The following is a 474,348-nucleotide window of genomic DNA, read 5'->3' as shown; positions in this document are numbered from 1 at the left end:
AGACACACACAATCAAGGACAGCAACAAAGACCCAAACTTATTTACAGTAATAGGATCAGAGAAGTCATCTAAAACCAAAAGGCTCTTGGAGGCCTGTACTCTCTGGAAGGAGAGAGCACCTGCCTCCTGCATCTTCCCAGGCACAAAGGGTTCCAGAAGAAAGTTGTATCTTCTCTGCATCCCCTGGTCAAGGGGAATTCACGCTCACACACAAGGGAGAAATAGAGGGAGACGTAATAGAGGCATCAAACTCAGTGCTTCTCTGAATCATGTCGTGGTTTAACCCCAGCCAGCAACTAAACACCACGCAGCCGCTCACTCACTCCCCCCCACCCAGTGGGATGGGGGAGAAAATCGGGAAAAGAAGCAAAACCCGTGGGTTGAGATAAGAACGGTTTAATAGAACAGAAAAGAAGAAACTAATAATGATAATGATAACACTAATAAAATGACAACAGCAATAATGAAAGGATTGGAATGTACAAATGATGCGCAGTGCAATTGCTCACCACCCGCCGACCGACACCCAGCCAGTCCCCGAGCGGCGAATCCCTGCCCCCACTTCCCCGTTCCTATACTGGATGGGACGTCCCATGGTATGGAATACCCCGTTGGCCAGTTTGGGTCAGCTGCCCTGGCTGTGTCCTGTGCCAACTTCTTGTGCCCCTCCAGCTTTCTCACTGGCTGGGCATGAGAAGCTGAAAAATCCTTGACATTAGTCTAAACACTACTGAGCAACAACTGAAAACATCAGTGTTATCAACATTCTTCACATACTGAACTCAAAACATAGCACTGTACCAGCTACTAGGAAGACAGTTAACTATATCCCAGCTGAAACCAGGACAATCACAACAACAAATCACGCTCTGTCTTAGAAGCACTAAGGGTGTACATTTCCATAGCCAGAGATTTTCCAGTTAAGAAGGACTTAACTGAGCATTTAGTGCAGCCAGATCCAGCCAGAGAAAAAAAAAACGCAAAACTGGACACCAACCTGCCCAGCCACAGCTCAGTCAGGGCAGCCCTAGGCTGGGAGGCTCACTCTCTCAGGAAATCAGAATTTAGTAACCTATCTGCTCCTGCAGCTCGTTATGTCCTTAATTGGGTTCTGAAAGTGATGAACCTGCAACCAGTTTTCTATGGCTCTTGATATTTTTTCCAGTTGTTCTGAGTCTTTCTGCCCAGCCACAGAGTTGGACTGCAGAACAGGGTGATGGGGACGGCTGGTGCATCTGCAGAGTGTTTTGTCAGAACTTTTTAAGCAATCTGAGTTAACAAGGGAGTAAAAACATCTGCACCCTGGCCTCAAAACACTGCAGTTGTCTTTGGGGAAAGCGCACTGCAAAGCTGCAAGCTTCATTTTTCTATTTGCCTTTGTATTTGCTTGCAGCAGAGTGCGACGGTGAGGTAGACAGGTAGTGCCTGTGTAGCTTTGGTGGGGAGCACTGGGTGAATTAAGACACAAACACATCTAATAGCTTTAATACTCATAATTGGCTTCATGGGTATTACATAGCTAAGACAAAACTACTATTCACTGAATCACAGAATCAGAAAAAGATATTTGAATTAAACACAGGAACTTCCCTAGCCACAGTGTTTCATACCTTGAATCACAAAACAAAAGCCAAAAAAATTTCCGGTAAAGCACAATTTCTTACTCTTTGTACTTCACTCAGCCTTGGTGAGCTTCAATTTAACACAGCTGGCTGACTTTCTCTTCACTTGTGATAACCTGCCACTTCAGTGACCGGACTGCAAACATTACAGGGAAAAGTTTAAAATCAACTGTTCCAGAAATCATCCTTATTAATTACAAGCTTTTTAATTTTTTGCATGGAAGGGGCTTGATGATACAGCTTTCTATAAACTCAAAGACAACATGAGGGTCTTGGTCAGCATTGACATAAATGGCATCTTCATAAAAATCCTCCAGTTCCTTGACATTCCTGTAATAGGTTTCCACGCGCTTCTCAATATTTTCTTCCTTGTCTCTAGGGTTCTGCCTGAGACGGACTTGGATCTCCGGTGCCGGTGCTGGTCTGAATGTCATGTGGTATCTGGAGATGAGATACAAATGCCACTGCTTCAGCTCAAGTTGAGGACACAGCGGCCATTTCCTAAGATACTCCATGTTTTTGCCTATCACAGTTCCTTGGAAGTGCCTCCTTCTACTCTAGGTTAGGGTTTTAAAACAATGATTGGAAACTTCAGGGCAAGTAATCTGTCATTCCTGCTCTCAAGAATCCTGGATACTCAAAAGCCAAGAGTTTCTCTTGAGGTGATGCAGACAGAGTGCTGCTAGTGTTTATATACTTCACACAAGGTGTGGAGAAATCCCTATTACATGTCCAATGCTCCAGGTTCAGAAGCATTTCGAGATGTGTTCCAGATCCAATCCCAAGGTAGCATGTTTTACTTGTAATTTTTATTCCTATTTTTAAAAAATCATCTAAAAAAGCCTAACCTTAAACCTTAGCATCTGTTAAAATTCTTTGCTGTGGTTTACTGTTATGCTGATTCTGAACATTAGTCAGGAAAAAACTGCCAAACTTTGTGTGCTTTCTCTGCATTGAATCGGTGAGCCCAAACATAGCCCTGTGTCCAGGCATTGCTGAAGGAACTGTAACTTAAAATGTGTTTATGGCTCTCAGACATTGGGGACTCTCCTGCCAAGATTCAAAAGTGCAGCAAAAGGGCTGCGATCACCAATATTAAATTTTGAAAGTATTTCCTATTAGCAGGCAAGTGGCTGAGCTCTTCCAGCAAACGGCAGAAGGGTAGCGGAAGCACAGCCCTTGCTCAACACAGTCTCTAAATCACCATAAGCTGAGCTTGAAAGGTAGGTATGCTTCCTCTTGATAAGCCACTACAAGTGGTGTTAATACTGTTATTGCTCAAGAACGCTGGAAAAAGTTAAGACGACACAAATACTCTACCTCGGTCTCTATTTCTGGGCAGATACCAGGTAGAATATAATTGCTAACATCTTTTTATAGTAGCTGAAGATAAAAAGAGGTTAATTCACTCTGAGGTAGGCTTTGGTTATTTCTAGCTTCCAAAATGCCAGAATTTGGCTTCCCCGAATTCACAGCTGAAGGTTCACTCAACTAGTCAGCAAGCTTCAGCAAGACAGAGGATTTTTATCACCAGAGTCCTGTAGCAGTGCTGCAGTCCAGCTCAGCCTGCCCAGACAGCTGACACCAAAAAGAATTCTGACAATGTTTCTGTGTTGCCAAAGGCTCCCAACAATCGCTAAAAGCTCTTTTGCGAACATGTATTTAAATTTCCTGCCACGGTAATTCTGCTTCTGAGTAAATGTCTCCTGTGCCCCAACACAAAACCAGTTTATCCCTCTTCCTGCACAGCCAAATTTTCTGAAACTGTTAGGATAAATGCAAAACAGAGGAGAGAAGCAGAGTCTCTGTGTCTCTGCACAGAACTGCACTACAGCTCCAGCTGGTACAATGATGTGGACACAGAGTTCATTCCACATTGGAATTATTTTGAGCACAGCTGAAGGCCACCCTCCTCACTGCTCTGTAGCCAGCAGTGCAGGTTTAACATAATGCCAAGGATTAGATACATCATCTAAAACAATTCAATTCACAATGAATCTGGAAGGAATAAAACCCAGAGTTTGGAAGAAGGAAGCGTGTTAACTGGAGCAGATACTGAACAAGCTAATCCTAATGATAAGAAACGCAAAGATGTGTGAATGATTTGCTTCATACTGTTAATTTCTTCTGAACAACTGCATCAATTATTACTAAAACAAAGAGAACAGTTACAGCAAATCACTGTTGCTGTCACAAGTTAATGTTGCACCTCGAGTAAGACATTTGAATAATCATGTACCACTTTGGGACAAATCCCGTTTTTATGGCCTTAATCTTTGAGGGTTCAGTATTTGTCTTTGATTCAATAGGATGCATTTAACCATTAGAAAAGTAAAACAGTGTTTTAAAATTTAAGTGTGAGGAATCATAAACACAGAGCACAAGTGAAGTTGCAAATCCACACCAATTCCAGCAGGTATTTAGTAAGATATTTTATTGTTACTTTTTCCCTGAAAAACAAGGGTGGATAAGACAGTAAACCTGAAGGTCACTGCTGAAACAAGGTGATGTGACTGCCAGTGAGATGAACTGCCACATTTGAGAACCCAATCTTACAGTGACTCAGTGACTCATAAATGAATTTGCTCTACTGAGCAGGAAATATATTAAGATCTCACGGCAGACAGAACCATCACAGGAGCTGGGGGAAGTAAAACGCAGCAAGTTTTCCATTTTCCCCGGCTGGGAAACCTTCAAAATTCCCATGGGAATGTCTGAAAACCATCTGCATTTAGGCTAGGTTTCAGACATCTTCCCTCAGCGTTCTTTTACCAACCAATTTAGTGACCATTAAAATGTTAGACCTGAGCTACTTGCTGCTGTAGATTTCAGGCTCCAAGATTTTAAAATGCCCTATTCTGAGAACAGGAGCTTGCTGCAGCAGGTAGGTAAGTTGGTACTTGAGTAGCTATGAAAGTTTTAACTTTTCTTTTAAGGAGTCCCTAAGCAAGAGTACAATATTCCTGAGTTTCCTTAGATTTCTATGAAGTCTATCTGGTGCTTTCATCTCACTGGCAGTCTTGAAAAATGTTAAACATCAGACATGAGTGCTAACCTTTCCCCAGTGATGGGATCAATCCTCCGTTGAGACAGTCGTTCCATGATGGATTCATAGGGGAGATTAAAGAAAAATACCCTATGGAGAACATAACAATTAAGTGCATTAACATCCTGAAAACATCACTTGTGACCTTCAGAGTATGAGTTAATCCTTACCCAAACGAACAGCACACACAGACGTGGAAGTGACAGTACCACTCAAAACTGCAGCATCAGAAAACGTTAGCATATACACAGGACCTCTCTTCTCTGGTTCTTCTCCTCACATCTTGTTTAGTCTCCAACCTCATCAAGGCAGAAGCTCTTTGACACACAGTATGTGTGGTGCTGTGTGCATGCACAGGGCTTAACAGAAAATACAGTGTGGACACCAGTGACTGAATTGCAGCTGCAGCCTGCCTCAGAGTCTGTCACGGCTTGCTCACAATCCAGCAGTTACCTCTGAACTTCCTCTGGATCCAGCTTCTCAACCCAACTAGCAAATACAATCACAATGACATTCTGCAAAAGGTAAATAAAAAATTGCTACCGTTCCTGTCAAGGACCAAAAAAGAGCTTGTCTGCCTGTATTATGCATTCTTCCCTAATAACAGCACTGCACAACTCAGTGCCCATGAAAGGCATTTTCCTCTTGCTGTTTCAGTCCATTTCCACTTGTTTTGCCCTTGCCTCCCCACACAGACCCACAGTGTGAGTCCTCCTGTCTCCCACTCCTGTCCTGCATCCTTAAAAGCAGAATGAGTAGTAAGACTTAATACGTGCCACATTATGATGCTGACAATCCCCTGTCCCTGCCGTTAGCATTGACCTGCAGAGAACAGCGCCAGGGCACGGAAGGCAGCTCAGTACAGCATAACCCACTCGACAATCAGCCTTGCTGTTGAGACTGCTAAAGAGGAAATATTAATGCTTGATTTTAAGATGAAAATCTGCAATTCCCATTGAGTCTGAACAAGACGTAGTTGCTCAGCATCTTAAAAAGTCAGACCCTCAGTGCCAGTGGTGTGGGTTCCATGCTATGAACAGCTTTTCACCAGAAGATGGAGTGGCACTTGCCAACTCACTTCATACGGGTTACACAAAAGCCCTGATTTGAATCAAGGACGCAGAACCAGAAAACAATATACATCACTATTGAGCCCAGTCACATTACACTGTTGCATATAAACTGTTGTACCCATCTCCCATTGACTCCTCCTTGGCATTTTGGTTCATTATAATGGTCCTGTTAATTTTATATTCTAGTTCAAAAGCTCTTCAACAGAAAATTCTCAGTGAACTGCTGAGAATGAGTGGGTGTGAGTCCCCTGTCCCCCAGCTATTGGAGACTAAAGCAGATCTGGACAAAGATCACATTCAATGATTAATTCAGAACAAAACAAAAAATAAGGCTTCCTTTGAAAACTTATGAAAATAAACTTCTACCAAGCACAGCCTGAAGGCTGTAAATACATCTTTCTTTATATTACACCTTCTCCTGCTGCTGCCTTCAAGGCCAGGCTTCCTATTTTCATTTTTGTCTGCCTCTCACAATAGATACTGTATGCTTTAGACATTCACCAAAGGAACATTTTACACTGACTGGGTGGGATCAGACCAGATGAAAGGCTGAGCTTTACCTTGGCATGCACATAGCAGATTACTAGAATCCTTTGTAGGATTTAAAGTTATGAAAATCATCTCTCTTTTCAAATGTTTACAGATAATGACTTCTATTCACACTGTGGTAACAAAATAACAGCCAGGAATAAAACATTCAAGATCTCGGAGATTCCAAAGACAGGAAAAGAACAACAGTTTCAACACTCTTTTATCCCTTACACTCTTAACATTTTGTTTTTCTTTGTTTCTGTTGCCCAACAATGGCACAAAACCGTGATTGTCAGAACAGGTAACATCTGATGATATGTCTCAAGATGAATATTCTAGTAGAGAGGAACAACATTTATACAGTCATGATAATTGATACAGCTTCCTATTATATTCTGAAATAAACAAAACCACTAAAGGATTATAACCTGGCATATCAAGAAAGCTTGTCGTAATTCATAGTTACTAACTCAGAAAGTATTATGGTATTTGAAACAGAAGAGCCTAAAAAACTCCACTTAAAAAGCTGCCAACAAAATGAACTCTGAAAGCCTTGTCTGAGATTCCCTTCTTTTTTATACAAGATGCTTCTTATTATCCAGTCTGGTGTCACCATTAAAGAAGAGTGTAGGGGGAAGATGTGGGAGATTATAGACATGCCTGCTAATAGTATAGATTCTTTTTCCCCACATGCATTGTATAACGGCACACACAGAATATACTATACAACAGCACAGACTCCTAATCCAATGGTCCTTCCAGTGGAAGGTGGGATGCCTTACCCTGCCATACCGTACATCTCCTTTAGATAAGAGAAAACAACACTCCCCAGGGCTGTCAGTTTAAAATCGTTCAGAAGCAGGAAAAAAAGATGAAGGGGAAAACTACTGACAGAACTACTGTCTAGACTTAAAATACTTCCAATTAGAAAGCTTTATTATCATTTTGAAGGAGACACATACCACACACAGTCTATTATGCAGCCCCAGGAGGCTTACTCACATGAGTAAAGCCTATTTACATCTATGCACTCTCTGTGAAGGGTTAGCTTTGGGTATATGATACATCTCCTTCAGCTCCTCAAGGTATTTCTGAGCAACATTTTGCCCGTGTCCCTCTCTCAGCTACTATGACTCTGATCACATAACTTGACCCTCCAACCGTCCAGGTAACATGTTTGTTGGATTTCTCTTGGAAATCCTCATAAAATAGAGGGCTGCATTCACAACCTTGATCCAGCATTTAGAGCAGTAACTGGAACAACTCCCTACAAATACTGGATTCATCTTCAAGCACAGCTTGGCCCCTTTCACATACTGAGTGTAAATTTTTTCACATAAATGCATCCTTTGTAAAGCTCACTTTAGGAATCAGCCAGGCTTTGTATGTTGTAATGTGTCACAACTTCTATCAAGGGGAAATATGAAACAGATGTCATCAGAATTGGTAGACAGGGAGGCGAGGAAACACAGCCTCATATCAAAGTATACTACATTATACTGCTAGATTAGCATCTAGCGCAGCTTTTCTTTCAGAGTTGGCAAGCTGTTAGTTCAGGTCTGCAACAGGTGAATAATGTTAATCAGCAGCAACACGAGGTGTGCACCGGGGAGGGCTGGGCAGAGATGCACCAAGAATCCTCACTCCTGCATCACGGCCTCAGCATCTACCTAGTAGCAACCAAAAATCACTGGCATCCAGTTACAAATTGGTGCTCTGTGGGGTATAACTTGGTAGAGCCTCTCAGCCCAGGTCTCTGAGGACAAATGTCCCCCTAACTACCACTGAGTGGCAACATTGCTGCTAGATGCAGGACTGAAGCCAAGTGATTCGTAAGCAAAGCTCTGTCCTCTCTCCTTTGTTCTCTCTCTCAGGAGAGGGATGTGAGAGAAGGTCCAGTCCTGTCAGCTAGCTTTCACAGATAATAAAACTGTGAACACTAATGTTAAAAGGAAAAAACCCCCCTTGTGTCAGAATCCTGCCTCTTCCTCACTGTACTTGACATCACTTATCTAATCTATTACAGCTTTCAGATACATTAGAGAGATTAAATTCCAACAAATTAATAATGTTGATGACACCTTCACTGTGTACCTAGTCAAATGAGAACTAGTTGCCTTTGGATGATGATGAAATATAAAAGGCCTCTAACAGCTGGAATATAACATTGTTTTCCTACCAGCCATCTGGCATTCCAAAAGGGTATTCCGATCGCTTCTGGCTTCTGACTATTCAGACAGCATCATCTAAGATCCTAGAGGTCACCAGGGCATCCTGATGGCTTCCCTTTGCAAACGGAGAGAGGAGAACGTAAAAGTATGGGTGGTAGAAGTTTTATTTCGCATCTGATCGTGAGACAGCATTTTGGGGAAAAAGTGTCACAACTATACAATAAGTGAAGAAAGGTTTTTTGACCTACAGAACAGCACTCATCTAATCCTGAACTGCATTTGTTCCAGATGGCAACCAACCTAGTTAATCCAAGTTATTAACAACTGACAGTGCTCAGTTGTCCTCATGAGAATTTTTTTGGTGATGGTTTTCCTGTTTTGTGGATATAATGTCACCGACTTAAAGCACCTATAATGGAAAAATTACGAGTGTTGCCCTAAGACAAGCAAGTGCTGTGTGCCTGAATTCTGGTATCACTGAGCTATGGATTAAGGCACACTCATCCTCTGTACTGACAGTCACTCTTCCAGGATGGCTCCACTGCCTTGCCAGCTGCCTTCACATCTCAAGAAAACTAAAGCTCTGCCTGTAAGCCACGGCCTTCCACCAGTTTTGGTCCTGTAATTTAAACATAGCTGTTTTATGAGGCTGACCTAGATGGATCCAGATGTTGACTGTTCTAGACCTGAGCTATTTACTTATGTCAGATTCTCATCCTTGGCATTTCCCATTAACTGGAGTTGCTCTGGATTGACATTGGTGGAGGGGAGCCCAAAGCCAAGCCCTTCTTGTAAAATTACTGTCTGTGAAACTTGACCTATACCATTAAATCTAATTGAATACATACCTTCTTTTCATTTAAGGGTGAAAAGACAATGCAACATGATATCTGAGACAGAATCCTGACTCCCTAGCTGGCTTCTAAAAACAGACACTACTGACTTGCTTGTGGCTATACCAGGGCCAGATCAAGCCTTGCAATAAAGTTAGGATGCTCGAATTAAAAAGAAGATACAACACCAGACAACACTGGGCCACTTTTAATGTAGCATTTAAACTTTTGAGTTGAAACTGCAACTTTAAAAATAGTAAGCTATTAATCTTTCCCTTATTTTCTTGACTCCTATATATCTTCTCCCTCGTAGGCAGGTACCAGCTGCCATATTCCCATTCTTCACGCTCTGCACTCTGCAAAAAAAAGAGGCCCCTGCTGGCCAATTCTTGTTTAAAATTGTGCATAATTGATAGTGGCAAATCTACCCCAGCTGTGTCTAAAACCTCTCCAGGGGCAAGAAAAACACTCTTTGTGACTGTCATTAACTACTAAATTAGCAAGTGCTCCTGGCAGTTTACAACGTACCACATCAGTCTGCTTTAAAAAAAAAAAAGAACGTGAAGATCAGATGCCTGTGTGATCTCAAAGTTACAGCAAACTTTGCTGGCAGAACTTTGATGGAATCCCAGCTAAATCAGCAAAAGAGAACGGGAAAGAGAGAGCAAGAGTGAGAGAGCGAAAGAGAGAAGAAAGAGAGGAAAGAGAGAAAGGGACACAAAGTTACCCTCTTTTCCAGGCAGACAAATAGAAAATGTCAAATTCAAGGTTACAAAATTGAGCCTTTCATAAGGCACAGTACATCTTACTCAATATAGTGATATCAATACGGTGTTATCTGATGCTATGGAACAATTCCCCATGGAAAATAACTCTCCTGGAGGACTTAGTTCTGGCAATGCAATGGCTACAATTTTTGTAATTGAGATATAAAGCTGAAAAAGAGATGAGGCTGTTGAAGTGTATGGATGCAGTAGCTCTCTAAAAGGCTACCCCAGGTAAAATCCTTATGTGATCACTGGCACAAATGCAAGCTCCTCCCTTTGGTTCATAAAACAGAGCCAAAGCAGGCGGAGAAGGAAATAACACAGTTCTCGCAAAAGGATGGAAAAGCCCTGGGGGGCATTATGGAGTGACTGAACTGGCAGAGACACAAGTACCATCTCTAGCAACTATCCTGAATTTGCCTAAACTGTAAGACCCGTTGTTAAAATTGACCACTATTTTGTTTTAAAAGTTTCCAAAAATGCATAAAACTGTACAAACTTCTGGATTGCACAGGGACCACAAGCCAGACAGGAGTGAGATGGCAGGCTTGGCCAACATACAAGAAAAATCTGCATTGAAAAAGGTCTTTTTCTTGGGTAGCACCATTGAATTATCACAATAATACAGCAAATCAAGTTAGTGGTTCAAGCTGACATGTACATGGAAGTTCACGTTTGAATCCAAGTGACTAATCCCAGCTAAAGCCAAGCCATCTTGTCTTTAATGACTTTCTAGCTAGAGATACCTGACTTGGATCAATCAGTTCCCCTAAAGAATGCTCCCTTTCCTGTAGTATAAAGATACCTTGAACCTGAAACCTTGGCTAAGCCTGTTCTCAAGAACTAGAGGCCCAGCCACAGGATCCCAAGCACATTATATTTCCATAATTACATTCTGCATGCCCAAATCCCCTCTTAAAAATTAAACTGGTTACATATATCCCATCTACCTTTTCCCCAGTCTTGTTCAGGTTTCTCTCAATGCAGCCATAAACCAGGTATTTTGCCCACAGGTAACCAGACTACAGAGGATCTTCTGAAGCTGCACTACTGACTGGACATGGATCTTAGTTTACTATCTACCCTAAATACTGCTTCTGTGTGTCTCTGCAATGGATGAAATGATCTTTATCTCTTATTTATGGAAGGAGCTGTTGGGAGGTTTTATTCACTGATGTCTTTCAAATTCTGGGATATCTTCTGATGAAAGATGCTCGATTCTATTTTGGGAAGTAATTTCACCCTCTAGGTTTTGACCATATGGGAAAATTCATTGCATTAACACTAAAACACAGGTTAATTGGCACCAGTGTTTTGCTCATTGAGCTCCTATAATGATTCATATGATGACAAGCTATTTCCAGACACTGGATCTTTCTTTTCAAATGGATGCATTTCTGTCGAATAACTACAAAAGGCAGCTAAGTGGGGCACTATTCCCAGGACATGGCTTCTGGCCAGGGGAGCGAGATGAACAACATCCTTCGTAGCTGCAGATGTTCCTTCCCTTCACCAGCAGTGCAGAGTAATGACTCTTGTTAGATGTTTTCCACCCACCAGTTAGATGCTCTCAGCCTCCAACAGCCGAGACAGTCGAGGTGGCAGGGTCCCTCCCGCATCCCACCCCACCAGCCTGGGTATCTCAGCAGCATCTCAGCGGGTACCACACCGGCTTACGCAGGGGGAACAGGCGCAGCCCTGCCAGGTAGCACTGTCTGTCTGTTTTACAGAACAATGGGCTGGATCTTGAGCTGGGATAAAGCAAAGCAGCTCCACTGGCATCACGCAGATTTACACCAGCAAAGAACCCCAGGCCTTTTGGCAGCGAGAGCCATTCCACGCGACAGTGGTCTGAAGAGCTACCGGCTGTGTAAACGTTACATAAGCACAGCGAAAGGCACACATATACAGAGCAAATGTTTTCATACTAGGGGCTTCAATGCATTTTTAAAGCTTCTTTTGAAAAGGCAAAATTAACTCTTCCCATATGTAATAAGTGGCTTGGATGCATTAGTACCTCCATTCAAAACTACTTTACATTTCTCCCCTCATTTTTATTCTTTGCCTCCTTCTTACTCTCAGCTGTTATTCTAGCATCTTTGCATTCCCCCTGGAGTTCATTCCAGCGGTGCTTTATGAATCACAGAATAAGATGGCAGCCAGCACTGCTTTAGAGTAATGTGGCTGGCATGATTTCCACTATCCTCAAGGTTAATCAAACTCAGTCTCAGATAATCGAAAGCCTCGGCGGCCCCAGAGGCCCGAGGTCAGGAACCTAAACCCGCTTCCCCAAATGCAGTCATGTTTCCTTAGATGCTTGCAACCTTCCCCTGCAATAATTAGATTCTGGAAATCAAATCTTGAGTGGAGCAAGAACTCCAGGGTTAAGCACTAGCAAACTCATATCAGAATTGATGCCTTTGCTACCTGTCTGCAGCTTTTCTCTAGCACCTCCAGCTCCTAACAAGAAAACCCATAGTCTTCTTCCTTATTAAATAAATGGAATCACATTCATGGTAAATGATGTTTAATCTTAAGTGTTCCTATAAAATGCTACATTAAACTCCCCCCACCCCCATCATTTAAACACTAACTTTTGTTGTTGGTAGGATATTTGGTATGTAAAATAAAGTAAATAAAAGAACTGACACCAAAAAAGTGTATGATTTGGGGGCAAGGGGAGGGAATAAAAGAATGGATTATAATGTGTCATTTTATATATGTGTCAAAGGAAACCAATTTCATAATAGGGAATAAAAATTCCCTGTTTAAATACTGTCAAATAAATCCTCAAATGTAATAGGGTTCACTTCTGGGGAAAAGAAAACTAAATCTGATTAAATATTAATGTGGCGTAGTATTAATTAAGAGAGAAAAAAGTCCATCAAGAGAACCCCAATATGTTTACTGTGTCCCCAGGAAGCTGGAAAATTTCACAATCAAGTGTGTAAATGTTCTAAAAAAGGGTCCTGAATATTTTATGAATATTTGTCATAAAACAGAAATAATAACCACTGTGCAGAGCTATTAGAATTAATATTTATGCTGCCCGCCATGAAATATTCATGGGGACAGAGAAAGGGGGGCCCGTAAGACAAGAATTAATTTACATTGGGCTTGGTTTACCCGCTGGCTTGATGTTTAAAGACGGGTTGACAAGCCTCCATATGAATCCGTCAGTCACTTGCAGCAGTAGGTGGGGTGAAGGCAGGGGGAGGCGGGGGGAAACGGGTCCAAGCTGCTGACAGCTCACAGATTGAGTTTCTGACAGCCCTTAAAAAACCTAAACGGCCCCCCACCTTTTTTTCCTTCTTCCATTGCCCAAGGCGCTCTGTACTGCCACCGTTCATCCGATCTCCCCTTCCATCTGCTGAAATTAAGGAATTAATGAGCGCTATACACTTTACAGCGGGCCCCAGGAATGTTTACTGGTGATTAAATTATAATGCAGCCAAGCTGTATAATTCATGAACCAATTAAAGGAAGTGTTAGTTGATTTGATGGGATGAGGACGTACAAAAAGCATTTAACTAATAGGGAACCGTGGGCTGCCGGTCGCTTTGGCTTTCTCGGATTACGCGGCTAATTGCTCTGCTTTATAAGGCTGTCACAGATAGCCATACATATTTCATTGTTCTCAAATACTTCAATTGTTTGCTTTCGTGTTGCTGCTGTAATATGTAGAAGCTCAGCCAAACTTCAGTGTAGTTAAAGCACTACTCTGCAAAAGCAGGTTGCTTTGGGAGGAGGGAGGAATGAGCGGGGCAGAAGGAGAAGGCTGGCTGACAAAGGAGTAACTTAAAGCCTCAGAGTTAAATGTCACTCAGCAATTACATGATTAAAAGGTGCAACATATGATAGTCTTTTGTTTTACAACTTTTTGGACACTAATATTCTATGCTGACTTCACTGCAGAGAAAATATTGGTACACTAAACTGCATTTTTTTTTTAATAATGAGGAGCAAAAGAAGAAGGGGGAGAGGGAAGTATATTTTAAAAAATCCAGCAGGGAGGAGCCAGATCACTGCGGTTATCAAGAACAATACATCGTATTTTAACTTACATGGTTCGATATTTGAAAATACATGAGAGATGAAGGAGGTTGATTTCCCATCTGGGAGAATGCTCAGTGTCTAATTCAGAGAGCTGCTGAGTCGTGCTAGCTAGTCAGACCAACAACTTCAGTTTATTACACAAGGAATGGGGGAATTTACCATTTCTGCTGTTTTACAAAGCACTTCCCCCCAGCTGACAGGCCACAGGATTTGATGAAACGGATTCTCTTGATTTGAAGAGGCCTATCAGTCAAGTTACTCCTGTCCTCAGTCAAAAACAGGCACATTCTTCAGCAATGAAATCCCCAACCCATATACAGAAGTACATGTGTTGCTGAAGAAATTAGGTACTATCGGATAAATATCACAAACATGTGCACTAACATGTGGTTAGACCCTGAAATCTATTGAATAAAGAAGAAGCTGGGTAAATATGCTATTTCTGTAGCTCAGTGATGAAGACTGCAAACTTCTATGCATCCTCAATCAGGTATATTGTCACCCACCTGAGGAACACCGTGGTAAATCTCGACCACCTGTTTAATTTAGAGCTTTACATTTCCAAGTGTTGTACAAACACCAACTTAATTACTTTCAAGATATCCTATTATGTAAAGCTTATAATCTGGTCCATGCCTTTCCTCGCACCCATTCCCTCCAGGATGTGGCTTTGGAAAGCAGTCCCTGCAGAGTGCCCTCACTGATGCCCTGGTATGTGCCTCTCCTCCTCACGAGCTCCACCCTACAGCGCAGAGCATGAAATCCCCTCTCCAAATCTGCCCACCCCAGAGAGACAAGAGGGTGTCCTTGTCTGTCAGAAGCAAAACTCTGTGCAAAACCACACCAGTTTTAAGAAAGGTTTTGTTAGGTAGGGGCAGCCAACAGCTGGTGGTCAGGATAACTCTTCAAAACGTGCCAGCTTCACTTTGACATTCCAGTTATGAACCATCTCCCAGCCAAGTGCCACAACATTAAACTAAGAAAATCCATCTCTGCTCTCCTGTTGGAATCGTTCTGTTTTGTATAAAGAATTACATTAAACCAGAAAAGCAGAATATCTTTGCAGTCCAATGCAGATATTCACTGGGACAGCAAGACACTTACATTCAGTGAATATTTACTTTTTTCTAAAAAGCAGAGCAAACCTAAGAAGCCCCAGAAAGAAGGAGCTGAACGTCCCATTCCCATGACAGTTCTCAGAGTAGCAGGCTAGGGGTTGTCCAGGTAGAGAAACAGGTGGGAAAAAAAAATCTTGCAATACTAAAGAAAAGAGATTTCTCATATAGCTTGACCCTGACATTAAAAAGGTAGTATGCCAAAAAAAGAATTATTTTAAATAATTTCCTTTATTCAGAACTACTATATATTGTTAGTTTGTCCCTAGCCAACCTTGGGTTAAGTAATGCAAAACTTTGGCTTAAGACATTAGTTTAATAGGTAGTCTCAGAAATAAGGGATAATGACACCAGTTACACAGCAGGAAAACTTGCCATTAACCCACTGTGTGGTTGAGTAAAATGGGAATTGGATTGCCTGTTCTAGAAAATAGAAAGGTTAAATTGTCTGGGAGATAAAGTTGATCCTAAACTCACCTAAGTGGGCAGTGCCTAGGATCTGAAATCTGACTAGCCAGATAATCATCTGGACAGTTATACGCACAGTTGAAAGCCAACATGCGATCTTGGTAGGCTTTGAATTATACCACTTCTGGCTTAAACACATCTGCAATTTGGTAAAATCCATTAAATACATTTATGACACAAAGCACCCGGGATAACAACAAACTGTGTGTGTGTGTGTGTGTCCCCATGTAGGCTAACTAAATGACTTCATGCGCTGGTCCCTGAAACAGTGAGCTGCATAAATGTGGGCCTTACATGGGGAAAAAGCAGAGGTGAGACACAGGCCCAGGAAGCACTTTCTGCCAACGACTCCTAACAGGAAACATCAGAACTTGGCAATGCAAAGAAATCAGAGGCACTGCAGCAAATATTTTCTTTGTTGCTTTTGAAGTGCCCTGGATACAATCAATCATACCAAAAAACCTCCTGTATTTTGGTTCAGTGTGGAAAGGGCTATTTGCATTTCAATATGTTCAACTTATCCTGCCAATAAAAACATGGAATCATGAAGAAGAGATCAGGCCACTGGAGTGAAAAACAAGAGATGACATCCTGCAGACCTTTCAGATAAAACAGCTCCTTGCTTGTAACATTTCTGTTGACGTCCCAATATTTCTGAATGATTGGGTTTTCAAATGAGATCAGTCAGCATGCAAATGAGGAAACAGGATCAAGACATCTCCCATATCTGATTGGATAGAGAAATTATCAAAAGACCCTTTTTTCATATCAAATTTCCATCACAAAAAGTCAAACTTTCAACTTCCATTACTTTTGCTAACTGCATTTCACTGTGCCTGCCAGCTCATTGCTGCTGCTGTTTTCAGAGGAACAGAGAAGTAACAAATGATTACATCTTCTCCCACATCTGTCATACAGGATGGACAAACATTTTCTAATCTTATTCTATTTTTCTCTACAGCCTGCAAAATCCTTGCAGCCAAAACATCACTTCTAACCTGATTAGCTATTCCTAGGTTGTTTTTATTTTTCTTACAGGTTCTCTTCGTATTTTCTAGCCTACAGACTGACAAGAGCACCAGCTGTGTTGCCAGAATGTCTTGTTCTACAATTTGGCCATTTAAAATACTTTTTGATGTCTGCTTTTCTAAAATATATTTCCTTGTGCTGTCTGGCTGGACTGACGCCTAAATACTCAAGTAATGGATGTTCCAGAAAAACAAAAGACAAAGAAAGAGCATCATTTCCCCTGAAATCCTCACATAGTTACATTTTCCTTTGCAGTTCATCCCTGACAACAAATGCTGCCTGGCCTTCTGTAGATTTTGATCCACTCCTCTAGCGAACATCTGATCATGGCCTGAAACTCCAAGGCTTTGCCCTGCCTGCTGAAAACACTCAGCTCATGCAAATTCAGAGGACTTGCACCCTTGTGTCCAAACAGAGGAGTAGCTCAGCACCCTGAGGTCTCATCTGCTGCTTTTCTAGGTTTAAAGCTGAATTTTGGAGCAGCAGAGATAGCAAGTGGGGCAAGCACAAGAATATGAAGACATTAGTAAAAAGTGCAGGACTCAATGTATTTGTTGCTACTGGTCCCATAAAAATTTTCTCTCAACATTATTATCATTGCAGCATATATAACCCATCAGATTAGTACCTAGAGATTTCTACTCTTCTGATTTCTCTGTTCTTCTTATTACTCAACAACTAAATGTTTCACAAAGCCATTTCCTACAGAAATATTTATGTTCCCAAATGTTTATTGGCCCCTCTATCATGATCAAGCTTTTATGAGCACTCTATACAGAACTCTGAATTAAATACATAATTCCTGATCTATCAGATCTTGGCTCGATGCTGTGTTTGTCTATTTTATACAGCAAGGCACTGTAGTGAACTACAGAACACCTTACAGAAAAACTAATTTATACAGTAAAGATATTTCTATCCAACACTGACTGTGTGGGTTAGTGATTACAGAAAGCTAATGAGGACCAGGAAGATGTCGGGTTTAAATTCCAGCAAAGGCACTTATTCATTGTGTTAGGTTTCCTGAACAACCTTTTTAGGTAATTTCTATACAACTATGGCCATTAGGCTCTGTACCATCGTGTCCTGGAAGGAGACGGAAGATGCTCCTTGTAAATGTTACACAAATGCTTCTCCCTCACTTGCTCCACGTCACACAGGTGTCCACAGCTACCCAGAGTAATTCGCCCTCAATTCGGTGGTAACTGATTGGACTCTCTATTCTTGCTGGCAGCTGCGAGTCATAACCAGTGAACAGAGCAGACTGTTAGCCAGCTCCAGGAGCTATTCTCCCAGATTACTTCCTTCATCTTTGATTTTTCATTTTTCTTCTCTTGTCCTTTTGACCAAAAGTGCCTGTGGTGATTTGTGAATGTCTGTACGTATCTAGTAAACTAAAATTTTGGCCTCTTTACCACATGAGATCAAGGCAATGTTCTTGGCTCCTTTGTACCCAACAAATGCCAGTCACAGAATGCAGGGAGACTTTGTGCCTCTAAGTTCGCCAACAGCAAAATAATGGTGATTGGATTTTATCTATAGGTCTCTATTCTTCACATTATTACTATTGAAACACTAATCATCAGGCCACCTAAATGGATAAAAAGTCATTCTCTGAAAGGTTAAAACTTGTAGTGTTCTCTTTTTTCCTGGGACAAGTCTGGTCAAAGGTTGTTCCACAATGAACTGGGTATCTTAGTCACTGGGTAAGGTCTGGAGTTCACATGATTTAATAATGGGCTCTTCAATGTAGCTGAAAAAATCTAAAAAGATCGGTTGACTGGAAGCTGTATTTGACATTCAGATACATTCAGAACTGAGGTGTGGGTTTCTAACGACGAGTAACTGCGTAGCAAGTTACTCAGCCTTGGATTGATTGCACAGGCAGCTTTTAAACAGAGTGATTTTTTTCATCTAAAAGATACTATAGTTCAAACAAGACACTGTCTTTACGATGTGTTTGGAATTAACCAGACAGAACCTGACATCTAATCAAAAAGAAAAAGATGGATTTTTATTCTTAGAACTGTTTTAAAGAAAAAAGATTCCTGTTCTTTAAAAGGCCCAACAACTTTGCATAACTGTTTGTACCTAGAAATAAATTGAAGGTAAGGGCACTCACCTTCACTCACAGTTTGTACATAACAGAAAAATGTGAAAAGCTGAATGTTTATAGTTATTTTCTCACTAATACAACATAGAATCCTGCCTAACACCATAATGAAAAAAAACACTTTCACAAAATCAAATCCTCCATTTCTTCCAAGGGCAAAACTCCCAGATTATATAACAATTAAGGATTTTCAAAATATACTGTTCATACAATCACACAAACTCACCGGCACAGCCCTACTTCATGCACTATGTAAGAATTAGGCATATTTAGAAATATCAGACCTTTGCAGCACATTTTTGCAAGGCCAAGGAGGAACCCAGAACAGGTTTTTGTGTAGGCTTCCAGTAAAAAGCTTACACTGCCATTACCATAAATCACCCCAGAATATCAGCAGTGACATAACATCTTTCATTAAAAAAATACTACAGCTTCTTTCAGAAGGACTGCCACTTGCCATTTCTTTTAGGTAATCAGATAGCCGTTAATTAATAAACCTGTCAGGTGAATCGTCCTGCTCCGGTCATCATTATCCATTCGGTAACAGAATCCTGCTATCATCACTGCTATCCACCCCATAGCTTCCAGCTCAATTAACTTAATGCTATGCAAATGAGAGGCTCTCCTCATCATTAGCTTATAGCCCACAAATGTTAATAACATAATTGGGCCTTCAACAAGGTAATTAGACATGATTTCTTCCATTAGTCTTACAAGGCTAATTATTGTTGATAGGAGAGAGGGGATGAGTCCCAGTGCTGCCTGCAAAGAGGGGCATCTGGTTAAAGCAAATATAGACAAAACATCAACAAGGTAAAACAACAGTTGAGATCTATAGCAGGGTCAGGTAGGGGTGGGGGGAAGGAAGCATGATGAGAAACTTAGGAACCACTGGAGAAATTTGCTACAAAGTAGGAACTAAACCCAAATATTCAAATATTCAGCCTGAATATGGAGCTCTCCTACACTTAGCAGTAAAACATCATGATGCTTAATAAATCAGAGGAAGCTACTCCCAAAATTTTGCAGACAGCACAATTTGGAAGCTGTACTGATTGAACTTCCTATGTTTGCAATGCAAATACACAGCCAAAGAAGGACACAGAAGAGACATTAAGAAATTAATCTGTTCCTAGTTCTCCCTTGTCATTATGTCCAAGCTTCTCTCCTGCCATCATTGGTTTTGCTGTGTTTTATGGGCTGATTTTTCTGAGTAACAGCTACTTACTGTAAGAATTACAGAATTGGAATACAAGGAATTCTTTAATAATCACTGAACAAAATGCATTTCAGCTATTTATTAACAGAAAGTTAATAAAAACCTGGATTCAGTATAATGGACTGGCAGCAACATTTTTAACAGAAAAATGGCAGCAAGTTTTCAAGTTGAGATTATATTTTGAATAGTGGAATGGAAGCTAAGGACTTGCTCCTATACCAGTTAATTTTATGCAGTCTCATCCATGGAGGTTAGAAATGTACAATGGAGTCAGAATTCTGTAAGGAAACTGTACTTTTAAAAGGAAAAAGTAAACTTTACAAAAATATGGCAAGTACACCATACCCACCACTTAGCTTTGACAGTTCAGTGTTTTACTGGAAACACTGCTAAGAAAAATCTATGTCAATCTGAAGGGCCCACAGGACTCAAGGGGCTGAGAAACCATGTGATTTCTTTGTTTCTGTTTTCTTTAACTTTGGGGCACATTCACGGCCAATACAAATCCTCTGACTGCACTGCAAGTATGAGAGGAGGAACTCTTCCTATATACTTGGCCTGAAAATCAGCTTAAATTATGTTCACAAGAGTAGGAGCATGTACTAGAAGGTTAAATGAAACAATTATTTTTTAACCTGCTCTACCTTGATCTTTGGTCAGTCATATCAAAAGAACAGACTGTCCTCTGGATCATTCACTCAGTGCTTATCAGTGGGATATTAATCAGCATTCATATCAGAACAATATTAGACTACGATTTTTTAAAAAGTAATTTTTATCATGTGCGAAGCATGATAGTGGTCTTACGGAGCTCAGAAATACAGCACATGTTAGAAAAGGATAACATTTAGAAGCCTCTGCAGGACGGATAAAAGCCTTACTCAAAATGTATTTCAAGCCTTACAAAGGACAGGGTTCTGTAATACAGAATTTTGTAAACATAATGTATTTAGGGACAGAAAATATGATCCTTACGCAGCACAAAAACACTGGGTGACCAGTTACACCTGAGCCAAAGGAAGCCAATTTAAGTGATGGTGATTAATACATTTATGTGACTGCAGGTGATCCAGGCCAATAGAATTAGATCCAGTGCATCTGTCAGACATAAGGGATCATTCCTACATCTTTCCTGCAGAATAAGCTATGACAGCATTCAGCTTCGCTCTCTTAAATTGCCCTGCACTTGCTAAATTTACTTACTAGAAAATTCTGAGCAAATACCTTGTTCCAAGGCAAACAGCAGTAAATCCACTGATGTTTTAATGAAGATTACACTTTCTAATCCTCATGGCAATGACAAACTAGTCTCCATTCAATATGCAATATTACTTGACAGTTTTAATCACCCAAGCCGTATTATATTTGCTACAGACTGATGCACTTGTCTTCCCAGATCTTCAGCTTGCAGAATCTAAGCAAAAGAAGGGTAATGCCTATTCTGCCTGTGGTTTTCAGTATGGGCCAATTTTGCCCACCACACTAGCTCTGAGTAATGGCTTACTCTGGGATTAGTCTCAGATCCAAAGAGACTACTAAATCAGAGCACAGCTGGCACAATCTTGTCCGAAGTTTTTACTCCAGAATTCCTGAATTCTAGTAATCATGGAGTTCAAAGGTAATGTACATTTGTAATGTAGTTCCTCTAAAACTACTGCCCCTGTGCTCTCAATATCAGACAGCAAATGCAGTAACAGCCTTTCATAAACTCAGTTTTATCCTGTACAGATGTAAGGGTGACCTTTCTACATTCACTCTGAATAATATTCAGCCAACTTTTGCTACCACACTGCTGAAGTAAATGGTAAGAGATCAACACAACGTGAGATGCTTGACAACACTGGATAGTCCTCCTTTTCCTATCGTGCTTTCTCAGACACAAAGTGTCTTCAACCACAGTTCTCGCACATGCAAAACTCTAATCAGTTTTATCTATATGTGTTCTCTTATCCAATACAAATTAAAATGCTGCCACACCATTATATTTAAAGTTTTCCCTCCCTCAGTGATTTTTCTAAAGTTTTTCTGGTTCCAGTTAGATCCTGAAACCAGTATCTTCCTTACAAAAAGCTCCTAAATCCTGCAAAACCAGACTTGCACGTATATGGTTCTTATTTGTGTGTGAACTAATGAGGAAATTAAGGTAAAATTTTGAAAATGACTGCTTTAGCCCATGAAGAAATATTCAGAATTGACAAAGCACAGGGTAATATATACCCTGCTGAGATCACTGTTATGTTCCACAAAATGCACTGATGGTGCATGACTGTGTGCAGTTACATCTTTTCCTACATACCCATCTTGGCAAAATTATTAGTTAAAAGTGACTCTACACCAAACAGCCTCAGAGAAGAGCTGCAGGATGGCCCCTCAGGTTCAATGCTACAGCACTCAAAACAGCACCTTGAATACTGCTGGATCCCAACCCAGAGCATCAGTCATGGAGAGCAAGATGAACGGAGAGCAAACTGGGAGACCTGAGGGAATCCAGGTCTGTGAGTTCAGTGAGCTCTCGGGGATGCTCTTTGGTGACGGAAATGTGTGAATAAAAATGTAAGCAAAGAGAGTGCAGAGGGGAAAAACACAGGCTAGATGACTTGACTACTATTTAAATGGCAACACATGGAAACACCATGACTGTTTCATTTCATTCCTTAAGCAAAATTGTGTCTTAGGTGAATGCCCCGAACAACCTTTGTTGATTTGCAGAGATTAGTACCATGAAGTCATCATTGTGAATAAGGATTTTAAAAGCCTGGTTCTTCTTTCAGGCAGTTCTCAGATCTCCTCTCAGAACAACATATTTTCCCCTGACAAGACAGAAATGTGCAAGTTCCCAGTGCTGACCACAGGACACCCCTCATCTCAGCTTCCTGAGTAATACTGGAAAGCTTTAAATGCAAACATGTGAGAACTTGGCTACTAGGTTCAGTAAAAATCTTCAGTTTCTTCTAGGAACTAGAGACAATCTCAAATTCTAATACCCCATAGTAAACAGTTTTTGTCTGTAGGGACGCAAGCCAGTCCTTTGCTCTCAAGTGACTGAGAGCATGTAAGGGCACAGGACTCTTGTGTAGCCAGCCAAATCAGGCCTTCTTGGATCTTGATTCTTTCTGAAACGTTGCCTGATTTAGCTAGCTCCTTCCAAACTGCAGAGGCAAGTATTCAAACAGAAAGCTACCTGTAATGTTGAATTTGACATCATTCAAAGTTCTTTGACTCTTTAAGATTCAAATACAACCCCATGTCACCTACTCAAATTCACCTTGTTCAAATTGCTGCTGCTACACAGGCATCTAATTTTGGCAGCCAAAGGAGGAGCTAGGAGCTCTGCCTTGAAAGCATGGATACTTCATGGCACTTTGTGAAGAAGCACTGAAAGCATTAACATTAAGCCCAGTGCTCTCACACTTTGACTGTATCTGTTCCCATGTGGAGAAAGCAGAGATGTTGCTGGTTCGGTTTACCCTGTTTAAAACGTGCTACCATTGCCAAAGACATGAAAAGTAGCCCAGACTCTGCTGCTTTTACAGAGTTTTCTCTCTCCCTCTCCACTTAGGTATTGAGTCCAGAAAGGCAATACTTGATACCAGTGGCATCGTCTGAGAAAAATGGTTTCAACATAAGGGCAATCAGGATAGAAGGTCTTCAGGTTTCCTAATGTCTCCTCATTTGTGAGAGATAGCTACTGCAGAAAGATATCCCTCCTTTCAGCAGCAAAAAGAATGAAAGGATTGTGCATGTGGTTTTGGGTCCTTAAAAAATAAAAATAAAAATAAAAATACTGACTTAGAAGTAGAAGCTTTTCTTCTTTCTCTGCCTGGAGACTTAGGAAGCTTGCTGAGATCAGAGATCTCCTTAATTGCTGTATCCAGGATTTCACCAAACAAACTCCAGCCATCAAAAGGAGCTTGTATGAGGTAACTTCTAAAAATAATACCTGCCTCCCACAACTGAAGCCAAATATACCTGCTATTCTCGTTGGAGCAGAATAAGCTTGTGACAGCAAATGCAGCATCCTACAGAAAGCCCATGGAAGGATTTTAAAACTGCATTTGATGTTTTGCTGTTGTTGGCTCAAGATGCATATTAACTAATGCCTTTCCCCAGGATAGAAAGGCTCTTATGGTACCAATATAAGTCAGGCAGAATGTACAGCAGAAGTGACAATCTTTTTATTGTATCATGCAATTTTCTATCTATTGTATTACTTAATAGCAATAGCTTCTATTCAGACTAGTGTTATAAGGGAAGAGAGAGCACAATCTACTAAGGAAGAGAGGGAGAATGGAGAATAAGGATTCCCCGCCAATGGTCAAACCTCAGAAAAATGTAAGGAGCTGCTTCCATCAGTTTTGGGTAGGGCAAAAGACTTTGTGTGTGCAGCTTTTGCACTACATGTGGAGAATTAGTTGTCACTATTAAGTAGCCCATGGACATGACTGCTTAACAGAGCCTTCATGCCAGAGCAATGTACACCTTTTTATGCACAGCTGTTACATATAAGGTAATGGGAGCTTCCCTGATATATCTTGCCCCTTATGGAGTGCTCAGCAATGCCTCTTGCAATAGAGGAAACAAAGGTAAATGACTTAATTAAAATCTTGTCAATGAACAGGGTAAGTCTCAAAACACTTGCATCAGGAGGTAACACAATGACTGAATTATTGCAGCTTGGAAAAAGCTACAGGGGTAGCAACTGTGGATTAAACTGATCCCACTCACTCAGTGAAGTAGGTGAGAGGAATATTTGTTGATTTTGCCCAGTAAGCACAATCTGTAATGGATTTTGGCTGGGAAAAAACCTTGTAATTTTTATCATTTGGCCAGGGTGTTCTGCTCCCTCGGAGCATGGCTATGCAGTACTTGATGTATAGTCAGCATAGCTAAGAGGGTGAGTACTTCCACTGGAGTGGGGAAGAAAAATAAGAATTCGTCACCTAAAACACACTTTCCAAAATATGTTTCTATTTCATAAGCATACCATTGACCTCAAGAAGATCCTGCCCCTTTAGCTCCCAACTGTCTTGCCCCTTAGTTTTTACCGAACCAGTCAGTCTGTTTGGCTTTGAACATGTGATGGATGAGGAAGAGACTAGCTGAGATGGGAGCACTCATACGTGAAGTGATAATAAAGAGGAAACCAACTAGCATTAGTGAAGACAACAGTCAGTAAACCAGCAACCATATAATGGCTCTGGTAAAAGCGAGCTGCTTTCTAATCAGAAGAGACAAAAAATGAGAATGAGTAAAACAGAGAATTGGTCTGTCTATTATTTTTACTACTTGCTTTATAAATTAAGCCAAATCCTGCATAGGTCACTTGGACTTTTCCTACTGTCTCTCTCCCTGGTGCAGGAAAATTTTATTGTACTGATTTAGTACCTTGATAACCACATAATTTTTCTGGGTTTTTTTTCCCTTGAAAATGAGAAAATAAGAAGATATAATTATAATATTTCTTCTTTGCTACTCATCAGATTTTTTTACGCCATCAATTAAAACCACATCTATTATAAATACACAATATCCATCATTTAAATTAGGCCAAAGTTTTAAAAATGCCCCGTAAGATTTTTCCATGTTTGAATAATTCAATCACTATTATGTTTCCTTGATGCAACTATTTTGGGACTTAGCTTGTTCCTTGATAGGATTTTAATTAAGTCATTTACATTTAATTTCCAAATATGTAGCTGTTACAGAAGGCAGCAAGGAAATGAAAAGACAAAAAGAAACCTGAAGACAGCCAATCTTTAACAAAAATATCTCTGATGTAGAAATGAATCTGAGGACTACATATTCAACGATAAGTATTCCAGTCCATGTCTGGTAAACTCTCAGATAATGGCAGCATGGTAGGGTCACTGGGGTTCTATTAGCTCAATTAATGAGGAGTAAGATAAGGCTAACACCTAGCTCTTCAAACGGCTAAAAAATAGAGCTGATAGTAATGGAGTTATTAACCTTTGCCAGCCATTGAATTTTGCTGCTGATTCAAACTCCATTTCCTAGTTCAGGCCTCCATTAATAGGCTGTTTATTATCCCTAATCCACATTGGGATCAGCTGCAGAAATATGAAAGCCCCATGTAAAGACCAAATAGTTTTAAAAAAAAAAAAATCATCTTTTTTTCCATTCTGATTTTTCCCTTTTCAACATATTCACAGATTCTACCTTAGAAATTAGGAAATTCATTATCCTAAACTGTTTGAATACAGGTTCTTAGTAGTGTGATGAGAAAGAAGCTTTAAATATATTACTTAAAAAGATGACATAATCAGGGATACAGCCACATCATTCTGAAGACCAAATAAAACACTGCTGGAAAACTTGCACTGGAGGAGCTAGTGCTGTTTATTTTCTCTACTGGGAAAGAAAAAACTTTAATATTGGAAAAATGGGTATTTGAAATGTATTATATATGTATTGTTAGGTCAATCCTCAAGTTCATCCCTCCCCTGCCCAGCTTTGTCTGCCTACTTGTATTGTTTGTACATACTACTGTAATATAATTAATCAATACTGAAATGTAAAATAATTGACTGTGGATTCAGATCAGATGGAAAAAAACCAAAGGAAATGATGGAACAAAGGAACTGGGAATCCCAGGACGCACTTAGCAGCAGAGCCCATTGGCACAGATGGAAGGGCTTGCTTTATGGCTTGAGGAGAACTCTTAATGCAAACCTGGCTACAATTTTAAGTACAGAGATCTTGAGTTAAAGGGTCTTTAGGCTCCTTGCTGAGTTTGTACATACTCGATTGAGATTTGTGACAGTTGGTGATTTTTCAGGATATTTTCAATGAAAGAGACACCGTATAGTTACCATAGCCTATGTGCACAAGACATTCTTCCAAAATCTATCACAATAACTTCAAACAGAATACCAGCAATTATGAGTAATGGAGTTAAGATCAAAATAAAAAAATGTTTATGCTAATATATATACATCTAGTACACAGTGCTACCCTCAAAACCGAATGCAGTTCTGGTTGTCCCATCTCAGCAAAGAAACAGCTAGAATGACTAGAGAAGGTAGAGAACAGGGAGAGACAGGATGATCAGAAGAGTGAAATGACTTCTAGTAAAGGAAAGGATAAACAGACCATGGTTCTTTGCCTGGGAAAGAGATGACTGAACAGGCATACACAAGAGGCTTATAAAATCAGGAGTGTTAGGAGACATGAACAGGGAACGCTTATAACTGTTTCTCAATAGAAGAAAGGAACCTGGAAAAAACACTGTGAAGTATTTTCATATCACACCCAGTGAAAAAGTGAAACTCCTTTCCACATGATTTGGTGGAAGCCAAAAGTACGGTGTTGAAAAAGAGAGTATAAAGTCAAGGAAAATGGGCTATTAGACAGTTGTCCAGATGACCCCTGGCTCAGGGAATCCTTAAACTGCTGATTGCCTTAAACTGGCCTAGAACCAGCAGACAGCTGGTCATGAACCAGCTGAAGATAATGACAAGAGATATATAACAGATGACGCTGTTGCTGCTGAATCTTATTTTAACTGTAAGTTTGGGAGAGAGCAGAAAGGGATAAGAAATAATTTGGTAGGTATTAAAGAGAGGTCTTGGTATATTAGAACTATCCATGGCTATACTATATATTTCTTATTGTTGCTCAAGCATTAACAATAAAAAAAGCTAAAATACCTATCTACATTCATTTGGATGAAGAACTGAATTCAGTCCTTTGCGTTAGTAGTTCTGAGCTTCAGATGCCACCCTGTAATTGTATTTGGATTCCCACTTACCGTAGGGACTAAGTGGTTAATGGTGTTCTTTTACTAGATAGCTGAGAGACCACTAATAGATTCAGCTTCTTATTTGCCCTAAAGGCTGCCACAGTTCAATACGATTAGGATCCTGTCCACTTAAGCAGTAACTGCTTCATAGGGAGGAACATAGAAAGCAATACATGTCTTCTCTGAGTACAGGAAGAGCAGTTCTTTGGTAGACAGGTTTTGTCTGATACGGGCAGGTTTTCCTGTACCAGTCTGTAAGCAAGGCTTTGCTCTACTGCAAATTCTAATTTAAAGAAAACCCTGTACCTTACTTTTTCAGTGGAAAATGAATTATTTTCCTTTTTGTTCCAGGGCAGTTCTTCGGATGCAGTGGCTGATGCTGTATGAGTTTTTTTATTATTACATTTTAACAAACTTTATAGCCCATTTTGTTTGTTTTCAAATAACTTTATTTTCCTTCTTTTCTACCATCAATTACTAGGTTTGTTTTTCTTTCCATAAGATGGAGGAGTCAGGAGACTGATCCTGCTCAATGCTGTATAATTTAGTATTATGTGTACTAGCTTTATGAGGTGGGAGTCAGATAAAACATAGTATTTGAACACTAACCATTTATTAGCTCTAAGGAATAGATTTGTGACTTGACAAGCAGACAATAACTCTGTGTTCTGATCAGCCAAAGAGGTCTACTTTGAGTTCAAAACACAGAGTAACATACTCTTTCACAAATAATTTTGTTTACTGATGTGACTAGATTTTAATAATAAACTTGATATATATGTAAATTTATTTTAATCTAATTTCATCAACAGAGCCCTCCTAAAAATGAGACTTTGTAGATTGTTCTGTGTCTGATTTATAGATTTCTGCATCCTATTCCCAGATTGATTTCAAGGCTATAATTCTATCAGGTTTTTCTCCTGATGTCAGAAACACCACCTCTGCAGATAGTGTTTTATAACTAGCATCACAACTGAAACTGAATTACTGCCCTGCTATCCTATGCTGCAATATGTCCTTTTGTTTATAATCACCCTTTCTCCCTTATATACCTACTACTTCAGTTTCATGGAAAATATCAGCTCCAAAATCAATCAGGTAGCATGATGTCTATTTTTGTCCCTTACTTCAACCCCTGTATAGAATAGTAGGGGCCAAATTCTTAACTCAGTATGAATGTGCAGAGCTCTTAAAAGAAAATGGAAGCTAAGCAAATGGATCAGTGCCAAATTTCCACACATACAATTTTATAATGAGTTGTTCTTCCTCACTTGATGAGGTCTTGATACTGTAAAGGAGCACATGGCACACACTTGAGTATTTGCACTGATGTCAGGTATTCAGATACATGTTTAGGGATTCAGGACCTACATTCTAAATGTACATGAAGAATAATCCATGGGAAATGTTATTTAACTGAATCTAGCATAAGTTTCAAGATTCTTTCTCCTTTTTTTCATGGATTCCTGTTTAAGATGTATTTTGTCTTACTTTTAATAAATAAAGCTACTGCTGTTTTCACATACTTTCATTTTTAAACCTTGATAGCATGACTGCTAGCTCCCTCCGTTTTCACTCTCCTTTTTTCTCTCTCCAACTCAGTCTTACCCTTTTACATCTTTCCACTATACCCTGGATAGGGAGTGGGGATGAGATTGAGGCCAGCCACACAGAAGACATACGAAGAGTAACTTTGCCAACTTAAACAATTACGTGGGTAATACACCTTTTCCGCAACTAGTTTTTAGATAAGAATAAGCTTCCTGGAAGCATAAAGAATACACATTTCCAATGTATGCCTTTGGAATGGCCACTGTGTCAGCCAGTGGTATCGACTGAACCAGGAACCCCTGGAGGGGAATGGAGAAGCCTCTCAGCTTTGATGAGTACACCAGCATTTCAAACCTTCACCACCCTTGGACCAGCTGTAAAGAATAACTCCATTTTATTTGCTTGGCAGTCATAACAGTTCTCTTTTGATGCTCATTTCTCTTATATTACATTTCTGAACACTTCATTATAGCTCAAATAAAATATAATTCTCATGTTGTTTTTAATTATTTCACAAAACCCAAAAGTCTCATAACGAGCTCCTTGCAATACTAATATATTTCCATAATATTATGCCAATGCTAAAGAAAGAAGATGTAGATCCCCCCTCCTGCTGCAAATAAAATACACCTTCTGATATAATCCAAACTTTAATCCATTTCTTATGGTTTCCCTTTAGAGGCAACTCAAACAAATAACCAGAAGAACAAACCTCTTCTCACTCCCACAGTTTGGCCATCTGGAGGATTTGTAAGGCCAATGCGCTATTTCCTACTCTCCATGAGCAAGACCCTTTTTCTAGCTAAGGAAGGAATAAATAAATAAGATGCAATAGCCTATACAATATCTTTCCATAAACAGATTTTTCATCTATGTAATGTCGTGATTGCTAAATTTATATCTTACCTGTTTGGAATAATATGTGATTTTTGCAGCTGTTCTCCCTGCTCTATGTCTCTTGGGAAGCCATGAAGCACCCAACCATTGGTCATGCAGTCTAGTGCGTTTAGGCGTTCTGCCAGGATCTTCATAACAAGGTTGTCTGGGACTGCAAAGGATTAAAAAGATGACATTTATTTTGTATGCTGAGTCTGCAATTAAGGAGGATACACACTACTTTTTCTGGTTAGACTGCTACAGGAGCTAAAACACAAAGAGTTATTCCTGTTTTTGATTGATAGATTTTGGAGAGAGGAGTTACTGTTGACTTTTGCATATTTACTGTGCTGTTATGGAACCCCCAAACTCACAAGGAACTGTAGGACTAAAGCAAAGTATTTGGTAAAAACTGATGCCTACATAATTTTGCAATGTACTTTTTCTCTCAGCCATACTGGGCTGATGTCACAATGAAGTGTGTGACACAATCTTATCAAAATGCAAAAATAATGACCTGAGTTGTGTAAAAGAAATCCTAAAACAGGAAAGAAATTTCTGTGGCATTCTGTATTTAGCTTAGCAGATGATAATGGTTCAGCCACAGCAGGCTAGATGCGATATTTCTCCAATTTGCCCAAAGGCTTGAAGCTTTTATAACTGGAAATAAATTTCCAAAATGTATTTCAACTACTGTAATTACTGCATTGATGACTCCCTAATTTTAGAGATAAAAATTCTCTTTGCTCTATTATTATTTTTCTTTAGGGCAAGAGAGAACATCAGCAAGATGCTGACTAGGATTACAATTACTATGCAGCTTTAAAAATTCTATTTAATGGGACACAGTGGTAAGGAGGTATCCTGCATATTTTCACTATAGCCTTCATAAAGTAAAGTATTTCAATCAAGATACTTAAAGTTATGTATCATGTAATTTTTTTTTTTTTTACAGAAGAATTAAATGATTAGATTCAACAAGAGTGACTATAAATTTTCCAAGCACTCTTGCAATGTGTTGGGCTTAGTGTCAAATAACCCCAAAGAAAGGCCAGCAAAATCACCTCAAGCTACTTCCCAAAGCAGCAGCCAAAACAATTTTCAAGAAGCCATGAGAGTCCCTTCTCTTTATTTGTACAGTATGTCTAATACACTGTTGCCTCTACTGGAAACAAGCGATAAAAAATGCTACATAAATCCACATCATGGAACCTTGATGTTTTGATACTCACCCTGCCATCACATCTGCATACAAAAATACAACAACAAGTGCTTGTAGGAGAGCATATGCGTCAGATTTCTAACAATGCAATTCGCTTTAGGACTAGCTGACAGGAATGCGCCGGTATTTTAGTAGAGCGTATTATTATCAGTGCACATTTATACACTGGGTACAAGCAGGTTTTAAACCGCAATAATAGAACCCATTTGCTTCCTGAAATTTAACATTTCCTAAAGACTTACACCTCTGTCATGAAATTCATTACTTCTCCTTTAAATAATCAAATTACTGAGTTTACAGAACTGCACTCAGGATTCAATGTACCAGCAAAAAGGGAGGAAAACCACAGGGAATTAATTAGAAAACAGATTAGTGTATTAATTGAGGATACCCACTTCACATTATAAAAAAACAAGTTAAGGAGAGCAATATTCTCCATCTGCTAAAAGAAAAAAGGAATGGAATAAAACCAGACACTTGACAGAGAGCAAAATGACAATGCAAAATTAGGCATTCCGTTAAAAATGGGATTCATCAAATTAACTATACAATAGTGCAGCAGCAGGAAGAAATGTTATTAGACAGATAACACTTATCTATCTAAGACCTGAGCTGCATGCAGGCATAGAGGGGATAACAGAGGAGTTTCAGAGCTCTTTGCAGGGCAGTTCTCCCTACCCTCCAGGTTACAAGAACTAATACAAAACCAAGACATCCTGGTAGGAAGAAAGAAAAAAAAGTCCCACCTTCTCTTTCCCCAAAACATATTCCATACAAAGACCAGTGGAATTTTCCTGGTAGTCTTGAATTTCTGGTTGCAGCACTAAACTTTCTGTCCTGATGCATATCATTTTATCATAATTCCTACTGGAATCATTAACACGGATTTACAAAGGTGCCGAATTACATGGGTTTTTTGAAACATTTTCAGTATGCTTAAAGAGAGTTTTGCAAAGGATTTGAATGAAACCTACAAACCCAAGAGTAAAACTGCACTAAGGTAGGATTCTGCTGGAGCTGACATCCCTGTGAGATGAACAGGGAATCAGGGCAGAGGCTGAAAGCCCCAGGAATGGCACAGAGAACTAAGTGGGTATACTGTGCCGCTGAGCTTCCAGCAGCTCATAGGAGATTCTCCAGTTCCAGGGGCCAAATTGCTTCCATCCTGCATATGGGAAGGAGAAACACTACAGCCCACAAGAAAAATAAAAAGCAATTGTGATGGGAACCAGGCAGCATCTGCTCGAACTGATCTCTTCCCATAGTCCTTCTGTGAATCCTGATGATTGAAATCCTCTACTTTGAACAAATCTGAAGCAATCACAAGAGGAAAAAAAAATCTAACAAGATGCAGTGACAATTAATTAACAATTTATCTAATGGCATGCCAGGTTTGGGGTTTTTTGAGTAATGCTGTGGATATGTAGTAACCCTGACATCTTGCTAATTTCAGCGATGACTGACTAGAAGATATCAGCAATACACTTTAGATTGTTTGTACACTCATGTACATATGTGCATCACTGAATAATATAGATGCTTACATATTTTCTGTGCCTCCCTCTAAAGCTTGATGGTGAGAAATAAAACATAAACAAGTCAGACAGCAAGCTCTGCTCTCCTCTTGATTAGCAAACATACCTATCACTTCAACACAATAGGGGAACATAGCTTGTTGGCTGTTCAATGGCATTACAAAGTACATCAGCTGCCCTTGAACAGGAACAGTCACACTTAAAACAGCTGCATTAAAACTGTAAAACATCTTCCACAGACCAGGGGGAAAAAAAAAAAAAGGAGAAAAAAGGAAGAAAGAAATCAGTATTATTCTTATTTGCTGTGGTACAGACAGAGTAGGTAATGAAGAACTCTGCAGTATGGTATTCCTTTTCACTCATGTGGAACTGTCTCTTGAATGTAAGGCAAATTAATAACCCGTAATTGGAGGGGCACACAGTCTGTAAGTAACTAGCCAGGGGTCTCCTGGCCTTAAGCACATGACCCAACGGGCTATATAGCAAAGTAAAATTTAGAGCTTTTCTGATGAGACAGTCAATCTACATGCTTTAAGTAGATTATGAAGCACAAGAGCTTTGAATAATCAATTCCTTTTCAACATAAGCTTGTGTGAGTTTCCAACTCTGAAAGTTGGGGGAATGAGACTCTAGAGAGATTTTACTTTATCATTAAAGGAGTCCAAAGATAAGTTTCTTGTAAAAATTACAGTGTGCTACAGAGAGATATCGAGATTAGGTAATGTGGAAGCACATCTCTATTAAGGCGAAAAATCAAGGTACAGGAGCAAAATTCACCCCTCAGAAGTAACGCTGCAGAGCTGCTGAGCTACAGCGATACCCTGTGCTGAGAGCACCGTACATAGCTGTGGACCAAGGTCACGGTGAACCTCAGAAATTGTATCCATGGCAGAATGAGGCCACAACCAGCTCCATATAGAAATGTAATTCATTCATGCATACATTCTTGCCTAACATCAATACCACACACCATATCTCCTTTATCTCCCAGCCTGTCTCGACCATGTTAATGGTCTAGACTACGCAGCTGAATTAGCAGCTGTGGACTTAAGAAGTGATCTAATCAATTCAAGAATATGATGAGGCAGGGTACAGGGAACAGAGGCTTAAAGTGCTGCTGTTCATGCTGGAACGGCTGCATGGACACCCAGAGATTTTCTATCTCCAGGGCTGTCAATCAGCACCTTCCAGCAGACCATTTAAAAAATAAATTTACTTCCCAGAGCTTCAAAGGTTTTCACAAGTATAAGGTATATCTCATGAAAAGTACTTCCTCATGAAACTCATAGGAGTGTGGCCTATTAGCTCTTAGATCTGCAGGACTAATAGAAAACCGTATCAGGCAATCAGTTGACAAAATCATACCATCTGCTCAAGACAAAAGTAACAGAACATTAAAGGCACAGTCTGAAATGCAAAAACACTACTTGAGAGATTACAGGGCACTATTCTCCAATAGCTTCAATGCTGTCAGTGCTCCAAGCTATACAATTATCATATTTAAATTGATTCCTCCTCCATATATTTCTTTTTAACACAGACTTTTGAAGGGTATTGACTCACTTCTCCAAACCTATAAAAACCTCGATTCTAAGTACAGCGTAAACGTATTTGCGCATATAAATTCTGTCAGTTTTGTGCTGTAAAAAGTTTAAGGTCCTTTTGACAGTATTGTCCATTTACCCTTTATCCTTCTCTTGGAGATTTTTTTTTTTTTTTAGCTGGGTCTGAAGACTTTCACAGTTAATTCAGATGCCTGAGGCTTGATCCCAGCGCTTGACAGTTAACATCTTGCCCAGAGTATAAGCTACTGCCAAAGGCTACTTTCCTGGATTGTCCTGTCAATCCCAAATTTAGCAAAGCATGAGATTTGCTTATCTTGTTGCTCTATAAACTCTGGATTATTCACAATGGATCATTTTATTTGGATCTTTCAGAGAAGTATTCTATTTTCTTGCCCACATTAAGGTCCTCAGAGATTTTATCAATTTGTCTTTAATGTGTTTGAGAATGATTTAATAGCGATTTGCCATCACGTAGGTTGATCGATATTTTAATTTAACCCTGCCAACACACCAGATTCGTGAAAACGGGCTGTTTTTCCATTTCATAGCATACAGCCCGTTCTGCTTACTGCAACTAAGAAAAAATAATCCAAGTATGTCTTCAACGCAAACGGGGGCGGCGGCGGGAGGAAAACGCCCGGTTTTGCTCCGATGCAGCAAAGCGAAGGGGACCTCGCCACGGGCTCGGGTGGAGGCCGGCCCCGCTCGGCCCCGCTCGGCCCCGCTCGGCCCCGCTCGGCCCCGCTCGGCCCCGCTCGGCCCCGCTCGGCCCCGCTCGGCCCCGCTGCGGTTGGTTGTTCTCTACCGCCACCTGCCGGGCGCGGCGGGCAGCGCGGGGCGGCGGCGGCGGCAGCCGGTACCCGCCCGGCGGGCAGCAGCCGCCGCTGCGGCAGGGACTTGTAATCGCCGAAATCTCGGTAATTCACGGAAACGGAGATCGCTCCGGAGCCTGCTTAGTCCTCCTTAATTAGGGACACCGCCGGGCTGTCACGGAAAAGCTGAAAGCAGTTCTGATTTTTTGAAGCTAATGTGAAGCCGGCAACTAAAGAGGCAACAACGCAAATAACAATATTGACGTGGCATTTGCAAAGGACCGTAACACTTAGTTAGTAATTTCATCAAATGGAAAATTTACACAGAAAGACAGTCTCCGCTCGCTCATTTTACATATACAGCACTGCTGAGAATGGCTTCCTGTAAGAATTGGAATAATTATTTCAATACAGTAAAACAAATAATATGATAAAATATTTCATTTCCACGTTTTAAATATTTTTCCCTCTTGGAATATATTAGAACCTCTTCTTTTTTTGAGGTTTTTAGTAATGTAAAGTAGGAATTAGCTGCATTAAAGAGGAAGTGATGACATTTTTAAAGCAGGTATGATCCCAAATCGTCGATCAAATGACACATGATAAATTAAGACCTTCAGAAATGCATGTTAAAGGAGTGCATGATTCTCTCTCACATTTATCAAGCCAGAGATTCCAGAATCTACATCTGATCACATTTAGTGACTAGCTAAGATTCCAGACCCTTACACTGCTTTACCTGTTAGTGGCATCTTCAGATTGAGCAATGGAAATTCAATCCAAATCCAGTATCCAGCATACAAACACAAAAAGCTTTTTTTTCCCTAAAAATAGCCTCTGCAATGTTGTCAGTGTCTGTGTGTATTTGCCTAATGGCACAGGCTATCAGTGAGTCACAGGATGATCTAGTGGGCTGACACTGAGGTCAAGATCCACACACCTGGGTTCCCAACCACGCTTGCTCACTGACTGTGGCGTGTCTCGAGTTGAATTAGGTTTTCTGCCTCAGTTTACCCACCTGCAAGACAAAAGCTACTCTGAATTACCGCACAGGGATGTCTCTAACCCCAAAGATTCTAAAACTGGTAACAAAATGTATACTTGCACTACTTCTTTTTACTCCCTCAGCTTCTGCAGAGAGAATACAGCAAGACACAAGACAGCAACCGCAGTTCTAACCCATCTAAGGTATCATTTCCGTTATCAACCAAGTTCCCTATTTCCCCCCTATTTCTAAACTAGTTCAGCTCTACTGAAGAACACAGGGCTTGTCAGAGGGCAGAATTTGGCTTACAAACTCCTTTTTGACAGTGATGCTATTAAAAAAATAATAAATTTTGTCTGACAAACATGGTGAAAAACATCTTGGCTTTCTATACCAAATACTGCTTCACCATGTGATGCAAAGAGAGGACATTAAGGGATTTGTCGTCCCTTACCACCGACGCCTGGTGCCAGCACGCGCTCTAGATCCCCAACAGTGGGATCAGCTGCCCAGTCCTGTGTCCCCCCTTGCCGCTCCTCCTGACACCTACCGGCCACATTAAAGGGACACGTAAAAATGTAAAGCAATACACAAGAGCTATTAAATGTTTTGCTTGTCATTAAAAAAGGTCTGTTTCATACAGGAGCCTGATTCTGTATGAATGACACCCAGTGAAACAGAGCCAAAGCCAGAATTTGATGTTGAACTCTAAAGACCGTAAAAGGGGATGCTGCCAGTATGCAACGTGCTTTTCCTTCCAGTTTTCTTATAAAACCTCATGTGACTTCCCCATCCCAAACTCCAAACAGAAAATTGAAGAGAATTCAAGCCAGCAGCCCTTTGCTGAGGAGCTAGTGCTGCAAGAACAGTAGCGGGAAAGGAAATGCCACTTTTCTAAGTTATTAAGAATGACTGTCAGCAATAAAGATCAAAATAAATATAAAAGATTAATACTTAGCATTTACATTGTGCTTTGCTCTTTAAAAGCCCCTGACAACCATGAGGCCCCGTACGGCCAAGGGCCACAAGTTCACTCAAACCCCTGAGGGTCTGTGGCACTTTGGTGGTGCGCAATGATGCCCGCTGACCAAAAATGGGAACTGTGGGCACCTGATACGTTTTAACTCCCTCATGCAAACCTACAGACTCCAGCAGCACTATCCCTGTGAGCTTTGACGCTAATATTGGACTATTGATACTCCAGGAACAATAATAATGGTGAATACTGCTGCAAAACCAGGAGACTGGCAAAATTTATACAGGCGGGACCATATCCACTAACTGACTGATTATCACAATTGCTCCAGAAAACAACTGCACTAGATTCTTAAATAAAATCATGTTTATTTTGCCTGATCTGGCTTCCAGGGTTGGCTTGTTGTGTTTTTACTCTTAAGTGGGGTGGCCTTTAAAAATATCTTTGTAGACTGAGTCTCCCAAGTGTTACTTCAGCCCTAAATATCTGCTAGCCAGATATGCCAATTTTGATTATTGCATGTTGTGTAGAATAAAGAAAAATATATTCTAGATTTTCAAATAAAGGAAAAGGGGACTCTAATTTATCATATTGTAGTGATTCAACACATAAAAAAAGCAAAATTCAGGAAAGAAGATGACAACTTACTGCCTATATGCCTTCACGTAAAACTTTCTATTCTACAACCTTGCATCTTTTATTAAAATACAGATACCTAAAATGGAATAAAAAAATTTAAATTTTATTTTGTTCTCTTGACCACCAATTTTCTACTAGTAGGAAAAAAGACTGCTACCTATTTTCCATAAAAAAATCTTTGTAGCAGTCCCAGAGGAAAAGTCAAAAGTTTGACTTGAAAAACGGAGCTACTTCAAAAGCATTGTCAAACAGAGGTGAAGGTTTCTTAAAAATGCATAAATTAAAGTATGGTGTATTCATAAATATCTCTGTAAGTTTACACAGTATATTTGTGATTGAGGTGCACATATAGGTGAACATATAGCATCATTTTAAAACTAACTTAAAGTAGAAAATCATTTTGTTTATTAGATACTGTTTGGGCTCGGGGTGTGTGTGTGTATGCGTGCATGTGTGTGCATGTGTGTGAAAAATGAAAGAAAAATGGAGAGTTTTTTCAATAATAAAAAGGGAGTTGCACTGCAGGGCCCCTAAAGCTTGTGAAAAATTAAACTCGACGGATTCAAACTGTCCTATTTCCACTTCAAAAGAGAAGAGGCACTGAGCTCTTCCCAACTTATCTTCAAACGCCCAGCACCCTAGAAAGTTTCTTTAAAAAAAATAAAGTCTCTAGTTCCCCCAAGCACTGTACCCGTTACTGTAGCTGCTGTCTCTCCCTCTTCTAATTATACCCATGTGAGTCTATTAATCAACTTGTAAATTATTTAGAGAGCCATGCGCTGTCTTCAGCTAGTACAAACACACTGCATGCAAAGACTTGCTGAAAACCAATGGAGCTCCCAAAGGGTCTCTCTCCAATGTTCAGACAGCTTGCAGCTCGCCAGTACAGCGCTGTTAAAAACAAGAAATAACACTAAGCTTACCTCCTCAGATATAAAGATTTACTCAGCCTTTCAACTCTGAAACTCTTTGCAAGTTTTTAACAAAGAGGAAGCTGTTCTATTGTCAAATCTGTACTTCACACTTAGTGATGAGAATATTAATTCGATGTCAAAAAAAAAAACCCAAGTGCTTTCAGTAAGACTGTGATCACAATCACCAGGGGACCCCAACTTTCAGAGGCTACACCAAAAGCACCCCTTTAAAACCATTCCAATTTAAAATAAGGGGGGAAAAAAAAAATCTACATTTGTACAGTAATAGTTTTTATTAGAAAATAGGAGAAATTAGGGAATTCCAGATTTTACCCCCCACATGCAGACTGCCTTTGGGGACAGCTTCAGATATTACTACTTAAAAAATAGAAAAAGGAAGGGGAAAAAACAACACAGATTGTGTGTGTTCAACTCTAACAGGCTGCAAACAGTGCAATGTTGTCTGTCTTCCAGGAATCAGCTCTCTTTACCACCTGAATCTTCATTTTGGTGGAAAAACAATTACTCAAACTAATAGCAGTTCTCCCAAATGAAAAGCAGACTCTTACTGGTTTGGGATGGTTTTCCCCCCCCCTGCTCTTCATGCTGTTTTCCTGTCATCTCACTTCTCATGGCTCCATTTATTGCAGCCTTGCAAACACATATATTAATTAGCAGTGATCACTCCACACTATTTCACCATGAGAACATGGAAAATTGAACACACTGAAATTTCTTTTCAACTGACTGATGACCTTTCCTATTTTTGTGATGCCCCCAATGCCAAAATGCTTCTGCCTCTATTTTCATTAATAAAATGCAAACATCTCAAGGAGCAAACACCAGGGTCATTTGAGGGGGGGAAGCAGATATGCTTTCTGCATTTTTTTTTTTTCTCCCAGGGTACCAAATTCTGACAGACACCTTTAAAATTGTGAACATAGATCCTGCAGATGGAACTTTGAATTAATGTGTGCCCATGTTTTCAATGAGACAGGTCCAGAAGGCAGTCTAGCCCTCCTCAGAATTACAGCAACCTGGGGACACAAATTCTGCATAAAGGTCTTCATCAAGCCTGTGGGGTCTACGAATGGGCTATCTACATATGCATCATTTGTCCATAGCCTGAATTACTAGAAGGGGAGGACCACTCTCTTCACAACATTTCAGAAGGAATCAAACGTAACGAATTTATGTGAGTTGTCTTGCTGCCTACGGAAGGGTTCTGGCTGTTATGCTCACCTCTTACTCCAAGTGGAAGTCTTCCCAGGCTGCCCAAGCAAACTGTGTATGCTAAATTTAGCATCATTGACCAAGATTTAAACTAACTGGAGTTAGGGAGCAGAAGACTGGTCTCAGACTCCAATGCTGGTAATTTTCTGTCCAGAGTATAGTTAGCAATAATTGCCCAATATTCAGTGGAAACCACAATATCCTAAAGGAAAAGTCTGTGCATTTCAGACTGGTTGTCCAAAGAACAACTATATGTTTATGACAGACAGAAAGCAGTCACATTGCTGAACTTTTCACTGGAAATGCATTTTTCAATATCTAGTGTGCACCAACTGTAGACTAGAATGTCCTGGGAATTAAAAAATTAATGGGCTCAAAAATATCTATGCTACCTTTATTAAGCAAAATAAATCACCATATACAAAATTGAGAAGTTTGATAAAGCAGGAGATAAGGTCTTTACGAGACAGCAAACACTGGAAAATACAGAAAATGGGAATGCACTGAGTTGTCTTCTGGGGTGCATAATAGAATTGTCTGGGCTGTTCTTGAAATACATGTTGTATACATGAAGCAGCGGTACAGGAAAAAACAATACAGAGAATGTTTGTGAATCCTAAAACCAAGAAGAGATCCGAGTTAGTCAACCAGAACTAGAACAGAATAGACAGTGGACAGCCTCAATAACTCAATAACGAGTTAGCTTTGAATTAAGCTGGGTTTTGAGCTTTTTTATGACACCACAACATACCCTGTTGGCATATCTTAAATGACTTAATTGTATGCCATCAGTTGTGTCCACAAGAATGGAAACGACACTGAGATCAGTCCCGAGGGTGAGCATTTTAAGAATGAGGCATGCTCTCAAGATTTTATGGCACTAGTTTCATTTTGACTAGTAATGATTTGAGTGCAATGTTTCTCATGGTTTGTCTTTCGTTCGAGGGTATTCTGTGATAATATCACTTGCATGATTCCTGGCCCAAAGGAACAACTAAGCTTACTCAGTACATAACTAGAAATGCAAGGAAAATTTTGAAGTTCTATTTGCTTTTCCAGTTATAACAGTCTGCTATTGACTAAACTAACTCTTTTCAAATGTGATTTTCTTGAAACTTAATGTAGTCAGTAATAGCATGAGAATCTTTCCTCTGTATTAACCTGTTAGTAAATCTGTAGCAAGAGAGCAAGGATTCTTTGCCCATCTTTCCTCTTCAGTACACTATGTTATTTCATTTTCTCCAAGACTCTTGTGAGGGCAGTAATGAATTCTTGTTAGTGTTTACTAATGTAAATTCATTCTTTGTTATCACTGGGAGAGGAGGATTAGCAAAATGACAGAACTTATTATTTCTGGTATTGCTATATAATATTTATATTTATTCAGCCCTTAATTTTGTAGTATGTCCTACCAAATAAAATATATGTGCATACAAGCAAAAACTAAGGGAGAATTTTTTAGCACAACGCACAGAAATATAGTTATGATTCCCATTAACATTCAGAAGCATTGCACAGCTTTATCCTTGCATGCTATATTAAAAAAAATTAATCTAAACCTGAAATAATTTCTAATTTGGAGGAAGAAAGGAATTACAACTTCAATTTCATTTTCTTGAAATGAAAGCAGCTCCCTTGGACGAAGGATGTGCATATTTTTAGGACTGGCTAAGAATTACAATCTGTGCAATTATTTTACTCTACTGGGAATGCTTTTGGTATCTCCTTTAAGGAACTTTAATGGTTAAGATGAAGTTTATAAAATACACAAAGAGCATTTTAGTAAATAAAGCTTTTAAAGGACCTATCTTTGAATAAACAGATCATCCAAACTCCCATCTCAGCCATAACTGAAATTTAGAGAGTGAGGTATTTACAGTGGCTGTCCTCTACTTCAGAGATGAGAAGAAAGTGAAATAACAGCATACACATAAGTTTCTGAATTTAATGGATACCACGAAAAAGACATGGGCCCAGAGCTTAAAATGGTCTCCACATGTGAGTTAGACTGTATACACAAGTAGCCACATTCAGGTCAATCAGACTATACCCACGAAGAAGTTATTTCCATACATGAAGATCTAGGATACATTGCAATTAAGATATGCTAAGATCTCTTGCCTTTGAGTTAAATGGCCATTCTGATTAGCAGTATCACTAAATCAGAGAATCCTCTCCTAGATCTCCATGTCTATGTTCTAGAGGACCCAGCTTCTCTCTTTCAGGCTGTAGAGATTCATGCTTTCCATTCCCATGGTTCCCACATAAGCTCCTAGTCCCAGCAAAATGGTAGCTGCCACAGAAAATTAATGCATTGAACTAGCAGAGTTAGTGTATTATGAATAAATGCAATCCATTCACTAGAGATGAAGTTTGGAGTTAAAATGTATTGCGTTGTGGCTTGATAAAGTGACTGACAGAGGGATAGAATACCCAGACCTGCAGGCTGCCAAAGGTCTTTTTGAAATGCTTAGAAAAGTACTGAATCTCTTGGTATGGTATCAAGGGAACCTCAGTTAATTTTATAGGCTCATGTTTCAGATCTGTGTAATTCAGTCTCAGAGTTAAGCTATTGTGCAAAAAAGGGGACTTTCAAGCTTTCCACCTCACCAAATGACTTTCCTTGCCAAAAATAAAAGACAATGAAGATTTCTCTTCGCTCAGGGGCGGTTTGCTCAAAATTCCATTAATACTGAAGCTTAACCGAGATTTCTCAATCTTCAGCAAGAATGTCTCCTTATATTTGTATCATTGGTAACCATTTGGCCTGTTGCCAGAAACAGGACTGAAAGTTCCTCTTCCAGGCCATTGTAATTTGGCAAAATAAACATTCTTCCACCCTACTGAAATACAACTTATCCTTTAGAACTACAGATCTTTTCTGATTTTTAATACCCACCACATTCAGAGAGCTATCCTTGTGCAAGACAACTAACAAACATGTAAGTTTAAGCTGCTGCCCTAAGGAGCTTACAGTATTTATGATTTATCTGAAATTACTGCAGAGCCTTCCAAAAGCGAAGTATGCTTAGATATTCTTTGTGGTAGTCCCCTCCTACAACCAAAAATGCTAATAGAAATGAAGTGCAAAGAAACTTCATTTTTAAGTTTAAAATATTTGTGTGAAAGTAGAGGAATCTACAGTAGCATTCTAAAAGTCAAAATCCACGTATGAAAGCAGAGAAAATGAAACACAATACTTTAAATAACAGTTTAAACATTTTACAATTATACATCTATATCAGAATTCTGATTTTGATTTAGAGATGAAAACATGGAATTAAAATTTGGAATGTGTACAAGAAATCTGAATTTCACTGGAACAGTGAACTAATGATTTGCTTTCAAGATATTGAAGATCTTAGAAATCTAGCCTCTGTTACGCAGTGCTACAAATCACATGTAATGAATGGAATTAATAAAATTCCAGATTACTCTGATGTAACTCAGATTAGAATCTGACCAAGAAACATTCATTCACCATTTATTTTTTGCCACAAATTTGTAACTACAGTGTAATGAGAAAACAACGTGCCCTACCTGGGTATCCATTGTCAATATAAGGCTTAATGAGTTCTCCAAGTTTTGTCTTGTCTGCAACAGCTTCCTTTAGCAGTTGCCCGCAGCAAACTAACAGGAAGGAAGAACAAAAAAGACACAAGGTTAAATTTTAAAAAGGAAGCAACGAAGAAAAGGAAAAAAACCCCAGAAGCTGCATACTGGAATAAGGTCACTGAATAAAATAAAAGTTATAGGTTTTGGAGGTTTGTTGTTAGGATACTTATTTTTTTTGGCCAAGCAGAGCAAAAAGCAGAGACTGAGCAGGGGAGAATACTGAATAAAAAAGAATACATTTGGCAAAGAACATATTAAAAACAGAGATAGAGAGAAAGATATTAATCAAATATGTTTCTGAAATAATAACTCAAGGGACTGCTAGCAGTTTGCACTTTTTATAAACTTGTAATTACTGAATAAAGTTACACCTGCTGAACAGCATCTGAACTGCACTGCTGGAGGTGCGGGATAATACGCAGTTCAAGGAAGTGACTCCCTGGATCATTTAATGATCATGTAAGAATTGTATTTAAAAAACTGTGCTAATGCAATGTTATCATTGACTTCAAATAGACAGAACACCAGGAGATGCAGATTTAAAGTTTTAGTCAGGACAGTTGTACACGAAACACTGCTACTTTGGGCTTGGATAGCACCTTCTGACCAAAGTTACTGAGTCTTACTGCCCCACGTGAGTTAAATACAAGTGTCCTGACCCTTATTTTACACAGAGGGAACTAAGCCATGGAGAGTTTACACAACATCACAAGTCCTAGTTTCAACTCAGTTTTGGTTAATACTAGGTAACAGTCACTCAGTACATTATTGCATGACCTTTCAATTAATAATCGTAAGCTGATTCCACCTCTTCTGAAATCAATAGCACCAACATCTACAGCTGCACTGACTTTAGTGGAAAAAGAAGCAAGCTCTTTCATCCGCTTTATCGCTGTTAATCACACTGTTTGGCAAACAAAAGTAAGAACGGGAACATTTCTTGGACAAAGTTGATGAAGTTTAATGTTTAAGTGACAAGGGATAAACACAAATTTTAACAGTCTCTAGTTGTCCTGTAGAAGCAAATTCATATTCACAATAAATGGTGTAAAAACGTAATAGAAACTCAGTGCATAGACCCCAACTTAAGACAACTAATATGTATACACCTAAATTCAATCCAATTCATGACACTATTTAAACATAGGATTAAATTTTTAAGCCTGTGCTTCAATCCCAATGGCCTAATTGGAAATTATGTATACACGGAATACCATTCTGAAAAATGATGGTGTTCTGACTCTGTTTTAAATACTTAATTCTTCTAATATTTGGTTTACAGTATACTTAAAATAAAATCCAACATATGGGTAAAGTAGTGGTAATGGTATTTAGTAAAAAGTGCTGCAACTCTCTCATATAGTAGTTACTTTAAAAAAAAAAATGCAAATTTTGACCTAGATGAAAACACTATCAAACTTGCAGTTTTAGAAATAAAGTTTAAAAAAAATAATTCAGGAAACACAAGAACAAGTTAATTTTCTTCAACACATTCAAACATGTTTTATTTTTCATTAGGCCAATTACACAGTTATTAAAAATACAGCTTTGAATAAATCTACAAATATTTATTTTTAATATGAAATTATAAAACACAACAATATTAAAATAACTGATAGCATAAACATTCTATCAATTTTATTTGTACTTATCAGTATTGTAATATAGATTTTAAAATAATTTAATTTTACCTTTTTCAAGTTCACTAGATATCATTTTAGTCATATTCATGTTTTCTTTTTTAAAGACTAAAATAATAATAAAGATTTAAAATACAAAAATACTAAACCTAAAACCCTAAACTGATAGGTAGATAGTTCCATAGCTGTTTCTGTGCATTTAATGGAACTGCACAAAATCTGTAATCTAGCCATTAGTTGGAACGATTATATGGAAAGCATACGGCTTTTTCTGAAGGTTCAAGTTTGAACTTGAAAAAATTTATTTCTTTTCTGAGCAGATCTACTAAACCTGTAACTGAAAACAATACCACTCAGATCTTGATGTTGTTATTCACATGTAAAGCCAAATCCAGGTTCAATGGAATCTTTTGACTTCACCAGGAGTTCGGGGAAGACACTAGCAAACTATAGACAACTGAGTGAGTTCAACTAATTAAAGAATCTCCCAAAGATAAAAAAATCACTACCTCCTTAATTCTGATTTTTTCATTTGGTATACATTGAAAGAATACTAATGAAACAAACTTGCATTTTACTTAACAAAGAGGATATGACTAATCAGCAAATTTTAGAGATATCAGACATTTGTTTAAAATAATTTATGGCTACTTCACTATTAGAAGACATTATAGAACATGGACACATATTGCATTGATCCTATCACCAAGCTGTGTACTCATATTATAGAACTTTGTAACATTAGCATGCTAACCATGAACAACCCTCACATAGAATTTTCTGGGTCTCCTTTACAAAAGAAAGAGAATGCACTTTTAAATAATTGCTTCTTTTTCCAGTACGTTACTTCAGATGCACAGAACCTGAGTCCTCATTAAAGTTCAGAGTAAATGCTAGGTTAAAAGTGCCCCAATTTTGGTCAGACAGCTGAAACTGCGAAGACATTACTCATGATCCATGGATCCACAGAAGAATTCAGAGTGCTACAGGAATCTAACACACGGAAAAATACTGATGCAAAGGCTATAAAAAATGATGACTAAAGAAATGTTAGAGCTGGTTTGTCACAGAATATATGCTCTATTGGTTTATATTTCTTCATCAAAATACTTTTCACCTCCCTCAAAAATTTGACACCCATAGCAATGGACAAACGGAGAAATGTTATGAGCAAGTAAGACAGCAGAAGATAAATGATCAAAAAGAGAGAAAGGGGGAATTGAGCAAAGTGCATATTTACTGAGAACTTACTGTTGACAACACTGTATTTCTGAGCTATTAGTGCTGCCTGCAGGCTCTTCCCACTGCCTGGGGGTCCACAAAAGAGAATCCGTGGTGTAAAGGGGGCGGCGGATCGGTGCCGAGTTTGGACATAGGTAAGAACTAGAACATGAGAAAAAAGCAAGAAATACAGTTTATATCCTACTGAAAAAAAAAAAAAACCAAACCACACTGATTAACTTCTCTGTTTCTTTAAAAAAGGTTGTCAAGTTGATCATCATTTATTTTATCACTGAAACATCTAGATACTCCAACCAAAATCAGGACTCTGATAAAACTGTCATGTCAGCAACTTACACTGAGGAGCACTTTAGAAATCTTACTATCATTACACTCCTATACTTTCTTTCATCAGTAGATGTCAAACCATTTTGAAGAGCAGATTCAAATAATAATTGCTCTTCTACCATGTTGTTTTCAGCTGTCCTGGTTTCAGCTGGGATAGAGTTAATTTTCTTTCTAGTAGCTGGTATAGTGCTATGTTTTGGGTTCAGTATGAGAAGAATGTTGATAACACACTGATGTTTTCTGTTGTTGCTAAGTAGTGTTTATACTAAGCCAAGGATTTTTCAGCTTCTCATGCCCAGCCAGCAAGAAGACTGGAGGGGCACAAGAAGTTGGGAGGGGACACAGCCAGGACAGCTGACCCAAACTGGCCAACGGGGTATTCCATACCATGTGACGTCATGTCCAGTATGTAAACTGGGGGGAATTGGCTGGGCCAGGGGCGGATCGCTGCTCGGGAACTAAGTGGGCATCGGTTGGCAAATGGTGAGCAATTGCATTGTGTATCACTTGTTTTGTATATTCCATTCCTTTTATTCTTATTGTCATTTTATTATTGTTATTATCATCATTATTAGTTTCTTCCTTTCTGTCCTGTTAAACTGTTCTTATCTCAGCCCATGAGTTTTACTTCCCCCCCCCCTCCACCTCCCGATTCTCTCCCCCATCCCACTGGGTGGGGGGCAAGTGAACAAGTGGCTGCGTGGTGCTTAGTTGCTGGCTGGGGTTAAACCACATTAGCAGAAGTAATTTTTGCTTCATAGGTACAATTTTACCATGCAAATTATAGAGGGATATAATTACATTTAATACTTTCTGCAGTTTCTGAACAAATATTTAAGTGTAAAAACTCAGGATGTTAAATTAATATGACATTTATCCAGCTATGTGTGTGTGATTAATAGACTTCTAATTACAATATTATAGACTTGTAGCATAGGATGACACGACACAATGCAGCACTGACAACACATAACCAAGTATAATTTTATTCTTTTGTCCATCATTTTTGCATAACATGTGAAGGATATTTGAGCTTCTCTGTCCAACTTCACTCTTCTACATTTTGTATCATGTAGGAAATACTACATTCAAGTCAATCTACGGATTGTAAGAGCTTTGGAAAGACCACAGGACATGAGATCATCAACATTGCTGTATTACAGAGATCTGAACTTTGTTAGAATCTCAAAAGAGAACCTGATAGATCACCAAGAAGCTAAAAGAAGACATGGCTTGGCAATGAGGACAAATTAGGATTGTATTTGGACATAGCTAAACACTCCTAGTCCCCATGCCCCTTTTATGGCTCACAAAACTAGTGAAGAGAGCAGCTCAAGCTTCAGCACAAGTTATGCAAGCTTTCCAGGAATCACAGATTCAAATGCCAAGGCTAAAGTTCATGCCACCGTCTCCTGACTGCCATGGTTACCCATGATTAAAGCAGCATGGGCACACCTACATAGGCTCTGATTTCCTCTGTAATTCCAATGGATAAAATTAAGTGTTAGCCCAGACATCTTCAGTTCAAATAAAAGGCTCTCCAGACTAAAGAGTCCTTGTAATAAAATGGTATTTTAGTCTAACAAATAGGACAGGCTTATACATTAATGTTTGTATGAATCATAAGTCCATATTAAAAAAAAACACAAAAGGATTGAGGGAGAACATCATAAGGATTAGTATTTTAACTACCATTGTTAACACATTGCTGTATACTAACTAACATTTTTACTGAGGAAGCTCTGCTAGACACTTCTGTAACATTACAAAATCCTTTTGTAATAAAGAAGCATCTCCAGCAAACTCCAGCCCTGCTATTTCTAGATAGCAGACCTGAAGTATTGAGAAACTAACTCAAACTGCAACCACACGGGATTGTAAACATCTGTTTTTCCAGTGCCACAAGCTGTACTGGGATACTATACTGTACAATTGAATTTGATGTCACATATCCTAGTATATGTTAGCAGTAATTGCATTAAGGTTTAAGAGTTTAGAAAATTTTATAATTGTATGAAACAATCCATAATAATAGTAATATTGATGAGAGATCTTCTCTTTCTTTTTTACCTCTACCTGTAGCAATAAAAACACTTAACAAAAAAACTGGAAAATCGTAACAGAAAATAGTGTATTTGCTGCATAACTTCCTAAAAACCAAATATCAGCTACCCAAGGAGTGCTCTAGTTATCCTGAACATTTTCCATAACCCAGTGTATTGAAAAGCACAAACATTACAGGCAAAGCACCCTGCTTACAAATGATGCTTAATTTGCAGTAAATAACCAAGTTAATTAGGAGTAATGATCCCCTAGACAGTCTCCACATCTAATTATTCTTTAAAAAAAAATCTGGCTGCTTGATGCACTGCAGAAAAAAAGATCTAGAGAGGATTTTTTCATTCCAGTTTTCAATTTATCTCACTACATTATTAATTAATAATAATTAATATTCAGGCACTCACATTTTTATTTACAATTCAAGGCATGAATTCTTTATGAATGATGATATGAACTTTTAAATTTAATTAAGTAATTTAGAGGTAATTAATGTGTAAATTCAGAATATAAACTTCCTACTTGTTTATCTTAAAAGTGCAGCACTTATTAAAAAAAGACCTTTTTGAGATGCAAAATTACTGGGATATAACAGATCATCTACAGACTGACAGCTACAAAGTACATTATCAGTTGGTTTTTCTGGCAGTTTCCTTATTCTCTTCTTGAAGAATTAACATTAAAAGTCAGATTGCATTACAGTCAAGCAAAGGCAAACAAGAATTGTTGAACAGAAACGCTACCAGCACAAGCAGCTTTTAAAAAATGAAATGTTACCGGCTTTGAACTACTCCTACTTCTTGTTATCAGACTGGTGGAAGGTACTAGCCCTTTGGGAGATTAACAACTGAGCCACAATGCAGCCTTTTAGAAGAGATTCTTGCAGAAATAACCATGACATTTGCTCTACCGAGTCAGCTGTTCCTTGGCAGGACTGTGGAACTAAGACTTTCCAGTTATCTGCACTTATTCTAGTCTTGTAAAATAATTACCAGGAACAGCCATAACACTGTACTAGAGAGAACACAACTCAGCTGGGAGCTATCTGTGTTAACTAACCCTAATCCTACAAACTGTCTCTAACAGCTAGGAACCACCTTTCAAATAAGAGTTTATCAACTATCAGATGTGCCATAAAGGTACATATTTACCCTGTGAGAGGACATCCATGGAAGGCTGGTCTGCATTGATCGATTTCAAAACTTTTTGGTAGATCTGGAAAACCCCAGGGAAGTTTCTGTGATATTCCAGCAGTTTCTTTGACATCTCCTGTTCAGATAGATCTTCTGGTTTCACCAAACGCTGCTGTATCAGCGGATCACTTGGCCAGTCAAATGTTGTATGGTACACCTCTGGAAGTTAGACACTGATTAGGAACTAAGAGGATGATTTAATAGGTCTTGCTCAGCTCCAAAAGGTTTCCTAAACAAAATCAAGGTCTTTTTTTAAGCTTTATATTGTGGCACAAGCAATAACTTGTGCACTTCCCTCGTTACTTATACTGACAGCTTACTCTGCAGATGCAGAGATAGGAAGTGGCCAAGGCAACTGCCCACCCATGTAGCCAAGACAGCATGATGAGTAAGAACAAGGAACTGGGGATAGCTCTCCAAATTCTTAGGCTGAACCTTAAGCAAGTCCTTTGATAAGCAAATCTCCTTTATAGCAAATAAAAGCCATTTCTTTAGTTAAGAACATCCCTCCTAATTCCACTCCTAAAACATCCAACATGATTTTTTATTGAGCAATGTCAGGATTTTATTTTGTGATGAATGATTGATAATGATACTCAACAGACAATACAGAGCTAAGTCAACTTGACAGTCATTTAATGGAAGATACCTAAAAGCATACCTGCACCTCAGAATTGAAACAGGACCTAGCAAAGACGCACGCAAAATGTAAGCTCATATGGACAGATCTAAGCTTCAAGTATTCTGTACTGCCGTGGTCTACTGTTTGCAGGCTCAATACTGAGCTTTATATTTTCCCATATTTTATGGCACAAAAAAATAATGCAATGTCAACAAACACTTTTTCCAAACAGTTTAAATTTGTAATTATAAATTCCTACTGGTTCTTAAAGGGATACCATTTAAATTTTAATCCCACTGGTATTAACAATGTTTCTGAGACCAAGCAACACTCCAGTTTCTAGTGGAGATCAGAAACAAACGCATACTGCACCTTCTGTGAAGGGATCAAGCCTTTTCCCACTGTTCCTCTCAATCAGCACAGTGTCTGGAGCATAAAGCACAACTAGGCACAAAAAAAAAAAAAAAAAAAAAAAAAAAGAAGAAGTAAAAAGTGTAGCTCTTGTTAGTTGTTTTATTTCCTGTAACTGTTTAGGTGTATCCTAGTATTAAAGATGGATGAACGTATTTCAAGCACGTTTACCTCGTTCTCCTTTCCCAGTATTCTACCTGCAAAACTTTATTTCACTTTTAATCAGAAATTTGCTCCACCTCCTAAGCAGTATAGTGGGATGAAATATACATTAATCCAGTCCAGTATCCACGAGTACTAGCTGTCCCTGTCATTCATACCAATTAACAAGGTTGTCCCTCACTTACGTTGTATCTGGAGCTTAGGACGGAAGTACCCACAGATCACTCGAGACTGATTCTCTTCTATACCACAAACAATTACTTTTCACCCAGAAAACAGTGATAGTGAGACCAGTGAAACTTAATTTTTGATAACCTCACAGAAAAGTATTCAAACTTGATTAGAAAGCATCAAAAGATGAAGAATCTGTCAGTTCCCTAGGTTGCTTTTGGCTAATCATCCTCACAGTTAAACATTGTAATTTAATTACTATTTTCAGTGCATTTGATTACAGGTTTCAAACAAGTTCTTTGTATGACTTCCTTCTCTGTATCAAATAGCTCTTTCAGATGCTTTTCTCCCTATTAAGGTACTCATACACTGTAAATCTCATCTCCTCTCAATCTTCTTTTTGATTAACTAGACAGACTGAGCTTTAAGATTCTCATTCAGGTCTTGGTTGCATAGATATAATTGTGAGCAAAACTCAACTTCAGATGTTATTAGCTGTATTAAAAATACATGCAAGTACTAGGCATTAAACATTTTTGCCTAAGTCTATTGCAGTGATTCAGAATTCTTCATTAACAGTCGAATCTCATCCAAATCAAATCCAAAGCGACAATTCATCAAGTTTGCTAACATTCTGTTCACTATCCACTGGCAAGCTCTACATTCATCATTTTACACTGCACGCCACACAATCGTAATAATTTCTCACATTCTAAGTAGGTCCTCTAACTACATTAATTCGGGACAACTGGCTTCTTCTAGATGGCAAGGGCAGCTGTCAAGGTCTTGCCTACCAGCACTTTGCCAGTAAACAAATGTTCCTCTCAAATCAAGTCAGAATTCACCCATTCTCTGAAAGGTCAAGCTTCAAATCATGTGTCCACTTCACTTGGTGGAATAAAGTTTGCTAAGCTTGCATTCTCTAATTCAAAAGAAGGATGAATTTGTATTTAGTACATGGGGAATTGTTTTGGTCTGATGATAAAGGCTGATTTCTAGAGATGGAAGTCAGAGAAAACTTAGACCCACTCCTAGAACAGAAGCAAAGCTACATATAGCTGCTCAGAGACACTTGCTGGAGTGGTCTTGAATTTACAGAACTCTAACGTGTAAGAAGAAAAGGGTTCATGAAGACAGGGTTTAAAGTCTCACAGGTTACCTCAAGTTTTTGAGCAAATCTGAACCATACTGAAATATTCTGCTGTCTGGTGACTCCGGTGTCTTCAGTATTGGTATTGAATTTATTGAGGATATGGCGGGAGAAACAGTTCTAGTCTTTCCTACTGGGTGCAATCACACATAAACCTTGTACTGCTTACCAACATGCCTAGGAATGATGCCAGATGATTGCAGCATCCATGCCTGTTCCTGATTTTCAGGGAAGCCTTCCAAAATCCACCCCTATTGAACAAAAACATGAAACAGTTATTGATCCTGGAAGAGAAAAAACAAAAATTAGCACTAAATATCAGTGCTATTTGCACAAAAATTACCTCATTCTCATCCCACAACAGCACAGTATTTGTTATGGATGCTTGTGAGAGAAGAAAGCAAACATGGAGCACTGATATTTTTGTGAAATGGCATGCACTAATACCACTGCCACAGAGCAATGGGAACTTACGTATTGTAGCAATGAATTTTTTTTTCATGTTTCAATCTTAAAAAAAAAAAAAAGAAACTTCTATCTTGAATAAAAACAACCCAAAACAGTTTCTACAGTTTTGAAATATTCAAAAGGATACCAGCCCACACTGTGTATAAAAAAGAGGCTAAACAAATCTAAAGACAGATTTAATGCCACGAACACTGAGGAAAATATGCACGCTTTCATTATTTTCTTAAATTATACAGGAAAACTCACAGTAATGGAACCAGCATTCCCAAAGCTAATGAAGCAACAGAGCAAAAGAAAGAAAAAAGAAAAAAGAGCCTTTTGCTCCCTTAAGTCCTTGTTATAGCCAGCTAAGTGTTGGATTGAGCATCTTTAAAAAAACATTTACAGATCTGTGAAATACCGTAGGAGAGCTGCAGCCTCACTCAGTTTGTGTGATGCAGTATTTGAAATCTAATCCACTTCCCAGTCTCAAGTCTGAATCTCCTGAACTTTCTCTAATTTATCTGTTAGTTGGTTAACCACACATTTCCTTGTCACTATATCCTATAACTTAAAATAACTTTGTGATATTACAATAAATCTGCAAACCATCTTTGTACTGAAATAAAGAAGATATTTTAATATTGCATTAGCTAGCAATCATTATCATCTCCCACATAAATTTGAAGCTCTGTCAGTATGAGGTCCAAAGGTTTTAGAAGTATTTCAGGGAAACATATCTCCATGACTTCTGTAGGAGAAAATTGGGACATTCCAATTATACATGAAAATAGAGTAGACTATTTAAAATTCTTTAATTAGCCTGCTTTCAGGAACATGTAATCCTGCTGATATCTGTAGAAAATAAGAGACTCAAATAACTGCAAGCCATTTTTGCCACTCCTAGTGTTTGCTCTATCGAATTAGAATGAACTGCTGTCTAAGGTCACACAGGTGCTGAGAAATCAATTTATCCCTTGGGACTTGCAGGAGGCAAGGCTGCACAATATTTTTAGCAGTATGCTAGGAACTTCAGCACTAGTTATGAATATATTGTGCCTGTACAACATATATATAGGCCAAGATCCTCTTCTAGGGAGAAATGGCATCAGTGGTCTGAAGCCAATAAATCTATGCCAATTTACAGACTACAAATCTGGCTCATTTTCTCCACCCCCAAGCGCAACACCTTTGGAAACTAAACCAAAACAAACAAAAAAACCCCACCCCACAAAACCATTGCTTCTGATGAGCTTATTGCTCAAAATCACATACTGAGCAACAGGCAGTAAACACAATATTGTATTTTAACAATGTATAGCAAACTTCATGAGGTTTATATACAAATTTTTAAGGTCCTTAAAACAGGCAATAAGCAATTTTATAGCTAAAAGTTTTTGCAATGTAAGAAAACACAGCTCAATAAGTAGATTCCTGCAACAAATACGTTTTAAGGCATTAAACAAATGCAAAATAAACACACACTACCAAAACAGTTAGCATTTTGGATCTTATTTCCAAAGGTCTCTGAGTTCCAGGGTATCAGTCAGTCCCTAATTAGAATACATTATCCATCTACTTGACACTTCAGTGAAATGTCTATTCCACCACAGAGCTGCAGCTTTGTTCAGAACAGGTTTATTGATATTCTGCTGCATTCCCTCTCCATACCCCCAGTGGCTTGGTTCTGTTTTATCACACATCAAAAAGGCCGTATGCTCAGGGCACCCCATGCACAGCTCAGAGCTGGAGGTCTGAACAGCTGCAAGTAGTATGGTATCACAGGAGGGACAAGCTCCAAGCAGATGTCACAGATAAAAAAAAAAAAAAAAAGAAAAAAAAAGAGTAAAAAGGGAGTGTGGCTTGGGAACGAAGCAAGAGGAAAGCGAGACACAGCAGAGCAAGACCTGACTTAAAATATGCCTATCATGCTTTATGCAAACACTGGTCTTCTTTGCCCTCCTGACTATCATTAAAGTGTAATTAGTAACTTCACATGGTAAATTTGTTTCTTTAAGAAGCCATCTATTTTTTGTTCTTGATAGCAGTAACCTTACATCCATGCATGGATTGCACCTTATCACATCAAGGGTGGAACAAAGGCTAAAAGTGAGTAATTCCATGGTGCCTTTACTCTGTGGTCACTGTTCCCTCTCTTTCAGCTGGAAACCTCAATCCTTTCCCACATGAAGACTGCTGTAAATACAGCATTCTGCTGTTGCCTTAATGCCAGGTGAAGCGCTCCTTGGAGACCCATGCCATGCTGAAAATCAGCAACAAGGAAGCACTTTTCAAAGCCATCACTTTCCTCTCTGGATTTAAGGAATCTGGGGAAATGGAAATGCTCAGGGTCATTCCCAAATGTAAATCTCATTCCTTTGCTGGCACTACTCTCAGCTATAATACCAAGCCTACATACTTTCACACTTTCCACCCTAATAATAATGACTTGAGTATTAAAGTTCTCTCCTGTTATTTGACCTGTACATCCTCAATTTTTTTTTAATTACAAAATTCAAAATTGACACTGCCTTAGAATAATGAAAAGGGATAGCACAAAGAAATAATGCTGAATTATGTGACATATCCAAAAGAAATCTCAGCCACAAGCATAAAGATCAAAGGTCATGAATACTGCTGCCTTTAGGAAAACAAGTCATCACAACAGTTTTTCCATATCATCAGTATTTTTCAAAAAGTAGTACATGCCTTTCGCTCCCATCTGAAGAAAGGGGACAGACAATAATGCAAAAAAATAATATCAGTAATAGCTTTGCCAGTATGTATCTAAAATTTCTAAGATTTTCAGAAAACAGCAGACTGAGTGCAGTAGAAAATATTGCCAAGCCAACTCCTGCAGTCCATCAACATTAGCAGTATGGATGATGGAAGAAGCTCAAACTTTACCAAATTTCCCATTAGAAAGAAACCTTTTATTCCCCACATTATTTTTGTAGGTTGAGTAAGGTGCAAAGCTGTTTAAAAAAAAAAAAAAAAGCCACATTCTTCTTGGAAAACAAAAAAATGGTGAACAGGCAGATTCTCTCCCCAGATAAATCTATGTAACATCACTATCCTTGCATGGAGTTTCACAGAGACAACATGATACTCTTTATCTGCCAAGGTAAAACCAAAAAGAACCAATAGCCATTGCTCTCTTTGCCTTCCCTTTCAAGGACAGCCACTACCCTTCTGAACTGTTTAATACCAATCAAAAGTAATTCTGCCACTTCTGGTGTGAATCACTGGCCTAAGCTTAGTTTCTCAATGGTCCTAAGACATCAGTAAGGTTGCTCAGCTCGCTCTCTCACAAATTCATCACGTAGCAATCTCTTCACCAGCCTTCTCCAGTTCTATAAATTCCCTCCACAACACCAGCAGTCAGAGGTGCCGTAGCCAATATGTACTAACTCTGTAAGATGAAAAGTCTTCATATCAGCTTCACAAGTCCCAGGTTCTAACATAATGCTTGCAATAAGTTTTCTGCGTATGCTGGAAGACCTACCTGTCTGATCCCTCGCAGTCCTAACTACATTTGTATTAGAAGAACACATAACACAGAGTCTCAGCAGAGCTGTTGATCAATAAAAATGTTCTCCTTGGAGAATGCCTGTGACATCTATAAACCTGTGACTGTCAAAACAATGGCACAAAAAATTCTGTATTCCTACTGTCAGTGGGATGAAAGCTGTACAATTAATGCCAAGCCAATGACACCACAAGGAGAAATAAAACAAACAGCTGGTGGTACTATGGTCCAACATACTGCTCCTAATCTATTAACATTTTCAGTAGAAAAATGCTGAGTCATGTTTTGAAAGAAATGGCATAAATCTGTTCAATGATGTAAAAAATCCACAGTATTAATTCTTTTTCCAATCACACAAGGAAAATATTGCAAATAAAATGCATAGATCCCCTTTCAAATGGAAGACATATACAATGTGAGGAAGTTTTAGTGACCATGAATTACTATCTATTAATTAAAAGATTTTTAATAACCATCACAACTTTGAAAAGTCAATTATGTGTTTTTCCTAAAAATAGCTGAAACCTTAATGAGACCAATAACATCCACTCCATTCTTGCTGAATGTCAGGGAAGCTTTATAAAGGGGTTTTTTTTCTCCTAGTTCTGTAAGACATCCAGCACCGATTCAGTGTTGCTGGTGATAACAACAGGAACATAAAATGTAGGCAAGACACTATGCAGCTGTTGGCATTTTAACCATCTTGTCACCTTACTCAAAGTTTACATGACCTAATACTTAAAATAACAGTCACTGAGAGATCCTTCCCTCACTATTAAAAGGAGAACAGGAACCATGCCAACAATTAGAGCAAAAAAAGCATGGGGTGGATGAAGCCTTTGGAGAGCAATGGATTTTGCTTATACGCTGATGGTTAGTAAAACTCACTTTAACAGTATCACAACAAACAATGGAAAAATTAATCAAAGAGACTTATGTGAAAAAATAAGCACATTGAAGAGGGTTTAGAGCTAGTGTTATAAAAGCCCTAAAGTAAAGAATTATTCATGTACTTGCTAGCTTACAGCAACTACTGCCATCCAACAGCTCTCCTCCAAATAGCATTACAGGACAGACTGCCCCTGCAGCTACCACCTTTGAGAGATCATGTGAGAAAATATTTAACCAAAACTACTGAAAATACCAGGGGTATCCTGGCATCTTCCCTATCCTACCTGCTAACTAGTAGCACAACCAGAGAAGCTGTTAGTGTCAAGCTCAGGGGGCCTGTGTTTGGGGTCTGAAACCAGCCTAAAGCCTAGCGGTTAGCAGTCAGAAGAGCAGTTTCTCTTTGGGGTTTATCATCTTTCTAACTTACTTTCATTTCTACAGGTTTAAAGATATTTTAAACATACTCACTAGAGGAGAAGTTTCACTTGAGATAGATGTTCCACATCTTGCCACAAGGTCAAGGTAGTAAATCATACAATCACCTGACTTTCTGTGCGTCCATGATATCTCATTGCACAGCTTACATAAAAAATGTTGACATTCATAGCCTTTTTTTGCTGCTCATTTGCTAGTATATCCAGAGCTGACAATACTGGTTTCTCAAGTGTTCCTCAGCTACAGTCTTTAATTCAAAATGCCACAAAAATGAACAAGATCGTACACCACGTGTGTTTTTAAACAAGTTCTCCTGCCAATTGAAAGGCCTAAGTCCTGTGTGAATTTAGTACAGATAAACAAATACCTTAAATACTACCAGATATTTGGAGTGCTAAATAACTATTATGGGATAAAATAAAATAAAATAAAATAAACTCAGCTAAAAAGACCTTCAAGAGAAACCAGACACATCCATGTAATTCAAGCACAGTGACTAGCAATGCAATAGTTTAATTCTACTTTGCAAATTCAAAATTAATAGATCAATTATTGATCTATTGAGTAAGGTATACAGTATTTTGTAGAGAAAAATTTATAACCCTTAGGTTTTCTACGAATCTCTTTACTCCTTTCTTTCTAAGGATCCAAAAATCATTGTTTCAATATCCCAGATGATGAAGCATGGAGCAAGAAACACAGGATCCTAAAACACACAAAAAATGGTCCATCTGGAAAAAAAGGGGAGAAGGTCATGTCCTTATACATCACAAACTAGAAAATTCTTTGAAAGTCTTCCCAGGCCTCGATCATACCAGTGTAGGAAGGGAATTCAAAGAGAAACAACAGCCTAAAACCTGTGTCTCATCTGTATGGCGAAGTAGATTTTACTAGTTCACATTAAGTGGAAAGAAGGCAGGAGGGGGCATCAGAAAAATCCACACTTCGCAATTTAGAGTTGCCAGTACATTTTAAAATCCTAATATCTTGGCAATTCCCCATGTAAGCAAATACTGGTGTAGTTTAAAAGCTCAGGGTTCAACTCATCATTATGTTACTCCAAAGTTGCAGTAATTCAACCCCATAATGTCAATGGGATTTATATCTGGTATAAATTTAGAATACTTTAGTGATGAGCTAGGTTTCTGTTTCACGAATTTCCCTTCATAAAAACAACAGCTCACATCTCTTTGAAGGAGGAGAAGTCCCATATCATCATTTGTAAATATGTATCGGAGCCAATAATGCATCCCAAAGTTTTGTTACAGTAAGTCTCTTGTTAAACCTGGATTTAGCTAAAAATGCAAAGAAATGTTCAAAAATCACCCACATAAGCTTATTTTTACTCCTTCAGAGCTTTCTCTACTGATGGAAAAGGAAGGACTTTTATAGCAAGATACTTCCCAATGCAGATAAGGGCACTGTCATGCACTCCTCTATGACCTGGCAAAAAAAGAACAAGATTAGCTAGGCAAGGAAAGGTTTGTTTTAGCTTAATGACTTTTCTCAGTAACATTAAACACCAGCAAGTAGTATTCTAAATTAAATTCTCATGCAACCAGTGGATTAGATAATGGGATAGGTTGAAGTTTAGCTATTGCTAGTTCTAAGCTACTGCTTAAACAGACCAGCATACTACCTATTTTGCTGCAGCTGTATGCTCGCAACAGAAATATGACACAGACAGATGTCCTCTAGCAAACCTCTCAGGCAGTAACAATTTAAGAGATTACATCTCCAGCTATTCATTACCATCCTGATCAAGTTATCCTTTCCACAGTTCATACACTGTAATTGACCATCTGCTCTAGCTTACACAAGGCAGGTCCATTGAAAGCCACTTCCATCAGTGGCTTAAGCTAAGATAGTTGACTTTGCACTGAAGCACATGAAGACTTCTTTGGCAATCATTCAGTTTATCTGAGTTGTAAAAGCCGAAACCTTCAATCAGGGGCAGAAAATTTTTTCAGTTCTTGCTAGTTTTGTTGATGTTTCTCTGCACCTATAGACATCTCTGTGCTACAGAATTACCATGTTAAAAACTACAATGCAATGGCCCAGCCCCCAAGAAGATTTTGTTTTACATGGATGGAAGGATCCAGCCTGCAGATCATTGCAGACTACACCAAAAATCACAGAGACAGAAGTACAAGACATAAGGTTTTCAGCATTTCCAGTTTCTTTCAGTGCCTAATGCTAAGAAGCCTTAGGAAGCAGTTTTCACACTTCAATGAAATGTTAATTACCAGCCCTGCTTTATTCAACCAACAAGGTAGATGATGATGATGATGTTGAGAAGCAACAGATTTTAATAAAACTATGAGCCTTGCAATATCTCTGTGAGGTCAGGAAGTACTAGTTACCCCCTGACCCAAAGGCGTGGGTGTGACAGAGTTACTGTTCTGAAAACACATACTATTTATCTGACTATTTATTAGTCCTTCATGAATGTAACACCTACTTTGCACTGGACTTCTTCCTCTCGAGAAGTGCATCAAATAATGTACAGTCTGTATTTTGGCACTGTTTAGAAACAGGGTTTTATCCATTAGATTAGCATGTCCCTTACAAATAATCCCTTATAATGGGCTGATTATGGACTCAATAAACCATAACAACATCTGAGATTTTAAAGGAAAGACATAAAAGAGATTTTGCTTTCCTTGAGTAAGGTTCTATGTTAAAAGTCTCTACTTACATTCAGGCTAAGCACACAGGGGAAAAAAAAAAAGCCACACATTTGTGAATACATCTAAACCTATTCAGTTGCCTATTTGTGTAAACTAACAGTGAACATATTAATTATTACCTAGAAGAGAATATATTCAAATGCAGTTTTTTCTAACACAGGAAGAAAAAAGACACAATGAGAAACAAAGAAAATTGAAATGAGTAATGTTAGACTCCTTTTCCCCCTTTCCTCAATAAGAGTTAAAATCTTAACTCAACATATTGATTTTTATATATTTTTTGTTTATCTGTTTTGTCCACTATATCTCTGCCAGTTGCCCCAGGCAATCAACAAAGCTATGCTTGTTCAGCCTTTGATCATCTCTGTGCTAGAAGATTAGCATATGCATACTCTCATCCTCCCCTTTATCCTGTTAATAAAGCTCCAAACTCCCTCTGCTGATGTTCAAGAAAGCAATCCACTCCAGAGCCCCCAATGATTTGCCCCCATTCCCTCCTCTGCTCAGGACTCAGAATGCTAACTACTATGCACGAGTTGTGTAAGTGCTTATCCACCAGCCCTCTGAGGAGCAATTCTTACTTGTTTGATGCAGTCCACATTTGACAGACGTTCCTGGATCAGATTGGCCCAAAGCGCGTTGGGAATTTTCTAAAGAAAGAACAAAAAAAGGCTGAATATTCACAATTGAGTTCAAAAGGAATTTTACCATGCAGGCATATTCTGGTTAAAGGTGAAGTGAGATGTCTTCTTAACAATAAATAAATAAATAAACCTGTGCAAGTCCCAAGTCATTAACATAATATATCAGAGAGTTAATAAGGGCACAAAAATCAGTGTTAAAGGTAAGCTGAACACAAAGCCTACATCCATGCTTTTTGCACACTAACATGGAAGCAATGCCAACTTTTGCACACTAACACACACATTGGACATCAAACCTGCAAAGGAATGCATAAGAACATCACATCCACAAGTAGTCCTTTTTACCACAAATATCTGACCCACTACTGCTTCCATAGGTCAGTGGACTCAGCATTAGTGATCTTAACAGCTATCATGTGAGACAAGCAGAATCTCAAACACAGAACAAATAACAGAAAGGGTCTGATTTTCAGGAATTTTGTTTCATAGTTTCAAGTAACTCTCACTCTTTCATAATCCAGAAAGTTTATTTAAAATACATTTTATAGTTAAAGTTAATTTTAATGTTAAAGTTAGTTTATTTTTAAACTCAGGACTGTGAAACGGGATTGAAACTGCATGTGCCAATATTTTCAGAAGTGCTGTTTCTTTCTGTGACTATTACTTTGCCCAGATCTAGAGATGTTTTGTAAGACAGTATTTGCTATCTGACAGAACAACATTCCTTTACAGATTTAGCATTCCCCTCCCCTAATATTTCTTCCGTTATTATGCTAGATTTCCTGACAAGAAATTAACAATACCCTTCTGTCCTGGTTTCAGCTGAGATACAGAGTTAATTGTCTTCCTAGTGGCTGGTACAGTGCTATGTTTTGAGTTCAGTATGAGAAGAATGTTGATAACACACTGATGTTTTCAGTTGTTGCTCAGTAGGGTTTAGTCTAAAGTCAAGGATTTTTCAGCTTCTCATGCCCAGTCAGTGAGAAAGCTGGAGGGACACAAGAATTTGGGATGGGACACAGCCAGGGCAGCTGACCCAAAGTGGCCAACAGGGTATTCCATACCATGTGACGTCACATCTAGTATAGAAACTGGGGGGAGTGGGCACAGGGGAATCACCGCTCGGGGACTAACTGGATGTCAATTGGCGGGTGGTGAGCAATTGCCCTGCGCATCATTTGTACATTCCAATCCTTTTATTATTACTGCTGTCATTTTATTAGTGTTATCATTATTAGTTTCTTCTTTTCTGTTCTATTAAACCGTTCTTATCTCAACCCCCGAGTTTTACTTCTTTTCCTGATTTTCTTCTCCATCCCACTGGGGGGGGGGGGGGGGGGGTGAGTGGCTGCATGGTGCTTGGTTGCTGGCTGGGGTTAAACCACAACACCTTCTTTCCTTCTTGTAAGAATTTTCTTCACTGTCTTGTTAGTTTAGGCCTTCATTCTATGCTGAACTTGGTTAAACAAACTCTATGTTAGCCAGTTTAACTTGATAAAGTCTAAACCTTTGGCCATGCCAGTCAGAACAGCTGTTAATCATTTGACTAAATGCCTTGTCTCAGTCTCATTCACTTTGTCATTATTGGTAAAATGAATACTCAGAAAAAATTCTGCAGTCAGATTCTCTACCTCCCAAGTCAAAAAATTATCTTTCACTTAACAATGTGAGCTTGATTCTTTGTTCCATGCAGTTGCATATATTGTGGATTCCCATCTCTTTTTTCTAACCAAACAGTCTGAAGGGCATAATCCTAAAAAAGAGTATTTCTGTAGGCTTTTGTTGTAGTAAAGGATTTGGATAGATATAATGAAAACATGGCTGACTCTGTGGAAAGATTTCATAACAATCTTCTTCATTAGATCATGAAACAATTTCACCAGGAGTGGTGGAAGTGCTACCATACAAGTCACTTCAAAGTAGAGTGGAGAAAGCACTCCAGAATACACAAAAGAGACCAGCCCTCGTCTGCCTGTGGAACGGACAAGGTGGCCCAGTCAGGCAGTGGGTTTTCTTGGTTTTTATCTCTATTGTCCCCAGTTCTCAGTGCCTTTCCTAATATCAGCCATTCATAAGCCAACATTCAAGCAGGTAAAAGAGAAAAAGGGAAAGAAATTGCTGTGTTTCTTGAAAGTCAGCAGGTCCCACAGGGTGGTGCGTCAAAGCCTCCTGCAGCCTCTCACTGCTGGAGCCTGGGTCTGTGGCTTTGAGTCTGTCACCTTCCAAAGGTGCATCACGCTGCTACCAGAAACAGCTAGTGTCTTGCTTACTTCTTTGATGTGTCATGTCAAGACAGGCTAGTGACTGCCGGGGGTCCACTCTGCTAAGCCTTGCCAAACCAATTTAAACCAAAATTACACTAAGTTCTTTCAGTGCAGTGGTATTCTTAGCCCTCTCTTTTGAGCAGGGTTTATTGCACAAACACAATCAAGGACACACATGTGGGTATTTCAGTGTTTTAGTTCCTTCTGCTCTCTGTGGCTCAATTCCAGTCTCATTTCCTGGTCAGTTTTCCTCCCACTGAGCAGTGGCCTACAAAATCATTTTCAATACGCTGCTTGCAGAATGCCTAATTATTCAACTAGAAATCATTAAATCTGATACATATCAGATAGCACATTTACAATTTCTCTCTCATAAACACTCACAAAAATATATCATGAGCCTGGTAGATGGGACTGCACCGCCCAGAAATCTGCGATAATGGACAATGACGCATATACATTTGATAACTGCAGAACTGTATCTTATCTAAGGCACTCTGAGCCTGTCCCAACATTCAGTTTAGTTAATGGAAAGACCTACTGCTATGGTATTTTGTGTATGTTCAGACCACTCTTCTATACACACTAGTTTAATCGCTATTTCCATACTGCTGAAAAACTGTACTCATTAATGATTAATTTTAAATATTCCATGTTATTTCAGGGACATCATACTTCAACTTACATGCCCAACCTAGTCAGAGTTATATTTCAATGATCTTTTCATAAAACTACTACACTTTTTTGGGGGGAGGAGCACTTTTACTAGACATTTTTACTGGAATTTTTGGATATATTTGTTCTGAAAACAGCTACAGCTAAAAACTTATGACTTTTCCAAGTTTGCACCTTGGACAGAAAAGCAGTCATGTTTGAAGAAATTGGGTTTAGTATTCTGAGAATCATTCATGTTTAGATTTCGCTTGTTCAGATAAATACACATGAAAGGCTGGTCTTTTTTATGTATACACAAGACTGGAACAGTTACTATTTGTTCCTTCATAGTGGCTTGTCCTGGAATAGATTAGAATGCTGAACATACATAGATAAGGATGCCTTGGGTTCTCCTCTCTTCTATTATATTTCTTCTTAAAAAGCACAGGGATACGATGCAACTCTAGAGCAGTTTTAAGTCATTAACTAGTATGCAAACACCTTAACTGCAATTTAGTATAGCATTAAGAGCACACCCATCCCACAAGCCCACAATTACCACAGTTGTTTCAACTTCTTATTTTATCCAGTTAAAAGGAAACGTGAAACATGCAATAGCTCATCATTAGACTTCACTATAGGAAAAACCTGAAGGTGCTTCCTATTAACATTATAATAACTAGAGATGAGGGAATAATTTGCAATGATTTATCCAAAAATGTAGCCTCTTTTTCTGCTCATGGAATATTTATTGATAGCTCATGGTTCTTCAAATTTATTGAATATTCAAAAATACTTGACTTCTTTTTGGAATATTTTTACATGCAGAATGATCACATTTTGCTTTGAACAGTCAATATTTAAAATTCACTACCTGAGCTGTGCTCATTAGGAAGTGGCCAGGTGTGTTAGTGAATGATTGCATGTCCAACTTTAAAAATTGAGCTTCAGAGAATAATCACGTATTTTAAATACACCTTCCATGAATTCTTGTGCCAAGAAAACTCAAATGCTTTAATGTTCACTGGGAGCGAACACAAAAGAGATGAAAGCTTGGCTAAAGATAAGTAAGTAAAATACGTGAACAAATATTTGCGGACCTTTTTGCAGCGTTTGCCCAGATCTAGTAACATTGGTCTACTGACCTAAAAATGAATGACCTTTGGCACTGGGGTTAATTTAGCCACAGTAACCTTATATGCATCAAACCTTCCTCTAACAACATTAAATTGTGTTATATGATCTTCACACCAGACTTTCAAAAACACAGTCTTCATTCCTGCTTTTCCTCTTTCCATTTATTAAATTGCTTTGGCCAGGACTACAACTTTTTAATGCCCTGGTTGTATCAAAGATAGTATAAACAGCTGTTGTTCTGTTCCTGAATAGACATTCAAACCCTCTTAGTGCTAATGGATGTTATGTATGCTAGAGGAGTCAAGTTTACCACTTGCTTCAGCAGAACCGGGGTCAGTTACGGCAACAGTAGATTTAGCCAGCAGACATGAATCAGTAAGGGAAAATACAGCTCAAAATGACAATTTGGCTACATTTTAAGTCATTGTAAAGCTTGCATTGATTTAGAGGAAGCAAGGAGCTCCCTCCTAGTTTTAAGGAGTTACATCTGAAGAATCAAACTCAAATAAAGGAACAAGAAATGATTTAGTGAAAACATTCTTCTAGGATCTAACACCTCAAAAACAAAGGCAAACTGCACAGTACTAAACCACCACCAGATTCTGCTCTTTGGGTACTCCTTACTACCTGATTAGCCTTGACATTTTTGACTTTCATCTTCCACACCATCCATCTTTTCAACTCAAATAAGCCCAAAAGGACACCCTTGAAAGTGTATCTGTATAGTCTGAAATGTTAATAATTACAGTAATTAAACCAAAGGGAATTTTTGTTTTAAAATTCTCCCCCTCCAAGTTGAAATTTATGAACCTAGCAAAACAATCTTTAATAATTAGAATGACGATTTCAAAGTACATATTCTCAATAAGAATTATTTTATATCATCCCAGCCAAAAGCAAACCTTTTTGCCAATAAGTTCAGTGAGTTCAATGAACTCTTTCCTCTCAGATTTTTTAAGTATATTACTCAAGGCATCCCCAAACCTCATTCACTAAGTCAGTGCAATAAACACCACCCTATTTTCAGCCTAATTTTCTAAGGAAGAAAATTCATCTATGTATCACACCGTGTACCATCTCAGCAAATTATGACTCTGTTGGCCAATTCAAATCAAATATAGCAGGGGTGTAGAATTCTCACAGATCTGAAATTACTTCAATTTTTATGAAAATAGGTGACGAGGGAGAAAATATGAACTCATGGTCTTGCTAGAGTCACAGAAAACCAGATGTCTTCCATTCTATTACTCATGGAACCCCTTGACATCTGGAGAAAGGAATCAGCTAAAAGGGCAGGAATCAGAAGCAGAGATGCTTCTGTGTATTCAGGATATTCTTTCAACATATTTTTCCAATCTACTTGTCACTAGCCTTTAATAACAAGACAATTACATTGCTGATAAACTAATCCTGCGAGTCATGACATCTGGAAAAAATGTTCTTCAGACCAAGTCCTTTGAATATTAGTTAGGAGGCCCACAATAAAGCATGAAGAGATTTAAAAACCTGTCTGGAGCAAAGCAGGTACTCAGAGTTGGGCAGAGTGCATCAACCCAGACCTGAACGATCTCCTGAGTTGGCTGCTACTGCCACAGCTTGAGAGCTTCTAGAGTTTTCAGTAACTGAATGGATTGTCATACTGCTTTTGAGTTAATGCACCAAGTTAGTTATTTGTGTCATGCTACAGAGAAATCAAGCATGCACAACTAAGTAGCACTGTCAGATCAAAAAAAGTTCTTTGTGTACATCTTTTCCAGAGCATTTTGTACTGAAGGAGACCTCAGAGATTAATGCTTATTTTACTGAGATTATCAAACATGCTGAAATAGAAGACACTTTGTCTAATGATATAATGAACCATTCTTTATGTATGGTGCATACCTGGACTTCTATCAATTCTGTTGCTCATGTCTAAGGTTAATGTTTTTAAGACCTCCATTACTTTACATTGTCTTCCTCTCCCGCCCCTAGTCTATGCTCTGACACATTTTTATCTTTGTTCTTATCTTCTTATCTAGCAGAGGTTACCCTGAAAGACCCTGTACCTACATATACACAAACCACTGCACAAACCACCATAGATACAAGAATATTTACTCTGATCTGCTCAACTCATAGCACTGGAAATCATGGGAATGCCATATAATTCCTCTTCTGTGACATGAGAACTACTATTATTATATCCTCTTACACACCTGTTTTCTTTCTTTATACATCTTTGCTTCCCTTGTCAGTGCTAATATTTCCTTGAATAACAAAGTCTCCCGAGAGATACGTATGGCATCCAAATGTTTACAAAGCCACATTGCCTGAGGGAAGAAGAAAAAAAATACAGGTTGAAGCATTTTTTCAGAAGGCTGCAGAAAGACAGAGCATTTTCCTAGCCTTCCATTTAAGTTTACAGACTATATGTGTAACTTTAAGCAGTTTCTTATAAGGATGTTGAAGAGTCTACAGCTTTGAGTAAGGTCTTTTTCATCTACTGTACTATAACACAGACTTTAAAGAAAAAAGCATTCTTCCTAGCATGCACACACCACCATCATCTGCAGTTTCTGTGGTCAGCTTTCTCTGTGGTTCAAATACAACTTCAACATTTTCAATCAAGCAGTATCAGTGGACATGACAGACAACTGGCCATGCAAATGGAGAAATCCACAATATGGGAATACCACAAATGTGTAACTACGGTACTTCTCCCAGGTTAATTAGTCCTGCTAAAAAGCTCAGAAAACAAGGCAGGCAGAATTCTGTTGCATTACAGCAGTATCACTACCACTACCTATGCAAGTTCCTGTAGAGCTTACTTGAACATTTCCATTCAATTTATAGCATAATGTACAGGCATAGCCCTTAGGAATGCCACCCTTCAATTTGTCTTGTGCTCTCCTACCACTTAGATAATTCTGAAAATTATTTTCACGGAATAAAATTTTCGCAAGTGCTGAGCTCAGTAGAAAATAAAAAGGTAAGTGGACAGCATTATAACATTGAAGATAGTATACTTACAACTGTAGTTTTCCCAGAAGCAGGTGGACCAAGTACACAAATTCTTGGAGCTATGAAACAAGAATATGTGAATGTCAAGATGCAGAACAGCAAAAATCCCAACCAGTTTCTCACTATTGCATTGCATAATATAAATGTAATCACAATGAAACAATTATTTCAGTTGGAAATCTGCCTGAATAGAGACCTCAGGATTGGGCTGCACTGGGGAAAAAAGGGGGGAACACTAAGTCAATGCCAGCTGGGTCTTCCTTTAATCTCCATGGTCAATGAGATTATTAATCTGACTAAACATGCCACTTAAAGAGACACATAAGATCTCTCTCTCTCTCTCAATCAATTTAAACACATGGATAGCTTAGTGGGTAAACCAGAGAGTAAGATATGAACATTTCCTTACCTGAGTTTGACTTTTATTCCCAAAACATTTAGACCTAACACATTTTGTGATGAAAAAATATTTTAGCTTGTACACACAGGACAGGACTATTTAAAAGTGACTATTATCATAACCATAGAATGGTTGAGAGTGGACGGGACTTCTTCAGATTGTCTCTTCTCTCATTTCCCTTACACAGTATGGTAGTAAAAATACGTTTTACTTCGGCAAAGCTTTTGGGTCTCATCACAAAAAATGCAATTTCACTTTTTAGTTTCATCTAAATAGGTTGTGTCAGGGTTCAGAGATGATTTAGATATTGCAAAATTAAGCACTCTCTCTACTCTTTTTGACAGCTACTTCCAATTTTTCTAGTCATCATTAAAAGTAATTTTCTTTGTATCTTGTGTTATTATACTGCACGTCCCTGTCCTTTCCTTGAGGGGGCAAGGTAGGAAAAACGCATCCCAGTTCTGAGGAATTTTTAATCTAATGCATATAGACAACACAATAGGCATTACCGTTGTAAGCTTCATTGGGAATGAATTAGAGGCAAGACAAAAAAGGGGAAATGGAGTAACTCTTAGAAAAGTATTTGGGACTTTTTCCATGAACACACCTTGGGCTGCAATCCCTTGAGCTGTCATTTTAAATTAACATCTTTGAGGTTTTTCCCCTATACCTTGGGGAAAAAACCCAAACCAAAACACACTATATACAGAAGGGACTGATGAGTATTTACTGGGAGCAACATGGGTCAAAAGAGAGGAGGGATCTACTCACCCAAAAACCTCTTCAGCTCTTGATAACCAAGGGAGATACAGTGTCTGATGGCAGCAGACAGGGAAGTATGTGAAATGTATTTTTATGAGGACTTCCATGCACTTAACAGTTATTGGGCAGGTGCAATTTTTAAACATACATGAAACCCAAATTACAGATTCATCTTTACAAAGTTATCTGACTTGGAAGGTTTAAGAAAAACTCCCCCCTTATTGGTTCTTGCAAGTGCAACAGAACTAGTACACAATGTAGAAAAATACTTTAAAAGGATACATCAGCTGTTTTTATCACCTAATTTCTTTCAAATGTAATGTGATTAAATCCTACTTTTTTTTTTAATCTAACACCTTGAAACTCCAGCCCGGGTACTTAGGAATTATTTATAAACAGCGTCATAAAAGAGTGCTCGGGTGCCAACACTAATCAACTTCTTCAAACCACTTCAAAGAAAATCAAAAAACCTTTCCATCCACAGATCCTTTTGAGGTTTAACTAGGAGCATGATTTAAAATTCACAAGAAAACCCTTAGGTATTGAAGCTTTAATACACAGCTTTCTTGGACAAACGTTTGATAAAAAACGAAACATACCATTATATACACCATATCATGCTTTAATATTGCCCAGGGCTACTGTAAATGCTCACTTTGTACTAAATCTGGTTTTCTCTCTGCTTAGTGGCTGGCAGCAGATGGGGCAGTGTAATTCACTGATTTACTCATTTGCACACTTGTAAGACTCCTCTAAAGCATTCTCCCTAAACATACAACACAAGGGCACAATCAGGACACCACTGTATGTAATGTTTAACCCCCGCCAATCAGCAAATAGTCAGTATTTAATACTGGAGGTCTGAACCAGCAGGTAAATGAAGTCAGGAAAATCTAGAAAATGCCTTTTTCTTCAGTAACAAATCATATTTCATTCCATGTTTAGTCTTGACGAGATGTTACAGGATTTACTCTTCCAAGTAAAGTAAGTTTTAACATTCAACAATGATTTTAGCAGTAACAAAATTAATTCTGGAATAACGCAAAAGAACAGCTGGACTCACTGAGTTCCATTTAACTCCAAAAGATTCTATGATTAGTATTAATGCAACAAAATTTATTTAACTTGTAAGAGAAATCCTTTGTCAAACAGGAGAAGCACATAATACATGATGAACATTCTTGCAGAACTTTTTTATGTTCCTTCAGAGGTTTGACTGTAAAGGAAGAACTCGCAGAAATGCTGCTTGGATACTGAAAGCTTTTTTTTGTTAGCACAAACCAAGATACAATGTAGAAAACTAGCATCTTTGTGTATGAAAGAATTATCAGTCTTCATATGGTTCTTTAAGGTTTTGAGAAGGAACACATGAAAAAACAAGTACAGAGCCTTAAGCACAAAAGCTTAACCACACCTTTGACCTACAAGATTTTCAAGACAGTTGTAAGCTATAATCATCATTAGACTTGTTTATATTTTTAAGAGTACTTTAGATCCTATTATTAATTAAAAAGGTTTTCTAACTTCACACCTGGGATAGATGCAATGCTTCTTTTCCACGCATCTCTGTTTGAAATTTTCTCTAGGGCTAAAACTGTCTAGCAAGGCAAGATCATGAAAATTCATCACTTTACTGATGGCTCTAATAAGGTTTTTTTTTCTTCTAAATAGTCAGCACCTTCCGCCATGATCAAAAAGTAAAATCAACTCTGCCACAGATTTCTGTTACATTATTTTCCTATAATTTATTCTTAAAACAACATTTAGGCTTTAATTTTAATTGGAGTTCCTTTCCTTTCTTAATAGGTTTTTCCAGACTAAAAGCAGACAGCATTTTTCCTTTGACAAATGACTGCTGTAGTTCTATCTTTAGCCTCTAAGTACTGAAGTCATGAAATGGAAACCTGCCTAATTCTGTTCAAATAATACAGTGGGGCTTAAGGACAAATGTTAGCTCAAATGTGAAGAAATTTTATCAGCATTCTATCAAACCTCATGAAATTCTTCCACATATTTTCCATGGGTCTATAAAACAGATTGATTACTCATGCTGCCTGCATCAGAAAAGGCTGGACACAATTTGCAGGATTTGATTTTTTTTTTTTACCCTGGTATTTAGCAGCATTTCAATCAACATCCATCTGATCACCGCCACTAAGAGCTCACAGCATCTCTAGTGATAACGATTTCATTGATGCTGCAGCAGAACTTTCATAATGGTTTACTATGGTTTTAAAGAAACATCAAAGCAACATGACACCAGCTACCCCTGACAGCTCATGCAGAACAAAAATTATAGTTCAGTTGTGCATATCCAAATATAATCTGCCTAAGGGTGAACAGTTTGTAAATCAAATAATTTGATTGAGTGTACATGCTTTTATTGTGCAGAATACAGACTTCCTATTCAATTTACCAGGTTTTGTTATACATACAAGTAGGCATGCTCACTGTTCCTTCATCTGAGATGCCACTGAGCAGTGGAACTCATTAACAGCAGCTAGTAACTAACTAATCAAAAAACAGAGAATCTGCCAGCCCAGGTAGAATAGGAAACCAAATTTACACCTGACAAAAGGAGTAATTAGCAAGCGTAAAGACAACAGGAAATATCAGATGGGGCACAGAACACATTAATAATTGATACACTAGAACTCTTTGTTATTCCCTTAGAGGGTTTCATTGTTATAACTGTTAAAGTGCATTTTTTATTAGATTACCCACTAAAAAAAGAAATTAAAAGCATCTTACCTATAACTATTCCAAAACGCTCACCTTTTTCTCCTCCCCCGCCTCAAGACACAGTCTGAAAAGTTTTATCCATCATCTGCCAACTGAGGCATATCTTTCAAACAGCTGTTTACAAACAAGGAATTGAACTAATAAGGTGTCTCGATTTTCACTTACCATCATCGTTGTTCTGCTTTAAATGGTTTATCATATACTGAATGGGATCATCTGGCTTATGAATTAATAGTTCTTCAAGCATATTCTGAAAATAAATAGGACAAAGTCAGAGGAAAATTTAACATAGCTATGCAGTCATGATATATTGCATTTTTACAGCAATGTTACAATGAGGATCTTAAGAAAATAAATAAGCATTTAGAAACTCTTTAAGGCCCCTTTCACTAACAAAATTGAGATTATGAAACCTATTTTAGGTGGTGAAAAACTGAAGTAAAGCATGATTAGAAAATTGCCACTAAAAACACCAATCTATTTGCTTTGGCTTATTTATGATACATACGGACACCAGAAAGGTTTGGCTTGAGCAGTCTGGTGTCAATAATGGTTGAGTCAGCATTGATGTAAAAACCATACAAGGAGTTTCAAAACCAGAGTCAACTTAAACTAGTATCTCTGCAGGGCAAGCTAAACCTCTTAAGCACATTCCCACAAGTTTCTGACTAGCCTGACCAGACAAGACCTGCAGAAAACACAAAACCAACAACCAATCAAAGCCACAAAAGCAGCACATCTCACTTTTGTAACTGTACTAGTCTTCCTCCTACATGAAAAGTAAGGGGGGGGGGGGGGAGGAGAAAAAAAAAAACAACGCTTAAAGCATTTTCTTGAATGTCTATTTTGGAGCCCATTTTCATATTAAATGTTTGATGTTATACATGGCCTTGCTTCAGCTCCCACCGATAGCAGTGGGGATCTTCCGCTGATTTCAGTGAGGATTGTATCTTCACAGGCAGAGAGAGAAATAACACCAAGAAACACTAACTCCATAGATTTTCTTACAAGACATTTCAGCACAGCCAAGAATTCTGTAATTAAAACTAAACATCAAACAGCAAGTAATGTTCTGACTTAGATTATCTACTGAAATGCTCACACTGGAATAGGACATCTTCTTCTAAAAATCAGTCATAACACTTTAATATTTGCAAGTAAATTCCATAAAGTCTATACATTCCATAGAATTTTATATTCTAACCAATTGATTGTCTTTTATCGGAGTGGCCTATTTTCCTTTTCTTCTTCATCCACTTCATTAGAATAATTAAAACATTCAATTCTGTTTATGAACTGTCTCACATGCAAGTTCTGATGCTTCAAGGTCTGGGTGGTACATAGCATAAAGTATAAAATTTGTATTTTTATCGGAAGCTTGTTAAAAATTACTTCCCAGCAACATTTATTTAAACTAAAAAAATCTGAATTTGGCACAACAATTATAGCAGCTTTAAAAATAAGAAACCTAAGAAAATCTGGTCTTACTATGATTCAGAATTGCTCAGGCTGACAGCGATTGATACTTTCACTATTTCGTGCCCTAGTCCTACCAGCACTTACACACATGCTTCATTTTATTCAGTTCTGCTAATCTCAGTTTAATTTTACACAAATAGTTCTGTCAATCTCTGGGGGAGGTTCACGTTTTGGATGTCAGGTTTTAGGTTTCACATTTTGGGTTTTGTAAATGTTTAAGTTTAGGACAATGATTTCAAGCTGTGTTTGTTTGTACAGCTGCTACAACAATTATGCTGCTACAACATAATTGAAGGATGAAACTAAAACAAGATTCTGAGTAAATCCCACTAGCGTTTTATGTAATATGAGGTCCTGCAGCTGGATTCAATGCCTCATGGCATCCAAAGCACATGTGGGGTATTTCCATAAAAACCCCACAAATATTATGCCACAGCAGTCATACTAAATGGCCTGGAGTTACATGAAAAAAAGAAAAGAGGGGGGAAAAAAAGAATAGGAAAGAAAAATAAGCCTTTGTGTGTTTTCTAGTGAGATTTGAAAAAGTAAAAAGGCCTTTTAACATAGACAGGGTTATGAGTTCGCAGCTGTGCAGAGGGGGAGTCCCTCTGACAAGTTCTCGTATCAGAACAGCACCAGAATATTTAGGCTCTTGCACAAGCCTCCCCGCGCTCGACCAAAGGGCTTTTTCCAAACTTACGTAACAAAACATACCTTTTTCTAAGGCAGGGAAACCAATCTTGCTATTTACTGAAATCACAACGATGTTAGAAGTGTACTTCTTTATTTTTGACACACAGCTCCACAGAAAAGCCCCAACAGCAGTAGGAAGGCAAGGAGAAACAGTTTTAAACGGACAACGCTGATAAGCAGGCTGCCACGCCTCACCTCAGCAGCCCCTCTCTCAGGAAGGGCAAACCCTTCTTCTCGGGTTTTCCCGCGCTTGATTTCTTACTGCCTCCTCCTCCTCCTCCCTGTCCTGCCAAGCCTGCGTTGCTTTCACGCACTCAACACTTTTCTTCCACAGGCTGCCGCTTTTTTCCGCAAAAAAATGACACGCGCGAACCCTAGCAACCGCCAGGCTATTCTTAAAATAAGTTAATTAATAAGACAGCCCTCAGCCGGCGCACCTTCCCTCACACGGGGACACCCGCCCGCGCCTTTCCACAGGAGCCGGCTGCCGGCCGCTGGGGGAGATGGCCGCGGCGCTCCGCCGCCGCCGAGCCTCCCCGGGGCCGCCCCAGGCCGGGCTCGGGCCTCCCCCGCGGGACTCCCGGCCGCCGGCGGAGGCCGTGAGGAAACCGGGGGGCCTGACGCCGCCCCGGGGCCGGGCCAGGTCGGCGTTCGCCGGGTGCCCCTCACCGCCCCCCCCCCCCCCCGACCCGGGTTCGCCAGGCCGCGCTCCGGAGGAGACGGCGGGGAGTCCCCGCGGTGCCCCCCGGGGGCACAGGCGCGGCCGGTTCACCTGCAGGAGCCGGAAGAGCTCCCGCTCCTCCGCGTAAGCGCCCAGCGGCGGCGGCCACGGCCGGGCGGGGGCGGCCATGGCGGCCCCTAGCAACCAGCCCCGCCGCGCCGCCGCGTTGCTAAGGAGCGCGTCATCGCCCCGCGACGCCAGAAGGCGCCCCGCTCAGCGCGGCGGTGTGGGGGGGTAGGGGATTGACGTCATCGAACGGCGACGCGGCCCACCCCCGGTTGCCAGGGAGACGTCGGGAGATGCCGGAGCGCCCCGGGGGAGGCCGGTCAGCCCCTGCCCGTACCGGCCCCTCTCGGCGGGGCTGCCGCGCCGCCCCTGCCCGTCTGCCGGGCTGAACCGGCCGGTAGGGAGCCGCAGGGCTCGCTGAGCTGCCGGGGGCGGGCGGGAGGTTGGGGGGGGGGGGGGGGGCTGCAGGGGCAAGGTTTCCCTCAGAGCGCAAGGTCACCAGTGGGAAAACTCAGGCCCCCGCCTGGGGCGGGCGGGGACGGGGGGGTCAAGCAGAGCCCCGGGTCTCCCCAGGTCTGCCAGGATATACTGCCTGCCGAGCTGGCTTCGTGTCGTGTTCGAGGTTTTAAGCCACTTGGGCAATGGTTTTACACCGGGTAAGAGAAGGCATCTCTCCCTTCGGCCCTTTCACAGCGGTGTGTTTGATGCATTGCCACATTATGTTTACAATAGACCCACTAGGGTTTATGGCATCTGATTGTCAGTAGTCCCCTCTGGGTTCTCTACCTCTTTTTGCAGCATCATTACTACCTCATTGACTTACTGTTTGGGGCTCTGGGACTGCAGAGCTTTGACACAATATATCTTCCCTTTTTTCCTCCTTTTTTTTTTTTTTTTTTAAGTTTTCCACTAACCTACACAAATCCAACTCAGGTAGAAGACAGTTACATATGTAGAATTGCATCATTTCTAAAAAGTAGCTTCCTTTCTCTCCTTCTCTCCCAAAATCCAGGAGGGGGAAAACATGAATGAGGTAAAGGAGGCTCTAAGAAACATAGAACAGAACTACAAGCTTTTCCTGCAGCAGCAGTTTACGTTTATTGGAGCACTGCAACACACCCGAGAGAATGCACATGACATGATCAGACCTGTGGCAAGCATCAGCCAGGTACAAGTATTCAGCACAAAGTTCTCTGCCGATGAGAACAGGGACCAACGCAGTGCTGTCACACACTTGGGGATGAATAAATGTTTTTACTAAGGGAAGATGCACAAAAACTCTCTACTAACGTTTGTGTATAACTCTGCAAACCAGTGGCAAAAGATTAAGTAGGGGAGAGAAATACCTATGTTAGGTCTTCCCATTTACAGAGAATGAATTTTATTGCTGAGCATCACTTTATGATTTAGTTTAAGGCCGTCATTTCGCTGCTGAGGCATAGCTAGAAATACAGGGTACAAGAAAACAATCAAACCAACCCTCCTTCCCCAGCCACACATGGAATCTGTAATCCTTAACTTGTAGTAACCAGCATGCTTGCCTCTTCCCCCTGGTATTGGTGCTGCTGTATCTTTCTATAGTGCTTATTAAAAATAATGGCAGTGTTACAGAGGTAGGATGATGGATTGAGGGCTGAAAGTCCCAAGTGGGCTAGGGGTTTTCTGGGCTGGTAAGTGAATTGTCTTGGAATTTTTATAACATGGGATGTTTTAAGTAGTGCAAAGAACTTAGACCACCTGCAGACAGAGGGGGAAGAAAAACCTAAATAAAATTAGAATTGTGGATTTGAGACAGCAGAACCCAGGCACAAAACCCAGATGGATGCCAAAGCCAGAGTGAAAGCCAAGCTGTTATTAGGATTAGGACACAGAAGTGAGCTGGTTGTCTTTTCTAGGGGCTGACTCTCTATAATATAAGGGCTTTGCTTGTAACATTGAAGAGGATCACAACAGACATTGCACTAAACCATTTTTTCCAAAAATAGGCATTGAGATTTTGTATAACATTATGCTGCTTTTCAAAGTGCCAATATTTCAGCGGTACTGAGCAAGCTTGGACACAGCTTCTTGGCAGAGGTAGAAGGCCTGCTTGTTGTGGGGGTGAAACCTTGTAGGTAACGACTTCAGCAATTACATTGATCCATGGCATCATTTGTGATACAGTAACATAGAATCATAGAATCATTTAGGTTGGAAAAGACCTTTAAGATCATCGAGTCCAACACTGCCATGCCACTAAACCAGGTCCTGAAGTGCCTTGTCTACATGTTTTTTTAACACCTCCAGGGATGGTGACACCACCACTTCCCTGGGCAGCCTGTTCCAAAGCCTGACAACCCTTTCAGTAAAGAAATTTTTTCTAATATCCAATCTAAACCTCTCCTGAATGCGAACTTAGAGGCAGCAAACTGTACTGCACAGATAGCACTGAGGGTATAACCATGTTACCCCAGGGGGAGGACGGGAAAGGGAAAAGAGTTAGTTACTGGGGAGAACAGGGAGCAATTGGTGCAGTACATAGTGGTGATGCTTTGTGCAGGAACTGAACCACTACACCAAAGAAAGTTCACTGGGGACAAAACCAGACATCGATTTTGTTTCACTGCCATTCTCCTGATTCAGCCCAACCCTATTTTTAATTTTGCATGGGAGGGCACAAGAATAAAAGCAACAAATGCAGAAATATGCGTGGTCTCAGTCTACAGCTGACTTGACTGCCAGCTTTCTTTGCATGTAAACACAGACACCACAGAAAAAAATGATACTGCACTTGAACGTGGCTGCATTTCTAACCCCTCAAAGCTGTACATGGTAGCATTTTTAGCGTTGAGTGATGACATTTCTCAGAGAAAAGAGGAGATCACAGTAAGGTGGAAAGGTGGAAGAGCGCACCACAGTCAGGCAATGGTAACAGCTCCTTAAAGACTTCTACATGGAGTAGAGTATAAAGTCAAATCCCAAGTGGTTTTGTGAGACAAGCTCCTCAGTCATTGCTTCAGCCAGAGATTCAAATCACCCAGTGAGTCCTGGCACTGCAGAGCCTGGCTGTGGTCACGACATTGGCCCAGCGTAGGGGCTGTCCATGTGAACTCCCCTGGCTGCAGCTCAACTGCTCATTAGCAGTTGGCTAATGCAGATCTGGGCAGCCCTTGCAAGCCATCATTCTGTAGTCCTGGTCCCCATCCTGGTTACGCAGGTGCATTAACTCTCTGTTGTTGATGTGGACAAAAAGAAGTCCTGTTAGCCCATCGGTGAACATCCAGGCTAAAATGCTATTCTCTTTAGGACTATTTCTGCTCCCAGCAGCAATGAAAACTCCTGCCATTCACAAGGACACAATGCTCAGCAAACAGTGTGGAAGGAGGAAGCTGTAGTGGAAATGGACTCTTAGGGGCCATTTTTTATTTTTCCTACAAACCTGCTGAGAATTTGCCCAAGCACATAGCATGGCTTTTCTGTATGCAGAAACTGTACCAATGTTGGAACAGCTACTTCGTTCTTGTCTTGAAATCTTAGAGAAAGCACTGAAGGTGTTAGAGTCCAGCTTAGACTGCCAACCAGCTGCTCAGTATTTTATATTCTGACCACTCATGTCTGAAGTGCCTGGAATTTCTTTGGAGAAGATACTTAATCTCTTGGCATAACGCTTCCTCATGCAATGCCATTCACTCTGAGTAACAAAAATGCTCAAGGCAAGTAGGGAATATCATTGCTGTAACAGGTTAGTAAGGACAATTTAGGTTAAATGCGTTTAGTTTGCAGTCACATCTAGTGGTGCCAAATAAAGAACCATGAAGAACGTATGTACATGCAAACACATCCACACTGTTACTCCAAACCAGGCCCAGTTTGGTCGCTGCCCTCACCTCCCACCCCACTCTGCCTAAGTGGCCATGGCAGTGGCAGAGGGTGCCCTGCTCAGAGCAGACAGAAAACTCCGCTCATGCTCAACCCATTTCTGCAGTGCTTGCAGCAGAGCTGTGGTTTTGGCTGCAGTACTCCTACACTTTCTTCAAAGAGGGAGGAATGCTCACTGATGTGCTGACAACTGGATCCATCACCCCAGCCTTCTTCAGTCATGAATGACAAGCAAAGATCTCAGGCATGTGCTAGAAATCTTACTACCTGCCGCTGTATTGCCGTTTCCATAGTGGCTCATGCCTGCAGTCACAAGAGAAAGCAGCTTCTCGTTACTAATTTATGCTGCAAAGTTGCTTAAGTTAAATGTAATTTAACATGCATGACTGTCTTTCCCCATGTTGCACTCTACAGGTACAGTCCTACATGGACCATCACTGTAACAATTCCACCAACAGGCGTATCCTCAACATGTTCCTAAACATCTGCAATGATCTAAGCAAGCTCTGCCACAAGCTGGAAACCGTGCATTCTGGTAACAACATAACCAATGGCATTTTGGAGAGATGCAAGCTGCTCCTTAGCCACAGCAATGATCTGAGCACCATCCGAGCTAAGTAAGTCCATCAGCTTAGTTTCTTTGAGGCAACTGTCAATGCCAGAGAACTGTCACAAGAATGCATATTCCCACTTGACTTCTCCATCAATTCCGTTACAACATCTTTGTGGCTTTAGTGAGGGTAAAATTGTTGGGAAAACACTGCCAGCCTCAATTCACAAAAAGGTTTTTTGTCTATTTGTTCATTCTTTTTACTAGTGCATGGAAGGGCATATACAGGCAGGTTAGTGCACTGAAGTCCCATGCAATGCCCAGGCAGTTTACCTCCTCCTTCCTCCTATTCCTGCCCTGCATGTAGCTGATTTCTGTGGGGCAAGTGCCTGTACGTGCTCTTGAACTCTTCCAGATCTAGCCCAACAGCCAGGATAGTGTGTTTGGCAGGACTCGCTTCTCAAGATCCAATTCTATCCGTGCTTTTCTGTTTTGGGGAAATGGCTGTCTGTGCATTTCTGCTCTTCCCAGGGGATCTCAGGGTGGCACTGTGGGCTCACCAGGGTTGCATGTCTGGGACTACTCTGCCCATTGTTTACTTCTGTCCCACAGATACCCCCACGATGTTGTGAATCACCTGAGCTGTGATGAAGCAAAGAATCACTATGGAGGTGTGGTGAGCCTCATCCCCATCGTTCTAGACTCCATGAAGGAGTGGGTAGCCCACATCGAGAAGCTGCCACGGCCCATGCTGTATGATGTGAGTGGTGGAAGTGCTATCTCTGAGAAGAGGGCACCCCAGGATGCACCAGCTAGAGCAGCCATTTCCCAAACACCACTTTCTGTGCGCCTTGAAGCTCAGACCTCAACTAGTAACAAAGATAATGTACAAGTGCAGGGGAGTAAGCACATCCAGAAGAAAAAACTTAATGACACAGAAAATCACAGTGGGAAAATTAAATGTCCCTGGAAACCACCAGGTAGACACGCCTTTTAAAGGATCAAAGTTCATTCATCTTCTGCTTACCACCTTTAATCAGGTGGCTGATTAAAGATAGTGAAATGAATACTAGAGATCCTTCCTATCCGAGTCCACTTTCTGAAGAGTTAGCCCTGTAAGCCAGCCTTGGACAGGTACATACTCTCTCCCTTGCTGACGTTTCCACTCTCCTCCTTAAAGTTGTTTCCCAACAGAAGTACCTGTAGCACTGGCGCTCATCCCTTTGACCATAACTGTGGTGAGAGCAGGGAACAGTCAGGAATAATCAGGTTTTAATTGCTCAGATATGAATCTTGGGGAAGCTACTTGAAATGGGATTTTACACTTTCTCAGACTTCTGAGGAACACCCACTCACTCACCAAAGCCAGAGGTGTAAAGAACCTGCATGTCTGAAGGACATGATGCAGAGCAGCAAAGGTCTCTCGTTATGGATTCAGACTTGTCCCTAAGGTTCCCTCACACCCACTGAAATTGCCTGGTTATTTGGACCAAAGAATCAAAGTCAACAGGACGCTAATGATGTCTCCCTTACAAGCCACTGGCTACAGAAAAGGTCAGAGTGCTTTAGCTGCACTGACTGTGCTCTCCTGCATCCTTCTTACAGGTTCTCACACCATTGCCAGTACACTCTACTCAGAACATCTTCCCTTACACCTGTTTCACTCCTTTGCTGTCAGAGCTAGAGATGAATTTTGTTCTCCTTTACCTTTTGCACTTAGTTTGGTGTGCTGACAATACCCAAACTTGAATAAACCACCCCTGTCCTCCCCAGAGCTCTTTGTTAGCAAAACTAACGAAGTAATTTCCAGTCGATGTGATTCATGGGAATCTGGTGAGAGCAGAGAGGCTGAGAAAACTGTGGCCATTTTCAGATCATTCCTTTTCAAACTGCAAGTTAAAATGTCTGTGCTTTCCCTTTTTCGCGATGAGAATTCGGCTTGCCTAGCTTTCAAGGATGTTATGAGTTCATTAAAACTGCAAGGCATTTGAGACAGTCTCATGCTGCTTTTATACCAGCACTTCGCAATTCCAGCACAGTGACTTTATACCAGTGCTGAAAACAGCTTTCTTTCCAGCCTGCTTAGGGAGGGTCAGCAGAGCCACGGGCTCTCCCCATTCTCTGGAGCTGATATGCATTTTTGGTGGTGCTTTTATTCAAGCACTGTTAACTGTGTACTTAAGATGTCAATAGCACTGTCTTCCCCGTATCTGACTGCTTTTTTCCCCTCCCATAGGCAAATTAGCTCCTGTTCTTTGCTTCCTGCTGGATGACACTCCTGAATAAACAATTTCCCCTTGCATACCTGGCTCGGTTTGCTAAAATTGTGAGAAAGCTTTTGCCTTAAGATGACCAGATTTTGGCAACAAGCAGCCAAAAAAGGAGAATTAATACAGAGAAGAGAGCGTAGGAAGGAATGATAGCTCAGATGAAATGGAAAGTTTTTTCAGGAGCATTTGTATTCCTCACATAACCCCACCTTCTTTTGCACTTTTTCCCCTTCCGCTATCCACTTGCACTGCAATGCAATACATGTATCTACTCTGGAGTAGAAGCCTATTTTTAGGAGACGACATGATCCAACTGAATTGAACCTTGGTGAACTCAAAATGGTAGTGAAGCTTGCCAGGGTCACCCAGAGACTCCTAGGCACTACTGGGGCCACAGCCAGCAGAACGTGACCGTTACCCTCTCAGGCTTTACTCGAGAGCCCTGTTGCAGAGGCAGCTTCAGGCAGAAAAATCAAAGTTGCTCACAGCTGCCCTATGGTGTTTCATGCTGCAAAGACAAGTGCCCGATGACAGTTGCTGTCTCGAAAGTTTTTCAGAACAAGTACACGCTATGTGGACTAAAAGATGACAAGTGTTGGGGACACAAGGGATGCTATTCCCAGATCTTGTTTCCAACCTTCCTCACCCTGTCATATAGTTTTAAATTTGAACACGTGGGCTCTGATAAGACCAAAATTATCCTCCAGTTTGTACTTCAGTTTCAGCTTTCACAGTACAGCACAGCACAAACTGCTTGTCAGAACAGTCCCATCAAACCCCGTCTACCATCTCCCCAACCCTGCTGTTCAAAATGCCAATGCAGTTGTCCATTCGTACATGACAAAGGTTATGATACATGCAAGAAACAGTTCCCAAACCTTAATAATAATTTCTAGCCTAACCCTATCCTTTCAATCAGTCTTATTAAAACACAAGCAGAAAAATGAGTGCATAAAACTTGCAGTCTGAGGTTTGGTAATGACATGACCAGAATCTGTTGGAAGACTGCAAAGTTAAGTCTCACAAAAACATCTAGACAAATTACTTAATTTCCATACAAGTTCTCCTCTTCCAGAGTGGATGGACACTTCAAAAGACAAAAAGATACAGCAAGAATTATTTTTCTCCACTACAAATCAAGCTGTTTGAAGAATTTACATAAACAGGATGTAAATGCCAAACACAGAAGTGCAATAAAGTTTTACTTTAGCCTCTGTGAGCATAAAATTGCAAGATTCACACTGAGAAACCAGGCAGGGCACCAAACTGACTTACCTAGAGATCTGTCAGTTAGTCCAGGAAATAAATGCTGCTTTTTTTGTTCAAAAACTGAACTAGAGATACGGGCTGGTACTAGATGATCTCAACAGAATCCTGGCATCTGTAGGCTATTAATTACCTTTGTGCTCCCCTCGATTAAGGGTCAAACCAGGCTTTTGTCAACCTGTAATCGGGTCAAAACCTTCCGTACCTTAAACATCTGGTTCCAGCGTCTCACACGCCGAGGGGATGGGGTATAGCTCAGACCTCAGGAAGTTAACATCAAGTGTCGGGGTGGTGGTGGTGGGGGGTCTTAAGGGAAAGGGGGGCGGTTCGAGGGAGAGGAGAAACTCGGCATCCCCAAAATGTCATCCAAGCCGATGCGGAGCGAAGTGGCAGGCTTCGCGGGGCCTCTAGTGGCCGCGACCGGGAAGCGCGGCGGGACGGGGGGGGGAGCGGGGCCCCGGCGAGACCCCCACCGCCTGGGCTCTGCCCCGGCCCGGGCAGCCTCACCTCAGCGTCCGGCGGGCGAAGGCTCTCAAAAGCAGTTTTTAAAAAGTTTCCGACAATCCTGCTGTGTCTCTCCCCCCCTCCATCCCGAAACTAAAGGGGCTTTTGAACGCTTGTCACAGGTAAGCAAACCCAGGGGCTACAGCCCCGCACTCCCCCCGGTTGTTGTGCCAAGACACGAAGGGCAGCTGCGGGGCCATCCCCTCAGAAGCAGCTGCCATTTCAGAAGCGTGATCGGCTGTTCCCCCCCCCCGGCCCCATTTATAAACGCACCGTAGCCAGGAGGATAGCTCTGTTTTCCTAAGAGTTCCGAATTCACTTGGTGGGGGTGTAGCACCAGTTTAAACGGAGCTTGTAGTCAGCTGAAAACCGAGCACTGCACCGCTGAGACAGAGAGCAGAGACCGCTTCGAAGAAACCATAAATAGCGTTTGGCAGACGTTAAAGATCACCAAGGGAGTCCAAAACTAGAGGGTGCGCTTGGAGAGGACTTCAAGAAAAAAGGTTTAGCCAAGTAAAAAAGCCCACAGGCACCGAGATCATCAAGACCATCAGCCAAAATTATGTGGAACAAATTTTTGTCTGAAAAGTAAAGCCTACGTGAACGCTAACTAAGCTTTATTTGCAAAGCTCCTGCGTGTATGAATGTATGAAGAACGTAACTCGGCTCCTGCTGATTTTCTAAACTATTTCATAACCACTTACTTTTAAAATCCACCATTTGCACCAGCAGCTAAGTAATTCCAATAAATCAAGATCAATCAGCAAAGATACTTTCAATTCAGGAAATGAAATTACTTCCTTCCCTAATGTGTACTGCATGTTTATTAGCTGGGTTATAAACTACCAAACATACTACTTAGCATTAGTGAGTAAGGAACGTACTTTATTTTTCTCTTTTTATACCCTAGTGGATGTACTTCTGTGGGTAATATATATATAATTTTTTTTTTTTTTTACATTATCAAGTGCAGCTTTTCCATGCTAAGCTTGTTAAGGGATATGCAAAATGGATTTAAAATTAAGAGCAAGTCAAATTAACTTTCTGCTTTGTTTTCGTTTCGCTTACACCATGCTGTAGAACTCGCCACAGTGCAGAAGGCCCAAAACAACCTTCTCTATCACCTAACCCCAAGATAATATTTATGTTAACTTTTATATAAAATTCTCCATAACCACTGTTACTCAGCCAAAGTGTGTTCACAAACAGACTGTATGTCACTAGCACCATCCCCCTGCAGGTGTTGTTCAAATTTAAGAATTATACTTAGTGCTTACCTGGAATGCCGAGGTTCATGTATGAATTTCTAAATTGCTTTGAGCAACCTTTCAAATATTAATTTATTTCAGGGGAAAAAAAAAAAAACCAAAAGCAAAACAGTAAGAAAGTGCCAGTCTGGAAAAAAAGACAAAACAAGAGAACAACCTTAACCTACTAGGTTAAGCTTACAGTAAAATGGCCCCAAAGTTCCCGCTGGTTTGAGAAACTGTCCTCCTGCGTGCACAGTGACTCTTGAGCAGGGTACAGAAGAGAAAAGAATGTCAACAGGGACAGAGCAAGCCGGCCAGCTTCTGACAGCATCCCCAGCTTTACAAACAACAGTCTCTGACATTTTCAGCTATTAATTTGTCTAATCACTGTGTAGTCTCTCGACTACATGAACAATGTTACACAGAAAGCTAATACGCAGATTTGCAGTACTGAATTGTTTGCAGTTAATTTATGGATTATACTGGCATGTCACTGAGTTGTTTTTCACTGAAGAAAAAAGGCTTTGGCTCCATGCAGAAAAATGAGCTTCTAATGACAAACCCCATGCAAAAAGGGGCAGTACCACTTACCTGCTCTGTACTATGCAGATCTTGGAAGATGTTTCAACACTGAACTTGTTTCTGCACGTTTCGTCTCAGCACAGTTCAGTCCCAAAGAGGTCAGGTGGCAGGGAATTTAACACAGAGTAGTGCAAAACAATACATTTTATTTGTTCACAGTTAAACACAAGCAACTGCCTTGACATTTTAGAACATTCTAATAAGGACAGCAAAACCTCCTTTTGGTTTAAGTTCTCTTTAGCTTACGATTGTACCATTTCCTCGTATTTCATATTTATGGCATTTAATGTGGATTGTTTAACATGCTTACAAAGAGCGAGGCAGGGAACAGATTAACTTGACAAAGACAGCAATTTTAGATTTAACTAAAAGCAGTCAGTTAAAAAAATCTGTTTCCACTTCACTGATGGGACCCCTTCAAACAAACTGCAAGTTAACTACATACAGCAGATCCATGATTTTTAGACTTACAAAAAAATGGCTAAATTTGTTCCTCCATAATCTTTGTGGTCCATAAACAAACCTAAAGTGGTTTCCATTACTATCCCAGTGTTAAAAACCTTTTTAAAAGAAGAAAAAAGCCACCTTATCAATGAGCTTGCATTACCGCCAGGGCATTTTTGTAACCGACAACAAAAACCGCCTTTCAGAACAAGTGAAATCATCATATAAGCAAGATACTCTTCTGGGCTCGGCAAAGCAGAAGGATGGGCGAATGAACTCCTCCAACACAACAGCATCCAACAGCTGAGCCAGCCCTTCAAGGGCAATGTGCAAACCGTTCACTCCTGGGGCTGGGACCCGGTGGGGCAAGGGGCAGGAAACCTCCAAATCTTACCAAAACATACGCTACCACGTTTGCTACCACTAAGTCTTAGAAAGCCTATAGACATGTCGACAAAACCAGTCTGTCACTTACAACCAACTCTCTATTTTCTATTCCATGCAGATTCAAGCTTTGACAAAACCACTGAAGTTCACCTTTACTTTCAGAGTTAGGACTGACCAACCGAAAGGACACTGAGAATAATTTAGACAGGCAGAAATGTATTTAGACCCTAGGTGTTATGGAAGAAGCAGAAGTGGGAGGAAAAGTACCGTCAGGCGCAACTTAGCATACTGCCAGCCGCTTTGACAGAGTCCTGTTCCTATTCAGGTTAAGAAGGGATTTGAACTACAAGTGCAAGTGTACTTGGACTTGATTTATATGTGAGACGATTCTTAAACAGCAGGTGCCACCCACAGAATGTTTAAGAAAAGAGGCCACGTGTGATGCAGGGTAACTGTGAAGCCTGATATGTCTAAGTATGCCTGGACCCAGACATATCTAACATTTAAAACAAGCACACTGCCTTCCTAACAGCGGGCTCTGTTCTGTCACGAAGGAGATTGAGTCTGACCACTGACAAGCCCTGATCCCACAATCCTCCTTCACAGAATGCTCATCATTGACTTAAAACATGATTAACACAGAAAGGCTTCAAGACAGAATTCTGATTCTCAGTTTGAGCAGACTTCCTCCCCAGCCTTATCTTCTACGGAAACGGGATGAGGGCAAAGGGGAGATACCTAGAGCCAAATTGACATTGCTGAGCTGAAAAATGTGCTGCAGTCTGAGCAGAACAGCACTCAAAGGAAACCATATTCTGTAAGTCAAGCCTGAAAACATATTCCCAGGGAAGAATGAAGCCAATTTCTTGGACTCAAAACACAGTGGTCTTGCTCAGACAACGAACAAAGACCAGAACTATGAAGGAGGGTCAGGCAGCACAAGTATTTCCCTGACTAGAGAAACAAATGCTCTTCTGCAAATCTTCATAAGCTTGCGATTCTACATACATGTTCTGCATGCTCTCCCTACTTGAGCAAAGCTTCCTCTTCCCTCTTCTCCCACCCCAATTGCCTTCCCATATGAACCAGTCTGGGGTCAGTACCAGCCTGTCAGGCAAACACTTAAAATACCAAAAAGATCAGAAGCTAGTGTTTTAACAAGTCTTCAGCATATACGGTCTCTTCCGCATTACAAGCTCCGGTTCCTTATTGTCTGTTCAAATGTAACTTTCCAGGAAATGTTAAGGACAATATAAACAATGATCATGAATTAGGGTGAATGAATTGTTTTGCAGAGGTACACTGTTCTTTAAACATTTAGGTATTCAATCAGAGTCCAACTTAATGAAGACTGGGCTCTGAAGGATGTGGGACAGTGGACAGGCAAAATAGAGACCTTTAGATGAACGGACTAGAAATTCTAGTGCTGATTCTTTCCGGGATGAAAGCAACTGAAGTCACCCGGACAGGCAGCACAATTAACTGCTCTAAATTGGAAGCTTGCAAGGAAATACAAAGCATTCATAGACTCACAAATGTTAATTTGGCCTCATATTGCACTCAAGTTCATAAACGCAGCCACTCAACTGGGGACAGGGAGAAAGGGAAAAAAATACTTGCAAATGCTAACAGTTGTCCCTTCAAATTAGTACACGCTGCTAAGGACTGAATTTGAGAAAGAAGCAAGAGTTAGGCTGGGCATTTCAATTCCAGACCCAAAAATCCACTTTGCATTTGTTCAGCAGCCTTCTTCCGTTTCTGGACATCAATCCTATTCCGCTGCATGAGCTAGCTGCTCAGACCAAAGAAACATAAAAGCTTTTAGTTAAACTTGCATTCACGCCTCCTGTTCTATGCCAAGAATATGAAAATAACACTGATTGACTATCTTCCTTTTTAACTGTGGTCATGATGAGTTTCATTGTAGTCCATGATATGAAGCTGTCCAACACTGCTTTCCTGGATCTTAGGCGAGACACTAAGGTTATCGGGGCTTGGAGGGGCCTTTGTCTCCATGCTTGGATCTTTACATAGTTCAGTCTTTAGAGCATCGGAAAGCCTGTTGATGGTTACACCCTCCTCATCACACTGGCTCTCACTCTTGTTGCGAAATAATTCTCGTGCCTTCATTCCAAGGAAGCTCTTGGAGCTGGGAAGCGAACCTACAGTCAGTGGGACAGTAGTGGAAGGCTCCAGCAACACGGATGTCTCCCAGCGACTGCTGAATCTCTGGTTCTGGGGTTTTTCAGGGGTGGAGAGCTCACTGCTGCTGCCACCCTTACTGCTACTACTACCTCGAGTGCTGGGAGGTTTGGTCTCTCCATTTCTACCAATGGTTTCTTCACTGTATCCCACCACAGTATCTTCATTACCACAATCCAGCCTGTTTTGGAAAGGGAGAGGATATAGTGTGAAGGAAATGGTAGCAACTGTTTACAATGGAAGAGGAAATGCTGGGGAAGGCAGGTTACTTTGAGTACTTTGCGTTTCTGCTATGGCAGAAGTACTTCAACAGTTTTCCTTTCACAGTTTTGTAGCAAAGCAGAAGTGACAAAGGGTAACCAGAAAAGCATCACACACTAAGCTTTGCAACATCCAGTGTTTTAAGTCCAAAGCTGACAATAATCCCAAAGCAGAATAGAACTAGATCCTGATCTGTTAAAGGAAGAGATCTGTACATCTTCCTTGGATTGTAGACCTTTCTTTTACCTAACCCAAGCACAGGTGATCACCACAAATCTGCTGGCAGTGCAAGAAATTATCCTGATGCTGTAGCAGAATCTGGTGTAGAAAAAAAAAGGTATGATCTGAAGTAAAGTCCAGCACTACCTAGACAGTTTAGGTAGACATATGTAAAACAACTATGTAAGAACAGTGTAGCAATTTGTAAAGAGACTGGTTTATGAGACAAACCAGAGGTTTCTCTCAAACTTTGAGTAACAGTTCAGCTATCTGAAAAGTACTTCATGAGCACTTCCAGTTTTGTCAGTGACTCTCAGTAACCTGGGCAGAGTCCTGAACCAGATTCAGTCTGTAAAAGGGGGAGTAACAGAAATATTTTGAGATGATGCATCCAAGTGCTAGGAATTCCACAAGGATATCAACTTCCAAGGAGCTGGCCATGAGTCCAGCATATTTTACATCATCACCCTTACCTTTCTTCTGCTGCTTCAGCTGCTTCTGTTTTATCATCTTCAAGTTTTTTCAGTAGGCTGCTCTTCTCCAGCCGGCCAAACAGATCCAAAATCTCCAGCTCAAATGCCTGTGTGATTCTTTTCTGGGCCTTGTACCTACTTTCTACTGCTTGCAGCTGACCTCTGAACAGAAAAAGAAACCAAAGTCCATCAGGTCCAGTGTCTCCAGATTCTGCCTCAACTATGATAGTGCACCTGTCAATGCATAGCTAAAATTTTACACAGGAAACCCCTACCTTGCTTGGATTTTTACATCTTCCAGGTATTTCTTTTGCTCCAGGAAGAGGTGGTCCTTTTTTGCAAGCTGAGATTCCAGTTCAGCTATCCGTTTCTGGGAAGCATCAAGCCTTTGGCTTTGCTGCTGAACACACAATTTTGCTTTCTCCAGTTCTTTCCGAAAAGCAGCGTGCAACATTTCAACCTCCTCGAAGGAGAGAACACAATGTTAAAGTATAATTTGTGTGTTATTTTTATTAATATTTAGACATGTTTCTGATGCTATAAATAGTCACATTTTTAAGCAAGATGAATAAAAGAAACATTTCTAAAAACAGATATAGAAAACTGGATACTCTGAGGATGTACACTATTAAGTTACTGTGAAAATAACTACACATCACTGGAATTTATTAGCACATTAATGTTCCTTACAAAAAGCCCTTTTCAGCAAACTTGCCAGTTCTGCACCAGATTAGGATAGACAAAGTCAATTTTAAAACTGTTTTTGCAACATGACCTTCATTAAATACCAGTGAGAGGCTTTTTTTTTTTTTTGGCTTATTATCCACCTTCTTTAATTACTTGCTCTCACGCAGAAACAGTTATATTGTTGTGTAATTTACTTGCTTCTAATTAAAAAAAGGTTTCTTTGAAGTCAGGAAGTAAAACCATATGAACCACAGAAGTTTTAGTAAAGTTAATACTAACTCTTAATAGGAAAATGACTGAGTGAGATGAGTAAGACTGCTTGTTTTAAAACACATCACAAAACCCAGTAAAACCCTGGTTAAGATCTTTCTACAAATTCTAGCAAATACTACCCTACGTTATACACACTCACAAATATAAGAGCCCAATGTTACTTTACCAGTAATAGTCTGCTGCCAATTACATTAAAAGCACAGTAAAGTCTTGGCCTTTGGCAAGAAAAAATTGGTAAGAATTTACATCATGTGACTAAAACTGACTTCAGGTGTACCCTAATGTCCCCTTCTTAGCTTTCAAGCACAGGGCACTGAATAGACTCTGTAACAACACGGTGCACAAAAATATCTGAACAGAAGATTAAATATGAAATCCAATCCCTGAAAATCAATTTCAAAACCAGGTATCTTCAGTTATGAAGCATTTCCTTAATTCTGAACACAAGACTGAGAACAGCTTGATGATGACCCTCAAGTGATCTCTTCCCAAAAGGCCTCCTCTGCAACTATGCAATCATACCTTTGTAGTGTCTGTGTGCTTGTGCTGCAGCTGCTCCAGGTACAACTCATTGACCTCTCCAAGAACCAGAAGTTGCCTGTTCAAGAACTCCATCTGCTGTTGCACTGATTCACTGTTGGAAAGCTTTAAAGAGAAATTGAACAGAATCAAACACTGGAATGAACAGTTCAGCAGGAGAGTCATAGTTGACATGCACTGTGTTCACAGGGTATTTTTATAATGGGAGACAAAGACAAGAATCCAATGCATCATAGGTAGTAAGTGTTAAATAAATTAGCTTTCATAAAGCTGGTGACAGTCCATACAGAACTTCACCATATAGGCATTGCTTCCCTTAACATAACCATGTTTCCACTTACACAAGGAGTCCATTCAATTTCTGATATAAACAAGATCTCTAAGATGCCAAGATTTAGCAAGTTTTAATACAAGTTCATATTGCTCAATCTGCAAATTCCTAGTGTGGAAAAACCAGCCAAAATGAGAAGTCTCAGAAGCCTTTGAACTGAGTGTAAAGTTTCTTCACCAAAATACATTTCTCTGTGTTGTTTTTGTGCAATTAATATCAGATTCTATGGAACAAAGCACAGGCTTCTTTCAACAAGAAAGCAAGCACCTGATAAAAATTACCAGAAATAAACAGAAAGACACAAAGGGACCCTAGGAACAGTGACTTTTCTTACCTTTTGAGAAACTTGGCTAAGAAGCAATTCAGTGTGACACACCTTGTTGTTAGCCTTCTTTAATTCTAACCTCAGATCTGCAATCATATTCCGGCAGTCCTCCAGCTTGGTCTGTTCAAATGGAGAAAAAAAAAAAAAAAAACAAACAAACCTTACTCAGGGTTCTGAAACTTTAATAAGGACTAGCAATGGCATATGGCTGGAGGGCTGTAACCCCCAGCACTGTAAATCAAGTTATACTGAGCACATGTGAAAGCCCCAAAACCAGCTAAGAAACTGCATTTTCTTATTTCCAAACTGAAGACAGGACAAAACAGAACCATAAAAGGATGATGACTAAGTTAGGCATTTCCAATTATGCACTATCTTACTCTGAATTAGGACAGTATCTCTAATAGAGCTATGTAACTTACTTTCAGATATTTCATGCCATGTTATTAGGAAGGTTATTTTTAAAACTAGCAAGTAGATAACATAATTTTGTTCAGTGTCATGCTTCATACCTGCAATTCCTGGCTCTGGTTGTAGAATTCCTCTCGGTCATGTTGCAGCTGTCTGATCTGGCTGTGAAGCTGAGCCACTATATTTTCATGTTCCTCCTGAAACTGGTGGTACCTTGCCTGTTCTTTCTGCAGACTCAGTTTCAAGGCCTGGATTTCTTTTTCCTGTAGCTTCAGTTGATCTTTCTGTTAAGAACCCCACAGAAAGCATCAGACAAGACATCTGCTTTATCAGTTAGAACATCTGTCTTAAGTCGCTAGTTAAGTAAAGCTATCAAATTAATAGCATGCAGGCATAACAATTTTCCATAGATAGAACATTCTATATCAAGCATGTTCTTAAGGCTTCTGGGGCTTGGTTTGCTTTTTGGCCGAAAAAGAGATTAAATGGTGATAGAGTGGACAGGTGGAAAACTCAGTCACATCCAAAGGCACAATGAGCAATAGCAGATTCTTCTACTGCACCTCACGCTTTCGACAGGGACTTGGGCTTCACAGCTGAAGCAACAGTTCGTCTTCAAAAGCTATCTGGAAGTCTATTTTTGGTTCTTCTACTGAATTATCAAAAGGTGAAACTGTTGATGGAATTAGCTATAATATGGTGATACAGAATTAAACATGCCTAAATCTGTAATGAGACATCCTTCAATGCACTTACAACTTCAAATTTTACCATAGTAAATACCTTTGGAAAAGAACATTGGCATTTTCAAAGTTTTTGCTATTACTCCTCAATTAAGGAGTGAAAGGACAGTACTTCTTCAAATAATGCAATAAGTTGTCTAGCTAGGCATTAGGTAATCGCTGCACTAACTGTGAAGCCTTTAACATTATCCAAAGGTAAGAACTGGCAGGGGTCAAGCATGCCAGCATCCACTGATTCAGTTGCCTACAGACAAATATAAACTACTGGTTTTAATAATCACAGTGCATGTAACTCGTCCACAAGTCATTCCACAAACACTGACTTTAATAAGGTGAGAAATGAGGCTTCTATTTTAATTGACTGGTACTGAAAGATACTGGCCAAACCAATTAATACTTGTTCTAGCACCAGTGCGTTTAAACCACTGCTAGAGTTGTATCCCTGCTCACCATGGCAGCATTATGTTCCTCCAGAGCTGTTGCTTTAATCACTTTTCGCAAGAGTCGACGGTTCCGAAGGGCATGTTGCTGTCTTTTGAAGCGTTCATACAATAACTGGTTGTGCAGCAAAAGCAATTGGTTACGCAGGGTGTGAATCTCATCAGAAGGGGGAGAACCTGGATTGGAGTTAAAAGACAAAAGAGGTTACTGAACGGTACTGCCCCGTTCCACATAGGGGAAATATTTTCTAAAATAAGTAAATTAGATTTCTTTTAAATTACAACTTAAAAACCTGTCTGCTCCATTTGATCTCCAACACAAACTTAAAATTTTAAACATTTTTCCCAGAGCAACGTGTATATGCTTCAAATGGATTGCTCCTTCTATTAAGAAGAAAAAAGCCAAGCTCACCATTACCACAGAAGCCTAGGAGCACAAAGCTATGACACACATGTGAAGCAGCAAGAAAAACAATTATCAGTTTTAGATTCAAATAGTATTGAAAAGGTGGAAGGATCTGTTAGATGATCAGCATCACTCTGAAGGCTAGCAGATCTTAAATGGTCAAAAGCAGAAACATCTAGAATTGTGGGGAAGGCAGTTTTCACTTTTCAAAGATGAAAAAAAGCAGCTCATCTCAATGGAACACAGATATCTATCTGCTAAGCAGATAAACCATGACTTAATGGAGGGCACCATCTTTCTGCAGCGTTAAAAAAAAAAAAGTATGCAGGTCATTGTTTAAGCAAGTCTAATAACAGAGGAACAGATTGCCAAAACACATGAGAAGCTTCCTCACCTCCAAAGTGAGTCCAGTCAGCAGATTTGCTTGGCAGAGACAATCTGAAAATGAAAATACAGCATTAACCAGTAAGTTTATATATAAAACCACTCTGCAAGTCACTTTAAAATGGAATGCCCACCTCAAAAGAGCTTACAGCCTAATAAAAGAACAATTATGGTCAGTCAGTATTAAAGCAATAAGGAGGAATCGTGCAAGCAGCAGGTTGCAAGGGCAGAGGATGGAGGACGTAATTTCTTAGAAGTTGGAGAAAAACTCTCGGACATAGAAAAGGACAAAGTGGAATACAGGGTAATAAGATGAAAAGAAGGAATACAACCGATACACCTAAACCTTAAATCTGGTTCTCCAGTTCTTAGCTTCCTGTATATTAGAAAGTGTCAACCTCCCTTTGGCCTCTACATTTGCTTTTGAGTATCTAGCATGGGACTTAAACCTGATACAGTAAACAAATCTCACTAACAGTGGTACCAAAACCACACCTGCAGCACAGCCAATAGCCCTGCTTCTTCATCGTAAGTTGTCAGTGAAGGCAGTAAGAGTACAATGGTCACAGTCCCTTTTTTTTTATATCAAACACATTACCATTGCAAATATAAAAATCCTCCAGCCAGAACACCTAGCTCAGTTAACAGTAATATTTCACAGAACATGGTTTCGTTGTAGATTTCCAGACACGGCTGCTTTTCAGGCACATCTATTAAATCAAAGCCAGCACAAAAGGAATAATAAGAAAGTTTGCAAAGTAAGATTTTCAGTCACCTACTTGTTCAGCTCCTTAGTGTGTGCATCTGCTCCTTGCTGTATCAGTCTGTCCAGTACTTCCACGGGAGAAGTAGAGGACATGCAGTCATCATCCTGGGTTCCCTTGGCTTTCTTTAGCAGCTCCTCAGTCTTCTTGCCAACAAAGAGGTAGGCAGTCTTTGGTAATGCAACCTCAAAAAGGTGCTCATATAGGGGAGGCTGCCCACTCCCAAACACCACTCTTCTTTGTGCTGGTACTTTGCAAGGGCTGGGAGTGAGAATACTCGTCTCCCCAGAGGTTCCTTCCCTGTTACCAGCAGGGCTTTCACCAGAGCCTCCACAGGGCTTGTCTATGGGAGTAAATGTTTGTTTGGGTGTTTCCCGCGCACTCTCAGGCCCAGACTTGTCCAGAGAAGATGTTAAAGGCTCAGAGGTCTGACTGTGTCCCTGAACACTAGAGACTACTGAATGGGTCTTCTTTTGAGAGCCTGACAGACTTTCATTTGTGCGGTAAAATGGAGAGTCAAATCCTCCTCTAGGCACCATGTGTTCAGCATCAGTTGTGATCTCGGAGATCTCTTTAGATATTGCATCTGAGAAGGATGGGAGGGGGAGCATAATTATGTATCTTGTATTTCGACATTACAAACATTTCCTTAGCTAAGATGTACATAAGGATGACAGAAATTACCTTCCTCTCTGTCCTTTTCAGCACTATCTTCAAAAGACAAACCACCTAAAAACTCTGGAAGATCACTTAAGGTTACTGAACTTTTACTACCAGGTGTGTCTGAAGAAAAAAAAAGAAAAGAAAAGAAAAAAGAAAAGTTAGTTGTACAGATGCTGTTTTCTTCAGCCTTATCACAGCACAAAACAGAAGTCTTTTACTGCTGTAAGGTCCTTAGAATAAGCTTGCCCCTCCTTCAGATGCTTCCTCAAAGGAGGAAGCTATCTGACTCCTGTTCCATTCCATGTGGAAACCAGTTCAGAGATCAGTCACTGGTTAGTCCTGATCCCAAAATGTAATTTTGTGAACTTCACATTTGCTATTGCACAACAAGTGTAGGCAACTGCCTCTATGAATAAGGATGTGCTGTTTGAAATTTAACCTATTAAAGCGGCTTAAGTGTAGTATGACTACTATACTTCCACATAGCATTAAACTCCCCCTAGCTTCTGATCTGGCTACACAAGGACACAGTACTTTGCTAAACTTCCTTTTTTCAGGTAACTGATGTAATACAAACTTGACAATGTGTGGCTACTGATAAAAAACTCTTGAGACAGCTGCCAGGGAGATATACACTAAAGCATGCAGGATAGAAACCTCATGCTCGCAGCTCAGTCACAGATTAGGAACCCAGTGAAAAACCTAGCCTGTTCTCAACTTGTAATTCAGAAAGTTCAGATTCCAGTGTTGCTATAAAACTTCACCAAGGAAAACCAGCTTTAAATTTCACTATCATCTCTACTTCAAGGACGGTAAAGAATCAGACTACAGAAGTCTCAAATACAGTGCCAAAAGCCCTTTCTACAGCTGTCACAGATGTAGATGACAGAATGGAAAATGGAATCTAGATTTACCTATTAGAAGCTGAGTTCCTCAACCATCCACTGTTGATTTCAATATTCCACAGGACTTTAAAAAAAGGTTCAAGTACAGCAATATAATTGTAGATAGAAAACAAAGTTTTTCCAAGAGCCTTTAGAAGGGAGCATCATATCTATCCTTATGTGCAGCCTTACAGTTTGATCCAGACATGAGACATAAAACTTGTTCAAGTAAGACTTCATATACAACTTGCTGCTTCTAATAAAAAAATTCACCCTCAAAGAATCAGCTTTAAAAAAAAAAAATTCCTTTTTCAGCCTCCAGTGTAGAACTGTGTATTTAAACATGCATAAGAATGCATGAGGGCCAGTTAAAAAAAAAAATCTGCAAGCTATTTCTGAAGATGAATAGTTAAAATGAAATCAAAAGCATCACAAGAAGGTTTTAAGTTGAATCACAGGCTAAGGCAGGATCCTGGAACTAGAAAGAACTCAGGGGGTGGGAGGGGGGAAGAAAGAGAAAAACCTGTGGAAAAGTGTTTGGCAATTGGAACACATGTCAATAAAACCAGGATTTGTTTACAATAGGTTATTGTAATGGGGAGAGGAAAACAGAGTTTACCCAATGATTTATCGCTGTTTATGACATTTTGCTGTCGGTACAGTAAAGGCCTCCCAGGATCTGGTTTGTCCTCCTGAAAAAAAAAAAAAAACAAAAAAACCCAAAATAGATTCTCTGCATCAGACATTTGTTGGAAACAAACCTCTTGGGCAGTTTCATAGAAAGGAAATTCCTGCAAATAGATGGCTTAAATAGCAAACCAATATAAGAAGTCTTAAAACTGTGCAACTGAAGGGGCAATAGTTGTCTAAACTTAGAAGAAAATGAGTTTTTGCAATGAAATGCAACATTTTTTGTAAATCAGTTACTCTGATTTTTTTTTCTCCATTATGGTCACTATATGTATGGCAAGTCAATGAAAAAAAAAAATCAGATTTGTTTGGCAGAATTTTGTTATACCTTTTTAGGAGGTGTGGCAGCAGCTGAAGGGAGTGAAACATGCACAAAGTCATCTGAAGTGCAGGGTGGAGGAGGAGATGTGGCTGGCGTTCCCAAAGGTGTTCCTTTCCCCCCTGCTGAAAAGGAGCAAAGTTTTCTCAGCAGGCTCCCACTTCCTCCTTTCAGCTGAATATTGTATGTGAAAAATTGTTTAAAACATTCTCTCAACCATTTACTTCTTAAATCTCTTTCAGCTATTTAACAAAAGTGCACAGTTTCCAAAAGGCCTGCTTCAGACTTCAGCACTGAATTCACCGTAACTTATCTCCTATCTCGGTGTTTGCATTAGCACTGCTCTAGATGACCAGGTACTCGGTTCACAGAAGTAATGACTTAAGCCTATCAAATGGCATGGCGTGGCATTCCCATTTAAGAAGCTGGCAGCAAAATTTACAGCCAGAATTTCTATTATAGTAAACCTTGATGGTCTAATTCCAAAATTCAGCACATACCAGATGTGCCAGCTTTGCTGTAAGGTTGTGATGCAGACTGGGATGACTCTGATGGGACAATTCCAGGGGAGGTTGGTGGAGTGGTCATACCACAAACTGCAGAAGGACTCCAGATGGTAACCTATGTAAAAGCAATACACAATAAACACAAATCAGTGAAGCTCAAAAAAGGAACATGTGAAGTACCTGTATCCAGGTTCTGACACAGGAAATCAGATGGGGATTGAATCTGAAACATACACTAAGTTCTGAAGAATTCACAGTACTTCTCAGAAACATGAACTTTTAAGACCATCACAAGAAACTAGGAACAAAGTGCAAAGCATTAAAAGCATGCTGTGCTTTATCTTCTGCTTTACCTGCTGTGGCTCAGTTGACAGCCGTATTGACTGGGGGCTCAGAATCTGAGGTAGCTGCCCTGGCATTTGTGATAGTGTTAGCCGAGGAGTGGAGTATGGGGTAGAAGTCCCTGAAAGTTTAAAAAAAAAAAAAATTAAAAGTATCCAACACATCAAATACAAATCAATGATTCTTCTGGTTAGTATTTAAAGGCTTTTAACCAAAACATTTCAAATCCATTCAACATACACATTCGCAGCTAGCAAACAAGAGACTTTTCTTCCAGCCCAAGAAAATTTCTATTGAATATATTACATACTACAGATTTTTTTTTGGTTGGTTCATTGTTTAGGGGGAGGGGGAACAGGGGAGGAAGAGGCAGTGGAAAGGCAACTTTGCAAACATGCTCTATGTCTGCATAACCAGAGCATATACCTATGCTTTTTTTTTTTTTTTTAAAGACAGTTTATTTTCTGGTGCCTAAGAATCGGACTTGAAGTGGGATAAATTAGTAAGAAGTCTTTTTGCTATAGGGCCAGTTTTCTTCCAGGAATTGGGTATTCATTAACCATCAGGCAGGTCTTACCATAGCTGCTCTGTGTGTCAATGTAATAGCTGGCACTGGGGTCAGTTTGATGATGTTTTAAGCTTGTGCAGAGTTTCCGAGACACAGAGTAATAGCCATCTTCATACGAGGCTTCTGCAGGGTCCAGGGAGATTTTGGCACATTCTATCACAACATCATGAGTTTCTAGTCTTTTCCACCTGCAGACAGTTTTTGGATCCAAAAGAGTAAGTTAGTCAATTATTGTTACAAACAAGGGTTCCTGGAGATATGAGGAATTGGCTTGTAGGATGGCTCATTTGTTCCAGACAGCTTTGCATGCTCCCAGCCAAAACTGGAACAAGGCACCATACAGAAATTGCAACCAGATGACTTGTAAGAGGGGGTCTCAAAGAAGAGACAAACAGCTTTGACACAGAGATCCATAAAGGTCTGGCCATGGAGCACTCTGGAAAGGAGGAACAGCATACGAAGACTTGGTTGATCCTGAGCTTCGGCAGCTGTAGAAATCAGCTCAACTAGACTCAGATGTTGGTAGTCAAAATTTAGACATGCCAGCAGTGAGGGAATCTTATATTATTTAAGCAAGCACCATCTGCAATGCCAGTTTCAGGTCTGTGTTTTTCCTCCCAAGTTTTGGGAATATTTTATTATTACTACCTCCTTGATTCTGAAAACTTTTTCTCACTAAATTAAGCAGCCAGATTAGATCTGCCCAGTATTTCAGGGGATGGAAGTTCACTGTAAAGAAAAGAAAGCACAGAAGGCTGTCTATTAGAGGCTGAGTTGCTTTTGAATGTAAGATATTATGTGCAAGATACCAAATCAGAAGGCTTCAACTAGTAGTTTTGTGCCAATTGTACTCCTTAGTGGTGCCACCCTCCCCCCTGTCTGGGAGAAGCCTGCAAAATTGAGCATTGTGATATTCAATAGGTTCCCATTTAGTAGTGTTTTCCTAGTGGCTCTGAAAAGCAGGGCAAGAGCACTACTGTGCAGCAACAAGAGTCAATTTCTCCTCTTCAGTGGCTGGGCCTGTGGAGACAAGAGAAAAGCAGCAAGTGGTGCTGCTGCAGGCAAATGAGCCTATTTCTAAAGAAAACTAATACAGCTGATAATGTTAAGACATACCTGTTAAAAGAATTGATCTGTTAACTGAACCAATATCTAGGTACCAAAACAAGACACACTGAAGCCATTTTAAACACTTAAATCCCACCAAGTACTTCAACAAACCAAAAAATATGACCCAAACCTTAAGCCAATGAAGCAGGTCAGTGGTAGTTTCTCTTTATTCATTATAAGCAAATTCTTTTAGAACTTTGAGGATTTTTGATTGTTAAATCATAAAATTAAGACAAAGTCGTGTTAAGTAGAAGACAGATTCTATCCCAGACAAAAAATTAATTTAGAACCCCAACATTGTTGTTAATGGCCTTTCACAACAGTTTTTGCTTATTCATCCAGCTGTAAGCTTGGATGAAGAAAGTCTACATGTTTACCTGGTGTACCTATGAATATGGGTGGCAAAACACCACTGGCACACACTGCTGCTGACAGAAAAGGTTTTGCTGTAAGCCTTCTGAAATAACTCAGCTAAAAGCTGCTCATTTATAGCCTTTCCTAATAGCAGAGTGAACATATATTTATACCTTCGTGGGTCCAGTTCATGGTCCTTAGATCCAGTCACTAATTCTGGATGAATTCGCACATGTTCCATCATTGGCTGGATGAGCAAGAGCAAGAAGAAGTACGTATTATCAGTACAGCATCTTTTGATTGCACTAAACTACACAAAGCTGATGAGCAACATACTGATCCCAATAGTTCAGAATGTTACATTTAACAGATAAAGCTAACATACATCATCACAGCTTCAAGAGATGATCTTGGTCCCAACTGAGATTTCAGTCCTCCAACAGCCAGTTTTTATTGTTTTGTTGAGCAGCCCTCAGTTAAATCAATGTAGTGTATTAAATTGGCAAATACCTGCCTTTATACAGCTATGAACTCCTTGTCTCAGATAACAGAGATGAGCAGCATTTTACCTTGACCACCTCTTCAAAGGTCTCCAAGTTTTCCTTCATACTGTAGTGAGAACGCAGAAAGGAGACAAAATTGCAAGGATACATTCCATAAAGACGATGAAAGAGAGCATAAACGCTGGCATGAAGATGGACAAGATAAATCTCTGCCACATGACCTGGAAAAAGTATTTAGAATCTTTTTCATTACATTGAAGAAAAGAACTTCTAAGCATACAAGCAAAGTACTTTTATATTTGAAAGGTTAACTGGAACAAGTCTTCTGAGATACGAACAGTCCCTAGCAAAACCGTGAAGTCTTCTGAGAGAATAGGCAATGCTTACTCATCAGCTCCCAGCAAAACCAAAAATTAAGATATGGACCATTAATTCCAACCAGTATCCTGTCATTCTCAAAGCACAGCATTTTCTTTATTCAAGTTAAAACCCGAAACCCCTCTAGATAGCAAGCCAGAGTTTGCAAGACTGTCTGAATGATTAAAAAAGAAAACTAATGTTTGCTTCACTTCAAAGGTAAAAACTAAAAGCTTGTATCCACAAAAAGCAATCACAAGACTTGAATCTTACTAGCCATCTTAAAAGTTCCAATCCTACTTGCAATGGAAAATGGCCCTGTAAATAGCATCTCTATGTGCTTAACACAGCATTTGTTCATCCAGCCATGAGACACATACGTAGATAACGCTAGTGTTAGATATCAGACACCTTACAACAAATTCAGCAAAACCAGTTCATCAGAACCAATGCTATAACTGAGAAAACTAGTTTTACCAACACTTTCATGACTATTGACAGTTGCACATTAAAAGAAACTCTTACATGTTGCTTCTTGCTCCTCCCCATCCATACCTGGAAATCTCAAATTCCCAAATATCTGCCTCAAATGTTAGCATTTTCCCTTCTCTATCCATTAAGATCAATCTCTGCTTTTCACTGTCATCAGGGTAGCATTTCGGTCCAGTGAAAAACTTCATGTAGTAGCAACACCACATGGAAGAATCTAAGAGACTTCTAAATTTTGAGCAAAGAAGCACTCCCCGATGCTAACTATCAAAGAGCAGAATAGCTTGCGGGCTTAATACATCATTTTTCTGCATTTAAATAAACTCAGGCCATTAAGAGTCTCACAAAAGAATGTGCTCACCAACTGCGTCACAAGAGTCACAAGGATACTACTAAACCATAACTGCATGCAACAAAGTTGAAATCTCACCTGGATTCTGCAAGCACCAGGCTGAGAGACGCCCAAAGATACCAAAGAAGTCATGAAGGTACTGTTTGCCAGACTGAGGAATCATTGGCAACATGGTTATTAGCACTAGGACACCTGTGGTGAGTACTACTACATCTGTGTCAGTCTGCAAGAAGGGAAAAAACCTGCATTAGTCAGTTAAAAGTGTTGAACTTAATTTTTTCCAAGGATGAAGTGAACACTGAATCATCATCATGGAAAAAGTTCTCTACTTCGAAACAGTCCCTCTGAAACCTACTGGAACTTAATGAACCAAGATTATTGTCTCTCTCATCCAGAACAACTCTAAGAAAAAAGATTTCTGATTCTTGCTCCTATTCTGCTGCTGCTTTTCTCTATAAGAACTTGACTTAGTTAAAAAGGAAACATCACCACAGTTCCACAATTGAGTAGAAAAAAAATTACTAGTATGTGAAGCATCTTATGTACCACCTTCCATCTTTCCCAGAGCTAAAAACCACAGCATTCAGAGCCTAAGAAACTGCAAATCTGATCAGGGTATTCAAGGATGTTGGCCAATTACCAACACAAGGGTCAAAAGCTTTTCTGTCAAACCTGGTTGATGACTCCGGCTGCTAAATATTTCATAAAGCAGCAATTCAAACAATAACTAGAACTCCATGGCTTACACCAAGAGAAAGGGATGTGCCAGTAAAAATCTTTAGCTAGATGAAACAGTAATAGAGAATCAGATTTTAGGACAGGATACAGAAAACGTTCAAACTCTTTCCCAGTAGGGTCCCTACTTGCTTTCCCAGCTTAATGCACATTTTCCTTGGTAGTAGCTCTGCTTTGTCAGGATAGGGGTATAAACAGCACAGGTAAGCCTGTGGCCAGATGCCACTGAGGTGGTCTTGGTATCTCCCAAGAGCCACTCGGGCTGATGGGACATATTCAATGTTACAGATTTTTCTTCCTCTGTGTAATCTATGGCCTCTACTCTCCCTCAGTCGGACATAACCTTTCACAGTCTATCCCTATCCCTCTGTACACATCCCTAGCACTTCCACATCTCTGTTCTACTCCCACCAGCTTTGACACACTTCACTCCTCTCACAATCAGGTAAGACTTGCACTGAAAAGGATAACAGAACTCATCAGGCACATCAGGAATTCCAGTAACAGCACCGTAGCTTCTTCTTTGGCAGTTACAAATTCATTGTGTTTTTGTTTTGAAGAGCACTGGCACTTGACTACATCATGCATTTTAATGTGACTTAAATGACTAATACAAATTCTTCACTATCATATTAAATGGTATTACTGACAATGCATTCTAGGTCTCAAAACACTTTCCATTCTTTATTCATTGTTACAATACTGTACAGTATTATAACTGATAAATTTGCAGATGGGAAAAAAAAACCCAAAGCACGGGGAAACAGCTACCTTGTAACCCAGCATGTCTGTAGCTGAGAAGGGAAAGTCTGCTAATTGCAAGGTAATTTCACCACAGAATAGTCTATTGCATGGCCCATCTACACTGCAAGGAGAGTATATTACCTTACATGCACAAATTTCAGAATGCACTAATGGCAAGTTATCGACTTCTCATTAAGTTCACATCCAAGATATCTATCAACTTCACCGATGGCCCTCTGTCTTTAACTTACTTTTAGAAAAGTTTTAGTAAACTTTCCTAACTCAAAGTTATATAGCGGCAGTGGCTTTTAGAAACAAGATTGTCAGTAATAACAGGATCAGCACAGAGTATTTAGTTGATATAATTCCACTGTGGCTCCGCATTTTAATCAACGTTTTATCTCTTCTCACAGCTTAACTAAATGACATCAGAACAGTAGACAAATGCCGTGCATTACAAGTATATATGTTTACATCAGGTATAGAAGTGTTTTATGGACAACACTGACAGTTCTTACCTTGAGACATTTAAGTAATGAAAGTAGGAGAGGTGCTTGAGAAAGTTTATGTTTCCAAGATGGTTGTCGTCTTATCACGTGTCCCAGCAGAGAGAGAGTGGGTAAACGAGTAGCAGCTTTGCCCATATATTCATTAATTTTGTCCAGTAGATGCTGATAGAGGATTTTACAGAGAGTGGTAGAAAAAGGAAAGGTATTTATATTTAACTGGTATATATTCTTTTTCACCAATCTCTATTCAGCAGTTTGCCATTGCCAACTATGGAAACTAAGGGCATTTTACAAATATACAGGATCCAAGAGCAAATAAAACCCAGCAATAAATTTAAGTCTGCTGGTAGCAAAATGCAAACTATTCAGTCCAGAAGCAGTCACTGCACTTCAAAACATTAATCATAAATAAATAATAAAAAAAATTCTGGTCAGCAGAAGTAAAACAATTTGTAGTGCCATTCTCTCAATCTATTTAAAAATCCTTACTTGCTCTCAAAATACCCAATTTGTTTTAGGTTAACACATCCAGCATTGAACAAGGAGCAGTAGCACTGCAGAGAGACAACATAGTCCTCAGAAGACTTTCATTTATAGAAGTTCTTTGCTTAATTGGGTCATTTTAAGCAATCCAAGAAACAGAGACCTTTGAAGTTTTATTTTAAGACTTAACTACTCTTACTACAGAGATACTACATCTCCACAACAAGGTAATTCTATACCAGAATGGAAAATAGAGTCCTAACAGATGCTATTTAAAGGCTGCTTCAATATCTGGCTAAAATCTGCCATACTTAATAACGGGATTTTTTTACCTTGTCATGAGGCTCTTGCAGTGTGGACAGTATATGCAGTGCCTGCTGAGAATTGGTTTCCAAGTAATAGTCCACCAGGTTGTTCACAAGCATAGGTCCACGGTCTATCAGTTTATGGCAAGAAAAAAAACATACATTCTCAATACACTAAAAATGAAGAATTTGTTACAGGGACATTGCACAACTTTTTAACACTTATTACACCATTTATAACATCAACCAGTACTTAGGGTTTGCCAGACCTTTAGGAAAATGAGACCTCTCAACTACATTTTCTAGTTCCTGAGCATTTAAGCAATTGCATTCGGCTCAGGGAAAGTAACTAGTTTTTTTAATAACTAACAATTACTGTCTAACCTTAAAAACCTAGAGGCAGCTGAACTGCAAGAGTATTTTACCCAGCACAGGTAAAGAGTTCAGGAGTAACTTTACATTCTCCGCCTTCAGCAGATAAAGGAGAGCAAGTTCAGGGACAAGGACACTGACAGTGCTCTCATGCTCTGAAAAGGGTCTATCAACAAAACGGATGCCTTAATAGCAGCAATATTTTTTTCAAGAAAGTCTGGGTCTGTTGTTTTGTTTGGGGTTGGGTTTTTTGTTGTTTATTGTTCAAATTAACAAAATCCCACTGGTTCCCATAATGTGGATGACACCTAATTCTTTCTAGATACACTTGACAAAGAAAGTTTCATCAGCTCACAACCTGAGGTTATGCCCCAGGAAAAGCTAGTAATTTTATAATAGCATTTTAACAATTATATAACAGACCTTCCAAGAGGCATGCCATTAAGCAAAATGGACTGAAGAGAAGCCTCAATCCTTAAAGCAATTTCAAACCCAAGTATCAAGAGTTTCTTTCAAGTTGCATTTGCAAAGACTGTGTTTGATAAAAAAGAACCCCATTATTCTACCTTTATTGGTATAAAAGCAAAACTGTTCCTCAAATTACATAAAAGGATACATACCACAAATGAGATTATCTTTGAATGCAGCTGTTATATCTTCCAGGACACCCAGAATTGGAGAATCCAGCATTGAGAGGAGCTCACCAACATTTCCTTGCTGTGCCATGATGCACGTACTGACATGAATGTGGAGGTTAAAACTTCAGGAAGTTCCTCATTGGTGCCTCTCTACCAGACTAGGAGAGAAGAGAGAGCAGATGAATGAACTGTCCTTTTTGCCTTTCCATCTTAAATCTCTCATCACTTCCCTATTTCTTTTCTGCAGTATTGCCCATTTAACACTAAAAGGACTCCTAGAGTTTACACACCTGCAATAAAAGCTGTAAGAGAAAAGTTTCCAAAGAAGCCAATGAGTCACAAGCAGGGTTTTCTTCATCTTTTTAAAAAAGACATTAATCTGTTTTGCATAAGACCTCAGCTAGCATATATAGACTGTCAGAGCATTCTATTACCGTATTTTTTTAATTTGCTCTCCAGGTCAGTCAGCTAAGACTAAAGTTTCAAATATAATGCAAATAGCTCCCTGAAATCACTCCATTCTTGCTTTCTTACAGTAATTCCTCCTCAACCAACCTTTCAAGTCCTTTGCATAGTGGTCTACGGACTGGAGAAAATATGCATCGCAAGATCCTTCTCCACTCCCATGGCTAGATTAGAAATTCACTGCCCTTGGCTTCGCATTATTGCATACTAATAGATTTGTGCTTTAATACTTGCAATGTGGCCAAGTTGCAGCTGTTAGGAAACTCAGTTAGGGTTACTACAGCTGCTGTTCCTCGGCCACCCTGTGCATACCAAATCACAATCTTAGCAGCACAACACACCTTCTTTTCACGTGTATAATTTGTGAATAATATATTAAAAACCCTGCAGTGCAAAAACTGTATAGATTATTAAACGCAACAGTGTGCAGATAACATGACTGGTCAGCTTCACAGTACTAAGCAGGAGTAAACCTAAGCCATTTCAGGCTTTTAAGATGGCTTCCTCCCATGTACCAGTAATGGAGGGATTCAGGTATCACATCTATCTATCTGTCACAAAATGAATCAAGTTTTTCTTCATCCATAAGAATCCTATGCTGAACCTTTCCCAGTGGCAGAAAGAATCTGGCTTCACATCACATCTAATTTTATTAGCAAGGGCTTCTTCTTTCTTCCTACTTCCAGCTAGCATACATTTTTCACTTCCTCCATGGAAGACAAGACTGACACATACCAAGTTTACACACAAGATTTTTTTTTACTGCAATTGTGTATACAGCACCTGTTCTGTGGACGAGCTGAGCTTCTGTCTGCAATGCTGTCAGCCACACACCTTTCATGATCACTAATAAAGAAAAAGCATGAAGAGATTAACAAAAAGCACAATTTATTTCTTTCTTATCAAACCTTTTATATTCAGAACAGCATTAAGTTCTTTATTAAGAATAGCAGAGCTATGTACCTCCTGCGTGAAGAAAGTCAGCCCTTAGTCTGAAAAACACCAAAAGGTGTTGCATAGTTGCCCTTTCCAGAATTGTCCAAGGGTTAAGCTGTGCAATTGCCTCAAACTAGATGGCTTTCACATGACTGTAGTTTTGTACTGTGAACCTTCAAAAAGCTGCTGAAGAGTTTTATTTATGATAGGTAAAGTCTTACACACAAAGAAGTCTTCTCTCATCCTACTAAATTTTGAACCTAGAATAATTACCGTAATTGTTTAAGTCTTTAGATTCTAGTCAAAACGTTGTTAGACATTAGCCAAGGACCATATATCAGTGCTCTACTTTAAATGATAATGCTGTAATTACTTATATACATATTACTTCCTTGAAAACTTATGTTTAACAATGTTACTGGACAGCAGGAGTTAACCTGTCTACCAGTAAACTTTGTCATTTGCAACATATCACTCTGTAGTTGCAGAACTGCCCAAGGTCACTTTTATTAGGGCCACAAGACATCAGCTTACTTCATCTGGCACTGATTGCAAATTCAAAGGTGATAATATGGCACCACACTCACAACAGGCATTTCATTAGGAACAAACTTTAAGTGTTCCAGTAATCACCGTTCCAGAACACACAAAAAAACCCCACCCTCAGTTTTCAATGATCATAGCTGCATAGCTGAACAGTCCAAACAAAATTTCAGTTCATCTACAAGCAGCTAGCAGAGTCTGCTCACTGAAGTGTTTCAGATTTAAACATTATTTCTTTTCAAGTCCCATGCTGGCAAGACCTTAAAAACTGCAGACTTAAAACTGGCTGGTAGTGTAAGCAAGACTTTCAACTAAAGATAATAAAATAGAAACTTGGGGTAGGAGAGAAGAGTCACTTTTTACTCAAAAACAGAATGGATCACTGTTTTCCAAAAAGATTAGAGGTGGGATTTCTTGTGGTTTGGGGTTCTGGTTTTGTCTACATTGTGCAGACTTCCAAGCTTCAACTTCTTCCTCAAAGAGCTTGCTGTTTAGAAGGCAAGCAATGTTCAAAGAGTGACACCATCCTTTCAAAAAGTTTAAAGCCATTCATCCATGCAACCTAAGGAGTCAACCTTCCACTTTGTTACTCATTTTCAGGAGTCAACTGCTTTTTTTAGTTTCTCATAACCACTGTGATATTTAATTTACTAAATTACAGTTATACTGAGATATCCAGAATGCATGCAGAACTATATATGGTGAAACAGTTTACTACAAGTAATCTATTCCTTTATTTCTGAGAACACTGTCTTTGAGACCATAAAGGGCTTGCTAACATAGGTGCCTCAATTTCTATCAGGATACAGTCTCAGCTATGGTTAAGCAATATATATTCACCAGCTTCCTAAGCAACAAGAATTAGTTGTTTAAAGTCTTGTTAACAAAAGAGATGCATGACCACACCCCCAAACCAGCTGCAAGCAAAACCTGTTTGGAGAATTAAAGCAGCATAAACACTAGTCTCTGCTTTTTTACCCCATAAAGACCTTGTCAACTCTCTTTTGATTCCCACCCCCCCACCAGAGTGAAAAGAATGCTTTTATTTCTTATTTTCCTCTAGTATTACTATTATACTTGGACCAGATCTTCATCACACCAGTGAAAACCTCAACAGCAGTTTCAATAATTCTGGTATTGCCAAAAGAAAAACTATAGCATGGTGAAATCAAGAAACATGCCTTTGCAGACACTCTAGATGGGTTCTGGAAGTCAAGTTCAACAATACACTTGCAGACAGATGGGAAAAACACCAGTTTCAATGTTCAGGAGGTAACAGGATTTCAAACTTTATGCTATTGGCCTGATGGCATGCACAAACACTACGATCAGATAAAAGCAAGGTTGATAATGCAAGCTTAGTTGCTGATAACTATACACATAGGTAACTAATAATTTCCCAAGCTCCCTAAACTAAAACAGATGGCTCAAGTGACCTTGTGCCAATAAATCCAGCGTAGTTTAAATAAACTTGTCAGTCAGTCGATTGTGCACTGAAGTACTTTATATAAAGTGGAGCAATCCCCACTCCAAAAGCCCATATTCAAAATATTAATAAAAGTATTTCAAACCACATCTAAAAATGGGACAATGTTACACATAGGTACTTCACTAGGTGGAAGGTTCATCTGGTGAAGCTATACAAACACCAGTATAATATTGTCACCCTGCTACATACAAACAGCCACATCTTAAAAAAAGAAAATCATAGCTTTCTCAGTGCAGGATCTCTTGTGAAGTCATTTGTCAGGAACAGATTTGAAATCCTAAGTAAGACTGCGGTCCTCTAATCATATTGGGTCCATGATGCCCAACACAAATAACAAACCAGGAAATTCCAACAATAGTCTTAAATCGCGTCATACTTTAAGCAAACACAGCTGAATAACTAGTTTACAGGCAACGGGCTCTTAGCTTCAATCAGAAAACACTGCATTCTGGTAGATGGAGTACAGTTCCCAGGGCCCATGGTGTCAGCGTGATTTATGACCAGTCCCACCAGTAATTTGTGATGCGATTTTCAAATCTTGCAGATAAGGAACTCAGGACAGGCCAGGTCAAGGAAATTCCATTACCTTGCAAAACAGCAAGATCATCCATTGAATGCCACAGCATTTTGTACCTGGGATTGATACATCATCTGTGGCGAACAGGATTTCCTTTAAACCTTTACAGTATCACATCATGACCACGTCTTTCTTCTCAAATACACAGTATAGAAGATGAGACTCTTTAATGCTTCCATTCCTAGCTACTGCAATCATTCCCCTATTAGAAGAACTTCCACATCCCTGCAGCCATACCTGGAACTGACAGGATTAAAATACAGTCAGTAACTTTTCCATATGGTTTGTGCCACTGATTCTTCACTAACTTTTAAAATCAGTTTTATATAAAAGATCCAAGGCACTAGATAGTAAAGAGTAAAAAAAAATCTGTTTAAATACCTTTTAAAATGCAACATTTTCATCTCACTGGAAGATATAACACCAATAGCAAACTACTTATATTCAAGAGCTTTCATAAAGACAAATTTTAGTAAAAAGTATTCATTTTAAGTACCAACACAACTTTGGAGCCAGCTTACAGGAGAAAAAGGAGAAGCCAACAAGCCAAGAACCAGTTTGTTTTAAAAATTTTTTTCAGTAGCTAATTTAACCACAACACAATACAGTTAAGCTACAAACTCAGGACAAAGGAAAAGACTGTAAAAATATTCATTGGAAAAGGCTAAATAAAAAAAAGATATAGCAGAGTATTTCAAAAGATTATGACTTCTGTAAGTATTTCTGTCAAGAGAAGATGTTCTTCTGTTCAGTGTATTTTTATCTCAAGCCAAATAAAAAAGCAGCTGGTAGTGCCAGTTATGCTTCTCTGAGGGGTGGGGAGAAGGGGGACACACTCAACATAAATGCACACTCCTCCCAGAATGTCCTTAGCATTTGCTGTAACAACGCAGAAATTCAGACACCAGAAGCACTTATTCTGGGGGGGATCAACATCAGCATTTCATCCCTCTTCATTAATCATAAATTAAATTTGGGGCATGCCAGTAAATAGTTATTCCCTGCCCACCCCCCCCCTCAAGAGAAAAGGGATTTCAACATCATAAGACCACTGCTGACAGCAACGAAGTGAAGCCAGACCTCAATACTTACACTTTTTCATCTGATTTCTACTGCAGATAAAGTAAGGTCCTCAGGTACTGCTTTGGCAGAGGCCATGAATGAGGACAGAAGTATTTTACAGCAATCATTGTTTTCAAAGAAAAATTCAGGGTGGCAACAAAGCAACTCTTCTCACTCAAATCTTTGAAGTGTTTGCCATGAAAGAATAAGCCTCACTCACTCCTATCCGATATACAAAAATCCAAGCCTGTTTTATATTTCCTAACAATTCTCAATTTTGTATTTTCTTCACAGGTAAACTAAACACTGTCATTATACAAGTGACATAAGCAATGAATGAAAAGTGACAGTAGGGAGAAAAACCACTAGTGGCAATAGAAGAGTAAGCAGCTGATCATTCATTCCCTTTTTCACCACCCAGAAATAATAACTCTAAACACTTTAAACCTCAGTTCAACCTGAATTGGCAGTACAATTTATTTATCCATTTTTAAAGAGTGAAGGTGTCTGGCTTCTTCTAGTAGTCCATATTTGTCTGGTTATTTTAAGATCTGATACGAGACCCCATTCCTAAACTCAATAATTATTTATAGTTATAACTCGATATTATATACATTCTCCTGTACTTTGTTACAGGTGCTTAACTGATGCAGGAACAGGAAGATCACAAAACCCCAAGAACCCCAAACAAAGAGAGAGAAGAATATTCAGCAATTTTTAAGATTCTTTTGAAACTATGCTGTGCTAATACACTGTGCTAATTGCTACGCATCAGAGGGAAAATTGTTTAAAAGCAATAGATGTCGAAAAAAAGTCCAAACATGGTAGAGCTGACACTTAACCCTTTGGCAGAAGCCATGCTAACAAGCCAGTTACTATCCTGAAAGGGAATCATTTCAATTCCTTATACACAACTGCATATATTAATAGAAAATAAATAAGACCAAGCACTGTTTTTCTATGTCAATTCAATTAACAGTACACAAGGAAAATAAGTTCAACTAGGAACCTTTTTAGAACCATGAACACATAAGCAGAGAGCTCTAGACTTTGCAGTATCACAAGGAGCAAAACTCCTAAATCTCTGCAGCAGGTTTTTTTTGCCACCAAGAGAAACCTTTAAGCAATTCAAAGAGTTAGGCTGCAATTCAGTAAATCTTGAAACCACTGCAAACTACCTAGTGTACTCAGTTGAGGCATTTTAACTACTCCAAGAATTAAAGTAGGCATTACACAGAACAATACCAAATGATGTGTAACTTTTTAATTAAAACAAAAAAATAACAACACCCAGGAAAGTGATACCAGTTAACCACTGCAAGAAGTTTGCTCTGTATCTTAACGTGCTACCCAAAGAAACGCTTATACTAAAAAGGAAGTATTATTACTTGTCCTCATTATGTTTATTAAACTACACGAAAATATAGCAGCTACATAGCAGACCAAGATCCTAAGCTATAATATTCTTTCAAAAAATATACACCAGTCTGCAACATGCCAGAAAATCTAGTACCCTTCCCCTGCCTCCACCATTAAAAAGTGCTCTGATTATTTGATTTGCTTATTACAGAAGGTATCTTTTCCAAAGATACATATGTATGTATGTTTGTGCATGCACGTGCACAGGCGTGTATGTTATAAGCTATTCGGTTCTTAGAGACTGACTTTGGTAATGACATCACCAGCTCATATAAGGTGTTTGGCAGCTTCAAGAATTTCAGGGATCAGTACAAGTCAACATCCCAGCAGTCTGAATAGGGCCAGCATTCATTTTAAGCTACAAATACTTACTAAAGTCAAATGTTTGTTTAAACACCAAAACATCTGCAGTTAGACAGTGTATCTCACTCGTGAACCCTTAATAATGCTACTTTTTATTAGTAACCATAAAAGTAAATTCTCAAGTAACAAAGAGTTAAGGAGCCAGGATTAAACACAGCCAAAGATAAAATCATTTTAATTAAAGCTTATCTCATGACACATTAGATAGTCCGACTATATTTTCACCTGAGTAAGTCTGTGCAACTCCCCATAAAGGCAATTTAGTCCTGGGTTGACTAGGCTGTTAAAAAACTAAAAAACCCCAAACAAACAAACTAACAAAAACAAACCAAAAGAGGATTTTACTGAATAAAAGATTTTAAGCTCATGACTTTAAGCTTAAACGTGGCATAGCCGTTTCTGATAAGCAGTGTACCTGATTGCTGCTTAGCAAAGTCAAGTCAACTGCAAACAGAAGTATGTATTCCCAATGCTTGCACCAATTATTAAAACTTCCTGAATTTTCAAAGATTCAGTTTCTAGTCGTTCATACATGTAAACTGAAGAGGAATTTTTCCACCTAATGGCATCACTTCAGTAGCACGTCGATTATGATGGATTTCTAACAACTTGCCACCGAAGTCAATGTCAAGAAACTTCAGGATCAGACCAAAGAATGAAAACCTTCTGTATTAGCATCCACTGGAAGGTTCTCTGGAAACAGCAGATCTGGAAACAGTTCTGCACACAAAACCTGATCCTGCTTTCTGTGTCATTCCTACGGGTTTTGAATCATATACTCCTTTAAGGCATGTTCTTTCTTTCACTCATTGCCTTGTAAAAGACTCATTACAAAAAAACAACACAACAAACAATAAGAAGAGAAGCACTGACTAAACTGATAAAACAATGATAGACGCTGCATCCATAGCAAACAAAGGGTGAAAACTTCAGAACTGCAGTCTTCCAAGTTCTTTGTGATAACAGGAAGCAAAATGTTTTCTTGTAGAAGTAAACAACATCCTGACTCCACTTACCTACCCACGAGCAAGGAAATAAGAAATGCCTTCCTCACCAAGGGGACAGACTTTTAACAACTGCTTTAACGCCTAACCCCGGACGAGGGAACCTCCTCAGCAAGTAACTGAGGCAGGACAAGTCTGGAAATCGCTACTCAGCGTCTGAAACGGTGGTGCTGAACCTTTTTCGATAAACCGCGCAAAATTCAAGGGGCGCGCTGGTTCGGGGGGGGGGGGGGGGGCTTAGAGGGGACATCGCCCCCCAGCCCACCCCCCCACCCCCGGCAGCCCCTCCACCGCAGGGGTGGGTAGCGACCAAGAGCAAGTTGGGGGGGGAAGGAAGGAAAGGGGACGGAGGGGGGAACACCGCCCCCCCCCCCATCAGGCTTTACCCTCGCCTTCCCCATCCCCCCGGCCCCTTCTCTTTCTCCCGCCGCCTCCTCCCCGAGCCCTATTCTCCCTGCCTCCCCCCTCATCTCTTTTCTCTGCCTCCTTCTCTCCGTCCCCCCCCGTCTGCCTCCGCTCTCGCCCCGCTGGGGGAGGAAGGAGGAGGCCCAGCACACTCACCTCTCCTTCTCCTCCCCTCAGCTGTTTACCACTCAGGGCTCCTCTAACCCACAGGGCGCCGCCATCTTGGCCCTGCCTCCCCCTCCCCCTCCCCCTCCCCCTCCCCCTCCCATTCACAGACCGCTTCTCCCCTCGAATCCCTCCGCCGCACAAAACTAGTCCCACCTCCCCTCCTCACTTCCCCCCCTCGCCCGACGCCGCGCCGGTCCCTCACCGCCCCGCTCCTCTCTTCCCCCTCAAGGGTCTTTCTCCCCTTGGGAGGCGAAGTCGGGGTAGGGTGACGGCCGCCGCGCCCACCCGTTCTCCCGCGGCGGAGGTATCTTCGGCGCGGGAGCGATGCGGCCCTGAGGAGGTCGCGTGATTCTGGGGGCGGTGCCGCGAGGAGCCCCGGGCGGCGGGTACGTCACGCGGGGCGGGGCGGGGCGGGAGCGGGCGGCGGCCGGTAAACAAGGCCCGGCCTGAGGGGACGGTGGCGGCCAGCCCGGGGGACAGCGGCCCGGCTTTGGGGCTCGGCCTACCCAGAGGCAAGGGCCCTCCGTGTTCCCTGTTTGCCCTCCGCCCGCGGCGCCCCGGGGGTGTGGGTCGGGACCCCGGGTGCCCGCGGGCGTCGGCTGGGCTCGGGACAGGCCGGTTGAGGCTGCCGTGCGGCGGCAGCCGTGAACCTGGTGCCAGATGCCGGCCTGAAAAGGCTTTTTAAGTGCCCGAATGTGCCGAAAGGGAATAAAACGGTCTCAAAAGTGCCTCTCGTGTGTGTGGAGTGACGTTAACGGGACAGCGGTGTGGTCCGTACCGCAGAAGTCCTGGAAGGAAACTCCAGGTCAGGCACCCAAAACTGGATTGCTTTCTGCTTGATGAATATGCAAAGCTCATTTTTTTCTTCCCATTTTGGACCCCATAATGCTTCATGCAAACCATGGACAAGGATTCTTTTTTTGCTGAAATGCAGCAACTATATGACATAAAACATTTCATCCTTCCTTCTAGATAAGGTTTATTTTTCCTTGTGGAGACTCTAGAGTTCAGGAAAGAAGAATGGAAATTACCTCAGGGCAGGTTCTCCAGCCTTCAGTTTTGTATGCCACACCAACAGGTTTTCAACTCAACATTTCAATCCCCAGACCGGCAGGGTCTCATTCTCTAAGAAGGGGCAGTTCAGTGAGGATGCACCGAGGGTCCTTGGCAAGCTGCTGATCTAACTCTTCAATCAATGTGAATTGTCCTCAGATGCTAGTAGGAATCAGAGACGCTAAGTTTGCAAGGTAGAAACTAGGTGTAAGAAAATAAAAACAGGTTAGAACCCCATCTGAGAAGTATCAGTTGATTTTTAACTTCTGAGGCATTAGTTGTGGTGTTTGACAGCTCTCATCCCTGCAGGGCTGTGATAGTTACTTCATGCTGCACCTGCAATAGGTCATCCTGCTTCTGGAGGAGATAGAGTTGCTTGGAGCCAGCATGTTTTTAATCTAGTCCTGCCTTGTGCCTGGCAATTAATATTTATTACAGTCTGGACTGAGTGATGGTATTTTTTCCTGCTGTGCAGAAGACATGTTTATTTAATCTGCCACAGAAAAGAGTGGAAATTAGGATGAGCTTCAGAAAAGAGCTGGAAGCAATTAGTCGTGTTATTTTACTGTGTAATTGCTGTAACATTCAAGCTGGCAAAGAAAACATGGATGCTACAGGAGGGGTTTGCTGCTAGATTTGAAAGGGAAGACGACTGCATTAGAATGGACATGATGTGCTATAATTAACCGGTTTATTATTACTGAGTTATACATTTAATTATTTACTTAGGATGCACTGGAGCATACGCTGTAGTAAGAACTCATGGCAATGCACAAAACAAAACTGTCCTCGGGTGCAAGCAGAACTCGCTGTACATAGCCATATGTACACCATAGCCCGTGTGGGTCAGGGCCAGCAAAAGCCTATGTGAGCCCAGATAAGCCCTTTGCAGCTCTCTGTTCTCTGCTGGCCCTGAAACAAGAAGAGAGAACAGGGAAAATTATATCAACAGGAAGAACATAAAATAAGAATGACCACACGGGGTCAGCTCAAAGGTCCTTCTAGCCCCAAATGCATCTCCGGCACTCTGTTTTTTTTAATTCAGCTTCTATAAATCGCCTTTTGATGGCGATTTCCATGGAGAGGAGAGGTCACAAGTTTAACAGGAGCCATAAACAGAAATCCAGGGAAGAGTAAGAACACAAGCCAAGGCGATAGCTGACTGCGCTCCCATCCTGCAACTATTTGCTCCATAGGAACTCTTGAAGTAAAATAAAGGGTGAAGGGGCAGGCAAGAACTGAACCAGACACAGCAGCGTCCCCATCTCTCTTCAGGCATTCTAGTGTAGCGATAATAGTCATAAAAGAGAGTATCTGTGCCCATTATCTCAGGGATCGGTTTGTATGCAATTATATCTGGGCTTCGCGAGATGATGGCTACTTGGGGAAGCAGAACAGCTGATACAGATGTTTTATTTGCAGCTGCTTTACGCATAGGTTACTGACTCTGGGAGATGTAGTCATCCTCCTTCTCCAAAGAACTGTACCCAGTACTCTTTGGAGCACCTCTGAAATCAGCTAGCCATTGAGGTTTTACTGAAGATGCTATTAGATTTTTTTGCACAACTAGTTTTCTGTAGGTTTTTTTGTGTGGCTGACTTGCTTTTACTGTCTCTAGTTTAAGAGCCACATTCTGCAGCCATTTGCACTTTATGTCAACGGGAAGTCTGTGCTCAGGGGTGCTGGCAGAAGCCAGCTCCAATGTTTCATAAAATAACATCTCAGTCCTTTCAGCAGCTTGTCATTTTCCTGTTTTGTTTAATTCCTGTAACTGTCTTCATATGAAACCCTGAAGCTGCAATGTACATTTTGGTTTTCTGTTACAATGCTTGTTTTTGTAGTGGGAAATGTAATCCTTCAAATGCCTGTGTTTAAGAGGATGCAAATCAGCTTGCTAGCACAATGCCTTGGGAACGTTTCTTTCATGCAAAACCCAGCTAGATAAATAAGGAGGGGAGGAGGGAGAGGGAAAAGGGATTGTTTGCTTCTATAAACAACAAAAATTAATTATGTTCAGTAAATGACAGATGGGTTAAGATGAAAATCTGAATCTTTCTCAATGTGGGTGAAACCTACACTCCTATCTCCGAGTTGCATCAAAACCCATTGCACAGCCTGTCCTGTGCTATGGGGCAATGACAGGGTGCGATGACAAGAGCTGTGACTTGTGGCTGTCCCGGCAGAGAGCGCTAAGGCCAGCACGCCTGCCACCACCGCCTGCCACGGTGGGATGCAAAATACCTCTGCTATGAATCTGAAGTGTCTCTGGACCACATCTGCTCCATCAAGGAAACACCAGCCTACCGCTGACCCTGTTGGAGGGCAGAAAAAAGGTCATTGCTTCCCGGTGCTTTCACTACCCTGAGCTGCAGTAGGAAAAGGGACCCAACTGAGTCCTGGTTTAATGCAACTGACTGTAGAAAACAGTGAAATGCATTTGAAAGCTCACGGGGAGCAGAAGAACTCCATGCTATAAAGGCATTTCTCTGATGGCAATGTCTCAGTACTCAGCACTCAGTAGCTGCATGTATGCTTATATATGTCTTAAATTATAAACTTTTTGGAAAGTATCTTTGCTGTCCCAGTTCCAGCCATGCATGGGGCATGCTGTAAGTGCAGGAGGGGATAACCGAGGACACATACAGCTCATGCCACTATGCACTTGCACAGTCAAGACGATTGTGATAATCAGAGAATAGATGAAATCAAGGAATTACTTCCCACCCAGCCCCAAGCATTTGGGGACATCAGTTCTCCTTGTTTGTCCCCAAATAAGAGTTGTGCCCAAGGATTCTGAAAAGAAAATCACTGCTCTCCAGCTCCTGTTCCCACCTCTGCTAGAGAACAACAAGGTGATCTGAGAAAAGTCACTTGGCCTCTGCTTCTTTCTCCCTCCTTCCACCCTGCCATTACAGGGGGGTTTGCAGGGGGGTTTAGCAGTCAATTATTTCACATTTGCAAATGCATTTTCAAACCTTTTTTGAAAGCAAGTGATAGAAGTGCAAATTCTTATTATCGCTCTTCAAGAGCTTTTTGCAAAGATGCTTGTTAATGAGCTTGCTTAATGAGCTTTCTTAAATCTATATTTATATCCTATATACAGCTGTATATAGATAGAGCAATGCCTAAAATATGTATGGATTGCACACACATATGCCTGGGAAAATGAAGGCTGATTAACACACATCTTTTTCAGTTATTACTGTGCAAGTATTTATTCCTTTTTCCTTGGAAATTGGAGAGATAAAAGATCCATTCTGGAATAAAATAATTTTGTGCATATGTGCTAGATGGTTTTGTTTATGAGACTGAAGTATGTGAGTGTGTGTATGTGAGACAGATGGTGTGTCTGTTTGTGAAAGATATGATGCGTGGATGAATATGTGTAAAAATACAGGTTTCTTAAGAGCTTTTTTTTTTTTTAAAGAAAATACAAAATAACAAATGTCTGCTGGGTACCTTATTTCACTGTGTCATGCTCTTTGTCAACATGACAGAGGAGTATTCCTGCAGAAGGCAAAGCTGCCCCAGAAAGTGAAGGGTGCTGCCCCTAGGGTTTCGAGCTGGGCATCACAAATTCTCTTCAAGTTTTCAAAGTCCTGGAAAGTTTTGATAAGCAAATACTTTCTGGGCTCTGCTTCTCTATTGGCTGTTTCTTCACCGCCAGATTTTGACACAAATAATCTGATTGAAAAATCAGGGAGGGAACAGGGGCAAAAAAAAAAAACAGAAAGAGAGAAAAGGAGAAGTATCTATTTCAGCAGACTGCGACTAAGTGAAAAAGTGGAAGAGGAGTCCAGAGAGAAGACGACGTCTTGCTTGTCTGGGGAGATTTCAAGGCGAAGCCAGTAAAGCAAAGTCCCCCAAACAGGTGATTGATTTATTCTTTTAAACACTTTTAATTTCATTGTTTTTTTCATTTCTCTGATATGTTTTTCTAAGCTTTTTCTTCTTCTTTGCTTGTGTTTGCAAATATGTAACATATTCCACTGCGTAAGTCAGTTGTCCTGAGGATTCCTTTATGATAATGGTTCACTTAATTTTAAAAGGTTCGACTCATTTGAATTATATACCATATACTTACTTCACTCTCACATGTGAAAATGGTAATAATAGAACAAAATATAAAAGATGTGACAATGGTCTCAGATACCTGTGTCCCAGCAAGCTCCATGCAGAAGGAGTAGTTTCTAGGTGTAGACTTTTGTACTTAAGCATTGCGGAGAGGGCATGCTATATTTTTCCTTTTAATTGCTCTTTTGCAAGGCCAGACCTTTAAATTCAAGCAACAGCACACCTCTGCTGACATCAATTAATCTGTGCCAGTTTTGCTAGATGAGAATTCAGTCTCTCCTGTTTAGGATTTTTGCTTCAAATCTATCTTTTATTTTATTATTTTTCCATCCTTTCTAAGTATAAGCTGATTAGTGTAACGATTTTTAGCATATGGAATTAGCTATTTATAGATGCTCCTCATATACCAGCAGATTGATTCAAGACATTAAGCAGGAAAGCAAATGATTTGCAAGTTCGCACAGTAAGTGCATCTATACATTAAGGGGATATAGAATTTGTTAGATTGCACTATATAAGTCTATTTATCCATGGAAGCCTAAGGTAAAGTTTGCTAAAGCCAGTGGCGTTCCCAACATCGCTAGGAGCTAAAAGAGGTTTCTAAAGAAGAAATGCTGCAATTGTATTCTAAATGTTTTTTCTAGATACTACAGATGTACAAGCATTTCCGTTCCACTTCTTGGACAAAATTTCCACCACAATTTGCTGCCCCTGCCATAATGTCCATTTGCCCAGTCTAACCACAGGAATTAAAAATGTTCTGCTCATTTTTCCACTAAAAAAAGCCACATTCAAATTACTTGCCCCAAGTACCTTCATTTTTGCAAGGGTGGACTAGTGAAGACATGATTAATTTTGTTATAAAGAAGTGAAATTCTTTTTTAATATGACTTTATATTTAAAGAGTCAGGAGTCCATAAAGCCTCTTATTTTATTTGAGCTCTTAAAAATTCCAGACACAGGTCATGGCCAGTTTTGTGCTTTTTTCCTCAAAATGTAGCCTTCTGAAAGACAAACTATTCTTTATTTTTGGAAGCTTCACCTTTGCCAGAAAGAACAGAAAAAAGCAATATTAAGATTTAAATATAAATTAAGCAATGGGAAGGAAATAAGCCTCTTTTAGCCTAAAACTTTGTACACTCATTAACTTATATGAAGACATATATCAATTGCAAGTTAAAATTAAGTATTTCTGCTGAGTGTAGTGGGAAAAAGGGTTTCATCTCTACAATTACCCTTGTAAATTCAAAAACAGGATTACTTGAATTTAGAGAAAAATGAAAGCTGTAGAATGGAACTTACGCTGCAAATTGGGTTCCTGATTCAGCGTGGCACAATCTTGCAAACACCTGTTCCCAAATACGGTGTTTCATGTTATGAATCATTTCACTGAAGGAACCAGAGAGGACAGCTCCATAATCTAATTCAGTGAGAATATGAATTTCTTCTAAATTATATCGAAGGGCCCAATCCTGTATTTTTGGGTACTGTGAGCTGCCATGCAGTGAAGTAGGAGTTAGGGCTTCACAAGGAACATAGGATCAAGTGAAATTAGGATCCTGAAGTCAGAAACCACCCCCTAAAAAAACCCAAGCCTTTTAATTTGGTTCTTGCACAATCTCCAGTGTTCCAATATTACTTTAGTTTTACATATGATACTCTGCAAAGTCACTAGAGAGCGTCACTGAGGATGAAGGAACTTTGAGTTGGAACATAGGAGGGGAACATGCAAATACTGGGTCCACTTTCAGATCTGAATGGGGAATTTATAACTGGTAAAAGAAGCCCTTCTAAGGTGCTTCAAGTTAGGTACCCAAAAATAGTGAAGCAGGTTTTTTTTCCCTTGGGTCTGTTTGGCTGTCTTTTCCTCAGGGCAAATTACTACAACATTATTGTACAGCTACTTGAATGGCAAACAAATAAGAATGTCAATTCTAGCCAGCTACTGATTTTATATCCTGTATTGAATCCAAAAAATGCCACGACACTTCCATTTTGGGTAGGCACTCCTGCCCAAGCAATGAACTCCCTTGTGCACTTGCCAGTTAAGGTAGAAACTGCTGCCACAGGGCCTGGCAAAAACAGACTCCATAAAAATAAAGTTTAATTTTTAGCAAAGGGTTGAAGCTAAATTCTGTCAGAAGCTTCAAGGACTTTAAGATGTAGCAGGGTCTGTTATCCATAGCACTACTTTCCCTGTGAAATATAGTTAGCCATTAGTAGCAACTGATCACTTGCTACTGATAATCTTGAGTTTCAAGGAGAGATAGTATTTTTTCCTCTCACAATCTGTGCTTCTAGCTTTCCTCTAACCCAGTTGTGTGAATCACAAAGACGGTCCAATGCAGTTGTTAATTAACTATGCTTTGGGCTCCCAGTTCCTGTTTTCTCTGTAAAATGGGGTGGGGGAAGGTAACTTCCTTTTGTAACGTTCAGTAGTACATTAAAGATTGTTGTGCTCAGTAGAGGCCCTTATCAGCAGTCAAGATACTAGACCAAATTTGACTTTTACATATGCTGGGGCAAACACATCCAGAAAAATCCTCTCGATTCACATGCACCTACTTTCGACCACCGTCAGAAAAGAGGGGCTGTACTTAGTGCCTCTGTGTACTTAGTGTATGGGTACTACCATAAAACACTGCACGCTTGCTTATGCCACCCATCTCCAACCTCTAATTTACCTGGCTAAGCTGTCTGGCTAATGCCATGGAGTCCTCAAGCCATGGGCAGGGACGGTGACCCTTCCAGCTGGCACTGCTGGGTGCAGGCTCTCACCCTACATTCAGAGTTATCCACTGCCGGAGCCTCTTCCTCCACTGTGTAGGAAGCCCAGGGAAATTAACTGGTTAATTCAGGCAGAGAAATCCGGTGTCTAAAGCTTGCTGGTATGAATACGCTCCATTGTGGACACAGTCCTGCCCCACCATATGGGAAAATCCCTTTGACATGAGTTGAAATTCCATGTATCAAGGGTTTGTGGCAGGACTTTTAACTTGGGACACGTCTATATTGCAGAGTGCAGCTCCATGCACAGACACCCCATCTGGGACTGACCAAGAGCAGTGAGACCCTCTGAGCTAAGCACTTCTGCTAGGATGCAAGGTGCACAGGCTAAGCAGAACACACTACTAAAAGGGTTATAACCACTGCAGAACACTCCCGTGTTTGTACCAAGCTGGAGGTATTGCTGTGCCCGCAGCCTTTCGCCAGGCAGAGATACACTTTACTATACTTAGAAGGAACCTCATTAGAGAGTTACAGGACAGCAAATACAGCAACGTACTTCAGTGCCCCTTCCCTCAAGTGCGTACTTACAGTTCGTTCTCAGCGCTGTTTTGTCCTCTTTCTAAAATTAAATTAACAAATCTAGTCTTGGCCTCTGTTTTCTCTTATTCATCTCAAGTTATATGCAAATTTCCTGGAAACAGGCAAAGAAAAACAGGTGAGTCATTTCAGAAGAAAAAATGGCTAGAGACACCAAGAGTTATCCCTGAAGTCATAGAAGAAATAGTGGGAATCCTGGACCGGATTTAGACAGCTACAACTGCATTTCCAAAGGCAGCTGGGCTGGTGAGCACCTGACTCTCACCAACAACAGTGGGCTTGGCAATCCACCTGTCCACAGCAGACCTCGCTGTGTGAATTCCACCATACACATACCTGCAGCCATAGGCACCACTGTAAACATGGCCCTCGGACCTTTAAACAAAACACCACCGGGCTATGTAATTATATTTAGCATGCAGGGATAGCATGGGCACTTCTGCACCCTAGGGAGCAGACCTTTTCCATCCCTGGCTGTTTGGGATTCCAGGAGCCCACACTGCTCTGTCCTGACTTACACAGACACTTCAGGTCATTCCTACTTAACAGGAGCAAACTTTGGTTTGGTTGGGGTTTTTTTAGTAAATAAGTAGGCTACACTTCAACTGCTCTCAGGAAAAAACAAAACTTAATACTGCACTTTCCCATCAACAGAAAGCCAGGACTTACTGCTGACTTTACATATGAAATATAGCAACATTTGCTTTTGCTGCTACTATCCTGAACAATTCCAAGGGAAAATGCAAATATGTATGCAAATAAGGCACCAGCTGATATTGCCATACAGAGCATTAGGCCTGTTGTCATACTGCCTACATGAGAACAGTTAGTAGCCATGGGGAGAGGGCACAGGGCGGGCTGGGTTCTGGGTAGTAAAGATAACAGATGCATTGCAGGAGAATTTTGTATGATTAAATTTCAGCATTTTATGTTTGTTCCTAACCCGTCATTTCAACGGTCTATGATATTTGAGTCAGATCCAAAAGGTAACCTCTCTCACCCAGCACTTCTGCTCTGCCTCTGCTTGACTGTTGTTGGTCAGCCAGAACACAAAATACTCAAGCTACGGCCAACAAGGAAACCCACCACACATCATGGCTGTGGGGATTTTCCGCTGTGTCTCTCCTATTGATGTTTTTTCTATAATTATTATTTGTATAGCAATTTCACAGAGGAGCCCATATCATGGCTTGGGACTGCGCTCTTCTAGGTGCGATACAAACACTAAGACCCTTTCTCAAAGGGGTGATCTCCAACCCATGGTCCCCACTGTGTCCTCTCAGGGAGATTAAGGTCAGAGATGCACTGTGTCCTGTAGCCAGAGCAGAGAGCTACAAGAGAGAGCTCCTGGCTGCTAATGTACCTTTGCCACAGGCCCAGTTTTGGTCTGTAACACAGCACCCAATTTAAGCGTGCCTCTGTTTTTCCACCTACAACATAAAGATAGCAGTAGTTCTTTGCCTCAACCTAGGAGTAGGTTGTGAAGTGTAATTTTTACGGAGTATACTGTAATCTGCAATCCAATCTTCAATCTGCCGTCCCATCTCTACATTCAGTGGCAGAGACTATCTCACAGTAAGTTTTTCTGCTTAGCCCCCTCCACAGCTATGTGTTTTCCCCAGAGTTGAGATCCATCAGGCGCCTAAACGCACACAACCACTCCCTGCTCTTCAGTTGGCTGGAGGGACCTTTGAGATGAACTCTGTCTCCCTAGTTGAAGAGTTTTAATTCTCATCACTGCTGCATACAGGGCTGATGTGCTGGGGAAACAAATGAGAAATTACCCCCCAAACCACAGAGATTTACCTGCTGTTTTTCTGTGTTTCTGCCCAGGCAGTGAATGGAAAATGCCACGTTCTTTTTTGGTGAAGAGCAAAAAGGCTCATACCTATCATCAGCACCGCTTTGTGGAAGATGACCTGCCTATACTCATGTGGGATCCAATAACCTCTCCCTTCACTGGTGAGTTAATCCATCCACTGGGCTTCTAAGAACACACTAAGGCAAATTAATAATTGAGTGGGCAAGCTAAGGGAGTAGGATGAGTGAGCCAAAGAGCAACTAAGGGCTTCCACACAGGGATGTCAATCTAAGGACAAGCTGTTCCCCTACAGTGTGCCCTCTTTCTCTAGGCTAAATCCACACTGTCCCACTGAAATCAAATTTAGATCCTCCCTTTGTTTCCTGCTGGGTTGCTGGGGACGTTTGAGATATAAGATTGCCGTGTGGAGTTGGTCACGTTTGGGAAAGATGGCTAACTTCAGGCAACTAACAGTTGGGAAAAGAGCTTGCACTTGGTTGTCAGTCTTCTACAAACTCACAACTCTGCCACCTCGATCTCCAGCTTGCTATGTTCGCTGCCCACATTCTCTCTGGATCTACATCTTCTCTACCTCAGTGTGTTACCACCTCCTCCTGATGATTTGCAAGGAAAGTTACAGCTAGAGTGAGCAAATACTAGTGATACCCTAACAGTGACTGTGAAAGGAGTCCTACACACTTAGAGGTGAAGGGCCAGCTGCTATATACTATATTAACACCAACAAACACTGCTTCTGCCTCCGCCTGCTGTCCTCCCTCTGCTCCTGTTCATGCTCTCCCACAGCCATCCATGCAGTGGCAGGGCCAGGTCAATTATCTTCTTCTTTCAGGCACCATTCAAATTTTCTTTATTCAAATCTAGGATCAACTTATCCTTTGTTCTAGCCCTGGCTATCAAATTAGAGTCCAGCCCTATGATAAGTTTGATAAAAAAGAAAGGAGGTGACATTTTAATTTCAATTCCTGCCATCATCCTTTGGCCATTTGTTGTGTTTCTCTGGCACACAAGAGGGTTTGGACAACAGGTGAATATTGTCCTTCAGCAGCCCAGTCCCATCTCTAGCAGAAAGGAGGCACATGTATTGGACCTCTGTCCATTTTAGATTCTTACTATAAAGTCCAATTCTAACAAGTGCTGGTCGGTCTCTTTAAGGGCTGGGACAAGCATGGAGAAACGGGAGTGTGGGCAGGAGGAGACAAGGCTCTGTGGTCACCTTTGCAACTGCGTAAGCAGTTACCTCCCCTCTCTGCTTCCCTACGTGGCTGTCCATAAATTCAGGTTAACAATACTGAACTCTCTTAGGAGAGGGGTGGGGAGGTTAATAAGTTAGTGATTGTTAGTTACTCACACAAACGAAAATTATTTTAAATGGGGAAATGATTCTTACAGACATGTGGCTTCTAGAGTTAATTTTCTCTAACTATATAGGGTATCAAGTGTCCTATCATTTCTTCCCACCCCCCTTTACCTTGCCTACCTCATCTTGCTTGGAATTTCCCTTTGTCAGCAACGGGGCAGACCTTGATTGCCGTGCTGATTGCACCACTCTGCACTTATTCAGGGAATTGAGCACGGGCTCATGTAGCCAAGCATGAGTTCATACATAAGTACAAAACTCACCTTAATAGACTCTTAACAGCTAGAATAAACTAACTGTGACACTACTGTGTGATTACAGCCATAGGAGACAAGACACCGGAGGATACCAAGAAACAGGACCTAGAATGCCTGGTTCCAAAACAAGAAAAGGACCCATCTGAACTGAAGGAAGAAAGTGTCCCTGTCCAGTACCTGAGCAGGATGCTGCCAGGCCCTTCAGCTCAAGGTCTGCTACCCAAGACCACAATTGCAAAAGAGGTCAGGGCTGGGCTGGCTTATGGACAAGCGGGTCCGGATTTTCAGTAAATGGCAGCTCTTATTTTGACATCAACAGTCAAACTTGTCCCAGGCAGAGCTCATCAAGAGCATTCTGTATTTCCCTTTATGATTCTGGTCTAGATCAGCATCTCTCTGAAGGATGACGCTATGATTCCCAATGAGTGAGCCTCCAAATTTCAAGGACTAATGGAGCTCTGTGCTATATGGGCCAAGGCAGGTGTCCACATGATACTTGTTCAAACACCACACGAAGCAGGGCTAGTAGGGGGGGTAATATTCCCTTAGCATCCCCTCTCCCATAAAATTTCCTCAGATTGAAATCAAAGTCATAATAGGAACTTTGTATGGGGATCAGGATTTGAATCAAAGGAGGAGGAGTTACCAACTGCAACTCCCAAGGTCAGGCAAGACATTAAATGGGGGAGTGGAACCTGGGGAACTTTTTTACTGGTGCCCAGCTGCAGGCAATGGCATGACACTCACTTCTCCCTCTCCTTTGCAAACTCAGAGATGGCCATCCCAGGTCTGCAGATCAAAGACTGCAGTAACACGACAAGCACCCCTACCTTCTACAAAACCGGCTTTTCTTGGGATGCTTTCCATTTGCCATACAGCTACCGACAGATGTCTTCTACCATGCAGTCAGCCCTCTTAGAGCACCCAGTTAGCCTGTACGGAAGCCACCTCCTGCCAAGCACCGAGCCCCCTCTGGATTACAGCATGCATTACTCCTCGGACATGGAGACCTACCACTGTGTGAAGTGCAACAAGGTGTGCCACAGAGGAGAGCCTCAGGGATGGGGAGGGGCTGGAGTGATTTTCATTGCATACATCAGCATTTCACTGGGTTACACCAAAGTGCAATGCATGCGGCTCAAAATGGGTACCTACTTTTTCTCCTGACTAGGGGACAAGGGCACTAGGAGTGATGCAGTTCACATGGCCCATGAGAGGGAAGAATCAAAGAAAGAGAAGGAACTGAAAACAGAGATGGAGGCACAGCTGCCTCATGCCAAAAAAATCACTGGCATTTTGTTTTGCAGGTATTCTCCACTCCCCATGGACTGGAGGTCCATGTCCGAAGGTCTCACAGTGGGACCCGACCTTTTGCTTGTGAAGTATGCGGCAAAACCTTTGGACACGCTGTAAGCCTGGAGCAGCACACCAATATTCACTCCCAGGTGGGCAGCATGTTTCCAAAGAACCAGCTCTCCAGAGCTTATGAGTGTTGGACCTTAGCTGTTGCTTACTCTGTTATAAAGGAAGCGACATTTCCTAGGTTACAAATGTGATGGCTTTCCTGTAGCACCCAATGACAATGATAGGAGCTCTGAAGACCATAGATTTTGGTCTCACAAATCTCAGACTGCCCTTGAGAATACCTTGGATGGGAGGGGAGGATCGTTGCTACTGGTTCTTCTGTGCCTCGCCTCCTCCTAAAGGGTGCAGGAGTTTGGATCACGAGATGTAATCCATTTCCATAAGCAACCCTCCCCACATTCTCTTTGTGCTGCACCTAGCACGTCAGTCCATGAGCTGAGATTTGCTTATCAAATCTACTATTCTTAACAGTCTTAGCACTCTTCAAGCTCTGTCACATGTCTTGCAGCCACATACATCCCATGATTTTCTTTCCCTAACAGGAAAGAAGTTTTGAGTGCAAGATGTGTGGGAAGACATTCAAACGTTCCTCCACCCTCTCCACTCATCTCCTGATCCATTCAGACACACGGCCCTATCCCTGCCAGTACTGTGGCAAGCGCTTCCACCAGAAGTCGGATATGAAGAAACACACTTACATCCACACCGGTGAGAAACAAAATATTCCCAATAAGAAAATGCAAATTAGAATCCATCATGTTAATACACATATATAGTCCCCAGACACAGAGATACTGGACCAGGGATCAGTGTCCAGAGGCACTGGAAAGTCATTCTTCTCTGTGCAGTAAGACAGCAGAAGGTCTAAGCATCACTGAGATGCATGTCCTCAGTGTGACCAGGAGGTGGTTATTGACCAGCCTTCAGTGCATGTCATGGTTGTACCCAGCCCTGGATGCAGACAGGGCATGGGTCGCACAGCTGGACAGGACTGCCTCTGGTTCTTTTCACCCTCTGGTGCTGAACCAGAGTGCAGACACATTAGCACGACAGCTGGGCTGGCAGCACCCTGATGCCTAAGCATAGCCAGTGAGGTCTGAGTCTACTAAAGGGCATTTCTACCTCCCTTCTCTCACCTGTTAAAGTGTTTCTTACCATTTTCTCTGCCCTGCAGGGGAGAAGCCCCACAAATGCCAGGTATGTGGCAAAGCCTTCAGCCAGAGCTCCAACCTCATCACTCACAGCCGCAAGCACACAGGCTTCAAGCCCTTCAGCTGTGAGCTCTGTGCCAAGGGCTTCCAGCGCAAAGTGGATCTACGGAGGCACCGAGAGACCCAACACAGTCTCAAGTGAGGGACGGCTCCAGGTGTCTTCTGGAGCTCCCACTGCCAGTGCATGCTCCAGGGAAGAAGAATCTCCCTGGCATCTCCATCCAGCGTGTGGCTGCCCACCTCATAAAGCTCATATAGCATCCTATGTTCCCCTGGGGACTGGAAAAGTCATGTTACTGGCTTTGGTGTTCTGGCACTCCAAAGCCTTGCACATCCCAGTAGGTGACAAAGAAATGTGTGGGAGCTCTCACTTTTCAATTACAGCAGGTACCAGCCCGGATCTGACATCACCTGCTCAAGTGCAAATCCAGAGAAATTCCTCCAAGATCACCTTTACTCTGGATTTACACCGTGTGCAGAATCCAGTTCATCAGACTGACCAGCAGCGAGGTGGGAACTCCTGGGCTAATGGCAGCAACAATCTGTGCCAAGCTAGTGCTGTAACCATGTTCTGCTTTGATGGTTAGGAAGATAAGGCTAGGGCATGCAAATAGATTGCATTCAGTGAGCTGTGTTCAACCTGGACAGGGCTTCTGCAGAGACTTGCCCAGGTCATAAATTCTGGCAACAGACACCTAAAGTAATTTTCTTTCAGCGGAGCATTTACTGTGATCAAATGACAAGTTAACTGTGTTGTATTTTTAGCTTGGAGTGGGAGGAAAATACTGAAAAAACAGCTCCTATCCCTAGCTGATAGCAGGGGTCTCTAAATGCATTCCTCATACGTACCATGCTGCGGAGATCCCGGGGTTAGTGGCAACCAAGCAAGCTCCAGGAAGAGCCAAGTCACAGCACTAGGCATAAGCTAACAAGCCCCATGTCTCAGTACCATGCGAGAGAGACTGGCTGCTCTTGGAATCCAGGCTGGTATGTCCCACAATAGTTCACTGCATGCTGGACATACCAACTTGGAGCTGTCCTGGGCAATCCTGTGTCACTGTATGGTCAGGAATGGCCCTTGGATATCAATGTCGAGGGCCAGAGTTCTGCTTTCCAGCGACTCTTAAAGGAGGAAGTGATCTAGACTGTACACATTGGCATAGTATGCAAGTACCTTACAAATATTATACAGAGAAGTGGTATTTCCTCCTTTTTCCAGGTCTAGGGGTTGAAGCAAAGCACTGGAACAAGTAAAGAGCCAGTTTCCCTCCAAGCTCTAAGTTCTCACTATATAACCTTTGGCAAGTCACTGCACTGGGCTTTTTTCTCCACCCCTCCTGGTGATGTGGAGTCATTCACTCAGGTTTGTAGAGTCCCTTGAGTTCTTAACAGGAAGGACAAAGTATTATTATAGCATTAAAAAGCCAAGCGCTTTCAGTTAAGCAGGGCATTGTAGCAGCACACAGCCCACTCCGTAACTACATCCCTGAACACATGGCCTTGGACAACGACACTGGTGGGAAGCAGCCTGAAGAACAGGCTGTGGCACTAGCCATTTCACTCCAAATGCTTGTGAAGGAAGGCTGCCATCACGGGCAAAGAAGAAACATCCAAGTGGAAAATTCATTTACTGCCAGGAGAGGTCTGTCCTACCCTCAGTTACACTGCTGTAAATCCAAAGCCATTTTTCTAAGACCTAAAATGTAGTTGCCCCTGTTTTATGCTGTGCCTAAGCTGTTAGTTGTTAATATGCATTCTGGAAGCTCAAAACAGAGTCTGTACTCCTGGCTTTACTTGTACACTGTAAATATGTATTTATACTTATTCTAATGTATATTTTTATTGCACTATACCAGACAGTGACAACATGTACAGGCCTGCTGGGATTTATCTGATAAATCTGTTCCCTCTTGGTAACTGGGCTAACACAGTGTATTTCATGTTAAAACCATCCATTTCAAGAAATGAAATATATATATACACCTCACTCTGGAGATTCAGGCAGTGGGGATGGAGGGGCAAAGGAGAAGGGAAAGAGTACAACATTGCCCATACAGTTCAAGTGGAACTAAAGATGGAAATTCATATGCAGAACAGGGCTCCCATCAGGAACAAAGCTCCCAAACTTAGACATGAAAGAAGTCAGATCCAGGGAGCAGGGGCCTGTTGGCTACAGAACAGCCACGAACAACGCTCAAAGCCTGGGATCAGGGGACATTGATCTTCAGAGACAGATTCGTGCAGAGTCCCAGACAGGCAGCAAGTCAGCTCTCCAGAGCAAGAGGGCTGTGCCACCACAACCACATCAGATGACACGGGATTGTGTACCAGCAGATGGTGTTACCGAAGCCCCCATTAAAACTCTGTTGGCCTTTCCTGGGTCATGCCAGAACCTGGTCAGGACAGGGACTCCCAGGGAAGGTGTATAACCTGTGACGGAACTGGGCTTAGGGAACTGGTCCCCAGCTCCTGACCATGACACCAGGCATGCACGCACACACATGTGAACGCTCTCACACATGTACACATGCACAAGCCTTACTCAAGGTAAAGTAATTTCAGCTTATTAAAACCGCTGCCAAAACTGTGTTGTTATTCCCCTTGTACCCCACAAATCTGCAAACAGAATAATTTAAAGAGCATGTCAGCGTCTGAACTGCTCAGGAGTGAATACCCTCCAGCCCCAAAACACACGGGCACACCAGTACAGACTTCCCTGTCTGTGTCCTGGGGACAGCAGGTGTGTCTGACTCATCTGAACCTCCCCAATTTTGGCCATTCGGGGGGGGGGGGGGGGGGGGGGGGAAGTGCTGGCACACACTGATCAGCACTGTGGCAAGACTGCTTGTAAAACCGCTCATAAAAACAAATCAGACAGCTGGTTCTTCTGAGCCTGCTGAACAAGGGCTACTGTATCCATTAGATTTCCATTCCTATCTTTGATTTCCAGGGTACAGAGGAGGTATAACCTTCAACGGGCAGCTGGGGTCTCCTGTCCTAAGGCTGTGCTTCTCCAGCCTGCTTCTCCCTCCTAACAAAGCACAGATCACCCCAGTCCTGTCTTTTATTTCCCCAGGACTCTAGGGCAGGCAGCTGCTTTCACCATTTTTGCGATTTCTGAGCCCAGAGATTACTGAAGAGCAGTTACACTGGAGAAGACAGTGTCAGCCTTACACTTACATTTGTGAGGAGCCTGGAGAGCACATCCCCAGGAGACGCAAGGACTGCTTTAGATGGATGGGCAGCAAGTAGAGAAACACACTGGGATGGCCTTAGGCAGCGTGCTGCCGCAGAGCCATGCTCAGGAAAACATGTCTGTGGCCAAAGCAACCTGGGGGGGGGGCAGGCTGACCCACTCCCACAGGCACTGGGAGTGTATCTCCAGAAACACAGGCTGTGGATGGAGGCCAGCTGGCAAAGGCACCTGTGAGACAGTACAGCCAGAGTCAGGAGGTGACCTGGGACGGGAGGAAGAGCAGAGGGAATTAACTTAGAGTTGCCACTAAGGCACTACAGTTTCTTCCCCCAGAGTAACAAGGTGCCACTTTCAGACCCCTGGGTAACACTGCCTGAGCCCCATCCTTCCTTTAGGACTATGGATGTCAGCAACCCAAAAGAAAAACTAGGCAGAGCCCCACAGCCCCTTGTTCACTGCAACCCCTGATCAGGGAGAGCCGTTTCCCGAGGAAGAGGATGGAAGGACCCAGCTTGGCTCTGCTCCGGAGCAAACAGCGGCACCCTGCATGGTTCCCCGGGCTTTCATCTGCACCCCCTGAAGCTCTGGAAATGCAGGTGAAGGAGCGAGGAAGGAAGCAGTTCTGGCATTCCCCAAACCTCGCCACGCCAGGCTGGGGGAGAGCCTTCCCCTCCCAACACGGCACCAGCCACGGGCAGGCCTGCTGCATGGAGCAGGCAAAGGGCTTCCCTGATCCTTGCAGCTACTGAATCCACACAAGGGTTACCCAGGGATGCTCAGCACCTGTCAGGATCAGGCCATGGTCGTCACCAACTCCAAACACACCTGGCCTCGCTCTCCAGCCATGCAAATCTTCCCCAGTTCTGACCACTCTGGAAACAACCCCTTTCCCACCATGTCCCCTTGCATCAAAAAAATATTCTCGTCAGTCAATCAAGGAAACAGATAACAAAAAGCAAAATCTCAACTAATCTTTGTGGCTGAAGAAAGAGCTGATTGTTTTTGCCTCTCTCTGAGCCCGCCCTGTATCCTGCACTTCCCCAGTCCTCTTCACACCTTCTTCCCTTTATTGCCAGGGAAAGAAAATCCTGGTCTTTGGGCTGTTTTGTTTAGCAAATGAGGGACATGCAAAGCAATAACCCTGGGCATCTGTCAGAAGGAGAGAGGTGCCTCTGTGTCTTCCAGACAGCCTTCAGGCGCTGAGAGCAGCAGCCCAGAAATACTATGATCAAGGGTAGATTTAAGTTTGGACACAGGATGCATCTTTCTCTTCCTAATGAAGACAGAGGCACAGAACACCTGCAGGAAGCAGAGGTGTGTTCCCAGCTAGCACAGCATTATGCTGGAGCTTATCTTCAGGTTGTATTAACCTCCATGGAGTGGAATAATAAAGAAGGCAAAACCCTGAAGTTTTCACGTGGTGTTGGCAATGGTTAGGGAAGGCCTGAAAGGAGCTGAGAGGAAGGACAGGGAAGAATTAGGCTCCAGTTGGGTACATGTTTTATTGGAAAAAAAATTACTCGCTGAGTCCAGTTGCTTCCTGCCCTAGACCTCCTGAGAAAGCATTTTCAGTGAAAAAAGATAAGAGCAGAGTCCCTTGTCCTCGCAGCAGGTCGTTCCCCCAGGGCCACACAGCCGTAGGTGATGGGGACACACCAGCAGGTTAGTTCTAACCCATCAGCACAGCACACAAGGGGAAACCTGAAAGCTTTAGACAATCTCCCAGAAATAGCTGCATACATACGTTTCCTTGTGAACATTCCTGCCTGCCGTTAAGGGCCTAACTTGGGAACAGATAGGGAGCTTGACCTGCAAGGCTGCTACAGAATAAAAAAAGCACGCCCCACACAATTTTTTATCACTTATTCTGCTCACAAAGCAGAGATGTTTTTCCACTTTTGCCCTGGAATAGCACATGCACACGGAGAATACAACCCAGAACAGCCACACCAAAATTATTCAATGACAGTTAAATCAGTCAGTTGCCTCTGTGCTGGATGAGACCTAAGAAAATGCAGATCCCTGCAGAGTTCCTGACCCACCATCTTTTAACTAACAGTCACCATGGACACACTGATCTTAAGGCTGCAACCCTGAACCGAGACTTGAGATCTGTCACACGTTTCCTGCATGACCTCAGGCAAGCCATGAGCGCTGGATTTCTGAAGTTGTTCAACACACTGTGAAGCTCACAGAAAGCTTCACCCCATCTGTGAGAGGAGGATAATTCCCCCTCTCCTCTTCATTTCACTTGTTTATTTCAACGGTAAGATAGTCAGGAACAGGACTGCCCCTCCTTATCTTCTACATACAGCACCTCGCACAATGGAGCCTTGATCTCGGCTGGAACGCCCAAGTGCTACTGCGATACTAATAACGAGCAATAGAAACTTAATTCGGCAAAGCAACCTAATTCTGTAACTGGCTTAGAAAGAAATCCTCTAAGCGTGCACAGCGAGACCCCTACATTAAAACCACTAAACTGCCAGATGAGCAGAGAAACAGGGCAAGCAGAAACACCGAGAGGATAAACCAGCCATGTGCAGCATTTCCACCGGTGAGCAATATTCCAGGGAGAGAGGTAGACCTGGGTATGGATGCTACGAACATCCCACTTGATGCCCTCATTTTAAAGGTGTTGCTTCAATACAAGCATTTTTCAATCTGGTCCTTGGGCTGATTTTGACCTGTTGGCCGAAGGGTGATCTGTGTTCACCGTACCAGATGGCAAGGCAGGCAGAGAGCAGAGTCCCTACGAATGGGGAAATCTGAGGCTGGGGAGGAGCTGAGCATGCACTGGGCTTAGCTTTGGTCTGATAAGTTTATCAAGCACTGCCGGCTGCTAACTGTCAGCCGGCAAAGCGGGCCTGTTAGGGAGGAGGAACAGCTCCCAGGGCAAGATAGGACAGCCCATGCCTTATCGGAGTGCCTGAACCAAAGAGAGAACTGGAGAGTGAGCACTTTCCAACCACTTCATCTGAACAACAGACAGATTGGCAGGAAAGGCCTGTCAGCCCTTTGCTTCTGCCACCCAGGCATCAACAGGGAGCCCCCATCCATGCAAATAACCCTGGTAAGTACAGCATGAGAGTTGCAAATGTGAACATAGGGGCCTGAGGGAATGCACGGGGTAGGTTTTCTTAGGAAAATTGCCCAGGGGGGAGAGTCAGATTTACAGCAAACAATTCAGATGCTTACTGAGCAAGCTGCTCCTGTTCAGTGCCCAGAGCAGCAGCTCTTCCCCACACTGCCTTACCTAGGTTTGGGAAGGGAATCTAGCACTTCAGAATAACACTAGTCACTAAGTCCTGGCGTACAGATAATTGCTTTGTTTTCCTTTACTGTTTCTGAAAAATAGTAAAAAAACCCCCAGCTGAACAGAATAGGAAAAACCTGACCATTCCCATCTGAGCTGCAAGAGTATGGGCCAGCAAATACCCCTTCACACCTCTCCTAGGGCAGCAATAACTAATCAATACCAATACAGCTGAAGCAGAGAGACTCTGCTGTATTTGGATGAGCTCCCTTGGACCTGTGCAAGCTACCTGTCCGTATACCTCAGCCATGACAGGGAAGGTGATAAGAGATTCCCACATGGCACATTCTCTGCTTGGTTTCCCTGCTGAGGATGGGCTGTGCAGGACAGAACCGGCATCAGATCAGCAGCTTCAACACACTGCGTTCCTTCAGTCTTTCAGATCACACTGTTATCAGGCCACTGCTCATTTAGACCATACGGACAGCTGTCATCCTGCATCCCACCCACCTTTGGGTCTTTGGCTGGGTCCAAGCTGGTGACTTGGGTCCTGCCTGTATCAGGGGATTTGACAGAAAGCTGGACCCAGTGCAAGCCCTGACCCTGTGCTGGGAGGAGGTGTTCATACTTTGCTGCCTGGGTGCAAGTACTGTCTCAAGCCTTCCATGGGGTATGAGGCAGGAAACCTTCTGCAGCAATGATGTGGGCCAGGATATCTCCAATGTGAGCTAGTCACTCAAAGGTTCCCTTTCTGGTAAGTAACATATCTAGGAAGCAGTTTAGCTCCTCCTAAAGCACATACCTAAAATAGGACAGAAGTCATGTCTTCAGCACACCTACTTCTCTCTCCTTGAAGAGAAAGGGAGCCTAGTATCTGTAGACATCTAAAGTTACATGAGATGAGTCACACCCCTGTGGTTTCTGCAACACTCTGGGGCCAAATTTCTCACAGCTGTTTCTGCTCCAACCCATAATCTACTGTTCTCCAGGCCATGAGCAGCCTCTAAGCCGTTTAATTCCTCTGTGCATCAAGGGCTCCTAAGCAAGTTCTAAGTATGACAGCCACATTCAGCACTGGCCAACAAAACTCTGAGGTTCAAGGCTTCCTCATGAAGAATGAGGAGTTAAAAAACCCTATCCCATTGATTCTGCCTTCCTCTTGAAGAATTTTAAAGCAATGGAACTTTATCTTACATCCCAGGCCCTTCTATATTAGGAGCTTTGGTGGGATTTTTGGCAGTGGTCAAGTCCGCTGGTTTCTTCTCTTTATAAAATAGAAATTATCTCTTGCCTCAGTTGGGGAAGGGGAAGTCAAAGATGATGGAGCATTCCTGTTCTTGAAAGGGCCCCATCCTGAAAGTGTGGACATGGTGAACCAGTGTGTCAGTCAGACATCCCTGCCCCAGCTCCTTATTTAGATCCAGCCTGTAGTAGCTTGACTGTAAATCAGTCAGGCTCAGTGGACACCCAGGTGTGACAGCACCTGGAAAAGAGAGTCCAGAAACTGCAGCTGCATTTTCTGGTATCGTAGCATCACGGAGAATGCTAAATACGAGGCTCAAAACTCAAAGAAGGATTATTCCTGGCTTTGACATTGTCAGCTGATCGGAGCCAGTCACTATCCCTCCCTGTGTCTCAGGTTTCTCCATTTGCAAAGTGAGGATAATAACATGGACACGCTCCGAGATCTACAGATAAGAGCAAGGTAGAATTGCTGCACATGCACGGTAATCTTACACTGGAGTGGCATTGTGAAAAATCCCACAGAAAACACATAACGCATCAAAGCAAGGTCTCTGCATTGTAATCTGCCAACCTGCATTTTTCACTTTAAAATATTTGCCCAAATTTCAGTAGGACAACTAGAAATGGAACTTGGGTCACCTGGACTTCCAGTTTTGTTTGTTAACCAACTTTCTATCTTACCTCCTTGAAGTATAACTAAGTAGAACATCCCAAGTCAAAACTCTGTTCTTCGGAAAAGTATCATGTACTATTGGTAAGATTTTATTTCTGAGTTCTGGAAGATACTTATAAAAATATCCACAAAACTAATTTTCTAGTGCCTTACATTAAGGGCAGAGCTGACAGAGCAGAAGGCCTTTGGTTTCAGAGTGAATACGCAAGGGACAGCTCAAGTTTCCCATCTTAACTGGAACTTAAGGAAATAATAAGCTAGAAAGTCAGAGAGCCATGTCTGCGTGCCTGCTGCATAGTGCCACAACAGTGGTGTTGGAGGATTCACAAATACTAATGATACTTTGCATTTGAATAGCACATACTACCTAAAGATTTCAAAGCGCTCCACGAAGATGGAAACACCTTATCCCTGTTTTACTGCAAGGAAACCAAGAGCCAGGGAGAAAGTAACTCAAGGTCATACAGAGAGTGAGTGAAAGACCTAAGAAATGAACTAAGGCATTTTAGCTCCCAGCTTTTATTTCAATCATCAGGCAGTGGGCAAAATTCATATAAAGAGCTGCATAAGTTGTACCACCGGAATTCTGTGCATCTTCTCCAAATAAACAGGCTCATGACTGTCTCAGAGTCCTGGCACATCTTTGCTCAAACTACACCTTGCTACTGCAAGTCTGGAAGCAGCCACTACATACCATGACCTATTTCAGGCCAAATCCCTATTTTCTTAACTATGTGTTCCCACTGAAGTGGGCACAATGTACAACAGTCGGCAGGATTTAGCCCCTAGCCTGCAAGTTTTCTCACAGCATCATTATAAATTCTGCGGGAGATGATACAACACAAACCTTGTGGTTGTCAGGATCAATAATTTATATTTTTGGGGTACCACTTCCTTGGCCCGACTTCCTCAATCCCAAAGTCCCCAACAATCTTAGCTCGGAAGGGAATGTGACTCAGGCCTTCAACTGAAGGGCTGTCATCTGCAAACCCTGAAGACTGGATGTGGCCGTGGTTTTATCACTGGCCACCAGCTGCCTCTAGAGCTCTTGCCTCCTCCCCAATGATTCAGCAAATCTTCTTGGAGGAGAAAAACAAGCACACAAGTGAACAAATCACAATGTCAGATTACAAAGATGAGCGGGGAAAAACTGCGGCTCAAAGGAGGGAGATAAAAGCTGGTGAAGTCTCACGATCCAAGGACTGAAAGGCCTGGCAAAGACTTGTATTTTTGGAGGAGGGTGATAATAATGTGAAAAATAGAGTTGTAGTTTGGATTCTTTACACTGTGAAACATTGCTAACTATAAAAGAGAACACTGTGGAAGGAAATTAAGCATATTCTGCCCTCTGCTATCCAGGCATTGCACAGGGCTGATATGGATTTTTACTGGTATAGCTGAAACGTGAACAGTCCATTCTGGTTTGCACTGGAACAAAGTTCCACTAAGCAAACTATTTTCAGAAAGAGTTTCTGCTCTCTATAACCAAGACTTTCAATAGTTTGGAAGCCTATTATCAGGCACTTTGAACATCACTGTTCCCGAAAAAAAAGTTCTGTAAGTCATTTGGTATCTAAGGCATGGCAGAGGGCAACTAGAAATAACCTTTTGACTTCTGACAGTTTGGCCACTGTATCATATTTATATATTATAGCCCTTTTCCATAAAAATTTTGTTTCCTGCTGTAACTGCTTCTGAGGTGAAACACCATATCAGCTTAACAGCTCATGGTACACAGTCTATAGAATAGAAAGTAAAGAAGAAACTTCAGCCAAACCTTAGGTGGGAGATGTAGTATTTCCCCCCATGGCATTCAGCCCTGACACTCCAGGCAGAGCCCAGACTTCCAAGAACGCCATGAAACCTTAATGGAAATAAAAGTGCTTGCAATTTATGGAGAGCTCATGTCATGTTTGTGGAATCTCTCAGCCCAGTGGGTCCTCTGATATCCATGAGACAGAGATGCAGCCTTCCACTAGATTAAACGCAACACCAAAAATAAGCACAAAAGGAAGAGGAGATTGGGAACTGTGTGTACACATATCGTGGACGGATAAGCTGAAGCTGACTTTGGTCTCGTATTGCTTTTACACTCTTGCTGATTTATCTTACTAACCAGCCCAGAGATCAATGTTTTGACACTAAAGTACAACTAAGCAGGACCAACTTACCTTGCTATGGGTTTGTGTATTCTCTGAGTATGTATTCACCTCACCAACAACTTTCAGCTCACAAAACCTCCTTGACCCCTCTCCAAGGGCTCCCAGAGGGAACAGGGTTTTGGGGTACATACTTACAGTGCCTGCTCCTCTTCCCTAGGAAACATGAAGGAAGCAACCACAGCACAAGCCAGAGGACCTCCTCTGAAGCTCACCCAGGGAGTTAATACTATGTAAGCCATGTGTAAATGATGCCAGGGCTGACTCCTTTTAAAGCATTTCCCTGTGCAGTGCTGCCACCTGCTCTCACAGGTTTGGGGGTTTCCTCTCAAGTCTAACAATAATCAGGTGTGTTCTTAGAGCTCCAGTGTCAGAGCCAAGGGAATTACAGTTTTTAAGCTGAAAGGGGAGACCTTATCACCATGTTCCAGTATTTAAAGGGTGGCTACAAAGAAGATGAAGATTCCCTTTTTACAAGGAGTCACATGGAAAAGGTGAGGGGTAATGGGTATAAGTTACTCCTGAGGAGATTCCGATGGGACACAAGAGGAAAATTTTTCACAATGAGAACAATCAGCCATTGGAATAATCTCCCCAGGGAAGTAGTGGATTCCCCAACATTGGATACTTTAAGATTCAGCTTGACGGGGTGCTGGGCTATCTTGTCTAGACCATGCTTTTGCCAAGAAAGGTTGGAGCAGATGATCCTTGAGGTCCCTTCCAACCTGGTATTCTATGGTTCTAGGATTCTATGAAAATGTGGTACTACTGCACCCTACAGGATGAAAACAGCAAATATATAATTCTTTTTTTTTAATCACAGTTTCTAAGCCAGGCTTATTGCTTTGGGGAGGGAGGCTGGCTCATGGCTCCTGGGTATTTGCAGCTGGCGGTTCTGCTTCTGCCCCATCCCGGAGCTCTCACAGAACAAACACACCCATTGCCCACCCTGCTGGGACAAGCAGGAGGAACAGCAGAGGCTGTAACACTAACACACAGACACACACACACAGAGAAATGCCACCAACCCTCACTCAGGGACTCCGTGGCGGTGGGGAAGCAGGGCTCAGCTGTGCTGGAGCTGTCCCGCATGTCCCGGCTGCTGTGCGCAGGATATCCACGGGAAGGGGGGAGCTCAGGGATGGGGGGGAGGTTGGTTGCATGGTGTGGAGGTGGGATGGAGACCTCCACCTGTTTAAGCTGCTGCCTTGTTCTGTTTTATCCCTCTTGATTTGGTACAGCAGAGGCAGGCACGCTTGAGAAACTGCCTGGCAGCAGAAACCTCAGCAAAAGTCCGCTTGAGGGTTTGATAGCTGAGGGGACCTGGTGATCTGGTGAAGACGACTGCCTCCCCCAGCACGCTACACGCAGTGTGGGATGCAGTGAGCCCGGCTTTCTGCCTGCTTCCAGTGGGCTGGAGCCGAGGGGAGAGTGTGCAGGAATCGATGCCATATGTTCCTGTGACCGCACTCACCGGACCTGTTCCCTCCTGGTGCCCAGTTAGTTTTGCCAGAAGAACAATCTGTGAGATCTCCCACAAGAAACATCTTTCATTTTCTCACTGTAGTCCTTCATCGGCACTTCTTTTAAAAAAAAAAAAAAATTAACTGCATTTCCATCTTGCCTTGTCCCTGCACCCTACTGAGCTGCTGTAACTACAGTAGAGCAAATGCAGAGGGTGAAGCCTTTTGTGCTGCAAATGCATTTCATACAGATTAGTAGCCAACTGCCTGAGGGTTTTCTGTCAGATAGTGCAGGGGACCTCTGTCATCAGGCAGCTGTATGTAGCTTTACAGGGTTTTTTAATTTAAATTTTCTTCCCTCAGTGGTGTCACAAGAGTCTTTTATGATACCAGTATATGATTCCAAAATCCACATGGAAGTGGGACCAAAGGTAAAGCAACCCATTGCTCACCCAGCTGAGTGCCTTCTCTTCCAAAATCTGGAGCACAAACTTCCATTTTTGCATGTTCCCATGAAGGCCCGAGTCTCTGTGTGCCACAGGCAGAAAGCAAACCCGATGCTTTCCCTTTTTCTTAGGGAGGGATACAACAATCCCCAGGTGTCTGGTGAGAACCTGATTGGCCTCAGCAGGGCCCGTCGCCCACACAATGCCATCTTTGTGAACTTTGATGATGAAGAAATCCCAACTAAACCCCTGGATGCTGCTGTACAGACCTGGAAGAAAGTGTGCACCAATCCTGTGGATAAAAAGGTGGAGGAAGAGCTGAGAAAGGTACGTGCCTTATTGCTGAGCTGGGCTGAGCACTATACTGTGGCATGCAGACCTCATCAAAAATTGTTGTCATTGTAACTACTGCTGGCTTCTCTGAAGGTTTTGTGATTGTGTTTCCTGTTTAACCTTGTTAATGGGTGAGATATGGGCCTGTGTAATTAGGCCAGGAACCCAAATCCAGGCTTTTGGGTTCCACTCCAGTTTGATATCAGCTGTCCTTTGTGCCCTTAGCAAAACACACATTTGTTTTTTCTGTTCTCTAATCTATCAAATGAGAAGGGCTGTACTGGCATATTCTGCCAGGGATACAGGAATATTTGGTGTCCTGAACAGCTGCAGCTCCCCTTGAAATGATGGATGGGGTAAAAATTTGTCAAGGCACGACAATGTCACGTCAGGAAAGTGAGTGAGCGGCACATATCTGAAATGCCAGCCAGGGCTCTGGAATTGTGTTCCTTAGAGTTGCCCGTGTTCTGAAAATGAATTTTGCAATTTGCCTTCTGCAGAGCTCTCCAGCCCTTTTGGAGAGTAGACTGGCTGCTGGACAGACACTGTTTTTCTGAGGGTAATGATGGGCAAATCCAAAGTCTGACTGATATAAAAAGTCTCACTAGACACCACTGAGACCACTGTGTTCATTTCCATGGTTGTTTCTGTATTATTTTAGCTCTTTGAAGTCCATCCTGTCTGGTCTCGGAATGCAGTAAAAGCCAATGTCAGTGTCCACCCAGACAAGCTGAAACTTCTGTTGCCATATTTGGCCTATTACATGGTGAGTCTGTTATATCTGCCCTTGTGCCTGTCTGAGGCTGCTAGGAGGCAGAGCAAGGGAGCATCAGCCGGGTGTTCCAGGTTCTCTACATCTTGTGCAGGACGCTAGGTCTCAGACCTTGGGACACAGGGTTCCCCTTCTCCAATTTTGCAGAGAGCAAGTTGAGGGAAAGGACTTTCTGAGGTCACCTAAGAAGTCCATGACAGAGCTGGCATCCAGTCATTACCATCAGATCACCTCTCCCTCTTTCTGGGTTAAAGGCTTTTGTTGATCAGATACCTCTCCTCTCCCCACCTTGCTGAAGTCAGCATATCCCAAAGACCAGACTGGCTTTCGCACACCAGTCCAGCACTTCTGTTACTGAGTTAGGGTTATTCTGCAGGGTGCTTGCCCTCAGTTCATTATTGGTTTTCTTTTTTCACCTCTAGGTTATGCCTCTAATGATATGTGATGAAAGCAAAACAGAGTCTGCCCATCACTGTCAAGAAGCAGGGTATGCTGTTCCAGCAGAAGGGCTTTCTTTGGTTAAACAAGTGGTGAAGATGGCAAAGAGCAGCTGGCATATGAGTCTGGAGAGGATGAGGATGACGAAGAGGAAGAGGATGAAGAGGACTTCAAGCCTTCTGATGGGAGTGAAAATTAAGAAATTCTGGACTATGTGTGAACTCAGTGACCAGTCTTACTGCTGTTGGACAGAATCTTCTCTGCTCTTGTTCCTTGAGAGCTGAGGATTCAGCCACCGTGCCCAGGATGTGGGAAAGCAGAACTTGTACTAAGATGATGACAATCTCTCTGCACTGACTGCAGTGCCTGCTGATGGCTGTCATTCTGGATGTTTGGGAGCCATTGCCTACATTTTCATAATCGCTGGCTAATAAGCCCTCAAGCAAGCTCAACAAACTCCCAAGAAAGAGCCCAGAATCCAAGCCATACACCAGAGAAGAGGAGAAGCTGCATTCCCAAATCTCTCCATGTGTGGGAAGTGCACTTTGGCTGGGTTGGTGGCCACGTGGACAATAGAAAAGGTGCCCGAGGAGGTGCTGGGGGAAGCACTTCAGTGCTCCTGGAGTTCCTAAGGCAGGTGCTGCCCTTCTGCTTGTCTAAGGGGAGTGAAAATACTGTGCCATGACTTCAGCATTGAGCCTTGCTGGTGATCTTGGAAATAAAGCCTGCAGGAAAACACACTTTCTGGCAGTGAATAATTCCCTTCTGTGGGAGGTAGCGTACATTGTCCTCACTAGCTGATGCACTTCTCAATTCTGTCTTGACTTCCCCAGTAGTTAGCAAGGACTGAAGGAAGCAGGCAGTGGGGCAAAGCTTCAGGTCCACAGAGGTTGGCCGCTCTGGCCATTAGTCTGCCATTGCTGGCTGGATTGCTACCACCCTGTCCCAGAAATGAAGGCTCTGCTGGCATTTTCTGAGCGTTGTGCATTCCCCAGTGTGTTAGGAGTGCAAGGTTTCTCATTTGTGTCTGATAATATGCTCTAATGTGTGGTTTAATACGATTTCAGCCTCCTGCACTTGTGTGAGGCTTCTCAAGGCTTCAGCATTTTTTTATGTTCTCTGGAGTTCTGTTAGACTGAGATATTTCCTTAGGTTTGGCCTCCAGCCCACAAAAGCAACATCTGCAGGGCTCTCACACAGTGACGCCAGTCTGCCTCAGCCATGGTTTGGCCTCAGCCTACTGAAGGACAAGTGTGTAGACGCTCCCCTAGTTTACCTTAGAGCCAAGACTGGGTCATGGCATTGACACACAGCTGCACTCCTAGATATATATATGTAAGCCTCCATGTGGGAATTGGGTCCTCAGGTGTGCACTCACCATGGCTCGCTGGGAGATCCTGTGCTTTGCCTTGTGCTCCTACCTTGGGGTAGCGTGGGCTGCAACCGTAAGTACAAAACACTTATGGCTTTGCAAGACATTTTGCCTGTTCCTGCCTGAATAAGCAAACTCCTGCTACGTCTGGTCTGGAGCCCATGAAAGAGGGCCTGTGGACCATGACAGCCAAGGCAGGGTGTTTTTAGGTGCCCTAAACATGGCCAAGACTCTCATCAACATTCTTCCAAAAGTCCCTGCACAGTTCTGTGTCAGGTCTGGCCTGGTTTACATCTTAAGGCTGTAGGTCCTCACCTTCTGCTGTTTGTCTTTGGGAGTGCAGGGGAATTGCCGCTGCCCATCTGCTCCAAAGGGCAGCCTGCAGGACATCTGCACGGGCACATCTCCAGTGGCAACTACCTGTGGGCTTTCCACAAGGGTCCAGAGGGATGGCTGGGGAAGGCGGGCTGTGAGTGGGTCCATCTGGGGGACCGAGCAGGGCAAGGTGTGGGTGCTGGCAACATGGGAAGCCAGAGGCATGAAGGACTGTGCAATGGATTTTTCTCTTCTCAATGGTGCCACGTGTAGCTGGGTGTGGTGTACACCGAGGGCGGTTTTGTGGAAGGCGAGAGTAAAAAACTGGGACTCTTTGGGGACTACGTCGACATCTTCAGAGGGATCCCCTTTGCTGCCCCTCCAAAGACTCTGGAAGACCCCCAACCTCATCCTGGCTGGGATGGTAAGATCCAGCTTTTGAATGCCTTTGGTTTGGGGTTTTGTTTTCACTTCTCTCTCTGTAGTCCATTATTGACAAGCCAAAGACGTTTTTGCCTGCTTTCATCTACTAAGCAGAGCCAAGAAAAAGCTCTTTGTCTCATGGTGGGTATTAGAGTCTGTGTCTAAGTGTGCCCAAGCAGCTCAAGTAACCACACGAAGTAACAAATCCAAAGCATGGCACCTGCATCTCCCCTACCCATGCCTCAGCTATCCAGAACTAGTTCACATGGGAAAAGGTCCCACTTTGTCACTCCCTCAGGCTGGTCACAGTGGCTGGGGAGGCTTTGCTGCCTCTGTATTGGACTCACGGAGGAGAGGATGGATGGACAGACAGTTTGCAACCAAAGGATGGAGTTGATGCCTCTAACTAGGACCTGCTGTCTTCCCTCTCTCCTCTCAGGAACGCTGCAGGCAAAAGAATTCAAAAAACGCTGCATTCAGATGACACTTACACAAACTGATGTCCGTGGAAGCGAGGACTGTCTCTATCTGAACATCTGGATCCCTCAACAGAGGAAACATAGTATGTGCTTGGCAGAGACCTGGGGAGGAGATTCTCAGTTGCCTTTTGTGGACAAATTGCTCTGGAGCATCTCTCAGCAGCTATGTTCCCACAGTGGGCAACTGCAGGAGCACTGATTTTCAGGGGGAAGGGTGGGAGCCATGTCAACCAATGTCCCTCAGCTGCAGCCTGTTGGGAGTTTCAGCTTCTTCTACAGAGTGTAGACTTTCTTGGCCATAGGCTATTGCACAGCATCATGTCTGTTCCTGCCCAGGTGGAGCGACGCTCAGCGAGGGGGTATGGGCGTCGATGGGCAGCACCTTCTAGCTATGTTGTAGCTCACACTGCTTTTCTTCCTCATCTCCCAGTCTCTACCAACTTGCCAGTGATGGTCTGGATCTACGGCGGCGCCTTCCTTGTAGGAGGGAGCCAGGGAGCCAACTTCCTCAATAACTACCTCTATGATGGCGAGGAGATTGCTGTGCGGGGCAATGTGATCGTGGTGACCGTCAACTATCGCCTGGGGCCCCTAGGCTTCCTGAGCACCGGAGATGCAAACTTGCCAGGTACCGTAGCTGCTCCCTCTTCAGGGGACCCTGTCACAGGTCCCCAACTTACTGGCTTTGCTGTGCCCTTGCTCAATGGTGGGTGCTCTCTGTTGCTCAGGGAACTACGGGCTGAAGGACCAGCACATGGCTATTGCCTGGGTGAAGAGGAATATCAAGGTCTTTGGGGGTGACCCAGAAAACATCACCATCTTTGGGGAATCAGCCGGTGCCGTCAGTGTCTCCCTGCAGGTGTGTTGTACTTGTTAGACCCCACCAGAGCCACGTCTCTTCTCCATAAATGGGAGAGATGGTCCCCTTGGCACTCCACTGCTTCCCTCCACACACACTGCCTGTTTAACATCTTCTCCTGCCCGGGAACAGCAATGCTCAGCCTCTTCACCTTGTAGCCGCTCCTCCTTCTTCAGCTTAATCAGCTCCACCACTGCAGGCATGTGTCCTTGCTTTTGGGACCTCTGGTGAAATAGCATTTACTTGCCATGTCCCCCTACTCTGCTCCTCTTCTCACCATATCACCTTTTAACTTTAACTGCTGAGGCTGTTAAATAGCACGAAAGCTGGCAACTTCCCCGGGTCTGGTGCACAAGCTGTGAGGCGATCGGACAGGTCTGGGAGGCGATAGGCTTTTCAGGAGTTTGTACCTGAAACCCTCTTGTCTCTATTTTGCACCACAGATGTTGTCCCCAAAGAACAAGGGCCTGTTCAAGAGAGCCATCAGCCAGAGTGGTGTCGGCATCTGCAGCTGGGCCATCCAGAAAGACCCACTCTCCTGGGCTAAAAAGGTAACATGCAAGCCTTGCTTGAGGAAATGGAAAACAAAAAAAGGGATTCTCTAGAGAAGAGCATAACTAGCGAGGTATTCAGCAGGAGCCATGCTGCCAAACACAGAGCTTTGGAAACATGCTGCTTTGAGATTAAAACCAACCTCTGCCCTGTGAAGGTGGTAATGAAGCCTGGCTTCAGAGGGTAGTGCTGGGAGGTTTCTCTCTCTCCTCCTGCAGATTGGACAACATGTGGGCTGCCCCACAGACAACACCACCGCCTTGGCCAACTGCCTGCGCGTCTCCGACCCCAAAGCTGTGACGCTGGCCTACCACCTGCAGCTGACCAACCTGCCCTGTAAGTCCCCCGGTCCACGCTGTGGTCCGCCACGCACCCAGGGCTCACCATGCCTTTGATGAGACGCTGGGGTGATTGCCAGGAGTGTTGAAGCAGTGCTTGTGTCCTTCAGAAAGGGGACAATAATGACAGATCTCACAGTTGCCCTTCTGCAGGCAGGTGCACGTTGCGCTGAATGAACGCTGTTCATCGTGCAATGGCAGCGGTGGCAGAGGAATTACCCAAGGGCCATGCCTTGGCTCCAAAACAGCTGTTTGGGCTTCCTGTTCTGTGAAAGCAGCAAGAGCATTCCAGAACACAGCTTACAAACAAAAAAATAATTGACCACAACCCTGCTATTTTCATTTGAGTCGCTGGGTGGAGTGTAGGACTCTCACAGCTGGTAGGGAACGCTTCTGCTTTTACTGCCTGTGAGAATTTCTTTCCCAAGAAGACTCTCCTCCGCTTGCTCTCCTCATGCTCCTAGTAAATAGCCCCGTTATTTAGCCTTGCTCAGGACAGACAGTGGCCAAGCCACCACTGTGCAGCTGCACTGGCCTGAGCCAGCTGTCCTGGCAGTGAGTGAATGCAGCCAGGTGGGGTGGGGAGAAGTTCTGCTCTTCCATACCTTTGACTGGGCTTTTTGGGAAGGGGCTGGGGGAAGAAGAGGAATTGTTGATGACACCTGCTGGTACTTGGTTGGCAGATGTCTTGTTCATCTCCCCCAGCTACAGGCATGAGGTTTACTGAAAGTGATTCTGTGGTCACGCTGAAGTCACCACCCAAGCTCTCGTTCACCTCAGCCTATTCCTTTGACAGTTCCTTGAGCCATGGGATATGCCGGGCCACACATGTCTTTTCTCAGCTCCTAACAGACTCCGGTTTTGTCTCCTGCTGCAGCTCCCCTGGTTCACACACTCGCCCTCACTCCTGTCATTGATGGAGACTTCCTCCCAGACATGCCAGAGAACCTCTTTGCCAACACTGCTGACATTGACTACATTGCTGGGATCAATAACATGGATGGACACATCTTCGCTGGCATTGATTTACCTGCTATCAATCGCCCATTGGTGAAAATCACTGCGTAAGTGAAGGATGCTTTTAAAACCCTTAACAGGAGGAACCCTATCTTTAACGTAGCCCCCAAACTCCAAGGCCTTAGACCTGAGTGGACAGGGCACTACCTTCAAAACAGGATGTCACTCCAAGCCAGGGTGCCTAGGGCATATGCTGCCAAGTCCAGAGCCTTCAAGAGAAAGGGCCAGCTAGTGGGGAAGCCTCCCCATGTACCTTTAAGGTGCTCCTGAACTCAGCACCAGTGACAGGCTTGGCAGCCCTGATGCTCTCTGTCCAGAGAAGGTACATGCCAGACATGCTGGGCGCCCACCCCTTAAGACTCCTTTTTGCGGACAAAAAGAGCTTGTGGCCAGTTTGGCCCCAAGCTGTTCTGCTGAGAAAGCTGGGAAGCACATGCCCACCATCTAAGACCTGGAATGAAATCACTGGCTTTTACTCCACCAAACCATTGCTAACCACAGGGTTGGATGTGAACATCAATGGGAGCTGGGATCCATTTCCATGATCCCTGCCCCACTTGAAGCTGCCGGTCTGTAATTAGTTGATACTACTTGTCTTTTCAGGCAAGAGGTCTATCATTTGGTCAAAGGACTTACTGTGGACAGGGGCGAGCGTGGAGCCAATGCGACATACAACCTCTACACGCAAGTGTGGGGTGACAACCCGGACCAGGAGGTCATGAAGAGGACAGTGGTGGACCTGATTACTGACTACATCTTCCTGGTTCCCACACAGTGGGCACTATATCTGCACCTGCAGAATGCCCGGTGAGCAGCTCAGCCCTGGCAGGAGCCCAAAGCCTGCCAGGGGCTGAAACGCTGTGTTCCCGGCACAAGGGGATGAGGAGCGGGTTAAGAGGGCTGAACTTGAAGGAGGCACGCTTTTTGGTACTGAGTACATGCTTATAAGTAGCTTGCACAAACACTACTTCTCTAACGCTGAAAGGGAGTCATACTAGGAATTTGTTTTAAATTTCCATTAAAACAAGTTTTTGCTTCCTAAAAACTTCAGACTTCATCCTAGCAATGTTTGATGCCACGAGACATGGCTGTTGGATGATATGAGGGTTAGGATGAGAATCAGAAATGGGAGTTAAAAATTACCAGATAGAAGGATGTTTTCTCCTGAGACCACCTCTTAGATGCATGTGAGCATCTTCCAAGGCTGAATCTCTGGCTCTGCTGGTATTTGGAGCATGGTTATGAATCTGCACCCCTTCCTCTGCTTTCCACTCGCATCCACTTAGCATGTCTATTTTATTTCTCCAGGAGTGCCAAGACATACAGCTACTTGTTCTCCCAGCCATCCCGAATGCCCATCTACCCAAGCTGGGTAGGGGCAGACCATGCTGATGACCTGCAGTACGTGTTTGGGAAACCCTTTGCCACCCCTCTGGGCTACCTGCCCAAGCACAGGACTGTCTCAAGTGCCATGATTGCTTACTGGACCAACTTTGCCAGGACAGGGTGAGTGATTCCAGTTCCACATTTGGGGCTTGCTGCAGCACTTCAGCCTGCTGCTCTTGCCTATTAACTTCTCAGGAGCCATTCCCAAAAGCGGGGTGCCCTCTCTCTGTACTTCTGTTGTGAGCCTGGCTCTATGTCTCCCGGTGGTGGAGTTTCCTCTGGGTCATCCAGAGAACACCTGGGGACAGCAAAAGCATTTTTAGAACTTGTGAACTCTGCTTAGACTTAATGATGAGGTTTGTTTCCGAATCCTGGCGTTCAGACAGGAGTTAAGCCCCTGCATGCAGCCAGGGACGATGCTAGTGGGGACCAAGGGAAGAGACTGCAGGTCAGCAAGTCGCTCCTAGCAGGCAGAATTGCTATTGCTTGTCCCAATGTCAAACTCTCTCTTTGCACTCACTTGAAGCCTCACTTGAGCAGACAGGGTCCCTGCCAAACACCACAAACCTTGCTGCATCCACAAGCTGCCCTGATAAAACTGAACTTCTATGTCTCCTTTTTCCCCAGTGATCCCAACAAAGGGAATTCAAAGGTGCCCATTGCCTGGCTGCCCTACAGCAATGAGGGCAGTTACTACCTGGAAATCAACAACAAGATAAACCAGGACTCTGTGAAGCAGAACCTGAGATCCCGGTACGTGAACTTCTGGAACACAGTCTACCAGAGTCTGCCGCAGGTTGCCAACATCTCCCTGACCGAGGAACTGCTGTGAAGCTAAGAAAAAAACACCTTTTGAAAATAGGCCAAATTCATTAAAGGCTTGCTTGTAACTGAGCGATTATGGCTTCTCTCTGTCTTTGCCGTGACAGGATTTTCTCCCTAACGTTAAAGTCAGGCAGCGAGCAACATGCAGTCTGCGGGCAAAGCGTGTTCCCCTGGCCCGTAACACAGCAATGTCCCGGTGAAGCCGCTGACACCGGGAGCCGCGGCTCGGCCTGCTCGGCCAGCCGTTTGGCTCAGGGTTTGTTTTTCCTCGTCGCAGGACAGGCCCTGTCCTCTGGATATCCCCGCGTTACCATCAACACCCACGCTAATAACAAACAGCCCTTAGATAATTACAGTTGTAACCTACGAACGCAAACCGACGGGTGAACTGTTGCCCTACGTGCACGGAAAATCGGCTCCGAAACTCAAAGAGGGCGAAATAAACCCAATGGCGGGAGGTTATTCCGCACCGGTTTATAGGCACAAGTCCCCCCCCCCCCCCGCCTTGGCAGAGGCCAGGCTGAGCTGAGGAGTCCCAGCTCCGAGCCCGGGCGAGAAGAGGAGCACGGGTGCTCGCCCACCTTCACCCCCACCCGCACCCCCCCACCGCGGGCCCGGCCAGGCCCCGCACCGCCGCGGTAGGAACCGATCTTCGGCGGAACCTTTGTGCCGCGGCCCGCGGGGCGAGGCGCTGGGGGGGCGGTTGGCGGGAGGGACCGGGGTGGGGAAGCGATGGCGGCGGGGCGGCAGTGGCGGGAGCGGGGTTCGGCCGTGTTGGAGCTGCCCCGCACGCCGCGGTTGGTGTGCGTGGAGTACCCGGGACTGGTGCGGGACGTCGGGGCCATGCTGCGGACGCTGGGAGGAGAGCAGGGGGTGTCGCGGGTGAGGGGGGGGGCGGAGGTGATCCGGGCTGAGGGGTTGCCGGGCGGGGAGCCAAGCCCCGGCCCTGAGGAGGGGGCTGGAGGCGCGGGGGGGGGGCCGGGGTCGAGGAGTTCCCGCGCTGTGGGACCCCTTTGTGCGGGCTGTTCGGGCCCAGCACGTCCCCACGCAGGCTCCACGCGTGGTTTCGGGGTAAGGCCGCTCGCCTGGGCCGCTGGAGTCCACGAGAGAGGAGACGGGAGGTGTCGGGCAGGGTGGGAGCGGCTGCGCGTCCCCCTGAGCCGGTGTGGGTGGAGCGGGGATTCGTATCCCTGAGGCGGTGTGAGGGGAAACGGCTGGTGAGGGGGTGAGGCCGGGGCCTGGTGCCAAAGAGAGTCCAGGGGAGACGGGCTGCGTGGGCGCAGTGCTAACGGAGACTGTGCTTGCCCTCGCTGACAGATTTATGCAGACCCTGCCAAAAGGCTGGAGCTGTATTTTCGCCCCAAGGACCCTTACTGCCATCCCGTCTGTGCCAATCGCTTCCCCACCTCCACCATGCTGCTCAAGGTGAAAAGGAGGACCAAGAAGAAAAAGCAGTTGGACACCGAAGAACAAATCCAGCCAGAAGTCCGGTTTGAAATGGAAATTCTTGGGACTGTCACCACCGTTTACAAATTTCAAGGTAGTACTTGGGTTTGTGTCCACGTGGCTTACAGACGAGTTTGTCTGATGGGAAGGGGAAGTGTTTCCCTTTAAACAACCCAGGACCAGAAAGAAAATCAAGTGTCTTGTTGTTACAGCCTCCTTGCTGTATAAACATTTGCATAAACTTATCAGACTCCTGCTCCTGAAAGTTGAGTGTTGTGAGAAATATTGTTGTATTCACAATGAACTTCACAATGTTTTAACTTTTGTTTCTCACAGGAATGTCTGATTTCCAGTACCTGGCAATGCACTCTGGTCCTGATGGCAAACAAACCTCCATGTATGACAAGGTTCTAATGCTCAAACCAGAGAAGGAAGAATTTTTCAATAAAGAATTACCTCTCTACATCCCGCCACCGATTTTCTCACGTCTGGACACTCCTGTTGACTATTTTTATCGGCCAGATATACAACACCGGTTAGTGCCTTTTCTCATAATGTAGTAAATAGCTGTGTTGGTTCTGGAACGGACAGGTAGTGAAACGTTTTGCTGGTTTGATATATACTTCTAGCAGACAAGCTTTCAAGTTAAGATTTCCTTTTTGGGAAAAGGAAGCACTTGAAGATGCCTCCAATCTATTGTGACTTCAGTGTTATAATACGATCTCTGCTCTTGAAGCATCAGAGCAGGACTAAATACATCGTTCATGTATTCCACCTGTTTAAGCTGCTGCCTTGTTCTGTTTTATCCCTCTTGATTTGGTACAACAGAGGCAGGCACGCTTGAGAAACTGCCTGGCAGCAGAAACCTCAGCAAAAGTCCGCTTGAGGGTTTGATAGCTGAGGGGACCTGGTGATCTGGTGAAGACGACTGCCTCCCCCAGCACGCTACACGCAGTGTGGGATGCAGTGAGCCCGGCTTTCTGCCTGCTTCCAGTGGGCTGGAGCCGAGGGGAGAGTGTGCAGGAATCGATGCCATATGTTCCTGTGACCGCACTCACCGGACCTGTTCCCTCCTGGTGCCCAGTTAGTTTTGCCAGAAGAACAATCTGTGAGATCTCCCACAAGAAACATCTTTCATTTTCTCACTGTAGTCCTTCATCGGCACTTCTTTTAAAAAAAAAAAAAAATTAACTGCATTTCCATCTTGCCTTGTCCCTGCACCCTACTGAGCTGCTGTAACTACAGTAGAGCAAATGCAGAGGGTGAAGCCTTTTGTGCTGCAAATGCATTTCATACAGATTAGTAGCCAACTGCCTGAGGGTTTTCTGTCAGATAGTGCAGGGGACCTCTGTCATCAGGCAGCTGTATGTAGTTTTACAGGGTTTTTTAATTTAAATTTTCTTCCCTCAGTGGTGTCACAAGAGTCTTTTATGATACCAGTATATGATTCCAAAATCCACATGGAAGTGGGACCAAAGGTAAAGCAACCCATTGCTCACCCAGCTGAGTGCCTTCTCTTCCAAAATCTGGAGCACAAACTTCCATTTTTGCATGTTCCCATGAAGGCCCGAGTCTCTGTGTGCCACAGGCAGAAAGCAAACCCGATGCTTTCCCTTTTTCTTAGGGAGGGATACAACAATCCCCAGGTGTCTGGTGAGAACCTGATTGGCCTCAGCAGGGCCCGTCGCCCACACAATGCCATCTTTGTGAACTTTGATGATGAGGAAATCCCAACTAAACCCCTGGATGCTGCTGTACAGACCTGGAAGAAAGTGTGCACCAATCCTGTGGATAAAAAGGTGGAGGAAGAGCTGAGAAAGGTATGTGCCTTATTCCTGACCTGAGCACTGTACTGCAGCATGCTGTGTAGGAAAAAACTGCATGCAGCCATTTTTTCTGACTTCCCCAAAAATTCATGGTGATTTTAACTGACTGATACAGCAAGTGACAGTAGGCGCCACTGACACTGCTGTGTTCAGTTCAATTACGCATGTCAAGATTTGAATCTGTCTTTGCAGCCAACTCACATTAAGTTCCTTTTTGTGTCACTAGTTCTTACTTTACCATTCTGATAGGTCACAATAAGGGCTAAAGGCCCCAATACAGAAGACAGTCCACTTAGAAAGCTGAACTGCCACTGGTAACCTACCTCCCACTGTTTCATGGTTGTTTCTGTATTATTTTAGCTCTTTGAAGTCCGTCCTGTCTGGTCTCGGAATGCAGTAAAAGCCAATATCAGTGTCCACCCAGACAAGCTGAAACTTCTGTTGCCGTATTTGGCCTATTACATGGTGAGTCTGTTATATCTGCCCTTGTGCCTGTCTGAGGCTGCTAGGAGGCAGAGCAAGGGAGCATCAGCCGGGTGTTCCAGGTTCTTGACTGTTTCTGAGGTCCTACCACTAAGTACCCGAGCTTAATGTTATGTAAAGAGGAAGAGGGAAGGAAAGCCTTGCTTTTGAACAGAAGTTAAAGCCATGGAGGATTCAGTTACTGTTCACTCCATTGGTTCTAATGGGCTTTGCTGTTCAGACACTCAAATTGACTGTCCATCTGGCAATGGTAGTAGAATTTGTCCAAACAAACACTTTATTGTGACTTTTTAAGTTAGTCTGTAAAAGCATGCAAGTATTTGTACTTCAATGCATTGATTGCCCAAGTTTCAGTATAAAAATACTGGCGTGGCAAGTGAGGAAAGAGCTGGTTAAAGAAATAATCTTTGGGCAATGATGGGAAGTATTAGAATTTTCTAAGAACCTCTGCAACACTGTACTATTTTTTTGTAACCATCTTCCCCCATGTGTGTTTATGCAGTTAACAGGTCCTTGGAGAAGCTTATGGGTTAGGTTTGGGTATGACCCCAGAAAACACCCTGAAGCAAAGATTTATCAAGTACTGGACTTCCGAATTCGCTGTGGAATGAAATATGGTAAAAGGGCCCAACCCACAGAGACGTTCTCTCTGCTTTCTGGTTAATCCTGGTAGTACTTTTCTTTTTACTTGTTTTTCAAACTCTTTTGCCATATTTCTGCTCTGATGAAGATGACACCTTTTGAGCTCATTGCTTACTGATACGTATGCGATATGTCTTTCCTCATTTGGCACATTCCAAACTCAATGGGCAGCTGGCTGACTTTGCTCCTCCATGTGTTCAAAGCCCAAATGGATGTAGGAGACCATCTTCCCTCTCGCTCAGGGGAGGCACTGAGCAGTAGATGCTGTTGTTTACATAGTAGCTCTTCCTCAAAGACCTCAACATCTTGTGCAGGACGCTAGGTCTCAGACCATAGGACATAGGGTTCCCCTGCTCTGATTTTGCAGAGGGCAGGTTGAGGGAAAGGACTTTCTGAGGTCACCTAAGAAGTCCATGACAGAGCTGGCATCCAGTCATTACCATCAGATCACCTCTCCCTCTTTCTGGGTTAAAGGCTTTTGTTGATCACATACCTCTCCTCTCCCCACCTTGCTGAAGTCAGCATATCCCAAAGACCAGACTGCCTTTCACACACCAGTCCAGCACTTCTGTTACTGAGCTAGGGTTATTCTGCAGGGTGCTTGCCCTCAGTTCATTATTGGTTTTCTTTTTTCACCTCTAGGTTATGCCCCTAATGATATGCCCGTGAAAGCAAAACGCAGCACGTATAACTACAGTCTGCCCATCACTGTCAAGAAGCAAGGTATGCTGTGCCAGCAGAAGGGCTGTCTGGCTCTTCTGTTTGTTTACCCCATCCTAGTCGCAGGTGGTGAAGGGTCTTCCTGTGTTCTAGCTGAGCCGAAACTGGAGCTTTATTTCTGGTTATGATACGGTGCTGCTGTTAAGCCAGTAGAAGAGTCTCCTGCTGGGAAGTGTTTTGAGAGTCTTGGATGCGTGTCCAGCTGAGCTACAGTATCTGTTAGCAGACAGAAGGGTGTTCTGCAAGCAACACTGTGGGAATTCAGCATTTGCTTCCGTTCAGTGATGGTGCAGAGTAAGGGGAGAGTTGTTCTCTTTCCTTTGTCAAGGGAGGGTAGAAAAGGTTAAAATTATGAACAAATGCGCTGTGGAAAAACCCACCAAACTTGCTACCTTTCCCATGACTGTCCGGTAACGTCTCTGAAGAATAAGCAACACATGCTCAGTTGCTGGGTTGGTCTGGTTTTTGCTCACCAGCAAAGTTGAATCAACATAGAGAAGTGACAGTACAATGCCATAGAGTGAAAGATGTCCCTAATTAGGACTCTTTTTTTTGTCTTTCAGTAAGTCATACAGTCAGTGTACACGATCTGAAACAGGGGCTTGGTACATCTGGTGCATCTGGTGCAAAAAAGCCTGCTTCCAGCAGGTATAAACTGAAGGTAAGCATTACTTTTACAAGAATCTTGAAATAGCTCAGTGAAAAAATGTTGTCAGTCATTAAGGGGACATTTTTGAGTGAGTTGATGTCCTCAGGTTTACCTGGGAAACTGCTAGTTGTACATGTTACTACAGAACTTCACCTGCTGTGCACTGAATGTGTTTCTTACATGCTGCAAGATGGCATTGGTACTCTCAGCCCTAGTCTTAGATGTGATGAGCATTTTGTTTCAATTGATAAAATTGGAACTTTATGGGTGGTGAATTGCAAAAACTCACCATGTGTTTATCAGGTCGTCCTGCAAAATCCAGCAGGGCAAAATAAATATTTAAACAGGAGTCTTTTATTCTTCCGTTTTTGCTAGAATGAAACCTATGATCCACTGTTACGCAGTAGCAGGCTGCAGACAGAGCTGCAGTTTGAAGAGATGGAAGTGTGTTCTCTGCACAACTGTGCTGTTGTGACTATGGCTGCAGTGAAATTTTGCTGCATTCCTCATTCAGCTTTATCTTTTGCCATATGCAGACCTATGCCTTGGAATTGATTTGTGTTGGAAGTGCCTTGTTCTTGAATCAGTCCATCAGAAGAACTTCTCAGTTATGCCAGAGTTGTCCTGTTACACCATAAAATGCACATTCATCCTTTCCTTCTTTCCTCTTAGGAATCCATCTACATTTTCCGAGAAGGAGCCTTACCCCCTTATCGGCAGATGTTCTACCAGCTTTGTGACTTGAATGTGGAAAGGTATTGCACGCTGGCAGCTGAGTCTTCTGTTAGAGCTAGATTTCAAAGCCTATTGTTCATATTCAGTCCATTCCCCTCTCTCTCTCCTTGACCAGAAACTTAAGAGGTGTTTAGCTTCTGAATAAAAATAGAACAGACTTTTCACACATGAACTTCCTTTCCCATATGACAATTACCTGAATAACCAAATACGCTATTCTAACTCAATGAAGTAAAGTGGAAGTAAGCCATAGTCTGTCTCATTTGAAGCCTACAACTGAATGTAGAGGGCTAACGTTTCCTTCCCTTTTGCTGCTTTTTAGCCTACAGAAAATCATCCGTCGGAATGATGGCACAGAGTCAGAATGCACAGAGCGGGATGGGTGGTGCCTTCCAAAGACTAGTGATGAGCTGCGAGATACCATGTCTCTGATGATAAAGCAGATAATCAGATCCACAAGACCTGGTAAGGATGATTCTGAACATCAAAGTGTATTACTACCTTCCTGATGGTGTTGAGATGTGAGCTGAATGAGGATGTTGCAGTCAGCACTGGGGCAGCAGCGTTCCTGTATTTGCCTCCTCCTTTGTGCTACATCTGGTGCTCTTTGTGTTCTACCTCTTTACAGTGTGTGAGCTGAGGGTGTTGTCCTGCAGCTTGAACGTGGGTTGGGATTAGGAATGGCTGGGAGTAAAGGTTTTCTGTTTCATCTTCCCAGTATCACAGCCTTCAGGTTTTAAATGTCTTTGCATAGTCATAATCAAGACCTTATCCTTACTGATGTATCTGTTGGTGGCATTTTACTTTTTATTGATGTTATTAATTGAACAAGAAGTGAGGAAATTATTTTCGCACAATGCTGGGCCAAAGCAGTGTCCCAGTGAATTAGGTCAGAATCAGCTAGGAGAGGAGGCACACTACTGCAGATCTGCTGCTGTTCTGCTAGCGTTCCTGGAGTATGAAAACGGATTGCTTTGGGCTTGATCAGATTCTGCTAAGATGTGCAACATTACCTGTGCCCCTCCGGCTTCTGCCTTCCTCTCGCTTGTTTTATGAATTCTATTGCAAATGCCCCCAGGTTTCACTGAGAGGTATCACAGTGTTTTTCTTTCTTTCTTCCCAATTAAGCTCTTTTCTCAAATACAACAAGCAGCGCAGATGGCAAAGAGCAGCTGGCATATGAGTCTGGAGAGGATGAGGATGACGAAGAGGAGGAGGAAGAAGACTTCAAGCCTTCTGATGGGAGTGAAAATGAAATGGAGACAGAAATTCTGGACTATGTGTGAACTCAGTGACCAGTCTTACTGCTGTTGGACAGAATCTTCTCTGCTCTTGTTCCTTGAGAGCTGAGGATTCAGCCACCGTGCCCAGGATGTGGGAAAGCAGAACTTGTACTAAGATGATGACAATCTCTCTGCACTGACTGCAGTGCCTGCTGATGGCTGTCATTCTGGATGTTTGGGAGCCATTGCCTACATTTTCATAATCGCTGGCTAATAAGCCCTCAAGCAAGCTCAACAAACTCCCAAGAAAGAGCCCAGAATCCAAGCCATACACCAGAGAAGAGGAGAAGCTGCATTCCCAAATCTCTCCATGTGTGGGAAGTGCACTTTGGCCGGGTTGGTGGCCACGTGGACCATAGAAAAGGTGCCCAAGGAGGTGCTGGGGGAAGCACTCCAGTGCTCCTGGAGTCCCTAAGGCAGGTGCTGCCCTTCTGCTTGTCTAAGGGCAATGAAAATACTGTGCCATGACTTCAGCATTGAGCCTTGCTGGTGATCTTGGAAATAAAGCCTGCAGGAAAACACACTTTCTGGCAGTGAATAATTCCCTTCTGTGGGAGGTAGCGTACATTGTCCTCACTAGCTGATGCACTTCTCAATTCTGTCTTGACTTCCCCAGTAGTTAGCAAGGACTGAAGGAAGCAGGCAGTGGGGCAAAGCTTCAGGTCCACAGAGGTTGGCCGCTCTGGCCATTAGTCTGCCATTGCTGGCTGGATTGCTACCACCCTGTCCCAGAAATGAAGGCTCTGCTGGCATTTTCTGAGCCTTGTGCATTCCCCAGTGTGTTAGGAGTGCAAGGTTTCTCATTTGTGTCTGATAATATGCTCTAATGTGTGGTTTAATACGATTTCAGCCTCCTGCACTTGTGTGAGGCTTCTCAAGGCTTCAGCATTTTTTTATGTTCTCTGGAGTTCTGTTAGACTGAGATATTTCCTTAGGTTTGGCCTCCAGCCCACAAAAGAAGCATCTGCAGGGCTCTCACACAGTGACACATAGCTGTGCTCCTGAATACGTGCATATGTATGTAAGTGTATATATACACAGAAGCTGCATCTGCGACTGGCTCCTCAGGTGTGCACTCACCATGGCTCACTGGGAGATCCTGTGCTTTGCCTTGTGCTCCTACCTCAGGGTAGCGTGTGTTGCAATGGTAAGTACAAAGGCATTTTTTACAGCTTTAAGAGTTTATAAGGGGAGCTGTGCATCAATCGGTCTGTCTGGGGGCACTGCCACCCAGGGTAAGGTGTAGGTCCTGGCAAGGGGGAAATCCAGAGGCACGAGGGGCTGTACAACAGCCTTATCCTTCTCAAGGCAACAGGGCACTAAAAAAAAGGAGAGATGCAGTAGGCATACCACTGCCAGGTAAGAATATGTGCTCAGGTATTCGGAGGCACCAAGAATAAATACTCTTAGAAATGCTAGGAAAAACACCCGAACCCAAGCTTTCCATCATAGGAAGCCCAAGGCCAAAGCAGCCAGAAATCACTTGGGCCAGAATTCATTTATTTCCCAGCCATTTTCAAAATTCCTCTGTCTGGGAAGACTGCAGTGATGTGGATGTTTAATTCTGCCTGAGTAGGTAGCAGCATTACCAGCCCTGTCTGCACAATCTGATCCTTTCATTTCCAAAAGCTCAGAATTTAAACTAATCTACATAGCCAAAGGCACAGAGAAATTCTGGACAGTGCACCTGCATCTGTTAAGACCCACACTCAGAATTGCCACACCATCCAAGTAGTCTCCACTGCTGTCTGTGCAATTATAAAATAGAAAATAAACATGCTGGCCATGCTAGGAAATAAGTCCTTTAGTGCCAAAGGAAAGATGCCTCAAACCAAGGCAGACCACTGTCTCCACACCATAAGGAACAACCATTGCATTTGCTCTTACAGCTATTGCTTATATCAAAACGCGTAAAACCAGTAAATTGGACGTCACATTTATGCAACTGAAAAATGCGGCAGTCCCAACAACTCGCATGAAAATCGGGCACTGGTCCCCTCAAACAAGCCTGTATCTTAGTTCAAACACAAAACAAAGCTCAACTCAGCAGTTAACGTAAGGGACGAAGGACAGGCACAAGTGCCGCCTCCTCCAGTCACGTCCACTCCTCTTTCTCCAGTAACATGCCAGCATTTTGGGGAAGGAGGACAGGACAACCCCTGCCTTGGGGCAGAGACATTTGAGCATCAGTATTTTATTGCAAAGACTAATTACATTGCTGTGTACAAGTCACACCAGGTGGTGTGCTCCTTCATTGAAGTGGTACAAAATACATATGGTACAGCCAGTCCCTCCAGTGATGCTGGGCTGCTGGGGGACACCGGTGGGAGGGGAGAGGGACAGTGGGGGCCAGCATGGCCCCAGGGTGGGCAGGAGCTGGCAGGCACAGAGGAGAGGGAAGACCCTGGGGTGCTGGTGCCCAAGGGCAGGGGCTGGGCTTCGGGCAGGGTGGGAGGCAGAAGGCTGCCCCTGCGTCAGGGAGCCGGGGGCTCCCATCATGTGCAGCGATGGGCGATGCCACCTGAGGGGACATGGGGCTGGGAGAGCTCGGTGCTGGCCATGCTCACACCCAAGCAGCCTCTTCCCCACCTGGTGCCAGGGGCCCGCAGCCCAGCTCCTGCCACCAGCTCCGGCCCCCTGAGCATGGCTGTGCAGCGTTGCTGCTGCCCCGGCCCCTCCCCTGGAGCTGAGGAAGGCGCCGCACCCACCCAGCAGCACGGACAGATGGGAAACAGGAAAGATGTGCTGGAAGGAAGCGCTTAAAAAAAAAAAAAAAAAAAAGAGATGGAGCCGGGAGCAAAAAAAGGTCCCCCTTTGGTTAGTGTTTCTTACAATGATTAGAACAAGCATCTCTGCCTCTGCTCGAGCGACTAGTGGTAGAGACATGAGGGGGGGGCTGGCAGGGTCTGCACCCCACGAGCACAGCAGAGTGATGCTGCTGCTGCCAATATCCCTCCCAGCAGCCTTAAATACTAGAGTAGGGAGAGGAGAGGGACTGGGCCGCAGGGCAGGGGGAGGCTAGATTAGTAAAATGTACAAGTTCGTCTCTTCTATTTACAACCAATAAATATTGAAGAAAAAAAAAAAATCAGTAAACTTTTTTGTTTTATACAAAAGAAGTCTCATTGCTGCTTCTCCCATGGTCAGTGTTTGAAAAAGTCCGGTTAAAGCCCAAGGTGAGTGGCACTTTCTGTGGGTCAGGCGGTGGCAGCCGGGGCACCCAGACCATCCTGAGCTCTCCGGCTCCTCACCCACCTGCGCAGACCCAAGGTCTCTATTTACACAAATTGGGACAGAAATTTGCTCTACTCCTCCACGTTAGGCTGGCAGCGCTGGGGGCACGGCCCAAAGCTTCCCCCGACGGTAGAAGAGACACTGGCGTTTGATCTTTGGTGCAAGTTTGAACGCGGGCCGTCAAAAGTCCAGCTGGAGGACGAGCTGGATCAGGGAGAGGAGCGAGACCACGCAGGCTTCCAGTTGTCGAGAGCATGAGGCACCTGCTCATCACGGCATGGACACAGCCCTCCTCCTCCTCCTCCTCCTCCTCCAACCGGTGCGGGGCTGCATCCTTTCCAGCTCGCCTCCCAGCCTGGGGCATCCGCATCTTCTCCCGGGGGAAGGACAGGCAGAGATGCGCAGCGGTGGCGATGCCAGTTATCCCGGGGAGGAAGGACGTGGAGGTAAAAACAACGCCAGGAAAGCCGGGAAGGAGAGCACCCCACCACGGGGGAGGCTTTGCAGCCCCGGGGTGATGGCTCGTGCTCTGCTCCTTGCAAACGGCACCTCTGCGAGTCACCGCTCCCCGGCTTGCGCGGACACAAGGCACCTACGGCAGAGGCGAGCTCCAGCTCTGGGCTGGCCGGCGGCTGGACTAGTGTCGCACCGTGGAAGGTTTAAAAAAAAAAAAAAAAAAAAAAAAAGAGAGATATTCCCCCCCTGCTGCTTTCCTGTGTAGAAAAAAAGACCTGATTGAAACGGGGGCTTGTGCAGAGAGAGACGGAGGCTGACGAAGCACCTCAGCTCTCGGTGCGGGAGGGAGATGCACGGCCGTCCCCCGCGGGCGAGGGTCGCTCCTCTCGCCGTGCCGGGCGGCACAAGGACCGACCGCAGCCAAGCCCGGAGCAGCCTGCCCCCAAGGCCCCGTCGGTGATGGGTGGCAGTGGGGCTGAGGCTAGAAGATGCCTTTGGCAATCTTCAGGCCTTTCTGCTTCATCCTGGGCAGGGTGGAGCTGGAGCCATGCTTGATCTTCACCCCCTTGGAGAAGCCTCGTTTCTTGAGCACAAAGTCATAGTTGGCGGCGGAGTTCATGGCATAGAAGACGTTGGCGTTGTCGGGGATCTTCAGCTCTGGAAGTGACCAAGGATGGGGGTCAGTCGGGCACCCTTTCCCTGAAAGGGGCCCAGCGTGGGGCTAAGAGTTGTCCCTAAGTGCTGGGACCCCTCTTGCTGTCACCTCCAAGCCCAGCTCCGACCTGGTGCTGCCCAAGCTGCAGGGCTGCATGGCCGGCCAGGGACGCAGCCCCCAGGAAAGCCCCCCACACCCCAGCACACACCTCTCTCCTCCGAGATGATCTGAATGAGCTCATAGTCTTCAGGCCGGTCCCCATCCAAGTTGTGTTTGGCCATGGCTTTGCGAATAACGACTGGGGTCTTATCCTGGCTCGTCACCTGCGAGAGCAGAGTGTTATTAACCCAGGGGCTGCAAAACACCGCAAAGCCTCCCACCACCATCTCCTCCCAAAATGGGCCGTGCCCCCATCCGAGCGGGGCGCGTCACCACGGGTGCCCCGTACTAACCAGGATGCTCTTGTACATGTTGCCATTGTCCACAGCCAGGCTGACGCGGATGATGCAGCAGTCGTCGACCTGCTGGTTGTAGAGGGGCAACGAGAGGGAAGAGTAGCTGGAGATGCCGGAGACCGAGCGCTTGTGGGTGCGGGAGGCCGTCACCGGCGTGGAGGAGACGGAAGAGGACGAGGCACTGCTGGAGCCTGAGCCGATGCCCGACGTGTCCAGGGAGGAGAGGGAGGTGGATTCCCAGAACTGGAGGGCAGGGAGGAGAGGGGATGCGGAGGACACAGTGGGTTTAGCTTCTCCATCGGCCACAGACGGGGTGTACCAGCGCTGGGGGAGGGAGGCCAGAGGGATCTCACTGACCTGTGACAACGGGGGACCGACACGACTACAGCCGCCGGAGGCGCGAGAGCCCTGCCACGCTGCCAGAGCAGCGAAGGGCAGGGGCCTCCCTAGCCCCGGCGGGTCACAAACAGCCCCCGGGACCCCCACCTGCTTCCCCCAGCCCCAGCGCCGAGGCAGAGGTGAGGCAGTCCCCGCACGACGGCCGCACCTGCCTCTGGAGGCCCCGACCCCGCGAGCTGCCCCGTACCTTCTTCTCCTGGCAGTCGGGGGACTCGGGGATGAAGCTGATGTTAATCTCCTCCACGTCGGAGCTGCTGGAGCCAGCGGAGGTGACGCTCACCGAGTCGGTGGCGTCCCCGCTGCACAGGTACTGCCCGCACTTGAGCTGGTCGAAGGATTTCGAGTGGGAGCTGCCGCTGGCGCAGGGCTCGGTGCTCGGTGGCTGCCGGCTGCCAGGAGAGATGCGGGGCAGGTGAGAAGGGAGCAAAGCGAGGGTGCATTTGGCTGGCCAGGACAGCGGCCACCCCAGCCTGATCCCCTGCGATGCTCAGCCGGAGCTGCCCTGCGCTGGACCCTGCCTCCACCCCGCATCCCACCGGGGATCAGCAGACTCACTCGCTCCATCGCTTGATGATGCCCGTGTTTTTCTTCGCCTTCAACGTGTTGCTGGCCGACTCCGACAGCGGCTCAATCTCGCACGACAGCCCGTAGCTGGGAGGGGAGAGATGAAGGTTTGAGCTCTCTGCGCCGCCACGGCTGCGGCGAGCACCGTGCCAGCATGGCGAGGGAGGCAGAGCAGGGAGTGGAGCATGGGGCAGCTGCTGCTCAGGAGCCGGAGGAGACGAGCGGTGGCACCTCTTGATGCACCGGCAGCAGCACGGACCTGGACCCCGCTCACGCTCACCTCTCGGCCTCGCTGAGCCGCTCCAGGCTGTGGAACCAGTCCACGAACTGGTCCTCCTGCGTGAAGCTGTAGTTGTTGCAGGCTGACTGAAGCAGCTTGATCTGGGCGATGACTTCAAACTCCTGCAGCAAATGGAGGCCATGAGACCAGACCTGTTTGCCAGCCCCAGCCTCCTCCACGGAGGCAGATATGAAGGACCAGAATCCCCTTCCCCCAAAACGAACAACATGACAGCAAAAAAAGGAGAGGGATCAACCCCAAAGTGACTGGCACAGCCTGGGCTTGCACCAAGTCAGCCTCCTTCCACCCTGCTGTGCTGCTGCCAAGGCAAAGCTCTCACCTTCCTTCTCTTCTCAAAGTTGATCAGCCCGCCCTGGAAAAGAAGGAGCCGAACGTCAGCGTGGAGCAGGCAGAAAAAAATTATTCCCGTCCCTCCCTGTCCCAGGCTCACTGCCACTGCCTTGTGGGCATCCCTGCCAAGGGGCAGCGTGAGAGCGGCCCATTTCCATGGGCTGACAGAGGTGGATGCGCAGGGTGCAGTGTCCGATATAGGATGCAGAAGGTGCAGTGTCAGATATAGGATGCGCAGGGTGCAGTGTCCGGCATAGGACGCATGGGGGATCCGCCCTCCATTTATCAGCCCAGGCTCTGGGGTGGTTGTGCTGAGGAAGGAGAAGCAGCACAGGATCGAGATGGAGGTACATACGTCCAGGAAATCCTTCATGGCGGTGTCGAGCATCACCAGGTCCGTGAGGAAGGTGCCAAGGTAGGGAATGGTGCCCTGCATCACACCCTGTGGGGACAGCAAGGGACCACCAAGGTCAGCAGAGAATGGGGACCAACCCGGGCAGCCACCGGGGAGGGGGCACGGGGGTGGCCGTGCCAGACTCACCATCTCTCGCTGCTGCTGCTGCCGCTTCTGAGCCCTCTTTGGGTTGATCTCCAAGGTGGCAAATTTGGACGTGCCCTCCTGGATGGGGGGGAGAGGTGAGGATCAGCCTCGGTGGGAAACTGCACTAATAGACGAGCTAAAATTCAGCCCTGCTTTTATTGGTACAACTTTCCTTGTAGAGGGAAAGAGGGATGAGGGGAAGAGGAGGAAATCAAAGCTGAGCTTTTTCGTGGCTCACAGGGAGGAGAGGCTTAGTGAACAGGAACTGCTGCTCCCATTTCCAGCTCTGTATAAATAGCTCCTCAATGGGATGTTTTGTTCCCTTTTGCATTTTGTGTCCTCTCAGCCCCCAAACTGGAAGAGCTAGGCTGGGAAGCTGCAGAGAGGCTCCACAGGGAAGAAGGACTTTTTTGCTGCAGCCTTTCACAAACCCTACAACCACCTGAAATCAAGAGCACTTTGCACCAGGCTGCTAAAATGCAGCTCCCTCTGGGGAGGAGCCGTCACCTGGTGCACTGGATCCTATCCCACTGCTTATCTCTGCTTGCTGAATTGCTTTGCAAGCTTCAGGCAATGACGACTTCTGGGTGGAGAAGCACAAAGCCCAGCCTGGTCCAAAACCCCTGCCCGCTCCCCAGACTCAGCACGCCCTGCCTGCACCCACGCCTGCAACCCCGGCAGCACTGCCAGGGCTTTAGCCTGGTGGCTGGAACACTGTGGAAACTTCTGCCAGCATCAGCCCGAGCTCCCTGCCAGAAACAGGGTGCCACTTCCCCATACCTTAATGAGAAGTTCCCGGCTCAGCGAGTGGTTGTTCTCATCGGAGAAGATCTCTGAGAGCTCGTGGAAAGTGCGGAAGCTCTCCCTGCTCAGGGAGAAACACGGGGGGAAGTCAGCAATGGTGTCGCCCTGGGGTCTCCTCCTCGGGCTCTTTTCTGCTGACCCAAATGACCCCCGCAATGCTCACAGCTCTAGCAGGGCCTTGCTGTTTGGGGGATATTCCAGGGTGTTTTGCATGGAAAGGAGGAGGAGGTGATGGTGCTTTTATGTCCTCAACCTCCTTAGGTCCCCGATACCTTATGCTGGTCCCTGGGTTTTGGGCACACTCCAAGAGGCAATCCTGGAGCTGAGAAAATCCCACCTACACATTCAAGGGCCACGGCCACAGCACAACCTCCCCCCTGAAACCTCCCTGCAGCTGCAGGAGCCCAGAAGACACTGCTTACCGTAGAACCTCATCCCAGGTCTTTTTCAGCCGGTGAACAGCATTGCACTGCAGAGCCGAGAGGATGGCTCGGAGGGAGGAGAAGTTCTTCAGGATGCGGCACTCCTGGGGGCAGACAAGGAGATGACAAGGGGATTCAGCGTTAAAGAAAGCCCAGGAATCTGCTGGGATTCACCCACCGCAGAACCTCAGCCCCGGGCTGAGGCAGGAGGTGAGCAGGATGGCAGGCTGTCCTACCCGAGCCACTTCGATCCACCGCTCCACCACTTTAGCCCTCTGCTGCGGCTTCAGGGACCGGTCTCCGAGACACGTGGCGATGACACAGTTGGCCACGCTATTGAACTGCAAGACCGTGGCACGGATGGTGGGCGCCAGGTGCTCTTTGCCCTTCTTGTCTCGCTGGGACCAGATGCAGCCCAGGCAGTGGTAAGGCACCACTTTCTTAAAGAGCTCCTGGAAGATAAAAGGGATGGACACGGGTCTCTTTGAGGTCCCTGGGAAGGGAACAGGCCAGGAGGAAAAGATGGATGGGAAGAGACAGGCCTGTGCCCAGAGCAGCAGGTAGCAGGCAGGCAAAGCACCATCGACCTGGCTGTTGAATGAATACTCACAGCATCCATCAGCGTGAACTGTTCTGCCACCATCTCGGGGGAGAAGGAGAGGAAATCTGGCTTCCCGTCCCCGACCCCGTTCTCCTCCACCAGCTGGAAGGTGCAGCTGCCATGGTCCACAGCTGTAAGAAACAGCATGAAGCTGAGCACCGCTGTGAGCCAGGGCCCATGCCGACCCACGCCAGCCCTCTGTAGGCACCCGCATCCCACCTCCCGGGCTCTTAAGTCCCATCTGGCTTCACACCTCGAGAAACGAGGCTCAGATAAAAGGACAGTCATTTTAAACCTGGACACAAGTGTCTGCAGAGGATTAAAGGCAGATTAGCTGCCCACTTAGAAATCCCACTTCTGGTTCATTTGGATTAGTTTCCCGGTGTACCTCCATGTAAATGCAGGCAGGGCTTATGGGGGTTCAGTCATGTGGCAAGACCCGAGGTTTTGGAGACCCTCAATGCCAACCAGTAGCACGCTCTCCAGCTGAAGCCCCAAAAGACCCCCTGCCAGCGAGGAAAGGACCCCACCTTCCGCTTTGGACTCGCTCTGCTCTTGCTGCTGGAACTGGGCCAGCAGGATGCGGGCTCGGCGCTCCAGGTCTGAGCCAGGGATGTTGTGGTGCACGTAGGAGATGAGCTGCTTGAGGCAGGTGAAGTCTGGGGGCTTGCGGAAATCCTCTGAGTACTGGTCCAGCCAGGCACCCAGGATGGAGGAGATGGTGCTGCAGGGAGAGGAGGAACACAGGCAAGCCTGTGTGAGAATCGGGTGCCATGAGAAACCCGTGTGCACCCCAACACACCCCGGGTACCAGGAACAGCGTGGGATGAGAACTGAAAATCTATCGACCAGAGACACCCTTCTCTTGTTCACCCACAGCGCGGTCAGACTTACTTCTTCAGCTCCATCCTCTCGTCCACAGCGTGCCTGGCGTGGTCCCCATTCGCCTGCACGTGGAGTTTGCCGTACCTGGTGGGGCACAGCAAGGAGGCAGTGAGCATCCTGGACTCAGCTGCCTCTCGGTGCTGCCTCTTGTCCCTCCACATCACCCCCAGCTCTGCCAGAAGGTCGGGATGAACCTCCCACGCACTGTCCTGCTCCCTCGACTCCGCCACAGCCCCCGCGTTACGGGAAGAGGGAAGCAGCCAGCACCGGCCACCTCGCAGCAGGGTACCAGCTGGAAGGGCTCCAGCTCTCCGGGAAGTTGCGTCCTCCCCGCCCTGCCCCAAAACCTTCATGCTGATGGATCTGGGAGAAGCCCAGCAGCCCTCCAAGGCATGGCAGCAGAAGATGCTGGGGCTCTCCCGGCCGAGTGGGCTCAGACACCGGCCACCCCCAGCTGTGTTTCGGGGCTCAGGGCTGCCTCACCTGTTAAGCAGCAGGTCCAGCACTTGCTTGGTGGTGGCGAAGGCCCGGTAAGTGCACAGGAAGATGGTGACGTAGGTGGAGTCATTGCCCTTAAAGGCTGAGACCAGGTATTCCACCAGCTTCTCCAAGGTCCCAGCTTTTATCGTCCGCACCTTACACGTCTCGTAGAGGTTTAAGGCCGACTCATTCTCAAACTGCCAGGACAGGAGGAAAAGTCAGTGGGTCGGGTGAAGACAGAGATGTTCAAGTGCAATGTGGTCCCAACCAGCTTCACGAGCCACCGTTCGGGTCTAGGCTGGGACCATGGACCCCCTGCAGTGCCTGGGGCTCTCGTGACAGGCCTGGGGAAAGGGAAGCCGGGTCTCCTCAGACACCAAGTACCAGCAACCCAGCTGAGGAGACTTGAGCATTTGGGAAATCCCAGGAAAGGCCTCAAGGTTGCCAAAATCTAGATGCAAATCAGAGTTGCCCTATTTTGCAAAACGGGGCTTCAGATTGTTTTCCCCATGCCCCTTCCCACGGGGCAGCAGCCAGCAGGTTCTCCCATGCCCCAGCTTCCCAGTAAATACATGATTCCCAGATAAGGCTTGGGAGGACCCCCCAGGACAGGAGTGTATGGGGGAGCAAGAAGAGGGCAAGACATGGGCTGGTATCGACCCAGCCAAGCCCTGACATCGGGTCACCGTGTCTCTGGCAAGGGAAACATCTGAAAATACGCCGTGGCAGGAAGCTGGCGGAGCCCCCAGCTTACCCCCAGCCATCGCTGCCCTTTGTTGGCCGTGTGATGGAGCTGCACTTTGCGGAGCGATATGCTGTAGATCACACCATCCTCCAGCTCTTCTCCAATCTCCTGTGTGGAGCTCTGCACGGGAAGACAAGATACACCGTGAGATAAGGAGAGTAAAGCGTGGCAGAGATGCTCTTGTGGGCTTGTACGAGGCATCCTGGCAAGCCAAAGGCAACAGCCGGCAGGCAGCGAGAGCCTCCCTTGCCTGCTCAGAAATGCAAACCAGGCGACACCAGTCTTTCTGGCCAGCTTAACCCTGGGCCCACCTGAGCCTGCACACAGGCAGAGCCAGGACTTTGGGAAGCTGCTCTCGGTCTGCTCCCTGTCCCCTGGCTCTGCCTCTCAGCCCTTCTGCACACCCAGGCTGTGCCAGCGCCAGGTGCCGGGCAGAGCGGGGACCCCTTGCCGGGCAGCGCGGGGGACGGATGGCAGCACACCCCTGTACCCAACCCCGGCTGCTTCTCCCTCCCCAAGCCTTTGCCTTTGCCGTAAGTTGACATCGCCGCCCGGTCTGACTGTAATCTCGGTAATCTGCCCCTGCGGGAACTGAGCATCTTGGCGTACCTTTGGTATTAAATAATAACTGTGAAACCAAGCCGCCCGCAAGCTTTAGCAGCACTGACCACGCACACAAGGCAGAAATCCAAGGGGGGAGCTCAAAGCTGGGGGGGAAACCCCAGGGAGCAGCGCTGGGGTGGGCTCGGGCATAGCTGGGAGAGGTCCCTGCACCCCTGGGGGACAGACACCTCTGGGCCACAGCCCGACCCAACTACAAGGCTCACGTTTCTGCTCTGGGGGGATGGAGACCACCTAAAATTTGGTGAGGAAAGAGGGGATGCTTCTTGGGGCAGGTCCCCAGGTAGATGCCTCCCCAGGCCCCACATGCCAGCGTGGGACGCGGTGGAAGCTCCAGCCCCACAAGGACAATTTGGCTCCCTTCTCCTCCTCCTCCTCCTCTCTCACCACGCTCTGCTGAGTCAGTGCCTCTCCTAAGAGGATTTATCCAGATCCTTTTAAACACTGCAGGGATCTCCCCCTCTCTCCATCCCCCACGCCAAATGGTGGGACACAGTGTAACATGCGGCAAAACCCACTGCTCAGCAGATGGGGAAAATGCCCAGAAGCAATAAGCTGGTTAGCAGGGGGAGGTGACCTCGTGCCGGGGCGCAGGGACTCGGGGACAAGTCCCCCCTGAATATCACACTGACCAGCCAGGGGCCAGAGCCAGCCCGTGGCTTTCCCTGCAATCTGCCTCTCGGGAGCACAAAAACCCCGAGCGACAGCAACAACGTGGGGCTCACCGAGGAAGAAGCTGCCGTGGGGCAACCCAGGATGGGGCCCCAGGACGGAGCCCCAGGAGCGATGGTGCTCCCTGCAAAAAATCCTCCTCCCAAACGGCTCCTCGTGAATGTGGGAACAGCCATACCCCAGGGCCCCGGCTTCAGACGACGCTGCACATCTCAAGAGACACTGAGCAGAAAGTGCCAAACGTGACCGTGAGCTATCAAATGTGCACCTAACGTGCTCTTTAACCACCATCCTTTATCATCACCATCACAGCAGCGGTCACCGCGCTGTTATCGCACCCGGCTCAAGTCAAGTGCTTGTTATTAGCAAGGAATCGAGGCAGGGAACCACAGCAAGCTCAAAGAGTAAGGGGAAAGCTTTAAAAAGCCTCTTGTTCATGGCTGTAATGAATGAGGACAGCGAATCCTCCTGGGCAGGGTTACTCGACTTCTTCCTCACTTTCTGCTGAACCTGCTCTTCTCACTTCATGCCAGAGTATGCAGAGGTTTGGTTTGCTGAAGCTCAAGGGGTTGTGAGGCTCCTAACTTTGGCTGTGCTGTGAACATCAGAAGTCTTTCCAGGGATTCACTGGCTTCCAGACCAACCCTGACAGCACTCGCATAAGGCAGTGGACAGACAGACGTCCTTCTGGACACCTGCGTCAGTCCCCTTCTTGTTCTATGCTCTGGGATAAATTATGGCATAAATTTATGTTCAAGTATAAACAGGTCTGAATTTCAAGAATGGAAAAGGCACCCACCAGCACAGCGTGCCCTGCGCCTTCCTAGACAGTGTGACATGAAAATACATCTCCCTCCTGCCTCGATAAATCTCCTGGGCTGACGATGCTGGCTGCTGGGGGTAGTGCAGATCTGAGCCCAGCTTCCCCCCAGCTTAGCTGGCCCAGGCCCAGGCGGGCTGGCAGCCCTGAGCCCCGACGGTTGGCACCACACTGCCCAAACACCGACGGGGGCACGAACAAGCCCCTGAGCCCACCCTGACTCCCCCCTCCTCTGCAGCCCCACGTCACGTCCGCGCTGGGAGCCCCAGCAGCCACCCGTGACGTTGGCCCCGGTTTGGGGAAGACGAAACTGTTTAAACACGTCAGTGCGGGGAAGCTGAGCTGGTACGTAGCTAAAGGCACTGGCAGCCAAGAGAGCTGGGCTTCTCCCCCATCACCTCTCCCTCTATCCATCAAAAGCTCACAGAAATGATGTGCTCCTACACCAGGTGAGCCACCCCTGACCCCACAAGCAGAGATGCCTTAGGTGGGAGTCGGGGGGACCGGCACGACCTCAGGAGAGAGCTGCCGGCACTGCTGAAGCCTTGCACCCGCTCTAGATCAGCCACCTACAGTGATGGTACCTAACTTGAGCCCAAGTCAGCCAAGTTGTTTTTCTTCCTCCTATAGATGCTGTTTCCAACAAAAAGAAAGAAATCTGTGGGAACTCTTCCCAGTTTGTCCACACAGACCATCGGACCCTGGTGCCCACAGCTATGTGCCATCCTCCAGAAGCGACAGCAGTGGATGCCTCTTGAGCGCGCAAGCCCACTGCCCAAGGGGCAGTGATAGAGAAGGGGGATCACCTCCAACGGTGCTTCACATGAGCTCTCCCAGCCTTTATCACCCCTTTATCACCTTTATGCACCCCAACCTGCAGATCAGCCCTACCCTGCGTATCTTCCAGTTATGCTGACTTTGGGCTGGAGGAAAGCTCTGGGTCCAGCAGGACCAGACCCCTGTACAGTCTAACTCAGAAAACAGATTTGGCTGGGCAGTTGTAAACCCCAGACACAAATACCAAGAAAAATCAGATGCTTGTTGAGATGCAATTAAATTAATAAAGAAGTCAAATCATATGGGAGGACAAAATGTCCCAGGATCAATCCATGAATCATTAGCAGCTGCTGTGCAACTACAGTGGAAAGTATTGCCGTAACTATGCAGGGGTTTTCACTACGTATTTCGTGTCATGTGCAGAGGATACACCCAATTTTGATGTGTGTAGAAGCAAATTTCATTTCCTTCCCATATCCAAGACTGTCAGATTCATTCAGTTTTTGTCTTGCTGACTTATGCGATATCCCCCAAAGTTCCCCCTTTGCAAACCACACACGAAGTACACAGCTTCCCAGCGGTCCTCAGCCAGGCTCATGCCAAGAGCCAGGCGAGCTGCTACACTGGTACATTTTAAAATTTGGCTATTTATATTCTGCGTGAGCTTCCTCTTTCCTACCGCTGCTTCTCCAAGATGCTGATTGTGCATTCTGCACATGTTGGTTAAAAACCAACGAAGCAAAAAGCAGCAGCAGGATGGAGCCAGTGAAGTCCCACTCCAACTCCTGCACCAAATGCATGTTTCTCCCTTTGCAGATGAGGAGATGTGGGGTGGGAGCAGGGCTGGGAGAGACACGAAACCTTGACCTGTGGCTTATGTACGTGCTGGCCCTCAAGAATGCTGCTATCTTAAGTCTGGCACTCACACCAGGATTTCCATCAAGTCAACCACAGATGAATGTCTTCAAAATGGTTCCTAAAGAGCTCTGACAGACAAGTGCTGGTAAATATTACTGCAACAGTCATTGCTCCCTGTTGCCTGCCCTACAAATCTGCTGGAGTTTTCTGCCCCTCATAGCAGAAGGGAATGTGAGTCAGGCCTCAGCCAGCACAACTGCAGCCCAGCACCCATGTGCAAACCCTCCTTCATCGGTGCTTCAACCCGAGTAACTGAGCACCACACCATGGCAGAGATACAGGTTAACAGTCCCTTCCGCCTACTGCATCGCGTTGGTAGAAGAGATGCATCCAACTGGCCCAGACATCACTTTAAATGGCTGCAACAAGATTAAGCAAAGCTTTCTGTAAAAGCACTAACTCTGAGCACGTTGATGGTTACGGCATTTACACTTTCCACAAAACTCATACAGAAGGGACTCAGCACCCCAGAAAGTGAGATCCAACGCGTTTCAAGATGGGCATCAAAAAAAAAAAAGAAGACATAGAAAATGAACATTTGACCACGATTTCTCCAGCTCAGTGTGCAATCCTGCTCCTCTCCATACAGCAGGAAAAAGGCCTCTTGATGGAGGGGCACAAGGGAAAACCACATGTTTAACTTAGGGGTATCAGACGCCCAGTTCTGCAGACTTGGAGGCTTTTGCAAAAGCAGCCGTAAGTGAACTCTGCAGGAGTTCATCCCCTGAAATATGAAACTGGAGGTCTGCACCAGATGGCTTGCCTGGTTTTAGAGACTGCCGCTTCCAACTGCAGATAGCCCCGGGCTGCGTGAGCAACAAGCTCCCCACCGATAGTTCAAAGCATTGGTGACTACACCGGGGAGGAATTCCTGCTCCGTGCAATAAACTCTTCTGCTCTCTGGTGAATGTTCTAGTACACGGCGTGGTGTCGAACCCCACGTCTTCACATGGAGGTTTAATAACGAGCTCTAAGACACAGCCAAGGTTCACGAGCCTGGAGGAAGGGCTGTGGTGTGAGGGACCCTCACAGGAGCCAGGCAGAGAGCAGCAGGGAATCTGCCTTCATTTCTTCTCGCCAGCTCAAGGGAGGGGAAAATGCAAAAGCCAAACAGCAAAGCAAAATATTGGCTAGGGATCTGCATTTTGGAAAGTGTTTGAGATCAGTCACAAAGGTGGTTTTAGTAAGACAGGAGCAAAGTACAGGATTAAGCGTGAGCATGACAGCATCCCTGCACGTTACACACAGACAATTAGCCAACAATTACCAGGTCTTAAGAGCTCTGGTCCCACGTGTCCTGGGTTAGCGCGTTGGCCTCCAAAGACACAAAATAATGAACTGTTATTGGAAAAAGGTATTAATTTCAGCACACGTGGAAGAGGCAAAACTGCTTAAAGTGCTTTTACTGATGCTCCGTGGACAACAGCTGGTTTAAAGATCAAGACGTTTGTATTACTCTGTTCCCTTTCAGCTGGGCTACACAAAATGCCTGTCTGTTATACAGACAGGTATAACAGCACCGACAGTATCTTTGCACCATGATTTCAAAGGGCCCCTGCTACCAGCCACAAGGGAGAAGCAGACGCTAACCCTGCCCGTGGGAAGCCGGGAACCTGCGCCTGTTGGGAATTAACAGTCTTACTGGCTAACGAGACAAGAAAAGGCAGGGCTGAGCCTCAGAGACATCACCAGGAGTTTCTCATTGAAACTCCGTGTTTGCACAAGTTCGAAAGGACTTGATGAAAGATGGTAAAGCCAGAAACAGAAAGTGGGGGTTTGGTCTTTACAATCCCCAGTCCCTTCTCAGAATAATCTCTTCCCACCAGCAACGGGAAATGGGCCTTTCCAGAAACGAAAGAAACTGGCTCCACCAAGGACCGCGTCCTCCACAGTTGACACAAGCCCCAAGTTAATTTTCGTTTCACTCTCGGGAGCAAATCCCGAACTCATGCAATGAACAGCAGCAATTCTGGGGCCTCTGATGTAAACCGAAGCATATGACATTAGGTAAAAGGAAATAGGAAAAAAGCCACCCCCATCTAGTGAAAGGAAAACAACTGCAGTTCCGTGAACCAAAGAAAAAGACCGCAAAAGCAGAAGTACCCGCTGTCCTACACATCCAAAATAAGCGCACACAGCACAACACCCTTCCTCATGGGGACTTCCAGGCAAAAAGCCCTGCGGTGGATGTTCCCCCACGGCTCCGCCGGTCAGGATTGTCCCGTCCGCTCCTCACACTCATCGGCAGTTTCCTTTCCCTGGCCGCACTCAGGAAGGCTACGGAGACTACCCAAAGCTGGCGAGGAAGCTGCCGAATATCCCCTGTGTTCAGGGAAACGAAAGGTGCCCCGTGCTGGTGCCTGCCTACCCCGGTGACCCACGGCATGTGCTTTGGATTAGCAGCCCCATCGAGGGCCGGAGCACTCTTGCTCCCAAACACAATCCCAGTGATGACCGTGGTTGGCACTGGGGTACAATGGTTCTCTCTGGCCAACGCCAGCCTCGGGCAAGTTGATCTCCCGGTGTCTCCTTTCTCCCCGAGCCGTGTTCCCGTTGCCACCGATGGAGCTCGAATCCCCTGCCGCAGCGCGGCTGCACCCAGCCCCTGGCCTGGGCACTGCTCCCCGCACAGAGATGTTAGGCAGATGGACACAATTCCTTTGGGTTTTCAGCACTCTCCGCCTTCCTTCCTGCCTGCTCAGAGCTGCCTCAAACCAGGACGGGTTCCAACAGCCCATTAAAACATAATGACAAAGGGGGAAACAGGAAAAGAACAGAAAAAGGGCCAGAAGCTAAACTTAAACCCACTATGAAAAGGGGGTGTTTTTGCCAGGACACCAAGACAGTGGCGACAGCTGAGAGCCTGTTCTCGCCCCATCAGCTGCTCGGCTCTGCAGCCGGGCTTTCCTGACACTCTTAGCTCTGTTTTCGCTCTGCTTCAGGTGTTTCAGCATGGAAAGCTGCACCCAGTGCCCACAGGGAACAGCCCCGGGGCCGTGCATCACCCAGCTCCATGCACTCCCAGAGAGCAGGACAGGGCAGAGGGAGGGGACACATCACCCCGTATCTGCCTCTTGTGGGGATTTCAGACCTCCTCCCTCAGGGTCTGGGGCTGGCCGAGACTGACGGCAGGTCTGATCCTGTGTCCGTAACCCAGAGGGGTTACAGACAATATTCAAAGGCAGCCTTCTCCACCCTCACAGCTTAGGAAGATGAGAAAGCAGCGGCTGGTGGATCTGTTACAAAGGCATCTTGTGACTCGCATGCAGTGAGTCAGTGGCTGGAGTGAGGATTAGGAGCTCAGCGCTCGGGTCCAGGAACGAGACAGAGCAGATACACAAGATTCCTCCCCCATTTGCTCTTGTTTTGCTTTTAAAGAAAAGTAAGAGCCTTCCCACACGTAGAGACTTTTTCGCTCTTTTTATGGTCTGGAAATCAAGAGCCAAAGATCTGCAAAGACATTCCATGTCCACTCCATGCCTCCCAGGTCTCCAAGGGGCAGGATCAGGCCCCCGATGCAGGTGCTGGGGGATCAGCCTTGCTAGGAGGACTTCCCAGGGAAAAGCAAACTCCATCTGCAACTGGCAGTGCCAGAGATGCCAGAGATGACTGCTTAACTCCAAACCCTGGGTTTCTTACGCCCGGGAGTATAGAAGACCACCAGCACCTCTACCTAGACATTTGCACCCTATGTGAAAACCCTACCAAAGCCGGACTTCTCTCCCGTTTCCTACCAGCGGACGTGCTGGGATGGGCTCCCTTCGCAGGCTGCTGAAGGTTAGAAGAAAACTGAGTGCAGCAGGTTTTGCTTCCTCTCTAAGTTGATGGAAAAAAGATCCCGCCGACACAGCAGTTCTAGCTCTTGCTCCACAGTCCTTAGCTTTGTGTTCGTGATCACTTCGGCGTGTGTTTCGGCAGCATCCAGGCTCAGCACCGACGCCTACACAGACTCAGGCTTGCATACAAGGGACGCAGCTGGCCTTTGCTTACAGAGCAATTGCTCCGCTACAAACTTGCCAGAGCCCGGAAGGCAATTACTGGAAGCGAAACCAGAACGACGTGACTAGTGAAAACTGGTGTATAAAAAATTAATACATATTGCTCTGTAAGGGTAAATAAAGATTGAGTGTCTCATACTAAGTCATTTCAGCTCAGAACAAAAGTCTGTATTTCACCAAGATGGAACAGAGAAATCTGCAAAAAACATAACAGTTCAAAAATTGATTATGTTTTGTGTGTTTACAGTAGCACCTGTAAGTCACATGCAACATGACAGCTCTATAGTGCCTTGTTCAAATGCGAAGAAAAACCGGTGTCTGTCCCAAAGAGGTTACAGTTCAAGCCTGCCTGATGTAATGTTACTCTGTTGATCCCACGGCTGAAACCTGGCGCTTTTGCAGCAAGTGTGTTACTTCTGTGGCAGCAAGAACTGCCATATGCATTTGGAAAGGGATGGTGATTAGGTTGGCATTCGGAGCTGATATACCTTGAAACCGATTGGTATGGTCCCTCCTGAAATGTCACTTATGTCTTAACATATGTTAACCAGAACACACAGACTTGTTCGCTGTTGCAACTCTAGGGCAATGCTTGTCCCTTGCGTGTATCAGCATCTGCAAGCTAGTGAGTTCATCTATCCCAAAAGTCAAGTCTTTATATTCTCAGAGACACAAAGCCTTGAATAAATATTCTCCTGCTCTCAGCTCGTAGGCCACGTACCAGTCCGGACAGCCAAAAAATTAATGTTAAGGAAACATCAGTGGCTCTAAAACCAGCTGCTTTTGTCAAACCCCCCCCTCGCCCCCAGCATGTACCTGACCCGCGGGAACGAAGCTCACGCCTGGGCACACACCTGCAGCACGAGCAAGGCATGTGGGAGACGCAGAAAGGGCAACGCAATGATAACGGCTCCAGCAACTGCCAGGTGTAAAACATCAGCCCAGACCCAGGAGGCGGCTTTCAGCCGCTTGTGCCACGCTGAACCATCCCACCGGCCCCATGCCAATACTCCCAGGGAGTTTCGCCACACGCCATTCCCGAGCAGCCTGGATAAGCTGTAAATGGCTGCCTATGCAGCAACCCACCTGCTGTAACTTGCAGAGGGGGAAAAAGAAAGCAGAGAGTCCTAGCTTTCAGTAATTTTGAAGGTGCATAGATTGGGGTGGACAAATTGGAGGCTGTCCAAAAGCCACGGCCCTGTCTGGCTACAGTCTGGCTTACAGTAACTGTGCCGTCACCCTTTGTTTCAATTTGAACAAGGTTAATTTCAATTTAGCTCAGACACATCCTTAACTTAGATAAGCTGAACCAAAATAAACCCTCGTGAAATAAATGCGTCCACCCATGTGTTTACACTGCCTTACGTCAACCTACCTTCCCTCCCTTAAAGCTGGTGCGATTGAAGCACGGGCAAAGCCAACAAGCCCAGACCTCTCGGGCCCCCCTCCCCAAAATCCCATCACCCCACCCTGTGCAGAGGAGGATGTCTGGGGGGCTCCGGATGCCCCCGGCCCACGCTGACCCCGGAGCAGGGCAGGCTCAGGCGCTCTCCCAGCCCGGTTCAATGCCACCACTGTGCTCCCCGGGGCCGGAGAGGGGCTCGTGGTGCCGGTGGCACAGGAATGGCCTCGCCGGATGGCTCGCTCTTTGTGTGCGTGTCTGCATCAGGGTGACCCAGTAAACAGCTGAAGCAGAGAAAATGCAGGAACAATCCAGTGCGGGGAGGCAGCGAGGGGCTGCCCGTGAAAGGATGGGAGGAATAAATATGAGCCTTTGTTCTCCGGCCGTGCCCCTTGCGCCCGACTCCCACCCGGCCGGGATGACGTAGGATGCCTCCGTTTGCTGCCGGCGTGCCTCCCGGGCCGCCCTGCACAGAGGTCCGGGCTGAGTCCCTCTCGTTCCAGCCTCCTCCTGACACCCGCAGCCCCAGCGTGTCCCACCGCATCCCAGCTGCAGGTCTCAGGCCATCCCCTTCGCTCCGGGAAAGGGCTGGGAGAGATCCTCCTCTTGGATAGTCTCCCCTCTACTTGTTCCCCTCCCTGGGGCACCTGTGGGAAGCTGGAAGGGAGGAGAGCAAGCGCTTTTGCTTTGTAATCAAGAAAATCTCACCTTCGGAGCATTACTTAAATAGGTGTCAACGAGGCAGTAGGTGCTATATAAGCAGGTACAGGGGCAGGAGTCAACAAGCCGACACCTGGGATGGCCTGCAATCAGGATGCTCAGTCAATTGAGTCTGATTTCCATAGCTGAAGCAACTGAGAGCTTAAGTTTAATTGGCACCTTTGGGGAGAAAACAACCGAAAAACAAAAATATTAAAAAAATCCAGCTGTCTTCAAGTGCCTGAACATGCACACCAGGAGCCCAAGCAGTGAGGTTTGGACCCGGGCCCTGCCCCAAAAGCTGGGTGTGCCGGATCCTGCGCATCCAAAGGGTGGAGAACGGCTGCGGTACGAGGAACGCGGGTGTCCAGGCAGGGCATGGGCAGCCGGGGTGGTGGGATGAATTCCCTCCCCGCACCTTCAGCCCTGCACTTCTAGGTGCGGGTCCTGCCGTGGACCGTGCCCGAGCATCAGCCAGAGCGGGACCTGCAGGCAACCAACCCTTCATCGGGTGTTAGCCAAACCCCGGGGGTGGCAGGGAGCGAGCAGGCAGCTTCACGCCGCGTTGCTCCACTTTCCCACCTACCCTGATTCAGCACAGACTTTTGGGACTATGTTTTCTCCCGCCGCTTAAGACACAGCCCTTTTCCAGCGATGGCTGATGACGAAGGCGTATCAGCATCTGCAGCAGCACACCTGCGTCTGCTCGGGGACACCGGGCATTGGGATTTCAACCTGGCGCTGGGTCACCACAGGCATTTGCAGGCAAGCGTTCCCTCACGTTCCGTCTGCTCTTTCATGGCAGGTAAAACACCACACAAGTAAGCCTGTTCCTCCTGGCCACAGCGCTTTGGCGAGCCAGTACAGGCACGCTCCCACACCAACTCGTCTGTTCCTGCCACCCTGCCCTGTTCATTCCCTGGGATTACCAGCTGCAGGTGAGCATCCCTGCAGCTCGCCCTCCCATTTAAAATGATTTTGAGGGAACAAACCCTGGGATACCCAAAAAGCTGATGTGCACAACAACCATGGGGCAGCATCAGTGCGAACAGGGCAGAGGTGCCCACCTTCCTTCCCCGGCTCCTTTCCTTTGACGTTGCCTGGACTAAGACAGGTCAAGGCTCAAACAGCCCCATCCTCCCAGAGCTGAGTTTTGCTAAGGAACACGCTGAAATCCATAGGAATGAGGACTGGGAGAGATGGAGTTTGTGGTATACCCTCCCCAACACCCGCCAGAAGCACCTCGGGGAATAAGTGTTTGTTATGACACTGGTGTAAGCCATAGCTACGCTCTGAGTCACCCCCAGCACGCTGCGAGGGAGGGACCAGCCGGGCCTGTCTTAATGCCAGTTCTCGCTGTCGCAACCGGGACTGAATCTAGTAAACCACGTTGTCTAGAAACCCAGTCACCAGCAATGGGCACCGCCGCCGTATTGCTCAGCACGGGGATCCGGCCAAGGGGTCCTGACCAGCAGAACTGCAGCTGGGACCAAATATGCATTAAAAAAAATAATCAAAGGAAACAAATAGCAACATTTGGAGAAAAGCTGGGCTGCTTTAAGTTGATAAACCAAACCAAGCATTAGCCTTGCTCCGAAAAGTCTGCAGCGATCGTTGGGGTCGCAGCATGGGAGGAATGGGGGTGACACCACCAGCCCCAGTTCACACCCCCCGCCACGTCCTCCAGCTCACTGGCTCTGCTGCTGCTCCAATGCATGGAGCCAGACCTCACCCGCAGCAGGCCACCGGCTGAGCCTTTTAGGCAAGCGTCTTTGAACTAAATCCCTGGGGTTTTGGCCTAAACTGGAAGGTGAGGTCCCAAAAGTCCCCACCACTTGAAGGTGGGCGCTTCAGCATCCTTGTTCGCTTCCCACAGCTGAGTTTTCACCCTGCCAGTCTCGGGCAACACGCTTCACTTTGCCCAGCTTGGCTAAACAATGGTTTCCTGAAGTTAGTTCCAACTCTAAGAGGCAAACCCAAACCACACACATCATTTCAGAAATTAAAACGCCGTCTGAGCGGGGAGCCGAGGGCAGGCTCTCAGCTTGCGAGTCTCCATGGCGACCCAACCACTGCAAAGAGCAGGGAAAGGTTGCGTGGTTTTGCTCCATCACATGAAAAGAAGTTCTGGTAAGATGGGTAGCGAGCCCTTTGAAAAGCAGGTTTCCACACAGGCCCTCAGCTCAGCTGCTGTTTGTTAAAGTGTGGTTAGCAGAAAGAAAAGCCGCTCTAAAAATAATGCCTCAGCATTCCAGATGAAGTTGCCTCCGATGAGTTTCCTCCTCAATCTGCTCTGTTTGCAAGTTAAAACAACTTTTTTTCCTCCCCTGTCAACTCCGAGGACTTGGCTGGTGCCTGGCAGCTGGAGCCATCTCCATCCTGCCTCCGCCGACCCCGGGGCTCGCCAGGCGCCTGTGCCCACCGGCCCCACTGCACGGGCACCCAGCACCCCACGTGCGGAGCAGGAAGATGCCCTTTCCTGTCCCAGCGTGTTTCTGACAGCAGGGCTCATCGAAATACCAACTGTGTGATGAAAACAAACTCGCTGCTGTCAAGCTATGCAAGTGAAACGGGCTACGCATCTGCCTCTGCGTGTGCTTAATCTCCACTGACATTTCGCTGTCACATAACTACTGACCCTCAGGTATGTTAAAGAGAAACTCTCGGCAGTTATCTAATGTAAAAGCGCTGCCCTATAAGAACCTGTACCAACGCAGCCCCAGGAATGCAACCAAAAACTTTAGAGATTATTTGCATAACATCATAAAAACAAACCAAACAAAATCAGGTGGAGAGGGACAGAGGTTTTAGGTGCTGCGGAGTTGCCACTTCACTGCACCGAAGGAGACCAGTGTTTGCTCACTGCAGCCCACACAGAGATTTAGGAAAGGACTTTCCTGTCGCCTCTGGGAGAGCTGCTCCCAGGTGTTAAGAGAACAAAAGGCCCATCCACAAAATCCCTTCTGCAAACACCAGATTACACGTGAGCAAAGCTACTCCTGCGCTAGCCCGTGGCACACGCTCAGAGCAGACTTGCTGTGCAGCACCCTCGCACCTCTGTCCCTGCTCCCATCCCCTCCCCGGGTCTCCATACGGATGGCCAACCTGCGAGGCAGAGCCAGGAGGGCTGGGGGCTGCTGTGATGTACGGGTGAGTCCCCACTCGGGGACAGGAATGAGACAAACCGACAACTGAAGTAGCCAAAAGAGCTCAATTCTTCCCCTGCTGCCAGTTTTCCCAGGCAGGCACACTCCAGCCGGAGGCTGTGATACAGTTTCAGTGCGATGCTTAACATCCCTCCTCGTAAGAGCCCTCACGCCAGCCTCACCTTTCAACGTACAGATGCTTCTCGCTGCAGAATGAAGGTCCCACAGACCCCCACAGCGAACATCACACATTTTGGACAGGCCATGGATGCTGCCGTTGGGTCCAACCCAGCACCAGGCAGGGGATAAACTATTTAATCTATGAGCCCTACAACTCAACTCTTTCTCCCCAGGGCCCAAGTGATGCTTTGAATCCTGACCCCCCCTCATCCAGACCCCACAGGTACCATCTCACCAAAGCAACGCACAAACTCTGACCCACCACGAGCTGCACTGGAGCCCCCCGGGCCCCCCGCCAGCAGCTCGGCCAGCTTTGTATCCAAATCCCGCTCCTTAGCAACGACATTTTTTCCCCCTCTTGCCGAGTCCGTGGGAGATGAAGAAATATTTGAGAACTGAAACAGCCCTGCTGCAAGTATATGTTTAAATAAAAGGAACACGTCCGCTTGAAAGCCAGTCACTAGGCAGCTCTGGAGATAACAGTGTTAGAGAAAGTACAAGCAGGGGATGCCCAGCCTTTAAATGTGGTCTAGAGTGACCTAAATAAGCTCTCTGCTCCTTCAATTACACGTCCCTCGGGGGACAGAGCGGCTGGCAATTAGAGAGCTGGGAAGGGTGATGGAGGAGTCAGTAGTGGTGAAGCCCTTCCTATAGCTGGACCAACTCAGGTGGCCCTAAAACCAGGCCGGGCTCTGGTCCTAGTTGTGGGGTGGTCACAGCCAACCCCCCAGCTCTGGGACAGCGGTGCCGGCTGAGTGAGACCCATCCCTGCAGGCACAGCCGGCCCGATGCTCTTTTTGCTTATCGCACCCCAAACCCAGGCACAGGGAAGCGTGGAAATCCTCCGAGACTGCATTTAGTTGCCCCTGCCTGGTAATCCTACCCCGATAGCTAGAAAACAGATGGCCATAGCGGAGCAATAGTGTGATCTGGGGGGTCCTGAAGCACCCTGAGCTGCAGCACGGGACCTCCTGCCTCTCCCATTGCAGGGAGCCCCGGGAGCCAAGTCGAAGCACGCCGTGGCCTCGGGGCGAGGGGTCGCCCATCCCGCCTGTGGATAAACAAAGATTTCAGTTTCCAGGGCTGCCAGTCTGGTATTAAATCCACTAAAACCTCAGCAAGATCCCAGTACTGGAGGGTTTCCCCACCCCTATGGAAACATGGCACAGCAGCCTCAAAGTAACATGATCCTTAAACACATTTAGAAACCTCTCTCCAACTTCTCTTTAACCATATCAAATAATAATAAAAAGATCCTTCCCACCTCTGTTATTCCCACCCTGCAGCAGCCACCAACAATCAGCATCTCAGCCTGCTCCCAGCCCCACCGCTGGCTCCAGACCTTTCTGGAAGGGAGCCAGAAGGTACGTCCCCATCCAAGAAATACCAACAGATGATGTTCATCTGGCAAATTGCAAGAGGCATATCAGGTTGTGCCTGGGGGAGGAGAACAGGCTGGGAGAAAAGGATCTTCTTCCAAAGGCACCATAGGAAGCTAGAAGAAAATGGCTTTTAAGAGCTATATTTGCCCCTCCCTCGTCTCCTTCCCAGCTGTAAAGAACAAGCACTGACCTCCAAGGCATCTGGGCTGAGCAATTCAAGTTTTCGAGTATGGTTTAGCAACTGAAAATCTCCTAATTGTTCAGAAAACAAAAAGAGCCAGAATAGCAAGGACACGAGCTTTTCTGCTACGCGTCAGCCCAGCCGCTTGTCTAGAGGTTCAGCGATGTCAGCTTCATGAAAAGTTTCAGTCTGTGTCATCTGCAGGGGTGTTTACAGCATGCTTGTCCAGCAAGGACGAGAAGGAGGGCAACCAAATTCACTTTGTGGCTGCCACTGGACAGGAAAGATTGACGCTCGCTGCTGATTTGGGACCGATTGGAACTGGAAAAGTCAAAGCAAAAGGTCTGCAAAGCTGCTCTGTCGATCCCTCGCTTGAGACAGTTTAATTTTTCCATTCCCTGTGGTTAAAATCACGGCGAGAACACTTGGCAACACGTGGCCATGAGACCTCGAGTAGGGCCTCAAAGCGATGCCTCGGTGATCGATACCGTTGCTGTGGGATACAGGCAAAGAGGTCTGCCCTGCTGACACCCGTGGGGGCTCGGCCGAGGAGCGGAACACAAGATCTGCCTTCCCTGCAACCTGCCCAGCAGCTTTCCAGGGATCCTCTATTCCCTGTGGGACCAGACTATGCACCCCACAAGCTGGCACAGCTCCGCCAAAACCAGCTCTGTCCCAGCGCAGGGGGCACGCTGAGCCCGGGAAGCACAGCTCCCTTTGGCAGAGGCAGCAGCCCCAGGCTCCCACCGCGGACCCGGGGACCGGCGGCAGCGCTGCGAGGGTATCAATGGGGCTTAGCAAAACACTGATGGTCTCCAGGGGTTTTCTTATTCAAATAATCTGCCTTCTCCTCCTAGCGCGCACCTTGCAGAGATACTCTACCTGAGGATCATAACCACACCAGGCTGCTGCCGGGGCAGTTGGCGCAACACTGATGCTTATTTTTTTTCCTTTTCCCAGTCGTGCACCGCAACGCCGGCAAGTGCAACCCATCCGGCAGGGCTTAGCGAGCAACGTGGAGGCCCTCACAAGGGAATACACTAGACGTTAGCGGCTCTCTGAGCATCTCAAAGCTGCTCGGGAGGCAGCGGGTCACCATACACCACTCTGGGTGGGATGCACCTTTTCTTGCCATCGCTTGCCAATGGATGGTACAGAGAAAGGAGAAATTTATCTGCAAGTTGTTCAGAGCTGGGAGGAAAGCCCAAGCAACCAGATACCGGGGACTGCGCTCTGACCATTATGCAGCACGGACCTACGTACAGCCCAGAGCAGAAATCTGGACAAAGACGATTTCAGAGGAGGTCTGGCGGGCAGTCGTCTCTCTCCGCTGTGCTCAGGTGAGCAGGGGCCATGCAAAGCCACCCTCAGCCCCAGCGACTTACGCCTTTGCAGCCTCCATCACCCAAGATGCTGCCAAACCCTCTCCTAAGCTCCGGAGCCTCCTCCGGCCGGGGTGCACGGAGGCTCGTACGTGCCAGGCAGCCTCTCCCCTGGGGTAAGAGCAGCACGCTGCATCACCCCCTCTTCTTTTCCTCCCCACTCCTCTTGGTCTCCCTGCCAAAAGCGTGGCCCCTCGGCCTCCCGGAGCGCGGCGGGCCGGAGAGGCTGGACTTCCTGCCAGGCATAACACGAACCAGATGATGTACTCCAAACAATGTCAGCACGCCCACCCCCAGGAGAGAGAAGCAGGGAGGGGAACGGGGGGAAAATAAACTGGATGGAGCTTTCATGAACTCTCGGCAGAGCTGATGAGCCCCTGCCACCAGGCTAGAGGTGAACCGATACAGCCGGAGCTTGAGATAATCCCTTCCCGTCCGTGGCTGACCAAGACTTTCCATCGCAGGTTATGGGGTAGATCATTTAGCGCTGGGAGAAGCAGCCATCACCCCCTGAAACTCTGGCTGCCCTCCCCGGATATCTGCACAGTAACTCAAAAGGTTTTAGTGGTGATTCCCCTGCTCCACAGCCCCCCTCCAGCGGGAAGCATCCAGAGCCAGAGCAGAGAAGCACATCTGCAGCTGGCTCTAAATCTCAGCAAAGCCAGACTTGCTGACCCTTGCTGATATTAACCCCTGCACCACCAGCCCGCAGGGCTCGGGCCCTGCCGTGAGAGGACCACCTCTGAATGCCAAAACCTTCCTCCAGCTGAGCTTCTCTTAACACACCGTTTGCTCACAATCAATGACATTCCTGGCACGCCGAAGATGATCATCCATTACTAAGAAAAAAGGCAAAGCTCTGACTCAGATTATTTTGGGTGCCTCCACATGCCACTGCCATCAACAAACCACTCGGGCTGAGACTTCCAGGGGACCAGTCTGACTCTGAACCGCCCGAGGTCGAACCCAAAGAAGCACAAATATTTTGCATCCTCCAGCAAAGTCCTCCCAATGCCCGTAACCTTCCCAGAGGACGCTTTTGTGGTTTGGACAAGCCTAAAGCCTTTACAAGCAGCTTAGATCTGAGCAGACTCCTGCCTCCAACAGCCAGAGTCTCAAATAAAATATTAAAAGCCCCGGGTTTTAGCAACGTGCCCCCTTCCCTGGTTGTCTTGCGGGAGAGCGTCTCTTTGGTTTCTCGCAGTAGAGAAGCCGGCCTGCCAGTCAATGGCACGGGGACACACAGCAAAAAAACCACCGAGCAGGGGCACCTATTTATTAAATAAAATGAAACAGCACTATGTCTAGCAGACTGCCCGCAGCCATCCCCTTCCCGAACGCCGGGCTGGCTTTCGCCAGCCTACCAGGGAGCGCGGAGAACCCCAAACTAGAGAGGGGCTGACACCCACCCCCTCCAAAACTCACGGCAGCAGTGCCACCCCCAACCACCCCCCCATCCCCGCACTCACCTCCAGCGGCGGCAGGTCGGGGTCGAGCTGGGTGAAGCTGTGCAGCACCACGGGGCTGTTCTCCCCGGCCACCTCCAGCCTCACCCCCCCCCAAAGGCTCCGCGCCCGCCGGCAGCCCTCGAACATCCTCTCGGAGGAGGAGGAGGAGGAGGAGGAGGAGGAAGGGGGAGCCGCGGCGGCATGGTGCGGCGGGACTCGCCGGCGGCTCACCATGGGCACGGCCGCCGCATCCCCGGCCCCGCGCTCCGCCGCCGGCCCCGCCAGCGCCCCCGGGATGCCCGGGGAGACGCAGCGGGGAGCCTGGGGGGGGACGACGGCGACGACGACGGGACGCCCGGGCAGGGAGATGGATGCCTAGGGTGGGTGGGTGGGGGCCGGAGCCGCGGTGGTGCAGGGAGAGCAGGAACGGGCAGGGTTCGGTGGGGTCGGGCAGGCGGCGGAGCGGCCCCGGAGGAGCGGCGGGAGCTCCCGCAGCAGCGGGGTAGGCGCCGGGAACCCGCAACCGCCCCCCCCCGAGGAGCCTGATGTCACCGCGGGGCCGGGACGGAGCCGGCGAGGCTGCAAAACCAGGCACTGGATTTCCTCTCGCAGCCTCCGCCCGCCCGGGGGCCGGCTCGGCTCGGCACGGCACGGCACGGCCCGGCCCCCGCAGGAGGGAGGCGGGCTGTTACGGAACCGTGGGAGGCGGCCGAGCTGTGAAAAAGCCCCGAAGCTCCCAAAAAGGCGAGGCGGGAGGTGCGGGTGGTGGGGACCCGCAGCTGCCCGGAGGAGTGGAGGTTGGGGAAGGGGGAACCGGTTGGAGGGGTTTTAAGGAGGGGGGGGGGGGGAGCAAAGCTGTGCAGGCGACAGCGGCTCTGGAAGAGCATCCCTGTATCACCAGGTGTTCCTACAGCACCTAGGTCTGGGGTTCACCCGCCACCACCCAAAGAAAAAGTATTAAATTCAAGTGCATGAATATTGACAGCATGTGTTTTTGTCCGAACAAACAAGTTTTATCTCATCACATGAGCTCAGCCCCCCCCTCCCCACCGCCGACAGTGCTGTGTGTGTTCAGAGCACTGCCCAGCCCTTCACTCTCCACAGCTGGACTTTATGGGGTGACACGGTCACCGTGGGGACGGCAGGCAGCATCCTTGGGGAGATGAAGGGATGTGACTGAGGCCCCGCTGCGAGTCAGTGGCAGGAGCAAGGTCTGACCCCTTCCCCATGCCAGGACCCCGATGCGCACGCAAAAGCGGGGGAAGCAGGAACCAGGGCACCTGCGCTCGGCCCAGCAAGGACGCTGGGAAAGAGAAATGGGCCCGGGGGACAGCGGGGCTAGAGATCCTGCTTTAAAGAGGCCCCGAGCCTCCAACACGATGCTGAAACCCTGCAACGTAATTTTGTTTTCCGAAGCAAAGAGAAACGGGCAAAACTCTTTGTCATTCATCATCCCCCCTGCGCTGAGCACAGCGTGCTCTCACCCTCCCCTGGCTCTTCCCCTTCCCTCCTCACATGCTGCCGATAAACTGTATCACAGGGTCCGGGCAGTTGCTGCTGACAACACCAAAACCCAGACTTTTACGCCTGGGCTCCCTGCACAGCTGAAATAACATCAGCCTCCCAGGGCCTTCCAGCCCTGCGGCTTTATTTCCAGTGAGAACACGGAGCCGAGGCTCACACATCCAGCTCTGCCACGGGCACCAGTAGCTCCTGCCCGGGCAGGAAAGGATTAACAAAGCTGCCAGGGATGCCATACGCTCCAAACTTGAAAGTTCACCAGGCAGGAGGATGAGCGAGGACAATGTGGGCTATTGTCCTGCTTATCTACAGCCACAGAGGGTCAAGGGGACTTCCCAGGACACCCTGAGAAAAGGGACCCAGCCCTGCGCCAGGGCCTTGCACTGCTCAAGGCAGCCCCGCACCTTCGGGATGCTGTCTTGGGGGCGATGCGGATTTTAACCCTGCCCGGGCACAGAGATGCTGGCCCAGGTCACCCCACGGTGCTGGTCAGGTCACCAGAGCTTTCTCTGCTGCAGAAAGGATGTGACGATGCTCGGCACAGAGGTGTCCTTAGACCCACTGGCGCATCATGCGGAAACCGCGTGATACTGCAAGATGTGCTATGAAATGAGATTGGTGGTGTGCATCGTTTCACTCGGTACGTACAGAAATCAGAGGCAGAGCCCGGTTCTCTAGCAGAAAGCAGTGTTGCCTCTCTGGGCTGCAGGGTGTTTGGGAGGGAGACTGTGCTTTTGTTCAGTGTTTATCTCTTAGGGCAGCGTAATCATGGCCCACCACTGGAATTGCTTGGTACTGCTTGAGTGCACGTAATAAATAACAGCACTACCCATTTTCAGTTGGCAAAACCCTTCAAAACCCTCCAGCTTCGTCTGACCTCTACGGAAAGATGCAGCTCTGTTTGATGGGCAATTTTCATCGGTCCCTTGGTTGACCACTAAAGATGGTTTCAGGGGAGAAACACTTCTGATAATGGATAATAAATAATATAAGGCAGGAAGGCAACTGCGAGGGTTTAAAAATAGCCAGCCAGTTTCCTCTCTCCTCTCCTGGGAACCTTCTGGGTCTGAAAAGCAAAACACTCAAAGCAGGGTCAGGAGCCCAAGTTCAGGATGTTTGCTCAGTGTAGCTAACCCCAAACACTCAGCCGTCAGGGGCCAGGCTCTTAAAAATCATGAGATTCAAAACAAATAACTTTTCAGAGCTTCTTATTTGCCTCTAAGCATAGAGCCAAACGGGAACACGCAGGATCACATCCTCAGGTTTCTCACCTACACCCTTGGAGGTCTAGCAATTGTTGAAAAATGCAATTAATTTATATACACGTGACTCCAGGAGCAGGGAATTTAAGAAAATGTGACTCGTTAAAAAAAATATATATATCATTTTACACTTGGCAAACTCAGCAAAAGCGTTTCACAACACACTAAGCATTTTGCATTGACGTCAGCTGTATATGTCCCATCAACTTCAGCAGGCACAGGAGCAAAGACGGGCACAGGAACCGTGTGCTGTGGGAAATCCCTTACTTCGTTTCTTTCCACCATTCTGCAATCAGCACTCAGCTGAATAAATGCAAACCAATACAGCCAGCACCAGAGCATCTACGGATCACAAATCTATGCTCCTCTCCTGCAGTCTCCAGCCTGCAGGCTTCCCTGCACGGTAAATATCACGGAACGGGTAACACAGAGGGGCTTCTGCAAACTCTAAGCCAGTTTCCTGGTTCAGCTCAATCCATTTGGGTCAGGACCTGCAGATTCAGACCTTAGTTTGTTGCGTAATAACCAGGCTCAGCACGGACCCCGAGCCATCTCTCCCCGGCATGTACAAGCTCGTACACACAGCCTTCGAGCAGCCCCCTCCGCTCCATCCTCCAGCCCTCCCAGCAACTGCCCTCCTTCGCTTTCATCTCACTGCTCCACTTCCAAGAAGGGCTTTCCAGCGTATTTCCTACAGGACAAAACTCGTCGTGACCCAGTTCCCGTGCTCGATATTGCTGGTTTGTTTTTTTTTTTTCTCCATCAGGCCACGGGCTGAGTGAGTGAGGCTGCCCACCCCAAAGCATCGCTCAGAAATGCTTTGATAGGGGTTGCTGCCTCCTGCATGGCATCGAGCTGCCTGCAAACACCCCCAATGCTCCTGCCACCGCCCCGAGGGCACACACCAGTACCGCCTTGCAAAACCCATATTTTCTTTGAGCCTCAGTGAACCTACAGCAGGACAGATGCCAGAGCAGAGAACTGAAAAAAGCTGATCTCAGCCCTGACCACAGAAGCAAGAATCAGCCCCAGCCACCTCTCGAGCATCGCACACCACCAGCTTTCGCTGTTCCGACAAGCGAGTGAACTGGGACCCAAATCAGCAGCCTCCGATGCAACTCCGATGTGGGAGTTGCAACATTATCCGGCCTCTGTCCCAAGCTCTGGCACCAACTCACAAGGCACGTCGAGTAAATCCCTGCAGTGCTCTGTGTCAGGCTGCTCGCTATAAAATGGAGACGATAACACTTCCTTCTATTGTAGGGGCTGGGGAAGCCCTTTTCATTGCTGTTTGTAAGGCACTTTGGAGGAAAAGCGCTACCTATAGAAAAGAATTATTAACTAAAAGTCAAGCTGTTTGTTACACTTGCATTGAGTCCTAAATCAAAACTTCTGGGACATTCAGATTTTAATTTGAAACACTTTCCTTTCCACTGCCCAGGCTCAGTTGGAAGATTGGTTTATAAGAAATAATAATAATGAACTAGTACTATCTCTTCTACTTCAGCATGAGGGGAAAAAAACCTCCAAGCTTGTGCAAGAAGGGAAAACTATGTCCCTGCTCCGTTCAGTAGTGTCTGTATACAGATGTTAATTAGAGCAGTTGCTCCCAAAATTTGGGGACCAACAGATCACAGCCAGCCCTCAGTGCCTCGCAGACCCAATTCTCACTTGCAGACATGATCAATGCCTCTAACTAGATTTTAGGGGTGAGCCACACATTGCCATGGCTTACAGCAAGCGTGGATTTTAGGAAATTCTCCACTGAGTATTTCGGATGCAGGGCAGTTGGATCACTTGCTTTGCCTCCACGTTTTGGGCGTTTCTCGGGGCTGTTTCCCTGGCCGATGAGGCACTATGAACTCTTCATGCTGGCAGGGAGGAAGGCTGATTCAGGCTCTCCTGCACTTTGTGGCCCTTCTGCCAGTGGCACCTGTTCTCCAGCTGCAACACCCTCTCCTCCCCATGGCCCCCCATGGGCAGCTATTAAGCGCGGGTTTCATTCAGGAACGCAGCTCTCCTCCAGCCTCTCTGAAGCACGCCAAACCTCTAAACACAGCAAGGCGAGCTCCTCATTATTGTCAGTTCCTAGCAGAGGAAGCACACCAAATCCCCAGGCAATTAGGATCTAAAACTCTCCATCCAGCTATTCTGTGTTTCATTTCCTGCAGCCCCTGCGCACAGCTGGGCTACAGCATCTCCTGTGGAGACTGCAGACTCCTGAAGCTCAGCAATGTCGACGCAATTATGCCACAGGCCTTGGAGACTCAAGAGCTTGCAGGAATATTTCTCCTTGATCCTACTTCTTATGCCATCCACTTGGCCATAGTATTTGAGCAACTTCCATTAGGGCAGCAAGTGACAACACAAACCTCTGTTTTTCAAGCTTGCTGACCTCTAAAAACTCAGCAGAACAAGGCCAACACGAGGGTGGGGAGGAATCAAGCCACTTTCTAAGAAACAACTGACCACAGCACGCTTTGTCCGAGCATCTCTGGGGAGAGGTGCCTTGACTCCTTCGCAGCAAAGTACTGCACAGCCATTTACAGTGAAAAGAAAATACTCAGAAAAATAAGAGGCAAAACATAACTACTAACATTAAAACATGCCCAGAAAGCCAAAGACAACAAGGTCCATCTTGTGAAAAGCACCAAGAGACCTTACAGCATTTTGCAGGGCACTGGCAGCAGGGGGATGCAAGAAAACTAGCACGAAAGCTCGCCCAGAGCTTGCTGTTTCGAGAGAATCACAAAATACCCAGTGAGTTTTGTTACGGGCCATCCCCACACCGAAAGGGAGCTGCAGCTGCAGCTCTGGGTTGCAGCATTTTCCTTTTCCACGTGCTTCTCCGCTGCCGTCCGTGGTGCTCCCCTGAGTGCAGAGTTCAGCAGGCATTAAGCTGCTGAAGCCTGACATGCTGCAGACACGCCAGAGCTCCTCTGGTAAAGACTATTATTTCTTGAGCTGTTTGTCTTTAAAGGCAGCTTTTATCTCCCTATCACCTTTCTGCCAGAATGTTTCAGTCAGCTCTTTTAACAAATACCACCTAAGGTGCCTGTAACCAAAAGAAAAACAGGAAAAACATTTTTCTGTGTTGCTTAGCGATCAGCGTACAACAAGTTCAAGCTTCCCAGGTGCTCAGAGTCATTCTAATTTCCACATTTGCTTGCATGGGTCCTCTGCATAACAGTCAGGAAAAGAAATATCACGGGTAGAAAAGAGGAGAAAGGTTATGAAGCCACAAAAATTGGCAAGGAAAGATGGGAATGGGTGTAGCCCCTGAAGATAGGGGAAACTCCTTTCTGAAATCAAACCAGCCCTTCTCATCTACCAGAAAAATAAAATGACATAGTGAGATTTCATTATATATTGGAAACACGTATCTGATCGCTGATGTTGGGCAAGGTCCAGCGACAGCAGTTTCATTGGCAAAGCACCCCGAGCCTTGCAGGGTCCCCCAACAAGTCCCCCAACAGCTGGAGTCACCTTCCCACAGCCAGCGCAGCACCCCAAGCCCCTCGCTTCCCGGAGGGTACCCCGAGTGCTGCCGGCCCCTGCCCTGCCATGCTCAGACACGGAGTGACCAGGGGCTACGCAGATGCACGAAGCAAAGCTAATCTGCCTCCCAGCTGCATTGCTTCCCCAAAGAAACTCAACCTATCAAGGAATTTACTGGCCATAACTTATTCTCCTCACTACAACCTTTGGCGAGGGAGGTTACGTGCTGGATTTTCTGCACACGCAGCTGTTCCTCCCTCCAGCACCTTTGTACCGTGCTACTGGGGCCAGACTGGGAGCAATAGTTCAGTTCAAAAGACCGCTCTGTTGAATATGCAAAGTATGTACTGCAACAACCGGCTGGTGACTGCCTATGAAACAGAGAGCAGCATCACCCGCTGTTAGGGCTTTGGCACGCTTGTGTCTCTGCTCGTGTAGGGCTGAACAGCCCCATTCCTCCCCGAACCCCCTTTCAGCCTAGTGCAGCCCCTTCTAAATCACCCAGACTGCAGCAAGTGCTCTCCATGGCCAGGCTCGTGAGCCCAGGTGGAAAAGAAACTGAACGAAGCCCTGGCTCTGCTCACCTTTCAAAAATACATTCAAGGGCAGGCAGTACATTTTTTCCACCGATGACAACCAGCCAAAATGACACGTTCAGCTGAATCGTGTAAAAGGAGACTCTCAGAAACAAGACGCTCTGGCAACCGATCAATAGAGAAATCCCAGCGGATAACAAAGAAACTTTGCAGAGTGCCTGTCCTCATCATCAGCTCCTCTCCTGGCACATTCTCTAGCCCTGCTCTCACTTGTGCCTTCCTTGGCTGACGCAGGCGGGCTGCGCTGCTGCAGCCACGAAGGCGACACGTACACCCGCCTCGCCTGCACCAGACGGACAGACAGACGGGGAACTCGGACCAGCCTTTGGGTCCCAATCCCCATCCAGGGGAGTGGGAGGGCAGCTTTATTCTGGCTGTCATCCCACTGGCTCTCCTCCTGGGCTAGAGAAGGTGGAGAGAGGCTCACCCCCTTGCCCTCTGCCTGGGTGATAGCTCCTACCAGTACGTACGGGGCATCGCTGAGCGCCCGCACTTGTGTTGTATCTGGGGACGTGCTCTGATCCCACACTGCTTGCTCTCCCTGGGCACAGGGATGCAGGTTTGCATCTGCACGACTACCTCGAGTGACGGAAATGCCGCCCCGGCACGCTCAGACTCAGCTCCCCGAACCTGATCAGCACCATACGTTCCCCTGTCGCTGGAACGACGTGTCTGAACACGTGTAGAGGAGGGAACGGGGCCACGAAGCTGCTAAGAAGTCCAAGAGAAAAGTGATGCCATAGCACAAGCACAGGGAAGCAGCGCATAGAGTTGGTATGTTGCACAACATTAAATTATACCCAAAGCTCAGTTTAAACGTGTGACCCAAACAGGCTGCAAGATGCTGGGCTGCAGTACCAAGCTGATCTGAAGAGCTACAGGTAGCAAAATAAAACAGATTTACATGTAGCCTAGGTTTAGTACAGAGTTAGCCCAGTATAGGAATAAGGTGGAACAGATTTAAACGTCAGATCCTGGAAATAAGGGAAGCAACAGTAAGGCATACCACACGCATAATGTTAATGACACAAGTAATAACTGAGGTTACTTAAAATAAGAAGTCCAGTTAAACAGGAACAAAGCCCTTTAATGGGGGATATGGAAAAGGATGTTCCAACAATGGTCCCGCACCTCCTTCGGCTGCACAAACATCAGGGAAAGCATACATCAAAACCCGGACACATCAGAAAGCTGCCATGAAAGCCACAGGAAAGCTGACTTGATTTGAAGTGAGGAGCGAAACCTTGGAGCCAGGCTCCGGCAGAGCGAAGAGCTGATGCGATTGAAAGTGAGCAGCCAAGAGAGGAGCCAGAGGGCCCGGAGCAGCCGCATGGACGAGGGAGAGGAGCTGCAGGAGGAGCGTGGTGGGAGAGACATCCAGCAGCTGGACCAGCAGCCAGCGAGCCCGGGTGCTTGCTGACACCGTGCAGCCCCTGCCAAGTCATTTGGGCCAAATTCACCCCAGTCGGGGCTGGGACACAGTGAGCGGACACAAAAATACTCTGCTTTAACAGCCTGAGTACACACTTACTGGTGTCGGCCACGTGAGAGTCCGGAAAAGAGGCTGGCAAGAGCTGGAAAGGGAAAGTTTCATTGCCCAGCCCTGAGCCGGGTATTGCAGAGATGAAACAAATAGTCACATGGCTGAAAAGTCCATTAAGAATTGTAAAAAGTCTTTTAGTATTCCCAGGTATTGTTAGACCCTCAGACAAAGGATGTTTAAAAAAAAATTATTTTCCCTTCGGTAATTACCACTTTAAAAGGTTTCCGCTCCGCATTGTTTTAGTGGGGGAAGTTATTCCAGCGCCTCTCTCAATGGCCAGCAAAACTCTTTTTGTTGTGGGTTTTTGGCACAGAGGAGCAATGTTCTTGCAAACAATACTGTACGCCGGTGGCCAAGGGCCAGATTTATCTCTCGGTTACAGTGGCACAAATATCAACAAACTCGGCAAGCGCCGCTGAGTCACACCGCGGTGCTGAGTCTGGCTGCGGCGCTGCTGACCCTCCCGACTTTTTACCTTTGGGTCCATGACTTATGCTGTTTTTCCTCTCAAGTCTTGGCTCCAGGAATCACGTTGAGTGCCGAAGAATTTCGGTTTTCATTAAAATAAAAAGGTCATCCCATGAGCACTAAAACTACTTGTGTTGTTTCCTATGGTTTTGTGTCTCCAGACGGTCTTTGGTGCCCAAAAATGTGTGAATTGAGAATGAAAATGTTTTTGTGGTTAAAGTGTTTGTAAGAAGCATCTCCCACGTGGATTTTCTGGTGTCTAATAATACAAGAACTCATGCTACAGATGTTTGGGGGCACTTACAAGATTCTTTTTCTCCTCTCAACCATCCTGTTTCATCATATCTACACAGACTTAATTATCCATGTGCCCTCAGACAAGTTTGTGTGAAGCAGGCCAGCAGGTTCAGAATTTATTTGGGGAGAGGACACAGGCAGACAGATACCATGACAGCATTAGCCTTATTTTGGTAAGAAATCAGATTTTAAGAATCTTCTGCACCCCTAATTGCAGGGAAAACAGCTAGAAAACATGACCTGAGCTTTTGCAGGAGGGTCAGGGACCAGACAGCGAGTGAAACAAGCTGCTCCCTAAGGGTCTCATCCAGCTTCAGCGAGACTTTCTGCAGCAGTGAGGCAGCATCCTGCCCCCGACGAGCTTCTCAAGCTCATCTCTGCTTCGATGAACACGGAAAGCATGGGCTGATTAATCCATTCCTGAGCAGCCAGCATTATTACAGGTCAATTTTCTTTAATCTCAGCAGTGAACATTATATACGTATCAACGGTGAATTACCCATTGCTATTTGTGCCACGCCGGTAAGGAGCAGTGTCAGTGTTTCCATTACATGTGGGCGCGTAACCCAGCAGCACGCAGGTGCAATGCCAGCCAGGGCATGCACCGAGTCACCTTTTTGCAAAAGCCAAATCCCTGGAGAGCTTCCCTTTCCCCCCTTTCTCGCCCCAGGCCCCAGCAGAGGTTCACCGCCTTTTGCAAAGCTCTTTTCCAGAGCAGGCTCGCAGCAAGAGAGCTGGGGCAGTGGGTCCATTCAGCAATCGAGGGCCCCTGGAAATCGAGGTTTGTTGTAGGTCTCGGATGGAATCTGGTGCCATGATGCGACTGGCTGGACTGTCAGCAGCAGCCAGGTCTCCGACACTCGGAGACAGGGCCCTGCCTTGTGCTGACCCCAAAATAACTGGGGATGGATGGGCAGGGCCAGTTCCCCACAGGGGCAAGGGCTGTGGGTGCAGAGGCACGGAGCCCTACGCAGTGGGAAAAGGTGGAGCTGCACCCCTGTAGCTTGTCCGCCTCTTCCCCTGCATTTCTCCCATCCCTCCGCCAAATAGAAAGGGAAATCCGGGATTTTCAGCTGCTTTTGGTTCCCTCTTGCTCCACGCACAGCAGGGCGGGAAGGGATTAGTCTCCATTTCCTGGCTCCAGCCAGCTCCAGGGCTGTCCAGGCGGGACCCCCCCGGTCAGGGGCTCCCCGACCCACGACTGCGACGCTGCCGGACCCTGCACCACTGCAACAGCTGTCTCCATCCTGCCTCCCCCAGTCCTCGGCACATCTCCCCAGAGCCTCCAGAAGTGCCTCCCAGCTGCTCTGGTCGGTCAGCCCAGGGTCTGGCCCTACAAACCACATTTCCCCTCCTTCCTCACTTGGTTGCAGTTTCTAACTTGTACGTAAGTTTCCAGCATGGGAAGTAGAAGTGCTGCGGAGGGTACTACAATGAAAGAAAAACCCCAGGCTCTCAGATCAATGCACATAGGAGCCTAAAGGGAGAAGAAAAGGATGAGCAGAAAGGGGTTATTTTTGATGGGGGCGGTTTGGGTGCTATTTCCTGGCAGGCAGGAAAGCAAGCCCCCTCATTTTGGGCCACCAGCATTACCGGGGGGAGTGTTGCTCTGCATTTGTTTCCCTGTTGCCAACATCACAGCCAGACACTACCAAGATTGTCACACAGCTCATCCCAAACATCTCCTCAGTATCTCCAAGTCAAGGGCCCGATCCTGCCGGCTGTCCTCTGGAGCTCACAGCACCCAGCCCCAAACTAAAAAGGCAGATGGCAGCCGTCAGCGGGACGGAATCGGGGATTCCCCACTCCCGGGCTGCAAGAGGGAGCAAAGACCCGAGGTGTCCAGCTGCCGAGTGCTGCAGCAGCCCCAGCACACCCGGGAAAAACCTCAGCACAAGCCCAGAGAAGCCAGGAGAGAAGCGAGGACACAGGCCAGAGGAGATGCCTGCATGAGTCTGCACGTAGACGACAAGAAAATCAACGAATCAGCCTTTGGATGTAAACAGCCCTTAGGGTTAATAAAGTCAAGACTTCACTTTAAGACGGAGGAAATTTCTTACCATAGAGGCACAGAGGAAGACGAGCACCCGAGATGCTGCTCACGGCCAGCATTTGCATGGAGGTAATGCCTGAAAGCCTCAGCTGCGGACCACAATACCAGGGTGCACAATGCCGGGCCAGCAACATACTCCTCTCTCCAGACACCGTACGTGATGCCACACACATGACTCCAGGAGCCAGGAGTTAAAAATACCAAATATCACAAGTTCTGCCCAAACCGAACCACCAGCCTGCCTGGCCTGTACATTACAGCATTGTCATATGACAGCAAACGGCTCCTCCACCACGCAGGAGGATCTGGTGAGAGCCATCTCCTCAGGGCAAAATGGAGCCAATCGTTTCAGCAATGTTAATACTAAAACAACGCAGTTAAAGCACTCCAGGTTCACAACAGACAGAGCCAACACCGAGCTGCATCTGGCTGTCCTCCGTTACTTGGGCTGTAGAGTTTTACCACCTCACAAGCACGTCGCACTGAAACCAAAGATTCTATTTGCATCAAAATGGCACTCGATAGCCAGCACAGCGGCCAAATCAAGCTGTTTCAGGACAGGGCTCCTGGCAGAGTAGTTCCTTAGCATTATTTGAAGCTCACGTGGCTAAATTCAGCCCTCTCTGAACACAGCAGCAGTGCCTATGTGCGCTTAGCAATGCTTAAACAAAAGAAAATTACTGTCTAATGCATAGGGACACTAGTGTACAGTGAGGGTCAGGGGATCCACCAAAGCCATGTGTTGGCTTTGGAGAGGTGCTGAGAGCCCGAGGCACGTTGGTGCTGGCCGAGGAGCAGCCATACAGTGACTGTGTGCCGACATGAGGACGTTTCAGCAACGCCATGGACCACAAAAGCGGAGCTTATGTCAGCAAGTGGTGCCACCCGCGTCTGTGGCGGCAGCCACATCTGAAGGCAAGGTCCAGCTCAAGGCATTTAATGGCGCGTCAAGCACACACAGGGCACACCTCTGCTTCAGTATTGCCACTCTCGGCTGTCTCAGCTGCTGCACAGCCCCAGGGCTCGCTGTTTGTTGCTGAAATATGGGGTAAATAAATAGGGCCAGCTCTGATGGAGTCCCTGGATGGGAGATGCCCAGGGCTACATCCATGCTCTGCTGTCACATTTGTAGCTGTGAATGGGGTGAAACCTCCGTTTCCCCCGTGTTTGCAGCTGGCATACTCCAAATCAAGTGGCTGTATTGATGACAGCCTCGTCCCTGGGCCAGCCTCATCGCAGGACGCAGCATGGGAAGCCATGCAGAGGAGGGATGGGGCTGCAGCGGCAGGCAGGACACCCCCACACCTACTGACTCATGATCTCTGCTTAGGGAGGGCAGGATAGCCAGGGCCAAAGTGCCCCTGTGCTCTTGCAAAGACTCCAAGCAGGCACTGAGCAACCCGCCTTTGATTGCCTGTAATGTGCCAAACCGGTCAGTAAACTGGATTTGCCTTATTTGAGGACGCGTGGGCACCTAGCAGCACTGGCAGCCCTCACGGCACGCTCCTGCAACAGCTGCTTCTGCAGGCGCTGCTCTGAGCCCCAACGCAAAGTGACAGATGACAGCAAATTGTATTGACGGGCTCTTATTGAATCAAACCGTCAGGAGGCAGCTGCTCCGCGGCCCGCTGCCGATCTGCCATTCATTGGGGTGCCCGGCCCCGGGGTGCAGGGATGGAGCCAACTACCGCCAGCAGCATGTGGGCACCAGGACCCGACTGTGCATCTGCCTCGGCAGTGCCCGGAGCCACGAAAAATGCTCTGCCAAGTTTTAGGGTCCCCACTGTATCATCAGGATGAAACACGAGAGCAGAGAGTGAGAAAGCTAAAAGCACAGAGAAGAGATCCCATTTCACTTGAGAAAGGCAAAGCGCAAGAGGCAGAGCCTGTACCTCTCGGAGATACACGTCTACAGAGTAAAAGCTGCAAGAGGAGCAAGCTCTCACATTGCCCTCAGATTTCAGACAGAGAAGCTGGTGCTAAAGGATGGGAAGGAAGAGCAAAGCAACAGAGAAACGCTCTAGATGTCACCTTGAACATCAGTTCACATCTTTAGCTAGAGATAGGCTGCAATGCCACCAAAATCAGTGGGTTTGCCTTGATTTACACCAGTAGATGATGTGGCACACAGCATTTTACCTAATTTTCTTCGCGGTTTCTGCTCCACAGCTAGCTCTAGCAAGCACGGATCCAGCCAGGCCACTTATAAAAATATATTTAAGCAGATCGATTGAACAGTTACTAGAAACATCAGCTCCTTCTGCACTTGCAATACATGGAGGATTAGCATTGTTTTAATTGCACCAGCAATGCCATCGGGGCAGCAGTGAGAGTCGGTCGGGTGATTACTGTCCCTACAGCAGGGGAGCACCAGCGAGCACCCAGCACCCAGGCACATGCAAGGCAGCTGCCCAGAGATGCCACTGGTGTGACCAAGCTTAACGTGCCAGCTACGCACGGGTCAAGCATGGATGCTTTGCAAGTACCACGCATCTCAAAAATCTGCAAATAGGACGCCCCAGAAGCGATCGTGTTTGGGCTGCAATGACGAACCCTCGGGCAGGATGAGCCCCCGAGGCAGGCTGTACCCCAGGGAGCTGTGTCAGACACTGGTCAAGGCTCCAGAGGTCTGCGTTTTCATTTCACTTTGGCAAGCCTTGTCTGCCTGGCTGCATCAACACAGTCCTGCTAACTGCTTATTTAAAGTGTAACCCTGATATTACTGGCCCAGCACTCTCATGGCTGTATTCCACTTGTTTATTCAGTCGATGAACACAGGCGCATGGGGAGGCGAAGACTCTGCACGCTTTAGTACCAGTGAACCAAATGTAGCAGCAAGCGGTGACCCTTTTCCCCATTCCTTTAAGCCAGTGTAAACGCTCAGCTATCACACCAACCATTCCCTCTCTGAAGACTCACCAAGGGCTGGAAACAGGGACTGCCGCCACCCCAAAAACTCCTGGGACAGCCACTCACAAAGACATTGCCTCTGCCATCAGCCAGCCCAAGGCGTATACAAGAGCGGTCACTGCCTCTCACGTTCACGTTCGCAGCTCATGGGGGTTTTGCTGCTCACAGGGCAGCGGTTAGATACCCTCACCCGGGACTGATAAAACCATTAGAGGTATGGATGCGGCAGACGGGTTACACACGCTGCCGCGGGCAGCTGCGGCAGCACCCCATAGCACTACTGCAGGAGCCACGGACAGGCTTGAAGCTGCCCCGTACACGCACACAAGGCATTGGATGGGCTCAGCCCTCAGCCTTGCTGGGGCAATTCCCAGAAATCCCAAGACTTTACACCATGCTTCTGAATTTCTGCCTTTACAGATGAGAATTCAGCCTGGGAGACTTTTTCCATAGTTTCTAGTTTTCTCCAAAGAAACTGAGTGACCATTTACCCAAGCGAAAAAGGAGAGTTTGGCCAAGAGCGGGGATGGAGGGATTTGTTGTTTTTAACTGTAATTGTGGTCAGGAAACAGTCCTAGTGCTCATTTTCAGCTCCTCCCTCTTGATAACATCTACCATACACAGGCAGTGGAAAAGAAAAAGCCTTTGACATAAACACGACAGAGTTTGATTCATTGCGGGGCTGTTTGCAGCTATCGCTTCACCCCAACGCTTGGCGCATGGCTTCAACCTGTGATCGAGGCAAGCACCAACTCCCCGGCCCCGTTGGAATCTCGGTTAAAGCCTTTCCACCTCCGATGGGCGCAGGCTGGCAGGGTCGCACTGAGGGAGCAGAGGGATGCTGCTGGGGCTGCAGATGTCAAGTGTCTCGGCCCCAGCAGGGCTCAGTTGCCAGCAAGCGTTCACCAGCAGGACAAAGAGGATTTCACGCCATGCAACCCACCCTGCTCAACAACTCACCCCATGGCCCAAAGGCATCCGCTGCATCTCTGCCGCGTGTGCAGCCCCCAGCGAGGGAGCTGAGCCCCACTGACCCAGCACAGGGAAAGCGTCTACCTCCCAGCCTTGGGGATTCAGCCTCCCAAGCTTGGTGAGGAAGGTGCATTTCCAGCCCCTTTACAGTGCTATGAACAGGATGGCCGTCATCCCTGCTGTGGGGCACGACCCTCGAGTGCCGGACTGAATCCTGAGGCTGGCTCTGGTGCCTGTTGACTAAGCAGATCCTTCCACCCCTTGGTGCATAGGAAGCAACACCATTCTTACCCACTCCTGCAAAGATTAATTAGTTGCCATTTACACAGCACTCCAAGACGATACCGATGCTGCAGACAGGTACAATGAAGCTGGAAATTAGTAGCTCGTTACTGCTGATCTGAAAGTTTTTCTTCTATGTGCCAGAGGACATTTCACCCAAGGTACCTGGGTTGCGGTCAGCTAAAACACTTAAAGCTCAACTGAACAAGCTCTCGAATGCGGCAGGGAATAAGCCTGTGCTACAGCAAACCTGGGAACTAATCGTTTGTTCCCATCTCCAGCTCCTCTGAGCCTGGCTTTAAGGTCAAACCAAGCTTTTATCTTCTCCTGTATTCCAGTACGCTGGGAAAAAAATAATATTAGAGGAATAAATTAGCATGTGAAATGTAATTTAACTAATTAGCCCACTGGAGTGGAAAATATTTGCTAACCACTTTGAAGTCAAACCTACTGCACTTATTAGGACGTCACAGAGGAGAAAGGAAGGAGGCAAAGACGGGGAGACCACGAGGACAGGCTCTGGAGGACGCAAGTGCCTAAGCAGGACACTGAGAATTTCACCCGATCATTTCTCTTTTCTTTTCACTCTGCAGAACTGCATTAAGTGTCCAACTCAGACACAGCTGTGCTGGAAGAGACCAAAGGCTGTGCTGCACTCCCCTCTGACTTGCCATTTACTGGACATTGCAACAAGGGGGTATTTCCCAGGGATTTTCACTGTCACAAAGGGCCGGGTCAGCTGCATGGCATTAGCCTGGGATGCCCTGGTATGCACAACCATGAGCGGATCAACTCACCAGACAGGAGGGATGCACTGGGACTGTGCAAGATGGGCCTGGGCAGCAGGATCCCACCACCGTGGGATATTGGCTCACTGGTCCCCCAAAGCCTTGCAGCTCCCACTTGCAGGGAGCGGATATTGCCAATTAAGCTGACAAAACAGTGTGCCATAAAGCTCCATCATATTAGGGAACTGCCTGAGATGCCACAAAAAGCCGTTATATCACTTGCAACAGTTTGTTCATTGATTTCCCCATTTCCCAGATATAGAAACTGTTGCTCTTTTATTAGCAAAGCTTTGGAAATCCCTACCCATAATAGCAAGAGAGGCACCCTGGGAAATTTTGCAACTGCTGTGGCTGAATTATGAAAGGGAGGGATTGACAGCCCCATCGAAAGCTAGCAAGGGAGACAGAAACAAGAGCGTCCTCTGCCCAACACGCACCACCATGTTGGGGGTAGCCTGGGGGAAGATGAGGATGTACCCCTTCCAGCTGACCACCCACTGAACATGGGCACGAGCAGCTCACGTCTCTCCATCACCTCCAATGGTGTACTGCCTGCTGGTGAAACACTCCCCAAAGGAGCCCCGCTCCATGCTGGGGCAGAACAGTTTTCCTGGAAAACAGGAGTATGAGATGTTGACTCAGAGTTGCTGTCCTGGGAGAACAGGCTTGAGCCAGGGACTCATGTCTTTGTGGGGTGTCCTGATCTGGGCTTTGCCTAGCTCTCTTGCTCCTTTTTGAGGCCAAAGCCCTGCTCCCCTGGGAACCCAGCCTGGAAGGGGTCAGTTGTGTGTTCAGTGAATGGATGTGCAGCACAAGGGAAGCCCACTTTTCAAGCCAGGCCTTCCCACAGCTATGGTCCAACTGGTGATGGAGACAGACGGACAGGATCCTGCAGAAGAGCTCTGCTGAGGTTATTTCCACACCATGCCTTGCATGTGTGGGAGGTCCGCGCCAGCAGGATTTGTCCTCCGGGGAGGGTAGAGACCTGACAGCAACCTGGGCATGCCAGGTCTCAGCAGGAGCACACGCAATGGTGACCAGATGCTCCCGTGGCTACATCAAAGCAGGTGCCAACGGGATTCGGGGGCACAGCAGAGCACAGCTCTGCTCCCACAGCTTTCAGCTTTGCCTCGCGCCTCCTGCCCAGGTCTCTGGTGCCGCTGTGCCCTCCTCCTCGCCCTGCAACACCCCCATTCCTCACGGTCGCATCCCAGCTCCTCTGCCTCTTCCTCTGCTACTCTGTCCCTTTGCTGCCACAGAAGCCTGCATAGCAACTGCCACTCAGGGAGATGGAAAATACTTGTCTGACTCCCCACCCACAAAACCAAACAGGGTCCTGATTAGAGGAATGTTTCTGAGCGCTCTGGGAGCATGGCTGGCTCCAACGTGGAGCACGGCACACAAGCGCAAGGCAGCACATGGCACTGCTCCTCTGGCAGTGGTACCAGCCATGGGGAGGGGAGGGCAGGGAGGGCTCCCCGCAGGGGCTGCAGGGTGTTTCGGGAAGATGGGAGCTTGCTGATGGGGCACAATGCTCCTTTTGCAAAGGGCAGGGAGAGTTGCAAAGTGCCAACTCAACTGCAGAGGAACACCCGGCACCCCAGAGCACCTTTGCAAAGGGCAGCAGGGCTCAGGGCAGGTGGGTGATGCAGCCAAGACCCACGGTGCTGGGAAAACCTCTGACTCCCTTCCCATGAAGTTGATTTGTTTTACCCTCTCCCAACCCTGCCTCCCGCAGACCTGCTTGAACGCTCCCACACTTGCAACGGGTCAGGAAGGCAGCGCTGGGCCAGGGCCAGCCCACTGCAGCACAGGCAGGGTTTGACCGCTTGTTAGCATGTTCCCTGGCTGAATCAATTTCTGGACCCCCATCTCTTAGTAGAGCTTCCTTTGGGTGCGAGCATCCAAAGGTGCCCATGTAACACAGCTCCTAAACTTTTCCCAACCTGCTTGTGCCATCTCCAAGAAGAAAGGCAATTCATGAGCCTGAAAGTCCTGAAACAGAAGGGGAAATGCCAAGACGGCTCCCTCCACCATGCCCACGCAGACTGGCAGAAGCCACCACAGGGAAATGAGCACGTACCCGCACACAGGTGGGCGTGAGACACCAAACCCTGCCTGGCTGGAGGTAATCTTTCAGCTGTGAAAGAGGAGTTTCCCCATTGCTCCACAGACAGAAATGCCGCTTGGGACTTCCCCGCTGGCATTTCCCCACCGGCCCGTGCTTTGCAGCAAAGGGAGGTGCCAGCTCCATGGGGGCACGGGAGCCGCTACGCCCCCGCTTTCCAGGAATGGAAAACGGAGCGAGCATCCTCAGTCTCGAAGCAGTGGTACGTGAGCACAGAGAGGCAGAGTGGTCCCTAATCTGCCTCCTGCTCACAGGTGCTGCCAGCCAATGCTCGCTCCTGGGGGTCTCATCCTGCTCTGCCCAATGCAGGAGAGGGCAGGGGATGGAAGCACCAGCAGAGCCCTGAGCTGGGATAGGTGATCACAGCGGTGAAATGCACAAGGTGCATATGCAGAGCCTCAATTTAAGTGGAAATGGGGATGCTGGAGACCAAGCTCCCAGCCTGACCTCGTGGCAGTTTGAGTTTCCACAGGAAAGCGCTAACCCTTTCTGTCCTGCACAATGGAGCTAACGCCCCAGTGATGACCCGAGGGCTGGGGATGCCCCGATGTGCCAGATTACTGACCGGTACCTCACCGTGACACAACTCCCAGGACTGGCTGTGACCCAGCAGCCGCCAAAGGGTTAGCAGGAATTGTTAAAGACCCAACCAACCAAAAAAAAAACCAAACACCAAACCTCTAACACAGTGCACAACCCCCTTAAAAATTATTTTTCTTTTCTGCAATAAAACCAGGAATAAGATTAGCAAGCGGAGGTCATTTCCAAGTAACCCAGGCCAGGACATCCCCCATGCCTGGTGCCAGCCACTGCCCAGATGAGCACAGGTCTCCGGTTCAGGCTTCCCCCTCTGCAGGGAAGGAAGCCTCCACCTGTGTCGGGCAAACCCTGAGGATCCCCTGCGCTGCACCACGGGGCCGCAGGGAAATCCAGCACCAGATTGCACTACTGAGTAGGAATGGATATCACATAATGTAAGCCTTGAGAAATCTGCTGCTTAAAAAAAAAAAAAAAAATATTCAAGCTAGATGAGAATAAAGCATCCAGCCGCTGGTTCACCGGCTATCATCCCATGCTCCAGCCACCTCCCAACACCCGGCTGCCCTCCCTCCTTCCCACGCATGCTGCAGGAGGCACCTGCGCTTTCGGGGCACGGTTCCCACCCCCGGCACACCCCACCAGCTCTGCAGTGGCCATCACAGGTATCCTCATTAGTGCAGCACCACAGCAGATCCTGGCAAAGCCCTGGGGAGTTTCTAAATATAGGATGCTCCCCTGCAAGTCCCCTGTCCCTGCAGAGACACTTGCAGGCTGCTGAGCTGGGGCTTCCCGCCCCTGCTGAGATCCAACACACCACCCTGCAGGAAAGTCCTCCCTCCTTCCAGGGAAGCGAGCTCGTTTCTGTACTGTCATTTCACCTCTAAACACCCAGATAACGTAGAAGACCAGGTAACATTAACCGTGACATATCAATTGTTTGCCATCAAGAAAATCCAGATTTAAGGCTCCTGCAGTGATAGTACAAACACTGAACACACACAGCAAGAACATGGGCTTTCTCTGCTCCAAAATCAAAGGAAGTTTTGCCTCAAATCTTAACAGCACCTGGATCACACCCAAAACCCTTAACACATGCAGGACACCAACTGCTCACCGCCCACCAGCTCTGGAAAGCATTGCCCCTAGTTCGGGTTCTTCACTAGCTTTATCACAGGGTCCCTTCTTGCACAGTCAGATTTGTGGTGTATTTCTGTGAGGGGCAGAGTTAAGGTGACAAGAGGAGCCCTCACCAGGAATCCCCTAACCCGAGCACATCAGGAAACCTCCGCCTCGGTGCTGCAACCAATGCAAATTTTTGCATCATGGAGCAAACCCTGCACTTGGTTGCAGCTGCAGCACAGCAGCAGAGCGAGAGGGCAGGATTGATGCCCACACAGATGGCAAGACCAGGCGGGGCAGCCACCAAGGTGTGTGGAGGCAGAGTCAAGCTCTGCAGCCGATTGCTGCCTCCCAGGTTTTCACACCCGTCAGCCACCCCAGGGCAGCAGAGTCAGGACACACACAGCAAACACTCCCTTTGCACTGAGCTACAACACAATTCTTTTTCCATATAGGAAGGCTTCCCCTCCCTCCCAAACTACTCCTTTCATTTTGGTGCCCTGGATTTGGCAAGTGCAAGACATGGTCTGCCTCAAAATACACCACTTCAGAGAGGAAACAGTCACATCTGGAGGCGGTGCCAGCTCTTGGCATCTTTAACTTCGCCAGAAGTTCACCACCCCCGGATAGCACCGGGGTGGGGTCACAGCACCTCTCTGCCCCTTGCACACCCACCCCATCCCTGGAGCCGAAAACGGGCTGGCGGCTCACTTGCCTTCTACTTACATCATCATCCTGCACGCTCAGGGGGATATCCAACATGCACATCTGCACAGGCTGCACCAGAGCCTTCTGCACGTTGAACAAAGGTTTTGCCTCCATCTTCCCAGGGATGGAGGGGCTGCTCATTCTTCTCTCTCTCCTCCGCCGCTCCTCTTCCAGGAGCAGGTCCAGCCCAGGCAGCAAACCAGACTGAAGATCTCTCCCTGCTCAATTTTGTCAGCGCATCTTGCCAACAGCTGCTGCTTCTGCTGCTCTAAGAGGTCTTATTTCCTTCCTTGCAAATCAAAGGGCTGCGAGGAGCTGCACCAAGAGGCTGTGTGTGCGCGTGTGTGAGCAAGTGCGCCTGTGTGCATGCATGTGTGTAGCCAGCGATGTTCCTGAGGTCGGTGAAACAGTCCTTTGCAAGCATGCCACGGCACGCTGCCTTCCCCCAGCCTCTCCTTTCTTTCAGGGCGATCTCGGTGCTGGCTCAGGCTGCTGCTTTGCACTGGCGTGAGGTTTTCAGCCTCATCTACATGCGTGGCACTCTCAAACCCCGTGCATTGTCTCAGAGACACAACAGGTCCTCCCTGCTGTTGATTTCTGATTATGATCAAACTGTGTCTGCAGCAGCTACAGCATTTCCCTCTGGCTGTTGTGGCAAGCAAACAAGCAGAGCTGGAAGGATGAGAGGGTGTGAGAGACAGAGCATGAATGATCGGAGCTGGAGCCTCCCCTTTTCTTTCCTTCTCTTCTTCCATCCCTGCTTTCCATTGTCAGAGGCAGTTTCAGCTCAATGCCTCCCTGTACTCCAAGGACCACAGTGAGGCTTAAATAATTCACATCCAGAGAGTGCTTGGGAACCTCATGGCACTAAAAACGCAGCGTGGCACTAAAAGACAGTGAATATCAGTGATCATTTTGTTTGCAGGTCAATTCTGCATGGAAAGTTTTGCCCAGGTGAGCATGGCACCTGCTACCTTTTCCACCAGAGAGAGCCTGCGACTCCAAAACGGAGTTTTGCCAGAGTGAGCATGGCACAAAATGGGATGGTTTTGCTACAAAGAGCATCTTCCTGCAGAATTCGCACCAACAGTAGCAGAAGGATGAGAGAGTCGACATGGAGCAACATGTATATCACCTGCATACATGTACAACACAGATGTTACTGCTCTCACAAACAAGAATAAACCAGGGGCCAAGCCCATGAGCCATTTTCTCACCCTTATCAGCTACAGAGACCAGGCTTATTAACCAGGGGAAACACCCAGGGTGTCTCTCTCCAGGGAGGACGGCAGTAGAGAAGCAGTTTGGTGGGTTCATCAAGCGGCACCCAGCGAGGGGAGTCACTGGGGCCAGCTAAATACCCAACAGAGGGGCCATGCAAAATGTCAGAGCCAAGTCAATAAAAAGTCCTCATTGCCCTCAAACAGGAATTTATGTCCTTACGGCTGCCCTTCTTGCTGGGCCCAGTGGGGATGACGTAAATAGTGTGGACAGACCCTACTCCAGGCAGGCATTTTTGGGTGGTTTCCCATGACTGCAGGCAGCAGGGGTTCCCACTTTGGGGCTGCCCCTTGCCACATGCAGGGCAAAGGTCTGGGACGGCGCAGCCCTGTCCCAGCTTTCCCAAACCCAGCCGCTGCCTGAGGCCACAAGCCCGGCTCCCAGCACTCCTGGGTTTCAGGGCAGCACCAAGGAGCCCTGCTGAGCCCGGCATTCCTGCAGCGTTAGGTAAGCTGGGCTTGGTGAGTCCTGCTCATGGCCCAGCCAGCGCTGGCCCCGCTCCCTCCTGGCCTCCTCAGCTGGGCTGAGTCATTCGCACAGGAGCCAGAGCCAGCCGAGACGCTGGGGTTAGACGGGTCTCACACACACATGGACCCTTCGTGCTGCTCGCAGTCAGAGCTGGGCACCTTCCCAAAAAGCTGGGGCAGAGCGTGGGACTGCAGCGGGGTCCATCCCTTCGTTCCCCGGAGAAATGCAAGGGTGAGAAAACCAGTGTTTACATGCTGCAGGAGTGGAAGCTAATGGACAAGCCTGGAACAAGACCAGATAGGAATGAACCCACCATAAAATAAGTTTTAACTGGAAATTAGACAGATTCTTCAAGCACCATATGGCTGAGATGAGCAGCAGCAAGGACACAGAGGGCAGCACTGCAGCAGCCCCGGGAACGGCTTCACAGGGGAGGAGATACAGCAAAAGCACATGGACAAAGAAGTATTTCCAGGGCCACCTCCTAGCTTCTGGCTGACAGCATATTGGCAACTGTCTGGCTCTTTTCATGGCAGAAAGGTAGTGCCACAGCCCAGGAAACACCCTGGCATGGCCAGTCACTGCCCCTCTACATACATGACGTCTTGGTGACTCAATAAAATGTGCGCTCCCATGGAGGGCAGTCCCACATTTCACACTGTCGTCACCAGCAACAAAATTTGCCCCCAGCACGGGCAGCACCCACAGCTCTGGTTCCAGGAAAGGTGATTCAAATCCATGCTTCAGCCCCAGCTCAGGTTACTCACCTCCCCACAACAGGTTGGCAGAGCACAGCTTTCCAATAACAACCTTCCAGTAACAAGCTGGGCTTGGCCAGCTGGGATTGCACTATCCAGTAGGCCTAAGGGACTGTACCAACATCCTGAAAAGGACACAGATTTCACACTCAAGTGCAAGAGTCTCCAAGGGCTACCATCCCCAGGAACCCACTTATCATCCTGTTCAGCAGCTAATCTTTCCCATGGGAACAGGAGTTACTGCAAAGGTGGTGTGGAGGTCTAGGAGTCGCATCATCAGCTGGTGCCTGGGTCTGCAGGGCTCCCCCGGACCTCACAGCAACAGCAAGGAATAGATGGCACAGGTTGCTACCCCAGAGCACACATTTCTGGCAGGGGCTCAGTCTGTTCTGCCGGTCCCCAGAGCCCAGCAACCTCCCACCAGGCAGCCATAAAGATGCCAAAGGGATAACTCTTCTGGAAAAGTCACAAACCACACAGGCAGACAGCAAAGGAAAGCAAAACTACAAGTGGGGAGTCCCAGGAGAGGTGCCAGGCAGAGCAGCAGCAGCAGAGGTTGGACAAAAGAACACCCGTTCTGGAAAATGGTCTCAGACAAACAGCAATGGGACACAGTGGATGGGGTCTGATGGGACATGAAAGCTGCTGTACGTGGAAGGCTTTGGCCAACGGTAACCAGCCAGACGTTGTGGGCATTCACACAGTCCCAGAGACAGCGCGAAACCTTCCCCTCCTCACCAGGGGCCAGCTCATGCATGCCCACCCACCAGTCTCCCCAGACACCTGCATAAGTCACTGGGGAATGCAACGGTCCTTCAACAGAAACCAGCAAAGTGGTTTTGAACAATTTTCCATTGGGACGTTTTCAGCAGAAGTGCAAGGCAAACATTCCTCCGTCATCAAACCAGCCCAGACAGGACGATCCTACGCGGATTTTTGAACGACAGCCTCATCCTACTCCTCCTCCAGTCTGGCTGGCATGAGTGGAAACCGTGCTACGATCCCAGATCCTCCAGTAACAGCAGCCGAGCACCTTGAACATACTGCTGCATCAGTAACAGAAAAGCCATCCCCACAAGCACAGGACTAACTGCTGGAGCCCAAGAGCAGCACATGCCAGCCCAAGGAGCAGAAAAGCCCTGCAAGGGGTGGAGGAGAAATCTCCCCCTGGTATCACCTTACCCCAGCGGCCACTTCTCGCAGACAGGGAAGCCCCAGCACAATCATTGATGCTTCCCCATTTCATTTTGCACTGGAGCTTTATTGTTTCTTGCACATCCAGCTGAGCAGATAAAGCCCATCATGAGACCTCACTGCTTAGCAACCATTACTGGAAAAACACTGTTTTCCAGTAACAATCTGGGCAGAACAGAGCAACTGCAGGACAAATAAATAATGATCCCTATGCCAGATGCATCCTGCTCCCAACTGCTCTACTGCTGCCTCAGGGAGAGGTGGACTGCTGCACTGGGAAGTGCATCCATTCCTTAAAGTCTGAACAGCCTCTGCTACCCTGCAAGCACATTGTTTTGGGCATGCCACAATGGACCACAACTGAATCTGTGCATAGGTGGATGCAGGTTTCAGTGACAAACTCATGCACAGGAGGCTCTTAGTACCCAGCATAGCTGCAATGGTGTAAACATTCAGAATGCTCCAAGAACCAGTGACGAACCTCTCCACCACATTGGTCATTGCTTACACCAAGTGACTCACAAGGACAAAGGCACACATAAGGAAGGCTGACTCCAATGCTTGATGCAGTCAAGCATCAAAGGCTTCCACAAAATTAAAGAAATTCCACAGAAATAACAATGGCTAGTTTGTTTTTCAAAGGAAATTGCAACTCCACGTATTGTCCACAAGCCCAAACATCATGGTATCCTGCACATGCACGAGAATGGTGTACTTGAAAGAAATGACACAAAACTGACTAGTTTATTTTTACTGTGCGAGGCTGATAGAAAGGCAAAGAGGAAACAAAGCAGCATGACGAGTGAAAGGCAAATGGAAAATCCCAACAGCTCTTCCCCTTTGATACTTATCAGTAATAGAAAGAGGAAATCTACTTTCAAAAACAGAAATCCCAACCTGATAGCATCCCTCTGAAGAAATCTGGCATTTACAAAAAGCCTACGGGTAGATTTAGAGAGGCAGATAGAGGCACAGACATGAAGGTGGATGCCTAGTGGGACTTCCAGGAGACCATGAGCAGGTAGGATACCCATTTCTCAGTGAAAATCAAAGGCACCTTGGTATCTAAGCTCATGGGTGCTTCTGTATATCCCAATTGAAATCCATCTGTCTTGTCCCAAATGAGTTATGAGAACAAATCCCATTGATTTGTATCTGCACCCTTGGTTTTAGGCATTTATTTGAAGAAGCTGCCCTTGTTCCCTCAAAGTTACTCCTGATAGTGGCCACAGCCTGCGCCGCACTTCGTGCCTCTGGAAAGCCCGTCTGGCATTCAGCATCCTGAGCCAAATAAAATTCCCATGCTCCTCTGAATAGATACATATGCAAAATTAATTTGCAATCAAGCTCACGCAAAGCATAAGACGGCCTTTTAATAGGTGCAGAACAGCAATTACCAATGCAAAGTGAAAGCCAACAAGCATTAAACAGGGGTGGGAGAAAACCAATTAGTTTCCTTGGGATTCCTCCACACATTTGCCACTTGAGGGATTTCAATTTTCACGCTCCCCTGGGGGCTGAGAGAGCACCCTGGGAGCCATCATGTCCCTGTGGGGAGGGGATGGGGATGCTTCCCCATGGCCTCCCCCTCCATGGTCCCCATGATGTGGCTGTGCTGGACCGGTCTCCATGGAGACAGTCACTGCAGCAACGGAGACCAGAGGTGCAGCTCATGGGGTTGCGAGAGGATGCAAATGAGACCGAGGACTTCTCCCCCATAGGAAACGGACTGTCAGGCACCCACACACCTCCTTTCTGCTTCCGAGACTTTCCCTGCATTAGCAGGATAAAAGGGCTCTGCTGCCTGAAATCCAGCTGCCTCGTCCCGTGCTGAAAGCGCTTTATCCTGTTGAAATCAGTCCCATGGGAGCTAGTAATATTGAGCTGTCACAGTGGGTATGGCATCGGGAGGGAGCCGAGCTCGAGGCTGTCATGGCAACAGTTTATTGAGTTTCCATAATCACCCTTCCCCTGGAGATGGGGACAGAGCCCAGGCCGGGGGCACTAATGCAGCAGCCCCCAGGTGCACACAGCTGAGGAGCCCAGGGTGGGCAGAGCTGCTCAAGGAGGGGTACCCGCCACTCTGGCCACGATGCCACCAGCTATTGCACAACTGCCCGTGCACCAGGCGGAGGAAGGACCCCATTCCTGGGCAGACATCATGGAGCAGCTTCCCAGTCCCTCCTGCCCCAAGTGGCACCAGCACCCCGTACCACCACGCTGCTGGAGGGCAAGGAGGACAGTCACCACGTAACTCCCTGCAGTTCATAGCTGCCCCCACCCTCCCTTCCTCATTCATGCCAAAACTAATCTCAGTTTCCCCACTAGACTGAGCCCATTTAACAACAATCCCCCAGTCTCCCCATCCCATGTGCGGCCACTCTGTGCTGCCAGAGCAACCTGGGCACAGCTCTCAAGCAGGGAAATCCCTGGCACAAGGCTTACACGTGTTTTGGGCATATGTTGCTGGGATGACTGTATTCATGCACGGGTGCCCAACTTCCCAGGCTGGGCATATACGGCAGGCTTAGGAGCTGGGGGCTGCAGAGGTACTAGTGCGGGAGGATGCCACAAACGGCCACGTGCCCATCATGGCTGTTCCCTGCCAACTCCAAATGCAAGGAAAAGCCCCATCATCTCTCAAAACATCTTCCTATCAAGGGGGCCAACAGCACTTCAGCACAGAGAGATTTAAGAAAGACCAGGGCCAAGAATAAGCTCCCAAACGTCAGCACATCCTGGCTCCCCTAGGGCCAGCTCCGGACCGTGCCCTGGCAGCGCAGCCAGCCATCTCGCTGGGGCTCAGGTGGGCACAGCGCAGGGCACAACAGAGCTCAGCTGTCCCCACGCAGCCCGGCAGCGCAACCAGGCGCTTCCCACCGCAAACAAAATCTTTGCCGGAGAAGAGAAAGGTGCTGGGGGAAACAGAGAGCTGAAGGTACCTGCAAGCCATGACAATCCCCGCTGTTACCAATTGTAATTTCTCCACAGGGGTTTATTCCACCTGCCAACCAGGCCAGAGCAGCAGCCGTCTGCAATGAGAGACCAGGCTGGCAGCAAGGCCAGGGCACCTCTCCGAGCATATGTCTGCATGCATCCAGGCCTGCATGCAAACAGGGGGCACACAGATGTGATGTACAGCACAACATACTACCTGGAGCATTCGCCAGAGACAGAGCATCCACTAATTCACCCACTTGGCCGAGGCTCCAGCACTGGGCAGGGTTGTTCCCTTCAGCATATTTTCCAGGGCTTAGCTGAAGCTTAAACAAACCCGAAGGAGGAGGTTCCTGTCCCCCCACCCCTGGAGCCTGCTCTCGTCCGCAGGATACTGTGCTGCGGAGTCTAAAACCGTCTCAGCTCCCCATGCATACTTTAGCCTACATAACACATGGCCAAGAGGTTATCTGCAGATCCACATCACTGCTCCGTGTCACTTGGCAGGCAACACAGCTTGGAGGTTTCCAGCCCCACACACTAAGCCAAAGGCTCTCCCGATCCTCCCTCTTTGTGCTTGCTTTGCAGGCTTAGGGGGTTTAAAGAAGTTTCCACCATGTGCAGTCCCCCCTCTGCCAGCTTGTGCTAGCCATGGGGATGGGAAACACTTGTTGCACAGCCAGATTCCTGAAGCAGGTTGACTTTCCTGGAAGTTTCCTTCAGGGCTCCCATTCAGCTGCTCCCCACAACTCCCGATACAACAGTGAAGGGTTTGACATCGCTTCCTCGGCTGCAAGGGGAGCCGATGCCTTTTGCAGACCTCTCCCAAGAGGCATGGCCCTGGATCAGAGAGGGAGAGGCACTTCAGTCTGGACCACCCTCTTAGGAGGGTGAGGAGGGCAAGGACACGGCAGGGTGGGACTGACCAAACCCCAAGGCTGTCAGCTTTGGTGGACACAGTCCAGAGAGCACAGAGGCCCTTCCCTGACCTCCCCGAGGGCTGCGGCTGGACCGCAGCTTTCCCAGGCCTGGCCCCCACGCAGCACAGCCGTGCAGCCTACCACGGAGGGGGCTGCACCCCCCTGGCCCCATCCCCTGGCCAGCTCTGCTGCCCCTTGGGGGCTGGGAGCCCACTGCATTTTAGGGATGGCGAGTTGTGAGCTCACTTTACATTGCACAGATTAACGAGCCCTCCTACTAACCTGTTGTCTCCAGACGCTTTCTTACAGCAGAGAGGCGAGCAAAGTCCCCTCAGGCATTGCAGAGCAGCGCCTACTCTCAGCTTTTAGGCCAAGCCACCATTTTTGGCTGGAGAAAGGGAAAATGCCTGGGTTTCCCGCACCAGCCCAGCAGTAGACGTGGGAGCTGGGGAACACCATCCAGCACTTTGGGACACGCAGCTGGCACCACAGGGCTGCATCAGCATCCTGACTGCCCATGTGGTCCCAGGCACCGCACCGACCAGGACCCCTGCAGCCAGAGAAACACGTGGCCGGCACTGGCGGACCAAAAGCATCCTCTGCGTTTGTAGGAGACCCCACCAGAGTGGCACCCAGCACAGGAGGTAGTATGTCCTCCCTCCAGCACCGTACCAGTCTCTCACCACACACCCAGCACAGCCATCTAGTGACTGTGCTGTAAATCGGATGAAACTCAGCCCTGGAGGCCCACCATTGATTTCCGTTGCCTAACGACAGGAAAGCTTTATAATCCTATTAACTAAACACCCTTTCAAGCAGCACTGGGAACAGCGCAAAGGGGAGTTGTATAAGCAGTTAGAGCCACCCGGTGCAGCGGCTGGCTCCGATAGGTGCTGGGTGAATTCCCCAAAAGCAGGGCTTCAACACCCGCAGCGGCAGGTGCAGTGTCGGTGGTGGCCCCCCCAAGGACATGTTGGATCCTACCAAGAAACACACGCTTCGGCTGCAGGTCGCTGGCCAGAGAGCGAAGGAGCTAGGAGGCCTTGCACAGGAAAATGGTGCCCGCACATGCAAACTTGCAGCACTTGGCCCCTGAAATATTGATGAATATCATCGCATTTCAATCTCTTCCTAATTACCACCACCCTGGTCATACTTATGCATGTTTCCCAGCAAAAGATACACTGCTTTGGCCAAAATATATAAACATTTCATGGAAGAATGTGAATTTCATTGCAACTTCCTAAGGAGGAGGGATACATTTCAGAATAGTTTTATTTGCAAAACGTTTCAAGACTGCATCCCTCCCCCCTAGTTTGCAATGACAGCCAGCGTGGAAAAAAAATAAAAATCAAGCTTGCAGAGGATGTAAAAATCCCAATTTCTCACCCAGCCCCAAGTACCCCAGAGCCATGCTGCATTTCTGTACAAGGATGAGAAACCTCCACACTCTGGAGAGCTCCGAGAAAACGCTGCTGAGCCACACGCAGGGACAGAGACCAGAGCAGCCGTGGGTACTGTGGCCAGACCTCCCACCAAGTGCCACAGGAGGGGCTGTGCCACCGTGCAAAATACGAATGCCTGACTGATGCCTCATTCAACTAAAACCCCTTCAGGTCCAGATCCCCTCCAAATGGCATGGTCAGGATAGCTGCAGCAGTTAGCCTGAGGAGGAGGGTCTGTGCTGTGGCAGGAGGGAGATAAATGCCTTTCCACCAGCGGAAATGCACCTTCCCCAGACTGTGGAAGCATTTATCAGTCAACTCCCCTTCCCTTCCCTTTAATTAGTAATTCACACAGCACTGCAAATTGCTAGGCCTAACATTTTCCACAACGGGTTATGAATGAAGAGGCACAGGACAAACTCTTTGTCAGGGGACACGATCCTGCAGGCATCCCCGTCAGTGCCACGCGCAGTGATGGAGCAGGAGACTGGTTACAGTTCTCCTGAACAAAACCCTTCCTCCTTTTAGTGCTTATGCCACTGGGGGCAAAATAAACTGCCCTCCATGAGCACTGGGGAAGGAGCATGTCCGATTGCCCTGTACTGGGACAAGGCTGTGGGGCCACAGGCTCTGGCTTGCAAACCCACCACACCAAAGCACAGCACTTGCACCAGCCTCCTTATTTTGGTGCCACCGAGGACAGCACAGCTACCAGAACCGCCTGCCTGTCACCATGGAAATGCTGAAAGGGAGGGTTTGAAGCCTGCTGGGACTTTCAACCTCTGCCAAGCAAAACACGGCCCTTAAACAGCCACAAGCCCTGCGTGTTTGTATGAGGAAAAGACTCATGCTCTCCTTAGCCTGCTGGGCATGCGGCAGCTAATGTGGGACTTCTCCCAGGGAAACAGCCACTTGAAGGAAGGACATCCTCCCTGCTCCTCCAGCCTCCGCACAGGCAGAGCTCAGACCCATCCCTTAGCTGTTCCTGTCCTGGACCAGCTGCCCCCTCCCGACGTGCACCCACCAGATCTGCTCCGCAGACAGCCCACAGCTCAGGCAACAGTGGTTGCCTGGTTCTGCACAGCCAATGCTTTTGCACGCCTCAACCACCACTGCCGTGGGAAGAATCCTCCATCCCCTCCCAGCAGACTTGACCACGGGCCCTCCCCCCAGGGCTGCCCAACCTCCTTGGAAAGGGGCTAGAAAGCAGCCAAGGGCTGGCCATATTCCTGTTCCCCGCAATTCAGAGCGGAGCATGCAGCAGCAGCCACCCTGACCAGAGCGTTCCTGCCTGCTCTGGACCTTGCTGCACCATCCCAGCCACCCATGAACCGTTTTTCACGCCGGTGGCATCTCCTCCCTAGGGAAGCAAAGAGCCATGACCGCATGGGACACAGCACTGAGCAGGATGGGCAGGAAACACACGGTGGGAAATCCGCTGTGAGAGGGAGGCAGTGGGGCCAAAAAAGCAGGGCAGGGTGGCTGCCAAAGATTTCAAAGGGGCCTGCGGGCTGCCCTGTGAAATGACCCTGACCTTCCCATCCCGTGCCGACGGCCCGCACGGAGCCAGGCAGGCTCCTTCGGCGCTGAACATGGCCTTTGCAGTGTTTGCTTCCTGCCTTCAGGCCAGGCAGGGCGTTTATAGCAAGGGAGTGGGAAACAGATTGGGACCGCATGGAAGAGGAAAGATAAAAAAGAACAGCGGATGTCCTGAGAAAGCCACGAGGGTCCAAGTCAGACAGAGCTTTCAGGGTAGTATCAGCCAGCACGTGCCTTCGGGGAGGCTGCGAGCAGGTTCACATGGGCACATAGTGAATCCTGGGCAGAGGGAGAGCATCGCACCTAGGCTGTGCCAGCAACCTGCGCCCTAGCTGCCCATTCCCTCCTCTGATAATGCCACTAGTGCTTCTTCAGTCACACAGGTGATCCCTCCTAACAGCGCTGGTCAGCCTACAGCAGTCAATATCTGCACCACACCTCACATATTTTCTCTCCTGCCTCCTCCCTTTCTTTTCTAGGCCCTAGAGGGAAGCGTGGAGCCTTATCTGGGATGCCTTGACATCCCAGAGCTCTGGCACCACATCTAAAGCCTCTCTGATTTTCTCCAGATCCTACACAAAAGCAGGACAGACCAAAGGCGGGCTTCTCCACCCTCTCCAAGCTGCAGCAGGCAAGCAACCCATCGGGGCACCGCTGCACCCCTTCCTTCCCCCCCACCTCCCTCACCCTGCCTCTTTCCTTCCTTCCCCCCAGCTTTGAAATCTCCAGACAGGGTGGTGAAGGACATTGTATTGCAGCTACAGCTACTCCAGGGAGCATGCAACATTCACCAGCCCCAAGCACAGGAGGGCAGGAGCCTGCGGGGCCGCACCAGAGCACAGCTTAGCGAACCCAGGAGCACGGGGCAGCTGTAAATCTTTGCAGTGGGTGAACTCCTGCTGCACTCCCAGGCCTCGAGGGAGCGGGAACTCTGTCCTGGAAGCCTGTGATCCCCCGCCACGCCACCACCGAGCCGACTTTGACGTCAGCTCATGTCTACAAATATTGTCTTTGACCCAAGGCCAAAACTTGCAATGCAGGGGAAAATCAGTGGAGAAAACAAATATCCGCAGAGATAGCCTGCAGAGAGCCCGCTCCAAGAGTGCTGGGTGGCAAGGGGCAGAGGACTGAGGGCGAATGCACAGGCACACCCAGGGCGACTTGGGAGCCAAAAGGTCCCCAAGAAATCAAGTTATTTAAAATGCAAATCCCCAGGGAAAACAGATGGGTGAACCCTCACTACAGGTCATGCAGGCTGGACTCGGGCAGTCCCAGCAGGAAAACCTTCTAACATCTGGAGGCTCCACCACTGCCTCCTGCAGCAGGCAGGGGCTGGACCCAGACAGAGCAAACTGGATATTTGGGAGACAGCTCAGCACCCAAACAGCTGGCTGCCACGGCCACTCCTGAACGCCCGGTGCTGCTCCAGCCACTGGGGCAGCAACACAGCGTTTTCAACCACACTGCCCCACGCACGTATTTAAATACTACTACACCAACACGAACAGCACAGATGTGGCAGCCTGGAAAGCAGCAAAGGCACCTCTCCCAGCCACTGCTGATGGAAAGGTCACGCGTTTGCCTGTTGTTTACTGAGTGCTAGGGAAAGCTGGGGGATGGGTTGACTGGTGACAGTGGGAACAAGCACAAAAGGGAGCTGTGGATCAGGGCTTTCTTTTTATAGGAGGGACCAGCGATTGACATGGCCTTGCTAAGGACTCATAGCAGGCCCCCGGTGGCTTTGGGATTGTACCTCAGGTCTCCAAGGATGAGGCTGGCTCATATTACTCATCACCAAGAAGCCAAACACAGCTCCTCCTTGGTGAGCAAGACGCAAGCACCAAGCTCCGCTGAGCAGATCCGCTCCCTGCAGCGGAGCCCAGCCTGTCGTTCGTGCCCCTTTCCAAGAGAGCCAGGCGCCTGCCATGCCCCGGCTCCCATCACCGCCGACCCTTGTCAGCACTGATGAAGGCAAAACCCAAGGCAATAACTCATAGGGAAACCAACAGTGCCATCTGCTGCTCAGCCCGGCTCGGCCCCAAGCAGCCGGACAGCCTGCAGCCTGCCCACACAAGGCATTCGCACAGGCTTACACAGCTCGCACCAGTCACAACAGCATGCAAAACGCATCCCCAACCAGCACCAAGCCAGGCACGGAGGCAGCAGCAAGCATCGCTGCAGTGGGAAGGCAACCCTGCAGCAGTGCTGATGGCCACCCGCAGCTGAATGACTGGCGACAGCCTCTGGTTTGCACAGAAGAGCAAAGGACAGCAGGACGGGGAGGTGGAGCGGAACAAGAGAGTGTCCCAGAGTCCATTTAGTGACTGCAGCGTGTGAAGGAGATGGAGGAATAAACAAGCTCACTTGGGAAAAGCGGGCAAACAACCCCTCTCCTCCATCAGCACCCTGCAGGTGAAGCACATCTTCCAGCCTCTACAGGCAAGGTGAAGGGGGAAGAGGCAAACAGCCCCTAACACTCACCAAGCCTTGGCAACCTAGCTGACACCATCCCGAACATCTCCTTTGGAGAGAAATCCCAGATTCTGGCACTAGATACCATGCACTCTCACATGTACTTTGTCACCCTGATATCCCAGGGAAAATCCAGGTAGTGGGAACACCTGGGAGAGCAGGGTCAGCCTGAGGGAGCTAAGAGCAGTTTCTCTGCACCTCCAGCCCCAGCAGCTGTGTGTAGTTGCCAATTAGCCAGCCCCGCTCCACAAGTGATTGCAGTTTGGTGGCAGGTGAAGTAGCTTCTCTGCATGTACCGCCTGGAAAGCATGCTGGCATCCTCCATGAGACATGTGTTGCTATAGCAATGGGAAAGGTATCAGAAGCAAAACCAGCATTGATGGATAGTGCAGACTGCTTTTACGATTACCACACAAGATCAGGACCCCTGCTTCTCCAGGTCCAGTAGCCAGGCACCGTATAGGGAACGGCAGAGTGAGAACACTGCGAGGAACTGAAAAACACAACCCCAAAGATGCCCAGAATAAACACAGTTCTGAAAAGCCCCTCCTTTCTTCCTATAAAGGGTCATCTCAAAGCAAACTGACCCCAAAGATAATAAACTACAATGAACTACAGGATGTCAAATCAATCATTCCAATATCCCAGAGATTTATTCTGGAGCCTGCAGCAGTCGCTGCATCCTCTGTTCACGTCTGAGCAGCCCTATCCGCAGGCACATACACACATGCATGAGTGGGAGCTCCAGATGGAGCAGCTGAAGCACGCTGAGGAGGGACTTTGCATCTCTCCACCCGCTTCCTCCCAGACCCTGCTGCCAGCTGGACTCTCGCTTGCTGTCACTTGTTGCCAACTCGCCCTCCTACCCGTGGCAGAGCACCACCAAGAGTTAACTCCCAGCCATTGGAGACACTTCAGACACAGCTCCCTTCTCTGCCTCAGAGCAGATGACAGACACAAAAACAAATTCAGCTCCAGCCTTGCCTGCCTGCACTCAGGCACTCTGCATCCTGCCCTCAGCCAGCCCCAAGACTGCTTGTCCGCCATCTGCTCCCTTCTCCAGCCCAAACAGCCAGTAAGGGAGAGAGGGGACGAGACTGCAGCTCTGGGAGCTTGGTTCAGGATGGAAGCCACCTTCTGACCCAGCTCACATGCAGCTTTCGGTTTTAAAGGCTGAAATTCACCCTTGCACATGAACCTTTGCTTTCACATGTCATGACACCCTGAACAACACACCTGCAGCAATTAAATCAGAGATTTAAAAAAAATCTTGTTTGCTCAGCTTATTTACTTTGCAGCACTCAGTTTTCCCAGTTGTTTGTGTGGGTCTTTCCCTTAGCAACCAGGGAGAGAAACATTTATGAGGCATGAAAAATGTAGCTGTACAGCCATAAGAACTGGCAGGGTGCGGCTGCGGGTGCAGCTGGAAATTCCTCTTAACTGGTAGTCACAAATGACGGGACTTCAATGAATTGCACCCCTTAAATAGCAAAGTGGTTCATCCTCTTCAAGCAGGACATGTAGGCGGAATCAGGACTTCTAACCTGTGCTCACCATGATAACATCCACCACGCAGGATCCTAAGGCTTGTAACAAACACCTCTACATGCCTCAGTTTACCCATATATAAAACGGGGGCAACTATAAAAAGTGATGGGAAGGCTAAAGTTGAGACCTTAGTACAAAGCACTCCATAGGAATGCAACATGGAAGGGAGACTGAGCTCTGGACACCTTTTTCTAGACAGCTTTATACCTAATAATTTTCTGGATCTCCCAGCAAGATTATTCTCCCCAGTCCACAGCCATGGTGGCAGAGTACTCTTATTCTTGACCCTTGGCAGGGTCAGGATCCAAACCCTGGTATTTTGGTTGCCAATCCCCTTTTCCAAAGGGACATGCCACATCCAGCATGCACGCATACTGGCACTGGTTCCTGCCTCGCACACTTACCCCCAACAGACCTAATTTAGCTCTTGTTTATAGGGCTGGCTCAAGCCAAATGAGGCCCAGACCAAATGGACCCACTGGGTGCAGGAGGCGGCTCTGGTATGCACATTTTCCAGTCCAAAAATGGATCCCAGCCCACTTTTCCACCACAGCATCAGCCCTTCCCTTTATTCATTCTTGGGCTCCCAGGAGCCATCACTGCCCACTTACCTTCCCACCACCACCACCAGGGCAGCAGCACAGACCCCCCTTCCCTTCCCAGGGTTGGGGTCGGGAGGGGAACATGGGAAGCAGAATAGAAAGTATAAAGTCAGGGGAGCATCAGGACCAGAGCGCCACATTCTGATGAGACCCCCAAATTTCATGCGTTTGCTTCATCCTCCCCTGCCCCAAAAACACTTGTGGGTTTCTGAGTGTAGAGCTTTTGTCCACCTCAGCTCAATTTAGCTTCATTTAACCTCATAAACACACCAGGCAGAGATAAGGGACCTCCTGGTGCCCCTTGGCCTAAGCGCTGCCTGGAGAGCTGCAGCCCTGGCCTGCTGGCACAGCATGCAGCAGCTTTGCAGCCTGCCAGCAGCCACACAGCTCCGTAACGGCTGCAGCGTCGCACCGGCAGCTAGACCCTGTCCCAAACTGTCTTCCTTTCGTTCCCAATCCTTCATCCCCACTTCTACTAGCCGCACTTATCCATTACACAAAAAAAAAACCCAAACAAAAAAAGAGATTCCCCCCCCCCCCCCCCCCGCAAAGGCTGCTGCTTCTCCTCTGCCAAAGCTCACGCAGCAGACCAGAGGTCTGGACTGCTAGCACGTAGTGTCCTCCCTACACCAACAGGCAGCAAGGGACAGGCACTTGCAGGTACAGACCCCAAGGAAATCACCGACAGAGCCCACCCGCTCCTTGGCACCGCACATGCATTAGTCACCCGTCGCGGACACGCGTGGGCCGCCGTCAACCCCCTCTAGCCGGGGTGCCGAAGGGGACCGAGCCCGGCCGCCCCCGCAGCAGCGCACCGGAGCTCGGGGGTACCGCGAAAGTGCTCCGGAGAGACAAAGCCGATGGGTGAAAAGCACAACTCACCTGAGTGTCGATCATCATCGTGCCCCGCGCATAGCCTCCGCCGGCCGCCCAGGGACAGCCGCTGACCCCCGCACCGGGGTTCCGCGGGGCCGGGCTCACCGCCCCTCCGCGCTGCCCGGCGGCCGGGGCCGGACCGCGCCGGCCATGGGGCCCCGGGGAACCGGAGCCGGAGCCGCCGCCGCCGCCAGCGCGGAGCGCGGCCGGGAGAGCCGAGCGCGGGGCGGCACCGAGCGGGGCGGGGGCGGGCGCGCCGCTACCGGGAGGGCGGGGGCCGCGCCCGGCCTCTCCCGGCCTGGCCCCCCGCATCCCCGGGCGAGAGCCTGCAGGTGGGTGCACGTCTGCAGCGGGGGACCCAGGGGCAGCCGCACCGCTGGGTACACGCGTGCCCCCGTGGCACCCTCTGCCTGGGCACCTCTTCTTAGGTGCCCCCCCCCCCCCCTCCCCGCCGCCCGCAGGAGGTGGGTGCTGTGGGTGCAGGACCCGTGGGAAAGCACCTTGCAGGCCTCGCCAGGGAGCGAGCGGCGGTTCGGAGGGGTTTGGCACCGCGCCGCTGTGCAGGCTATAAATAGGAGAAGAGCCTCGGGGCAGAGGAAGGGTCCTTTGCTGGGCGAGATCCCCCCCCCCCCCCCCCACTGCGCGCACGGCTGCCGAGTTCTCCCCAGTAAGACACCTCTAACGAGGCGAGCCCGGCAGCCTGCCGCAGCGGGACTGTGCACAAACATCCCCCCCCGGCTGCCTCATCTCTGCTCAACCCAATCAGCCGAAACGGGGCGGGGGGCACGGAGGGACCCCGGGAAAAAGCTGCTGGAGATTTTGGGTGCGCGGTCGGTGTGCTGGAGCGTGAGCTGGTGAGACAGCGGGGGCTGAGTGAGCGGGGTTGCCCTGGAAACAGGCTGCGTGTGAACGGCTCCAGTACCCATAGTTTATGAGGCCGATGACATGTGCCATTGCAGAGTGATGTCAGGAGAAGCAGGAGCTGAGAGGAGGCTGCGTCACTCTGCACGGCCCAGTGCACCCGGCCGGTGCAATGCTCCTGGTTTGGGGGTGCAAAGTCGGCCACCGCACTCCTGGGGACCAGCACGCACACCCGGCACCCACACGAGTGCCACCGCGTCCAACAGCCTCCCTGCCCCAGGAGCCACCGAGCGGGAAGGACCAACTTTACCAGGGGCGCAGTGGGAATTGGTGACAAGGCACAGCCCATCTCATCGGACCATCCCGCTCCTCCGACGCTCCAGGCCGGCAGAACCAGCAGCTCTGGGTGGGGAGCGTAGCCAGGAAAGGAAAAGGTGCTGCCAGGCCAATCGCTCTGGCACTAGATGCTGCTACAGAGCAACATCATTCTAATTATAGTAACGGTGTCATTGCTGAACAGTGAGAAAAATACGTACTTCAAAAGGTCTATAACTGTAATTGGATGCTGGCAAAACTCACTACAAAAAAAAACCCAGAATGAAGCACTTTTAAAAAGTAATTTGTACTCATCTGACTTGCTTTAAATTAGCTAAAGGTTCAGCGGGGGGGGTAGGGGGGATGAGGTGGGCATACAAGCAGCAGAGATTTCTAGTTAAAAGAGCCTTTCTATTCATATGGCTTTATACTAGTTTTACATAAAACAACGACATTTGGTGGATCTATGTTTAATCTAAATATAGCCCAAGAAAAGTCAAGTCAGTACAGCACTACTCTTACACTTCGATAAAGGAGGGAGTCGGGTGGGTAGGCAGACATTTAAAAGTCACTCCTTCGATGCATTTTGCTAGCGATGCTTTCCTAATTTATTTGGTTGTGTGGACCTATGTGTGGATCAGAACTGCAGGATTGGGGATTTAGTGTGAGTAAAGTGCAACCCACTCCTGTAAATTCCTTCTCCAGTTCCTGCTGTCCCTGCAAGGGCCCATCACTGTCATTGTCACTCCACCTGGAGAGCAGCTGTTGCCCTCTGCGTGTTTCACCCCTGGGCATCCCACGGAGACTTGCTGGGGCAGTGAGGTGAAGCAGAGCAGGGGGGATTCAAGTGAGAAAATAGTAACCCTGCTGCTTAGTGCTGCCCTTTCAGATTAGAGCAAATCCCCACTGAGAAAGAAACTCATTCTGTGTATCTCACATTCACTAGTGAGCAACCAAGACTAGGCCCCATGCGGACACAGAACAAGAGACAGTCTCTTCCTTGTAAAGCCCCAGGCAAAACAGGTAAGACAGAGGGTAGGAGAGTAAAACCAGCCATTCTGGCAGGGAGCTCGCAGCCTTCCAGCTCCTTTCCACCACCATGCTGCTTTAGCTGCATTAAGCCAGCCCAATGCACATGGGTATTCCCCAAACTGGTTTTGTGCAGGGAATGTATAACCGATGTTTTTATCCTTCCTCATTCATGTCTGCTCAAAGACCATCTCATTTCATGCCCCCCAGCCACAGATCTCACACAGAGAAGGTTTGACTAGGCCAGTCCTTTCGTAACTATAGCTGCGTATTAAAGTGGTTCAAAATGACATTTCTGGTCAATAATGTCAGGCAACACCACCTGTGGGAGGGTTACAGGAAATCCGAATAGGAGTGAAAAAGGGTGCTAGTCTGGCTTAGTGGAAATGATTCTTGTCCTATCAGTGGGGAGAACAAGAGGATCACAGTCTGGCCCCACCCAGGATCATATTCAGTGCTGGAAGTTTCTGTTTCTTGCTCCCCAGAGAAATTTTCCCTTTGGGGATGAATGCACCATGCAAGTCACCAGGCGGAACAAGGAAAGAAAAAGCCTGTCAGATGGATTCTTAAATTAGACGGACAATGAATGATGAGTCTGTTCCAGCTGAGCAGAAAGGGATGGATGGAACAAGGGGCCCTTGGGAAGGCAATAAGCTACTGATCTGAGGCTTGGTTAAGGACAAGCAGGGCTTGAGTCAGAAATACCTTGAAAGCATGATCAGATTCTCAGGCAGTGTAAATCGGCTGATGATTTATTTACATGCGGTGATTCACTTTTCATGTAGTACTGTGTGCATGTTTCCAAGTCCAAATTCCCTTGGCACATGGACATGTGAGACTGCATTGTCCCCTGTGGCGAGCGGAGCAAGACCTCACATGCAAGAGTGCCACTCTGCTGCCTTGCTACCGTGTGCCTCAGTTTCCCCACTGAGCAATGGATGTTGGTGGGGAATTCTGATCAGAAAGTAGGTCCTTGTGAAACTCCCACGCTGCCCACAAGCCTCAGGCTGCACAATCTAAATGAGAGAAGGAAAGCTTGCTGCTGGTGTTGGGGGAAGGGGATTAATCAGCAGGAGATGACAACTGAAGTCCAGGCTTTCATTAATTAGAGGAGGGCATGAGCTGATTCAGGGACCATCTCCCACACTGCACTGGGGAGCGTGTTTCTGCAGTCACATTCTTCTGCTCACTGGAGACACGGGGAGTTTCTAAGTACTGCTTCAAATCACAGCCCTGTCGAGCAGAACTGTGTCACATAACATGTGACACAAGACATTCCCCTGGGGAGAAGCTGCAGGCCTGCCAGGAAGATAAACATGTTTGGCACTGCACAAATCAGGCCATTACCGTGTCAATCACAGGGTCCTGGATTCGGCCAAAAGGTGGCTAGGAAGCGGAGCCGGAGACCAAGCCTTTCACAAAAGTTTTTCAGAACAGGTACCCCAGAAACATAGGCCACCCTCTATCACGCATCATTTGTGCTGGAGAACTTCTTCTCGTGGTGGATTTAGTATAGGCTATGAATATCTGCACAGGAGTTCAAGTAATTTAGTATGGCAGAATGAAGCCCAATGGCTGCAAATACAGGCTGCAAAAACAGACCAATTTAGAGCAGAATTAAGGCATAAGGGGAATTAGCCATTGGCACAGCTGATCTATAGATTTGTGGCTGCTCTATCACTTCATGTTTTTATTGGATCTGAATGCTTTTCTGAGAGATCTAGCACAGACCAGCTACGTATTGTGAGCTTGATACTGACATTGGGAGATAAAATTACCTGGCTTGTCCTGTGCAGATCAGACTAGACAGTTCCTTTTGGCTCGTAAAAAAATCCATATGCATATATATAGCAACTGGCATAATGAGACCTTAGTTCCAGTCATGGCCTTCAGACACAACTGTTTTACAAATAAGAAATATACAGTTTTAATCCTGGAATCCTGGTGGGAATATATCTTTTTGGAAATATTTGGATAAGGATCTTTCTTCACCCTTTTGGCTTAGATGAGGTGCGTGGTTACCAAACATAGACATCTTCACAGGAGATTCAGTTTTGGTTTAGTTACGTAGAGGGGTGTCTTCCTCCAGCACCACAGCACTAAGAACAGTCTGGTGAAAATACAATAAGGTAAACCCTTTGCTGGATAAAGCATGAATCAACAGACCCAACTGCACTAAGGGTTTTGGGCTGGAGGTATTTTGTGTACCTTATCTATATTATGGGTACCATGAAAGATTTTCTAATTAGTCTTCTGGAAGATGAAATGCCTACAATGACACTGGCAAGTGCCATTTTCAGCTGGCTCACACAGGACTGAAAGGGCTCGTTAAGTCATTTGCAATCAGTGGTGGGGCCCTAAAGCTTCAAATACTTGATACACTGCCATACAGCAATTTTTCATGTGAAAAGAAGCAAGAACAGTCAGGCACCTCTTCCCCATTTTCCCTCTCTGCTAAATGAGCCTTTTTTCTTTTCTTTTTTTTTTTTTTAAACTGTTCCCTTAGAAACAGTCAGCTTAGCCCTTTCACCCCTGCTTCTCCTCTCCGTGCCGTACAGCACTGCCATTCTCTGCTGCTCCCTGTGGTCCCTCTCCCTGCTCACATTAAATGAGCATGGCATGGATTTGCACAGCCCTTTTGTAGCATGCCTTGGGAGGTAACGGAGAAGATGTTTATGGCAGATGTGCTGCGGCAAGGGATGTGGCTGACGAACTTCCATGCTTTGACCTCAGTTGACAATTATGCTGTCATCGTTGGCAAGCTGTGGCTGTTCCCCTGTGTTTGGACCCCCCCACACCTCTTCACCCAAGCGAGCTGTCAGGCTTTAAAGGCTGCAAAACGCCTGGTTCAGCTTCTCATCACATTTGTGCAAAGAAAATGTTAACCCCAGCCTACTTCCAGCTCTAGACTGAACTCACAGTTTCACTAGAGCATTTCATTATAAAATGAAATCACCCTGTTTGCTGGAAATACATCAGCTCTTACTGCCAGTTCCAGCAGCTTCTAGCCAATTTATTTCACAGAGCTTAGAAAAGTTGGAAAGGACTGAAGCAATGGATAGGAACATGAACCTCTCAATACCAGATTTTCTGTGTTGGAAAAGATTACATGATCTACAGAGACATGGGAACCAGGGAAAAGGTTCAGAGCACATCTGTGATTGAAATAAACCCAAACAAGTTCAGTCTGGGTCTGAGCTGTGCCAGTTCTGTCTAAACTTGGGTCTCCGAAACACAGATTGGAACGTGGAAGATAACTGCTATATGAATTCACACTATTTGTCCTGTCAGACCAGGGTTCTTACTGGCAATGGCTGGCACCAGCTCTCCGCTGAGAAGGTCCAAGAAATCCTGTTGCACACTAATCAGGGATAACTTGCTCTGAGCGCAAGTTTCCTCCTGATCCTGAAAAAGGGTGTGAGTTTAAATCACAATGCATGAAAATTAATTGCCCTGCAAAGCTGGATTTTTAAGTGAAAAGGTCTTTACTAAAACTCTAGGTCATCTTCTCCACAGAAATGTCAAATACCATTTTGATCTTGCTAAGTTTCTGCTGGGCCTCAGGAAAACACTCAGGTAAAGGCATCTGCAGCCTTGCTATAAGGACAGCTTTGCATTTGGTAACTGGCCTTTTGGATGCCTTTTTGTGTGCTGCAGCCTCAACCAGGATGCTTGTATTTACAAAGATTAGGAACCTAGAAACCTTTTCATTCTCACCTCCACTTTGGCTGCTGCTTCTGAAATGCATTAAGACTCCTGTTCTCCAGAGAAATTATCCACATGTTCCTTTCTCAGTTTGTTCACACTGGGAACAAAAATTCATGGTGGGGCATGTTCTGTGGGAGCTAATATTCAGTGGGTTTGATTGCGTGGAGGACACCTCTGCAGGGATCAGATGGTCAACCTCTTATCTCATTGTAGTTCTTATCCACTGTGGAAAAACGTATGAGGTGAATTTCAGGGGGCTTTGGCTTCCTGTCATCCCATAAATACTCTGGAGAAAGCACTTTGGAGGGTTTGTGGGAGAGGAAGTGCCTGTTGAGATGACTTTCTTCCTGCCAGGCTGCCATGATTCCATTGGCTTTGTCCGTCAGGATGGTCATGTGGCAAGTCTTGGTGAACTCATAGACTTTCTTGACCAGCCCTCCAAACACGGCTCCTCCATAGTAGAAGTCCCCTTCTCCATCAGGGATGTAGGCTGCTGAAGAGCTCCTCCTCTCATAAGGGAACTGGCTTCGAGGGACATTGAAATAGCCGGGGTGTATGGCTGCTACTGTATCACCCAGGGTCTCGGGCCCCCAGGCATTGTAGAACACCATGTCAATGTCCAGGCAGAAGAGGTAGTCCACCTCCTGATGACTTGTCTCTGCTATGTGCTTGTTTATGGCCTCCATCCTGCGCATGGAGATCTCTTGCCAGCTGGAGTATTTCTTGATAGGGACAATGACAAACCTTCGTCCAGGTTGCAGCTGGACATCGGGAATTGTCTCAGGGTTGTCCGTGAAGATATAATAGTTCACCCGATAGCCTTTCATGAAATGTTTCTCTGCCGACTCCAAGAAGCTGCCCACAAACCTTGTGTATCTGTGCAGACACAACACGTGAATAGCACAGCAGAGACAAGGGGATGCATGGTGGATTATGAAGGATACTTTAATGAATGGAAGAAGACAAGGGATGAAGAGTGTTGACTAGCTATTGCTGCAAGGATCCATACACTATACATGCAATAGGTAAAGTACAGTGGAGGACAAGGAACAAGTGGATTATCCCTACTTTGACCAACCAACCACCTATCTACAGCTCTAATACCCAAGGCACATGCTAGTTCTTCAAAAATACTGACCAGGCTTCCAGGTACCTTGGGTGCTGAGTCCGTTATCTTGTAGGCTTGTATGATTATAGACACAATACCTGGGCATGAAAGTTTACTACAGATTGGGACAGATTTCAGCTCTGGGCATGAAAGTTTACTACAGATTGGGACAGATTTCAGCTCTGCTGAGGACAAGAAAAGCCAAAATGATCTTTTGACAGAGGAAGTACATCAATCCAAGAACTGTGCCCACTGAGTGGTTCACTTACTTTCCAATGGCAAAGGCTGTCACCCCTATGGTGAGGTTCAGTGGCCTGTAGGCACTGTCTAGGATCTCAGAATTGAAGGTTCCTTCCCAGATGATGGGGGCCAGCCATGGTGTGACTGTCAGCACATCCTGACGCCTGAAGGAAACGAAAGGGAATGTTAATGAAATGTAACTGTTCCTTTGGTTTAAAGGCCAGTAAATTGGAAAGAAACATTCAAAAGACAGTTAGAAGAAGAGTGTGTGTATCAGCATTAACTCATTATGGATATTATTATCTTCAGATTTTTTTTCCCTGCCCTCTTATTTAAGATTACTGAGCATGGACATTTCAGTTCCTGGGATGAAATTAAGCACTGTTTAACAAACTGGCAAAAACCCCAGGATCTACTAAAATCTCATTTAAGATCATAGGACTTTTCTGCTAAGGAGAGTTTAATGACCACTGAACTCACAGAATAAGAAGCTACGCATATTTGCTATCAGTCTGATGCAGATTGCTACATACAAACTAAAACACAAGTAATAATATGAAAATTACTATAAAAATATATCCCATTGCTGTGTTATTAAAACACAGCTTGCGGCATGACAGTTTGTTTTTCCAGTATTTATATATAGCTTTAACACATTCAGATATAATTCAAAATTCTGTATGTGAGCCAACATTCAAATGTGTAACAAAGTTATAGAAAATCCTTAATCTCCTGTGTGGGTAGTGGAAATATTGAATATATATGCAGCAGAGTCTGATTATGCCCTATTACAGCTACACAACGCTATTTCAACTTTCTTTGTTTTCAGGGTTTCATTCTTACCTTTTTGATTTTAAAACAAGATGTCATTTATAATGTGTAGTTTACCCTAGCCCACTCACATTCGCCCCAGCCCATGATCTATAGCACTCTGCTAATTAAATTTGTCATGCACAGCACAGGGCCACACTTGGAGGCTGAAGCAGTCTCCCATCTGACACGCTCCCAAGGCAATAGTAGCACAAGAACCAAACCAAGGGATCTGTGGGGAGCAGTTTGATGGCTGAGGCAGCAGTACACTTTCAACCCAGATCTAATACTTTCAGTCTGAGTGGATAAGAGAATAACAATTTCACTCCCTCCTATAGTAATGTGTATGATTAAAAGATGAAATTATACAGGAAGAAGTATTTGATTTGTAGAAAATGTACTAACTGAGCTGTTCTCCTTCTGGGTTAATTATTCTTTTTTAGATGAGGAGAGAGAGAGAGAAGGAAATCTGCAAGTTTGCTTCTTTAAGAAGAGCTTTTTTTCATTTCATTTTAAAGGTCTGCACTGGGTTTCCCCATGACTCATTTCCATGGTATGCATCCCCTCAGTATGTGCTAGTGAACTCCCTTCAGAAGACACTGAGCGATAAAAGCTACAAGATTCTCTCCTCATTTAGTCCAGTATATACCAGCTGATTTCGCACATTAATTTATTCAAATATGGAAGGGAGAAATATTCAGGCCTAGCACGGCCTGTTGAAATAGTGTGGGGGGGGGAATATATGTATGTACCAATGGGGTGTGTATATTAACGTGCAAAAGAATGGTGGCTGTTGAAGGTGAACTGCTAGAGATAAGAGTCAGGTCATTAGAGCTGGACCAAAGGAGACTGCTAACAAACATGAGCTGACAAGGAGCATTTGCCTAAGTCACTTCTTAGCTGCTGCTGCTGCCTGAAACCTTCCATGTCTGTTTAAACTCACTGGTTCGACAGCTTCTCATAGAGACTTGTCTATGTGAGTGCCTGCAATCTGTTCCAGTGTAAGATCCAGCAGGTTAGCTGAAACCATTGCTGAAGGTCATACAAGGCACCTACTTGATTTTGCCCTGAAATGGATTTAAAGCTCTCTCACAGCTGGTTACAGCTACAACACAGTTTCAGAAAGTACTTCTCACTGTCTTCCAGCTATTACATATCTCCCACCTCAAAAAGAGCTCCTGGCAGCAACCATGTAGACGGACTGTGTGTGTGTGTGCTAATGTATTAATTGGGAATTTACAGTAGGTATGTTAACAAGAATATAGTGGCTAAACTCAATCTTAGAGCAGCATAGACAGCTGTAGACATACCCATATAGTTAGCTTTCTCATGGAACAAGGTACTGTTCAGTGTGTACCAGGACTCTGAGACTGTGAGGGCCACAGAGCACCCAAACCAAAGTCAGCAAAAACAAAGGACAAAGTTCGAAGAAAGAAACTTACTGTGGAGCCAGCACTCTTGGCTGCTGATAAAATGATCTGTAAAAAAGGGAAGAAATATCCACTGAATAATACATGAATATGCCCGGAAGAGAGGAACAGCAGTTTAAAGGTCAGAAATAAAAAGCCAGTACTTACTGGGGGAAAAGCTGGATTAGCTTCTCTTCTGTATATTGGAGTTTCATGGAGCTGCATGATGGGGAGAGAATAGAAAGGGATTGTAATGCTTTTCTTAAAATATGAACCAGGTTCAGCTTCAGGACCTGCTGCTGTACTGACAGCCGTCCCAGTCCTCACTCCAGTTCCTGTGCATGCTGCTCTGCCTGGTACAGAGAGTTAGACATTGCCTGTATACACGTTCAGGGGCTGTCAGACAAGTAACAGTTTTGAAACAGAGCACACAAAAGAACAAGGACAGAGAGATGCTGGCAGTTCTCCGAGTCTGTGGGTAAATCAGAGTTTAGGGGTTAAAATCCAGGGAAGCATATGCCTGTTGGGGACTGCCAGTACTGGTCACGTATGTGCTCCATTCCCTGCATAACTGTTCCTGTTCACCTGGAGGGCTGAGCTACCTGAAATATATCACACTTTAAATAGCACAGAGAAATAAGCATCTTACTAGACACGACGTTTTTTAAAGGCTTGAAGTAATCAGAAATGCCTCTATAAGAGATCATCTTTTCTGTTTGCATTGTTTTGTTTTGTTTTGTTTTTACAAGATCAGTAGGTCACAACAAAACATTGGAAAAGCCGTGGCTTGTCTTGTTACAGCTATGGTCCAATATGGCAGTGAATTCACTTAGGCCATGTACCCTGCTCCTCCACAGTGTAAGTTCTCTTTTATGCAGCTTTGAGACAGCTTTTGGGACCCATGCTAAGTTAGTTAACTGTACATTAGTTTGCATCACACAATGAAGCCGACCCCTTAAACTGTAAGGTTTCTGGAGAAGCAGCTACCCTTTTATTTGCTCAGAGCAGGCTTCTGGTCCACAACTCAAGTGCTGCCATAACACAAATACATTCATAAAGTGAGTGGAAAGCACAGATCATAGAGTGAAGAAGAGGAACACAATTAGGAGACTGGGGAGTTATTCCTAACTCTGCCAGAACTCCTTATGTGATTGTTCATTTCACCTCTCTGACTTACATTTCTCCATGTAGTGAGCTGGGATACTTAATCAACAACTCAAAGCACAGTGAGATCCTGCATGTACATGCGCATGTGTGTGATTACACCCTGATAATAAAGCCAATGTCAACCTGTTAGTCATGGTCTCTCTGTGACCCACAACAAACAAGGCCTCACTCATGCTGTACAAATACAGAGCTGTCCTGAAGGGCAAGCAGACTAAAGCAGAAAAGGTTGCCTTATTACCATTTTGTTTTAAGAGAGTGGCTAATTATAGATTCATAAAATAAAGAACAAGTGACTACTTGTTAGTATCTACTTATACCGTCAGTGAAGTACAGCTCCTGTAACAATCATCTGTGTTATTGATTACATACAAAAAGGGATACTTACAAGATTTTGGGGCAAGGAAGGTAATATGGGAGGTAGTGCACTTTTCTATTTCCAACTGTAATCCTGTGATAGCAAAGAAACCTTTTAAGACAGGTAATGTTAAAAGATACCTTCCTAGGATTTTCCAAGATCTTCTGAGAATCTGGCACAGATTTTGAGAAGTAACTCTAGCTAACTGCATGTCTACTTTACTAATTAGTGTACAATCCAGGGTATTCATGTTTCAACGTAGTATACTGCTGATAAGGCATAAATGGGAATCTCAGAACAAAACGAGTCCAGAAGCATCCAGCTTGTAACATCAGGTCTAAGTATTATTATTTACACCAAGTGGTGTGCAAAATATAGGCCTACGCATTTTTGAAAAGCATACATAAATGGAGACACATAAGGCAATGCCCAAAATGCATAAATATGTAATATACACTGATGTGTTATACTGACATTTCCTGGGACTTTAAATGCTGCATGTGCGTCCTTTAATTTTTTTTTCTCCCTTCAGTTTTGATCACAATCTATATATATTTTTATATACAGCACTTAATTACTGGTGAAATGCAGCTACCCACAATGTGAAATAGCAGCAAATGGCAACATCAGAAGTACAGTATAATTAATAATAATTTAATAATTAATAATCAAATAGTTAATAGAAATGCCTGATCTCAGATTCCTTTCAAACAATGTTTGAGTTTGCTCAAGAGGATCTGTAAGGCATACTCAGTAGTCAGTATACTCAAAGCTACAAACATTCTCAATGTTTGAAAGCTACAATGTTTGATAGCTACAAAGCTATTCTTAGTTATATTGGAGTGAGTTTGGACTGTTTGAAGAGACAGATAATCATCTCTTTGAAGGCCTGAACTGAAATGTAACTGGAATATTCTGAACTTGAACTTTTTTTTGTGAGTCAGATACGGTGTTAGGAGCCTAATTTAGACACAGTTGGTCTTTTTTTCTCTCTCCCTTCAGAGGCTTCTCCCTCTACTAGTGCTACTTTATCTGTTATACCAATTACTGTTCTTTCTTAAAGCTCTAACAGGGACTTTCCATAAAATGCACCACCTATATTTTTCTGCTACTATGCTTTTTACCACAGTATAGATATAGACAGGATCTTTTAAATATGACTAAGCTTGCCAGCAAATGCTTACCAGATAAATGCAGTAACAACAAACAGACAGACAAGAGATCCCACCACTTTCCTGGAAATCATGCCTTCTAGAGTAGAGGAAGGAAGGGCAACTTCTTACTCTGGACAGCTTTCAAATTGCAAAAAACAAAAAAGCAAGGGAAATTGGCTATAAATATCTCATTATGAGAGAAATGGATTATTTAATCATAAAAGCATGAGGCTCTCCAAACAGTTTAATTTTAATTCAGTCTTTCTGAAATCAGGAGCAGGGAAGGAATCAGACTAAGAGCCAGGCCACTTAGTCACTGAGGCAGTTCCTGTAAACCATTTGAGAAATCTCTCCATTTCAGTGAGATCTAATCACAGTTATAAGTGTGCAAGGAACCTTTCGGATTTGATTCTAGTTTCTGTAGATTCCATTTATTCATCTAAAGCCCACACCCTTTGCAATTTAGTAAACTTATCAAAATCAATCATATCAGGTGATACGTAGAGCTAATACAGTTATCACTTCAGCTGATAAAACTCCATCTTTCACAGAAGAGTAACTGCCAGAGACAGGTCCCTCCAAAGATGCATGTAGGAAAAAGGTAAACTGAAGTCCAATACAAGCAAAGAAACATTAGACAACAATAATTCATACTGGGTAACAATATTTCTCTGCAAGTCAAAGAAACTACTCCCTTTCCAACAGCCACAGAAATCAACTTCCCCTAGGTCAGCTGTCTTACCTTAAAAGCTCAAATTAATCCCTTTTCTGTTCACAGGGAAGTAAAGGTTCCCACAGTGTGAACCACGGGACCTGTGACAAACACACAAAGCCTTTGCATGTGGCCTCCAAAGGGGCTTGTTACAAGCACATTAATTATTATAGGCTACATTCATTATTACCTTTAGTGAATACAGAACTACGGTACTGCAGATAAGTCTCTTGTGTGTGCAAGCTCACTTCCGCCTCCTCGGCATCTTCTGCGTCCACACAAAGTGCTCTCCTGCAAAGCAAGCTTTCCAGGCTGCTGCTGTAGGGACTGTAATGCAGTCTCGAGCTAGAGGAAAGTGCGTTCTAACATGTGACTTGAGCCTGGGGAAAAAAAAAAAAAAAAAAAAAATAGGCTGTTTGTCAAACTCCTATTTATAGACAGTCAGTAGCATTGATGTTAGGGGGAGGAACCACTACAGGGCAATTCCTTTTGGGAAGGCTGAAGTAAGCATCACAGAAATCTTTTCTGTCCTGGCCCTTGGTAAGGCATACAACAGTGCCAATGGATCTGAAAAGACAGCGGCAATTTTCCCACTTTAATTTCTTTGGTTATAAAAAGACAGGTAGCAAAAAGTTCTTTAATTTGCTTTATTATGACACACAGAAATCCTCTCTGGTGCTTCTTCCTCACTCTCCTGTCAACCAATCTAATCAGCTTTCACCAAGAAGCATCACAAAATCCCACGTTAAAAAAAAACAACCTAAAAATATATGTATCTCTCAAGACCTTCCAACATTTAAAGCCTTCATGGATTCATGCTGAGCAGTTCTGGATTCTTGCCTAAAAATGCTGCAGATCCACAAATGTAGAAGGATTTGCAACCAGCCTTTCCCCTCTAGCAGTTACTCTATGCTTTGACTAGTTTTATCTAATTCCTGTGCTAATTCTGCAATGAGAGCTGCTAGACTGATGCCACGATTTTTCAGTGCCACGTATCTGAGCTTGTGCTTGATGCCTCCAGCACATGCACAATGGACAAGTGTGTAAAGGGGAGTTCAAACAGTTGCTTTTCAATCATTCTTTGAGAGCTGGCTAGACATAGGGTGGGTAGGCAACCTATGCCAGTGCTTTACTGCCCTTCTCATCAGAAGGCTTCCTAATTTCCAACCGGGATTTCGCTTGCTGCAGTTTAGGTCTGTGCCTTTTTATGGCAGTGACCATGCACCTGGAGACTCCCTTTACATACCTGAAGGCTGTGACGTTTCCTTCCATCTTCTATTCTGTGACCTCAACCGCCACAACTCCTTCAATCTTTCTTTGTAGACTGTTAACTTCAAGACCCATGGTTATTTCTGTCAATTCTGTTTGAATTCTCTCTAATCAGTCTATTCTCACGCAATCTGGTGCCAAAACCCAACTACTTCTGCTGAGCCCTCACCAGTATTGAGTAAAGCAGGATTACCCCACAAAACTGAAATGCTGTGACAGTTCATACATTCCAATATGACACTTGCCTACTTTGCAAGAACACAGCACTGGTGATGACATTCAGCCTGTGGCCAAATGTAATCGACACGTTTTCTACGGAACCTCTCCTAGCCAGGTCTATGACACATAAAGCCTTGTACTTGACTTTATGGAATTATACTCCATTTTCAGGCTCTTTGTTTTTCTAAAACATCAAGCCTTCATTGAATTCTTTTTCCCGTGGTGCTTGCAGCCCCACCCAGCTTGATACCACTTTCCAATTTCATAAACATCCTCTCAAAATTTTCCCCCAAAGCATAAATGAAAACATATGACAGTACCACTTTGCAGATAGTCTCCTGGGGATTCTTCTGCACCTGACCATCCTCATGCACTTATCGCCCTGGCATACAGAGACTGATAGCATAGAAATTGGGTGATGGGGAAGGACAGAGGATAATAAATGGATAGAAGAAAGGAGAATAAAAGTTATCCTCAATTTGAATAGTAAAATTAACACAGAATAAAAAATGACATTGGCGTTCTGGTTATTTTAGTGCAGTTTCAGCTATTGTAATAGGCAGAGTGTACTTCCATGTGTCTTTACAGAGTAAACATGTAATCCCTCAGGAAAAGTAATACACATATTTTGAAATATTGCATCATTAGGAGCACAGCTGATGAATTCTCCCTTTGCTTCAGTTTCTGTGTTACAAATCTGCAAGAACACTGGAGCCAGATGAGTTCAGAACATCTCCTTGCATCTAAAACCATCTCATTGACATTTATGATATTTGTCCTCATCTGATTTACAACTGTAAGGTTCACAATGAATGCAAACAAAAATGAAATAGATGTGGTTGCAGTTAATGACAGAATCTCCTAACAAACACAAAAAACAGCTAAAGCATTTTTAGTAGTTACTCCTTAAAATTGTTCAGAGAGTTTTTTAAAAGCGATATGGTTGAAAGTAGCTATATTACTCCTAAATGAACTTGCTTGACCTGCCAGAACAAAGCAGTACATTATTTTCCAGCCCTGCCTTGGAAAGCATTCTGGATTGCAGATAAATACCTCACTTGTAGACCATTCCATGGAAAACATTCTTTCCAGACCAATTATTTCAGATTTCTAAACCTGTATTTCAGATTTCTAAACCTGAAGTCGTGAGCTGTGAGTACAGTGTTGTTCAGAATGTGAAGAAAGAGAGGATATCCATGGGAAGGGCTTCATCTGTGCCAAAGAAAAAGTTTCCTTGCTGGACTCCATTATTAAACCAGGCTGCGTTTGAGTATTATAAACTCAGACTGTGCCATGACACAGACATAGTCAATCATGCCTGAGTCTTGAACATGAACTTCAGTACAAATCCACTGCTTGGGCTTCTAGCTTTTCAGATTCTCATATTACAGCTAGCACCACAACAAGTTAACTTTACTCTGGCTGAGATCCAACTAGGAAGCACTGCACAGAGTCTACATTTCATTTATAGCACATTTGTCAGATTTTTTATTTCAAGAGGCAAAAAATAGCTCCTTTCACCATTGCACTTGCTCAGTGCAACATAAATAAAATAAAAAAAAAAAGAAAATTCTGTTGGACTAAATGTGTAACATCACTGATATTAGTAGAAACTTGTCAGTTTTGCACCAACAATGATCAGAAGGACATCAGCAAGATTTGACTGATCTCATGTATAGAGCTGCTTAATCTTCTGGATGGATCGTTTCCACCAATCTTCCCAACGCTGAATTGTCAGCAGCTGAGCTGTACTTTCTTCCTTGATCTGGGCAAACTGCTGCTCAAGCCTACATTTGTATTTCTGTATGAAAAACAACAACAATAGAGGACAAAATTGGTAGTGATGAAATATAATTTTACACTGCCTAAATCCAGGTCCTGATCCACTGTGTCAGAAGATTGCATACAGGCCACTTATTTTCTGCCTTTGACAATAGAATTATACGAACAATGAATTATTCACTGTCTTCCTTCTGTGTTCCTTTTAAAGACTTCTGAAACTAAATTATTAGCAATATTTAAATTTTGCTAAAAATGCAATATCTTCATCTCACTTCCATTAGCTCCTGAGATTAAAGAGCTGCCTTCTCTAGAGAACAGAGAGGAAAGCATGCATCTCAAACACAGAATGCACTCTGGCTCTTGCCGGAACTTCCTAAGTCATGAGTATGAACTGAACTATTACAAAGCTGCTAAAAAGGTATTTCACCTAAACAGAAGCTTGTAGAGTATCACGAAACCCTCAAGGCACCTTTATTAAAGAGTCCATGCTCCAAAATATAAAATACTGTCTTTTTAATGCAACATACATTCAGGAAAGTATTTCTGTGGCATGCATTTTCTGTATCACACCCTGCTGACAACCTATGTTCACTTCAAAACTGTACTGTAACCAGGTGCGTAGGTATGTGACTAGATACATAAAACATTCATGCAAATTTATAGTTTTGACGGCATTTGCCATTGTTGACAGTGTATTTTACATTTCCCTATTAAAAATATACATTTTAAAAAAATTAATTCAGTTCACTGGGAGTACGATTACTTCCATGAGAGATGCATAAACACGGACCATTTACTTCCAAATGATTTAACGTAAGAATATTCTCCTAATTACTGAACACTACTGTTTCACAAACTATCATCAGTGCAAGTCAGAGTCTCAGAGTTGTCTGGAATGTGTCCATTCTTCTAGCAGACTTAGTGAAGAAAGAGTCATCATTTTTATGGTGGAAACAATGATCTGTGACAGTTCAGGATGTAAGATATGTATGAAATATCTTACAGCCCTTCAACTTTTATGGAATAATCAGCTGTCGTGATCTAAGCCTAGAGCTGTAGGCTTTAGAAAGAAAGGTGAGTGGAAAGCAAGCTGTATTGAAATGGCACTGTGGCAGCAGCTACTTTTCAAATTGTGATGCTGCTGAAATGCATGAAATGTCCTGTTTCTGACACCATCCGTGCTTCTCTGCTGAAACAATTCCCTCTTGTATCTGAATGAGAGGGCTCCCTGAGAAACCAACTCTGTCTGCTTTTGACAACATCACAAAGAAACTGACACGAGAGGGGATTTCTACACACAGTTAATATGGCTTTAAGATCTGAAAACACTGTGTATATTAAAAACTTATAAATAGCTATAAATTTCCTCTTCAAACACCAAACCCACAACAGTAGCAGCCCCACTCACAGTTCTCTCCCACAGACCAACCTTATACACAGCATCTCTTGCTTCTACTGCTGCTACGTGGCCCAGTGTAGTCTTAGCTGTTGTAACTGATGCAGTTTCTCTGCAAAGAATATAGTCTGAATTGTCTGTAAGAGTAGTCATGGGTATTCCTGGCCAAGTCCTTTAAAAAAACAAACCAACCAAGCAAACAAACAAAAAACACATGAGAGAGGAATTTAAAAAAGAGAGCAGATCATACTAATTCATGTTACTTGTACTTAAAGTGCAAAAGATTAATTATTTTTTTTAATCTCCACAAAAGATTTACCCTAAAAACTACCTGATTTAGTATAACCACTTTTTCTTTTAAAACTTCAGGATCTCTGCACAGTAGATAGAATTCCTATCTTCTGAGTGAAAATACACAGTATATTCATAGATCTGAAAGTGTTGAATTGATAAATAGTGGCTAGCAAAGTGGCATAGCAATAATATTGAAATTTTATTGCTTTACAATAGAATATGTAAGTGACTTTTATTTGGATCCATTGCTATTCTTTCTTTAAAATCATTACCCACCCAAACTGCCCCACAAACTAGTTAAATGACATGAGTTAATGATGAGCATAGTATTCAGCAGTTTCAACAAGTGCAGCAAAAAAATGTATGAGGACAGTGCCTGATACCAGTTTAGAGAAATTACATAGAACAGTGTTCAGTGTCTTCAAATATTACCTGCTCCCACGTTCAATTAACTGTTTAACTTCAGAGATTTCTAGAGGAAGTCCAGCTTGTTTACGACGGATTAAAGTGGATGTCTTCTGTCTTGGTATTTCAATTTCTGGGATATAATAGAAGATATACTCAGCAGCAACAAAACAATGGCAGCAACATCATTGTTTTGAAGTAACTATAAGCAGCTAGGTGCTCTTCACTTTCAAGAAATACCTTTGCATGCTTGATCATACAAATCCTTCCATTTAAAGTACTATAGCATATAAAAGTCTCCTCTTCCTAGGGAAAGTCTGCTGCAATCTTTGAGAGGGAAGCAGGAGGCCTGAACAAACAATCTGTTCTTTACTTACTTGCTACTTGTACATCATCAATAGTGATACTTTCATCTAATTCGAGAAGCAGCTTTTCAGTCAAGGCAGCTAGTGCAGAAAAAAAGTTCTGAGCACACTCCACAGCACAGTCCTGTTGGGACATTGGAGACAAGTGAGAGGAATTCCTTTGATAATTTGATCTCCTCTCCTTTTAGTTTAGCTCCAAAGGAACTACACAAGTATCCAACCTTGACATTTTGCAGCAGCTGCAGATAACAGACATAAGGCTCTAAGTTGCACATAAAAGGGTCTAGAAATGCCTCTCTGCAGTATTCTTAACACTACCTGATTACCTAAAGTAAAGTACAAAAAACTAGAGAGTTCTGTTTATAGGTACCCAGTAGTTGTATTATTTGGGTTAAGTACCTAAACCTGATAAAACCAGCTATCTGTAAATGCATCCCTCTGCCCAAAGGAAAGGCCATTTTGGAATTTGGGTACTTCGCGTGGAAGTGCTTTGGCCAGGTATTATTCTAAAACAGGGTGTGTGTGTTTCTCTGTGTGTGTGCAGAGCTAAGAGGAGAAGGAGATATTACTTTGGAACTAAAAATATATATACTCTGCAGGCAGTGTAGAATTTTGAGTGAGTAAGTAAGTGGCCTGAGAGAAGTAAACAAAGAGTTTTAATGCTGAGGAACTGACCTTCAATAACCCTAGAGGATGGAGTGGGAAAAGTGTTTTGATTCCTGAACCTCTCCTGTAAAATTCTGCTTATTCCCATTCTTAATCTTGTGTAGAAAAACGTCAATCATCTGCACTAACGAAATGCACACAGAAGAAACCCTTCCAGGCATCTGTTGGCTGCAAGTAATATAACTAACCAGAGGATGTCCCTGTTGCTCCCAATTTAGACTTACATCCAATAATTCTACCATTAAGATCTAAGTCATCTCTTCCTCATTATGTTCTATAAGTGATAGAAAAGATCAGTTAGTCCCACAATAAATTTATGCATGTGTACATGTGCATATGCATTTATGTATATCTTGATCTAATGCTGATAATAAATAACTTAAAATTTAAAAGATATATGAACAGGATTGCCTAAAACTGAAAACATTTTCCAGTTTACTTTTGATGGGGAGGAAAAATGTATCCAAGAAGTACTCTCCTTTCCAAATGCAACATCTAAGTTCATATTAAGCAATGGCTTTACAATTACCTGCAGCATCTGTGTATTGAGATGAATACCATCAGCTTGGTCTTTTTGCCTTTTTATTTCCTCTTGGCACAAAGTGTCCAGCTGAAGTAAGTTGTCTGGGTGTCCCAGGGAGGGATGTAATTGATTCTTGTGCACAGTCTTTAAGTAAATACATAAGAAAGAAACGTCTTCTGTAAAGTATGTGCAGTTGAGTCATAATAAGGAAGAAGTAAACCCCACACATTTTATATAAAAGTATTCAGAAAGACAAAGAAAATTTAGTCTATTCCTTGGCTGTCTAGAGATAAACCTTGTAGTGCAGCGTATACCAAATTGCCTATCTGCTGGAGAACAGGGCCTCTGATCTCATCTTGGTCTTTGTTTGCAACAAATAATAATGTCTCCTACCAAGTGGTAAACAAGATATTTTTTGTATCTTTGTATTTGTATTTTTTCCTGAATTTAACATAACACTCAAAGGGACAAAATCTCAAGATACTACTCTATAACATTTTCTGCATGATCTCCATTATGATTCTGTTATCAGTTCTGGTATTACTGGACAAAATATACCTCTTTTTTGAAAGATAGTGTATAATGATATTTCATTATCTGTATGTCATAGCACCTACAAATGAGCACACCCATACAGTATGAGCTGTATAGCCGTACCACAATGTCACAGCCCTTAAAGAGTTTACAATCTAAGTGTAAGATGACAGGCAGAGCCGTATAAGATTATAAAGAGGCAGCCCAGTGCTGGAAGCAGTGAGAGAAGGGACTGAGTTACTAGAAATACAAAGCTTCCAGTAGAACTACACAGACTAACTGCAAACACAGAAACTAAATCTGTGGCTAGCTCAACAGTAAGTGATTAAGCAAACAGTGAGATTAATAAAAAGGAAATTTTATAATTTGATGCATTTAGCATTGCTTACACTGGAAGCATTCCAACACATCCATGATACATACCTTCTCATTCTCCCAGTCTTCCAGCTGTTTGTTGAAGAGGTGCCGAATTTGACCAGTGGAATAGCTGAGCTTCTGCTCATGTTCTTTTAAAAGACCATCAACCGCCAACTGGGAGACATAAGGGAGCTCCTTCTCAAACAACTTCAACTGATCCTGAAATTCTTTTCGGAAAAGACAGTGTGTATATGTGACACAGAATTGCTCATTGCAAGGAAAAAAAATCCCAAACTACTCAGCTGGGTTGAATGACACTGCAAGGGTCAAACAACCTGGAATTTTCTCTCACACAGATTCTGTCCCTGCCATTCCTTTTTCTAGGTGCAATGCTTTGAAAAACATACACTTGCTAAAAGATAGGACCTTGTACAGGTCTTTCAACTTAGTCAAATTCTTCTGCCATGCTTTTTGTAGCTGATAATATATAAAAGAGAATATTGGCCCAATTTCCAGTAAAATCAACTGGACTTTTTCCACTGAGTGTGATGGATTAAGAAAGCTACATAATTCTCCATCACTGCAATTTTCAGTTCACATAACTTAAAAATTACATACACAAGAAATTGAAAGTCTTAACTGAATGAATTTACCTGTAAGACAGGAATTGTAGTAATCATCTGTCTGCCTTTGGTATGACAACAGATTTTGTCTGAGCACTTCTGCACAATGTTCAAATGTCTCTGGCAGATCTTCAAGCATTGTGATTTGAGGGTTCTCTTCTTGGTAGAACTCCTTCAGGAGGTAAAGATAAAACAGAAAAGTTGTTGATAACACATTCAAACAAGTCACATCTAGGCATATAACAGTAGCAGGGATACATAAGGCTACCAACCACCCTCCTATCTGAGACCAGTTTTCTTCCTCTGATTCTGAAATGCTTAGTTAATATTTATAAAGAAACCTGTGATTAAAAATACACTCTGTCAAATACTATTTAAAAATTGATGCACTGGTGAAGAAAGGAAAATTATTGGATGTCCATCCAAACATTGTAGAGAACCAATTTATTTAGCTGACACAGGAGTAGACCTATGAAAGCAAAAGTGACTGAAGAACACTGGGTTTTCTTACCTCAGCAAGGCAGAGCAAGCTGTTATTACCTGTCCAGAGAATATTCATAATAATCCCTTTAAAAGTACTGAAAGCAAACAAAATAAATAAAACTTTAAAAACCAGACAATCATGCTGTAAAATGATCACACTGGCAATATTTATGGTTTTTCAAATATTTCGTTCAGGTTTACTTTAATACATTTTTCAGAGCATACACAAACAAATATTCAGAAAGCCTAAGAACCTTCACCCCCATTAGTACAGATTCTCTTCAGAAGAAGCAAGGACTCTGAGCTATTGTAAATACTGGAGAACACCTCCATGTCACTGTAACAAAAAAGCAATCTTAGCCAACTTCCTGTGCTGAAAACCTACCTTACGAGCTTACCATGCACTTTAGATAAACCAAAAACATTTGAAGGTGGGTCTAGCTGTTTCCTGGAAGTATTTTAAAACACAATGTGGAACAAAATTCCCAAGCACTTAAACATCTTAGGCATTAATTTTAATAGTTTTGCATGGCACATATGAAATAGCTCCATTCTATATAGTACAACTATCAAGAAAAAATATGATCATTTTCTTAGAGAAGGAGAATGGAACCATTTAAAAATCACCTCCAAAACAGTTTGTTCCTTGTTTATTCATATAAATGTAATATTGAGCACAAGAATGTAGTGTATAAAATTTATTGATTTTCTTAGACGTGAAAATAACTGAAAGACAGGGTATTTTACATTTTCCAGCCCATTTTTTGTAAATGTACAAAAGGGACTCCAATAAGACCACCCATTTCAGACATTAAACAGAATAAAATGGATGACTTTTATATTCACTATTATTATGCTGCAAAAAGAAACTGTTCTGTAAACACTTTAATCCATAAATATCAAGGTTAAATACCTCAAAATTCAATGGTGAACTCTGTAGTTCATGATTATAAATAAATAGATAGATAAATAGATAGGTAGGGCTTTTTGCAGATTAACTTCTATTTCTGCAAATATACATTACTTACTCAGATTCTGGAGGTTTCTCTCCAAATATCTGGAATCTCTTGTCACTGAGGACTGGTCTGGTGTATTTCTGTTTCCTAGGGAGGCAAAACTTTAATTTGAAACTATCCACAAGTATTTTCCTTCTCTGGCTGATTATTTGAGCTAGTCAGTCATATGATGGATATGAAACTGAAGAAAAATTTAGAAAAATGTAACTGTAACACTAGTATTATATGAAAATAATTTTTTGATGGAAAAAAATTCTCAGGATTCTCTCCTCAACAGCTCTTCAAAACTTTTCTGTTGTTTTCACTGTTACAGTAGCTCATTTCATCTATGTATGGACTAAACAGAAGATGTACTATGTAGACACCAGACCTGAAAATTAAGCCATATTGATTTGAATGGGGTTAGTCTATATTTCAACAACTTCAAAATACAAAACAACAGCAGATGAAAGAGAAAAAGAAGAATGTTTTTCCAGCCAAAATCTGAAAAAAAAATGCAGAGCTGATCATGATGACATAAACAGGGAAGAGATCCCAAATGATAAGCATAGTTGGAAAGAAGGCTAATACAAATAAGTGTTAAGAATTTTTCAAAGAACAGGCAGTGGACAAAGGTTAGGAAAATTTCTGCACAGGAATATTATAAGTGGAATTCCTCCTTTCAAGGGTCTTACCTTCCTTTTGGCAACTTTTTGTTAAAAGTTGACTTCTTGGTGGTCCGACCTGCATGGCTGTAAGTAGCAGAGATCTGAGGACCTTCATCAGATACATTTAAGTGAGCATTCTTCTTTGATGTGGGAAGAATTGCTTTATATTTAACAAGGAAAGATAAAGAACATTGTATAAATGCCAACTGAAGTCTTTTTTATATGGTTATATGCTTTATGTTCTCATTTCTATAATGTTTCCTTATAACATTAAGGGGACAACTACAGGAACAATGATTTCAGACAGACAGAACTGAACTAACCCAGCAGTGGCAACAGCAATAAAGGTTGTGCATTGGCACGAGTGATGGGAATGTCATAGAAAATACATGGTAGATGGGAAGAGATTTAAAACAACATTAAGGCAGGGAATAAGAAGGAGAATGAATGGGCTACATTCATAGTCTTGGCTGTGATGGGGACTTAGGAATGTGGAAGACAGAGATGATACCTTTGGAAGTGGCTGGAGGAGTCAAGCTCTGGAGAAGAGAGATGAGGAAATGGGAACGCTAGGTAGGGAGCTGTTGGGATTACCCCTCCACTCACCTTTGAGTGAATGATAATACACTGTGAGAAGGATCCCTGATACCCTACATATTTTCACGACTTCTCTTCTAATTCTTTTCTCCACCCCTTTTCCCTTTTGCTATCACAAATATGGGTACCCTTCATAAAATTATTATCTCATTCTGCAGCTTTCATTGGTTAAAAGCCAAAAATCATCTTCTTATTGCAAAGTAAAGTTATCCAAGAAAAAAGTTGGGATGTACAACTCTATTAGAGCTAGCATGTAAGCCACTGGCCTGGAACATGCTAGACCTGCTCAGTGATATGCTAGGAACTACAATTTAGATGAATGTAATATATTAAAAGAAATGCTGGCACACCTGGTCCTAATGAATGTGAGTGATCATTTCTCTCCTGATTTAGGCCTGAAGATTTTCTGGACGGCTGAATTCTGAAACAAAAAAAGAGCTAAGCGGCTATTGAATACCCTGCTATTTTATATTATATACTATATTATATAGAGAACTATGTAAGTTCTCTATCCCTACCATGTGCTAAGTGCAGTTAAATTTCTGAGATAATATTTAACAGATAGGATTACTTTCACAACTGACAGTGTAAATGTAAGTACTTCCATGGGACCAACTAATTGTTTAACTGGAATTTTGGAATTTCTACAAGCAAAACTGCATTAAAATATTTATTTGCAAATCACACAGTTGCCACACTGTTCATTCCACACTTGGTATGTTCATTCAACTATGTAGCATCTAATCACCTTTTAAGTAAAATAAGGCTTTAGAAGACAAAAATTTAATACCTAAAATTTATCATAGTGCTATAAACTAGGTGTCACTTATTACTCACAATGGGGTAATTTAGCTATCAGAAATCTTGCTCGTAAAAAGAAAGGAGTCTCAGCTAGACTGATTTTTAAAGCTAGACTGGTTTTTAAAGCTAGACTGATCAGAAAGTATGTAGTAGTATTACCTACAAACAATAAGTTCGATAGTTCTGTATATACAAAGGTAAACTACAAAATAGAAATTCAGGAAAACCTTTATATGCTTCTGGAATATAAATTTTAAAAATACTGTAGTGAAGCCCCTTGTAGTGTTATCATGAGCCTCATGAAGAGAAGAGGTATATATAGCAAAGAAAACATAAATAAAGACAATGACAGAAAAATACCTTTAGGCAAACAAGTACTTACTCAAGTAAATTTTTGATAACGCTTATTGATAAATCATCAACTGCAGACTTTCCCATTCTGCTTGGATTTAACAAAGGAAATTTGACAGGATCCAGCCCCATCACCATCACTTTATTCTCATCTCTGAGACACTCTGTTCGAATGGCAACAGCAATTGGACCTTGGAACGTAACATCCGTTGCAAGAGGGGTAAAGTCCTCCTGAAATTGGAAGAAAAATGAAACTCTGTTGACTGTAGCAGGCAATTAGTGAAACCATTACATGTAGGTACTGATTACTAAAGCAAATCTTCCAAACATGCACTATTTTCCTTCATAGGCTGAAAGAAAGTTTTTTATAATTCTAGTAGTAATGTTGTTACAGCTACGCAACTCTGAGACACTTAAAAATAGTTAAGAGTAGATTCTCATAACTACCATAAGCAGAATTTAAGTATATACCCTTAAAACAATGATCCACTGTAGATTACAACATGAAGACAGACTTTCCAGATAAGGAAGGGAAAAAAAAAATACCACTTGATAAAAAAAAATCTCTTCAGGTACACTTGATGATTTTTTTTTTAATTATTGAAAGAAACCCCTGAAATACGTATCTATGAATAGTGCTACACCTTGAAAATAAACTTTTGCGAAGAACTGAGCAACTTATTGTGATGCTGTGCATCTTTAACATTTAGTAAACTCAGTGGTGACTGATTTACTCAGCCTATTAAAAAAGCTGACCTAATGTTACAATGTGTTGGACAGCTTGGCATAATGCAGCATCCTTCTTCATTTGAAAAGTCAAAGCACAGATTCTGAAAAACCTTTAAAACATATACACATAAAAATTCACTCAATATTAAATAAAATATAGAGAACTTAAATGCGATCTTACATTATCATGCAGGCTTTTACTAGCTTTTACTAGCAAGCAGTCGAGATACCGGCTCCTCTTTTTCAGTTCTTTCAACACTACTATGGCAAAATCATACAACTCTTCAGAAGTCAAAGCCTGAAAGATATGATAATACAGATGGTATTTACCAAACTAGCTATTTCAGACTTTTCAAATATGCTGACTGTTGCATACAACATCATTTGACTCTGTTCTATCACCATTTTATTTACACATTGTCCTGGTTTCAGCTGGGATAGAGTTAATTGTCTTCCTAGTAGCTGGTACAGTGCTATGTTTTGAGTTCAGTATGAGAAGAATGTTGATAACACACTGATGTTTTCAGTTGTTGCTAAGTAATGTTTATACTAAGTCAAGGATTTTTCAGCTTCTCACGCCCAGCCAGCAAGAAGGCTGGAGGGGCACAAGAAGTTGGGAGGGGACACAGCCAGGGCAGCTGACCCAAACTGGCCAAAGGGGTATTCCATACCATGTGACGTCCCATCTAGTATAGGAACTGGGAGAGTGGGGGCGGGGAATCGCCGCTCAGGGACTAACTGGGTGTCAATTGGCAGGTGGTGAGCAATTGCACTGCGCATTATTTGTACATTCCAATCCTTTTATCATCACTGTTGTCATTTTATTAGGGTTATTATCATTATTAGTTTCTTCTTTTCTGTTCTATTAAACTGTTCTTATCTCAACCCACGAGTTTTACTTCTCCTCCCAATTTTCTCCCCCATCCCACTGAGGGGGGGGCGGGCAGTGAGTGAGCGGCTGCGTGGTGCTTAGTTGCTGGCTGGGGTTAAAGCACGACACACATACATGGAAGTAATGAGATTGTATAGAGGCTGAGGCTTTTGTTTGGCAAACAGGAAAACAGGTACAGGACCTTCCTGAGTAAAAATTCTGTGGTAAAGTACTCTTTCCACCCACCTCCCAAATGTGTATAAACAGGTCTACCTCAAAAATGTTAGTTTATACATTATACAAACATGCACAGTGAGTCAAATTAATACCAAGTCAAATTAAATACCATTTCGTGCTGATTAGAACTTACTTCTTTTTCTGCAGTAGGATGAGCACAAGCATCTATCTTCTGATGGAGCTTCTCTAGATAAGAGTTTAAAGTCACTGCCTGCAAATTGGAACTTGCTACCTAAAGCAGAAGCAAACATTGGTGAAGTGAAATCCCATTCAAGGGATTTTCAGAGGCTCCGCTTTGAAGCCACTAGACTCACTGGTAAAAACAAATCACTGGTACTCAGAGGAGAAGCTGAAAACAATAATTCACAAAAGCAACACTTCATGTTCTCCTTTACTGTACCACACAAAAATCTGGTCTATTCAGATGAACATACTCAACGTGCTGCAAGACCGTAGTGTTCCAGCATAGCTGCAGCAGTAGTAAAAACATAGTTTTAAGCTGATAATGACAGAAAACAGGTTTTGAATGAATATAAAAAGTCAGTTAACGTTTGTCAACTCTGAATTCAGCCAAAAATCTCTTCAATGGTGTAAAAGGTAAAATATTATAATTCATTTAAACGAAGTTCTGATGTTTCTGTTTGTACCTCTGATTTGATTTGCACTTGTAGATTCGTCAAAAATCGTTGGATCTTCTCCACAAAGACTCGATTCATAAAGAGATAACGAAACTTTGTTTCAGACTGGTTGATAAGTTCAGTAGCCTTTAAGAATGCCAGAAACAAGAGACAGAACTAATTAATTTTCACCTTTTAAAACTTAAATCGTAGAACTCACCATTTCTACTTATTTTTCCATCATGTAATTGCCACACAGAACAGTCTTACAGTCCTAATCTGGGAGCAGGCTGATTATAAATCACATCGAATATGAAAAAATGAAACTCTGCACACCTGCTCCAAGTAGCTTGATTCCATTTTCTGCATATCTGTCTTGATTAAACTTTCAAAAGAGTCAATACGCTTACTTTCTTCCTGAAGACGCTTGCTGAAATACTTTACCTCCTCAGGAGAAAAGTTACCTCCCTCCAAAAATAATCTGAAAGCAACCAGCAGAGTAAAAGTAGTTGGCTCTGAGTCTTCCTTTTCTCAAAGACTATTTTAGCTAAGCAGCCCTAAAACATAGATATCAACACAAATGTGATGAAAACAGTGTAATAATTGTGGCTGAACAAAATAAATTTGTTTTTTAAATAGCAAACTAGATGAATAACAAAATAAACTTTAATTTTACTGTTCTGCCAGTGCAACAGATGCTGATGCCCAGAAATAGGTAACTATTCATAAACAACACTCCAATGAAGTCTCTATACCTGCAAGCTTTGAGAAAATCCACATTTGAATCCCTTAATTTTCCTAAAGCTTCCTCCAAATAGTTCCGGTAACTCCTCAGGGAAACCTGGATCACTTCCAGATGATTATGTAGCTCTGAGTGCAGACTGTTGCTGAAAGAAACTAACCTAACAGCAAATAATAAAAGACAGGGAAAACATACAGAAAGAGGAGCACACATTATGATTCAGACACTGCTGGCCGTAAAGACATGAACAAAATCTGAGAACTAAAGAGTGTTTTACTATTCAGAAAGCAACTCACTGAACTGTGATTGTTCTGATGAACACTTGGAAGATATCAGCAAGCAGTTGATGCTATTGAAGAGTATCCTTCAAAACCAATTAGTCAATTGCTATTACTGTGCAGGTTCAGTAAACTGGATTAAATCTAAACAGATGAAACATCTTTTCTACTTTAAGACTGCCAGCACTTTGAAAATATATGAAAATTGTCATCCACTCAGTACTGACTTTAATTTCTTCAGGGAGAGAGAAAGGAAACAAAAGTTCTTTACATTTTTTTAAAGTTTCATGAAGCAGTCTTCATTGAAGAGTAATGGCATATAAAATAGATTCAGAATGCAAACCGGGAACATCTCAGACAGCAATCAGGAGTATTTAACTATGGAAGTTTGCAGCCAGCAACACCTGTGGCACACTTACTTCTCAGTCATAGGAGCACTGAGGAAGACAGATTCTATGTCACGGATTCGCGAATGTAAGTTTTTGCTGATGTTACTTTGCTGATCACAAAATTTGAGAAATTCAGCTCTCTCCTTTTTCAGAGCTTCCACCACCCCAGCACAGTGGCACTCTAGACGGTCTTTGTGAAGTAACAGTTCCACTGACAAGAAAAGAAGTTTTACAACATGGTCATGACTCCCTCTTTACTGTGGACTATACACAACCACCAGCCAACCTATTATCAGAAGCAGTGGTAAAATAAATTGAGCCAGATCTCAGAGTGGCTAAAACATAAAAATAAAATACATCCAATTCTGTATCTTTGACTTTTCTCCTGTGTTTGACATATATCCCTGGCAGCTCCTAACCCATTCAAATCACAAATGCCTTTTGTTTGCACTAAGCCCTCTTTTTCCTTTATTTTTGGTCACTGCTGACATCTCTATTATCTCTCTGCTCTCAGTCTTGTAACAAAAGTAAAGGTAAAGGGTTGTTGGTTTTTTTTTTTTGATGGAAAATACACTTCTCCCTATGTTGCGGGGGGGATCATTTTTGGTCTCCCTTCTGGAATGACAGTTGGATAAATCAAGAGTCAGCTGATCAACCTCAAGAAAACTGCCAGAAAAGGCACCTGTCCTCTTTGCAGGAAAAAGTGGAATTGAAAAATTATTTTCCTGTTCTCCCCAAAGAGAATTTTTAGTTTCTATGTTAAAGACCAACAAACCTGTCTTAAATAATTTTTTTCCAGCAGAAAAACCTGACATTTCTCGTACAAAAAAAGAATTCTGATTAGTGCCCAATCTGTAGCTCAGTGATATTTCATATAGCTAAATCCTTCCTCTCATGTATTCAGAAGACAAGCCCTGGCATTTAATCTCTCCCAACACTTGCCAACTCTTTTTCTGCAACACTTTAAAAATTATTTTTTGTACATTGCAAACTCTTGTTAAATAATTCCAAGGAGAATGAGGATTCACAAATATTGACAATAGAAACTGAATGTTCTACATCTTTCACAATCAAGTCATTGATCAAGGCACTGTTGGTTATTTTCCAAACATAACATAGCACAAACCAGTATGAGCTATAGAAAAAACCCATCTTTTTTAAAATATATGAGTAACATATTATACTAGGAATTAGTAGACACTCAACTGCTTCCTATTGTCCTCTACTACTGAGTCAACTGACACTGAAACACATTTTGGTCCACTTATGATCATCTCTAAATGAAGACATGTAATGCTCAGAGTAAAAAAAAAGTTGGTACCAGCTCTAACATTGTAGATATGTGTCTCTATATTCTCCTGCCTTCGCTGATGCAAGTGAAGACGCAGCTGAAGTTCTGAATTCAGCTCCTCTTTCTTGGCAGCTACAAAGGCACAGGAGTTGGGCAAGGACTCTGCAAACCATTTCTCCAAGTGTTCAAAAAAGCAGAGGCGAATCCTATGATTGAAAAAGAAATATTACAGTGAGGAACAGTAAGTAATGAATAAGAATTTATTAAATATATTAATTCTAAGAATTTAACTTCTGACCATAGGAAGATATGGTTTCATTACCATTTGCACAATACTGGTAGAGTTTTTGAGCTGGCTGCATACTAATGAGTACCAGGCATTTTACCTTCATGGCTCTGCAGGGAATTTGGGCAAATTACTTGCCTTTCTGTAATAAGTTTTCTCAATAAATAACTTTCTGTAAAATATGAATGTTCTGTAAGAGGTAAATGCTTGTGTGGTACTTTGAGAGCTATAGATGGAAAGCAACATAAAAATTTTCTCTTATTTTTATCAATTTAAAAAGAGGAATAACATCAAAATAATTGATAAGTTTTGCATCTTTAGTCTAATGTTTCTTCCAAACAGCTGAAATTTGTCTATTACCTAAAGGGAAAGAAAGAATATAAACTGTTTTCTACTAACCGTTTCTTCAGCTCTACAAACATGGTTTCTTTGATTAGTACATATTTCAGGTACATAGGAAGTGGTTCTTTTTTTTCATATTTTGTAAAATTAGTCTCTGGGATGTCAGTCTTTCCTGCCTCTTCAACTGCAAGAACTGTGTAAGAGTTTTCACTAGAAGTGGAAAAGGTCTCCATGGCAATTTCAGAGCTTTCTGCCTTGCTGCTGTTGAACATAGCCTAGGAAACAACTGGAAATCATCATCTGTTACCTTTAAAGGTAGAAGCATAGAATTAACAGTGCACAAGCTAATGTAAGAGTCCTAAGGATATTAAGAATTATGCTCTTGTTCTCAATTTGGAAAACATTCATACAGGGAATATGCTTGCAAGTCTCAATATCAATGAGTCATCAATGTTTTAAAAGGTTTTTGTTATGGTAATAAATTCACATGACTAAAGACCTGAGAAAATAATACTTAGATACAAACACAGCTCATTCACTGTGGGTTAAGAATACTATGACGAAAGACAGAAGAGATTTAAATAAAAAATTCTATGCAAAAGGCTTTTACAAGGGTAAAAGGAGTACAAAAGGAATGGTTGTAAACTGTTTTATACACTCCATTTGCCCATAAAAAGGCTCTAAAGCCCTAATAGTCCAGAAATAAATGAAAACAATAAAGACTCCTGCATGCTTTGTGCACAAACTAAATCTAATCTACTTTAAGGAATTTAGACTTACCTCAGCAAAAAGATTTCCTATTATTCATTATTTTGTGCAAGACTACCTTCACCTTCAAATTTATTCTCTTGTTCACTTACCTGTGTAAAGCTTACCCTCTGTTGTGCATGCTCAGTTTCTTCACTTTCATGAGGAGTACTCTTCCCATCTTCTTTTTCCTCTGTTTCTTCAGTTTCCTGTGCAAAGGTCTTCTCATTCTCAGCTGTGTTTGTTTCTTCATTTTCTTGTTGACAACAGTCCGTCTTTTCCTCTCCTTCATTTTCTTGCACAATGGTCTCAGCTTGCTGCTCCACCAGATGTTCAGCTTCTGAAGCCTTAACTAGTTCTTTCCAGTTAAAGCAGAGTTTTACTGATCACAATCCAAAGAAATACAGATTGAAAAACAAGCAAGCAAAAATACCTGTTTGTACCATTGAGGTATTACCTTGATCTTGAAATGTGGAGTCTGTCTTTCCTTGCAAGTTCTAAAAGCAAAACAAGAACAACAAAAAACCCCACACAATTTAAAAAATAAGGATTTGCTTGCTTATAAGAAATCTGTATTCCTTCTCAAAATATATCTATTTCAATAAGATATGATAGTCTTGAATGGATCACTTATCTTCTAAAGAAGCTATAACACTCAAATTGATTAATGTAATTTTGCTACCTTGCAGTTTTCTGTTTAAAAGGCAAGTGAATTTGCTAAAATGCAGTTTGTAACAAGGACAGAGTTAAAAGTGTGGGACAGAGAAAGCTTTTGTGTTTCCCCCCTCTATTTCTACCAAAAGCACTTCAGTCCTATGGCCAAAACAATGCTTTAGTTTATATGATCTAAATTTTAAAGCTACTGTAAATTTTCCCAAAAGTGAAAAATTAATACACCAGTCAGATTTTAAACCAGAAGAAGTTTGTTTTCTTTATACCTGTTTGAAGATTTCTTTTACATTAAAATATTGGCTGATGGATATACTATAAGAAAGCAATTCCCACAAAATAGCTTCTGGGTAAGCCATTACTTTATCCATTAGAACTTGGTTGAATGTCTCATACCTGCCAAATTTAAGATCACTGTTTAAGACACTCAAGTATGTATAGAAATAAACTGGAATATGACTACAATGTCTTTAAATCCAAATCTAACTTTTTGACCAATCTCATAAAACCTTTAGGCTAAACATTGTACTATATGTGTTTAGCCTGAACACAATCACTACAATGGCTTCTTAGTAGAGATTAGTTCATTACAAATATATAAATGCACAAAGTGTAGAAATAGTCACAATAAAGTATTTAAGATCTTTAATTTTGGATGGAAACCATTCAAGACCTGTGCTTACAGAAGGAATATTAGAAGTGAGAGGTCAAAATACTGTCTTTCATGTTATTTCTGTACCATGCTCAGCTGTGACTGAAGCTTTTCTGGTTTATTTTCATTTTACTTGGAAATGAAAACTAATGGTTCAAGCTGAGTCTTGATTCAAGGAAAATCAATGTTCACACCTGTTTTCATTTACACATACATTTGCTTTGCCTCCTGTATGAAGATAATTATGGGGAATCTATGTACGTGTTCAAATGTTCAGATAGATTACATTCCACCTCTGCAACCTCTCACTGTATTTTCACTCACCTAAAAAGATACATTACCTTTGGAGTTTTTTTTAAATTGTCCTAATGAACATAAAGAGTACTGAACCAACAGCTCTAAACAGAATTACAATGTGAGGTGTGTGCGTGTGTGTATTTGCCTCGCAGGTCGGCATCACTCTTCTAATATGCCTCCAACCTAACAGACAGAAAAGACCTTCTGGGTGTGAAAATATAACTGCTTCCTCTCTGGCTATTTAATCCTCAAACCTTCTGCTAAGATCTTCAGCAAGGAGAGTGGTATGTGCCAATTTTGATGCGATTTTTAAAGACGCAAATGCCTGATCATGAGAAATGTAACAGAAAGATTACCAACATATATACTTTGGCTATCTGAAAGTTATTAGTAACTTCTAGTCACTGTGACTTTGAAAGAGATCAAATCTGTGAGCACAGGTGATGGCACAGACCTACTTTCTGATCCCTGCGATTCAAGAATCTTAACTACTACTTTTACCTTCTGAATAAATAATTATCCCACTGGCGTGGGTGACATGGTGTAGTACATAATAATACTGATTTGGTGTATTTTTTAAATGATACCAGTCTTTCTTAGTCCTGCTTCTAAAATGTGAGTATTATTTGCCTTAATCTTGTTCAATATGGAAATTATTTTATTTTACATTCTTACATAAAGTAGCAAGCAGTGTTTTTCCACACCTTTGCACTACAGCACTAAACAAGACCTACACCCAACATTCAAATATGATTTACTTTTTAAGTTTGCACTACAAAATTCATACCTAGCTCTAATGTCATCTAAAGAAGAAAGCGTGTTCTCCAAATATTCCTTCAGCTTTTCTTCAGAGCTTGCTGTTCTCATTTTATCCAAAATTATATCCAGATTAGCTTCCATCACCTAAGGCCACATAAAAAGAACCCAGTAAAAATTATTTAGTAATTACTAAAATGCTTCATAATTGTTTAGGATTCAAATAATTTAATTATGTACATATATTCTACACCAAGAAGGGAGGCTACCTCACCAAAACTCTTCTACTATGAAGATCTTTCATAGATAATGAACAACATCTCCGACATTGCCACCCCAAGTTGCATGTTATACCCATAATATGCAAACTTGACACACAAACAAGACTCTATACCTGCACAAGATCTTATGAGTAATAGAAACTTGCAGCCACTTAATACATAAAATATAATCTTTATCACCATTGCCATATCAAGAATAAGATATGACTGTACATTAAGTGTGAATCAAGCAGTTAGCAAACAATGTACCTGATAGAATGAAACTACCCTGTAGAAATTCCAGTATAAATGTCAAAGATTACATTTTAAATTTTATACCAGCTATTTTGAATTCCAGAGGGTTCTCTGCATCAAGAAGTCCTTTCTTCACCTCTTACTACATCCTTGTTTTTATGTTTATACCTGTATTGAGTTATCCTGTTTCCATCTGCATTCATCTAATTTCTTCTGAAGTTCACCTTCCTGCTGGGACAGTTTGAGTTGATGGACATCCCAGAGACCCATTGCCTCCTTAAAATAGCTGTACAAGTTTCTACAATTCTGCTCATTCTGTTTAGCCAGCTCCTCGAAGTCTCTCTAAAGAAATACATTTAAGTAAACTAGTTATTATTAAACTGTTTGCTGGAAGGTGAAATAAATGAGTAAGGGGGCATATGACATGACGAAAGGCTGTCTGTAAGTACACTATCAGAATTCAACATGGTCTCTTCTACTCGGAGAGGAAAAAATAGTCCAAGTAAACTGGATAAGAATGTATATTTTTGTTCTAGAAGCTTAGATATCAAAACTTTCATTTATTCTTCTGGTACTGCAAAGCACAGAATTACTATGTTCTACATATGCCCCGAAGTCTGTCTGTCATTTTAGGAACAACTGCCCAGGCATTTTCATGTACAGAAACATAAAAGATAGGATTAAAAGAAATTTGGGAGATCACTGAAATCTATCTCTCTGTGTCCAGGCAGGATGAGCTATACCTAATTCATCCCTGATAACGTATTATAAATATAAAGCAAACAATTATGAACTGTACTCCTTGAATCACACCAAACGTTTTTTATTTGTGGGGCAGGTCTTCAGTCACACTATGGACCTCTTTCTAACATGATATCAATAGCCTAAGATGCATATGGCATTTCAGGCAGTAGCGCAGGAACAGACTACTCCCAGAGTAATAAAAATAGATGTAATAAACGTACATCCATATGCTCCAGTTCTTCTTCAAACTGATTTTGTAGTTTCTCAGTCAACGGAATTAACTCAGAATTCACAAGTTCTTCAGCCTCTTTTTTTGTGCAAACATTCAGATTCAACAGGTTATTCTAAATGAAAAGAATGCTAAATTATTGACATGAACGTAATAGAACATAAAATACTGTGTGGCTTTTAGAGAGTATACCTAAGCTTAGTGTTCTTTTCTTGTGAATGGATAGAGAATGATTCAACCTCCAAGGTCTCACATTCTGGTAGTAAGCAGTACAATTCTATTTGGACACAAAGTGAGAAACTGAAGCAGAGAGGTGGAATTTCTTTCCCCAAATAAGACAGATTCAGCACAAAGGCTGAGGGTTCTGACCCCGAGTCCTCTACCTAAGTGTGAGACAGTACTCCTTTCATTACTGGCATTTGTTACTGCCTTCACACATTTGATGTATAAATACCAGATGCTACTGTGAAACAAAATGGACAGTAAGTTTTCTAACAGAATAAGACAGAAGTTAAAAACTAATTTCACTTGTTATCTCAATGTCTGGTGGATCCTCAAACCTTTATTACTGTAACAACACATTGTGTACTGTTACCAACAATCCTTCCAAGAATTCGCAAAGCTATGATACTAACCTTGCATAACTGCACTTCTGCCAAACATTTTTGCTGGACCATCTCATACTGGATACGTATTTTCATCATACACTGCACATTGTGGGTATCTGAAAGATATGGAAGAACAGACCATTGTAAAGATTTCTGTATTTCACAGTGCACTGTGAAATGGAAAAATGACAGAGGACCTGTGCTGAGTCTCAGCACAGATAATATATCCCAGTGGTGTCCTCACACTTGTTAGACACTATCAACCAATAAAACAAGATGTTTTAATACAAATCTTTTTATCGTTACGCTTAAAAGTAATGGGTTGTTTACAATTGCTAGCAACTTCTTTGCCACTGTATAGGCTACCAACATTAAGACAGGATGTGCTCTGGAGAAAGAGAAGGTAGACACGCAGAGGGAAGGCACCCTACAGGACTCAGAGAAAGGAAGCATCTCAAATACTTCCCCTCTCATTCTCCAAGAGGTAATGAGTATTTTTGTATGATTGAGAACTGATCTGCATTAAAATTAACCTTCTATTTTCCCCAGATTAATTCTAACCAAGTCAGTTCCTGCTAGATCTCACCATGCAAAAATGCTTGTGCTGGCAAAAGGGAGGTGATGCAATAGACAGCTTATTTTGGTTGTTTTGCTAGCTCAAAGCAGCTTAGAAGATACATGGAAACACATGGAAAAAAGAATATAGCAAACATATACTTTCAAAGCACCCATCTGACTCATTACTGCCTGGAAAAAAGAAAGAAAGAATTTCTTGAATTCCAGACTGTTTTAATGATTTCCCAACTTACCTATACTTTTGTTTAAATTCACCAAAGATCTGTACCATTCATTTACCTCAGCGTTCGTGTGTGTTGGAGGCAACAAATCACTGTTGAAATAGGAAACAGGAATCAGATACCTCAAAATATAATCCAGTCAGTTCTTAAAGGATAAAATTATGAATCGGAGTAACCATACTACTGTGCTTTATTTTATTTACAGCCATATTAGCAATGAAAATAAAACAAGATGACTGCTGTTTTTCAAGGCCACTGTTTACTGACAAGGAACTAACTGTAATCTCTTGTTGCTACATACATTGTAAAAGAAAAGCTGTAAATATTGTAATGCATCGCACCCAAACCATCTTCTTGTTGTCAGGATGGATGTTCAAACTTAGCAGTGTTAGATTTCTACCAAGACTCCTTTCATAATTTATTACACAGATTAAACTCCCACACAGAAATAATGCCTTGACAAGATCACCAATTTTTACTTATGTACACATCCTTGTCTGCCCCTTTCTACTATGTTTCAAATGTTAGTAAGATGTACTTTTGTGTTGCTGCATTTCTAGCCCTCGATCACCCCCTATTTAGTGTAACTGGTGCATTGAAAACCAAGAATGCATTTTTTCCATTAAAAAGAGCTTTATAAAAGATGTTTAGGCCCTGCCTTACTGCTGCATTGTACAATTGCACACTGAAAGGGAGCAAAGTGCATTTTGTAGTCAAGTCCCTCATTAACTCGAGAAAGAATTCTATTTTCCTTTGTTCCTGTTCTCTGTCATACCCAAGGTGCTGCAAAAACTCCAGCCTTCTTTCACTAAGTAAAATCTGATCCGTCATCATATTTTCCATTTCTGTTTTCACAGTTGGGGGATTCTGTATTTCTTCATTTGCCATAAATTCTCTGTAGGATGGAAGAATACATTGAAGTAAGTATCTGTTTGGGAAAATTTCATGTTTGAAATACAAATACAAAATATGTTTTATACATCCCAGGTAAAAAAAGAATGCAAACTTCTTTTAGCTTTTTAGTTTTATAATGGAAAAATGATAAAGTACTACTGTTTATAGAAAACACAAGTGAACACTAGTCACTTTGTGCTACTCATACTCCAAAATATAATTGTAAAATTTCTGACCTGAAACTGTGAACTACATAATTCTTTTGGATGAACTTCCAGTCCTTGACTCTATCTTGCCATTTCAAACGATGTGATAATTCCGTGTTCATCTCTGATTTCATTAGATTAAAGAACAGCTTGGCAATTGCCCTCTGATTAGCCAACAGTGCTCTGTTAATCATCTGTGTATTAAAAAATAAAAACAGGAATAAAAGCAGCATGTAACATGAAAAAAAACCTATTGCCTGTTCTATGTAAAATGAGGGAAAAAGAATACGAATGACAAAGAATATCCTGCAAAGTAAACTCTCCTATACTGCAGTGATTGATAGGTAGAAATTCATTAATTTCAGCTGGAAAAAAAGACATTCTGGGAATATTCAGATTGCTATCTTCTCACAGGTAAAACAGACTCTGAGTATGAAAGGTTTACCATGGCCTCATCATTCATGAACCTGTAAACATCAGCTGACAAGAAGAAGGAAATTTGCTCCAGCATCACTGTATACTTCCTCAGTACCTCTGTTATCTGTGCAATAAAAGAATAAAGAACAACAACAAAAAAAGAAATATCTGTATAACTCAAATGACAGTTTCCCAAGTTAAGCAATGATATGAACAAGACAATTTTTTTCCATTTAAATAAATTCAAGTGGCTGATAGATGGATTGAGAAGTGAATCTCAAAATACCCATCTTAAATACTGACTTTTTTAAACATTCATAAAAATAGTAACTAAAACATTCTATTTCGTTACTGCTCAACTGATTTCTCTTTAATATCTGTGATAACTGAGTGGTCTGCAGACAGGCTGCAATGTGAATTTAGAAATCTAACCAACTTCCTTTCAAATATCTATAGTGAATCTACCAGTGGTTATTTTAAGTGGACACAAAATTTAAGCAAATGTGGTCACCTCTGGAATTTTTCATAACTAATCAAACAGAAAAGTTACTGGTGATACTGTTGGACCTATTCATCATGTCTACATTACAAAGAGAGGACAGACTGACACAGGTACAACAGATAGCTTTTGTTTGCCTACCAGGACAAAGCAGCAAGGACTTCCTTATGGACTATCCATTTATTTATCCAAACATTTACTGTGATGTCCAATGACTTTTACAGGTCAGGCTGAAGCCTACGTAACTGTAGCATGTGTGCCTACCCAAACTAAAATTAGCTAGGGCACATCTGTGCACATTCTCAGCTGCAGAATCAGTATGTCCCAACAAAATAGCATTAGACCTGATGACAGTTTGACCTAAATAACCCTGCAGAAAAATAAAAGTAGCTCCCATATTCCCTGCATCTTTACTACAGATAACTGTGAAAGAAACAAACACCTTATAACTGGAAAAGAAGTATCTTCTCCTGATTATGTGGGTATAAAATGAGAGACTGATCTATCGGTGAAAACACAGTAATCACCTACACAGCAGCACCCCTGGCAGACCTCTGACTCCTGTGGAGGCAAGCCACTCTTTGCTCTGGAGGCAAGCCACTCTTTGCTCTGCATCCAGCATTATGAGCAAATAGTAATCTTATGCTTAATTAACAGCTATTAAGACTACAGCTCACTTTATCGGCTCGACTCCTTTCAACCTTTTTTAGGGATTCATCCATTTCCCTAATCCACTTCCTTCTGGTCAAGGATTCCTGCTGGATGATATTCCACAGTTCTTCCAAACCCTGCAAGAAGGATTTACTCTTAATCTCACTGAAAAGTAAATGTCAAAAAAAAAAAAAAAAAAAAAAAAGGGACACCCACCCCCCACCCCCACCCATTTATATCTTAAAACTAAAGCAAGACATAAGAAGCTATGTTACGCAGACCAGGTACAAATAACTGAAGATGAGTCAATGGCATGACACGCCTTACTTCAATTGAGAAACCTTCCAGACTAGAGTCAAACTCAATCTTTTTAAACAGAAGTTCAATTTTTCTATCAGATTCCATCAGTTTTGCCAGAAGGAATTTTCCAGGCTCCAAAACAAAGGGTTCCATCTCCTAAAAAGGTAAGGAAGTCAGTCTGATATTTTGAATATTAGGCCCTGACCTTAGTATAGTACTCTAGACTATCTGGATTACAAAATCCAGTCTTACCCTGGCAATGCAGGCAAGCTCATGATACATGGAGGTTAGCGCTTCATCGTGACGGCCTCGTCGGTGTTCTGACAGGCATTCCAAGATATTACTCCTCGTTTCCTCAGGAACTGCCAAGAAAGAAATGAGGATGACATAGCTTGGAACTGTTGCTGCAGAATACATAATGCATACACAATGAATCACTAAATCCACAGTCTGACCTCTGTAGTTTGTGCAGCTATTACAGTGTGTGACAGCTTTCAACGGGAAAGGAAATCTATGCAAATGTAGGTTAAAAATAGTAAAGCATATTTTAAAATTTCCTTTGGTTTTATTTATTTGTGATTTTCAGGATAAAAGCACGGAAGCCATGAACTAAGTTCAGGTATGGTGCAAAAAATTGCAACTTCCAAGAATGAGATCTGCTTACATCATAACTGGAATTTACCATCTAAACACAAACTGTGATTGATCGGCAATTTTACAACCATTTTTTCTGTGAGTAGACTCTTCATCTTCAAAATTACCTACAAATCATCAAAAATGTGTCAGGTCATTTCCGAGCTTGATTTTTGTATTGGGTCTGGCTGAGATGGAGTTAATTCTCCCCATAGCAGCCCTCGTAGCGCTGTGCTCTGCATTGGTAGCTATGCAGAAAGGTGTTGATAACACGCCAGTGTTTTGGCTACTGCTGAGCAGTGCTGGCACAGCATCAAGGCTGTCTCTCCAACATTTTTGCCCCCCTCAACGGCAGGCTGGGGCTGGGCAAGATCTTGGGAGGGGACATAAGCAGGACAGCTGACCTAAACTAACCAAACAGATATTCCATACCATATGACGTCAGCTCAGATATAAAAGCTAAGTGAAGGGAGACAGAAGGGGGGCATTTTTGTCTTCTGGAGCAACCACTATGCGTACTGAAGCCCTGCTTCCCAGGAAGTGGCTAGACATCGCCTGCTGATGGGAAGTAGAGAATAACATCATTTGTTTTTCTTTGCTTTCACTTTATTAAACTGTCCTTATCTTGGCCCACGAGCCTTTTGTTATATTTTCTCCCCCCTGTCTAGCTGAGGAGGGGGAGTGATAGAGCAGTTTTGGTGGGCACCTGGCACCCAGCCAGGGTCAACCCACCACAATTTTATACCTTGTTCAGCTAAAACCGTTACACTTATGGTGGCTCCTAAGAACACAGATTAAAATATCTGACATTAAGGGAAATAACTTTTACCAACAATATCAGGTAGGGCTCTGACTTCCTCTGCTGCAGTTACATCTATACTTTTCCAAGCCTTTTGAAATGTTGTAGCTTCTCTGAAAGAGAATAAAGCTTTGATTTGTATTAAATACATAAGAGGAGGGACTTGCAACAGGTATAACATTAAATTTAATTGGCAAAATGTAACATTTAAGTGAACATAACCATCATTCTGACTCCAAAGAATATGATTCAAAGAATCAATGTTGCTTCTTCTGAGATGAACTGAAGCGAGTAATTATCTAGCCTGTGTTGATCACAGGCTCAAATCTGCTATGATGGCATAAAAGCAATAAATGCTAGATTTAATATGTGTAAACTACAAAGACATACATACTTTCTCTAAAAGGTATAAAAATCTATGAACCATTAAGTAAGAACTAGCAAGAAAAGTAGAAATAGCCTTTATCTGCCCACCGCTCTTCCCATCAGCTGGGGCACTGTGTTTCTCCTTGGGGGAAGTGAGAATAAGGGTGTCATTATTCAGCAGAACAGTTAGAGTGAAAAGGATGGATGCACTAATTTCTTTTCTTGCTCATTACATAATTATTACTGCATCATCATGTAAACCATTAACATAGTTTAAAATATAGTTCAAAAATATGTATCAGACTGGCTTATAACTAGACTGCTTTGAACAAAAAAGACATATAATTTCTTTTTAAAAGAAAAGCCATAAAATATGCATGCCATTACAAATATTAGCCTGTTAATCTGCACTTTAAGAGGCAGCAGCTCATCATACTCAATTTACATCTGGCAAGGAGACAGTCTATTACAAGTCTTTAGTGCTGTGACCAAGAACTCAGGAGTGTCTAGCTCCCAGTGCAAATCTTACAACTTCATACCTATAGTCATGAACATATAATTGGTTTTTATGCTTCTGTTCTCTACCTGTACAATGGTGGCTTTTCTGTGGAGTCATTGTAGGGCGTTCTTTCAACACGCTGCTGCTGGTAACACGGTAGTAGGCTGGCATCAGTAGAAATTTCTGAATCCCTAACCCAAGTGAGCCTTTCACTTTTTATAGAAAACCTAGTCTTGTTCCTTACTTCATCCAAAGAGCGTACTAACTGAGCCTTCAAAGAACCATAATCAAAATGGTTAGAATTCTTTCCAACCTACTGAACAAAGAATAAGAACAAAATAATAGATAAAAATAGTGGGGGAAAGGGGGCAGAAAAGGAAGGTAAAATAATGAACACTGGTATATGCATAACCATTTTCATCCAAGGCTGTTTTCAAAATGAGAAAAAAAAGATATCCATTTCTGCAGAGAGGAAACTGAAGGAAACTGGATGGTGTGCCTTGCTTACTGTTACAAGGGAAGTCAACAGCAGAGTGAGAAATGCCCGAGTCTGGCTTACTATGCCTCTTAATTTATCTTTTGCTGCTGTGTCATAACGATTCTGCCTTCAGTTAACATACCCTGATACATGACGAAAACACAGGAACACTCATAGACGCATTAGAAAGCATATGCTGAAGATAACGCAATTATTTTCTACTTAAACAAACAAAAACCAGAAAGGTTGAAACTGACCTGTGGTTTGAGGTCACCACTTTAACAGCCAGCAAACAACTGACCAACATAATTAGCTCATTTGGCTTTTACCCGACCTTTTTTTTTTTACCTCAGCCTCAAAGATCTGTTTGCAGACTTCCCCGCTGGGGACGAGGCGCACAGCTCCCACCGGCTGCATGCGGCCCACCACAGCCGACTTCCAGGCCCGTTTCCAGAAGAATTGCGATTTACAAGCTAAAGGGCCGAGGGCGGATCAAACATTTCGGTTTGAAAAGGCCCTCCTAAGGGTGAAACGACATGCCTGCCGCACGGTTTCCACTGTCTACTAACAGTGCTGCAGGCAAAACATTCGGAGGATTTAAAAATATCTACGTGACGATTCACCAGCTTTTGAGGGCACGGGACTGAAGGGGGAAGAGCCGTCCCGCCGCGGGCACAGCGGCCCGCCCTGTCCCCTCAGGGGAGCCGGGACTGGCCCGAACGCCGCCGCCCGCTCCCCTCAGCCGCCCGCCCAAATGGCCGCGTCGCGCGCCGCCATAGCAACGCAAAGGTGGGGGGGCAGCTCCCCCCGTTGCCACGGCAGCCAGGGGGAGGCAGTGCCTAGGCCCGCCCCGCCCCCTCGGGGCCCCGCCCCACCGGGACCCCGCCCCCCGCCGGCGGGACTCCGCCCCCCCGCCGGCGGGAGGCTGATCCCGGGGGGTCCCTCGATGGTCCGAGGGCTTCGAAAGGCACATCCAGAGCATCGGAGGAGATAAGAGCAACCGCCATCCTCCCCTGAGGAAAATAACGATTATAATCAACCAATCGGAAGGCGTTTCTTTTAATTTAATTAACAAACATACGACAGGCTTTTTTTTATTACTCAGTTGGGAAGTCGTGGCAGCGACCGTCCCACCGGCTGGCTTCCTCGGGCGCTGCGCAGCGGCAGCACAGCCGGGTCAGGCAGACGGAGGGTCCGCTCTGTGACAGCTCACCACTGATCCCTGCAAGCAGAACTTCCCTTCCCCACCTCGCTCTCACTTTAAACCAGCTTTTTTCAAGTCCTCTGGCAGAACCCGGCCTTTCTTCCGGGCCCTGGCTTTCTTCTTCTCTATCCTATCCTTCTTCTTCTTCTGAATGTTCTTGCGACGCTTTTCCTGCCGCTGTTGCATCTTTTCCACCACTTTTTCTGTCCGCTTCTCCCACTGCCTTTGGCGTTGCGCCTTACGCTTCTCCTTACGCTTCAGAGCTTCTTTCAGACGTTCCTCATTGTCACGAATCTTCACGCCTTCCGCCTTATAGAGAACATTTGTCCATTTCATCTTGTTCTCTAGCTCCTGAGCTTTCTTCTCGTCCTTATCCTTGAGTTCCTCCAGCTTATTCTTCCTGGTCTCCAGCCTGCTCAGCAGCTGCTTGTAGTTTTTGCCCGTCAGAGGAGTCATCTTGCCTTTCACTGCTTTCCTCTTCTCTTTCTTCTTCTGGATCTTGCTCAACTCATTCTCTTCATGGACTTCGACCCTGTTAAAGACAATCTCAGCTGTGCTCTCCTCCTGTTTGCTCTCTGGCTCTACCGGTACCTCCTCAGTTTCTTTCTTCTCCATTTTTGCCTTCATCTTCAACTCCTTTCTTCGGCGCTTCTTCCTCTCTCTCTCATACTTCCTTCGCTGCCTCTTCTCCAGGACTGCAGGAGGCAATTCTTTGGCATCGTCCTAAGAAGAAGGATAGACATGAATCAGGAGCCTTAAAGGGATTGTCCTGGTTTCGGCTGGGATAGGGTTAATTTTCTTTCTAGTAGCTGATGTAGTTCTAGGTTTTGGATTCAGTATGAGAAGAATGTTGATAACACACTGATGTTTTCAGTTGTTGCTAAGTAATGTTTATACTAAGTCAAGGATTTTTCAGCTTCTCACGCCCAGCCAGCAAGAAGGCTGGAGGGGCACAAGAAGTTGGGAGGGGACACAGCTGACCCAAACTGGCCAAAGGGGTATTCCATACCATGTGATGTCATGCCCAGTATATAAACTGGGGGGAGCTGGATCGCTGCTCGGGAACTAACTGGGCATCGGTCAGTAAGTGGTGAGCAATTGCATTGTGCATCACTTGTTTTGTATATTCCAATTCTTTCATTATTATTATTATTATTATTATCATCATTATTAGTTTATTCCTTTTTGTTCTATTAAACTGTTCTTATCTCAACCCACGAGTTTTCCTTTTTTTTCCCAATACTCTCCCCCATCCCACTGGGTGGGGGGGAGGTGAACGAGCAGCTGCATGATGCTTAGCTGCTGGCTGGGGTTAAACCACGACAGGGACAAAGCAGAATTAAAAGTGGGATGTCCTCAAATTCCTGATTTCAAACTTTTCCTAAAAACGCACTACTTGTGACAAGAAGCTGTGGGCTCAGCTTTTAGAGATACTAAACACAGTAAAGGCATTTCAAACCCTTTACTCTCTCTCAACACCCCGTAGCTAAGTTCCCTTTCAGCCTCTTAGTGCTTTTCTTTTTCCTCAAAATCACCAGAGGCATGCTCTCCTCCAAGCCAGGCCCTACCTTTTCTCACATGTTTTTCCAGACCACAGCATGCACACAAGTCTCCCAGCAATACCCACAGACACTTCCTTAGGAGATGGAATTAGCTCAAACCCTGAGCTTTGTAAGATTGTAGTCTTGTCCCCACATCCCCTGGGAGGCTAGGGAGAATTTATATTGCATCAACACACATATGGATACATATTAAGAGTTCTCATACTTGTCCAGAAGCTTTTTTAATCTTCTCATGTAGTCTCTGACGCAAGAGATTCATTGCAAAAAAAGAAGGGGAACCCAGTTCACTTTTGCTCCCTGAAAACAAGAGGAAGAAAATAAAAATACTTAAAAGACAGCACTAGCTAAACAGGAGAACTTTCTATGGCTATGGGAAAAGCTCCAAGAACTCTTTAGATGCTGTGAATAGAACGGAAAACCTAAAGAAACCAAGAGTTTCTATTTCATTGGTTTCTTTAGAATTGCCCCTTTCCTATCCATATTATCATTCAGCACTGCCAGCCAGAGTGGCCTGGCATGCCCTGTGGCTGCCTAACAAGCCAGACAACAAGTACCAAGCCAGTGGAAACAAAGATGCCAAGGACATCTTTTCTTTGTGATCAGGCTTTTCAGATTCATAATGGAAAGCCAGCCTGGCATGACAGAGATTGCATCCATGCAGTAATTCCCAGAAGTTACCCAAATACATGAAAAATCTGCAATTCAGTTTAAACGCTATTTCCAGAGAGCCACCCAGCGGTGATGTTACAAATTTATGTACATACACAAAAGCTTTTAGGGCACATGGAATAAGCAAAGATGTTTTCAATTCAGCTGAACTTCTTAAAGGCTTTCCAATCTAGACATGTGTGAAGCAACTGAAAAGCAGGCACCTCAGCTCAGGTAACTTTAACCAGACCTTGTGGTATTCTTACCTGTAATTGAACTCTCATTTCCGCTCTGTGTAACACCCTGTGGAGATGATTTGCTGGCTTCAGGGGCTGCTTTCTGTCCCGGAGTAGGTTTACTGGTGTTAGAGACCACCTGTTTGACTGAAGGAGCATTTGTCTTCTCAGCTTGCTTCCTGGGTTTCTTTCTCTTCTTTTTCTTGAGCTGTCTGCCAGCATCCTCGGGCTGGCCTGGCTTAGACACTAGAAGGCAAAAATAAATTACACAAAACAGGACAACACTACATGCCCACTTCATACCATTCAGTTATTACTGAAGACTCAAGTTCCAGCATTACAATGGCATATCTCAATCTTCAAAAATTACATGTTTGAGGATTTATTTAAATAGACCAAGTGCTTGCACACTTCAGTAAAATCCCAGTCCTCCCACATCCGATCACCACGTGTATAAAAGCAAGCGGAGACCACCGATTCCCGGGGCTAACAGTGCAACGTGCATAACGTGCTTGGGAGCCCCGCGTTTCAACAGAGATTTTTTTTTTTTTTTCCTTAAAAACCGGCACACCACCACTCCCCCGGGCCAAGCACACCGTGGAGGCAAGCCTGTCACAAGCCCAGACTCCCACGAAGGGGCCGGGAGGGACAGCAGCCGAAGCGTGACAGCTCCGTTACCAAATTTTCTCTTCCGCGACTCCGGGGCGCGCTGCAGGCAGACCTTCCTCGCCAAACCCTGCAGGTAGGAGTCCTGGGCGGCCAGGTTGGCCATTACCGCCCCGGGGTGACCCGTCCCTCGGCGGGAGCTGCCCCGCCCGGCCCAGGCCCGGCTCCCTCAGCGCGGTCAGGCCGCGGAGCCCCGGCCGGGCCCAAGACGCCCCGTCCTCTCCTCAGGACACCGGGAGGACGGCGGCATCCTCCCCGTGCTGCTCCGCGCCGGCAGGAAGTGACCTCAGCGCGCCGGGCGGGAAGTGACGGCAGCGCGACGGCTGCGAGGCGGGAAGGGAGCCGGTCCCGAGAGCCGCCTCGGCGGCCTTCCCCCCCCCGGGGCTCTGCCGCCGGGCCTCGGGCCGTCCCAGACAGACGGCGGGGTGGGGGGGGTGGGTGTGTGTGCTCGGGCCGCCTCTGCAGCGGCCGCGGGTCGCCCCGCCGCCCCCGTTTCCGCTGGCCGCCAGCAGCGTCCCCCGAGCGCAGCCGCAGGCAGCCCCCCCGCCCCGGTTCGGCTCCCGTCTGCAGGCCCCGGGCCCTTACTTGGCGGTGACTGAGTCGGAGGAGACGGGGCTGTACCGGTTCGGGGGGGTGCGGGTGCCCCGTACAGCGGCAGGACTGCAGCCCCCACGCAGCAACAGCGGCGAGGGGGGGAGCGGTCTCCAAAACCCGGGGCGGGGGGGGGGACAGAGACGCATCCCAGCACTTGGGCACAGTCAGCATTGTCCTGTTTTCACAAAGCCCCGTGGCTGAAAACACACGCCTTAAAAATTATACAAAAGAGTTAGCTTTATTAAACCACCTAATTACAAAAATAAATGGAATGGAAGAAAACGAAGTCAAAACACGGACCAAAATTCACATCCTAAGAAGTGAGACGCTGCAGCAGAATGCCAGGGAAGCTCAGCTCAGCTGCTGGAACGCAGCCGCAGCTCCACGGTGCCCACCACACTGAGCTGTCACGACCCTATTCCAGTTCAACTACACCCCGCGTCCAGTCAACGCAGAACCACCGCAACAGGGAAGGGCTGAAGAAGTGCCACGCTGTTGCACAGCTGCAGGCAAAGCACCAACCACATCTCAAAGGAAACTGTGAGAGTAACAGAGAATCCCTCACAGCTCCATATGCCCCAGTCATCTCCAGAGTTTTTTATTAGACAAAACTATTAGCCAACGCAAACACTGGCTTCATGTTAGCTCAGGCTATGTTAATAGAAAGCTTCTGTGTAAACGCTGAGAACAGAATCAGACTAAAGCGTGTCACGGCTTCTCTCTGGAGCCTCGAGCAAATGGCATCATCAATACCTCAGTCTGATTCCTCAGTGTGCCCTTTCCTCTTTGAAAGGGAGAATACTGCTCTTTGCTAAGGGTCTCCCGAGAGCCTCCTCCCAAACGGCTGCTAGCAAGAAGTTCAAGTTTGTGAAGCACTCTGACAGTGAAGACTGCTGACTAAAAAAAATACAAGATTCTTACCCTAATTAAGTAGAACAGAGGTTGTCAGAGGCCATCCTGAGAGAGCTTTAAAGCAGCCAGAATGTCAGTAACTTTGGGAAGCGGGGTAAAAACCCCAAAACACTCGCTGCCCCCACATTTGGCTCAAGTTTATCCTGAACAAATTCAACTCCCCACACTCCAGCATGTACTTACTGAGATTCACATGGAAACAAACTGGATTTCTAATGAACTCTACACGTAACTATCATGTAAAAGGAAACCTAACTCTAACTTGTCAGAGCAATCAACTTTGTATTTACTTATCATGGTCTCTTAAGGGAGACGAACACTCATAGCAATGTCCCAGGGGCAGAGAAAGCACCGTGGCTATCCAGTGAGCAGAAACCTACAAACACAGCTCCAGTGCGTTCTCCTGACAGCAGGAGATGCTTGCTCAGTACAGCAGGTGGAAGACTTGCAGCAGCACAGTGCCACCGGGAGGAACACATTCAGCAGCAGAGGATCCTCTTCAGGAGTGCTCCGTGGGGCCTGCCCCGTGCCCGTTCACGTGAGGGTGCGATGGGGTTGAGCTCTGGGAGGTAGCAACGCTCTGCTCTGCTGTGGCAGCTGTCAGAGGCATGGAGAGGCTTTCGGGGGACAGCGTGGCAAAGTCTTGTCTCCAGTAGGCTTCACACAGTGGAAGATCATTGCTGTCACACAGACTGTAGCTTTCCAGAACAACCCCAGTAAGGAGAGACAGCAGGTGCAGTAAGAGAGGAGGGGAGGGAGGGAAAGGGTGGGGGAAGCAAGACAGAAGCAAAGCATTAAGAAAATGGCAAAAAAACCCACTCATGGGTGTAAGGTCTGTGATCACAAATTCATCACAAGTCTTGTGACACTGGCCTTCCCTAAGATACCCTTAAGAGCTGGTCTTGAACCTTGTGGGCCTGGTGAAGATCAGGGGAATTTCAGAGACAAAACTGTTGCTACAAACTGAAACAGAGGCTCAATTCTAATCCAGACGCTCTAAGTCCCTGGAAGGATCTGGGCTGAGGTCCTGGCACCCCAAAGATGGGAGTTCTGCTACTGATTTGAGTGAGGTGAGGACCCCATTCATAATTATTTTACTTGGAATTAGATCATGACCTATGTGAGATAAAAAATAGAAATCCTGCTCTAAATTTAAGTTCAGCAGAAAAGCTGGCACAATTGTTTCAGGGCCTGCCCCTGTCATGATAAAGACGAAACCTATTTGCACCCTTGCCCTTTCAATAAAGTGCTCCACAGAAGGTCTGGGTCTTCTGTGGAAGCTCCGCAGCCTGATTATAAAGTTCTGATGGCTCCTACCATTTTCAGCAGAACCTGAGCTGTTCTCCTAAAAGCAGCTTGCTGGATTTGGACTGCTGTAGACTACAGAGCTGGATGAACCAGCAGTGTGGGAAAGTAATGTTTTTAAACAACTGGCTAATTCTTGCCTGTGCTCTGAGGAAAACACAATGTGGAAGGGCCAAAACTAAAAAGAAAAATGATGGAAGAAACTGGAACAAAACCAAAACAAATTCCAAAGAGAGGAAGGAGCTGTACACACACGAGACACCCAAGACAAAGTGAGTGCTGGAGCGGAAAGCAGCTTGCGTTCACAGTAAAACAAACCCAATGGGTCAAGTGATTTTGTTGTTGCAGCTTTATTTACATTTTTAATGTATGGACTTGAATAGATGCTTAGGGAAATATTTTAGGTGTAGAAATATGAGACACTTCAAATTGCACAAACATGAAACATGTTGAGATTTAACCCCACACTCAAGACAGCTCCTGTGATCTCAGAGGAGGGAGCAATGGAACATAAATGCAAGTTTGGGGTTTAGGATGAGAAAAGGCAAGCTGGACTTGGAGTTACCGCTTTGGGGAGTAAGCACACAAAGCACTAGTTGCAAGCATCTACTTCTGAGCTCTTTTCTGGCAGCATCACCCAGCTGGTTTTGCAGTAGAAATGACAAGGCAGTGGACACAGGCTTTATATCTGGGGCCTTTGTAAAATGCCTTTGAAGACCACCCTTCCCTACTGTCCTCCACACACAGCAAAGCTGGGTTCAATTAGCAAAGACCTTCAGGACTGAACCAGAACTATGAGTCCTTTTCTGTCAGTCTTAGACCTCAGGCCATGGTTTCCAAGGAAAATCTGGCCACAGCATCCACCGCATCTTGGCAGGGGAGTTACAAAGAAAATGTCAGCTGCGTCAGAAGCACAACTGCTTCTCCTGCTGCTCCCATTAGAACAGTTCCGAAAGTCTAAGCTTCGCCTCTCACGTAACACTCCTCAAAAGTCAGGGTGAATAAGCAGCTACTGCCCAGCCCACAACAGCACCGCCCAGCCTGCTACTCTGTCCTTTGACTGAGGGTTTCTCAGTGCGAGGGACTTTACTACTCCCCCTTGGGGCATGCAGCCAGGTCTGTGTGCAGAGGAACAGCTTTAGGAAACTACTTGAAGACAGGGTCTGAAAGCAAAGATTCCTTCAGAACAATCTACTCGGCTTTAGTTTCAAGGACCTGCTTTCAGGTCTCCTCATTAAAACCCCCATGTACACACGAAAACCCTAGCAATGAAACCTGACCCTACACCTGAGGTGCATCCTATTAGTTACTCACTGTGGGCAAGGGGCTCCCTCCTAAGCCCCCTTAGCACAATGGCAGTGACAAATGCTGGGCAGGAGACACTCCCTTCCACAGTTTTTTTTTTTTTTCACAGCCATCAGGAGCAGTGCACAGGGACCAAACAAGCTACACAGCACAGGGCAGGCAGCTCTCAGCTCTGCAGCACCTGGAGGTGTGCTGCTGCAGGGAGCTCTTTTCTACAGCCTTCCCTGGAGGGAAGACCTAAAATAAACTAACCAGTGACCTTCAGGGAAACTGGAGCACGGGAGAGCAGTTTGGCAGCATGGCTGTATGGAACCCATGTCCTGGCCTCATGGGACTGCACGCCTCTATAAATCCTGTGGGATCAAGCCCCATGAGAAAGTAACAGATGGTACAGAGGGGCAACCCCAGCTGGGCTCCCAGGACAGCACAGAATGCCCGTTTGTGGGCAAACCAGCTATTGCATTTACAGCCATTTAAACATGACTATCACTCTACAACTATGTGACATAACAGAACCCCTTCTTCCCCACATTAGACAATAAGTTTCATTAAAAATATCTTAGTACTCTAGTTATAAAAGGACTTTGAATAAATCACTGTTTCTGTATTTACACACACACAATTTCTTTGGTGCAGAAAAAGACAGGAGCACAGGAAGGGAGTAAGTGCTAAAAGCAAACGACTAAGTGCTACATAATAACAGGTTTCAGTGGAGGGATCATAGCTCTGTAGAGTTGCAAAGTTTCCTCACCTCGTGACCACCCTTCTAAGAAAGAGCACGAAGGCAAATCCATTTGGTATATGCCAACATTTGTGCTTAGATGTTAGTTCTGTTACAAAGGGTTGCTCTACATGGCGTCTGGTGCCAGGCAGGTGAACAGACCATGCCAGCATGGTCAGAACCCCTTAGCCCAGAAGTTAAAGCTACCAACACACAGTGGTGGCAGTCTGGTGACAGCGTGAGGGAAGCATGTCTGGCACACGTGAGGCACTATCATCCCACAGTGCATCGCTCTGGATACAGCTTGCTGCTGTGCTGTATGCAGCCTATATAGTGGATGCACCCCTGACCTATCAGGGCCTGGACTGGTGCTTGGGTTTGTGACCATCACTCTTCCTTTCTGAGATATTTCTAGGATCCCTTGCCACCCCCCCAAAAAAATAAGTCAAGTTTGAAAAACAACTCTGAACTTTTACCTCAAGTTTTCTTCTGATGTCATAGCCATTCCTAAGCTATGCCATATCAGTATCTTTTTACTCTTAAAATACATATATTAACCCATAAATAATGGCCTAACTTCCAAATATATTGAGTAATTAGGGTTTTAGTTGACCTAGCTGGGGTTATAGGCATTCAGCATTTTTAGAAAGAAGGGAAAGGCAAAAATAGAAAACCTGGTCATTAAAATTCTAAATAAGGTTTTCAAAAGTTAAGTTTTTGTTTAGAAGTCATAGCATTATTGCACTGACTTCACTTAGCTTGGACAGTGCAGCCAAAATAATCAGGTTCTCATTTGTTTTCTCCTGCTTTCGTTTACTGCATCATCAACTAGAAGTGCTGGAGTGCATGACAGAAAATAAAAAAATAAAGTGTCTGAATTCTCTAAAGCCTGTTTTCTAAGAGTCTTTTAAAAACATTAAAAATCCCACAAACAGATCAGTAATAAGTCTTCCATAGAAAAATCCTATCACAATACTTCATAATTCAATGAAACTGAGCAAGTCTTTTTTGCTCATTTCAAATGCTCACCCCAACAGTACTCCAGGCAGCTGGGGGCAGTGGACTACAAGGGAAAAGGCACACTGTGTAACCAGGTCACTTGTGAAAGAACTCACCAGGAAGACGAAGACGTGGTTATCTCATCTAATATGAGGACCCAGCTCAGCAAGCTAGTCTCTCCGAGGAGAGAGACAGAGGCTCCTCCAGAAGGATACTCAGACAGAAGCCTATACCCCAAGGAAATTCATCTCCTTTTACAAGGATTACAAAAGAAGCCTAAGCAAATTATCTGTCAAATCTAGCCAACTAAAGCAGGCACCTAGAGCGGGACGCTGTGAATACCTCCTTCACCATGACATTTATACCCTGTAGGATATCTACAAGGAAAAGGCAGTTGCTTTAGTTGCAGAAAAAGAGTTTAACCTAATTAAAAACAGGAGTGAAATGTTGTTGGGAACATTCTCAAGACCTGTACTCTAAGGACTACTTGTTTGTCTGGACTAACTACCCCAAAAGGGCTGGGATCATAAGGCAGAAGTCCACTGCCCTATTTGTACCTGGAAGAGTAATATTCTTCTTCTAGCTCGTACAGGTCAATGGAGATCTCATCTCGTAGTGCAATCAACTTCTTGTCGCATTCCTCCTGCAAGCTTCTCAGCTGCTGGTTGCGCTGGTTGATAGCTTCATTCACAGAGGGGAAATCATTGAGGATCAAGAACTGCTTCAGGTCAGACACAAGTTTCATCAGGGACTCACCAGCTCGGACCTTGTAGCAGGGAGAAAAAAAAAAACCAAAACCAAAATCACATAGCACACAGTATATCAAAACAGTGCTTTACTCCAATTCTAAACCAAGATCTCCCAAGCTGCTCCTTCAGCCTAAGCCTTGAATAAAGTAGTAACTCTCACATTACGTGAGGATTCTGACAGAAGCCTGCAGCTGACAAGCCAGGCTACCCCAGCTTTCCCCCTAGAGAAGGGATTCACCTGACAGCCACCCCAAATATCAGGTTACTCTTCTAGCAGCAAACCTCGTAAGAGTTATAAAGGCTACCCAAGATGCAACAATGAAAGCAACAGTACCTGCAGGACATGCTACCCACCGATTTGAACAGCAGATGCTACTCACAATGTTTGCAGCTCTGACATGCATCTCATAGTTATCTTGTTCACCCTGGGTTGCTCGAGAGACTTGAGTTTCATCCTCAATCTAAAGAAAAACGTGTACACAGCCACCTTTACATACTAAAATCCTGATACGCAATTACTACATTATAAGGCAACTCATTTCACTTCAATCCACACAGGGAATCCTTGGGGTGGCCTCTGGACTCTACAGCACCCGCGAATCATCTTTGCTACCCTCCCCGCCGTTCTCCCCCGTTCAGCAACCCCAGGGCAGAGGCAGGGAGGCCAGCAGCAGCCGGGGAGAACCGACCGCCGCCCGCCGTGGGGAAAGAACCCTCTTCCCTCGGGGCAACCGAGAGACAGGTCCCGCCGCTGCCCCCCGCCCTCCCCTCAGGGGCTCGCTCTCTCCTCACGGCCGCCCCCGATTGCAGGGCCGCGGCCGCTCTCCCCTCAGGGGCCCCGCTCTCCCCTCAGAGCCGCCCCCGGGGAAACCCCCCCCCCCCTCCCCTCAGGAGCCCGGCTGCTCCCCCGGCCGCCTCGGGGCTCGGCTACGGCCCCTGCCCACCTTAGCCGTCTTGATGATTTCGGTGAAGTTATCCATGATGGACTTGACGTCGTCCTTGAGGCGCTTGTTGTAGGACTGCAGCAGGGTCTCCTTGCTCTGCGGCAGCACCCGCTGCTGCGCCATGGCGGCCCGTGACCCCGCTCCGCCCCTCTTGAACCTCCCCGGCCCCGCCCCGCCGCGCGCGCCGCCGCCGGCCTCTCGCGAGACGTCGCGCCTCATAGATATTTCCCAGCATGCACCGCTTCCCCTTTCTCTTCCTCAGTCCAAGATGGTGAGTGCTGGCGGGCGCGGGGCGGGGGCTGGGGTTCATCCGCTGCCATCTGCCTCCATCGCTGGGCCGCGGCCCGGCGGAGAGAGCCGTGCGGGTGCTCGGTACCCGGGAGGGGTGTTTCGTGCCCGGTTTGCGGTGACCGGGGTCGGTCCGGGGGGAGGCCGGGTCGGGGCCTACCCGCCCGCAGCGGGGCGGCCGCGCAGCGCGGGCCGCTGGGAGCGGGGCAGCCCGGTCAGGCCGCAGCGTTTTTCCCGGTGTAGGGTGGATCCCGGGCCGGGCTCGGTGGCCGGTAACCCGCGGTGGGGGTGTCTCGGTTGCTGGCGGTGTCCGGGAGCGCTGGGCTGGGCGATTGCTGCCCGGCCGAGGAGATCACCAGCCGGTTTTAAACGGGAGGTTCATAACCCTTTCAAAGCGAAGGATTTTATCTCTGCAAGAGCAAGACTAGGCTGGGAGACTGCTAGGCTGGTGAAGTGCCTGGGAAAATGCATTTCCAAGGTGGACTGAAAGATCTTTCAAGTACATCAGTATTGGAGGCAAAAGAAGGAAGAGCATATTCCTTTCTTTCTTGCAGCCGAAAGGAAAGAAGGCCAAGGGCAAGAAGGTGGCACCGGCCCCTGCTGTAGTCAAGAAGCAGGAGGCCAAGAAGGTTGTCAATCCCCTCTTTGAGAAGAGGCCCAAGAACTTTGGCATTGGTGAGTAAGTGAATATTTGGGCTACTTGCTCAAGGATTTTTTTTGTTTTATGGGCAGATGCCTAAACTGTAAACAGAAGCGTATTGTAATGAAGCTGTAGAGTGGAGACAGTGATGGAGGCAGTTGCCTTGCTGCCTGCAGTTAAGATCTGTCTTTCATTAGGTATATGATGGTGGCTATGGACAATTCGCTGAATTTTCTGTATTACAAAGATTCATTATTTGATTCTACTGCGATGAATCTTGCCCTTTTGCACATGTTGCGGTGAATCAATTCAGACTCCTGTAGTGCCATTTTTGTACGGTGTGCAGATGATGTGAAAGAATATTTGCTATCTGAGTGATAGTGCTGACATATCACCACCAAGATCACTGATGCACTCGTGCCTATTCCATGCTGTTGCTCTGTGGGTTTGGAACAGCTGTGAGTTAAACTTCTTATTTTTAGGACAGGATATCCAGCCGAAGCGTGATCTCACACGTTTTGTGAAATGGCCGCGCTACATCAGACTGCAGCGCCAGAGGTCCATTCTTTACAAACGCTTGAAGGTGCCTCCTGCCATTAACCAGTTCACTCAGGCTTTGGACCGCCAGACAGGTAAGGATGTGCCCCACAGAGTTCTCTTAACTTGGGTCGTTGATGGGATATGCCTTAGAGAAGAAGAAAGAAACCAAAATAAGACTTAACAAAGGTAAGCTGGAGAGTATCTTTGGAAGCATTTTAGGACGGCTTTAATAGTGACTGGGGTGATGTCAGCAGCAAGCCGCTGTCTGAATTTGCTGGCTTAAGTCTTGATAGCTGCTGTGTACTTTGAAAAGGGAATAGAAAATACCAAAGCTCCTACTTAACAACCCAAACCCAGGGTTATCTTAACTGCCTGTTTCCATCATAATCCATTTTTCCAGCTTGATGTAGAACCACATAGGGTTGTGTAAACAGATAGTTTGAGAAATCTGTATGAGTGCAGGCATTGGGGGGAAAGCCAGCATCCTGCAGGCTGACATTGATACGGGGGAAGAAGGGACTTCAGGGTCTTCTGTGAAACAAGTAAATAGTCTTTTACAGGTGATAGTGTCTATGCAAGAAACTTTCAGCCCATGTAGAGTAACTCCCTCGTAGATGTTGCTTGCTTTATAGGAGAAAGTGCACCACCTTTAACCATAATTGTTGTGGGGGTCCACAGGCATTTCCTCATCCAAACAGTGAAGGAGCTCTCACTGCCAACAGAGGTGCACGTAGAGGTAAATACGGGCTCTAGAGGCACTCTGCCAGCTCTGCTCTTGCAGTGTGCAAATGATGCTAACTTTTTGCTGTCTAAATACACTTGATGACAACCACCAAGATCGCTGATGCACTTCAGTGTTTTAAAAAGTAATGCTTAGATTTTTAGGTCATGCAACTAACTAACTAGTAGATGTTCTCTTCCAGCTACGCAGCTGCTGAAGCTGGCGCACAAATATAGGCCAGAAAATAAGCAAGAGAAGAAGCAGAGGCTACTGGCTCGTGCTGAGCAGAAAGCTGCAGGAAAGGGAGATGCACCAACTAAGCGGCCACCGGTCCTCCGAGCAGGTAACTTTGTACGTGGACTTGGCTGCTTGCACATACGGGAGTGTAGTACTTGGTTAGAGCTCTGCTCCAACCAAACAGGATTGGACAAGCTATTGCAATGATGTATGAATTTCTTCACCTGAGCTCAAAGTGAAGAGCAAAATAGACGAGCTTTTTAACCCTGAGCTTTAGCAAATTGTCCGTGGAATATCCTCTCTGTGCTACTGAATGGATGTGAGAAGTTTTCAGAACTTTGAAGCTGCACTATGGAATCTGAGCTGGTTGTATGAGACTTACATGAAAGCTCTGAAAATAGACTGAGCGGAATCAAAGCTTACCTATAAATTGTTTTTCAGGTATTAACAGTGTCACGACTCTGGTAGAGAACAAGAAAGCTCAGCTTGTAGTTATTGCCCACGATGTAGACCCCATTGAGGTAAGCATACTTGCTGGTAGATGTTGTGGGCTACCTGTGTAACTTAAGCTGAGGTCAGAACTACGCTTGGGGTGAAAATGCATTTTAGGACAAATCTATTGCACGAAAAGAGAATGCATAAATTACCAGAACTGGAATACTTGCGCATGTTCCTAGTTGTCCTGGTATTACAATGAGGCTTGGCCCTTGCAATGATGTATGAATTTCTTCACCTGACTCAACAATGAAGAGCAAAACGAGCTTTTTAACACTGAGCAATTGCCACAGCCCAGGCTGATTCAAAGAATAAAAAGATGTTCTCCCTCAGTTACACAGCACGCTCCATTTCTTTTCAGCTGGTGGTCTTCTTGCCTGCTCTGTGCCGCAAGATGGGAGTGCCATACTGCATCATCAAGGGCAAAGCCAGACTGGGGCGACTGGTCCACAGGAAAACCTGTACCTCTGTTGCTTTCACACAAGTTAACCCGTAAGTATTCTGTGTGCTGGCTTGATTCTCTGTCGTGGAGAAAGCAAACTGCCCATAAACACAGACTGTAGGGCAGATGGATAGCAAACTTGGGTCTGTGTAGTTTAAAGTAGTAAGAATAAATAAAATACTGCCTCTATAATGTATAAAATAGATGTCCTTTTGTATTAAGAGCTCTGTTGGATCCTGAAGATAGAGATTACTTTGGTTTACCAAAATGGGTGTTTACTCTAAAATACATAGATGGAACTATTAACCTTAATCTGAGCAGTGCAGGTTCCTAAAGCATTGATGTTTGGAGTGATTACCCCTTGCCAAATGACGCTTACGCTTAACCTGAAAAACCATGTTGCCACTACGAGCTCTTAAATCCTGAGGCATAAGAGTTACGGAAAATGTTAAATTGAGGCTCTAAAGGAACTAAAACTATGACCAACAGGGAGGATAAGGGAGCCCTTGCAAAGCTGGTGGAGGCTGTTAAGACCAACTACAATGACAGATACGACGAGGTAAGATTCTCTGTGCTGCTAGCCTTGTCTTTCAGTTTGTACTGTTAACATCCCCAAAAGCTTCCCAGTGAAATGCAGATTATTTCAGACATAGTGACAACAGCTTAAAGTCTGTTGGGTGTAGTGTACCTAGATTTGCTTATGATGTATCCAGATTCTTTACCTGAGGGTGGGTAAATTCTCTGCGCTGCCCTGAAATGTTAGTTCACTGCTTGAAATGTGTAGGACTTCCTAGTTGAGGAAGCTCTTCCCCTTGTGCACAAAAGAGTGGGATTGAGTTAGTTGGTTGAATGTAGGAAGAGACTGTACGAAGCATCTAACCTGTTCTCACTTCTTTGCAGATCCGTCGTCACTGGGGTGGTAACGTCTTGGGTCCAAAATCAGTGGCTCGTATTGCTAAGCTTGAAAAAGCAAAGGCTAAAGAACTGGCTACTAAGCTGGGCTAAAGATGTACTGGATTGCTTCCGTGTTTTCTGTACATAAAAAGAATAAACCCCCAGATGAAGTTTCAGTGGTCTCTGTTAATGGGAGTGTTCCAGGCAGCGGGTAGCACATTAGCATTGCCTTTCATCAAATGATTGAGTACCGCACAGAAACAGTTGCATAGAGCAGGTGATGACTTGGAACGACTGCCCTTAACTATTAGTCCTATGTCGTAATTCCTCTCTGAACACATAGCCCATCAACAGTGGCTCAGCTGTGCATACTATGTAATCATAAAGTTGCATGGGCTAGGCTAGTTCTGGCTTTAAGCCTAGCTTGCTTATGCAAATACCTCTCAATTGGGAATGGCTCTAGATCATCTCCCTTAGTACATAGTTATGGTATGGGTTGTATATGGTGTTAGAACACTTCACTGGGCTAGCCAGCTGGGGGCCTCCCATGAGGAGGTCTGTAACACCTCTTCCAGGGCAAGAATGGTCAGGCTGAAGTGGGGAAAGAATCTAGACCTTTTTGTCGTTCTGTTCTTTCCTGACCGCTGACGTCGTCTTGTGGTGTTGTTGGAGGCTACCAAGCTTGATAAGGCTCCAGGTGAGGTGGCCGCTGCTTGTTTTTGCTGGCCCTCATCATGCTCTTGGAAGCCACAGGCTGCCCTACCCAGCTAGACTCTAGTATCCACAGTAACCTTTAATTCAGGTCTGTCCCTGTTAAGATGCAAGACGCACAATGTGAGTCACACAGCCCTTTATTTATTCCAATGCAACTGCTGTGAACCACTCCTGACTTCAGGAATGACTGTTCAGTACGAAGAAACTGTGATTCACAAAATCCCTTGCCATCTTTTGGAAAATACAGCAGTGGAGAAGTTAAAAACTTGCAATCAACCACACTAGAAAAGTGTATCCTTGAGATTTCTAGTTGAAGCAGATTTATATGCAATAGTCTCAACAGCCACTTAAGAATTTTGAAGCTCAGTGCTTCCAAGCTGCAGCCAGAATCGCACTGCTAGGAGCTCAGAGTCTGCATCAGTTGCTTGAAGTCCATTTGCAGCTTCATAGCTGCATATATTTACTGAACATGTTGCCCTGAAACTCTGGGTGCTTCAGTTATTCAGGACTGATGAGTCAAGAGCAGACTTCTATAAAAAAGACAGCAGTCTGTAGTACAGAAAAGAAGAAACTAGCCATTCCTTTCACAGAGGTATCTTTTGTATAAATTTTCTGTACCACAAGAATGAAGTTGCAGCACATAAGCCGTACCTATGAAAGAAAACAAAACCACATTTACACCTTCTTTTCAAGATGGGACCTCCCTAAGTCAGCTGCAGTGCAATAAGACACAAAACCTGTCAAATCACTGTGCAAATGTTACTTAGGTTAAAGCTTTAGGCTTTTGCAGCTTAAGGGCTCATCCAGTCTCACTGGTGCAGGAGCAAGAATGCCAGGCAAAGCCTTACATTCAAAAGAAACGCGTGGAAGGTCAAATGCGGGCTGGGTAACTCACCAGGTGATGATGTACTGCATGTGCTCATTTCTCAGGCTCACTCTTGTCTGGCCTCCGATGGGCCCCCCTGGGACTGTGCTTCCTGTAGGTACAACACAGTGCACAAGTTAAATCTCTAGTCTGCATCGCGTAAAGCTGCCCTTGCTGTGAAAAACGGGATGAAGGTGGTCAGTCATGTGGATACCCTGCTCCTCTTCCTCAGCCATAGTGTTCCCAAGTTCCCAGCAAAGCCAGAGCTGTGGGGCAGGCAGCCCTACAGAAAGTGGCTGGTTGTGCTCTAGGCATTGAACACCACCTGCACCACTCTGAGCGCGCTACCGTTCCCAGTGCTGGCTGCCTATCACCTTCAAAATAGCAGACCTAGCAGAGCACACAGAGAAGAGAAAGATGCAATGCCTTGTTGGACTTGATCTTGAAGGTCTTTTCCAACCTAAATGATTCTATGATTCTACCTTTCCAAGTGCCATGGGGAAATAACTGCAAGTAAGGGGAGGGAGACCAATGTAAATTGGACATGGGATTGGGTTCCTCTGTGACTTACTGAAATCTGCATCGATAAAGATGGGCTCAGCGCCGGTCACCTTTGCCATAGCCTCCAGGTCACGGTAATGCCAGCGGTTTTTCTCAATGTTATTTTCAGGCACAAAAGGTTTCCGGGTTTCTGATAACCTCACTACCCCAGTGAGATCAATTTCACCTTCAATCTGAAGAGAAGTGCAGAGGAGAAAAAAGGAATCTTTCAAGGTTCATTTCATATTCTGGCATACCAGGTCCTGGTAGAAAAACAGGGCTCTTGCGGGGTGATTATAAATCAAGTGGTTGTGCCCTGCAGTGGGGTAACACAGCAGGGAAAAAAGCAGATCAGGAACAGCTCCCTGTTTGTAAAAAGCATTATTTACTTAACAATAAGGTGGGAAGAAAAGGTTTGCTGCCTTTGAAAAGCACAATGACTGTTTCAAGTAACCTCCCGTGACGCAGAACCGTGACGCAGAACGTGGCTGCTGCCTTTCTGGGTTTGTCAGCAGTGCCTCTGGGTTATCAAAGGGCAAAAAGTAACACATGACATTCCCTGTATCCCCCTTACCTGTCCCTTCAGCCTGGTCTCCGGTTTCATTTTCTTTTTGGGCACAAATCCTCGGTTGACTAAAATTGTGACCCTAGAGTTGTATAAAGAAGTATGGCTCATGAGTGAAAGGAAATTTATTCCTCCTGCTGCCTAGAACTAAGTACCAAAGGAAGAAGCAACCCGTACGTTTGGTACCACTTTTTTTTGTCATCTCAGAGCACATTATAGGGGAATTTAAATACAATTTCAAACCAAGCCTCAGTGACCTAACAGACTGTGAGAGATTCCTTTTAAGGTAGAGGGACTGATTTATATAAACCCAACCACCGTGATTCGGCTTTTCAAAAGAGAAGTAAGTTTCTCACAAGAACCATGACTTTCATTAACTTACCCTAGTTCTGTGCAGTAGAAAGGAGTAATGACATTTGCTCCATTTTCCGGGTGGGATGTCAGTCGCCCGGCTTCTCTGGCTTCTCGCTCAGGGTCCACAAGTGACCGTGGCAAAATATAGAGCTCCTTGGAGTGATCAAAATGCCCTCGGACCTTTACAGGTCTGTACTCCAATTCCTTCAATTCCATGGGGCTGCATGGAACAGGATGAAAACAAAATCATGGCTGCGACAGGCAAATCAAATTAGGGGATTTTACTGTGGGATTCTCCTTTTCCCTAATGGTTCACTCTACAGCCAGTTGCCAAACAGAAACAGAAGACAAACACCTCGTGGAATAAGCAGCTGGCTTAATATTTTATTACTATCACAGTAAATCAAATCGAGATGATCTTGAGTATCCAGAGAGCAGTTCTTTGCCATGATACCTGTAACCCAGCGCCACTTCAATGTCACACACCACTGATCAGCAGGTGGATAGGCTGCATGTGCATCCAGCCAACAGGGAGTGTTTCTTTCCCATCCCAGACCATGAAATTGAACAACTGAACTGTTTTGACAGTTGTGCCATACGGCCAAGTGACCTTAAAAATCTGTCTCATATCTAACACAACTGCTCTACACCTGGGGCAGGGCCTGCTATTGATCCAAGGCTCCCTGTTGCAGGAATAATCCCTGTGGGATATCACAGACACCAGCTACCAAGTCCTCCTTCTCCAGGAGGATTATGTATGGTATGAACTACATACCACATTCTCCTGAACAGAGATCAATCCTTTTTACATGCATTTACAGTATCCCATAGGGAAGTGTTCACTTATTCTTTTACTAAAAATAAGAAAATTTAACAGGATGTCTATCTCTCTAATTTGCTTGCATGTCCTGATTCCCATTGCATTCCTTCATTTTCATGCAGTTTAGCTTAGCATAAGCTCATTAGTGCAGGGACCATATCTAATATCCCCAGCACACTGTCAGTGCTCTGTAGACAATAAACTATCTCAGGTTCCGTACTCTAATGTCAGAGGGATGGGCTCTGATGTAATTCTTGATGCCAGTTGTGCAATCAAATCTAATTTCCACTTTCGTCGCTGAACCTGAAAGTACACAAACACAAAAGTAATTCCTTGTGGTAGAACAGAGCAATGTAATAACCCCAGCAAGCCTTAAAATCTTTCTCATAAGTTTCTCCTCTGACCCTAAAGCAGGGTAATTGGAGATATGGAAATGGAGGCTACTGACTTTAATTTGAGGAAATATTTATACTGAAATGCAGGTGTAAAAAATAAGAATCTTTCCTTTAAAGACTTGCAAATGGACACTTAGAAAACAGAAAGGTAGGTAAAATAACACGAAATCTTTACCCTGTATGTGATTTGAATTAGATTAAACAGCCAGAGATGGCAAAACCTGGCAGACCTCAAATGCTCATCTCTTGAAAAAATGAAGTATTTCTTTGTACCTGCCATGTGCCGAGACAGAATGTGGTCAGAGGGACCAGGAAAAGGCCCCATTTGAGTACAAAGTCCTCTCCAGATGCGTCAGCAGCTGTTGTAGAACTTTGTGGTCTGCAGAACCTCAAACAAACATCTAGAGAAAAACAGAATGAGGAATAGGATTTGTACAGGAGAGGAGATGCCAAATTCCTGCAGGAAATGTCACCTCTTGGTATAAGTTGGAAACAGGGCAGAAACCCAAACAAATCTATTCTTACCTTTAGTCTGCTGGATCAGACCAGAACCTGCTTTAGTTAGGGGATACCCAAAAAATGTTCTTCTGATCAAGCAATGTGACACCTACATGAAATAAGAAAGATCCTTTGTAGTGTCTCTGCTTTGTAAAATTTGTAGCTAGATGATACCAGTTGCCTCAATGATTGCATGTTTACGCGTTAAGCCTCATCTGAGCAACCGCCTGTGAAACACTACGGGTTAGGTTATAATTTAAAAAAAATAAAATCAAATTCCAGTTACAGAGCTGACTATAGCACAGCAAATGATCTTCCCCTTTCCATCCATGCTATCAGCAAGCGTACACACCATCTTAATTCGTTCTTGAAATAAATGCCAGCCGAGCACTTGCCCTTCCCGCCATGCTGGAGCAGCACAAGGACAGATTTACAGCCTTTTTGACATCGATTCTGCTCACATTTAGCGCAGTGAAACCGGTCCCCACGCCGCGACGGAGGAGGGGGGCACCAACCCACCGCGGCCAACGGCCGGGCCCCGGCAGCCGAAGGGCGGCGGATGGCGCAGTCCGGCCGGGCGCACGGACAGCGCCGAGCACCGCGGGGGGACGGGCCCTGGACAGGATCGGGGCCTTACCCGGCCCGGCGCCGCTCCCCTCAGCCCGGGCCCGGCCCCGCTCCCCTCAGCCCGGGCTCGTTCCCCTCAGCCCGGCCCCGCTCCCCTCAGCCCGGGCCCGGCCCCGCTCCCCTCAGCCCGGGCCTGTTCCCCTCAGCCCGTTCTGGCTCCCCTCAGCCCGGTCGTGGTCCCGTTCCCGCTCCCCTCAGCCCGAGCCTGTTCCCCTCAGCCCGTTCTCGCTCCCCTCAGCCCGGTCCCGGTCCCGGTCCCGCTCCCCTCAGCCCGGGCCTGTTCCCCTCAGCCCGTTCTCGCTCCCCTCAGCCCGGTCCCGGTTCCGTTCCCGCTCCCCTCAGCCCTCACCCGGCCCCGGCGCTCCCGCAGCAGCCGCGGCCCCGCGCGCGGCAGCAGCAGCAGCCTCCCCGTCGCCATGGCAACGCCGCCACCGTCCCCCGCGCCGCCACCCGCCTCCGGCCCAGACCGCCCCGGTGCGGGCAGGCAGTCAGGCCCCTCTCTAGCCGCCTCTCTCTATGGTGCCGGCTGCACCCCGGCGTGGCCGGCACCGGAAGTTGAGGCGCTCTCCTGTCTGGCGGCGCCTCTCTATGGCCGGGCCCGGGTCCCCCGGCGGCGCGGCCATGGCTGAGGTGCCCGAGGAGGAGCGGCTGTTCCTGCGGCAGCACCCGCTCCTCACCCTCGCGGAACCGGGCAAGGTGGGGATGGAGCCGGGCCGTGCGGGGCTGAGGGGCGCCTTGAGGGCCGGGGCCGTCCCCGGAGGCGGCCCTGAGAGGGGCTGGGGCCGCCTCCCTGAGGGGTTCGTGAGGGAGGGCCGGGGCCGCGTTCCCTGAGGGGGCCGTGAGGGGGGACGAGGCCGGTTGGTAGCAGGCCGGGGAGGGTGCCCCGGCAGATGGGCTCGGCCCCAGTGAGCTCCCTGGCCCGGAGGCTTTTCTCCCGCTGTGGAAGTCGGAGGAGGGCCGGGGAGGAGGATGCTGGTGGGAGCTGGAGGCCTCTCTTGCCCTCCCCAGCTCTGGGGCAATCCCCTGGGCTTCCCTGACCAGACATCGTTTTTCTTCAGGTGAGATGCAGGCTGACAGGCCACGAGATGCCATGTCGGCTGTCGGAGCTGCAGGCTTATACTAATGGCAAGAAGTATCAGCGGCTGATAAAGACAGCCAGAGAGTTTGACTATGGCAAGTTTGAGCCCCATATAGTGCCCAGCACAAAGAATCTGTACGTATTCTTCCTCCTGTGTGTTGTGCTTTACACTTTGTTCAATCTCAGGCATAAAGTGGTCGAGCTTTACACAGTTCTTGAGTCGTTATGGACAGGGAAAGTATTTATAAAGTATTTATCAGCTTTGAGCACAGTGCTTATAAGTGAAAAGTTATTAAGTAATAGCATACTTACTTAAACTCTGTTGCTGGCTCTTTCTTTCTTTCTGTGTCTTGTCAGACACCAGCTGTTTTGCAAGCTCACTCTCAGACACATCAACAAGTTTCCAGAGCATGTGCTGCGTCATGTCCAAGGGAAGCGCTATCAGAAGGCCCTAAAAACATGTAAGTAGCTTTTCTGAAGATAAAACCAGACAACTTTTTTCCCTGACCTGTTGAGATTCCATGAGCTCTACATGAAGGGAGGGGGTCAGTTTTCTTTAGATTGACAGTAATGTACTGCTGTTGCTGTGTGTGCTCCTCAGCTAGGAAGAAAGATCCCAGATGTAGGGAGCAATCAGCCACTAGCAAATACCTTGGAACATCCTTACTTGAGAGGAGCAGCTCTAAAACTTCCCCAGAGAGGGTGGTTCACATGTCCAGCACAGTCTCTGTGTTAACGTCTTTCCTGCCTTTCATGGTCCATGCTATCACTGTAGATTACATGAATGTATATTGGAGTTGGAGCTTGACATACTTTTGAGTTGCATTTAATATAAGCTAGAGATGGAAATGGAAAGGACTCGGGTGACTGGGTGGCCTTGCTAAGTGCTGCCCAACCCCTTGTGCTATTAGATGAGGAGTGCCAGAAGGAGGGAGTGGAGTACATCCCTGCCTGCTTGCGACAGAAGCAGCAGAGGATGCAGCACCCTGATGAGCAAATGAACGGGAGCAGACAGCCTTCCAGAAAAGAGGAATTCTGGGAGCCAAAGTCCAGCGATGAGGATGGAGATGAGACGGATGACAGCATGAGTGACCTGTACCCACGTGAGTAAGAACGTTGGTATCATCTATGTCCTGAAGGGAGCTTGTCGGCTAATTTTGTCCAGGCTTCTTTATACTGCTCCCTGCTACTCACGTGACTTCCATCCAGTTGGGGTTTCTTGGGTTTTGGAAAAACTTACCACTGCAAAATCAGTAATAGCAGTTATCACTAAGTAATAACCAGAGGTGGATCACATAGGGTGTGAGGGGAGGGATACAAGATCCATGGGGATTTGCTGCTTTAGGTATCTCTACTTTCCTCGTTTCTCAGCAAGTCCTCGGGTCTGACAGAAGTTGTTCAGGGTGTTCTGCTTGCTTACATCTGGAGGCACTGCCTTGCTGTAGGAGAGCAGAGGTGTAACACCACAGAACGGCCTGTGCTGGACGGTTCCCAGAACGAGGCTAGTGAGAGAACCAGGCGCGTTTCTAATAAAACACCAGCGTGTTTATTTCCCAGGTATTTGAGTAGTGACAAGTATATGGTCGGAGACTGGAAGCAGCTTGGTGAATCACCCTTAAGATGCCCTCAAAGTGAAGTTAGGAGGAGGCAGAGCCTGTGTGCACAGAGAACTGATCATGAGCTAAATCTTTGTATTTTAGCTGCACTCTTCCCAGAAAAAAGCCCAGCAGCTCCACAAACCACAAAGGGCAGTGATGACTTTGCAACAGACAGCGAGGATGACAGGGCCAAGCAGAATGGTGATGTGAACGGAGAGGACGGTGGAAGAACGGATGTCAGCAGAGCAGTTGGCAACAAAAGGAGAAAGGTGGGAGTCACACTGCTGCGTGCAGCAGGACGGGAGCATGGAGCTGGGATCCCATCTTGTAGGTGTTTGATCTATTCCTGTCTGAGAACCAGCAGAAGGTGCAAAGCTGTTCAGAATAGACTTTCCCCATGTGCTAGCTGCTAACTTCCATCCTGAGGTGCGAATTACTATCAGTAAATGTTTATCCTGCCTGCAGTAACTAGGGGTGTTCCTGCCTGTATAAATAGCTCAGCTTTGGTGGGATTCTGCCGCACGCTGCCTTTGCAGGGAGACTGGAGCGTGTCTTGTGGGTTCTGTAATCTTCCTCCTCATTCACAGATAAACACAAGTTAAACCCTTTTTAAGTCACAGGGTCCTTCTAGACCCCTTTTTCTGCCTCTTTTGAGGAGCTGGCAAGGTCCTGCCTTAGAGGACATACCCTGATACTTCTTAGTTTGGGAAGCAGGCAGATGTTACATATGTAAAGATGGATAAACCTTTAAGGCAGCCTGAGGAAGGGGCTGGATCCTTTATGACTATCAAACTGGAAAGTGAAGGCTGGATGAAGTTTAGGTTAGTTTCTGTGGGGAGACTGTCACTGTATCTAATGAAACCATAAGCCTGTCAGAGAAAGGGATGCTAACTGGCAGGGTAGGGCAAGGAGACATCCTGGCTGGCTCTGCGACCAGGAGACCACACTCAATTTCTCTTCTTTAAGCTGGCTTGGGAAGGGCTGGATTTGGGTTTTCGAAATAAGCTCATTAACTTTTTTTTTCTATAGAAACAGTCAGGCCCTTTAAAGAAGAAATTCAAGAGTCATCATCAAAAACCCAAGAACTTCAAGAAAGCAACGAATGGCAAATAAATTTTATGATAAATATGTGGCCTGAAGCCTGTTGTGTAACAATTCCACAGGGTGCACAAGGCTGGCTGAAGTGTTTGCTCCTTCCAGTTAACTGTTACAGCTGGGGAGGGGAATAGCAGGGTGGAATTAAGTTGTATTCTAATAGCCATGAGCCACCCCCCACCACCAAGGGAAGGATGACTGCTGCGGTCAAGCACAGGCTGCCCAGTGCTCAGACCTCCTTATGGAAGGATGGTTTTCAGGAGGTGGGAGAGAAAGTACACAAGACCACTAACCAGCATTTCCAGGTAGCCTGTGGAGTGTCACCAGTCACACACGCCAAGTGGATACAAAGATGCCATTGTTTTATTTTGATTGTTTCCAAAAATCAAAACATTTTCAAACACAACTAAGGTACAAAATACAGCATAAAATGAGAATTTATACTTATTTTTTTTTCCACATAGAAAGCAAAAATATATTCAGAATGAATTCCAGAACACTTTGCAGAGCCAATTGATAGCTGACATCCTGCTTGTGAGAGCTTCTCAGCCACGGGGAGAGGTCACTGTATTTTTGGGAGATGCATGAATACAGCAGTGCATGTAGGAAACCAGAATCTTCTGCATCAGGACTCACAGTTAGTAAGTCTGCATATTGCGCTGCCTAGAAATATCTTATATTGCCTTCCACTTAACTGTGCCCCTTTAGTACCGAAATACTTCTGCTGCAAGGGACAGTGTCAGTTCCTTTTCTGGGGCCTTTTGTTGGAGAGGGGACTTGATTTTCAGAGGAAACTGATCAATATTTCAGACTAGTCCATCATCCAGCTCCTTAGTTTGACAGGACACAAGCTGAAAAAGCCAACTTAAGGGCTACTTACAGGAGTCATTTCTATCATTCCATTTATAAATACTACAAACATCAACAGCAGTTGAGATATCCGAGAATGACTGCCTCGATGTATTCTAAAACCATTCTAGGACCTGCAGTGAAATTGAGCAAAAGCATCCTGTGCTGTGTATGCACAACCTAAAGGACCAGTTTGTTTTGCTATGAAGACAGGCACAGTGAACACTGGAGGTGAAAACTTCTCCTGCAAAACTGATTTAAAAGAAAGCCTTCTATGTGACCTGAACTTAAATGCTGTCTCCCCCTCCCATCTACCCCCCCACACCAATCTGTTTCCTTCAGCAGCAGCATATCTTGCTATTACATAGGCTATTTTCCCCTTAAGATGATGAAATCACTGGTTTAACATTCAACAGTGCTCTTCTATTTGTCATCAGTTCTTTCAGCCTGTTTTTTTCTCCTAAAAAGCAACCGTTAAGCTGAACTGTCCAGGTTAGTGTCCTTACCAGGAGACCCTGGTAAATAGCTCCTGCTGGCAGTGTTCAGCTGAATTACTCATTGAACAAACAGTTGAGCAGCTTTCTCAAGGGAGACAACAGTGCAAGGATCAATGTAATGTTAGCAAGTTGGTAGGGCTCACACTTTCTAGAATTCTTTCATAATCTAGTGAAACAGGTTCACCTAGTTGACTAGCAGAGGACAAAATGCCTCCTCTGAGCAGCACTAAGCATGTTCATGGCACAGAGGTCATGGCACCAAGAGGTGAAAACAGGGCCTTCCTCTCTCCTCACCATTATGCTGAGGAGTTCCTCCCTCTGAACATGCAAGTTACATCCCTGGCTGTTTATTCACTGCACAGGCTTTGCACTTGCATTCTTCAGCTATAACCATTTGCATACAGAGTTGAGAACTGGGGCTATGGCAGCACACAGCTGACTTCCATGTTTCCTCCCTACACATCTCAGGTGTGGTGCAAGATGGCAGAGAGAAGGGGCTGTACTCCAGGGTTCAGCACCCCAGCTCTTCAGCTGTTCAGTCAACAGCTGAGAGACTGACAGAAGTGAATCTAAGCAGCAAAGACTACAGATTAGAAGATTGACTGCTCTCATCTTGCATGTACTGAGTGCAGGGAAAAGTGTTTTTTTTGTAATTCTGAAGACACTTTCACCAATAACCTGCAATTCAGATATGAATTTGGGGCATATATGGATGGAAGCTGGTTAATAGCAGAAAGGAGCTCTTATTATGGAACCTGCAGCACAACAACTTAGCTCCCTTCTTGGGAATTCAGGAGGGGCAACTTTGGGGAAAGAATGCTGAATAAAGAGTTCTTTTGGCACAGAATTTTCACAGAATTTAACATTCTGTCTCTTCGGGAGTATCTCCCCCCCTTCCTTCTTGAAATCTGATTAGCCATACAGGCTTCCTGATTAGTAATACAGGATTCTCCCTTGTTACCCTCAAGAATGGAACTGGGACACATTAGAAAACCCTCTCCATTTTCTTACCTAGAGGGGGTTACAACTACTTTCAGGGTTTTCTTTTGCCTTCTATTTGGGGGCAGGAAAGACCTTCCCTCTTGTTAAACAAAATGGAATTAAAGGGCTCTGAGCAGCAAAACAACAGTGATTTTTTTTTTAATGCTGCTTTCCACCTTGATAAGCAATGCTATAACCAGCAATGGAACTCCTTATGCACAAGACAGTTTTGAAGAGGGTGAGAAAGGGGATCCACTTTTTTAGTTATAGCTAGAACCCATCAGCACACTGAATGATACAGCTGTATCTGCTCACAGTACTTCAAATTTTAAAATGTTGCTGACATTAAAGACAGCAACTGTTCTACTGCAACTCACTGAAGCATCAGCAAAATGCAGGTTCCTTGGGTTAGTTCCAAATCTAGGAAGTTAGAATAAGCCTAGGCAACATTCCTTGAAGAAACAGGATTTCATCTATTATATTACTGGTGCCACTGTAAATCAAATTCAAAACATCTGTGCCTTTAATAGGAAGGGGGCATGTACGTGTAAAATGCTGGCAGTTTTTGTTGAATCCATAGAGAATCAGTTCTGGACTTAATATGTTACGTCCCAAGAAGTGTTGCTATTCCTGTTACCACTCTTTTTTCTTCTCATCCATGGAGACTCCGCCAGGACCCAGTGCAACCACGAGGAGGAGCCCTCCAATTACAGACATGGTCTGGAAGAAATCGTATTTGAGGAAGTCGTGCATGGGCTTGTAGGCTGGGACGGTCCAGAAGGCATTGAAGTAGATGTTGATGCCAAACAGCCAGATGACTAGAGTCAAGGCAGCCAGCTTTGTCTTGAAGCCAATTGCCACGAGGATAATCAGGGCTGTGCCCACAATGTTCTGCAGAATCTGCAAGGAAAAAAAAAAAAGCCAACAAAAGCTTACATGTGGTTCTTAAATAGATACACAAGCATCAGAACAGAGCATGGATAGGTTCAGCAGAACAGGTTGTCATGGCATAGATGATCTAATAACTTTTTCCAAATATTAATTCTACTAAAAAATAGACTTGAATGATAAGCATTGAGCAGGTCCTGCAGCCAATCTGGGAGTTGGTACTGTATTCTAGTTCCTTAACTCATACTTTTATACTGAGATACTTACAGAAAAGAAGTTCATATCAAAATGTAGCAGTGTCATGAACATGAGGACCAGCAGCACACGGCCCCCCAGCTGCATGTACTGCTTAGGAGAGCTTTCCCGCATGGTAGGGACACCAGCAAACATGCTCTTCCCCTCTGAGCGTGACTCAGCCAAAAGCAGCAGCAAGCCTCCCCCAAGGGCAAGGTTCCTACAGAAAGATAAAAATGGGTAAAAAAAAAAAAAGCAGTTTACTACAGTTTGCAGTGATCTATACATTTAAAGTCTTATCTGACAATTTCAACTCAATAAGAATCTGCATGCTAGTGAGGAGTGACCTACTCTGCACCTTGTGATGCATGTCTGCATTAAACTTCACAGCTGAAACAGCAGCACCATACACAACAACGATTTACACCAGCCTGTGCAGACACATACAGCCTGCCAGGGAAGTCCAGCACCCGCAGCTCAGGCACAGTTGCTTAGCATCTGTTACAGCACAAATTTAGTTGAGTTGAAGTTATTCTGTACCTCAGGTTTAGCCATTTATGCCAAAGTAGTTCAGAGGTTGCTTTGAGAAAACAGAACAGCAGTGCTGCTGAAAGAAGTTACACATTTACAGGGTTGTAGTAAGCCTGGAGTATAGTTCTTGTGCTGCCCCCTGCCCTCCTCTCAGAGGAGAGAGGTGAAAAGGTAACAGCCAACCATCACTCAGGATTTGACAAGAAAGCTCATGTTTAATAACCTTGTCTTCTACTTAAGAGAAGTTATCAGAGATTTAAAATCCCAGAAACCACTCTAGTATCCACATGCTTTAGTTTTCTTGGAAAATGGCTTCAGTCACGCATAAGCACAGTTGCTATTTTAGCCATTTAGGAAATAATAGCAGCTCACTGATCCAGTTTAGACAGTTTTTTTGTAAACTCTTAGCAAGGAGGTTAGTAGCAGAAGCATTTAGATCATAGTGGGTTGGGACTAGTCTTTCCCTTCTACAGTACTGAGACTGCTGTCTATGGTTTAACACAGACTCTACTGACTTTAAGTGCTGTCATTTCTTGTTTAATGTAAATGTGTAATTTGTGAAATCTTTCTAGTAAATACTATGTACAAAGATCATTTCTTCTGTCAGCTAGTGGCAGTAACAGACAACAGTCTTTATTCTGTTTTGATAAAAACTTTAAGAACTAGGCATACCTCATCAAGAACTTCAGGTCCCATAGAATGCTGTATGCAATAGTCTAGGCGAAAAATAAAACAGGTTAAAACACCATGTAAGTTACACTGAAGTTCTGAATTTATCTTATAATCTCAAGCCCATACTATCCATAGCAAAGTCAATTACAAGTATATTATACAGAAGGAAACAAGGCAGGTTACATCAATGTGGTCCAGTGAGTCAGTATAAAACAGGGTACAGAAGCCAAAATTTGACTTGTGCTTTAGCTCCCACAAAAATTAATCGGTTTTGAACACAACAGATGCTACTAGCTAGGATCCTTTGTGATGGGGACAGTCCTTTATAAAAGCTGTGTGCTGAAGGCCAAAGCAACTACAAGTTCCACATTTGGCACATTACCAACATACAGGTAAACTGCAAATTAATTCTGCTAAATTGGTCAAGTGTTGAATCAATGTCTCCAGCTGACTAATTGCAATTACAGCCAAGGATCTATTGGGCACATCAGAAGAACAGAAGCAGCAAAACATTTCAATGCCAGTGAGGACTGCCACTAGGCCATGGTGGAGAAAAATTCCAGGGTTATGAACGAGTTGTATTTAAATTCATGCTGGTAGTACTGGGGCTAAGAGAGAAGATTTGAAAGATATGGTTTAGAAGGGCTGAAGACTTAAGCCTCCTACCTGTAATGCTATAATTCCAAACAGTCCAAAGCAGGCATATTGCACAAAGTTCCTACTCAGCACCAGGATACAGCCGCCTGAGTTGGGGAAATTGAACACAGTTACACTTCTGGCTTAACAGGAAGAGATGCTGCAGGAATGCTAACTTGTTTTGAACTGAGCAGACTCCGATTTCTTTCAGCTGTGCATCAGTTGAAACATCAGGCAGGAAATTTTAATGGCACATTGGCACAAATCAGTTTGAGAACCAAGAAGTTTTAGTGCATTTTAAAATATAATTCCAGAAGTATCTTTCATTTTACAAAGGGTAAGCACATGCTGAATGCAGTCCCCAACACACAGCACTGTACAGCAGCTATCAGCGTTAAAGCATTAAAAGAAGTTAAAAAGAAACTCAACTCATCATGGATTTTTTTTTTTTTTTTAAATGAGAGAACTGTTAGGGCAAACGTGCTGCACTGCTTTTCCTTGAAAGCTTTTGTTTTATATCCTTCCTCAAGTCTTCTGTCACAAAGCACTGACAACCTTTGCCACTTTGACATGAGGACTGGTAACTACACTAAGTTATGCTGACTCTCTACACAAAAATATGAGGGTAAAAGAAACCCAGACACAAGACAAGAAATTGCAGAGTAATCAAGAACAGTAGATCAGGGACATAATATAAACAGAAAAGAATTTTACTTCTCCATTTCTGATACCCTAAGCCCACCTAGCACACATATAGAAGCTCTGCTTCTGGGCTTATTTTGATTCCTGGGCTTTGAAAATCTCCAACACAAGCACCTAAGGCTTAAGTGTACCAACTGCAGGATAAGACTTTGCCATTGAGATTAATACCCATAAAAACAGGAGGCTGAGAAAGTCTTAACACTGTCCTTTTTAAGAAAAAGAGTACTTCATTTACAGAATTCGGGGGGTGTGGTATGTGTTTATAGATGCACATACAGAATTGAAAACAGATTGTCCTAATGGATTCTTGGCATCTGACTCAGAGGTAGTATGTCACAAGAAATTCTCTAAGACTGCTTCCAGGAAAGGCTGAAGCAGGTCATTTAAGAGTTCTTTTCATTCAGCCCATGTAGTACTATCAGTTCTAAGCTGTCAATGGCTATTAAGAAATCAGTGAAGCATCCCATGCTTACATGATTCACAGTGCTTACATGAGCCAGGGTGGCAGACACACTGGAGTACTCTGGCATCCACCTTAACAGCCTTAGAGCCACTTACTCAGCTGTCCGAAGAGATTTATGAACACAAAGATGGAGGCCAGGAAATAGCCACAGTTCCATGTGCCATCAATGTAATCCCTCTGTTCACTCCACTGGAACCACATGCGGATGCCATCCTCCAGGAAGGTGCTGATCAGGCACAGGCGGGCCACGTGGGGAAGGTACTGCTTCGTCACCCTCAGGAACTGCATGGGCAGACAGCATCATTAGCAGGGAAGGAAGGCAAGGCGATACTCGAGGCATAACAGATCCATGCACTCTGCAGACTCTGAGGTCAGCAGTTCTCATGCACACAGGGTCATCAACATCTAGAGAGAAACACATACTTGGGACTTGGATTTAATGAAATTTTTCTCCACTCCAGTTTGAGAACACTTGGGAGCAGTGGGAGAAACCTGTTATGCTCCACCCAAAAAGCATTTTGGTCAGGGACTTGGGAGAAAAGCAGAATCCAGCAGCACCTTTCCATATAAGAACTGTGTTTTGACGGAGCTCGTACTAGATGAAGGCTGACCTTGGTTTTAGTTTGTCTATCTCAGGGTTTCATGTTACAGCTCAACTATCAGATAGCCAGGAGCTGAAAGGGCAATCCTACTCCCACCCACATGCTCAGGCACTCAACAGCCTCTACCAAACTGATTCAGGGAGTCAGGCTGACAGAAGACTAATTCTGTACAAATTAAACAACATTAATAAGCTTTTTCCAAGCTAGTTCCCTCTAACAGCTCAGAAAAGCAACAGTGCAAAGCACGTGCACTTGCGTAGCAAGAACAGCTATTCGACCAGCATAGCTGTTGCATGAAATTGCACCCTCTATCCTCTATGCAAGTATACACAGTTTCTACTTCCATTAAAAAATAGCACCCTCTGCAGAAAGAAAATAGGCATTTATATATACAGTTCGGTGTAGTAGTTAAAAGGAAATATCATCATGCAACAGATGCTGAGCCTTAGTTCTTGGGAATGCAAGATGTATCTGGTCCCACATACCTCTTCATCCTGTAAGCTCACTGGTTAGTTTGCTCTACAGTTGCAGTAAGTATAAAGGAACAAATACAGAATTGCCAAACAGGGTCTAGACTAGCATGGTCTATAGGACTGTGAGGTGCACAGGAAACCTTACTGCCTCTGGATCATGACAAGCATTTAACTGTCACCCCATTTCCTAAACAGCACTGGTTACTACTTAATGGAGACTTTCACTAGGATTTGCATTGTCACTCTGAATGCAAGCTAGCACCTGGCTGGCCCATTTCATGCACAGGTTCTGCTTAGCCAGATCACTAGGAGGACACAGTTGGAGTCAGTGTATGCTGCTGTTTGAGTAAGTGCAATCTAGTAAGAAACAAACATAAATTTAATCTAAAACTAACTTTACAAGATTATCCAGCAGGTTTCTACCTTCAGGTGACAGGAACAGTTTGGGCAGGTTGACACTTGTGAAGGTAAATGCCATGCCACAAGCCTTCATGCAGAACTGCCAGACTCCACAGAGATCCCTGTGTTAGAACTCCTAGGAGAAGGAGCCATTTAACAAAACCCAATTATCCCACACAAAGTTCAATGTGTTGTAAGGCACACTGATTCATACAGTTTATGCAATATTAGAATACGTCAAGCATGAAAAAGGGTGGGGGAACCCACATGTGTATAGGTGTCTTCCAGACAGCATTGAACTATATTATAAAAAATGGACAGAAAAGGCACACAAACCTTTTCTTTCATCATTCAGCATTTACACTGACTTCAGGTTAGACAATACAGCTGACTGGTTTCTTTCTGGCCAGAATACCCTTTTTTTTTTTTTTTTAAAAAGTTCTGGCAGCATTGCATGCTTTCAGCACATATGGGAATATGGAAAAAGGAGACTAATGCCATTCCTGAAAGTTTATTCTTGCCACAGTAATTAGCAAATACTAAAGGCTGTTCCAAATTCTATGCAAATGACAAGGCTTGCTTACTGCGTAACTGAGATTATCACAAGAAAAAAAACCAGCAAACATGCTTAATAGTTAATATTGGAGCAAACTACACTAATTGTACTGCATGCATCCAGAGTCTAAGGGTCAAGATTCAAGTTAATCAAGTGCATTTTAAGTGCAGCTGTACTCTGACTCAGGGCTGCCACTTCAGGCTTTTTTAAGCCATGTCAACAGTTAGATGAATGAGTCAGAAGAAAATTTGTGATCTTTGTCACTGAATGAGACCCACATCTTGGTTTACAGTTTTCTCCTCTCCTGGATTTCACTGTGCATTGGGGCAAACTTGCTGAGAAATACTAAGGATAAAGTTGTTTTGGAAATAGTACAAAACCAAAAGCAGTTTGTAAAATAAGTCTGCCTTGTCAAGACGCAGAACAGGCAACTTTGGTCTAGAAGGAAATGAAAGAGGACAAGTGCTGGGCATCTGTAGGAAAAGGAAAAAAACACTGCTGTGGAAAGGCTGAAAAAAGAAGCAAACATTAGAGAGGGTATCTGCCTCCAGGCCTCATCTCTGTTGCTTCTTAAGTGGGTCATGTGAGCTGATCTCATCTTCCCTTTCCCTGAAGTCAAACAACTGCCAACAGTCCAGGTGAAGGAGCCAACAAGGCATTTAACATTTACCTGTTCTCACTGTATATAGAGGGAATTTAATGCTGTCTATTAAACATGAGTGTGCACATCCAATCAGCTTGAGACAAGTCAGAAAGACTGAAGCCCAAGGCAGCTGCAGTGCTAAGCAACCTTATCATGACACACATCATCTTTGGACATCCATAACTCATGTAGCTGCATTTACTGAGCTACACGCAAGTTGAAACCCCTGCACGCAGCAAGCTTAAAGTGAATAAGCTTCAGAAACAGACTGTATGAACAAAATTCCAAGCCAAAAGAACAACTAGCCATGGAGATCCAGAGAGAAAGGAAGAGAACAATTACCAGATAACAACAAGAGAGCATCACAGACATCAAGTGATTTTACAATTAGAGGATTCATGTATAAGTCACCTAAGTAATTTAGGTAAGGACAGAGTAACTTATAAGAAACAGATCTCTAGAAGTGGGACTGAACTAATAGTACCAGACACCCTGGTTTTGTCCCTATACATCACCAGCAACATGCGGCTCAAACACTGCACCCTGAAACCACTTCCTATTTCCTTTATGATTCACACAGATAAAAGCAGCACATAAGGGAAACTTGGTAGCTGCAGTTAATAAACATATCCAACTAAGACATGGGACTCAAAACATGCACTACACTGAGCACAATACATGCAAGTCAAAACAAAACTGTTGAGATTGATGGACATGGCAGTGTTGAACTTACAACATCAAGTCTTTGGATGGCTTATTCTGCTATAGGCTTTGCATCAACTGTTCTTGGCACATACTGCCTCCTTGCAAGAGGCAAAACATCTTGAGAAAAGACAAGAAAATGCTAAAGTAAAACTATTTTAAAGAAGAACAGCTGGTTCTGTGTTGGCAGCCAAGTCACTTACATACACCAGAGAGGCTTTGTGTTGCCACTTCCCCCTCTAACAGGATTAGAAAGGCAAAGATAGATTTAAATGCTCCTTGCAGTTTAACAAGCAAAGATGCACAAGAGGATCCAGGGATCCCTAAATCAAATCTCTGCTCAAAACCCATTCTTTTAAAAGGAGGTTTGAAATAGTCAAATCCATAAAAAGGCCTCCCCAAAGAGAGGTAATATCATCCTTTCTAAACTACATCCCACCTCCAACTGTTTCAAATTTATTAAAAATCCAGTCCATTTTGTTGAAAGTGTACATACTGTAGCATAATTACAGGTATTTTAAGACCAATACACAGCCAGGAGTTGGGAATTTTTGCTGTCACCTAGGTATATTCTGTCCAAACAGAGAAGCCTTTTCTGCATGTGTACACGTGTGTGTTCTTGGATCAGGGAAGTTATGATCACGGTGATGAACAGCAGTCTGCAAATCTGCATAGAAAGCCCTCTTGTGGGCTGCACAGCATTATTAGTCTAGAGCTTTTGATAAAGGCATATTCCAAATATCTACCTCGTAGTCATTTAAGGGATTGCTTTGTTCTGGGAGGACAGAGACCTCCAACAGCCTCAGACACCAGTGATCTTTTCTGGAATAGGATGCTCAACCCTCTGGCAGAGAGAAAAATCACTTCCTTTCACCAACCTGTACATATCCACTGAAGGAGATCCCACCTAATAATCACAGGGACAGTAACACCCATCACATTGGGCTAATCAATGTCTACAAGTTATTTGTGAAAACTGGGAACAGAGGCTTTCCCTCTTATTTCAAACGGCAAGACAACAGCTCTGACCACTAGAACATTGCCAGCAGTCTTAATCAGGTTTTCAATTGCAGGAAAATGTCTCATGACAATGCTTTTCACTTCTAAAGCGTGCTTTATACCAATTCCTTTTTCCAAAGGGCTATTTATTAATCAAATCTTTAAAATGGGATTTATTAGTCATGTTTTGCATTTTGCTATCTCTCTTCATGGGAAGATTCTTCCCCAGCCTAACCAGAATACGCTATTTGACTTATAATGATAAAGGATCAGTGTACTGATCCTTAACTGACTATGTTATCAAGAGTTTCCAAATTCAGTTTTTTTTAATATAAACCACAAAAAAGTTCAGACTAACAATGAAATGTTTTCTTTTCCCTTCTGTTTTCTGCAAAATAGGATACAGAGATGTTACAATTAGCTGAACAACGTGCATCAGCATTTATGTTGGAAAATTAAATAAAACCCCCAGAGTCTGGTTCTCCCTTAGAGTCCTTTCACTGCAGTACAATGACTCAATAGTCTCCTTGCATTTTTGTCCATCATTTTTTTCAGAACAGCAGAAATACCAGGCACCCACATTCCTAAAGATTATTACAGACACCAGAAAAGTTGTTTGAGATCTGCTCCCTCTTATGGGATTACAGAGGAGAAACAACCAGTTCTATAACCCTAAACAATCTGTACAGACCCCAGATACAGCCATTTCCAGTACAATACTGTCAGCAGTACATGGTGACTGCAATGAAGGGCTTAGCATGTAACATTTTAACAAGAATCACTAAAAAGGGGCTTAACTTCTCAGTATGTAAATTATTTAATTAATAACATCGGGCTGGTCTTATGGGGCTTAAAAACAAATCAATCCATAAAGCCTGTAGCTGGGCATCATTCTGAACCAAGATCCCGATTTCCTTGCACTGTGTATCACTCAGATTTTAAGAACCCTTATAGCTTTTCCTGCCCTCCCTGATATCTAATAAGTTGCCTTCTCTGAAATCAACAGGACCACCCCCAACACCCACCAAGTAGCTGTCTCCTCTGCTGCAGTCCCTGGAAACTGCCAACAGCACAGAGCAGAACAGCTCGCCAGCCATACTGTGCACCTGCAGGCTACAAACTCATGCTACAGCCAAGCTAAACCAATGGTTAGTTCTCATCACAAGTGATCCCACCACCAGCATTGGTGCTCACTTGACCCAAACAATTTGATACTTGGAACTAACAGGAAAAAAAAAAAAGTCAACTCAATTTTTTTTTTTCCCCCGAGAGTTCAGCTCTCTAGTCCAGTGACAGAAAGTGCTAGTGAGAGAGAGAAAAGGGGAACACCATCTTGGGAAAAGTAGGACAACCCCTTTCACTGATAGCTAGCTGTCAGGCAAGCTTAGCCACCTTGTAAGACCATGCCTTCAGTGCACTAGTTCACCTCTGGATTAAGAGCCACTCGTTACTACTTCAGGGGAGGCTTCCGACAGTATCTTGGCATCCAAGGCATAATTTGCCATTTCGAATGGCATTTATAGTATTTGGGAAAAATTAAGCTTTAGTGTTTGAATTTAAGGAACAGATTATTCTTGCTTTTGTAAGAGACATTCAGGACTTACTGATAAGCCATGGAAGTAGCTGTAACATTTTACCCACAGGGCTTTTAGGCTACAGAAATTAAGACTCATTAGGTCTTGAACATTAGTACAGGGAGTGGAGAAAGCAAGGATATCTTTAAGAATGTATTCAGCTCCCAGAACAGCCATTGTCCAGCTTCACTACCTCCGCCTCCATCAAAGGGAGTTTCAACATACTTTCAGTCCAAATGTTCCAAGTATTTTTTTTAATCCAAGATGAAGTAACAGTTTCCATAATGCCAAGTGTTAACTTCTCAATATATACCAAAGGTTATTGTTTAGTAAATCTCTGCATTCCTACACTGGCATCATACTGAGTTTTCACAGCACACACAGTACTGGAAGTATCTGACCGAGCTACGAGGCAGCTATTTGGAAGCAGAATTATCAAAGGAGTTAGTTAATTTGAAAGCCATAAAAATTGTTTTGCAATCTGATGGGTAAGTATATGCAAATACTCCAAATTCTGTACTACAGGACTCATCTTTAAATAGAATGTGGCCAAGCACAAATAAAGTTGTGCCATTTAAAACTCATTTCAGGAGGAAGCAAACTGCATTTTTAGCTGGACAAAAGAGCTTTCAGTAGTATGAAAAAAGAGGCGTTAAAGACATCTAGAAATAGTCACACAGGAATAAATAGAGAGGTGTTATAAAAAGGTCAGGACAAGTGTTGTAAGTTTTGGCAAATTATTTGAACACTATAGTGATAATTTATTTTCTCCTCTAAAAAGGAGTGTGAGGAAAAGGTAAACAGAGGACGACAAAGATGATCCAGACACCCCTCAAACTGAATACTCCACACACCATGAGAAGCTCTGTCTCTAAAACGAGTCTTCCACCTGGGGGTGGGGAGGAAGTGCAGAACAGGTTTTCCCAGTGAAACTCAGTTAAAGACACAGAGGCAGCACAGCCCCCTCAGAGCTGTGACGTGTTATCGTTCACCACACAAATCACACTGCTTCAGTCAGAGTTGTAGAACCAGGCAGAATCAGATTTTCCAGAGAACTTGCTAAATATGATTAGATGGTGCCTCTTACTTTCAATTAGATGAATCACCATGACAGTGAAGATCTTTCTAACACCATCACCAGCAGATCAGCTACTTACACTCAAAATATTCCTGCTCTCACATATAATAAGAGATCACAAACTTCTATTTAAAAAGAGAAATCCACAAGGGCCTCCACTGAAATAAATGTAAAAAGGATTACAAGACAACATCAGCTCATTTTCCTCTCCTTTTGCCCCAATGCTAAGCACAGTACTATGCTGCTGGCAAGCCTCTTCCAGTCTAGGTCTCCAGATATCAGTCAGGGTTTAGATTTTTTGCTTTCCTGTCACCACCACCTCACCCCGGTTTCCCACACCCCTTTATACCCTATTTGCCAGCCTAGACGGCTTACAAGAAGACGCGAGCAGCTCGGCCTCCTGCTCTCCTTCCACTCATTCACTCCCCGGGAGAAGCCCAGTTCCTAAGGAGAACTGGTTCGCTTCGCTGTACCAGCAGCTCAAGAACACCCGCAGAGCTCGCATAAGGGCAGGGGGCAGCCGCTCCCGCAGGGACCCGGCCGCTGGGCCTGCGCCGGCCGCCCCCACTCGGGCGGTGAGCCGGGCGGTGAGCCGGGCCCCCAGCCAGCCTCCCCCCCCCCCCCACCTCCCGGAGACGACGCGGCCGAGGAAACCCACAGCCCCGCCGGAGGAACAGCCCCCACGCCCCCGGCCGCCGCCATGCCAGCCCGCCCTAACGCGGCCAGGCTGGGCCCCTCAGGGCGGCGGCCTAACCACCCTCCCCTCAGCGCAGAGCCCGCTGAGGCGCCCCCTCACAGCCGGCCCCAGCGCCCGAGGAAGCGGCCCGACGCACAAAGGCCGCCCGACCGGAGAAGGGAAAGGCGGGCGGGGACACCCACCTGGTCCGCGAAGTCCTCAGCGGTGCTCATGATATCGTTCTGGCCCATGGCGGCGGGGGAGAAGAGGGGAAAGGGGAGGGGGAGTGTTACCGGCTGCTGCGCGCCTGGGGCCCGGCCTCACTCTCAGAGACGGCCGCGGGGGAGAGAGACAGAGAGAGGGCGGGCGGGAAGGAAGGAAGAAGCGCCGGGCCCGGCCGCGCCGCCGCTCGGCCGCTGCTGCTGCCACGTAGGCCAGCCCTTAAAGGCGCCGCGCGGGCGGCAGCTGAGGCGCACACGCTGGGCGGGGCCGCCCCGCCCCTCCCGGGGTCATTGGCCCGCCCACCTCCGCGCCGAGATCTTAAAGGAGCCGCGCCGCCCGAGGAGGAGAGACTTCGGAGGGGTTGGGCGGTGGCCGTTTTTTTTTTTTTCACGGTTTTGCTGTGGCTCGGGGGTCTATAACGGCGCTTTTTTGGAGCTGAAAGTGCAGGCTGAGGGAAAGGGGAAGTGCTCCTGCCTCTCCCTGCCCTGTTGGGCATCTCTTACCAGTGGCTGAGGGGCTGCTCCCGCCCTGGGCCTGGGGGTTCCTCCCCACCCGTCCTGCCTCACAGGGAGGTCGGGCCCTGTCCCGCCATGGAGAAATATGAGGTGCTGCCCGAAGGGTCGCGCCCTGTCCGGTGGGAAGGGGGTGGCTGCAGCCTTGTGGGTGGTGTCGGTGGCCCTGGAGGGGGTACGCGGCCGTGGGGAGGGCTTTGTGGCCTGGGGGGGGTGTAGGTACCCGTGGGGGTAGTACATGGCCATGGGGAGAGAGCGTAAGTGGCCCTGGGGGGTGCGTGGCCTTGGAGAGGGTGTAAGTGACCCTGAGGAAGGGACCTGCATGGTCCCAGGGAGGGAAGCGCTGGGGTGTGGATGGCCCTGGGGAGATGGGGGTGTTGTGCTTAGCCGGGGGGGGGGGGGAAATGAGGGGGAAAGTTCTGGAAGGGAGGGGAAAGCCAAGGCCTGCGTGCCTCTCGAGAGTTGGGGTGCGGGTGGGGGTGCCTGTGGTCCTGCCACAGGGAACTGGAGGTGTGTGCTGTGTAGAGGGTGTCTGTGGGAAAGTGGTTTGGAGGGGCTTTCTGCCTTGGTTGTTTTACCGCTTGCAGTTGAGCAAGTGCGTTAGTGTCTCTCCTCTGCTCCGCAGGTGCTGGAGCAGCTCCAGCCTGGGGCGCTGGGCACTATGCTGGTAGTTGAATTGAAAACTGAAAAGGATGTGGAGAAGAAATGTATAATAAAGCAGGTGAGAAAGGGGTTGCTAGGAAAACAAGAGTCCATTGGCATGTTTGTCATCTCCATGGACCCTTCTGATAGCAACAGAGACAAACACATTGGGCAGCTTGGCCTGGGTAAGAGTAGGCTTACATCTTACTGTGCTACTGTTTTGGAAATTGGAAAACTCAGATCAGTTTGCAAGAATATTGAGGTTAAAAATGGGAAAAGGGGAGCAGCCTATTTAGGTCCATCCAGTGTGTTTTCACCTTAGCTTACTGCTACTTTGACAATGCAGGAGAAGGACTGGCTAGCTGTCACACTCACTTAAAGCTCTGTTTCTGGCCATCTCCCAACAAGACGACTGCTCCAAACATTAGCGATTGGCGTTATCAGTGAAAATTTATGCCAATTCATACACAATTTGCAGTTCCAGTCATCTTGGAGAGATTGGTCTGGCTTAAAGTTCGCCTGTCTCTATATTACAATCTCATCCTTGTCTTTGTTTGGTGCAGGTTGAATGCATTGAGGAAAAGCAAGCAAATGAGGCCTTGAAGGAGGTATCAGTACAGTTCTTTACTACTTCACTTACAAAGACCAAAGTCTTAACAGAACAAAGTCTTTTATCTACAAGGATTAACTAAGTAAATAGTCAAGATGTAAATCAGGTAGGACTGTCTGAGGGCTGTTCTCCCTGCCCTCTGCTTGTGCTCAGGCCAGGATTTTGTATTAATTGTTCCTACATTTGAATATGTAAATTCAAATGGACAGCTGTTCTCAGAGGATAGTCCCTTTTCAGTGTTCATATTTGTTTTGTGCTGAAGACAAAGAGCAAAGCTCATCCTTTTAGCCTTTAAGCTGAAGGAGAACTTTGGTATGTTTATAGTTTATTATTAAGAACTCAATTTGTAGTTAACATATTTCATTATATGTTAATTTCTCAGAGTTGGACATTTTTTGATGTGAATGGTTTGATTGGTTTTCTTCCTTAGTTGTACTTTTTTTTTTGTGTGCAAACTTGTTTCAATGCCTCGAGTAAGAAGCAGCATCAGAAATAGTATTAAAATTTCAAAATTTGTTTCAACAAAATATGTGAAGTAGCACATAATGGATTAGTCTCACAGTGTCCAGTATGCATGACATTTGTAGTTGAAAATGATAAGACTACATGCCGGTACAGATGCTTCATCCTACTCAAGGGAGGTGACCTCTTTATGTACCGAGGCTGGCTTTACTGATAAAGTTTGATCCAATTTTTCTGCTGAGGTACGTGTCTATTGAAATAAATGCAGTTGTCCCAGCTGGGAGTGTGGCTCTTGGTTCTTCTGTTGTGTCTGCACAGCCACAAACACAACTATAGGAGAATAAGTTGAATTCTTTTTACCTTTCACATCATCAGTAAATTTGTTGCAGTAATTGTTAGAGCCTTACATGGAAACCAGCTTCAAGGAGATAAGCATCTCAGTAGTGTCGTATTTTCTGTGGTTCAAGCTTGCACAGGGGTTACTGGAAATAATGGCTATGTGGGAAAAATCATCTTGACTTTCATATTCTAAGATGTGTTTTCAGGTTTGGGTATTAGGAACTGATGAAGGGGGTTGTTTACATATCATCTCCCTAAGGATCAGTTTATATCCTTGAATCTCACAAGGCTGTTAGAGCATTAAATTGAGTAGAGTCTTACTGAAATATTTTCCTTAACTTGGCATTTGTACATACAAATATACAATAGGGCTTGCACATTGAAAGGATTTGATCAGACATGTAACATGAATGAGTCAGGAACTGGCTTAGGATATTATTTAAGGTCATGTTCAGTGGGAGGGACTGTGTAGCCACAGAAAGTGCTCTCTGTATTTTTTTATTATTTATTATTATTATATATTATTATCAACTTATCATTATTTTATTTAGTTTATTTTTATCATTATAGTTATTATTTTTTATTTTTTATTTATTTTTTATTTTATATTTATTTTTATATATGCAGGCAAGGGATTTGCTTAAACTTCATCATTCAAACATCTGTGCTTACAAGGAATTGTTTGTGACTTGGGATAATGAGGTGAGAATGAAATAGGATTGGCTAAACTGGAACACATGGTTAATGTTGTAGGCATGTAAGCATTTTTGCAGGTTTAAATTTGGGGTTATTGGTGTGAGATGCTAAAAAAGGTTATTTGATTTGAAACAAGCCTGCTTTCTTAACTCATGAATAAACATGCTGAAAAGCTGTGAAGATCTGGAGTCCATGGCAGTATTGCACACTGACTCACAGATTCTGTTGTGAATCAGTGTGCAATTCTGATTTTCATGCCTGCATGAAAACCCTTTTATAAGAGACTATAGGAAACTGAAAGCCCTGACTTATTTATTTGCAGATTTTATTCAGTGCTCAGGCAAAATCTGTGCTGATTTTATGGATGTATATTTGACTTGAATTGTCCCATATGGCTTCAGATAAGATGCTTGATAGTGTTTTGTTTTAAGAAAAAACAAACCAAACATGCTGTATTTTTAATAAAAGAAAGTAAATAGTCTCCTCTGTGAGAGATTAATCATCTTAGAACACCTTGGTATTGGCGAACATCACACCCACCAGTTTGGCCAAGTGCTCGGTTTTATCTTTCTTCCTGAATATATTACTACCTGTGAACAATTAGACAATTTTGGTGTAATGTTTTCTTACAGATATCATCTCTGTTCCTTTGTCTGGTAATGCAGCACTCAGGCCAAGGAGATCTTTCATCTGTAATCAAGGAAAAAAGGCAGAAGTCAGAAAAAATAGCGGACATGGTAAAAAGTACAGAAGAGGCATCTGGTTAAACTGACAGAGTCTCACTTCTTTTTATATCTCCCTCTGTATTCCGTCTTTCTCAAAGTCCTCCCCAAAATCTTCAAAGCACAGTGTTTTGCTGAAGGGTGTTTTTGGAAGCTATCTTCCAAAGGATATTTGGAAGTTACTCTGTTACACTTTCATGTAGGTTCCCTTCAACAGGTGATTGTGAAGTTCCTGGGGCAGATGGTGGATGCTTTGTTTTATATACACAAACAAAGTATTTTCCACAGGTGAGTAGAAATCTTGTACTCTTTGTCTGATAGGTCACTGTTCTTTGCAGTGACTGTTGGTTCAGTATGGCTGTTCAGAGGCAGTGAATTTTACTGTTCCAAAAGGGGAAGAAGGAGGTAGAAATTCCGGACTTCATATGTAGATTAGTTTTCTGTGACTTCTGAAGTTGTCTGTTTCTTGAGTTTTGTCTAATATTATCCATTTAAGCCAGGTGTTCTCTCTGTTTTGGTTTTTTTTTTTGAATGTGCTAAAATTCTAATATTAATTTTAACGTTAGAATATTGACCATTTCTTTTAATGCTTACAGTTTGGTGGCTGTGATGGACAGCGTATACTTTGTGTATCTAAAGTAAGAGACAGTCGTTGCATTCCATGTTCAGATAAATTTGTGTCACAAATTTTAAAGCATTTCACAATAAAAGAGGAAAATAATTGTATTTCAGTTGATAATCATTTGTGTATTTAAAAAACCAAACACACAAAACACCCCCCGCTCCCCCCAACCACACACTACCAACAATCTCCTGCACCCCCCCAAAAGCCCCAAACCTTCTGATGTGTAAAGATGCTGGGAACCTGTAGTTATATATCCTTAGACTCTAATTTTACAGGCTGACAGAAAATATTTGTGTTGCAGAAATCTCAAGCCATCAAACATACTTGTGACTGGTGAAGCATCCTTCATGCTTAGCGACTTCAGTACAGAAACACTTATGACAGATGAGATGAAATGGAAAATAAGAGTGGAAGAAAGTAGATACTTGTTTTACTTTTTTTTTCTACTTTATTTTTAAAAGATTCAGTTATGGTGGATATTTTTAGTCCTCAGGAAAATCAGTGAAAGAGGAAAAAAATATCTTCCCTCCCCTTTCTCCGCATTATACTATTTGTCTTCTAACGTATGAATAGGATATTCATAGGCAGTTGCCTGCGGCACTAATTCTATTCACAATTGAAAACTATAGATATGTCTGTGAGTCTCAGAACCCTGCAACAGATACAGTTGGAATCCTTTTTAGCTTGATACATATACAGTAACATCTTAGAAAATTGTTCATCAGTTATAGTGTGTTTTTTTGTGGCATATCACCAGTGAAAAATGTCTAGTCTCTGCAGAATATCTCTAAATTATTTTTAGATATAAAACAATTGCTTGCAGTTCACGCATGTGCAAGTAAAAACTGTGTATAGTACAACGTCAGCAGCGTTACTGTATGATTCTTTTTCAACAGATAGCAAGTCTTGGATGGCTCCAGAAACATTTGTTTTTTCTTTTACTGAGAAATCTGACATCTGGTCTCTAGGTTGTATTCTACTTGACATGACGACCTGCTTTGTTCTGAATGTATGTAGTAATGTTTCATTATAGATTTAAAATGTCATGGGCCCACCGGGATATCTGTAAACAAGGATGTGAAAGCTCTTCTGATACTATACCCTTTACAGGCAGAAGAGATAACTTCATTACTGCAGGATATCAGACAGGATACCAGCCGTCTTGAGGGAGTTCTGACATTAATGCAAAACGGAGATAACAGCTCTTTGCCTTTATTTCCAATTTTATTTATGATGCTACAGATTGAGCCCAGCATGAGACCCACAGCAAAGTGAGTTCTGGGTGCTTTCCCTTTATTTTTTGTTCTAAACCCCACCTACCTTCACAAAGACGGGAATGTTAGCTACTGTTTGAAAGAAATTGAGTCAAAGTTGCTGATCTTACTGCCTTGACACACTGAGTTATTAAAAAAGTCAAAGGCTTGGTGTTTATTCAGAAGTGAGCATTCTGATATGCATAGGTGTCCTTTTTTGCGGCATTGCACTATAAAATCATGTTATATGCAATTTTACTTGAAGCCTAAGCATGGCTTGCTCAGTGTAAGCTCTTTCATTAGCCGTTTTGAAGTAAATTGTTTTAAGTTCTGTCAAAAATAATCCAGTCTTCAAAGAAGTAGTATTAACTTTTTATATCAAAATGAAACAAAGCCTGTAGAAATTTTTTTTTAACTTACCAGTTCTAACTTACTGGTACTGCTTTTGTGTCTCAATTCTAGGGATCTGACTGATGTTCCATTTATTAGGGAATGCCTGACTGTTGCTGGTGCCTCTTCAGTAAAACTGAAAAAGTCTTTGCCTCCCAAAATAATAGATGTGCTTCTTGAGGGAGGAATCGAAAGTGTTCTAGGTAATAAGGAAAATAAGATTAATGTAATGGTGATTTTTGTAGGAAATAAATCCATGTGTTGTCCAGTCAGCATGCATTCTACTTGAAAATGAATTATTGGACATTCATTTTACTTGAAATAAAATGGGATGCTATTTGGAGGAAGGATCACTGTACAGCCTTTTCTATAACCTCATAAGATTACCAGCCATGCCTACTGCACAAGTTAAATGGGATCAAGATCATTCCTCAGAAAACTGGGGAGCCCCACTTTTTTGTCTGCATTCTAACATGTTTGCCAATTTATGCCAACAAAGGATCTGCTCCATTATTTTCCTTTTAAGTAAGGAAGATATTATCTTAATCTGAAAAGGCTATTGGAATAATGCGTTTAAAGCCCCTATCCCCGCTCTGATTTAATATTCCAACAAGTCCCCAAAATATGTAATGCCAAATACACAGATTATACAGGTGAATCATAACACTTTGTAATATTTAAATGTTTGATGTGTTGGGGAAAAGTTTTTCTCTCTTCAGCAATCACAAACTACATTATTTTCATTTATATGAATTCACATCTTGCACAAAATAGAGAAAACCTGAGTCCTTTTTATAAGTGTTTGTATCAAATGGTTAGAAGAATTTTCTTGGTTTATGTAGATTTCATGCAGGCTTTCTGGGATATAGAAGAAGTACAGGCTAAAGCCATTCAGCACCTTGCCCGCTTTATAAGAGATAAAAGTGGTAAGGCACTATTTTATGAATTTATTTATTCTGCTCTTTCCTTACATTTTGAGATAAGAGGAAAAGATTTCTCATGACAATAAATGAGAATGAAATTGCTCTCTTCCTATTTCTCATTTTTTGGAATGTACTGGAATAGGCCACTAGTTGATGTGATTGTGTTGGTACTTGTTTTGTAAATGCTTTTGTTGAACAGCAGAGGTGTTTTACTGGATAAGAAAAATGGACACTGGAAAAAAAACTTAGTGATATTTTAATTGGCAACTAAGGTGAATTGGCAAACTGACATTTGAGGAAGGTAATTCATATCAGTGTTGGGGCAACTTGGGGGTAATGCCTAGGGCTGTAAGACTGATAGAGCAAAAGGAAGCTGCATGTGTCTAGTAAAGCTGTGTGAGTGAAGACTGTATATTTTCTCCCAGCATCTGCACATTTTTCAGATTAATGTCAGATCAAGATTAATATTTTCAAAGCACCATGTTATCTCAGTTATAAAATGCACTGTTATTTGATAGTGATAGCATTTTAATGCTGGCATTGGCTTATGATGTTGAAACACAGGGGTGTTCATATCTGTAATTGATAAGGAAAAAGAATAATACTTTTTTTTTCCTTAGAGTTACCTGTACCTTCAGCTCTGTTACTGAAGAAATCTTTACTCAGTAATACAGCAGGCTTTGGTTATAAATAACAGAATGAATGGATCTTCATGATTCTCATTCAATCCTGTTGACAGCAATACAAGGCTATGCCACATCTGACTGACTTGTTTGGCACTTATGCACCGTGGCTTGCCATGACTGATGCTCACATCTTTGAAGGTGCTCAAAATGGATCCCAGTTTTTTGTCAACATTTTATCATGTATTTGTGTATACACTGAATAGCTGTATTAACTATTCCAAAAGCTCAAAGTCTTCCTAGAATTAGGAAACCTGATTAAATACTTTCCTCCACAGGTTCTGAAAAGCATGGTTTTGGGCTCATGCACAATGTTCTACCCCACAACTTGCTACATGACTGGTGAACAATGCCAGTGTGACTTAATGAGGAACGTGCTGGCTACATTTAGCTTGCATAGCCTTGCAGCTGTCTTTAATAAGAGTCATATCCCACAGAGACTACAAAATTCACTCTGTATTGTTCCATCTGTAGTTGCACTTTCTTCTCTTTGATTTAAGAATGTTGTTCTGCTGTATCACATCGTCCATAGGGACTCAAATTTATTTGAAACTGCAACTTTTGTGTTTTGGAGTATAGATACCCACTGAGCATTCTAAACTGTGTAACTGAATGTTGTCTCAAACAATTTCTTTACCCCACAGCCTTGCCCTATCTGCGAACGTTCACGGAATTGATCACTTTTGCCATGAAGACTCATGTAGATTCTCTCAAGTTACAAGTAGATGGTTGCAGTTTATTGCTTGAAATTCTTAGTCAAGGTACAGTTACAAGACTTCCAGCTTATTCTGGTTAATGCAGCCTATCTCTTGTAAAGTTAGATGTAGCAGATAAGGTTTAAAATGGATTCAGTAATGATTTTAGGGGATGAATTTTAAGTAATAGAGGAATTTAACCAGCCTTAATAAGAGTCTGGATTCTCATGGACTTTCTTCAGGCCTGGCATACATGAATTCTGTATTAGTGTTAATTTTAATACAGGCTACTGATATTAGGCTACTAAGTTTGTTTTCATGTTATATACTAGAGTGCATAAATAAGAGACTCTCAGTGTTCTGGTATTTGAATTTCAAACCATAAAAGTGTTTTTTGGTCTCTTGTGTGGTCCCTGCTGTCACTTTCTTGGCAATTCACCCCAATAACACCTGATAATGATACAAGCTTGAAAATAGTAAGAATTGTGTTTCAGAAAAAGAAAATTTAAAGTAACTTCTGGATATGTTATGTGAAAAAAATGCTGTTAATTGAAAGTTTTACTGATGCTGACAGCAGGGGGTTCAGACTTCATTCAAAGCCACTGAAATCTTTGTTCTGTTCAAATGTTTACTTTTGACAACTCTAGAACAGAATGTGGTGGTGGCCCTGGATGAGAATGTGACCAGCTCTCTGTTAGACACAGTGAGAAAATACTCTGAAAATGAAGAGTTACTTTCATTGGTCTGCACATTGTTGATGATGATTTCAGCCAGTGGTGGGTCACCTTGTTCATTTTTGGTGAATATTCTTATGTTTTGACTTTTATAATCTAATCCAAGATATAATGCAGAACTCATGATTTCACCGAGAGATGTGGATGTCTGTAGGTATTAGTTTAATAGTAGTACTATTGGTAAGATTGACTAGATATTGGTAAAATAACACTCCTGAAAGTGTGAGATACACTGCTGAGGCTTCAGGTACTTACAGATTTGTATCTATTAGAGTGGTCCTGTATTTCATCTTGTTTTGGAAACAAGTACAAACTATGCAAATAGTAGTGCTTGGGAAAATGAGGGCATAGAACCTGGATTCTATTTTTGGCTGTGCCATGGTGAATTGAACCCATTCTACCTAATTTCTCTACTTTGGTTTTTCTCCTGAGGTTGTAATTGCTAAATATTTATAGTATTTTTTACTTGTTTTCAGTGTCAGTTAAACAGTCATCAGAACACTGTTTTTTATAAATGGTTACAGAGGATTTAACAGCAAGGTGATAATTAAAAAAAAAAAATTATGTACAAAGTGTCCTGTACAAATAAACTTACCATCTAAGACCAAACTATTTTTATACAGTGTTTCCTAATTCTGAAGCTGAGGTAGCTTGAATTGCTACATTGCAAACATTTGAAAAATAGTGATTTATACTCTCTCGGTTCCTTTTCTGCTCTGTAAATTTCAGATCTGTATGGAAAAGGGATGGCCAAACATCCATTTGAAAGGGTCACTTGTGTTAAACACTATGCTTAAGCGCATCTTGTTAAAGAATTCGGTCTGTTCTCTTGCTTTCTTTTGTTCAGCTGATGGTATCATGTTACTGGTTTGTTATCACTGTTTAAATATGGTTAGTAGCGCGCTCTGTTGTGAGGACGGTGAGTGGGACAAAAATACCAGATTCTATAGAATTTTTTTTCTGTGTTTTTCAGAAGTTGCTGCAGAGAATCTAAGGAAAGTTGGAGTAATTCCAGACCTTCTGTCAATTTTAAGAAATTTTCTTCATAATGAAAAGATCTGCCTCTCTTGCTGTGGAGTTCTCTGGAGCTTGGCTGTGAGTGGTAAGCAGAACACAGCAAGTATTGTGCCTAGACTCATGTGATGTGACTGAAAGGCAGCAGGTATTGTGCCTAATTGAGTTCAGACATTCCTGTTGCTGGGACTGGATTTTTCTTCTTTCTCCCATTCTGGAGAGATGTCTCCACAGCACTACTAGAATAACTTTAAGTGATCCAGACTTAAATGGGAGAAAACTAAAAACTAATGCAGACTTTTTAGCAACCCTTTTTGTGATAAGGTGTCAAAGTCAAATTTTTACTGTTTGGGCCAAGATATGGCTTGTGAACAGACTGTCAGAAATGAAAGGGTACACACAGTTTCTGGTTTGTCAGTCATGGTTTTACTCTGCTCTTGGTGGAGGGAGTGCAGTGCAAACAGCATATTAGATTAGTTATCAGAATAGCATTTGGAATTAATAGCATCTTATTTCTTTGCATTGCACTTCTCTTGGCAGCACTGGGCTGAATCTTGAGTTGGACATCTAGAGACTTGCTTTTCCAAAAGAAATGTGATTGGCAAGGTGGCAAGCGTACTCTTCCCATTGCCTTGGAACTAAACCAGCATCATCCCACAGTGTTGGAGAGCCATGGGTGATTGCTTGAGCTGACCCCTTCTTAGGAGACCGCACTGGGAGTTTTTTAGGAGATTTGTTTCTGTGATATGTTCTTGTATAGGTCTGTGGTATTCTAATCATCAAGGAATGCTGAAAGCACAGAATGTTCACAATTGCACTTGGTGTGTTTTATTCCCTCTGTGCAACAAACCACCCATTTATGTGACCAGCTAAATATCCATCCTGCAGACCGTATTCTGTCAAAAAGGTGGTTATTTTTGGAGGTCTCTTGCTGTGATCCCCATGTATAGTTTAAATGGCAAAGAAAACTAGTTCGTGGAGAAGTTTCTGCAATAAACATTGCTGTTTATTAGTCCTGTAAAATTTGATTTGTTTTTGTACATTTTGGGTTCCTTCCCTCTGCTGTTGTCCATACTAAAACAATGTTGCATTACTCCAATGCCATCACCCTTGAAGGTTTTACTGATATAATTTGACATACAATGTGCTTATGATATTATTACTTGATTAAATAACTGCTTGATGCATTTGCTTTTTGTTATGGTAATTCAGAGAATAATGTAGACCAAGCATTGCTGAAAAGCGCTGTGCCTGTTACCTCTGCGGTCCTTCAAGAGCACCTGCAGAATGGAAGAGTTACGGAGTCTGCTTGCTCGGCTCTATGGGCATTGTCACTCCAAGGTGTGTTTTCCCAGCCTTCTTGTCCCTTGTGCATGGAAAAGGCTGGCATGCAGAATGCTGTCAGTGGTGATCCCTGAAATACAGGCTGCTTGGCCTTAGCAGGCTCTGCAGATGGCAGCAGAGTTCGGAATTTGCATCGTCTCTTAACCAGTCTTCCCTGCACTTGCTCTCTAACACTCCCTAATGAAGCTATTTTTGATGAGCTGTAGCAATTATATAACTAGATACTGCTAATGGTTACTGTAATGATGGGCAGATACAGCAACCCATGTTGTGCAGAGCATTCTCTCTGGCTTATTTCTTGAGACCAAGAATCCCATTTGTGTTACTCCTTTGAACACAGTGTTAGTGTTGTGCAGCATGGGCTGGGAGGTTTGTTTTTATGCCATTTGCTTTGTAGATTGGGAACAGTATTTCAGATTAAAAAATAAAATGCATATCTCTTTCATTATCATGTTGCACTAAGAAACGCATCCTTGCAGTACTACTCTGTCTTATTTCTTTCTCATGCAAGAATATTGCCATATGTTTACCTACCGCCTGGCGCTTATGCCATTGTTCCACTAGGAAGAGCTGAGTAAGACACCCTAAGCAATCTTGTTTCTAGTACCTGCCAGCAGAATAGGTTGAGTATTCAGGACTCTCTATTCCTTTTGGCTTGGAGAATGAAGGGGCATCTTGACATAGAGGATGTATCAGAAAATTCTCCTAGACCGCTGGATCAACTCATGATAAGACCTTATTAGGCCTTTTTTACTGCAATACAGGTTTTCACATGCTTTCTTTGTAACTTATTGCATGATTAAGAAGTCATTTCAGAAACAGGAGGCAGAAGTTGGAATGATGATGAGTCTTGTTTTAAAGGCTTTTGAGTATATTGAAGTTTAGGGGGTTTGTTTGTGGTTTTTTTGTTTGTTGTTTTGATTGTTTGTTTGTTTGTTTTAAAGGTTGCTTAACTGAAAATGAGTATGAGCCCACAACAGTGCTTCTGCTGGATGTGCTCAGGATGAACCCAGAAAGACCAGTGCTGGTGAAGAATGCCTGCTTGGCATTAGCAAGCCTGCTAAGGCTATCTGGTAACATTCAGCAATTCTTTTTTTTTTTTTTTTTTTTTTTTTATTAATTGCAGATCAGCTCAGAAGTGGATGTTTCTGTATAGTTCAAAGTGGGATTGGGATTGACATCTGCTCTCCTGAGTTAATCTTTTCTTGCAGGACTGGAAGAGCAAATAGTGAAACTGGAGGTGTCAATTTTTTTCTTCCCATGGACCCAGCATGCATGTATGAGAAGTATTAGATCAGCACAATCTGATCTATTAGTAACTTGAGAGTGTTTTGTTATTTATTTTATGATGAAGTTGTTTGAGCTCTACCCTTTTACACAGTTAAATCAATGTGAAAACAATAAACATTAAAATAGCTTCTGCCGTGTGTGACAGTGTCAGCTGCATATATGGTTTTCTACTTGTTGCCCAAATATTCTTCAGAATAGCTTTTAGGAAGACTGAAAATAACAGGCACGACTTCCTGGAAAAATATTACACGTGTGCTACCTGCAGCAGGGGGTTGGAAAACAGATAATGCAGTCTGCAGCTACCGATTAGCCCAGCAGTGTTTGTCTCCCTTTCAGAAATATCAGCTTTGAGATTTATAACGGATTCAAAAGGCAGTGGAATAAACGTGATCAAAGATGCCTATCACCTTCACTTTGATGATCTAGAAGTGGTGGAAAGTATCTGTATGCTGGCTAACGAGATGGTTCAGTACGGTGAGATGGTGGTGTTACTTGTAGAGTCTCTTCCTCTCCCCCACCCCCAAAAGGTAGCAAAGAATACCGTAACAGTAGCTGCTCAGGGACATGTTAGTTGCTCTCAGGGAAGACTATGTGTCCGAGAGAGGATAAATTGGAACTGAGAGTTCATCCCACTTGTTCTTGAATAAATGCCACTCTGATGTTATAATGTTGTAACTTCATCTTATCTTGCCTTCTCTTTGTGTAGATCTGTCCTCTCTCTGCTCTCCTTTAGCTCCTGGTGAAACTATTGGCAGCTGTAACTGTAAATTACCCTGTTCATTTACAGATGAAGTTGTGCTAGATCTACTGTCCCAGAAAATGGAAGAACTGCTGTTTGAAATAAAAAGCCGTTTTCCATCTCGCCTGGTATGTAGAAGTCACTGTGATAATAAAGGGTGTATGTTTAGTATATTACTTCTGGTTATGGGTTTTATCATTCTCAAATAGCTGGAATTACATAGTGCAGCAAATTCACAGAATTATGTATATATGGGTTGAAGAGTAAGTTTGTAAGAATACTTCTAACTACTGGAAACAAGTAGTTGGAAGTTTTTTTCTTTATGCTTTATGCTGTAATTTTTTTAAAACTGTTCTCGTCTCTTGCAACATTGCATTGCATTAATTTACTACATTCTTCACAACAAAACAGGCTAAAGTTTACAGGAATAAAGCTTAAGTATATTACATCCAATTATTTTTGCTTTATAAGCAACATGCTTAAAAAAACCAACCCCTAAACAACAAAACAAACCCTTGTGACAGTTTGCCTGAAGATTTAACTTACATTAAATTCCAACAAGTAGTCATACTGGAAAAATATAACTTGAAACACCAGCAACAGCAGTTATCCAAGCTATTTAATGTGTTACAGTAGTATTTCCTTTGCAATGGCTTGCTGTCAAGAAACCAGTAATTACAAGTTTTTTCATTAAGCCAATAAAACTGGTTAGTCTTATAACTTTGCTCTTTTTAGTTATGCATTTAGCCTACTTACATAATTTGTCTCAAAGATAGTTACACACAAACTTGTTCTCCGGTGTCTCCTGCAGGCATTGCCTGTACCAATTTAATGGACGCTGCAGTTACAAGGTAGTGCAGAAAAAGAATCACAAAAGGGAAGAAAGCTCCCTCTTCTGTTGTAAACGTAATTTGTTCCCTGTGTCCCCTGTTGACAGACAAGACCAGAACACTCTCATTCTGACAATACAGTGTGCGACATGCAACTGCTAAATCTCTGAAACCCATTCCTTGTCACCTTCCAGTATCCATGTAGATTATTTAAATCACAGCATTAGTATTCAGTCTGGCAATTACAGTTGCTTTGGATTTTGTAGAATCAGACCCCACACATGTTTAAAACACCACTCACTTTAAAGACCTATGTTAGACACAGTGTTTTTATTAATAAAGGAATATAAAAATAAGTGAAACAACAAGGTAATCTTGTTTTGACAATTCTCACATTTCTCTCCAGGAGATAATGACCCTTGTGGATGCAACGCTTTTGAAACTGCAGAAGTGAAAGAAAACCTTTTTGTATAAGAACAAGACTTGTACACTTCTGGCTCAAATATAAAAGCTTGGATCCTCCAGAAATATTTTAAAAGATTTTTCTGACCAGAAAGATTAATATTGGGCCATTAATAATATATAAACAGTTATATATTCTGTTGATTTAGGTACCACAACTGAGAGACTAACAGCAACAATTAAGAATTCACCTTACTTTGTAGACTTTAAAATACTTGAAATAAAGATTTTAGTCTTGGGAGTTTCAGCAAAGCAATGACAGTTTCTTCCTTCATCTATTGTAATTTAAAAACACTTTAACTTATTCAGTGTGTATTTCCTTTGCAGAAATTGAACTGATGAAGTACTTCACAAATGCAGGCATTTGTTACAAGTATTGTTTAAACACAGTAGTAGACATTAGGCGTAAGTACCATCCAGAAAGGAGATACTAGCAGTATTTTGGTATGGCAGCATTCATGTACCAGGTTAGGAAGTATTGTCTTTTGATTGATTTTATGAAGTAGCTGCTGTCAGTTCTGAGTTATCTCTGAATTTGCCCTGGAATGTGACATGAAACCAGCAAATGCTGCAGATAAACACCATTCAAGTTTTACAATTTTTGTTGTTAGATTTGTTCTTAACAGCAGCTTCCCATTTCTTTTTCTCCAAGGTGTAGAGTCTCATAGCTGCTTGTGCATCCTGAATCTAAAACAGAACAGAACAAACAGGAGGCTTAATGAAACATAGTTGATATGGTTTAAGAACGTTATTATTAATAAGCAGCTAAATCTTCCATCATTTTAATACATCCTTTCCAGTAACATTTCATAATTTCTTTCTAGATTTAGGTTCTGTGACTGGTAGAAGGGATGAATATGTATTCAGAATGCATGGCCCACCACAAGGCTATGCACTTGCTCTTTCTCATTGTCGTGTTTAACCCCAGCCAGCAGCTAAGCATCATGCAGCCACTCACTCGCTCCCCCCCCCAGTGGGATGGGGGAGAAAATCGGGAAAAAGAAGCAAAACCCGTGGGTTGAGATAAGAACGGTTTAATAGAACAGAAAAGAAGAAACTAATAATGATAATGGTAACACTAATAAAATGACAACAGCAATAATAAAAGGATTGGAATATACAAATGACACGCAGTGCAATTGCTCATGACCAATACCCAGCTAGTCCCCCGAGCGGCGATTCCCCGCCCCCACTCTCCCAGTTCCTATACTGGATGGGACGTCCCATGGTATGGAATACCCTGTTGGCCAGTTTGGGTCAGCTGCCCTGGCTGTGTCCTGTGCCAACTTCTTGTGCCCCTCCAGCCTTCTTGCTGGCTGGGCATGAGAAGCTGAAAAATCCTTGACATTAGTCTAAACACTACTTAGCAACAACTGAAAACATCAGTGTGTTATCAACATTCTTCACATACTGAACTCAAAACATAGCACCGTGCCAGCTACTAGGAAGACAGTTAACTCTATCCCAGCTGAAACTAGGATACTCATCGTGACTTGGAAAGCCATAATGAAAAAATACTCTTGATACAGTATCTTGGAGATACCCTCACAATTTGCCCTGCTTTTTCAGTCCATTCCTCTATTGTATCCTCCTGTCCACTGAAAGAAAGGAACTAACTGCTGACATTCAGTAGTAGGCGCTCACGCTATTTTATCCAACCTGCCATAGTACAACAGTGCAGAATGCTGCTTTTAAGGTAAGCAGTCGATACCTGAGAATTACTTTTTTCCTCGGGGATCTTAAAATAACAAGAATTAATATTTAAACAAAATACAGTTGACTTGTGCAAAAGAAGTTAAGGAAATAATCCAAGCGGTAGGAGACACGTAACAGTAAGTAAGCAAGCTTAGATGGCAATCTTACTGCATGCTGGTGTCCAAGCAGAGCTTGCTAATTTTCATTGAGAGGCTGAAATGAAGCCCCAGCATTCTGGATTGAACTTAGATCCTAGAGCTAATGTGTAGTACCTTGTTGATCTACCCAAAAATGTATGTTCTGATGAGATACATACCGAGCAGTGCTCTGATGTCTGCACTTGAACATTTAGCAGTCTCTCACAGAGCAGTTTCAATGATGGCCGTGCATTCTAGAAATAGAAAAGATAGACTCATGCTGTCTCGCACTACTTGAAATATATATATGTGTATACATATAAAAATACTAGTTGAAGTGTATGCCTCAGTAAAGTATAGCACATCTCAGCTTCTACTGGTGAACTGGCAAGAAGAATTCATGAATTATGAGATTTATGGATGCACTGCTGAAAGGATTTTATGTATATTAACATAACCCTAAGATTTGCGTTTGGGGTGCTTTTTTGTGAAAAAGAAAACCTGAGTATAGAGTTACGAAACTTAAAATACCTCCCTATAATCTGAACCTTTACTCCTGCAGTCTAAGCAGAAACTTGAAGCCATCTATTTTTTTTACATCCCTATGGAAACAATACCATTGAGGAGACAAGACTTACTCTAAGTAGAACTGTAGCATCTTATTTAGCTATCCAGAAGAGCATTATGAAGACCATGCAACTGCTAAAGAATGGGAAAGCCAATGAATTTTGTGCACAGGTGTTACTGGCAATGTTTGTACTGAACTAAGTAACTTATTGATATATTTCAAACACTAAGTAAGCATTCAACTAGACTAGCATTTTCAAGCAACAAAAAGCAGGCATCCCTGTTTCAGGAAAGGAGGAACAGGGTCAGGTGGGGACAAGTGTAGGAGAGAGCTACCAGCTGGGAGTCAGCAGCTCAAGAGTCAGTTTCTTACCTTGACTCTCTGTCTGAAAGGCTTGTATCTCTGTGTGTCACGTATCTTCTTCTGAGGATGATCAAGAAATAGGACCTAAAAGAAATTATATTTCCAGTCCAAAGCATGCTGTTGCATGAAACTTTGTACAGCTGCATGTACAGCTTCTGCTGTTTTCCTCCATCCGTTATAAGAGATAGTTCAAAACCATGAATGGACAAGACCACAATCATCCAGACACTGCCTGGATTCAAGAACCACACTTCTACTTAGCATGGGAAACAGAACTGAATCTGGAGGCACCACCTGTGGAGACTACCTGCAGTGCTGGTACAGCAGGACATAAGATACCTGTCTCTGGTAACGACGACCAGACTGCTGAGCTTTGGGTACTAAGGAAAGCATGCAAACAGTTTTTTCATCATTGTATTTCTTTCCTGGCTCTTCAGTAAGCAGATCAGTGCTATTAGCCACAGAGTTTGGAAGCTGGAGAACTTTAGTGGGCAAGTGACTAGAGCTATAATTGGTGCAGCATGACATGACAAGAAACTGAGATAACAGTGATAAAGCTGTAGTTCCTAGGAGTTTAGGTATGTGCATCTGATCCAGAAAGATGTATTAGAAATTTAATAGATCTTAAATTTTTGGCGCCTTGTCTTCAAAATAACAAAGCTGCAGCCATGTACCTTTAGATCATTGCGTAAAGCATGCCCAACTAAAATCCTTCCATTCAAGATGTCGGCGACCTCCTTCTGAACTGTTTTAAAATCTTCACCTAAAAATACCACATAATGAAAGGCTTTCCATTAGATGCATAAGACAACTAAGCAAGCTACAGTTAAAACATTGCATCTTTTTTGTGAAGGCAATTGTATCTTTGGGACCGTAGTTACACAAATTTGTACAGTACACTAAATCCTCTGCTTGTTAGAAGAGCATAGAGAATTCCAGAAAGAGTGTAGCACTAAAAGGAAATAAACTTCCTATTACTGCCATACCATAATCCACAAGTTCACTTCTTCTAGGGCATTAGTGACCGCTCTGTTAAAAGTACTTCTTCCCGCAATTTATCTTAGCATTCAGACTACATTTTGTTTTCCATTTCTCAAAATAGGTCTAAAACTTTTCCAAGCTCAGCCAACGAGGCTTCTGTGATAGCCTGTTAAATTTTCCCTCCTTAAAGAACATTTTTTTGGGAAAAAAAACTCCTACCTGTATTTATATTCTCAGGGCGTATGCCACTAACAGCTGTTCTGTAATCAGTCACCTCTTCTGTAGGCTTGACATACTTGTCATAAACGCACTTTCCAAATTGGTTCACGATGGACACACGAGCCACAATACTGTCTTCACCCTTGGGTCCCACTCCCACCATCTCACAGTCCATGGCTACTGCTCGTGTCAGCCTAAACGACAAAAGGACAGCTTGGTGACACCTCTGTTACAGGGACCACACAGTGGAGTTTACAAGGTTCACACATTGATACGAATGGGGAAAACTTAACAGTTTGTCTGTCAGCAGACTCGGGGAGATGTCAGCTTACGCTGTGCACCTGCAAATCAGTTATTAGAAGATAATCTTGATGCCTGTGCTGCCATCCTTCCCGCTAGAATGCCACTCACCCTTCAGAAGCCTTTTCTTTAACCAGCACCTGCTCCACAGACTGTTTGGATTGGCCCGTTTCAAGTCCCAGATTTCTTCTAGCAATTTTTGCTGCTTCAGGTCCTATTGCGGCTTCGATATCTTTTGGGTCAACATCATCAAACCAGATTTCAGCCCTGGTAAGTACAGATTTAATTACATTTAACGGTCTTAAAGCAGTCTTGCATTTTGATAGTGTAGAAGAAGCATATTTATTTTTTAAATCAAGAAATTAGCTCTGTGAAAATCAGTCTAGTACTGTCGCCTATGCAGGTTTGTTGCTATATCTGAGGAGAAGGGCAGCATGCATCTTATTTCTCCCAAAACTTAGTCTGGAAGAGTGCAGCTGTTTTGAATGTACTGCTCTGTGCTCCTTATGTACACCTCCCAAAATAGATATTCACATACTTGTATGATGTCTGAAGTACTCACTCTTTGGGTTGCTGCTCCACATGTTCTTCAGCTTTCCTCCTCTTATGTTTTATATCATCTTTCTCCTTTAAAATATTGCCGTTTTTCTTTTTTTCCTTGCAGCCTTTTCTGTCGCTTTTGGTGCCATTTAAATTCGTATCCATTGCAACCCTCTTGGATTTTGGCTTAGCCAAAGGAGGATTGTCTTTAGCAGAACCACTGTCCATTTTATTTGTGGATTTGGCCTTTACCACATTCCTGTTCCCATTGATGGCTGGAACTTCTTGGCTCTTTCCCGCTTTGAGTGGATGCTTCTTTTTGGTGTATGTTTGACACGTAGAGATGGACTCGCTGGAGTTCTTGGCCTTTTGTTTCAGTACCTAAAAAGAAAAAAAAAGGAAAAAAGGATTGATTCTGTCCCTCCGTTTCTGACCCTGCCATCGTCCCGAGGTCTCCAGGCATTCTGACTTAGTGCCAGGTGAGGCCCTGCACTCTCTAAATGGCTCTGGGGCATTACCTCCAACGGGACACCCCACATCCCTGCCCGCAGCACTCTAGTGACAAAAAGATGATTTTGTTTGTCTGTTTTTAATTACTACATACAAAGTGGAACTGCAGTCAGAGAATGACGGCATGGCCCCGGCCCGCCCGGGGCGGCTTCCCCGTCTCAGACCCCCGGGGGATGGCGAATCCCCCCCCCCCCGGTCCCCCTCACCTCCTGCAGCGCCTTCCAGTTGGAAGAGAACTCCCGGGGGCTGCGGGGGGGAGCTGCCCCCGCCGCCATGTCGGGCCCTTTCGGCCCGGCCCCCGTCGCCGTTTCCCCGCCGCCTCGCCAGACCTTCCTCCTCCTCCTCCTCCTCCTCCTGCCCTTCCCGCGGGCCGCGGCGCTCGGCCCCGGCGCCTCGGGCTCCGCGGGGCTCTGCCTCGCCATGCCGCCCGACCCCTTCGCCGGGGCGGGGGGAGCCAGTCCGAAGCGGGCCGGGGCTACCGCTTCCCCGCCACGCCGGGAGCGGGACCGCGCAGCGCCGCACCGGCCCGGCGGGGAACGTCGACCCGTTCTTCGGTTCCGGGCTGCGGGGCCCGCCGGGCGGGCGAGGCCGCGGCCTAGCCCCGGTGAGGGCCCGGCAGCCGGTGTGGGTTTAGGCCGGTGTCGCGGCGGAGGCGTGGGGCCTGTCAGGGCGGAGGTTGAACGGCACGGAGCCCCTTTCCCCCCCCCCCCCGCCCAATCGCCCCGTGTGTGTTTGGCTGCTAAGACTGGCTCCGCTCGTTGGCTGCGGTAAAGTTGCAAACATTGCGCAAAAACCGCTCTCCCTCCAGCTGTTCCCGTCGAGCCTCGAGCTGCAGGCCGTTCCCCCCTCTCTGCAGAGGATCAGCTCCCCTGTTTGTTTAAACCCTGCACTCTTCCCTTCCGCTCCACGTGATGCCTTGGGCCAAACGTCGTCGTATTAATCACCCCTGGGCCGGAGCTGACTCCGCGGCGCTGGTTGCAACTCCTCCAGCATGATCGTCAGCTTGACCATCCGGGCGCTCGTGATGCTCCCCTTGGGGTTCTGCTGGCCGTCGGCTTTCCAAGAGGTGAGTTTGACCTCCAGAAAATGCGGTTTCCAGGAAGACTTTTTTATTTCTAGGAAAAAAAAGGAAGAGACAACACAACGTGTTCTAAGCCAAAATCCATCAAACCTCACTAATCGAGAAGATAAAGCTGTTTCCTCTGGGTGGCTGTTGTGCAGCCCATGCTTAGTGCAAAATAAAGCCATGAGAACTTGGCATCGGTACTTGTTGTTTGCTGGCGTTCCCTCCAGGTTAGTTCAGTTAAGCGATAGTCTTGCATCCATTTGTTTTTCTTAAAAAAATGTAAAGCTGTTCTTCTTCTTGCAGAAATTTCTCGGCGCTTTGGATGCGGAAGATGTTTTCTCTTATTTTGGAACCAGCTCAGTGTCTGATGGTATGCAGGGCTCCTTCCTTCTTGATTTTGGAACACGTCTGTCAGTTTATTTCTAATGCTGCGGGTTCGATAACGCTAAGAACACTTATTAACGAACCCTGATCTGACAAGCATTTAGCATTTCCGAGTCACATTACTCAGTGAGGCGACCTATGTTTCACTGTGAAAGCTGTCGAAGAACTGGGTCAGTATTTAAAATCTGCTGAAGGAGATACATATGATAAATCTTTTTGCACGTTTCTCCTGCGGTCCTCATTCTCTGTATTGGTATTTTTCTATGAGATTAACAAATCCAGGTCTTCCGAGCGGGAAGCTTTAGACTAAGAATAGCTTTAAATGCACTTGATATTTTTTTTTGAAATAAACATGGAGAGACTAGTATTCTGGGTCTGGATTGATGGTAGTTCAGAATAAAGATACGTTTTTAAATTCTTAAATCCTTAAAGCACGGATGTTGTCTACTTGTGAGTTCACCTAGTGCTCATCCCAGTGTCTCTGTCTGGATTATGATAATTCTCACTCAGTAATACTTAACATCGGAGGAAGTAAGACTGTCTCAGCCTTTGTTAAATGAACTGTTCTCCTTATTGAGAGAGCAAAAGCGCCGATAAATCAGGAGCTGGTTTCAGAGCTGTTGTCTGTTCCTAATCAGATTATCCTCACTTTGGAATACATGAAAGCATAGAAATTCTTTCACTGTTGACACGATGACCCCAAAAGGCCACAGTTGTCATTCGGAGACTGTTTTTTCCTAGGGAGGTAGATCATTACATTTGTTTTCTGTGTATCGTCGTTTCTCATAACTGTTGCCCTTGTTCTGGTCTTGTTTCATTTCTTTCAGTACCTGAGTTTGTTGTTGCTGAGCCAACTTGCCCTTGTAAAGAACAGACTGGGCTGATGTCCTGTCGTATTCAATATTGCTCCATTGAGGCCTGGGGAGAACTCTATGCCTTTGAATTTCTAGAGGACCATGCCCTCCTTTCATCTTCCTTTGTGAGCAATCAAGTGGTGAACTCTTCCTTTAGCTTACTGAAGCGATTCTCGGGCAACTGCTTTGCAGGTGGAAATCCACTGCAACCTCCCGGGGCTAAGTGTAGAGTCACTTACTGTGAAGGGCAGCTGGTGAGTATGCACTGAACTTATTCTTACAAGCTTTTACAGCCTTTGTAGGTTTGCAGCTTGATGCGCCAAACATGTGTGAACCATCCATTTAATAAATCCGAGCATTACAAAGGAGAAATGGGAAGGATATGGCACACAGTTCTCCACCGATAGCAAATTCTTTGGAATAACTCAGAGGTGGAATTTCATCTCCTTTAGCAAGGAGTCGTCATTGCGGATGAGGAAAAGATTCATATCAGGCCTGTCAGAAGCAAAGGTGTGGCCCTGCTGAAGGACCTTGGCTTCTCCAGACCCCACATTCTTTTCAGAAGTGCCGCAAGAGAGGCAAATGCAGCAAGAGGTAATGTGCATGGAGAGGAGGCCCTGCTTGTTCTGCTTGGAAAAGCTGTCTTCTGGTAGTGGCGTTGCTTGCATGAGCTCAGAGGAAAAATTTGTATCTACAAATATATGAGTATATTTGAATATGTTTCTCACCTCATTGAGGTGTAACTAGTGTGTTTTCATTCAGGTATTTGTTATTTTGATAGCGTATGTGTGTTATTAAGGATGCTGGCAGGTGAAAGAAACTGACAGAAGTGGGAAACCTGAGCAAGCAACTGGAGGAGTGGTCTTCCAGCTGGATTGTTCTAGTCTTTCAGGAAAAGCGAGTGGATATGTAGGACCTTTTATGTTGTCTTGCATTTTAAACTCCCTGTGTCCCTTTGTGCTGTTCAGCAGGGCGGTTTCTTTCTCGCCTGCAGAAGAGGGCTGAGGGAGCTGTCAAACATCTGGAGCTGATGGTCGTAGCAGGTCCAGATGTTTACTTGTACCACAAAGAGGACACAGAGCGATATATTCTCACCAACCTGAACATTGTGAGTAGCTTTCTGTTTGGATTGCTGTCCCAGTGTGAGAGCTCAAAGTGTCACAGACTATGTCACAGGCAGATGGACCTCTGTGAGTGCACTTTGAGAGGTGTTCGTGGTTACTGGCTCCTGGTACAAAGCACTGCTTATGTGCAGGGTGTTTCTCTCTGCTTCCCTCAGCACTGCATGGCAAGCTTTCCCTTGTACAAGGAGCTGCACGAGTAAAAGCGGATGTTAGAGGCTTTGGGGTTGTCGCCTTAAAACCCATGTAGAAAATGTAGCTCTTTGTTTCATTACTAATATTGTTGTAAGTCAGATACAGTAGCAAGAGTTGTATCACCAGAGCCTTGATCCAGTCCCTGTTGCTTTCAGTGAGATTGAACCAGATCTACTGAATTAATCTTACATTTTACATTTGAACATTTTATTTCTGTCCTGGTTTCAGCTGGGATAGAGTTAACTGTCTTCCTAGTAGCTGGTACAGTGCTATGTTTTGAGTTCAGTATGCGAAGAATGTTGATAACACTGATGTCTTCAGTTGTTGCTCAGTAGTGTTTAGACTAAAGTCAAGGATTTTTCAGCTTCTCATGCCCAGCCAGCGAGAAAGCTGGAGGGGCACAAGAAGTTGGCACAGGACACAGCCAGGGCAGCTGACCCAAACTGGCCAACGGTGTATTCCATACCCTGTGACGTCCCATCCAGTATAGGAACGGGGAAGTGGGGGCAGGGATTCGCCGCTCGGGGGACTGGCTGGGTGTCGGTCGGCGGGTGGTGAGCAATTGCACTGCGCATCATTTGTACATTCCAATCCTTTCATTATTGCTGTTGTCATTTTATTAGTGTTATCATTATCGTTATTAGCTTCTTCTTTTCTGTTCTATTAAACCGTTCTTATCTCAACCCACGGGTTTTGCTTCTTTTCCCGATTTTCTCCCCCATCCCACTGAGTGGGGGGGGAGTGAGTGAGCAGCTGCGTGGTTAGTTGCTGGCTGGGGTTAAACCACGACAACTTCCATTACAGAATTTCTCTAAATGTCTCCGTTTGCTATTATTATGACTTTTTAATGCATTTTCTGTGTCTGTGTATTGCAAAAAAAGTCTTTAGCATTCACTCTCCTACCCTATGAAACTGGTTTCCATGCCGATTCTTCTGTCTGCTTCAGAGTATCTGACAAGTCTAACAACAGTTCTCATCTGTTGACAGATTTATTTACATTTGTAGTGCATACTTTAATGTTGTACTTCCCAGTGATTTTATAGTTGCCCCTTATGGTTACCAGGTGTGTTACGTTTGCAGTGAATGCAGCGCTGTTACTGGGAACAGGTAGCAGGAGTCACCGAGGTACCTTCTTTGTTGAATCCTTTCTGTCTTTTAACAGGGGGCAGAGCTGTTGAGAGATGCCTCACTGGGTGCTCATTTCAGGGTTCATCTTATGCAAATGCTTGTTTTGACAGAACCAGAGGTAAGCAGGGAGGACTATGTGCAAGTGTTGTCCAAGGGGTTGCTAAAAGCTGTGTGAAACATGCAAACATGTGCCTTCACTCTAGGCAGAGGTAAACATCACCACAAATATCACTTCCTCGCTGATCAGCGTTTGTGAGTGGAGCAAGAAGGTCAACCCCCAGAATGACTCTGACCCCCAGCATGCTGATATTGTCCTCTATGTCACCAGGTACTGAAGCTCCCCTGCCCTGGGAGGGGACTGGAAACAGGGCTGATGGTGTCTAGCTGTTAGTGCAGTGACAGTGATTTGCACTGAGTCTTCCAGCAGTTGGGCGTCACAGAATCTTTGGAAATGGGTTTATTCTCCTGTTTGGGGTTGATTCTCCTGCCCTTAGTGTAATGCAGTTAGTGAGAGGTGCTGTTTCTTCAGTTTCTGGAGGAACTGGAATATTCCCCAAGCACTGACCAGCCAGACTTGAGCAGACATTTTATGCTTCCAGAGCAGCATAGCCAAACCCACTGCAGCTTTTTGTGGGCAGAAAAGTCGAACAGTAACTGGAAGTGAAAACCCACTGGTGTTTTCTATGGAAGATTTCTAGTGCTACTCTGACTCAGATGTTTTTTGTCTGACTTTCAGGCTCCTTGCTCTAAATTGTCTTGGCTAAGTTTGTCGAAGCCAAACTTTTCTTGAGTGTAATGGCTTTGTTTTGGTGCTCTTTCTTCAAAGAGGTGATGATACTGCTCTGTCTTTTGCAAATAGGATTAGGTCATTTTATTCTGTTCTGCTTGTCTGGTGTCATGGGGATTTTTTAATGTAGAATCACCACAAATTTTGAACAGTGGGTGTTCCTGGGACCCTACTGCTACCATCTTGCCCCAGGGAGCTCCATGTGTCAAAAAAAATGTTAGGTAGCTGGCAAAGTTAGATCAGGAAGGTGCCAATAAATTCAGCTGAATGTCTAGACCTGACATTATTAGCTGCAGTGGTTCTTTGCTCTTTCCTCTGTATCTGTCTCCCTTACTTTAGGTTTGACCTGGAGTTACCTGATGGGAACAAGGAGCTACGTGGAGTGACTCAGTTAGGTGGAGTCTGCTCCTCCTTCTGGAGCTGTGTTATTACCCAGGACACCGGCTTTGACCTGGGAGTCACCATAGCCCATGAGATTGGGCACAGGTCAGTAGGAAAGCCCCAGAGCAGCCCAGTATGGTTTATTCAGGTAAAAGCATAGCCCAGTTTCAAGGATTCAGAAGAAGGAAAAGGATCTCTTGGCATAACAGGGGGTTTCCTATAGATTATTCAAAACTTTTGGAAAGAGTTCCTTGCATTTCTTATATTTCTGCATGCTCTGTGACAATTAGAAGCTGCAAAGAGGAGAGAAAACCTTTGTGACAACAGTAGAAGGAAAGGCTGCAGAGGGAGCTCAGCCCTAGCTTAGAGAAGAGAGGCTCTGAGGGAACCCAGATGCTGGGTTTCTTCCCCTCAGGGCACTGTGCTGCTTCTGTTACAGTCTTGGAATCCCCCATGATGGTGAGGGGAATCGGTGCAGCAGCAGCGGTTACATCATGGGTTCAGCAGGAAACCACAACAGCATCGACCTCACCTGGTCACAGTGCAGCCGAGAAGAGTTCCTGGCCTTTGTCAGGTAAGGGAATGGTCGAGTTCTGTGTGCCCATGTGGGAGTGTTTCCCTGTGCTGGGAGCTTAGGAGAGGGCAGGGAAAGAGAAGGAATAAAATAGGACATGCCGGGAAAATGAGGAACTGTAAAACGCTTGGGGTTTGTTTATTTCTTACCACTTGTGTCTGCTGCTGAAGTTAAACCCCAGTTTTTGCTTCAAGTAGCTAGAAATTACTTTGGTTAGTGACTAACATGCCTGGAGTGCGTTGGACTTCTCAGACACTAGCTCAGCCTGGAAATTTTGTTTAAAATGTCAGAGCATCTAGGTTTAAACAAGCATTGCGGGCTGTGAGCTGGCTGGGTGAGAAACAGGCGTGAGTTTCTGTTATAACTTCAGCAGCAGGGAACTGTGAGCATCTCCAGGCAGCTGCTACAGCTAAATCCATCACAGCCCACAGTAAGCATGTGTTGTCTGGGAAAGCAGCAGCCAACTCCCAGAATGAAACTCAGCAGAAGTTTGCAAACATGTCATTGTCCTTACTGCCCACAGCTGGGAAAGTGATATTTCTTATGTCTCTATCAGCACAGGCCAAACAAACTGCTTAAATGACCTGCCGGACATGGACAGCAGCATCCCTGGATGGAAGCCTGGCTTGTACTATGGAGCAGATGAGCAATGTAAAATAGCCTTTGGGAGTGTTGCCACAGCATGCACCTTTGCTGACAGCAATGTTGTAGGTAGAAAGTTTGTCTCCCTTGCTAGGGGCAGCAGGGAAATGTTCTGGAGCCAAGATTCAGCAAAAGGGAGCTGGGGACATTTTTATTATAAAGGGATGGAAGGTGCTTTCCTGCCACAGATTTCTTGGCAAAGAACAAACCTTCAAAGGCTTTTAAAATGCTTCCCTTCTCTCCATCACCTCCTTCGTCCACATAAGTCTCTTTTAAGGTTTGCACAGTATGCACAGCCTTCTGTCCAAACGGGCCTGGTGGTGCTAGTGCTGGGTACGCCTACTCAGGATCCTGTCTTAGGGAGCTCTTGTTCATTGGATTCCTTCAGCTTCCCCACCATTGCTCAAGTCCCCGTGTCTGAGAAATGCAGCATAGCTAATAGCTGCCATCTGGACATGTTTTGTTAATGAGGAAGCCCTAAGGTGGGTGGAACTTTAATTGCTTCAGTTGACCATCTTCTAGCATTACAGCTGGCAGTGATGGTCTTTTGACATGCCCACAACTTTTGCCCAGGAGCAGGAGAAATGAAGGGACTTGCTTGCACTGTTGGGTAGCTGTGGGAAAACCAAACATCTGGGACATGGACCATTTAAACGGAGCAGCTTTTGGGACTGCTGTGTTGATGAGCCTAAGTGACTCCCCGAACTCCCTGATTTTCTTGTCACACCAGGACATATGTGAAGTTCTGTCATGCCATGTACAACCAGGAGACAAATCCAGCTGTACTCGGCTTCTTGTTCCCCTCTTGGATGGTACTGAGTGTGGAATCAATAAGGTAAGGAGGCTGCTGATCTGATGATCAGGAGTGGGTGTGGGTGCTACGGAGCTCATTAGACAGCAAGACACTGTTGGTGGCTGGAGGCTACATGGCACTCACTGCCCCTCGGCCAGGGAGCCAAGGCCAGACACTCCAGTCACAAACTGGTACCAGCTGATCTTGGTGTTTCCACCTTGTCTGTATCTTCTGGGGTTGCTTTGCAGTTCTATAGCCTGACCTCTTCTCCAAGGCTTTGCTTTCTACTTGAAATGATCTATCAGCTCTTTGTTTTAACCCCAGCCTCATGTTAGACCATAATTACAAATAGGACTATTCTAGCCTCTTGTGAGAAGGTGCCTCATTCATCTTGGGATTCCCTGTTACAGTCTGGCCTGCCAAAAGATGGGGACTTGTGCCACCCTTGTAGATCCCAGCTCTGATGGGTTCGCTGTGGTGCTGCTGCCAATTCTTTGTATTCTTGGTCTTAGTGGTGCTCCAAGGGACAGTGCAGCTCTCTGGAAGAACTGAACCCCATGGCTGTAGTCCATGGGCAGTGGTCTGGCTGGAGCCCTTTCTCCTCCTGCTCCCGCAGCTGTGGAGGTGGAGTTGTGATAAGGCAGCGGTTCTGTAACAACCCCAGGTAAGAGGTGGGGAGCTGGGAAGTTTGCAGTGCCTCTTGTCTGACTCAGAGCCGTGGGGTCTGAGTCTTGCACTTTGCTTGGGACAAACCTGCCTCTGTTGAGGAGTTCTTCTCCTGTTATTTCCAGGCCTGCTTTCGGGGGGCAGGAATGCCGTGGTGCCAGCGTCCAAGTGGAGATGTGCAATACTCAGGTAGTGGAGCTCATCACATCTTCTGAGCTTTTTCTTAATGCCGCTTAACTCTTTGAGAGCTGGTTTGGGACTGTACTTCTCACAGCTGATTGATCTGAGGAGGAGGACTAAAGATCTGGCATACAGCCTCCATCTGTCTGACAACAGGAGAGCTATTTGTTCCACTGTGTCTGAAGACAGCAGTATTATTTGATAGAATTGTTCACATGTAATGAAGCATTTTCTCTATGCCTTCATAGCAGGACAGATGCTGAGAAAATAGTGACTCACTTAATGATAGTTTTCTTCAGAGGGACATTCTTATATTGTTCCTATTTTCCTTATCCATTTATTTTGTTGAAATAACAAAGATAGCAGCTTCCAAACACAATTCTCTGCATATCCCGCAGCGTCCCTTTAAAGTGTTTTTTTTCATTTGCAGTTGTTATGGTGTTTTACTTACCAGCCACTGCTTTCTGCCTTTAGCTAGTGGGTAAAATGCTGCTTGGGATTCTGTGCTCGGTAACTCCCTTTCATTACCGATACAATTCTCTCTGGGATGTAGGCCTGTTTGATGACCCAGCAGGACTTTATGACTGAACAATGTGCAGCAACAAATTTAAAGCCACTGTATCTCACTGTAGAAGTGCCATCCTTTTATACCTGGACTTCTGCTGTTGGCTTTGCCAAAGGTAAGGAGAGACTGAGAAACCATGGTTTCTTTGTGAAGGGGAGCACTCATGGACCTGTCTGTACTTTGAAGTCAAAAGGCTGTTTCACTGATTGTTTTAGTTTTCACGTGAAACCTGGATACTCTTTCTGTCAGATCCTTTTGACTTCTTCCCATTGCTTGATGGTCAGCCACGTGCCTTTCTGAAAGAGTAACTCCTTTCTTCTTCTGTCTGCCTCCTCCAGGGGACATGCTATGCAAGCACATGTGCAGGGCTGTTGAAAACGAATTCATGGTAAGCCGTGAAGACAGTTTCATAGATGGAACCAGATGTGAGCAGGATGACTCTGAGCGCCGTGGGGCTTTCAGTCTGTGTGTAATGGGAAGCTGCAGAGTAAGTGACTGGGGAATCCAGGTGAACCCCTGATATGTAATCTGCTCCGAACAAGTCAGTTTACTAGGAGCGAGGGAAGAAAACACAGTGACCCAAACAACAGAGAGAGCTCTTCTCAAAAGAAGAGAGTTTTGTTCTTAGCTTATTGGATGGAGTCCAGCAAATCTACTATTCTGTCTGTGTATCCAATGCCAATGCCCTCTAGATAAGACATTCTGCTAATTATGCAGTAAGTACATAAGGCTATTCATCCCTAATCCAAGAAGCAATTGGTTTATGCGTTAGTTGAGGAGACATCATTAGCTGTTCAGTTTGCATGGTATAAATAGCCCTATAAAACACTGACTCTGTCGGAGAAAAGTTTACATGATTTGAACATACCAAGTCAGTGGCAAAACAAGGAGTAACACCTGGGAATCGTAAGTTGACAAATTCATTGTTGCAGTATCGCTAATCAAAACTGAAATATGTGGGGTTTTTTTTCTGGAATGCCTTGAGAAAGGCATTCTTTCATGATGAACTTGAATGTAACTCCCCCGCACTGTCTGCATTTTAGTAACTTCTCAATGCTGACCCGGTTGTATGTTTTCTGTTGTTTCTTTACATTCCCAGAATACACTTTTAAAATTTTATGTTTTTCTCATTATCCTCGTATTCACAATGTTTTGTAATGCATTTCCACCTAATGAACAGCAGAGGGTGTAGGCTTAAGCTAGTCTGATTGCGGCTGTTCTGTTGGCGACAGTGATAAGTATGGATGTTATGGCAGCATCCAAAACCTGGGATCAGTGCCTCTAGCATAAATTCAGCAGTTGCACATGTTTTGCTGCTAAGCCTGCTGAGATCCTCCTGTAGCTTTGTGTAAATTAGTCTTGTTCGTGGGAATAAGGATAGAATCTCTTTTCTGAGCTCTATGGGATTGAAGGCCAGGCTGAAGGATGTGAGCTAGGTTTGGGTCTGGGGAGCTAAAGATTCCTTTAGAACCTGCCATTCATGTTTACTGTTCTCCTGGGCTTTTTTTTTTTTTTTTTCCCCTTCCCCCCTCCAGAAAGAGTTCATAGAAGAGAAGGAGTGCAGAGCCTTTGTTTTAGGTCACAGGAGAAATCTTTCTGGACTGCTTTTTATGGGAAAGAAAATGTCACACAATTAATGAAACTTGTGCTCTCAGCTAAGGCTTTCCAATCCCTGGCTTTGCATAGTGCTGTACAGTGGTAGATCTAGGTACAAATGCATCTTTGTCTACCTTGTCATCTTAAATTCAAATTACAAATGAAAAAGGCAGTTTCAGGAATTTAGGCAATGTTGCTTTCATTCACTTGTTTTCTTCTCGGAATAGGCAAGTCTTGACAGACTCTCCCCTTTGCTCAGGCATTCGGGTGTGATGGCCAGATGGACTCCAAGAAGATAATGGACTCTTGCAAGGTCTGTGGGGGTGATAATACCACTTGCACCGAAGTGAGTGGATCTTACACAGAAGGAAAAGCTAAAGGTGTGTAGTCCTCACGCACAGACTCAACATTATGGTACTGTTTGTATGCTGTTGTGTAGGCAGAGTGACTTTTTTGGTCATAGTTCTTCTCTGGACATGGATCAGAAATGTAGCCATTTGGGAAGTCCAGCAAATTACCAGGAGCTGGCAGCTGTGTTAGATGCTTCCTGAGATGTTAAACATTAGGAACTGCTCTGGCTCTTGCAGTATCACATGTAGATATTAATAGAGAAGATAAAAAGAACAAAAGAAAGGTGAGAGCAGGACAGAATTCATTTCTGCTTTGTTTGCTGTATTCACCATCACTATGTTCAAGCCAAGCTGATAGAGCTAAGGTTAGTGTGAATTTAGCCTGCTGGCCGTCACTGTTGTATCTTTTTTTTTTTAATATTAGCTATATAACCCTTGTTTGCAATTAAGCTTTGTTGCTGCCTGTAAGGCTTGTCCTCCAATGGATAGCGTGCTAGTAAGATGAAGAGGGGTTGATCTGTAATCCCCAGCTTTTTCAACAGAGGTACAGCAACGGAAGATGACCATGTCTTCTTTCTTTCCATCCTTCCAGAGTACGTTACATTTCTGTCCCTGCCTTATAACAGCACCTTGGTCCGTGTTACCAATCAGAGACCACTCTTCACACATTTGGGTGAGTTGAATGAAAGGGAGAGGAGGGACTACAGGCAGGGCTAAAACAAGCTTGTAAAAACAAGAAAATGGAATCTGGGAGGAAAGTTCTTGATGATGCAATTTGTTTGTGGGATGTTGTCCAGTGGGAAGTGGTAGAAGCCATGTTCTTTGGGATGCCCGATTTAGATTAAACTGGTTTCTAGCAAGTGGGCAGTCTGTAGCTGCCAGCACCAGGGGACCACATGATATCTCTTAACCTCACTGCTACTTTTGCCTCTCTAGCTGTGAAGGTTAAAGGAGAGTATGTGGTTGCTGGAAAAGGAAAAATCTCGCTGAATGTCACCTATCCGTCAGTTCTGGAGGACAGCCAAATCAAATACAAAGTGTTTCTCACCAAGGACAACCTGCCAAGCCTGGAGGAAGTCCGTGTGGATGGGCCAACACAAGAAGAAATTGAAATACAGGTAAATTAAAATAGCAGAGTTGGAAAGGGGCCAGTCAGAACTGGCCAGGCTGAGTTTGTGTAGCTCTGCTGCCATGCAGAATCCAGGTGTAGAAGGCTTCGTGTCCAAGGCCCATGGAGAAGGTGTTCACTAAGAGTGATGGTGTTGCTCTTCTTGGGAAAGGTTGAGGGTTGGCTGCCTGCAGGCTTTCTGCAGGTCTGGGGGATAGTTGTGTGGGGAAAAGCATACTGAGTTAAACCTTTTCCTTGGCTTAATCTTTTTTCGGTGCCCTGTGCACAGAATTCACAGGGTGAGTACTCTGACTGCATCTGGCAAGAATTGAGAGTCATAGCATTGAGGCTCAGGACTGGATGGAAGAAAGGGGGACTAGCTTCTCTTATCTGCATCCTAAGAAATGAGTCTGAGTTGATTTCTGCATTGACCACAACTTTTTCCTTCACCAGGTCTATCGAAGGTATGCGGAAGAATATGGCAGTGCCAGCAACCCAGACATCACCTTCAGCTACTTTGTCCCCAAAGAGAATCCGATGTATATGTGGACTCCTCAGCAGGGGCCATGTTCAGTGACCTGTGGGGAAGGTGAGGCAGCAGTACTCAATCTTTATGGAGATCTGGGCAGAATTCTAGTTTGGCTGGCTGGTAGTCACCCAGATCTTTACTCCATGGGCTCTCCTGGGCTGACTGAAAGACATGTGACATCAGCGATAGATACTTGATTAGAATTTACTAAACAACTGAACTGAATTTGAAAGCAAATTGCTGAAAGTGAGCTGCAGTTGCCAGTGTTAAACTGGACAAAAGAAAAGAGTGGTACAGCTTTTGAATTAAATTAGCAAATCAGCAAATGAGCTGAATCATAAAATGATAGTGAAAATGTTTGATCGTGAAGAGGATTTATAAATAGGTTTTAACCGAACTTTTGGTTTTAAGACTAAATAATTTTCTCAGATTTTTCAAAGTTATTGAAGACTGTAATTTGAAGTTGGCTAAACATCAAAAGTCTGAGACCAAAGTGGTATCTAGTGTCTAACTAAAGCCTCAGAGCTAATTATGAAACTTCCTTCTTAGAATTCTATTCCTGTGCCATGGCTAATCCTTTCTGTCTCCCTGAAGAAATCATAATGCAGATTGTAACAGATCACTCTGCTAGACGGTCTGACATCTTGTTTACCAGATAATACAGATGACACTGGCAAGCCTCTCAAGACTTTTATGACAAGGATTTAGAAAATGCATTAATGAATACTTGTGAAAGTCACTCTATAGGACTAGTTATGTCTGGAGAGGTTTTCTCCAGCAGATTCCCCAGGTGAACTGATTGCTGAAACTCTGAAGTAAAGAACTCAAAATGCTCTGGGGCCTCCCAGCTAATGCAGTCACAAACAAAAAGCATGAGAAAGCTGGGACTTAAAATAACAGAAAGTTGAGAATCCGAGCTGAAATTGCATCTTGAGAGCTGAAAGTGATGCTCAGGCCCTCCTTACCAATAGACATTATTTGAAAACAAGGAAGGTAGTAAAAAGATAACATTGCTGATTGATTCTTGACATTTGCTTCTCAGGGTCATGCTCTTTAAGATTCAGGAATGCCTGTCTCTCTTTGTGGGTAGCTCATTCACTGCAAAGGAGACTCTTTACAGCTTTGCTTGTAACTTTTTTGAGTTTGGATTTTCACCTGCTTTACCTGTTAGGTTCAGTATTGTTAAAAATCTTGGTTTTAGCTGTAGTTTATCAATATATTATTTCTTGCATGCCACAGGCACTGCAAGTCTGCAGTTTCTCTCCCAGTACCTCTAGTCTAGTTTTGGATATTGATGATCACTTTGAGTACACTGGCACAGTGCTGTCTGTGTACAAAGGCAGCGTGATGATATTACATGATCAGTTCTACAGAATGTCATTTAAAAATGGCTGATTGCTAAAGCTTATTTTCAGCAACCCGTCCCTCATCAGTCAGACATCAAGATTATTAAAAGTAATTTGGACCAAATTATGATTGATATCCTTGTTCTTGCAAACGACCAGTTTAGAGCAATCTTTCCATTTTGGCAGTGGATTATCCATCAAACTTCTCATCTTCTGGGGTGTTCATCTTGGAAAGTCACTTTAAAACTCTTGAGGAAAAATTTATATCAGAAAGAAGGGGTTTGTGTGTTTATAGAAAGTCTGTATTCCCAAATATGCCATTTTCCTACACAGATAATTTGAGTAAAGTGGAATTACTGCATCTTCCTAGCATAATAGAGGTGAACTGTTCACTTTGTTTGTAACTTTCTTTCCTTTTCTTTTTGTATCCCAGGGACGCGACCAGTGCATCATGTGTGCTTTGACCAGACAAAGAATGAAATAACAGAGGACCAATGGTGTCTGGAGCTCCCACAGCCCCTTTCAGAGCACAAGCCCTGTGCCATGGAGCCATGCCTGTACAGGTTGGTGTTCCTGGAAGCTCAGCTGAATTCTTGCTTCACTTGTCCTTTCTTTGCCAGCTAACCCAGTCTCTGAAGTCTCATTTGCATTGTGCAAGGTGGAAAAAAAAGGAGAGGTATAAGGTAGTTTCTTCCTAATTATAATGGCGTAGTGGATCCCAAACCATGTTGTCTTTCCTGGTCCTATGAGGTAATTGAGATGTCAAATGAATGAATGGGAGATAGTCCTTCCAATATTTTACAGTAGTCTACTAAATGAAAATACTTCAAGGGCATGGCCAGAAGATGTCTGCTCACATCCTTTCCAAGATTGTGCCAACAAAGATTTGGTCTTACTCTGGAGGAGACCTTTGTGTTAATTAGACTGGAAAGAGGACCAAGAGCCAAGCCTGCCCAGACGTTGATCTCATAGACATTTTAGTGTTTAATAAAAAGTGATTACACTGTGAACTATAGCTCTTTAGCTTAGGTGCTTTTAGTCCTAGAGAGCTGTCAGTGCAAGGACTTAATTTCCAGCAGTTGTTCTCTCAATCACATCCAGACAAGGCTCTTGAAATAGAGAAGCTGAATACTCTGTAGGACCCATTTCTGTAATCAGTGGTGTGAGAAATAAACCTCCATGATCCAGATGAGAAATAGGGTGATAAAATTACTTCCCATTTAGGTGGAAGATGTCTCAGAGAGATGGATGCTCTGCTGTCTGTGGAACTGGGGTTGCCCAGCAGAATCTGACCTGTGTTCAGTTTCGTGATGGATTGGAGATTGTTGTGGATGACAGCTTGTGCCCAGCAGAAGAAAAACCCCTCTCCATTGTGCCGTGTGTGGTTAATGTCTGCCCATTAGGCTGGGACAAAGTGAGTTTACTGGCTTGGCTTTTTCAGGAGTCTCACTGGGAGCTTTGCACTTGTGATCCACAGGAGGCTACCAGTTAAGAGCCACCACCTTACTACTGGAGTCTGGGTGGGTGGTTTGCACCAAGGATGTCTGCTCAGTTAAAGGTTCATCCTGTCACTTCAGACAGCTGTGTCCCTCTTAATTTATGCTGCTGGATTCATCAATTCATAGTGGTGGTTTGTTTAGGGCAGCTGTTGACTATGTTTTTTCTTCATTTCTCCTCGCAGAGTCCAACAAACCCAGAAACAGAAATAACCCCATGTCCACTAGGAAATACCTCACTGGCAAACAGAGAGGTTCTGACATGGTAGGGAGGATTGCTAGCAGGGAAGAGGGCTTCTCAGCACAGGATCCACTGGTCCAAATCCGTACTGGGGAGCCACTGCCAGGTTTACATTTACAGATGGGGAAGATACTTCTTTAGGCATCTCCAGTCTCAGGTATCTCTCTTCAGGTATCTCTCTTCAGGTAGTGTGAATTAGGAGGGGTCTTGGCTGTTGGATGTCCTTAGCTATTCCTGATACTTATATGTTCTGCAAAAGTGGAGAAGGTGCTTAAATGTGCCTCTTTATTCAGGGACAGCAAATATGTTGTAGGCTCGATCTGGAGGTATCCCCCAGCTTCATTAGATCAGGACTGGTGTGGAAAACAGGTGCCAATGTCAGTCTGGGTCTTTTTGCTCTGTTCTGAGGAGGAAGATTCACGCTTACTTCAGACTTTGGAGTCACTTGGGCATATCCAGCTGGAAAATCGGACCGTGTATGTCTGGAGCCCTCTAGCTGGAGAGTGTTCCGTCTCCTGTGGTAGAGGTGAGATCTTTCAGTGCTGCAGGGAAATGTTACTTGGCTGTAGGTGTGAGCTTAGTGCCTAGGAACCTCAGGGACCTGGTGTTTTCCCCTCTACAGTTCTAAGTGCATGTGTAGCTGTGGTCACAATTTTTTTAAGCCTGGAAGAGGCAAGGGGGCCTGGCTCAGGGAATAATTTAGAGGCCTGGCTGGCTGCTGCTGTGCTTCAGCATTGGCGGGGATGAGTGCAGTAAGAGTGCCTGGGGCTTGGGCAGAGTTTGTTTCTTTTGTACACACAGATGCGACTGACACTGCTTGGCTTATTTTCAACCCTTGTATGCATGCCATGCAGTAAGATCACTTCCCTTTCTAGGTAAGACTCAGCTACAGTATGTATGTGTGGCTTTTGACACCAAAGAAGAAACCCAAGAAGAAAACTGTCATCCAGTGCCAAAGCCAGAGAGCAGGATGGAAGTCTGTGATCTCGGTCCCTGCCCACCAAGGTAAAGCAGTTACCAGGAGACAACGAGCCAGTGAGAGGTCTTTCCTTCCTCTCTCTATCTCCAGGGACATGGTAAAGTAAGGGTCAAGCTACTCTGAGGATGTTATCTTCCTCTGCCCTGGTTTGAAAGCTCAGCCAGCTGCAAAAACAGTAGCACTGATCCATACTCAGCAAACTAACCGAGAGTCTTTCCTGGGCTGGTATATTCTCAGGCAGAACTAAGTGAAGTCTTTGGAGTTTGAGTCCAGGGAAAAACTGAAAACCTCTCGATCCCTTATTACCCTGGGGAAGTAGGAACAAATCCGTAACTGCAAAAGGTGGTGACATATTTGCCAGCTGTACGGTTTCCACATAGCATCAAGGAAAGTAACTAGAATTAAATGCTCTAAGAATCTGGAATAGCTGCTCTGAGAACTGAAGGAAATTGCACTTGCCTTAGGATTTATGGTATTGCAGAGCGCACTCAATGGCGTGACTGCTGATCTCTCAAACATGAGCCAGTGTGTATGAGCGCATTAACAGAATTCCAGTTGTACTTCCATGGACTGGTTGGATTTAAAATCCAGTGAAGACAGGTGGCAGCTGGAGGTTCTCACTGATGGCTGCATTATTCCCAGGTGGCATTACAAAATGGGCTCATGCAGTGTAAGCTGTGGAGGAGGTGTGATGCACAAGGTCCTCTCCTGCGCAAGGGAGGCCAGGGAGAAGGCAGAAGAGATTGTGGCAGGTGTCCAGTGTGATGGTTTGCCTCGCCCAGAGGAGCAGGAGCTGTGTAGTTTGGAGCTGTGCCCTCCGAGATCAAAATGGCCACATGGGTCACAAGAGCATGCACTGGGGAAGAGCAGTTGTTTGTGAACCTGTATGGTGTGATCTAGGATATGGCTCAGGGTTAATAAATGGGGCAGAGCTTGCCCTACCCTATTTGCTGTGGGACTGGAAAGCCACTGGCATCTGAACTTTTTTTTAAGTACTACAGGATGCCGCTCCCAGGATGAAATACCCTGGGTCAGTTTGTGATCTGACTGTTCAGAGTGGTGTGCGTTTCGGAAGGAGATAAGATTGTTTTTGCAGTTAAGCCTGTGTATGTCACCCTGGGGAAGACTGTAAAGGACGCAGAGTAAGATTCAATGTATATTTTGAGTGTGTGGGCTTCTTGCAAAATGTGAATGCCCTCTGTTTGGGTCCAATTCCAAACCTGCTCCAGACTGCCTAGCCTTGTTTCAAAGGCTGCCTTGTAAGTACCATAGGCAGCAAAGTGTGTGAGGCGAAGGGGTGAAGAAAGTTGCTGAGGAGCAGAAGGGGGAAGGATGAGGGAGTTGCAGTGCATTTTCTACAGTGAGACATAGTACAAAGTGGGGATTCATCACTAACTGAATTTTTCTTCTCCATGTCCTCTGTCAGATGGAAGGTAACTCCAGCTGGCCCCTGTTCCTCCAGTTGTGGGCTCGGCTTAGCTGTTCAGCTGGTCACCTGTGTGCAGATTCGCCAAGGCGAGGAGATTTTGCTGGAGGAGCGTTTGTGTCCTGTGGCAGAGAAGCCCCTTACCAGCGTCCCCTGTGTCATCCGAATGTGCTCTTATGAATGGAGCTTCAGTGAGTGGACAGAGGTATTTGCTCCGGTTCAGATGCAGCACTTGGTGTCTATTGCAGCGGTTTTATAGCCATTCACTTCCCTAAAGCATACAGGGGAGAAGTACCACTTCTGCCTTGTATATTTACTTCCCACAGAAATGCTAAAGTGTTTCTAGGGATGTTTTCCATCCTTTCCACTGCCCTGTGTTTAGCAGCCATAGGTCTGCTTCCCACCTTTCTCAGCTAAGGTTTTGGCTGCAGTTTAAAAATGGTCCTTGGCATGTTTTCTTCTGGAATGCAGATCTTTTCAGATTTTTTAGGAAGTTGTTCTGCAATTGAAAGATATAGTTTGGAAGATCCCCTGCGAGGTCGGCCATCCTATAGCTGATGAAACTAGAGCACTGAAAGGGCAAGTGACAGAACAGCATCAGTGAACAAAAGATCAGCCTTCCAGATCATGCCTGAGCCAATAAATGTGTTTATTTCTAAATACCAACTGAAACACGTGCATAAAGGCCTGTGGGTTTCTTCCTCTGCAGTGTTCAACTTCGTGTGGGAATGGCATTCAGACACGGCAGGATTTCTGTCTCAACCCGCTAACCCGTAAGCACGTGAACCCCATCTTCTGCAGGCACTTCCCCAAGGCCATTGTGGTACGTGGCTGCTCCGCAGGGCCCTGTCCTGAGCAGGCGGTGGGGACCAGGTCCCACGGAGCAGGACTGCAGACAGTGACACCAGCCGTGCTGACGACAGCTGCAACTGCCAAAGAGGGGAGATACAAGGACCTGGATCTTCCTCCTTCTGCTGTGCCAGCTGTGCCTTGGGAACAGACAAAGACCAGTGGAGGTGAGGAGGACACTACCAAAAGGTAGAGATCGGTGCTTACTGCGTGCAGCTGGCTTGTGGTGACCCTACTGCCATACAGGGACAGGAGCATGGGAAGGGAATACTCCTGGTTAGGAGGGACAACATGCTGTTCCTTCCAGCATGCCATGAGCTGTCCGTGTTATCTGAGCTAGGAACAATGACTCCCTTCCCTGGGCTTCCCAAAGCTCTTCTGACTTGGGACTCCTTGGGGCAGCAGCTCACTCTTCCTATGCTCCACCCAGAAGGTGGGCACACTGTTGGCACTCGTCTGTTCATAGTGCCACAAAGGGAATGGGGGATGTTTTTCAGCAGCTGTAGTTCCTTCTGGATGTGTTTCTCATCTGTCTCTGCTGTACAGGTGTCTGTGGAAGGCTCTTTCTTAATGCCACCGGGGTCATCAACATGATGGGTGTAGAAAGCAGTGACTGCACTGTGGCCATCGGACGTCCTCTCGGGGAGGAGATAATAGTCAGCGTCCTGGAGAGCTCCCTCAACTGCAGTGCAGGTACTGCCCAGGGTGTGCTGGGGACTAGCCTGGCCCTTTGGGAAATCTGCACCTCATTTGCCCACGTGCTGGTTCTTGCTGCCTTGGAGGCTGTGTAATCTCTGAAACCATTTTACCATTTTTTCTGTCCCACCAAGTCTTTGCCAGATGGGACTAAATGAAGTTGATGCCTTTCCTCCCACTACATAATGGTTTCTTACCTGTTTTGTTGATAGATATGAGATGAAAGGAGTTTATGGGGTTAAAGAAGCTGCTTGCTTTGACCTGTTAAAAACTCTCTCTGTAATATACCCTGTTGTTGGAATCAGTACGGTTAGATTAGTTAGCTGGACTGTTTTCATAACAGATTTTGATAAGATAGGAACAAGTTGCAGAAATTACTTGATTCCAGACCTGTATAAGATAGGTTGCGGCCTTTTACTTAAAGTGTTTCTAGTCCCTGTTGCTCATCCATTCCAGGTGAGGTAATGCTGTTTTCTGGGCGAATGATGTGGCGGACAGGCTGCAGGAAGCTCCCTTTGTCACTGATAAATTCCAGAACAAATACACTGATTGTGAAACAGCGTGTTTTGCTGCCAGGAAATGGGGTCATTCTTCAGTACAACAGCAGAACTGCAACTAAAAAATATTACCAAGGTACCTTACCGAAAGCTTTGCTATTGCTTTAGATTGAAGCACCCATGACAAGGCCCACAGAGTTCTACAGATCATGGTTGCCTATGGAAATCTATGGAAACCTTGCTTCATTTTTAGCCGCTAACAAGCCCCTTCTTGAGGAGTGTTGGAATTAATACTATTTGTGGACTACCCCTCCGTTTTAAAGGAAAGCCTCCTGCAGGTGTTTGCTGATGCTTGGAGGTTTCCAGATGAAAATCCTTAGAGAAACTTTTCTGCCTGTATTTAATTTAAATGATTTCTTTCTTGGAGGTGCTGGACACTTCTCTAAATCATTTTCTTTTCTGCTCCCTTTCCCTCTCTCAGACTGTGACAAGCAGCTGTTTGGTCCCCAAGGTGAAATAGTGAATCCTGTGCAACTGGCTGATCAAAGGCAAGAAGTAGTGTGTCGGACCTTCATCAATGTGGCTCCTCGGCATCGCATAGCTATCCGTGCCCTATATATTGACCTGGGCAATGAGAGCAACCAAACGCATTTTAATTACATCCTGGTGAGTCAGAAGCCTGAAGGGGATGATTTGGATGGGAACGGACTCATCTCATTAGACGCTTCCATCCAGATGCAAAGTTCAATCACAAATTCTAGAGGGTCAGACTCTGATCTCTTGTGTAAACAGATATGAATGATCACTGCTGATGTCTACTGTATTTCTTTTAACCTTCATGTAGGGCAGCTTTTCCCCCTGAGTGACCAATCCGCAAGTCCCCAGTATTTTGTGGGTACTTCACTTGTAGGCTGCTATGATATAATGGTTTGGTCTTTCTTTACGCAGGTCCGTGATGTAAGCACCATGAAGACGATGGTGTTCCATGGGAAGCAACAGTTCTTCTGGCAATCAACAGGAAGCCAAGCTGAAATTGAATTTCATGAAAATGTTAAGGATCACCGAGCCAGTTTCTGGGCTGAATATCGTGCTATTGGGCCCAAATAAAAGGGGTGAGGGCCACTGCACTGAGAAGGGCTGTGGTCCAGTTAGTCACTGCTGCCTGTTCACTGCTTGAGGTCACACGAGTCATTTAATCTTTTTGCCACTGCTTCCCCATCTACTGAGTAAGAACAATAATATCTACTGACTCCTTTGGGTTCTCAGTTAATAGTTATAAAGGTTATGCAAAAGACATATAACTACCAAATATTTAGAAATAGTCCTCATGCAGATTTTCTGTCTGTGTTGATTGGTAATAATGCAGTTTACATGTCTGCAGTTAGTGACTTGGACACTTGAAGGCTCAGGGTCCTGCTTCTGTAGTACACTGTGACCTTTTAGGATAGTCATTTAATTTCTCAGTGGCTCAGTGTCCCATTATAAACCTCTGTATACCACAAGTAGCTATGATTATGGTTTAGCCATTAAGTTCACTCTCCTGCAGTGTAAATGCCCCTTAAAACTGAGGCCCATTGAAATTCTGGAATGTTATAAAAAAGGTAAAGATGTGCATGAGGACAAACTGTTAGCCCAAGAAGACTAGAGACATGTGAGGGCAAGACAGTTTCTTTGCCCAGGAGGGTAGTGCAACACTAGAACAGGTCACTCAGAAAGCTTGAATGTTTTCAGGAGTTGGCTATACCAAGGCACTGCTGACCTGGTCAAGCCCTGGTGACAGTTGGCTTTGTATGGGAGGACTAAATGACATCCAGAGGTCCCTCCCCAGCCACCTTTTCCGTGGTTCTACTATTATATATCTGACAGTGATACCAGTTCTTCTTTTCTATGGGAAAATAAAAGAATTCTGTCTCTTAATGACGGGTTTGTTGCTGAGACATATTTACTCAGATAGGAATAGTAGCTGTGCTACTAATCTGCTTGTATCTTCTTCTCACAGGAACTGTGCAATAAGAGATTGTTGAGACTGCACGATACAAGTTGTAGCAGGAAGAGGTATTTTAGAGCAGTGACAAATATTCACTCAAGTTTGATTTAAATACATTTTTTAGGTTGTTTTTATTTAATATCTTGAACATTTAATACCTTGAACATTGGACCATGCTTTAGTCCAAATCTGTCATCCTCCTCAAAATCACAATATATTGCTTAAGGGGTCTTTTCTGCACCTGGAGCCTGGCTGGACACATCTGCCCTTGCTCTTCACGCTGGATGCAATAAATGGTTCTGCCTGGGCAGTTTTAACCATGCTTCTGCTTTCTTTCGGTTGAACTCTCTGACATCTTTTTACAACCGCAAAATCTTATTTTCTTCTGTCTTCTTATTAGTTGTTTTCTGCTGGTTAAGCCTGAAGTTTTTTGCTTGCCAGTCTCCAGATTTACGTTCCATTCCTGGAAGAGGTAGAAAGTAGATTCTTGAAGCGAGATCCTTGAGGAGCTGGATATATCAGCTATCCCACTGCAGTGCGTGGGTGATGCAGGCACTGGGCCTTCATTTCCTGTCTAACAGGAGATGTTAATGAAAAGACATCCTTTTCTTAATCCTTTTTTGTAACCTTTTAGCAGATGGGATCTATCTTCCCACTGTGCTCTGGATCCCAAGTCTCACTGCTATTTATTGTTCCAGATCAACAATGCAGAGTCCCTGGTCTGCGGAGATGGGCTCTGGTTACGGACGGTATGCTCCATGTTAATTTGCAAAAAATGCAGCTGTCTTTATAATTTAAGAGAATTAAGGCTGTTTCCCTGTACCATTTGGTTGGATACCAACAGGTTGCCAACTGGGACATCTCTGACGTGCAAAGTTCTACTTCTGCTCCCATTTTCTAGGGAGACAACCTGATTCCATTCAGATTAAGGGGAGTGTTTCCCTCTTATCTCGAGGGCAGAATTTTGTAACACTCTTAAATTCACGTTATGCAAAAAATTCATGTTTCCCTTTCTTCCGAGCACGCACTGGCTGCCTGGATAACGGCATCTAGTTGTCAGCCAGGGGAAGCGGGACCCCGAGCTCCTGCGCACCCCAGACCCTGGCGTGGATGGAGTGCATGCCTGCGCGGCTGCTTATGAATATGTACACGACGGGCTCTGCCCACCAGCCTTTTAATGAGAGTGACATCAAAGCCCTGCCTGCTGGAGGAGGGGACCCACAATGCAATACGCAGGCAGACGTGGAGGCAGCTCCCACGGCCGCTGGCATCGCTGCTGCAGGCAGAGACCCTCCATTGTCAGCCCTGGGGGGGCTGCCGGGGGCCAGGCCCTGCATGGGGGTGCGGGGAGAGGTCCAGCAGCGGCAGGGCTGGGTTTAGGGGCTGCGTCCCGGGCTGGCTGGAGGGGGGCACGGGGGGAGTGTCACTCGGGGGGCTGCGCGTGGGGGGGTGCGTGCGTGCATCCTGCGCTGCTGGGGCTCAGGCGGGGAGCGGGGTGCTGCCCCCTGACCCCCCGGGAGCAGGGGTGCGATGAGCTCTCAGGATGAGCAGTTCCAAGCAGCAGCCCCTGACCCAGCGGCTTCCTCCACCGATGATGGCATGACCTGGTGGTACAGGTGGCTCTGCAGGATTGCCGGGGTCATCGGGGGCATGTGTAAGTATCCCCTTCCCTTGCAGCCAAAGGTTTCCCCCTCGGCGCCGCTCGTGCATGCGAAAGCGCGCGTCAGGGGTCCCGCCTGCCTCTTGTTAGGGTCACCTTTGTGTTAGGGGGGCCGCCCCACGAAACAATCATTTGGGGTTATGGGGTTTGGGTCTGCTCTAGTCGTTAGTTTGCTGCGTTTCGGGCAGAAGGAAGAGTCATGGACGTGTCGAAGTGGGGCGGTTTTAGCCGGCACACGAGGGATGTGCTTTGCGCTCACCGAACCTGCTGAGCTTCGGCACCTGGGAGGAGGGACGTCACGGGGGGATCTGCAAATCCTCGAGTTTCGTCTTGGATACAGCGCTCACTGGAAGTGACGGGAGCAGCAGCCGAGCCCCTGGTCCTGCGGGAGGGCTGTGGGCAGATAAACTAGATGACGATTTTACTGCGAGGACCAGGCTCAGGGTGCTCAGCAGGGCCAGATTCAGGGCTTGAAGAGGGGCCACGGGATTTGGTTCATCCTATTTGTCTGTTTGGGTGTTTTTTATGTTCCTGCAACTTATTTTCTTTCCCCATCCTGAATGTCAGAGCGTGTTTCCCGTTACTCCTGTTGTTGATTGCAGAGGGCCTGCCTGTGTTTTTTTTTGAAGGTGAATAATGGACTTGGTTTGTGTTGTGTGTTTTTAAGGGGTTTAGTCTTGGACACAGAGAAGAAGGGAGCCCGTGTACAGCAAAGTGAGTTGGCTGTGCTCTGAATTACCTGCTGCTGAAAAAAATTTTCCCAGGGAAAGAGTCTTTGCAACTTTGCCAGAAATCAGCCTGTCCTGTAGTGCTGTTTTGCTACATTCTGCGGGGAGATTAATAGCTCTTAAAAGCAGGAGGGACTGTTATGACCGCTTAGTCTGATCTCCTGCAGAGCACAGGATGGAGAATTTCTTCTGCTTCAGGTCCACAACTTCTAGTAAAACAAGAGTGTTTCTCAGCCAGTGCAGTCAGCCCTGATTTATTCCCTCGGCTGTGGCGTTTCGTCTGATCCCCGTCTCTCCCTGCCCCCTTCCCGTGCCTGCCTCTTGCCTCGGGACTTGACTGCACAAGCCCACCGCATTTTCGCAGCCGACCTTGTAGACCATGGTATCGCTGGGCAGGCTCGTTACAGCCCCTTTTGGCTAGGCTGGTAAAACATATGCTGCTCTCACTGTTTTATGTCTCAGGTGCTGAAATTCCGGAGGTGTGAAAAGATTTGGTAGGACTGCTCTTACGGGGCAAAACATACTGGCCTCGCCATGCTCTGCCTGGGGCCCCCGTGCTTCTGGTCCCGGCAGACGGCCAAGAGACCAGCTGGGACGTGTCTTCAGCACAGGTCCCAGGTGGGGGTTTAGTCTAGCGGCGTCTTTCCCACGGACTGGAGCTGTAGCGGGAGCCTCGGCACTTTTTGCGTGGCTTTGGCCCGTGCAGAACTCAGGGGGACGCGGATGGAGGGTGAAGAGCTGGAGAGGACGGCTGTTGGGTCGCATTGGTGGCATTGCCCACCTTGTGCTCGAGCAGCTCACGAGTGGTTTAAAAGTGCGAGTCTTTGAAGACATATTTTTTTCTCCGTCTTCACGTTTCAAAGCAGCTGAATTATACTTGGATTATTTTCCCAACCTTTTGTTCACAGCTCTGAGAGCTCATGACTTGTTTTTAAAGGAAGCTAAGAGTTTTACGTATTTGGGTGAGTCTGTGAGAAGAAGCTTTTGGAAGAAGTGTCAGGCTCTTAACAGGATTGCTGATGATTTGGGGAGTCAGTCAGCTTGCTCTGTAGCCCTGACAGTCTCCCTTCATGAAGTTCATCAGGCAGAGAATGAGGCAGTGTGAGACACAGACTCCTCTTACGAGCAGGGAAATGGGGGACTGTGGAAAGAGGCAACCCTCCAATGTCCCGTGCTAGTAATGGCCCTCTGCAAAATGCTCCTTGTTCAGCATCACCTTGTTGAAGGTGGACAGTTTGGAAAAGGGGTGACTAATAACACGGCAAGGCTGGAGTTTGCTTCTATTTTCAGAGCTTGCTATGAAAGAGCAGAAATAATTTATATGGATTTTGAGCAACTGGATTTATGGTTCTGCTACAGGGCTGGATTATTTCTTACAGAAGGAAAAACTCTCTGTAGAAAGGATGAGAAACTTTGTTAGTGGAGGTGAGACTGGCGGACAACATCTACCCCAGGCAAACACCTGCAGCCTGCAACTTGCTTAAGCCAGAAAGGTCCAGGGGCCAGAGCAGGAACAAGAACAGCAAGGTTCGGGATTTGTTTCTGGCTCTTGCCCAGGCTGGCTTGGCGACCTTGGCCAAGTCCCTTCTCTCCCTTGTGTTCCTGTTTGTAAAAGGATGAGGAGAGTCTGTGGCTTTTGTAAAATGCTCTAGGAGCAAAAATAGGCTTGTGTTGAGGACAGTGACCAGCTGCTTGAAATGAATAGAGCCTTTGTAGGGGGTGGTGTTCTCCCCCCCCCCCCGTTTTAGCTCCCAGTTATTTGTGCTTCCTCAGGGATTCGAGATGGGACAGCAGTTAAACAAATGGCAGAACTGTCTGTCTTCCATAGCTTACGTGCCATTGAGCATTATCTGCATTTTAAACCTATTGCGAGGCCTCTGTTCTGCAAAAAGAAGTCTCTGGCTTGGCAGCTCCATCTCCTTTTGGCTACAGAGGCAGGAGCCGATCCCGTCCGTCCCAGTGGGACAAGGATGTACTGGGCTGCTGTGGGATGCGCTGCTCTGCAAAGGAGATCGAAGGTCACTGAATCGTTATCTCTGTGGCTGTTGGCAGCCGCCAGCGAGTGCAGTGTTCCTGCGATTATAAACCTTTGACTCCTTTCCCGCTGGCTGGTGCTCGTGCTGACGTAGGGGCTTGCTCAGCTCAGGCTTGCTGGGTCATTAGTCCATTGGCAAGCGGGGTGGTTGCTTAGCTGAGACTCCTACAGGGACACTTAGTGCTCAAGGGTTGTTTTGGGGTGTTTGAGGACAAAACCAAACCAGAACCCTGACAAAACAACCCCTGCTTGGCTAGATTAAAACAAGAGTAAGGCCAAAAACCTGCTTGAAAAAGTAACATTCTGCCTCCCCGGGTTTGTTCTGTGGATGAGATCAGTTTTGTAGCTCTGTGCTCTGCCGTGCTGTTAAACAAGGCAAGTTCTACCCCAGCCTCGGCTGCATTTTGGGAATAGTTGAGATGCAGCTGATTTTTGCTGTTCTGCTAATTATAAAGTGCCTGAAAGTCACTTAACATTATTTTCAGAGGTGTGCTTTCCTGGGAGAGAGCAAGCATCACAAGCCTGTGGTGCTTCCCCATAGCTCCTCTCCTGTCAGCGTCCAAGGGTCTGTTGGTCACAGAGAAGAATTAGAAACCTCCACGTCGTGTCCTGCTCTCTGTGCTGCCCGCTGCTCCCAGCAATCCTGCTTGCCATTGCTCTTCCAGCGCTCCAGCTGTTTGCATGCGTGACTATGAGCAGATGATCCCACCCCAGTGCCTCAGTTTCCCCTGCAGTGTGGGGACACTGACACTGGTCCCTCTGTGATGGGAGGATGAGAAGTGCCCTTGGAGCATGGCTGGTAACATGTCCTCTGGCATTTCTCCTCTGGTGGCTCATCTTGTTTGCGCAGGATTCTCTGAATGATTTTGGATCCTGTGGAATAGTCCTAGGAAGCCTTTAAAAATAACCTTGTCTGGTTGTTTCCTAAAACCAGGAGGTCACTTGCTCCTGGGCCGACCTTAGATCGGTCCTGTCATAGGCCTGTAGTTTTGTTTTCCAGTCCGGTAAATAAGGATAACTATTTTTAAGGGAACTTTGAGGATTCAGCAGTGTGGCTGCTTAAAAGAAACCTTGCAAACACAAGCCAGGCTTTTGAAGGTCAGCATTGCTTACAGCAGCTCTGCTCAGGGATCCCCTTAGCAAAACATGAGCAGACATCTGAAATACCCAAACCCAGGCTGGTCTCGTTCTCAGAGGTGGACTCTGCTGCTCTTCATTGTGCTGCTAATCACCCCCAAGACAGCCTTTAAGGGCTGTATAGTTTTAGCTGGAGTTTTGCAGGATTGGTGGTGTTTACTGTGGACTCAGTCCGTGTATGCTGCCCTGCCTGCCCAGGCTCGGGTTCCCAGGTAAGCAGCAGCAGCCTGTTGGCAAAGCCGGAGGAAAAGGGCCGTATCAAGTGCCGGGAACGCTCTGCAAGTTTAATGAGGCACGAAGGAGGTGCATGCAGCCTCAGCTTGGATGCTGCTGCCTCGTTCTTCTCCTTGCATTACAGAATCAGGAGTGCTGGGGCTATTTTGGGCTCTGCTTTATCTGGCGTCCGCTTCCATTTGTATTAGCGGAGACCCAAACTTGGCTCTTTTCTGCCCGTCTCTAGTGCAGTTGCACAGAACCAGCAGCGTGTGGCTGAGACCGGGTTTACCTCTGCTTTATTTAATGCGTGCCCATGTGCCTCGGTGCTGCAAGTCATGTTTTTGCTGAACTTTCTGCATGCTGCTCAGAGACGGGTGTCTGCTGGGACCTCTTTGTTCATCCCAGGACAACGCAGTAATTCCAAAGAAAAACTAGAGTGCCACATACGTGACTCCACGTAAAGGCAAATGCTCTGTTGTTCTACGCAAGTGAAACAGTTGTGCAAGTGTCATGCTGAAAAACCAGCCGTTGAGATCAAAAGGATACCCGACCAGAGGAGCTGGGAACAAACCCTCTCCTCTGCATCCCGGGGTCCTGTTCGGACCATCAGACCTTTCCACCCACCCTCCTGTGCTGGTGCAGGCTGCTCTGCAGTGCCTAGAGGTGCCGGCTAAGGCAAGGGGTCTTCTGGGCAGCCCTTGCCCTGCAAAACAGCCCAAAATACGGGAGAGCAAAATCGTGCTGGTGTGACTGCAAGGTCCTGTTGCAAGGCAGAGCTGGGAGGAGAAGCCAGCCCTGCTTGCTGGGCTCTGGCCCCGTGGGCGCACTGGGTTGGTCTTCATGGTCACCGAAATCCTCTTTGCTTTCCAGCCTGTGCCTTCGCTGGTCTCTGGAACTGTGTCACCATCAACCCCCTGAACATCGCGGCCGGCGTGTGGATGATGTGAGCAGAGTTTCTTTTCTTTTTTCTGCCGGGAGGAAGGCTTGGTTAATTAGACACCACTGAGCAAGGGGCAGAGCTGCCCCACTTGGGCAGTGGATGTGAGGGAAATGTCCATTGGGCACCGCAGGCTCTGTGAATTGCCAGATCTTGCTCCATCGGGCAGGTTGAGATGCTGGATTTATTCTATTTACATTCATTCTTTACCCCTTTTTAGGTAAATACTGAGATACCCTTATCCAAAATAAGTCTGGGGCACCGGGGTTTGGAAATGATCCAGAAGCGGGGAGGGAGTGCGGTGGGGTCCAGCCCCACCATTCCCTTCTACCTGCGTTTGGCCGTGGGAGCGGCTGGTCTCCGGGAGACTGGGGGGCATTGCCAACCCTCGATCTGGGCCACGTGGGCAGAATTAACTTTGGTTTGCTCTATCTGGAGGCTCAACGCCTTTGTCCTGTTCCTGTGCGAAGCCCCCTTCTGCTGCCAGTTTATCGAGTTTGCGAATGCCGTCTCTGCGAGGGCGGACAAGCTGCGGCCCTGGCAGAAAGCCGCTTTCTACTGCGGGTGAGGATGCTCCTGGGGTGTGTTGTGGTGGTGAAGCCATCCCGGGAACTGCGTTGGGATGCATGTGGGCATGCCGCAACGGACGAGCATCCCTGCATCCCGTGGGGAGCGGAGCCCGGCTTTGAGGGCTGCCTCTGTCTTCCAGGATGGCTGTGTTCCCGGTCATGCTCAGCCTGACGTTGACCACGCTCTTTGGAAATGCCATTGCCTTTGCCACCGGGGTGCTTTACGGCCTGTCGGCACTCGGCAAAAAGTAAGAGAAATCTGTCTGCTTCTGGAGGGGAGGGAAGGGGAAGGGGGACCTCCAGCCCTTACCCCCATCTGCGTCCCTAAGGCTATGCTTTCCTCTTGTACTAACCGTGCTTTCAGGTGTAAATGCTGCCAGAGAAGATCTCCTTGCCATCATCTCAAAGCCCTGGGAGGGAAGGTCCTGGGGTTTGCTGAGGCTCCGAGCTTTTCCTTGGGAGTTCAATCTAGGTTGCCGTGTGGGTCCCAGCCCTCTTTCTGCAGCCGTTGGATGGATGGATGAGCCCAGCTCTGGGGGAAGTGAGCAGCTTTGGTGGGGTTGGAGAGGACCAGCAAGTCCCATTTCACTCCTGGCATCCCTCGGCACGGAGAGGACCGGGACCCGGTTGGGAGACCTCTGTGCCAGGCGCTGCACCCGCCGCGGTGGGCACCCGGAGCTCACATCCCCACGCTGTCCCTTCTCTCTGCAGGGGAGATGCCATTTCCTATGCCCGTATCCACCAGCAGCAGAAGCAAATGGATGAAGAGAAGCTCACGGGGGCCCTAGAGGGACAGGCTCTCTGAAGCACGTGAGCTCGGGGTAACCTCTCCTGGACACCGAGATGTTGGTGAAGATACGGAAATCCAATCTGCCCTTCCCTCTGCCCGCTCCCCTCCCTGTTACGCCATGATTTCCCTGGACACTGCAGCAGCTGGAAATCTCAGGGGCTGGGGCGGGCTGTGCCCTCTTCTCACACCAGCAACACTCAGCGCGTTGGCCCCTCTCTTCTCCTCAACCCTCAACGAAATATCTCACAGTCCCCCTATTTTTTTTTTTTTTTTTTTCTGCAGAGGTGCTGGCTCTTTGAGTGCTGCTTTACAAGCCTGAATAGGTAGCCTTTCTTTGGAGTGATGCCTGATAACGAGCTGAAGATGCAGTGCTCATTTGGGAACTGCTTTCCGGATGGGGTGAGGAAGGACAGAGCTGACGTGCCAGCTCCTCGCCTGCACTGGTCTCATGGGAGCCAGGGAGCTGCTGGCCTCATGCCTGGGGGTAACCTGCCACTGCACGTTACACGTTTTTAGTAACACTCTCTGGTGTGGCCCTTCCCGGGGGTAATATACACTAATCCAGGGTTTAGCAATACATGGTGATGCTTAAGCTTGATCTTCTTCCACTGAGTATTTTTAATATGGGTCCAGTTAGGCCAGGCACTGAAGGCATCGCTGCATGGGAAAGGACTTCCAGCAAAAAACCCACAGAAAGACAACAACCATCTCTGCAGAGGAGCTGCCAGAGGTGCTGGGGCAGATCCTGGTACCTACAAAGCACAGTCCCTGCTTCCTCTGGACACAGCTGCAGGCAGTTACTGCAATTTACTTGAATTATAAGAACTAATTACTTTGTCTTAATAAGGGTACTTTTCTTAAGCTTCACTCTTTTACTGGGGAAGAAGGGAAGTGAGGTTTGCTTTACCTCAGCTGAAAAAGGCTACGATTGCTTGAGCCAAGTGGGGTTTTTTCGCTGGTGTAAGGGTTACTGATGTGCAACAGCATCCTTCTGTCATGAGCCTGGGACTCTGTTATCTCTCACTCCCTGCATCTGCTCCTGCTCCCATGACCCATCCCTCTATGCAAGGGACCTGCTCTCTGCTTCTGTCTGGTACAGCCCTTCTCTTTGGGCTCGTGTTCTTTTTGCACCGGTCCTGGGCTGATTTTGTATGGGAAGGTGGCATATCCTTCCTTTGCAAACACAGAGAAGTCTGCACCATTTCAGTGTGGATAGCTGGGATGTCTTGCTGCTTTATTCCAGGCTCCATCAGTGGTTTTTGCATTATGTTTTCTGTTTGCTTTGTATCATGCCGAACAAAACTGCTTGCTAAGTTCAGGTCCCCCTCTTCTCATTATGGTTTCTTCTGGGGGGGGTTAATTTATTTGAATTTACATGATTGCTTTTTCCTTTGATTAGGAAAAAGGGGAATAATTTATTTTTAGTTATTTAAGTATTTTGATGGGACTCATTTTCTCTGGACATAGGAAACAGAGCACTCGTTTCTCCTGTCCTTCAAAGGACCACCTCATTTCATTGGGGGGGCCTCTCTGAACCCAGGGAGAGCCCTGGCTGCTGTAACTGGGATGCTATAACTGGGATACCGTAAAATCCTATTGTGCCCTTCAGAGTGTTTCTCATACTTTTGGAAAGTGTATTGTCCCTTGACCCCTTTGTCTTCTTCTGGGCCACTAGCTTGACAAAGTTGGTTTTCCCCCTTTTCTGGGAGAGAGAAGGGAGGAAAACTGGGCTGTAGCTGCTGGACTGGAGGTTTGTGCTCACTCAGCAGCCAGGGCAGGGAGCGGCTCCGGTGAGCAGCGGCCATGGGGACTGCAGCCTGTTCTTACTCTCCTGCCCTGGGAGCTGACCTCCCGCTGCCACCAACACTTTGTGGTCCCATTTGAATCACTGGGGTACCCGCGGGGTTGCACGGCGGTCTGAGAAATGCTGCTGGAGGCTGGGTGCTGTCTGTCAGAAGGGTCTGTCCGCCAGCAGCTCTGTGGCTTTTGAGCAGTGTCGTGTTGGAAACTATCTATATAACACGTCCTTCCTCTAGGTACGGTGTGTATTCACGTTAGTTGAATGACACCAGAGCATCCCTGGCAGAGCCTGGGACGGAGCCGCTGCTGGAGGGGATGGCCGGGTACGGATGCAGTGTTTGCATTGCAGCGGGAGCAGAGCGGTCCCTGGAGATCGGGGGCCTAAGCTGCCAGCTAATATTAGCTGTTGTTTCTTCGGTGGAGTTCAGGGAGGTGTGAGGATTTGCACCGGTCAGGAACACGGCTTGGGTTTATTTACACGCGCGGGCCCCTGCAGCTGGGTGCTGGGTAGCCACTTTGTGCTAAGCCCCTTTCCCCCAGGCCTCCGAACAGTGATTGCTCTGACACCTGCTTGTCTGGGATGCAGAACAGGCACCGCCAGCCCGGACGCAGCTTGTTTTAATAAAGGCTGTGCCATTTCGCAGCCCCCCGCGCTGGGCTGATCCCTGTTGCTGCATGCAATACGTGGGCCATCGGCCTTTCTTGTGTGCGTGTGCGCAGGGACCCCAGCCTCCTGCGTGGGTCACGCTGCCTGCAGTAATGGGGTGCTGCAGGAGGAATACGCTGCAGCCTGTGGGGTACTTCAGCGGTAATTGCCTCTCCGCTCTTCGAGCCAGCGGTGTCCCTGCGCAGTCCCTTTACTGGGTGGTTCAAGTGCGGAGTCCTGCCTAGCAAACAGGACATCTGCTTTGATTTCAGGGGGGGTTTGGGGAGTTAAGTAGTGTTTAGTAGAGGAATGTTGCAGACTGGTGCACGTAGCTACGAGCATGTCTTTGGTAGTGACTGCTTTGCTCTGTGAGTAGTTCCACAGTAGCTTTAGTGACAGGAGGCGAAAGGCAAAGCAGAGGTGATAGAATAACGCTTGCAGGCCGATCTACGCCCACGGTGATGAACCACGGAACTGGCAGGACCCTCGCTGGCTTCATCTGATTGTCCTGATGCCATAGCACAGCAGCAGTCCCTGGGGCTGTTGCAGGCGGGTGCTGCTCCAGGTCACCTGGAGGGCTCGTTGGCACGGACGGGTCCGCTCTGCTCCCTTGGCAGCAACGGCAGAAGTCCCTTGGACACCGGCAGTGCTGCCATGCTGTGTTTTGCGGCAGTCGGGTCTGACGCTGGGGCCGAGTCAGCGAACAATCTGAGCTTAACGCTTTTGTTGAAAATGGGCCTCAGGGACTCTTCTGTAAGAGCTGAGCTGGAGCCTTTGGCCCCGATGCTTAAAGACACCGGGTCTGTTCAGTGTCTGTGCCTGCTGCAACAGGAGGTCTCTCAGATCCGTGCTCCGAGAGTGCTGACTCCTACAGATGTGTGTCTGGGGTGGGAGCTCTTGGGAATTTCGTCTGTCTGTGATGCAGCTGAAACCAAGCCCGATGCTACCATCATTGCAGATGTGGCTTGGTGACAGCACCCATGGCTTTTAAGAGTTGTAGTGACAGTTAGTAGACGGTCTCACCTCCGTGTGGGCAAGAGACTCTTTTTGTGGAGATAGAAAGGACCTTTAGAGTAGTAGTGTCACGGTAGTCAATATGCCCATTCACAGTGCATGGTGGTTATTAATTGTGTTTAGAGGCGCCATCAGGGTGCTTGGAGCTGTGTAAGGATAAATGAAGTTAAAAGCCCTGCTCTAGAGATTTTACAGGCTCAACCCAATCCCTGCTGATGGCATCCAGGCTGGATGGCTAATCCGTGGGGTTTCCATGGAAGAGGTTCTGCTTGCCAGGTCTTGGAAAAGCCTCTTGGGAGACGATGGGACAGAAGTTTTGTTAAGTGAGAACTCAAGAGCGGGTGACGCATTGACTATAGTGAATTGTTGACACCAAGTGTGGAAAGACACCTGGGTACTGGCAGCACATGTGCACTTAGCAATGGACTGTTACACCATTCACCGTGTGAGCTGTGCACTTCTTACCCACGTGCATTTATACAGCGTGCAACTTTTCCATGTCCCATTCAGTCATGAAGTTGGCAGCACTTGTGCATATTAGCTCCACTCTCCCCTGGGGCTGTCCATTGGGTGTGAAGAGAAGAGCAGAAGCTCACTTTCTGCTGCGTACCCAGACCTCGCTGCTCTGGGCAGGAGCTGATTTTGTAATACTAATTGATTCTCTGTGTGTGCAGTGAATAAAAAGACCATTCTACCTCTGGAAAGAGCCACTGTGATTTCTCAGACTCTAAATGTTGTAGCAAAAACCCTCAGACTTTCTATATTGAAGGAGGTCACTCAGAAAATACTTCTCCAGTGAGGTTCTCACAGGACCTGAAGAGTCCAACCTCATTTCACATTTGGGCATTTCCTCCTGAGGCTGAGCCCTGGGAAGTTCAATTCATCTTTGTCATTTTTTCCTTAGGAAAAAAAATCCACTGTCTTCAGGGAAGAGGTTCACTGAAGTGAAGATATCAAAACCTGGTCCATAGCCATGCGAGAAAGAGAACGCTCTAGCACAGGGCTGCCAGAGATCCTGATCTTCAGAAGGTCAGTGGAAACCAGAGGCTCTTGAGACCTCTCGTAATCAGGCCATGCTTAGAAACAGTCCTATTCCAGCCAGGGCTGAACATCTTTCTGGAAATGGGTCTCAGCTGCAAAGGTTAGGTCTAATACTGAATTTTCTCTGTGGTTTTAATTTTGGCCCATCTCTCTTTCTCTGTCCCAGGCTGCTTTAAATTAATCCTCTGATAAAGCACATCTTCTCTTAGGTGATTTCTCTCATCTCCTGCTGCAGGGGATCTAAATAGTAGCTAGCATATCTTGAGATCTGGGTCAAATATGCTATGTTACGCCATGCTTCCTTGTCCATAGCAGGCTGAATGTTCCAGGAATAGGAGGACACAAGCATCTCCACCAGACCTTGAGGTGCCAAGTGCATTTCAGGACGTTAGGCAAATACTTGGGCAAATCATCTCCCAGCTCAGCCTTTGTTGTTCTGCCCTTTTGGGAGGGGTTAGGTTGGATGGGATACTCAGCAAGGCCATTCTTTCCTCGCAGCCATAAACACACCCTGCAGCTGTGTTTGACCTAGGGTTAGGCTCTAAAATAATAAAAAACCAAGTCCTTAATCTTGCAGGACACACAGGAAAGGGGTAAGAGCAATTTGCTACTAACTATGCAGTTGAAATCTCAAAGTGATGGAGGTGGACGCTCCACACAAAACTGTGATGGAGGTGCATCCGCCTTCCTCTTTGTGGATGAGTAAAACCCTGTGGTGGGAAAGACCCACCCCAGTACAAAGTATTGGCAGTACCCGCTGTGTCTTTCCTACAGTGAATCGCTTGCACTACAGCTGAATGTTTGTCTGTTCCCGTTCTTTGTTTTGTCCTGGATTTTCTTTGTGAACTGTATTTGGTCTTGTTCATTAGGCTTCTAGTGTAATGTGTGTTTTTAGAGCAATAAAACATGGCAGCTTTTTATACAAAATACCTGGCTCTGCCTCTTTCACAGTCTTTAAGTACATGAGACTCATCTGGGATACTGCAGGCTGCTGTGGTCCCCTTGTCACAGTCCTGGTCTGCCTCTCCCATCCCACCTGCCTGCAGCTCCCTTCTCTGCAAATCAAGGCAACATCTTGAAGTTGGAAGCAAAACTGTTTTATTCTTGCAACTACATGATGAACTTTTGCCAAAGTGGCTACAGCTGTTATCTCTGTTCCAGCCAAACCCTCGGGCTCTCAGGCTGCTTTGGTGGCTGCTGAGCGAAGGACGTGCATGGTCTCTTGTCCACAGCCACACCTTTTATTTTCCAGGACATCTTTACCTCCAGCCTGGTGCTGGTTACCTGGTCCCATACCGTGGGTTGACATGTTGCCCAGAGAGCAACAGATAGTGTTGAATGACGGGAAGAGAAGGTAAAGTTCCAGGTGGCAACTTCTACATCCAAAGCGAGATGATCGTGGCCACCCTTTCCTCTCCCGTTGCCTTCGCAGAGAGCTCCAGCCTCCACCTCCAGCAGCACAACCGTTTTCTTTGTTGCCCTTGAGCATCTGGACTGGTGGCCCAGTACGGCTGGCAGATGGCAGCTCCTACCTCATGAACGACCTCCGGCCAGTCCTGAAGAAGGCCTCGATCTGTTCCAGGGACCTGCCTTTGGTTTCTGGAACACAGCAGCCTGTGAATAAGACGTTTCCAGCACAGATGACGGCGAAGAATAGGAAGGGCACCTCGAGGCCGAAGGCTTCCTGGAAAGTGGGACAGAAAGCAGATGTAAACTGGTGCAGAGAGGGTCTGAGGAGGGGCTGCCGGACACCCTCCCGGGGCAGTACCCACCACGACCCGGAGGAAGAACTGGGTGAGGGTGAAGGCTGTCAGCCAGCTCACGACGACGCAGAGGCCCGAGGCCACCCCACGGGCTTTCAAAGGGAGGATCTCCGACATCAGCAGCCAGGTGATGGGCCCCCAGCCCATGGCATAACCTGCAGGGGAGACGGGGTAGGGTGAGGCTGCCGAGGCTCTGCAGCCTGCTGAGGAGTGCAGAAGAGCCCTGTGCGATCCTGCCCTGCTCCCCCATCAATCATTATTCCCCCCCATTCATGCTCTGTCAGTCCTCAAAGTGACTTCAGATGCCATCTTTCTTGGTCTTCCAGGGACATCTGCCTGCCTTCCAACTCCAAGCCCAATCTCCTTGCTCCATATCACCCTGCCTCGGATGAGAAACGTCCCCCCAGGCTGGTACCCAGCCCTGTGCTGTGGGTCCTGGGCGCTGTCTCGCTCTCTGCACCTACCCATTATGAAGAACATGGTTGCCAGGAGGGGGATGAGGGTGATGTAGTTTGTTGGTTCAGCAGGAAGGCTGGCAGAGCTCACCAGGGTCTTGTTAGCAACGGTGCTGTTCTGAGAAGCTGGCACGAAGTGGATATAGAGCCCCATGGTTAGGTTGGAGACCAGCATGACACCAGCTGCGGAGAGATGCAACGTCACAGTGGGACCGATGGGTGAGTGATCCCCTCCGTGCCAAGGACTGAGCGCCCGGGAACGCCTCTGCTCAGGAGCTGAGCCGCCACCGAAGGACAGAGACCTCCCCCCTCCCTGCCCGAGTCCTGTGTGGCTGAAGTTTCCACTCCTGCGCATTTGCAGAGCTCCTGGAAATCCTTAAGTAAGAGCTTCCCTTGAACAACAGTGGGAGAGAGACGTACCTGATACGAAAAGAAGAATCTTCCTCCCAGCTTTATCCATTGACACGGCAGCGATCGTCACAGAGAACAGACGTACCAAGCCAACAAGAGCTGCATCGTACTCTGGTTTCTGCAACAGCAAAAGCAGTGCGGAAGCTGAGATGGGAGAGCCAGGGAAAGGGCAGGTTCCTACATGTGTTGCCTTGAGTCTTGCTCATGACTTTGTCAAAGCTATCCTCCTATAGTAAGACACCAGAAAAGAGTCTGAAGCTCAGAGAAGAAGAGCGGGGAGACAGTGGGGCCAGTCCTGCTCCCCATCCTCATGCAGCCTTTTGCAGGGCAGGTGCTTGGCAATTGCTGCCAACCAGGTGCTTTAAAAAAAGGCTTCAAAGTTGGGGTTCTTAGAGCTGCAGGGGACTTGGAGCATTGGACAGCCATCACCGAAGACAAGGCAGTCCGAGCACAGGCCAAACCCCGCGGCTCACCAGGATGACGGATGTTTTCTTGAATATCGACTGCAGGTACACGAGGACGCAGGTGACGCCTGAGAGCTGCTGCAGGAACCTCATCCCCACCGCGATCAGGATGGGCTTGTAAATGAAGGGGTCCTTGATCTCAGCGCAGGAAACCCGCCGGCTCTGGAGGGGACAAAGCCACAACGCCGAGGCGTTACCACCTCTGGGCACCCAGAAGGTGGCTCAGGAATTGCCCAAAGGAGGCTGGATTTTGCAGTTTTCACACTGCATCTCTCCTGTGCTGGAGGTGAGCCTCCTCACCTGCTTCCTCACGCTCTCCTTGATCTGCTCATACTCCCGGGCATAGTCCGTGTCCCTGCCCCGCAGCCAGCGCAGCGACCCCAGGGCCTCGTCGTCCTTCCCCTGGGAGAGCAGGAACCGGGGCGAGTTGGGCATGAAGCAGAGCAGGACTATCATCACGAGCACGGGCACCTCCCCTGCGACGGCCAGCCAGCGCCAGTCCAGGACCAGCCCTGCCGAAGCAGCATAGTTAGGAGCGGAAAGCGTGCAGGGAAGGGTGTCCTGGCCTTGCCTCTGTGTGGGCACCCCAATAATTTAATAAACCCAGCCGGAAAAAAAAAAAATTAAAAAAGAAATAAATAGAGTTTTTGCATATGTTTTTCTCCTAGCAAAGAAACATTTTAAGCTGGACGATATGGGGAAATTCCAGCAAGCTCCCCCAAATCTTAGAGTATTCAGCAAGATCCTGCAGCAACCAGAGTACACGCTGGCAGGAGATGCACACACAGTTCATCGCGTGCTGCCCTTCAGCCCTGACGAAACCTCGGCAGGACCCAGGTCTGCAGGCACGGTGATGAGTCTGCGTGGGTTATGGATTCATCCCTCTGAGCACACACACACACAAGTGTGGGTTATGCACGGGTGATCCTGTCCAGACCTGCTTTGTACACCCGTGGTGGTGGTTGTGAGCTGGCTGTGAGGGGAAGGAATCCATCAACTCGCTGAGAAAGTTGTTTAAAATCAGCTCCCCTCCCCTAAGGTCTCACCGAAGGTTTCCTGCCCTCCAAACACCGAGATACTTGCCCAGCGCGTACAGGATGAGGGAGCCCAGCACTGCCATGATCTGAGGACAAGCGCCCAGCATGCCTCTGACCCCGGGGTGGGAGATCTCCGAGATGTAGACCTGGAGCGGGACAACGCACGCTTAACGGAGCTGCACTATACGGCCGTCACCACCAAAACCTGTCCTCTGCCACCTCGCAGTCATCCACTGCAGCCAAGGGAAGCCCAAACTGCTGGGAAACTGCCCTCTCGGGGTGGAAACCTGACCGGTCCAGCGGCACGAGCTGGTCTGGCAGGCGGAGCGGACGGCCTTGCAGGCACGGCCACTTCCCTCCCGTCACCCCGGCATGGGAGAAGTGCCCCAGCAGTCTGCTCACACTTCCATTACTGGAAAGACATGCCCCAGGGTTACTCAATTCTTGCCTTCCCCTCTGCACGCAACACGAGGTTGGCAATTGGTAAACGCGGGAGGACATAACTGCTGGGAGGAGCAGGGCAGGGACCGAGGACCTGCCTTCCCTTTTCTGTGGGCAAGAAAGTCCAGCACCGTGGGGACAGCTCAGGCTGGCCGTGCCAGGAGTGCTGACCCAGTGCATCCTCCCCATCCCCAGTCGCCCAGCCGCAGCCCTGGAGCTCTGCTGATGCCTCCAGAAAGCAGCAGGATGCCCCAGGCTCAGCTACGGCGCTGCCCCGTCTCCCGCCGTGCAAATCCCCGGCAAAATCCCTCCCACGGCACGTTACCGGGATGGAAGCGGACGTCACGCCGCCAGCGTATCCCGTCAGCACGCGGCCCAGCAGCAGCATCCCGATCCCCTGGGCACCGGCCATCAGCGCGTATCCCACGGCGGAGGGCAGCGCCGAGAACATGATGCTCAGTTTGCGGCCCAGGCGGTCATTGAGGAGCATGGCGCTGACCCCCCCCCGCCGCAGCTCCCAGCGTGAACACCGACTGCGGGGAGACACGGAGAGGGGCCTCGGTGGGTCCGAGCTCCCTCCCCGCGCACCCACCGGCTCTGTCCCCCCAACCCTGGCAGGGACAACCCCGTCTCTTACCCCGAACCAGGATGCCGTGTGCTGGTCCAGCCTCAGCGCAGGGCTGGGGTGAGCCTCCAGGGCAGGGATGACGGGCGAGGGGTAAACCAGGGCGAAGCCGAAACTGAAGTTCCCCAGGACAGCGGCAAACACAGCCAGGTAGAGCCGCTTGTTGCGGAGGCTCCTGAGGGAAGGACAGAGCGAGAAGGACGTGTTGGGTGCCCTTATCGCACCCAGCAGAAACTTTAAATCTGTCTTGCAGCTTCCCCCAGCCTTTGCCGAGGATCTCGTGACACCCATGGAGGAATTTTTCTGGGGAGTGGCCCTGCACAGCCCCAGGCTGGTGGGGTTTCTCCGAGTGGAGCAGCAGCCACTCCTGCCGTGTGGTGGCGGGGGGGGGGGAGAGCACGTCCCCCCAGGCACCGCCAATGCTTTCTTCTGTGCCGGGTGGTTTCCAGCGTGTTCAGTAAACTGAGAAAAGCAGAAGCTGGAGCTGGGTGGCACCATGGACCCATCCGGCAGCTGGCTTGTCCCAGCAGAGCAGGGAGGGGGTTCATTTCAAGGGCCCCATGCCCCCCAGCAGGATCTTACACCCCTATGAGAGTTGGATGCCCAAAAGCACACAAACCCGCGGTTCTCCCAAGCGGGCTCATCCAGCACCGCACACCCTGGGCAGGATGAGACCCCATCTCAAGGCAACTCAGGAACGACAGCAATACGAAGCAGCTTTTCCACCAGCTCCCCCCAGCCCAGTGCTCTCGGGAGAGGGGACACAGCCCACCCCACAGCCAGCCCCACGGACCCAATCCGGCCCTTACCGCAGGTACTCCTTGTCGAGCCTCTTGCCAGCGCTCTCGGGGAAGGTCCGATACGAGGAGCTCTTCTTCCTCACGAGGGGCTCCCGCGCGCTCGGGTCCATGGCAGCGCCGCGGCCGGTACCCGCTGCGACGTGGGTGCTGCCGTGCTCGGGGCTGCCTCGGGGATGGGGAGGAAGAGGCAGCTGAAAGCGAAAGGGGAGAGGCTGCACGCCGTTGCCTAATCAGAGAAATCTGTGCCTCGTGGGCTTGTGCCTGGCCAGCCTATGGGGAGGAAACTTGGGGGGGGGCCCCCCGGAAAACCAGCAGGCAAAGAGCCATGGGGAAACAACAGTGCCCTACAGCCTTCGTCCTGTGCCCACCCAGCCCCTGTCCCTCCCAGACCCCATCGACACCAAAACCCATCACTGCAGCGGCACTTACAGGGACGATCCTTGCAGAACCGTTTCCACCAGCAGAAACGTCCCTTTGCTAAGGCCGCGTCTCTCCCCTTGAGGAATCGTTACCAGTTAGACTGGCCAAACGCTGCTTCTTTTTTACAAGGGTAAATTGCATCTGTGTGAGCCTCCACAGCCACCCTGGGGAAGGCGTTTCAACATAGACCAGAGCTCAGGAAGAGGAAGAAGAGGAAAGGAGCGAGGGGTGAACTCAGAGGGGGCACGAGGGGCAGGTGAGGGGGATGAAGAGTGCTGATGAGGATGGAAAAGGGGAGGGTGGCATCTCTGCTGCATTGGGTGCAGCTGCCAGCCAGCCCTGGGCTGCCCGTGGGTGCCTTTGCCTCCTCGTCCTGATCCCCCCAACCCCGCAGGTCTCAGCAGGCAGCGTTGTGCTGGGGCATCTGCACGTCCTGGGGGGCTGCAAGATCCAAACTCACTCTGTACAAAAGGAGGGGATACACCTACTGGCTTTGCACTTGGATTTAATTAGCAAAAGATGTCTTTCCCTAAACTACTGTAGTGGTCCTCTTGTTTCCATCATTCACCTTAGTTCCTGGTGCTTTTGGGACCACCTGGATGGTTTCTGCACCCCCCCTGCCTGCGTGGGAGCCCCAGTGACGCTTCGATGTCAGCCGGGACCTGCTACACTCTTTCCTTCGTGCAATTTGCTTCCCCTTCTGCAACCACCAAGTGCTGCATTTAGCGTCTGATCGATGCTGGGGATTTACAGCTGACTCAGGCACTCGGGGCTGTGATTTCTCCGCAGGAAGAAAGGTCATGGAGCAAGGGGACATTGGGGCAGCAGGCCAGCTCATCCAAAAACTTTCCAGTGCCTTGTTGGTCCGAGCAGGAATGTCACAACAACTTCCAGCCAACCTGGAGCTCCCCCTCCATCAGCAAATGCCATCGGTCACCTCCCTTGCACGCACTTTGCTCCGTGCATCTGGGCTACCAGTGCCCGTTCTCTCCCACGGTGGCCATGCTCTGTGCAAGGTCATGGCCCTATGTGGGGCCACAGGGGCTGGGACTCATTGCTGCTGGTTGCATCTTGTGGACCAAGGAAAATCTGCAAATGAGTGGCCTTAGGGAATTTGCAGCATCCTTCCTCTTCAAATTCCCTAAGGCCACTCACTGAGAAAGCTATTCTTTATCTCCTCTGCCCCTCCTAGGCCTCAGCTTTTTCCCAAAGCTAGGTGTGCTGAGTCTCTGCAATGCCATATTTGCCATATTACATCCCAAAGCAGCTGCCTTTCAGCCCTACAAATTAAAAAAAGGCCCCCAGGTCCAGGTGAAAAGGGGCTGCAGGTGCTGAGCATGATGGTGCTTACTGGGGAATGTGGCTGCACGGTCTCTGGGGGTTGAGGCTGCTGCAAGGTAAGGGCTTTTCTCTTTTTCTTCCCTGATGCTTGTTTTTGCTATAAATATCTCTAGTGAAGAGGAAGGTGTGGGCTTGCTGGTTAGTTATTTCTGGCTCTTTCCATCGTGGAGCTGTTTGGCTGCTGCTTTTTGGGACAGTGGCGGGGCTGAGCGTGCTGCCCTATGCAGGGTCACGCCAGCTCTGTGCTTGTGCTTCTTGGAAAGGTTTGTGTGCTGGGTTGCGGGTCCCTGCCAGGAGTGATATTGCTTAGAGCAAAGGTGTGAAACCTGCATTGCTGGTCTGTGGTGTGCTTGGGAGCGAGTAGAAGAAAGGCTTCCGTGCATGTTGATGGGTCTGTTGTCTGTGTATCCCTTGGATGTTCATGTCTCTCAAAGATAAGGGCTGGGAGTTTCCCATTTGCAGAGGCAAACGCTGAAGCAGGGAGAGATTATGTGTCCTGATGGGGTGTGAGGAATCAGTGGCAGTGCTGGGTGCTGACCTGGTTGTGCAGTCTGGTGGCTTGGACAGGGAGAAGATGACTTGGAGCGGACTACCATGAAATGGCCGTCTGCATGCCACGACGTCCCTTGCTAATTCATCTCCCTCCCTTCATTTGTTTTTGGAGTTCGATATGGCCTCTAATGAGGGACTTCAGAAAGCAGGATCTGCATCTCCCCTCTGTCCAGAGCTTTGTGCTCTCCCAGGAGCAGGGGTGCTGAGCCCCGGGCTCTGGCAGCTCCTTGGGGCTGCATTGTGCTTGGGTGCACAGGCTGGGTGCTGGGCGGCCAGAGGCAGCCTGCTGCAGCCCTGGGACCCGGCAAAACAAGCCTGGGACCCAGGACCTGCTCTGTTGCCGCAGTGGGGTGAGCCCACCCATGCTGGTGTGACCCCAGCATGTGCATGCACAGGGCTGGAGCCCCGAGTGCCACCTCCTGCCCCAAAGGAGCTATTGCCTATATCTGACTTAATTCTCACGCTTCTGGCTACAAAGCAACTATTAACTGAAGAGGCGTCAAGCCCATAAACGTGCATTGGCTGGTTTTGCTGTATTTATGTGATAATTTAATTACCAGGGGTTTTGCCTAAATAGCCCTGTATTAAAGGGAGGCTTTTGGGAGGGAGTAGGGCGATGCAGGGAAGGCTGGCAGCGGCTCCTGCGTTTCCTGGGCTGGGAGCGGTGTTAGGATGGGGCTGGGGACAGGGCTGGGACCCCGCTCCGGGCTGGGGCACCTCTTTGGCACGTGGCCGCTGCACACACTTGTCACAGACCTCGTGGAAGGACGCGGTATCTGTCCTAAACCTGAAGCCACTTGGACATGGGACAGAGAGGATTGCTCAACCCAACTTCCCCCCCTTTTATCTGGGGGGGAAAAGCATATTGGAGAGAAGCCCTGAGCCGGAGCAGTCGGATCTCCCTGAAATGCGAAGGGTTATCCAGTTTCGGTGCAGATCCGTCAACTCCTTCAAACAGGAAATTACTTTGTGTCTTGAAAAACCTCCAAGCACCTGTAACGCCGGGGAGCACGGGGAGCCGGAGCCCGTGCTGGTCTCAGCTTGGGGAGCCGGGGCTGAGCCCCTGGGCAGGTTTGTCCCTTGGTGTGCAGGGGGACGGTGTCCTCTGGAGGGAAGGGGGGTCCCTCAGGCATGGTGTAACAGGTCCCCGCGCTTGCTTTCGGTGAGCACCGCATCCTTGCTCTGCCCTCCGTGGTTTCTTTCTAAAAGTGCAGTCTTGGTAAGGAATAAAGCACCCACCACCCTGTCCCCGCTCCATATCTCCCTGGCGATTCTCCTGACTTGCTGTAGGTCCTACCAAAACACACAAGGGGTGGGTAAGGTGAAAGAAGACTCTGCATCAGCAGTGTCTCCGGTGAGCTGTACTTGGCCGTCGGCATGGGGAAGGGGGTCCTGCCCCGCTCCCCACCTGCGTGGCAAGTAACGGGGCTCCAGGCCCTCGAGGGTGAACTGGGGAGGGACGAGGCGCCTGCTTCGGGAAAGCAGCAAACCAACCCGTGGCCGATTAAAGGACAATCTGGTTTTGCTGAGAGCTGTTGGCTGCCTCAGCCAGAGTGATGCATTGCTCCGGCTCAATTGGACCTTCCTCCCCCTCTGACAGCTGTGCAATAGATCACGAAGACATGCAAAAAAATAAACTGCATCAAAGCCACTTGGCAACTTAACTAACCCAATTCATAAATTAATTTCTATTCCTCTTGTAAGGGAGAAATCAGTCACTCCTCAAGCCTATTTGTCTCTATCACTCATCTGGCCACATCCTTTCATAAATCTTCCCTGTAAGTCTGAACTGGTGATTGCTGGGTCAAGATGCATTAATGCTTGGTGCCTGTGCTGGGCTTAGGGGCAGCCCCGGGGCTGGTTTGTGCTGGACTGGGGCAGGATTGCTTCTCTCTGCATTGCCCCCATCCCTTAAGGCTGTAGCAGAGCTGGTGTTTTGCAGCATGGTGCTGCTCTGTGGGTGCATGTGGGTGATTTCGGGGAGCGCGTGGTCTCTGCTGGGGAGCCATCAGGGCAGTGCAGAGGTACGACGATGAATCTCCCTGCAAAACGCGGGCGAGCAGCACGTGCCGGGTTTCCAGAGCCGCGCAGGGGATGGCCAGTTACTGCAGGGTGCTGGGGGCATGTGGAGGGAGGGTGCATGGGTGCTTGGTGGGGGCCGGCACTGGGCTGGGTGCACCCCCACGGAGCTTTGCAAGACCCCATGGCTTTGCAAAATGGTGCCTGGAGCCCCTCCGGCTCCAGATGGGCATCAGTGCTTGGAGCCCAGGTTAGCTTTTCCAACCAGGCAGACAGAAGTTAGCTCTTCCTTACTGTATCCCTCACCCTGCTCCCCCCTCACAAAAAAAAAAAAAATCACCACCTTTTCAGGCTGCCATCTGTTTATTTTGTTGGACTCGGAACTTGCTGAAATGTCTTTCGATGGATGAAGGAACGCAGAGTAGAAGAACAGAGCCTGGAAGGCTGCATGGTGAGTGGAAAATAGTTTTTTGGGACTTTCTGGAGTTTGAAGGCCTGATGATGGATGTGCATGCGAAGGATGGTAATGGCTTTGTAAGTATCAAAACACAGAGCAAAAGAATAACTCTGCCTAATAGACTGAGAAATGTACGTCGGACAGGATCCGCTCTGCTCTGACACGGGCGAGAGCGGCAGCGCTGAATGATGAAGTGCTGCGGGGCTTGGGAGCAGAGGCTCGTATTGGTTTAATGTATTGGAAAAAATGGTACAACTAGTTTTGAAAAAAATATTAGGTACTCGCTATGAATGTGTTGGAAAAGGCTGCGTCTTGCCTTCAAAATGAGTCTCAAGGAGACCCATCGTGTTTGCAGTGATCTGTTCGAGGGGCTCACAGCCGCTTGTGGCTCTGACCCGCTGGGCCGGGCTGCCTGTCCCTGTGCCTCCTGGCTCCCCTCTTGCTGCCTTCCCCATCTGCTTCTGGTGTCCAGACCTACTGACAAAAGTGATGGGTTTATGTGGAAATTTTGTGGGGATAAATATTTGCCTGTCAGCAATGCTAGGTCAGAGCATGATTTCTCATGTGCCGTTTGGAAATGACATTTCCAAACAAAATTAGAATTTCCCATTGAGGGATTTTTTTGTTGTTTTTAAATTGGACAAGGGTTGAATTTGGGGGGTTTCCTGGTTGCCACGCAAATGGAAGACTTGTTCATCCCCCCATGCTTAGAGCGAGGGCTTTTGGTGTCCCGTTTCCAACCTGGCTAACCCAGAAGCCGGGATGAGCTGGAACACGTGTGTGAGCTTCAGCCGGGCGTTGGATTTACCAAAAGCGGGATGTTTTTTTCTTGCTTGGAGGGCTTTTTTTTTCAGGTCACTTGAAGTCTTGCAACCCCCAACTTCCAGTCCCCCCAGGTACAAATGAAACTGAGATGGTGGATAAAAAGGGGGTGTGGGGGCAGACTGCAGGTTCCCAGCCCTTCCTATGCGATGTGGTGGCTTTGTCACTGGCTGCATCTTCTGCTGCAGTTTTTGGGTGGCTGCTGGCCCGGGCCAGCGTGCACGAGTAGTGTCAAGGCAGCGCAGGACCGTGCTCTTCTGGAGCCTGAAATTCCCCAGGGTGGTCGTGGCTCCCGAGAGAGGGAGGGATGCAGCCAGCAGTGCTTGGAGCTGGTCCCCTGCGGTCCTTGCACCCCATAGATCTCTGTCTTGCCTCGCTCGGATGATGCGGTTGATCTTCGTGCAGGGACATCTGTGCAGCGATACTGCACGATAGCAGGGGCTGAGCGTCCCCAGGGATGGGGACCAAAAGCGGCACTTTTTGCTGGTGGGGATGGGTGAAAACTTGGTAAGCACAGGGCTGCACCGCAGCGGCTGTGGCAGCGTGCGTGGAAATACAGCCGAGCCCTGCTAGGCTGCGGGGATGTCTCCAGGGAAGGCTTTAGGGGCTGGAGGTTATCCCTCCCAAGACCCGACGGCTTAGGTGACCTGCAGCCTTGGGAGGATGGTTCTGCCGTCACCTGGCTCAGCTCACATCCAGGATGTAGCCACAGGGGCTAAAAACAGAATTTAAAGAACAAGCACAAGAAAGTTTCCTTTCTGAAATATCCTGTATATCCAGAGCCACATTAAGGCACCAACAAGGTTTTTGACACTCTGCGTTGGTTGAGAGGTGTCGAGATAAATAAAACAACTTTCAGGAAGAATTTTTTTAAGAAACTTTTTTTTTTAGCATGTCTAGTTCAACTCCATGAGCTGCTGGGACAGGCTTTGAAGCGGCGCCTGTTGCGGTGCCACAACCTGGGTTTTTTTGGATCCCCCTTCCCTTGCCTAGGGGCATTTCTGCTGGGTATTTTGAAGTGAAGCTGCTTTTTCTTTGATGGCAAAGACTGGATTTCTTTATGCTTCGGACACAAATCTCCCCCCACATTCCTGAGAGCTGCTGCCTGCTCCTTCCTTGGCTCTGTGTGTATTTTTCCTGTTTAATATGATTATTATTTTTTTTTTTTTTAAAAAGGGCAAAACAAAACATATCATTTCCTTGATTTAATGTGAGCCAATTATGGCTCACAGGCTGTTAACTTCATCACCGCTTCTTCCAAGAAAGACCTTGGTAAAATAAACCACCACGCCGGCGGAGCAGAGCTGGCAGCCGTGCCGATGTACCGGGACCTGCTGTCGGGCTCCGCGTGCGACCGGCAAAGCCTCAGCAAGCCACGGCATTTTATCCACACTCCCCACCCCCCCAAGACTGGAAAAAAACCCTAACAGCTCTGTCACACACATGCCCGCTAAAATATCCAACCACTTGTTGTACATCTGCTGACGGATACCAACTGGAAAGGAGATTAGGGCTCAGACTCCCGCGCTGGGCTGTCTGCCCCTCCTAATGAAGAACAGATTGGAGCCCTCGCCGGTGCTCGAGCGCGGCACGCTGCCTCCAGCACCCGGCAAATGGCAAAATCAGGAGGGCTGGGGCGGCCGGTGGATACCAGGGCGCAGGCCAGTGTGATTAAACTGCGCCGGCAGCCAGGCATAGCTTAGGCTGGGGCTTGGGTGGATGCTGTGGTGGGATGCTGGGGAGTCTGTGGTGGGATGCTGGGGGGTCTGCGGTGGGATGCTGGGTTCTGCAATGAGCCGGTGGGACCCTGGGTGTTGGGGGGGCACCTGAGTTGCTGCATGTTTGCAGTAAGGGCTGGCACGGGGTGCTGGGGATGCTCTGGGGGATGCTGTGCTCCCCCCAAGGGGGCACTTGCCCCTGCACTGTCCTGCCCGTCGCCTCCAAATCACAGTGGCTCACACATCTGGAGGTAGGACCTGACCCCTCCAACCTGGGCACCGCTGGCTTGGGGACCTGGAGCCGGATGGTGTCCAGCTACAGTGAAATCCCACATAGCGTGGGTCACTTTTTGCATGGCGTTTCCCAGCCTCTTTGCCTTGGGAAGAAAAACGCTTGTGGCATTTAAAAACTCCTTGGGGCCATCCCTGGGAACAGGGTGCGGGGCCCATGCTCTTCCTCGCGCTTGGCCACAGCCTTTTCCCCGGGGTTTCGCATGCTGCCTGCAGCACCGGGACCTGCAGACCATGTGCATGTTTGCCAGTGACTGCATCGCCGTCTCCTGAATTGCTCCGTTCCCTGGCCGGGGTCCAGCACAGGAATGTTAACGTTTTTCTGCAGCTAATTCAGGGCCATGGGCAGACCCGATGCTGCCTTCTCCCTCCCTCCTCACCGCTGGTGCTTGTTTTATTTTATGTTTCTTTTCAGTGGCGGTTGAATTGAAAATTAAGGTGTGCTGGGACCTAACTCCAAATAAAAATGCCAGCGTGTTCCCTGCGGGGCCCTTGGTTTAACCTCCGAGGCAGGCAGTGCCGTGGTGGTCATGCAGCCCTGCATGCGGTTCGGCCATGGAGACACATCCCCGTTCCCATCCCGGGGCTGGGACCGAGGGCAGAGGGAACCCCATCTTCTTCCCAACCCATCTCCTTCCCTTTGGCAAAGCATTTTCCGCCGGTGGTGGGGTGGGGATTGCTCATAAATGATTTGCCTTGCTGGGATTTTGGGGATTACAGCCTGTGGGGTGCCCTCGCCGAGGAAACGATGCTTTCTCTGGTCCCGTGGGACTTTCCTGCTGTGCATCGTGGGCTGAGAGCCTGCATTCCGCCTGCAGCCCGTGGGATAAGGGATGGGGACAAGGCGATGTCCCAGCTGGGGCTGTGACACTGCGGTGGGCAGGCTGGTGGCCGGCTGCCATCAATCCCTGGCCGCTGGCAGAGAAGAGTGGGAGAGGAGCAGGATTGCTGCCGTGGCCTATAAAAAGGCAAAGATGAGCTGGGATTCCCATAGAAGGGGGAACGGGAGGCAGCTGTGTCCTCGAAGCAGGAGACTAAGGAGCTTTTTATAAACCCATTTTTGCAGGCACCTTTTAACACGTTTATCCTGCCGACAGAAAATCTCGTGGATGAAATTTGGAGTGAAAGCAGAGACCTGAAAACACATTTCTGCTCCACTGGTGATCTGTTAACGGGATAATCTTGTTACAGCCACCTGTTAGTCCTGGAGTGAATCTTGAGTATTCCTGGGCAGTCACTAATTTATTTTATTGGCATAACACCACTCTGCCCCGTGACCCTGGTGTGTCCCCCAACACCCTAGCCCTTGGTTGCTTTCCCATTCAAGGTCATTGGAAGTGCCACTAAATACTTTCAATTGCTCTTAAGCGAAAGGAGCTTTGAGGTTTTTGAAGATCAAGATGCACCAGATGGACCAGGTTTTTATTCAGGGGCCTTTGGGCCAAGCCCTACGTGCATTAAAAAAAAATCTTTACGCATCTCCATGGCCCTGACTTTCTCTAAGTTTTGTGAAAATCGGTGGCTGGATAGAGGAGAAAAAACCCAAATCTTTTTCCATGCCATGCAGGGAGACTGTTATAGCCAGCCTGTGCCCACGCTGGGAACCATCCGGCCGCTGCCTCGGCTTCTTTCCTTTCCCACCAGCTTTGCTGCCGCTCCTCTGGGTTTTTTTTTCATTGCACTTTTAAACCCCACGTGCTGTGTGTGTCCCCCAGCCCCTGAACTCTCCCTCACCCGCCTGCAGCCGCCGCGGCAGGTAGGGGCGGCCCCGACCCCTCGCTCCCGAAATTCATTTCCCCTGGGAAAGCCTCCTAAGCTGGTTATACATCCCACTGCCCCCCGGGTACCTAACGGGTGAGGCAGACCTTGCAGGAGGATGAGATGGGAAAATTTGGGAGCGAGAAGGAGCAGGGTTTATATGGGAGAGCGATGGGAGGTGCCACCCTTGCTCGGTCCCTATCTCTTCCCGGCTGTTCCCGGGCTTTCGGGGAGCACTTGCCTGGGTGTCCTGAGCCCCTGGGGCTCTGCCCGTGTCTGGAGGAGCTCATGTGAAACCCATTAAAAGCATAAGGAAAGGGAGCACGACGGTTGGGAATCATTTTGTTTGGGTTTCTAAAACGTGCGCATGAAAACACTGTGTGGTTTTCTGACAAATTTGAAACAGTGCTGCTCAATTCGCTCCAGCGCTGCTACTGTTGATCTAGCAGACTGTAAAGCATTTATTGGAGTTGCTTGAGGCGAACTTAAGCATCTGTGGAATAACAAGTCCAGGAAGTAATTGCATCCACAAGGAAAATATTTTTATGTATAATTCAGTGACCCATTTTATAAACATTGCGGTTCCACCTTGGACTTTTTTTTTTCCTTTTTTTTTTTTTTTTTTTTTTTTAAATCCGCAGCCTTCCCTATCCAAGAGTCTGAGGTTAGCGAAATATGCAGGGTTGTGTTTGGTGGCTCCGTGTTTGGTAAGGCATGGCGCTGGGCGGGAGATGGGGAGGAAAGCCCCGGTGCTGCGGGGGGGGGCCGGGGGTCCAGCTCCGGAGGTGGCATCACGGTGGGGGGACGCCGACGCTGGGCGCTCCGGAGAAGCAGAGAGACAGCGTGGATTGCTCCCGCCGAGCTTGGCAAGCGCAGAGGAATTGTTTCGGGGCAAGGGCTTTTCTTTCTTCCTTAGCAAACCAGCTTTATGAGAAGATGAGTCATTTACAGCCTGGGTGGCATCGTGCTCGGTGCAGGGCTGTGGAGCCCAGGGGGTTCTGTGTCCAGTTTTGGGGGGTTTCGTTTCCATGCAGTATAGATGCACACCCCCCTGCCCTTTCTCGACCCAGAAGCTCCGTTTGCTCTCATGGCACAGCGCAGGTGGGAGCTGGAAGGAGACGTCACACAAAGACTTTTTGGAGGGGACTGGCCCATCCCAAGCGCGGCAGACTGGGCTTGGCTGGTTTGGGGACTGACGTTAGATACAGGCATTGAAATGGGTGATAACTTAAAAACCATAGATATGCTCTAACAGAACAAAATTATGAAAAGATAAAGCTGCAAACACCGTATTAAAATTGCACTTAATTTCTGTGGGTTAAATATTGTGCGAGTTTTGTAGGTGCGCTGGCACCTTGGCTGGGGTAGAGCTGCCCCTCCTGGGACACGGGGTGGGATTGATGGCACGGGAGATCACTCCCCCTTCTCCCGCTTTGCCCGCCACAGATTTGTTGGCATCTTTATCCCTTGGGTAGAATAAAAGTCTGACCCAACCTGAACGGCAAAAGGCACGTGGGTGCTTTGCCATGAGACCAGCGGGCATCTCGTGTGTCCCCATCCTCTCTGCGGCACTGCGGGGAAGCGACGGACCCCCCCCCAGTGCCTCTGCTGCTGGGATGGACCCATCGCCTCCCACCAGGCAGCGAACCCCCGGCTCCTGCCCCGCCGTCTCTCCCTGTGCACAAGGCATGGCTCAAAAGCCAGGCAGTGCTGAAAATTGGAGGGCAAACCTCAAGTCGGAGGTGCCAGGCGGAGCCTCCTCTGCTTTTCCCGTTGCTTCCATCGCCCCCAAAGTGCCATGCCCTGCCTGCAGCCGCCCCCCCTGCCCGCAGAACTGGCCGATGCCAAGGGCAGCCACAGCCCCGGGGCTGGGCCCCCCTCCAGGAGGGAGAAGAAAACAAAACAAAACAGGCCTGGGAGTAAATATTATCTGAATATAAAGGAACGCGATGTTTCTTCATATGGGTCTAGAATTTCTGCCTTTTAACAGCTAACCTTGACTCAGCCAATATCCACAACATGCAGCCCTGGCCAAAATATGCTGGGCCTTAAAGTACCACAACAGCTGTTTTTCTTGCTAAAATATGACATTAAATTTTTTGGACGGCTTGATGCTTCCTTGATGAAAGTGGAATAAGGGGCTATTTTTCCTCTCTCTCTCCCCCCTCCTCCCGTCTTTCCTCCTCCTTCTGTGCAAGGCGATAAAGCCCGAGCCTTTGCAGACATCCCATGCAGGCAGCCGGCCGATGCGCCCGCGGGGCTGGAGCCCCGGCTGCAACCCGAGAGAGGGGGCTGCTGCTCGCTGAACCCCCCCTTGTTATTCCTGGATCCCTCCCACGCCCCGGCAGAATCGACGCCAGCAGCAGTTACAGCCCTGACATCTTGTTTTGCCGATGGTTTGTAGTATGTTAAAAATGTTCCGCCCTTAAAATGAGGGCACCGATGGGGGGGGGGCTGGGGGTGGTGGGGCTGGTGTGTCCCCTGGTGGGTTTTGCATTTTGGACCCCCCTGACCTCACAAGAGAGGCACTTTGGGGCTTTTCAAGAGCTCCAGCTGCAGCCAGTGGTGTGGGGCAGGAGCCCGGCAACCACATCTGGCCCCATGAGCTGGTGCTGGTCCCCGTCCCCGAACCGACCTGTATTTGGAGAAATTGCCGGTGGCGTGAGCCGGTGCTGGCCAGGATTCACCCCTTTTCGCCCCACAATGGCAGTGAGGTCTTGCGCAGGGTTTGCAGCCGGCCGTGCACCAGGGTGGTGCAAACAACGCTGCGGTGGCTTTTGCTTCGGTGATGCCAGCTGGGTGTCACCTGGCATGACGAGCGCCTTTCTGGCCAGCGTGTTTGTCCACGGGTGCTTTTGCGGGACGAGCTGCGTTTCTCAGGCTGCGGTGGGCACCGGGATGGGGGTTTGCGTTGGAGTCACTGCCCTGGGTCTTAAAACACAGGAATGGCAATGGTGGGAGCAGGGATGTGCGGTGGGATGCGCCCTGGCTGGTGCCGGCGAGGTGGCTCTGCTCATCAGCACTGCGGCCACCCACAAGCAGCATCACCCAGTGGCACCTGGGTGCGGGTCCGGGGCAGCTCGGGGCATGCTCGTGCATGATGGGTGATGTGGGCAGCATCGGGATGGGGTGTCCGCTCCCCTCGCCCCCATCCCGCTCCCACCTCTGGAAGCGCTGCGGTTCCTTGCCTGGCTCCCCGTGCGCTGTCGAGGACAAAGTCCCTGCCCTCCACGCCTCATCCTCCCCTTCTTTTTGCTTTTTTTAAAAGATCAGCTTGATTTTTAATGGGAGACAGAAGAATTTTTAAAAGGGGGGAGGTGGGAACCCAACCAGGATGAAGGTTTCATTGCCCAGAGCCTCCCGGTCTCATTGATTTTGACGGGGTCCTGACATCTCACGGGCTGATAACCCAGCGAGGTATGGCGTGGGCAGCGGTGGCATCGCCACCCTGGGGTCGGGCTCGGGGGTTCCAGCCCTGACTCGAGGTTACCCGTCACTCCTCTTATTTCCTTAATGACTTCACTGCAGTACCTTATTTATACCTAACACTGTATCTGCCAAGCCGTTGCGCTCGCTGTGCACGTATTTATTTATGGAGACCCGTGAGTACCCGTGGTGATGGGGATGCAGCCGAAGGGTGCGTGGGGTGCCAGGCTGGGTCCCCGACAGTACCCGTGTGTGTGTGTGTATAAGGTACGTGTTCCCCTTTCCCCGGCCGGTGAGCATGTGGTTGGAATTAGCGGCGCGGCTGCAGGGGGAGCGGGCAGCTGGGTTTCTCCGGAGCGTTTCAGTGCTTAATCTCTGAAGAATGCAGAATGTCTGTCTGGACGCCCCGGCCAAGATCAACTCCGCGGCACGGGGAGGCCAATATAAACGTTCATGTTTTGTGTCACCGAGATTTCATTAGATGTTTTTTATGTAATTGCATAAGTCGAACTACCGTGATGAAAATGCCACAGCGAACAAATGAGATGAATTGTGAAACCTCTCCTTCGAGGAGACGCTGGCCTCCTCTGGACCGTGGGGATCCAGCTCCAGCCTCTTCCAAGGCGCTTGTGACCTTTTTGGATAAATAAGAGGCTGTTTGCCCGTCATCCCCCCCTCCTCCATCCCTCACCCTGACGTCAGGGCGAGCTCAGGCCTCGGCCGGGCAGCAGGTCTCCCCGTGGCCAGCACTGGGATGCAAAGGGACTGGCAGCCCCGTGCTCCGACGGGCTCCCATCCCTCCTCCGAAACCCTGGGGGAGGTGGCGGGGCAGGGGGAGAGGAAGAAAAATCTCTCCTGTTTCTTGGCCGCCCGATGTCCAAGTGCTTTGCGACATCTGGATGATATCACCACCCTCTTGGTTTCTCACTTTAAACCCCTGGTAGAGGTGGGGAGGGCGACCTGCAGGGCTTGGCTAGCATTTGCAGCGATGCTGCGCCCCATGCCTATCCTCTGACCCTCTCTGCTAATGATAACAACTTTGTTAACCTGTCCCATAAAGGCCTGGCATGTTTTCCTGATGATACAGATTAATGCCAATTTAATTAGGCCTTAACCAGTGCCTGCTCGGTTCAAACACAGACACGCTCGCCGATGCCAGGCAGCTCCGTGGGCTGGGGAGCACCAGGGCAGGATGGTGCCGCTCCTCCCTCGGATGCGAGGGCTCAGCGGGGCGGCATCCCGGCACCCACCGCCTTCCTCGGCTTCACACCCATCCCGGTTCTCCTCGGTGACTCGGCAGCACGGACACCTACGCAGGATGAGAGGCCGGACCCACCGGCACGGCACCCCGGCAGAAAGCCCCTGGATTTTGCTCCCAAGGAAGGTTTTCCCGCTGATGCACGGGGACGGGGAAGGCGGCCGGCGGTGCGGGAGCCCCGGGTGCTGCATCCCTGCAGCGGCTTCTGCGAGACGGGCTGGAACGGTCGCCCTCACCGCAGACACATCTGCTGGGCGGGAGGGCCTGGAATTTGGGATATTGTTTTTCTGGCGGGGAGCGGTGGGTGCCAAAAGCCTGATAAATTAATCACCTCTGACATGGGTCAGTCCAGCTTCTGGCGTGCGCAGGCTGGGCCCCCCGAGCCGCTGAGCGGAGACGGTGCTGCTGCAACGCAAAAGTTCATTATACAGCGAGGCTGCCCATGAGAGGAGCGGGTTTTGGCCGGGCTGGGAAGGGGCAGCCGCTGCCGGCGGGGGGCTCGACCACCCTGCCGCCCCGGGGCGGCCGGCTGCAGGAGATGCGGTGGCACGACTCTTGCCAGCTGCCTGTGCCTGGCGATGCCGGGACCTGACAGTGCTCATCGCCTGTTTTGGAGCGGGGCCTGGCTGGGCTGCTGCATGCTGTTGGCCCTTGGGAAACGGGAATGTATTTAGGATTTGTGCGGCTCCTGGCACAGCAAGGTCCTTGGTCAGGGACTGCTGCAGTCCTAGTGCTTAGTGGGCATGCAGAGCCGCATGGGATGGGGATGTGCAGTGTGCAGGAGACATGCAGCGTACAGAAGATGTGCAGGACATAGCGGGGGTGCAGATGCTGGAGGTCATGGGCAGTTTATTGTAGTTGCTTGCTCCAGTCCCTGTAGGCAGGTGTTTGCTACTGGGGGCTCGGGGCTGGATGTCCCACCCTCTGCATGCTGGCTGGGCTCCTGGGCTGATGCTGGTGCAGCCCAGTGCGTGGTCCAAGGTGGGAACCGTGCTTCCCCCCCTCCCATGATAACCGGCATCGTGGACCTGCCGTGGTGGGGCTTTGCTTTTTGGAGATCAAATCGATCCGGTCTCTTTGCTTGCTGCTCAAGGCCAAGGCAAAGCAGGCTGAGCTTGCACCTCGCCAGGCTCCTTTTGCCTTTGGGGAGGGGATGGGGCACCCGTGGGTCTGTGCTGGTATAGGGTGCCCATCCCTGGGGGGTGGCAGTCCCTGACCCTGGAGGGGTCCCCGCTGCTCACAGCACTCTCCGGAGAGGAGACGGTGAAGGGCTTCCCTCGCCCGCTCCTGGGGTTTCTGCACTGCTGGGAAACCAAGGGGATTTTTCTGTTTTTAATGATTTCATTTACCATCTGCCTCCTCCCCATTTTATTTACTCTCCTCTCTCGTTTGCTGCTTCCCTTCCCGGTAACCACCAGCATCTCTCCCTCTGCCAGCAGCAGCAGTTGCTTTACCTTCCCCAGTCTTTCTTGGGACCATTTCTGCTCAGGAAAGGAGAAAGAGGGAAGTGGAGCGGGGAGCAAAGCTGGGAGGAAAGGGTCCCACTGGGGTCTTTGAGAGTGTTACGGCCTGCATTTGTCCTTCTCATTCACCAGGGTGTTTACAGGCACTGCGCAGGGCAGGAACATGCTGCTCTGGGTGGCAGAAGCCATTCAGGGCCGGAGGTGTTAAGACACACGGCATGTGCTGCAATCTACATTTGGGATCTGAGCAGATCTCATCAGGACGATGCAGAAGCCTCCCTCCATCCTCCTGTCTTCTCAGCTTGCTTGCTCGCCTTCTCTCTCCCCCCCCCCCCCCCCTTTTTTTTTTTTATCCAGACATAATTAATGTAAACCAAATGCTTTGTGCACAGCTGCTGGCATCCTGAAACCGTTTTGTGTGTGGTCTTTCCTTTAGCCCGGACAGAGATGGAGCAAAACTCTGAGCATTATCCCAGACCTGCTTGGGTAGAGAGCAGCATCTATTGCACAAGAGGCACCTTGAGTTTCTGCGTTCCCCTCGTGAGATGAGGTTATGCGATGGCTGGTTGAACTGGTTTAAATAAAACCATGGAGCTGCCCAAAAACTTCATCTCCCAAATCCAGCCAAACCCAAGCTCAACTTTTCTTGCTGATTGGAGGAAATTTGCTTAACTGAAACCTCAAATGTCTGTCTCATTTTCGTGGCTGCCTCTGTGTGTCTTGGTTCCCCCGGGGCTGGATGCTAACGTACCAAAGCTGCTGCGGGAAGGATGTCCTCATGCTGCGTCTGGCACCTTTGGACCTGGGGAGCAGTGAGATCTTGTGATTTCTTTCTTTCCAGCCAAAAGGCTAATTATGATCACTCAGTATTGCCACTGGATCTTTAGGGCATGAGGTGTGAGGGAAAGAAAGTATCTGGCCCTACCTGCTACGCTCCCAAAAGTCCAAGCAGCAACGGAGCTTCTTGCATCCCAAGCAGCTCCCGACTGCCTGCAACCCCTGGACTCCCTGGGCTGAGGGGCTCTACACCTTCTGCAGCCCCACGCTTCGCTACCAGCGCTGCCCCTGCGGCCACCAGTCCCTCTCAGATGGTGCTTTTCTCCTCCATTGCTCCGATCACTCCCTTAAAACCCCAGCGTGGCATCTGGGATCATCAGCAAAAAATAGCAACTTCCATGTCCCTTGTCCTTCTCGCTTGCCGGTAGCACTCTGGGTGTGCTGGGAGAGGTGCAAAGTAGCAAGGGATGCTCAACTTTGAAAAAATCCCTTTTTTTTTTGCCCAACACCCCGATGGGGCAGCGGACACGATCGTGCCGTGGTGCGGCGAGGGCAGCCGAGCACCGCCGGTGTGCCGGCTCGTCCCGGGCCCTGCAGTGAGTCAGTGGCTGAGCATTTTGCAAAAGTTTAAGCTAAATGGGAAGCATCTGACTGCCCTGCCGTGGACGTGCTTTGGATTCCAGGGCAATTAGGATGATGCAGATGCCTGGGCGAGAAGGTGGGCTGGGTGGCGTTTCTGGGAGCGACCGCTCTCATATTTCTGCTCAAAAACTCTCCCCCTGTTGTGGCTGGGAGCTGGGGGTGATGCCTCTTGAATGCATCCTCCCCATGGGGGCTGAGCAACTGGGGCACATCTTGACGTGGCTCCTTCTGGGGTGGCTCTAAGCAAAGAGCTGAGCAGAAAACCCGTGTGCAGTGGAACAGTCAGAGTTTGGGGGCAATATTTGCAATTTACTTTTCCCTTCCTTGAGCAAAGGCACTAGTCTGGAGAGCACACGCATGCATCCACACAATATTTTAGTTTAAAAAAAAAATATATATAATCCGACTATCTGTGGAAGACTAGTTTCTGTAGAAGACTTTCAACCAGCCCATGGTGGGGTGCCTGGAGAGGCCGAGATATTCAGGAGGGGTGATTTCTGCTCTCAGTGCTTGGTTGAGCGATGCTCACAGGAGAGGGGAAGGGTCCTGACTTGCAGAGAAATGCCCCCCCTGGCCCCCCATCCTCTCACCCAGCCCCACGCCAGGATGCTCCGGGGTTGTGGGACTAATGAGCGCCAGAAAATGAATTGTCTGCACTGAGTGCCCCGCAGCTCCCGGGCGATGACAATTTTAAATGAGTGAGAGGTTGAAAAATAGTGAGTGAGATTTTTTAAAAGGTCACCTTGGCCAAGGAGGCAAAAATTCTTCCTTGCGCGAATGAGATGCTTTAGGAACTGCCTTAAAATTAATCCAAAACATGAGCCCAGCTCCAAATGAGTGGGACTTGGCAAGACGGCTGACCACATTATCTTTAAATATAGGCAGGCATCCTGGAGGGTTTCTGGTGGTTTTCCTGGTCACTTCTTATTCCTCTGTCTCCCCGTCCGCTCCCCACTCCTTGCATAATTCTCTCTATTTTAATGCCTCTTTCCACATTTTGGGTAGTCATTTGTTTATTGGTATGAAGTCTCCCCAAACCAGGCAGCATTGCAACACTGCAAGAGCTTTTGTGTCGGGATGTTTTGCTGGCAGCGGCACTTTTCCTCGGGAGGGCATTGCCCGGGCAGCCGGTGGCCTCTGCCCCGAGGAGGCTGCGGCTCTCAAGGGATGGCAAAGGATTTTCAAAGGTGCAAACACCTCTGCCTTGTGGGTTGGGGCTCTGATGGACCCCAATCTGTGCAAAATTGGGGTGAGACCTTGTGTGCTTCTGACACACTGTGCGGTGACCCGAGCGGGTCCTCACCGGCCAGTGCATCCCCCAAAATTCCTGTGCTGGGGCAGTGGTGCCCGGTGTGCTGGCCGGCTTGCGGGGACAGGCTCTGTGGCACTTCCCTGAGCTATTCAGCTCTCTTTATCCTCTTCCCACCTTAAACACGAGGCTGGGGGCATACAGAAAAAGAAAGGGACTCAGTTTAGGCTGGGAAGGAGAAGCAAGCCCCTTACCACCAAAGCAGGGAGGCTCAGGACCTTCTCAGGCTTTGAAGCGGGCTGTTGGACATGTCTGGGCATACAAAGACACATCTGTCTTTAATCCTTCCCTCTGTAACTGAGACCAGGACCAGGCAGAGCCATGGCAAACCCTCACCGCGTGCTGCAGGTATGTGCGTGTATGGGTTTGAAGGGCCTTGGCAATGCGGCAGTGCTAGACCAGTTAGAGCCACATGTTCTTGCGAATGCAGCTTCCTATTGACTTGTTAAACATTTGCTATTTATCAGATTTTGCTTTTAAACTGTCTGTAACAGTCTGGGAGAACTTGTGTCAAAATCCCTTCCAGATGTGAAGGTGCTACCCGATACTTTGGTTATAACCTGGACCCTCGCTCCTGCTCCATTCAGATTAGCTCAACTACTGTGAAAATGAAAATGCATATAAAGACATAGAAAGAGAGGAGAGACACATGTAAAACTTCCCCCAAACCTTCCCTTTTACAGGCAAAACAGATCTTGCCTTTATAAGGAGATTGTGAGTTTTATCAGTGAACATTTGCTTTGCTGGAAAACCACAGGTAAGCAGGGGAGAGCAGCCACTGTCCCTGTCGGTCCATGCGGGTGTTTTTTAAAGCATTATTGACTTTTTTTCTCCATTGAAATAATGTTTCTTTGGGTCTGGGGCTTCCCAGACACATCAGCTCATTTTATGAGCATCAGATGATGTGTGCAGTTGGAAACCCGAGCGGTTCCCTTGCATTCGGAGCACATGGATCAGATAACGACGGTTCATTAAATGCTCATTGAAAGGCTGTTGCGAGGTTGGGAACTTTTCTTAGCAGCACCCGCTCTGTAGACACGCTGCCCTGTCCGTCTCCAGAAGCAGCTTTGGGGCCACAAGGTATTCCCAGATTAAAACAACCTCTCTTGCTCCATGGTATCTGTCAGATCGTATACGGCCCGAGCCAGCTCCCATCGTAGCGAGGGAGGGTTTTTCCACTGACTTTAAGAGGCGCTGGACCGGGGCCATCCTCTGTGTAATGCGGATCCGGGAGTGTGCGTGATGCACTGCATGATGACAGAATTTCTGGGAGATTGGCCTAAACCAAAAAACCTTGGACCGCTGCTCCCTGGGACCGCTCCACCGGAGGAGCGGGGAGGCTGGAGACACCGAACCTGGACCTGGAGCGGGTTTTTGCAGCTGTGAAAGCATCCCCGCAAGAGCCGAGCGAGCCCGGCTGCTTTGCGTCTGCCCTTCCCCGGGTCAGGGACTCGGCGCTGGGGTTTGGTCGCTTGGGTCGAGTCCACCATCCGCGTCCATCTCCGGTGCTGCCGGGGGGGAGCGGACACCTGCGAGTGTGCGAGGGGCTCCCTGCCCGACCCCTCTGGGAGGCGAGCGGCTCAGCCTGTCTGCAACACCGCAGCCAAGCTCCTCCGTGCCCTGAAAATACCCCGTCGCTGCCGAGCGGCGCCGGGATGGGGCTGCCTTGCCCACGTCAACTGGGGTGGAAAGTTTGGTTGCAAGTCTTGCTGAGAGGAAAGAGGAGGAGAAGAGAAACCTGCTGGGACATTGCATGGCATTGTTTTAAGCAAAACCCCGACGCGTCAATGTTTTTTTTCTCTTGGTGCTGGGTTAGGCTGCTTTGCACCCACGCAGCAGGTACCACTTTACTGACCCCCACGGTTGCATCTGCTCTAACTCCATCCTGCGCTGCTGCAGAAAGGTGTTGTTTCTGCAGAGCAGCGCCAGCCATGGCAAATCCCACCCTGGTCTTCCTGGGTGCCCCCCGACTCCTCTGAAGCGTAGGAGACCTGCTTTGTGCACCAGGAAAAGATATGCATCGGGGCTGGGATAGCTGAAGTGAAGCCGAGAGATACCAAGTGGTCCTAGATAGGTGCTTCAGTTGCTTCATCTCCCCTTTTTTCCAGGCTGATGGATGGGGCTGGTTTCTCTTAGTGCTTCTGTACCATGTCCCAGGGCCATGGAGCCCTGGGTCTGTGTAGGACATTGGTGGTGACTCCCCTTTGCCCCCGCAGACCTGGTTTATCCCTGTTACAGGGCACAGACATCTCCTGCACATCAGAACCAGAGGCTGATGGAGGAGCCCAGGGCAAGCCCTCTCCCTGGGGCTCCCCACAGAGCTCCTGCCCCTACTTCCACAAGAAATCACCACTCTTGAATTTCCAGGGGAATCGGGTTTCTTTGGCCCTCCCAGGGAGGAGGCAGGACTTCTCCGGTAGTCCTGGTGGATGCATCTCCTTGGGTTGTCCATCACCGCTCCCGATGAGCTGTATGTGCCTCAGGATGGAGCAACAGCACTTTTTGAAGCAGCGTAGCATCACCGTGGCCTAAAGGGCATAAAAATGGTTAGAAGGAAAACCTTGGCCCCAAGGTCTGTGAGTTAACCTGGCAAGGCTGGCCGGGCTGGCTCACAACTTGAACGTGCACGGAGGAACGGCGGTGCGAGGGTGAGGAGGGAAGAGCAGCATGTGGAAAAAAACCTGAAGCGGTCTTTCAAAATCACATGGTGATAAGGTGTTTTCTGGAGTGCCCCATACAGCTGGCAGCAGAACCAGGCTTTTATGTTTTGGTCTGGCTAGTTTTTCACTTTCTGCAGCCAAAGGGATCTGGATAAAGTTTGCCTGGAAGATTAGCTGGCACCGAGCCCGACTAGACATCTCTGGAAGCCTCCCCTCGAGCAGGAGTAGGTCCTAATTCCCCTCTCATCCCAGCCCCCGCCGTAGGCGAGCGCGGGGGAACGTGTGTCTCCTGGAAAGGACGGTTCGACCATGCCACCCTGAAGCTCCGTCGCTGCCCAATGGCCCCTGTGCCTACTGCAAGATCCTCCGCTGCGGGGCTGCAGCCCGAGGGCAGCCAGCCCTCTCCCCCCTGGCACGCCGGGTCCCCGCTCCTCCCGTGCTGGGGATGCTGGGGAGCGTGCAGAAGTGAGCGAGATCCCGGGGGATCCCTGCCGCCGTGGTCCCTACATGCGGTGGAGACGATGCCCTGCAGCCCAAAGGGTGGGATAGGAGCACGAAGCATCGGCACCGGCGCCTGACCGTTGTGGCTTTGCATCAGCCCTCGCCTGGGGACGTGCGTCCTTCATGTGGTCTGTCCCGGCGCTGAAACCGAGCAGGGAAATGGGGTGTGCGGGAACCCACTGAGCGGGGCTGGCCTCTACCAGTGCCAGCTCTGGGGCAGATCTGCTCCAGCCGCTGCACACCGGATTCGGCACCGGCTGCGGTGTCCGGCCGCGTCTGAGCTGCTGGCTCTGGGGCAGAGCGGGCAGGGGATGGAGGTGCGGGAAGAGACGCTGTGGGATGCTGTCCCCGCGGGGTCGGCGGGCACCCCACACTGGCCCAGACACAAAGCAAATGGGATTTTGTTCCTAGGGAGGTATTGCGGAGCAGGAGGGACGCTGGCAGGCTCCTGTTCGCCCTTGTCGCTGCTCTCTGCCGCTGCGCTGATAGCAGATGCCGATGCCTCCGGAGTGGAAAGCCCGGTCCCTCCCCCCTCATTCCTTTTTTCCTTTTTTCTTTCTTTTTTTTCTTCCCCCCCCTCAGCTGATCTTAAAAAAACCCAGGCAGTTTGGGCTTCATGAAACCCAAATGCCTTTTGCAGCATCAAGCCCGGATCCCATAAGTAATATCCCAGCGTTCAAGAATAAGACAGTATATGAAGTAGACGGGGAGCTATAAAGACGCTTTAAAAGGGGCAATAAAAGTTTTGGGTTTCATATCGTCTTACCAAAGAAGAGAATAACAGAGAAGCAGGAAATTTCAGTAGCAGACATGACAAAGGTCACAGCACTCAGACTGCACCTTAGACGAAAACACCTACTCTTATGAAAACAGCAAGAATTTTTGGCAGGGGCTCAAGAGCTCTTACAGGCAAAGCTCTCGGCAGCGCTAAAAGGTTACAAGAGACTGTTTTGTCTACATTGCTGTAAATGTTTATAATATTTCCCTGCATTTGTATTGCAGGGGATATCCTGCCTGGGTGATAGCGAATTCAGCCCGTGCACCTTCCTCCCGGGTGTCGGGGTGCCCGGTGCTGCTGCAGCGGGTGCTGCCGCCGGCGCGGGGCTGATGCTGCGGCAGGGACCCTGCGGTCGTGTCCAGCTGCGTTTCGGTCCCAAGGGTGGGTGCTGGTCCTGCATGGGGGTGCAAAGGGTGGGCCAGTTTGCGCAGTCGGAGGAGCGCCTTGGGGCATCAGCAGGGAGAGGGGAAAAAGGAAACTTTGCCTGGGATTTTATTGTATGCAATATACTTCTTGGGTTTTTTGGTGTAACACCTGAATACATGGCAGGTGGGAGCTGGAGCTTTCATTTACTCAGCTGGGCCTTAGCTAACGCGCCCTCCTTGTTTGCATGGGGTTTGCCAACCTTTTTTCCCTCCTGCTCAGCCACGGTAAGGCGTTGCAGTTACCCAGTGCTTCTCCTCCCAACGCTTTACCCACACGAGGCTCTCCCCATGCCCACGCTGCCCATGAACCGCCGGGGCTTGCTGCAGGGCTACGAATGTCACCGCAGTCCAGGAGGGGCTGAACACCCACAAAACGAGCACTTGGGACTGTTTTTTGGGGATACCCTGGGCAGTCCTTGAGTGGCAAAGTACTCCAGTAGCGTGCAAGCAATGGGGAAAGTGTTGCACGCAAACCCTTAGAGCATCTTGCAGAACATCCCGGGGGCTGGATGCTCAGAAAGACCTGGTGTGCTGTGTTGGTTTAGGTGCTGGTGAACCCTTTGGAAGCTCTTTGCTAGCGCTGCCTCTGCGTGCAGCTGCATCAGCTGTGCCACCGCTTGCCAGTGACTCTTGGATGGTTGGGGGTTCATAATTCATTTATATTTTTGTTGGAAGCTCATTCAGTTTTGGTTGTTGCCCCGTCGCAGGAAGTTGCTCTGATGAATGACCGGGGTGGATTTCTCTTCCAGAGGAACCCAGGCTTAATGTGGGCTTTCTGTGGACATCACTGTATATCAATACTGCTCTAATTGTCCATGACATATAGTCTTGGCGTTTTTCCCAGACAGTCTAAATAAATCATATACTTCTGCTATAGTAAATAGTCTGTTAGAGGAGATGTTATAGGTTTACAGTCCTCCCCCTCCCTCCAGGAGCTTCTTTTCTCTGCCTCTTAATTTTCCATGTACTTTCCATACTAATGAGGCTCGCCGCAAGCGCACCTGCTGCCTGCAGAGCCCGGGGCAGGTCTGCAAGGACAAAGTGCCCAATGTTGCAGCTCCCTCCAGGCCCTGGGGGGCTGTGGGCAGGGGAGGGGGTGGCCGTGCCCAGAGCTCTGCTTTGGGGCTGGCATCTGCCCCCAGCTGAGCGGAGCTGAGCTGCAAGGTTTCCTGCACCGCTTAAGAAATGCTGGCGTTGCACACTTGCAAAATCTTTGTTAGTATGTATTATTTACATCAAGAGAATGCATAAATAAAATAGTAAATATCTCACAAAAATACAGGTTCTGTTAACTGGGCGTTGCAAACGAAGGCCCGTGTGCTCAGGCTGGGGAAACCTGCACGGAGGGGACAACTCGGGTCCTCCAGGGCCAGTGCAGGGGACAGCCCAGGCGGTGACATGGCCTGAGAGTGCGAGGGTCTCCTCAGGGTTGCAGCCCAGACAAGTGCTTCTCCAGGGAGAAGTAGGAGTATGTAGCAAACTGGAAGCGCAACCTCTGCTGGGGCTGATGGTGGAAAGGTGAAGACTTTCCAGGGAAGAAAATCCCGGGGCGTGCACAGAGCTGCTGGGAGAAGATGCCGATGTCCCACAGGAAAATGCAGCAGGCGGGCATTTTGCTTTGGGTTGCATTGGCCCAGGAGCAGAAAGGCAAGTGCCCCGCTCGCCCGGGCGGCTCAGACGCAGCAGCAGAGCGTGGAGCAGTCGAGCCTGGCGGGGGTCCCGGCGCTCCCGGCCTTCTTGTTCTCCTTGGGCAGCAGCAGCACAAAGGCCATGGCCAAGGCGCAGTGATAGAAGCTGTGCACGTAGGTGTAATCCCACTCCTGCAAGCGGGAAGAGCGTTAGCAAGACCTGCCGGGGCCGCGGGAGCAGCGGTGCCGGGGGGCTCTGCGTTAGGTGCAAAACATTAGGTTTCTGCAAGTAGCCAAAAGGAAAGGAATAAAAAAAAAAAATCCTGAGCCTTCTGCCTCTTTTTGCTGTCAAAGAAGAAAGGATTTCCAGCTTTAAAAAAAAAAAAGCAAAGTGGATTTAACACATTCCAATTTGCACATTTCCCAATTCTTGAATGAAGTGTTTCATTACCCCGCAAAGGACGCGGCGGCGAGGCCGGGGCGCGGGGGGAGGCGGTTTCTGCTAAGTGACATTTTTATGTTCTGCTAGAATTTGCAATTACTAAATGCTTTGAAAAATAATCCTTGGGGATGACTGTGAGGTTGTATCTAGCAGCTCCCAATGCACAGAGCAGCCGTAACGGCGGGGCTGAGCACAGGCGTGACCGGCAGCTGTGTCGGGGGGGTTATCGCCTTCCCCGCGTGGGACAGACGGACCCTTTTGTGCAGGACGGGCAAACTGGCCAGCGGCGAGAGCAAAAGGTTATAAACATGGCATCGAGTGCCCCTGGGAGTCAACTGAGAGTCTTTTCTTTGGCGCGAGCCAGCTTTGGATCTGGCCATGCCTGGGTCGTATCCAGTCCCTGCCGTGGCTCTGTGAGGTGTCCTTAAGTCACCCGTGCCCAGTTTCCAAAAAACCTCGCTCGCTTTTGACAAAGCCATTTTGAGGATCACGTACGGCTGAAGAAAGCACGGCCGGTGACCTTGCGACTCACTTAACAGGGGAAAAAGAGAGCGAGCATCACCCTGCACGTCACTTGCTGTCACACCTCTCCCTGCCCACACCGCAGTTAACGGGCCAGGGGCTGGGATGGGGACAAGTAGGAAGGGACCCTCGTCCCTGCCACCAGACCCCGACACGCCAACCCCAGAGACCCGCACCTCAGCTGGGTTTTGTCCAAGGCTGGATGCAGCCCAGCGGTGCGAAGGGGGAGGTCTCCTATCTTGGTAATGTCCTTTACGCCTTGTAAAGTCAGGGTGATTGACTCTGCAAACAGGTACCTCGAAGAAGAACCGCAGCATCAGTGCTAACGCCCCGAAACAGAAGCCAGGACCGATCTGTTGGGTGTAGACGCTCTTGTCTGGATAGAGCCCTTTCTTCTCTTTCATCTTTTGTAGCTGAAAGGAAAGAGAGAACACACCAAACCATTTCACCTGGATTTAGCTGCCTGTTCCGCATCTGAAAGATCCTATGAATGCTGAAATAAAACCACCCAAAGCCCACGGCTCCCCTGGGCTGCGGGGTCTGCCTGCACGTGGGAAGCACCTGTGCCTCATGCTGCAACGGGTCCTCCTGCTTCGTTCCCGATCATAACGCTGTTTTCTTAATATTCAGCCCCAAACCCAGCTCAGGAAGCATGTGCCCTCACAAACTCAGTCTCTGGGAGAGCAGATCCCAGCACAGCCTTTGCAGGCTGGGGGACACAGGGTGGTCTCGTACCTCGGTCCCCTCCTTGCTCATCCCCTCCCTGTCGTGGCCACTTGCTTTTAGCTGCCGGCCGGGCAGTAGACGGGGCTTAGCGACAGTATGTAGCTGGCACTTGCATCACTGTATTTCCATGATGCTCAGTGGTGCCTTCCTGCATTTTTTACCCCATCACTGATTTCTTTGCTTTTCCCTTTTACGGCCGTGCCGGCTCCTGCTAATGGCTCTGCCACCGGGCTCCCAGCCGGGTCGAGAGCATCCGCTGTGTGCGGGGCACAGGCTGCAGCGTGGTGCCCGACTGTCCCAGCCAGATTCAGGCAGACTACAGGCAGATTCCTTCCCACTTTATCACCGCATTTTATGCACATCTTCCACTGGCTCCGGGGCAGTTTACCAGACCCCTCTGCCTCTGAGTAGCTGTAAAAACTCCATCAATGCGTTCTTCCTGATTAGAAACGCAGGGACAGGAGATGTGGTAGATTGCTCAGACCGATCAAATCTGGCGTTTATCACAAAGGCTGTCTGCCTGCTTTCTGCTCGGGTCGAAGGAGAAGTGCTGTTTAATCACCGTGATGGCCTGTGCTGCGAGAGCTGGACCTTGAGGAGAAAACCGCTGGCACAGGTCGGACCCCTCCGCGCAGGGCTCAGCCCCTTCCCCGCCGTGAGCATCCTGCAAAGTGCCGGCGCGGTGCCCTTCCCTACGTACCCATTTCACGGTTATCACCAGAACGGCCGTCCCGATGGGTCCCGAGTAGACACCGTAGCCCCAGCGGTCGTGGTAGATCCTCACGGCGATGGTGAGGACGCCGAACATGACGAAGGTCGATCTCTTCGGCTCGTCAAACTCTGCCAGGGCTGCGCGGCACCGAGCACAGGGAGCGTCAGCTCGCCCACCCCCTTCCTCGGCTGCTCCCCTAAAGCCTTACTGGGGTCTGTCCCACCTGCCCTGGGGACCCTCAGCATCGCATCCACTTCTGGTTTGCCCTTATGCCTCACAGCTGGGGAAACTGAGGCACACGGGGGCAAAGCGAACCATCCTGAGGCATCCGAGTGGTGGGTCTAGGAGCTGATTTTAGGGGTCTTATGTTCAGTGTTGCGTGTGGAAGCTAAAGGAGATTTCCCACCCGTATTTTCCTTTACTGCCTCGACCCAGAAGTCGGAGGCGATTGCAAAGACACTTGCACCCGGTGAGCCCGCCATTGGCTCTTGAGTTCATCCTACATTTCCAACCCTCCCAAACTTGCCAGCTCACCCCGCTCCAGTAGGACCGCGCTTGCCGATGCGATGGGGACTGGGCTGCCTGGCCGTGCCAGCACCTGCCTGAGGTTTGCAAGCTGGAAGTCGCCAGTGCGAGTAAATTATTAGAGGCTTTTGTTTAGCACAGAATGGGGTAATAACTGATAAAAGTTATGGATCCCAGTGGGCTCCATGCTTTTCCAGCTCGCACAGCTGTGTTATGGCTGTCCTGGATTTGCATTCCGGGAAGCGTGCCCGAGGGTCTGCGTCCGCACATGTGCGCTCGGGCTTTACAAGCCACAGCGAGAGGCTTCCCTGGGCTTCAGTCACCACACCTTCCATGTCCTTGGATCGTGGTTTTATAGGGAGTTTGGCTAAGGGATAATGTCCGCATTTTAATCTCTGTTGTTTCCCTGCGGGTCAATATTTTAAACATCGTAGTCCGGGATTTGTATTTTTTTGCAAGGTTTTTGAATGCAGTAATGAAGCAATCAAGTTGAATTTTGCTGCAAGGAGCCAAAGCGTCTGGATCGGCTCTGACCTACCCTGACACTGCTGTTATCTACTGAAAGTGCCCTTTGGAGATGATTTGCCTCATTGCCTTTCTACCCAAGCAGAGAGCGTGCTGAAGTGCCATGGACAGTGTGGGAGCCCACCTCGGGACTCACACCTGGGGGGAACAGAGCCATTTCTAAGGTTAATATTTTCCCCACTCCTTTTTCCCTGCACAGAAGATTTATCCTGTCGCATGCCCTGGAAGGGGGATGCTGCTGTCTGCGCTGCTCAGCGGTGAAGGGCGGAGGGATGGATCTGTGCCCGGCGGAGGGGATGCTGCCCCACGGCTCGTGCTGGGCTCAGGGGCTGCAGGAGCTTCTCCCAACCCGGCCGGAGGTCCTGCACCAACCCTGGAACCCCGAGGGGCAGAGGAGAAAGTCCTGTGGGTGTTTTGGAGCTGTACATCAGTGTGGTGACCCCAGCTGAGCACTGGGAGGGCTGGGGACCCTGCCAGCCTAGAGTGGGGACTGGGGGTGTGGCTGCTGGAGATGGTCCGAATCTGTTGAGCAAAGCCTTTGCTGTTGGAAAGGGACTGTCCCTTCACCTCTCTCCCCTTACCCTACTCTATTCTCCTGTCAGAAATACTTGTGTTCTTCCAAAAAGCGTGTTGACAAAATGGGAAAATAATAGGTTTGAAGTTTTCATCCTTCTTTAGTTCTGTCATATTTTTATTTTTCATTTCTATTATACCTTGTTTCAGTGGCAAATGAGGAACAAAAAGAGAAAAAAAGAGAGTGAAGGGAATGTGGGAAAAGGAAAATTGAGTAATAGAGCAAGGGTCAGGATTTTTAATAAAAAGGAAGTGAAATATATTTCTGCTTTTTCTAAGCAGATATAATATTTCCCGTCAGCCCAAACTGGCTTTTGATAAACTAGGAAGATACATTTTTTTTGTCTAAACCACTTTGATTTGCATGCTACCAAAGGAAGTGGCAGATTCTGCATTTCTTAATGCCCCCAAGTCAGGACAGGACATGCTGATGGGGCTCCGTATGGGGAAAATGAGGAGAAATGGGGGATTCCCTGACATGGGAGGTTTCAAACTAAGTCGTCACATAGTACTGTCCTGCCTTGAACTAAAGCACAGGGCTGCACGTGTTACTTGCCAATTTGAAATAAATAATTCTGCTGTTGTAGGGACATGCATAAGAGCTGGTGAAGGTAGAGGAGCACCCAACTAACACAAACACCCGGCACCAGAGCTCTGTTTATCTCCAAGAGCAAAACTTCCCCAGCCACCACTCAGGACAGTTTTCATGTGTGTCTGCACCCCACCGAGTGCAATGGCTTTCCAAGGCATTAATGATATAAAAATTGATTAAACCATAGCACGGGCTGACTTCCATAAAAGACAGTCTCACAGCTAAGTCTTGCAGATGGGAGCTCAAAGGCAACAGCATTTCTGGGGACTGTACCCACTAACCATCCCACCAGCGATGCCGACAGAGCCTGCCCGACCTGCAAACGCTGGTGCTCGGTAGGAACCATGAAAGACCAGTGCTTACCCATCAGGGACACCCAGATGGACAGAGCTGTTCCATAGATGCTGAAGTACTCCAGGATATCATAGCGCATGAAGCACAGCACTGATAAGCCGGGGCCATCACATGCGTGGTAAATCTATTAAAAAAAAAAAGCAAAAAGCATTAGAAAACTAGTTCCTTACCCACAGACCAGTAAGGTAAAGGCTCTTATCAACTGGTTTAAAACAGCCTTTGTGTGGCTGTTGAGAGGACGGCCAGCTAGAACAGAACAGTCTCAAATACACCAGGGTCACTGATACGCGGTAATGAATATATTTGAGAGATCATGTCACCATTCCCAATTGCAAATTGCCTGAGAATCAACATTCTTTTCTCTTAGTACAAATTATTTGTGGACGAGCTTTAGTCTGCCTCTTGCTCTGTGCCAGCATTTGCAATCTGATGACCAAGCTGCTTCGAGCCGAGCTGCAGGCAGTGCAGGGACGTCCTCTCCAGCAGAAGGAGGACTCTGGGGTTATGGTTCTAATTGTGAAAGATTCTCGTAAAACAATTCAAAATGAGTGTCCTGATGAAATGTGTATAGATGCCAGGTCACTGTCCAGGCTAAATAGGGTTTATATGGCCAGAGTCTGAATACTGGGGAATTCACTCATTAGTGCATTCCCTTAAAAACCGCTGGTTTCTGCCCATTAGCTCATTGATTAGGTTATTTGCGAAAAACCCATTGTCATGCAACACAAATGTGAACCCAGCCAAGAGAAATTTTCCAGTGCAATCAGAGGAATGCTCCCAGTGTTTGCCTGGCGCTCGCCTTTTCCTCCGAGCACTCAGCCCTGCAAGTTTTCTAGTGGTAGCACCAGCGTGCTTCGCTGTTTCTGAAGAAGTCCCTTCACTGCTTGGCAGGATGCCCTTGGAACAATCCTCGCTGTCATGGCCCAGCGGGGATGCTGATATTATTTATAATGGGAATTGCTGCAAGTCCTTTGGCTTGCTGCAGTTTCTAGAAAAGATTGCACCATGGCTGTAATTCTTTTCTCCGTTTGAGATTGGGTTCTGGGAGTCTGGAGACAGGGGGAAGAGAGGGTGGAAGACAAAGAGCGTGTTTCTGGCCGGCGTCGCAGCACTTGTCTGCGATGGACATATGCTTTCACTGCTCTGATGAGGTCTCCTGGGGGAGGAGGAATGGGACGCTACAAGAAAGGCAACAGCAGCAGCTGCTGCCCTTCCTACCCCCCCGACCATGCTGGCAGCTGCCTTCCCTTCCTTCTCTTCCCCACGCACAGATATTTTGCCTCTTCAATCTCTTCGGCGAGGACCTGTTCCACCTCCCGTCGAAACACATGCCAATTTTCCTATTGACTTCTCGGGGAGGTGGAGCAGACACAAAACCGGTGCAAAATGAAATCGTAGATGTCTGGCTTCCCTGGGGAGCTGGGGAGGGGGGGCTCGGTTGGGATGTTTTTATTAACTAGTCCCGTAGTTTTTATGGAACTGGCAGAATTTCTCCCCCTGCGTTGTGCTTAAATTGGAGGCTTAAATGGTGGATCCTTAGGAGTAAGAGACTAGCCTGGTTCAGAGCTCAGAGCTTCACACCCTGCCTCAGTTTCTCTGTCCCTGTGCAAGGGATGAGACAACCCTCATGAGATGCCTCAAGACGGGTGGAGAGAAGCGGCAAATGCAATATTGGTTGGGTTGCTGGGCTATTTCCTTCATAACCTTTAGCAGAGCATTGCCATGGGGTTAAGTAGGAGATTTTTTCCAGTGGGAACACTGCTTTAGGTGCTCAACCCGTGTGTGTACAGAGGCACTTAGCAGCAATACAAAGCACAGGGCAGTTTACTGCCGGGAGCAGGAATATGAATTATTTTGTATATGTACAGACAACTGACTTTCTCCTCCCGTTATTCCCATGCGAGGGAAGGCAGGGTGATTCTGAGCCTGGTGAAACACACGTTTTCAAACCACTCTGCCAGGGTGCAGGGTTAATATTTATTTTTCTTGATAGCTCAGCAGCATGTTTTAGTCTTTCTTTTCCCAGTGCAGAAACTCCCCCGACTCGAGCATTGCTCCCATCACCACTTAGCAATTGCAAAATCAATAATTCGACTACGTGCTTTTGGCTAAAATGACAGAAGCATAGCGAGAGACTCTGGATACAATTTAAACCCCAAATTCAGCATGGCCACTTACCAGCTGTAAAACAAAGAGAAAAAACAGCTCCAAAACATTGCAAATCAATAAAGTTGCTTTGCACCCAGACCCTCTCCCTAACCTCACAAACAGAAAACACCATTAAATCTATGCAAGGCCACCCCTTAGGACCACCTAAACTGAAGAATCAGCCACTCAGCGCCGCACACGGTGGGAAAAAACTGAAAATGGATATTCTGGGGGTCGCACTCACTGCTCTTGGGTGAGATCCAGCTACCCTTCCCGGCGGAGTCCCGGTGCAGGGAGGTGAAACACCCGGGGGAGGTACAGGGACATCTTACCGCCACGAAGAACATGGTGAAGAAGTAAACCATGGCTTCCATGTGGAAGCGCCGCTTGGCCGCGATGCTGATGGTGGGGAGGAAGACCAAGGTGCTGATGGTGGGCAGAAGGAGCTTGGCCACCAATGAACCCATGGGTGCCTCACAGGCCAGCGGCTCCCGAGGTTTCTGCGAGCTGGACGGAGACGACGGAGAAAACAGCCGTGGCGAGCGTGCTTTAAAATTTAAATGCCCTGCGTGGCCGGGAGGGCTGCGGGCAGGGAACAGCTGCTGCCGCCGCAGCCGCCCCCTTTGCTTCTGTCTCTCCCCAAGAGCAAAATTCTTGATGCAGCCGGCGGCTGCTGGTGGCAGATGCTCTGTGCCCCTGATATCTCCCTGGGTGTTTCTAAAGGAGCGAAGGGGAACGTTGTCCTTGCACGCCTTGCACTGGGTGTTGGATCTGGGTGCAATGCGGGTGAGGGCTACAGGTTTGCTTTGTTCCCCATGGGGACACCCCACCTCTGCATCCCACCCCTGCACCGAGCCTGGGTCAGTGCTGCTGGACCAGCCTGGCAGGGGAAAACCATCCGCTGCTCCGCACTGGCACAAAGTAGGGAAGAGTTGGTGTGTGGCAGGTACCGGGGGGTTTTAAAACAGCGGGACGTATCCCGCTACCTTTGCCGTACCTGAGAAATACACTCCAAGCTCCAAATCTGCCTTTTATTTCCCTGCGAGGGCAGACCTGGAGCGGGTGGCCCTGCTCTAGCAGAGCACGGGCATCGGGGAGCTCGCGTGATGCAGCATCTAATGCCTGCTACGCGTGCCTGTGTGTCCTCCTATGCACTCGGGTGGAGTTAAGCACAGTTAAGTTTCTCGGCCATGCCCTCAGGCTTTGCAGCGTAGACACCTCCAGGAGATCTGTCTGAAATTCAGGAGCTGAGCGTCTCTGGGGTAGAGGAATTTGAGCAGATGACCATGCGGCACAGAAAAGCTGGAGGAAAGGAGACCAAAAGCCAAGCAGCATTTGGGCTGCTAATCCACTCAGTGGCTTCTCTTTTATTATGACTTTTTATTATATCGCTGCTGCTCCCCTCCTGGGTTAATATCTTTTCCTTGGAGCCTCGCAGGGATTCTCGGCATCTTTTCGGTACAGCTGTTCCCGGGACGCAGGGAGCAGGAATGCTACGCTTGAGCAACCGCCTTTGTGGCTGTGGGTTTGGGGAGGAGGCTGCGAGCTGCGATATGAGCCACCGTCTATTTCTGAGGCCGACAGGACAGGCTCGCCTGTCCCCCGGGAGGGGGTCCGGTGGAAAGGCAGGCATGCACGGAGAAAAAAAAATGCTCTTTAAACCATTCCAGCCAAGTTGGAAAGGGCTGTGGGAGGGGGAGCGCAGGGGTGTTGCGTGTGCGGTGAGAATGGCACAACAGCATTAAAGCACTGACCCGAGAGGGCTGTGCTGAGAGCCTTGCTCGAGCACGGCTCAGATAAGCTGCGTAGGGCTCCCGATTTTAGCTGATATTGCAGGAACCATCCACGTTCCCTGGCTGGCTGCAGGCAGCATCCCTCCGCAGAGCGCGGGGGCTCCACGCTGCCCACACCGCGTCTCCAGCCGCCCTCCTGCCTGGACAAGCCGTAAACTTACCACAAACCCCTGCAAAATTGAATCTCTACCAATAAATAGTGAAAAACTCTGGTGTCCCTATTTACCATGAAAATTAATCCCTCCAAGCCAGCACGTAAATACTCTGTGCTTTCTCCCCAGGCGTCCAGCCCTGAGTGGGAAGCGGAGCTGAGCGCCAGCACGCCCTGAAGTACCCTGTTCCTTTTCTGTGCCATATCCTCAGGCGTATCCGTTATTCCATGTTATTCTTGCATGAGCTGCTTGGACCGAGGAAGGTGCTCAGGGCCGCTGCGTGCTGCACGGCAGGGCTTGTCTCCGGGACGATTTCGAGTGGGGTTGGGGTTAGCTGGTTGCATAAACCGCTCTGGATTCCTGGGTAAGAAAACCACATGCACCCTGCTTTTGTGGCCATGAGGTTGGTATCAGAGAGGTGAAAACACAGCTCAAAACCTGTTGGTGAGGTCAAACTTCCACGCCTGGGTGCAAAGCAGCCCTCCTCGCCCTCGTGGGACCATTTGCAAGGGCATGGCAGTTGTGCAACAAGCCACCATTTGCAAGGACGTGCAAGGGTGGTGGTTGTGCAACAAGCCAAATGGCGTCAGTTGAAAAAGATGATCAAGCAGTTGTTAAATGCATCCCCCTCGCCCCCATCCTTTGCCCAAAATCTAGTTGGAGTCCACTGAAAAGGAAACCCTGTTGGCTGCTGGATGCAGCAAGTGCCAGCCATGGCAAGCGCTCCCCCAAGCAGGGAAGTGTTGGAGCTCTCAGGAGCAAGAAAACATTCCACAGGTTGTTGGTTTTTTTTTTGTTTTTTTTTTTTTCTCTCCCAGCTGCACACCCTGGGCTGGCGTTTGGTTTGCAGCCAGCGCTGTAGGCATAGAGGAAAAAAAACCCACACCGGTTTGCACACGTGTTCCAGCTATTATTGAAAAAGAGACCCCAAAGTAAACTGCAAGGCAAGGGGCAGGCAGGTGGCGAGCTCCTGTCGGGAGCTGCTGCTTAAAAGGTCTTTGTTCAGGCTGCAAACAAACGGCAGCGCTAGACGTGGGCTTTGCAAACCTTCCTGGGAAGGGACCCAAATAACAAAGGGCCAGGACTTTATTCCTTCTCTTCTGAACAGGTAGGAAATGTCAAAAGAGCGAATTTTAGCTCCTGCATTTAAGTACTTCTGGAAAGCAAATTTTAAATCTGCATTCCACAGGGCTAATTTTGTGTGCACCAGAGTGCACGCAGGAACGGTGATATATATGGCTGAAAACTGGTTCCCAGATGCCAAAACTAGGTTCTGGTATGCTGTCCTAGATCCTTCCAGGGTAACATTAACCATGACTTTCAGTGAGCACTTCTACCCTTTCAACTCAGACATCGCAGTGAAGAAGAGAGACATAGATAATTTTATTTTTAGTACGAGAGTGATAGTTTAAAAGTAGTATATATTAGAAAAGAGGATGAGGGATCTGGGCCAGTTGAGAGTATTGAGAGTATATTCTCCTTGGGATAAGTATAGGATGATCTTTCATCTGTATGTGGTGTAGACTGTATCAGAATTGAAACGTGCTCAGGGTCCCCAGTTACTGCCAGGTTTGAAATAATGGTGATAACGACACTAAAATGGAGAGTCAAGGTTGCAGCTTCTTTATGGGCTTGTGGTTTGCAATGCTGCAATACGACCATCAGTGTGGACAGGTAGGCGTGGATGCCTGCGCCAATTTAGTGCTTACTGCAAGGTGTTATTTACCACTTCCATTACTTCAGAGTCTAATCTTTCATCTCCACAACACTTTGACTCATGCGCTCTGGACTTGGGGATGAAGGTGAAAAGCTGGATGTTGCCCGGTTTCAGCAAGATGATGTGCAAGACCCGTGGCTCTGGAGCGGCACTGTCAGCCCCAAGGAGCCCTGAGCAATTTGACGAGCACGGCACCATCCAGCTTGCAAAGATTTCTTGTCTTTTTGCTACTCTGCCTTGGGAATTTGATCAAGAAACCTCCTGGCGTGAAAGGTGCAAGCGTGGAGCAGCCCATGGGCACAAGCCCTTCCCTGGCCAGCTGGAGAAGGGACGGCTGTAGCATCTGGTTAAAATACCTCTCATTACCTACCGCAGCCTGTGCTCAGAGCTGTTGCAGGAGATGCTGGTGCGGGTAGTGCTTTCTGGATAGCTGAAATCCATACGTGGGCCCTGGCACCAGGGAAAAGGAGCCCAATAAACGCAGAGCCACCAGCTGTGCCTGAGCCCCTCGCACGGCCGGCGCTGCAGAGCCGGCTCTGATCAACCGCAGCGCTCGCCCGCTCCCGTCCACAGCCCTGCCAAAGCACCTGCATCCTTCTTTTTTTATTAGTGGAATAAATTGCCACTTAAAATATCCATTCTCCGTAAGGCCTGGCCCCATTTTAGGCAGCTTTAGCTGAATACTTGCCCTTAAAAAATTTCCCCTTCCCGTCTCCCTGTTGAATAAACCTATTACGCTTATTCCTTGCAGGTATCCCTGCTTCTTTTTTCCTTAGAGTTTTTTTCACTCTTCCCTTCTCCTCTACCCTGTCATGGCCCATTACAAACATGTCACCGTTAATGGTAAGGATATCTCTTTTCTTGTCACTAGGTTTCCTTCGCTCATACCCTTCTGGGTGTCCCAGCTGCTCAGGGCGGCTGTCCTGCTGCCAAATTCAGGGGGGCAGTGCAGGGGTTTATTGCTCGTTTCATGGTGTTTAATGTCTTTTTTTTTACAGTCACGACTCCTGCAGCCCAGTGATGAAGTGAGGGTCTCAGCTCTCGCCCCGTTGGTCAAAAATGTCATTTTCAGAAGAGAAAAGCTTGAAGTTGTGGTGCTTCAAGGCTCAAAATCCAGAAGGGAATGAAACTAGTCTTAGGGTTTTGGGGAGTCTGACTCACGAGTTTTGAATGCCTGTGGTTGGCAATGCTGCATAGCTGATGTCCCTCAGCACAATACTGCCCAACTTCCATGCGAGACTCATTCCATTAAAAGAAAAGGCTTTGTACTTTTTTTTTTTTAAATCTTTGCATAGCTAAAATTTTGAACCAAACATGACTTGTCTGGAAGCTCCTCCAGGTTCTTGCAGGGATGCATACTCTTCAGGGACAGGTAAAATTAAAGAAATCTGCAGAGAAAAAAGGCTTTTAAAGCTGTTGAAACTGTACAGCCATGACCGTACCTGGGGTCACTGTGGTCGCTTGTGGCTTTCAAACTGCCCAGAGGTATTTTTTAATAGGAATCTGATGGTGAGAGCAGCTTGGTGGCTTTGGCTTGTTCAGTTTGACTCAACATTTTGCAAACCTCCATGGATGAAACCCTCACGCTAACATGATATAAATCATTGCTATCCACACTGCATGGAGGCACACAGAGATGAAGTGCCTTGCTCAACACTCTGCCGTAGGTCACTCTGCAAGGGACTGGGACTGTCTCTAAAGAACACTTTTTTTGGTCTCCTCTTGCTTGTTTTAGTTACCCAGTGGTAGGCCATAGCCAGAGCTCTTGAGAAGAAGGTAGGGCTGGCTGCCAGGGCCTTTTTTGGGGGGCTCTGCCACATTTTGGTCCCCCTGGCAATGTCCCAGCCATGCAGGGACCTCACCCACTCTGTGGATGGCTTAGATCTGCCCACACCGCTCCAGGCTCGCCTGGAAATAACGTTTGTAGCTGTGCAGAAGTGTTGAACAAACAGGTCGGTTCTGCCGGCAGTCTTAAAAAAGAAGAAAATCAGCTAGTCGCCTCACCCCCAGGCAAAGATGAAGCTGCTGGGGGGTCCTGGACCAACAGACTCCAGACCACGCTCCTGCTCTTCCTCCAGCCTGGCTCTGCTGGACCTAAGCAGGCGTTTCGGTGGGACTGGCTATGACAGAACCATTCTGTCTGCTGTGCCGGCACAAGGGCTGGACCAGAAAAGGGCTAATTTTGCTGGGAAAGCAGTGCTGGAATGCCGCAGCCCATGGCAGGGCCATGGCTCTGGTTCACCGAGGGCAGGTCCTGTGGTACATCGTCCATGGAGGACCTGCTCCAGGGAAGTGCTTGGGGCTCGGTGGTGCTGAGCATCAGCTCTGGCACTGCTGCTTGGGTCAGGATGGGAAGGTGTCCCGTGATGGGGAGCACAGCAAGATGGTCAATGTCTTGTGCCTAGACTGGAGCTTACCACCGCTCTCTGCTCCAGGTCAAGGATGGAGGTCCTTCTACTGCAGCAAAGGCTGCCCTGGCAAAGGGATCCCCCCACCCCTCCTTGGGTGAGAGAGGGCCTGATCCTGCAAAACGCAGTGCCTCTGCTCAGCTGAGCAGCCCCAGCTCCCGCTGAGCAGTGTCAGTGCCCAGCCCAGCACTTTGTTGAACTCATTTCAGCCAAGGAAACTCCTTTCCTCTGCAGGCACTTCTCTAGCCAAACCAGCAGCCAGTCGCCGGCGACTCTCCCCCGGCTGGAGGAGGTTATTTTGGAGTGTCTGTCGTTCCTTTTATTTGCACTCTGGATTATGCACGGCACCGGTTTGGGATGGAAAGCCTGGCAGCTGCCTGCCGGATGGCTGCCGCGATTCCCTTGGGGTGGCTGTCGGGGTAAGAGGCCACCTTGTGCGGTGCTGGAAGGTGAATGCGCAGCGCCGGGACCGCCGGGCTGCCTTGCCCAAATGTGGGATGCAGAGAGCAGGGCTGGTTCAGGGACCCTCGCCCAAATCCTAAATTTCCCTGGGAAAGTCCAACACGAGCCCTCAGCGACCGTCCCTGGGTGGGAAAGCCTCTCACTGTCCATGCAGGTGCATCTTGTCTCAATTTACTCCAAGCCCAAAAGCAGTAAATAACATCTGCAAATCATTTCTAACGCTTATGCCAAAAACTGGGAGATAAAAACCGCTGTCGTCTGAGCCCAGCCGTCGGTGATTAATGCTGTACCTGCCGGCAGCCTCGGGAGCAGCACCCACCGCCCCAGGATTTTGGAGGCAGCACTGGCCCCGGGGGGTTTTGGGGTGGTGGGAGCAGGGGCCGGTCCAGCCCCACGTTGGAGCCGTGGGGTTTGGCCAGTGTGAAGCTGGACGGAGGCTCGTGTTTTGGATCTGCTCTCCAGTGCGTTTTGCTTTTGGGGCTGTTTTTGCTCCCACCAAGGCAATGGCATCGCTCCTGCTGATTTCACGAGGACGGGCCGGGGCTGCGTAAGCTGCGCTGCTGCAGCCAGGGATAACACTGCGTGATTTATGGGAGCAATCAGTTGCCACTAGGAGCTGGTTAGGAATTTTCCGATGAAATGGGGATTGCGTCAGAAACCGCTGAGTCATCTCAACTGTTTCATAAAAAAAAAAAAAAGAAAAAAAAAATCCTTTGGCTTTGATGAGCTTCTGGTGAAGCACAGAGACCGAATGCGTCTCGCCTGCTGCCGGTTCCCCCAGCACTTGCCTCGGCGACAGCCTTCCCCCACCCTCCCGCTTTCCTCCCCCCCAGGTGCTCCCCAGCCCCGGGGCATCCCTGCTGCAGGACGGGGTGCGGGGTCACCCGGGGATGGGGTCTCCGGGGGTGCAACCTGCCAAACCCCAGGGCTGGCGGGAGCTCTGGGGGGACGCTGGGGCTCACACGGACCCAGGCTGCTCTGGCGTTTTCAATGTGAAATATTTTGATGCTTTTAAAACCTCTCGTGTTCAGACTTTTCCCTCCCGGTTGTTCCAAAACGGAAAGGGTTTTCTCCTGCATGTCTCGGGCTGGGATATTTTGAAATGCAGAAGTTGGGTGAACTCAAGTGCTAAATTTTCCCAGTGTCCTGGTCACAGCCAACCGATGGAAAATTGAAAGTTGCAAATCAACCTAGCTGGGTAAATTAAAACAGGCTGGCAGACATTTAGCCAAACAGAAAAGGAGACTTCATTTCCCATGTAAATTTTTGGGGATGGATTCTCTGCTCAGCTTCACACAGCCATCCCTGGGAGGACTGGGTCCAAATTAACACCACCACGGCCCCGCGGCGATTCCCGCGGGGTGCTGGGAGCTGTGCGGAGATCCGTGCCCGCGGCGGGGTGGGAGCACACCCCGAGGACCTGCAGATGGGAGCTCCTGGCCCATGGCAAACGGTGACAGGGCTGAACGTTGCCACCGAGGGCCAGGAGCAGCCGGTGGCGACAGCCACGATAAACCGCAGTGATCGCCTGGGGTGCAGAGCCAGTGCCGGGGTGCGGTGTCCCACTGGGAGCACTGGTTTTGCCCTGCGCGGGGCAGGTCTAGAGGGGAAGGAGAGAAGGCTTGAGCTGAAGCATCTCCGGTGCGACGAAGGAAATTGTTCAGGTGGGCTGCTCAAAGCTGCTGGGATGCGACCAGCGCGTGTGCAGGGGGTGCGTGCTAAGGAATGCATAGGAACGTGTGTCACCACGTAGGTGAGGCGTCTCATCGACCACGTTACGCGTAAAGACGGCAGAGAACAGACCACATATATCGTTTATAGGTTACATATGCTGTATAACCGTGTCCTTCTTTACGCCATAGGCTTTTCTCTCTGACACACACGCACGCAGAGATGAGATACAATACGTGCACGGCTGTCACTGAGCTAAGGGGACCGTTCTCATCCAAAATGGCTCTTCTCGTGCCCCAAGCCCGTTTCTGACCGCCACCACCCTCCTGCGTGGCAGAAAACTTGTTTCGAGCAGCACGACTGACGCCGAACCTTAGCAAATCACACCACAAGCCCAGGATCGCGGGGAGCTGGTTTGTTTTTCAGCAGAAAGCGCAATGAAAACCCCTGCAGACCGCAGCCAACCGGCCCTCCCTGCACTTCCACGGGCAGGATACGGCCGCGCGGTGCCTGCGGGCGTACCGGGAGTATTTTGGCCACCTCGCTCCGTGCTGGCGATGCTGGGGGGGGGGGGGGTAGGGGGGGGGGTAGGGGGGGTCAGCAGGTACCGTGCCCCCCCCCCGCCCAGTCCGGGGAGAGCAGCATCTCCCCGAGGAGAAAAGAGGGGGTGCCTGGGGTGGGGTGGGGGGGCCCGGCGCTGCGCTTGCCGGGCGGGCGGGCAGCGGAGACGCATGCGTACGGCCTCCCCCCGTTCCCCCCCCCCCACCCGCCTGTCCCCGTCCTCCCCCCCCCGGCCTCGCCGCAGGAAACCGGCTGGCGGCCGCGGGCCGGCGCCGGGGGAGGCGAGGGGTTAACCGGGGTGGGGGCATCCCGGGCCGAGAGGTGTGAATTCCGCCCCCCCCCCCCTTTCCTTCTTCCTTCCCCCCCCCCCCCCCCCCCTTCTTCTCCGCCGCTATAAGAGCGGCCGGCGCGGGCTGGGGGGAGCCACTGCGGCGGCTCCTCCTCGCTGGAAGCCCCGGCGCTTTTGGCTGCCCTTTGAAGTCGGAGAGAGGGAGAAGGAGGGAGGGAGCGTCTGGGGCCGCTGCTCCTGCTCCTGGCTCCCCGCTACCGCCCGGTCCCGGAGCATCGTCCCGCCCGGCCCCGCCGCCTCCCAGGTACGGCCCGGCCCGGCCCGGCCCCGCGGAGGAGGGGGGGGGGGGGGGGTCGCGCCCCGCCGGCCCCCGTTCCCCGCTCGGTCGGGGGCCGAGCTCCGGCAGCGCTGCCCGGTGCGGTTCTCCCTCCCTCCCGCCCGCCCGAGCTCCGGTATCGCCCTCCCGGCGGGGCTCCCTCCGGTACCGGCTTCGCGATGCTTGTGGGCGACATCCCTCCTTCCCCCCCCCCCCCTTTCTTTAATTTTTCTTCTATTTAAACATGCAGCTCTGATCGACTCTAGGATAAACTCTGAGCGAGCTCTGTTATTGGCTTTGAGTCAGAAGTGTCTGGAAGCCTTAATGAAAACCAAGTGTAAGGCAAGTCTCAGCCACCTGTCCCCGGGATCCCCAGCCAAGCGCTCTGGGCTTCCATTAATCAATGGATCTGCCTCTTGGAAAGTGTCTTTTGCATGCTGGACCTCTACCCTGGGGCGATCGCAAAGCGGAGTTGGGGACCTGGAAGCCCTCTGGTAATTTCTCTAAGCCAGATACCAAAGCCGTGCTGGCATTGCCGGCAATTCTGCGTTTCCAAAACTGCTGCAAAAAGCCCTTGCAAGAAGAAAAAGGGGTAGGAGAGAAGCTCTTTACGTTGCAGGTCTGCAGTCCTGCCCCCTCTCCCCAGGAGCAGCACCTCTCCCACCTCCCTACTTCCCAAAGATACTCTCTAGTTACTTTTCAAGGGAAATTAGCTTAGGGGAGAATATTTTTTTTTTTTTCTTTTTCTTACAGACTTGAGCTGCTTTGATTGCCTGGAAGCATGATTTCCTGAAACCTGCTCCTTTCTGGCTCTTGCAGTGAGGTTCACAATAAAACGTATTGTGGTTTTGAGCTGGGTTTTACTTAAGAAAATGCCATTCTGGGTTACTCCCTTTCATGAGGCAGATGGAGAAGAGATGAAAGGCTGACACTTGGGATACTTCATTTCTGCTCTTTAATTGTGGGTGGTTTCTTTTCTATAACAGGCTTCTTCCCTGGGAATCGGTGGGAATTAGAGTGGAACAAATGAAAAAAGGAAAAATAACAGCTGTTAATTGCATTTTTTTGTTTATGAAGCCTTTCATCTTATTCTTCTAGGAGCAGTTCTGTAAATGGGGATATTTGAATGCACTGCTTCTGTAGATCCAGGGACACTTCTACTCGCTGCCTCTTGTGCAACACTTGCTTCAGTGTAAGCCATGCTCTCTTCCAAGGCAGGCTCGGAGCCTCGGCTCTCACTGGTGGTATCAGGTGCAGCCACTGGGAACCAGTGCAAACTTGTGGTTTGGAAGATAGCAACCGAGATGGGATGTGAACCTGTACCGTGTTAATGATTCCACTAATTAAATGTAACTTCAGAATCAAGCCCTTGCAGTCACTGGTGGTTGGTGTCACTTAGCTGACCGGGAATGCTGAAGAAGACATGTGCTGTGTAACCCAGGCTGCAAAGCAGCCCCTGCTCTCAAAGGGCAGCACGGCTAAGTTTGGCTTAGCATGGTGTTTGGTTGCTTTCTAGGATGAAGGTACCTAAGTGGAGGTGGAGCAGCATCTCCATCAGTGCGCGATCCCAGCTGAAAGGCACCCTGGCCCTTCTCCTCGTGGGCAACGTTGTCTTTGTGATAGCTCAGGTAAGCGTGTTGCCTTGCCGGGGGGGTCTCTGGGCTTTAAAATGGTGCAGTGTCTGGGTTGGGTAACCCCTGGGACTTGCAGGACTGGTCTGTGCACGCATCAGGTCCGCAGCAAGCGTGAGGATGTATGACTTGGCTTAGCTCTTTAGTCTCGGCTTAACCTAAGTTGTACCTTCTGTGGCTAAGAGTGTGCACGGATCATTTCCAGGGCTCTGAAAGGCCATATCCTGCTCTTGGGTGAGCACCACTTCCTCGGTCTCTGTGGTGGTTGGAGCTTTCATTTACTTTGCATGGAGTATTATCCCTTTCCTAGTAAACACAGAATTAATAGAACTCACCTAACCAGCAGGTGATTCTGGATGGAAAAATACATCTCTGCCCCTGCAATGAGCAATAGCTGGGACCCCCCCAGGAGGTTCTGTGCCCCTTGCGAAGGGATGCGAACACCTTACCGAGCGCAGGCATGCGGTGGTGACGCTGCCGGTGGAGCAGCTCCTTTGCCCTCTGATGGATGGTCACACTGCTGCCTGCAGTGGCTGAGGGGTGGGGGTGTCAGAAGTGACAAACCTGTACCCGCAAAGAGAACGCACGGGCTCCTCCAGCCTGCTAGCATCCACTGGCGTGCTCTCCCCCTGCAGAGTGGTTTTGCAAGGGTTTGCTTAAGCTTTCAGTGAAGTTTTTGGCTGCAAATGGCTCTTCAGCTCCCGGCGCTCACTGTGGAGCAAGAGTCGGAGAGCACCAAAAGACTTGGAGGGTTTAGGGTTGTTTGGGAGCTCGGTTTTGCCAACCGAGCGAAACAATGAACACTTCCTTTCCTGAGGAATCCCAAATATTGCCATTTCATTCCAATTTGTAATGAAAACACAATTGGAAAAATGCAGGGTTTCTTGCAAGATGGAAATCTCAGACTTGACCTCAGATGGAGAGGGAAATGCCCTGTTCGCTCAGGGCAGGCTGGGCGGGGGGGGATGCCCTCGATCCACCTGCGCAGGCTCTGCGGTGTGGATGCTGACTGCTGCTTCTCTCCCCGACCCGCCTGATGCTTCAAGCAGGACCTGACGCAGACCTCCAACAGCCTGGAGGAAGGGGCAGACGTCACCGCGTACTGGTGGGGCGAGTGGACCAAGTGGACGGCGTGTACCAGGACCTGCGGGGGAGGCGTCAAGTCCCAGGAGAGGCACTGCCTGCGGCAGAGGTACGGCACCCGCCTGCCAAGGGTAGACTTGAGGTAGACTTGATCTAGAAGGTCATCTCTCAGTAGATAAGCAGTGGTGAAAAGGTGTTGTCTGGCAAACCCTGCTTGTCCAGAAGGTAAGTATGTCCCTGAGCATGCTGCCATGAGGATGCTGTGCCCTGGGCATCCCTGCCCGGAGGACCAGCCAAGCTATTCCTGTGCTGGTCCTGAGGTTTCTCCTGCAGGGATTAGCGCAGGTGGGCAGCAGACATAGCGCAAGCCCCTTCTCAAGGCTTCTGGGCACAGCAGCGAGGACACCGTGGTGCAGGGTTGGTTGGGAATGCACTGATCCCAGCTGCTCCGTGCATGGCTCTGCCCTCTCTGGGCTGTGTGCTTGCCAGAAGGCACCTTGCAAACCTTGTCCCCAGGCCCTCGTCCCCATGATACCTCCTAGGATGCCGTAATAAGAATAGTCGATGCTGCAGGTAACAAAGCAGGAGAGACCTTTGCTGTCGACTCCAGTGAGACCGTGATAGATCTCCGTGTGGCTCTGCGACATGGAGACCAATTGTACAGAAGCAGGGGACAAATATATTTTAAAAAAGGGAAAAGAAGGGTTTCTGACCCCTGTCTAACCATCATTTCTTTATTCAGAAGAAAGTCAGTGAGTGGGCTGGCTAATAAAACTTGCACTGGAACATCCAAAAGATACCAGCTCTGCAAAGTACAAGTAAGGATATCCTTTTTCTCATTGGGAACACTTGATACAAAATGTGGAAAGTCATGCTTGCTTCGTGCGATGGCACTTCTGGGCCCCTTGGAGAGGCGACACCGTTTGTCCTGTAACTGTCACCCCGTTGCCCCTCCAAGCAACTGGAGTTCCCATCTTTGGTGCCCATCACCCTCGTGTCGGGGCTTCGGGCCTTTTGCCTGCCCCGGGGGCCATAAAACCCAGCGAGCGGTTCTTGCACCGTCTCCTGGGGGGCTTCCCCTGGCTGTCCCTGCAGTGGGAGGAGGAGGAGGATATGGCTCTGGATGGGGCAGGCAATGGAAATGCTCCTTGCAGCTGGTCGAGATGTGCCAGAAACCTTTCCCGCATTTTGTTTTCATCAGGATATTAATGTATCCCATTCTAGGAGTGTCCTGCGAACGGAAGGAGCTTTCGAGAGGAGCAGTGTTCATCATTTAACTCCCATGTGTATAACGGCAGAACGTATCAATGGAAACCTTTATATCCTGGTAACAAGACATTCTTTGTGTGTTTCATAATGCTTAGCCAAAATATTTTGATAGTTATGATGCTATAGCCTGCAGGAAGGCTCCTCCTCTGCTGTTTTAAAGTGATTTTTCAGAGACACAATCAGCTGTCTCCCAAATTCAAAGGCATGTTTTGCAGCTGCAGGGTAGCTTAAAAATAAAACAACAACATGAATTTATGGCTGTAGCCTGTGTTGGTCACGGCTCCCAAGGACCAGAGAGCTGAAAGGCTAGAGGAGGATGCGAGAGCATGGGGTGATGGACTGTGCTGCAGGGAGAGCCCAGCTCACCTGAATAAGTGTCCTTCGAGCTGTGGCCATTACTGGCCGTGTTGCGTTTCGGTGACATTTGCTCACTCCCACACCCTTTATGTGCTCTGTCAAATGTCACCAAGATGCAGTCAGTCGGTTTGGTCATCCAGGATGAGTGACACAGAACTGCCGAAATAACTTAGGAGTCAGAGACTGAGATTTTATTTAATTTTTAGGCACCTAACTCCCATCAAAATTAAGCATTAAACAAAAATTGTGGCCAACTTTTAGAGCTACTGGGAACCCGGGACCCTTTTCCTGAGGAGAAGGCGGCTCCTGCGCGCTGGTTCTTCACATTCACAGTGCTATTTGGGTCTCTAAAAATAGACCTGGGAGCTAATGCAACTTTCTTATTTTAGGGGTCTCTGTACATGCCTAAGAACAATTGTTCTTCATGAAATTACTTGTTGCCTCCTTTTATGTGAAACAAGCCCCTGTCTCGCCAGCCGCCTTGGCAGGGTCAGCCTGGTAGAGCTTGGCCCGTGGCAGGCTGGCTAGCTATAGCTACTTGGCTGCTTTTGTCCCTTTCCTATGGCAAGGTGACAATTTCTTTAAACGTATTTGCTCTTCAGGATGGTTCACCAGAATAGTTACAGTGAATTGTTTTGTTTTTTAGCAGGCGTTCACGTGGCTCCTGGGGGATTTGCAGAGTAATGTTTTGACATTGATGCTGTCTTGCTTGGGCACGCAGGCCAGTGGGTATATGAGCACTCACTAGTTGGCGGAGTTCAACACTTAGCATTGGGTTTCTGATGCAAATGTGAATTTGTCATTTGCTTCCTGTGGATATTATAAAATGTGGGACTACTGTGCCAGTGGATGCAGCCAGCCAGTTGCCTGCAGAAAGCAAAGGGCGAATTGAGTCCAACTTGGGTGAATGTTTATGGAAAAGTTCTTATGTTTCAAGCTGCTATGGTTTTGAATATAGTCTTAACTTGTATATGTATTTATAACAACATATCTATGTTAATTAAACTCATGTATTAAATGTTGATACGTGAACATGCATATGTTTTTGTGTAATGTGTACACATATTTTGTGTAATGTGTACACTACTGCAAGTCCTTGCACAGAATAGTGGCCGTTACTGCTTCGGTGCATCCCCTGGGCTGATGGCAGCGATACCACTAGGTGCATCTATTCCTGGCAGCAGAGAGGACTGCCTGGCTGTGCAAAGGTTTGCAGCAGTGGGCTGTCACGCTGTCAGAAGTACAATCTCCTGTCTAGCCTGAAGCACAAGAGATGGTAGCTTCTGAACTGCTGGCTGCTGTGCAATTGTGCTGTTGCTGCTGTTGTTTAGCTTGGCAGAGATTCGTTGACATTGGTAGGATGAAAGTTATTGTGTTTCTGCTGTTTTGAATATATCTTTATATCCTTTCCCCTTAGATGACTATGTTCACATTTCTAGCAAGCCCTGTGACCTCCATTGCACCACTGTGGATGGTCAGAGACAGTTAATGGTTCAGGCTCGGGATGGAACATCCTGCAAATACACTGATTTCCGAGGGGTTTGCGTGTCTGGAAAATGTGAGGTTGTTAAACATTATAGCAAAAATATTGTTAGTAGCATTCAGAAAATTACAATGGGTGCGACATTTGCCTGACCCTCAATACTCTATTTGTGCATTTTTTAGCCAATTGGATGCGATGGCATTCTCTTTTCCACCCACACCTTGGATAAATGTGGAGTTTGCCAAGGAGATGGGAGCAGCTGCACTCACGTGACTGGCAGTTACCGGAAAGGAAATTCTCATCTTGGTAAGGCTTTTGGGGACCTTTTGCTTTATTTGTATCAGAGGGCTATTTTTTAAATGTACCTTTTTTTTTTTTTTTTTTTTTTTTTTTTTTTTGGTAAATTGCTTTCAGGTCTTACCAACTGCCCTGCTTCAGTTTTTCCAATGTGTTCTGTGTGTTAATGCCACTTGTAAATTTGGGCAGGGAAATCCTTCTTTAAAGAAAACCAGTAACTTTGCATGGTGCTTGTCAGAAGCCTGAGGTCTCTGCTGAATGGTGCAAAAGGGTTATGCAAGAGACTGGCATCTATTTTAGTCTTCTTTCTCATGACCCAGTAAGACTAGAAATAAATGATTTGTAATAACAGGAAGCGAGGATATTTTGAAAGACCAGGATTTCCAAAATTAGTGATGTAAAGCGACAGAACCTACTTGTCCTAAATATAGCAGTCTAACTCAGGAATAATGATTAATGCTCTCCGAGGATCAGTTTAAGATGGAACAAGCTGCAGGAACTTCCGTGGCTTTAGGAGGACTTGTCCCATCACTTAACTAGTGCTAAGTGAAGGGGAGTCAGAGAAACAAGTTGTAATCTCTTGCTGGGGTTTTGGGAAGACTGGCTAGCACAGGGTTCAATACTGACCCATAGCACAGCCTCTCTAGCTAACAAAGCAGTCTTCAGATATCTTTTCTTACACCAGTTTAGATAAACATGATATTAGTGCATGTAAGGATTGCATCCTCTTCCCCCCGTGGCTGTGTTTTTCCACCATAAACCAGGATGCATAGTTCACACATTTTTCTTTTCTATTATCTATAAGTCCTGTTCGAAGCCTAAGAGTTACCAACATTAGTGTTTTTTTCTTTAATCCATAACTCCTTAAAAATAATTTTGGATCAAGGCCAGTTTGCTTGATGTGTTGCAGTATTGATTACAGAGTGTTTCATTCAGATTATTTGTTACAAAGTTCCTTTCATTAATCTGTAGTTTCCCATAGGCTATTCTCTGGTAACGCACATTCCTGCTGGAGCAAGGGATATCCAGATAGTAGAACGGAAAAAATCTGCAGATGTTCTGGGTGTGTATAACCTCTCGGTACTTCCCTAGAATGCGTGGCTGTACTAGCTAGTGCTTTTTCCAATGCAAAGCTGAATGTAGTTTTACTGCAGACATGAGCTAAATCCATAGTCGGTGTAAGTCACGACCGCGTTGTCTAAGCCAGTGCATTGCTCCTCTCTGCAGTCTGAGCGCCTGGGCTGTATAGATCAACACTTCGATTGCTTTAATGCAGAAATTGTTGGTCAATGTTATTGCTACTTCAGTGTGCCATGACAAACGCCCTGGTGCCAGATCACAGATAGCCAAGTGCTTTCACCTCTCTTGTGATCCTCTTGATCTTCTCCCGCTTGGGGAATGTGCAATGGCCACATGACAACAGCACCAAGGAGATGTGACCGACGCGTTGCCTCGCTGAAGTGTTGGTGGCCACATCATCCATCTCGTGGTGGAGATGCCAGAGCTGCTCAGGAAGAGTGTGGAAAAATCTGGACTTGCCCAAGAGAAGCACATTTGATACCATCGTGCTCTGCTGCCTCAGAGGCTCATGGCCATGTGTAGGAAGGGCTTGAATGAAAAAGGCTTGATTTGCAGTTCCTGGGCTAGCTCTGGATGACCTGTCTTGGGCCACTGCTGGGTCAGGTGGCATCAGCTCAGCGCTCCCAAGGAGGCAACTCCTGCTCTTGGCCATCTGACAGTCTGCTTATTGTCTGCAGAGCTGTGATTATTAAATGTTCATGCCGTGCTAGTGCCAGAAGGGTGAGAGGAGCCATGGACTAGCGCAAGCCGCACACCTGGGAGCTTGCAATGTAGAGGGATGTGTGGCCCAGAACTCTGGGCACGTGCTCGCATGCGATGTGTTGGAAATAAGTGACAAATGCATTGTAATGTAGGAGAAACACTTGTTTTATTACTGTGACACTCTAATAATTTTATCTCCTGAATGAACAAGTGGCAATATTGCATACCTCTGCTTTTACATGTGATGGCACTGATTTTTCTCTTCTCTCGTTTGAAGCTGTGGCTGATGAAGCCGGGTACTATTTCTTCAATGGGAACTACAAAGTTGACAGTCCAAAGAACTTCAACATTGCAGGCACGGTGTTCAAGTACCGCAGGCCCATGGATGTTTATGAGACTGGCATAGAGTATATTGTTGCACAAGGACCAACAAATCAAGGGTTGAATATAATGGTGAGCTTTGACTCTTCAAGTTTGCGAGGCTGGGTGTGATGGGGAAGGGAAGAATCTATGTTGGATCGAGGAAGGGGTAGGCATGGGAGCAGAGTCCTGCCATGGTTTCACAGCTTTCTTGGGCAGCTTGAGGAGGGGAGCGGGAGCAGTTACTGTGCCCAGTTCCTTGCACGAACGTATTTCATTTGCGTCAGCGTGCTCGGATGCAGGCAGGGCTGTGAATAATGAACGTGGGCTCGGTAACCCCTCTCTCTGCAGGGAGAAGATGCCTCAGGCACTGCGGGGGGGATTTCTTTTCTACTCCTTGGCATTTTTATCTGAGTTACCTTGCAGGAAAAGTAAAAATAAGAAATTGGGCCAGATAGCTTAGACAAGTGCACAAAACTTAAACCCCAACTCTTTCTTGAAAGCAAACAATCTGAACCCGGGCATATGAAGAAAAGTAATTTAATTTTCTTCTGGGCAGCCAGCCAGAGCTTAACTTCTGCCATCTTCCATGTAGCCCCGGGCTCCTCTGGAAGGGGAAGGGATGGTTGCTTGGGTGCTTATAAAGCATTAGACCAGTAAGAGGGTGTTGTGCATCAGCTGTGAGTCCCCATCCTCAGCTGGGATGTAGTAGCTGAAGGGGTATGTGCATGCTCCTTGCAAACCCATTTTTTGTGGCTTTAAGTGATGGTCAGTAACTTCTGAAGTGGCTCTCCCAAGTCTGTGGTTGCTCAGCGGCAGAGGAGGAAGCATGACCTGTGATTCCCAGTCCCTGAGCTGGGGCTGATCCCCAGGGCGGTGCTGCCAAATAACCCTTGGAATATTGTGCTGGGCTCCAGTTGTAAGAAATTGGCAATGTGACGGAAAGCAGATTGGAAATAGCAAACTAGATGCTCACCAACTGTCAAGTGCAAGATGAATCACAAGCTTTGCATGCCATATATTCACTGCATCCGCTAATAATTTAATTTGTTTGCTAGGTCTGGAATCAAAATGGCAAGAATCCATCCATCACGTTTGAATACACCCTCCTGAGGAAGCCACACTCAAAAAATCTGCAGCCCATCTACTACACCTTCTCCGAGTCAGATAGTGAAGAAAGCAGAGAGTTCGATGGAGACGTGCCATTGGGTTTTATCCAGCACAATGCAACCTATTTTGGGAAAATCTCCAGGGAAAGGATAGACTTGGAGAACCAGGTGTTTGGAAGGCAGGACACGGAGGAAGATTTAAACTTGAGCAAAGGTCAGGAAACCAATGAGGTCTATGAAAGAGCAGAAACAATTGACTGTGAGCCAAAACTGAAGGGCAAACAACCCCAAGGTAAGGAGGAGACTTGGGCCTCACTGTTCTGCTTCTCAGAGCTCTTGTTGAGAAACGCTCTGTTTCTACCTCTGGTGATTCTGCTGGTTTGTTTTTTGGAAACCTTGGAAAGTTCTTTAAAACTTCTCTGCTCATAAATCCTCTTTGCCCTTCAGGTTCTGGTTTCCGGTGGGTGGGGGGTGGCCATGGGTAAGGTCTCCCCGCTGGTGCCCTGCCATGCTTTGCCTCATGCCAAGGACAGGAGGGGGCCCTGGGTGCACAAAGCTCCCCGTCACAACATCTTCCGTCACCTCCCGCCTCTCCACAGCCCCCAGCAACCTCCTTCCCACTCCAGTCCCTTGGGCATCCCACCACCAAACTGCCTTGAGCGCTTTCCCAGCATGGCTGCATGGGCTCTGGGGCCAGGAGGGCATCTTCCTTTCTGACCTCTGCTATTGCTTGGGGCAGTGCTGGCAGGTGCTGAGCTCTCCTCTGGTCACGCGACAGCAGGATGAGACCCACAGAGCTGTACACCCTTCCCAAAGGGATACAACCCCATGAGATTCCCCTTCCCCAAGACCCCAACTCCTGCCTCTAGCCTCGCCGGTGGCTGCTCAGGCTCCGGTGTGCCCCTGCTGCTCCGGGCTGCTTTCGCCTCCCAGCCTGAATGCATTTTGTGGTTGTCACTGTTGTTTCCCCCTGTTGGCTCCAATCTAGATTCAAACGTAACCAGGTCTACTTACCAGACAGACCATGACGACAGAGACTTCGACCCCAGGTTCACCTCCAGGGAATTCCTTTTGGAGAATGCCATCACGGACAAGCTGCTGGACAAGACCTCGGACTCCAAGGAGCTGGTGCTCAACATGACCATGAACAGCATTTTTGCCCAGGCAGACCCAATCAACTCTGTGGGGTCACACATTGACAGCCTCTATGTTGACTATGAGGACACTGATGGCGTTGTGACCTACACCATTAACAGCACTTACATGGAGCTGAGCAAAGCCATCAACACATCTGCAGAGACGCCGTTTTCAAATGCCACTATCACCATGACCAGCCCTCAAGGGAACAGAACCCACAAAGCAAGGTAGGAGACATATCTTTAATTATAGTAAATCCTATTTATTGCTATTCTTGACTCATAATAGCCCTGTACTTAATTCAGACCCCATTGCATGGCTTCTGTCTGCTTTGGAAGCCAGAAGGTAAGTGGGGGTAGGATGATTTACATGAAAGCTTTCTGTTGGGGGTTAATTTGGAAGGAAGGGCCAGAGGTTTGGGAGCAGAAAGTCAAGAGAGCATTTAAGCAAGAGGAAAACTCACTGCCCTCCTTAGTGGGGATGTTGGCAAGTCCATGCTGATGGCTGTCAGCTTGTGCATTGCTCTGCCTGTCATAGCTTGTTATCAGAGCCGTGGCCATAAAGAAGCCTCTTCCTTTTGCCTTCTCTTGACATCCTGCTCTAATTCCCCAGGCCCCTTCCTCCAAGTTTTGATGCAGCAGAAGTTGGTCCTGGCCCCTTTTTACCCACCCTGTTGACTGCCACCCATGATCCTCCTCACTTGTGTTGGCAGGAACACGCTTCCAGCAGCTCCCAGGCATGGCCCAGTCTGCTTAACCCACTGCTGGAGAGGCAGAGCAGGACAACAGGAGCTCCTCTGTAGGGTTTGCAGAAATAGCCTGGGTTTGCTGCCTTGAGAGATGCGGAAGCAATGCAATTAGTCACTGCTTTGACAAGAATATCAAAAGCTTTCCAGTGGCAGCTCATTGATTGATATTAGGACCATCACTTCAGGATTCCTTTTAATGGCTGTTTTGGAGTGGTAGTGTTATAAAATGCAGTGGGAAGGTAAAAAAAGGAAAAAAGGCTTAATCTATCTTTAGCAGCAGAGTTTGTCTAGGCAAGGATGGGCTGGGTGAAAGGAAGTCTCAGGTCAGTGCTTGTCCACGAGTCTGTGTCTAGGGCCTTTCGAGGTGCCCCGGGGCTGTTTGGGGAGCAGCCTTTACTCCCAGCCCATGGGAGCTCATTCCTAGTGTGGGCACATGGGGACTGAGATGGGACCATCGCTGCAGCAGCAGTTAGCCCTCCTTCGTGTGTAGCCACACATTAGAGCACTCCCCAGAGAGCTTGAGCTGAAATCAAGGCCTTGGGAGTCATCCAGGTGCCAGACCCACAGCTGGGGATTTGGGTCCCGCTGTGCACCCCCATGGCTTGTTGGGGACCCACAGTACCCAAAGTTCCTCTGTGCATCTCCTCCTGGCTCTGCTGCTTTGACTCTTCTGTCTCCTAGTCTTTACCACCAGTAAAACATGGGTTATGATGCTGAGCTTCAGAAGATGTAAAGCACTGAGCAGATGCTCTCTGGTTAGTTAGCTGTATTTACCCAGAACTTATACTAGCTTACGCTAAAGAAACTTATGCTAAAGAAAATGCCCGTGCAGCCAAACGTATCAACAAACTTCTTAATGATAAGAACATTAAAACGTTGCCAAGGGCTTGAGTCTATCATCTCTTCTCGTGGCTTGGCTTGGAAATTTTGCCTTCGGCTGCCAAAGCAAGCATTTCATTAGCAGTCTGACAGGCGTCGGCTCCCCTGCCTTACCGTGCCCCAGGGGCGAGGAAGGGGGCTGCCCTGCCCCTTGGGGCTCCCCTGGTCCCCAGCACGCTCCCTGGGTGGCCTCGGCTGGCACCCTGTACCCCAAACCTCTCTCCTAGTAGCTGTTAAATGGGGCTACTGCTTTCCTACCTCCTGGGAATAGAGGGACCTTTACATCCTTTACGCTTCAGAGCAGCTTGGCTGTTACAGGACCATCACAAAAGACTGTCGGTGGCTCCAGTGCAGATTTTTGTGGTGCTAAAAAGCTCCTTGCACTATCCCTGGCTGCCCATCTATTGAAGACACAGGGCAGGGATTTAAAGCCCTTCAGGAAGGATACCCAGCATTGCCATTTCCCCCCCCCCCCATTCTTCCCTTGGTTTTGTTCTACAGTGTTCCCTCTTCTCCCCCCCACTCTCTAGAATAAACCATGAACTTTTCAGATCTAAACGTTAATATCCAAAAAAAGTTTTGCAGTAGCCAAAAGGCTGTACCCAGGCCCAGCTGGAGCTATAGCTTGGGCTGAGAGATGCTCAGCTCCTCGCTGGCTCCATCCCTTGCTGTAGGGCCATGGTGGGGGCACATGTGGGGCAGCTGGGGTGCAGGAAACATGCTGTTTGGAGGCATGTCATATTATAAAAAAAAAGAGGGGGAAGAAAAAGAAGGCAACAAAACCGCTTGCACCTCATTTCAAGAGGCATTGCTCTCCTCCCCGGCAGTTCAGAAAGTCCCATAATGTCATCGACAATTAGAGCATCTGCATGTGTGGGCACTTGTGGAGGAGGGAGAGATGGGCATGTTTGCAAGCTCAGGGACTGGCTGTTCTGCTACCACTGCAGAGATGGGCGATCCTCGCTTCTGGGGGATGGGAGAGAAGGGACTGTGTCGGGACAGCCTGCTTTTATCGCTTCCCCCAACTTTTTATTTGTTACTTCAAGCCCAGTTGCAATCGTAATGCTACTCACTGTATCTGTATCCCCTGGGTGGGAATGACGGATGAGGAGCCCCAGCTCAGCTCCCTGAGGCCACGGTTAAAGCTCCTGCTGGCACCTAACATGGCAGGATAAAGCCCATGCTGACAGCGGGACGCGGTTTTGGGTTTGGCGTGTCACGGGCAGGGTGCTGGAGCACGAGGCACGTGGAGAGCATTGGGCATAGGACTTGTTCCTCCAGGAGGAAGGGAGGTGGAGGGGACAGCCAGAAGCTGCATTGAAGGAAATGGCGATGGGACACAAGGGAAAACTTTTTGCCTTGGGCGTGGGGGATCTCCATCCTTGGAGATGGGCAAAACTGGGCTGTGCGAGGCCCTGTGGGACCCAGTCTTTTATTGGGGCCAGCCTAGTTCTGGGCAGGAGACGTCCCAAACCCTTCCCAGGCTCAGTTTGGGATGGACAGTGGCTTTTTGCTCATTTTCATTCACTGTCAATGAATGAGCAAGGGAAGATCATCTCTTGGCAGGCTGTAACCAGCCAGTCTGTACATGTGGGACAGCGTTGGTTAGAGGTGGGGCATTTTATTTCTTTCTAAACTGTTGTCGTTCTTAGTGTGGATGGAGATATCCAGTTATAGGAGCACCTTGTACCAGCGTGGTGTGTTACATTTCCTCTCTGGGAACAAGCCCTGCTGGGATGGGGATGGGTGGGTGGCTCTTGTACCATGGTAGGGATGTAGTGCTGCTTTTTTTTCTCCTGGAGCAGTTAAAACCTTTCCGTGGCATGCCAGGGCAGATCCAGGCACCCTTCGTCCTTCATCCCATGCCCACGCTGCGGTATGTGGCCAGGGCTGATCCTGCAACAGGAGGCATGGGTTTCTCCCCTTTGCTTAAAAATAAAAGCTGAAATAAAACAGAGAAATGTGAGCCCAGGGACTCTGGATGTTGATCTGTGATGTTTGTGTGCACTTGTTAGGATTATTCTTCTGCTACGGGGACTGTTTCGGGAAGATGGGCAGCCCAGACCTCAGCTATGGGTGAGGGGCTGGTGCTAATTTTTGGTGCTGTTTCTTGCTTGAAAAGCAGAAGCAAAGTGCAGGCAGGGAAGAAAATACTTGACTTTATAATAAAGCTCATAATAAAGAGGAAAAATAAAACAAAAGAGAAAAGCCCACCAGCTTTGTGGGACAATGTGCTGCTGTTTGCGTTTAGAGGAGAACAAAATGACAGTTTTGTCTTTGCTTGAAATGGTAAGAGAGCTAAACGCTGCCCTATGACCAAATGTCTGATTTATCTGGAAAGAACTTGTCCCTCCGACCTTGTTAAGCATAGAAGAAGCTCTTTATTTAGGATCACATACATTAAAGGGACACTGTTGAAAGATTTTTCTGTCCTCAGATGTGGTATAAAGCTTATTTTGAAGATTATTTTCTCCTTTCAAGGGAGAGGGAGTCCCAGTCACAGGGTAACTTGGTGTTTACTTTGGTGCCTCGGAGAGCAGGGTATAGCCTGGAGGATCTAGGTAATACCCTGTTTTCCAGGCAAGTTAAAGTACAAAAAGCAGATGTCGACTATGTTTTAATGGCTCTTACTGAAAACTGTCATCTTGTGAGCCCTCTCCTGGCTGGGTGGCAGCAGGCAGCACACCGATGGCAGCCGGGGCTCAGCCGGGTTCGGAGGCCGACGTGGGTCCCCAGGCAGAGCTGTTTTGGCAAGATAAAGCACTATTTATAGTGAGCTGAGGTTGTTATTTTTCCGCAAAAAATAGTCACATTCATTTCAGTTCCATTTCAAGTGCAGGAAGCGACCGTTTGCCAAACTGACAGAGGCAAAATCAACAGGGAAAATGAGATTGTTGTTTTTAATCCTTCTGGAGGCTCAGTGCTGGCGGTGGAAGGAGGGTGGGTCCGAAAGGAAATGGCTGGATTCTCAACAGTGTCCTTTTAAAGGTTGATTTGATAGACTGAACCTCAACTTTTTCTTACGAACAACTAAATAAGGCAATTTCAGAGCTTCTGCTGCCTAGAAATCATACGAGCTGCATATCTCGCCAGGCCAGAGACAACTGGATGTCAGGATACAACCTTGTACACTATTTCAGTGTAGCTGTTTCAAGGGTTTGAACAAAGGTATGAGAACAGAATTGAAGCCTTTTGTTGTAAAGGTGCAGTATCCCTGATGTGTTATAACCTCACAGCACGTAGGATGCACTGAACTGGGAGAAGCTGTTATTCTTGGTTTGACAAATGCTTTTTCGTACACCAGGCTGACTCCGTTACTCCTCTCCCGATGGCATTACGTGTTTGAGCGCAGCGGGGATATGAGAGATGCAAATTACCTACCTAAAATAAAACAAAATAAACCAAACCAAAACAAGAGTGGCAAAAGCAGCGGGTAGGCAAATGGCATGCCTTGGTGTTTAAGAGCAAAGTGTGCTTTGAAAAGCAAGCTTATAAACTCCTGTGCCACGTGTTGGCTTTCAGAAGGAGTGAGCTGCTGAGATTTGAGCAGCCGAAAGCTCTGCTGCGTTGAGCAGCATGAGTCGACGTGCCCGGCCCTGGAGATGCAGGGGAGGAGATACTGCACCTTTAGTCACTGTATGCCGAGGGCCAGGTGTATTTGAGCAGAAAATGCAAACTTTGTTAAATTCTGAACTGTTTCTACTTGTGGGTATTTTTATCCCATTCTCTCTATTTCTAGACAGTGGAAGCTCTGCCTCTAACCGGGCTGGGGATTCTACTTGGGGCTCAGGACAGGTATGTTGTGAAACAAAACAAACCAATTAAAACAAACAAACAAACCCCAAAAAATCAGAAAAACCAAACCCAACCGCCAAACAAAGCAAATCCCCTCCCAAACCCGAACCCAACCGAACTGCAGCCTGCTGGCAGATGTGTGTGTCTGACATGGCCTATCACCGCTCGCCTTGTAAATGCCTTTTTTTGTTTTGTTTTTTTGTTTGTTTTTTTTTTGTTTGCTTATTGCTAGAAACAGATTGAAGTTGTTAAGAAAGGGCCAAGGTGTGAGTGCTGCTGACATGTACAGGTGGAAGCTTTCCTCCCATGAACCCTGCAGCTCTACATGTACCACAGGTAGTTATAAGAAGCAGCCAAATTCTGCACAACCGCTGAAATCACCTGGTGTGTGAGTCACTTTTATGTCTGTTAGGGATGGGAAGGACCTGGTGATGTGTAGGGGATCTTGCAATCTCTGGAGCTGGTTTAGCACGACCCCAAATCTGTTCCACCCGGGTGCAAAGGCGGGGAGAGGAGCCAGGGACCGAGAGCGTGCAAAGCCCACCGATGTCAGGGGCCGGGCATTGGTGCCTGGCATGTCCATCATCCCGCAAAACACGCTCCCTTCAGGGAGCTCTGAACATCACCTTTGCTTCCCAGCCCAGTGAGGACGTGCTGGGGCTCAGTGGAATCCCCAAACCTGTGCTGAGTCTCAGCAAATTCCCTCCTTTTTTTTTTCTTTTTTTTTTTTTTTTCCTCCTTCCTCCCATTTTTGACTGTTCAGAGGGCTTTGAAAAGCTCAGCTGCTTCCCCACAGAGTGAAATTTTGAAGACTGTTCAGCTCTGGCAGGAAACAAAATAGCACTTGGCTTTTTGATTTTGTTTTGTTTCTCCCACTCCTTCTATCCTGGAGCCTGATCTCGGCTGCGAGGGTGTAAATCTGGAACAGCGACATACATGCCAGGGATATCAAAACTGAGCCTGTATTCTTTTTTGCATAAATTCCCCCTTTTTGCCCCCCGAAAAGCTTCAAGCCACCTGATGTCTCTCCTCCTTTACTCCTTGGTTAGGGCGTCCTGGCCTCTGGGAGCCCATCACTTATGATGAAGCACGTGTGTGGGTTGTGCAGTCGCCTGCACCGCTCCCCAACAGCACCGTCCCTGAAATAATCCAGATCCTGCGGTGCTTCTGGAATTAGAAAGAAGGAAAAAAGGGGGAGAGAGGAGATTGCAATCTAAGGGACATCTCTTAAAAGAGCAAATGCAAGGATTTTATTTTTAAAGCATTTGTTCTTGTCCAGCAGTCACATGCCGGCAGCAGGAGCTTTGCAAGCCGTCCCTTTCCCCAGGATCCCGTCAGCCATGTGTTCTGGGACATTTTTGACATCTTTGATCCCCTCTGAACAAATTTGCCCCTTTACCGGGCCAGGCTGATCTGCCCTAGTTTGCAGCTAGCAGAGAGAGGTTTTACTTAAATTTCTCCTTTCTCCTTGCCTTTTGTTAATGACATATCGCAGAGAAGCAATACCATGTCAAGAGCTGTAGATCTTTTTTTAGTTTCATGTAAACCATATGTTCCCGAGAGCTGCAATTCTTGTTACCTGTAGCCAGAGCAGCCTCCTGGTCCCCAGCCAGGTCCCAGAATGGACTTCACAACATTTACTCTGGCACGGCAGGCTGCGGGGGAAAAGGTCTCGGTCTGCCGACACTGGCTGCCTGTGCTTTCGGCAGGGGAGCAGGAGGGGCAGGTGCCTCCTTGAAAAGCCCCTGGGAGCCCTTCCTTGGTCCGGAATGCTGGGTGCTCCTGGGGGGCACCTGGGCACAAACAGGGTGTAATGTGTATAGAGAGAGTGGGTGGATGGAGTGGGTTGGGGACCGTTTTCTGTCGCTTCCACCCACGAGCCCAGCAGGGTGGGAGCTGATGGCTGCGAGGCGGAGGGAGCTGCCGAGCAGACTCATTGCCCTGAGCGTTTCCTATAAAAAAGTGTTAGTCATATATTGATCTTGGTGGCGAGCCCTGGCAGGGGTGGCCATGCCCGCCTTCGGAGCTGGCTCAACTCAACCGTGCTGCCCATGTTGGCTGGGTGGCCGCCGCGGTCCTCCCCTCCCGGCAGCATCCATCCCGTGGGCCAGAAAGTCCAGCTTGCTGCTTTCCATGGGGAGGAAGTTTTGGAAAATGCAGCTAAAAAAAAAAGAAAAAAAAAAAAAGAAAAAAAGAGTTTGGATGTCAAAATCACCAAGCGTCCTCTGTTGTGTGTATGTATTCTCTTTGAAACTAGGAGTGATGTCCACATATGCTATGTGTGTTCGCTATGATGGGATCGAAGTGGATGATACGTACTGTGATGCCATGACCCGTCCTGAGCCCATCCATGAGTTCTGTGCTGGGAGAGAGTGCCAGCCAAGGTACCACCTCGACAGGGCGCTCCTGGGGGGCTCCACGCTTTCTCTGCTGTGGATGATGGATTTGGGGGAGGGGGTCGGCATGGATTTGGCGGGGGGGTTGCAGGGATGGCCCACAGCACCCTCGTCCCACCTCCCCTAGTTGCATCTGCCTGGGCTGCAGCAAGACTTTCCTCCCGAGTGCTTTAGCTCAAGCTGCCAAGTTAAAACTTCTGTAAATCCTGGCAGAGTTTGCACCCGGGGCTCCCATCAAGTCCAGCTTCTAACACCACAGGCAGTACCCTGTCCTGTCTGGCACGTGGAAGAACGTGTGTGAATTGGGTGGAGGGGCCGGGCTTGCAAACTGTGCCATGGATCCAGCCCTCTGGTCCCTTCAGCATCCCAAACATCACTGAGGTTTGCTTGTATTGGGGCAAGAGCTTGGTGCAGAGGGGAACCCGTGCTGGAAGTCCTTCAGAAGGTTTTTCCTTCTGATGCGGCTCTTTATCTGAACAGCGTGACTGCGGTCCAGAGCCAGGCTGTGTGGCTCGGGGCACCCCCGCTGCTGGTTTGTAACACGGGGCGTGCTTGTTGGAAGGTTTGCAAGTAACAGCAGTTACGGGCAGGACAGACCGGTGTCTGTCAAAGAGAAGGAGGACTGTGACGGTGTCAGACTAGGGACAGGGCAAAGGGAGAAGTAAAGCTGGCTGGTGCACGCCCTGGATTGGTGTCACTTGTGAACAGTGCAAAGCAAGACTAGAGTGATGCTAGGGACCAGGTATGGCACCTGGTCCCTGGAGGGTGCTTGCTTTCGCCTCCGGTAATTGTGAAGGAGGACGGGGGAGGAAAGGACGTGCCCTTTGCAGTGTAAGATCTCGTTGAATCTTGTATGTTAAGGCTGAAAGCCAGGGCAGGCTGCAACTGAGGCAAGAAAAGTGTGGGGAGGTGGATGGTGCTACTGCTGGAAACGTACCTGCCCTGTAGATACCGTGGAGACTTTAATCTCTATTTGCATTAACTTTGTAATTTTTTAGCACAAGCATTAGGGCTCTTTTCATGCTTAGATATCCCCCTGGTCTTTTATAAAGCCGCCCCTCCTTATAGTTGCGCTGTTCCAGCTCCAGGGGCTTGCACTGTAAGAGAGAAGAGCTGCTCTATGATTTACCAGTGACTGCAGCTCGGCGGTGGGTAAACCAAGGAGCTGCTGGGAACTCAAACGGGGCAGCCGAGCACATTCGCTAGCACTTAGGCAGATGGGATGCTGCTTGGGCTGGCAACACTTTTCCAACAGAAAGCGCTAAGAGAACGTTGCCTGATCTGGATGGGAAAGACCTTGGTTTCATCTCCCTTCTGAATTTAGGTGGCACCTCTAAATGTGTGACGTTTCCCTATGGCTGCTTGTTGTGCCTGGAGCCCCATGTGGGGTGTGAGGCCGGCATGCAGCCGGGGGACGTGGGTCTCCTGCTCAGAGAACAGCAGTTGTGGGGTGGCTGTGAATTCTGATCCATTTCGATTTTTACATTTTTAGCTTATTCTTTAGTTCAGGAGTGCTATAATGTTAACGTACTGTAAAAATCTGGACTTTTTATGTCTTTTCCCTTGGTTTACAAGCTGCTCCCCTCTTGTAATGTCAGGATAGTAGTGGTGGGGCACAGTAAGGGGCAGGCAATGTCTCGGAGCAGATCCCAGCTCTCCCAGCCCGTCGCGTGACGTTAGCAGAATTGGACTGATGGTGGTACACGAATGTCCTGCCAGGGCTCAGACAGCTTTGTGTGACATTATTGCTGGGATTTGCAGGGTGATGCATGGTTGTGTCCTCTCCGTGCTTTAGCTGATCAGGCAAAAAAGAGAGGTCAAACATAGGCGAAAAGCACGGCAGAGAAAAGTGCTGGCACACGTGGGGTCTCAGCTGGGGAGCGTGCAGCCTGCGGGCAGCAGACGCTGGGCAGCGAGGGCACCGGTCCGCGCCTCACCGTCCCGCTGCCTCCTTCCTCTCGGCAATCTGGTTTTAGCATCTGCCGCTGCGGGCGTGAGCTCGGGTCTGCTGGGTGAAACCGCTGTATGTTAATACATCCCGTCCCACGGGAAAACCTCTCGCACGCTGGCAACCTGACTACAGCTCATTCCTATCGCAGCCATCTCCATCCAGCCGAGAGCAGGCAGGGTTTTCCCGTGGGATGCTCCGGCCCCAGTCCAGCCGTGCCTGGCATGACGGCCTCTTTTTGCCTCCACAGGTGGGAGACGAGCAGCTGGAGCGAGTGCTCCCGCACCTGTGGGGAGGGCTACCAGTTCCGCATCGTCCGCTGCTGGAAGATGATCTCTCCGGGATTCGACAGCTCCGTCTACAGCGACCTCTGCGAGTCCGCGGACATCACCCGGCCAGATGAGCGCAAGGTCTGCAAGAACCCAGCCTGCGGGCCCCAGTGGGAGATGTCGGAGTGGTCCGAGGTAAGTCCCCGGGGACTGCCGTCCTGGCAGCGCTGAGGGCAAGCACACGTGCCTGCACTTCCCCATTCTTTTTCCGATTGAAGAGCGTCCGTGGCCATCAGAGACTCTGCGTTTTAGGACACTGGCTGCAGTTGTTGCATTTGGACCAACATGTACCAGTAATTTTTTTTTTTTTCCCCCTAAAATGAAGCCCTGGGTCACCTCCAGGATGGCGAGGCCACTGCCATCAGTCACTCACACAGTCTTTGACCGCACGTAAGGTGCTGGCATTGCCTACTGAGATAGGGCAGGAGCCTGCAGCTGAGATCTTCCCACCATTACTTGCTTGGCAGCATCTTCAACCCACAAGGTGCCAGGGAGGAGATCCCACCTCACACGTGAATTACGTTCCCATAAACTTCCCTTCCTTACCTCCAAATTCACTGCACCACCTGGAGAATTAAACCTTTTCCTAGCTGTGCCTTAAGCAGATCCCTAAAGCAGTTGGAAGATGGTTTGGGGTGATGCAGTGCTGCACTTGCTTTAGCTCATTGGTTTGCTTGGGGAAACATGTGAAAAGGTTTGTGCCCTTGAATTAATTTCCAGGCACGGTCAGGGCTCCAGCACGTCGCTTGCAGACACAAACCCATGGAAGTGGCCAAACCGGTGCCGCTTCCTCGGGGAGCCAGAGCCGGTCTCTGAGCTTGGGTGGCTTGGGAGCCAGTCCCCTGGCTGCCACCAGTGTCGTGCTGGATTGACAGTCATGGTGCAGGGGGGGTGACCCAGCATGGCTCGCAGCGAATGTGTAAAATGCACCGGGGGTATAACCATGTCCCCCTGCATTGCTAGGACACAGCCCTGCCTCTTCAGTCTCCTCTAGAAGTGGGCGTGCATGAGGAGAGTGAGATTTCGGGTCTGTGCCTGTCTCCGAGCTCGCCCGGCGTGCCACCACCAGCCCCCGTGATGGTGACGGCCGCGCGCGGAGCGTGGCACTTGTGCCCTGGAGCCCGCACGCTCATTGACTCTCTGCAAAGGAGCAAATGTCGTTCCTGCTCCCAAATCAAGCCCAGACCCTTTCTAAGCAAGAGCAGACCGAGCTCCGAGCCAAGCCGTCCACGGGCGTGAACCTGCCCCACGGTTTACACCACGAGGGATTGGACTCTTCCTCCTGGGAGGCTCCCAAAACACTTCTTGGTCATAATTTAAATGTCTCCTTTCCTCTGCAAGCTGGGGTGCGTCATTTCCCTCGAGGGGCTGGTGCGTTCCCTGGTATTGCAGGATGTTTTCACTTTCCCAGCTGGGTAGAGAGGTGCTCCCTGCGCACGTGCTGGCGCGTTATTTTGACCGGCGTAGCAAACCAGAGTGGCTTATTTTACAGAAATCTGTATTCTCCTCCAGCATGTGTCAGGGACAGATTGCTTGAGACAGTCCTGGAGTAGTTCGTTCTTAGCCAGCAGCAAAGCTAATCTCATTTGGATCCCATCTGAAGTAGGGTGCCAAGTTGGCTGGGGAAATAGGCATTAAAAAAAAAGCACATTTCTGGGATCTGAGGATTAACATATCAGCGTGGTGTGTCTGAGTGCTGTGCTGTTGACACTTTTCCCTGCTTTACGTTATGCATGGAGCAAATGTGTGTATGTGAGACTGTAGTAACTCAAATCCAGTTCTAAATAATGTCACTGGGCTGCACGGTGCCAAATTTATCCACAGCATAAAAATCTCAGTTTTGCGGTTTGGGGAAAACATTCTCCAAAGAGGTGGAAAGGAGCTGGCTGTTCCTGGGAAGGAGGCGAGGGAGATCTCACCCTGTCTCTAGGTGACAGCTAAAACTTTTCAGCTCTGATCAGGCATTTTTGGTGCCTTGGGTTTTCACCCTCTGGCATCGCCCGGTGGAAAGCTTGCACAGCACCCAGGCAGGATACAGCCCTCCTGCACCTGAACCGGACTGCTGAAGCTGTTACGCGGTTTTGGGGAAGAGGGGCGGCTTTGCTACGGATTGTTGTACAGTCGCCTATGCGTTGTCAGTGCGTGTCTTTAGCGTTTCACGTTAAAAATGTAAAAAAACCCCAACGACCCCCCCCAGAAAGCAGTTCTTATCGTAGCGGGAGCCCCTGGTGACACCGTGCCCCCCATGCCCTCCCGGCAGTGCTCGGCCCGGTGCGGAGAGCGGAGCGTGGTGACACGGGACATCCGCTGCTCGGAGGACGAGAAGCTTTGCGATGCCAGCGCCCGGCCCCTGGCCGAGAAGAACTGCACCGGGCCACCCTGCGACCGGCAGTGGACCGTCTCCGACTGGGGACCGGTGAGTTCTGGTCGGGGTGGCCGGCCGAGTGGCCATCACGGCCCGTTGCAGCTGGCCCTGCTTGCAGGCTTGCTTGTGACTGCTGTGCTGGGAGTTTTGGGGTTGGATTAATCCTCCTTGGCAGCTCCCAGATCCGACAGACCCGCAGGCAGCTTCTTTCCCTTCCCCCCCCCTTTCCCTTCCCCCCCCCTTTCCCTTCCCCCCCCTTTCCCTTCCCCCCCCTTTCCCTTCCCCCCCCTTTCCCTTCCCCCCCCTTTCCCTTCCCCCCCCTTTCCCTTCCCCCCCCTTTCCCTTCCCCCCCCTTTCCCTTCCCCCCCCCTTTCCCTTCCCCCCCCCTTTCCCTTCCCCCCCCTTTCCCTTCCCCCCCCTTTCCCTTCCCCCCCCTTTCCCTTCCCCCCCCTTTCCCTTCTCCCCCTCCTTTTCCCTTCCCCCCTTTTCACTTCCCCCTCCCCTTTTTTTCCTCTCTTTTTCCCCCTCCCCTTTTTTCCTCTCTTTTTTCCCCCTCCCCTTTTTTCCTCTCTTTTTCCCCCTCCCCTTTTTTCCTCTCTTTTTCCCCCTCCCCCTTTTTTTCCTCTCTTTTTCCCCCTCCCCTTTTTTTCCTCTCTTTTTCCCCCTCCCCTTTTTTCCCCCTCTTTTTCCCCCTCCCCTTTTTTCCCCCTCTTTTTCCCCCTCCCCTTTTTTCCCCCTCTTTTTCCCCCTCCCCTTTTTTCCCCCTCTTTTTCCCCCTCCCCTTTTTTCCCCCTCTTTTTCCCCCTCCCCTTTTTTCCCCCTCTTTTTCCCCCTCCCCTTTTTTCCCCCTCTTTTTCCCCCTCCCCTCTTTTCCCCCTCTTTTTCCCCCTCCCCTCTTTTTTCCCCCTTCCCCCTCCCCTTTTTTCTCCCTCTTTTCTCCCCTCCCTTTTTTCCCCCCTCTTTTCTCCCCCCTTTTTTCCCTTCCCCTATTCCCCCTTTTCCCCTATTCCCCCCCCCTTTCCTTCCTGCACAGCTCTGCTACAGACACCCCTTCCCTCCCAAGCTATTTTTACCCAGGTTTTGATACATTAGCATCAGCTAAAAATAAATAGTTTCCATGGCAGCAGCGGCGCTGAAACATCGTGTGTCTCTGCAAGAGCGGCCGCAGAAGAGCCGGGGAGCACTGGTTGCCTCCACTGGTGCTCGGGGCAGTGCCTGCCTGGCCCTTTGCAGTGGGGGGGGGAATATTTGCAGCCACTTGCTTGATCTCCTTTGCCTTGACCTCTTTGAGAGCCGCTCCGGGGTTCCCTGCTCGTGATGTTTCCCCTCCTGCCTGGCCCGAGAGATGCTGAGTTTTGCTCAGCGCCAACGTGATGGGGCCATGGGATATGTTGGCCGTGGTGGAGCTGCCTGGGGAAGGATGCGCTGAGTTTCCCCGCAGCTATTTTAAGCTGAGACCCAATAATCCCTCCATGATTTGGGGGAAGGTGGGATTGGGGAGGTAGCTGAGCCCCACGGAGGCATCTCTGTCCCCGTTGCGGGGACGGGCACGGGAGCTGTGCCGCCTTCCCTGCCGCTGACCGCCCACCGTGCCCGCTGCGGTTTCAGTGCAGCGGCGGCTGCGGGCAGGGCAGGATGATCCGGCACGTGTACTGCAAAACCAGCGACGGGCGGGTGGTGCCGGAGTCGCAGTGCAACCTGGAGACGAAGCCGCTGGCCATCCATCCCTGCGGGGACAAGAACTGCCCCTCGCACTGGCTGGCACAGGACTGGGAACGGGTAAGTGAACGCCCGCCCCGTCCCTTGGCTTGGGGGGTGCTTGGAGCGGGGGCTTGGTTTTGGGGGGTGATGGAGGAGGGATGCCCTGCGGTGGGGTTGGACCGGGGTCCGTGGGTCTCAGCCAGCCCCGCTCGTGTCCCCGCAGTGCAACACCACGTGCGGCCGGGGCGTGAAGAAGAGGATCGTGCTCTGCCTGGAGATCGTCAACGGCAAGATCAAGACCCGCAACCCCGCTGATTGCGACGTCGCCAAGAAGCCCGTGGAGGAGACGACGTGCTTTGAGCGGCCGTGCTTCAAGTGGTACACGACCCCCTGGTCGGAGGTGAGCGGGGAGGGAGGCGAGGGCAGCTCGGGGGAGCTGCGGGAGGGAGATGGGGGGAAAACACCCTTTCTTCAAGATGCGCTTGCCCTGAGCGTGTGGTGTCCCATCCCCTCGTACCAAGGATCACGCTGCCTGTGAAATACCCCAAGGAGATGAGTGAAGCTCTGCAAAACACAGCCCCCGAGGGAGCACCCGCGGGGGACCTTTTGCTGCACTGGCAGCTTGGGGCAGAGAGCCTGCCCTGCCACGGTGCAATTAGGACTGGCTGTGCTCAGGGAGAACAGGAATGAGAGGAGAGGTGTTTGGGGTGGGCTTTGGCTTTTTTCTTTTTTTTTCTTCTTTTCTTTTTTCTGTCTTTTTCCCTCCTTTTTCCCTCCAACTACTGATGGGAATGTGGCTGGAGGTGTGCATGGAGCCCACGGGATGGCTGCCCTGGGGATGCAGAGTTGGGAGCACAGTTTGCCCCAGCACCCTGCATGGTCTGCAAAGGCAGCCGGGGTTCAGGCTGAGCCCAGCGAGGGTGGGCGAGGAGCTGTCAAGGGCTGCGGCCGGCTCCCTGCAAGCCTTCCTCGTCCATGCTCCAGGCGCCTCGTTTTGTTTAGTCTTGCAAACCGTCATTGCAGCCTATAATTAGCCAAAGCAGCCCTGCTGTAATCCCAGCCTGACGAGGCATCCAAAGGGCAGCAGGCACCGAGCACCGGGCCCAGGAGCGGCTCTGCAAATCCATGGCACGATGCGCAGAGACGATGACGCCGCAGCCCCACGCCTGGGGGTGCTGTCGGGGGGTCCCACGGCCTCGGGGTGGCTGCAGCCACCCTGGTGCCACGGAGCAGCGTACGGACCGGGCCAGCTCGTTCGTGGCCCTTTGCAAAGGGCAGCGGGAGGAGGGAGGATCGCAGCGGCAGGGAATGGGAGCGCATCCACGTATCCCCGGGCGGAGGCTGCTGCAGGCGGCTGATGGTGCTGGCAGCAAAGACGGAGCAAGAGGCCAGCGGTGTGGGGCTGAGACGTGACATTCAGCCAGGGGAAAGAGTTCACCTCCCTTCCCTGACATCTCCAGCGAGCACAGCTTTTTTGAGCAGATCCTGGCTCAGCACGGACCCCCGCGACGGCAGGGTCTTGCCTCACCTCCCCCTCTCTCTTCCCCAGTGCACGAAAACCTGTGGCATCGGCGTGAGGATGCGGGATGTGAAGTGCTACCAAGGGAAGGACATCGTCCGGGGCTGCGACCCGCTGGTGAAGCCGGTGGGCAAACAGACCTGCGACCTGCAGCCCTGCCCCACGGAGCCCCCAGGTGAGCCCCGCCGCCGACAGCACCTCCCCGGCATTGATTTTTCCACCGATCCCCCCCAAGCAGCACCACCCAGCATCTTAGCTTCCACCGACCCCCAATTTGATAGTCATCCCAGGGAGGACATAAAGGGGACGACTCTCCTTCTGCGCCCAAGTGATGGGGCACCGTGCACTGGCTATTTCTGGAGGTAACCCCGTTAAATTAAGGGGAGAGTTCAAAAGAAGCGTGGTCTGACCTTAAGATAAAAGGAAGCTTTGGAGAGCTGACTCGGGTGCTGCTTCTGCGTGATTCCAGCTAATGTCTAGGAAGTTTTGTCTGTGCCATTATTTTAATGATTTTTGGTCTCCAAATGTCCTGCGGGATTTGTAACTATCTCGTTATCTGACTCGTCTGCTGGCTCAAAGCCCCTGTGATCTTTAGTGAACACGCGGTTCTAATTCTTTAATAGGATTTGGGAATAAGGACGGTGGGGGAGAAAAGCATGGAAATGGGAGCAGATCTGGGGCTGGCTCCTGGCTCGGCTCCGGACCCGCTGGGTGCCCTCGGCTGACCTCTCCTGCAGGGTCCGGGATGCAGCACGGTGCTTGCGAGGTGCCTCGTGGTCCCCTCATAGCAAGGTGCCTGCCCTAGGAGCAGCCTGGTTTCATGCATCCTATGGATTTTAAGCAAAATATCTCTATATAACTAAATCCTGTGGGTTTGAAGCAAAATACTGCTCTGAAGGAAGTTGGGAGAACGTCATAGCAGTTTCTGCTCTCCTCCCTCTCTCTCTCCAGCAGCTCTCTTGCACCAAACTCCTGCTGTAACACTGCTGGATTCCTGTTCTCTTTCTCCCATAGCCTTTTTGGGGCAGAAATTGAGTGTGTTGGGGTCACGCTGTGCCCTACCATGGGAGGCCCTTGGCTTGGGGGTGGCTCAGTGCCAGGCTCCCGTGGTGGCTCCAGCAATCCCTGGGCAGCTCTGTTTCGCAGGGAGGAGCTGGGGTTTTGGGGCTGGGACCAAATAAGCCTCGCCAGGCCAGGCCAGGTGTGATGAAACGGGTCAACCTTCTCATGCCTTTGCTTAGGTTGACGATGATATTTATGGAGAAGCTCCATGGCGTTTTCCAGGGGATGCTCTGCCAGATATCAGGCAGGTGGCAGTTGCAGCCAGGGTGATTTGTTGCACAGCCCGTGGTGTTTAGGGCAGGCTGTGTATGGGGGAAAAAAACGAATTCATGAGCTTGATTGGTTTATTTTCTTTTTCTTTTCCATATCGGTACCTTTTGCCTTCTCTCCCCCAGATGACAGCTGCCAGGACCAGGCAGGAACCAACTGTGCTTTGGCCATCAAAGTCAACCTGTGCAGCCACTGGTACTACAGCAAAGCCTGCTGCCGCTCCTGCCGCGCACCCCACTCCTAGTGCCCGGCAGCACCCAGCACCCACGGCACACACCGGGCCGGCACCCCTCCCTTAGCAAGGGCTCCGTGTACCATTTAGTAAGCACTACACATCCCACAGACTGGTGTTAAGGTTTCGTTTTTTTTTTTTCTTTTCGCCCCACCGATGCAGAACTACTATCCTTGTCCCTCTCCCAGGTAGAGGAACAGCGCCGGCACGGCTCGGTTGCAAAGCCGTTACCGCTGTACATGGGTAGCCCCGTTATCAGAGCTGTACATAAAGTCGTGTATATTTGATTCCCCCGAACTGCAGACACATGCACGTGTTTCACAAGGTCTTGTCCTTTTGGTTTCTTTCCTCGATGCAAGTTTGGGGTTGACGAGGGGAAGGCATGAACTCCGTGAAGTGCAAGTTTCCCTTCGCAAAGGGGGTTAGTGCCTCTCTCCTAATTTATCCCCGAGACCTGCGCGCTCTCGTTAGCTGCATTTAATGTGGTGGGAAGCTGATTTTCGTTTGCTAAATGAACTCAAGCCCAAGCCCTTTTTTTGTAATATGTAGGTGTATACTTTTTCAGAGAATTTTATCTTATAATCAAATGTTAGTTCCGTAGTCCTTACACCTCCCCCCCGTAATGCTGACATATTGTATATAATATGGAAACATAACTGCACTTTATATCACAAAAAAGACGTGCTCTTTTTTAATATATTTGTTTACAGACAGTGAACTTTATCCATATAATCATTAATTTGTACTCATATGTATATTTTAATAAAGTTGTCATATTTATGGTGGTATCTTGTTTTATTCTCCAGTTTGTAGTGGGTGTTTGTGCCGTGTGCTGGGAACACTGGAGTCGGGGCTATGAACTCGCTGGTGCCTGGGGAGAGCAGAGCAGAGTCGGGGGAATCGCAGCTACTCGGACAGTGATGCGAGAAGTCCTGGCAGCAGGGGAACTGGGATTTTGGGACCCTTGCTCTGGGTTAGGGGCCTTTTGGGGTTACGTGTGTGGCTTTAGGAACCGCAACCCTGAAGCTTCTCAGGAGCCTGCAGGCAAAGAGGCTTGATATGGCATCAGCAAGAAAAGGGCCTTTCCATGCTCCCAGGGTGGGGGTGAGGTTATTGCCCCGCGTTTCTGCAGGCATAACTCATTCAGGCTGGGCCAAAGGCTTTTTAGCATCCCCTATACTAGTGTGTGTACCCCAATTACTGCTGCATTGCTCCCCTCAGCAGCAGGGAAATTCCTGTGCCTATGTGAAAGCTTTGCAAACACCACCCCATGTTTGAAGACGCAGGGACAAAAAGGTCGGCCACAAAACCCATGTCAAAGTAGTTTATTTTTATTCTTTTTTGCTTTTTTTTGAGTTTTTTTCCCCCCTCTGTGATTCCCAAAGTCCTGTACAACAGATCACCAGGTGAAGGTTAGTGAAAGCCAACCGTTTGCTTAGTTTCCAAGCTACACGGGAAGGAAAAAAAAGAAAAAAAGGAAGAAAGGAAGGCTGGCAAGAGAAGTACGGTCACAAGAAATGCAAAGAGGAGGGCTCGACGCGTGGAAACAAACCCTGGTGAGAACTGTACACAGGAGCATGGCCCAAGCGGCTGCCATCCTCCCAGAGCACAGGCATCGTGCTCCCGGGATGCGGCACCCCAGGGACCAAGCCCAGAATATTAAACACGTACGAAACCAAACCCACCCACCCCCCCGCCGCAAACAGAACCCCCCGAGAAAGTCAAAGATAACTCCATTGCAAAGACTGACTTGTACTTCAAAAGATTTCCTGTGGAATTAAAAGCCCTCGTGGTTAAAAGTAAAATAGCCAGCTGGGCTGCATACAGTGTCTGAGCTGATGGGGCTGGAGCCACAGCTTTTTCTTCCCATGGCATCTTTAAAAAGAAAAACTGACCCAGAGCACAGCGCTGAGGCCATTAGAGTCTCTTTGCAGCCAGTCCATCCTCCGCCAGCCGTCCCCAAGTCCAGCGCGATGCTTTTAACCTGAATAATGCACAATCCAGGAGAAAGAGGGTGTTTTGTCAGACAAAAAACTGTGAGTATTGCAAGGGTGGAGGGGAGGAATCGAGACAGCCAGGAGAAACCAGAGCACAAGAGTCCTCACATAGGCAGCCCTGCACCGTGCAATTTCTCCTCCCAAAGCACTGAATTAACCAAACGGCTCTTTCGCAGCACGTTTAGTGCAGAGGGACATGCTCGGTGGCCATCTCCCTGCCTCCAGCTCTGTCGGCACAGCCCTGGCTGGATCCAGTGTGGCTGGCAGAGCTGGTGCCGCTGCCCGGCTGTGGGAAACAGCTCGATGAAAAATGTGAGAGGCGGCTTTGCCTAAATCTAAAGTGTTTTGACACATTCCTGGATGGGGAGAATGTGTCATGGCTTTTTTTTAAAAAAAAAAAAACAAAAACCACAACCCAATGCATGTAAAAATGTGCATGCAGGGGGGTGGGCACATAGACGGTCACGCTCTTGCTCGCCCAGCCCTCAATCAGAAGTCGCATATGGCATTATTTGAAAAGAGGATGCTGATTATTCGGATGGGATGGTTACGGGTGTGTTCCTCCATCTGAAATTGCGCTGTGTGCTATTTCCACAGGCAGGTAATGCAATGGGTTTGCAAACCCTCCCAGCCTGGCTCCATCGGGGGGTCAACGGGGCAGCGCCGGGTGTTCCAGCGGTAGGGACAGGCTGTGCACCCACCGGCCATCCTCACCCTGAGGGAATTGCGCCTGTCACCCAGGAATAAAGGACCAAGTTGAGGAGTGAGATGGCCTGGGAATAGGGCAGGGCTGTACGCGCACATACACACACACGTACGGCTGCAGTACGGAGGGGTGGCACAAGGGTGGGCAATAGCAGCCCTGCTTTGCTATATATGTGTGTGTGTGTGTGTGCACTAGGGCCAGGAGCAGTCAGCTGCAGCGTGCCCCCACGACACGGCAGCAGATGCCTGCTGCCTTGCAGCACGAGCCATTTTGCAGCCGACTGTGTGCCCCATTACTCGCTCGTCATCAGCCGAATGTCGAGGAGGGGCTTTTACTCTGTATAAAAGGATGCGCAATATCAAAATCCTCTTTATAAAAGGAAAAAAAAATGCAACGCAGCGCTAGAAAACCTCGCGTCCCAGCTGCAACCGTCCTCCCCCGTGCTCCCCTTTTGGGTTTGTTTTCTTTGCTACCCCTTTATATTGCCATTTAGCACGTCTCTACCTACAGAACGTAGAAATACATTCTTTTTTTTTTTTTTTCTTCTTTTTCAAAACTCTTCCATGAATTTCAAAAAGTTCTCCCTGCTGTTAAAAGCCCCGGCGGCAGCGGCGAGGTGTGATGTGATGCTCCGGGCTGGGCGGGCAGCCAGCACCTCACACATCGGTGCTTATGCTGCGGCTACGGGAGAAGGCTTCCCGCATGGCCGAGAGCCGGTTGGGGTTGAGCGCCTGCAAGTTGGCCACGCTCACCGGCAGATCCAGATCTTCCTGGCTCACCGTCTTGTAGCTCACCCGGTCGCCCCCGTTGTGCAGCTCCTCGGGGGGCTCCTGCAAGAAGAAGGTGGGGGGCTCGTACGGCGCGCAGCCCGGGCAGCTGGGCCGGCTCGATGCCGTTTTTTTGCCGAAGGGGGACGAGGCGTAGAGGGACGGGCCGTTGGTCAGCACTACGTTGCGGTTGCAGTGGAGCGGCGGGATGTGGGAGTGCACGGCGAAGTCGGGCTCCTCCTCGTCCTCCTCGGACTCATCCTTCTTGCAGCAGTAGTACTGAAACGGGATTGCCCCGTGGGGCCGGGGCTCAGTTGGCATCCCAAACCGCCCACCTTACCACCGAGGGGCTGCTCCGTGCGTGCCAGCCCTGGGGACCGGCAGGCAGGGGACAACGGGCTGCCCGCGGGCTTCCCTTCCCATTGCAGCATCCTTTGGGGCCACGTCCCCCCAGCCTTACCTGGAGCCTACAGTAGCAGAGGACGGCGATGATACAAAGCAAAATGACAGTCGCTAATATTCCACCTGTGATGACCACGGTCCCGGCTGTCATCCGCCCTCTTCTCCATTAACAGCCTGCAAAAGTGAGCGCACGGGGTGATGGGGTGAGGCTGGCACTGGGCTGCAGATCCCCAAACCCTCAGCTCACCCCCTGTTCGCAGGGGACTAGAAACCAGGAGGATTCTGTGGGAGGTGATGGGCAGGATCAGGCCAGATCCTGGCACTGGGTGCCTGTTAAAGCCATCAGGGCGTCCCCGCTAAATGCCACCCTGGAGGTGCAGGGGGATAAAACAAGTTTTATGCAGTGGGTGAGAGCTTTAGGGAGCAGCAGCTCTGGGCTCACATCAGGCTCTTCTGCGTCCAGGAGGGGGGAACCCAAGAGAAATATAAAACCTTCTGCCCAGTGCCCGTGGCACCCAGGGCACCCTCCTGGCTCCTGCCTTGTGGCAGACAGCTTCAGTGATGGGAGAAGGAGCTTTACAGTGAGGATTTCTGAGCTGTACGCATTTTTCTCTGAGCCTATAATCCATTTTCCCCACGAAAACAATGTGGTATTTTAATTTGGCATAAAACTGGAGCTGCTAAGTGAGCCTTTAATGACTGCAGGGACAGGCGCTCTCCCCTCCCTGAGCAGTGAGCTGAGGTACGGGATGTGTCCGGCTGCTGCAGGAGGCACCAAGCTCCTCACCTTCACCACGGCCAAGCCACAGTGTTGGGGGGGCTGTGGGGGCACCCCAGGGTGATGCTTCTGACAGCCTCGGCCGAGCTGTTCATTCCCACCACAGCAAATGCTGCAGCTGGGACACGGTGTGCTGGACATCACAGAGATGTTGTGGCTCAGCTTGGCCCCACGCTTGCATTTTGGGGAACCACCAGTACCCTTCTCTCCCTGGAGTGCCCCTTAGAGGACTCTGGATGCTGAGACAGAATTGGTAGCGGTGGAAGATCCCTGCTTCTGGCACTGCTGGGCTCACCCACAAGGCAGATGCTGTGCATAATGCACAGTACATGAGCCCCACAACACCAGCACGGGTCTTGCTCTGAGCATCCCGGCCCCGGGAGCTCGCAGGAGGGCTTGAATTTCCTTCCATCCCGTGCGGAATAAGACCAAGCTCTTTGCCACAGGAAGGATGCTGGGGAGACGCGTACCTGCCTGCACACACCTGCTAGCAGCTATGGAGACAGCGGCACTAACACCAGCATCGCTCTGCAGCTAAAGCTCCAGCAGCCCTTCAGTGCCACAAGTGTCAGGCTGGGAACAGGAGAAGCGACATAAATTAAGAGAGAAATCGTACCCTGACCACCTACTCTACAAGCGCTTTAACAAAGCTGGCTTCCAGCTCACGCTATCAGGTTAAAACAAAAAACCAGCCACCCCAGCCCCAAATTACTTCAGCACCCGAGGAAAAGCAACCGTATCTGTCAGGGATTTAACCCGCTTCCAAAGAAAATAAATCTGTGGCATATTTTCAGGCGCTTAATGTCCTGCTAAAGTTGGGTAAGTGCTGAATGGATAAAGCAGTATCACATTTTATGTTGCTGCTGAGCAGCGCTGTAGGAGGGAAGGTAATTTATAACGACGTCTGAATGCCTTCTAGCACCATGTGGCCATGGGGCAAGCGCCGGGCCAAATCCTGCCCTCATTCCTCGGGCAAAATACTCTGAGGAGGCTCGGGGGGGAGCAACACAGTCAGGAGAAGGGTTTGCAAAAAAATGCTTTAGTGATTTAGAAACTTTGATTCTTGTTTAAAGAGGGGTGGAGGCACTCGGCTGCAAACCTCGAGCTGCACTGGGTGCTGTGGGCACATGCACCGGCTCAGCGGAGCCGGCTGGAAATGCCAGGCCGTGGGTCCTTTGCTGCTTCCATTTGCAATCCCCATGCTGCCAGGTGCCAGGCAGGCGTAGGACCCGGCTCTGGGGTGGCCGGACTCAGCCCCGCGGGCTCTCAGGGCCGGGTGCTGCACCCATCAGAGAGGATTGGCATCTTAGCAAGCTCCTTGCCAGCCCAAGATGAAAGGTGGCAGGCAGGGCTCCGGCAGGGAGGGCTCCCCAGCTTCCCTGACACTTAATTAAATGGCTGCCTACACCCCGAGCACTAGTGAGGGTCGCGCAGAGCCGGTTTTCACAGTTTCTGTCCAGATGCGGTCAGCCAGATGTGGTATTGCAGCCACCGCTCCATCCAGAGTAAGACCATTTGCATTTCGCTCTTTTTTCCTCCCATAACATACTTGTCTGATTAAAGCTGCGTACCTGGAAGCATTAAACTCTCCAGCGTGCAAAGGGGGAGGAAAGCAGAGCATGTGGAGGCCCATAAGCAGAACAATTCCTGTCTAGACCTCCTTTTTACATTTGTTCCTAATTTCACGCTCCACAGGCTCCCAGATTCATATATTTAGTAATAAATATCCTGGTAAAAGGAAGTGCTTTGCAGCTCCGCTGTGGTCTTGGAGAAAGTATGCAGGAGCCCTGGTATTAGGAACGCAGGCACCGAGAGATGCAGTCCCAGCAGACGGTCGCTTGGCTCCTTCCTCGCCCCTCGGTAATGATGTTAGGAGCCCTCCAGCTACCGAGGATGCCTGACCCCCCCCGCAGCCCCTCTGCCCCATCCAAATCCAGCCCCCAGCACGTCCTCCATCACTGCCAGACAGCAGAGAAGGGGCTGTGGGGGGATGTTAATTCTGCACGGGCTGTTTGCCCCTGGTCCAGGGGCTCTTTGCTGTAGGAAAGCAGTCCCCAGCGCCGTGGGGTGACAGGGGATGGTGCCTCTCAGGGTTACTGGGAGCTTCCACGCTGGTGTGGGCACACGGGAGCTTGGGTGCAATGCTTCCCCCTTCCCTGGGCACCCTGCTTTACTTTCCCAGTGTGCAAAGGACAGGTCATGCCACAACAAAACAGACACTTCACTGCTATATTACTACAGGCTGCTCCCGGATGAGCTATTTGGTCTTAAGACACAATCCTGTGCCACTTGCCTGCTTTCGCCAGGACATCTACTGCTGCAGCTATAACAGCAGCAGCCCTGCAGTGGCTAGGAAGTCTCAGGGTGCGACAAAATGGCCTTTTCTATTCCTTGCAGCCTGGAGAAGACACAAGCAGAGCTCCCATCGGCTCCAGTCCCAGACTGGCAACTCCTTACCTCGCCGACACCCCCTGCGTGTCCCTGCCACGGCTGAGGATATGGGCTTTGAGGTCGTGCTGTTCACTAGGAGCCGGGTCTGCATCAGCCTCTGCCCCCCCCCTTCGCTTGGGCACTGCTACGAGGGACTGACGGACCTTCCCGCTGTGCTGCAGCCCGACCCACCGGGCTGGAGGCAACTTCTCAGGAGCAACAGAGAATGGGACAGGACAGAATTGCACTTGATAATGCAGAGAGGAGAAGGGGGGGGATGAGAAATCATCCCAAGTCACCCCCCCCAGCATCTTGAACATGGCCCCTGGACCGCCGAGAGTGCCCGGTGTGGGGAGAGGCTGCTCACAGCTGCGCCTCGCTCCTGGGCTGGAGACCGGCTGTGCAGGCAGTGCCTCTCGGGATGCCTGCGTGGGAGGAAGGCTTCAGAGCAGCTGGGGAGGGGGGCTGAGTTCAGCCCATCCGAAGGCTCCAGCTAATACCCGGCTAAGCGTGGCTCCGAAACGCTGAGCTCCAGGTCCAGGTGCTGGAGTACTCCAGCCACGGCCGGCTCATGTGGACTGGCCTGACCCTGCCTGCCAAGGCTGTGGGAGAAGGAGAGCTGGGGACTGCGAAGGAGACCACTCCAAGGCTTTTTTAAGAGACCCTCAAGTGTACAGTTAAGCCAGCTTCTAGGATGCGCAGGTGTTAAGAACAATCTTCAGGCCAGACCTTTACATTAATGGGGCTTCCGTCTATCCCATCCCATCCCAACGGCAACACAGTCACCCCAAAGCCTTCTGCACTAGCTGAAAGTGCTGTCGTGGCAAGCACCAAAAAAAGGGAGTGCTGCTCCCACTGAAACTGTGCCTGCACAAGGAGACTGCGTCTTAACCTGCAAAGAGCTGGAGCCCACGGCTTGTCCTACTGTAGTGCTACCTGCATCCTCCTGCAGCCCTGGGACCTGCTGCTTCTGCAGCCAGCAGCAGCACAGCCCTCTATTTAGCAAGGAAGTTGGGAGTTGCCCTTATTCACCTGACTCCAGAAGCTGGAGATTTAAACAAAAAGTAGACAAACGAGGTAGGAAACAACAGCTGGCAGCACAGACATAAGTGCTGGCAGGATTGCTCACATCTGGTACCCCAGCACTGGAGCAGGCAGGAGCTTAGACCCCACCATAATAAACACACAGCCAGAAACACCCCACGCTCGAGGGACACTCGGCTCAAACCTTCTGCATGAGACCTCTGGCTCTCGTCCTAGCCATTCTGCTGATCACAATGGTGGTCTCATTTGCAGCAGGGAGCAGGGACCAGCTCCGCTCTGCACTTCCAAATGGCCAAGATGGAAAAAGGAGAGAAAGAAGGAAAAAAAACCCACCCCACCCTTCCCAGGGAGCGGAGGAGGCCAGCACCGTGTCCTGAAGTAACACCATCCTGCCTTGTCTTGGCTCTGCTCTGCACTAACACATCCCTGGCCGTTCTGTGTGCTTGGCCAAGTTGTTTTTCCGCGCTGAGTCCTGCTGCCGTGCGTGGGTGTCCTCCGGCACCCGGGAAGGGCCTCCGAGGGGGGAGCGACCCTGCACGCCAGCATGGCCCCCCCAGGCCGACCCTCTTCCAAGCATCACGACGATGGCTGCTGGTGGGTCAGCTTCTTGGGTCACTCTGGGGGAAAAGACCCAAGGGAGAGACCTCAATGGGGGGGAACGTTCAGGTTGGGAAGATTAAGTTCTACGTGGAAACTGGGAGTTGAGCAGCTGTGTACGGGGGGAGCACGAATCTGATCCTCCGTGGCGGAGGGTCATCAGCTCCACAGGTCTTGTCCTGGGTGGGCAATGCGGCCATTTCCCAGCTTGTCCGTGCACAACAAACCCTGCTGCCGATGCTTCTGAGCAAGCCCTGCTTCAGAAGAAAGGAAAAGAGCTCAGCAAGAGGCCAGGAAAACGGGAGAGCATGCAAGTGATGCTGGCTGCCTGAGATGCCGTTTCCTTGAGCTGCTGGGTCTTGCTGCTGCTGCTTTCTGCCCTGGAGCTGGGTGCAGGCAGCATTTGTGACCCAGGACTTTAGCCCAGGGTAACAAGAAATCACACTATAATAAACTGGCCAGGGCAGAGGAGGCTGGATCCGAACCCTTGATGCTGCAAAGTTTTGGGGTGAGCCTGGCTTACACTCCCCTGTTGCCCCGCCGGTGCCATGTAAGTGCCACGGCTCTGCCCAAGGGTAAACCCCGGAGAGCATCGGTGTGAAGGAAAGCCACTGCCCAGACAGCAGCCACCAGCCTGGGAGGTGGGAAAGCAGCAAATAAGTTAGAAGCCAAAAACAGTTTGGTGGCAAATACAGCCTTATTTCTGCATTTCCCCCAGTTCCTGTAATCCTACCCAGTCAATGAATAAGAGCTGGGCTGCTAGGAACAGCCGGGCAGCGTGCCAGCAGAAGACTTTGCATTTACGGAGCCAGCGGACAGGGCAGCTGCCAGAAACACAGGCGGAGAACGTGGCTTTCCATATGAAAAACACTTTAAGCAGAAGGCCTGCATCACTTTTGTTTGCTTTCTCTCTCTTCCTCCTGACGGCAGCACTCCTGGCCTGGGGGCTGATGCTCTGCGTAAACAGCAGGGATTTAAACAGCCAGGCTTGACCACGGGTGGGCTGGGGAAAGGGCACGTGGGGGCTCGGTGCCTGCGGACCCAGTGCTTCGACAAGACCACCTGAGCGCTCCTCAACACAAGGACAAGACGAGACATGTCTCAGCAGTTAGTTAATGCTTCCCCATCTCAGCACAAGTGCTTCCCATGTGGTACCCCACCATATCTCCAGGCACCCCAAGTTTCTTTTGAACACTTCATGAACAGGGGGCACTTAACTGTTTGGATAACACTACTCACAATTTCCCAGGCTCATCCATAGCAGACGGGTCCTCCTGGGTGCTGGAGACAGCTCGGAGATCCCAGCAGCCCCGTCCTCCCATCTGTACCCGCTGGGACTGCACTCGCCCCAGTCTCTGCTCGGACACTGGCCCTTTGCAGAGTGGTTCCTGCACTTGGGAGGTGCTTTCCCTACCCTGAAAATGGGGGTTTGCACCACTATTGATAGTCCCTGGAATAAGAAGGATTTTTGGACGTGAGTCTATGGCACATCAGAGGGGGCTCCACCACCTGGGAGATGTGGTGGAGGTCTGGGTGGGCACTTGCAGGCTGTAACGCTGCTGTGGGCTTTTAAACGACAAATCAGAACGGTGAGCAAAACACTTCACACCCACCTGAAACTGCATGGCCCTTTCTGGTGGCCTTCGAGCCCTTACTGCTTTGAAGCCAATTACAGAGACCACCTATATTCTTAGAGGTAAGTCACAGCTAAGTCTGCAGTGACCCCTGCGGCTTCCCCCCCCCACTAACGCACCCCCAGCCCTCCTGCCCACGGAGACAGAGCCAGATACTTCAGCTCCCACTGATGTCCAGACCAGAAACAACACTTTTCAAAGGCAATCTATACACAGTGCCTGATAAATTATTCAGCAGATATAGCACATTGCTGGAATAGTGCTGAGCTCTGCAGAACAGGATCCCGGCCACCTCCAGGCTCCCGCGCTGCACGGCACGGCTTGGGCAGGGCTGGGACGGCAGCTCGGGGCAGGCTGTGCTGGGGACCAGGGCTCACGGGGCGCTTGGGAACAGCCCAGGGCAGGAGAACAACACCATGGCCATGGAAAGGTGACGAGAGGTGGGGTGCGAGGGAGCCCTGACCATCCGCAGGCATCGGCTCGGTGCTCTCTCGTGCTGGTTTTAGCATCCTGGCAGTGAGAGTTAAGCCTGGAGGTACGTCAGGCTAATGCACAATGAGCATCAGGCTGATATGGGGATGTAACTCCCATATTTGCATCAATCATAACCCATGATAAACTCCTCAAGGGGACTGGAGAGGCTGGGGACTTTTCCTCTCCTCTCTGCCCATTCTCAGCTCAGCCCTTTACAGCCAGAAATGCTCCCCCAGTGCTCCCAGTGCAGTGCCGATGGTCGGGCTGGCAAGGGGAACGGGGATGGTCAAATGTCAGAGTGACCTGCTCCTTCTGTCTGCTCTTATTATCATCTGATATAGTGATACATGATAACGATATTACATATCATTAAAAAACAGAATGTTGTAATCCGAAGTTTTGTTAAATGTTGCATAACAGCCCAAAAACTCCTAGAAAAGCCCCTGGTTTTCCAATAAGTTGTATATAATTTTTTCCAAATGCTGAGGACACGCTGTATACATATCCCTGCCGGCATCCCTGCTAGTGGTGGCAGAGCAGCCAGGTTGTACTCCCGTGCGAGAGCAGTTCATTGGCAATGAAACCCAGCAAAGGAGGCCCAGGCTATTTGGGTGATACATCAAACAGCAACAGCCACTCTGAATTGTGGGTTTTCCTGAAGCTTAAAAAAAGCAGAAGTTCATGGGACAATCAGGGATCCTCTCGCACCAATTACCATTATTAGTTTTTAAAACAGAGATTAGCTCTTAGTGAGCCATCTGAATTTTCAGCACACTTAAGCAGGCTGCCTTCAAAGTGCATCGATCTAGGGGATGCCTGCCCCAGCAGCATGGGAGAGGGAATATGTGCTCTGTAATAATGAGGCAATAATGTCATTTAGTACAACCAAATCACGCCTAATGAAAAATAATATTTGCACAGCTCATCAAAGCAGCATTGAGGCTTACTAAGCACAACTCCAGGCATGAATTTAAATGACTGCAGATGCTAACCGGAGTGCAGTGGTGCCGCTGGGGAGGGATGGGGGAAAACGCTGAATCACCTGGATGGTGCGTGTGCTGCCCTCGGGAATGTCCGGGGACATTCCAAAGGTGCTGCTTTCTCCATCCCAAAGGGACTAGGGAAGGTGTCTGCAGACACTTCGGCATCTCCTGGAATAAAGCAGGGTATGTTCACCCTGCTCTGCCCTTCTGACTCTCTGTAAAACTGTACAGCCACATCCTAAAAAGCATCAGTAGGGATGCTATCAGTATGGATAGGGATGCTAGTGACTCGGTGCTGCCCAGCAGTGCATCCCTGCACACCAGCCCTATGCTGGCATCAGTCTGGGAGAGGTAAACCCAAAAAACCAGGCCCAAGGGAGGAACTGGTGCAGACACGATGGACTCACCTCTGGGTCCGACCCTGCGCACGGTGAGCTGCCACAGCAGGGGCTCACGGCCAGCTGGTCTCTGTCAGGATTTGCGAGCTGCTGTCAAAGCACACCAGAGGGTTTTACCCTCCCCAATCCCACCTTTCACTGCCCAAACAATCACACTCTGCTTAAGTACCAGGAATTATTTCCATACATCTGCTGGAAAGCAGGCCATAATCCCAAACACACATAAGCAGCCTAAACTCCTTCAAAAAAAAAAAAGAAAAAAGAAAGAAAGACAGGCTGTCTTTCCACCCCGCATCATTTAATCCCCTCTTGAATCATGGTTTAGTCAGTCTGAGATATTAGCATCAGAAAGCGCAGGTTTTGGTATTAGCAGCTTGAGATAAGCTACCGCAATCATTGCTGAGTGGGAAATAAGTCAGACGGTGGGGAGCACCCACCTGCCCACCCTGGGGACTTCTCTTAGCAGGGCAGTTTTGCAGACTGGAAGTGTGCCCTGGCCAACCTTTTCAAGCTTGGGTTAGCTTACTGAGAACTAACAATAAATTTTACTCCTGATTAGTACTGTTTCCTGCCCAATTCACTGAGCAGGCATTGCTCCCTCTCCATCACCGTCCCGCAGGAGAGCTCACTGCAGCCCCCCATCAAGGCACAGTCTGCCGGAGTGCCGGCGGAAAGATCAAAAAGCCTTAATTTTCAGAAAACGCTGCTGAAATGATGCACCAAAGGTGGAAAAAAAAGAATTTGTCCTTCTGAAAGAGCAACTCTTTCCAGAATTGCTCACTTCACCTGGACTTTGAAAGCTCTTCAGGCTGAAAACTAGCCGCTGCTTCCCCAAGAGCCCAACACAGCCAGGGGAGCCCCGTGGGACTCCGTGCCTTACACCAATAGCTCACATCAGCTTTCCCGCTGTGACATCTCCCAGCAAACGCCTCGAGAGGAGGTTTTCACAGCTCAGACAGGACTGCTGGGGCATGCGGATGGGAAGAGACTCACACAGAGTCTCTGGCTGAGCTCTCGGCTGATTACAAGCTTGGCTGGGAGCCGGAGCTGCCTCTTGGCCCCAGGGGTGCTGACACCGCAGCTGGGATGGTCTGGCATTCCCATCCACGACGGTCCTGGGGATAAAGACTCTTACGGGCCAGGGACAGCACGCAGAGGGATAGCGAGGTCTTGGTACCCTCTGATGACCGCCTTAAAACCATGCAAAGCAATAGGGGCAGCAGCTCTTATGGTGGCCCTCCCAGCAGTGGCTGCTTTAGCTCCGGGGATTTGTTGGCTCTGGCCGTGCAGCGGTATCTGCATGGAGCCTCATTCTTATGGGAAGACATTGCAGCAACTGGCCTGGGGGAGACGGACTGAGTCAGCCCTGCTGGGATTCAGCCCTGTGCTATTAGAAACACTACATGCTTCAAAGCTTGTGTTTGCACTTTTTAGCTTTTGCCTCAGGCAGCCACAAAGCCATGCAGACCCCTGCGTGGCACCAAGAGCAGCAGCCGACGCAGCCAGCCCCAGCTGCATGTTCAGGCTTTGTGCAACTTCTGAGCTAAAGCCCTGGTTCAGCCCAGGGCCTCTGGCCCCGGCTCCTCTCTGGTTCTGGCAAATGAAGCAGCACTGTGCCCGAGAGGGAAAGCATTGCTATGCTAATACCCATTTTACAGACAGGGAAAATGAGCCCTCGGCCGGTTAAGGCTCTGCTTTTGAAGCTAGGTTGCTTGAAGTCTGTCAAATATCAGCCCATTTCCAGACTAAGCTGGCTTCTCCCAGGCCAGGCACTGGGTAAGCAGCGAGCCGGGATGAGCTCCACTCTCCTTCCACCCCCTGTGCCGGTGGTTGGGAAGGATGAATCCCCACACATGACCTGGTGGCCCCTGCAGATGTCCTGAGACACAGATGAGCCATCGATCCTGAGATGCAGATGAGCCGTGGATCAGGGGCTGGGGAAGGAAGGACACGTACAGCGTATGTTTCCAGTAAGCAGTAAATCCAACAGCTTTGCATTTCCAAGAGGTATGAACGCAGCTCCGTGGGACGGGAAGATCCTCGGCAGATCAAAGTCTTTGTGAGCTGCACAACTCGCTCTCATTTGCTCAGGATTCACGGACCCAATCCGGCTGGGGCGGAGGCAGCAGGGAGCACCGTTTCCTTGGTGCTCATTAAATGCAGCAACCTGAGAGCTCCAGGGACCACCATCCATCCAGCTGCAGTAACAGGCAGGAGGGGGACCAGCACCCCTCTGCCCTTGCCCCCCCCTCGGCTGTGGGTGGGTGGCTGATGGCCAGTGACACCTCCAGCAGCCCCACATTGTCCCCCCAGCACCCCGCTGTCACTTGCTGTTTCCTGAGCTGCCCAGGGCAACCCGCTTATTCCTCATCAGTCCCTGTTCCTCTGCCCTTGTGACACAGACTGCCTGCAGCGTGACCTGGGTCTGTGCTTCCAGCTCCTGCTTGTTGCATGACACCGGGTGACTCCTCGGGTGCTGGCTGCCACCACCCGGCATCTCCCAGAGACAAGCCCTTGGGGCTGCCTGAACAACCGCTCGGGCACCAGCAGGCCCAGCTGGGATCTCCAAAGAGATATACGGTCTTGCCTTAAAAAAAAAAAAAAAAAAATCATAAAAAAGGGTAGGGAGTTTCCATAGCTACAGCTTTACATTGCTCTGGCAAAGGCTCAGGTTCAGCCCCTGTAACGAGAAGCAAGCAGAGTGTTTTTCCCACTCCAGCCCAGCAAGGTAGCATGGTGCATGAATAAAGGAGTGAAGAGGAGAGAGAGAGCTCAGTGATTTTGGAAATAAAACATAAATGTTAAGGAGTGGCATGTAAGGCTGCTGCTAGCACTGTGCTCCCTGCCTGACCCACCGCTTGTATGGGGCATGAGTTGCATTTGCAGGTGGGGAGGGAAGGAGCCCTCACAGCCCCCCTGCTCGACAGCATGGCGAGCGAGACATGCACTTTCACGCTGCTTGACGTGGTCAGAGACCAAGAACTGCTTCATTTAAATTACTGCCTGGGTGGTGCTCCCAGGGCTGGACTTCCAGAGAGACGGGGAGCTGGCGCAAGCAGTGATTCTGCAGAGATTTAGTGCTGCTGCCAATGCAGAGTCACTGTCCACAGGACCTGGGGACGTGGGGCTTGCCTTGCTTCGTATCCGTGCCTTGTACAACGTAACGTTATGCACTTTGGGCTGGTGTCAGCACCGCGGTTCATGGGAAAGCACACATGCAGTTGCAAACCACTCTGATCATGAACAAGAGGGCGATGGGCTTCCTCATTGCTTGTGATCAGGAGTTTTCCTACAGGCAGTAAAACCTCCTTATGTTATCCTTTTTAATAAGGATTTATCATTGCTGCATCAGGGGAATTAATACAGACCATCTGAGAGGGTAATTTTCAGATTCTTGGCAACTTAACACTGAACCGGTTCCAGTAAATTTTTCCTTTTTTCCTCACCTTAATTCTGTTACAGCTTTTCTTGGGAGATGAGAGAGGGACAGATTTAATTCAGAGGGAAAAAAAACCCCAAAACAACAAAATCATAAGCAAAAAAGCAGAAAAGATAAAGTAATTCATACAGCTCAGCTGAAAACTGTCATTACGCGAATAAAGAAACAGAGAAAAACCTTCACACAAATTGCTTTGCTCAAAACCATGTGGGCTTAACAGAGCTGCTGGGATCAAATGTTTGAAATATCGACTGTTCCCAGGGACAGCATCTTTCAGAAATCAAAACACATGTGATGGATCTTTTTCCCTAGCGTCAGCATTAGGACGACGCAACCCCTGTCTTTGAAATGACTTCTTGATGCTAGAGAGGCCCTTGAGAGCGATGCGGTGGTTCGTGCTCCCGCACACTCGCTCTGCCATCTTCTCGCCGTCCCCAGGAGCCAAAGCAATGCTACCGCCGGCACTGAACGGCACGGGAAACTGGGGCAGGCGAGGCTGGTGGGGCAGGGTGCTCCCACCGCTTCTGCTGGCATTTGATGCCCGCACGCGTCGGGCTCCGCGCTCCCCAGCTCCTCGCATTTGCAGCAGATCAGTGCCGGCATCTTCCCGAGCAGGCTGCACTTTCTGCCTTCCTTGCTTAAATGATGATGCCTGACTTGCAGCACCTCGAAGGACTAGAAAATGCCAAGTAGCTTCTCTTTGAAAGCCAAGCCTTAGACTAGCGCTCGGAATCACCGCTGAGCGTTTGAGCCCTTCCTTGGCCTGGCTGAAGGGCGGACAGGCCAGGGTACCAACAGCAGCTGTACTTGCTGTGGGATGGGCTGTGCTTCCCACAGCCCTGGGGGGGGGTCAGATCCCGTAACCCCCTAGGGACACACATGCAGAAACGCTTCCATCCATCCTGGAAAGCAGGAGGAGGCTCACAGGCCAGCGCTGCCCCACTCCACCCTCTGAATCCCAGCAGAATTTCACCGTTCCTCACTTGCACAGCGAGCTCACGTCGCTTGAACACGTTTGCTGGAACTCATTGGGAAGTAGGTACGTTACGCTGTTAAATAACACTTTCTGCCCCAGAGCTAACCTTTCAGTCGTGATGAACTGGGAACCCATAACCAAAGTAGCAAAACCTTTCACTGAACCTAGGCTGATTTTCTGAGCTCTCTAGACATCACCCTGGCCACGCTGACGCTGTAGTACCACAACGAGCGCTTCGTTAACAGCCCACCTCAATGGTAAACCATACAGAAACCTGCTTAACAGATAAGTTTAAGTCTTACAAACCCCAGACCTGCAAACGTGAGCATCTTCACTGCCCTGTGCCCGGTTAGCAGACCACAGCCCATCGAAACGCAGGTGCGCGACTCGCAGGAGATGCCCCTCGCAAGGTTAAACAGACCACGGGTATCCTCTGGGAATCGGGATTACATTCACCACTGTCTCAAACCACGGGCCTTTTTAATAAAACACCCTGCAACCTGGCTGCCGCTGCTCCTGGGCTTGACAGCGGAGAGACCAGGTAGCATGTGGGAGCCCAGGAATTTCTGCTGTGATCACAGGATGCTTCAGTTCTGCTTCTGGTTGGTTTAATTAGGATATCATGACATTGCACAAGATTCAGGTTACACGGTGTCGTGGTTTAACCCCAGCCAGCAACTAAACACCACGCAGCCGCTCACTCACTCCCCCCCACCCAGTGGGATGGGGGAGAAAATCGGGAGAAGAAGCAAAACCCGTGGGTTGAGATAAGAACGGTTTAATAGAACAGAAAAGAAGAAACTAATAATGATAATGATAACACTAATAAAATGACAACAGCAATAATGAAAGGATTGGAATGTACAAATGATACGCAGTGCAATTGCTCACCACCCGCCGACCGACACCCAGCCAGTCCCCCGAGCGGCGAATCCCTGCCCCCCACCTCCCCGTTTCTGTACTGGATGGGACGTCACATGGTATGGAATACCCCATTGGCCAGTTTGGGTCAGGTGCCCTGGCTGTGTCCTGTGCCAACTTCTTGTGCCCCTCCAGCTTTCTCACTGGCTGGGCATGAGAAGCTGAAAAATCCTTGACATTAGTCTAAACACTACTGAGCAACAACTGAAAACATCAGTGTTATCAACATTCTTCGCTCTGAACTCAAAACATAGCACTGTACCAGCTACTAGGAAGACAGTTAACTCTATCCCAGCTGAAACCAGGACACACGGCAATGTTAGCATTCGTATCAAACAAAGCACTTTTTTGTTCTTTTCAGGTTCCTGCAAATGTTCTCATCTGTAGTCATTTTTGGAAATCTTTTTTTGGGCAAAACCCAAACACTGGCTACAGCAACAGCGTGCCAGTGTTAGCATTTCTGAGGCTGGGCAACTCTAATCCTCTGCAGTCAACGGTACTGCTGTAGCCCAGCAATATTCATGCTTTATATCTACTAGCAATCAAGTCAGACAGTATTTTAAAGACCAACCCTTTGTCTGCCAATCCCAACATTCAACAGTATAACATAATATTTACAAAGGTAGCCAGAAAGCAAGTAAGATCAGTGCTTGGTTTCTCAGAAACCGGTATCACAGTCGTGTTTTCTATAACCTATGTTGTTTTATTTAAAAATACAACAAAAACAAAGATGCGATGCCAGAAACACAAGGGAAAATATGTGCAACCAAGAAAACCCCACTTTCTGTGGGCTGAATCTGCTCCCACGAGCTGCTGTGAGAATCGGGAATAACTCTTCAGAAGACAGTAATGCTAAACTGTTGCAAATCAGAAAAAGCAAGCTGGAACCGTCTAACATTAATTGCATACATATTATGCTTGCCTTTTTATCTCAGGGGGGCTATGCCTGCCCACGGGACGTCACATCCACCAGGCCTCCACCGCAAAGAGCAGCCGGGATCATCCCGCTCACCAACCCAGACTGAAGCAGCCGTGAAGATGCGACAGCCCCGGGAGCAAAATCCCGGCGGCAGCTCAGCCTGCCCTGCTCCTCCGCTCTGCGACGCCCTGCACCGTGGGCATCTCCGGCACTCCTTACAGCCCAGAATTAGACACGGGGGTTTTATGTCTCCGAGGTGCCAAATGCCCTGGGAGCTTCTGCCCGAGCCGGAGCGAGCTCGGGGATGCCGGCGCCCGGCGCTGCACACCAGAGGTGCCCTGCTCTGGGTACAGCTTTGGCTCCGGTGCAGTCTGTAAGAAAATGGCTTTGGTGACAGCTGGATCCGAGAGGTCACCTGGAGGGGTTTGAGAAACATCTTTCGAGCACTTTTATGCAGTTGAGTGGGGGAGAGGGGGGCTGGCCCCGCTCTTACCAGGGCCACGCTCTCGGGAGAGCTGCGGCCACGGGCAGCAGCCGAACCACGCAGCTTTTTTCTGTCCCTGTTTGCACAAGGAAAGGAGGCGCAAAGGAAACCCACGGGACAGACGTTAAGTTTGAATTATTCCCCCAGCACGTCCTTTGTGTAATATAACAATAAACGCACAAAATTTGCCTAACAGCAAACCCAAATCGACACTTATCATCCTTCCCCTCCCAACTCCACTCCCACTCTCGCAGCATGGCTATATTTCCCCAGATCCCACCACTAATCTTTCCAGGGCTTAGCTACCCAGCAGGAGACACCAATCAAACCAAGACCCCTCTTTTTCCTTCTACATGAGAGCCTTATAAATTACATCCCTGTAAATCTCTGCTTACGCTGGCTTGCAGAGGAGGCAGGGAGAGATCCCCAAGACCGAGGCCGTGCGTTTCCCAGGCCACCCTCCCGCAGCCGGGACACCGCAGCACTTGCTCAAAACTGAGCCTCTGGCAGCCTCCATACTATATTTTTCTCCCCAGGCAGGAGTTTAGCTTGGATTGCCACAAAAGGCATCATGTCTTGCTACGTAACTCACGTATCCTGTGTTAACTAAAGAGTGACATCGTGCACGCTATTGTTCTGCAGATGCAAGGGTGGGAAACCAGGAGGAAGAAGGAGCATCGCTGCCTGCAGGGGCAATGCAGGCAGACACCAGTTAGGAAGAGCCTCCCTGCACTGCACAAGCTGTAATCTAGCTCTGAAGGCAGGCAACAGATAAAAAGGAGAGAGTTAATGGTTTGCTAAAGCTCAGGCAGGAAGATCCACGACAGGTCTTAAAATAAATCTACACTGAGAGCAAAGGGAATCCAGATGTAAACGGCATGGCAAAGCCAAAGCAACACCCTCCACTTAAATGGGGAAGTAAACGCGGGCTTCAGAAGAGGAGCTCTGTACTGGGATTGCACTGTCCCTGCCGGTCACCTCAGAAAATACTGTATTATTTCCTAGGGAAAAAAAACCCAAACAACCCAGAGGAGCGAAGGTGGAATATTGGGAATAAAAATGAGCAAAGCTATTTGTAGGTAAGTTATTTTTCTCACAGGAAATGGTGCCTGTAAGTGGATGCTTTAGCAGAGCTGTGATTTGCACGCTGTAACGCAGCCGCTTTGGGGACTCATCTGGCACTTGCCTGGGAACTCCCTCTGTCTCCCGGCACGCTCCTGCATCATCACAGCAAATACCCACTTCGATGGAGCCCATGTATCATCTTTTACAACAAAGTCCAAGACATCTCTCTGTTGTGATAGGTGCCAGTTTACAAGTCTTTGAATCTCAAGACATTTTGATCGACTTCAGTTGAAGTGACCCGAGCTGGGGAGAGGCGGGGGGAGACAACGACTTCTGAATCCATCACAAGGCTACGGTGGTCCCCAGAGGGTTTCAAAGCAGCCACATCACCCAGCAGTCTGGGTATTTATCACCCCCCAGGCAGGCACTTCCCTTTCATTAATGCTGATGTGTTTTCCCCTTTAACCTCAAACAGTCCGAAACTCTCAGTGAGTAAAGAGACAGCCTGGCTTTGACTGATGACAGCTCTGCAGGTACGAGCGGAACAGACCGTGCTACAAGAGGCCACTTTTGTCCATTATGGTCCAGCCTAGATTTTCAGGCAGCTGAGGTACTAGGGACTGCTCCGCACAGGAAAAAAATGAAACCCCAAAGGACTCTTCCTCCCAATTTGCTAAGAGTCCCCTCCAGCAGAAAGGAAGGAAATCCCAGCTGTGTGGTGCGCCCACCGCTTGCAATTCTCCCAATATAATGAGCTTATGAGCTTCTGAGGCTCAGACCCTGTGATGAACTTGTACCTAGAGAAAAGCCATAGCGTGGCCTCAAAGCCATACGTACCTAAAGCCGGCAGTGCTTCGTCCCCTGCCTGGCGAGAACATCATCTCCTTTATCCCCTGCCCAAGAGAGGCCAACCAGCGCAGCCTTGGAGGAGCCTAAACTGGAGTTTAGTAGCAATTCACAGCAAAAAAACCTACAAGCTTTTTCACCAAAGCCTATTTTTCAGGCTGGCAGCTTCTGACAGTTATCTCACCACCTAAGTTTTCTGTAATTGGTATCTCGGAAAGGAAGGAAAAAGAGGACAGGGCCGCGGAGCAAGAGCAGTGACTGACCCGCGGGAGGGCAGGGCTGGAGCACCAGCAGATGAACAGAAGGGAGAAGGCAGACAGGGAGCAGCAGGCTGGGGTGTGTGGGCTCTGAACAGCTCCGAGCAGCTCCGAGCAGCTCTCCTCCGGCACCCACTGCCAGGGCTCCTCTGCAGCGCTGACACAGCCACCAGATGAGGCAGAGGAGGGCTGGAGCCATCACCTGGGACGGGATGGTCCCGCTGTGGTCAGGGTGCCCTGGTCAGCTCCAGCACTGCACGGGCACCCCCCGATCTCGCTCCCCTCCCACCTCCCCGTCAGAGAAAATCAGTGGCAAAACAGAAAGAAAGATGTGGGAGACCACGACGTGATTTCCTGCCCATGACGGTTCTCCGAGGGGCATGAAATTAATGGTGAGAATTAATTCTGTTTGCCCCGGGGCCAAGGTAAGAAGCCAGGAGTGATTTCTGCCAGGAGTGATATGTGCAGATGTAAGGCTGGTGTGAGTGGCAGCAAAGCCACATCTCTTCCCTTCTGCCCCACGCGAGTGGCATCCTTGTCACCTGGGTGAGGGAAGGGGATGATGGCTGGCACTTTGCTCCTGCCAAAAATTCACTCGCCCTTCTTTTTCTTTTTATTATAAGGAGGCTATTAACTGAACGGGGACATGATGAATAAAGATGTGGGCTGCGGAGTGTCTCTTACAGCGGCCTCGCTGAGCCCTCCGAGTGCTGGCAGACCTCGCCAGCCCCCCCTCTCCCTGCAGAGCCTCCCACCCTCGTCTCAGGTGCTCAGAGGCGGTTGCTTTATCCACGGCTAATGACATTTATTTTCTTTTCAGAGCCTCGGGGAGGACTCCTTCTCTCGCCCTCCCTGCTGATGTGAATCCTGCTGCCCTATTATGCTGAGCTGAGGCTTTTTTTTTACTGTTGAACTGCTGGTGGTCTCCCCTACATTCCCCGTCTGTGCCCCCCAGCCTGCTCTTCCCACAGCCAGATGCACATTTCCTGGGCTTGATCCAACCAGCATTGAAGTAAAGACAAAAACTCCTCACGTTTTCAGGTTGGATCAAGTCCCTGGCCTGGCGGGGACAGGCTGAGACTTGCTTTTGGGTTTCTGGTAACTTGCCTCTAAAACGTCCTTCAGAAAAAGGCAATTATCACAGTGCCATTAAGGTTTTCCCCACTGCACGGCCAGATAACTCGCTAGGAGTCTTTTGAAATAACCTTTAAACAATAGATCCTTGTCTTGTTTACTGAATGTTTCTGAACTCAACAGTAATGCATCCAGATGTCACCCGTGTCTACTGTAGACCTAACTATTTCTGGAAACACACCGAGGGCAAATTGCTTGGATAATGTCAGATATTGTTGCAGAGAGAATGTGACAAGTTTCCATCTCTTTGATAAAAGCTGTGGAGCACAGAGATGTTTCCCAGGGCAGCAGAGCCGCCTGCACCTTCAGCTCAGCCCCACGCCGGACCTGCATCCCTGCCTGCAGCTCATGGGCAGGTACAAGCGGCAGGCGCTTTCCAGCTGGGGAGAAAATTAGTGTTGTTGTCAAGCAAAGCTCGGCAAGCTCACAAACTGCCATGCTGGGTGGTGTGTCGCTGCGGGTGGCTTTTGTCCTGGAGGTAAGAGGTGGGGAGAGAAGCGTTGGAGACAGCGAGGAGGGGCTGAGCTCCGTCATGGCCAGGCAAACTCGGGGAAGACGTCTTGGCCCGTCTTGTGCCATTATCCTGAATGAAGCTGAACACCAGCTCTGACCCATCACAGGTGCTTGTTTCAACGAGCAAGATAAAACTCTGTCTGAAGTGAGAGGGCAAACAGAACTCCCCCAACCCCTTGACTCATCTCTTCTCTCCACTCCATGGCCCGCCAAGAGGAGCACCAGCGCAAGCCAAGGTTGATGCCAGCACCCAGCAGTGTCCCAGGCTGCACCTTACACTGCTGCCCCCCCGACTCCAATGAGAAATCTGTTCTCTTGGCCACGTAGAATGGGGCAAAACCATCCACGTTGTGATTTTGGCCTAAATCAGCTCGGTTCCTGTGCCCGCTCCGCGCTGCCTCTGACACAGGCACCTTGAGAACCGCACAGTCCGTGGGATCCAGGTCCTCCCTCTGGTGCCCTGAACTGCTATTAATGGGTCATGGCTGTTATCAAGCTTTGCTGCGAAAAATGGGCCCAAGGATGTTTCAAAATGTTATTATTATGACTTCTAATTTTGTTCCCCAACCTTTCCAGCTGACCTCTGCCCAGGGCTGTTCTCACGGGGATTGCAGGGCTCACAGGCTCCTGAGGTCCCAGCCTTGTCCGGCTGGCCTCAGCTGTGATCTGAATATGGCTGGAAGGTCTGAAGAGGATCAGAGTCCATCATCCATCATATTTGTCATCCCTCTGCCAATCTGCCGGGATATATGCTTTTTTCTCAGACAAAGGGTGAACCAATCCTGCCTACTGTAATAAATTAAATCATGAGGAGAGAAGGAGATAACAGGCAACGACACGGGAAGAAGTGTAAATTGGAATGGGAACGAGTTGCAAGTTCAAGCCCAACACCTGCCACATCTCCTCCATCCCTTCCCTGCTCTTCTTCAATGTTCTAAGTGGCATCACAAGCCGTGGCTGCGAGACCCCTGCCAGCAGCAAGCACCTCTTCACTGGCCACGTCCTTATCCATATCCATGACAACACGACAGCCAGGTACCAGAACACAACGAGTGAGAAGGTACCGAGTTATCCCCATCTCTTACACCAGCACGAATACAGCTAGGCACTGCGCAGCCAAATAAAAAGCTGTATAAATACCTTACAGCTTGGGCAGCTGCAAAACCCCTCCCTGACCCACGTGCTGGGCACCGAGGACATATCCTGATGTGCCCAAAGGTTAGTGCCACAGACGACTTCAGCCTGCGAGGATGCAGCTGAGCTCTCTGGGCTGCACATAAATGCCCGAGGGAATTAAGCACCTTTATCTCTTTGAATCGGGGGGCTCAGCAAAACTTTTAAAGGATCCTACGGGGGTTGCTCAGGTACGGCTGTAGGGTCAGCAGGTGTTCTTCAGCTTTACACATGGGAATACCTTTAGAAAGACTTGGGGCAATACGCTACTGACAGCGAGCGGGTCCTCCGTCACTTAGCCACTTCTGAACATGTTCTCCTTAGATCACAAAGCCCGTGAGACCAGCCTTAAGGCTTGGCTCTTGTGTGATCTACACGAGGGTTTGGGGACTGCTGCGGTTGCAATGGAAAAGGATCAGGAGGAGATGTGACAGCTAGACCGATCTACCAGGCTTTGCTGGAAAAAACAAAGAGAAGCACGGCGGAGATACAGCCAGTAACCACGGTGCTGGTAACGTTCTGCAACTCTTTTGTGCTCAGGTAGGCACAGGTATTTAAGAACTGCCTGTGTTTATAATCTGTGTTCACTGATGAGAAAACAGAAAGGAACAAATGCTGTTTCCTTCCTTTCCCCTCACATCCCCACATCCTTCATAAGTGAGAACCAATGTACTGAGGGGTGATAAGTCAACATCAGTCGCTTTGCGGGGGATTTTGTTTAAGTTCTTTATATCTACTGAGCACCAGCACCGTTCCTTAAGAGGTCCTGTCATCATCCTGCACAGAAATCCTGACACGCAGAGGAAGGAGGTTACACTTCTAATTACAGCTGCCCGGTCTTTAAGGTGTTTGAAATCTCTTTTCACCACCTGACAGCTGTAATGCATCTTTCTGCTCATTTGAGACTAGATGAAAACCAACCATAAAAGGTTGCAAACAACCTTCTGTTATTCACATGCCATCGCAGTGGGGCAAGCAGCTAAATACAGGTGCGCGGATAGTTCACGCACAATTTACGTAAACTGTTTTCCCTTAACAGCGTTATAATTTAGATGCTTACTCAGTGAAGACAAGATACAATGACTAAAAAACCCCATCATACTGGGTACTTTTGCTCGAATGAGGTCACCCAGGAGCACTGTCTGCACTCTAAACATTGGGATATCCTCCAGGTTTCCTAAAATGACAGGCATCCATCATGAAAGACTGAAGCGCATGATTTTACCATCGCGGTTTTTGTGCTGATTTCACTGCTCGTTTTAGGCTAGAAGACAATCATCTGTTGAACCTCAAAGTGCAGTCTTCTCTTACCTTTAATTTATTCTGTCAGAAAACTGTCTACCTTAATGAGTATGAGCACACCCCCACTACCTTCCAAGTTTGGTGATCTGTTATGTCAAATATAAATAATCCTGTCTGAAACCAGTCGATACGGGGAAATGAAAAGCCATCTTCCCTTGGGGGATTTCTCTCTCCCTCCCACAGCCCCCCTCCCGGAGCCTGCAGACTACCTTTAATGTACTGAACAACGTCCACGTACTTTTGAGAGCGCAGACCTAGACAGCTGCTGTATTAATCAAATAGTGACAAAAACAACCCACAGATAACTGTGCTATCACCTTCCTTCCATTCAACTCTAGATTCCTCTCCATCACCATTGCTCCGTTGCGTGTGAGCTAGCGGGCTGGTTTGCTGCCTAACCTGGGGCCGGAGTGGTGTCTACAAAGTCATCGGGATGGAGCGGGGGGTTCTTACAGCCTTTGGGGCCAGGACACGAGATAGATAGGAACAAACCTTCATCCTAGGCGCATGGCTCCAGGTGAGATGCCCAGACAGGTGACCGAGAGAGGCCCGTTCCAGCCCCACACTGAGTGTGCAAAGAAGGACAAGCTCTCCCCGGGGCAGAGAAGGACATGACCCACACACCCAGGCAAGGCACGGGATGGGGGCAGCTTCCCCACCCCACCCCATCCCTGAGAGATGCTTTCACGACCTCCTTCATAGGCATGGCTTTGAAACTAAAGATGCTGTAGGACCTGGGAAAACCAAGCCTGGAGCACCCTGGAATTTTTCATCCTGGTCTAAGGCGGTGGGACTTGACCAGTCCCCCTGCGGCAGGCTATAGGGGTGTGGATGCTGGGCAATTCTCCGCATCCCTATTCGCTCTGCCTCCCCCCTCCAAATCTCTTCCCAACCCCAACTCTCGCAGCCGGGGCTATCCTCTGCTTGTTTTCCTCCTCGCAGGCATTCCCCCGGGACGCGGGGGTTAGCGGCCGGTTCCCCCGGAGCAGCAATCCCACCGGTACCGAAAGGCAGTTTAGGATGCACCGGGAGGAAAGCGGGGGGGGGGGATGGGGTGGGGGGGAGAAGTGAACGGGGGAAAAGCACGGCAAAAGACCCCACCGTTGCGAAGGCCGGGGAGAAGGAGCCCAGGCAAAGCCGGGGGAGGTCCGTCTGCGAGCGGCCGAGCCTCTCCCCGCTCCGCCGCCCTGCCCTCCCCGCTTACCTTCAAACGGGGGAATTGTGCTGGATCTCTCAGGTGAGGACCGCGTCTCCCGAAGTCTCCAGCTCGGAGAGCATCAATGCAAAAAAAAAAAAAAAAAAAAAAATTAAAAAAAAATTAGAATAAAAAAAAAAAAAAAGGTTAAAAAGACGGACGCCAGCTCACGGTGCGGAGCAAGCGAGCCGGCAGCAGACACCCTCCTCTCGGCACATGGCCGGGCCCGGCAGCAGCAGCGGCTCTGCGGGGGAGCGCTCCCTCCCCGCCCCGCGCCCCAGCGCCGCCGGTGCCGCCAATGACGGCGGAGCGGAGCGGAGCGGAGCGGAGCGGCGCCCCCCCGAGCCCCGCACCGGGGCCGCACGGGCAGCGGAGCGTGCTGCCGGCCCCCCCCCGCCCGCCCCCGACCACCCCGGGAGGCCACCGGCGGGTGTTTTGTTCGTCCCCCGGCCCGGGATGCCGGCCTGTGTTGGTGATCCGGGCCGGGCCTCGGGGGGGGGGGGGGGGGGGGGCAGAGCGGGGGCGGCCCCACGAAGCCGGGTCACCACCCCGACGGAGCCGGGTGACCCCCCCACGGAGCCGGGTGACCCCCTCACAGAGCCGGGTCACCCCCCCCAGAGCCGGGTCACCCCCCCACAGAGCCGGGTCACCCCCTCACAGAGCCAGGGACACCCTCCCAGAGCCGGGTGACCCCCTCCCAGAGCCAGATCACCCCCCCCCCAGAGCCAGGGACACCCTCCCAGAGCCGGGTGACCCCCTCCCAGAGCCAGATCACCCCCCCACAGAGCCGGGTGACCCCCCCACAGAGCCGGGTCACCCCCTCACAGAGCCAGGGACACCCTCCCAGAGCCGGGTGACCCCCTCCCAGAGCCAGATCACCCCCCCCCCAGAGCCAGGGACACCCTCCCAGAGCCGGGTGACCCCCTCCCAGAGCCAGATCACCCCCCCACAGAGCCGGGTGACCCCCCCACAGAGCCGGGTCACCCCCTCACAGAGCCAGGGACACCCTTCCAGAGCCGGGTGACCCCCTCCCAGAGCCGGGTCACCCCCCCACAGAGCTGGGTCACCCCCCCCCCCAGAGCCAGGGGATACCATTTGGCCGAGGGAACCTTCATCCCCAGTGCTGGTGCAGGGAGAGCATCCCACTCCCCCCCACCTGCAGGGGTTGCAAGGGGGCATGGGGAGAAAACCAAGGCAAACCCCGCAACATCCCCTGTTCAGCCCCGCAAGGGTCCCGGGGCATTTTACACCTGAGGTGACTTTGTCCCATGCACCATTTAATCAGGAGCTGCGCTGAGGTTTTTGCTGTCTGGTTTTGGTGGCAGCCACCCCTGGGGGGGGGAGCCACTCTCCTCTTCCCAAATCCGTGCCTGTTCCAGCACAGCCTCAGCTAATTGAGAAATCTTCATCCACAGCTTTCCCTGAAGACATCGATGCTGTACAGGGCGCGTTGGGCACTAGCGGTGGTGATTCACAAGACTTCCTTAGTGTCAGGGTGTTACCGTGTCCCAGAGCTAGAATGAGCTGCGTTTGGTAATAGCAGAACTTTGGACAAAACCTGACGATTCAAGCTGCAGCTACCCCTCTAGCAGAGGCACTGGCACGGAAAGAACCGTCACAGCCACGCACGGAGGTTGTCCCCCATCCCCAAACTGGTGTGACAGGGAAACAAAAACTGCCCCAGCTCTCCCAGTGCATCCCCTGGGCTCGGTGGCTGCTCGTCCCTGGGATCTCTGCAGAGCAGCACGGAGCATTCGCTCCCCCCCCCAGGCACAGAGGATGCTCGGCATGTCTCGGGAGGCCCTGCCAGCCCTGCCTCATTGCACACCCTGCCATCAGCCTCGGCTTGTCTGCAAGCTGTCAAACTCCTCGGGTAGCAGGGACCCTTCTGCAGGCCACTGCCTCTTCCAGCCTCCCGGCGATGACGCTGGGAAGACAAGCGCGTTCAGCCTGGAGTGCCTCCGTCCGTCGGGACGCGTGACTTTTGTCCCGCAGCGTTCATTTCCCTGGCCTGACTTGCGTCTGCAGTCCCAAAGTTATTCCTAAGGGCTAACTTAATTTTTCTCTTTGGCAGTTTTAGCCCATCGATACTTGTTCTGTCCTTGTTGACTGATGAGAATAATTAGTCTCTGGTCCTTTTATAGCACATCTGCTCTTTTTAAGATGGTATCGCTTATAGCACTCTTTTAATCTATAGAGAAGGAAACAGTTGCATTTAATTAATTGCTCTCTATATAAACTAATTACTGCCAGTAATTTCAGCACACTTTGCACGCAGTTCAAACGCCTGTGCAGAGATCTGAAAGGCAAGCCACCCAGTCTAATGACAAGAAATGAAAGCAAGGGGCAAAATACAGTTTATCTTTAGAGAGTCTACTTAAGGGTATTATTGTTTAATTATTATAGACCGTATCAGTTAGTACTAAACTGTCTATGTCATGGTTCCTGTCAGTTTTGCTTCAAGGTTGCTTGGACTATGTGCAAAAGATATTGAAAGGCTCTGCCAGGAAAAAAAACAATTTTAGCTTTTTATTACTTTTATGGGTCAAATGTCATTGTCTAGCAATTTATCATTGTATCTTTGTTCAGAAATATGAGCAATGGAGGTTCTTTGCTTGAGCCAATCATTTCAGTTTCTATCCCTGGACTCCTGTACCGCAATAAACAGCCTCCTTGCTCCACAGTGAATATGTCAAAGCAATTCAGCGCTGATCTGAGCCCAGGACAGAAGCAAGGAAAAACAATGTTCTAACAAGGACTTACACTTGAGCTGCCTGGAGTAAGTTTAGAGGTTGTTTTCTGGACTAACACAAGGTCTACTTACTTTAAGAGCAATTCTGTGAATTCTACCTATGAAGGAGACAAAGGTTTTTATAATATATTTCTATATTGCAATGGTGTGCAAGACCTCCGTTGTGAGTGTGGTCTCGTCATGCTAGGAGCTGTACAAACACACAGCGCAAAGAGCCTGATCCTCTAGACTTTGCAACATAAATTTTTACAGAAGGAAAGTGCTAATTAGTATCTGCGGTTCGGGAGCCAGTCGGTAGGCTGGAGAGCTGGCAGCTGGCCAGCCACAACTTTTATCAACCCCTCTTGCCATTTGGGAAGTGTCCTGTGCCTGCCAAGTCTGTGGGATAAACAGACCGGCAGCAGCCAGGAGCCAAATCATTTGTAGGTTTTAAGAAGTACAGTGTTCAGGTTATAATCACCTGCTTTCCTCCACCACCGCCAATGGGTTAGTCTCAGCGTAAATCCTTTGGCGAGTTCACATATTCACACTCCTGCACCCCAAAATTCTTGGTTTCCTCTCACTTAACTCAGGACTTGGGATCAAACTGCCCAGGAATATCGTATGATCTTCCCATCTCTCAGCATCCAAGGCCACTCTCTAGGCTTTTTTCCCCCACCTCCAGCTTGCTCCATCCCCAGGGAGCAACTCGTAATGTACTGCCACTAAGCCCCACACAGCCGCTCGCTCGCTCCCCCGCCGCAGTGGGATGGGGGAGAGAATCGGAAGAGTGAAAGTGAGAAAACTCGTGGGTTGAGATAAAGACAGTTTAACAGGTAAAGCAAAAGCTGTGCACACAAGCAAAGCAAAACAAGGAATCCTTTCACCACTTCCCATCGGCAGGCAGGTGTTCAGCCATCGCCAGGAAAGCAGGGCTGCATCACGTGTAACGGTGACTTGGGAAGACAAACGCCATCACTCAGAATGTCCCCCCCTTCCTTCTTCTTCCCCCAGCTTTATATGCTGAGCATGATGTCGTATGGTGTGGAATATCCCTCGGGTCAGTCGGGGTCGGCTGTCCCAGCTGTGTCCTCTCCCACCTTCTTGTGCCCCCCCAGCCTGCTCGCTGGTGGGGTGGGGTGAGAAGCAGAAAAGGCCTTGACTCTGTGTGAGCACTGCTCGGCAATAACGAAAACATCCCTGTATTACCAACACCATTTTCAGCACAAATCCAAAACATAGCCCATACTAGCTACTATGAAGAAAATTAACTCTATCCCAGCCAAAACCAGCACAAGGGCCTATGTGACCACAAACCACAACCAAACGTGGGTATTGCTGGGAGCAATGGGCTGCTGAAACACTGCCCAGCTTTCCGTTCGTCATCCCTGTGCTCCGCCAGCCTGGGGGATAGTGGTGCCGTTTCTAGATTCAAGCCTCTTTCAGCAACCGCAATTTGGTGGATGTGACACAAATCAAGTGCGTGGCCTCTCAGAGATGCAAAAAAACCCCAAACACCTGAAACAGGGTAGCAGAGGGCACTTAATAGCGGTAAAGGATCACACTGCTTCAGCCAGTGCTTTGCTCCAACTCAGTGTTAAGGCTCTAATAAACCAGCCCCACACGTTTTGCAGGCACACGCCATGCGCCTTCTGCCTATCGCAGACCCCGGGAGTGGGTTTAGGTGCAGCGGCCAGGTACAGTGACAACACGACCGTGTCATCACCTGCAAATACTGTCTTTTTCTATTCCTAAGGGCAGGGCCTTTTCCTGCGCTGCTCTCTGGCATTTGTTTTTGCTTTAAGCTCCCCAGCAGTAAATAGGACCCCGTGTGTGCAGCTTTGCAGGAGGAAGCTTACCTTCTCATAGTAACAGCTACTCTCTGGTCCTCATGGACATGGCGGGGACTTCGCTCTGCCTCTTCCCAACAATTATGGAGATGCCTTCTCTCAGACAGTCTCGAAGCTGATCCCAAATATTCACGATGGCAGCCTGAAAGGTCTCCACTGCATCATCCTCCTCTCACTGGGACACGAGTGCATCCTCACAGCACCTCGGTCACCTTTGCTGGATTTAAATGCAAACCTTGTGTTTAGGTGAAAACAGCAGCCTGATCCCCAGGTTTGTCCTCTTCCATAGCAGCCCTTCTCCTCCCTGCTTTGATCACCCATGATGTAGGAACCACCTGGCTTATAAACACAGCCCTAACAACTGCCCATAATGGGGACCTTGCTTGGTGTCCCTCTTGCACCTACTGCTCCCTCCGCGGCTTACAGCACTGTTTCAGGCAGATATGGAGCTGAAGATGCCCTGGGACCAGGCCTGCCACAAGTTGCTCTAGGAGGTTTCTGTCCTTGAAGGTGACAACCTCAGAATGCCAAGGGATGCATCTGCTTAAAAGAGTTAACAAAGCAACAACAGAGAAAAACTGCTTCTTAAATAAGTAGTTTTAACCTGAACAGATTAATTACCCGGTGCCACAAGCCAGCGTGCTCCACACTCGCTGTGTTAAACATCCCCAGCCCGTGACCGACACCGTATGACAAGCTCACGGCAAGGTTACATCAACCTCAGCCAGAGCAACGTGGGTCAGAGGTGCTCTGAGGGAACGTGCGCTTGAAAGCTGCTCCGTGGTAGGGCTTGCCTGGCACATCATGTCGCATCGCACCCGTTAGCTCGTGCCTCTGCACCCGACGTGACGTGCCAGACTTGCTGGAATGTGATCCTGTGCAGCTGCAAAAGTGCCGACAAAAGAAAGGGCTTAGAGAGGCAGGGGGGGAGTTTAAGGATGCTCACTGTGGATTTCCTCATGCCCCTTTACACAGGGCAGTCCTCACCCCAGAGGCATGGAAACCAGGGTGCTGCTGGCCTGAAGGGGCATGGAAGGAGCTGGGGGAATAATCCTTCCATGGGCACCTGGGCCATGGTGGGAATAGTGCAGAGCCTTCTGTCGCAGCCTTGGAAAGCCAAAGACACCGTATCTCCTGGAAACACCTTCCCCTTCAAGCTTATTGACCCCTTTAATGTTGTCAAGAGGTTTGTCGGACAAGTACTCCCTGTACAGAAGCCATGTTGAGTTTTCTGAAGGAAAACATAATTATCCACTATTTTTTACCCTTCATTAGACCTTCTGCTAGCTTGTCTGTAACAAGTATGCAGGGCCTCCAGCCTTTGTCATTCAATGCACCAACACTTTTGCTAAGTTGATGTCCTGGTTTCGGCTGGGATAGAGTTAGTTTTCTTTCTAGTAGCTGGAAGAGTGTCAGGTTTTGGATTTAGTATGAGAATAAAGTTGATAACACACTGATGTTTTCTGTTGTTGCTAAGTAGGGTTTAGACTAAGTCAAGGATTTTTCAGCTTCTCATGCCCAGCCAGCGAGAAGGCTGGAGGGGCACAAGAAGTTGGGAGGTGACTCAGCCAGGACAGCTGACCCAAACTGGCCAACGGGGTATTCCGTACCATGTGACGTCATGCCCAGTATATAAACTGGGGGGAGTTGGCCGGGGGGGCAGATTGCTGCTCGGGAACTAATTGGGCATCAGTTGGTGAGTGGCGAGCAATTGCATTGTGCATCACTTGTTTTGTATATTCCAATTCTTTTGTTGTTATTATTATTATTATTATTATCATCATCATCATCATCATTATCATCATTATCATTATCATTATTTTCTTCCTTTCTGACCTGTTAAACTGTCTTTATCTCAACCCACAAGTTTTACTTTTTTCCCGATTCTCTCCCCCATCCCACTGGGTGCGGGGGGAGCGAGCAAGCAGCTTAGTTGCTGGCTGGGGTTAAACCACAACAGCTGATAAAGCTGCATCTTCAAACTCCTCAGGCTCTTTTGGCCCCATGTCCTCTCCTGGATCGGCTCCTTTTGATGCTGATCCTCACTTGCTGTGTAATCTTCAGGAAGCAGCTTAGTGCCAGAAAGCAATGGCTAGAGGAAAAGCAACAAGAAAGGCTGGCATCAAAGATCAGAGCCCCACGCAGAAGGGCTCAGCACCAACCCACCACCCTGAAAACGCACACGGCAGACAGCCCTTCCACTGGATCACATATCCACAGCAGATTCCAGCTCCTTTTGCTGTTTTTCCTACCAAATTGAAGAAGAAATCTTCCTCACCACTCTGGAGATGTGAGAGGTCACTTCATGAAAATTAAGATGGGTCCTGCATAAATCAGGGATGGCGGGTAATGCGGGAGGGCAAGGCAGGGTGCCCTACATCTGAAGAGCAACAACTGGATTTGGTGTGTTTTTAAATGATAAAGCTGATCTTTCCTTACTGAGTTTGGTATTCTCCACCACATGTCAGATGATGAAGCACGGAAAGACGTCTGCTTGGACTCACAGGGGAGTGATAGGAGAGAAAACAAGTGGATGGATGGTCGTCCCATGGTGAAGGGCATCTGGAAGGCCAGGAGGGAGCTGAAACAGCCGTGGGCTGGGAACATCACTCGCCGGTGGGCATGGAAGATGGGAAGAGAAAGCCACTGATGGAGACTGGGAGCTCGGGGGGTAGCACCTGCTGGAAAGAGAAGAGCCATCGCCATGATAGGACTGGAGCAAGCTCGTCATGCCTCTCTTGCAGAACGAGGCTAGAGCAGAGTTTATCCTGCTTGGAGCATCTTTTGCAGGGACACATCAATCTGTGTTACAATGCGTGGAGATGGTTATTGCAAAGCCACTTTATTTATGGTGTTTTTATTGGCAGGGGAGTGGGAGTGCAATACAATTTTAGCCACTCTGATGTCTCCATCTCCCTTACATCCCACCTCCATTTCTAGAGCAGTTTTTTTCTTTAAATTACATGATTCCTCAAACTGTACAAGGGACTTTCTGTACCTGAGATGGTACAGGATTAGCTGGATGGTCTTGCTGAGCAGGGTCAGGTGTGGGCAGTTCTGGGAGAGTTGATGACTGTACGTCTCCACCACCACCACCACCAGTCCTGGTCCCCACCAGCTGCAGGCAGCAAGATCTCTTTGCATATGGCAGAAATAGGGTAGGGCCAAGATCTGCGTGAAGCTCAGCTAAGATGAACTTGAGCATGAAAAATGATGCACTTCACACATGATCTGCAGGGAGCCCAGCTCTCGGGCACCAGCAGGGTCAGTAAGCAGCCTAGCCAGCAGCACTTTTTTGATCATTTTCGAAAGATCCTGTTGAAGACTGAAGGGAGTCTCCAGAGCTACAGAGTCCGAGACCACTGCTCGGTTATGCTCACTTCTCAAAGCTAACACAAATTTCTCCCACCTCCCACTGGCACTATCCACTGGATCATGCAACCCGTTATAAACAAACCCAAAGAACACTTTTGTCTCTTCCTGTCCTTTTCAGATATTTTGGGTATTTGTAGCAATCTCTCCTGTTTATATAACAAAGCCACAGCCCAGTGTTTGTGGCACCATATCCATGGTAACCCTAATATAGCATGCACAGGCGACTAGATTTCATTAGGTGGCTCAGCTGCGGCAGCACCAGGGAGGGAATTTCTCCGGGCTGCTGAGCTGTGCAAGCAGCCTGGTGGGAAGGGGTCTGGCTGCCCACCCGACCTCAAGCGCCTGCCGAGGCAGCACCTCCCAAAGAGCAAATGATACTCTCCTTTCGCTAACTTTAGCCTTTCTCCTGCTCTCCCATCACCAGCTCACCATGGTACAGTGCTAGGCACAGCCCATCCACCTGCCTTTAACTCTGCAGAAGAGCCGTGGGTGCATGGCTGGACCAGGAGGAGAGGCAGAAGAGACGGGAGCTGCTCAGCCTCCTCCATGCATGGCAGTTCTCGCCTCCGCTGCTGGAGCAGGAGCAGCAGGACCGAGCCGTAAAGAGCAGCTGAGGTCCCATTCTGTCTCCGATTCGGGGAGACTCCTCCGGTGGCAGTGGGGACACCCCACTGCACAGTGGGGGCTGCGTCCCCTTTGGATGCAGTCCTCGGCGGGGATGAGGCAGGGGGCTTTACTTGGTGTAAGAGAGAGAAAATTTGGCCCTGATGAAGGCAAAAAAGAGAAACAGGTTAGGAGAAAGCAAGAAGTTGGAATGAGCAGAGGCTTAGCAAGGGGGATGTTACAGCATTTGTTGCGCTCGTGCTGGAAGGCACAAACTCATGTGCAAGGAGGAGGGAATGGCTCTTCCCACCCACTGCTGCTGGGTCACGGTCTCCTACAAGTGTTCCGTCTCGGTTGGCACCCAGCACGTTTGCAGGTTAAATAGCAACTGCTGCAGTCACATGTGGAGATTCCCATGCAGTCCCATGCAAAACAAAGCAGCTCAGAGATAACCACCCCGAATCGTTTACACCATGGCCCTGCAAGGCCCAGATGACACAGAGACATTAAATACTCACCTGTGCTTCCGTCAGGCAACTGCAAACTCAGATTTGCAGCCCCAGCACCCTCTCGGTGCATGATGAAGCCAATGAGCAGCCTACAGATCCCTTCTGGTTTGTTATGGGAACAGGACTGAGCAAAGTGATCCTTTTAAAAGGATAAACAATTCTCCCAACCCCGGGATGTATATCAAGTAGTTCCTGTGAGCCACAGGGCTGGTCCAGACTCTATAGCTCTGGCATGAAGGGTGAGGGGTGGATCTGGCCAGAGAAACCGCACACAGCATCAGTCAGGACATGGGTCCCTGGCACCCTGCACGATTGCCCGTCCACGTGAGCATCTCTCCTACATGCCAGCCCTCTCTTCCTCCTCCTCATACCATGTCGGGTCCAGCCTGAGTCAGACGCTGCCTAACCTCATCAGCACCAAGGCAAATTCGATCCTGGCGCTGGCTGGCCGCTGACAGAGGCTGCGAATGGCGGAGCCCCCGGGGCACGGAGAGCTGCACCGGCCATGCGGGAGCAGACAGCCAGCTTCCCTTCCCTCCCTGCCCTTGCCCAAATTGAATTTCCATTTATGTTAGCGAGGCAATGGATTATAGCTCGGAGGGGTGCTGCCTGCTTCAATCCCTAATTTGGTGCATCAATTGTGTTTAAACCTACTTACCTGTAAGTCAGTCTCTGTTCCAGGCAGGCAGCCCTCGTCTCCTGCCGATGGAGGCAGCTGCTTCCCTGAGCTCCCCGCCACAAGTGTCGGGCACTGCTGCTTTCAGAGTTCTGGAAACCACAGCTTATCTCCCTTTAGGGCTGGCTTTGCATCCAGGGTCATTAGTGGCAATGAAAGGCTTTAGCACATCGCCAGGAGGGTTTCGACATGGGACTTTGCAGAAGATGGGGCCAGTAACACCCAGTGGAGGATTAATGCTGCTGCCTGGGTTCGTACAGCATCCAGCACAGCTGAGCTGGGGCCTGGGGGACACATCTGAGCGCTGTCCATTAACAGTAGCCCTTCTCTGCGGCTCACAGCATGCCCCAGGTATTCCCTGTGCATTACTGCACCCTTAGCTCTTTTCTGCCGGGGGGGGGTTTGGCAGGGTCTGCCTGGCGCGGGGCAGGGGGATGTGCAGGGATGCCCGAGTCTCATCTCCAGCACAGGATGCTCCCATGCTAGCACCAGCGCAATCGTGCCAGCATTAGCTCCGGCAAGAGCTCGCAGGTGGGCAGAAAGCCACTGCTGCTGCTCTGCCTTTGAGGAAAGGGGCTGAACCCACGGCTCCCATCCCGCAGCCCTCCCGGTGTTCCTCCCGGCAGCCGGCCCGCGGGAAGCCACTCTGCGTCAGCCCTGAGCGGTCAGAGTTTCGGAGTCAGGAAACTGGCATTTCTACATCTGATTGAAGTCTTAAAATAAACTCCCAGAGCAATGAGTGGAAAGCTGGATCCTCGCTCCTCGCCTGGATTTATGAGCAACGAGTGGGGAGAAACTGAAGCAGGGAGAGAGAGATATACATAATTTTTTTTCTCTTTAAATAAATTCTCACTGCTTATCTGCAAAGTTCAGCTGTTTTCAAGCTGACCTGCCCATGTTATGCTGTGCCGCTGCAAATTCCTTCTGTAGAGGAAAGCTCAGGAGCTCCACTTGCACATGCCAGCAACCTGGGGGTTTCATCTCTGATAGACAGAGGCAGAACTCGTTAGCTAAGGACCCCCCTCCCACCCCCGGGTGAGGATCATTTGCCTTCCTGGCATGCTGGCAGCTCAGCTTCTTTCCCTTTACAATGAGGAAACAAAGCCAAGAGAAGTGGGTGAATCTGTGCTTGGAGGAGGTCAGAAATGGGGCAAGGCAAAAAAAATCTGTTCTCAGGGGCTTTTGTAACGCAGCCAGGGCTGGAGGACGAGGGACATCCATCTGATGCTTTCAGACAAGGATCTCGGAGCACAGTGCATCCAGGAATGAGCCCAGGAGCCTCAGGCAAAGCAGTGGGGATGCTGCCTCCTCCTTCAGGAAGATGAGCGGAGTCCCGTATGGGTTGAGGTGCAGACCCAGCTCCTCGGGCAGGCAGCCCAGGGCACCGCGGGGGTTCGGTTCACACCTCCAGCAAGTATGGCCCCAAGAGCTGTCACGGTGGAAGCCTTCCCAGGCGGCTCTGATGGCCTCCTCCCGCATGTTACGCTAGCTGGACGTGGGCTTTTAAAGCTGACGCCAGCAGCAGCGGGAGGGCTGGTGTGGGGCCGGGCTGTGCGCTGGAGTCACTGTACCCGTGGGGTGTGGGATGGGGCTGAGGGATGCGCTTGTCTGGGAGAGCTCAGCTTTCTGGCTGTGTCTCTGCTTTGGCCTTTTGCCTGATAAAGCTGAATGAGAGACCAAAACCTCTAACCAGCAGGTCACCCGACAAGGAGAGACACTCTGGATCAGTTGCCACATTCCTGAGTAACGGTTGTGTCTTAGGACAGTAAAACCTCATTGAATTTAACGTAGAGATGCACACATTGATGATTCATTAAAACACCCGGGCAAGCTGAATCTATTTCCTCTCATTACACAGGGCTGGGAAACATGGATCTGCCCCCGTGACATTGCTGCAAGGACCACGGGTGAAACCCAAGATCCAAAGGGGACCGGAGGGACTCCACACCGAAGGCATCTGAGAGCATCGCTTGTCACATGAGTCGGCATTAATAAAACAAGACCACAAACTCCGAGACTAAAGCAAGGCAGTGTGTGTGTATCAAAGAGCTTGAGGTGGTTCATTATAATTCCAATTAACATAGAAAAGTTAATAACCAAAAGAGAATACATCAGACTTTAAACAAATGAGAAGGGGGAGGGGAAGAGACAAAAGGTACTTTTAACTGGAGCCAAAATCCCAGCTGCTACAAAAGCAAAGAAATAACAAATACTTAACATCTCTAAAAGTCCAGGCAGGTAGAACCTTCAATGGGAGCCAAATCAGGGTGGGAGAGGAGCTGGGCTTTGCATGGGGATCCTTATTTTTGCTTAAATGGTGTGCTGGGTTTGGAAGGGCCAGAAATAATTCACACAAAGGCAAAAAGTGAAGCGAAGCGAAGAGAGAAGGGTTTAATTTCTGGCTGTTTGGGTGAAATTAGTGTTTTCTCTGGCATTTAGCTTTGCAGGGAAAATATTTCAAACACTGTCAATATTACTTAATGCCTGGGAGCTCAGACGAGGCCCTGCTTGTGGTCAGGGCTCCTTTGTGCTAACTGCATCGTTAGAAAGCAGAAGAGCAAATCTCAAAGCCTGCAGCAGCTCCCATTTGCCTTCCTATTCCTGAGATACTCCACATCATGGGATAATTATCTAAATAATCAGTGTGGGGTGGATATTCTCTCCTTGTCCCATCCCAGAGTGATCCCATCCGAAAGAAGCAGCACATCCCAGGTGCTGCCTGCCCGGTGCTAAACTCTGTACTGCACTGATGAAAAACTCCCAGGAGGAAAACACAGACAGCGACACTGACCCACACTTGGTCACCATGTCCTCAGCAGTCGCAGGACCGGAGAGCCAGGGCAGCACTGCTGGACTCTTGTTTCTCCCGGGTGCTCTCAGGGGCGAAATCCGGGCAATGC

At 46.9% G+C, this 474,348-nt stretch overlaps 23 protein-coding genes and 4 non-coding genes across 78 annotated transcripts; 14 read left to right on the top strand and 13 right to left on the bottom strand.

Moving 5' to 3' along the window:
* Window positions 1–1,470: 1,470 nt before the first annotated feature.
* On the bottom strand, window positions 1,471–85,574 carry AK8 (adenylate kinase 8). Of its 6 annotated transcripts, none has more exons than XM_052814168.1 (13): window positions 85,486–85,574; window positions 72,463–72,547; window positions 68,403–68,452; window positions 67,589–67,702; window positions 61,276–61,344; window positions 52,872–52,953; window positions 51,181–51,252; window positions 50,145–50,345; window positions 46,618–46,749; window positions 43,652–43,741; window positions 30,261–30,402; window positions 4,679–4,759; window positions 1,471–2,064 (listed from the first exon to the last, which is right to left on the bottom strand). In XM_052814168.1, the coding sequence occupies exons 2-13, from the start codon at window positions 72,542–72,544 to the stop codon at window positions 1,818–1,820; spliced, it is 1,362 nt and encodes a 453-aa protein (XP_052670128.1). In that variant the 5' UTR covers window positions 72,545–72,547; window positions 85,486–85,574; the 3' UTR covers window positions 1,471–1,817. The 6 variants fall into 6 exon arrangements, with proteins under 6 accessions (XP_052670128.1, XP_052670126.1, XP_052670125.1 ...); XM_052814166.1 differs by lacking the exon at window positions 85,486–85,574 and adding an exon at window positions 84,922–85,474; XM_052814165.1 differs by lacking the exon at window positions 85,486–85,574 and adding an exon at window positions 83,346–83,362.
* On the top strand, window positions 75,439–81,906 carry SPACA9 (sperm acrosome associated 9). 3 transcript variants are annotated; one of them, XM_052814173.1, is made up of 5 exons: window positions 75,444–75,593; window positions 76,209–76,364; window positions 79,469–79,671; window positions 80,217–80,364; window positions 81,841–81,906. In XM_052814173.1, exons 2-5 carry the CDS (start codon window positions 76,221–76,223, stop codon window positions 81,847–81,849), a joined length of 504 nt encoding a protein of 167 aa, XP_052670133.1. In that variant the 5' UTR covers window positions 75,444–75,593; window positions 76,209–76,220; the 3' UTR covers window positions 81,850–81,906. The 3 variants fall into 3 exon arrangements, with proteins under 3 accessions (XP_052670132.1, XP_052670131.1, XP_052670133.1); XM_052814172.1 differs by having other exon boundaries at window positions 75,439–75,515; window positions 80,217–81,906; XM_052814171.1 differs by having other exon boundaries at window positions 75,443–75,593; window positions 80,217–81,906.
* Window positions 85,575–85,602: 28 nt separating the features above from the next.
* TSC1 (TSC complex subunit 1) lies at window positions 85,603–114,432 on the bottom strand. Of its 7 annotated transcripts, none has more exons than XM_052814159.1 (23): window positions 114,323–114,432; window positions 106,938–107,000; window positions 105,672–105,847; window positions 104,707–104,810; window positions 103,901–104,053; window positions 101,982–102,126; window positions 100,772–100,926; window positions 100,376–100,449; window positions 98,748–98,926; window positions 98,182–98,291; window positions 97,823–97,943; window positions 97,332–97,447; window positions 96,933–97,005; window positions 95,451–95,549; window positions 94,782–95,352; window positions 94,013–94,056; window positions 93,223–93,389; window positions 92,131–92,313; window positions 91,628–91,738; window positions 90,945–91,067; window positions 89,738–89,925; window positions 89,463–89,624; window positions 85,603–88,690 (listed from the first exon to the last, which is right to left on the bottom strand). In XM_052814159.1, exons 3-23 carry the CDS (start codon window positions 105,775–105,777, stop codon window positions 88,204–88,206), a joined length of 3,471 nt encoding a protein of 1,156 aa, XP_052670119.1. In that variant the 5' UTR covers window positions 105,778–105,847; window positions 106,938–107,000; window positions 114,323–114,432; the 3' UTR covers window positions 85,603–88,203. The 7 variants fall into 7 exon arrangements, with proteins under 7 accessions (XP_052670119.1, XP_052670118.1, XP_052670117.1 ...); XM_052814158.1 differs by having other exon boundaries at window positions 114,406–114,427; XM_052814157.1 differs by lacking the exon at window positions 114,323–114,432 and adding an exon at window positions 114,109–114,207.
* Window positions 114,433–118,754: 4,322 nt separating this feature from the next.
* On the top strand, window positions 118,755–134,855 carry GFI1B (growth factor independent 1B transcriptional repressor). Of its 3 annotated transcripts, none has more exons than XM_052815958.1 (7): window positions 118,755–119,044; window positions 124,412–124,536; window positions 126,075–126,221; window positions 126,783–127,045; window positions 127,318–127,455; window positions 127,918–128,083; window positions 128,550–134,855. In XM_052815958.1, the coding sequence occupies exons 2-7, from the start codon at window positions 124,422–124,424 to the stop codon at window positions 128,726–128,728; spliced, it is 1,008 nt and encodes a 335-aa protein (XP_052671918.1). In that variant the 5' UTR covers window positions 118,755–119,044; window positions 124,412–124,421; the 3' UTR covers window positions 128,729–134,855. The 3 variants fall into 3 exon arrangements, with proteins under 3 accessions (XP_052671918.1, XP_052671917.1, XP_052671916.1); XM_052815957.1 differs by having other exon boundaries at window positions 118,758–119,044; window positions 124,408–124,536; XM_052815956.1 differs by lacking the exon at window positions 118,755–119,044 and having other exon boundaries at window positions 123,610–124,536.
* A 6-nt stretch (window positions 134,856–134,861) lies between these two features.
* CEL (carboxyl ester lipase) lies at window positions 134,862–150,202 on the top strand. 6 transcript variants are annotated; one of them, XM_052815950.1, is made up of 15 exons: window positions 134,862–135,358; window positions 135,481–135,792; window positions 141,156–141,351; window positions 142,019–142,123; window positions 142,552–143,341; window positions 144,528–144,678; window positions 145,117–145,239; window positions 145,587–145,784; window positions 145,885–146,015; window positions 146,459–146,566; window positions 146,786–146,903; window positions 147,783–147,969; window positions 148,526–148,729; window positions 149,231–149,428; window positions 149,936–150,202. In XM_052815950.1, the coding sequence occupies exons 5-15, from the start codon at window positions 143,249–143,251 to the stop codon at window positions 150,138–150,140; spliced, it is 1,716 nt and encodes a 571-aa protein (XP_052671910.1). In that variant the 5' UTR covers window positions 134,862–135,358; window positions 135,481–135,792; window positions 141,156–141,351; window positions 142,019–142,123; window positions 142,552–143,248; the 3' UTR covers window positions 150,141–150,202. The 6 variants fall into 6 exon arrangements, with proteins under 6 accessions (XP_052671910.1, XP_052671909.1, XP_052671912.1 ...); XM_052815948.1 differs by lacking the exons at window positions 134,862–135,358; window positions 135,481–135,792 and adding an exon at window positions 141,858–141,916 and having other exon boundaries at window positions 141,269–141,351; XM_052815952.1 differs by lacking the exons at window positions 134,862–135,358; window positions 135,481–135,792 and having other exon boundaries at window positions 141,229–141,351; window positions 142,552–143,317.
* Window positions 150,203–150,847: 645 nt separating this feature from the next.
* Window positions 150,848–158,440, top strand: GTF3C5 (general transcription factor IIIC subunit 5). The gene is made up of 11 exons (XM_052815955.1): window positions 150,848–151,015; window positions 151,451–151,673; window positions 151,916–152,114; window positions 153,204–153,399; window positions 153,766–153,870; window positions 154,391–154,505; window positions 155,173–155,253; window positions 155,814–155,911; window positions 156,572–156,654; window positions 156,957–157,099; window positions 157,763–158,440. The coding sequence occupies exons 1-11, from the start codon at window positions 150,866–150,868 to the stop codon at window positions 157,918–157,920; spliced, it is 1,551 nt and encodes a 516-aa protein (XP_052671915.1). The 5' UTR covers window positions 150,848–150,865; the 3' UTR covers window positions 157,921–158,440.
* A 1,655-nt stretch (window positions 158,441–160,095) lies between these two features.
* RALGDS (ral guanine nucleotide dissociation stimulator) lies at window positions 160,096–223,345 on the bottom strand. Of its 5 annotated transcripts, none has more exons than XM_052815947.1 (18): window positions 223,147–223,345; window positions 168,799–168,909; window positions 168,048–168,241; window positions 167,574–167,648; window positions 167,210–167,403; window positions 166,689–166,810; window positions 166,315–166,530; window positions 166,079–166,182; window positions 165,633–165,717; window positions 164,853–164,930; window positions 164,667–164,753; window positions 164,301–164,333; window positions 163,961–164,082; window positions 163,672–163,767; window positions 163,304–163,505; window positions 162,715–163,074; window positions 162,471–162,585; window positions 160,096–162,264 (listed from the first exon to the last, which is right to left on the bottom strand). In XM_052815947.1, the coding sequence occupies exons 1-18, from the start codon at window positions 223,162–223,164 to the stop codon at window positions 162,089–162,091; spliced, it is 2,388 nt and encodes a 795-aa protein (XP_052671907.1). In that variant the 5' UTR covers window positions 223,165–223,345; the 3' UTR covers window positions 160,096–162,088. The 5 variants fall into 5 exon arrangements, with proteins under 5 accessions (XP_052671907.1, XP_052671905.1, XP_052671903.1 ...); XM_052815945.1 differs by lacking the exon at window positions 223,147–223,345 and adding an exon at window positions 207,119–207,350; XM_052815943.1 differs by lacking the exon at window positions 223,147–223,345 and adding an exon at window positions 186,437–186,947.
* A 2,736-nt stretch (window positions 223,346–226,081) lies between these two features.
* GBGT1 (globoside alpha-1,3-N-acetylgalactosaminyltransferase 1 (FORS blood group)) lies at window positions 226,082–238,857 on the bottom strand. Of its 5 annotated transcripts, XM_052815211.1 has the most exons (9): window positions 237,817–238,857; window positions 236,199–236,388; window positions 236,039–236,109; window positions 235,327–235,434; window positions 234,173–234,235; window positions 232,789–232,839; window positions 232,654–232,689; window positions 230,431–230,565; window positions 226,082–229,929 (listed from the first exon to the last, which is right to left on the bottom strand). In XM_052815211.1, exons 4-9 carry the CDS (start codon window positions 235,386–235,388, stop codon window positions 229,245–229,247), a joined length of 1,032 nt encoding a protein of 343 aa, XP_052671171.1. In that variant the 5' UTR covers window positions 235,389–235,434; window positions 236,039–236,109; window positions 236,199–236,388; window positions 237,817–238,857; the 3' UTR covers window positions 226,082–229,244. The 5 variants fall into 5 exon arrangements, with proteins under 5 accessions (XP_052671171.1, XP_052671170.1, XP_052671172.1 ...); XM_052815210.1 differs by lacking the exon at window positions 236,039–236,109; XM_052815212.1 differs by lacking the exons at window positions 234,173–234,235; window positions 235,327–235,434; window positions 236,039–236,109.
* Window positions 238,858–238,955: 98 nt separating this feature from the next.
* On the bottom strand, window positions 238,956–266,595 carry CCDC180 (coiled-coil domain containing 180). Of its 2 annotated transcripts, none has more exons than XM_052815208.1 (37): window positions 266,223–266,595; window positions 265,483–265,667; window positions 264,562–264,644; window positions 263,352–263,461; window positions 263,127–263,255; window positions 262,826–262,936; window positions 261,678–261,773; window positions 261,263–261,426; window positions 260,908–261,027; window positions 260,145–260,224; window positions 259,363–259,451; window positions 258,720–258,842; window positions 257,923–258,096; window positions 257,271–257,386; window positions 255,804–255,930; window positions 255,323–255,362; window positions 254,979–255,223; window positions 254,176–254,393; window positions 253,521–253,696; window positions 252,230–252,410; window positions 251,546–251,692; window positions 251,127–251,271; window positions 250,821–250,937; window positions 250,307–250,405; window positions 249,247–249,363; window positions 248,368–248,567; window positions 247,535–247,605; window positions 246,615–246,747; window positions 245,953–246,027; window positions 244,953–245,019; window positions 244,472–244,613; window positions 243,885–244,045; window positions 242,934–243,071; window positions 241,751–241,862; window positions 241,401–241,506; window positions 240,708–240,846; window positions 238,956–239,297 (listed from the first exon to the last, which is right to left on the bottom strand). In XM_052815208.1, exons 1-37 carry the CDS (start codon window positions 266,289–266,291, stop codon window positions 239,166–239,168), a joined length of 4,737 nt encoding a protein of 1,578 aa, XP_052671168.1. In that variant the 5' UTR covers window positions 266,292–266,595; the 3' UTR covers window positions 238,956–239,165. The 2 variants fall into 2 exon arrangements, with proteins under 2 accessions (XP_052671168.1, XP_052671169.1); XM_052815209.1 differs by having other exon boundaries at window positions 254,994–255,223.
* Window positions 266,596–266,917: 322 nt separating this feature from the next.
* Window positions 266,918–270,482, bottom strand: SURF6 (surfeit 6). Its single transcript, XM_052814720.1, has 4 exons — window positions 270,203–270,482; window positions 269,555–269,770; window positions 268,846–268,937; window positions 266,918–267,801 (listed from the first exon to the last, which is right to left on the bottom strand). Exons 1-4 carry the CDS (start codon window positions 270,294–270,296, stop codon window positions 267,130–267,132), a joined length of 1,074 nt encoding a protein of 357 aa, XP_052670680.1. The 5' UTR covers window positions 270,297–270,482; the 3' UTR covers window positions 266,918–267,129.
* A 521-nt stretch (window positions 270,483–271,003) lies between these two features.
* Window positions 271,004–277,876, bottom strand: MED22 (mediator complex subunit 22). Of its 2 annotated transcripts, none has more exons than XM_052814722.1 (4): window positions 277,720–277,876; window positions 277,156–277,236; window positions 276,584–276,792; window positions 271,004–272,394 (listed from the first exon to the last, which is right to left on the bottom strand). In XM_052814722.1, exons 1-4 carry the CDS (start codon window positions 277,840–277,842, stop codon window positions 272,196–272,198), a joined length of 612 nt encoding a protein of 203 aa, XP_052670682.1. In that variant the 5' UTR covers window positions 277,843–277,876; the 3' UTR covers window positions 271,004–272,195. The 2 variants fall into 2 exon arrangements, with proteins under 2 accessions (XP_052670682.1, XP_052670683.1); XM_052814723.1 differs by having other exon boundaries at window positions 271,004–272,388.
* On the top strand, window positions 277,826–282,152 carry RPL7A (ribosomal protein L7a). The gene is made up of 8 exons (XM_052814721.1): window positions 277,826–277,990; window positions 278,562–278,682; window positions 279,130–279,279; window positions 280,111–280,251; window positions 280,587–280,666; window positions 281,002–281,132; window positions 281,572–281,641; window positions 281,983–282,152. Exons 1-8 carry the CDS (start codon window positions 277,841–277,843, stop codon window positions 282,085–282,087), a joined length of 948 nt encoding a protein of 315 aa, XP_052670681.1. The 5' UTR covers window positions 277,826–277,840; the 3' UTR covers window positions 282,088–282,152.
* Window positions 278,989–279,061, top strand: LOC128154866 (small nucleolar RNA SNORD24). The gene has a single exon (XR_008239457.1). It is a non-coding gene; the product is annotated as a small nucleolar RNA SNORD24 (small nucleolar RNA).
* Window positions 279,971–280,036, top strand: LOC128154867 (small nucleolar RNA SNORD24). Its single transcript, XR_008239458.1, has one exon. It is a non-coding gene; the product is annotated as a small nucleolar RNA SNORD24 (small nucleolar RNA).
* Window positions 280,344–280,420, top strand: LOC128154865 (small nucleolar RNA SNORD36). The gene has a single exon (XR_008239456.1). It is a non-coding gene; the product is annotated as a small nucleolar RNA SNORD36 (small nucleolar RNA).
* LOC128154857 (small nucleolar RNA SNORD36) lies at window positions 280,853–280,925 on the top strand. The gene has a single exon (XR_008239448.1). It is a non-coding gene; the product is annotated as a small nucleolar RNA SNORD36 (small nucleolar RNA).
* A 659-nt stretch (window positions 282,153–282,811) lies between the features above and the next one.
* On the bottom strand, window positions 282,812–287,882 carry LOC128154325 (surfeit locus protein 1). Its single transcript, XM_052814783.1, has 9 exons — window positions 287,704–287,882; window positions 286,755–286,836; window positions 286,503–286,630; window positions 286,055–286,137; window positions 285,043–285,234; window positions 284,670–284,742; window positions 284,127–284,289; window positions 283,586–283,667; window positions 282,812–283,341 (listed from the first exon to the last, which is right to left on the bottom strand). The coding sequence occupies exons 1-9, from the start codon at window positions 287,770–287,772 to the stop codon at window positions 283,275–283,277; spliced, it is 939 nt and encodes a 312-aa protein (XP_052670743.1). The 5' UTR covers window positions 287,773–287,882; the 3' UTR covers window positions 282,812–283,274.
* SURF2 (surfeit 2) lies at window positions 287,871–291,158 on the top strand. Of its 2 annotated transcripts, XM_052814784.1 has the most exons (6): window positions 287,896–288,050; window positions 288,413–288,567; window positions 288,790–288,893; window positions 289,344–289,535; window positions 290,133–290,299; window positions 291,060–291,158. In XM_052814784.1, the coding sequence occupies exons 1-6, from the start codon at window positions 287,943–287,945 to the stop codon at window positions 291,141–291,143; spliced, it is 810 nt and encodes a 269-aa protein (XP_052670744.1). In that variant the 5' UTR covers window positions 287,896–287,942; the 3' UTR covers window positions 291,144–291,158. The 2 variants fall into 2 exon arrangements, with proteins under 2 accessions (XP_052670745.1, XP_052670744.1); XM_052814785.1 differs by lacking the exon at window positions 289,344–289,535 and having other exon boundaries at window positions 287,871–288,050.
* Window positions 291,159–291,466: 308 nt separating this feature from the next.
* On the bottom strand, window positions 291,467–305,715 carry SURF4 (surfeit 4). Its single transcript, XM_052814786.1, has 6 exons — window positions 305,484–305,715; window positions 297,674–297,860; window positions 296,444–296,520; window positions 295,778–295,821; window positions 294,608–294,794; window positions 291,467–294,352 (listed from the first exon to the last, which is right to left on the bottom strand). Exons 1-6 carry the CDS (start codon window positions 305,529–305,531, stop codon window positions 294,086–294,088), a joined length of 810 nt encoding a protein of 269 aa, XP_052670746.1. The 5' UTR covers window positions 305,532–305,715; the 3' UTR covers window positions 291,467–294,085.
* A 158-nt stretch (window positions 305,716–305,873) lies between these two features.
* On the top strand, window positions 305,874–320,576 carry STKLD1 (serine/threonine kinase like domain containing 1). Of its 5 annotated transcripts, none has more exons than XM_052814571.1 (19): window positions 305,874–306,107; window positions 306,640–306,735; window positions 307,220–307,264; window positions 308,695–308,769; window positions 309,396–309,500; window positions 309,703–309,773; window positions 310,412–310,527; window positions 311,007–311,119; window positions 311,221–311,381; window positions 311,826–311,956; window positions 312,596–312,679; window positions 314,004–314,120; window positions 314,702–314,830; window positions 315,762–315,890; window positions 317,015–317,143; window positions 318,091–318,219; window positions 318,773–318,910; window positions 319,170–319,303; window positions 320,412–320,576. In XM_052814571.1, the coding sequence occupies exons 1-19, from the start codon at window positions 306,093–306,095 to the stop codon at window positions 320,457–320,459; spliced, it is 1,965 nt and encodes a 654-aa protein (XP_052670531.1). In that variant the 5' UTR covers window positions 305,874–306,092; the 3' UTR covers window positions 320,460–320,576. The 5 variants fall into 5 exon arrangements, with proteins under 5 accessions (XP_052670531.1, XP_052670534.1, XP_052670535.1 ...); XM_052814574.1 differs by having other exon boundaries at window positions 319,224–319,303; window positions 320,412–320,560; XM_052814575.1 differs by lacking the exon at window positions 318,773–318,910 and having other exon boundaries at window positions 319,224–319,303; window positions 320,412–320,520.
* Window positions 320,317–326,469, bottom strand: REXO4 (REX4 homolog, 3'-5' exonuclease). Its single transcript, XM_052814577.1, has 8 exons — window positions 325,987–326,469; window positions 325,293–325,651; window positions 324,842–324,997; window positions 324,431–324,624; window positions 323,905–323,993; window positions 323,240–323,314; window positions 322,479–322,553; window positions 320,317–321,154 (listed from the first exon to the last, which is right to left on the bottom strand). Exons 1-8 carry the CDS (start codon window positions 326,200–326,202, stop codon window positions 321,053–321,055), a joined length of 1,266 nt encoding a protein of 421 aa, XP_052670537.1. The 5' UTR covers window positions 326,203–326,469; the 3' UTR covers window positions 320,317–321,052.
* Window positions 326,470–326,629: 160 nt separating this feature from the next.
* ADAMTS13 (ADAM metallopeptidase with thrombospondin type 1 motif 13) lies at window positions 326,630–348,533 on the top strand. 4 transcript variants are annotated; one of them, XM_052814569.1, is made up of 29 exons: window positions 326,630–326,846; window positions 327,150–327,216; window positions 328,058–328,338; window positions 328,537–328,678; window positions 329,056–329,192; window positions 330,563–330,646; window positions 330,732–330,856; window positions 331,655–331,801; window positions 332,136–332,270; window positions 332,827–332,977; window positions 333,643–333,747; window positions 334,218–334,369; window positions 334,497–334,560; window positions 335,105–335,231; window positions 335,455–335,603; window positions 336,972–337,092; window positions 337,655–337,735; window positions 337,999–338,180; window positions 338,624–338,759; window positions 340,479–340,608; window positions 341,270–341,459; window positions 342,191–342,308; window positions 342,658–342,787; window positions 344,188–344,392; window positions 344,897–345,203; window positions 345,583–345,729; window positions 346,189–346,365; window positions 346,711–346,895; window positions 347,178–348,533. In XM_052814569.1, exons 1-29 carry the CDS (start codon window positions 326,772–326,774, stop codon window positions 347,334–347,336), a joined length of 4,209 nt encoding a protein of 1,402 aa, XP_052670529.1. In that variant the 5' UTR covers window positions 326,630–326,771; the 3' UTR covers window positions 347,337–348,533. The 4 variants fall into 4 exon arrangements, with proteins under 4 accessions (XP_052670529.1, XP_052670527.1, XP_052670528.1 ...); XM_052814567.1 differs by having other exon boundaries at window positions 329,053–329,192; XM_052814568.1 differs by having other exon boundaries at window positions 329,053–329,192; window positions 342,191–342,315; window positions 342,665–342,787.
* A 1,110-nt stretch (window positions 348,534–349,643) lies between these two features.
* Window positions 349,644–361,716, top strand: CACFD1 (calcium channel flower domain containing 1). Its single transcript, XM_052815298.1, has 5 exons — window positions 349,644–349,870; window positions 354,863–354,935; window positions 355,368–355,493; window positions 355,639–355,746; window positions 356,210–361,716. Exons 1-5 carry the CDS (start codon window positions 349,747–349,749, stop codon window positions 356,301–356,303), a joined length of 525 nt encoding a protein of 174 aa, XP_052671258.1. The 5' UTR covers window positions 349,644–349,746; the 3' UTR covers window positions 356,304–361,716.
* A 154-nt stretch (window positions 361,717–361,870) lies between these two features.
* Window positions 361,871–366,932, bottom strand: SLC2A6 (solute carrier family 2 member 6). The gene is given in 11 exon segments (XM_052815297.1): window positions 361,871–362,473; window positions 362,562–362,707; window positions 363,017–363,190; window positions 363,428–363,536; window positions 363,892–364,044; window positions 364,183–364,394; window positions 364,966–365,065; window positions 365,686–365,865; window positions 365,867–365,893; window positions 365,998–366,160; window positions 366,795–366,932. Coding segments are annotated over 11 exon segments (1,521 nt in total). The 5' UTR covers window positions 366,896–366,932; the 3' UTR covers window positions 361,871–362,317.
* A 23,747-nt stretch (window positions 366,933–390,679) lies between these two features.
* On the bottom strand, window positions 390,680–398,678 carry MYMK (myomaker, myoblast fusion factor). Of its 2 annotated transcripts, none has more exons than XM_052815307.1 (5): window positions 398,482–398,678; window positions 396,011–396,125; window positions 393,421–393,569; window positions 392,291–392,407; window positions 390,680–391,222 (listed from the first exon to the last, which is right to left on the bottom strand). In XM_052815307.1, exons 1-5 carry the CDS (start codon window positions 398,614–398,616, stop codon window positions 391,076–391,078), a joined length of 663 nt encoding a protein of 220 aa, XP_052671267.1. In that variant the 5' UTR covers window positions 398,617–398,678; the 3' UTR covers window positions 390,680–391,075. The 2 variants fall into 2 exon arrangements, with proteins under 2 accessions (XP_052671267.1, XP_052671266.1); XM_052815306.1 differs by lacking the exon at window positions 398,482–398,678 and adding an exon at window positions 396,322–396,450.
* An 8,654-nt stretch (window positions 398,679–407,332) lies between these two features.
* Window positions 407,333–436,058, top strand: ADAMTSL2 (ADAMTS like 2). 13 transcript variants are annotated; one of them, XM_052814946.1, is made up of 20 exons: window positions 407,333–407,506; window positions 407,769–408,012; window positions 409,035–409,146; window positions 410,199–410,341; window positions 410,978–411,050; window positions 411,457–411,559; window positions 413,276–413,421; window positions 413,524–413,647; window positions 414,621–414,701; window positions 415,698–415,873; window positions 416,839–417,181; window positions 417,878–418,253; window positions 423,681–423,784; window positions 425,706–425,832; window positions 428,043–428,256; window positions 430,382–430,537; window positions 432,095–432,265; window positions 432,411–432,587; window positions 433,737–433,881; window positions 435,164–436,058. In XM_052814946.1, exons 2-20 carry the CDS (start codon window positions 407,843–407,845, stop codon window positions 435,280–435,282), a joined length of 3,060 nt encoding a protein of 1,019 aa, XP_052670906.1. In that variant the 5' UTR covers window positions 407,333–407,506; window positions 407,769–407,842; the 3' UTR covers window positions 435,283–436,058. The 13 variants fall into 13 exon arrangements, with proteins under 13 accessions (XP_052670906.1, XP_052670907.1, XP_052670910.1 ...); XM_052814947.1 differs by having other exon boundaries at window positions 410,975–411,050; window positions 416,839–417,103; XM_052814950.1 differs by having other exon boundaries at window positions 407,334–407,506; window positions 407,769–407,860; window positions 410,975–411,050.
* A 1,608-nt stretch (window positions 436,059–437,666) lies between these two features.
* FAM163B (family with sequence similarity 163 member B) lies at window positions 437,667–462,046 on the bottom strand. Its single transcript, XM_052814959.1, has 3 exons — window positions 461,714–462,046; window positions 439,201–439,316; window positions 437,667–439,019 (listed from the first exon to the last, which is right to left on the bottom strand). Exons 2-3 carry the CDS (start codon window positions 439,291–439,293, stop codon window positions 438,630–438,632), a joined length of 483 nt encoding a protein of 160 aa, XP_052670919.1. The 5' UTR covers window positions 439,294–439,316; window positions 461,714–462,046; the 3' UTR covers window positions 437,667–438,629.
* Window positions 462,047–474,348: the final 12,302 nt, after the last annotated feature.

This window comes from Harpia harpyja, chromosome 19 (genome assembly GCF_026419915.1).
Source record: "Harpia harpyja isolate bHarHar1 chromosome 19, bHarHar1 primary haplotype, whole genome shotgun sequence".
Taxonomy (NCBI): Eukaryota; Metazoa; Chordata; class Aves; order Accipitriformes; family Accipitridae; genus Harpia; species Harpia harpyja.
This window is presented reverse-complemented; position numbering and strand designations above follow the sequence as displayed.

What these genes read in the sequence shown, in the direction of transcription:
- AK8 (XM_052814164.1), bottom strand. Translation starts at nt 75,319, where the DNA reads ATGGCCGCCCCCGCCCGGCCGTGGCCGCCGCCGCTGGGCGCTTACGCG. An exon ending in CATCATTCCTAGGCATGTTG is followed by an intron (nt 51,253 to 52,871) that starts GTAAGCAGTACA and finishes TTTTGTGCCTAG; the next exon opens with TTGTGCTTTATGCTCCAGAC. An exon ending in GATCCCATCACTGGGGAAAG is followed by an intron (nt 2,065 to 4,678) that starts GTTAGCACTCAT and finishes TCTCATCTCCAG; the next exon opens with ATACCACATGACATTCAGAC.
- SPACA9 (XM_052814172.1), top strand. Translation starts at nt 76,221, where the DNA reads ATGAATGAGGTAAAGGAGGCTCTAAGAAACATAGAACAGAACTACAAG. An exon ending in CTGTGGCAAGCATCAGCCAG is followed by an intron (nt 76,365 to 79,468) that starts GTACAAGTATTC and finishes TGCACTCTACAG; the next exon opens with GTACAGTCCTACATGGACCA. An exon ending in CTGAGCACCATCCGAGCTAA is followed by an intron (nt 79,672 to 80,216) that starts GTAAGTCCATCA and finishes TCTGTCCCACAG; the next exon opens with ATACCCCCACGATGTTGTGA.
- TSC1 (XM_052814159.1), bottom strand. Translation starts at nt 105,777, where the DNA reads ATGGCACAGCAAGGAAATGTTGGTGAGCTCCTCTCAATGCTGGATTCT. An exon ending in CTGCCACACCTCCTAAAAAG is followed by an intron (nt 97,006 to 97,331) that starts GTATAACAAAAT and finishes TTTTTTTTTCAG; the next exon opens with GAGGACAAACCAGATCCTGG. An exon ending in GATGTAAAAATCCAAGCAAG is followed by an intron (nt 89,625 to 89,737) that starts GTAGGGGTTTCC and finishes TTTTCTGTTCAG; the next exon opens with AGGTCAGCTGCAAGCAGTAG.
- GFI1B (XM_052815956.1), top strand. Translation starts at nt 124,347, where the DNA reads ATGAGAAATTACCCCCCAAACCACAGAGATTTACCTGCTGTTTTTCTG. An exon ending in GCCAGGCCCTTCAGCTCAAG is followed by an intron (nt 126,222 to 126,782) that starts GTCTGCTACCCA and finishes TTGCAAACTCAG; the next exon opens with AGATGGCCATCCCAGGTCTG. An exon ending in ACACACTTACATCCACACCG is followed by an intron (nt 128,084 to 128,549) that starts GTGAGAAACAAA and finishes TCTGCCCTGCAG; the next exon opens with GGGAGAAGCCCCACAAATGC.
- CEL (XM_052815950.1), top strand. Translation starts at nt 143,249, where the DNA reads ATGACTTCAGCATTGAGCCTTGCTGGTGATCTTGGAAATAAAGCCTGC. An exon ending in CGGAGATGCAAACTTGCCAG is followed by an intron (nt 145,785 to 145,884) that starts GTACCGTAGCTG and finishes TCTGTTGCTCAG; the next exon opens with GGAACTACGGGCTGAAGGAC. An exon ending in CTGCACCTGCAGAATGCCCG is followed by an intron (nt 148,730 to 149,230) that starts GTGAGCAGCTCA and finishes TTATTTCTCCAG; the next exon opens with GAGTGCCAAGACATACAGCT.
- GTF3C5 (XM_052815955.1), top strand. Translation starts at nt 150,866, where the DNA reads ATGGCGGCGGGGCGGCAGTGGCGGGAGCGGGGTTCGGCCGTGTTGGAG. An exon ending in CATCACTGTCAAGAAGCAAG is followed by an intron (nt 155,254 to 155,813) that starts GTATGCTGTGCC and finishes TTTGTCTTTCAG; the next exon opens with TAAGTCATACAGTCAGTGTA. An exon ending in TGTGACTTGAATGTGGAAAG is followed by an intron (nt 156,655 to 156,956) that starts GTATTGCACGCT and finishes GCTGCTTTTTAG; the next exon opens with CCTACAGAAAATCATCCGTC.
- RALGDS (XM_052815943.1), bottom strand. Translation starts at nt 186,649, where the DNA reads ATGGTGAGCCGCCGGCGAGTCCCGCCGCACCATGCCGCCGCGGCTCCC. An exon ending in GGTGGATCGAAGTGGCTCGG is followed by an intron (nt 166,183 to 166,314) that starts GTAGGACAGCCT and finishes GTCTGCCCCCAG; the next exon opens with GAGTGCCGCATCCTGAAGAA. An exon ending in ATCATCAAGCGATGGAGCGA is followed by an intron (nt 163,506 to 163,671) that starts GTGAGTCTGCTG and finishes CTCTCCTGGCAG; the next exon opens with CCGGCAGCCACCGAGCACCG.
- GBGT1 (XM_052815211.1), bottom strand. Translation starts at nt 235,388, where the DNA reads ATGATTTCCAGGAAAGTGGTGGGATCTCTTGTCTGTCTGTTTGTTGTT. An exon ending in CTTCCTTGCCCCAAAATCTT is followed by an intron (nt 232,840 to 234,172) that starts GTAAGTATCCCT and finishes CCCATCATGCAG; the next exon opens with CTCCATGAAACTCCAATATA. An exon ending in CCAAGAGTGCTGGCTCCACA is followed by an intron (nt 230,566 to 232,653) that starts GTAAGTTTCTTT and finishes CGTTTCCTTCAG; the next exon opens with GCGTCAGGATGTGCTGACAG.
- CCDC180 (XM_052815208.1), bottom strand. Translation starts at nt 266,291, where the DNA reads ATGCAGCCGGTGGGAGCTGTGCGCCTCGTCCCCAGCGGGGAAGTCTGC. An exon ending in AGTGCTCCTATGACTGAGAA is followed by an intron (nt 251,693 to 252,229) that starts GTAAGTGTGCCA and finishes ATTTGCTGTTAG; the next exon opens with GTTAGTTTCTTTCAGCAACA. An exon ending in GTAAAAGCCTGCATGATAAT is followed by an intron (nt 248,568 to 249,246) that starts GTAAGATCGCAT and finishes TTCCAATTTCAG; the next exon opens with GAGGACTTTACCCCTCTTGC.
- SURF6 (XM_052814720.1), bottom strand. Translation starts at nt 270,296, where the DNA reads ATGGCCAACCTGGCCGCCCAGGACTCCTACCTGCAGGGTTTGGCGAGG. An exon ending in GTCGCGGAAGAGAAAATTTG is followed by an intron (nt 269,771 to 270,202) that starts GTAACGGAGCTG and finishes TTTGCCTTCTAG; the next exon opens with TGTCTAAGCCAGGCCAGCCC. An exon ending in AAATGAGAGTTCAATTACAG is followed by an intron (nt 268,938 to 269,554) that starts GTAAGAATACCA and finishes TCTTGTTTTCAG; the next exon opens with GGAGCAAAAGTGAACTGGGT.
- RPL7A (XM_052814721.1), top strand. Translation starts at nt 277,841, where the DNA reads ATGGCGGCCCGTGACCCCGCTCCGCCCCTCTTGAACCTCCCCGGCCCC. An exon ending in CTCTTCCTCAGTCCAAGATG is followed by an intron (nt 277,991 to 278,561) that starts GTGAGTGCTGGC and finishes TCTTTCTTGCAG; the next exon opens with CCGAAAGGAAAGAAGGCCAA. An exon ending in GGCTTTGGACCGCCAGACAG is followed by an intron (nt 279,280 to 280,110) that starts GTAAGGATGTGC and finishes GTTCTCTTCCAG; the next exon opens with CTACGCAGCTGCTGAAGCTG.
- MED22 (XM_052814722.1), bottom strand. Translation starts at nt 277,842, where the DNA reads ATGGCGCAGCAGCGGGTGCTGCCGCAGAGCAAGGAGACCCTGCTGCAG. An exon ending in AAATCATCAAGACGGCTAAG is followed by an intron (nt 277,237 to 277,719) that starts GTGGGCAGGGGC and finishes GTTTTTCTTTAG; the next exon opens with ATTGAGGATGAAACTCAAGT. An exon ending in GAAGAATATTACTCTTCCAG is followed by an intron (nt 272,395 to 276,583) that starts GTACAAATAGGG and finishes TGTTCTGGAAAG; the next exon opens with CTACAGTCTGTGTGACAGCA.
- LOC128154325 (XM_052814783.1), bottom strand. Translation starts at nt 287,772, where the DNA reads ATGGCGACGGGGAGGCTGCTGCTGCTGCCGCGCGCGGGGCCGCGGCTG. An exon ending in TGCGGGAGCGCCGGGGCCGG is followed by an intron (nt 286,837 to 287,703) that starts GTGAGGGCTGAG and finishes TATTTCATGTAG; the next exon opens with GTGTCACATTGCTTGATCAG. An exon ending in CTTTATCGATGCAGATTTCA is followed by an intron (nt 283,668 to 284,126) that starts GTAAGTCACAGA and finishes TTGTACCTACAG; the next exon opens with GAAGCACAGTCCCAGGGGGG.
- SURF2 (XM_052814784.1), top strand. Translation starts at nt 287,943, where the DNA reads ATGGCCGGGCCCGGGTCCCCCGGCGGCGCGGCCATGGCTGAGGTGCCC. An exon ending in GTGCCCAGCACAAAGAATCT is followed by an intron (nt 288,568 to 288,789) that starts GTACGTATTCTT and finishes GTGTCTTGTCAG; the next exon opens with ACACCAGCTGTTTTGCAAGC. An exon ending in TTGGCAACAAAAGGAGAAAG is followed by an intron (nt 290,300 to 291,059) that starts GTGGGAGTCACA and finishes TTTTTTCTATAG; the next exon opens with AAACAGTCAGGCCCTTTAAA.
- SURF4 (XM_052814786.1), bottom strand. Translation starts at nt 305,531, where the DNA reads ATGGGCCAGAACGATATCATGAGCACCGCTGAGGACTTCGCGGACCAG. An exon ending in CTGAGGACTTCGCGGACCAG is followed by an intron (nt 297,861 to 305,483) that starts GTGGGTGTCCCC and finishes CTGCCCATGCAG; the next exon opens with TTCCTGAGGGTGACGAAGCA. An exon ending in TTGGAATTATAGCATTACAG is followed by an intron (nt 295,822 to 296,443) that starts GTAGGAGGCTTA and finishes TTTTTCGCCTAG; the next exon opens with ACTATTGCATACAGCATTCT.
- STKLD1 (XM_052814571.1), top strand. An exon ending in CAAATGAGGCCTTGAAGGAG is followed by an intron (nt 307,265 to 308,694) that starts GTATCAGTACAG and finishes TTATATATGCAG; the next exon opens with GCAAGGGATTTGCTTAAACT. An exon ending in ATGGGCATTGTCACTCCAAG is followed by an intron (nt 317,144 to 318,090) that starts GTGTGTTTTCCC and finishes TTTGTTTTAAAG; the next exon opens with GTTGCTTAACTGAAAATGAG.
- REXO4 (XM_052814577.1), bottom strand. Translation starts at nt 326,202, where the DNA reads ATGGCGAGGCAGAGCCCCGCGGAGCCCGAGGCGCCGGGGCCGAGCGCC. An exon ending in CTTTCAGACAGAGAGTCAAG is followed by an intron (nt 322,554 to 323,239) that starts GTAAGAAACTGA and finishes TTCTATTTCTAG; the next exon opens with AATGCACGGCCATCATTGAA. An exon ending in AGACATCAGAGCACTGCTCG is followed by an intron (nt 321,155 to 322,478) that starts GTATGTATCTCA and finishes GTTCTGTTTTAG; the next exon opens with ATTCAGGATGCACAAGCAGC.
- ADAMTS13 (XM_052814567.1), top strand. Translation starts at nt 326,772, where the DNA reads ATGATCGTCAGCTTGACCATCCGGGCGCTCGTGATGCTCCCCTTGGGG. An exon ending in CTTACTGTGAAGGGCAGCTG is followed by an intron (nt 328,339 to 328,536) that starts GTGAGTATGCAC and finishes CATCTCCTTTAG; the next exon opens with CAAGGAGTCGTCATTGCGGA. An exon ending in TGCTGTTGGCTTTGCCAAAG is followed by an intron (nt 335,232 to 335,454) that starts GTAAGGAGAGAC and finishes TGCCTCCTCCAG; the next exon opens with GGGACATGCTATGCAAGCAC.
- CACFD1 (XM_052815298.1), top strand. Translation starts at nt 349,747, where the DNA reads ATGAGCTCTCAGGATGAGCAGTTCCAAGCAGCAGCCCCTGACCCAGCG. An exon ending in AAAGCCGCTTTCTACTGCGG is followed by an intron (nt 355,494 to 355,638) that starts GTGAGGATGCTC and finishes TCTGTCTTCCAG; the next exon opens with GATGGCTGTGTTCCCGGTCA. An exon ending in CTGTCGGCACTCGGCAAAAA is followed by an intron (nt 355,747 to 356,209) that starts GTAAGAGAAATC and finishes TTCTCTCTGCAG; the next exon opens with GGGAGATGCCATTTCCTATG.
- MYMK (XM_052815307.1), bottom strand. Translation starts at nt 398,616, where the DNA reads ATGGGTTCATTGGTGGCCAAGCTCCTTCTGCCCACCATCAGCACCTTG. An exon ending in TCACCATGTTCTTCGTGGCG is followed by an intron (nt 396,126 to 398,481) that starts GTAAGATGTCCC and finishes TTTTTTTAATAG; the next exon opens with ATTTACCACGCATGTGATGG. An exon ending in CATCTGGGTGTCCCTGATGG is followed by an intron (nt 393,570 to 396,010) that starts GTAAGCACTGGT and finishes GGTGCCGCGCAG; the next exon opens with CCCTGGCAGAGTTTGACGAG.
- ADAMTSL2 (XM_052814945.1), top strand. Translation starts at nt 407,843, where the DNA reads ATGAAAACCAAGTGTAAGGCAAGTCTCAGCCACCTGTCCCCGGGATCC. An exon ending in AGGCACTGCCTGCGGCAGAG is followed by an intron (nt 410,342 to 410,974) that starts GTACGGCACCCG and finishes TTCTTTATTCAG; the next exon opens with AAGAAAGTCAGTGAGTGGGC. An exon ending in AACAGAACCCACAAAGCAAG is followed by an intron (nt 418,254 to 423,680) that starts GTAGGAGACATA and finishes GCTTATTGCTAG; the next exon opens with AAACAGATTGAAGTTGTTAA.
- FAM163B (XM_052814959.1), bottom strand. Translation starts at nt 439,293, where the DNA reads ATGACAGCCGGGACCGTGGTCATCACAGGTGGAATATTAGCGACTGTC. An exon ending in TCTGCTACTGTAGGCTCCAG is followed by an intron (nt 439,020 to 439,200) that starts GTAAGGCTGGGG and finishes ATCCCGTTTCAG; the next exon opens with TACTACTGCTGCAAGAAGGA.